At 40.5% G+C, this 576,716-nt stretch overlaps 21 protein-coding genes, 1 long non-coding RNA gene and 1 other non-coding gene across 42 annotated transcripts in view; 13 read left to right on the top strand and 10 right to left on the bottom strand.

Annotated features, from left to right (window-relative positions):
• The window catches only part of apln (apelin), a 22,029-nt gene extending 6,326 nt beyond the window's left edge, over nucleotides 1–15,703 (bottom strand). Inside the window, exons 1-2 of the mRNA XM_085433278.1 lie at nucleotides 15,364–15,703; nucleotides 1,640–1,812 (exon numbers count right to left, since the gene is read on the bottom strand). Of these exons, the coding sequence (XP_085289404.1) occupies nucleotides 1,646–1,812; nucleotides 15,364–15,430 (234 nt within the window). The 5' untranslated portion in view covers nucleotides 15,431–15,703 and the 3' untranslated portion in view covers nucleotides 1,640–1,645. The remainder of the gene's footprint in view (nucleotides 1–1,639; nucleotides 1,813–15,363) is intronic.
• Nucleotides 15,704–87,585: 71,882 nt separating this feature from the next.
• On the top strand, nucleotides 87,586–108,448 carry xpnpep2 (X-prolyl aminopeptidase (aminopeptidase P) 2, membrane-bound). Its single transcript, XM_085433270.1, has 21 exons — nucleotides 87,586–87,744; nucleotides 88,386–88,447; nucleotides 88,886–88,996; nucleotides 89,089–89,152; nucleotides 89,749–89,853; nucleotides 91,416–91,502; nucleotides 91,670–91,813; nucleotides 94,014–94,115; nucleotides 96,056–96,137; nucleotides 96,305–96,506; nucleotides 98,689–98,778; nucleotides 98,935–99,044; nucleotides 99,218–99,295; nucleotides 102,952–103,023; nucleotides 103,116–103,176; nucleotides 103,351–103,420; nucleotides 103,568–103,672; nucleotides 105,034–105,093; nucleotides 105,167–105,243; nucleotides 105,345–105,434; nucleotides 107,851–108,448. The coding sequence occupies exons 1-21, from the start codon at nucleotides 87,696–87,698 to the stop codon at nucleotides 108,049–108,051; spliced, it is 2,022 nt and encodes a 673-aa protein (XP_085289396.1). The 5' UTR covers nucleotides 87,586–87,695; the 3' UTR covers nucleotides 108,052–108,448.
• Nucleotides 108,449–116,600: 8,152 nt separating this feature from the next.
• sash3 (SAM and SH3 domain containing 3) lies at nucleotides 116,601–125,176 on the top strand. Its single transcript, XM_085433257.1, has 8 exons — nucleotides 116,601–116,801; nucleotides 118,288–118,383; nucleotides 120,529–120,663; nucleotides 121,306–121,441; nucleotides 122,469–122,626; nucleotides 123,072–123,284; nucleotides 123,370–123,514; nucleotides 124,354–125,176. The coding sequence occupies exons 1-8, from the start codon at nucleotides 116,745–116,747 to the stop codon at nucleotides 124,611–124,613; spliced, it is 1,200 nt and encodes a 399-aa protein (XP_085289383.1). The 5' UTR covers nucleotides 116,601–116,744; the 3' UTR covers nucleotides 124,614–125,176.
• Nucleotides 125,177–129,270: 4,094 nt separating this feature from the next.
• zdhhc9 (zDHHC palmitoyltransferase 9) lies at nucleotides 129,271–161,105 on the bottom strand. Of its 2 annotated transcripts, none has more exons than XM_085433234.1 (9): nucleotides 160,907–161,105; nucleotides 147,866–148,026; nucleotides 142,807–142,965; nucleotides 140,219–140,356; nucleotides 139,965–140,011; nucleotides 139,200–139,304; nucleotides 134,981–135,084; nucleotides 134,753–134,825; nucleotides 129,271–132,011 (listed from the first exon to the last, which is right to left on the bottom strand). In XM_085433234.1, the coding sequence occupies exons 1-9, from the start codon at nucleotides 160,933–160,935 to the stop codon at nucleotides 131,829–131,831; spliced, it is 999 nt and encodes a 332-aa protein (XP_085289360.1). In that variant the 5' UTR covers nucleotides 160,936–161,105; the 3' UTR covers nucleotides 129,271–131,828. The 2 variants fall into 2 exon arrangements, with proteins under 2 accessions (XP_085289360.1, XP_085289352.1); XM_085433226.1 differs by lacking the exon at nucleotides 160,907–161,105 and adding an exon at nucleotides 156,746–157,592.
• On the top strand, nucleotides 161,093–165,473 carry tyw2 (tRNA wybutosine-synthesizing protein 2). Its single transcript, XM_085433216.1, has 7 exons — nucleotides 161,093–161,314; nucleotides 161,450–161,618; nucleotides 161,721–161,919; nucleotides 162,018–162,168; nucleotides 162,257–162,366; nucleotides 162,631–162,788; nucleotides 163,180–165,473. Exons 1-7 carry the CDS (start codon nucleotides 161,262–161,264, stop codon nucleotides 163,543–163,545), a joined length of 1,206 nt encoding a protein of 401 aa, XP_085289342.1. The 5' UTR covers nucleotides 161,093–161,261; the 3' UTR covers nucleotides 163,546–165,473.
• An 898-nt stretch (nucleotides 165,474–166,371) lies between these two features.
• On the top strand, nucleotides 166,372–182,675 carry sytl4 (synaptotagmin-like 4). Its single transcript, XM_085433191.1, has 17 exons — nucleotides 166,372–166,728; nucleotides 167,925–168,114; nucleotides 170,851–171,066; nucleotides 172,936–173,045; nucleotides 173,174–173,285; nucleotides 173,371–173,556; nucleotides 174,378–174,492; nucleotides 174,568–174,658; nucleotides 174,771–174,865; nucleotides 175,744–175,836; nucleotides 176,301–176,479; nucleotides 176,854–176,956; nucleotides 177,697–177,858; nucleotides 179,577–179,682; nucleotides 179,756–179,864; nucleotides 179,978–180,186; nucleotides 181,692–182,675. Exons 2-17 carry the CDS (start codon nucleotides 167,996–167,998, stop codon nucleotides 181,838–181,840), a joined length of 2,154 nt encoding a protein of 717 aa, XP_085289317.1. The 5' UTR covers nucleotides 166,372–166,728; nucleotides 167,925–167,995; the 3' UTR covers nucleotides 181,841–182,675.
• Nucleotides 182,365–197,486, bottom strand: srpx2 (sushi-repeat containing protein X-linked 2). The gene is made up of 10 exons (XM_085433205.1): nucleotides 197,223–197,486; nucleotides 194,594–194,665; nucleotides 193,439–193,630; nucleotides 189,495–189,671; nucleotides 189,039–189,162; nucleotides 188,831–188,952; nucleotides 188,568–188,747; nucleotides 184,912–185,045; nucleotides 184,697–184,818; nucleotides 182,365–183,292 (listed from the first exon to the last, which is right to left on the bottom strand). The coding sequence occupies exons 1-10, from the start codon at nucleotides 197,266–197,268 to the stop codon at nucleotides 183,112–183,114; spliced, it is 1,350 nt and encodes a 449-aa protein (XP_085289331.1). The 5' UTR covers nucleotides 197,269–197,486; the 3' UTR covers nucleotides 182,365–183,111.
• A 3,008-nt stretch (nucleotides 197,487–200,494) lies between these two features.
• Nucleotides 200,495–210,839, top strand: tspan6 (tetraspanin 6). The gene is made up of 9 exons (XM_085433246.1): nucleotides 200,495–200,573; nucleotides 200,681–200,787; nucleotides 204,405–204,593; nucleotides 204,675–204,749; nucleotides 205,070–205,162; nucleotides 205,398–205,553; nucleotides 205,668–205,751; nucleotides 210,037–210,121; nucleotides 210,213–210,839. Exons 2-8 carry the CDS (start codon nucleotides 200,701–200,703, stop codon nucleotides 210,103–210,105), a joined length of 753 nt encoding a protein of 250 aa, XP_085289372.1. The 5' UTR covers nucleotides 200,495–200,573; nucleotides 200,681–200,700; the 3' UTR covers nucleotides 210,106–210,121; nucleotides 210,213–210,839.
• A 2,840-nt stretch (nucleotides 210,840–213,679) lies between these two features.
• mid1ip1l (MID1 interacting protein 1, like) lies at nucleotides 213,680–215,361 on the top strand. Its single transcript, XM_085433182.1, has 2 exons — nucleotides 213,680–213,805; nucleotides 214,141–215,361. Exon 2 carries the CDS (start codon nucleotides 214,213–214,215, stop codon nucleotides 214,687–214,689), a length of 477 nt encoding a protein of 158 aa, XP_085289308.1. The 5' UTR covers nucleotides 213,680–213,805; nucleotides 214,141–214,212; the 3' UTR covers nucleotides 214,690–215,361.
• Nucleotides 215,362–232,610: 17,249 nt separating this feature from the next.
• On the bottom strand, nucleotides 232,611–267,184 carry bcorl1 (BCL6 corepressor-like 1). Of its 7 annotated transcripts, none has more exons than XR_014915296.1 (13): nucleotides 251,620–251,795; nucleotides 247,285–247,370; nucleotides 244,573–247,182; nucleotides 244,182–244,311; nucleotides 243,492–243,956; nucleotides 241,166–241,353; nucleotides 240,720–240,986; nucleotides 240,455–240,621; nucleotides 239,820–239,965; nucleotides 236,501–236,578; nucleotides 235,298–235,469; nucleotides 233,764–234,347; nucleotides 232,611–233,303 (listed from the first exon to the last, which is right to left on the bottom strand). XR_014915296.1 is itself a non-coding variant. In XM_085433048.1 (13 exons), the coding sequence occupies exons 2-13, from the start codon at nucleotides 247,288–247,290 to the stop codon at nucleotides 234,168–234,170; spliced, it is 4,329 nt and encodes a 1,442-aa protein (XP_085289174.1). In that variant the 5' UTR covers nucleotides 247,291–247,370; nucleotides 251,620–251,797; the 3' UTR covers nucleotides 234,113–234,167. The 7 variants fall into 7 exon arrangements, 6 of the variants coding, with proteins under 6 accessions (XP_085289138.1, XP_085289163.1, XP_085289147.1 ...); XM_085433048.1 differs by lacking the exon at nucleotides 232,611–233,303 and having other exon boundaries at nucleotides 234,113–234,176; nucleotides 234,257–234,347; nucleotides 251,620–251,797; XM_085433012.1 differs by lacking the exon at nucleotides 251,620–251,795 and adding an exon at nucleotides 267,039–267,184 and having other exon boundaries at nucleotides 232,611–234,347.
• On the top strand, nucleotides 263,243–263,315 carry trnav-uac (transfer RNA valine (anticodon UAC)). Its single transcript has one exon. It is a non-coding gene; the product is annotated as a tRNA-Val (tRNA).
• Nucleotides 267,185–267,211: 27 nt separating the features above from the next.
• Nucleotides 267,212–282,801, top strand: cstf2 (cleavage stimulation factor, 3' pre-RNA, subunit 2). 5 transcript variants are annotated; one of them, XM_085433087.1, is made up of 14 exons: nucleotides 267,212–267,377; nucleotides 267,593–267,671; nucleotides 267,787–267,956; nucleotides 268,045–268,181; nucleotides 269,035–269,154; nucleotides 269,286–269,402; nucleotides 272,010–272,127; nucleotides 274,315–274,374; nucleotides 280,085–280,184; nucleotides 280,719–280,915; nucleotides 280,999–281,123; nucleotides 281,792–281,875; nucleotides 282,255–282,397; nucleotides 282,527–282,801. In XM_085433087.1, exons 1-13 carry the CDS (start codon nucleotides 267,248–267,250, stop codon nucleotides 282,378–282,380), a joined length of 1,563 nt encoding a protein of 520 aa, XP_085289213.1. In that variant the 5' UTR covers nucleotides 267,212–267,247; the 3' UTR covers nucleotides 282,381–282,397; nucleotides 282,527–282,801. The 5 variants fall into 5 exon arrangements, with proteins under 5 accessions (XP_085289213.1, XP_085289203.1, XP_085289223.1 ...); XM_085433077.1 differs by having other exon boundaries at nucleotides 282,255–282,407; XM_085433097.1 differs by having other exon boundaries at nucleotides 267,212–267,344; nucleotides 282,255–282,801.
• LOC146717915 (uncharacterized) lies at nucleotides 276,480–276,931 on the bottom strand. The gene is made up of 2 exons (XR_014915307.1): nucleotides 276,790–276,931; nucleotides 276,480–276,683 (listed from the first exon to the last, which is right to left on the bottom strand). It is a non-coding gene; the product is annotated as an uncharacterized LOC146717915 (long non-coding RNA).
• A 10-nt stretch (nucleotides 282,802–282,811) lies between the features above and the next one.
• nox1 (NADPH oxidase 1) lies at nucleotides 282,812–291,119 on the bottom strand. The gene is made up of 13 exons (XM_085433059.1): nucleotides 290,867–291,119; nucleotides 290,595–290,690; nucleotides 289,576–289,686; nucleotides 288,818–288,902; nucleotides 287,925–288,070; nucleotides 287,349–287,542; nucleotides 287,133–287,259; nucleotides 286,960–287,052; nucleotides 286,639–286,880; nucleotides 285,061–285,223; nucleotides 284,623–284,769; nucleotides 284,382–284,506; nucleotides 282,812–283,757 (listed from the first exon to the last, which is right to left on the bottom strand). Exons 1-13 carry the CDS (start codon nucleotides 290,909–290,911, stop codon nucleotides 283,631–283,633), a joined length of 1,701 nt encoding a protein of 566 aa, XP_085289185.1. The 5' UTR covers nucleotides 290,912–291,119; the 3' UTR covers nucleotides 282,812–283,630.
• Nucleotides 291,120–291,277: 158 nt separating this feature from the next.
• xkrx (XK related X-linked) lies at nucleotides 291,278–303,371 on the bottom strand. Its single transcript, XM_085433113.1, has 3 exons — nucleotides 303,011–303,371; nucleotides 296,704–296,963; nucleotides 291,278–292,965 (listed from the first exon to the last, which is right to left on the bottom strand). The coding sequence occupies exons 1-3, from the start codon at nucleotides 303,358–303,360 to the stop codon at nucleotides 292,100–292,102; spliced, it is 1,476 nt and encodes a 491-aa protein (XP_085289239.1). The 5' UTR covers nucleotides 303,361–303,371; the 3' UTR covers nucleotides 291,278–292,099.
• Nucleotides 303,372–303,874: 503 nt separating this feature from the next.
• On the top strand, nucleotides 303,875–315,224 carry arl13a (ADP-ribosylation factor-like 13A). Of its 6 annotated transcripts, none has more exons than XM_085433159.1 (11): nucleotides 303,875–303,937; nucleotides 305,332–305,395; nucleotides 312,193–312,309; nucleotides 312,485–312,555; nucleotides 312,642–312,894; nucleotides 313,028–313,133; nucleotides 313,261–313,466; nucleotides 313,543–313,651; nucleotides 314,170–314,437; nucleotides 314,525–314,641; nucleotides 314,755–315,224. In XM_085433159.1, the coding sequence occupies exons 3-11, from the start codon at nucleotides 312,251–312,253 to the stop codon at nucleotides 314,808–314,810; spliced, it is 1,245 nt and encodes a 414-aa protein (XP_085289285.1). In that variant the 5' UTR covers nucleotides 303,875–303,937; nucleotides 305,332–305,395; nucleotides 312,193–312,250; the 3' UTR covers nucleotides 314,811–315,224. The 6 variants fall into 6 exon arrangements, with proteins under 6 accessions (XP_085289285.1, XP_085289281.1, XP_085289274.1 ...); XM_085433148.1 differs by having other exon boundaries at nucleotides 303,876–303,937; nucleotides 305,305–305,395; XM_085433140.1 differs by having other exon boundaries at nucleotides 303,886–303,937; nucleotides 305,293–305,395.
• A 2,808-nt stretch (nucleotides 315,225–318,032) lies between these two features.
• On the top strand, nucleotides 318,033–320,561 carry tmem35a (transmembrane protein 35A). Its single transcript, XM_085432996.1, has 2 exons — nucleotides 318,033–318,294; nucleotides 319,226–320,561. The coding sequence occupies exons 1-2, from the start codon at nucleotides 318,175–318,177 to the stop codon at nucleotides 319,589–319,591; spliced, it is 486 nt and encodes a 161-aa protein (XP_085289122.1). The 5' UTR covers nucleotides 318,033–318,174; the 3' UTR covers nucleotides 319,592–320,561.
• Nucleotides 320,562–321,799: 1,238 nt separating this feature from the next.
• On the bottom strand, nucleotides 321,800–323,744 carry LOC146717909 (protein LSM14 homolog B-like). Its single transcript, XM_085467318.1, has 2 exons — nucleotides 323,652–323,744; nucleotides 321,800–323,410 (listed from the first exon to the last, which is right to left on the bottom strand). The coding sequence occupies exons 1-2, from the start codon at nucleotides 323,742–323,744 to the stop codon at nucleotides 322,679–322,681; spliced, it is 825 nt and encodes a 274-aa protein (XP_085323444.1). The 3' UTR covers nucleotides 321,800–322,678.
• Nucleotides 323,745–326,739: 2,995 nt separating this feature from the next.
• Nucleotides 326,740–341,382, top strand: cenpi (centromere protein I). 2 transcript variants are annotated; one of them, XM_085432985.1, is made up of 20 exons: nucleotides 326,740–326,999; nucleotides 330,186–330,323; nucleotides 330,810–330,928; nucleotides 331,481–331,588; nucleotides 331,768–331,816; nucleotides 331,959–332,005; nucleotides 332,232–332,321; nucleotides 332,409–332,537; nucleotides 332,871–333,014; nucleotides 335,366–335,486; nucleotides 335,754–335,848; nucleotides 335,996–336,113; nucleotides 336,362–336,426; nucleotides 336,604–336,713; nucleotides 338,524–338,659; nucleotides 339,030–339,154; nucleotides 339,625–339,673; nucleotides 340,217–340,432; nucleotides 340,779–340,820; nucleotides 340,984–341,382. In XM_085432985.1, exons 1-20 carry the CDS (start codon nucleotides 326,837–326,839, stop codon nucleotides 341,116–341,118), a joined length of 2,199 nt encoding a protein of 732 aa, XP_085289111.1. In that variant the 5' UTR covers nucleotides 326,740–326,836; the 3' UTR covers nucleotides 341,119–341,382. The 2 variants fall into 2 exon arrangements, with proteins under 2 accessions (XP_085289111.1, XP_085289107.1); XM_085432981.1 differs by having other exon boundaries at nucleotides 340,214–340,432.
• A 1,079-nt stretch (nucleotides 341,383–342,461) lies between these two features.
• drp2 (dystrophin related protein 2) lies at nucleotides 342,462–530,851 on the top strand. Of its 3 annotated transcripts, none has more exons than XM_085432965.1 (25): nucleotides 342,471–342,807; nucleotides 408,809–408,977; nucleotides 454,169–454,343; nucleotides 474,811–474,967; nucleotides 483,521–483,641; nucleotides 484,207–484,318; nucleotides 487,530–487,686; nucleotides 489,915–490,061; nucleotides 496,332–496,410; nucleotides 498,255–498,315; nucleotides 500,602–500,663; nucleotides 501,176–501,250; nucleotides 502,582–502,783; nucleotides 506,272–506,357; nucleotides 508,084–508,241; nucleotides 510,391–510,557; nucleotides 511,813–511,924; nucleotides 512,770–512,906; nucleotides 514,097–514,162; nucleotides 519,997–520,062; nucleotides 521,886–522,032; nucleotides 523,967–524,219; nucleotides 526,180–526,297; nucleotides 526,460–526,546; nucleotides 527,413–530,851. In XM_085432965.1, exons 3-25 carry the CDS (start codon nucleotides 454,297–454,299, stop codon nucleotides 527,430–527,432), a joined length of 2,637 nt encoding a protein of 878 aa, XP_085289091.1. In that variant the 5' UTR covers nucleotides 342,471–342,807; nucleotides 408,809–408,977; nucleotides 454,169–454,296; the 3' UTR covers nucleotides 527,433–530,851. The 3 variants fall into 3 exon arrangements, with proteins under 3 accessions (XP_085289097.1, XP_085289091.1, XP_085289085.1); XM_085432959.1 differs by having other exon boundaries at nucleotides 526,177–526,297; XM_085432971.1 differs by lacking the exons at nucleotides 523,967–524,219; nucleotides 526,180–526,297; nucleotides 526,460–526,546; nucleotides 527,413–530,851 and having other exon boundaries at nucleotides 342,462–342,807; nucleotides 520,880–521,951.
• Nucleotides 530,852–530,969: 118 nt separating this feature from the next.
• Nucleotides 530,970–543,189, bottom strand: LOC146717906 (uncharacterized). The gene is made up of 8 exons (XM_085466572.1): nucleotides 543,094–543,189; nucleotides 540,330–540,509; nucleotides 539,771–539,959; nucleotides 538,970–539,146; nucleotides 537,601–537,742; nucleotides 533,281–533,891; nucleotides 532,454–532,595; nucleotides 530,970–531,848 (listed from the first exon to the last, which is right to left on the bottom strand). The coding sequence occupies exons 1-8, from the start codon at nucleotides 543,187–543,189 to the stop codon at nucleotides 531,124–531,126; spliced, it is 2,262 nt and encodes a 753-aa protein (XP_085322698.1). The 3' UTR covers nucleotides 530,970–531,123.
• A 5,674-nt stretch (nucleotides 543,190–548,863) lies between these two features.
• taf7 (TAF7 RNA polymerase II, TATA box binding protein (TBP)-associated factor) lies at nucleotides 548,864–558,393 on the bottom strand. Its single transcript, XM_085432948.1, has 12 exons — nucleotides 558,192–558,393; nucleotides 556,732–556,808; nucleotides 556,558–556,636; nucleotides 556,200–556,333; nucleotides 555,896–556,016; nucleotides 555,694–555,752; nucleotides 555,088–555,160; nucleotides 553,950–554,063; nucleotides 551,612–551,806; nucleotides 550,196–550,308; nucleotides 549,530–549,589; nucleotides 548,864–549,136 (listed from the first exon to the last, which is right to left on the bottom strand). Exons 1-12 carry the CDS (start codon nucleotides 558,208–558,210, stop codon nucleotides 549,092–549,094), a joined length of 1,089 nt encoding a protein of 362 aa, XP_085289074.1. The 5' UTR covers nucleotides 558,211–558,393; the 3' UTR covers nucleotides 548,864–549,091.
• Nucleotides 558,394–559,174: 781 nt separating this feature from the next.
• Nucleotides 559,175–576,072, top strand: slc9a6a (solute carrier family 9 member A6a). Its single transcript, XM_085432941.1, has 16 exons — nucleotides 559,175–559,638; nucleotides 560,967–561,160; nucleotides 562,347–562,424; nucleotides 562,623–562,699; nucleotides 562,878–562,990; nucleotides 563,968–564,073; nucleotides 567,720–567,861; nucleotides 568,940–569,045; nucleotides 569,257–569,345; nucleotides 569,711–569,824; nucleotides 570,272–570,383; nucleotides 570,525–570,678; nucleotides 571,013–571,043; nucleotides 571,145–571,230; nucleotides 571,603–571,708; nucleotides 572,002–576,072. The coding sequence occupies exons 1-16, from the start codon at nucleotides 559,347–559,349 to the stop codon at nucleotides 572,272–572,274; spliced, it is 2,073 nt and encodes a 690-aa protein (XP_085289067.1). The 5' UTR covers nucleotides 559,175–559,346; the 3' UTR covers nucleotides 572,275–576,072.
• The last annotated feature ends 644 nt before the right edge of the window (nucleotides 576,073–576,716 follow it).

Here is a 576,716-nt window from a genome sequence, read left to right as displayed (position 1 = left end):
ATTTACTCAGTGAAGGTTGGTAGTGCTATCACTAAAATGCTGCTAATGGAGAGCCCGATTCCCACTGTGGGGGTGGATTGGCATGGTATGTGGGGAGCAATCTATGAATGAGGCGAACTATGAACTCTGCGAGAATGAGGGGAGCCAGAGAGGGAAGTGAACAAAAAAAGGAAATCTTCAGCTTGTTGTGGTTTAAGTGGTGTTTGCGGAGACGGCATTGTGACTCACTGAGCCGTTCACTTTTACAGAGCTTCACAACTTCCCGAAGCTCCCCTCATTATCTGGCTAAAACTCTGGCACTGAACATAAGCTCTGACCACTCAACTCAGAGAGGATTCTCACATTTTATTGGCAGACCGAGGGAAGTTGTAAGACCCATGCTGTCCTTCAAGTGCAAACTACTCTGGCTTGGTCCTTACTCATTGTTTTCACCTTTAGAGTTCTGGAATGAGTTCAAAGGAAGTCTAAATCTAGAAAAGTACAATGAAAAATAATCACCTATGATTGTAAAAATGGCTACTTTAAAGAAAAGAGCTTCCAAACTTCTGCAGCTTTGATCCTTTTTTCTTAAAACTGATTAACCATCCATTGACGCACTCTGGCTGCAGCCTCCTCTCACTACAGATTCAATTTATGGTGGACCTCTGCAGGTCAGCGTTGTATAGTCGACACCTCCTGCAGGGATATTGTGTCTTGCCTCTCACGGCGTCTGAGGCTGTGACATGCTGACATCAGTAAATTTAAATCTGTATGTTCTGTAAATTTGATCATGTTATTTAAATGTCCGCGGTATATTTTAGTTTCCCATTGAAGCTTTATCTGGTTTTTATTGAAACGCAGAGTTTGTTTTGGTTCTGATCAATGTGAAAAAGTGATAAGTATAATGTTATCTCAGATCTTGGATGAAAGCTTTTTCATACAAAGCCTTGTTTTATTTGACAGCAAGTTAAACATCCCCTCGCAAGAAAAATGGTGCCACCCACAAACCCGGCTCTACAGAGTATTCTTTTTGAGGAAAATGTGTTTTAACTGACTTAACCAGGTGGACAGTAAAGATTTGTTCCAGCTGAATTGGCTCAAAGGTAAGATTTCTAAGTATATCTTTCTACTGTATGAGGAAATAAATGAGGTAGACTTAAAAACCACCTTAGTCATAATAGGAAATCATGCAAGCTGGTGGGCTAAGTCTAATAATCTGCTTGCCAACAATAACATCCTTGTGTTGGAGCTCAGTCTGGCTGTCATTAACAGAGTTTTCAGTATTCCTGTAAGAGTTTAAGTTCCCATTCAATCCAAAACATCCAAAGGGATTCTGCCAACAAAGTATTCCAGGACTCAAAATAACATTCCCCCTAGAAATTCCTCTGTGAAGTTGGGTTTCCTCACTAGTCAGCAGTTAGAATTTAATATATCAGGAGGTGTATTGGCTCATATTCTCTGGAGAAATGTGGAGCTCTGACTTGACAGAAAATTGGTCTAATGGGCAAACACAGCAGAGATTAGCACATTGTTTTTTTCCACAAGATATCCATAGAGAGTAGAAGACTTTTACTGCTTGAAATTCGACTGTTTTACTATGGGTTTGTAGCAGCATTTCGTCAACAAAGCCTAGTGAGTGGTCAGTTAAAGACAAACTCACCTTGCTCTAGAACGGCATGGGCCCCTTGTGGGAAAGACGGGGCCGTGGGCGTCTTCTCTTCGAGCTGGTTGGTCTGTGGGTCTGACCGCCCCTTGCAGAGTTTTGCTGGACCATTTTTCTCACCATAGATGCATCTTGCAGCTCTCTGCCATGCACCGTGGAGGCCATGGGACCTGGAAGACACACAGAGAGAAAAGACCAATTTAACACCTGAAAATTGTCTTGATGATGGTTTTTCACAGTGTTTTTTCATTCAGGATATCTGCCAAGTCCATCAGAGCCTAAGAAAATATGTCACCGGATGCAGAGAAGAATCACATTGGTAATAGATGAGGAAAGAAGAGATAGACATAAATAAGTGTGTGAGAGAGTGTGTGTGGCCTTCTCTAAGCCCACCCAGTGTTGTAGTTCATCAACTCAGTGTGGTCCAAAGGAAAGCATAACAGATACACGGCCCTGGCAGAAGCAAAAAAACCCCTCAAACCCTCATGTCTCATGTCTCTGTCACCCTCCCTCAAGATTACAAACAAGCACCAACACTCGTGGAGGTGCATCTCGTTGCAGTGTTTGATCCATTCTTGGGGATGGGTTTAACAGCGTTGGGTCTCACAGAGTGCCTGTGAATGTGTGTATGAGAGTGAACCCAGATGTTTTCAGTCATCTCTCAATAAGTGTGCCCTGATCCCCTTAAGCCACCCCCCCAGCGCTTCATCCCCCAACTCCATTTTTTAATGGTTTGGTCCACCCTAAGTGTCTCTATGACCTTTCAACCTATTACAAACTAGCAGAGACCCCCCCCCCACTCCCAACCTCTTTTTGGGGATCAAGAGATCTTTTCTTTAAAATATTTTGCTGCATATCTTTGTGTGTAACATAATATTTATCATGGGTGATCTTTCACACCACACCCAGTTTGTTCATCCAGTAAAATTTGAGTAAAGGCAGCAAAGGGCTTTGGACATGTCAAAGTGATTAAATGTCATACCAGCAAATAATACAGGTATTACATACACAGTGATGCATTTTTCATCTTAACTAACAAATGGATGTGTGCAACCAACCATTAATTTCATATAATATTAAGTTACTGAAATGGAGCTGCACACTGATTGCATGGGCACTCTAGAGATTTCTGACTTGTAAAGATTGAAGGACTCAGAAAAGGCTGACTTACATTTTGTTTCAGATTGAAGTAGAAGAGGAAGATATTGTGAGTTGTAGTCTGTAGTAAAGGTCATACTTGAAAAACTCTAGGTCCTTCTAACCAAACACAATAGTTTATTTCATTAAATCCCTCCTCTGCCTCAAAAATAACCATCCCTTATAAACTCCATACCACGGTGTAATCTCAAGCTAAAGCCCCAAAGACAGATTGGGGGTTTTAGAGTGAACCTTTCTTGCTTTAGTAAAATACTTTGTTCAGCAACCTCATCTACCCATAAGAAAAAGATTTCTTCAGATCCAAACTGCCAACCTTCCTCCTTTCTTTGGGTGTCTCTCATCAAACAAGCTGATTGACATTATTCACATGAGGTCATGACATTCCCGTCTCCCCTCCTCAGAGAGACTGGCACCATTTTTAGAATTCCCCAGAGAATGACCTTCCCTGCCTTTACAAGAGCTGGGGTGAGGACACAGCTTAAGATAAGTCAGCCAGTTGACTGCATAGGCTTGTAAAAGCAGAAAATACACTGAGGACAGCACTTGAGGAGCTTAGAAAAGCCATGATGATGCTAAGTTCCCTGCTTCCTTAAGACTGTTTCCATCGGTTTGGTTGCGGCACAGTCATGATATTAAATGAAGACGGCACAGCTGTGACCCCGAGGATTTTGTCTGTCTGAAACTTTAAAGACTGCCTCCAGAACTGCATTTAAAACCCTCAAGTTTCTCTAATAGCTAAGATCAGTGTGGTTGAATAGAGGGCAACTTTCTTCAAGAGCAGCATTCAAAACAGTCTTTCTGCAGCTTTTATTAATTAATGACCTTCAGCTGTGGCTTTATGAAGACATTTTAAAAGACCAGCTTCCACTGAAAAGGAGGAAATAGAGAAGGGTTTCTAGCTTTCAGGTTTAAATAATGGTGTATGGCGTGACTAAGCCAGACAGCTTGTTGAATGTTTTTAATGTATATCCCTGAAACACTAGACATCTCAAGTTGCATTTCCATGCTAATCTTCTCCGGCAAGCATATTACACAGTATATTTGTGCGCTAACAGTGGGCTAATTCATTGGCAGCAGGGAAAGTCTTGGTTGCATATTTCCGCATCTAAAGCACATCTTTGCCCCTTGGAGCACTAATCTGCGCATTATCCTTTTGTTATTGTTCCAGACACAGTGAATGAGGAACGTTTACTCATTCTGAAGGCATTCGGTTCATTTCTCTCAAATCCAGGGGATTGAATGTTAATACTCTCTGTGTTTGAGAAGATTTTGAGGCTAACAGAAGTTTTATAGGGAGGTCCTGTTTCTCCTCATTCACCTCTGAAACACCTTCGGCATTTGGACACAGAACACACAGAATCACAATGGAGGGAGTCTTCAGCATGCTTGAAATGAACTTGTTTGTACAGTTTTTTAGAGACAGAGTTAGTTGAAACGTGGCTGGGTGGTCATATTTGGAGGTGGAAGACATGACAACGGTTTTGGGAATGGGTAAATGGTGCATGGTTTTTGTCAGGATTTAAACATTTAAAACCCTGCCTATTTTCTGTCCTCCTGCCCGATAGCTCTATGAAGTGAACATGATTTTCTGAGTTACAAAGAAACATTAAATTGGGGGTTGCAATCCTCCAATCTCCAGCTTTAGAGAGGGCAGCAGGCAGTCCACTTAAAACATACTGACTTTTTATGTCTCACAGTGGTGCCTGCAGTTCTGCTCAAAGCCCAACTGCAGCTGATCTTTGAATGATGGACTACTTTAACAAGTGCTGCAAAGCACACATGGAGTCAGTCACTGTGCAGACCTACACACACTGCAGTGCAAGATGGTAAAGTAATTGTACCTCAGCTCACACAACTCATCATCCTCTCCGGGTGGCTCAGCCTGTCATAACCCAGGTCCATAATGAGACAATTTAGATGTCTCCTACCATGGCAAGCTGTCAGCCACTGCTCGGCACTGGGGTTTTGAAAGGAGAACATCTTGTGATTCTCCTGACAAATCTCAACTCATACAATGTGCCTATGGGATGGAGAAGTGCAATGAAAGCTGCTAAAAATAAGCTGGGCCTCAGTGATAACACTGGAAGTATAGATTAACTCTTGCAGCTTGTAGGCAACGCATGGAAATGTGACAGAAACAACATACATCAACAGCTAGCCTAGGATCACTGGAATACCTGCAGAATGATTATTGCAGCATCTGTTGCTTCTGCAGAAGATCCTTTGATTGTTTCCATGGCAAGTTTATCATTGGATAACACATATTTCATCTCCATAAACAAAGATATCTCAGCTATCTTACTGCTGTGAAATTGGATCCAGCTTCTGTGGTATCACATTTGATCTTTTCCCATGAGACATTCACGTGTTTATGTCCAGCTGGCACAACAGTAAAACGGCAGGATAGTATATGTCTCACAATAAGAAGCCTCTTATCTCTACTTCGGATGACCTTGGAGCCCCAGTTTTGCCCTCAAATCTCCACACTTTGTAATTTCCGAATTAAAGTTCAATAAAGAAGGATTTTCAGGAATGACTGTTTATTGTCGATGCTGTTGCTTAAGAAGGCCACGAGTGAGCACGAGTGAGGGTGGGTAGAGGAGGAGAAAAAGACTAATGATGAATAGCAGCTGGGCTGCTCCCTATTTCCAAGCCCTAATTTCACCACCTCCTAAGGTGATATCTGTTATGTTGTGTTTTTTTTTTGTGATGGCTGGTGCTCTGTCTTATTACAGCCAGGCGAAAAGTCGAATACTGGCAGCTTATCCCTGTTGATTCTGCAGCAGTCCATCAACGGAGCCTGGAGAGACATACATCTTCCAGGACTTGTCCATCTAGTCAGAAGAGAGAAGAGAAATAGCTGTCCTCTGGTTTAATGCCAAGTTCATCAGCTGCCCTCATAGCTGGCAAGAGCAACCTATATATCACAGTGCTGTGTCAGTGCAGGAACACAGCACAGCAAATGGGCCAGAGCTGCTTATTAATAGTTGTAAAGCTGATTTGTGTGTATTGACTGCCAAAACGACCACATAACAAATGTCTGCTCTTGTAAATGCAGCTACAGCGTAATGGTTTTTCTGCCACTAGGACATAAGAGATTAAACCAGCCCATGAGTCTACAGCAACAAGTATACAGGGGGGGCTGTGTTCATTAGAAACTGTTGCATCAAATGTAAACAGGCACAGTGAAGAATGGCTACTAAAATGTAATCGTAGCTGTGTTTAATTTTCTTTGTCACCTCAAATTGATTTGCTGTCCTCTTGAATCTTATTTGTTTGTTTACTCGTTGTGCCTCATCGCTCACAGTCGCACTGATTATGAATCAATTGTGTGCAATCTCAGAGATGCATTTTCACGGTTGGCTGGGCTTTTCAAATCTAATCTCTCCTGTGTTTTGTTTTATCGCTGTCCCTACATCACTCATCTGACACATCTGTGCCTCGTGCGCTGCAGTCTGTACCGATGTATATCAAGCTGTAAACAAATAGCTGGCAGAATGGGAATGGGGAATGTGAAGAGGCATTTTTCTCTGGGCATCAAAAACCTCATTAATGTCCAGGATTATCAAGTAATGTCAGCAACTATTATAATTAACAATTTTACAGAAATTCATGGCGTCCCGAGGATTAATCCTTTCTGCTGTCCCAAAAGTGCTTTTTTGCATTCAATCACTGAAACACCACAACATGACCAAGAAGTACCGGTCTCAATTTTTGCACAAGACTTTTATTATTTGTAAGTTGAAATGTTTGATCCTATATGAGGATGAGTCCTCAAAGTGAACATATTATGTCATGTTCAGTTCTATATTTTTATTCTTGGACTCTCCTAGAGCAGCTTTGCATGATTCACAGTTCAAAATAATCCTTATTTTTATCATACTAATCACCGATTTCAACCCTGCAGTCTGAAACAAGCTCCTCGACACCAGTTCCTCTTCATAGCAACTTTCGTCTGATTGGGTGCCCCCCGCAAACATAAGGTTTAAACAGCAGGTGGGTGGGGCAGAGCTGTGCACTTGACATACTCATATTAAGAATATTATTTTTCTTGAGATCATACAGAGCCAGAAGCAGAAAAAAAACCTGTCAGTCTGAAGCCTGAGATTTTTCCCCAAAGGATGGTCAAAGTGTATAGAAATATAGAAATGAAAGAAATCTTAACAGGTTGTCTTTAACTTTCCATGTAAGCCCCTTCACAAAATTATTTACATTCCCATCATTCTCAGTTGTACTTCATGTAAAGTGCTTAAATCCTGTTACCTTAGAAAATGTGTTTGCTTTTCTTTCCAACCTCCTTAGATTACTATGACCTGGATGACTGAGAACCCACACAGACTTTAATCCTGTTAAATGTTACAATAATGACTAGTTAAAGTAAGATAAACATTATATGCTAATTATCCCTGAATGTTAGTGTTATCGTAGTATTTTGCTCAAAGTACAGCCTCAATGAGCAGCTAGCACAGCTGGAGACTCTTAGTCTTATTTCTTGTGTCTCTCGGGGTTAAAAGCCTGTTTGCATCATTATTGGATTAAATGAGAGACACAGAACTAAAGCTCTTGTCCTCTTTTACACAATTACAAAAGTCTTATAAACTTCACTTAAACATTAATAATAGAAAAGTATTCCTCACTGCTTAACAACATTTTTTTCATTTAGGCTCAAATGAAACAGGGACTAGTATTATAGTATTTGTTTGTCATATACACAATAATGTGAGGATGGTATCATTATTTATTTCTGTAAGGGAGATAGTTGTTGCTTATTATAGGACTGTGTAATTCTTACGGGTAGCAAAACAATATTTGCGTTAGTGGGAGAGAGGAAGAATAAATACCCTGGTGTGTGTAGCCATGGTTATTACATGACGTTGGAGGCCTGCTGTCTCCATCGTGTGCCTCCCTCCTTCATTCACTAAAAGGAGAGGAGCAGTCGCTTAAGCTAATGAATCCCTCTATGACACGCCTTTGCCACAGACATACTAACCCACACTGCCAGACACAGACATGTCATCGGCAGAGATGCTCCCACTACATAAGCACATTAGGGGATCAGGGTTATTAAGCTAAGGATGAAATGTGCTAATTGTGCCAGATACAAGCCAAACATTTTCTTTAACCTAGAATAAGCCTCAGCTCTGCTACAGCATCACACAGCGGATTTGCTCACTGCCTGACAGCCTCCCCACACATTCATCCTGCACATATGGAATGGTGCCTAAGTAAGGAGGACGTCCCTTGTCGTTTATCCTGTACAATCCAGCATTTAGTGTCGGAAACGCTGCATATTGCATTCCTACCAGTAAGTCTGGGCTTTGGCAGAAACTGGTACCAATTGCTTCCCGACTTTCAGACCACGTTACCATGGCAGCCACCATGAAAGGCGCTCAGTTTGGAGCAAAAAGAATGACATTGTCAACCGACCAGGTTCTCAATTTACAAATTTCACTGCACTGAGTCTGAATGCCAGATCAGCCCTCTGGCTGAGTCTGTGGTGTTTTTAACGTCCTCTGTGGGCCACTGGACTTGGAGTGTTCCTCTCGGAGGAGAGGAGGGGGGGTTTGTTTTGGTCGTGAGCACTTTCTTTTATTTCTGTCGGGGACTGTTTGATATGCAGCATTGTTGTACTGTGATAATACTAGGCTTGTGGTTGAGCTAAAGGCTGGCTTTGTCTACACAAACTCCACCGAGGAAACAAAAGTGCATGAAAAGTTGCTCCTATTACTGCAGCTTTCAAACCTAACCCTGTGTCCAGCTTACTCTGAAAGTTACCCCCAAAACTCTGAACTAAAGGTTCAGAAGTGATTAAAAACAAACCGTACAGCTCTCTGGTTTCTGGCTTTTTTGTGTGCCTTTGAGTATGTCAGCTGCCTGTGAAGTGTGATGCTGTATATACTCCTGAATTAGAGAGCGTATGAAATGATGAGGTGTGAGGCTGGTGGTCTGCTATGATCAGAGCACTATGAGTTCAAAGGGCCAGGAGCAGCAGCAGCAGCACTGAGCCAGCTAATGAAGCCACTGCCTCTCCCCACCACTTGACTGCATGTTGGTTTATTCACAGCCCCCACTACAGCTGAAGAGGTGAATTTGTGGCTACAAGGTTACTGCAGGTTGGAAGCTGCTGCATGAACTAAGTAGTCCGAAAAGAAAACATAAAGTAAACACAAGGGGAGATTTCCTTTTACAACTTTCCACTAGGTGTGCCCAATCAGCTGAGGGCAGGAACAGGAGAGATGCTTGCTGCTGCTGCTGCTGCTGTTTCCGCTAACATCAGCGGGGGTAAATCTCTGCGCATGGCAGCTACAGTACGTAGGTAAGGATACCAACCGTTGCCCTAATCTCTAGAGATTGCACGTCAAGGGCAAAGGGATCCTCCAACCATCCGTTTCCATGGGCACACTAATCAGATGTGAAACACAGCCCCTCCCTCTCCTGTGTCATCACCCCCCATGCTGTGAACCTGCGTTCCCATTTGAGATGTGGGAAAAAGAGAGAAACAGAAAGAGGGAGAGAAACATCGCTGCAAAGGGTTCACTGCAGCTTTTAAAGCCAAAGGAGACCACTGCCTTTCCCCATTGCATATTCAGAGCTATTAAAGGAAAATAGCACCTACATTGCATCAGACAGTGTTACCTGTCAACCAAACTACAAGGAATAGTGTAGAAACCTGAAGCTTAATGCTAAAGAGTAGTTCACAATAAGGTATTCCTATATATAGAAATAATCTGTAGGAGTAAATCTTGCATTTCTGCTTTAATGTTTTCCACTTCTGTATATCTATAATCCAAAGTGTCTCCCCTATAAAAATGATATACTGTGCGTGTGGCATGCAGAGAAATGACATTTGGTTAAAGGCAGTGCAATGAAATTTAATAAGCAATTTCATCACACAGATTTAGCAAAGAAATAAAATTGCAAAGACTTTACTGACAGATTTAGCTGCACAGTGCTGCCGGTGAGCTGAACTTCTGTGTTTATTGGCCTTCTGCTTCAGCGAGGTTTCCGTCCGCTCTTAGGATAAACTGTTTGCCTGATGTGGATGCATGTTTATGAATTCCATATATTATTTTTCTTTCCTTTTTTTTGTCAAAAACATCTGTTCATGTTCAGGGGCTCTGAGTACTGCAGGGTGGGCTGTCTTCCTCAATGAATGAGGCAGAGGCACTCAGTGAGGGGCCAGCCCCTTATCCATGGTATTCAGTCAGCGGCGGATCATTTCATTGACCAGCGTTTAAATGTATGTGGAGGTGTGAAATAGTCTCCCAGGGAAAATAACATTTGTGATCAAAGACTGCGCAATTGTGATGAATAATGCATGATTTCATAAATGAGTGAGTTCTCAGTCACTGAAGGTACCCAGTTGTGTGGAGGTTGTACATTTCCCATTTCCAAGCACTTAATTTAAGTCGAGAACATAAGGTACATGACAGTCTGAAACCACATGAGGTATACCACAACATCCTATAATTCCCCGAGTATAAGTGAGACATGCACATCGTGTTGCCTGAGGCTTTGAGTTTAAGCAGATCCCAGTGGGGGAGTCACTAAATGAACCCAAAATCTAAGAAGTGCGGCTACACTTCCATAGTCCCAATCCACACTGCCATCTTCACAGCACTGAAATCCCTCATCTGAGGTAGAACTGCCTAACATCAGCCAGCTGTGCAACACTTTTAGCCATATATGAAATCTCACTATCCAAAATGCCATCCATAGAGATTTGATGTTAGAGGCGACAATACTCTAAGCAGTATTTATTAAATTCTGTTTCTGCATAACTGTTTGGTCCTTAAATTTGTACTTCTTCCACAAATGATGTCTTTAAAGTAATACACAAAAGTCATATTTTCCTTTTCTGGCTTTTTACAAATCGAGTATGAAAGTAATTAAGGCACCTGCTTTCCCAAAGACCACAGTATTTATTCTGCGGTCTGGCTGGCTGTTAATAAAAATGTCCACTCAGATCGCGATCAGGAATCTGATCTGCAGCTACAACCACTATAAATGTAGCACTTAATGTTCAAAAAGAGAGCCATAAGTCAATTTAATATTGGACACTGGAGGAAAAAGGGGCAGATTTTGAAAATATCTGGCTCTAATTAAGTTGTAAGGAGTGCCCCGAGCCTGATGATAGGGTCTGGTGATCACATGAGCTCTGGTTAACACAGGAGCCCCTTAAACTAACGCTTATCCGAAGCTAAAGGGCTGTGTTCTCAAAACTCAAAGGAGATCTGGTCTCCAATAAGAAAAGGAAAGAAAATGTAGCTTAACAGAAGACTTATTTACAGAAGAGAAATGCAATTATTATCCATTACTGCAGGCTGAAACATCCACTTAGAAATTTTAGGTGTAGCTGTAGCTGTCTCTTCACAATCCAGATAACACCTCTTCCTGCCAATCCTTCTCTTTTCTGTCTCTTGGACGTTCCTTAACTCCTCCCTTTGCTTTTCTACCCCCTTCACTGGATTAACTCTCAAGGGAAGATCTAAGTGAGTAGATTTATTCATTCAGTGGGTTCTGAATCACATTACAGCAGCACAGCAGTCACATATGCCAAAGTCTTCAACAGCTGACCTCTCTGGGGAGTGTTCACCCAAAGGTTAGCCTTATATCCCTACCAAATGAGTTATGATTTTTCACTAAATCTCTTCCTCAACTTCCACTCCAGAGCAATTATTTGTGAGTGCCAGAATGCCATTATCAAAGCTCATGTTGGGTGATATTACACAGATCTCAGAAAGTTTTTTTTTTTATGTGCTTCTCACAGAAACTTCAAGGAACACTGAAGCTCACATCATAAACCCATGTTTGGGTGATATTGAATGAAAATAGTATTGTTTAATTAACAAACAGATTAAAATAACAGCATATTTTAATCTATGCAGTAAAGCAGTGCTGTCTATGGGCTGTTAAATACAGACCACAGTGGTTTAACGCCTTATTTATGCTTATTGTCAACACAGAAGACGTGAGAACCTCATGTATAATAAACTATGGGTTTGTAGCTGTTAACAAGCAAATCCAGATACCTGCAAACTGTTTTTACACTTAATTGATGGTATTACTGTTTATATTGGATAGATGGGTTTTTTTCACCAAGTAAGAAATATTGTCTCTGTCAGAAATTCCTGATGCAATACCCCTCTTGGCTGTCCATAATTACAGTCTAAAGAACGTGATATACAGTGCAATATATCAGCACATCCATACAGTATAAGTAGGATGGAAAAATAGCTGACAGCTGACAAATTTATTTTCATCCTATGTCCCAAAGTCACCCAGAGTGCATATATATATATAATCATAAAAAACATTGTTCTGGTGCTTCTATTTAAGCCAACAGAGAAGTCAACAAGAGGAAAACAAATCACTCTTTACTGAGACTCCAAGCTCCGCTTAGATTAGTCAATGTCTGCGTTTGTCTTTGCAGAAGAGAAACTACAGTGATGCTGCAGGTCGTTGGATCTATTTCATTCTTAGGTTGCATCAAGAGGAAATCCAGGTTCTTCATGAAACAGATTTTATCTGACCCTGTGGATGCGATATAAACCCAACTGGTCCTCACAAGCTTCTGTGCCTTAAAAAGGCTTTGTGATTCTCTGTAATCCTGTAATAACCTTTCCACTGCTCCCCTTTTGACACAACTGTTTGCCCGCTATTATTATATTATCCCTGGACATCTGGAAAAGTTTAGCTGCTTTTCTTTTCTCCACCGTAATAACATCCACAGGCACAAACACCTTCATTACTTTAGAAAACTGGGGGATTATGATTTAAAGCTTCCTGGTCACGGTAGGTTTACATCTATAGATGTTGTTTAACAAAATAATCACACCTAACTAGCCAGTTTTTATGCCTCTATGTGACTTAATGAGTGGCTGCATGTCTTTTGACCCGTAACACTTGGCTGAGCATCTGAGCGAGGCTGGAAAGAGTACAGTATGTAGATGCATGCTGGTAGCGCTGAGCAGCCAGCCCCAACAATACATCAAAGTTTAATATGGAATAATAGCACTGCTGACAGCTCTCATAAAATCGCCCCCTTCCTAAGCAGACGATTTCTCTACCAGATAATGGCTCTAATCTGGTCCTCGTGCCCCGCTCACACTCACCACAGCCTCACCTGTTCATCCCAGGCTGCACAATTGTACCTGTGTGTGTGTTTGTGTGTGCATGTGCATATGCTTGTCTGAACCAGCTGCTATTGTTTTTACCCCAGGTGAAGATTGGCCGGGTGTTTCCATGGCACGTAAAAATTAAGCTTTGATATTTTCTAAGAGGCTGTGACAGACGCGAGACTGACCACTGTTTATACCCCAGTTTTTAAAGTTCCTCAGACGCAGGAAGAGTGATCGGCCACGGGATGAATTATGGATACAACATGTCCAAAGCTGGAGCCTACTCTTGTGCCAGAGTGCTTTTCAAGGATGGGTAATTGAAGTGCGCTGCTAAAGGATGCTAATATTGCATAGAGAAGGCCACAGCAGCTCTTTTAGTGTGCTGGATGAATATTGGAAGTAGCTTTAGGTTGTCTAGGTGAATTGCCTGTTGCGCGAGGAGTTTTTGCTAATATGCATCTGCACCCATAAATGCAATCAAGGCATCAAAGCTCACACTTCCCCACCCTATATCAGTCAGATCCAGATCTATATTCACTGCTTCCTGCAAGTGCACACACACACACACACACACACACACACACACACACACACACACACACACACACACACACACACACACACACACACACACAAACATGCTTTCTCTGTCTTACTCTCTATGTATCTCTTCTTTCTTTGACACACATGTACACACGCACAGATGCCTGAGAAAGCGAAAGCCCACTGAACTGGAAAAGCATTTGTCTCAAGATGAAAGGCTTCACACCCACTGCCTACATGCAGAGCCTTTTCCGACACCTTCCCGCGACAGCGCATACTGTAGCAGAGGCTTGTGCTACGCAGGCACACTCCAGCTAGCATCCCTCCCCACACCCATCAACGCTGCAACACACTTGCATCCCTTCCTCTCTCTTCGCTCCATTTCTCTCTCTTCCTCTCTGTCAATGGAGCTCTGGTACTACAGGAGCGGCCAGGGAACAGAGAGGCGCATAGGCGGCAGGACTTGAACGTTGAGACGGATAAGCTGCCATGAAAGCCCGAGGCACAGCAGCTTTCTTTTCCCTGTCGCTGGTGTAGCACGGTGGGCTCTCAGGCGTGGAACATGCTTAGCCACACGCAGGGCGTGAAAAACGACACTGACCATGATGCAAGATAATTGCTTCCCATTTTACTCATGTGCTGAGAGCCTCAGACAAAAATAGCATGTCGCTGTAATGAATGTGCTGGGAAGCATGGGAACCGTGAGTGCTGTGGCCACGGATCGATACGGAGTGGACAGCATCTTGAAAGCATAAAGTCTACACAGTATCTCAAAACACTGTCTGTACAGGACCTAGCAGCATAAGGAGTCTTACAGTGAATACGCTTAGGCCTTTATGCTTCATAATGTAGTCCAAATAGCATGCCAGTAGGCTAAATGTTATGATAAATGGTCTATATCCAGCAATATGGATCTTACATATGTATTAAATATCAGCACAACCTGCCTATGTGTTTTTCTAAGCAGCTGTACTTGGTGGGTAGGTGATAAACCCAAGAATAGTCTAGACATTGACACAGGCCTAACTGTTGTTTTTTCACACCATAATGTTACCTGCATCAAATCTGCAGATTGTCTAAACTGCGCCCCCCAGGATCAATTTACTTCCATGAACTAACAGAGTGGATATGCCCTCTTGCTGTTTAAATGTCCCAAGTCAGTGTTTTTGTTCCAAATTGCAGACATTTGAGGTCCACAGTAGAACTGATATGTTGTTTAACAATGGCTCCAGAGACGCAACAGCACTTTACGGAATTTTACTGTGACAAGGCATCAAGCCCGAGCCCCTCCAGAGACAATCCACGCATCTGGGATCTGAGTTCCCCTCATTGATGCGTATAACAATTACAGTCCTCATTATCATCACCACGGGAGGTACGCGTGCATATATATATGTAGGGTGCTCTAATAATTATATAGGACTTGGTTCAGATGGAATACATCAAGCAATAAATGAACCACTCCACCTTACAGAACATGTGCCATGCATATCTTATATTTCATAACAGCCACAAACATCCATACATCCAGGATATGTATCACTCAGCAGCAGCTCAACAAATGAATGCCCATCAATAAAAAGCTCTTCACATTTCATCTCTTACAAGCACACATCAAGGTGAGGCAGGGAGGAAAACGATCAATCCAAGCTAGAACCCACATTCAACTTTATCTTAAAAGCCATGGCAGTACAATAGCAGACAGTATAACCACTGCAGTGCAGTACTGTATACAACCAGGTGCTGATATTTATTCCTGCCTTTCAGAGCCCACACAAGGCTAACCATGCTGGGTAACTGATCAACTACAGCTGCCTGCACAAGCCCAAGGCACACAGAGAGAGAAATACAAAGCAAAGGGAGACGACCAGCGACAAGACTGGCCGCTCCTGTACTCACCAGCACTGGCAGAACACAGCAGAGACACCAAGAGCACAATCACCAGCGTCAGGATCTTCACATTCATTTCTGCACTCCCCTCTGGCTCTCCGCTAGTCACTCACTGATATACTGTAGTGGTGTGTGTGTGTGGATGGGAGGGAGTGAGAGAGAGAGGGAGAGCAGCTGAGCGAGCAAGAGAGAGAGAGAGACTGTTTGCTCCCTGTGTGTGTGTGTGTGTGTGTGTGTGTGTGTGTGTGTGTGTGTGTGTGTGAGAGAAGTGAGTGTGTCAGTTTGTGGGAATGCGTGTGCGTGCGTGTGGTGGCTCCCTGACTGTGCCTGTGTATTTGTCTAAATACGTATTTGTGTATCAGTGTGTGACAGCGCCACTCCAAGACTGAAGGCGCGTCTTTATCTGAGCTCTCCCACGGAGGTGTGTGAACGTGAATCTCTTCTTTTCTTCTGTCAAAGAAACGGCAACGTGAGTTCAGCGGAGCTGTGAATGCGCTGAAAGTCAGCCTGCGGGTCTGCCTGTCAGTGTGCCTCTGTGTGTGTCTGTGTGTGTGTGTGTCACTCCTGTTTGCCTTGGATAAGGAGACTAGTTGGTCATGTGGCTTATGTATCATTGACTCTGTGGGTCACGGAAAAGCCCCCCTTGCCCCATCATCACCCACCATCTCCACCCCTTTTCCTCAAACATGCAAGTGCACACGGCTGATGAAGGAGAAGGAGAGAGAGAAAAGGGAAGGAGGAGAGGGAGGAGCAGGGAGGTGAAGGGTGTGTGGTGGGGGGCACATGCAGGTTTATGATAATACCCAAACAGATGCTCTTGTTGAAAAGTCTTTGAATTGCAAAAAGGGCTGCTTGCCAGGAATCCACAAATCAAAATACCAGCTTATAAGGGGAAGTAGATGAAAGAAGGGAAGGTGTGAGATGAGGTTCATGCTTTCCTGCTTTTGTATCTCCGCCAGCTGTATAGCTCTTTCTTCCTCATACTATTCTTTGCCCTGGCAGTCATGTCTCGCCAAAGGTACGGCTTAAATCATCTGTGCCGTTTGAAGTTAGCGTCCGTGACACTTTGGAGTAAATGCAGGAAAAAACTTATCAGACTCTGCCTGATTCTATCTCTTGCATTTGTTTCACTACCCCTGAAGTCATTTGTTTTATTTTGTTACACAGATTATATTCTTTCTACGAACAAAAGCTGCACGAGAGCCGACGCCCTGCATGGCTAGAAAATAACTCAACTTATTTTTTTTCATCTGTTTATCAGACAATAAACAGGAAAGGTTGCATTTCTTGCCCTGAATTGTGAGAACTGTAAGCAAGCACTAGAACTTTTCTTATCGCGTTCAGCCATAGAGCAACTTGAAGGCGACACGTTCTCCATAGACTCTTGGGAATAAAATCATTCAGGAAGGGCCATAAATTTTGTGTGTATTATATTATACATACAGAATATTTCAACGCTACAGTAATGCTGAACTCCGCCCTATAACAATCTTTTATACTGCGCAAAACAAGGAGGATCCATCAAACGCTCAGTAGATTTGCAGCCTTTAAATGATAAAATACTTATTAGTGAATGAAGCTAATTTTTAATCTTGAACATGATTTTTTTATGTAAAATATTGTTTATGTGGTGTTAGTTTCCAATAAGCCCCCAAAGGACTGCACTTGCACGTGATAGATGGACCTGCTTTGCTCACGACTTACAGAGACAACCCCTCACCCACCATAATCCTCCACACAACTTCTTTTCTATGTGTTGTCACTAAACAGTCACTTCGGTGGTGTAGACCTGAGAAAAGGGGCCCCGTGACCCTAACTCCACATCTCCCGCTTCGCACAGCCTGGCTATTGTCTTCCCGAGGCCCCGGGTCCCAGAGGGCAACATGTCTGTGCCACCCACTTGAGATCCAACAACAAGAGCACCTTCCATTTTTACATGCAGCACTTGAAGCCTTCACTTCATGTGAAGCAATCCTCTCACCTCGGGGGGTGGCCGAGCCCCCGGGGCTAAAGATGCTTATCCAAGCCTGTCCTTTTTTTAGCTGAAAGATAATTCGCCCAAGTGCCTTTAAAGAATCTGTTCACCACATTTTCTCAGAAGTGCTCACTGATCATTGACAGAAAGAATGGGCAATTCTTTCCAATTGTACATAATGAGAGATACTGGGGATTATAGCGCCATTACCAGCCCACTTAGTAGTTAGGAGTAGTTAGGAGTAATTCAGAATTTGATTTAATACAACATTCGAGGATAATTTCAAATCTATGTAGGATAACCGCCTGCGGAGTTCTTTCAAATTAACAGCTAACATAGGTATCAAGGCTGAAACCGAAGCAGATATCCAGAATGTGGAGAGTCCAGATGCTAGTGATCATAATTCATGACTGTGGATTTACTTGTCATTAAAACGCAGGTTGGATAGTAATAAGAATATGCGAGACATTATAAAGTTGGCAGCATGGGCTCAAACATTTGCACTCTATTAGCTTTAATTGTCTTAGCTTGAAGCAAAGCCTGTAATGAAAATGTAACAGATGGTGTTTCCTTAGAGTGTATCAGTGGACTGTGTGCCAGTGGAGGATTGCCGCCTCACGTCCAGGGATATAGAGCGAGTCCTGGCAGCACGGCGCTGGCAACAACAGTCTGAGGGCAGCAATGCTTCCACATGTGCCTCAACACGGGAAACACTTGGCTGTTTACAGGAAGCTTTTGTTGAAGGAATGCTGTGGATGGCTGGATTCGGTCACTGCTGACGACTTTTCCTGATTCCTGAGTTTTTAATAACAGACAGACATTCCTAAGATAAGTGTTCCATGGATGATGGAGAAGGTATCTTTCAAAGATAAGTCAGCGTGTGCCGCAGGAACTATCAACAGGTGGCCTCTCAGCTGTGGCTAAATTGGTCGCCTGATCTCAGAGAAGATTTGCTGCATTATTCGCTGTATTCACAATTAATGTGTTTCCTGTTTACCATCCGCTGCTAAATAAAGCCCCCAGATATCTGAAATGCTAATGAATTTTGCGGATGTTTGTTTGCATTGTTGTTGTTTTTTTTGATGATTGAATAAAGTGAACCGAACACTTCCGCTTCCATTTCTTGAGCATCTTATCAGATGCAGCGCACCTTTACTGAAAAGGAAAACAAATCAAACCCCCATCATAACAAGCGTCACAGTCATGTCAATGTGAGATCAGGTTTGGTTTGCTAATTGGCTTCTTGGGAGCAATCAGCGTGGAGGGAAGAAAGTGTGACATCTTCATTAGGATGTTTCAAAGATGAGATGCGAGCTGTAAGAGTCTAAGCTCTGTTTGGCTCGTTTTGTGATCCTTCCCTCAAGCAGCCTGCGCGCCGTATCATGAAATGTCAAGAATCAGAGGCTCGGTGGATTAACTTATCTGCCTTTATTTGTCACATTGACATTTAACTGAGAAATGTTCAGGGTTCACTGAAGCCCCATGAAAGATAGGGCAGCAATTTCCCCCCAATCTCAGGTCGTCATTCTTCTGCACAAATGCGCATTTTCTGTATTTTCATACTTGCAGAAATTGAGTTCCTCGCAGTCATTAAACAACTATAAAGAACTGCTGTAACGATGAAACGTAGCATCTGCTTAACTCATGTTTTTCATGCAGATAACACAGTGAAACATCAAGTGGCTGTCTCTTTATGAAGAAATTCAAACAGACATGTCTGTTTATCTCTAAATTTGGACACAAGCTGAGGTTTATCTCCTCTAATGTTGGTCAGAGTCTAAGCACACTTACGAGAACAATCAGAAACCCATGAGAATAAAGCAATTTACACAAACGTAATCATATAAATACAAATTAAATTCTCATCTTCCTCCTCTTTTTCTACTTTTAAATCCAAAATAATCAAAAGAAATAATAGAAACGATGACATTTTTCATCGGGAGATTCCAAATTGTTTTCACTTGTGCTCCTCCTTTGTGTGTGTTGACCAGGCAGGTTATCCCCTTGTATCTAATGCTGCAGCGTTGCGTGACTTTCAGACATCTCTATAATCAGTGTGATATGGCTCATCAGTCTACAACTAAAGTTGCCAACAGATCTAAGAAGGATATGTTGTGAGTCCCTTGAGCTGCCTGCAGACAAAAAGGCAACTTTTCATTCCCAGGGAGCACTTTTCACCGACGCTTTTATTAATCACATTAATCCTGTCAGCTGACTTCCATCTCTGTGGATTTGCAGGTTGGGAGGGCAGATTTTTATCCTGTGATATTGCACCTGCGTAATGTCTATTTTTAAAGAAATCTGTTCACGCCGCAGAGCGGTTCTTCAAATCATGAGAAAATTATATGTGGATTTGCCACTCTGGTTTGCAGTATTGAACTCAAAGCATGTACAAAACAGGCTTTGCACCCTCATGGTCCTGTCAGGCACAGATTCCTCATAGATATGGTTAAAAAAAATAAAAACAAACAAGGGAAGTCTTTTGAATGGTCTGCACTCTCCCCCAGCTAATCAGCAATAAAAATCTCCTGAGGCTTTTTCTCCAGGTGGCAGGTGATACCAGCCTGTCTGACATCACCCTCGGGGCAGATGTTTCCCTGCTTCTGCTGAATGCCTCTTCAGCACAGAAACTTTCTTAAGTATGACTCCTCACCTGTAACTTTACTGTATGTCTTTGCTGTTGATGTGCACCGGTATGTGCTGTACAGAAGGGGACTCGATGGCGGTACGCCAGACTTTTACACGCTCCCGTGATCTTCAGCATACCAATCTTCTGGCTCCTGAGTGCACCATTCTTCAGCAGTGTTGTTTTCCTTAGTACGCAGAAGATATAGCAATCATCCACCCGTCCTTCATTGTAGCAGAGGATCAAACTGAGTCAAAACATGCTAAATGGAGAGGGTGTTGAATCTAAAGTGGGTAACTGCCCTCTTCCTCTGCAATATTGTCGCAGTTATCAGAAGTTTGATCTGTCTGAACAGTGGCATGCAGTTTGGAAATGGCCGATTTGTTTCTTATAGATGATGTTTTTTTTTCTTCTTCTATTTTATTTTTCTTTAACTGTCAGGGACGGAGCATGCCACGGCTTGGTCTCGCTCAAGACAGAGAAATGTGACTTGACAGATGAGCGATAAGGAAATGTTCTTGGGGAGGAGAAGACAGACTCTGAAAACAGACATTAGGTGTCTTTGAAAGCTCACAAAGCTTTAGTCTGTACCGCGAATTGACGGAGCTAAAGATCAACTCTTGTCGGAACTTGGCTCATTGAACCTTTCACTAAACGTATTTCTTCTTCCTTGATGCGGGTCATGGGATGTTTTAAGGAGTAAGAAAAGTGCACTTTTGATAGCAGCTAACTGTTGTTATAAGGGCATTACTTTTTAGGCTGCCTGAAAATCAAAAGAAACTGCACTGAACCTCTTTACAGATGAAATATGTGTTGAAATATGTGATCCAAGAGTAGGGGGGAAAAACCCCTCAAAACAGAGCATTTAGCACATCCCTGAGCTCTTAACTGTTGGCCTGGTTGTGTTTGGCTTCAACATAGAGCCTATGCACACAGCTTTGCACGCTGTTGTCTAAATTTTGTGTACAATTACCAGGGGGCAGTGTCAAAAACATGTTCTCCTTCAGACTTACATAGAGAAGTTATAAAATATAAAGAGCTGAAGTGAAACTTATGTTTTTTTTTAATCTTTGCTGTTTTATCATCCATCTCTATGTGGTGAACTCTCTTGTCCCTCTGTTTCTTGTCTTTACCCATTAGTAATATCTATATATAAGGTTTTTCTCTCTTCGGGGAGCATTCATTAAATGAAAAGCTTAATGATTAATGAGTGCATAGATGAATCGAGAGATGCTTTATTAATCCAACTGGGAAATTTCATGGAAATTCAAATAAATAAGTAGAGACAAAACATTAAATATAAGCGGTACATAAAATGCAATGGAGTATCTATCGATCACTGTCATAAAATATATACTATAGGTAGGAAGTAAGCAGGCCTTAGACAAAAAATAGAGAGGAGCTCAGAAGAAATGATTACTTGATAGTTGTAGCCTGACTACTGATTTAACTGCAACTGACCATCTTGTTTTGTGAGTGAACACAATCGACTGTCAGTAGGAGATGATGACAGATGATGCCAGCCACGATCTTGTGAAGCGAATATTTAGACAGGAGGTTGAAGCGCTAACTCATCAGTTAATGCTAATAAACCTTTTATAGCAAGGTGAACTGATGGACCGTGTGCTACGTGCATCACATAGAAACACCTGCTCATTATAAATAAGATGCTAGAATTTTACTCACCAACACAGAAAGCGAGTGTACAGTCTGTTAGTACAATGAACTGCATTAAAAAGCACCAACACAAGCAGCACTGAGTCAAATTATTCAGGTGATTTGCAGGTAAGGGGGTTACATTCAAAGCAGCCCTGCTGCTAATAATACAAAACAAACTTTAAGGACCAGATTTTCTAAACGCTGCAGTGGACGCAATGCTGCAGTGGAAAGTTGTGTGGATGATTGACTAATGGTGCAGGAATGTATTAGGAAGTATGCAGTTAGTTCACTTATTATTCACTGTATCGTCCAATGAAGCCATCCTTGTGTTAATGAGGATATTTTTACTGTGCTTAAATGCATAGATCGCTCTCTTTTTTCTCGTGCCAACTTTATTGCCAAGTCAATATTCAAATTCACTCACTAATTTAAAACACTAACACAATCCCATTAAACACTAGATTTTGAGAGACATTAACGCGGTATGGAACAGTTCCAATAGAGAGAGAGAGAAACTCAATGAAAATGTGTGCGCACTGCTGAGAAAAATTGCGTACTGAGCTCTGTGTAGAAACGAAACACCACAAATGTAAAAAGTAACAGAGCTGACTGTAAAAAAGGCCCCAAATATTTAAGATGTAAGCAACTGAAAAAACCTCAAACATTGCACACTATACAGACGTAATCAAGATGCAGGTCGGCCACAGAAAGCAGATCAATTTTTTGTACCTAAGTGTAAATAAAAAGTGCTGGACATTTTAACATGTACGTCTATGGAGACTGACTCATGTGGTCATTAGGGGACCTTCAGTTTTTGGCTCTGGTTTCATATTTTTAGATCCAGATGTGACCTCTGGAATATTCACATTTATATTTGACTGTATCCGGTTTTTGATGTTGTTCTTTTGTGCATTAAGATGCTGCATTAATCTTTATACACTCAAACAGGAAGACTACTGGGTGATGGTATGGGAATATTTAACAGATTCATGCAAAGCTTAGTAATTCATATCATTAGTACAATAGTTTGATATATAATGGTAATAAATGAAGGAGAATAAGCTGCTCAAATGTCCAATGCATTGATTTCTTTTTTTCAATACTTAATTTAAGTAAAGGTGTCCTAAATTATAAATAAATGGAGGAAAAATAACTTATCAACTTGTGGAAGTGAAGAAAAATGGGGGTATAAAGAGCAAAGCCTAGAAACTGGCAGTGTTTTGAAGTCTTTTGTCTCTTATCCGTGTATAAGACTTGTCTTTGATGTCTTGTCACCTTCCCCCATTCTGAATTCTCTTTGCTCTTTTCAACAAAAAAAAAAAAAAAAAAAAAGCAACAACCCTTCATTTAAAAAAAAGACTCCTTTTTTATTTTTCCGATACGTGCAATCAAAGTAAATTATTCATGGTTGTGCAGACTTTAAAGCATGAGCAGATCTGGTGACTGTTTCCCTCGCTGCTATTGTTATGAACAAAGAAAGAAAAAGGGGGCAAGAAAAGGCAACTTCATTAATGGCACATTATGTTTTATGGCAGACTAAAACTTCAAGTGTCCCGAGCTGAATTTGTTTCTGTTTTATGTGAGCCACCCCAGTCCCCACCTGCCTCAGGAGGGGTAGATGAAGGGCATTTCTCAACATGAGCTTAGACTCCCCTTAAACAGGCTTTTATATGTACCCCAATGAGATGCAGATGGAGAGCACCTGACAGATGAATGAAAGCTTGCATATATTCCTTAAATGATTTTTTCAATGTTTGTGGTTTAATTAGCTGCCAAATAGTAGGACGCAGCTTTTATGGGCCTTATCCTAAATTTGATTGGACAACAGTTGCTCATGCATCTCTGCTGACAAAGTCTTCCTGCCTTTAAAAGGAAAGAAATATGGTCGTTTCTCTGTGTTGTGGCTATTATAAAGAAGTTAAATACGACTCTGAAAAGAGTTTAAAAGAAGAAAAGAGACAGGAAAGACAAACAAAAAGGGAAATGGAGTCAACAAAAGATATGCTGTGCTTTGTACTTTTGGCACGGTGGCAGCACTTGATGAATGGACGTCTCTGAAGAAACGGCGTCTCTTCACAGGGAACGCCTGACCTCCCTGAGTTACATAGCAACTAGGCTTTTGGTATTAGGAATTGTATTTCACATCATTTTTATCTATGAATGCACACAGCTCCATAAATTTAAAGCAGGCGTGTGCTCTATTAAAGAGGGAGGTTTCTACTTATTCACTCATAACTCCTCAGCTTATGTCGGGGGTCAATCGAATAGTTCCTGCTATTCGGTTTCACTAACTGGCAGACTTTGTTTTTTTGGCATCAGATCTGACAAAGCACAACAAATGGCTAATGCCTCTGAATCAACTCTCCACACCATCACGCAAAAACACATGTACACACACAACCACTCTAACATATCGAGACTGGATGGCTTGAATCATTCACACCAGAGCTCAGAGTTTTAGCCCTGTGATGTCAACACATTTAGCATATTTTCACCATCACATGTGACTTTTGTACATGATTTATCTTAAACAGTAATCTAAAATGAAATATACAAATGGCTACATTTTACACAGTGGTTGTAGGCGTGTTAGTGTTTATCACGTCTACTCTTGCCGGCCACTTCATTAGAGCTAGACCTTAATACAGTTTTTTTGGTCCATGTTGACACGATAGCACCACACACTTGCTGCAGATTCTTCGCATAACCACGATGCACATTTTCTGTTACATCACATCCTAATTGTGCTCTGTTCGATTGTGATCTGGAGACTGTGGAGCCTATTTGAATACAGTGAAATAATTTTCATGTTCAAGACACCAGTTTGAATTGATGTGAGCTTCGTGACATGCTGCACGCTGTGCCAGATAGGTAGCCTGTCCATGGGTGTACTGTACAGCAGCAGTCCCCAACCCCTGGGCCACGGACCGGTACCGGTCTATGAGTCGTTTGGTACCAGGCCATGAGAGTTGAGGCTTGGGTGTGAAATTTATGGTTTTCAGGGTTTTTATCGTTATTTTTTATCATTAACTCAGTTTCCCTGGGTCTTTTGTTTGTGTGTTATGAATAAATTTTCTTTTTTTTTGGTACCGGTACTGGTTTTATTTTGTTGTATTTATCCATGACACCTTAAAGGCCGGTCCACAAAAATATTGTCGGACATAAACCGGTCCATGGTGCAAAAAAGGTTGGGGACCGCTGCTGTACAGCACCTCTCGCTCTGTGGTAGCTTGCATAGATTCTGGCCTCCCAGAGACCCTAAATTAGCAGAAGAGAATGGATAGATGAATAAATGGATGGATGGATGGCATTTCTTTTGCCTCCCTATCAGCTTTAAGCAATCTGACCATTCTCTATAACCTTTGGTATCAATATCTTCTCCCTGAAAATTTCCACTCACTGAATAGTTTATCTTTTTCAGATCATTTTCTGTAAAACCTCTATATGATTTTTCAGGAAAGTAGATCAATCACAGTAGATGCTTGGGCCAACCCATCTGGCACCAAGAACCATACTACTGTCACTTAAATTCTTCCTTTCCTATCTTCCTCATCCTGATTGTAAGTTTGAACTTCAGCAGGTCATCGTGACCATGTCTTCATGCCTAAATGCATCTAGTTGTTGATATGTAATTGACTAGAGAATAGAGAAAAGACTGGAAAATGCAACGATTTTAAGGACATCAAAGTAGCTGAATCATATTTGAGAGTTACATTAAAAGGAAATTAGTGCACCAAATTAGAAGCACACAACTTCAGCACAGTCTGTGCTTCTAAGACGGTCATTCAGCTCTTTGATGTGATGGCACTGATGACCACACTGGTATCTCATGGATCTGGCTGTATTATAAGTTGGCACCAGTTTCTCTTGCTTCAGATTTCAGCTACCAGAGATGAGTAACATACCAGTCAAACCATTACAGAAGAGTGCCAACGCTGCAGATGAACCAGTAGACATGTACCGCACTTCAAACCCATAGTCATTTAGTTTGAGGATTATATGATAATATTATAAGAAAAAAGTTTTTAACAACTTGTCAGTCACAAGATATTAACCAATGAGTGTGTAGTGTCCTCAGTTTCACAGTCCACACCACCCCCTCTCTCCCCACAAGCAATTCCAAAACACCAAGATGGCAGTGGAGACAAATGAGTGTCTTTTATACTGATGGTGCAAGGAACTAGTGATTGCTGTAAACTTTGTGCTGAATGATGCAACGTGGTTCAAGCTCAATGCTTCTGCCTTTTTCAGATGCTCCCTGGAAGTCTCATTATGACCACTTGCACATCAGTTTCTTGTTTATTTTTGTTTACAGTTTGTTTTTTTTTCCTGAGCAATCTTGTTGTACTTCAACACACACTTTGACTTTCTCCTTTTCCTCAAATAAGATTAAAGTTGAAGACCATATTAGCAAACACTTTGCAGGTGGCTTTCCACCTGCACTGCATTTCTGTTGTTCTCTCTCCTGCTCTCTGTGATTTCTTGTGTTTTCAACTTGATCCACAGTAGCCAATCTTTCTGGAGAAGAACAGACTTCACCATTTAGCACATGTAGCTTTATTTCAAATGACGGGCCCTTCTGGATCTCACATCTGCTCAATTGGAGCAGATGTACTAGATTTATGGTAGTTTTTGAAGTCTATTGATAGTGATAGATTAAACTTTTTGTCAATTTATGTAGTGCCATCTGCCTGCTATAATGCTGTTTAACTAAGTGCTAACTGTTAACTGATTGTTGATTGCTAATTGTGTGGTGGTATAGCACTGAACAGCACGGGGACAGAAAGCCACAGTTGTTCAGTTCCTAGTTTCACAATGTAGAGAATCTAGGATATACATGTCTATCTATCTATCTATCTATCTATCTATCTATCTATCTGATAGATAGATAGATAGATAGATAGATAGATAGATAGATAGATAGATATACACATACCTATAGACATCCAAAGACGAGCTTTAAATGTCCTTCAAGCTCCCTGAAGAACTATTTCTGAAGACTACTTAAAGAAAGCTTTACCTAAGAGACTTAAGGCAGTTGAAAATATCAAATATTGACTTTCAAGCTTGTTACAACTGCACAAACTCTGTATTTGCCTTATTATGTTTACACGTTTCAATACGTTGCTGCACCCATTTCACATTTCCCTAGCAAAATCTAGCAAAATGAAAGGTGGCTCCAGACTTTTAAACAGTAGTGTATGTTTGTCTATGCTAGCAGTTGCATAAGCTATTTAGCCAAGGCAAAAGGTTATCTGAAATCAATCTGTTGGATTTAGGTAAGAAGTTATATTTAAGCTTTGCAGGGTCACTGGAAACGTAACACACAAACAGTAGGATTTCCTGTGGTTGTTGCTGTGAATTCTCAAGCTAAACAGATGCCATCCAACCAGTATAGTGTAACTTAAGGTACACCACAAGCCTCTTTAGTCAACCTTTAGACAATATGTTTAAACATTCATTCAAAAAAATTCTGGTGTTTGGAACCATGTAGCACTCAGTAAATACTCAGATTTGCTTATTCCAGTGCATGTTGTGTCAATATTTCTCTTGTCAAAAGTAAATCAAAGCCAAAAGGTCCTGAAGAGATTGGAAAAATTGCAATATGATCTCCCAGTGTTTGCCCTCATTCTGTAACTTATTTCTTTTAGAGTACTGTTTTGTGGCTTCAGGCCGCTTCGGCTCTTTGCATGTTTGCATTTCAGCACCAACTGCTCTCCGATATTTCTGCCTGAAAAATCAGAGGAGGTGGTGAGGTGACTCAGTTACCATGGGAAAACAGTGGATGATGCTTGGTGGGTTGAGGTGTCCAATATGGCAGCACATTCCCCTCTCTGATCACCCCTCCAGCTGGTTTAAATGAGAGTTGGCTGCTGAAGCATTTTGCCCCACTTGTCCTGATATGTTTGTGATCAAATGAGCAGTCAGGCCCCTCAGTGCTCACTCATTATCTGGACATTGAGCCTGAACTCGATGTGGGAGGCTCCTCTGCTCAGATAAGCCTGGAATGCTCCTTGTTTAGTGACACTTCAAAGCATACAGTGCAATGAAATTGATGCTGCTGTTGTTTGAAAATCACATTTTTAATTTTTGAGAGGTTTGTGAAACCGTGCATGAAAAGTCAACATTTTGGGGATGTGTGGTTTTACCCCCAATGGGGGATATCTATAGCTTTGAGATTCTTTCTAAACAGCAAAGATTTGCCTTAAAGGAAAACAGCTCTGGGCAGAGGAATAAAAGGCCTCTTTTCAAGATTTTGGGAAAAACATCCTCGTCCGATATCACTCAAAGCTCAATTTTATGGTTTTGTGGCGCGTTTTCAAGCCATATAAAGTCATTTTCACACTCTGCCTCCCCTGGCAGCAGTCGCATTGTGCCTCTGTGGGTTGCTGGAATGGTTTGTTTGCTGCACATGAAAGAAATGAGTCTGAGCTGTTTCATGCAGCTGTTTATTCACCATGGCACTGCTTCAGAAAAAGTCAGAGAGAGACCGATTTCTTTGTGGTTGGCAGTTTGTAAATTAATTGGTTTATTTGGTTTTGGAAGATTGCATGCACCACATATTTGGAGCAATCAAATAGCCAATTATGTGGTTTCAGATTTCATGTTTAGGTCCAGCTGTGACAAGCTCAACTATCCATAGACAAGCATGGCTGGATTTAATGTCTGTTAAAAATGGCAGATGGCTTGGCATCGCGACTAAAGACAATGCAGAACAATAATTTGATTGCAGAAATGTATAGTGGTAGTAAAAAATTACTACAGTATCATCTTTCATGTATTAAACCCTTATTATTTCAAGAGTTTTATCACTTCATCTTGGGTAATGTCATTACTGGAAATCAAGTTATAAATCTGATATTCCCTTACAGGGTTAGCAAGTAAAGATTTGACATTTTGGGGAAAACATCCAAACACCTGTGTGGAGAAAATCTGCAAAACTGCAGGAGATAAATTACATGTGTATTTTTCTTGCTGTATAACTTGGACAGTGAAATACAGACATTCATATAAAGAAGGCTTGCTGACAACAGAAACATGAAATAGGATCCGTCAGTCCTGCAGTTTACTGTTGGCGAAAAAGGTATTTTTATTCACCAATCAATTACAACATTAAATCTACTGACAGGTGAAGTGAAAAACGTGTCATTTTAAACAATGTAATGTTCTGCTTGACATTCACGTGGATGCTATCTTGACGTCCACCTGAACATTATTTCAAGTCAATTTGACTCCCCAATGGCACCAGCCCTCCCCCTGAAGGTTGAAACAGCCCACCAGATCCAAAAATGTGCTCAGAAGCAGCTTGAGAAATACCACAAAATCACAATAGGTTTAGAGGAGTGTATGGTCCTGGCTATAGTTTTAAGATACTATGCTCTTCACCAGTTACCAAAAAGGTAAAAATGTTAAAAAGAAGAAACAGGTTAGAAAGTAAGCAGAACAAATCTTAGTCATTCTCATTTTCTGGGCTTCAATTAAGACTGTTTAGTTAAAGTCACTAACAAGAACAGAAGGTGCAAAGCCTGGGGGGGGGGGGGGGGGGATGAGATTGATGAAAGGCATCTGGAAATCATCCCAGTACAATCTCAGCACCAAACTGAAACTCTACAGGAGCTGTTTCCTGTCGACTCTTCTGTGCGGATCAGTATGCTGGCACATGGCCAAGTGCATGGCTGACAGGTTGTCATCTTTCTGGCAAATCATGCCTGAGAAAAATCCGGCATCTTTTGGCCAAAGAAAATCACCAACAGTGACCTTCACCATCAGTGTAATGACATGAAGACCGTGGTCATCAGGCTGAGATGGAGATCGATCGGCCATGTCCTCAGATTGAAAAGGGATGCATGTGCAAATAGTGCAATCCAGTGTTTCACTATAGGGAAGCAAAAAAGAGGAAACAGACATGGACATGGACAGCTGAGGAGGAGACAAAGCACTTGGGTCATACAGTCCTGATCAAAAGTTTAAGGCCACTTGAAAAATGGCAAAAAAATCATATTTTGCATGTTTGGATCTTAACAAGGTTCCAAGTAGAGCTTTAACATGCAACAAGAAGAAATTTTGAGCATGCAATTTATTGAAAACGATGCTTAAACTGAAACAGGTTGTTTTACACCTGATCAAAAGTTTAGGGCCACGTGCCTTTTAAAGGCTAAATCTGTGCAAAATGTGGATTCGGTGTCATTTTCTGTCAGGTAGTCACACTGTCATGTCGTTTTGATGGCAAAGGCAAAAAAACGTTCCCTTATTGAATGTGGTCGGGTTGTGGAACTGCACGAGCAGGGTCTCTCGCAATGTGCCATCACTGCTGAGGTGGGACGCAGTAAGACAGTCATTTCTTAAATGATCCTGAGGGTTATGGAACAAAAGAGTCAAGTGGAAGACCCCCCAAAATTTCACCAGCACTAAGGGTCCATTTGGGTGTCTGTCAAGACACTGGATAATCCCTGACCCAAATTAAGGACGTTACTGGTGCTGACTGCAGCCCCATAACCATCAGAAGACATCTCAGACCGAAGGGCTTCAAAAACAAAGAACGTCTTCAAACGTCTCGTGTCCTTGAATGCCACTGAACTTTCCGTTTGGACTTTGCAAGAGAGCACCAAACATGGGACATTGAAAGGTAGAAGAAAGTTTAAATCTCCGATGAGAAAAAATTGAACCTTGATGGTCCTGATGGTTCAGGAGGTGCAGGGGCATTTAACGGCTGCTGGCTATGTCCAGATGTTGCATGACTGTTGCATCACCCTCGTCTGTGTGGTAACGGCTGGGTTTTTCAACAGGACAACGCTACAGTACACAATGGCCACAGGACAAGGGACTTCTTCCAGGACAATAACATCACTCTTTTGCACCATCCTGCGTGTTCCCCTGATCTAAATCCAAATGAATACCTTTGGGGATGGATGGACAACAGTTCCAGACAGTAGATGCCTGTCTTGGGGCCATCTTCCCCACTTGGAGAAATGTTCCCACTCACCTCATGGAAACACTTGCACTTTGAGAACACTTTTGTCAAAATCTGAAACACTTTGTTGCCGGGAGTTGCACCAGTGGGTGTAACAGGTGTATATGACTTCACTCAGTCGTAGCCAATAGGATGGCTTATTTAATTCGTGCGATTGAACTGTTGCTCCCAACTCATTATTTTTAAACTGTATTATGATTATAACTGTATTATAACTCTTATGAAGGGATATATGTTAACCTAAACCATGATGTTTTCATTAACCTAATCATGTAATTTTTGTACCTAAACCTAATCAGTAAGCGAAAGCAGGTTTTCAGCTGCTCCCTTATCTGCAAGGGTTTAAAAGTGAGCAAGTGAGAAAAAAAGCAAAAATAAACTGCAAAATACAAAATTACCAAAGGTCTCGAACCACAATACCAATTTGTTAAAGCCACTAGGATGGCTAATTTACACAAGAACTATGTGCGTGTTGTAAAGCAGAGTGAACTGTGACTTCTAACACATCATTCGTCAGTGAGTAGGGTTACTGTTGTGTGACCCTAACCTTAACCTAGTTTTAAGCAGCACCTGAACCCAATAGACACTAAAAAATGAGCATATAGTATGTAAGTGCAAAACACAAAACTCCCAATGGGGCCTGAACCAGGATGTTTTGACCACCAACACTTGAAAGTGTGACACCATCACCTCAGCCTCTTCATGAGGACTTTGCACATTTGTCAGACATTGATGTTACCTGTCAGCGGCTAAAATATAGCTGCAGCTGAAGTGTTAGAGCACCTAACATGTTGGCTTAAAATCTGACAAAAATCTGGCACGTAAACAGTTCAAAATGTGTTTACACAAGAAGGAAAATACACTGAACATGTGCATGCGCATGCTTGTTCGTGAAGTATAACACAGTCTAATTCGGTGACCACTGAAAAAGCTTCCTAAAACTTATCCATAAACAACAGTTCAATTTAAACTCGCATCCATCACTGCTGGTAGAAATCTGCGCCGAAGTTTCCCTGCTCATTTCAAATCCTTGGCTTCTTTAGTGCTCAAGCAGGTATGGCATCACATGCTACAGCCCAAGGGCAAACAATGATGGGGGTGGGTGGACAGAACTTTGGTGTGGGCCATCTGTGTGCTATTTAGTCCAGTCCCAGCAGTCATGGTTGCTTAATTCAAAAACTGTCAGAGAGTTTCATTAGGTGCAGCCATTTAAAAGCTTCAGATTTCATTAGCCACAGGAAGGGCCACATTACCCTCAGGATTAATGTCAGGTTTTGCGGTTCAATGCTACATCAGCGGCTAGCATTAATCTGATTGGGTTGACCCTCTTGTTTAAATACACCCCAGCTCATTAAACATTATGTAGACTAAGAGCAGCGCTTGAGCAGTCAGTGAATTATAGACATGTTGTACAGGCAGCATTCCTTTTACACCTCAAAAATCTGAACAATCGCCCACCACTTCCTGCAAAGCTTAAGATTCAGTCTCTAAATCTTCAGCTGAGGGGAGTTACACACAGCCAAATGTTTTGTTTATACTCTTAAAGGCAGCGTTGCTCCCAGTGTTGCATCATCATGGCTGTTTCATAAGTTGTGCTTCCTGGTGTCTTGATGATGTGGGGTGGGGGTGGCGGTGACGCCATAGTTAACATGCCAGGATCTGTCGCATCAGGAAGCCTGAGCCACAAGCTCGCTATCTAGAGGAAAACATGGAGAGCTGAGTCATGCAATAGTGAAACGTCCAGAATATGATAACTCATTGAGGATAAACCGAGTCATCACTCTTCTTGCTTTAATTAGGTAAAACGGGCCCTTCGGCAGCCAGCGACTGTAGATGGGGAGTTGTGTTTGTCAGGCAGTGAAAGCGTCTTGAATTCCAGCAGCTCAGTTCTGTTTTCCTCAGTGTTACATCCAACATCCTTTGCTTAATAACAAACATGAAACTGTCAGCACTGGAAAAGCAAATAAGACTTAATCTAGCAATGTGCAACACTCTCTGCCGTTCTGCTACATTGTGTTGACATCTTTCCAAGGCTGAAGGTTTTGAAGGTAATGCATTCAGTCCTCCTGAGGGGGCGGCAGCACTGTTTGTTGTGGGGTCACGGAGCCTCTGTGTTTCATCACTCACCAATACATCACACTGTCACCCAAGCGCCTGCGTGTCAGGACTCTCAGCATGCCTTACCAGGTGTGAGAGGGGTCTGAATTCTGGGGGCTCCTAATCAGGAAATGATCACAACCAGCCGAGATGCACGGTGTGGTCTGGTTGTCATGCCATATATGCTGGGCTGCAGAAGCAGCATCTTAAGGTTGAAATTTACCGTGCGCTTACGGTCCTGGGAGCTTTACCTGCACCGACGGGATCAGTTTTCTCTGCAGAGCCGAGACCTGATCTCACTTTCCAGAGTTTTGACAGATCTCTAGAGGCAGAACAATATAAATGTTTGAAAAGCAGTTTGGATTCGATTCTCTTTCATCTTTTTTCCTTGACACAAAACCTGCAGACTGTTTTCTGTGTCAGCCAGAGGGGGTTAGACCTCTGTGGAGGAGTAGCAGGAGCACAGCCATACTGCTGACTTGGCAGTGAATCCATCTTTTGCAATTAACACGTTGTTTATGGTCCCACTTTGTTGCCCAGTAGGCTCTGAAGTAAGCACATAATCCTTAAAGTGGAAAAGGGGCATCACCGTTTAATGCCCTGTATTACTCAAGTGCTGCTCAGTCAGTAACCCCTCTGCAGCAGAGCATGTCAGACAAGTATGCAGTTGATGTTAAACTTTAAACACATCACTGTTATTGCCAAAGAAGTGGAAGTGGAAATAAACAGAATGGCAGGAATAATGTGTTTTTGGTTGCAAATGATTGTCCTCCTCTGTTTGATGTAAATGTGTATAAATGACTGTAGACTGGGGAAAAAACAATGCTGTGGCTTGAAAGAACCTTGACCCACTTTTAAAAAGACAAATCCCTGAAATAGGAAATGAATGAAGACACTTTTAAAATAGAGAAACAATGAAAGAAATACACCCAAAAGCAAACAATGCGAACGCTTCCTTACTTTTGCCTACGTGTTGGTGATGCCAACAAGTCTTGTACTGTTCACTAAAGTGGAAAAATCCTAATGATGACTACACTTAAGTGTGAAGAGCTTATTGAGTTTTCCCTGGGAAGCCTCCCCAGTGCATCGTTTGGAGCTGTGCTGTAGGCAGTCACTGCAGAGACTCCAATTACTGACCAAGTCCCACTTGGCTGCCTTCTAACTGTGACCAGCAAATTAGAAAGAGAGAGATAGAGAGAAATGGCATTTAAAAGGCAAGGTGAAAGTTTTTGGTTGCAGTGCGATAATGGGCAACAAGAAGCCAAAAACGACAAACGTCAAGCAGAGTTTAACAAGTGCATTGCCCGAGCAGAGGGAGAGATAGGCCGCTCTTTGTTCATGAGTTGGAAAAGCGCCAAATGCCTGCTTCTTAGGATGTTCTCCGATAATCCAGCAGCGAGCAGCTGATGTATGACCAGCATTAATGTTCTGCCTGAATTTCCTGAGCAGAATCTTCCAAAACACATGGAGAGCAAGTAAAATGACAACTAACCAGAATGTTTAACGTTTATTCAAAAGCATGGGTGTCGGTGCGTTAAGTAACACCTGGGGCAGTAAGTCAAAGTGAGATTCGAATGCTTCTTATTTTTTGTGAATATATAAAGGTTAGCAGTATAACAGCTTCTTTACACATTTTAATTTTCCTCAATTATGCATTTTTTTGGTGTGTTTTTGTTGTTATGTCATTTTAAGCTATGTCATGTCAAGTGATGTTACCATGTTGACCGACTGGTCCATCAAAGACTTCGATTTGGCCCACTGGGCAGCTTTGGAAAATGTGAAGAAGGGCATAAATTTGGGACTTTTAACTGTATTTTCGAACGTGTTACAGCTTCTCTTGCTGATAAAGACATTCACCTTGGCCATTCATGCTATAACAAAGTAATTAAGTAACAGATAAACAATAAATTGACACAAAGCGCTGTTTTTTCACTACTACACAACACATATGTTTTTTTTTTAAAACTGACTCACATTAAAAATATATAATTATGGATTATCTACACAATGAGCTAACAGAACGTTTTATACATTTATTACATGTGTTACAACTTAACACCAAAGAGTTGTGCTGACAGAGTTTTTTCCACAGCATATATGTGCAAGTGTTGCAGTGTTGTGTCCTTACTTGCTGAAGCAGAAGAAAGACACGTACAAGCACAGGAAACACTAGTGCTGGAAGTGCTGGTATTATACCTCCTTGTAACATTGGTACTTGTTAATCAACTTTTCAGAAAAAATAAAGGCTCTAAAGCCAATATATGTTATTGATTTAAAATTGCTTTTTAATGAAGGAGTTTGAGGGATCAACACACTGGGTAATTCCACATCAGCTACAAACGTTGTGCAGCCTTGTTGAAACCTCTGATCTATCTAAGAGAGCTGAACAAGGCGTCAGCACCATAAAATGAATATGAAAGACAGTCATTAACATTTTTTTCTAATTTTGAATCTTCAGTGTTACCTTGTAGCTGCCACCATGTTGGTTTTTTGGAACCAGAGGTTAAGATATTTTGGAGGACAGACAAATCTGGTAATTAGTGCCGAGAATGACAAACGTCTTGGATGGTTTAGTTAAAAGAAGACATCAGTAAAACTTTTCGGGGGGCTTTTTGCCTTTATTAGACACTGCAGTGAGGGGAAGTCAGGAAAACAGGAGAGAAAGTGGGGAAAGACAAGCACTGGAAAATCTTACTTTGGGGTTGAACCAGGTCCACTGCATTGAGCCCTGCGGCATATGGGCACCTGCTCAATGCTCAACCTGGCGCTCAACATCTGTAAAACTTTTGACACTAGATCTCCAGCAGCAAACAAGGTTAGTTTTTATTCCTTTATTATGATGTATTTTCAGTGTATGGACGTTTTACGATTTTTAAAGCCCCTCCAGCTTATAAAAGCGAATTACATCATAATGTAACAGCTCACTCAGCACGTGAGGTATTTTTTGTGAAAGCGAGCAGGACCATCCCGTCTTAAGCCATGGCTTAGGACTAGATGGGAAACACATTAGCAGGGTGTCTGTTAGAAATGTCTGCTCTTAGATATTAAAGCAGCCTGAATTTTATATCCTGCTTCCACAAATATAAGATTCTACGATTCTTTAAAGTACACAAATGTTTTTCCTTCCTCATATGAAAAGTGAAATTATAACTTCAGAACAGATTTATGCCTGCTGTAGTAATGACAGCAGGAGGTCAGTGTAAGATTTCACTCATTGACTACGTGCAGCTCAGTGCATGGTGTGGTGCACAGCCAAAACTAGGAGCCTGTGAGATAATACTTCCCGTCTGTTAAAACACCTCATGTGTTTGCAGCATGGAGTATTAAGCCACAGTTGTGGTGAAAAATTGGATGGAAGAATGATTCAGCCTCTGCAAACAAAACCAATTATCTTGAGTTTCACGGGCCAAGACCAGCTGCCTGTTGTATTGTAAATGAAAGCAGAGGACTGTCATCCTTTTTTTGTGACACTGAGCACTTTCAAGGGATCCCAGGCTCTTTCAGCCTATAACTTATTTCTGTTTCTCCACTGTTTTGACGTTATATCATGTTTCCCAAGACAGGAGCTTGTACACTTGGGAGTGGAGGTGGATAAGAGTGGATGTGCTGCGTTTTGACACCGAAGTAAGATTACTCTGTTCTCTGCAAGCAGACACATTAACCAAGTGAGAGATCAGGGGAGCAGAAAGACACATGAGAGGTAGATGTGTGCTTGTGCACTTCCACATTGGGCTTAAGAGGCAGAAAGGACAGCTGGTTCACTCATCCACGTTCCATCTAAAGTCCCCAGACGGATTGTTTCTACTACAAAACTGATGCGCAACTGTTTAAAAATGAAAAACACGATTTTCTATAGTACCTCAGGGGGTTTTCTATTTTGGTAGTAAAATGGTTTAATTAACAAAGTGATGTTAGCCTCAAGATGTTAATCATTACGTGTGTAGCTTGTGTGTGTATCTCAGCTGTGGGTGGGCTTAAAATTCCTTGTAATTTTTTAAATAAGACTTAAACTTTAGCAGATTTGATCAACTCTAACTGATAGCTGCATTTTGTTGTAGTTCTCTATCTTTCAAATAAAGAAATTGCAGTTGTTCTGGTATTATACTGTAGAGCTGGTATAGTACTTAGACAAGATAAACAAGTTTAACTTTATTTTAGGACAAAGTCAAATGCATATTGCAATAGATATAGAATAATGACATCATTAAAATTTAAAAGAGCAGGGTCTGTCAGCTATGAAACCTTCTGGGAGACCAGAGGTTTCACTGTGCAACTAACATGCAACAAGGTTACTGCTTTTGTTTTCCCTGGTATTAATGATAGCTTTCCCCAGCCACCTGAAGTGACGGACATGGAGATTTTGTGGAAAGAGACTCTTTGTCAGATCAAGCATTACAGCAGTGATGTAGTAGCTTACTTGGCCCATGATCCATCACAACTCACAGGTTATTCTAATATGTGAAGTACACAATGAAAGTGATGGGTTTCGTCACTGTCTGACTGTATTGCACAAAATGATGAGGAATAAAATTCCATGAGAGTGACAAATATGACCTTGAACTTCTGCACAGTGAAGATGCTTTAAATAGTCATTGGATGAAAGTTTGACTAAAATCTGACTAATACTCCAGGGAGAAGCAGCATTTCTTGCGATTATTAAACTGCCTGTAAAACGCTAAATATGACTTTGACCTTGAGCACAATTCAGGTGACTAATACTGTCGGAGGTGTAGCAATTATTGTGACCTGTGGACGGATGGACGGATGACAGATGCCTCGCTGTGGCATAAGCTCGCTAGTCCTTTGCCTGGATTAGCTAAAAATATATTCCCAGAGATAAAACAAAGACACTGAAACAGGATTTAAGGAAATAAAGGCATACAAAAGTGATGATGCTGCATTATCAAGCTGTCTGAATATTATTTTATATCACTTTATAGTTCCTGTTAGTCAAGAAAATGCAAACTGAATAAGTCTATGAAGGTGTGTCCAGTTTATTCAGCTCATTAGAGTCTAGCTAGCTGACTGCAGTAGGGACTAAGGCAGCTGGACAGCAAATGATACTGCTTATCGTGTGTGGAGTTCAACTTTAGTGAAGCATTGATTATAATCTTTAGTACATAATGCATTTCTGTTGTCTAATGAACTCAGCCGTACCTTTTTAGAGGCTTACTAAAATAATTTCTAATTATGATGTTCTATATTGCTTTGTGTAAACTATGATTCTTCATAACTGCAAAATGCTTCAAACAAGTCTAAGTTTCATGAAAGCATTTTGGACGAAGGATGACATATTTTCATATTTCTCTTGCTTATATTCCACCTGTATCCACTCTTCGTGACAGCTTTAGTTTTTCACTCCCACATGATTTGTTGACACTTTGATGAATCTTTTGTTATCCCGCAGTAAATGTTTCACTCTCGTTTGAACCGCTGTTTACCTTTACTGTTACAGATAGCCTAAAAATCCCACGTTTTTCCATGGGAATACGTTTGGAAGAGCATCTTTGCTTTAGTGAGGTTAAAGAAGAGGAATAAATTTAGATTTTTTTTCTTGGATGTCTGCATCTTGGAGATTAAAACCGTGCTGCTTGCCAGGTACTGTATGTATGTGTTGAAAATCTGCTGTGAGCATTCAGAAAATCTCTTCGGGTTTTGTAACATTTTCAGCGACTATTTGAAGAGGAGCTGTGGGTATAGCAGATGAGTTTGACTGACCTGTTGAGGTTACCACTCTGTCTGTTGTCAGTGTACCTCTCCCAGTGATGAAAACATCCTATCGGCTCCTCACGCTTGGCCGGCTCAGACCCATCACAACAAGCCTGTCTCTCTCTGTGCCTGTCAGACGTAGTGTGTGTATGGGTGAGATGGCGTGGAAGACGAGGGAGTGATGGACCAGAAGTGACACATGACCCCTGAAACAGCCAAGGATTAATGGCCTCAATAGGCAGGCTCCTCTAGAAAGATGTGGATAATGAGGACTTCCACAAGTCATACATCTGTTTTTCCGGATCCACGTTCTCCTGCAGCTGGAGCTTCCAGATGTGAAGCCACCTGCCATGGTGGCAGGGGAAGACTCCTCCAGAAAATCGGTCTGGACTTGACATTCCCCCGGTGGTTTCAGTACAGGGCATAGCATTTTTCAGTCAAGGGCACTTTTGGTGGTCTGGCGGTTCTTAGGTGAGGGCGACCTCACTTGTGGCGTGACAGCTCACACACACACAGGTTTAAGAGGGTGCAAAGTCTCCAGTCAAGGAAAATGAAAAATGGAGCCATTGGGGTATTCTGACACTTTGCACTATGAGTGAGTCTGAAAAGGTTCAAACGCCGACTGGGAAGTGAAAGCGGCAGGTATGAATATGAGTCACCTTCATGAGAAGGCATGCTATAACCCTTCAGAACTGTTCATGTATATATACATATTAATCAAAGGAAACTCACCAACGGCCCGTTTGGCAGCCTTAAATTTCGTCAGAGGTGTTATATTTAACTTTTTACTCTGTTGGTCAGAGGGGATGTATTTTACCATCCGGAGTTTGTTTTGTCTGATTTTGACCAAAAGTGGAACTTTGGAAATTCCTTCATTTCACAATATGAGTCAGTGTGCCCATATTGCGTGTGTGGTATCTTTTCATTAACCGGAAAACTTTTCTCTTACTTTTTACAGTTAAGAGTCTGTTCAGCCAACTCATACAGACACAACCACATTTCACATTCCTTTTCACTTAGAGTCAGTGATCATTCTTTGTGTTTTGTCTGCTGGTGTTTTTGAGACTTCTGATATCAGTTTTTGTCATTTGGCTGAAAACTGTTAACTTGGGACTTGTTTTTTACCTTTCTGGGAGAGAGTCCTGCCAGTTTATAAGTAAATTGGTCGTCATTTTGGATTGGGATGGAGAAGAATTCACAGTTAAGAAGATTGAGGGAGATAAGCTGTTGAAGAAATGGACTGAAAATCAGATGTTATTTTAACTGGAGAAAAAAAAACAGAACTCCTTGGACAAAAATTGTGTAGATTTGGTCCAAAATCTTCATTGATCTTGGCTAGTCCACTCAGTTAACTCCCGAAGATACTTGTGATTCTTTGACCCCTACTTGGCTAGAAGTGGACTTTGAATCCGAGCACTGCTTGGGCTGTGACATTTCACAAACCTGCAAGACAACAGCCCGTCACATTGTTCTTCAGAGTAGTCCATGTTTACCTGTTGACTCTGTGGCCTCAGACAAAAATCACAAGACAGGAGGCAGATGAATTTGTTTCCATAGGGCATTAAAAGTGCTAGGAGTGAAAAAATAAACACCTGCTGTTAAGATCTCCCACTGTCAAAACCAGCAGGAACACACAAGGTCAAATAGCCGGGGCAGCACTTCATGTCCGCTATTGGATTTTCAGATGCTCTGCTTTTCACCGAGATCAAATCACTTCCTGCCAACCTGATTAGAAATGCTGGTGGGGGGGTGAGGTGAGGGTTAATGGTCTGATATTAAAAAGGATCCATGCTGTTGCTTCTGTCTTTGAACGAGACAAAGCAACATTCAGGAAAGATGGTTTCCCAAACCTGTTCTGGAGAACATCTGACAGAGAAACTTTAATTATGGCTCCAGTTAAACTCAGTGTTGTGTCTGCTTCTTACTTGTTTGGTGCGAGACTTTGCTGGTACGTCTGGGGTCATTTTAACACTCATGGTCGAGCTTAGTAATCTCTTTACTGAGTGTTGTAATCTAAAGCCATTACACTACAAAAAATATGACAGGGACACTTCAAAGTGAGCTAGCTTACGATTACAATTAAAATTTAAGTTGTTTATAAAATGATTTATAACATATCTATTACTGATATAAAGAAATCAATCGGTGCATATTAGAAATAAAACGTATCACCTTTCTTGCAGTTAATCCAACTGATCTATCCACACCTTATCCACCAAGTCCAAAGATCACCCAAAAAAGAAGATATTTGCTTAAAATGATTATTTAGTCATCCAAATCATTTGTAAGATACCTTTTTACTCTTGCCATTTCTGAGGCTGTCTCTTGAATTGAAAGCACTCCCTCAGTTTTCTTTGCTTAATTATAGCATAGCAAATAACCCATTGGGTCTAGTATAACATAGACCATGTTATGCTACACGCATTTCAGCGTATGTTTAGTTTTTTCCTTCTAATTCCCTGTATCAAGGCATTTGAATCCCAAAAATATCAAAATGCAGACATGTAAAAACTTAAGCTATTCCATACCAGCATATGAGATCTTTACCAAGGTAAATTAGCCCGATATAAGCCAAATTACCAAATGTAAGGAGGCTTGTTTCAGTGTTAGAACGTCATGTTCTCTTTGTAATCTTTTTCTAATCTAAAGTGTTTTATCATTTCTGGTTAGTCTTTATCCTGGGACCAATTGATCCCTCTTAACTAGTTATTTATCTAATTGTTTTAAATCCAGACAGAGAGTAGGAAGACCCGAGTCTTCCTCCTTCAGCTCCTGAGGAGCTCACATGGGGTTATGGCTTATGCTCATTAGTCCCATTGTCCTAAATCCAAAACAACACCAACCAGCAGTAACCCTCAAACAGCACTGAGCAAACATACTCATAAAATAGAAGCTTATGTTTGGCTAATGAGCTTCAGCTCTCCAGTCAGTTTCACTCATGTATATCTCCTAATGTGACGATGGGTCTGCGAGGATAACGGGCAGTGGGGGGGATTTCAAAGGCTATACAGACACACAGATAGCAAAGTGCATGGCCAAGGCCTGGCCCAGGATGTCAGTGTTCAGGGTGGGTGACAGTGTTATTCCCTGCCATCTGTTTCCCAGGCGGCGGTCCAGCAGCGCTATGTTGAATGCTCCGGCATGAGGGAATAGGGAGCAGCCCACCATGCCACACTACAGGCATTGCAGCATTTGATATTAACATAACTGTGTGTGCCGGCCTCCTATGTCTGTTTGTAGAGGAGAAATGGGTTCAAGCTGCACATAGATACATAAAAAAAGCTCCCTTACACTCAGACTGCCCATCTGTCTATCGTCTGTCTGTTTTTCATGTCTGTGACACTCTCTCATATCAAAGGAGGACTGGCACTGTCACAGTTTCCTCAACACTGCTGAGCTATAAAGTTACAAAATGCCCACGGAGAATGCAGCAAATTGAGATTATTGAATTAGTCTTGTTTGTTTTATGTATACATCTCAGCTTAAAGCCATAAAGCTCTGTGAATTTCCCATGAAAATCCACTTTAGATGCGTAGGGATGGTGAACGGCATCAGTGTTTGGTGACACTGCAAATGGCGTAAATGGCGTATCGTTTTCTGTGTGGCTGTGTTACCCAAACACCAAAAGGAATGTTATGAGAGCAGTCAGGGTCTCATCACTCAACCTTTTATGAGAAGACCTCACAAAGGCCCGAATCAGTCTTCCTCTTCGTCTCCGCTGTCACCCTGAGGAAAAGTGAGAATGCCGTAAATCACTTTGGCAGCTCTGTGTTTTGAAGCGCGAGGCTGCCTGTAGCCGGCATCATTTTATAAGTTCTCCCTCTTCATGTTGTAGAGAGAAGGGCTCTGAAACCGCGTGATTTAAATGCTGATGTGTTTGCTTAAAGCGGTGTAAAAGGGTTAGGTCTAGGGTGGATGAATGAAGAGACATACACAGAGGCAGCCCGAAGTTCACCAAGGAACCTCAATCCAACCTTTGTCCAGAATCTGAACCTCGAGGAATTCAGCTAATGCTTTGACTATGGAAAGTAGAGGCTTTATTGCATTCTTTGAGGATGTCAACCTGAACGTATAAGTTAACTTGCATTAATGTGAGCTTTATGTACAATGAATTACATTGTGTGAGGCCTCAGGGGAGGAAGTTAGGGAGAAAACTGGGCTACCCACTAGGAGAGTGGCAAGGGCACATATCACGTGGGCACAAATGTCCTGAGTAGCTGATTCGATGCATGTTCTTCCCCAACTAGCCCCCCCCCCAAAAATCAGTCTTAAAAATAAGAGACAAAACTGTAGATGATAGCACTAGCACAGTTTACAGATATCCTGTAAATACATAACTTACAGTCAAATATAAAGTTACTACTTTGAAAACACTACAGCTTTAAATCAGGTGAAATAAAAAATTCAGATGAGAGGTATATTTGAAACTTTCTGTTTATTTTTTTTGGTTTTTCATGAATATAATTCAGGATGGATGAGCCTGCCTGTGGACTTTGTGTTTATTATTTATTATCAGGATTGTCGTTATGGACGGGCCTCGATGGTCCAGGCCCTAGCTAAATTCCACTCATATACTTCAACTATGTGTTACACTGATTCATAATAAAGCAGATAAGTTATTGCAGTGCAAGCTCAGCTTAACTAATCAGTTCATAGTAATTTAAGGCTTTTGCAGCAATCATGTAAACAGCATGACACTGAGCGGATCGGCTTATGCAGGTCAGTCTTTGGGAAGTACCCTTTATCGCTCTTTCACACTTAAAATAGGTCATTCATTGATCAGCTTGTGCAGCTACTTTTAATCCACGAGGCTACTCAAAAATTGCAAAACAAATGAAAATGTGTTGAGGATATTGTGCACTCACAGTCGACTGCCCTAGTGTGTGGTGACTTCATTCATCCACTTCTGCTCCGAAATAAAATGTCTCCACTGTTTGTCTCCAGGTTTGCTTCTGCAACGTAAGACAAGTTCTTTTATGACTTTCGCCCATTGTGTCCGCTGTGTATGTTTGGTTGTAATTGTGAGTACTTATTTTAAAAATTGCAAAGTGACATGAGCCGAACTCCTGTCAGAGTTGGTCTGTTGCCGACCCTGTTAATTACTGACGTCAATGTAACATCCGTAGAGCAATTATGCATTTCAAATTTCAAATGGAGCTTAACCTTTGGATTTGCAATAATATAAACATTTATTTGAAATGAGATGTATTTCCACAGTACTCTCAGTTTCAACCTGCCGTCTTGCAAGCAGATTGAAACTGGAACTGGAAAACTCGATGTGAAAACTTAAATATTTAATGTGAAATAATCTTAAAACGTCATAGAGGATGCTGTTAATCAAATACAAACAACGAAGTGGTACAGGAAGTTTGGGAATCTTTTCAGTCTCATGTGTTTACATTGTGAACTTAACATGTTACAACCATTGCTTGTCTTCTCCCAATATCAGCATCATAAACCTTGTGATGCTTGTTATTCAGTGTCAAGTCAGTTAGCTCCTAGCATAAGAAATGGTGTGACAGAGTGACATAGCCTGAGTCATCCCTGTGGAACATGCTTTTCATTCTTGCCACAATGTGCATCCTTGTTAGAACAAGAAGAGCACTGAACACATTCAAGAAGTTTGCTGCGCTGACGTTGAGTCTTGACCGTGCACTTTCTTTTTGGAACTGTTTTTCAATTAACAATTAGTCAACCTTGAGATGTTTTCTGGGTTCATCTGTTGCAAAGCCAACAAGCTGCGAGTATCTAATAAGATGCCTGCATCAAGGTTTTCCAGCCACAGGTAGCAGCCCAAGTGCATGACCAGAGATGGGCAGTAACGCGTTACTTGTAACGCGTTACTGTAATCTGATTACTTTTTTCAAGTAACGAGTAAAGTAAGGGATTACTATTGCAAAATCGGTAATTAGATTACCGTTACTTTCCCGTAGGAACGCTGCGTTACTGCGTTACTAAAACCGTGATTTTTTTTGCGAGAATGTCTCATGACAGTGACGTAAGCAAGTGCGACGTTGGTGACAGCAGCTGTGTGCAGATCAACAATGGATAATATATCGAGTGCAGAGAGAGTATGAGCGTGCAGCGTTTAAAGTGTGGAAGTACTGACCTTACTTTGAGTTTGATTCCATAAAAAGTGACAAAAACATTAGCGTCCATCGTGCGTGGGAAGAAAACTTCTTTTTACAGCGAAAAAAACCCCTAAACTTCCGAGCAAGCACCGAGTAGCTACGTGGTAATGGGAAACTCACAGAGACACTCGCGCGGATTCTTCAACTGACCGCAGCACACCTACACCAGGGTAACCCTCCGCCTACCCTGCTCCTGCTTTACAGGTGAAAATAGAGCAAAAGGACCGCTGAGTCTTTGACTTTATTTATTTTCTGCTGTGTTTTACTTGCATCTGTTTGAAAGAGTGAGTGAAAACACAAAAAATATTTTATTTTATGTGCTGGAATGTGCAGAAAATAGGTTTAAATGTTAAACTAATTTATTCAAGTCAGAGAATGTTGCATATAATTAAATGTTTTGCTTGATGCATAAAGTTAAAAGATTAAAACTAATAAAACAAGTTAAAAAAAGAGACTTTTCCATCTGATTACATTTTGTATGATGGATTATGCAGAAAAGGTAGAATTGGGCTGAAAGATCTATCACTTTATCACCTATTCAGGTTGTAAATCGTGTTTTTAAAAAGTAACTAAGTAACTAAGTAATTAATTACTTTTGAAAATAAGTAATCAGTAAAGTAACGGGATTACTTTTTGGGGGGAGTAATCAGTAATTAGTTACTGATTACTTTTTTCAAGTAACTTGACCAACACTGTGCATGACTATAATTCAGCAAGCTGATATTATCAGACATCCGACATCTACCGTGTCTATTTATGGGCCCGGTCGCACAGGCATCGAGACTGGCAACTGCCTGGTAGCCATCGGTTGCTAGGGAAAAATCATATGCCCTGTATACTGGCTGGTGAACAGTTGTGGGAGGGGCTTGCTGCCCTTGGGTGAATTTGGTCGCAAAAAAGTGATGCACCAAAAAGCTCCTTCTGTTGCTAGTTGCTGCTGCACATTCCTGTAGTTTTGTATGGAAGACCCTTACTTGTCTGCAAGTGGCAGTGAAACTGAACATGCAAACTGCAACACCTTCAACCAATAGTCAAACCATTGGGGAATACATGTTTTTCTCCAGTAACTGGTGATTGTCAGGGTCACCAGTTGGTTTCAAGGTCTGTAGGATGGTTTTGTAAAGGTATATGAGCATCCACTGCCCTGAACCCTTTTAATTTTTCTTTCATTCATCTAGTAGTACTTACTTGCCGGAGAAAGTAATTTGTTAGTTAAATTACTTTCTCATTACTCTGACCTGAATCACATTTTCACATTATCACCAGTTAACAATATAAAACTGAGGCTACTGTAACCAAACTCACGAATTATTATTAAGAATGACCAAACTCCCACTAGCCAGTATCAGAAGATCTAGGATCGGCAGGAGCCCAAGGTATAAACACCAATAAGGAGAGACCACAGCACAATAGACTGTTCACAAATTTGTTATATTTGACACACAGCAGCTGCAACAATTGTAATGAAAGCAATAAAATAAAATACTAAATATTTCCCCCAAAATAACAAACTAAATAAAAGTGCGCGCATACAGCTTTCTCTGAGTCAATTGTATGAGTGATTAATGTCTGATAACTGAGGGATCGTTGGGGCCCGTTCAGTTTGTTTAATGTTTGTCCTACCACACTCCGATGAAGGAAGAAAGTTCGTAGTCCTGCAGGTATCTGAAGCTTCAATGGGAACGAAACTTTGGCTTCAATAAAACCTCGGCAAATCCTATTCAATTTTGGGTTGGCTCGCCATCCAGTTAACTGGAACTGTGGAATCACTGCTCCTCGATGGGGCTTGCTTCAGACTGGGTCCGTCTGTCGAGTCATCCTTTTACCAGATAACAAAAAAACCTGACCGATGACAGGGTGAAACTCTGAACGACCAAAAACAACTGCAGCAGACTTGCTTTTAACTCCTAGCGATTTGACTTCGGGAACATTAGTTTCTCTGGCACATGGCATTGTATGAACAGGAACGAAATGGCAACACAGGAAATCATGTGATCAAGGTCAACAGCAAGGGTCACTGGAAGCTCATTGCTGATTGGCCAAGTTAAATGACAACAGATAATCTTATTTGTCCACATCTTCCGTTAAACATAAAAGAAAAAGAAATGACTAAATTATTTACATCATACACGAAAAAAACTACTTTCCACTGCTCTTTTTTTCTAGCTGGGCTACACTACAGTCCCACACACCAACTCAAATCCCTATCCTATTGTACAGACATGCAGTCTTTGTTTTTTGTTTGTTTTTATGAATGAACAGAAAGCTAACAATACAAAGTAAAGCTAAAAAAAAACAGCCTACAGAGACTTCAAAGTGATCGGCGCAGTGATTAAGTTTAGCTCAATTTTATTAATATTTCACAACACCAGTCACCTCAAGGCAATTTATATTGTAAGGTAGAGATCTACAATAACTCTAATTCTACTTTAGAAGCATGAACAGGTAGAAATGGAGACTCATCGCTACCTGTTGAAGTTCAGGGTCTGGCTGCTGGGCTGGGGTTAGCACACACGTAGCTTCATCATCATTATGTGTTCTTGGCTGGATTTGTGTTAGCATGCAGTGTGTGCAGAAGAGCCAGACTTCTATTAGCAATACAGTATATATATACAGTTGTTTCTGTCCTGGATGCAGTTTGAACTTTACCATCGTGTTTTTGTCCTTTTGTACAATAAAAATTAAAGTAATGTGCACGAGAAGAAAAAAAAAACATGTTAGATTTTTTTCCCTTCTTTCTATCTACCTGGTGTGCAGATAACTGAAGCACCTTTGTAATGCAAATAAAGTCTAAATTGTAGACTATTGAATTTAATACAAAAAATGTAATGTGACAGTAACAGCAACATCCAAGTGATGTTTAAGAAACACGTCTAAGAAATGAAGGCAATGTGATGTGTTTAAAGTTGGCATGATTTTTAATGGGCGCAGTATTATTGTAGTTTTTAATCTTTTAATAAGTTTTTTTATTTATTTATTTTTTATTTTACTTTTATTTTAGTGGAATAAGGGCCACAGTCAGTAAACAGGGCAAAATAGCATGTGAGTGCAGTCCCTAAATAGATGTGTGGTTAGTTTTACAAGTGATTTTCAAAAGTTGCGCTCTTTTCTAAACCGCATATTCTGAGAATGATAAAGAAAGATTACTGCACTCTGAAGTTAAAAATCCCTATTCTAATTTTCTCCATTTCTTTCACATGTGTGTAATGTATTGCTGTTTGATTTGTGTCCAAAACATTTCATCACTGAGATAAAGTGTCATAAATGCATGCATGCTTGCATGCATAAGTCTACAAAAATTCCAAAACACGCTGTTCAAAAGCTGCACTGAGAACAAGTCGGATCATTACTCCCTGATGCCCTTTGTTTGAAGAAAAAGGTGTTGACTGACAGCCGAGCTCCTAGACCCTACTCAGCCAGGGTTCAGTGCGGATGCCTGGCTAATGAGGTCGACTACAGGGATTATAATCGGACAGGGAATATTAGTGTTCTCAAGTGTCAGTCACAATGAGAAAACCTCCCAGTATTGCAGCGTGAAAGGGAGATTTTCAGCTTCCGATTGGTTCATATTCAGCATACAACAACACAGAGTCAAGTCGCAGACTCCCCAGGGTGGTTTTAAGACATTTTACGCCTATGACAGTTAATGGAGGAAGGAGTTATGGTGGGAAATCTCACCATGAGTCCAATTCTAGCCCCGTGGACAAATTATCTCCTGTTGGCTATTTGGCAATAAAATGTGGTGGTTTTAATCTTTAATCTCAAAATAATCAGATAGATAGTCCTCAAGCAGTGCCCGCTTTGCACTAAAATGTATTAATGGGCATCAGATTTGACCTTTTCCACCTTCGGAGGTGCTCACCTCTCCCTCCCTGATCAAGTGGTTTTAAAGAGCAAAACAGAGAAAGAGATGAGAGATGGAAAGAAAAACATTTAAAAAAAACGCACCGGCTCAAAAGAGCGATGTGACATATGGAAGTCATCACAGGCCTGGACTCCCATCTGTGTCGGCAGTCGTGGCCTGCTGGCACCCAGCAGTCACTGCGCAGGATGGGAATAATCCAGGAGAGGATCCGTGGAATTGTGATAAGAGGAGTCAGAATCCCTTGAGGACAAGACTTCAGTGTCGGGGGGGGAAGGGAGGCAGGATCCACGATTTGATGGTGTTATTGTGAGGTGCAAGAGATTTCTGCTGGTATTTGTTGGAAACAGGTGCCCTGGCAGCTCAGTGGGGTTCACCCGGGTTTAGTAGCGCTAAGTTTCTCACGTCTGTGCCCGCAGCAAATACCCCGAACATAACTGAAACAGCAACACTACCACCTCCTTGTTTCACATCAGTCTGTAGCAAACTGTAAATGTAAACGACACATTCCTTTACCATGAGACTGAAACAGTTTGTAGACTGTGGCGAATGCACTTCCTGCCCTGCAGTCGCAGAGATACATTGGATTTATTTCTCTTTGATTTGTGTTTAAATAACAGCAGCGTTTTTTTGGCAACTGTAACAAACTGAGAGAAAATGAAATGAAAAGCATAATTGGAAAAGGAAATTGGTTTCTCCTCTTAAATGTACATGTTTGCATTGTTGAATTAGCCCAGAGGAATGCTTTAAAAGCATGTTATTGTAAGCCTCTGCATTGAATGGAACAGTAATTTAGGAATCTCCTGACCACATTCCCTCAAGCTTTTTATCCTGGTTCACTGACGATGTAATCAGCAAGCCGAATTATATTTGCTCCCTCGAGCAATCTTCTGTTTTGATCTTCTTCTTCTTTAAATGGCAATACACACAAACAATCAATCAAGAGGTGATTTAAGTTCATGCATCACTGAAAAGATAATATTCAATTAATTCATTAATTAATTATCAATAATTCTAAAGAGTTGTTTTCTTAGGATTTGTAAATCCGCCCAGCATGAACATCTTCTTTCCTCGACCTCACTACCTGGCACATTCTAAGTTTGTTTGTTTTTTTCAGTGAAAAATTTATTGTACGGCGGTAAATTTTTTATCACCCCCATTTCAGAGGACCCCTGATGGTAGGCTGTGGAGCTGTATCAATCTTGAGAGTGAATGCCCTGTAGCATTTTCATGGGCATGCATCTCAGCGTACATTCAATACACAAGCTTCACGGCACTGTGAAGACCTGCATCCTGTGAAATGCCCGAGTCCTTACTTTAAATTTCAAACCCACAGAATAAATGCAACATGTGATCTGGTGTGACAGTGCAGTCGGCTCACATGGGTCCTCCACCCTGCGCTGCTCAGTGCTGCCCTGAGGGCATAGAGGGCAGGACCCTTCAGATTTAACACCTCACAGACATGAACACATGGGATTTATTAGTGAGAGAGAGCCAGTGTGGCTGCATGCAGATAAAAAGTCTTGGCCTTTGTTTCAGACAAAAAAAAAAGTTGCTACTCTCTTCCTGTTTCCTTTCTTCTTCTTTACCTGCATTTCATGTGCCTCCCTGCTGCTCGTACATCTTCAGGGGTCTTGTGGGGAACAGGAGGAGTCTTTTCAAGCTTGACTAATATGGTCGAGATAGCGTGCAGGCTGACGATGGGGGTGCACCTTGATCTGGGCCATACTTTGTTTGTCGTTGCGCCTTTACCTCCACTCTCCTTTTTTCCACTCCTCGCTGGTGCTCTGCTTCAGCAATTCAGTCAAATGAAAGAGCAGCTGCCTGACCTCCTTTCATACTGGCTGCCGTGGTCTAGATCCTCAGGACAGAACGTCACACGAAGGCCATCTCCAGCAGGATGTAGGCCTTGTCATCGCTGTGGTCAACAACTCTTGCCTCATCTCCTGTCTGTTCCCTATTATTGAGGCTTCTCTTATCATCAGGAAGCATTTCTATAGGAGATATGTTTTGTTTGTTTTGCTGTTTTTGAACACATTTATTTCTTTCAATGCAAACAATAAGACAACATCCTAGGATGAGGAGGCAAACGTGGAGGGGCCGCGTGCAGCTGGAGGTGACACAGCATGCTCTGATACAGTAATAGAGTCATCCATCACCCAGGATCATTAAAACACCTTGACAAGCCAGCTGAGACCACTCCAGTGACCATGGTGACCAGTCTAAAGGTTGATGTTTGCTCTCAAACTGCAGCTTCAGGAATACTCTGTTTAAAGAAAATACAATTGAAGTGGAACTGGGAACTTGTGTGCTAACCTTTGTGTGACTAGTCCTCTTGTGTCACTATAACCAACTGAATATACTTAGCCAATATTTCTTTTTTCGGTTTCGGTGTGATCTTGCTTGCTCTACTTTGATATATACAAAAAATGACTTTTTGCCACTAAAATAAGACAAGAGTCCACTGACCATGAGTTTTCATATTTTTTTCCACAGTCCAGAGACATGCATTGGCTGTGGTATGTTTGTCTGTCTCTTCTTTTGTTAGCACTGCAATGGACTGGGGACTTGTCTAGTGTGTATTTTGCTTATTACCCTTCTACCAGCTGGGATAGGTTCCAGTTTACCCATGAACCCAAGTTGACTCAGTGGTTAAAAAAATGGATTGTTGGGGGAAAAACAAAACCTTTATAAAACTATATGTATATGTATTTTTATGCAATGACACTAAGGGGACATCTATACAGTAAGAGACTAAAAGCGATGTGGTAAACATACTGTAGGCCATGCACAGAATCAGTATTATCAGAGTCCGTTTTATTGACCAAGGATGTGTACACATACAAAGAATTAGACTCCAGCTATTTCAGTGTGTAGTATATGGAGTGTCAATGAAAATAACTCTTAGCAATCAAAGTTGAACTTAACTCAGAAGAAAACAATTGAAGCAATTACCCATAGTATTAAAGGATACCATGCATTACAATCTGAACGCATGGTAAATAATTAGATGGGCAAATATTTCCCAAGAGGCCACGGCAGAAGCTGGGACTTTTTTTGGAAGGCCAGACCAATAAGCTGATCTCATGTCTACTCACTGTTAATTGTATCTCTTTATGAACTACTACTAAAAGTATTTGTTACAATTAGGCAATAAACACAAGAAAGAGGCATAGTTAAAGTGTCAACATTTGTCCAAGCCACCTGAAACAAACGTGGTAGCCTCTGTCACCATGTTTAGTCTCCTGCTCCTTCAAAAGTACAACAAACTGTCTTCGACTCAATGTTCTGATGAAGTTTATTATTTTAGTTACATCAACAGCATGGTTGTTTTTTGTTGGTGTGCCACTTTGTCAAGCATACACTTACCTAAATGAATGAATGGTCCCTTTCACTGAGCAAATACCACCCAGGTCCTTCATAATCTCAAACTCTTTGTAATCTCATGTACAAAGATGAGTCACTGAGCTGTGTCATCACATACATCCATCATCACATCACAGCTCTCATTCAGAAATTTTCCATAGGGGAAACTGGTTTCCCACTCACAATAAACATCCCTGCATTTGCTTTGTAATGTAGCCATTCAGAATAATAAAAATCTTTAATATCTGTAAACAAAAGATTTCTTCAGTGCTCTCCAAAGTTACCCTACAGTTGTTCCATAACTGACAGAGTTATCACCTCTGTGTTAATGGTTATTAACAAAAAAGACTTTGTAAGAGTTGGTTGTGGTCACGTTTAAGGTTAGGAAAACATTGTGGTTAAAATAATGGACTCTAAGTCAAGCCCATTGACCTAAACAACACTGTAACAGTGTCACAATACATCTGGCTTAGCTACTGAGACAAGGCTGTCATTAATCGTTAAGAGAAAATGTAAACATGGCTGGTTTTAAAGGTTTGTTGATGCTGTAGTTTTTCTCTTGAGGACAGATTCAGATACCAGTAACAGATGCTGTTTATCCAGCAGGCACAGGGCGACTTACAAGTCCTATTCCATTTCTCTTTGGTGCAGGATGGCCAACTCAGATTTTATATTTTTCACCTTTAGCACTGGTTTGGTCTGCCAATTCTTGGAAAAATTAATAGGTATCTGAGTTTTCTAAACCTTTGGCTTTTTATACTAGTTTTTTCCCTTCACTTCAGTAATGAATAGTAGAATAATCAGCTCATATAAGCAGGTTTCCAGCTTTTATATATTTTATCTGTATAATTAGTAACTTTCCAGTTTAGGGTTTTATTTCACATCTGGTAAAAGCAAAAATATCATGTGTTTCTCAGGTCTGTAGCCTCAGATTATAATGAGCACAGCAACAGTCCTCATATATTAAACTGTTAGAACTCACTTGCATTCCGAGACAAAATTGCCTTTTTCGCCTTGTTCATCGCTCTTTAAGAGCTTTTTGTTTGTTTCTTGCACTCTGAGCCCTCTGAGAATTCACTCACACTGAGCCGGAGCAATTATGTGCAATTTCAGCTCTCAAGCCCATCTTCAGCAATCACCATGGCAATATTTAAAATGTGGTTACAGTCAATCGAAACAGACACAGAAAGTAGAAATATATTCTCGTTCCTGATGACCATTTTTTGTTCTTTTTTGATGTTTCACCGGCTTATAAACAAATGCATCCTTCTTCAAATCCACATGGACAAAGGGATAAAGAGTTACCAGTTAGTGTGTTTATGCACGAGACAAACACTAAATCCTTAAAAGCCCTGGAGAGTTATTATTCCTACAGTTTATAGGTGTATTTTTATTAGGGCCCAGCTGATAAAAAGTCCCCGTGAGCCCCCAGCGTGTAAACTACCTGCAACAAGTGATCAAGATCCTATTCAGAGGACCCTATCTTCTCCATCTGTGGCATGTCGACAGGCATCCTCCTGCATTCCAGTCCTTTTGTTTGCGGAGGTAGGGGAAGGACATTAATGAGTCCACCATTGACTTTACATCCTTGGAAAGTCCGCCTTGGCCTCACACCTGCTGCCTGCACACTGCTGGAATCTCGGCTCCATCACTGCTGAGGATGTGCTGGCTGGAAAAAATGCGGGCCGCTCAACGGTCCGAAGGCAGCGCAGCATGCGTCGAGGAAACGTGAGGAATGTGAACCTGTGCATCACCTCCACATCCACCAGGACAGCCAAGAATGTGGCTATTGTTTAATGAAAATGGGCTCTTCAGCATTGATATTGAGCAGCTGTAGACTTAATATACTTTCAAGATTCATTGTGCTCTTGTTGTTGTTGTTTTGACTGGGATGTGGAGGCAAAGGTCAGAAGCCAGTTGTGTGAGGACAGAAGTGTGATTGATGATTTATTATTTATTAATGCACAGTGACAAATTATGTGTCTGTGAAGTTTGCCAAGATAAACATTCTTCTACAATTTTGACAAGTGGCATCCTGAAAGTGCAGCCTCATCCTGGCAATGACGCAAAATGTAAACATCCACAGGGTAACAAAACACCAGCTTCATGTGTTTCCATAGTTACTTTACAGGGAAGAAAACGGTTTATCCTCTCACCTTATTCCACCCAGGTTAAAGGAGTTCATCCATCCATCCATCCACTGATGGATCGGTCTTGGGGACAGCAGTCTTCCTTCTAATTAGCCACTTCCTCCAGCTCTTCTGAGGGGATATCAAGGCATTCTCAAGCTAGCCGAGAAATGTAACCTCTGCAGTGTTTCCTGGGTCAGCCCCAGAGTCTTCTCCCAGTGGGACATGCCTGGAACACCTCACCTTGGAGGCACCCAGACGCCATCCTAGTCAGATGCCAAACCATCTCAACTGGCTCATTTTGATGTGAATGAGGAGCGGCTCTACTATGAAGCTCCTTTGCCTATCTCTAAGGCTGAGTCCAGACACCTTTTGGAGGAAGCTCATTTCTGCTCCTTGAATGTATGATCCCATCCTTTCAGTCCCTACGTGTGACAATAGGTGAGGGTTGAAAAAGATCAAAGGGTAAATTGACAGCTTCACTTTCACACTCAGATCTCTCTTTATCCCAACAGACTCATACAGCATCGCTGTAAGTACAAGCTTCAAATAGCTGGCACGCTAACTTGTAGGTGCTTTAAAGATGACATCATCATATCATGTGCTCAAACACCACAAATGATCATATGTGCATGTATAACATGCCTGATGCTTGAGGGTTGCAAAATGTTTTTTACGTTGCTGAAAATCCCCTGAAACAAAGCACTGTAACCTTTCAGCACGGCTCCGTTGTGGAGCTCCTTTGTCCTCTTGGAAACTTGAATTACTGTCTAAATAGGGTAAAAAGCAAAGTGGGGTTCAAATCCTATGTGAAGCCAAAGAGTACTTATGCAGTGAAGCATGTGCTTAATTGGTGGGAAGGAATTAGAAAAGGAAAGTGAGAGTTGCAGGACAAGGATTGTCCATTTAAAATTTTTAGTTTTGATTTATGTTTTGTCTAATAAATCTTGGTACATTTCTGCGGTGATTTCACAACTTTAATGACAGAACTGCAGCAGGTAAGAATTTCATATTCAACAATAACTGTATTTGTATTCATATCACAATCAGAACTTGTAATGAGAAATAGGGAAATAGTTTTCAACACTCCAGACATTAGATTTAGAGTGCCTCACCTGTGCTTCAGATAAAGATGTGCAGCTTTCTGCTTCCACTCTGAAAACATGCGTTTAAGCATTTGGGATGATGACAGTCAGATGACTGCCACTGTATTAGACTTTGATATGGAATGGCACCCATTCTAAACCCAAAATAAATGCTCATGTTTTATCCAAGCTACAACAGCTGCTACTGTACATCTGATCATCAGTGTAACTGACTTATCAGGCCTGGCAGAAGGATTACATTCTAACACTAAAGAGTCTTCTATTAAAGTGATACGGAGCATAAAATTTTAAAGCTATCAGCACTTAAATCCACACAGGCCTTAAGACAAGTGTTTAAAAATTGCATTAGAGTTTAAATGGCAATAACAGCTCCACAGACACCTGGTTCTGTGATCTGGAGCCAGTTTATGTTACGAGTCCAGATAGACTCATAAGGCATTCTCATGAAGACTCTGGCAGCTCTGTAAAGCTCGGGATATGGCTAATACCTGAAAAAAATGTTCTTGTGAATAGACAGACAGATATATCTCTTTACCAGTTTTTCAAGTCAAAACAAATACTTTATCACTTTCTCTGACAACATTTCCTTCACTTTGAACTTGCCTGTCTGTAACATGGTAGACATGCTTGCCCTGCGCTAAAAGCATGTTACACACTGCAGGCTGCCGCCAAAATTGCTGAAAGGTTATACATACAATCAGGAGATTCTCCATGATTGGTTGCAGAAGCTCAGCGGGGATTCGGACATCCTGCTGTTTCTGTGTCTTGGCTCTCTTTTTCCTCCATGACCTCCAAACCTAGAAGGTATCACCCTGCAGAACTGAAGGGATTCAAAGGATCTCAAAGGGCCTCCAGTAGATTTATGAGCGCCATACTCGTGTTTTGCCAAGGTGTCCCGTTTATTTTTGCTTTACTGTTAGAGACTTTAGGTTGAGCTAATGAATCAACAGACACACTGAAGTTACAGATCCACGGAGAGTTGCTCTTCACTGTTCACCTGGTTTCATGATTTTGTTCAGTTAGCTGTGAATTTGTTTTCATTTAGGAAGAACAGTTCTGCACAAAAGCTCAGATGAAATTTATAAAATTGATAAAAATTCTCTTATACTAAAAAAAATCTCATGATTCAATATTTGATTTGGCATTGCTTTCGTTATAAAGAGTATCTGCATCTCGAGATTGACCTAGTGAACAGTAAATTTTATTCATACACCTTCATTAATTTGCTCTCATGCTTTCTCAGTTTTAAGATATGCTGTCGGGATGGCTTTGGTATGACAATCCTAATAGCACGACAGTGCAACTTCATAACATTATTAACACTAAACAAATAGCAAATACAGAAAAAACATACATATTTACACAATTGTTAGGAAGCAAAGATGCATTTAACCATAATGCAAGAAAAAAAGAAATACTTGGCAACGGTTCCTCAGCAGCACTGATGGATAGTTGATTTAAGATTTTAAATAAATTACTATGTGACTGAAGTGCACACTTTAAACTTTAATACAAGGAAGTTTACAATTTTCCATTAACTGTTTAGGAATCACATAATTGTTTATACATTTTTATACACACTACACCATTTTAATACACTGGACAGACTAGCATCATTTTAAATATAAGGTTTGTTTTTAATACTTTGCTGAAAGTCATTTGTATTCAATGACTGCCTGAACTCTAACTCCTGTTTTTGATTATTTGATTATTTGACATAGTCATGTAAAAAGCTGCTACAGAGGCAAAACTACAAAAATGTTGTCAACAAATCAAGAACCCAACTGTAACTTGTGTTGCTAAGACGATGAATTCATGAGACTTAATTCTTCATCCTTATCATGATGGAGTGTGATAACTTTGGTGATGTCTTCTCTTTCCATCTAAAATTAAAATTTGCCTCATACTTTCTTATATAATCAAATAACTTCTAACCTGTTGTGAGAATATCAGCAGATACTTGTTTTCTTTCTCTGGTTAAAAGATTGTTAAAATTTGACAAGCTGCCAAATCTGAGAGCTGATCCAAGACCTGAAAGTGAATGTTTGCCTTTTTGCTCTTCTCACTAGGCATTCGGGATCTATTTCTAATACACGATATGCATAGACTCACATGATTGGTACAGTGAGGGAAAAATCTGAGCTGCAGGCAATAATTGGTCCAATTTGGTTATCAGAGCTTTAGAACTTTCATGTTTTAAAGTTAGTTTACTGAAGAAGAAGAGGAAGAATGCAACCTTCTACACTTAATAAAAAAAATTAAAAGTGAATTTAAGATATTTTTGACTGTCCGATAAAGAAACACACTGTTGGAAAATAATCAAGAAATGCCAAACATTTGCAAGTTTCTCAAATAATATCATTTGATGGTTTTCTATGCCGTACAGTCCTGCAAAAAACTATTCAATAGCTTGTAGAACCACCTTCCTATACGACTTTATTAGCATCTCACGTTATTGACCCACTCTTCTTTAAAATGTTGCTTCAGTTCATTGAGTTTTGCAGTCACTCCTTTATGCACAGCTTGCTGGATCCTTTAAGGTGTCCAGGTACGGTGGCTACAAAACAAGTCCAAATCATCACCCCTCCAGCACCGTGCTTGACAGTCGGTAAAGCTGTTTGTGCTTTCTAAATGTGCTGTCATGAACTTTAACTGAGGCTTGTAGAGTCTAAGATGTAGCTCTTGGGATTTTTGCACTTAATATTCCATGATCTGACCTTGGGGGGAGTTTTCTGGGATGTCAACTCCTGGGAAGATTGTGCTACGCTCATAATTGATGATCATTATCTCAAGTGCATTTTATTCCGAGCACCTGGTTGCTGGTTGTTGGAAAAGAGTAAGGTTGTTTTTTTCATATGGCTGTACATCCTGCCAAATACACATGGGTAAACAGGATAGAGTAAATTTTCTTGATTTTAAGCCTGCTGTGCAGAAATAATCACGTTTAATCAAAAACACAGTGAATCTGTGACATTGCAACACAGTAACAGTTTTCAGCAATAACCTCTTTAGCCACTATTTTTCACTCCAGTCTTTGAGACTGTAGTTGGTGGTGGTGGTGTAGCATCAATGAAATGTATCCTGAGACACAATACATTCTCTGTTTCTTTCTTTCTCCTATATATTCGGTGTTATGCTTGGCTTGTCAGGCTGTCAGGGGTTGGCAGTTTTTAAAGGCTAGAATAACATTTGTTCACAGATAGAGCCTGGAAATGTGGGCTGTTTTAATCACTTTCAAATGCTAGATAAGGGTACAGTGAAAGGTATATCTCAGTAATAACACGGCTATTAATAGCATTTGCCATCTGAGCTGGGAGAAGAAGGTGTCTGAGCTAACAGGCAGGCTGGATGATATGTCGACTGAGGGTCAGCCTGTGTGTGTGTGTGTCTGCGTATGTGTGTGCACGCGCTTCATTTTTCCACTGGTCACTGCTGACACCCATAAAAGTCCTGCACATGACGGGGTTGCAGCAGCAGAGTCACAGCAGTTTGTTTTTTTATTCTCCTTCCAAGAGAGGCTTTAAAATCTCTCCTTTGGCCGTGACACGAACTGAATTTTATATGAATCGCATTTTTCGCTGAAACTGAGATGAAGTGCTCCTTTTGATTAAAACTTTTATAATGCACAGTATATGTCACTTAATATTAGATTTTTGATTGTAAATGATCCAACAGATTAAAACTGTGTTCTTTTCTGCTCCCAATTTATTCAGAAGCAAAATGTTATTTTTCTTTGAGAGACTGTGACTCATTCCTAACATTTCATTCCTACTTTTAGGTGATGCAGCTTTCTTTCCAACTTAGTCTCCAAGTTTGCTCATTATATTTTTCTTGTAACATAGCTGCTTCTATCGAGGGTAATAATGAGCGTTTCCTCTTTTCAAAAACACAAAAAAGAGAACTGGCATTATTGCTCCACCTAAAGTCTCCCCCTTCCTTTCAAATATGTCATTTCTGCATTAAAAAAAAAGGAGCCTATGGAGCTTGAAACTACATGTGACAGGAGCCTCAGCTCTGTTTCACTGTTTGCCAGAGCACAGCTTAACCCCCAGCAAAGTGTATATAATGGGCAGACCTGACTTGCAGGGTTTGACATGCAGTCCTCCTTTTGTAATGAGAGGTCAGCGCCTGCCACGATGGAGCCGTTTACAAGTGTCAGAGGCGAAGAAGCATCTGTGGGGACGAGGCAGAAGCCCCTGCAACTGAGACGTGGTTGTTTTTTTTCAGCTGCTGTCTGCACACAGTCGTGCAGGGGTCTTATTCAGAGGGGTCAAAAGGTCAAGTTAAGCATCGCACTAATCCCTTCACAAGCCTATTATGAGACTGAATGTGCAGACACAACATGTGCAATATTTTAAACTCTTAGTAAAGCTTGTGACATACTCCTGGTTTTCTTTTTAATTAAGTTCATTCTATTTAATGCATCCTTTGTTGCTATGTAAGATGGTAATGTTGGATATTCTCCATCTCCAAAGGATGAAAAGTCAGTCATACCCTGACTGTATTTTATAAAAATAAATATCAAAAACATCTATCAATGTAAAGTTATGGTATCTTTTCAGGGCGTGGCTAGTTTCTGACCAGTTTGATTGACAGGTTTCTACACTAGGGTTGACCATGGTGTTTTCATTTTCTCATGCACGACTAGCTTCTTTAGACGTTCTATAAAGTTACATGTTCAATGGTTTTCTATAAATATGGCTTTGGTTGAAAGTCTATTTTTCAAATCCAAGCTACTATCGGACATAGATAGAACATGCTTATGCTCACCTGGATGTAATCTAGAAGCTCTACAGACATAAATACCTGTGGCACAAGCCTCATACTTTCTGTTCCTTTGTTGTGTTGTTTCATGCTGGCTCCGTATGCTCACCCTAGTCCTCACTTTTTAACTGGCTTTGATATTCAAAATATTTCATTGGAATTTATTTTAAAAGCAGAACTTCATGGTGTTTCAAAAATAATTTCCAAAAGCAATTTCTGACAGTATAGAATTTAAAAATACTGAATGCATTTTTAACCTTTGTAGCAGCATTTATAAGTCTAGCTAAATAACGAGCATTTTCCATTGTTTTCAATGAGCTGCTGTCTGTGATGACACACGTCCTAATTTCAAGTGTGAATCCACTGAAACATGTAGCCAGCAGCAACATTGTAGTGTAATAGTAGTGGCACAGCATTATATCCAGGGACACCAAGAATATATAAGTGTATAAGGCAAAATTTTCCTGGAAATTTTAAGTGAGGTGACTGCATAACAGTTCTGTTTGACAGTAACTAAAGTAACTTAACCTTTTAACTCTGCAGAACGCACAATACTGTCACAAAACAAAACTGAAAAATATTTTCTAACTGGGATCCAGTGTCTTGGGTTGATCTTTTTAAACCGCTGCTTAAAGCACTGCCTTTTCACTATCTAATTGCATCAGTAATTTCCATCCACTGTTTGCTCTTTCTTTTTTATGGGCAACTGACAATACTTGGTTAACTTGTTTACCTTTGGGACAGAGGGACAATAATGACAAGTACTAACATTAGAAAAACAGAAAGATCTAATTGCTACATGAGGTAACAACTGGTAAACCGAGGACTAACCAAAAATATTAATATAACAATCAATCCAAAACGTTTAAATGAAAACAGGAACAAAACTCATGTAAGTCATTGTAAGTCAAAACAAAAAAAAAAAAAAACCCCACCATGAGTTCAAAACTCAAAGCCTTGGGACCAAGACCCAGGAATCATAACAGTTTTAAGCTCAAGTGGTGAAACAAGTTTGTTGTTTACACGCTCAGCATGAACAGTTGTATTAGCTCCTTTATTTTGGTGCTAAATAGTCATTGGAGGCTAACACATGGCTCTTGCTCTCAGTCATGCCATAGTTTATCTCGTTCTGCACACTAGCAAATGTAAATGCATGGCATTGCTATAGATTTCATAATATGACACTTTTATATCACATAGAAATTAGCACAGCATTAGCACACAGCACAGCCCCAGTGTGAACAATCATTCTTTTTTTACTTGGAACAGGCTGGGTCCCTGGGTGCAAGTACCAACGAGACACTGTCTGGTATGGAAAAGGAAACATTGTGCTGGGATGATTGTTGATTATGTTTTCACTACTTGCAAACCAGGTTGATTTTTTGGAAACCAACAATAGCATAGCAGTCCATGTAATATGTAGTAGGATGCAGCTGGTTAAATCTGCAAAGAGTAAACCTCAAAGTCACAGCAGCAGCACAGGTCAGCTGATCTACAAAGAAAACAAGTCCACTGGAGCTCATGGTACAAATCAATTTTGGGAGTTATTTTGAGATGAATCATTTTTTCATCACTGCAGTGCTACACCCAATCTTAGGGTTCACCAACTGCAAAGTTGAACCTCTGGCTAAAGTTGTATTTTCTTTCCCCGTTTTAGTCTTTCACCCTGATGTGTATGTATATTTAACTATATTTAATTGAAGTACTTTACTATGTTCAACAGTCTTTGGGGCAGGTTGTGTGTGGTGGAGTTTTAAGGTCAGGTATTTTTTCTCTGAAAACAGTAGAAAACAATGCCAGAAGGAATGAACCTAAACATAAAAGTAGTGAGCCAGAAAATCCAAATAATGAGCTGAAAGTCCCTAAAATGCTTTGGGTGATCATTTTCTGCGTATCCATCATTTGGACTAAAGCCTTTGTATTACACATAGTAATTTGATCCTCTGTAATTATAAAGATATTGATTAGTTCAGTATTTTTGGCTCATTATCCTGGACACCACATGTTCCCACTGATTTCCCATTAAATTTTTCCTCATTTGCCTCCAACCTGCTGTCCCTAATTTGCTTAAAACTTATCCATGATTAGGGATTTGTTGGAAATATCCACTTCTAATCAAGCCGCAGGAATTGAGCCATGTAATGTCTGCTGCAGGGGCACATGTGTTGGTGCGCGATCACGTGGTCACCCAAACAGATTAACACAATAGCATTCTTTCACACACACTAACATCCTATGTAATTAAAAAGGAGCAAATTCTGAAAGAGTGATGCCAATTATAGAGATCATTGAACAAACAAGCTGACACAATGACAGATTGACTGACTCGCACACATAAACACACACACACACAGGATGTCCGAAAGTAAGGAAGCAGTGTGTCAATAGGAAACAACACAGCGTGAGCCGGAGTGTGTCCCGTGTCCCTGAAGTCACCGTGCACTGGAACCAGGTGCCTTCCTCTGTGTATTTTCCTGTTTACCGACTCGCCCGCCTGCTTGTTTGGGTGTTTTCTTTTGCTCCCTGAAGTCAATATCTTCCTGTGGGCCATGTAGCTTTCCCCTAACTTCACTGCTCTTTTCTGGCCACCGGACGTCATTAGAAAAATGCTGCACATATCAGCCAAGGGAAGTCTGATGGAGTCCACTGTGCGGTGCATTGTTTTGAAATCATGCTGGTTTGAGCTTTAGCTATTTCTGGAGCCACAGAGCTGCCTCCTGCACATCATCTGCATTCAACTGTAAGAAGTAGTTATTTTCCACCTACGCCTTGATTGCCAAACAAAACAATGCCATTTCCAAGGACTTCCTTTAAGTATAAATTCATTTCCTCTCTGCGGACTGACAACTTTATTAGTCACTCAGATGCTGGAAATCTTTGTCAAACTGCTGTGTGAAATTCTCTGAATCGTTTTTCACACTTAAAATACAGTGAGTTTATTTCTTTAGAAATATTGACCAGTTATTGATGAATTATTGAGAATAAATGCCTGTCAGCATGTCTCTAATGCTGGTAGAGTGCAGTAAGACAGACCACAACTTTACTGTTCAGGAAATACTCTTAGAACGTGTTAGCAGGGCCTGCACAGCAGCAGACGCCTGTTCAGTAATGTTCTCCTGCAAATTAACATTATTTCTTATGTGGATGAAACTCATGCTTTTATTCTTTGGAGCTTGCAGTCGTTCTGCATTGCAAACTAAATGACTGACGATAAAATGGTTTCCTCTCTATTAAACGCATATTTCAACTAAAAATCTAGCTTCAATCAACCAGCACTACAAGGATTGTATCATACTGAATGTGTCTTGTAGCTGAAGCACAGCTTTACTGCAGCGCACTTCTTTGTTTTAGTTGTTTTGATGCAAGAACGATTTTGCTTTGAACACCCACTAATTCCTGTTCTCTGTCCTCAGTTTACTATCAGATTTGGGATTACGCTGAATCCCCCACAAATCCACAGACATTTCTAAACCCGAATCTTCACGACCTTTTTGACCTTATGTTTGAGATATTGCTCGCATGTGTTTTTCGCACCCTCAGTGTGAGCTTTGAGACTAAACAGTTTTGGGGACTCCCTAAATATAACTATGCACTGGGGTGGTCCTGCAAGAATTACATACTTTTAGGGGCTTTTTTTTCTCATTGCATTTGCACCACCAGTACGTGGTGTACATTGCACCAGTATGCAAAGTGATATGTTATCCAGCAGGCTACAATGACAACAAGAAGTTGGTGAGCACATAATTCAAGCTGTGTATTTGTTGTGTGGTCAAGGTCTCATGATAATAACAGAAAGCACCTATTATATGCTGTTTTAAGTAAATATGCAAGGAGCCACTAACTTTATACAGAGGCTTCCAAAAGCCTGACGAATTAAATCCTTGCTTGATTATAACAAAAACCATAATCATCATTATTTAGGCCAGTGATTAGATTGTACTTATCTTTTTTTTTTTTATCAAGTTACAAGGAATTTTATTGTCCTTTAAATACAGTTTTTAAAAAGAATAAACCAAATAAATAGGAAAAAAAGACGTGCACATAGAGGATGATGCATGGTCATTAGGTGGGGAATTATACTACTAACCACAAAGCCTGTCCCACAATCCACTGCCTACTCACAACTAAGCCACAGACAGTCTCCACTGCAAGTTGTCACCCGGTGGAGGCTGCAGCATACGTGCTTGTACTCGCTCTTTTTGAGACACTGAGTAGCCACCTCAGTCACAAACCACACAAAGTGGACTGGGTAGGAAACCCTCTGAGACAAAGCTAGGAGTGACTCGTCTCACTTAAGAAAAACTTTCCGAACTTTTATTTCTTCTTGATACTTTTTTGATTGTTGACAAAAGGCATTCTTTCTGCCTTCTTGGCTCAAGCTGAGCTAAACTGTGTTAGGTACGTATACAATGTCAATTTATAAAATCCAACATCTATCCATGCAGTCTTGTTTTACATAATTTAGTGAAAGACTGGGTTATTTTAAAGAGCTCACTAATCTGAATGTAGTGATATAATAATAATTAGATAGTATTTGCTCAGCTGTAATTAAACAAAAGTTACTGTGGTCCAAAAAAACCTAGTATGTGTGTCAGTCACAGGTCCTTTACAATGACCTTTGCCTTAAACAGGTTTTCAGAGACAGCATAGACTGCACAAATACGCACTACTCTGTCTGTATTTGCAGTGTTACGCCCCAGATCTCTGCTGCTTTCATGCCAGCCAAAGACAAACTCTATGATAAGGAAGGATTAGCCGGTCTTGTGCTGAATTGCTCTGCTGACTCTTGACATATCATGCGCTTTCTCCAGCCTTTATCGGGCTACTCTACCACTCATCTACTGTACTCTCCACTGATATTTCTTCCCTCTCGCCTGCAACAAGTTTGGTTATTCCCTCATCGGTTTGGAATTTGAGACTCTGACAGACAAATGGAAGCGTAAGATGTGTCCCATGTTACCGTCCAGAGGCCTGCAGCTCTGGAACAAGCCTCTGTCACTTCACACCACACCAAGCACACACTGTTATCATCCTGTACTCTGCCAAATATGCCACCACCTCACCAGCTGCACTTGTATCAGCCAGCATTTTTTATCCTCTCTAAATGACAGCAGCTCATGCCCTTGAGAAAACCACCTCGGCAACAGAGAAAAACTACTTAAACTTCAGAACAGACCCAGTTCAGAGGTTTTCCATTTTACTTGAGTGGCTTTTGTAATTTTACACTGACCTCAGTCTGGGTCAAACAAAAGTCAGTCATAGCTCCCAAACTAAATCTTTCAATGTGGGTGTGATTATTGTCAAACTAATCCGAACATTATGTCTTAAATGTGATCTGACCAGGATGAAGCCGAGAGCTGAGCTGTTGTCTGTGGGTTACTCCAGGCTTTTTTTGGTTTTACGAGGTAATCTCAGGCTTCACTGACTTGAGGTGGTTTCACCAAATTAAATACCTTTCAAGTATTAATCCTTTTCACAAAACACCTTTAATGATCATGGATTCTTTTACCAAATACTTTCTGACATATTACGCCACCATGCTTCTACACTAGAGTATTTACACAGAAGGTATTCATGAGGGTCTGTGGTCTACGGAAAGGAGCAGATTGCATGTGATGGTCTTGTTAAGAAACATAACTCAACCATGGCACAAAGTTCTGCAAATTGCTTTAACCATGCTATCTCATAACCTAAAAGTCGATTACATTATTGAAGACAGACCTGAGAAATTGCAGACTGTAGCCATTCGTTCCCCAGAGCCCTGCATGCTGCGTTACTGTAAAATGTGATACCTCTTCATTAATCCTGCTGATTGGAGCACAGCCCAGTAGGATGTATGCACTTTGAGACCTGACTGTACAGCTTGACTTTGTGTGTGTGGGCATGTGCACACATAAACTCACATCTGTTTTTTGCGAGTACATGCATGTATGTTCATTCACATCTGGGCACGTGTGCGCATGGTAAGTGGAACACGGGTGCCTCGAGACTCCCATCTCTCCACCTCTGAGCGTGTTTGTGTGTGATTTGAGCACCAAAGGAGAAGTCTTGCATCCATCTCATCTGACAGCTCCTGACCTTCTGGTAATCCCAGTATTTCTCACTATCTCACTCCCTATTACCTCACACATAAATGAATATATGCATGGACAGAAGGCATGTGACCCACTGCAGCATCAAAGCCAGCCAGTTCATTCATCTGTAGCTGAATTTACATGCAGTCGCACTCAGTTCTCCGACGTCAGCGACTGGCCGAAATCTGCCGTTGTTCCATCTGCATTCCGGCTTTAAACTTTGGAGTCTTATTATGTCATCTCAATAGGCCGAATCTGAAGAGCACTTTCATTTGTCTTCAGTCACTGGAGAAATGAGAGAGTTCCCCATGATGGGATACAGTTTCTTCAGTGGTTTTGTTTTATGAGCCCAGCTAACAGCTTGTTTTGTTTGCCTGTCAGTGTGTTCACCAGTTTGGTTCAAACTGAAATATCTATGTCAAAAACAACTATCCCATGAAGTTATTCCGTGAAATTTGGCGCTCATTCTCTCACCCCCGATTGGTCACAGTAGATGGCTGTCCCTCCGTGAGCCAGTTTTCATTCCCACTGTTGCCAAATGTTTGCTCATAGGGGGTCTTTTTTATTGTTGGGGTTTTCTCTGTATCATTAGAGGATCTTTACAACATTAACAGCCTTGAGCCAACTATTGTTGTAATTTTGCACTATATAAACTATATAAAGAACATTGAATTGAATTGAATTGAATTATAGAAATTTAGGGTTCCTAAATTAACTCCAGCCAGCCAGCTAGCGATTGTCTTCTGCTTATCCAATTCTGGGTTGTGGGGGAGCTTCAGTCTAATAGGTATTCAATGCGTTAGCTTCAGTCCCCTAACCAACCACTTACAGGAATAATGAGACCCGTCTCATTTCCAGTATTCACACAGGTATGACGCTTGTTTGGGAAACACTGTTGTGACATGTAGTTGCACTGGATACTAGAGGTGGGAATTATCAGTATATCCTACAGTGGACAGTGTATTATCCTACAGTATATTATAGTGATATCATTACACATTTAAACATTTTGCAATATGCCGAGTATTGCAATTGACACATATTAAGGTATACTGTGATTTATCACAACTGCAACTTGTACCCAAAAGTCCCAAAAAGTTGATTCTGTTCATCTACACGTACATCCAGATAAGCAGAATCAACTTTTGGGATTTCCTTACCTGGATGATTGGGCATGCATCAAGACGAGCCCGTTTTCACTCCCGGGGCGTAGCATATCGACGTTTTGTCACGTCCCGCGGCGTTCGTGAGGAACGCGAAAGGTTATGGTACCCGCCGGGTAACCCTAACCGTATTCCTAATCTTAACCAGCACTGAAATGACGTAAAATAGCGTTTTCCAAAGCGATTTGAAGAAAATGAACTAAAATGAGTGAGTCCAAACGGTTCTTATGTTTACTCATTTTTCCGATGTCGTTATTTAGGAACGTGTTGGGTACCCAAAAGTGTAAAATGTTGACGATTTGTCACCTAGCGTAAAATATTACGCTTAGGGAGTGAGAACGTGTTGTCAAGACATATATCCCAAAAGGTAACCTTTGTCATTATCTGTCTTAACTGTTTTATCAGTTTGCATTACAGTGTAGTCCAGCTTAACTGAACGCAAACATGTACGGACTGGTGTACTACTACGGGTATTTTGAATGCAAGATAGTACTTCCAAGTTCTCTATGAGATAATGAGCTGTCATGAATCCACAAGCTGTGATGTCAGTGCATCACAAGTTAATGCTATCCTTTCTGCTTTACTCAGCAGAACTCCCTTCTATGTGTCCGTGACTCAGGGTGTGACCCTGAGCGTGCATTTCAGCGTGCATTTTCAACATCTTTGCATGGATGCAGGTCTTTGCACATAAAGTAGGTGATGGATTACATTATTTAACTGGAAGATAGCCTTGTCAACCTAAGGGTGTCAGGGTTGGTTGTTTTTTTTGGGTTGAGCTGATTTAATGTTAGCTTTACTGTCCTCAGGTTGCATTAACCCACATGGTGCATGAGATGGACCCTCATGTTTGTAGTGTTCCCACTGTAATGTTTTACTTCCCTATGAGATTCCATGCAAATCCCATTTATCAAACGCATCTCTTTTGTTCTAGCCTGATTTAAAAAATCCAAAAGAAGGTCACATATTTTATTTAACTGCAGATGTTGCTTTTCTGATTCCCTTTGTTCAGTTCACTGGTTTGATGTGCCCCTAGTTTTCTCAAACAGCTGGAAAAGTAATAACACTGTTAAAGAGATGGTGTACTGTTAGTGATCATCATATAGAAAATCCCCCTAAATGCTCCAATCTTGTTCCCTATGGTATGTGAAATGTGATTTGCCCTGTATTTTTCATGCACATAACTGTTTGTAAAAGGATATATCTGCATGTTCCAAAAACCAGATGTAGCTACAAAGCCAGTCCTATTAATACGTAACAGACTGAGCAGACAGAACTCAATTTGTTAATCACATCTGCACAAATACTTGACACGGATGAACAATAGTGGTTTTATTTCCTTTTATTGTCTAAAATTACCCACCCTTGAGTACAGCCTAACAGCTCCTATAGTTTTGTTCCTCTCTTGAATGTGATCATCACTCTAGGTTACGTTCAGAAACTTGCCCTGAAAGTGGTATATGGGGGAGCAATGAAAACATCACCAGGCCATTATACATTTTTACAGTAGAGATAACTCTCATAGTTGTTGCTACTGCAGGAAGGTGTTACTCCTGTTCTATATGTGAATCCCTGGCTGCAAAAGTTTGTCTCAGCAGTGCCTGATTTACTGCCCGTTATCTTCTGTTTCCTCTATCGCGCCGAACAATCTGGTTTCACTCGGGCTCCCAGCTCTATTCAAAAGCACTTTGTCAACACAATGAGAAGAGGCGGTATTCCTCCCAGCCAAAGCACCCAAAATTATGTATCGTCGTAAAGAGGAGGGAGAGAAAAAAATGGTAAGACTTGTTTTATAGAGCTGGTGCTGAAATTTCCTAATTTCTTCAAGATGTTGGGATCTTTTGTGGAGGAGATGAAAAGAAGTTGCATTTTTCCAAAAGCAGCATATGCTTGGGATCGCTGTTTGTCTCGTATAAATAAAAAGAAATATTTATCAAAAACGAATTGCTGAGGGTAAAAATACAACTCTAATTATGGTGATCTATTCTGCCTAAATAATACCCAGTGGAGCATTTCAACTGATTAAATGAACTAGTAAGATGGGTATAAGAACTGTAGTACAGAGAAGCTGGGTCTTTCATAAGTAAAAATGGGGAGGGGACTGGATGAGACTGAGGTTTTTAGAAATACTATTTGTCAATGTGATGTTGCAAAGGGCTTTGAGTTTCCAGCATGTGCATTAAATAATACACCTAAAAGGTTCAGAGAAACCTGAGACATGGCTGTTAAATGGTGATCTTGATGCCTGTGTTGGCTTTTGTTGTGGAAACTATTTTTATGCACTCAGAAAAGCTTCTGATAACTACCTCAGTCACTTCTTCCACAAATGCAAGTAAAAATTCCACCATGCAGAGAAAAGTAAAGACATATGACCAAAACCCAGAACCAACACAAGACCGAGATCATTTACGAAGCTCTCGGGCAAAGCGGAAAGCTCACTTCTAAAATGGAGTGGTACAGCCTAAAGATGATGGTTTGTTATCAGCACACAGTTCTAAAGCCAGCATCTTTGATAATATGACTGCTGCAAAAACAGCAATGCTAGCTGTCTCAAAGAAAATGGCAGAAGAAGTGGATAACACGAGAAGGTCAATGCAAATTAACCTTGAATTCTTTGAAGAGATCTGAATGCTGAGTTTGGTCAAAATCATCTTAATTATGTCAGACATCGTTTGTGTATTGCCATTTGCCACTCAGATATATACTCAGCTTTTACTGTCCTTCTTATCAACAAGTCAGGGCAGAGCTACTGACAAGAGGATGGACCAGAAAACCTGCAGGTGCATGTTGCCCGCCTTTACTTCTGAAATAATTGCAGCTTCAGTATATACGCTGCCTACGGTACCTACATACAGCACAAAAAAAAGAAAAGAAGCAAATATCGCTGTGTTGTCAGAATTGTATTATTGATAGACGTCATATACACCAGTTTCAATGAGATGTCTTCGCTAATGAGTGTGCAAAGTGATGACTGCCTTGTTAGACTAGTCAGTTATTACCTATAACTTCTATAGTTTGCACTACACCTCATTTTCTTTGGATTTGTTTTCTTTTTACCTTGAAGTGCTTCTACATAGATTTTTTCATCTTTATAATATAAAGTTACCTCTTTACAAAAGATAACTTTAGTAACGTGTATTTTCAGTGTCACTGTAGCATATTATGTATGTATATAGCACTATCTCTGCCAATGACAAGACGTAGTGTCCAGTAATCACTGTTCTCATCACACAGTAGTGTTATAAATCTAACTTTCTGCTCTTTGTTTTGATTTGGTAAATGGATTGGTACGTATAAAGCACTAAAGCACTTTTCTACTCAGTGGAGCACTCTACTACAAGTTTCATTCATTCACTTTTATCTAAGTCTAAGCACTTTTTGAAATTCGCACACTCTCCAACTCCAATGGATGCAATGCAGGCAATTCGGGCTCAGCGTTTTGCCCAAGGATACAACATCCTAACTGGAGTAGTCAGGGACCCACCGACGTTCCGAATGATTAGTGATTTATGAGTCTCTGTTAAGTTGGAGACAATACTCTGGCGGGGAAAGTGTTAATGGCTACTGTAACATTAAAAAGTCACAACCATCCACATAATGATGATATTTGTGTTTGTTTTTTTAATTAATAAGTAAAAATAAACCTATTTTAAGATTAGTCTGAAAACTTTCCAAAAGTTTTGCAACTCCGTCTTGTGTTTGAATTCACTCAATATTAATGTTTAATGTGAGATTTGAAGCCTTTAGTAACCAGCAAGAATATCAAGCGTTAGCCAACCTTGCTAGGTTTTCTATTATAATATTGACCTTTATAATATTGTTAACCATTGATTTTTTTTCTGCCCTTTTATTTATGTTGTTCTATTACTGGGAAACTGTGTTGCGGTTTATAAGGTCATAAAGCGGCACTTTGTACTTGGAGTCTGTTCACTCTGGGCAAATATGAAGTTGGACAATCTGAACGGAGCAGTGCAAAAAACAAAACATTAAACTGTAATATAGCTGTAATCTCTGGGAAGTGGCGAGATTTGTAATCAGCTTTGCCAGGCCTCTGCAGTAGAATGGCAAACAAAAGCAGCTCAAAGATTGGAAGTGAGTGACCCTAACTTGGAAGTTCGAGGTTTACTTTCTACAGCGACTGATGGCTGCATACAGGACTGTACTCTGTATACGTGACTGACATCACCTCTGATGTAACTGTGTGACAGGACAGGACTGCTTTTAATTAACTCTTTTCTCTTTAACTTATTCACAGTCTTTGCCTTTTTGAATGAGTTTCCTCATTATAATTCACTTTATTGTGAGCTATTGTCTAGACCACATAAGAAGTGCTAGCAGGGTTCTGGAGGATTTATATCCAGCTGGTAAATCTAAAAATCTATTGCAGCCATTATGGTCACTGTAAAAATACCATCCACTCCTCAGAGATACACGAGAATACTGTATGCATCACAACCCACAGCTCACACCAACCATCCCAACACAGGGGAACACCCATGCTGCATTTCCACCTTCATGTAGTTGAAATTCAAGCACTGCTGCATAACTCACCGAATGTAATTTCTTTGGTTTATAGTGACCAAAAACTAACAAACAGCTGAATCCCTCTGCACCAAAACCCCCAAATGAGTCCTCGGCTGTAAGCACTCATGTTAGAATCTTGATTTGATTAATTTTGCCTGTCCTCTTGTTCTGCGCAGATGTGACACTGGTTCATAGCCAGGTTTGTTGCTGGTTTTCAGAGAGCATCCGTGCTCGGCCACGGTGCCCTGCCTTCCCCTCTGCCTGAGCTTCTCTGACTCACACACTGAACACTGTTGCCAGGGCTACCATTTATTAATATTGGTCCATAACTTTAAGCCTCATCTCCAAGCTACAGCATGGCTGATGGCTGACAAAGGCACTAAACCCCCTGGCATATACACAGATCAATGAGCATGCAAACACAGGCACAGAAATGACTGAAGGTCTGATTGATGCAGATTGTGAATGAGAGCTCCCATAATGGAGCAAGCTTTCTGAAAAAACAAAACAAAACAAGAAGAAAAAAAAACAGGGTGTTCACTGAGGATGGAGAGAGAAGTGGGAATGCAGAACACTGAACACCAGTGACCCCCTGTGGTTATGTTCAGCAAAGTGATCAGTTTACCCTCACCATGCTGAGATCAGGTTTTTATATTGGACCTATATATGAAATACGTAGCCTTAGGTTCACAGTTAAATAATGTAATTCATCAGCTACTTTAAGTGCAAAGACCTGCTTCATACAAAGTTGTGGAAAATGCAATCTGAAATACTGGTATGTGACACGGTCGGAACATATTTTCACAGTCACACCCTGAGTCACAGACACAGAGAAGTGAGTTCTGCTGAGTAAAGGAGAAAGGATTGCATTAACTTGCAATGCAGTGACATCAGAGGCTGTGGAGTCATACAATATGGCATTATCTCACAGAGGACTGGAAAGTGCTATCTCGTGTTCACAGTACCAGTAGTAGTATGTATGTATGTATAAGTTGTACGCATTTCTGCATGGCTGCTTTGTCTTTTCGTGAGCTTCTCTTACATATAGCATGTGTCCATTCAGACCTGTTAGCTGCCTAGATTGTATAGGTTTTTCATGAGTGCCAAATATTTTCGGTTTGCTATACATTGCTATACAGCAATGAAGGACTGCTAGGACTACCGCTCTGTATACTGTGCACTTCATCTCCAGGTTCAATCCCCTATCGCTCCATACTCTCTTTTAGAGTCTGCTACGCTTGCTTTAGCGATGCATTTGGATACCTCGATATTAAGACTTTCGGAAGCCAAAAGACTTCCACCAAGATAGGTGAAGTCAACATTATTAAGGTCTTTGCTGTCAGTCTTTATTTCAGGCATGTTTGCTGTTCATTCCTTTGCAGGCTGAAGACTTCAGTCTTCTTGGTGCTTATTGTGAGTCCAAAGTGTTTAGCGGCTACAGACAGAGAATCTGCATTTGAATGGGGTGTGGCGTTACAGCGCTAGGTGCTATGCACATAGGTAAGTTGCTTAAATCTGCAGTCGCCACCAAAGGGCGATACCTGTGGTTGCAGTACTATTAAATTTGGTGGGAAAACAGCTCTCTGTGACTTGAGCTCTCTAAACACTTTTGTGATGAAGGTATAGGCTCATTTACTCACTTTGTATCATCCATTCACTAAGTTTTGGTCATAGCCAATGAGTGTGTGGTTTCACAGTCAGACCTACCCCACTCTCATTACATTAGATGGCGTCTATGAAAGTGCATGTCTGTAAGCTAAAAGATCAGCTCTCATGCTACTATATATGCTCCATATAAGGTTGTTTGTTTGGTTTTTTACTTCAGTCTACTGCTGCTATGGCGGGTATAACGTGTTACAAAGCAAAGTCTGTAATCACTTTATATTTTTGTTATGATACTGTACTAAATTTACAACTTACAACTTTGCAGCTTTCATTTCTTCCTATGCCTTCTACTACAGAATCACAGTGCCCAAGATCTTTCTTTGAAGTGGTGTTTCTTCTGTTTTCCACCAACATTTTTGTTGGCTTTCTGCTAAAACTTGAACACTAAAATGCAGCGATCTGAGCAGATGTCCAATCAGCCAACAAAAAAACAAAATATAATGCCTTTGGGTGCCTTTAAATCTCTGAACAAAAACACCTTTTCCCATTTAAAATAAATTTTTGACGCTGTAATTCCAAAGATTCGGTTTTTGTAGGCATCAGTGAAAACAAGTCGTTTGTCTTTTTCTGACAGTGCAAATATATTAGTGTGCATTTCAACAAAAACACACACATTAAAACTTCACAGCCTGGAAGAAGGTTTGTTCGAGTTTGCAGAAACATCAAGAAACAACATGAAGCACTTATGCCCCCAAATGCTCATTTGAGTGTACTGCTAACAGAGCTTGTGTCAATATTCTCGGTCAACACCAAGGCCGTGAGAACAAGGGGTACTGCGAGTGCTGCAGCACCCCCTGTCGGAAAAGGCTAAAACAGCACCACCTGGCAAATAGAAAAAAAAAGGTTTAGAAACATTACAAACACTATCTGTCGGTATTTGTTTAAGAAAATTGTGATATTGTGAAAATTGTGATTTCAAAAGCAGTGATAAAAGCAAATATTCTTTGCTTTTCATCCCATATTACACACAATTAGGTAGAAGTGGAGCATTATTCAAAATGAGCTATCAGCCAATATCACAAGCTATCACAGTGGTATGAACATTAATTTCTAGTTTTTTTTAATGTACATATATATTTTGTTAACTACCGTGTTATAAAAAGAGTTGGAGAGATGTTTGTTTTATCACTTGGCAACACATATGTCCACGGATGTCTCCACAAAGAAACCTATTTAATTATTTATAAATGTAGGGCACTGAAGGAGGAAAAGAAAAGGTTATATGAATTTCTCTGGTGTAAGTTCTGTGAGTCACAGTGATGGCAAAGGCATATTTTATATATATATATATATATATATATATATATATATATATATATATATATATATATATATATATATACAGCAAATACAGCAAGCTGTCCATACCTGAGGCCTTGGAAACTGCCAAGCAAAGACTCACAGCCTTGGCCAGCCGCTTGAGGAGGTACACCAGAGAGATAGAAGGCAGGAGAATAAACCAGCTGTTCTCCACAGAACCAGCAAAGGTGTACTCTCAGTGGCAAGGGAACAATAAGAGAACAGCACCACCAAGGCTGGAGACGGAGCAATACTGGAAGAGCATATGGGAGAAGGATGCAACCCATAACGGCAATGCTCAGCGGCTAGAGGATCTGAGGGCAGACCACAGCGACCTCCCTGAACAGGGTCCAGTAACCATCACAGTGGCAGATATCCAAGAAAGGGTCTCCAGTATGAAGAGTTGGACAGCACCAGGGCCCGACATGGTTCACGCCTACTGGCTGAAGAAGCTGACTGCACTCCACGAGCGTCTGGCAGCACAAATGAACCAGCTGCTAGTTAACGAGAGACACCCGGAATGGCTAACTGAAGGCCGGACGGTCCTGATCCTCAAGGACCCCAAGAAGGGACCGGTCCCCTCCAACTACCGACCAATAACCTGCCTCAGTACTACATGGAAGCTCCTGTCAGGCATCATATCGGCTAAGATGAACAGGCACATGGGTCAATACATGAGCGGGACACAGAAAGGAATTGGCAAGAATACCAGAGGCGCAAAACACCAGCTACTGGTAGACAGAACAATCAGCCGAGACTGCAAGACCAGACTGACCAACCTGTGCACTGCCTGGATTGATTACAAGAAGGCCTATGACTCAATGCCCCACAGCTGGATACTGGAATGCCTAGAATTGTACAAGATCAATGGGATCCTAAGAGCCTTCATCAGGAACTCAATGGGGATGTGGCGTACAACACTAGAGGCCAACTCCAAGCCCATAGCACAAGTCACCATCAAGTGCGGGATCTACCAAGGAGATGCTCTGTCCCCACTGCTGTTCTGCATAGGCCTGAACCCCCTCAGTGAGATCATTAACAAGACTGGCTACGGATACCGACTACAGAACGGAGCAGTTGTCAGCCACCTCCTGTACATGGATGACATCAAGCTGTATGCCAAGAGTGAACGAGACATCGATTCACTGATCCACACTACCAGGCTATACAGCAATGACATTGGAATGTCGTTCGGACTGGAGAAGTGTAGTCGGATGGTAACAAAGAGAGGGAAGGTAGTCAGAACTGAGGGGATTGAACTACCAGAAGGCAACATTGCAGACATAGAGGACAGTTACAAGTACTTGGGGATCCCGCAGGCGAATGGGAACCATGAAGAGGCCGCTAGAAAAGCTGCAACCACCAAGTACCTGCAGAGGGTCAGGCAAGTCCTGAGGAGTCAGCTGAATGGTAAGAACAAGATCCGGGCCATCAACACGTACGCCCTGCCCGTGATCAGGTACCCTGCTGGGGTAATAGGCTGGCCAAAGGAGGAGATAGAAGCCACTGACATAAAGACAAGAAAGCTCCTTACCATGCATGGAGGGTTTCACCCCAAATCCAGCACCCTGAGGCTGTACGCTAAGCGGAAGGAAGGGGGCCGGGGACTGGTGAGTGTCAGCACCACAGTCCAGGATGAGACAACGAACATCCAAGAATACATTGGGAAGATGGCCCCAACTGACCGAGTGCTCAGTGAATACCTCAGGCAGCAGAAACCCAAGAAAGAGGAGGGAGACGAGGAACCATCATGGAAGGACAGGCCCCTGCACGGTATGTACCACCGGCAGATAGAGGAGGTGGCTGATATCCATAAATCCTACCAGTGGCTGGACAAAGCTGGACTGAAAGACAGCACAGAGGCACTAATCATGGCAGCACAAGAACAAGCTCTGAGCACAAGATCCATAGAGGCTGGGGTCTATCACACCAGGCAAGACCCCAGGTGCAGGCTGTGTAAAGATGCCCCAGAGACAATCCAGCACATAACAGCAGGGTGCAAGATGCTAGCAGGCAAGGCATACATGGAACGCCATAACCAAGTGGCCGGCATAGTGTACAGGAACATCTGTGCCGAGTATAACCTGGAAGTCCCGAGGTCAAAATGGGAGATGCCCCCAAGGGTGGTGGAGAATGACCGAGCTAAGATCCTGTGGGACTTCCAGATACAGACGGACAAAATGGTGGTGGCTAACCAACCGGACATAGTGGTGGTAGACAAACAGAAGAAGACGGCCGTAGTGATCGATGTAGCGGTTCCGAATGACAGCAATATCAGGAAGAAGGAACACGAGAAGCTGGAGAAATACCAAGGGCTCAGAGAAGAGCTCCAGAGGATGTGGAGGGTGAAGGTAATGGTGGTCCCCGTGGTAATCGGAGCACTAGGTGCGGTGACTCCCAAGCTAGGCGAGTGGCTCCAGCAGATCCCAGGAACAACATCGGAGATCTCTGTCCAGAAGAGCGCAGTCCTGGGAACAGCTAAGATACTGCGCAGGACCCTCAAGCTCCCAGGCCTCTGGTAGAGGACCCGAGCTTGAAGGATAAACCGCCCGCAGGGGCGTGCTGGGTGTTTTTTTTTTATATATATATATATATATATATATATATATATATATATATATATATATATCTTTAAGTATGTATATTAATATATTAATATATTAATAAGACCTCACAGGATTACAGATTTCCTCATGGAGTATTGTCGTCACCCAGCCAGGTGGACAGGAGAACAGCTGGATGGGCGGTGTGGACACCCAACTGTGAGAACACGATAACGCTAGAATGAGGTGACATAGGATTTTCAAATTGATATCTTAAATGTATCTAAACACCAAGAACAGACCTGTAGCCACTGCAGCCAAAATTGAGGAGTTGGCAACTTGGCAACAATCGGCAACTTAGGATACGTGTCAATTTATTTTTCCACAGTCTTTGCATCTCAGTTGCTGAGGATTAAATTGGCATTTGTGTAATTTCATTTGAAATAAGGTGTCTGTACACTCTGACTACATCACGCCTTTTAAGCATGCGTCATCCTCAGCTCAGAAAAGATTAAGATGTGACAAAGTAAAACTTCCCCTGGGGGATTTTGGATTTATAGAGTGCAGACAGATGTTGTGTACTCGATACTTTCACTGACATTCAAAAAAATGGTGCAGAGGATGAACTTATTAACACTGCAGCTGTCACACACTGAATTGATGGCATTATTTTAATGCATGCTGCAAATGTGTAGTATGATGGAGAGAGGTCATATGCTCTGAGAATGACAGCAACCCACTATGCAGAGCAGAGCTAGAAGAAAAATGTTCCCCTAAAAGAAATCCATGTACAGTTAATGCAAAAGTCTTTTACAGTTAATATGAATGCAAACAGCACATAGTTAACAGGCAACAAAGACTAATTCACTGTGCATATTAAGTGTACAAGAGAAACAAACTGCCAGGGCGTCAGCTTCAACAAGCACTGTATCTTAATGATATCAAAGAGTAATCTCTGCAGATAACATTCAAAAAGTCATCACTTTGCCCCAGATACCAAATGCAGATGATCAAAGAAAACTTCTCTTTAGTGGGCCTGGAATCATTTAACAACACATGGCAATAATTGTTCTGTTTGTTCTGCCAGAATAGTTAAGCATGTTTTAGAAAACATCTGCAGTGATGGACAAAATATTATGGATATGGGTCATCCTCAAAAACATCTAAGATGATCTTGTTTTTTCCTATTTTCTATTATTTAAACAAATAGCAGAAATGACTCCATCCATACACTGACACATTCATTTATTCCTGGGGTCATAGAGGCATCAGAAGTGCAGAAATATCTTCTGCCTGTGCCCATTTTGGGGTTTTCTGGGTGGCACTGTGGTTCTCATCCAGGTTGGAGATTCCCCAAATTACCTGACCAGAAAGGCATCCAGGAGGCATCCTGTCACTCATGTAGGGCACTATCTCTATCACCTTTAACTTTAGTTAATGTCAAATTTAGTCACCTTTATTAAAAAGTTTAAATAAACCCTTGAATAGTTCGGCTTGCGCAAGCTGAAATGTTGCAGCAAGTATTTCTGAATGTCACAGCAAAACTTTGCCTAAAGATGATTACAGACTTTATGAAAGGAAAATAAAGCCGTGACTCATTTTTCAGCAGAAATACATGTCCTGAAGGACCGCTGAGGGTCTCTGGACACAGCGCACTGCCCATCAACAGTTTACAGGGTTCGAATAAAAGTTGCATAACCATTTTTACTGCTTGTTTATCCACCTCTCTGTGTTTTCCCTGTGTTATCAAGATATTATGCAAGCTAAACAAGCTTTATGGGCAATACTAGGTTTTATTGACCCATAAGCAGATTGCTATTACAATGCACAGTGACAGATGACAGCCAAACAGCTTTAGCTCAATTTACTTCTGTAATGGAGGATACTTTGGACCAAGGTCAAAACAGGATAGAGGCTACATTGAAGTCATCATTAAAAAGTGTATAGTTACAAAACTAAAGGACCCGAGACTTTTGTGGCTTACTTGGCAGTACCAGATTCAACTATTAGCAGATTTTTTGCCAAGCCACAGCCCAGCTCTATATTACTTTAATTTACCTCAACCAGTAAGAGAACTAGGGTCATATTCAAACAGGGCTTCATTTACAGCTCATAAAAATGTCATTTTTAACGTTCCTGTTTTCCTGTTTTCATTTGTTACTTATGAAAATTCAGAACTTTACATGTTTATAAATTCATGATGTAATAGAAGAAAAGTCCTTTCAAACTTGTCACTCTCCTTTAGTCCATACAGTGCAGTCCTGAGACAACCGTGATTTCAGAAAGTGTTCATCTGCTGTAGATAGTATTTTAAGCCTGTGACGTCTTCTTTCTGTCCTCCACTTGTCCAGTTTCCTCAGATTTTTTAAGGATGCACTGCGCAACATGCAGAGATATGCCAGGTTTTCAGCTAATAGTCTTTGGATGTCGTCGTCCTTGTTTCTGAGTTTTTTGGTCTTCTGATATCTTTTTCTTTTATTATTAGGATTTATGTCCACTTCTTGATTTCTTTATTGGTCACAATTTGAATTTTAGTTTTGACTAGCCTTTGCCTTTGTCTTTGTTTAGTTACTTCCTGTTTTATTTTGGAGTCCTGATCAATGGTCATGACAGTTATGTAAAAGTTAAAAATTGACCTCACAGCCCGTTGTTTGTCAGTGGTGCAGCTGAAGTCAGCTGAAACTGAAGAAGTCACTTGGATGAGTGATGAAGTATTTCTTCCACTGAAAATGCTACATGTGGATTTTGGTTTTCTTTTGGACTTTAAATCAGTCAAAATAAAACATTTTTGTTTTTCAGTATTATCTATATATATATATATAGATATATATATATTATAGCCTTGTCTAGTCTTGAGTCCTCACCTTGCCGTTCATGACATTAGGAATAACCTTGTTAGTATAAAACAGTGATTTCATGTCTGTCAAACTGGGTTATTCTTGTCATTTTTCATAGATTCAGCTGAAGAAATGGGAACAAACTATTTATTTTTCAACAGGCTTCTAGTAACAAAAGTGCCTAAAAGTACTATTTAAAATCAGTTCTTTGCTACATTGTCTGTTACATGTTGCACTAGTTATTCCTGAATGATTCATAGGTTAGTATTGAGTGGCTTAACATACAAAAACAAAATGGCAAAAAAAAAAAAAAAACAACAGCTGCCAGATGCCAAAGAGCAAGGGACAAATTACCAGTCTGTAGCAAAAAGAAACACAACAAAAACATCAGTCTAAAAGTGGTCAGGTACAAGGACTGCACTGAGAATGAGAGTAAAAAAAAAACAGCTAATGTTCCAAGTAAAATTTTTAATAATCAAAACCACCAAAAAATAACAAGAAAGTCTGGCTCCGTGGAAGCAAAATATAAACGAAAAAGAGGGGTTGCTTAAGATCTTTCCCCAGTAGCAAATTAAGTGTCATTCTTGACATTGCCAGATGTTAAATGTGATACAGCTTTGCTGCAGGAAATAGAGGGCAGGGCAGGAATTTGTGGTAATGTTTCACTGTGGGCAAAAGTCTCTACAAAAATGACCCAGAAACACTAATGTGGAGCTGCTCAAGCCCTTCAGGCTGATCTCTGTCACGTCATTGTCAAAGTCAGTCGAGCTTATGTCATAATATTAAATGCAATAAATACATATCGTCCTCTGTCTTCCTCATATTACAATGAAAGATTCAGTTTTTGTGTTTTTTGTCAGTATGGGATGTTAAACAAGAGCTACACTGAGTGGTGTGTAATTTGATTGAAAAACCCTCACAAACATCCTTGAATACCAACTCAGGCTTTTACACTGATTATAATCAGACGGTTTTCATGGCTCTTCACTGGATCAGATAATAAGACGTCCAACCTAATTTCTGGGTCACACGATCTAAAAATACTAGACAAGATGCTTTGAGTGTGACATTTAATTGTAATAGAGTCGGAAAGACTCGTTTTTCACAATGGATTTAAAAAATACTGTCAATAGAAAATTGTACTTAGTAGTCAGTATAATCTTTTAATAATATAAGTTTATATATGGTAGTGATAGGATGTGCGATCCTTAATAGTCTGCAAAAGCTTTGCGTGCATTCCAGAGTGCTCTGGCGTTCACACCCAGACCAGCAGGTTAAGGGAAGTCGGTTATGGGGTCACACTCTGACACACACACACACACACACACACATACATGTACACCTCCACATTCCAATGTAAGGAACAAACGCCCACTAAAGTATAAATAAAGACCAGGGCAGTCTCAGAGTTGCGAGTCTCTGAGCCTCACTCTTGTGCGAGCGCTCTGGTGGCTGCCCTTGCTAGCAAGAAAACTGTGTGTTTCTCCTCTCTGATTCTCAGCTGAAGAAGTGTTTTAGAATACATCTCTTAATGTTGAAGTAGCACATAAGCAGCATTCATGCAATCCATGTTTATTGGCTTTAGTTTCATTTATTTTTTTAGCAGAGAAACTGCTTGTTGCTTTAGCCATGATGAGAACAAGACTGACTCACAAAACAAATATTTTCAACTTCCCTCCTACACTGTCGGCAGGTTTACATGAGTGTCTTTCACTGAAATATCTACACATTGGATGTATTTGTGTACACATTAAATGTTGTGCATGAATTATAATAATACATTTATTTATATAGCACCTTCAAAAACAGAGTTTGTTTGGCTATTTTGACGCACAAGCGAAAGCAGAAAATATCAACATAAAGCAAGATCACACTAAACAGCCAAGAAAGCCAATAATATATATACTGACCAGCCACTTTTCATTTGTTAAACCTGTAGTAAATGTCAAACCTAAATATCACCCATCTCAGTAAACGTAGGCATGCAGACATGTTCAAGACTAGCCTGCCAAAGAAATTGCTGATCTGCTGGGATTTGCCCTCACAACCAGAAACCATCGTTTACTGAGAATTATCCAGGGAGCAGCAGCTCTGTGGGTGATATTGCCTTGTTGATGTCAGAGGTCAGACATTGATGTTGTTTTGAGTTGATAGGAAGGCAACAATAAATTAAATAACTACTCATTACAATCAAGATTTGTAGAAGAGCATCTCTGAATGCACAACGCATTAAGCTTTGAAGCAGACAGGCTACAGCAGCAGAAGACCACACCAGCTGCCATCCCTGTCAACTGAGAACTAGAAACTGAGGCTATAATTTACACAGGTTCACCAAAATTGCAGAATAGAAGCTGTTGCCTGACAGACGATTTTCTGCCACAGTCTTTGGTGGCATCAGTATTTGGCGTTCAGGTTGGTTTAATGGTGTAGGGGAAATTTTCTTGGAACACTTTGCACCATATCAGCTGAGTTTGCCTAATTCTGTTTTGCTGACCATGTAAGCCAATTTATCGCCAGAGTTTATGCATCTTCTGATGGGTGCCTTCAGCAGGATTACAAAGCTGTCATAGTCTGGGTCGTTGTGATGTTTGGAGTGTGTTTTTACCTGCCTCTGAGTCCAGATTGAGCTGGGTTCTCCTCTCTTTGGGGCAGAGCCAGCATCCAGCTCTTGCCAAACACACCTGTGCTCCATCAAGATGCAATTAAGCGCCTCCACTTGTCACCAGATTGTCTGCTACCTTCCAGTGGTAAAGTGACTCCCTGATGTTGTTGTTATCTTGATTTTTTTCAGCACTAAGCTTATTTTCCTGTTTTCAGTATACTCCGCCCAGGAATCAAAGTAACCCTGCTCTTCTGACCCCTAGTGAACCCCTGGTACTTCTAATCCTTTTTTCTCAATGAAGTTCTTGTACAAAGTAAAGCGAGTCTGCATTTGAGTCCCGAATTTTGGTACAGCCAGCTCGGCCCCTGACAAAAGCTCAAAACTTCTGTTTTCCTGAACATCACAATGAGTTCATTGTACTGAAATGGCCTCAAGAGTCACAAGATCTCAATCCAATAGACCACCCACTGAATGTGGTGGAATGGGAGATTCATATCATGGATGTGCAGCCAACATATCTGCAGGAACAGTGTGATACTATCATTTCAACATGGAGCAACATCTCTGAGGAATGTTCCCATCACCCTGTCAAATGCATGCTGTGAAGAATTAAGGCAGTTCTGATGGTGAAATGAGGTCCCAGCTGATAAGGTGTAGTACTAACTTTATTACTGCATTAGGTAAACCTCCATCTAAGTGCTCATCAAGTTCAGGATCACAGGCTACACAAATGCAACAGTGCTGATCACTACACAGCTGTGTTGCCCTATTAAACCGTATACCTTCGACTCATCAAGCACAGCTTTGTAACCTTGGAGCAGCTAGCTATTCATTAAAATCACAGGAACCTTTGCTTTCATATTCTCTGATGTTCCAGCCTAAGAGACACTCTGTGATCCCTTTACATTACCCAGTGTTATATCATAGGCTTTTTCTTATTCCAGCACACTGTGCTCTGAATGTCTGTCAGGTTTTGAAGTCATGTTCAAAGCTAATGGATCCCAGAGCACCATAGAGGTGTTGCATCTCAAAAATATATTCACATCAGGTAGTTATAGTGTCAGTAAATCATGGCATTGGCTTGTTAAACAATCAGTAACAGTGGGCAGTGAAGCACTATGTTATTGCGTTGTGTACTGACTACCCCCATATCTCATGAATGCCAGAGTCCTTCTGTCAACATGACAATGACAATCCTTCCAAAGGTGTGGTAATTGTTGGATGGCCAAGAAACACACGATTTTAGTTTCTCATTCAGTGAGTCAATAACGGTTTGGTTTACAGCAGTATGTTTCTGATAAACAGTCCAATGTGTGTGCTTGTCTGTGTGTTAAACTATGCAAAAATAACAGAATTGGATTTGTTGACAACCCGAGGTGATAAAAAATGTTTAAAAAGACAATGTAAAGAAACCTTTCACTCTATCAAATGAATACATTACTTTCACACTGACAGCCTGTTGAAAAAAATATATCAGCCTTCCTCATCTTGAATAGCATGCACTTGAACCTGCTGCACAGCTGGTAGAAATGACAGTCATGCCATTATTAATGGGTTTGTCTACATTTCAGTGCTAAATTATTAGCAAATTGCACATATACAAACCAATGTGTGACCCAATGACTGGGTCATTTTAACACCCTCTGTTGCAGATTTATGAGTATGCTTGGGATCATTTTCCTGTTTAATGTCCTACTTCTAGGCAAGCTTTAGCTGCTGGAAAGATGACCTCAGATTTGAATACTTTGGTATACAGATCTGTTCATGGTCAACTCAGTGAATGCAAGGTGCTGAAGTAATGTGGCTGCAAAACAAGCCAAACTCCTCTCTCCTTGGTATGAAATGTTATTGCTTCGTCTGGTTTTCATCAAACATTCAAACATCTCCACTTTGGCCTTGTTTATCCAACAGACATTGTTCTAGAGGTCTTGTTGTTTATCCAGATGCAACTTTGCCATATTTATTTTAGACAGAAGAGGCTTTCTTCTGGCAAGTCCTTCCAAAAGGCATGTCCTTACTTTCTATGGAAGCATTAATGGTGTACTGAGCAGTAAAAACTTTCTTTCTAATTAAGGCAGAAAACAGTAATTCTGTCAGGATCAGAGGGAGCGTCTGGCTTCCACTGCCTTCCTGTGTCTACCTCTGACCGCCTTCTGGGCGGAGCCCTGTTCCCTCAACTGCCCTACTTACCTCTCATCCATTGGCGACAATCAGAAAGGCTGTATTTAAGACCAGCGCAGTCTTCTATTCTCCGCCAGTTTGTCAGCTAACTCGTGGTGGTTTTCATTGCTACTTGTTTTCGTGTTCATGCTCTGTACTTACCTTGATTTCCTTGTGCCTCCAGTTTCTTCGTGATATCACTGCTTTACTCCCCTGCAGCTCAATAACCTGGTCTCCTTGGCAAGATTCTCCACACCTCTCTGCAACCCACTCACTGGAATTAAAACTGCTTTTACCTGCTTGTCCCCCTGCCTGTCATCTCTTCTGTATTATGAGGAAAACAAGGTTGGAACAAGAGTCACTCACTCACCTCTCGAATGCTCACTCGGCTGCCCTCCTCAGAGCCTCACAACCTCCGCCTGCAAGCCTGCAGAATCAGTATTCCTCTCTCCTCCCTGCATTAACTCCTCACTCTCATAACCTGACCTAGCTCTCGCTGTTCCAGTGCCTCCCCGATAGAGACTCCCCACTATGTGCCCTCATCTTGCCATTTCTAATCTGTGTTCACAACAAAGCTTGTTTAAATCTTATCGGTGTTCCACTTGGTGTCTGTATTTGGATCCACATCCATGTACCGGCCTCCAGTGACAAATTCACAATGTAAACCCATTACGATGGCATTTTCTGTGGTCATGAAGTTTACTTCATCTTCTTACAGTCTGATTTTTTACTGAAACCACAGACGTTACCTTTGATGTCGATTCAAAACAATACAGGGTTAAGGCACTTCCAGAAACAGATGCTGCATCCATCTTTTATTCATGTATCCTGAACATATTTTAGTTTGTCCTAAAGACAGACCGGAGGGACACATGTGGCCAGGCTCTGTCCAAAGGAAACATCCTCTCGACTGCAAGACCCAAGAAAGTCAATGTGCTCAACCCCTAAAAAATAATCCCCCTTTCAATTTCAGCTTTTGTGCAGCTTCATCAAATGAAACGTATGTTAATTAGTGAGCTATCCAAGTGTTGATAGGTGAATTTAGTTGGTACCTTCATTTACAAACACACCATCTGTTTCCCTGTGGCTTTAATTTGATTATATTACATAACTCACAACAAGAAAGCCAATTTATGTCTTTGCATAAATATCAAACTATCTCTTCAAAATGAAAATGAAATATTAAAAAAAAATTGAGAAGCTAGAAAGATATTCGAAGACAACCTAATGTATTGCTGCTGTAATTATTCTCCTCATACATTTCCCTGCTCCTTTTACCTTCCTCTTCTTCCTCCTCCTTTCAGCTAAGTGGTATTATCTGTTTGGCATGAGTTCAACGATTTAAAAATACCAAAGGGGTTTTTTTTGTTTGATTTTTATGGGAATCTCTGCAGAATTACAAGTAGTCTTGGTGTGCAGACACAAACACGACCGCATGTCTTTATTATCTGTCCTCAGATAAATACTGTCATGGTACGTCAGTCCTCGCCGGTCGATCTATTTTTGTTGTTCTCTCCCAGTCCCCTGCTTCCTTCTATGTGGGTATGTGTGTGTGAGTGTGTGTGGCCTGTGTGCTGGTTTACAGGCAACACCAGGCCTAAGGAGTTCCCTCGCTGAAGCCAGCCATATCTTCCACCAATCAAGATTCACGAGCTGCAGCTGATGATCCTCGTCAGCAGTCTAACAGAGTGGCTGGACTTCAGTTGACGCTGGAGTGACATCGTCAGCACAGCCCCGGCTCTGAGGTGTCTTTATCCCTCGTCCTGGAGAAACGTTAATCTAATCGTCACATCTTGTTTTGTTAGGAACCTGGGAAAGAAAGTTTGGCGGGAGCAGAGCACACCTGTAAATATTGTGTGTGGGATTTCACCACATACCACTGACCAAGAGCACTGCACAGGAGTCAGGAGTAACCACGAACAGAGTCACGACTTTGGAACAGTTTGCTTTTCAAGTCTCACTGTTCTTTTCACTCTTTGTGGAAAAGAAAGTGTACAGACACTTTGTATATACTTGTATCGACTTCCGCTTACTAAACAAAATCACAGTTAAAAATAAGTACCCTCTGCCCTGTTGTCCTCAGCCTTGGAGTTACTGCAGGGGACACCATTTTCACCAAACTTGAGCTTTGCAACGCGTACCATCTGGTTGCTTACCATCTGGTTGCGGAGGTTTTCCAGGCTCCGGTGAACGACATTTTGAGGGACTTCATGAATCACTTTGTTTTTGTTTACCTTGGCAACTTTCTGATGTTTCCGAAGACCCTGTCCGGTCATGAGAATCCTGTTTGCCTTGTTCTTCAGTGGCTACTAGAGAAACCTCTGTTTGTAAAAGGTGAGAAATGCAAGTTCCACATTTGTTGGTTTCATTGTAGAACAGGAGCAGCTCCGGGCGGAGATGGCCGAGATTAAGGCTGTGGTGGAGTGGCCCGAACCCCAGATTGCAGATTGAGTAACCACAAACTGAGCCACGACTTTTTTGAACTGTTTATTTTTTACCCTTCACTTCTCACTGTAAATAAATTCACTGCCTCTAACCAGGAAGTCCTGTGTTTGGGTCCTGTTCTTGCCTTCCACCTGACAAATACTCTCCAATCACACAGTCACAGAATATAAGCAGCTTTATCCATGTTGTTCAGTGTAAGACTGCTTCTCTCTTCTTATATACACAATAACAATATCAGTAGTGTTCAAAAATGCACAAAAGTGGGAATTTCTAACCCACAGCCACTGAATTACATCATAATACAATCAAAACTGTTGAGTCAGATGCAAGGGAAACAAAAAAAACCCCACAAAACAAACAGGTGGGTGTTTTTCATGGATGGATGCATATTTTTGGTCAGGAATTTTTCCAAGTACTAAGATTCACTTCCAGTGCCACCACACAGGATTCCTATCAGGGAGATAATGAGTGGTGACAGTGGAGGAGGAGAGAGAGGGAGCGAGAGAGAGAGAGAGAGGGGGCAGTAATGCTTTTACGAGCAACACCCCCACACACTTTCACACATACGCTGCATGCAACATCAGATCCTCAGCCACTCCGTGTGTGGATCTGTTTGCAAAGGGCTCGGAGTGTCAAGATGCCTTCTTTCAGCTGGCTGCTGGCTCTGTATCTTGCAGCACTAACAGGTAAAAAAAAGTTCCTCTTTATCCTCTTTGATTAGGATCTGCTCTCTGTGTGAAGACTTTTATTGAGCCACTGTGGCGATCAATATTTCTCTTTGTTTACAGTACAGAAACTGTCAAGTGGCGAACAGCTCACATGTAGGAGCTGCTGTTATAGGGACAGTTACAGTCTGCATGTACATACACTGCATGATTTAAGCACTTAGACCATTTAAAGAAGACTTGCATTTAAAGAAGTATATGCATTCTCCTCTGTCTGTGCCGGGTGGTTTTACTTGTCTGTATTTCTTTGCACAAAATTTGACTGCATAAACTCTGCGGAGCGGTTTTTGATCAGCAGTAACTTGGACATGACAGAATGGAGTATCTTGATTGATTGCACTTCTCTTGCTGGATGAACTGTGGTTAATGGGATTGATATAAACTCTGTGTGTCCAGTCTGACTCTTGTCCTCAAAGCCTTGAGTCACTTTGGTCCCGCAGATTGCTGTGACCTTCAGATTGTCCGAATAGATTTGGTACAATAAGCCCCTTTTAAAGGGAAAGATTACTTTAGACTAATCCAAAAACGTGCCTGCATAGCTCAATTCAGTCACTTGTATCACTTTTCCAAGGTCTTTTACCTCTGTGTGCATGCAATTTCAGGAAACACTGATGGTGCTGTTGCACGAGAATCAACTGAGAGGAACTGCTCTTTGACCCCACCGGTAAGATTAGCTTGTCAACTGAATGTCTATATAAGGGGATACTGTTGATTTCTTTGCTAAAATTACACAAAGGAAGCTGAAAATAAAGCTGAAGTCAAAGATGTGACTGATCCATATGGAGGAGTAGAGGCAGGCTGAATAACAGACCAAACCAGGGTCCAAAATATCTGGAAGCTTGTTTTTCACACCAATAACAATTGAACAAATGATTTTACTCAGCAAAAACTAAACATCAACTTAAACACTAACTAAAACTTCCAATCCCAGAGATCAGGACATGTTGCATGAGTTTTGTGCACGTAGTTAATGATTGCAGCACATGGACTGCAGTTAATGATTATGGAGGGAAATACAGAGATGGATGAATCAGCAGCTCCTCGAGTTTTTATTCAATCTGAAGATTTTTACTCTTGCTGTGTGTGTGTGTGTGTTTTGTAGTACCTCCCCAGCACAGCAGTAAACACCTCTCTCCAGCTGGAGGAGCTACGAGTGCAAATGCGTGCCATGAATATTTCTGCCTACATTATCCCTGCCACCGATGCTCACCTGGTACACATGCTGTCCATCATAATTATGTCATCTGAGATTAAAGCTCGTGTGTGTTTGTTGTGTTTGAGTTTGTGTATGCTTTTTTCCATTAGAGTGAATACATTGCACCACGTGACGCCAGGTTGGCCTTCATGACTGGTTTCACTGGTTCTGCAGGTACAATCCTTTTCTGTCTCGTCCTCCTCCTCCCCATGACTCACTCCCGACATCTTCGGTCACGCAGCTCCTCTGCTTTCATCCCACATCCTCGCCATACATCTCGCTCCTCATTCATTTGTTTTCCCTGCTTTCACTTGCTGCACGACAGCATGTCCTCAAATGTAGGCACTCGCCCTCGCAGTGGAACTTCCCTATGAAATGATGAGCTCTGTTTTCACGCTTTAACTGTGAAAGAATAAGAAAGCAGATGACAGTTCAGTAGAGCGCTGATTACACTCCATCAAACCTATGTGAAACTCTATTATGAGAAGCCATATTGTCTGGGTTTTTATTAAGATTCATTGATGGGTATTTGTGATGTGAGGGTGCAACAGTGGAATGATAATGTAAACCCTGATTATATATCCGCACCACATTACCGGACTGTTATCACTGTTTCTTGCTCACCCTCTCATTCAATCACACATACATCTTTTAAATTCAGATTAGCTGTCCAGTCACACACTGAGTCAACTCTGACATTTATAGTCATTTGTAATTCACTGTTGCTGCTGCCCTCTCTATAACGCAGCTGTTTTCCTGCCTCTCCTCAGGCACTGCTGTAGTTACCCTGAACAAGGCCGCTCTGTGGACAGATAGCCGCTACTGGGTTCAAGCTGAGAGACAGATGGACTGCAACTGGGAGCTGGAAAAAGATGGTAGGAGTGGTCCTATTTTGCTTACTTGTTATGACAACACAGCAACCATTCGATTCCAGTTAAATGTTTCCTTTTTAAAAAACCATTATAGCAGATTTAATATCAATAAACATCGCTCATTAACAAAAATCTTTAACACCGAAGCAAAAATTAAGACACTCCAACTAATGGGACTTATTACTTCTTTTTATAGCTTTTCATGACAGCCAATGTCATTCAAGGATTGCAGAAAAAAGAGGCCTGTAAAGGGCCACATACACTCACCCACCACCAGCCACTTCATTAGGTACATCTGTTCATCAGTGCGTTAATGAAAATATCTAGTCATCCAATAACATGACACCATTGGCTTTAATCACCCAAGCATGGTCAAGACAACTTGATTCAAGTGACATTGAGTGTGGCATCGTTGTTGGTATCAGACAGGCTTGTGTTGGTATTTCAGAAAGTCCTGATCACACCAAACACATCAAAGCTTGAAGCAGATGAACTATAGTAGCAAAAGATCACGCCAGCTGTTCACTCCTATGATCTGAGAACAAGAGACTGAGGCTCAGCAATTTACACCAGCTTCACAAAATTGGACAATGGATGATTGGAAAAATCTCTGTTGGTTTGCTGAGTCTCAACTTCTGCTAAGACATTCAGATGAATTGTTGTATCTGTTTCTCATATTACTTCTTTTCTTAAAAGGCTATGGTGGGGTTATGTGATATCTTCCTCTACTGCTGTGTATATGATACACATAATAAATATACTTACATTACAGCCATGTATGTATTAATCCACAGCTGCAAGTGCTCAGGATTTGCATTCCTGGTCGGGGAAACATTTGCTGAAACAGTTTTAGGAAATTACTGAGCAACAAATGCTTCTTAGGCTGCAACACAGAGAGAGGTAGGGGAGGCTGAAAAGTACTGTCAGGCAAATACGGGAAAACACATTAAATGCATGGCTCTGAATGTTGATCTGACCTCTGCTCTTCAGATAAGCAGCTTTAAAATTCAAATTCAGGAAGGCTTTGCTAATATTAAGTATTACAATGAAAGGAGTTTATTCTTTACAGGAAAAAATCAGAAAACAATTCCTGCAGAGGTTCAAAGTTCAGGTGGGATTAAAAAAAAACAGCAACAAAAAAACCCAACAGCTGCAAAAACTGACCACTTTTTAGTGGGGTATTTCCAAATATCTGACTTGCATAGGCCCATCCACTGTTGCAAATGCTGTTAACCACATAATTCAATTGCACTGCAATAACTTAAGAGTGTTTTAAACATCATCATCAAGTCAAGTGAGCTTTCTAGATGGACCTTCACCCCAAAGAACCCCTTCTAACACCGACATTGAACCAGTTCGATTGGTCAAAGTTTGCTTTCAATGTTACAATGTATCATTTCATTGATAGAAACTGTATTTTCTGATTAACATTATTTGTGCTCATTTTATTTTATATTCTTTTATAAACCCAAAAGTTGGTTTTAAAATTGCTACAATGTTTTCCACCTTCTGCATCATTTTCTCAAATAACCTGACTGCGGTCTGTCATGTGTGATGCTCTGTAGTGTCCATCAGCAGTGTGGCAGAGTGGCTTATCTCAGAAGTGCCAAAGGGTGACGAGATCGGCTTTGATCCCTTCCTCTTCTCTCTCAGTGAGTCTCACGTTTCTTCCCCACCTGTCAGTCTGGCTTAACATCAATAAAGTGCTCACCTAAGTAGATGGGAAAATTATTGACAAAGCCTCCAGACGCCATGCAGACTGTTTACTTGTGATTGATTCGGTTCAGCGTGTGTAATCATCTGCAGTTTCCTCCATTAGAAACGCAGGGAGACTACAACATCAATCTGGACTCGAGCGATCGCAGCCTCAAGTCCATCACAGAGAACCTGGTCGACAAAGTGTGGAAGGAAAGACCGTCGGTCCCGCCTGACAACCTCACCCGCCTGCCTGACCGAGTCATACGTAGGTTTCCTTTATGTGAACGTGTGTTTACGATTGTACTGAGCACACATCTTTCAGTCTGTTGGTCTACCTGTGTGTGGTCCTTTTTATCTGTGTGCTGATAAATACCTGCAAACTGGACAGAGTGCAATAAGCCGCTCGCAAAACAGAGCCATAAATAGCATGTCGATGGTTTTACAATAGGCTGATGGATCAAATACCAACTTAGACTGGATGAGCATATTGTCCAGTTTATGGTCAGAATAGGCACATTGAATAAATGGAGAGCACCATAAACCTAATGGACTGTATGTGACTACAAGCTGCACAAAAAAGAAATCCATATAGCATGCAAATATTGTCTCATAGTTTAGACATGAAAGCTCGTTCTTCTGCTTGGCTAACTGTCTGGAAGAAGTCCATTAAGTAATGAGAAGCTTGCACGTCAGAGTAAAGGACCTATTTACTAGAAAGGCCTTGGAGTAGCCAAAGCATTATATTTGAAAGATCCATCAATCCATTTTCTTCCGTATTTCCAGCTTAGCATCACGGTTGAGCTGGAGGCATTCCCACCTGTCATAGGGTATGATGAGGGGTACACCCTGAACTGATCACCAATCTATCGCAAGATTAACAAATAGAGACAGGTGCTGCTGATCTACAATTCTAGTAAAACATTTAAGAGCTACAAGTGGAGCACTGAAAGCAATTTATTAAGATCATAGTAGTTAGTTGCTATAGGAAATAAAGTGAAGTTTTATGTCTGAAAAGCACAGAATACCTCATAAACCTTTGCTTTTGAGATCTGTTTAGAGTTACCAAAGATGCTGTTTCGCCATGAGACTGGTTACTCCCACAGATGGGTCACAATGTGTTGGATGCAACCCCATCAGTGGTATTCGGCCTAGATTCCGCAAGGTTTTGAAAAGACCAATAAGCCCCTGGATGATTTTGTAAAGAGAAATTGTCTACTTCTTCTAAACAGTGGAAACTGTTTGGATGGGATAGGATTTTTTTTCTCCCCATTCAGTGATTCAGTTTGTGTTGCTGTACCCTGGTTTAGTGCATCTGCATTTGTCCTTATTGACTTTGTCCAGCTCTCCACAAATTTCTCACCTTTCTGTGTAAGTCATTTCAAATGCTGTGCAAAGTAGACTTGAATTTCTGACAGAATTTCAGTAAGTTAGCAGGTCTTTTACGTCTGTTAACAAGACATTTTTGTCACTTACAAGCAGCGGAAGGAACTGCAAAAACAACTCTGGCATGCCATTAACTTCCTAATAGAGAAGGTGATCTGGTTAGCTGTTAGGTTTATATGGTTGATTGTCATTTATGCTTAGAAATATTCACTCATATATGCTTGGTTTTATTATCGATTGCATAATAATGGAGGTTTGATCCGTAGTAGTCTGTGGAGACTCTGTGCGCCTCCCAGAGCACTCTGGCATGCACACACAACTTAAGGTCAGGAGAAAGGTTATATCTTCTCTTACTGATTTATGGTATAGCAAACACAAGTATATCTGTTTTAGTCTAAGTGCCTTTTGTTTAGATGAACTGCTGGACTTCCAGACCAGCAGGATTAGGGAAGTCGTTTATGTGGTCACATCTTGACACCCCCCCCCCCCCCCCCCCCACACACACACACACACACAGATTAAATTCTCATAGTAATAAACACCCAGATATTTACTGTGTAAACGAGCAGTGTGACGATAATCTGTATTGATTGTTTGACCTAAAAATGAAATACTGTTAAACTGTTAATAATCAAGAGTTGTGGTTAAAGACGTTCTGTTCGAACTATTTTGGCATTATTTGCTAATAATAACATTTGTTTTGTTTAAACCACATTATTTGTGAAGTGAAAATGTTAGAATCCCAGTATGAACAATTAAGTGTTGTTTTTCTTCACATGCCCTACTCTCTACAAACTCACTTTGAGCAAAAAGCACTCAGACAAGTCCAAGTTAAAATTGTAGCAAGCAAGTGCTTTCTATATAACATTCAAACATATTCCTACTCCAGTGGATGCATCAGAGAGCGACGTGGGCTTAGTATCTTCTAGATTGAACCATCTACCTTCCAATTAGCAAACGGCCTGCTCTACCTCCTGAGCTACAGCCACTCTTCGAGGATGGACAAAAGCACACTGTACGACAAATTAGCATCAAATGTGTCTCACTGGATGCAAATGAAAATTAAATATGTATATTTGTAGAGAGGACCTGGCAGGAGAAAGTGGAGCACATACGAACTCAGATGGGGGACAATCCATACAAGCCCACAGGCCTCCTGCTTTCAGCGCTGGATGAAACGGCTTGTAAGTAACTGCAATCTTATATATCTTATAATTCTGTTCAGAAATGCCTTAGTTAATTGTGGTGCATATTTGTATTGAGCTACAACTGGATCACTGAGAAAAGCACCTGAGACATATCCTGCTCTAATGTATTCATTGCAGGTCTTAGACGCTCTTCACCACCACGAGGGCAGAATTTAAATTCCCCCCATTTGATTCAAGCTTATTTGAATGTCCAGAACTACATTCCCCTATTCAGCATGACAAGAAGGAAATATCAGTTCATTTTAAAGTCCCCCTGAATAGCTTTCCTTATTGCTCTTTTACTTGCCCAACATCCTGTCCCGACAAGCTACTCAGCTGCTGCATATAAATTAACCTGAAAATGTCTCAGATCTGTTTTAGATGTGTTTGTGGTCCTAACTGTTCAGTACCAGTAACAACATGCTGCCTACCAGTGACATGCAGCTGCACTGCATATTTGTTTGCTTCAGGCCTTGTTTTCTACAGTGTAACAGCACAGCAGTCAGTAGAAAACTGACTTTTTTTTCTCATTTCTAATTAATTAATTTCTTTAATTTAAAAACCTATGAAACACTACTAATATCGTGATTAAAATAAGGGTTCACTAAAGATGATTTGATTGCATTTTAAGTAATATCCTTACCTTTAGAGGATCTACAAATATTAAAAAAGACACATAGCAAGGATACCTTTGTCTAAAAGTATTTAAATAAATAATAAATAATAATAAATAATTACTATAATAATAAATAATTACTGTTGCTAAATAAATGTATTTGTTTTTCTGTCACATTCGTAGACTCTAAAAAAGCTTTTTTCACTTCCATTAATGTTCTTAAAGTATTGCTAAAGTACAATAGTTTATTTTAGCAGTTTTTGTGTTTTAAATACTTAATCTTCCCGTATGAACTAATGGTGAAGAAGTTTTAAGTTCTAAGAAGTTTTAACTTGTCGGTGTATTGGGCTGATCAGATATCAACTGAAGTTAAACTAGGGCCAGGGCCTGTCTTTCACGTCATGCATGTACCAATATGAAGCAAGTCAGTGTAACCTTTATTGGATGGACAACCAGCCAAGTAATCCATCCACTAGGGCTGGGTGATATGACCACAAATCACTCAATGTACTGGCAGACCATTGGGATCTCAGGTAGCATGTCTACTTGCAGAGAGCACCTATTGCCTGATGGAGGCAGTGTCGAAAGTAAGCCGGCAACACGTTTTTGATTCTGGAGAACTCCAGTGTGGCTCTCTTTCCTGTTTCAATGGACACAAGCACAATAAAATACAGATGAGCTATTTTTGCCACTTGTTTCTCAATTATGACCCAAAATGAGTGACTGAGCACAAAACCTCATCAGGAGAGTCAGCTATCGCCCCCTGCTGGCAATCAAAAGAATGCAGTTTTAAGGTACATAAACTTTATTTTCCATCTTCCGATCTGGAAGCCATGTCCATCTTTTATACTGTCTAAAGCTACCACTGGGTACAAAATCTTCACCCCACTAATGAACATGTTAACTTTAAAGAAAGTAATTGCAAAAAAGAATCCTTTAAGATAAAGAATATTAGGATTAAAAAAGAAATCACTTAGAAACGTATTCAAACAATTTCTCTATATGTCAGCCTAAAATCACTCCTCCAGCTCCATCACTCCACACAGGTTAAATGATGTGATTGAATCGGAAATAAGCAAGATTTCTGCAGACTGAATTATACAAAGGCAGTCTACACACAAACCAACACAGGAAGGGTACCATTCGGAAGACTGTTCGTGACTCCGACTTGAATTAGAGCCTGTTTTGAAATAGCAGCTACACAGAGAGAGTCGCGTAAGTCTCACAATAGATGCAAAGAGCGCTTCATGGCCCAAATTGATCCCAGTGAGGAAATAAATGAACTTGCTGACAGTGAGATGTTTTCTTTGTTTGTTTTTAGGGCTTTTCAACATGCGTGGCAATGACATCCCGTACAACCCTTTCTTCTACTCCTACACTCTACTCACAATGGATGAGATCTGGTAGGTTCATTTTTTTAGACACTACACTTCACCGAATAAAAATCGTTTTGTATTTCCTTATTTCCTATAATTCCCATCACAAATACCAGCTGCAAACCTATTATCAGTGGTTTATATATTATGTAAAAGGATATGCAGTATTTATTTCCCTTCACGTCATGTAACAGGCTCTTTCTCCACGTGGAGCGGGTGACTGAAGAGTTGAAGGTGTACTTGAATGCCTCTTGTGAAGGGGCCCTCTGTGTGCAGCTAAAAGGTTATGATACCATCCTCGATCATCTGAAGAACTATGTGACCAGGCCTGGGGTTAAGGTGTGGATCGGTACAGAGTACACAAACTACGCTCTTTATGAGGTCATTACACCACAGGTATGCAGACCTTTTATTTCCTTTTATGTGTTGCACAGCATAATTATGCCCACCGTGATAGTTTTTTATTTATTTATTTTTTATGTCTAACAATCTGTTTGCACTGCTGTTCTCGATGGAAGAGCTGTTGTAAATTATAAAGCTGCACTAATCAATTCTTTGGATCAAATGACTGTTTGTCTAATGCGTAATATACTGAAGAGAACACAGATTCATATTTTCCCAGTAAAACTGTAAAAAATAAACTAATGCATCTATTTTATTTTTTATTTTTTTGTCTGCCTACACTTATGGTGTCAAGGGCTCAAACCTGTCACAGCTCAGATAGGATGATAGTCTGTGACAGGGCTCCTTCTAAATTTACAGTGTGCTTAACTGAAAATATTGGACAGATGACCTATAAAATAAAACTGCAAAGGTTTATTGCTTTATGCTCATTGTAAAGTTGATGGCCACAGACTTCAAGCTTTAAAAAGTTGAGGAAGGACTAGCACTTCCTGAGCTATGAGAAAGATAATGCTGCAGACATAGTGTCTAGTTTTCACACACAATGTGTTAGTGCGCACTCTTTGATGGATGATCATTTGAGCTCCTTCCCAGGACAGCTCCAGCCACTCTCACACTCTCAGCCATCTCAGACTCCTTTCCACACACCAGCGCACTACTGCGTAAAATATCCTCCTGAGAACCGAGGGGGAAATAAATCTTCCCATTGACGTTTTTTGTGATTTCTTTTCTCTTTGGAGCTAAAAGAGGCCACCCAAGAGGCCAACACATGCGATATCAATGGAAAGCCCAGGATGTCCTCTATTTAATACATCGGGACTTGGTAGAGTAGCTCAAATAAATCAAAAGATACAGACTAAAAACAAATATCCATGTTCTCATGACAATGACAATAAAGTTTCTGATTCTGATTCTGATTCTGATAGATGAATGGGCTTGTTCTCAGGACCTGATTAGATCATTGCTGTCAGCTGTCCTCACCTGGCACTGCCAGAGCCACGAACCACTTCCCGCCACCACGTAGCAAAATTGAATTAACCCAGGGAGCCGTATGGCTTAACCTACAGCCCCCCTCACGAATTAGAAAGGAAGTCAGCTCCAGCAATCTGCACCTCCCAACCTATGGACCACTACTAGGTGGTTACTAGCAGTTAATCCAAGCATTGGCATCTTTCATGTTATGAAACCACTGCAGTGGGGCGTGGAATGAGCAGAGGGTGAATGGGCATCCCAGGAGGTAATAACGAACAGAGTCAACCCCCCATTGGATTGCCAGGCACTCTTTTTTGGGGGTTGATGCCAATATATTCAAGTGGGACTTCTGTTAACAATGAGAGGCACAAAAGGCTTCCTTGTTTAAAAACTTTTGGAAAAGCAAAAAATACGTCTTTAGGGGGGAAAGAGGCACAAAGGGCACTGACATGCGAGTGCTGTGGCCTCGAACATGTTAAGCAAGAATTATTTGTCATGTTATTTGCATTGGCTGCATGGGCTGTGGGTCTGACATGGAGCGTTGGAGTAGTTGGTTGCCAGTGTAGCACTTCCTGGGCTATGGGAAACCCTATCAGAACACGACACACAAAGTGTTTGCTTTATTGCGAACACTTTGATAGGTGATCGCATTTGAGCTCTTTCCCTGGACCGCTCGAACCACTCTGCTGCTACCTCAAACTAATGTGGCAAAGGGTGAAGGCAGGATCCTATCCTTAAATTTAGTGACTCAGGAGCCATCAGAACAGTGACAACCACTTCCTTCGTCAGTCACGGACATACTTGAACTCCATCGCTTGGAGCAACCAGTTCCTGACCCTAGAGTAAGCCACTCCACCCTTTTCCAATTGAGAACCATGACTTCAGACTAGGAGGTGCCAATTATCATTCCAGCCATGTCACACACAGCTGCAAACCGGGCCTTCACAGATGTGAAAAATAACTATTCTCTGTGCAGTAACGCCCCCCTGATATCACATATCACTATGAAGATCCCCATGTTCTTTAGTCAGACCATGTGGATTACATGATTTGAAAAAATGACTGGTCAGGCTGAGTTTAAGTACCCCTGGGTCTTGTTTCCACCTTTTTAAACAAGGCCTTTCTACTAATAAATATGTAGAATTTTACAAAATGGGTAATAAAAAATAATAATTAATAATCATTATTTTTTTGCATCATGTAGGACAAACTATTGACAAGTTCCTACTCTCCCGTGCTGACGACAAAAGCTGTGAAAGATGAGACTGAGCAGCAGATTTTACGGGATGCTCACGTATGTCATCCACTCAGACACGCATAATGCCTCCAAAGGAGATACTGAGTAAACATACATCTGAGTAAATGCATTACCCCATTCAAAGGTGCCTTTCAACATGCCATATGCATTTTTAATCTGCATCATTTTCATTGTCACGGTGACTCTGTGCAGGTGAGGGATGCCGTTGCTGTTATCCAGTTCCTGATGTGGCTGGAAAAGACCGTGCCAGAGGGGAATGCGACTGAACTGACCGCTGCAGAATACGTCGACAAGTGCCGCAGGTGGGTGGGAACAGGGACGGCTGACATGAAGTATTTGAAGCCAACTATTTAATTTGAAAATGTAAAGTTTAAAGGAGTTGTTACACATGAAAGATGAGAAATTTTAGAAATTATGAAGCTCAAACTCAAATTTGTAACAGTATAATTAAAGAATTATGTGAACGTCATTCCAGCAAACAGAAGGACAGCAGAGGCCCAAGCTTTGCCACCATTTCTGCAAGTGGACCTAATGCTGCTCTTGCCCATTACAGGTGAGATTAATTTTCATCCCGACATCTTTATACTCATTTTTGCATTTTTAAGGATGCATTCAAAGAAGATTACAGTAAACTATCATGCTGGATGCCAAAAATGACCTAAATGTTTGCTGAATCTTTTTAAATCATTGTGAGGTGCTCAGATATTCAAGATTTCATTGGTGCACTTTTTTTTTAATGGATTATAAGATAAAAAATCAATCGGAATTCAAGTGTAGGCTTTTCCATTATGACCCAAGATGTTCAAACCAAAAAAAAGAACACAAACTAAACAACAAGGTCCTTAAAAAGCATAAAAGTTTAAGGTTAAAAAAGTAACAGAAGATTTAATTATAGGTCCCTTTAGGACCTTATATGATTGCGTAACCCTGACATTACGCATCTGGATTTGTAATTGTCTATAGTTCCACAACAAGGCAGCATTGTAACATTTTTGTGGTATCATTAACTTGTTGCCGCTTTTGTTGGTGGTTGTGGTGTACTCGCAGCAGTCTTAACCTTCTTAAATATTTCACAACCAACATGACTTTTCCAAGGCATTTATTAAATGAATATTGTACCTTAGTATTTTTGCATGATGTTCTGTAGTTCTCATAGCTGTAAAAATAGGATAACATTACTGGATTTTTTAAAAAAAGAAGGGGAGAAAAAAACACTTAAAGCCAAAACAGGAACTTGTTTTTGCTGGCATGCTAAATATCTGGTAGAATATCCTAAATATACATCCAAAATCTTCTTTTTGCATGTTTTTTGACGGGATCTTTTTACTCCTAAAAGAACTACTTAGTTTTCCCAAATATACTGAAAGCTGGTTGAGCTAAGATTGTCACAAACTCAAGAAACACGTTTCCTGGAAACAGTCATGCAGAATCATCACCTTTCATTTTACAGCTCCTACAAATTATTTATAAACGTCCTCAGCTCACATGTCACATACTCGAGTTCTGATAATGCGTTCAGTTATATAAGGTGCCAGTCTACAATAACCATCATCTCAAGCCCCACCCCCCGAATGTTATAATATTATAGAGAGAAACCTCTACAGTCAGATGATATGAAAAACAGCAAAGCATTTTGTAGTAAACTGTGGCTTTATAATTTTAATTCAGTGTTTTGTTTAGTTTTTTTTAAGGGTCAAGTACAGGAAAAACACTGTCACAGAAGCTGATTCAGATTCACTGTACTGTGGGCAAGTCCCTTGATGGTGATGGTGATTGATTCGTAGTGTTAGACTGTTTGCAAGTCAAGCAGAATGAGCGGTTTTGTTAATCATGAATTAAAAAATAAATAATAAATAAAACTAGACTTAAACCAAATGACAGATTGTATCCAAGTAAGCCTAAACCTGCTCAACCACTGTGCATTGAAAAGTCTTGCTTTTTAAAACTGATATTGATGTCTGATTTGTATTGATGTTAAAAAGGGACTGAGTGTAGCACTTTTCAGTTTATGGGGAAATCTGGAGTAATAGTACAGTATGAGTAATTACACCAGAATACTGCCTCAGATCATCCTGGAACAAGACTAACTGAATGAGGCTTGTATGCAGAAACTGAAAAAATGTTGGAGTGCTTAGACTGAACACGCAAACACATTCAATACACTCATTTAGTTTTTTTGCATTCAGACTGACATCAAAAGATGAGTCACTGTACTATGTGGACAGAATACCTGTACTTTACACCTGTCTGTGGGAAGTTTTGCCCATTTATCCACAAAAGTATCTTTGAGGTCCTGGCTCACAATTGCCATTCTAGTTCATCCAATCGGTGTTGAGCTTTGTGTGGACCCATCAAGTTCTAATCCAACCATGCCTCTGTGGGACTTGCTTTGTGCACTGAGGCAAAGACATGCTAGAAAAGGGTGTTCCTCAAAATGTTACCACACAGCTGAAAACAGAGAATTCAACAAACCCTGACCTGGTGTGGCATTAGACTGCCACACAGAGAAGTATGACTTGACACGCCACATAACTCAACTGCACCACTGTCCAGTAGCATCATGCTTTATTCCACCCCAGATGCTTACACAGGATTGTATAAGGCTTGTATGCAGCTGCTCAGCAATGGAAGCCCATTCATGAAGCTCCTCTCACACAGTTTTTGATGACAGAAAATGTTTAAAACTATGAGATTATCGCGTCGGCAGTAAGTTGGTGACTTCTACACACAGTTCCTTAGCTGTAACCTAGCTCTGTAAGTTTATGTGGTCTGCTACTTTGTGGCTGGGTTGCGGTGGTGGTTCGTTAACTGTAGTACCCCTTACAGTTGATTGTGTGACATCTAGGGGGGAAGAAATTTCACACATTGTTGCAGCAGTGGCATCCTATTATCGAACCGCACTCTTTAGAGTGACTCATTGTTTCACGTTTGTAAAGCAGACTGCATGGCTCTGCTGTGGCTTTATACACCTGTGGAAATGGGACTCAAAACACCTGAAATCAAATATTCAAAGGTGTGGCCATTTAGTGGAAATGTGCATATGTATTCTTAGGGGCTGTTTATAATAAACAGAATAGGTGTCAGGAGTCAGACACTAAACAGTCTTGTTTTTAAAAACTGATTCTGCTCTGTAATTGCAATAATAATAATAATAATGGATTGGATTTATATAGCGCTTTTCAAGGCACCCAAAGCGCTTTACAATGCCACTATTCATTCACTCTCACATTCATACACTGGTGGAGGCAAGCTACAGTTGTAGCCACAGCTGCCCTGGGGCAGACTGACAGAATCATCTGATTTGCATTGATTCGTAAAAAGGGACTAATTGTAGCCCTTTTCAGTTTATATGGTGAGCTAACATTATTATTAATGGGTAAGTACAGTATGAGTAACTACACTATGCCTCACAAATCTGACTGGAACAAGGTCAAAGCTAACCAGTAGTCCCTGAATGAAAGCTTGCATGCAGAAATTGTTGGAGTATATAGAGTAAACTGTGGTGTTAGAATGAAGGCATTTTCCCTACAACTTATTTGTGGAGTTATTTTCTTTATGTTGCATTCAATCCTCACACCATGACCGTCATTCTCAGCACTCTTAGAAGTAGCAGATGCCCTTGATTTGAAGCAAATAGAAATGCATGCTCTCAGTCTTGTGTCAGGAATGCCTGGTTACACACAAGCATATATCACACAAATAGGTGGTGCGAGTGGTTTAGAGAGAGGTGCTGGTTCCAGTAAGGTTTTGATGAAAACATAAAATTATTTGACTGAAAGGTTTTTAGTCATTGGTTGCAGAGTTAAAGTGATCGAGTGGCTTTGCATGTGTTGACACTTTTTTGTCTTTTATAAAAATGAGTCTGTGTTGTGAGAGATGTTTTGAGAACTAAGCGTGAGGACGACTTTCCTGATGTGAGACCTGCATAAAAGGCATCGAGGAAAATCTGTAAAAGATGAGTAACTAAGAATATTTTTCTTTCCTCAACTTTTGTGCCTCACAAAATGAGGCCCGCACGGTCTCATTATAAACAGCCTGATTATATCTTTCTGAGCCTTAGAGCCCTGCGGTTATCACAAAATAACAATAACATTATTATGTTTTTGGATTTTTTGCATGAAGGCATTTTTTTTCTTTTGCTAATAGTTCAACACATTTGAAAAACACCAGCAAGCAGTGCTACTATCATTTCCTGTTTTTGTGCTACAGCCCTACAAAAGAAACAAACCGGAGGTTGACAGTTGATGAGATGTACCTGGTTGATTCTGGTGGCCAGTATCTGTGAGTAAAAATGATCTCTTCACACACTTCTGTAGTTTCATTTTATGTCACGAGCGTTTAAAATGAGTCACCGTGTCTCTCACTATTTTCAGAGATGGCACCACTGACATCACTCGGACGGTTCACTGGGGAAAGCCCACAGAAATGCAAAAGGTATTACTGATAGAGAAGATATGTTAATATTTCCTTATAATCAGTCTAATCAGTCATATAGCAATCAATCAACTTTGCTCCTTTCTATTTTTTTCAATATGCTAATTCTTTAATTCTTATTATTTTGTTCAAAACACAAGTTTCCTATCATTTACCACATGTCTTGCTTCACAGGAGGCCTTCACTCGAGTGCTGATGGGAAACATTGAGATATCCAGAACCATTTTTCCCTCCGGGACAAGAGGTGGGAATGAAAAATAAACACATCTTAAATGAAATCTTTCTGTTTCACCACTAGAGAGCCCCCTTCCTCCACCATAGACCATAGCTGTGAGTAGATGTAGCGTGTCTGGTACAGGATGTCTGACTGGAGGTTTTTGTTCATCATCAGGTGTGAACATGGAGATGCTGGGTCGCCGGGCATTGTGGGAGGTGGGCCTGAACTACGGCCATGGCACAGGTCACGGTGTCGGAAACTACTTCGGAGTTCATGAGTGTACGAACCTTTATTTGGAGATGACTTTGAGATGCCAAATATGCCGCGTGCTGTTTTTTGAACACTGTTTTATTTTTCAGTGCGTACACTTGCATCTATGCATCACAACAATATCTCAGAAAGGTTTCAGAAAATGGGCTACACTGCGAGAGAAAGGGTTTATGCATTTAATCTTTCCAGTAGTAGTTACTAAGTATCTATCTGTGGATGAGAGTCCATGTCAAATGTGTCCCAGGTGTACAAAAACTTCGAAAAAGCCACAAAGTACAAGAATTTCAAGGAAACGTATAATTTAATAAAAAAGAGAAGTGGCACCAAATCTTCCACTAAATCAACCATGTTGAAACTGAAACAATTTAACGGTTATCCCACTTTGTCTTCTGCATTATTACAGATGCAGAAGACAAAGTGGGATAAAAAAAAAACCTCTGAAAGCTTTACTTTTATTCCTTCCAGCCTCCGCAAAAAAGATGCTAGAGGGTATTAAAACACTTTGTTTAGTTATCACGCTTTGCTTACTTCTCTCCACCTTCTGAGTTAAAATGAATAAATAAATAAAATCATACAGTGTGTCAAGGATAAATAAAATTGGGCTGATTTTTAAGTGGCTGGTCCATTCTGTGCCCCAAATGGTGTTTAATTGTTTTTTAACAATATCAGGAGGAAATTATTCCTAATAGGGCTGAAGGTAACAATTATTTTCATCATCTCTCAACTGTTTAATATATAAAACATTGAAATGTCAGTCAAGAGTCTGTTGATCCATTTATCCATCCACTTTCTTCCACTTATCCAAATCAGAGTTGCAGTTTGGCTGGAGCCTGTCCCAGCAGTCATAAAACAGAGAGGCAACCATTCAAACTCACATTCACATTAATCTAACATGCATGTCTTTGGACTGTGGGTGGAAGCCCAGGTACCTGGACAGAGCATGCAAATCCACACAAAAGGTCCCCGGCCAGCTTACAGCCTTAGCTAAATGCCTGAGATTACTATATTATGGATATCCACAGCGACAGTAATGTATGACAGAGATACAAAAATCATAAAAGCTCGCCTTTAACTTTCCAGAAAACTATTCTCATCAGTCTCAGCTGTATGTTCCACCACATTAACAGTGTTAAAGAGTAAAAAAGCTGAAACTGAAGTCTGACATTTTGGCTCATGAATAATGACCTCTGATAATTCCTCTTTAATACTTGATATCCACTGACCAGCATGATCATGAAAATACACTTTAGGTTGCATGATGTTCACAAGCTTCCAATGTATATATTGTAGAGTAAATCATGGAGAGGTTTATTTGTTTTTCTGTAACGTAACTTGCATTTTAATCATGAGTTAATGTAATGTATCCCCAGGGCCTGTTGGCTTCCAAAGCAACAACATTGGCTTCAGAGCCGGCATGTTCACGTCTATCGGTGAGTTTTATTTTGTAAAGTTTTTCTGTGCAAAATGTCAAAATCCTGAAAAATCGCTTGATTTTGCTCATAGAACCTGGATATTATAAGGAGAATGACTTTGGGATCCGTATTGAAGATGTTGCAGTGGTCGTACCGGTTCAGACAAAGGTGAAAATTAAGTGGTGCCTTATTGATAATCTGGAATTATATCATTTTTTTTAATGTAACGTGAAGGTAACGTTATGTGGATTTTCTTTTCTGTCCTTCAGTATGGAAATAACTACCTGACCTTTGACACTGTATCACTGGTTCCATATGACAGAAAGCTGATTGACATGTCACTGCTCAGCTCAGAGCAGGTAAGAAATTGCATCTCATTGCATAATCAACTACAAGACATTTGCCTCCAATTTCTGAAAATGAGATACAAATATGTGCTGACGTGAAGGCATAAAATGAATGCTCAGCTGCACCTCGGTGTGAGTTTACTTCCCCAAAACTAATTTCTAGTTTTAATTTGTAAATACCTTTGGGTATACAAACCTGTCATATCAGAGGCTCTTTTGCCTGCAATACCAATGCTGGTTTCCTCTTAAAATCCCCCATTATACGCTTTAAGCTGCAGTTTGTCTACGGTTCACTGATCAAAACGCTCTGTAAAGAAAACAAAACCACGTGTGAAATCAACTTCTGTGTTTTGGCTCTTCTTTAGAAGTGGAAAATGTAAGAACTTGTTATGCTGCTTTTTTTTTTTTTTTTCCAAATCAAGATGACATTAACTTTTGATAACCACAAACAGATGTTACTTTTGTAGAGTTCATGAACGTTTAAATCCTGGTATTATTTAAATCTAGTGTATTTTTGTGCACTTTAAAGCAAATATCCCATGAGCAGCAGTTCCCTGGTTAGAAATGTCTTGTTGATGTTAGAGAAGAATTGTAAAATATAACCACTACAACCAAGATATGCACAAGAGCATCTCTGAATGCGCTTTGAACCTTGCAGCAGATGGTTTACAGGTGCAGACCACACAGAGTGCTTGCCAGGAGACGAAACTGAGGTTACAAGTCACACAGATTCACCAACATTGGATAATAGAAGATTAGACAAATGCTGTCTGGTCTCAATGTTTGCTGCAGCATTTGAATGAATGCATGAATCAGTCCTGTCTTGTATCACTAATTGAGTACACGGGATGGTGTAATAGTGTAGGGAATTGTTTGCATATGTATTCTTAGGGGCTGTTTATAATAAATAGAATAGGTGTCAGGAGTCAGACACTAAACAGTCTTGTTTTTAAAAACTGATTCTGCTCTGTAATTGCAATCATCTGATTTGCATTGATTCGTAAAAAGGGACTAATTGTAGCCCTTTTCAGTTTATATGGTGAGCTAACATTATTAATGGGTAAGTACAGTATGAGTAACTACACTATGCCTCACAAATCTGACTGGAACAAGGTCAAAGCTAACCAGTAGTCCCTGAATGAAGGCTTGCATGCAGAAATTGTTGGAGTATATAGAGTAAACTGTCGTGTTTGAATGAACGCATTTTCCTTACAACTTATTTGTGGAGTTATTTTCTTTATGTTGCAGTCAATCCTCACACCATGACCGTCATTCTCAGCACTCTTAATGCAGTTCTCAAATCAGGAATGGTTTTTGCCCACCCATCCCAAAAGCCTTCCTCATTTTGAATTGTTTCCGGGGCCCCACGGTATGAACTGAGCATCGTTTAAATCCAAAGCCTACCTAAGTATTGTTGCTCACCATGTTCATCCTTCTGTGGACCTTTATGACAGTGTCTCAAAATCTCTCACATGTTGCCAGATAGCAAGGCTCTGTACCTTTGAACAGCAGTGTTTTAAGTACAGTTTCTTGTGAAGCCCCTTAAAACTGGAGTGTACAGCACAGACATACAGCACGCAATCGATGGTTGCCCAATCGATGGTTTTGTAGATTGTTTTGCATTTTGCCACAGGAAGGATTGTTTTGTAAGTCCTTTAAAAATGGATCACGTCATTTGACTGGTTGTGCAAACTGAATTTCATCAGAGCCGGAAGTCTAAGTCGTCAGTTTCACAGACTTCTTACTGAAAATTATCTTTTTCGATCGTGGCTCAAGAGTTGGGAGTTCGCCTTGTAATCGGAAGGTTGCCGGTTCGAGCCTCGGCTTGGACAGTCTCGGTCGTTGTGTCCTTGGGCAAGACACTTCACCCGTTGCCTACTGGTGGTGGTCAGAGGGCCCGGTGGCGCCAGTGTCCGGCAGCCTCGCCTCTGTCAGTGCGCCCCAGGGTGGCTGTGGCTACAATGTAGCTTGCCATCACCAGTGTGTGAATGTGTGTGTGAATGGGTGGATGACTGGATATGTAAAGCGCTTTGGGGTCCTTAGGGACTAGTAAAGCGCTATATAAATACAGGCCATTTACCATTTACCATTTTCCAGAGTCCATAACACTCCAAAATGAAATAAAGTGGTTCATCTGAGGAGCAATGACGATACATTTTTTAAAATTTATAACGCTAAGCATTTCTGCGTAATGACAATAGGCTGACTGTGAGGAAAACTGAGGAACCACAGGATGTTCATCATGTGTTGCATAAATGAATCATTACGTGCGAACACTTTCATAATGTGCATTTATTTCTTCACTAAAATAAAAAGGAAATTCTGTTTTGTCCTTGTTAAGCAATTTTGGTTACTTTGGAATAAAGCTTATTAAATTCAGCTGGAATATTAAACAGTAAACATTCAGTAAATGTTCTTCTCTCACCAGCTTCACTGGCTGAATAAATACTACGAGACAATCCGGAGCCTGGTGGGTGCTGAGCTGGACAATCAGGGCCTTCATGAGGAGAAGGACTGGATGCTTAGAAACACGGAGCCTTTCGCTGAGATTGGCTCGTCTGCCTCCGTCTCTTCGTCCTCGCTGACCCTCATCGCTCTGGCTGTCGCTATGCTCCACAATATCGTCTGAGCATCTCCATCTCCACTGCACTTACTCCATTCGCAGCAGACTTGCACACTGTTACTCCTATGCAGTCTCAGTTGAGCAGCTATACCGGGTTGAGAGATGCAATTTAACTTCTTTTTTTTTTTTATTGAAAGATGTATTTAATAATTGAATTATGTTGGTAAATGTTTGATGTGGAGTTTTAAATGATTTGTTGTGATAATTTAGAGGTTTTAAACTGGACATTTGTATGACCAGATAATATTGTTTCTATTTTATTAAAGTAAAGACTAAAAAAAAAAAGGGTTTGTTAAGGAACTTGCAAAGTGGTTTTATTTGTTTCTCACCAGTCTACACTGAAAAAAGGGACCATGTTGGATTTACTTAATTCAATAGTGGACATTGGTTGCACACAAGTGTTTTTCTTTGGCAGAAACTTAAACAACTGAGTTCAATCAACACAACTTATTCATATTCAACAAACCCGTGCATTTTGTGTTGATAAAACGCGATTGAAACATGTTTAGATGAAGTAAGGTGAGTTCTTGGAATATTTTAATCCTTTGCAATTTTGTCATTTTATTTCAACACTATTGAATAGCTTTTACCCCAATACTACATGGTCACTTACATACTACTTAAATACTTAAATACTACATGTTGTCTTCATATTACATAATGTTCAACAAAGTCCAGAGTCTGGTTAACATAGGAATTGAATGGATCTAAAACGACTAACGGCCTCCTTGCTGCAGAATTTCCATTTTTATCCAGGTTGCAGGGGGGGTTTGGGCATAACCCAGAAGTGATAGGATAAGAGGCAGGGTACAGCCTGGACAGCTCACCAGTCTATCACGTAGAGACAAACAACCATTTGCACAATAAACACAATAAATAGCAATAGCATACACGTGGCGTGTGTGTAGTTGTCTGCCTCGTATAACTCCAGTGATTTTCCTGCAGTTTGAAATCTCCTGCGATTTTGTGAATTTCATGAGTCCAGCAACTAACCACTCTTACTAGATTGTATCATGTGATCTCAACAAGAACAAATTAAGTTGTTGAATTTCATACAGATCTTACATGATTTAATTACATTCAAGATAGAAATGTGAAGTTTTTGCATTCAAATTACAAGGTAGACTTTTTTAATGTAACAACCACCCACCGAAAAAAGTAGAGGCGGCTGCTCGACTTGACTGAGATGGATGCCTTCCTCAAATCACGATCACCCAGAGAATACAGCACAATGAGGCAGCAAAAACATGGAGTGTTCCTGTACTGAAATAATACACTGAAATATCCTATTTATATACTGTAAGTGTTCAGACCCTTTGTTATGACACTGAGCTCTGGTGTGACCTATTTCCATCAAAGGTCATTGATATGCTTTTACAACCTCCAGTGTCTAATTAAATTTAGTCAGCGCCAGCTCTAAGAGGGTTTGTGCCAAAGTAAAAAAGGAGCTTTGAGGACAAGAAAATTGTCTCTAGATATAAGAGATGAGTTTGTCAAGGCACAGTTCTGGGGAAGGATGCTAGCATCAGCAGTATGTGGTCCAGGTAAAATAAGTAATTGGGACAGAGGGCCAATGCTGAACCCTGTGGTTACAGTTGATGAAATACAAGAAGAGGAGAGAGAAACCTCCAAAAGACAAGTGTGCAGAAGCATGATGGACACCACCAGATGTTAAAGTTAACAGGTTACCAGGATGTTTTTATTTTACAGAAGTAGTCAGCCTACCTTGCATATATTTTACATGTAAATTTTTATTTAATATGAGTTTTTACTGATCAACAAACTGCAACAGTGACACAAAAAGAGTTGACTGGTGATTTCATACATGTTTGTCTCTAATTTAGAACATAACCAACTCTGGAGCAGCATAAGTTACCAGGTTGATATACCCAGGTAAGAGGTGATTTAGTTAGTAGAGAAACCCAAAGATTAACTGTAAAGCTACGCTGCTTTCTTGTCCAAACTGCTGATTGGTACCCAGGAAAATAAATAACAAAAACTTAAATGGACAAGTGGCACAGAGGTGAGTTTTTAACACACATTTTGGAGACAGTAGCTCATATTTGTAGTTATTTTAGGTTGCATTTGGCCTGAATTGGTAGCCCTGATGCAGTGTGAGTGCATAAACTTAGCCACAGGTCAACCTCATATGGGCCAAATGTCAGCTGTGCTGTTGTGTGTGTACCACATCTAGCCCACGTAATGTTTTTCAGATTCAAAACTGAGCTAAAAGTGAGATAAACAGCTCAAACTTTGCAACTAGAAGAGGTTCATCAACTGAATAAAGACATAAAAGAAGACTTTTATTTTGAGAAACGTGAATAACGAATGCAACAAAGTGACAACATGGTTTCTGAGTATCTGACTTCATGAAATCTCTGAATCTTTTTTGCCAAATGCCATTACCCTGGACACACAAACACGCACACACATGATTTCGTTGTTGTGGACTCTCCTCTGGGATGATGCGTGTTGGTGAAAATGCTCATATGAGTGCTTCACAACAAAACTAATCACGTGATGTGATAATGACTATGTCCACCTCTTTTTTTACTATGTAAATGTGCCATCTTAGCTCACTTCCCCTCCGTATAAGCCAACGTTCCTGTAACTGGCTGCCACTTGCAAACAGTATATATGCTGTGCTCATAAATATGGCTATGTGACAGGCATAACTGCATTAGGGAAAACCCCAAGGGATGTGCACGATATTCAAATATTTAAGTAGTCATTAAGTTATTTTTTTGTTTTTTTAAGTAACCATTTATGCAAATGTTTTTTGTTCTTAATGGTGCCTGGCAGACATTAGTTTGCTACTATCACACAAACATAACAGTAATGGACCAACAAGCTGTTGGGCAGCGACCAACAAAAATAAAACCAACAAAAATAGAGTTCAGCATGTGTGACATTGTGATGAAAGATATTTCTATAAATAGGAGAAAACACAAAGTCAAAGAATGAAAGCTGTCAAAAGTTTTTTGTGTGAAATCCTTCAAAGAAACCAACAAAAAATGAGGTCCAGTGTAAACGCAGGTGAAACATGACTTTCAAATACAGCTCTTTGGGAATTTAATCGATGACACAAAAATATAATTAATTAAACTGTTAAACTGGATGCCACTGACACTTTTCACAAATTCAAATAAAGAAATAGGAGTGCATGTTGTGTTTTGGTGACAGGTATTGCATTGTGATTCGCTCATTTTTTTTATTCCACTATCCAATGGATGATCATCAGATCACTCTGAATTTTTCCAGAGAGTTGACTTGACTGTACCTCAGTTTTTCTAACCGCAGCATAAAAAGCTCTAATCCAGTTATTTAAAGATGTAGACTTATCTGCTTCTCATTAATCATCTTATTAATGAAGCTAAAGCTGTGCCTGTTTCTTTCACAGAAACTGTGATCACTAAAGGGAAAACCCCCAAAGTTGGAGATGTATGAAAAATGTACCACCATTTTTCCACACAAGTGTGAGAGGGCCTCAAAAAGTGTTGGCAGGGCCAAAACATGTGAGCTACAGTAGTAGTACCATCATGGTGTTGTAAAACTAACATAGGATGTGTTTTTTTTACATGTTTCTCACTTGAGCAGTATAAAAGGTGCAGTATTCTAATCTGAATCAGACGTAATCTGATGCTAAAAGAGGAAGTGTCAGTACAAACTAATGTTGCTAGAATGTTCTAGAGTGTTTAAGGCCTGTTTCCTTGCTGCTTTTGTTTTGTCCCATGTGGGCTGATTAATATATGCATGCATACACGCTACCTTTTGTGTGAGCTATGAGCCATTAATACTATTAATGAAGCTCATGTTCAGTAAGGAAGATCTATAGCCTCACGTCTGTCCTCTCCAAGGTCCTGTCAGCTAAATCTAAGCTTTATCAGTTCCACTTTCCCACGCTGTCAAGCTGTTTGTGCCAACACCGGTCCAGTCCAGTTACCTTCTCCCGGCCCTCTCCAGCATTCCTGCCGCATACTTTAAATCTCACTGTGTGTCTTTCTCCTTCTTTCTCCTTCTCCTTCTGTGCAACCCACCTCCTCTCTATCTCCACCTTTCATAACTGAAGCTCCATTCAAGCTACCTTCACCTTCACCACCAGCATCCAGGCTCCGGGGGTTCCTGCTCTAATCTCTTTCATTGCTGGGGATCAGTTCTGCCAAGACAGGCCATCGGAGTCAACCACCAAACATCTATCTGTATTCTGTCAATAATCATGTTCATTCTTTCTGATGATCTGTCCTTATTGAGCTGCGTGGAAATACAGGAGTCTAAATATTTACTAACAAAACTTCTGATACGTAAAAATCTTTTCGAATTTTGGAATCATTTTTTACAATGTTTTAAATGACATGAACATTCCTTTTGCAAAGATATCTTTAAAACGAGGTGCCTGAAAGTTATGCTATGACGGAGACGGTATGATGGTGTGCGATGGCATCTCCCTCACTGGAAAAACAAAGCTAGTCATCACTGGAGGAAAAGTCATTGCAGATAAATACTGAAAGGAGATTCTACAATCATTCCATATCTCCAGAGTCTGGGACCCAACTGTATCCACAGCAGCACTCCCCCCCTCACAGAGCATTTCGGACACTGCCTCCAGAATTTGGGAGTTGAGAGGATGAAATGGCCTTCCTGCAATCCTGACCTCAGCCCCACCGAACACTTGTTAGATCAGTTTTGGCATGCAGAGAAACCAACACAACCACATTGACTGACTTTTACTGACAATTACTGATTGATTGTGGCTGTTATGGCTGTTAATGGTTCTTCCATGTGCCCATGTGCTAATAAGGCCATTGTTTGTTAAATGAACGAATTGATAAATTTCCGAAGTCTCAACAGATTTTGATCCACCATGTAACACCATCTGGAAAATGTCTGAATGGTAACAACTTAATTTTTCAATATGGCAGTGATCCCAAACAAAAAAGCAGCCAATATCCAAAAGAAGAGCTTTAAGGAGTCTGGATAACTGTTCTTGAAGAATACTTAAAGGAATGAGGAGGAAGGTTGTCATACCAAATATTGACTTTCAAACTTGTTAGAATTGTACAGACTATCTTTCCCCAAGATACTGTATTTGCATTTTTGAATGAAATGCTGTACCTATTTCCAGTTTTTCTAGCAGAATACAAAGAAATGAGGAGGGACTTGAGACGTTTGCACAGTACTGTATTAAAATTAACTGATCATATAGGTGCACATTTAATGAAGTTACTTCTCCAGACAAAGGCACAGGAAAGTAAACAGTGGCTGTAAAATATATTAAATGAGAAATATGCATCTACAAAGAGAATCAGTATTTGACTCTGAAAAAGTCACAGAATAACTGATGCCAAAAAGGCTACTTAGGGCACACAAATTCCCAATGCATGAAGTTCTTCATTAAAAAATGACAACATCTGAAATCGAATCATAATCAAATTCAACCTGCAGCTTCACATAACTGGACTCGTGGTTCAGCAGCTTAGAGCCGCTCCTGCTGGTAGACTTGGGTTGCTGGGCAACTGTTCTGTCAGCGTGACTTGAAGGTGTGAAGACAAGCGTCGACACTTCGCACCCTGCATCTGCATCTCTGGTCATTAAAAGCACATGACGGAGCCTTTCAAAGACAGAGTCTGATTGCTCTCAGAAAAGGCGTTTTCATCCACTTTGGTGAGCTTGTGGTGAAAAGAAGAGAAGAGGAAGAAAAACTATGCGATCATTGTTCTCTATGATAGAAAGATCTTTTATGTTTACCATGTATTTACTGTTAAACACTCCCATATTAATTTAACACAAGTCTTCCGCTTATCACTACAATCCAAGTAGTGCTGCGTATTTAAGTTGAGGTACATACACACCTGTGGACTTTGATCTCTTAAATCTGACTATGAGTAGTTATTCACCTTCAAATAACCCGACCCTTTAGAAGAGCTCATCTTGGTGTAGTTCCAGACTAACTGTGATTCAGTGAAGGTGTATGCAGATGAAGTTATGTCAGGTTGAGGTGCAGATCTGAGCTACAGCCAAGCGTGGTCTGTAATCTGGAAACACTAAGAGTATAAAAGATGGATGTAGCCACCTCGATGTCACCCACTGCTTATTTATGTCTCTTTTCTAAGAGCATTTCCTTTGTTGCTGTCTTGGTGTTTTGGCTGATCTCAGTGTGGAAACAACCTGCTGTTAGCAAATGAGCATTATAATTTAATGTTTTAGTGAACAAATCTCATCAGTAAGCAGCCTGAATATTTGTAGATTTCACTTGGATTTCTCACTCTTTGAAAAAATGTTGGAAAAAAACTCATAATAGATGGACAGGCTTGTCCATTTTTTTTATGTGTGGAAGTAGAAAGTTGGCACTCAAGAACCAAACCCTAACCCTTGTTAAGGAAGAGAAATAGGGAGTATTTAAAACCAAACCAATTTATTTCTTAATTGTGATTTAACATAACATGATCTTCCATCCATCCATTATGGACCTGCAACCTATCCAGGTGCCACGTGCACTTATGGACATCCTTATGTTTGAACATGGTGTTCATTATGGACAAACTGTTATTTGTACAAAAAAAAACTTCACAAAATTCAGGTTCAGATGAAGCAAGCCATTTCTCCAAATCACACCTGTTCTGTCATTGAAGTCTCCCAGTAGGACAATGGAGTCGCCAGATGGAGCATCCCCGAGCACCTGGGCCCCATGGACTAAGGCCTGACCACCAGGCGCTTTCCATCAAGTTCTTGGCTCCAGGCCTATCTCGGGCAGGGTACACAGGTCCCTTGCTCTTCTTGCCTGTCATTGGTCCATTGAATCGCTCGTTGTCTGCCTCCTCACTCAGGACCAATTTACCTTGGGAGACCCTTCAAGGAGGCAAAGGGATCGCTGGGGCACACAAAGCGCTCCACCATGTCAAGGTGGTGATTCACAGAGGGGACAACAGCAACATGGCTTTCATTTTGTAAATTATCATCTCCATTGAAGTAACCAGTTCAATCGTTCGTTCCCTTTGGCTTATCCATATCTGCTCAGAGTAAATAAGATGATAAATCAGACTGCACTGCTACCAAATAAGAGAGTCCCATGGTTTCTCTGTCAGATCTGGTTGTCACTTGTTACACTTGGTTACAGAAAAAGCCAAAAAACAGGTGCTGCCCTAGTTCACTGTGGTTGAGCTAATAACTATTACGCTGGAAACCTGCAGGAGCCTGGATTCGATTCTTGGATCATTTCAAAGCTTTTTGATTTTCCCTTTTGCTTTCTGAAATGCTCTTACAAAAATGTCCAAAAAATTATTTAAAAAAGCATCTTCACGTGTCCGTGAGTGTAATCATAACAGCTGCGTCCGTAATAATGTTTTGTTGTTTTCTTTACACAAATTTCATTATGCATGAGTGTTTTTATTTTTTCGTTACGTTAAACATGTGCTAAGAGCTCTTATTTTGTTATCTCTGCAGCACTGTAGTCACCCAAACGTCTGAATGTTTCTGACACTACTATGTGTTAGTTTGCACTGTCCAAATCAGCTGTTGCTTGTTGTTTTCATCCCATTTGAGATCTTTTGCGAGATTGCTTGCCAACCTTTAACCGACTGACAGGAAACTAAAATAGGGCATCCTCTTATCATGTGGTCTCCCCCCCCCCCTCCCTCCAAAATAACAAACTAAACTTGACTTGCATCGTACTTCCCTCTTTACATTTACTGCCAGCCATTTACTTCGCCTTGTCCTGCCAGCTCAGTGCGCACTCACAAGCGCACACATTTCTGAGTCACACAAGTTGTTTTTGTCTCAATGCTCCATTTCTATCCTGTCAGGATGTGTCTGGCCGTTTTTGTTTTAACTCACTTGTCCCATAAACCACTTTGTGAGTAAATATGTGAGTTTTTGGGCAATCTGATCAGCAGTTTGTGATTTTTTGATTTTTTATGGCCTCCTGTAGCTGCAGCTGCAAAGCTGTTACTGAGTTGCTAAATATGTCAGCTCTAGCTGCCTTTCACTTCCACACTAAAACTGAAGCTAAACGACAGACTGCAAAATCAAAACCTTTTATTTGTCCTCAACATCGTGAGCACACAAAGGAGCCTGACAACACAGATGTTAAGATACACAAGAGAAGTTTTTACAGCCAGTAAATTTAACTGCAACTTTTTGCAGAAGTTCAAAGACGGTGCAGGGGTAGTAATGTTGTATAAGTGGCTGCGGGATGTCACTGCAGCTGTGACACTGCAGCAAAAGATCATCAACATCTTTTGCTGATTAATATTCCTCCAGCCAGCTTTTACTTGACTTAACTTTTATCTTTATAACTTTTTTTAAAGATGATGAGAAACAGGTGATTATGCACCATTTGATATGTGGTAACAGTCAACAGTGTTGTAATGAAATACTCATTAAGGTTGCATGTATCATGTTCAGTTTTGAGCCACAGAGAGCAAATAGCATGCGCTTGTGAGCAATACTTGTAACAAAACCACGAGTCTCCGTGCAGTCACCAAAAACAGGGTTTGCCTCTTCAGTTTCAGCATGGCCACGTGACTTCCTGCTGGCTTCTGCAGTTCACTCGGCAGCAACACAGCACACAACAGGCTTCCTCAGTTTTTTAATCAGACTCGGGCTGTGACCGCGCAGTCACAGAAATCCTCAGGTGATTAAAGCGGGTCCAACTTTCCCACAGCTTTCTGTCCGGGGAGATCTGAGGATCACAGAGGGACAAGATGTTGAGGCGAAGGCCATCAAATGCCTCAGAGAAGGAGCAGGTGCAGAAGAAGAAGGTGAGTTTTTTTGGTTGCTGTAATTCTTTGTTTTGATGTGTCTGTGCAGCTACACTTAGAAATGCTTATATTAAACAGAAAGTCATAGTTTTTATATTTGTTACTTTTTGTAGACTTTTGTTGCCACACACACTTGTTTGCACTTCGACATCAGCTGTCTTCTTTGTGTGCACATCTTTTCAACACAGGATGTCAGCTTAAGTTAGTTCAGACCTTTGCGGTTAAGCTGAACGCACACGAACACAGACAACACTTGAGGTTCAGCAGCAGCTTTTTGCCTAAAGCAGAATATTTCCTACCTTTTCTAACTACCGTTTTGGCTGCAGCCTCGGTACATTTTTAGAAAAGTAAAGTTCCTCTATTCTGGCAGGGTGAATCATTGCTGCAGATGTAGTTTGAGTCAGAGAAGGCTTTGTGGCTTCTGCTGACTTTGTCTTCAGCTGCTATCAAGATAGTGAACCTCCTACACTTGACACCAGTGCTCTTATTTTCCATCCAGCTCTCCACCCGCGGTCGTTTTCACGCCATGTCATTACACAACTCGCTGCGTTTGTTCTTCTCATGTCACTGCTGCGGTTGTCGGCTTTAATAGAAGATTGATTTAGCTGAAAGGTCTGTGGCTGTTAAATAAAAACTGAGGATGGGAAAAGAAACATTTGCCACCAGAACTTGTCATATTAAATGTCACTGAGGCCCAAGACTGCTGAAGGTTAAGCTTTGGTGGTTAAACTTTACAAGGTAGACCGTAAGCCACCGGTGCTGGCTGGATGTCTGCAATGATTGGCTGGCAGCAGTTGCTAAAGCTTTGCCAGTTTCCTGTGGTTTGAGCAGAGAGAGAAGGATGAGCTGCGATAAGATGTTGCACGGCGGCGTGGTTAAATGGAAAATTAGACAAAAAGTTTCCACAACAGCTACAAGAAAGTCTAAATCTGGAAAATATGCAAAAAAATGAGTCAAATTTGTCTCTTTTGCTCAAAATGACTAGAGCTTTGCCTTTCTGGTGTTTGAACTAAAAAAGAATAAAAAAAACCAATGTTGTTGCGAGGATGAAATCATGTTCTTGTATATATTTTAGCTTTGGTGCTCCTGTCCTTCTCCCAAGGTCTTGTGTATGCCACTTTTGAAAACACGAGCTATTTATTGCAGAAACCCTAATGAATCTAGCCGCACATCATTTCCTTTGTGTTTCCTGCTAAACAGCTGCAATACCTTTGTAAAACCTTATCAGATGCAGCCACATCACCGTGCAGACGTTCAATTAGCCGTGACTTCAACTTCGATAACAGTGTGTGGAGAAACACTGGCACACATTACTTCTAAGAAACCCCTTCTGTTCACAAATTTGAGGAGATAAGATCGTACTGTGTGCACGACCGCAAGTTCAGCATTATCAGTTATTCCACAGAAAACCACTGAACAACTGTGTGATCCTCTTTGCTGTTCATGAGTTCATGATATTTAAGTGCAATGCACATTTTGTTTGCAGCTCACCCTGCAGAGGTCCAGCAGCTTCAAGGATTTCATGAAGCCCAAGCCTACCTCTCCTGTTGTGTCAGAGAAGGAGTTCAGCTTGGAGGAGAATGTAAGTTTCTTCCCTGGGATTTGCCCAAAACAAGCAAAATATACAAAACATCAGTTTATAAAAGTAAAAATACCTATTTTATCTCTTCTTTTAACTTCCTGAATAGCAGTTCCTCCAGATATTTTGTTACATTGTTCCTCGTCTCTCGTACTGTGGCCTTCTCTAAATAACGCATCCAGCAGAGGTCAAGTGGAAGCTTTTTTTCAGTTATGACTGTTACAGAAGTGCCCAGTTGGTGCTTCCTGATTTACACGTGTGAACAAATGATAACACTTTTAAAATTAACAGAATATATTAATAATTTCCCAGCAACATTCAGGTTACTGAGTGGAAGTTAGAGAGAAATGATTACAGAGGAAGTAAGAATGAGAAGCATTGCACAGAGCCCCAGATGACAACAGCATGCAGACAGGATGTCCTCCGGTCTAGTCAAGCAGAGAGCCTCTCCGTCCGAAAATCATAAATGGTATTCCCCCGAAGAGTGTATCCATTTAAATTTGGCCTTATTATTTTTCATTTACGTCAACTCTGAGCTTAAAACTTTCTGCTGAGAATTCATCTGTTACACCCCTGTCAGCGGTCTCTGCAGACGTGGGTTTGCCATTGTCATTGTGGTTACTGAATGTTTACACTGCCGATAAACGGCAGCGTTTCTTCATGATAGTGTTTCATTAAGAATAAGTGCACGACAAGCTTTGAGGGCTTCTCCAGGGCCAAATTATTTCATATTTGTACCAAAATTGGCTTCAAATCAAGACATTTCTCACTGAATATGAGGGAATGGAGCTAAATGGACAAACTTGTGGTTAGTTTGCAAATCTAGTATTGATTTTTAAATCAGGGAAGCCAAGCTTGACCCCCCAAAATTCTGTTAATATCAGCTGACTAAAGTGTTGTATAGGTTATGCCAAATACAAAGATAATTACCAATCAGCACATCACTAATAAATACACTAAAGTCTGCAAAAATATCAAAACATCATCAAATAAACAATAATACAAATAAATAAGACCGCATGATAAAACCCAGGAAACCTGCTCAACTACTACACGACTCAACTTTGAGCGTGGATCTAGAAACTTCTAAAAGCAGCTGGTTTACAGACCAGGTGAAGTAGGATGGCACAAAACCACTCGGGCTCATGAAAGCAAATAGTAAAATTTTAAACTGGATCCTGCAATGGACTAGGAGCCAGTGCAGGGAGGCCAGTACAGGTGTGATGTGATCGCACTGTTTCTTTCCTGAGAAACGACGAGCTTCTGTGTTTTGTACACCCTGCAGGTGATAAAGTAACGATTGGTGAAGAAATAGAAATAATTACAACAGTTTAATCAGGAGGTAATGTGGACAGATGGTAGACTTCATTGAAAAAAGCTTGTCTTAATACGACATGCTTCAAAACTACACCTGAGTAGCAGAACCAAAACAGAAACCTGTGGGTATTATTAGTAGAAGGTTATGGTGGTTGAAGGTGACCACTAACCAGGTGGGTGCTGTTAGGAATTCTCTGCTGCTGCTCTTCATAACTCACCTGACAAATCTATTTTACCTACAGCAATTTAAGGATAAAACTGCATCTGTTGTCTTGATGTATTCTGTCTATTTGGCACTCTTTTTAATACTTAATGTTAAGTTTTTGGGCTACAGCTCTTGACTAATTCACAAGCGCCCACTGTTGCTTTTTAGGATCTGCATGATACTAATAATCACTGTGATTAAGCTATGTGCCCGTCTCTGCTGTTAACTACCTCAAAAGCCTGAAAACGACATTTTTAGATGTCAGTAATAAGCACGCAACTTCACACAGTTTGTCTGCAGATGGAGTCTGGTAACACTCTCTAAAACTGTGCTTTCAAGCACCACAGTAGAGCGCTTGTGTGTCTGTGTGTGCGTGTTCGTGCTACAGAGAGACAGAGAAATACTTTGTGGATGGCAGTAACATGTGCGCACGCAAACCCCATTACCACAAACGCTCTTCTTAGTCTGTGAGAAAATTTTTATGACCTGGCTTCCATGCCACCGAGGAAATTCATGTCAGTGGCTTAGATTTGAATTTTTTTTTACTACTCTCAACCTTAATTCCAGTGACTTTAAATAACACTGAAAACTCATCTGGTGGTTTTCCCTTTTCTCCTTTTCTCCAGGTAGCAGATGGTGTGACTGCAGAGGAAGCAGTGAAAAGTGGCAGCAAACTGGGGAAGAAGTGGCGCAATGTCATTTCACGCACCATGACCCGCAAAACGTCCAAGATGGTGCAGAAGGCTTTAGCTGAAGAAGGGGTAAAGACTGTTTAAGTTTCACAAAGTAATCCAAAGGTTAACACGTGATGCATACCTAAAAAAAAAAAAAAAAGGAAAAAAAAAGTTCACACTACTACAAACTTGAATCTGTCTCCACCTTGTGGAGAAATCCATGTACTGCAGAGGGGTTTATTCTTTTACCTTGCACAAAAACTTGCATGCAACGTTTTCTAGATTTAACTAAAATACAGCATACTGCAGAATTTAATTTTACAGTTCAGCCAGTGCTGTGCACTCTTCTTGTAATCAAGTATTTTAGATTTGTGGGGATGCTGATGTTTGGGTAAAGAGCCTGAATAAACCCTCTTCCACTGCTTCTGCTTTTTCATGTCTATCTCCTACCAAAGTTTGGTATAATGCTCACTCAGTTCAGAGCTCTAAATTTAGCAGACTGCCACCAATCTGTCATTTAAAGGTTAATGTCTGTTAGCACAAAGACAAGCCAGACCGTGTTTTTAAAGAAGAATTCACTCTTCTGCAAATCAATGACAGATGCCCAAAAGTATTTTCCAAGGTAATGAAACAAGTTTGAGACAAAGATAATGAGACACTTCTTTGACTTTTTTATTATGTATGGGAGGTAAATGTGAACTGACCTCTGACCTGCACTGTTGTCCCCAGGGGGAGAGCGGTGAAGAGCTGTCTCCTGTCCCTTCTGACTGGCTTCCAGATCTGAGTGCAGGCCAGAGGACGTCGGTGTGCTCCACAGGCTCGGAGGACACCATGCCCAGCCCCATCAGCCGCCAGCTCTCTGGCAGTAAGTGTGAAAAAAAAATCACTACTTCAGGCTGTGTGAGAGGAACAGGAGGTCCGACTACACAGATGTGACAGACTGCGTGTGGCCCAAGGATACACTGAATACTTTTTTAGGGTGATATTAATTTTCTTTTAACAGCAAGACAATAATTATAATGATAAACTAGATTCTTGACTATCGAATTCTTTAAAGGAAGGATTTTTACTCAAGTAAAAACAGGAAAGGCTCTCCTCCCCTAAAAGTGTATTTTAATTTTAGATTTAAAGGAGGTCACTGACTCAGTCGACCTGATTTCCTCGGTCAGATGCATAGAGAGTCTTCGGCATTATAGCTGTTAAAACAGTGTTAAAATGTTAGACCAGGCTTAACTTTGCTGTTGGAGTAATTTAACAGAGGTAGAAAAGTTTCCCAAACAGGTGCTACTCAATCCCAAAGCTAAACTAAATTGTGAGTGCCACCGCTTTTCTTAATTTACACAATTTAAGGGATTTCATAATTACTTAACAAGCAAATGATGCCTAGTTTGATCCCAAGAGGCGAACCCAATCCTTATGAGGTTGCGTTAGGAAGGGTATAAAAAATCTGCCAAATCAAACATGCGGAGCTACCTGCTGTGGCAAAACCACAGGGAGCGACTGAAAGTAGCAAGTTGATAATTTTACAGATGACTGAAAAGGGAAGTTTTCCCAGTAAAATGTTCTTGTAACTGTTCAAGTCTTCAAAAGGCCGTGTTTCCCACTGGAGGAAAAGTGCTTTGACTTAATTATCCAGCATTCATAGTTAATAAGTCCAACCTAATATTATATATTTATGTTATAAATGCTATTTAGAGGTCTGACATCTTTGTAAAATGCCATACTACTTTAATAAAAGCCTGAAAACCCCTTTTATATTGTATAAAGGCCCAGTGTCCCATCAGCATGATTCCTGGAGTCATACAGGGATGTTTACAGTGTGTTTAAACCTCTGGGGCAGAGGCGAAGGCCTCAGGATGAATCTGACCCAGCTTCTTATCTGTCCTCCTCAGACAGCGACAGACAGAGCCTGGACAGTGGATATAGCCAGAGGGACAGCATGCGACTGGAGGAGAACGGCATTGCTTACAACGGCCCGTTCTGCGGCCGCGCTGTGGTCCACACCGACTTCACCCCCAGCCCCTACGATGTGGATTCGCTAAAACTCCAAGTGAGTCTCGGAGGGGGGAGTCTTCCTCACTGGCTGCGATTTGGCCTCGTTTGCTGTCTCACTGAGGCGTCCTCCAGGGAGCTTGTTAGCTGTGTAAAAGAAGACCGGTCATTTTGATTATCATCCGTGAAGGAAGAGTTTAATCTACAAGACCCTCCATTACTGGTTACCCCCTTTGATAAAATATCATTTCAGTGCAGTTTATACAATGATGTGTGATCAGAAAAGTCTGCTTGACGGGGTTCTTAAAATATTTATAAACTCATATTTTCAAAGCTTTTACACTGGTGATCATTATCTTAAATCACTGGATAGATTTTTGATCAGATATTGAGCGAAACTTTGAGATGATCGTAGACTTTAATTTAAACTCATAATTCTGTCTTTTGTGAGTTTCTTTTATCTCCTGTCAGGCTGCCAGTATTAATGCTCTCTCTTTTCATAGAAAGGGGACATCATCCACATCATCGAGAAGCCCCCCGTGGGCACCTGGACCGGGAAGCTCAACAACAAGGTGGGCTCCTTTAAGTTCATTTATGTGAACCTCCTGCCCGACGAAAGCCCCCCGACCAGGAGGAAACGCTGCAGCAGAAAAGCCAACCGAGCCAAATCCAAACCCAAATCCCTGGAGGAAGTCCTGGACAGCATCGGCCTGATGGTGAGGGAAACTGCAGAGCAACTGTTGCGATGGTCACCTCTGTCTGATCGCAGAGATGTAAACCTTATTCTCTCTCATGTTGCAGGAGCTGAGTTCTTTGCTGTCCATGCATGGTTTCCAGACTCTGGAGGACTTTGCAGGGCTGAAGGAGTCTCACCTGAATGAGCTGAACATCACAGACCCAGAGCAGCGCTCCAAGATCCTGAACGCCACTGAGCTGTTGAGAGACTGTAAGTTTATACACTGTGATGCTGCAAAGCTCATAATATCTAATCAAAGGATGCTGATTTCAGGAGCACTTTGTCATTTTTTTATGCTTCAACTACACAATCAGGTGCACTTCATGGCTCACGTTGTGTTATCAGTGCTTCGTCTTAATATCTTGGCTCATCTTTGCTGCAGAAGGACAGTTTGTGAATTTAAACTTTCTTTAAAATTCACTCAAAACCATTTCATATGAATCAGTATCTACTTCCCCAAAACCGCAATAACCTTTATTTGTATTATTTTGACCACAGTGATGACTGTCCATGATTCCTTACTATTAGAGTCGTTGCTCATTGAAACCACTGAAAGTAATTTAACCTGCAGCATATTAATTTATTTTCATACATACTACAATAACTTTGGTGAGATGTGAACGGATGGAAGTGATTATCTGTGCTGAGAAACCTGCAAGTGTTTCTTGAATCTGCAGCTGTTTGAGCATTAAATACTAGTAGTTTTGTCTCTTTTTTTAGCCATCTGACCCACAGATTTACTGTTTTGGTTCACTCTCTGCTGTCCCACCATATTTATGCACTAACACAGCAGCAAATAACAGTCAGCTGCCTGCATGTAGTGGATTTCCCTCAGGAGGTTTGAGAGAACATAAACAACGCTGAACAGGAGTGAGCTAGGGTTTAGATTCACCAGGTGGACACAAAGTGACTCCGGATGAATGATTGTGTTGTTCCTTTACTGCTGGATGCTGAGCGAGATGAAAGGACCTGTCAGAGTTCAGGAAGAATAAAAAGGATTGGCGTAAACCTCTATATATTAAACTGTGATTGTTTTTGTGCTTGTGTAGCTGAAGAAGAGTCAGAGCCAGAAGAGGAGGAGGGGGAGAAGGAGAAGGAGGAAACATCTGGGGAGGACGCCAAGGAGCCGCGGGATTCGGGTTGTTTTGAGAGCTCAGAGAATCTTGAGAGTGTACGCGAGGAGCCAAAGATGGAGGAAGAGGTAGAGAACCATGAGCCGGAGTCCGAGCAGCCACAAGAGAGCCAGACGGAGCAGCTGGAGAATGTGCAGGAGCAGCTGGAGGGGCTGACAGTGGACGAAGGATCCTGAGACGTGATGGACAACTTGTCAAACTTCTCTTACTCCTGGTCCTCTGGGTTTCTGTGGATGCAGATTTAATCCCACTGAAATATCTCTTCATGGTAGAAGAGCAGACTGTATGAACACAATAGTCACATAGCCATGGACTGTTGAGCAAGTGGCACAGTTTTGGTTGTTTCATCTGTCCTAGCTGGACACATTATTTTAAATGAATGTTTTTTTGTATTGTGTTGTTTGATTTATAAAGTTGTTTGTCATCATTTATCATAATGTATCTGAGCGTAATGGTACATATTAAAACCATTTTCATGGGACGTAGTCTCTGAGACTACGTCTAAGAATGTAAAATACTTAAATGTAACTTGAATACAACTGCTGCAAGTTATAATGTATATTACAGCAGTTTTTTCATGCTATTAGGATGCAGTGTTGTAAATATAAAAAAATTAAAGAAAATTTGTCATCAAGATGTGGATTCTGTAAGCTGTTAATTGCTACTGTTTCACATTTGTTTTCAATAGCTGTCTGTGAGTCTGTCAGCGCACACACTGTATCCAGAGGCTTTTGCAAAGTTATCATCATTTCATCATTTGTGAAGCAAATAGTTTCGCTTGCCATGTTTCAATTTAATTTTCAATTTTAATGTTTACTTTCTTTTTTTTAAAACATTTGGTTTTACTTTTAGTTATCCGATTAGTTTGTATTAGTTTTATTTTAATAGGCACTCACATAAAAGTACAAGTTTCAGGTTGGACTCTCTTTTGCTTTCAGAGCTGCTTTCATTCTTGAAGCCACAGATTCAGCAAAGTGTTGGAAACATTCGTCACAGGTTTTGATGCGTACTGACACGACAGCACCAGAGAGTTGCTGCAGATTTCCTGGCTGCACATCCATGATGCGAATCTCTTGTTCCGCTACATCCCAAAGGTATTGTGTTGGATTGTGATCTTGTGACATCACCACCAGCAGCCTGAACCGTTGATGCGTGGCAGGATGGATGCATGCCTTCATGCTGTTCATGCGAAATGCTGATGCTGTCATCCAAACATTGCAGGAGAAATTGAAACTCGTCACCCAGGCAACATCTTGAGCCCATATGAATTGTAGTCTGATAAGAGTTACACCTGGTGTGGTCTTTTGCTGCTGGATCTCCTTCAACATGCTCACATTTTGGTTGAAACAACTGGTTGCAACTGATTATAGTTTTCTATCAACTATAAGCAGCGTGGCCAATCTTCTCTGGCATCAACAAACCCTTTTTAAGCTCAGAAAACTGACGCTTGTCTTTTTTCAGACCATTCTCTGTGAATCCTGGAGATGATTCTGAAATACTCGGACCAGCCTGACTGCTGCCAACAACCATGCAGCATTCAAAGTCACTCAAATCACCTCTCTTCCTGATTCTGATGCAGCTTTTGAACTTATTTTCATGTGATTGAAACAGGTGTGCCTAATAATGTTGCTGGTGAGTCTATCTGAGTTATAGATGGTAGTATAATAGTATCCTGCAATATAGATTAGTATATAGATGGTATTTGTTTAATAAGTTGGACGATGGAGCAGCTACACTACTGATGCCTTTTATTTGTATTTCATTTATTCAAATTTATTTTCTCACCTTCAGTTTTACTTTTAGCTTAGGTTGAATTAACTGTGATAACCTTGATGCCCCCCCGTGCGGTTGTCATGACTTCCACAGCGGATATCTCCGTGACTCCAGCAGCTTCCAGATGTGGAAATAAACTGAGCGTGGGTTATCAACTTCCTCAGAGGTTTTATCTGTGCTGACAGAAGGTAGGATGTAGATGTTTGGACTTCAGGGCCATACTGCGAGGTGACGGTGAGGTCGGTTTCTTTTTTTAGCGCTCAGAACAGTTTTCGGATTTAAGCTTAGAGTTAAAATAAATCCACAATTCGCAGCAAACCCTGTCATTAGAACATGAGAGCCATGGCTTCTCTTTAGATGAGCGATTTGCCTGATCAGCAAATCATTTCTTGTGAATCACTGAATCTAAAAAATGCAAAGTGGAGACAATAATCCACCAAAACAGTGACGGCAAAGAGATGGTATGCAGTTGTTCAAAAAGGGCTGTTTTTGTAGAATATTTGTCCGTTTAATGAAAGTCTGCACAATTTCACCTCCCTGCAATGAATATTTTTTGTGTTACACACCTTAAATTATGTAGAGGAAGGCTGAAGATTTGCATCTCTTGATTTTAGCCGTCATAGCTACTAAGTACATGGGATAGTCACATGAAATTCTATGGCTGCTAAAATATATTTAGCAAATAAATTTCAGTCACACTCAAAATGACACAGCAAGAGTTTTTTCATTATTAGGACTATATCAGTTTTTCAGCAGTAAAACACGCCAAATTCAATGTTTATAATGTAATAGAGACACTTGTTTCTGTTACTGTTTCTGCCCTCCATGTTTTATCCGTTTCGTGATAATTCAGTGAAAAAATATCTCAAAAAGTGTGATTTGGGTAAATCTTAAAGGATCATATCTGCCTGTGGGATAAACACGATTTATTTTTCCCACATTTTGATCTTCTAGCTGTGAGTCCTTGTGTGAAAACAATTTTTTTGTATGTTTTATACATAGCATATACATCTGTGGGAGTTTACACCCACGCTGGCAGCTCTGTGCGGCTGCTCAGCTGAGGAAAAGGACAAAGTTTAATCTAGTCATGCTGTAGTTTGGTGTGCAGCACATCTGCTATTTGATCTTTATATGAAAAGTGAAACACTAGTTCTAAATGATGAGGACACAATTTAAACTGTGTATGAAGCAACAGATATTACCACACTGCATGTGAATAAGAAACTACAACATCTAAATATCTGTGTAGGTTCTCAGGCTGTCCAAATGGAAACGTGCACAGATGTATCTGTGGGACCATAAATTATGCTTGAGGACACAAAAAACATGAATAGCTTTTGCTCACATTTGTTATGTGTAATTATTTATTTACTCATTTATTACTTGTTATTTTCTAACTTGTGCCTGATTCTGATTGGCTGTTGTGTTTGTGCTCGTCCAGACTGATTTGTTCAGTTTAATTCAGGTTTATTTATATAGTGCCAAATCACAAAGGTTGCTTCAAAGTACTTTATATTGCTAGCTAAATGCCCTACAGTAATTTGAGCAAAGCTCGGGCAATCTGACGACTCCCTATGAGCAAGCATTTTGTGATGGTGGGAAGTAAAAACTCCCTTGTAAGAGGAACAAACCTCCAGCAGAACCAGGCTCAGGAAGGGATGGTCATCGGTTGTGACCAGTTTGGGGAAAGAGAAGAGAAAAGCACACAGGAAGATGGGACAAAACACCTACTGTTGCAGAAAGAAGACAGCATTTAACTATGTCATTAAATTTAAAATCAAATTAAATAAAAACCAATAACTGTGACACACTGCAGTGGCAGATAAACAGATGGGAAGTGAAAAGTGGTGAGTGGAGTCAGGGAGTCACATGAAGAGTCTATAGCATAACTAAGTGATGTTCAGGGCCACTTGATCCAGCCCTGACTGTTAGCCTCAAAGAGAAAAGTTTGTGTTTAACCTTTAAAGCGGAAACATGTCTGTCTCATGTCTGTTTGTTCAAAATCCAAACTGAGAGCTGGTTCCACAGTAGAGGGGCTGATAGCTGAAGCCTCTGACTCCTATTCTACTTTTACAAACTCTGGGAGACGTAAGTAAAGTAAGCATATTGGGATAAAGTACTTCATAAACAGTAAGCGTGGCGTAAATTCCAGATCATAAAAATGAAGCCACAAAGAGATGCAATAATCGCGCATTTTATCGGACAGGTCACTAGATGGCGATATCTTTGGTTCAGCTCTATAAATGATAACTTTCTGATTTGACCCCAACAACGTCAGCTAACAACTTCAATTAGAAGTCATTAGCCAATGAGTGGGAACAATGAGCAAGCTCTGGCCGGTCCTCCTCGTCACATCCTGTTTTTTTGAAACCAAGATGGCAAAGATGGAAACGCTGCTCTTGACTTTTCCAAACTGGCCTACTTTCATTTTTTATTATACCATCTGTGACTGCCAACAGCTTGCAGATTGCACTCTTCAATTTAATTCAGTTCAATTCAATTTTATTTATATAGCGCCAAATCACAACAAAAGTCGCCTCAAGGTGCTTCATAGGTACAGAGAAAAACCCAACAATCATATGACCCCCTATGAGCAAGCACTTTGGCGACAGTGGGAAGGAAAAACTCCCTTTTAACAGGAAGAAACCTCCGGCAGAACCAGGCTCAGGGAGGGGCGGGTCCATCTGCTGTGATTGGTTAGAGTGAGAGAAGGAAGACAGGATAAAAGACATGCTGTGGACAAACGGTGCAACAATAACATTCACAGCAAGCTAAAATTTTGAATCATCTCAAAATGTATTAGTTAATAGTGAATTTTTTTTTTTTTTACATAAACTGAAATTATGACTTATGATGCCAATTTATTTATTTCAGTGATATAAACAAGCTTCCATGAAAGGGTGTTTTTCCCCATCTGTTCTCTTTTTTTGTGTTAACCGTTCTCTTCCATGATTCAGCGGTTTGTGATTACCCTGCATATCAAACAAATCTCCCGCTGAATGCTTTTTAAATAAGAACAACTGAGCAGCCTCCCACTGACAGAAGAAAACGTTAACAAAGTTATAATAAGACAACATGTTTTTTTTTATTTACCAGACACAATGATCATGTAAAAAGAAGTGAATAAATTGAATGAAATACATATATCACAGTGTTGATAACAAACAAAGTGGACATAAATAAGTGTTCCATCAACGGTATAGTACTGTATCTGTATACATAATGCAATGTAATAATCAGATCAGAGCATTCACGTCTGATCCCGCTTTGAAAACAGGAATAAATACAAGAGCTCGGCCTCTCTGTGGTCTGCAGACTTTCAGCTAAACCTTAAATTTCATCCTCCCTTTGAACATCACGAGCTTCCCTTTTTTTTCCCCCCCTTCTCAAAAATCGAACATCATACATTCTTGCTTCTCGGTGACAATTAAATACACCAAACTATCTTTAAATACTTTCCACAAGAAAGCCCACTAAGTTCAGCTTTAGTTGAAAACAAAGAAAAAGGTCTCGGTTTACTGTAAATTTTAGCATTTCTCTGAGTTTTCCAAACAAATACTCAGTAATTACACTTCTTTACACAACTACACACTTCACAGCATCCTCCAACAGAGACATGTCAGGGATTACCTGAGAGCAGGTAGAAAGAATTCCTCAAGAGCTGAAACAGTTAGAGAATGAACGAGTTAATGAACCGACAAAATATTGGTTGAAAAAGTTTTAATGCTTTTACCCCATCAAGTTTTTAAAGCTGTAAAGTCTGACAGTTAAATAAAAATGATGGCATGCCCCGTCCTCAATTCACCCTAAACTTTATTCTCTACCCTTGATTTTAGAGTCTGATACGGTGCTAAAACTTCTACACAAGTGTATTTCACAAACACAAACTCTGTCTTGCATACGGCACAATCACTAACTCTCACTATCAGCTAACATCAATTAATACAAAGGATCTGCTTGACTCCTTCTCTGATTGGTCTTTGCACAGATGCTGTACCCTCAGGCGATCGTTGTGACCAAAGCAAAATAAAAGACACGTAGGGGGGTGAGGATAAAAGTTTGTTTTTTAAAAAAAAATTCTCTGCGATAATGAGCCTGACACAGCTGGTTGCAGCGAAAGCTGCACCGGTCGTGGGCGTACTGTACAAAAAAAACTGTGCAAGTAAAAGGAGGAGAGGAGTAAGATATGAGACTTTTCTACAGAGGCAGAACACGGCAGGAAGAGAGAGGACTGGGAGGAAGATCAGGAGGAGCTCAAAGGCTGAATAATTAACTCTGGCTACACACTTCGTTCTTTCATCCTCACCCAGCAGCTGAGTTTTCAGCACATCTATCGCTGCTGAAGCAACCTGCAGTTAAAAGATGGCTTTGCTTAGTTGTTTATTTCTCACAAGCTCTTTTTCAGTGACCTGCGATATTTTAAAACGCAGCAACATAAACTCACCACAGGGCTCTGTGATCCTTTCAGCTAAATAGTGATTATTCCTTCTCAGATTTGGAAAATTCACAGTTTGTCAACAACATAAAAATTGTAGTGTTAAGTAGAAGATTCATGCTTTTTCCTTTATATCACCTCCACAGGTTAGCACTGGATTAATGATTTGAAGGGCTCCTCTGTTGGTGAACCTCAGCTGCTACAGATGGATGCAACCGTTACATTAAGGCACTGGTACTACGAGTGTCTCTACGCTCATCAGGCCTTTTCTCACATATGAGACTTTAAATGTGCGTGACTCAGTGTCATCCGTTTCAGAGCGCCGATGGCACACTACATCCTTGATTAGATAAAAAAGAAAATAACGTAAAAAATGAAAGGACAGGCGTTGGTCTGGATGAGATCACTTTGTTAAGAAAAGATGCACATCAGTGACACCAGTACTTGAATGCAGCAGTATCAGAGTACAAGGTAGACTTTGCCTGGAAGGAGCCTTAAATGAATTTCTCAGCTAAGGATTCACACGTTCTCCTGCTGCCTGGACATCAGGAGCTCCGACTGAAAGGTGAAACCCTTTATCACCACACTCTTCTCAAAGCTGCTTCTCCAGCCTTCTTGTGGTTTGCATAGGGCGTGTAATATATGCACAACATAAACCGACTGTATGTATGAAGTTGTACACATGTCCAGAAGTGATAGCTTCTGTTTTTGCCAGAGACTTGCAAGGATATTTGAACTGGCCTCTTATAATAAATGTCATTACGCTATTTTAAATATAAACATACTTGAGTACTGACAGTCAGAGGAAGCCCACGGGCGAACTGAGGGGCTGTCGAGAGCTTGGGGAGTGTCTTTTCTGCAGCACCCCAGCAGCTTTTTCCCCCCTATGCGTTTTTTTTTTCCATGCAGTGTTCAGGAGACGGGAAGCTGCTGACTTTCCATTTAATTACTTCTCCTGCAGGAGTGAATGTCAATCAAACTCCTCTGCAGCTACCAGTGAGAAAAAGCAGGGAAGAGGAGGAGCTGCAGCAAAATCTCCGCTCTTCTGAGGGATTGATGGGCAGGAGTCGGAGAATAACTGAGTCCTCCTCACAGTAGTCAGACATTGATTATTAATGCTTCAGTTCCTGACCAGGCAGGATGCTGGAGGAGCAGCCCCGATGAGAGCCGCCCTCTAATGCAGCTAATGGGCCCTTTCCTTGGCGATGGAAGTCTCTGCATCAGTCTCGGGTGAAGCCAGGGGTGGGACTTTCGTAGCTGCAGGGTGCTCCTCTTTCGGGGAGGCGTTCTTCTCCGCAGAGGCAGCAATGCTCGGCTTGGCATCATCAGGTGTGTGCTCGTTGGGGATGAGCGGAGCTGTGGTTTTCTGTAGGGAGAGGACAATGAACATGGTCACTGAAACTGTGGGGTTTATAGCAGTGCCAATATTGCTGCAATCAGTGGTATTATCAATGCTGTAATATTATTTTGAGTTAGAATAAAGTGAGACTTGCACTTGACTTGGGTGTGCAAAAGCCTGACTGCCACCGGTTTGACAGCAACCCCCCCAAAGAAACAAACAAAAAAAAAAAAACCCAAACACGCCACTGCTATTAAAAGGAGCTGTTAGACTTGGGCGGCACACGGTTTTGATAGATTGAGCAATTTCATACCAGCTATTAACTGGAATTGATGTGCAATTCTCTTCCCTAGAGGACAGCAAGCTGAAAAGATGCAGTAACGACAAACTGATCTGAATCAGATGATTAACAGGAAGAAGAACATAAAACAGGCGAATCTTTCTTTTGTTCCAGACTGGGTGGAGACAACACAGTCGCTCCTTTTATATTAGAAATTCATATACTATTATCACATTTACATTTTCTATATTAGGAAGAGATAGAGAGCTGCTAAATTAAAAAACAAAAAGATAAAACGGCGTGCTCTGAACTCATGGTTTGGACCCCACCCAACTCTGAATGCCGCCTTCATTTTGATCTGAGCTGCACACCTGCAGGTTTTGTGCCTGCATCTTGCTCAACTGTGATGCTGTGACATAAAAACACCCGCTAAAGCACTCAGAAGCCTTTGTGGTAAGACCGAGTACAACAGAGGTCGTTATTGCCATCACAACAGATTGTAATGAAGCAATAGCAGCGATACACTGAGTCATTCTATCAAAACATTGTCGGCTGACGCTCATTTCCAGTGGAAAAACGGCTAAAATCACCACTTATAGTTCAGCTCAGTGACGACAGAGTACTAAAAGGTCACGCGTTACTGATATTGTACTGACTTCCTTTGGCTCAGCTTTTAATTTTTTAAAGACTGAAGTCAAATTCAAAGTTGAAAGTTGTGTTGTTTTATTTTATTGGTACTACAGTAACAGCTTATTCTGGGCTTTGATGAACAAACGTGTGCCTCATCACATTTTCCGAACCCAGTTAAAATCAGTCAGATAATAAAATAAATGTAGAAATATCAATGTAAAACAATAAAACCTGAAAAAGCTCACAGAGAAGACACCTACCCAATGCCGTGAAGTGCTTGAGTACTGCTGGATCGTTTATTGGTTTACTTCAAGTGCAAGCTGTGGATTTCCTCTTTAGTACCATTTTTAAAACTATATAATTTATAAAAATCTCTTTGTGATTCTTCTTCTTCCTTTGCTGGAACTAATTCCTTTATCAAAAACAATAACTTCAACAATCTTAACTTTGATTTTTGGTGTAATTTTGAATCCATCCCTCAAAGGGCTTGGTGATTTGGGTTTTCACTGACCGCTGTCTCATCATTTTGTATGCCAGTAAAGATTTTTCAACTTGAGTACTTCATCTAGATCTTTTTGAACACCATGTATTTGTTTCGATGTCCATTTTGAGATCTCAGAACACATTTATTATATAGTATACATGATTTCATATGCAGCAAAACACACTAATCATCCAAGTGCATATTCAATTCAGGGTCACAGGGAGGCTGGAGCCCATCTCATCTGTCACAGGACAACCTGGACAGGCTGCCAATCCACCACAGGGCTAGCACGGTGATGCAGACAACCAAATCATGTGTTTGGACTGTGCAAGAAAGCAGGAATGCCTGGAGAGAACCCATATAGGCACAGAAAAGATCCCAACACACCATTTAAAAGTAAGTGCACTTCCAAAAATGCAATTATTGTTTGCAGCACAACTAGAAAAGTATTAAACCACCATGGATGGACACAGCGACAGTTACAGGATTTTTCACTTGGGCAACTTTAACATTTCCAAGACTTAAATGCCTGCTCTGTATAGTGTTAGTTTAAGCAGGTGTACAGGACGCCGGTTTAGCCAACTGGATAGAGCAGGCGACCCATACGCCATAAGGTAAAAGCACCTCGAGGCCATTTGTTGTGCACCTTTCCCTGGTCTTTCCCATTTTCTCTCCACTGTCCTACATTATCAAAAAAAGCCTAAAAAGCCCACAAAATATATCTAAAAGTAAAAAGCAGATCTTGAAGTCAAGCTCAGCCTCAATCCCAGCTGATCACGTGATCTCAGTGAAAGCACATGTTAGCTAATAGTTCAGCTGATACCCGTCCACACATACAAACAACAAATCTTACACAGGCTGCGCTGTTTAAGTGGCTTTCACCGGTCCTCAGCTGCTGTGCATCTGCAAGCCACTTTGTGACCCACTTGCGCTTCATCTCCCCCTTTCATGCTGTATTTGGCTTAACCAGAACCAGTGTTCTATTCTGTGCAGGTCTTGCTGCTCCATTTTTGTACATAAAAGGGCGAGGAGGTCCCAGAACAGAGCTATAATACCCAATATAAATTACTGCAGATGGAAATAATCCTGACTATAGTGGTCCTGTTCGCATTTAAAGCAGTGGAACAAACACAAGTGAATGCAAAACGCCAGCATCTGTATGCTAAGAAGAGGCACAAAATGGCCCTTCTCTGACACTGACACACACACACACTTCCTTTCTTCTCTCAATTCTAAGTGGTTTCAACTGTTTTATGTCTGCTCTATATTCATTATTCTGTGCTTTGCAGCCTCCATCCACTCACGAATCGGTGTGTCTGAATGAGGAAACTACAATGAGAAAGAGTGCATGTGGGTGTGTTTGTGGGCACTCACCGTAGTTTGTGGCACGGGGTTGCTGGAGGAAATGAGTGTATCCTCCTGCAGTAGTCCTCTTCTGTCCAAGACGCTGTAGGGTGAGACGAAGCAATCATTCTGCTCATTAGTCACCAAAACAAAGCAATGCCACCAAGCTCAGACAACAGTGCGGGAAACAGTCTTGCACTGACAAAATGACCAAAAAAACCCCAAAAACTGTGAGCCTAAGATACAATAAGCAGTTACCTCGGGTATGTCGGGCCACACAGCACCTCACAGCAGTTTTTGATGATGTTCTTGTGGCTGTAAGGGTTCTGGCCTCTGTTCTTTCCCGACCAGGATCCTTTAATCTATGCAAAACAAAATTCACCACAACATAAATCAGTGAAGAAGCAAACCCTACCAAACTATCAATCGTCCGCAGTAGCACTCACTTTTCTTTCATGAAGATTTTCCCTGTGCTTATACCTTATTCAAAAGCATACTTCCATTTATAGAAGTTATCCCCACAGTGTTGGGTTTGACCCACTAAAATCTAGCTTGTCAGGAGTTAATGAATACTGATTTACTGGGAAATCTATGTGCTGATGGGTACAAACAGGCAGGGCAATGGAAGATTAGAACCACTTTATTCATTCATTAAAAATCTGAGTTCATACTAAGGTTTTCTTCTGCAATAAAACCACTACACAGCAGCTTTTTTGGGGCTTAAGGGGTTAAACGATTATTTTACTTATGCATATATGCTATGCTATGCATAAATAGCTGTTTTTTTTTTAATACAAATACAAATCTGTGCATCATTTTATTGACACCGCCTATAATTTTTTAGGATCTTTAGGAATATTTCCTGCAAAGACAGATTTTAAAACAAATTTCTTTTAAATACCTGAAAGAAGAAATCAAGGACACTGCTTTCATATATAGGAGAAACCTGGACCTTAATCATGCACAAGTTTATAGTCTATTTAGCTCCAAAATTAACATAATTTTCCATTAAATAAGACCTGAAACAAGCTATTAGATACTTTTAATACAGCTCATTTTTGGAACCAGAGGAATCACCCCCCTGCTGCATTTACTAACAAAAAGTGCAATGAGTGCAGATTTTTCGTGTGAATAAATCTGGCACAGTTACACAACATCATAAAATAAAATACACAAAACAGAAAACAAATATTTCCATTATAATCCAATGACCTTCAATGTGGACAACAATTATTTGCAGATTTTGCATTAGAGCCACATTAGATTAGATTTTTTTAAAAACAGGAAACGTAGATAAAACAGACTCTGAATGCATCTGTAATAGTTGTAAAGGCTCGTCTCTTTGTTCGCAGCAGAGCATGCACTCCCTGACCCTCCAGCAGGACGGACAAAAAGCTTTATTTTAGGCGTCATAGATGTAGGTCAGGAGCCTGCACACAAGGCGCCTCACACATGCCTCCGTGTGTCTGCATGTGTGACACACTTCATCGAGCATGCGTCGTCCTACGGGGAGACCAGAGCAACCATAACACTCAAGGTGCCTTCCTTCCCCTGTTCGCCTTCTCCTCCCTCTCTCCTCTCACTCCCCCTCCTCGTCTCTGCCACAGCAGTGTTTCTGGCGCCGTGCCCGGCCCCTGCAGGTATCGATGCATCTATTATTAGCCCAATCACAGATATTGAAACAGCTGGGCTGACAGCTATTGTTTCAACTCCTGAAGCAACGTTACACGTTTTAGGTGCACATTCCACTGCTTTATCACAGATTAAATGGGGAAAAAATGAGGCCAGCCATCCCACAGGAAAGAAGAAGGGGAATTATAAATTAATCATTACAACAAAGTATGAGTGCACTCTCTTGCTTTCAGCCATCTAGAACCTCCCACCACATCGCTGCTGCTGCTTCTCATCAGAGCCTCTGCAGTTAGATCTGGGCTAACAAAGCCTCCATTAAAGAACACGTGCTGTTTAATGTCAGTATATTTGCACAGACGCAACGCAAATTACTCCCTTTGTGAATTCATCCACCTGCATGTCCGCCGCTCATCATCTGCTTCGCATCAGCCTGACTCTGTGTTTCTGTGTGCAGTGACTAAATAACGACTCAGTGCTAATGTGGCCAACCAATCAATACTTTTTTCCTCCTCATTCAGCCGGAGAAGCTTTTTCTAAATGTAGTTGGCAAGCTGGGAGAAAGATAAGATAAGATAAGATAGAACTTTATTAATCCCTCGGAGAGGGACCGGCGCGTCTGTTTTCGACTTATTTCAGCTTCATTTTGTCAGTGCTTTTATTAAGTACAGAAGCTTTTTGTGCATATTTTTAGATCATTACGCTCCATCAGCCTGCTGGTTGGCTGAGAGGAGTCCAACTGCAAACAATTTGTCGCATGGCTGAGAGTCTGAGCAGAATAAGCTGCTCCTGCTGGTGGTTTTCTGTCTCAGTCTTCCTGATTTAGATAAAAAATAAAGCATTAACCTTTACAGAAAAATAACAAACAAGCTGGTGAATTCTGTGTGTACAATCTCTTAAATGAGAGTGAGTTAATATCTCATTTTTTTATGTCTCTGTTTTCTTCCTGTTGGTCGTCAGACACTTTATTTGCTTTTCTTTTGTTTACAATATACCAACCTTGTTTTAGCGAGCTACAGTTTACCAGCCCTCTGTCCTTCAGCGCTGAACGAGGAGGAGCTGTTGTCAAGGTAACAGCTCTCTGGTCTTAGAAATTGTAGTGTTGGACCACGGTGATGCATGTTTATCTTTACAGCCACAGGAAGCCAATCTGCCCGATCACAATGTTGCTAAAACTGTGATTTATCCTAATTATGTATCCACCTGACCATTACCTTCAAGATATAAACCAAGACCTCACCAGAAAACACATCTAACCCATCACTCTTAAAAATCCGAGCATTACTGTAATATGTATCTTCATCTCTATTATTGATCAGTGGGGTTGGACTTTGTTCAACCCCGAAGCATTTGAGTCCTCCTAATGGGGCATTAAAGAACTGAGAATAAACGCCTCTCCATATTCCCCTCGAGGGTTTCTGGCAGGTAACAAACAGCTTTAGCTGTATTATCGCCTTCCTCTGAGCTGAAATAGTCGTACACGTTCCTCCAAAAATGAGAAGGCTGCAAAGAAACACAGAGACGAGTAAATGTGTCTCTGTGTTAATCCAGATGCAGCTTGACCAGATGTGTTAAGCCACATGTGGATTTAATGAAATGTAAACGTAAACTGGTCTGAGCAGCGGTTCACTTGGACTAAAGTCTATGAAACCCACTCGAACACTAAACTGATGCTCCAAACACTGTGTAGGATCAGCTTGGCAAATGCAGCCTACAGAGTAGGCAGCTCACTGGATTCTGCCAAATATCGATTTCTGTTGTTATGTGACAAAAAATAAAGTTTGAAGAATCAGAGTATAGTTGCAGAAAACTTGGAAAAATAAAATAAATGAGATAATAGTCTGTCAAAGTGTAAGCAGAATAGACTGTACATAAAAGATGGACAAAGCTCAATCTGTATTCTTGTAATGACTTGCAGTGCGTCACTTCTTTGGTTCCAAAATAACTCAGATGTCTGCAGGATCGCCTCAGTAAACACTTTCCTAATGACTGTATGGCCTCAATAACCAACAAGTGTGAATGGAGTTAGTGGTCCAGTAGAGGTAATGAGTGACAGGAGAATGGTGGCTAAACTGTCATCACACGTTAAACAACACCTCCCACCCCATTCAAGTCACTCTGACAGCTATGAGCAACTCCTTCAGTGACAGTGTGAAGGTGAGATTTGGGAGGTGTTTTCACCCAGGTGCTGTCAGACTCACTAAAGGTACACATGTGTGATACTCAGTATTTGCTGCTATTAACATGCAGCCACTGCACTATGAAACATTCAATTTTTGCTGCTACGAGGCATCTAAAATGTCAGTTGTATTATTATTAATGCATATATTTCTTCTGCTTTTTAGAGCGTACATTTTTCTTCTAGTTGTTTTTATATAGTATTTCTGTTGTTAGATTATGCTACACCTATTTATTCCTGCTCTGTCCACTCTACTGCTGTGAATGTCCCAGACCATCTCGTCTCATCTTACATGATGTTAATTTGCAAATTACGGTCTCCATTCCAGTGAAAAAAGATGACAGAGCACGAGATGCTTTAGCTGGGACCTGCCTTGTAACTGAAATGTCGAACCATATGAGCATGCAGAGTTCCCAGTTTTCTCACTCTCAGTTGTTTTAGTCTTTTATGGGTACAGGGGAACCAATGTTGTATGTGCGCTCATAAAGCAATTGCTGCCTAATTATTTCAGGAGTTCATCTGTCATTTTCCATCTTCATTTTTTATGAAAACAATAAATAATAATAAATAATAAAGAATGGACTGACTGAGACTCGACTCGAACCAAAATGAACTGTAGACCTGAGCAGTTATTCAACAAAAAACAACAAGAATAAAAAAAGTACTTACATCCTCGTTGGTGGTCTGGTTGAGAGAAATCAGGTAGGTATGGAAGCCAGTCAGTCCCACCACTGACCACAGGGTGAAGAAACACACCAGCACCTCCAGCACAGTGAGCTCCAGTTAAGAAAACAGTAACAGATGTTTCTGGCTGACTCGAGGTTACTGATTAAACCGCAGACAGCGTAGCAAAAAAAATTATGTAACATGATTAAAGGCAGTGAATGTCAGTGGAAGAACACAGAGCGATGAAAGAAGCGGTTTTACCTTCTAACTGTGCAAAAAGGAGAAAAAATAAGACCATTTAGAAATAAGTTAATTAAAACAACTTTAAAGATTTTTTTCCATTAAAATTTCTAATATTTCTGTAACATGAGAAAAGGCAGATAAACAGACACTTATTTCTTGCCTCTCATCAATGAATCTGCAGGTTTTAACGGGCTGTAGCTAGGTAACTACAAGCCTAAGATTATCCCAGTGTGTGGCCTGATGCCACAGTCTCAGGATGATTTTAGAGTGTTTCCATGTGAATTATTTTATAATGAGAATCTTGCAGAAGGGTCTGTGCAAAATATGAGCAAGTTGTAATTTTTTTCTTTTTATTTGTCACAGTTTAGCGGCTTATCTTCAATTGCAGGATGAGTTTTTGTCATTCAAGTAATGAGAGTTCTGTTAACTTAGCTATGCTAAGGTTGGGCAAAGGCTGTACAGTTTTTGGTGTTCATGAAAATCCAGCAAACATATCACCCACACACTCAGTTTTAAAGGATATGTTCCAGGTGTTTCCTTCAAAGTGTTCAAAAAGCCACCATTCATTGAGCCTGTGGACAGGGAAACAGAAATTACAAGGTCATTATTGTTATTAAGGTAATAAACCCAGAGCTTATCATCCATATGAAGAAATACTCTTTCAGTTTGTCTGTCTCATCCTATGTTCAGTAAAAGAAGGAAGCAGGATGATGTGGTGTGGCTACAGATTAGGCTCATGTGTTCTCTCTGATTGGCCAGTTGAATGACAGGATACTTACGCATGACCACGTGGACGATGTCAAAGGTGAAGATATAAATGGTGAGCAGGGAGAGTGACAGGGTGAACAGGTAGAAGTATCTGTAGTTTCTCTTGCCCACGCAGTTGCCCACCCATGGACAGTGGTGATCAAAACGGTCTGAGGGAAAGAAGAAGAAAAAAAGAACAAAAGGGGAACTATAAATATGTAAAATGTTCCAGAACCTGAAAAACAAGCCTTCTTGGAGAGTAGACAATTTTGGGAATCAAAGGAATGTTAAAAATACACAAATTTCAATAACAGTCTTTCAGTCAAAGGCTGCTTTATGCCTCAGCTTCTGAATCTAAATATAGTGATCGCTTCCTCTTTGTGGCTGCTCCTCTATCAGCTGGAGGAGAGCCATATGAAAGCAGGGCAGGGTCAAATGGACAATGAAAGTAAACATCTTACTTTACACTTTCCTCCGCAGCCGACACCGCAACAATCCCCAGATGAAGTTTCACAACAATATCAAGTAAACACGGAGGCAAACAGACAGGATGTGAACCGGTTTGTAGATTCAAGTGGACCCGTGGATGATTGTTATATTTAAGGAACACAATGCAAATGTTGACCCAAGATGACTATATTTGTATTCCAGCTGTTTTGGGATAAAGTAGTCGCTAAATGTAAAGCAACGAGCTGGAAAGGAATGATAGGAGTGTATAAAACGCATATGAGTAGCATGACTCTCACTGAAATGTCTTAACTCGTAATGGAGGGATAATCATGAAATTTAGTACAGACGCACAGAGGATGAAAGCTAATGTTTGTGGTGATCTCAAAACTTTCACTCTAGCACTTTTTTACCCACTAAAACCAAAACCCTCAGCTAATCTACGATGGTAAATAGTCTGTTACATTAGCACAAATCCTAAATCTCCCATTCCACCATATTCCAAAGGTGCTCTGTTGGATTGGCAGGATGGATCCATGCTTTCATGTCATTTAACCAAACTCTGACCATATCATCTAAATATCAAAGCAGAAATTGTGCCAATGTTTTTCCAGTCTTCTCCTGCCCAGTTTTGGTTTGCCTGTGCAAATTGTTGCCTCGGTATCCTGTTCGTAGCTGACAGGAGTAGCACCCAGTGTGTTCTTCTGCTGCTGTAGCCCGTCTGCTTCAAGGTTCAATGAGTTGTGTTTTCAGAGTTGTTCTTCTGCATACCTTGATTGTAATTATTAGTTATTTGAGTTACTGCTGCCTTCCTGTCAGCGTGAAACACTCTCCCCTGACATCTGGCAAGACTATAAGTCACTTATCCATAAGTCATTTATGCAAAGAGAACTTCTATATTTTCTCATTTTCTGACCTTAAATCGCCTTTATTCTTTGTTCTCATCTCAGTTTGAACCTCCACAGCTCATTTTGACCATTTTCTAATAGATGAAAGCATCGTGGTGCCGCCACGTGACAGGCTTATTTGATATTTATGTTAACAAGCAGTTGAACAGGTGTACCTAACAAACTGGCCAAAGTGATATATAGATGCATCCCTACTGAAACCCAAAGACAATATAAGCAGACAGAAAAGTAGCTCAGGTAAAAGATAGATTTTAGCAGTTATTGGGATGCAAACAAAACAGCAAACAAGTGTAAAAAGACCATTTCATATGGACAAACATCAGCTTCCATTTATGCATATTGTGTTTACTTTGATTGCCCCAGATTTGTAGGTTGCATATGGAGTGCAGCAGCATAACAATCATCCACACTGTTCACTCCATAATAAATCTATAAGCACTTAAACTTGATTAAAAGTCTCACATATTCTTTTTCTTTTTGCAGCGTGAGTCACTGAATAAAATATGTGCAGTTATTCAGAGACCAACACCTTCACCCCAGACTTTATGTGCAGGACTACAAAACTGTGCATTTGCATCTTATAATAGTGGAGTGGCTGTTTTCTCTCTGAGACTTCCATCAGTATGAGCAAAGTTAAGGTGAGGAGGGAACAAAAACCTCTGCAGTAAAAGAGGGTCACAGGAATGCAGTTGTGTAATGCTAGCGCTGGGAGTGTGTGCGTTTCTACAGCAGGTGGACACAGATGAACCAGTGTTCACAATGACTGAGCACTTATTTCCTCACTGAGCCTCCACTGTCTCCTCTCCCGTCGCCTGTGAGTCTACGCTCCCTTCAAACGCATTCTTCATTCATCGGCTACCAAATCACTGCTAATCTGCAGAGCTGTGAGATGACACAGCTACACACACGCGTCACGTCACAAAGCATCACAATGCACCACAAATTCACGGCCTTCAAAACTTAAAGGGCATTCTAAAAAATAAAAATAAATCCCCTCACGAATGTTTTTCTAAAACTTTTACATCCCGTCCGCTTCTGCGTATATTTATAAAGCTAACATTTCTTTTTTTCACCGTGACAAACGAATGCACGGAGGTAATTAAGGATGAGGCATCAGTAATCGCCATCATGTCAGCGAGCTATTTTTCTCCTTGCTCACCTTTCTATTTCTGCACGCCTGAAATAAACCCATCTCATCTTTCTCCTTTTGTGAAGCCTTTCTGAGCAGCGTAACAAACGACGGCAGATCAGATGAGACTTCTTACCGACGCAGTTGTCGCAGATGCTGCAGTGGGACGCTCGAGGTGGTCGGAAGATCTTGCACGTGTAGCAGTACTTGAGCTTGACGATCTGATTATTGATCTGAACGTTGCGGATTCGGGGCGGGGGTCGCTGCCCTGCGGGGACGTTCCCATTGGCAGCCTCTGTGGAAGCGAACAGAAAAACATTAAATCAATGTGGATGACATAATATAAATTACTCTAAGAGATCATATTTAATCACAGTCAGCACAACACAGCAACAAATGAAATCCTCAGACAGTGTTAAACATGATTTGTGCATTGGATTGCATTGGACAGGAGCTCTAATGTGAGAATTAGTGACATAAATCACGACAGCTGAACCTTGAGGATGTCATTCACCAAGAACTGTCGCTCAGTACAGTATAGGTGGGCTGTTTAACTGTCAATATTTTTATTTGCAACTATAAAGCACCATATCTTTCTCCATTTGGACAGCTTCCTATCACTGGAATGGCCATATTTCACAGTAATCTTATGCCTGCATAGCAGCTATCAAACAAATGAATTCTGACATACTGTTTGTTTGTGACAATTTGGATGTTTCTGATTATCTTACACTCCGGGATCTGGAGATTATACGTGCAAGCCGATGATCACACAGTTGAATAACCCCGCAGAGTAGCTGCGAGGAAGAAATCTACCATTAACATGTCGCAGTGGACAGGCGTGAATGTGGAGTTAATGGAAAAGAGAAAGCGTACTTATTTGACTTCCTGGGGATTCATTAAGATTTATTTTTTTTAAAAGTGCTTTCTGTGGAAATGAAATTATCTGGGTTTTAGAAAGTGTTCAGAGATGCTAAGGGGCAAAAGCCTAAAATGCATACTTATCATTTGTATAGAGTCCTAAATGAAGATCTCTTAAGTAAAACAAAGCAGTTTCTGCACAAATAAATCAGTGAAACGAGCACATTTTCAGGCTTCTATTAAAAACATCCCTGGGACATAAATTCATAGATTGTGACAGCAACAAATACTTGGCATCATGCACCCACAGAATGTGGGATTTAGTGGCTTTCAGGATAAAGTAGTGAAGAATAAATTTATGAGTCACCACTCACAGGGAATGATGCCACTCCCTGTGAGTGCAAAGCTCAATCTGCTCGTGGCATTATATATTCCGAGAAGATGCCTCTCCTCGTATTAGCTTTCCCCCTGGGGACTGCTGCTAACAGGCAGAAGGGACAGAGCATCGGGGCTGCAGAGGCTTCTTTAACATCCCTGCTCGCTTGCTCAACTGGCTTTTAGCACTCCCACACTTACAACAGCCATCCTAACACATAAAAACATACTGTTTAATATCTGAAGGTGTGGGCTGATGAAGTTGGTACCAAACTGCGTAATTTAAGCTGGCATAATGCGGTCATGTGACCTGCTTAAATAGTGTTTATGTCAATAACAGCTTCATATTTGAAGAAGGTTGCCGAGATGTCTTATGTGGAAAGGTACAAGGCTTTGGGAATGCTGTGAGAGGATACATACAAGGTCAAAGAAAACATAAAGCAAGTCTGCTGCAAAAGAGGGGATGTCCAGTGAGGTTATTTAAAGGTATAGATTTACCTTTTCGGAAGTACAGAAATTATTATTTTTTACCTCAGGTTAAAGAAAACTGACACTGCTGGCAGCATATTTGAAATGAAACTACCACAAACAGATGCTTAGTTTGTGGTACTATAAAGACTGAAACACAGGGTAGCAACTATCAACAACTCGAACGCCACATTCCTGCACCTCGAAAGCTCACTAATTAACATTTTATAACTTGTCTATTCAATCTGAAATGTAAAAATCACAATTGTTCACTGAGAGAGAGAAAAAAAAGCTAATAAAAACTGAATATGAACCACCCAGTAAATTAGTTTGGTGTTTGTCACTCAAGACAAATTAAAGCGACGAAACATCACCAGAGGATCGATGTGGTATTGTTGCGTAAAGAAATGACTCAAATGAGTAATAGATCACTAAAATAGGCAGCGAATTTTCCATCCTTTGACTAATTGTTTCAGAGCTGACAGCACAAACATGCATGCGTTTCAGGTTCTCCATCAGCATCATCGAACGAGCACGATGAGTCACGGTCATGATGACAGCAGCACTTGATGCCAGCTAACCCAATCCCAGAGAGCCGAGTGCCCTAGCCTTTTTTTATAAGCCTAATCTGTCCTCAAAAGAGACCGGTCCACGCCCATGCTTCGTACACAGAGCGAGGGAACACGCATGCTGGCTGAAGGATGCTGTGAATCTTTAACAGAGACAAAGAACATTGAGCAGCCACACGGGGAGGGAGGGAGGCAAAGAGAGAGCACTGGATACTAAACAAATATAGCAGCATGAAAATACAAAAAAAAAAAAATCATAAAGAACAAAGGGCAATTTCTCTTTTCTAAGAGTGTTGTATGTTTTGGATACTGTGAAAAACTGTATTTTAAACTAAGCTCTACATTTGTGGATGAGCACACCCAACTTTTAGCAATCTAAAGTATAACAAGAATAAATAAACCAGCAGATTGAGGCTGTCTGCTCACTGTTTAGCAAACATATATAGTGAAATATTTTATCCCTCCTAAATACTTTAACTACTTCCACCTAGTTTGCAATCCACACCTCTGGGTGTCCTTTGACACACAGACACGCGCCGCTGTGTGCAACACCCTGGATGACAACGATGTAAAAGCACCTGAGCTGCAATAACCACTAGACACGTCGCTGACTAAACATTTAAATGTATCTAGATAAGAGACTTGTGACTATGGCATTATCAGCACTGATACTGAATAGCACTGCTTACAAGGGCAGGCGCTGGACTGCCACACCTGGCAAGGTGAGGTCACATGCTACTTTTTACTATTTATTACTTTGAGGTTTTTTTAAATAATAAAAACTTTACAATCACGTAGCCACTGTATTTTTGAAATTTGTGTCAAAAGCCAAAGGTTTGAAAAGATACCAGAATACACCTGTTCAATTGCTCACTAATACAAATATCTAGTCAATCACACAGCAGGAACTCCAGTGCAGAGGGGTAGACCTGGTTACAAGGTCTAGCACCAGAATGGGTAAGTAAGATTTTTTTAAGTGACTTTGAAAGTGGCGTGGTCGTTGATACCAGAGTGGGCGCTCTGAGTATTTCAGAAACTGCTGATGTTCCTGTACGAACATCTGTACAACAAAGAAAGACCCCCTGAAAAAGAGCAGTTTTTCTGGCATAAATACCACATTTATGTCAGAGGACAATGGCCAGACTCCTTCAAGGTGATAGTAAGGCAACAGTAACTCAAATAACCATAAACATGCAGAAGACCATCTGTCAACACATTGATCCTTAAAGGCCCCAATCTGGTGCTAGCAACGTATAACTAACAAAGTGACTAATGAGTGTATTTCATGCAAATAAAGCCTCTTCAAACATTCCCAAAAATATAATTAAATCTGCAACTACACCTACAACTGGCACTAGCAACAAAAAACCTTGTTCGTTTCTTAATTAGCAACAATACTGTTCACATGGAGTCGTGCTTGTGTTTACCTGCCAAATGTAGGTCAGGTTCTTGCTCCTCTTTAGGCTCAGCCTTTAGTTTTCAGCTGTGCCTGAGGCTCTTTAGCTGCTAAATGCTACACAGCTAGTCACTGGTCGTGTCACTCCATTGTTTGCTAGTGACAGGTAGTGCTCAAGATAACTTACTTGTAATAGTACAAATAAACCCAATTGCATAGCATGTGGTCTTGTCAGGCTGTTAAGGATTTGTCAAAGCTGCAATTTAAACTGGTATTTAAAAGACATAAACGCTGCTCTATCTTCTTGATCTAGAGTGTTGACATTCTTCTGTAGATGTAAACACTGTTTCCTTTAACAGTTTCCTGTGTTTGTGTTTATCCCTGAGCTCTTCTCAATTGTTAGAAGTGGGCAAAGCCATGTTGCAAACAATTTAGTCCAGACTGAGAAACATGTGGATAAGATAATGGTAATAATGGTGATATCGCTTTTAATCAAATGTGATCAAACAAAACTTTGACCGGGCTATTGCAACACCTTGATTTTTTATTTCTTCTTCAGCCATTCACTTGTAGATTTGCCGCTCTGCTTGGGATCTTTGTCCTGATGAAGGCCCCACTTTCAGCCCAGCTTTAGCTGTCAGGCATCACATTTGACTCCAGAATAACAATGATAATAATAAATGTATACTTTATTAATCCTGTAGGAAATTGTTTAGTCTTCTGCATTAACCCATTCACTCATCGAAGGAGTACCAATCCAGCTTGCCTCAGGATAGCCGTTCAGTGGATTTCAACCCCCGACCTTCCAATCATGGGGCGAACACTCTACCTAATGAGCTATCCCTGTCCCCAATAATGGCAGCGGTGGGATTCGAACCCACGCCTCCAGAGAGACTAGCCTTAGACCGCTCAGCCACGCTACCAACAAGTGCCCAGCCCACAAATGGTATGAAGTGCTGGGTTTGGTCTTTGGCACTCTTTGCACTTTATGGCCAAACATCTCTATGTCGGTCACCTTAAAGGACATAGTTCTAGAGGTCTTGAGGTTTATGCTGATGCAAGCTAAAGCTGTGCTGCTGTGGTTTTAGTCAGAAGAAGCTAACTCTTGGCATCACTTCCAAACAAGCCATACTTCTTCAGTCTTTGTCTGATTGGGCTGTTATGAACTTTAATATCTAACTAAGGTGACTAAGGCCTGAGATGTAGCTCTTGGACTTTGTTTTGGGGTTTTTTTTTAGTTTCTCTTAGCATTGCACAGTCTGACCTTGGAGCGAATTTGCTGCAAAGTCCACTACTGGGAGCATCGGCATTGTGTTAAAACACACACCTGAATTTTCCAGACCAGCAGACTTACAAATCTTGTGCTTTTACAGAGATACCCACACTTGCTGTTGATCATTTAATCACCTGCAGTAAGGGTGTACTTAATTTTTCATAGGACAGCATAGAGTCCTGTGAAAACCTTTTTCACATGAAGTTATAAGGGAAGCAGTGGAGAGTGTCTGTCCGCAAATCCTGTAACTTACCAATTTCCATCTCAATGAATGTAGCCTCTTCCGGAAGGGCCCTCGGTAGCACCCCGGGGTCACTGAAGCTGGTCCTCAACAGCATGGCCATAACGAAAAGGAACAGCAGGACAGCAAAAACTGGGATGGCGGGACAAAGATGAACAGCCAGGTACGGACATCTGCACAAGAAAAAGAAAAGTGTTTTTAAAATAATGTGCACACAACAGCTGCTTTCTTTTCTACATATTCGCATCTGCAAACTTGACATCATACAGGATTGAGGAAAAACATGTTTTTCTCACATTAATTAATTAAAGAAATCCTGTTCTACATTTCTCCATCATAGTAATACATGATAACTACGGATAATCTTAAGAGAAGCGGCAGAGCACTCTCAGGAAAGCCATGAGCACAGAGGACACAACAAAACAACACCACACATATTTTTAACTGGTGTTCAGAGCATAAGGTCACGAACCACAAGACCGAAGTCGTGGCCTTGAATAAATAACACGATGCTGCACTCCCTACACCTTCTGTACTAGTGGAGAAGCGTGGATCCATTTGCCAGGCCATTGAGATTAGAGCCAGCTGGGCTCCTCCAAAAGGGCCGGCTGCACAATCTGATAACAGATGTGAGCTGCAATGCAAAGTGCTGCAACAGAAGAGCGCAGCAGCAGCAAAAAGGCTTCCACACGCAGTTATTAATAGTTTAACTCTATGGCCTCATCGCTCTCCCTTGAGGCTGAAATCATATATTCATAATGTGACTCTAATGTTGCACTACAGGATTTTAAGGGACTGAGGAACACTAACTGTAGTTCAGCATGCCACGCATAAAACTGCCCACACACAAGATCACCAGACTACACTTTATTTACACAGTATTCTCTTTTGTTCCATTAAACAGCATCTGCATACAGTGCATCTGGAAAGTACCTCCACATTTTGTCATGTTACAGCCTCGCCTCAAAACTCTACATGCGATTCCCCATAAAGATAAAGTGAACAAACAGTTTGCTTGAAATTAACGCAGATTTATTAAAAATAAAAAACAAAACATGTACATAAGTGTTCACAGCCTTTGCTGCTAATTTGGCAAAAATTATCACTTAGAGAGAACATCAGAAGCACCAAGTGCTTTATGTTACAATAACATAAGAAACATATTTATCTCAAAAGTTAGGAAATTACTATTTTACAGCAGCCAAACCATAAAAAAACATCTTAAAACAATACAGCATAATAAAAATATAAAACAAGCGCCAAACATTACACTAAATTAAACAGAAAATGTAAAAAAGCCCACGATAAAGGAAAAAAATGGGGCTTAAAAATAAAATAAATGAAGGTGTTATTTTATTATCTTATTTTTCTTGCTAAACCAATAAAAAACCAATAAATAAATAAACCAATAAAAAAAGTGCGAGGAGGACTTTTCTGTTGGTTGCGACAGAACAGCAAGCTACTGTCTTTTGGTTTACTGCCAAGTCCTTTTCATCTAATATAAAATCCAGTGAATGGTTATACAAAGCGGCTGAATCTAGCAACAAATTTGCTAAGGTAGCAACAAAGAAATGAGGTGCAGGATGATTGCAGTGACAACAGCGAGGAGGACAAACTAAAAACAAATATCAGAATCTACAAACTGAAACTCAAATACAACACAAGAATATCCAAACAGTTAACATTTGGTTATAGCCAACACTCTATTGTAACAAAAACAAGTAGCCTATAACACATGAAAAATATGGAGGGTAAAACTCTTATTTTTCATACTGTGGACGGTTGTTGACTTAGTTCAAATTTTGCTGATCGGAGTTGCTCTTCTATACGATCCAATGCGCTCTAAGCCAATAACAGAAATCTGTACATAGGGGCACCATTGCACATCTGTGATCTCATAATTAAACCTGAAGTGGCTGCAGTTATATAACAAAAAGGGGAAAAGAGAGAGAAATCAGCAGCCATTAAAAAATAAATTGCTTTTGCCTGTTTTATTTAATTTGTTTAACACAGATAACCTCACACAGGTGGCCCGGATGTCAGCTACTCATCTACTACAGTGTCACCCACAGTTTTGCTTCATCATCATGGTCGGTTTTCTGTTCTCACTATGCAGACATACAGTTAAAAGTGAACAAAGCGGACTTGTTTAATGTCACCACGTACATGAACCCTGTCAGCATACCTGAGCTCTGACAAGACAACAAAGCAAACACACACACACACCTGCTTGACTTGTCTGAGCAGTTTTCCGGCAGCGCATTTCAAACATTAATGGGGAGAAGGAGCGGAGATCAAATCAATAGAAATTTCCACTGGCAGGCCTGCGAGGTGTGTTTCCCACAGCCGTTTGTGCAGAGGCCGCACAGAGCGGGATTCAGGCTGAGGGAATGCAGTCTGTCGATGAAGTGCAATTCCCGTAACCGTAAACTGGAACATATTCAAGGAAGGCTTCTCTATCATTGCTTCCCATCAAGCCCCCCTATCTTTCCTGGATGTGACAATTTCCTGTGCTGTGCAGGGTGGAGCTGTCACGGCACCACTCTGGTGACTCCGTGTTCACCAATCACCACAGAAGCAGCAGGAAAAACTGGATCGTCTACGAGGGGATATCTGTCAACTGACACGCACATGTTGCTAACAAACCCTCTTCCTTAACCAACTTACTTCATATTTATGAAATATCCGTTTACTATTCTAACAGCATGTCTTTGTGAAGGTGTGAAAACAACCTGTGTGGAAATTATTTCATGAACTTGAGAGGTGCTAGAAGGCAGATTTCCTTACCTTTGTACAGAGACAGGTATGCCACAATATCTACATTTTATGCAAAGCTAAGCTTACCTACTGCTTTATATTTAGCAAAATAAACAGTAGTATAATTCATCTCATGTAATGCTCATCGAGAATACATTACAATACCTTCTATTACACTGAAATGCTACAAATACATGAACTACCTTTAGAGATAATACATTTGTAATAGAGTGCCTTTTTTTTTTGTTTTGTTTTTTAACCAACCAGGAAGTTAGAAAACACCTCGCCCTTGATACACAGTAGAATTTGTCTGTAGGCTTTTGGATTATTACAGAAAATAAGAAAAGAATAATGAAAAAAGGTCCTCGGCCAAGCTGGTCACCCCACTGTCTCGACTGAGAACCAAGGGTGATCACTCTTTTTCTGTTAGGAAACCCATTTTTCGTGATAATCATCCCGAGGAGATCAGATCACCAAGCTCACTTTTGTCTTTTAAATCCTTCTTAAAGACATATTTTTTCAAAGTAGGCTTTTTCTGTGCCTCCATTTGAAGTTTATTTCGATGTTGTCCACCTCAATTGTTTAATCGCCTTCTCCTAGTTATAATTTCAATCTACGTTCTACTAGCTTTTAATTACCTGTTGTTTTATTTTTAATTTTCTTTATTCCTCACTTTTTACCTCCTTGTGCTGCTAGTATTCCTAAGCCAAATGTTGAGTGACCTTTGCCTTCTCTTAGATGTTTTATTTGCTGTTTCTTATCTTATCTTGTTAAGCACTTTGTAACTTTGTTTTTGAAAGGTACTACATAAAGAAAATGCATTGCCATTACAATCCAAACAGACTGTGTTCTCATAGTTCTTAGCAAAATTGTCTTCTAATTAATGAGTTGCACACTTATCTGTGTGTGCTGCATAACAAAAGGCAAAATGTAACCAGATTACATTTGTTAACCTCACCCCTTATATGCGTATTAAACCATTCCTGCATTCTTCCAATTTATTAAAAATAATAATAACAACAACAACAAAGGAATTTAAATTGTGCCACTGCCAATTATATGAAGGTATGAGATGCTAAAACCTCTTGTTTCTACAGTGTTTATTTTTTTTGCACAAGTTGCAGTAGTTCATATTGGTTACTGATTGACCCAGAGGAGGCCTACATCACATTCAAAGGCTGTAATCTTATTAACCATGGCACAAAACTATTATCACAATTGAGTTTACCCCTTGACTTAATAGGCAAATAAAGCCTTGCTGTATGTTCTTTGGATTATTTATTGGCCCCTAATTAAATCTTAAACAAATATCACAGAGTGGGCATTAGACCCCGAGTTTTACCGAAGTTACACCGAATAAACTTTGTTTAATAAAAGGGAACTCGTTTAGGGAAAAACCTGGTGGTCATAAAAGACAATAAAGGCATTAAAATAAAACAATTAAATCTCATTACACAGGAGACAGATAAACTACCTACTGCTGCTCCTACTGTCATGTCTGTGCCTGGTGTGGGTGGGCATTAGATGCTTTAAGGCGAGTCTTCTGCAGACGTTTAGTTCCTTCTTAACTCAGAATGACACAAGCTCAGAGATGAAAAGCTCCTAAAGTAGTGATATCACCAAATTAGAATCACTTCAGCGTCTCAGCCACACCGCCCCTGAACCCGGGATTACGACGCCACACATAGTGACTCATGACATTTTACCTTTGTCGAACATTTCAAACCCTTCCGTTATTAATACTTAACAGCTGTAAGCTGTTGCAGGCCTGCTTGACTCATACTCCAAATGAATTATGCACTTGCTGTGCAGGCAGCTCAACAGTGGGCCTCAGTAACAGCCTTCTGTCATACAAACATCTGCAGACTGTGCCTGGCTGTTTCTAGGGCACTGCTGAGGGAAAAAAAACAAAAGCTCTCAACCTCTGCTTGCCCTCTCTCCTTTTTAAGATACAAGCAGGAAACAAGTCGATATCAGAAAAGCTTTCGTGGATCCTCGTGCTTTTCCCACAGCAATAAAACTGCTCATGCTATTCTCATAAATATTCAAAAAAACGAAAGCCTGATGAAATCCAAAAGCTCACTTAACATTTACTTCTTATCTAAGAATATTTCAAGAGTCATCCAAACGATGCAGATATCAGCACCTCATACATTAGTATGCGGTATCAAGCCGTGACTGAATTTCCTGCTTCAGGTAGACAAAGATGATACATGTCCTTGCTCTGATGTCATGGGAGCTTGCACCCCCTGAACCTGAAGCTCCAGACTACACTCACTATACTCTGATGCCAGGCTTAAATCAGTCGTCCTTGTTATGCAACATTTAAATACCAAACGAGAGAGATGAAACATTAGAGCCTGGGTCACGGAACGTTTAGTGGGATTAAAGTTAGGATCACAGATGTTGGGTCATATAATATTTAGCAAGTGAACTTGAGACTGATGAGAAATGTGTTTATTTAGCAGTATCTCTGTCACATTTTTGATAGCAGTGCATCTACTTCAACCCCACCCCAAGATTTATGCAAATACAATGTGGACTTTCCTTCCTTGCATGAAGCAGGCTCGTAGGCTGTGAGCTATAGATTTATAAAATCCACCCTCCACAGAGGAGCGGCTCTCTCCTTCTGATAGAGAAGCTTCCAGAGAACAAAGCCTTTAGATCATGGTTGCTGTAAATGGAGCGCGTACTCTGAGTAGGGTATAAATCATGTTATTGCTCATTTGGCCTTGGCCGGATGCCGCTTTCCGATTGGTTAACAGGGAGACAGGGTGGAGTTAGATGCTGAGAGAGGCTTGGGGGGGTTGACTACAAGAGCTCTTCTGACTGCAGCCACTCGCTCTGCAGGCTCATCCCTGTATACCTACTTCTCCTGCATCGCTCCCATTACTGCACACATACAGCACCGATACCCAGAAAAGAAGATCGTCATGCACATATGGTTTTCTGGCCTAGTGGCTAAGTGTCCTGTGGTGGACAGACAGATGACACACTGTCCTTATGTTCCAGTTTCTTGTTCCTTCCTCCAAAATCCATAGGTGGCAATCCGCATGCACATATGCACACACGTTGACAAAAAGCAGCAAATAGAAACCAAACCTGCAAACATCTATCTGCAAGTAAGCCTTCTGCAGATATGTACATGCTAAAGCCCTCTGTACACACACACACTGAATGCAATACCCAGTTTAATAGATATGCAAAAAGGATCAGCACAAATCCAATAAGGTAAGGATGTAAAGACTTAAAATTCTGCCCAGCAAGGGAAAAGAAAACTAAAAAGGCTGGGCCCATTTCTTCAGTGACTAATTTGTTTACTTGTCCCTAATGCATCTTTCCATTTGTGTACTCAGCCACTGGTTTCCGCAATTTAGCACAAATTAAAACACGGAGGGGTCTCCCTGCACATGATGCCGGTGGCTGATGATAAAAGTGAGATGTCTGCTCCCCTGGTCTTGGATATTAGCCAGCTCACGCCATGACATTGCCCTCCCTTGTTCTGCCATCAACGTCACGGTGCAGCACACTGCCCAACCTTAAGCTCACATGTGAGGAAGGAATTCTCAAAGATAAAGAAACAGCAAGACGTTGCCCTGACAGGCAGCTTAGCTGATTATACTGATGCAGCGTCACACAATCGACTGCAATACAGTCTTTAATGTGTTGCAAGCCTTTATACAAAAATTACATTTTTGATCACTGGTTTGTTTTTAGTGTTTTTAGTGTTTTAGAGCAGTGAAATTCAACAAATATTAGTTTTGCAGATTAACTGATAATTTATTGGCTTCTGTTTTATACCTTTTTTTCCCATTTTTAGCACAAAATGAGCCAGATAATCCTAACGTCAGCATACTGATTTATACTCACAATGACAAACCTAACAGATATTTATCCACTAGCGTGCCTTAGTTTAGCAGCTTAACACGATGACATTTCAAAAGAGAGCAGCAGCTGTTACAAATGTGATCAGTTTTGCAATGATTTAGTCAGAAATCAAATCACAGTGGTGGCTAGAACATCATCACGACATCATCCAGTGGGGGAAACTTAAGAGGCGTTTTCTGAGGGAGTGCTCAACGGTTCATGCCATTTGGTCTCCAACTATGAATGCAGATTATCTTAAAGCGGCTAGAAGAAAGTTGAGTCATCTTCAAAACATATCTTGAGACCTTGAAAGTGCAATTGAATGCACCTTTCTTTTGCTGTCCACGTGGTCTCTCTGCATGTCTTACACATGACTCCTCAATACCTGCCACACCAGGAAACCTCCATCACCAAAACTCTTGTCTTTGCCAACAGATTCTAGATATTCATATGCAAATATCTGTTTATAGAGATTCAAGATTTGGAGTTGGAGGATTACAATTGGTTTCTTTTGGGGAGCCTGAATGTCTGTGCTAAGTTTCATGATTATGCAATAGTTGTTATTTATTTATGGGTGACAAGCGATGGGAAGGTTTTTCAGTCGGGTTTTAAGATAAAATAAGTACTCTGAACAAGCAGTCTCAGACTCTGGAAAATGCAGAAAATGAACATAATCAACAGCAGATGCATTAATTATGAAAACAGCTGTTACTTACAGCGCTCGCACTAGCTGACAAATAATTCTACAATAGCAAAGAGCTTAGACTTGGTGTTTTAATGCTTCTATCACTAGTTAAATTGGCATTTTGTGAATGCATTATACCTCAGAGCCTTTCTGCTGATGGCTTTCACCCTGTCATAGCTTCAATGTATCAAGTTGCCATGTAACTGAATTTAGCAATTACCCCCATGTTGCTCGGGCCCAACTTCAGTAGCTGTCCCACCCAGAAAGATAATTATATTGTGCTGTAATATGAACATAGCAAGTTAACGACCCTCTAGCTATCAGTTATCATAACGCCTCCTCCCAGCTCTGGATGCTCAGCGTGAGCAGTATCATCCTTTTCCCTCTGTGCTCTGAGCCGGACAACAGCTCCTTCTGTGCAGACTCAGAGGAAAGCAAGAGGCCATTAACGTGCAGGCAGACAGAGACGGGAAGGGCCTGGCACTATGCAAGAGCAGCTACTTCTCCTCGCCACTATGCTCCAAATCCATTTGGCCTGGTAGCCGCATACACACCCACAGTCAACGGAGGTTACTGTGTTACACAGCAGGATTTTGTGCCAAATCATTGTGTTCTGTGTGTCATTTAAAAACTACCAAGAAAGAAAAGAGGAAATAACAAGGACGTGGACAGAAAGTGTAAGCAGCACTGCTTTATGAGCCACGTCCATGTTCTTCATTTTATTAAAAGGCACTCCTCAGTACAGCATGAACTGATGAGATCTGGCTTCACCAGCAGCATCCGAGCAGGTCGACAGTGCTTGCCTGGATGATGAGTACAATGGGTTGTGCAAGTAGTGGATTGGGACAGAACTGCTGAGACCAAAAAAAAAGGGCCGCAAAACCAAAGCTGAATGACTTGTGTCATTAAATATTGAACAACTCAGTATGTGGTCAGTCATAACCATCTTCTCTGTCAGGAAGAGAATTTAGATCAACAAGACACGAATACGAGGTTATCAAAGTGAAATTGTTGCCTGTTACAAAAGAAAACCATAAAAGGAGGTTACATTTACTGCCCACCACCGAGCCCAGGATCACATTACCATTAAGTAGGTTTAGAAAGGTAACAAAAATCCAATACTCCCTTAAAGAAATCATTTTCAGATCAACTACACATGACTGAGATGAGGATAACAGTAAAAGCTTGATTTGGTGATTTAACCTAATCAAAGGTGAGGACTTTACGTTACTCTTTGTGATGCATTAGGATATTCAGCTAGTTCTGAGTTCTGAGAAGGTGGATACTGCTTTCCAGATCAATCAATCAAAATAAATTGTTAATGCATTTCATGATCAAATAACCTATATTCTCAGAGCGGACATCTCTAACACGTAAATTAAGCAGTGATGGATGTTTTTGATTGAAGCTAAAATATTTATTATGTGAGTTTATACTGATTTTATGCACCTCTAAAGTTGACAAATGTTGGATAAGGCTATAAGACGTGATATTTTGGCAACCGGAAAAGGCATAAGAAGCCTAAAGGGAGTTGGAAACACTTTTTGGAGCAGCTGATAACTTTGCCACGGGGTATGACTTACTCGAAAGCGAAGAAGAGGGCGCAGGTCCCGGTGATGAGGAAGAGGGTCAGGTAGAAGACGCCCTTCTGCCGGGCCATCATCACCCGTCCGTCGCAGCAGAAAGTGTTTTTCCCCGGGAGCTTCTCCCATTTTCGCACCTTTCGTGTTATCATCACCGCCGACATGGTGTCCTCTTCTCAGATCAGCAGTGTGCGCTTCTTTGGGTCAATACAAGTATTTATACTGCAAAGGGATTCAGACAATACGCCGATGGCTCGGGAGGGGATCTGCGCACATGTAGCCCCTTCCCAAAATACTATTTAGTCAAAAACAGTCCAGTTAATGAGTGATATTAAAGACTTGTGCGCTAAGTGGCGGCTGGGAAGCATTTTCTGACCATTCAAAGTGTCGCAGTCACATCATCGGCGTTTTCTAATCCATATTATTTCCCGTCTTTACTGCAGCATGTCATTCCCACAGTGAGCCTCCCTCTCCGCTCAAACAACCTCAATCCCTTCACGGTCCGGGCACCTCTGGAAATCAGGAGAAATTCATCCAAATGCGTGCAGCAGATGATTCCCACCAGAAACCTGAAAATCCAGCTTTTCAATCGGAAGAGCGGACCTTGACCGACTGACATTCATGTCATCTCGATAAATCATAAATGGTTTTACGGGCGAGCAGCTGCTGGGTCTTCACAAACAGGCTGTTAGACTGTGACTGCACTGCTGGTTCAACAGCCTTCATTTAAAGAAAAATAAAAATAAGAAAGAATCGCCAGTGTGTCCAGGAATATGTAAAGCTCTTGGATATGCCTTTCCCCCCCTACAGCCTGCCAGCTCTCGGTTTCAGTCAATGGTAGCAGGAAACACGCCTAGATTGAAATATCTAATCTTAAAGGGGCAGGACAGGTGAAAGAAAAAGGGAACAAAGGACACAGGAACAGGTCCTGTCTTGATCACATTAATATGCTAAATTGCTCGCCTATCGTATTGCCCAAGGGAGCAGAGCGTGAAGTGTTTTATTGGAGTTAATTGGTAATGGAAACCAGAGGGATTAATCCCCCACGAGAGCAGAGATAAGCAATGCAGAGGTCTTTTTTTGATCTTATTTCTTCTGCATCATACATGACAGTTTGACAGGCTAAAACAAACCGATACATTTTGAAGATTTGACCACATGAATTGTTGCACTGTGTACGTAAGCTATATTAGTAATACGCTTGCATTTCTAACACCATGTGTGCACAATGGTGTGAAAAACTCTTTGTCCCCGCCCTCATTTATTATTTTTGGCATATTTTTCACACTTACATGTTTCAAGCTAATTGCAAAGTATATAAGCATGCATATATATATATATATATATATATATATATATATATATATAAACCCTCCACATGGAGGGTTTTCCAACATGAAGTGTTTAAGGTCACGCCAAAGCATCTAAGGTCAGACCTTGACTTGGCCACTCCATAACCTTCAGTTTTACTTATTTGTTTATTTATTTTAGTCATTCAGAGGTGGACTAGCTGTGTTTCAGATCTTTTTTCTGATGCATAACCCAAGTACGCTAAGCTTCAGGGCACAAACTGACAGCTTGACATTCTCCTTCATGATTTTCTGGTAGAGAGCAGAATTCACGGTTCCATCAAGTAAAACAAGTCGAACAGGTCCTGAAGCAGAAAAGCAGCCTCAGACGATGGTCTGGCACTACCTCCACCGTGTCTGACTTTTGTTATGATGCTCTCTTTATGAAATTCTGTGCTACCTTTATGTCAGATGTAACAGGATGTAAACCTTCAAGAAAGTTAAACTTTTGTCTTAATAGACCACCGTTTATTTTCCCAACAGTCTTGGGGATCATCAAGATGTTTTTGGCATATGTGAGGTGAGCCTATATGTTCTTTTTGGTAAGTAGTGGTTTTTTTCCTTGGAGCTCTCCCATGGATGCAATTTTTCGCTCCGTCTCTTTCTGATTATGAAATCATTAACAGTTACAAGGTGTATCCATTTGTGGATTAAAGCTCTCGCTGTTTGCTGGAGTCCGAAGCCTTATAAGAGGCTTTGTAACCCTTTCCAGACTGATTAATGTCAATGACCTCTCTTCCTTGATTTAAGATTCAAGATTCAAGTAGTTTATTGTCATGTACACTGCAAAACACAAAAGGTTACGCAGAGTAATGAAATTCTTACTTTGCAGGTTCCCTTCACACAACTAAAAACACTAAAAAGAAAGTAGTAATAAGTAAAACAGTGTAGATCTTGTAGCTTATGTGTGGGTGTAATCAGAATTTAAAGTGCAAGTAGTTGCAACACTGTCACAGTGATAATATATACAGAGTACATGTAGAGATACGCACAAAAATTGCAAATCTACAGGTTAATATAAATGTGCAAAATTGCAAATTTACAGTTATGGATAATTATAGTTTGATAGAGTTTTTAAGTTTTGAATAGATGTTGTCGATTGTGCTCATAGACAGTCAGGAGAAGGACAGCATTTTCATTAGATGTGTATTTCTTCATAAGAATTATTAGTGTTTTATTTATATAACAAATGAATATTTATATAACAAATATATAACAATTTTTTAAATTATAGTATATATATCATATGTTACAATGCTACAATATTGCCTCAGTTCACTCATGCTGCTTTGATAACATCTCCAACACCTCATCAAACACAGAGATGATGGGTGATGTGTCAGATGTAGCATTGACCCACCCGCCCTCTCAAGTTCAAATGCACCCCCAGCTGCAGACAGCTTAAAGTCTGAATTTAAATTCAGATGACACGTTTCGTTAGATCTGTCAAACAGGGCCGATCTTTTTTAAGGGGAACGCTCAGTGGTGGCATGACTGATCTAACGTCATACACACTAATAGACAGATAACGTAATCTCGGAAGAAAAGGAAAATTGTCTGAGATAGGCATGCCAATACTGCCTCCATCTTTTGGGCACTAACAAACACATACTCCAAAAGGCTATTACAACTCATATCAAACTGCAGTTGTTTTTGGGACTGCAGCCCTGCTAATAGAAGAAATTTGGAATTCCTGGCCATTGGACATCTCACAGGTGCATACTATCATTTTCCTAAATTTGCAGTCAAATTTGTCCTTAAATTTGTTTAGCAAAAACTTAACTGCATTTAGGCGTGTAGACATGGTCCAGAAGACCTGCTGAAGTTCAAACCAAACATAAGAATGAGGAAGAAAGGTGGTTTAAGTGACTTTGAAGGTGGCATGGTTGTTGGTGCCAGATGGGTGATTTGAGTATTTCAGAAATTGAATTTTGCTGCAGAGCCATCTCTAGGGTTTACAGAGAATGGTCCGAAAAAGAAAAAAATATCCTGTCAGTGGCAGTTCACTGGTTTATGCCAGAGGTCAGAGGACAATGGCCAGACTGCTTCAAGCTAACAGAAAGGCAACATTAACTCAAATAACCATTCAAATAAACACTTGTTACCACGAAGCTTTGCATAAGAGGATCTCCAAACACAAGATGTTGAACAGCGAAGCAGATGGTTACAGCAGCAGAAGACCAAACTGGGTACCACTCCGATCAGAATAGAAAAGCAGGTGACATTTTGCAGGGACTTGCTAAAACTGGACAACAGAGCGGTTCCTGGTCCTTCAAATGACAGGATGAGGATTTGGCTTGAACAGCATGGAAGCATAGATCCATCCTGCCTTGTATCAATCATTCAGTCTGGTAATGGTGGTGTGGGGGGACATTTTCTTGGCACACTTTGGACCCTTTAGTACCAAGTGAGCGTCATTTAAATGCCACAGCCTATCATGAATGTGCAACCAATAAATCAACAGCAACTGTGTGACGCTATCATGTCAACATGAACTAAAATATCTGACAAATATTTCCTGCACCTTGGTGAATCTATGCCATGAAGGTTTGCAAAGGTCTGCGGGTACTAGTAAAGTGTACCTAATAAAGTGGCCTTTGAGTACACGTGTCTACTGATGCTTCTGTTGCATTTGTAAACGCCTACAAAATAACTTGACTATATTACACAAATACAACATAAATAAAGGCCCACTAAGAATAAACCCAAACAGTTGAATTTTTATATCTTATTATAGATATTAGTTTTAGATTGATTCTGGAGGATTTTTAGTCTGCTTTACATTAAAGTTGCTTTACCTTCCGCAACTTACCCTCTGATTTCTCTTCCTTTTGTCTCCATCTATTGGGCTCCGTGAGCAACTTCTCCAAAACTGGCTATCACTTAATGGTTTTTGGCCTCGTTTAATTGAGGAAAAGCTGTAGTTTTCTAGCAGTAAAAGAAATAGAGACAAAAACATTAAAAATGTGTTCGCCGGGTGCTGTTTTTGTTAATATATTTTTGGTTTATCAACTGCTTGTTTTCGGAGTTGTCCGTCCGGCATAACAGTCCGACTGGAAACACGGGTTGTGTCTAGTAGGGAAGCTTCTACCCGGTTGTTGACGTGCATCTGGTCTTTGTTTGCATCGTAATCTAAACGTAAATAGAGCTGATTTGTTTGTTTACAGATGGACAGTGTGCCATGCCTTCGTGTGCCTCAGTGTCAGGCTCAGAAGCTCAGGTAATCCACGATTTGGTCATTGCTATCAACGGCAGCTAGCAATTAGCATTAGATCAAAAGGAGCTGATTGATTTGAACAAACAGCCTGTTTGAAATAACTTTGACATTATATTTAACATGCATTTTATTTCACAGGAGGTCACTACAGTCCAAAGGGGCTCTGGACCTGAGTTTGAGTTTAGTGAAAGACTCAGATGGGACAGTCCTCCTGCCCATTTTAGCATCCTGTTTGTCCCAGCTCGATCTTCAGTCTTTCAGGACCACTGTGGCTTCAGATGATGATTTTGAAGTAGTTTGGAGTAAGGTAATTAAAGCTGAACGAATTATTATTAACAGCAAGCTTTAAAATGTAATAGCTGTTTTTTTTTCTGTGAATATTTTCATTTCTGTCCTGCTTTCATCACAGTCTGCACTGCAGTCAAAAAAAGAGAAAGGAAGGGCGAGTAGTAGTAAACTGGAGAAAGTCCTCCAGGAGCTGTTGGAGTCTCATGGTGAAAGATGGACAGAAGAGCTGAAGAGAGACATCCCTCGCAGTTTCCAGCGACATGGAGACCTAGTCCTGCTGGGAGACACTTGTTTTGTTCTGCCATTATGGGAAAACATGGGTAGCTACTGATCTCAAACTGCACCACGTTTTACTTTACCGCTAAATGTACAGAATAATTCATGAGGAGGCTCACTGGCTACTTTTTAACTCATTTAGATCAACAGCTTTGGAGCACAGTGGCCAGAGGACTGGGAGCAAAGCGCCTAGCAAAGATCAGGAGGATTTCAAGAGATGGATTTAGATCTCCTGAGGTGACGATGCTGCTAGGAGCGCACAGCTGGGTCAAACATGTAGACAATGGCATTAGGTAATAATCAGTCATAGATTTCAGCACTTGGGGACATGCTTATTAGACTAAAATGTGTGTGAAAATGTGTGCTTCACATTTGTTTCAGTTATGAGTTTGATGTTACCAAGTGCATGTTCTCGGCTGGAAACATAACAGAGAAGCTCCGGGTGGCTGGATTTGACTGCAGAGGGGAGACTGTAGTGGATTTATATGCAGGTAATAAAACTGGAAAATATATTATATGATTACAATAAAAGGAATCTGTGGTAAATGTAACTTTTTGAAGGTTAAAAGGACCCATTTTAGTAGATATGAAATAAAGTTACTGACTGATGTCGTTTCCTTGAATTCTGAATCAAATGGAGGTGCAGCTGAGTTCACTGCTCATGTACTATTGCTCTTACAGCTGTGTGCTACCTAAAAACAACCAAATTATGATGCATATTGTTGTTTAATTTTCCCATTTGTGCCTTACTTCAGGTATTGGATACTTCACTCTCCCATATCTGGTGCATGCAAAGGCCAGTCACGTTCATGCTTGTGAGTGGAACCCCAACGCTGTCGAAGCTCTAAAGAAAAACCTCGAGGCAAACGGAGTGTCTGACCGCTGCACGATTCACCAAGGAGATAATCGCCAAGTAAAGTTCATCGATTCGTTATATCTTATGCCGCATGTGGTGTTTATATACTACAGTTTTAGATTGGTCCCTTGGGAAATGATTATTTCATCAGAGAAAGTCCACCTCTAATAAAAACTATATCTATTTTAACTATGAGATAGATTTCTCAGGACTGTGCGCCGTACCTACACCCTTACTTAGCCTTAATTAAGAAGGCAAGTATCAGCCAGGCACTGCTAATTAAATCCTCTTGATTAAATGATCATCAGCAAGTGTGACCAGCAAGTTTCGTTTGAGTTTTTACCATTATTATAAAAATGTAATTGCCTTTTATTCCGCTTTAAGAAAAAAAGATACGCTATACAGGTTTTTGTAATCACCTCTTTTTGTCTAACTTTGGTTTTTCCAGCTCCAGCTGTGTGGCGTCGCTGACCGAGTGAACCTGGGTCTCATACCAAGCTCTGAGGACGGCTGGTCTGTCGCCTGTCGACTGCTCAGGAGAGCAACAGGAGGCGTTTTACATATACACCAGAACGTTACCTCACCAGTACAGCACAGTACAGCCGGCGATGCCCCCCAGAAGGTTTCTGGGAAAAAAGCAGACAGAGAGGTGTGGCTGGCCTGGGCCGAAGACACGGCAAAGCACTTCGCTTCTCTTTTAAAAGACTTCAATGGTACACAGTGGACAACAAATATCCAGCACATCGAGCACGTTAAGTCATATGCACCTCATGTTCACCATGTCGTGCTGGACTTGGAGTGCAGGCCTTCCTGAGAAAGTAATCATCACAAACACTAAACAGACACTGTGGTGTTAAACAAACAGACGTTTCTAACCAAACCCTACACAAGCTGGTTTAATCATTTGTCAGGCTGTGATAAACCAACCGCAACCATCATTTATCCAGAGGCCTGTACTACAAAGCAGGATTTGTGGCTTAGCAACGTAACTTTGGGGTTAACCCTGGGTCTCCAGTCTTGCAAAGGTGGTTCAGTTCTTACTCTGGGTGCGTTGCCAGGTTAAATTATGCTGCTGACCTTACCTTGTGGAAAAGCCCATGGACTCATGGACGTGCGCAGGTAGAAGGAAGCTCTAGTTTTTGTCTTTCCTCAGTGAGCACGATTAAGAAATGTAGATGCTCAGGAGAAACTGTAGTCATATGTTTTTGTTTCTGTTAGCTGAAAGCAGTTCTAAAGCGTTTTTTCTAATCCTTAATATTGTAATATAATCCTAGAACAGAGCAACAAAGCTTTGTACTTGATAAGCTCACATAAATTACAGGTTTAAATTGAATATGTTTGTGTAAGTTCTCAGTCATCCAGGACATGGTAGTCTTGAGTGCTTAGAAAGGAAACAACTGGGCGTCTTTAGGTTCATCAATACCGTTTGTCTCTCATCCAGGAAGCACCTTTAGTTCTAAAACAACTGCTATAGAATCCCAGGTATTTAACCCCTAGTTAGGATTATCCCCTTGGAGGCGGTCCTGAGAATCCTTGACCCAATCATGTGAAAAAGGGCCTGACTCACTGGGGCCAAAGTGTGAAAGACGCTGTCCCACTTAACTGTCACGTGAGCTACTGAGGTCACCTCAGACAATTTGTGAGTGGGGGTTGAAGCATCTGGGAACGGATCTCAAGATGCATTTTAGGTGGTTCTAGGTTTGTTGACAGTGGATGTAGATGCCTCCTTTAACACTGTGATCTTTAAAATACTGTCCTTTTTCCTTTAGGTGCAGATGTGCTGAGTTCTGATGAGGTGGCGCCATGCATTTGTGTAGTGATGAAAATGTCTGGGCACTAAGAAATCTATCTGCCTTCTTTTTAAACACTCAATCTTTAAATTGAATTTTTTTTTTTGGTTTAAATTTTTTTTTTATTTACTTACATTGAACTTGCTATGAAAGAAAGAATAAGGTTTAAAATCATCTTGCACACATCAAACAGTAGGTGGTTAATTTAACAGAATATGCAGTTGTAGTCATGTGAGACTCTTGAATGTCCTGGAGCTTTAATATTGATTAATCTTTGAATTTACACATCTTGTAATACAGCACGTTCCTAATACAGCTGCTTTGCCTGCAGTGGCTGTATTACAAGACGCATTTGACTTCTTCATATGTTTCTAATATTCTACCTTGCTCATCTTAAAATATGCACTCTTCTGGCATGTGAACATGCTCGTAGCTGGATTATGAGAAACACTGGGTTGACATGTTGAGTTTATAACCACCTTCGTAGGTTTGCCTCATCTTGTGGCTAATGTATGGAGATGTGAACTTGCTTTGAACGTAGTACAGGCCTCGGGTTTCCTGCCTCACTTTTATGCAAGGGACTTATGACCGGCGCTGGAAATTCCTCGTTCATAGGAATTAGTTGCAATCCCCAATCCCTTTCACGAGTGCACCAGAGTCACAGTGTCACAGTGCAAGCAGCTAAACAGTCAGGCTGTGCCTTGCTAAAGAGCAGCTCATTGTTGTGTTGTACTATTTCTCAGGTGTGTTTGATTACTAGTACCATTGAGGGTGGCTGCATTGGAAAGCAAATACACTATTATCACTGTTATTCTGCATTAGTCATAAATCTGCCATGATTGAAGATCCACAACCCTCCTTGTTGTTGTTTTTTGTTTGCTTTAAAGGGGGAATGTTTTACTACCATGACCTATATGCATGACATATTAAAGGAAAAGCCTGAATAAATGTCTGCAGAATGCAGTTTTCATACATTGAGAAGTTATGTGAATCATATGATTTGGCTTTTTGCAGGCACGTGGTCTGAATCCAGTTAAGTTGATACGAGAGATTTGAACCTTAATTGGGGGATATGTTCTGCACGGATGGATGGGTCCATCCTTCCTGGAGAAATCAATGCCCTGGGGCAATGAAGCTAATCTGGCTTGTGGTGCTCAAATGTGTCATTTATCCTTCTTTATCTGTCTGTTTCATCCTATTTCTCTTTATTTATGCATTTAAATGTGTTAATAATATTGAAGCACTTGACATGTATCAAAGTCATGGTCTAGTTAGATTAGCAAGGTAGCATAGCTTGTTTTAATCCTATAGATTTATTAGGTTTGCCTTAGATTGAGGTCACTACCACCGCCCAGTTATCAAACAGACATGAAAACAAACAGAACATTACATGTACTGAAAAACGTATTAACCTAAATAATAGTTTATGCAGGGATAAGTGGTGATAAATTCAATCTTATAATCAAAAATGCGTTTACTAAGTAAACATTTTTTGGGCTTTTACAGTAAAATAAGACATGAAACAACAGGAAGGGGAGGGGTTTTCTTCCAAAAAGGACTTTGAAAGTTTGTTGTTGTTGTTTTTATTTTATTTAAACGACATGTGTTTCAGGCTTAAAAGCTGCTGTCATTTTTTAAAACTCAGAAATCATTTTCTTTATGCTCTGCTCTCTTATGGCTGTGCCCTAACAACAAATAATAGCCCGGTATTACAACTATGTGTAACTATCTGCTGTGCTTCTCTCTCTCTCGTTTGCATATTGAATTTCACACATTTAGGTGCAAATTTTAATGAAAAGCGCATATGCATGCACTTTCTTTGTTCCAAGTTTCCAAGGATTAGAAAAAAACAGCTTGGGGGAGAAAGGAAACCAAGATATGGGCGAGATTTTCCACACCCAGCCCTCCTCCGGTAAATAGAGCAAAGGAAAAGCACCTGTCATGGAAAATGTGGAGAGAGAGAGGCGCTCCTGAGCGTCTCCTGCGAACTTTACTTATCTTCCGCCACAAAATCAGCAATTAAGGAGACTCGGGCACGGTTGTGTTTTAACCACGAAGCAGAGTACAGCTGTGTGTACCTACCCGGTGGTGTGATTGTGAGCGCGCGGTGAGCTCGCGTGCTGCTGGTATCACTTTTGCCTGTCTTTTCTCTCGGGAGTGAGTTGCGAGTCGTATAGTGGCTGTTCTCCGTGGACTTCTACCAACAGGTGTGTTTAATTTCCTTTAATGAGTCCGAGCCTTTTTTTAAATTATTTTTATTTAGTAAAATTCGCAGCAGTTGTAACGTGTAGAGTTTACAGACCGGTCTGTGCAGCAGGAAAAAGGGAAGTCTCAGGCGGTCTTTTGATGTAACGTTAGCGTTAATTAGACTTTCAGATAAGGCGCAGTTAGCGACTCATAGTCGAGTTCTTTTTTTAACTCTTCCAGTCTGTATTTAAATCTGTCAGCGTTGTTTATTGTTTTTAATGCTTTTACCTCCTTTATGTTTACGATTGGTAAAGAATTACGTGCTCACTAACTCAGAGTATTGACCGTTTCCTTGAAGCTTATTCTCTCACTAAGTTGCCCTGCAGGTATTCTTCAACCCTTCATCATAATAACAGGCTCCAGGCATTCAAACAATGAGGAAGAAGTTATCACGTTTTCCACGCGTGCTTAGAAACGGGAGCTTTCTCACAGCTTGCCTCATTTTGCTCCTGCCTAAATCACCCTGCGGGGAGTTTAAATGGAGCATAAAGTTTCAGATGGGGACATGACAGATGACAAGGCTGATGCTGGGTTTAAATTAATGTTTCAGCTCCTGAACTCCACCCTGCTCTCTGTATCCTTAGAGGGTGGGAACCATGCACCGTAGCCAAGTTCATGTTGTCTTTTGCTTTCACCGGGGCAGAGGCTTTCTGTGGGATTTTAAAATCCTCTCACATCCTGGTTCTTCTTTAGGTCATTTCAGCCAGAAACTTCCAGAGTCGTCTCTTGAAATAGAAAGTATTCCTGGTTGTTTTATCAGTATTCCCACCAGGCAAGCTTTGCTGTTGATGTTGGCATGAGATTTAAATAATCCAATGAGAAATCTCCAGCTGAGTTATGCAGGATGGCATACTGGCAGCAGCAACTTCCCTGTATGGAAGCCAACAGGAAGAAGGAAAGGTCACTCAGTCGTCTCCCAGTTATTTGATTAAAACCACATAAACACAACTGTTTCTGTCTGGCTGTATTGTCGTCACAGGGATTCGAGTCACTAAGTTCCTGTTTTCACTCAAGGGCTCTGGTGAGCTTGCATTACAGGAGATCATAGGAAAGCAGGTTGTCCTGTAGTAAAGTCAAGCATTAGTTGGAAGGTTTAATTAAAAAAAACACTTTTTGCATAAACGCTCAACTCCTGATGTTCTTGCTTTGTCCTCAGTGACATCTCGATGTAAAAGTGACTCGATTGAGCCAGTTCACCTGCACTAAGGGTTCTTGGATACAGACGCCATGCCAGAGGCTGTTGACATGATAAACCTGGGCTTCCTGTCTGAATCCGAGCGGGAGCTGATCCTGGAGGTGCTGCGACGAGATGAGAAGCTGAGACAGGCTGAGGACCAGCGTGTGCGGTGAGAAGAGGCTCCTAATTTTTCCACACCTGTCAGTTAGTCACTTGTTATTTAGTTGTTAGAAGTACCAAAATCAACTCATATCTGCCGCTTATATATTTATTTTTTTACTGCACTTCTATTCTGTTTTATTTTTAGCCATTTTTACTTCACAAAAGTATTCCCATGCGTTATATTCAACTTTTCAGATAGTATTTTAATTATTTAGAAATTTGCCCAGTTGGCATTTGATACTTGTAGGGACTTGATATTTATTGTCAGGGTTCAACTAAGAGCTGGATGATAGTAGCTTAATCCAGTTAAAGTAATATTGGCATGGTGGCTTTGTGGTTTTCATAGATAAAAATAATAGACAAAAATAGGAGAACAAAAGATATAGATATTGTAATCTGATTTTATTTTTAAAGAAAAAAACAAAACAAAAACACTGTCAGTGTCACTGTTGTTAATGTGTTGGCTCTAGATACTTATTGCTGTCTCTTACAGTATTAGATGCATCTGGATTCATTGTTTGACTGTTGCTGATTGTTTTGTTTTTATTAGAATTCCATTTAGTTTTAACAAAATGCACATCTATTCAAAATATCAACGCTGCAAAAAGAAATGTAATGACAAAACTAATACAATAAAATAACAATAGCAATCAAAAACTGTAATGTGTCAGTTGCAACTGGATTAAAATTCCACAGATATTGCTTTAGTCGCTTTCTGAATGAGCCTCTGTTTTCATCTATTTAATATTGTTTGGAAACCTTGTCCATAGGTCCCCCGTCTTGCATCATTATGAAGAAAACACTATGTAATGTACTTGCAATGTAGTGCTTTTCCACACTTACTGTTCACTCAGAGTGCTTAAAACTAAAAATATATTTGTAGAGAACTTCATTCTATACATGTAAAGCGTTTTATCTTACATCAGCTGATTTCGAATCGCCAGTTAACCAAATGTGCATGTCTTTGGACTCTGAAAGGAAGTTGAACTACCTCGAGTAACAAATGCAGACATGGGGAGAACATGCAAACTCCCTCAAAGTAGGGACCCTGTTACCATGAGGCAACAGTGCACTGTGCAGTGCTAGATATCATTAAGTCATTCTGGAGCTATTGGCGCTTGACGAGCATCTTGAAAAGTATCTGAGACTGCTCACTTTTACTTCAACTCATATTTATCCATAGAGCACCAAATCACAGCAAGAGTCACCTCAAGGCACTTTTGTACTGTAAAGAGAAAAGAAGACCACAAATTTAGATGAGCTCCTATGAGCAAGCACTTGGTGACAGTGGGAAGAAAAAATCTCTCTTTAAACAGGACAAAACCTCCAGCAGGACACAGGGAGGGGCAGCCACCTACCATGACCCGGTTGTGAGGAAGGGGAGAAAGACAAACGTAAAACACTCTGTGGAAGAGAGCCAGAGATTATTAATGACTAATAAATACAAAGTGGTGTACATACGAACAGAGTGAAGAGGTGTGTAGAAGAAACACTCGGTGCATCATATGAAGCATGGAGTGTTTCTACTTCAAAGCTCCTTCTTTATAAAAGGAAAAAACAACAAAACTTTGCACTTATATTAAAGTATGATCTACATTAGCATTGATGTGGTCACCAGGACATTTTAAAAACTGCAACTGTATAAAATTAGCAGTCAAAAGAACCTGAAGAAGCTAAAGCTCCGGGAATACATACGGTTTGTTTATCTGATATGTTTCATGTTGTGGCCTTCATCTGGCCCATCATAAAACATATTATAGACAACATATTTTAAACAGTATAGGTGTTCGGTAAGGTTAAAAAAATGCATGCATGTTCTGTTTGATGCAAGTGTTGTTGCAGTTTAAGTTCTTCTGTTAAAGAAAAAGAACTTAAAGCCTCGTCTGACTGTGCACTTTGGAAGCAGGCGAAGTCGTTCCAGAAACCTCTGCAGAGATTTCAGTGCAGGATTGTTAGACTGAGGACTCGGCTATAGAGAACTGAGGCCAATATTTTGACTGTATTGAGACACATTCAGTATTTTGCTAAGATGTTTAATTTCTAGTGTTTATAATGTTCAGTCTTCATTGCTTAAGTTTATTCTGTAATTTAAGATATTTAAGCCTTTTAGGCATTTGTCCTGCTTTTGTAAATCTTTTCTGTTGTTGTACACTGTAAGTCGTAAACATGTGTTGGGGTGGGTTGTACATTACAGATTAGAAATTTGTTCAAAACTGACAATTTACCAAATTGTCAGTTTTGCTTAATGCAGATGAATTTAATCCACCTGCCCTCTGAAGTTAACATATTTTGCTGAATTGAAGTATTGCAGTAAAGTCTAATCTTGTTATCAGCAACAATGTCTCATTTTATTTGCACAAGTATTTAAAAAAATTAAACAACATTCCGCCCAAGTTCTTTAATGCACAAGACAAATTTACACTAGAAGCTGAGTAACAAAGACACTGTACATATTATTTTAATTTCATAATTCTTGTCTCGCACTATTACTTCTTTATATCAGGCTTTACAGTAATTGAGTAATATTTATGGACTACACCTTGATAATGACCACAAGTTCTGAAATAAAATTATACTTTAACATTTACAAAAAGTATATGTTTAAAAACTTACTTCATGTACTGTTTGTTTTTGGGTTGTTTTGTTTTGTTCTTTTAAAGAAATCCAGCAAAATGTTTACTTTGCCATATGACTGTTTAAGTGAAACTGACTATGTGGCATTTGTGTGGCGTGTTTGGCTCAGGAAGTTGAAGACAGAGCTGCAGGATGTTAAGAGGAAAGGGGCCAAACGTGCCAGTGAAAAATACAGTCAGCATAGCTGTGGCCGATGCCTGGAGCCTTTGAGCCGACTGACTGTTTTTTCCAGCCAGTGTAAGATGTGCAATCACGTCGTATGTCGCAACTGCCGGATGGTCCTGCCCGATGGATCCTGGCTGTGCAACGTGTGTGCCAAAGAATCGTAAGAAACGTTTTAAATTAAACAAATATTGTATCTTCAAAGAACAGGGTGTGTGGGGTTAGGTTGATGTTTTATATTTGAGAGATTTCCATCAAAGCCCAAGTAAGATTCCCATTCGTGCTTCTGAATATTTAAATACTTAAGCAGCCATTTCTCAAAGCAAACTGCCTTGACAATTTTCAGCTGTAGATTTTCTTCCACATTTTACACACAAACGAATATTTTTAGGACGATGTATAAGATTGGTTCAGAATAATTTAAGGTGCCCATTGTGGCTGAAAAGAAATATTTCATCCTTGTCCAAAATCCTCACCAACTTTGAGAGCAGGTTGTGTAGTTTTGAATGCAGATACTGGCCAGAAAATTATAATGGTAATTTTTTAATCACATATTAAAGCAATTAAAACTCTATTGTCATTTTTCTCTTTGGTGATTTGAAGGGTAAAATATTTTTATTGATATTTTTATTTAAATTGGCGAAACCAGTTTTTCCTGGTTAAGCCAATTCTTAACCAGGAAAAATTTGGTTTTGCCAATTCTTGAGTATGATAGCCCACTGAGCTTTAAAGTCTGCATTGCCTCAGAAATATGTGGCCTTTCAATTCATTTCTGCCCATTAATTATCTCAGTTATGAATATAGCTCATCATTGATGCAGGTTTGCAGTGGCTTACAAAGATGCTATAGGATTGGTCCTTCAGGTTTCCAGGTGACACAGTGCCAGTCAGCTGTTTGTCTTCTTGGGTGTTCCTACATGTCAGGCACTTCTATGATACATGAACATTTTTGTGTAACTTGGATAAGTCAGCGGACAGCATCTGGGAGGTTTTGACTAGCCACTGGAAGAGCTGCTTTTGGTATTCATCCAAGTTCAACAGACACATGAATTTCTCTGTCACGTGAAGTGACAGCGCATGAATTGCTTTTGAGACTAATGATGATTTGCTAGGTTTTATTTTGCATTGTGTATAATACAAAGTGCCCCCAGCAGCCTAAACCTGTAACAGAATTACAAAATTATGGTTCAGGTTCATCTGATCTGGCTCTAAATATGAGCTTTATCAAAAAGTTGTAAACTGATCTTAAAAGTAGAGAGGGTGTTTCCTGAAGATGAACTGAGATCTGGTTCCAAAGGAGAAGGGATTGGTACCTGAAGTAAGCCTGCAGTCTGAGTTGTTTATAGGGATAATATGATACTAAGAGGTCTTTAAGATGTGATGGGACCTGACAAAGGAGAAATATGATCTCTCCTTCTAGCTCCTGTTAGTGCTTGTTGTGGTGTTTTTGGACCAAAGGCTTTCTATGAGCTTTTAGAATAACCTGATAATGGGTAATTACAATAGTCCAACTCTGGAGTAACAGAGTAATTAGATGTTATGTCATTTTTGGCCGTACTGAACAGATGAAAGAAGGCAGTCCTAAAGTTTTGTTTTATGTGTGCGTTAAAGGACATCCTGGTGAAAAATGACTCTAAACTTTCTCACAATATTATTGGTGCCATCCAGACAGAGTATCTGGTTTAACCCATTTGTTTTAGATTTTTACTGTATTTGTCAATATAGTAGTAATAAATAACCAAATATTTGTATGAAAAATCACTGTTGGTCTTGCAAACCACATCTGTTGATGATCAGCTATGCAGTGTGAAATGTATCTCACCACTCATCTCTTCCTCTCCTCGTTGTCTTGCAACATTTTTTGGGCATTAACAGAAACATCAATGAAAACCCAGAACTGCTTGTTTTCAGGATAATCACTATATATGTCGTGTTCTGCACTCTCACATATTGGTCACATACTGCTCACACCTTGTTGGATAACCATTAACAAATCTGTTAGTTAACTGATGAATATTTATATGGGATTCTAGTGATGTCAAGAAAAGAACGGGTGACTGGTTCTACAATCAGCGGGTCAACCGTTTCTCTACAACACCTGGGCATGACCTAGTGAGAGTCTCCCTGAGAAAGAAGCAGCCATGTGAGTACAGTTAACAGGAAGTAGAACTGTTGAGCTAGTTATGTAAACATCAGCCGGCCTGCAGTCAGAGCAGTGACGTTACAGTTCACTTTTTTTTTTCTTGTTTGTTTTTTGTTCTGTGTTTATAGCGAAGAAACGAGAGACAGCAGGTGAAGTCCTGTTGAGTAGTTCTGAAATAAATTCAGGTCCTCCTAAGTATCCGTCTCTGACGAAGCAGAAACTTCAGATGGTTGACAACAGGTGTGCTGTCACTCTTAACATCAGTTTTGTCTGGTTTTAAAAATGTTCATTAAACCACTTCTCAAACTCGCATTTTTGTTGACAGTAATTCAAGCAGTTATATTGGATCCATCACTTCAAGGGCATCATTGGAATCAAAGGAGGAGGAAGAATTAAAGGTCCAATCAAACTCAAATCGCAGTGACACGGAGTCTGTAGAAAGTTCCAGTATAGCCAGCGTTAAAACTGAGACGGAGTCTGGCCGTGTGACCCCCGAGCCTGAGCAACCAAGGTAAACCCAGATGTAGCTGATCAAATAGCAATTTTTGAGACCGGAATAGCAGCATTTAGCTCTCTTCTACATGGTGTTTAGCTCCTAATTGAGTAGAGTATTTAGTCTGACACCGTTAAGATCAAAGTGGGGTCTGTAGACTGTATTTTTAAACTAACAGATAATGATATTTATGTGACAGCGTTATGAGAAAGTAGAGCAATTAAAGCCATTTTAACCTACATTTGATTGTTATTAAGCCTGAAATGTTTGTGTACTAAAGAAAGAACTTATTACAATGTAAATATTCTCAAAAGTTCAGTGATGTTGCAGTATAGTAAAGCAGCATATTTAATCTCCTATATTCACCTAGTTGTTAATCATTTCTAAGTTGTGTTGGTACTTAAAAAAATGAGAAACTATTGCAAAGTAAGGCCCTAGTATATCTAAACAAAGTTTCCATCATATCTGACCTTGGACTTCACACTTGTTCGTGTTACTGTCAGTATAATTATGTGTTGATTTGTGCTATATCCTTAGAAATGGGATCATGAACAGCATAATATCCCATCTAAATTAGGAAGCCCAGCTGGGGGCTTGTTTCTAATACAGTTTTCAGTTTGTATGCTAAGTAGGGTCACAGGCCTCAAATATCCACCAAAGTAGTTTTAATTAAAGTGCTCTCCCATTCTCGATTTCAGAACTGAGGTCACACAACTGAAATGAAACACAAATCTGAGGCTAATGGGACTTCTTTACAAAACTAAAAGTTTTTATTTGTATATTAGAACAAAAAAGGTCTTTATTGTAGTTGTTAAATGTCTGTTTCTTTTGCCAACCAGGAAGGAGAACAGCTTTGTTCGGACCAGCCCAGTAGGATCCAGTAATTCCAGTCTGACTGTCTCCATCAAAGCAGATACTGTCAGCAGTGAAACCACCAACGCAGAGATCAACACTGTAAGATAGTTTTCATTGTTTGAAATATTTTCGCCACCTTCTTCTCTGACTGCATCTTGTTTCTGGTCACTTTAGGCCCCAGAAGTAAAATCCTCCACTGTAAACCCAGAGCTGGATGTTGATAGACTCTTTAAGAAGAGCATCAAGCGAGGCACAAAACCTGCAGGTTTGTATTGTCTGTTAACATGTGCAGTGTTGTTCCCCATAATCACAACAAAAATGTGTTTGTTTTTTTTCTGTATTCATTATATGTATTTAATTGCTGGTGTGTTCATTAGAGTATGCATCAACACTGGACCTGCGTAATGAACGTGACACATCAGAGGCATCACTGGGCAAAAGGAGCAGATCTGTACCAGGCTTGGATATACAGGCGAGTGTGTGTGTGTGTAGCTGCTTAGATTTTATAATGTCACATTAAAGTTAATTACCAAGGATAACATTGTTTCCATCAATGTAGCTATGTGAAAGAATCATCAAAAACGGATCCTGCAACCATTTTATTGCCTTCTTTTAATCCCCAGTGCTACCTTTCCAGTTTCAGAGGATGTTTAAGTATGTCTAAGGATGATTTTTGACAGCAGAGGTGATGACAAGGGCAGAAGAAGTGACATTCTGGGCTGTTAGATTTGATCAAAAGTAGTTGTTCTCGTGGTGGATATCAACAGCATTCAAGCCAGATTAACTTTCACAAGGTTGAGTGGCAAAGGCAGGCGAGAGGTGGCATTCTGTTATTTTAAAAGAGCAATAACTGTGAACATTTTCAAAGACGGTCCCTCCAGATGAAATCTTGTCTGTCTGTTAAGTGATGGAGGCGGTTGTGTAATAACTTGCATAAAGGTGGTGGTTGGGCATGCAACAGGAGGCTAACCCCTAAGCCTCTCACGTCTACATTGCTAGCCACTCACTTTGTGAAGTGAGTGTAAATTGGAAAGCTAGAGAAACTGTTGGGCACGCCCTTCATCCATCATTGGAGATCTTTTTTGCTGGAAAAGTGTGCATTGTGTTAGCAAAATCCAGGTCAATCCATTTGGTGATCAATAAATTTTGATATATTCTGCCCTTTAAATTAAAATGCCATTGGTTTGATCGGTAATTTGGTGGGTATTTAGTCAATAGCTAAATGGTTATTAAATCAACTTTTATTTTTCTGAAAACCTCAAATACCTTTTTGAAACTAGATGATTCTGCTGGGTCTCAAAGTCTGTGTGTGTATGATAAACTTGCTAAGTGTGTATTGTGGTGCCGCAGGAAGATGAAGAAGAGGAAGAAGATATCGACAGCTTGGTTAGCTTTCATAGAAGAACGATGAACTCAAATTCCTCCAGCCTGCGTGGCTCAAAGGTAAAGTAATGACAGAACTCTCATTAGGTCTCTCAAGTAGTTTTTGAAGTGCAGCTCATTACGTGTCTCATAACAGAGCTGATACTTACTTATCTGAACAAGGATCTTTAACCTCAGGAAATCCTCTAGCGCGTTAGGAAGTGCAAAACCGATAGTGCGAGTCCAGCAAAGTGTTTCTATAGTTACCAGAGCCTGAATAGAAGGCAAAGCTGTCACCAAGACGACTTTAATGCTATTAATATGGATTTACGAAACATCCTGACAATGCTTAACTCAATTTGTCCCTAACAATCTTTCTGTATCTTTGTAGAATTTTTCTCAATCTGTAGCTTCTTTGTTCCCTTGCTATTACTTTTTGAACTGAAGCACTGAGTCTGTTTCTCCACTTATTAACTAAAATTGAATATTTGTCATCAACTTGAAACAAATGCAGGCATCGTTAATGATCGTTTGTTATCATGCAGAGCACACTGGGCAGCATGATGAGCCTTTACAGTGAAGCTGGAGACTTTGACAGTGTGGAGGTGAAGGGAGATGTTGTGTTCTCTGTAAGTTACGACGAGAGCAGCCAGAGCCTCCAGGTCTTCATCAAGGAGTGTCATCAGCTGGCTTATGGCGATGCTGCACGGAGTGTCTGCAACCCGTAAGAGCTTTCACTACACTCCAAACCTACATCGATCTCCAACTGGCAGAATTTAAAATTAAAAGCGAAGTTTAGTCAAACTTTAACCTTCAGATTAAGCAGCACTGTTGATTGTGCCTAAAAACTACACATTTTTCTACTGCGCACACACCCCTCAGTAATGTAAGCAAAGCTTTGATCAATGTCGATAAGAGGTTACTGTGTTTACTGAGTCTCAGTAAACACATCCCAGAGCTGATTAGTTGAGCTTCACAGGAAATTGAGTGTCAACAGACAAACATTTTTCTCAGCATTTAGTCAGGAGATACAACAGATGAGCAGTAATGATGACAGGGAGACTCATGATTTGACCTGCTTCTGTGTTTATGTTACAGCTATGTCAAATGTTATCTGCTCCCTGACAAATCTCGCCAGAGCAAAAAGAAAACCAGCACCAAGAGAAACATTATAAACCCAGTCTACAGTGAAACTTTAAAGGTGATGATTTATCATTTTTCTCATGCCTAACTGGACTCCAACTGTTGATCTTACCCTGTTGACTTAAAGACGCTCCCTTATTAGCGACCTTGCGCCATGTCTGCTGCAAATAATGACCGCACCTACGGAGACCTTAAGGTTGATATTGACTTTGCAGATTAGAGTAGCTGTTGTCAAATATTGATTTTAGTCCCAGCCTTCAGTGTAGAGTCAGCTTAAGCAGAGTAGCAAACTGTTGACAGGGAAATTAACCAGAAAGATCCATCTCAACATGTTTTGTTTTTTTTGTTGTTAAATAATCTCAATTTTTCACGTCATAGTTTGTGTTCCTGTCTACTTTTAAAAGACTGAAATGTCCACATTTGGAGGTTGAAGCAGTAGCAGTGGTGTGAATTATTTCACCACCCACACCTGAGATCATATTGTTTAACCAGATTGTAAATTATAATTTGAAACTACAAAGCTGTTTCAGAAGCAGATCAGGGTTTGGCTTAAAATGGGCATTTTGGGTCAATCAGTTATGGGTCAATACATATTCAGTATAAAAAAAAAAAAAAGGTTTGTTTTTTGTGAATATTGCACATTTCACTGAAAATGTGAGCGGCGAATAACTGTGTGGGTTGTGGCATCCTGGTGAGCTGACGAGATTCAACTATGGGCTAAAAAGCTCCTCAAAGCCACGCGTTGGAGAATTATCTACCAGGCTTTTGATCATCACGTCTCCTCTCTTCTTCTACCAGTACTCTATCAACCGCTCTCAGTTGTCCACTCGCTCCCTCTCGATATCAGTCTGGCATCATGGTCGCCTCAGCCGCAACGCCTTCTTGGGAGAGGTGGAGATCCCCTTGGACTGCAGAGACCTCGACTCCCCACAGGAGGAGCGCATGGCTCTCCTGGCAAAGGTAGAGCAGAGATTCTGTGCTCTTTAAGGAGTTTTCTTGTAGCTATGTTGAAACTCAACAAATGGCTTGTTTACCCATGAGGTCCGATGCAGAGTGTACATCTGCGTTGTGCTGAATAGGTGGAGTTTGCACACATTTTAAACTGCGTATCGGGGGCGTGCACTGATGCCCCACCCAGTTTAAGCACTGAAGGAAGCCTGAATGACTACCTCGACCATGTGACTAATACAAACAAAGCTGGACCATTTTAGATGAAACGGTTAACAAATTAAAATATTGATTTTAATTGGTTTATCTGCAAAATGCCAGCAGGTGTTTGCTGATAGATTCCTCTCTTAGTGACACTGTGACCTTTAAACCTCAATTACTTTAAAGTGAGGAGACCTCACACAGGCAATGTCTCCCTTCTATTTGAAACATTTACTCCTTCCTCACCACTCATCATCAGCTTACTGTTTTATCCAGAGCCATGTAACATTTTATGAATTAACTAGAATTTGAATGAAGGGTCTCTAAGCAAAGGAGAGCTGCACCAGGTAGCCCCTTCCTTTATCAGGCTGAAATAATAGCCTTTGTACTAATTTATAATTCTATCAACGCTGCTGTGAATGATGTCTCTTCCTTTATGAATTGCATCATACGGGTATCTACAACATGGACAATAAACTGCAGTTGTTTGGGTAAAGTCACATGATCTGTGAAAACCAGTAAAACCCAACTGCTGTGTTATCACAAGATCCAGTTTGAGCTGTTTACTGTAGAAATTACCTTTGGTTGAGCTGGCAGTTGCTGTCTGAGGTTTAATTATAGAAAGTTCAGTAAAGAAATCTTAATAAAGCTCATGTAACTTTAATTTGATCTCTAAAATATTGATCATACCATGGGAGTCTTTGTAAGCAGCACTGTAAAACCAGGTGAGGGCTGATTTAGATGAAGCGTTTGCGCTTGTGCTCTATTGCCCTGCATTTTTGCTGGATTTATTTTTCTTTATTACTTAGAGATAAAGCCACAGTGAACACGCTTTACACGTTGTCTGCATCCACACTAGCAGTCTTCCTCTGTGGACTGCTGCTTTTCATTGAGGGCATTTTAACACCTATAGTTTGTTAAATCTGGTCAGAATTCATTGATGAGTTTGTAGCTTTTCACTGTGATTTGATTTGTTTTTACACAAAGAAAAAATCCAAGTGCACTCCAAGCAAAACAAAATGCGTCACTAGATAGAGAGTAATCAGTCTGCTTATTGGCCTGATGTGTCTGTGGCAGAAGCAACAACAGTAAATGCAGAAAGGAGGTGTTGTGTTCTGGACTGTTGGAGAAGATGAAAAATTTATTTCACAGCTAGATGCTAGCCCGTACAGACCCTTGCCACAGAATACAAAGCATAAATGGACTAAACACTGCAGGTGGGAAAACGCCCTGAAACTTATTGACCTGTAGATCAGTGCATTTGGATGAAAGCAGTGGCTTTTGTGCAGGAGACCGGACAAAATGATGGCTTCAGCAAGCAGCAAGAATAATAAAAAGCACATTACAGACCAGAGTGAGCAGCCCAAATGTCAATCAATTTAAATCAAAGCAACAGTATTGATTAGCTATGAAGAAAAGAGCCTGGCTGTTACAGATGTTGTCTTATATATTTACAGGTTTGAGTTTCCATGTTAGTACATTGGCATGTGTACAAATTAACTTTTTTTTTCTTTTGTCTTTTCAAACAGGCAGCCTCTGTTGTGCCACCTTCAGCTTTTGCTCAGTACAAAGGGGAATTGATTATCTCCTTGAAGTTTGTCACACCTAAAAAGCAAACAGCTGAGAAAACCAAAGGTAAAAAAAAAGGTGGCTGTTTCTATCTCTGGCTTTGCTTCAAATTTCTGAGCTCGTCTGTTCTCCCGTTCAGACAAAAAAGCCAGGGTGGAGGAAGGAGGAGAGCTGCATGTCCTAATAAAGGAGGCAAAGAATTTGATGGCAATGAAGTCAGGAGGCACATCGGATAGCTTTGTGAAGGGGTTGGTGATCACCTGTCCAATTCTTAAACCAATAAAAAATAAATAAACTCACTCATGGTTTTTAAACGGGAATTTGTATTTTTTAAATTAGTTTGGTGTTTGTGGCTTTGCAGCTACCTGTTCCCAACTAAGGCAAAGAACTCAAAGAGGAAGACTCCAGTTATGAAGAAGAGCCTGAACCCCCACTACAATGAAACATTCGTGTACAAGGAGCTGACTCTGGAGCAGCTGAAGGAGATGTGTCTGGAGCTGACTGTGTGGGACAAAGAGTCCTTGCACAGCAATGAATTCCTGGGAGGTGTCCGCCTCAGCTCCGGAGAAGGTAAATGATCAAATCTATGAAGTCCTGGTGTCGTCTTTTTCACCTGGCTTTTAAAGCTCATATGTGAGATGGACTGTTTTTTTTGGGGGGGGGGGATAAACTAGACTATTTTTTCTTTGCTGCTGTCTCCAGCAAGTGGAATAAATCATTAAACTACAAAGATTTTGAGGTTCGCAACCATTGTTACCCCTCACCTGTAAAAGGCTGATGGGGTATTTTCATCACAGCAACAGGCAGGCGCGCAACATGGACGCCCAAGTTTGTTAATGTGATAGTTTGAATCTCAGTTATTTCAACATCCAGGTCAGAAGTTTTCAGAAAAATCTTGGAATGTGATAACTCGAGAAGAAAGTCGCCTAGGATTTTCAAATTTGTACCATAGGCACATCCATTGAGAGACTGGGTGGTAGCTATAGCAGCTGCCAGTATTTTTTTTTTTAAATTATTTGTATTTTTATATATTTTTTTAAGCAGTTTCCTCTTCCTTTAGTATTACCTGTATTTGTTAGGTAAATTTTGTGGGTGTCTTTTTAAAGTTGCATGGTTTTTGGGGGGGGGGGGGGTTTTTGGGGGTTTTTTTGATACAAAAGTCCCTCCAGTCCCCCTGCACTTCAACAAGGAAAAGCAAAGAGGAAAAACATCTCTGACTCTGGAATATATTTAAGTTTGAAGAACTTTTGAATGAAAAATGAGCACAATGAACGTCATCTCCCATTTCATGCACTTAAAACTGCACATGCACAAAGGGATGTGAGTCAGTATTTAAAAAAACAAAACAATCATCTTACAAAACATGAAACCATAACCTGTTAACAAACCAATTCATTTGTCAGATATTATTTATGGGCAATCGGACAGGAGTGACCACATGGTCCTTTATGTGGGCCTGCACAGCATTTTTATCTCTCGTCCCCCTCACCTCTCATACTGAGATACAAATTTTGTTTTCAGAAATCAACAATGTAAAACAAACTGTTCTAAGGTCTGGCTTTCATTGAAAGGCTACTTCCTCCTGCTAAGTAAAATGTTACCCTCTTTGTTCAAGCTACACCCAGCATTGGGAAATTTGACCACAATCACACGCTATGCAGAACTTTCTGGAATGTAATGGGAGAAAGATGTGCTGTTGATGGATGTATCCCCAGCAAAATCAAATGATTAAAAGACAAAACAACAGAAATAACATCCTTAAGACTAAGCTTTAGCTTCCTTGTGCTATATTTAGTAGCAAGGGGTTTGGGAAATTTGCATTCATATAAAATATATTTGTCCTTGAAACTCTTTGCTCTACATTTAGTTTGTTAACATTTGGTCAGCCTAAAAGCAAGCAATATGTCACAGTGGAGTAAAGATGACTTGAATTGAAATTCATGCCAATATAATGGGTTTTACAATTAAACTAAAATACAAAAATTAAGCATCTTTGAGAAAAAACAGTTGTAGAATTTACTATTATTAATGAGAAAAACAGATTCTGCAGTGACTGTGCAATCTTAACCCTGCAGGCACAGTAAAGGTGGGCAAAGAGGAGGTGGAGCTGGACTCGGTTGGAGAGGAGATTAGTCTCTGGCAGAAGATGATGCAGTACCCGGACTCATGGGCAGAGGGCACTCTTACACTGCGTTCCACTATGGGGAAGGCGAAGGGCAAATGAGGACAGCACACGCCTGAGATGATGAGAAGCGGTGTCCTGTGAGACTAACATGGGATTGTGGATTAATTTTATTTTCTCAAGCTTGTCACACCAGAGCAGGCCGGTCTCTTGAAGTGAGCGGTCACCCAGTTTGTTGTCGTGACACTCCACAGCTGCTCACACCTGCTCTCTCTGCACGGGGTTCATCTTTAACACGGCCCCCAAACTGCAGATGGGTGTTAACCTTTTGGAAGCGTGCCAAAGCATCACCACAACAGATTTATTTTGTTAAAGCAGTCACTTTTTTAAAAATTCAAACTGTATATATATTCTAGCTATTCAAAATCATGCACAGCACTTGGCAGTTTCTCACAGTTCTCTTTATTTGTGTCGAGATGCATACTGGTGTGGGAAAACAATTTGAAACAAACTGGTTATGCAGTATTTCAGCTGTCGCTTCTAAGAAATTCTGCTTTATTTAATCCATACCAGTGCATTTACATTACTATTTGTATAACTTGCATGAGAAGTTTTTCAATAAAGAACATTTTATCTTTGGTAACACTGTTTACCTCAATGCTCTCTCCACCAAAAAACAAAAATAAACTAAACTCAGACATTCTTTCGCTTTCTCCACTTTAAACTAAAGATAAAAGAGAGCAACACTACACACGCTACACTTTTTTTTCCGCTTTTTTTTTTTTTTTAAATGTTGGTAAAAAATATAACTTTTAGGAGATAAAGCTTTTATAACCTTTAGAGCAAAGTTGGCAGTAGATTATATTTATCAGATCTGACTTGTTATGCATGCAAGTTTATATCCTATTGAATTAAAGTTGATTTATATACTGCTTCAGACTAACTGCTCGGAAGCATTTCAGTGTATGGATGTGGTGAAAGATGCTTCTAGAAGGAATTTGGTTACATCTGAGTCCAGCTGGGAATTGTCTTTGATAATAAAGAAGCTCCATACAAATACATATCTACATTTCTATATGTGTGTATATACACATATTTGCTGGTGTGTTTTACTTCTAATCTTAAATGCTAGATATCCTGTGGCAAACGCTTTCTGCTGTCAGCACCCCTTTGGCTGATGATTTAATACAGAGCAAACAGTGCTTGCACTTCAGTGTTGTATAATCACATTTTAAAACAAGGAACTGCTGTCTTGTCTTTTTTTTTCCCCGCTTCAAATGTTCCTCTGAACCTGGTTTCTGGTTGTTTGTCCTTACTGTGTGTTAGTAATACTGATGAGTGCATTGCTGTGGCAACGACAGAGGTTTATTAAATTAGTCACAGAAATCGCTGCGGAGCTCCAGTTTCTCCCGTTCCTCTTCGTCCAGCAGGAAACTGTCGATGTAGGAGAACAGCTCATCTGAACCCACGGGGGAAATGAAGCGCTCTCGGTCCAGACCGAGCTCATCCAGGAGCACCATGCTGAAGTAGCTTCTGGATATTCTGAATGCTTGCCTGTGGAGAAACCCAATAAGAGCCATTAACACATCCTCTACAGTGAAAATTACAAATAATTCATCCTTGTAATATTCTGGATAGCTGGATATTTATAATTGGCAAACGTTGCTTAAAAAAGTCAACTTTTTGCTTCAAGGTTTGCCTTCTCAAAGTAGTCACACATCATTCTTTAGGTGTTCAAAATGATCAGATTGGAGTATAAAAGCTGCATTATCTATTTTAGTTTTGACCACTTGATTCCTGAATTTAAAAACATCCATCCGTTATCTTCCACGTATCAAATTCTGAGTCCTGCAGGGCCTCCCAGCCTCTCACAGAATAACACCATATAAAATTGTTACAATAATGTCAGGCATGTTTTTTAGAGACTTGAGAAATTGATTCAAGCTTTACAGCTCTGAATGCCTCAGGGTGTTAGCATAGCAATAATAAACTCTTCACAGAAGTGCTCATATAATTAGCGCCAGGTTGCTTCCACCCCAAGAAACACTGTATGTGAACACAGATCCTAAAATATTTCTGGTTTGTGGTCTCAATCACTAGTTTCATGTCTTATTTAGTACAAAAAATAAGTGAATGATGATCCCATTTAAACTGGAATAACATTACTGCCTTGTGATGAATATATTCTCAGAATAAGCTGGTGACAGCCAAAATGTTCAAAACAAGTCTTCAAAATAGGATTTAGCGAACCAATGGGTTACAGCAAGGTAGTTACAGCCATCATTTATATACAGTCTATGGAGAGTGCACGATCACTGTATTAAAAAGAGTATTGTTCAGTGCAGCTTTATACTTGTTGGCTTTCAACTCATTGCTTTCAATTACAATTAGATGTATTTCCTTCCAACTCTAAGCTATGTTCAGATAAAACGTCCCTTTATTGATGTCTGAATTCCCCTGATGATTTGTGCTCTGCTCACTCAGTTTACCTCAGTACTCTTTAGGATTTGTGTGTCTGCAGTGAGACCTTAGGTTAGGAAGAGTTTCCAGTCTGGAAAAACTGAGGAATGCTTCTTACTCAAATTGCACAGTTGTAGGAAAGAATCTTTATCGAGGCATTTCCTAAGATGAATTATTTTTTAATGTTTATTTTTACTGCAAAATGCTCAGCTTCAAAAGCATCGCAGTGCTCCTCAGGGAAACCAAAAGCCAGATGATTATTACTGATGTTTTGTCGGGTCTGTTGAAATCCCATCGAAGTGATTATTATGCTATATTTAGAAATGTTAATCTTTGAATGGAGACTCTCTTTTTATTAGGAGACTCCTGACATTTAAAGCTTGTGAAAATAACTCTTGACTGTTAAGTGAAATGGAAATTTTATAAAGTCATTTCAGGATGGATTTTTTAAAGTCCCCATAAAAGAACCATAAAACTGTTGAACAAATAAATTATTACCTTAAACCCTCTATGACTTGAGGCTGAAGAAGACTTTCTTTAATGCGGCCAGTCTCACGAGGAGGAGAGCCCAGAAGCTCGATCACGGTTACGTGCCGGAGGGCTAATCCACAATCTGCTTTCTGAATCAGGAAAAGGGGAAACACATGATTGGGTTCTTGTTACTTATTAAACGGCTTCAGAAGCTTTACTGGGCTGATCAAGTAAAGTCTCACTTGTGTCATGATGTTCTGGAGCTGGTAGTCAGGGTCCGACATGTTGGGTGCAGACACGATCAGCAGCCTCCGCTTTTCATAGAACTGATCCAGGAGAGCTGGCGCTGTCTTTACATCGGCTTTAATCTCAATTGCTACAAACAAAAGGTCATAGTTACGTCCTCCACTTATACCCCTCCACATGTACATAAGCACATACAAAAGCATTCTGTTATGTATGCAGTGCACTCCATATTGTAATAATGTATAGATTTCAGATGTATTCTCTTCTATCTCATACTTTTTGCTGCCAGCATGGAGACTTTAACCAGATCCCCCACCTCTGGCTAAAATCTCCAAAAATTTAAATTTATTAATTTTTTTGCTGAAGCGTAAAATCGCACGAGCTGTTCAAGATTAAAGCAGCGCTGTTCAGCCTTTTCAGCTCTGACCTTCTTAAGAAGAAAGTGTGTAATCATCACTCCTCATCAACGCTTTTAGACACCATCAAAAATGTCCTGCCTCTGAATATCTGTCACAACATGTTAAGGATTTTTTACTGTTTTATTTGATTATGCTTCAAATGTTATGTTATGCTTATGTTCACATATTTCACCAGACACAGCTTTCTGAAGAAACAGGAAGCTGACCCTGTGACCCTGTGACATTTACCGCAAGAGATCAGCACAGAAATACACATCCGCAGAAGTTGACTTGCATTATCTTATTCTTAGAAATTGACTTGTAGCACACACACTTTGTGACACATACACACACAGCTTACACACAGACAGCATCAGGACCTGCGTAACAGGAAATGTGATTATATTTGCGATGTAACCTATAAAAATAAACGAATACTGCAGTTCGGTGTGTCTCTCTGTCTGAGATTCACCCGTGCCGCACGTTATCAGTAACAAGTGTCTCAGTGTTGTTTACTCACCTGACTGTTTGTTAACTGTAAATCTCTGACACAACATAAATAACAAAAGGACAGAGGAAACTGTAAAGTGGAACTTTTTATTCCTCTAATAATTATCTTTGTGGGGTGCCTTCCCCTTATGTCAGGAACCACTGGACTTTACTACCTCACTGTATATAAAATATTTGCTGGTTGATGCAAAACAGCCATGATAAACAACTGTTTATTAACTATACTAATATACTAGTGCAAAAAATGCAAGTATCCTGAAAAGTTACTTTCATATAGTCATTTGATGTGAAGTGAAATCTTACAAGCTTCATTTCTTTTGTTTGAATTTTGATGATTGTTGGTTACAGCTCACAAAATCAGAAGTGCAATATCTGGCATGGGCTCAAAATGTGGTCATAAATATTTTGTACTTGTAAATCAGTTTCGTATGTGTAAAAGGAATTTGTGTGTGCGTAAAAAAGATTTGTATGTGTAAAAAAGATTTGTGTGTGGACTTAGCCAAAAAAAACCCTGCAAGTTACAAGTACGAATTTTGACCCTATTTTTCTTCCTTTCATCTGATTGGTCAATGTCATGTCAATCACAAATGTAACAATCCAATCAGAAAACAGATGGGTTTGGCTGTTGGAGGGGCGCTTTTTTGAACTGCAGGTCCTTGAAGGGTGATACAGTTTGAAGCTGGAGGATCTCTATATAAATATCCGATAGCAGCTAGGTCCCCTAACTTTCAGCAGCTGTTGAAAGGATAAAGTTGTGGTATATCAGTGGTTAGAAATACCATTATTACTTTAGGATTAGTTTAACACAAAGTCAGGGCTGACCCGGGACCATTGCTGTGAGTCACAGTGCGCAGCATAAAAGTCCTTTCACATCGGACGCAGGATGTGGTGCTAATGCTAACTGCTAACTAAAAGCAAAGGATCCAGAATTTTTTGCGCTGGCTGCTGAGCTCTGTGGGTTTTTGCAGCAGCTCTACCTGTACTAGATGCACCTGCTCCGGAGCAGGTGCATCTTTTCTATCTCTGACTTTATGTCCTCTACAAGAGTTTCTGTTTTTATTTTGCTAGTTCTTCAAATGTTCAATAAAAACATGTATGCTAATTCATAACGAAGAAAGCTTTGTAAAGAAGACTGTCATTTCCAAAACACTGCCCGCCCCACCCCACGGTCCGCAGCGCTGTTGAAAAGGCTGTGGAAGTCCCTGTATTAAACACGTAGACCTGTGACACAAAAATCACCAAACTCGGACGACCACAGACTGTTTTCCTTTGTGGTGATGAAGGAAAACGCTGGGTTGGCATGTAAAAGGGCATTTATTCCCTTCAAAGACCTGCAGTTCAAAAAAAAGCGCCCCTCCGACAGCCAAACCCATCTGTTCTCTGATTGGATTGTTACATTTGTGATTGACATGACATTGACCAATCAGATGAAAGGAAGAAAAATAGGGTCAAAATTCGTCCACACACAAATCTTTTTTACACATACAAATCCTGATTTACAAGTACAAAACCGATTTACAAGTACAAAATATTTATGACCACATTTTGAGCCCATATATCTGAAATGATTTGAAGATTTCATTTTGAGTTTGAATGAATGAATTTTCAAACATTATAAATACAATATACCTCTCAATCTAGTTTAGAACACACTACCACAACACTGCTGACTCGACAGTTGTCCAGATGACGATCATGGGGAGGGTAAGCCACAGAAACTTATGGCTGAAAAGGCTGGCTGTTCACAGAGTGCTGTATCGAAGCATTTTAATGGAAAGCTGACTGGATGGGAAAAGTGTGGTAGGAAAAGATGCAAAGGCAACAGGGACGACTGCAGCCTTGAGCAGACTGACAAGAAAAGTCGATTAAAGAATTTGGGAAAGCTTTACAAGGAGTGGAATGATGCTGGTGTCAAAGTATCAGGAGCCACCACCCACAGACGTCCTCAGGGAAAGAAGCAGTCTTAATATTAAGCTACTCCTGAACCAAAGACAACATCAGAAGGCCTCTCTTCAGATGAAGGTAATTTTTGCATTTCATTGGTAAATCTAAGTCCTAGTGTCTAGACCAGCGGTCCCCAATCCCAGTCCACGAGGGCCGGTGTCCCTGCAGGTTTTAGATGTGTCCTTGATCCATCACAGCTGATTTAATTGGATAAATTATCTTCTCAACATGTCTTGAAGTTCTCCAGAGGCCTGGTAAAGAACTAATCATGTGATTCGGGTGTGTGGACCCAGGGTGAGACCTAAAACCTGCAGGGACACCGGCCCTCGTGGACTGGGATTGGGGACCGCTGGTCTAGAGGAACAATGGACAGATAGAGAATCCCCGGTGTGTGAAGTCCAGTGTAAAGTTTCTGCAGTCTGCGATTCATCTGCCGGTGTTGGTGGTGGTTGGAGCCTCAACTGAGTACTGACTGCAGTCTTTGGCTCTTTTCCACAGCATGTCTTTCTGTCTTCCTTCTCTCACCCCAACTGGTCACAGCAGGTGGCCCCGCCCCTCACTCTGCCAGAGGTTTCTTCCTGTTAAAAGGGAGTTTTTCCTTCCCACTGTCGCCAAAGTTCCTGCTCATACGGGGTCATATGATTGTTGGGTTTTTCTCTGTATGTATTATTCTAGGGTCTACCTTACAATATAAAAATGTTTTTTTTTACTCTATTTATTATATTGTTGTGTCAGTCTGGTACATTTGCCACTGTTATACAGTCCTCTTAAAGTCACCTATTTGCAGACTCAGTACTCACGAACACACTCAGCAGGATCTCCGCCCCAGCTTCGGTTGAATTGGCAGACACGACTCGACACCCCCCTCCGTTCGTATCCTCCTTCGCAGTGGTATTCACACGTTGCACCATAGTTGTTCCCATCGGAGGAGCAGCTGAGGTAACTATGCAAGGGTGGAAAGAGTTCTGGACATCTTCTCACTGAATGTAAAACAAAATCATGTAAATAAAATACAACAGTGATAACAAAATAGTAACTCAAGAAATCCGGTTTGGCAGCTTACCCTCAACACGCACTATAAACTTGCAGGCAGCTCTGTTCCTGGCCTGATCGTACACTTTATATCGGATAATGTGAAGTCCCTCTTTAAAGTCAGTGCCTGGCTCCTGGCCCACTAATATCACACTGCAGAGAGACACAGTAGCCAACAAAATGTTCAAATCCATTTAAGAATGAACAGGAAAGGGAAATAAAGGAAGTCTGTGACATACTCGAGTGACTTGTGAGCAGTGTCTGTGGCTGTCGGAGGGTCCCAGGTCACCTTGGCGGTGAGCTTTCCAGGCTCAGCGACCTTGAGTCTAGATGGAGGACACTTTATCTTTGGAGGATCAGTATCTGAAATAATGGCAATGTAGCATTAGAGAAAGGAAGCAGGCATGTTGTCAGCATTGCCCAACTGCTACAGCTATAAAGAGCAGAATTTAATTCAGAAAGCAACAAGCCACAGTTTGGATTCAGTCCAGAGAACAGACGAGGAGGAAATATGCTTGTTTTTGTGAGACTGTAAAAGGAGCCAATCCTGTGAAGGAATGAAGGATAACCACACCAGAGCAGATGGCCTGATTTAAAGTCCATGTATGGCATTAAGTTAAAAAATATAGCTGACAGAATTTCCAAACATTTGGTCGGCTTCACTTGGATCTACACACTGAGACAGTGCTGCGTACCTGAACACACCGGCTGTACTCCGCTCCATGACCCCCTGTGCTGGCAGATGCGTGATGGTTCTCCTTCAATGCGATAGCCAGTGTCACAGGTAAAGTCACACCTGGAGTCCACCATAAAGCCCTGAGTGCAGGTGTACCTGCCATGGTAAATGAGGGGCAGCATGTGGCAGCGCATCTCTGATGGGCACACAGAGAGTATGTTAAATGGCCACAGTGGTGGCTGTTCATATTAAACATGGTCAAAATTGTAACTAATGAGCTCAGTGTATGTTCAAGTAAGAACCAGACTGCTCTAAACATTTAGTTTTAGATTATTTTATTCTCTTGGGTCTATATAACATCACTGACAGCAGATATCCTTAATATGGACACGTCAGCTTCACACTTTCCACTGTAAGCACAGAAGCCCCACCCATCTGCTTTTCAAACCTTCTGTATGGGAGGGGGCAATCAAAAGAAACTTTCCTTAAAGGTTAAAATTGTTAAGCAGTCTGCTTCAGAGTATTAAAAAAAGAACAATTCATTATTTTGAACTGTGAATCATAAAAAGCCACCCCAGGAAAGTCCAAGAATTAAAAGGTTTGGCTGGTGATTTTTTATTTTTAGTGTCAACAACACTAGCAGTGTGAGCACGTGTGAAGAAAATATCTAAAAACAGGATTTGATTTAACTCTCCGAGCTGTTAAAAAGGCTCAAACTGGGAACTGCATTTTTAAGCAACTATTACTCTCAAAGAGTAAAAAAAAGTGTAATTGGGGACTATTTTCTTTTTTTTAAAAATATTTTTATTGAGAGACAAGTATACAGTAGTTTACAATGACAACACAATCTGTTCCCCTCACATATTTTTTAGTTTTTCTTACATGAACAGACACAATAACACACACACAGGCACATCTACACACACGCTTAAGTAAACAAACAAAACAAAACCTAATAAGAAACCCAAAACAAACACAAACCCCAAAAGGGGGAGAAAAAAAAAAAAAGGGGGGGGGGGGGGGGGGGGGGGAAGAGACATGATATTAATCAGCTGGTAGAGCGTTTAATGACTTGCAATAGTCCACGAAGGGGCCCCAGATAGAATAAAATTCTCTGTATTTGCCCTTCGCCACAAGGCCTATCTTTTGCAATTTAAGAGATGACATCACATCTCTAAACCAAAAAGAAACTGAAGGTGGCTTTGAAGATTTCCAAAGGAGTAAGATGCAACGTCTAGCCAAAAGTGATGTAAAGGCTAATATTTTGAAGTGTGTAGGGTCGGTTAGACCAGTGTTGACTGGAAGCCCAAAAACAGCTAGAAAAGGGTCCATGCAGATTTGGGTCCCAAGAGCTTTGGAAAGAATAACTGAATACTGACTCCAGAAGCCATGGAGTCTTGGGCACAGAAAGAACATATGGCCTAGGTCACATGGGGTGGCATGACATCTCTCACACTGATCCATCACTTGTGGGTAAATCTCAGACAGACGAGACTTTGAATAGTAAACCCTGTACAACACCTTGAACTGGATGAGTTGTAACCTGGCACAGGACGTACTATAACGGACATTGGATACTGCTTTCTCCCATTGCTGATCCGAAAAAATTATTCCTAACTCCCGCTCCCAAGCCCCCCTAATTTTAGCAACGGAATGGACATTTAAATCCATAAGTTGTTTATATATTAAAGATATAATTGACTTCTTATTGGGTTTAAGGGATAAGAATTCCTCCCACGGTTGGACATTTGGGAGAAGAGGGTAGGAGGGGAAGAGAGCAGAAGTGCAATGCCGTGCCTGAAAATAACGGAATAGATTGGTAGCCGGAAGATTTGTTTCTGAACACAGGTCTAAAAAAGTTAAGAAAGTGCCATCTTTATAGAGATCCTTAAATGTATTAATACCATGACGCTTCCACTGTACATAGGTACCATCAATGAGGCCAGGAGTAAACAGATGGTTCTGCGTGATGGGCATGTGTACTGACGCAGAGATGTACTTAAAATGACTCCTGAATTGTGACCAGACCCTTAGACTAGACTGTACCACGGGATTTTGGGTGAAATGAGAAGGCTTAAGTGGTAGTGGAGAGAATAATAAAGCTTCTAAGGATGAGGAAGTGCACGACAGGCGTTCCAGTTTGCACCACAGCAGGTCTTGAGATTCAAGCCAATGGGTCAATTTGTGAATATGAGAGGACCAATAGTAAAATAAAAAGTTAGGCAAGGCAAGACCACCATCAAATGTCAGTCTCTGTAATAATGATTTCCTCACCCTGGGGTGTTTCCCTCCCCACAAAAACGATGTAACTAGCTGGTCTAACTTTTTGAAAAAAGCTTTAGGTAAAAATATAGGAATACTCTGAAACAGAAATAACAATCGAGGCAAAATGTTCATCTTTACAGCATTGATCCGACCAATTAGGGACAAAGGTAGCGATTTCCATCTCTGAAAATCTGATTGAATTTGAGTCATTAAAGGGGAGAAATTGGAAGAGTATAGAGAAGACAAAGTACGAGTCATGTTAACTCCCAAATATTTAAAGCCAGCAGGGCTAAGTCTAAAAGGAATGTCAGATTGTTTAAGTGTAAGACTTAAAGAATTTATGGGGAAACATTCACTTTTAAGAAGATTTATTTTGTAACCTGACAGAGAGCCGAACTTGTTTAGTAGAGACACAATCGATGGTATGCTAGATAAGGGATCAGAAACATATAGAAGCAGGTCATCTGCATATAAAGACAATTTTACGTCAAGGCCTGACCGGGAAATACCACGAAAATGAGGAAGGGCCTTCAAAGCTACAGATAGGGGTTCAATTACAATAGCAAAAAGTAGGAGGGACAGGGGGCAACCCTGTCTCGTCCCGCTTGACAATGAGAAGTAGCCAGAGGAAACACCATTTGTATAGACACTGGCTTGGGGTGCCCTGTACAACAGTCGAATCCATGAAATGAATCTGTCCTTGAAACCAAATCTTCGCAAGACCGCAAAGAGAAAGCTCCACTCTACACGATCGAAAGCTTTCTCAGCATCAAGTGAGATAACTACTTCTGGATTAGTGGTTGAGTGTTGGGAAAGAATGACATTCAAAAGCGTGCGGACATTAAAGAACAGCTGGCGGCCTTTAATAAAGCCATTCTGTTCATCTGAAATAATAGTAGGAAGAACCTTTTCAAGGCGAATTGCTAAAATTTTAGCCAAGACTTTAACATCAACATTCAGCAGTGAAATAGGCCTATACGAGGTGCAAGACGTAGGATCCTTACCCTTCTTTAAGAGAACAGTAATTAGTGCTTGAGACAATGTAGGGGGCAATAGACCACGTTCAAAAGATTCATTATACACTGAAAGAAGTAGTGGGGCTAACTTGTCTATAAAAGTTTTTAAAAATTCAACTGAAAACCCGTCAGGTCCTGGTGCCTTACCATTGTGCATGGTCTTGATTGCATGCACAATTTCATCCAGCCTAAGAGGGGCATCTAATTGTTCAGCTATAACAGGATCGACAGTGGGCATTGTAAGACCGTTAAAAAAAGAATCCATCTCTGAGGCGTCAGCAGCAGATTCAGATTCATATAGGGAGGAATAGTACGTCTTAAACACCTCGTTTACTTCCTTTGAATCAGAGACCGAGTTGCCTGCCGCATCTTTAATTTGGGAAATTAATCGAGACGAGGCCTGACGTTTTAACTGATGGGCCAAAAGCCTTCTGGGCGGGACTATTTTCAGCAGTGGATTAACACTTACATGTGGTGCCAGTGAATAAAATTAACAACTCCAGTGCTCATGGTAATAAGGGAACATGTGAACTGAACTGATTTTATAATTCCTGGCCAGTAAGAATGAGATGAATATTTTCAAATAACAGACACTCACCGTATTTGCTGATCGATTTTCTTGGTCAGAAAAACAAAGAGTGTCACCAAACTGATCACATGTTAAGTTAAAATCTCCACATACTGCGGCAGTAAGCAGTCCCAGACCAGCGGCGATTAGCGAGGCACATAATGGAGCGTCTTCCCAGCAGCTTGTACCCTCGATCGCAGCTCATCTGGCAACGCGTTCCCAATGTGCTCCTGTAGGCTCTGCCTCGAGGGGAGTGGCAGGTCACCTCACCGTTGGTCAGACCCGGAGGATGGCACCAGTAAGGGTCTGTTTTTAAAGAGCAGCCAGAATCAGATTTGTGTGATTCCTTTAGACTCTGAGTGTTGGACTCAGTGTTCACTCATGGGAAAAGTGGGATTTCAGACTGTGCTTGTCTATATCAGTTAATCAGTCTTTATTATAGAGTTCAAAGATTCAAACTTCAGCAAGAAACCAGATGAAAAGCACCACAAAAATTATTATTAGAAAGAAGCATCTGAGCAAACCATAAGACTTCTGAAACAGTGCCCAGACAGAGGACACAAAAGTGGAAATGTTTGGCTGTGATGCACAGAATCACATTTGGAGAAAACCAAACACTGCATATCAGCATAAACAACTCATACCAAGTGTCAAACACGGTGATGGAAAGGTGATGGTGTGGGCTTGTTTTGCAGCCACAGGACCAGGACACCTAGCAGTCATTGAGTCGACCATGAGCTCCTATGTATAACAGAGTATTCTAGAGTCAAATATGAGGTCATCTGTCTGACAGACCTCAACACAATTAAAATGCTTTGTTGGGAATTTAAGAAAGCTGTGCCTAAACAAATGCCTCCAATCTTCAATGAACTGAAGCAACGTTGTGAAGAGGATTAAGCCAGACATCAAGGCAGCAAAGAATGAATAAATAAATAAATAATTACACAAGTTTTTTTTTCTAATGGCTTTAACAGCAGTGACTGACACAAAAATCAAAAAACCATTTCATCTGGATTGCATAACCCTGGATCCAAAGAAGTAAGCAGGCTATAAATATCTATATTCTCTTTATCATCTGGTTTCCTAGAAGAGTCTTTGAGCAAAAATCTAAAAGTTTACAGACTTTCTTACTAAGCTGCTTATTCTTGACACCAGATGTGTTAGCTACCGTCATATGAGCGACAGAGGCCAAATCTTTAATAGACACTGTTTGATGGTATGTTCTGACATATGGCCCAGCCCCAGTGAGTGTCTGTTGTCCATACGCACTTGTGTAGTCCAGTTGAGGAGTCGTATCTTCCTCTGTAAACTCATTTTCGTATACTGTAGTCCCAGAGCCAGCTGAAAAAACAACCAGACATGTCACATGTGTTTATGGTAGATAGACTGTCACTCAAATAGCACTTTTCTACTCTTTTTGAGCTTTCTTACTACAAGTATCATTCACACGTATTTAAAAAACCTAAGCACTTTTAACCTAACATTCACACACTCACATGGAAACATCAGGAGCAACCTAACCCCTGGACATGTATTTAAGCCAACATGTAGAAAAGCCTAGGGTTCGAACCCCAAACCTCCTGAGCATCAGCTGGGGTGAAATAATACGACTGAAGCACATATTATGTAGGTCACACAGAAGCAGGCAGACACAAACTTTTCTCACCGCGCACTCTCATTTCCACAACCTCCTTTCAGCTTCCTTTAGCACAACTCAAATAATATTCCACCTGGATTTCCAATGAGGAAATGGAAAATCCTGGGGCTCTTTGCTTTCTTGAGGTGATGCATGTAAATGGCCTTGGTTATGTTTTGAAACTTTCACTTTAACTCCACCACACATCAGGACAAACAGCATGTTTTCATTACCCACTTGGCGATTGTGTCTCTTACTCACCAGTTTCCATGTTCTAACAGTTCTTGTACTGTACTTTCTGCACAATAAATCACTGTTACTCTTCTTTCTCTGCAGTGGTGGCTCAGGCACAGTATCCTGAAAATGACTCCGTGTTTAGAGCTGAGTGCCAAACTTTCCAGTCTGTCAATCCCCCACCCCCCATCCCAGCTCTCAGTTCCTGCTCTGCTTCCTTTGCTTCAGCTCAGCATTAAACTTAGTCTCAAGCTAATAAAGTCCACTTTAAAGCATTTTATTAGTAATGATACATTTAATTTCCCTACTCTGCTCCAGATTCTTCCTAAGACAAGCAGATTAAACCCACCGTCAGTGGGTTTTTTTGTTTGTTTTATTTTTCTTATAAAGAGCCCAATGTTCCACACAATACACTTCCCCAGGCTAATATTTCCCCTCACAGAGAATTAGTCACACAGGAAATAACAGGCTAATCACTGCAGTGTTCAAATATAGAAATGGACATTACTGCAAGTGGGGTGTACTATCATGCACATGGGAATTAAAATGATATGTGAGATTATACATGGATAAAATTGAAACGGAGGTTTTCTATAGACTTAAGCTGTTTTTCCTAATAGGCAAACATAACCTTGGAGATTAGACTTCTTGTTACTCATTCAGCTTTTGTGATAATATGTATGAAAATAGTCCCCTCATAACTTGTTCTCGGACCCAAAGAGAATCCATTTTTTCTCACGTATGACAAAGAAAGGCTTGCCCGACTGGTGCTTTTACTCAAACGCTGCTTCTGATGACTAAGGGGTGCAGAATACCCAGACACTGACACACATTAGGCAGATTTTACTGCAGAGACATGCACACTGCAGGCAGAGTGAGACCATGCAGCAGAAATGAGTAAGACCACAAAGAAGCTGCTGCTCATCTGACATTTCATGTCTCTAATGACAAAGCTGAGAGACCGAGCATCATCCTTTCAATCACTCCTCATCATCGCTGGAGTTCATATGTGCTGCCGAGGGGAATCTCAGGTCATGTCATTATCTTGCAGGATTAAATGAAGGCTTTAGCACGTTTGGCCCGGAGGGGGACTCCTCAGTAATTAACTGGAGCTGAGCCGTAATTAAACTGCTTGGTCAGCAAACGGGGAAGGAACACCTGAAGAGAAATGAAGCTCAGCTCATTTTTAAAGTCATCTTATCCTGGATTTTAGCCAGTTGCATGTTGGGAGATGTTGTGGAGGCACAAATGGAGCAGGAACCTCCATTTGTACTCATCGATTCACCTAAAAAATGCAGCACATCTGGATCTAATACCAGTGGCTTTACTGCAGAGGAGGTATTTCCCAGCTGCAGGGAAGATGAGTGACTTGAACCTTGGCCAACCATCTAATATATTACATATTCATGCAAATTTGTCTTAGTTGAGACTTGCAACAAAACCAATGCTTGAATTTATACTAAACTTAGACTAAATAACTTTTCCTTTAAAAGAAGATCACTGTCAGACAGATGTAGTTACTTTAGATTACTTTAGATAGCTAGATAGCTTTAGTCGAACAACTGATTGATTGAGCTAAAACAAAACAATCATTATTTTAAGTTAAAGTTATTCTTTACTTGCCAAAGATTTCATGGTTTCTCTCTCTTAATAAATATGAGAGCTTGCTGCTTCCCATTTTTTATCAGAGATGTCACTTACGCTTTGGAAATATGAGTTTTCATGGTTACTGTAGCTAAACAGAAGCAGCAGATTGCTCGTTAGTTTCAGCCTCTGTTTCAACTTCACCATCTAGTTTCTGCTAACAGAATATGCACTATCCAAAACCTTGGGAGCAAACGTTTTTGCATTGGGAACTTAAGGAGTAGTTTTACTTTGTTGATTCTGTACTTTTCCTTTGATCACAGGAAAGTACATCGTGCACTGTAATCACGTGGTACTTTGATGAAATCTAGCCCCTAACATTTGAATTGTTGTTTATTTTTGTTTTCTTGTCTCGTACACGCTAGGTTTGTCGCATGGACTCACCTGTGAAGAACAAGATGAAGACAGCAACAGAGCGGCTGAGGCGCATGTCAGAAACGCAGAGATGACACTCCTGGATGAGATCAAACTTTTTTTGTACAACTCCAAGAATCTCAGAGTCCAACACAGACCTACGAAGCTATAAAACTGAGGAAAGCTTTAAAAAAAAAAAAAAGAGTTGTCTGAATAATCCCCACAGTCAACAACGAGCGCTCCTTTCACGCAGCAGCCTCCTCAGCTTTTGTTAAGGAAAGATTCTTCTAGTTCATCACAGAGACAAAAACCACTTGGTGGCACTAACGGGCTTCTAGTGTGTGTGTGTGTGTGTGTGTTTCCACCCATCGCTGCATTAAACATGATTAAAAATCTTTTATAAACTCCACCCTTCAACTCATGCAAGAAGTAGGCCTATACGCTAATTCACTTGCAGCAGCAGATTTTTTAGGCTGCCATCTGATATATACAATGGCACTGGAGTTATCAGCTGTTATGGATCTTTATTTCATAATCTCATAATGTTATTTCAGTGACATCACGCCTGATGGGTTTTTGTTTTTTTCGTTTTGTTTTGTTTTAATGAAACGGGCTACTTTCAAAATAAACTTACAAAATGCTCCAAATATGTCGCCCCACAATACACAACACTTACAAAGAGCTCACGGTCTAGTAGTAATTAAATGTAGCACTATTTAATGCGACGCTTTGTTTTTTTAAAAGGATCATCACATGTAATTTGTTTAGAAAATCGCACGAGGAGAGCACGATGCAAGTAGAAATTCAATTTGGAGAACGAAAAAAAGCATCAGTCTTTGTGTTTATCTTCAACTAAGCGCATATTTACAAGGCTGCTCTGACTGCTGTGACGCGTGTGTCACATCCACATCAGCAGAAGGAAGCTAATTATAAGGACTGTAAAGACCGACTGCAGGAGACAGGAAGTAGCGGTGCTACTGTCAAAATAAAAGCACGTGGACACAGCGCAGCCCTGACAAATGTGAAGCAAGCAGCGGTGTTATAGTGTGTAATAGCTTATTAATTAATAATTGAATAGCACTCTGTTCTGCAAGCCAGCAAATCTCTTCCAGTCTGCACCAGCCTGTCTGCACCTTTTTAAGCCCTTAACATTAAATGTGCAGTAAAATACTGGCTGCTGTTTGCAAACTGCAGGACCATGTCTTCAGGGGGCTGGTGATGTCATAGATTGATATACAATTTTCAGATTAATTTTTAAATTATTGATTCAAAATAAATGATTTATTGTTTCATACTGAGCTTCTAGTAAAGTGTATATTTGTTTCAATAATGCCTTAGTTATTCCAGGACAAAAACAATGAGCCATTGTCCTTCTACAACAAGGTCATACTCATGTGAACATACCTAGAAAACCAATCCAGTTTATAGGCCTCAGAAGAAAGCTGTGACTACTGAACTGTAAAATTGTAGCTGATCTCAAACCTTAACTCATAATATACCAAAGACAAAATAATCAACTTCCGGTGGTGTTTGAAATAAGATAAATGTGAGCTTTGTTGAAAAGGTTGAGCACTGCAAGGGTCGGGGAAAATAGTTGAAAAACAAACAAATTAACAAAAAACATGCTTGTCTGTAAACTTGTGGAACAGTCAGAACAGGAGAAAAATCTATATGCTAGTATTATAGTAAAACTGGGATTTCTTATTTATCAGTGAAAAATGTAAAGCAGCACCATCTCTGTAAAATCTGAACACCTGGTCTGGTCAAGTTCTTAGAGGCTGAAAAGCACTCAACAGATTCTTTAAAGACAAAAAAAGACATTTAGAATTAAGTTTATTAAAAAAAAAGTCCTTATTAAATCTCTGGTCCAGCCTTCAATGAGTGATCCACACTTTGTGTCAAGATTGGCTGTGTGGCAGGCAGGCAAGCAGGAGTGGTGGACTCAAAATGCAGGACTCAGACACGGAAGTTAAACTTAAGCGCAGCTTTATTGCTGGGAAAAACCTCGTATTAACTAAACTCACCAAAAGACCAACAAAAGTCTGAACACAGGACGGAAACACTGGAAAAGAAATACTAAACTGGCGCAGGTGATTAAACACAGAAGCAGAACACACAGCTAGCTGAGGGTACGAGGCGACAGGGAACGCAGGAAAACACAGGGCTTATATACACAGGGGAGTAATCGGGGAATGGAAAACAGGAGGGAGACACAGCTGGGAGGGTTTGGGCTAACGAGACACGGGGAGCTAGACACAACCTTTCACAATAAAACGGGAAACAGGAAACAGACACTGAACTGAACTTATACTAAACGAGAGACACAACCTAAGAACTAATCCCTCACAAAGAATAACTGAAACATAGAATAATACTAATAAACAAAGCATGACAAAAGGATCAGAATACAAACCATAATACAAAGGAATATAAGAACTGAAAATGCTGGGTCAAAATGACCCAGGACCGTGACACTTTGCAAATTTGCCTCAGACCCAAACGCTACACAGCAAGTGGATAACTCAGTTTATCAAAATCACACTATAAACCCTGCACAGCCAAAAAGCCACAATCATGAATACCACAGCAAACTGGGACAACTGCAATTCTTGGAAGTCAGAACCATTCCTTATGGGGATGGGATGTAATTAGCCAGGAATTGCTAAATTTATGAGCTTCTGGGCTCATGCTGCAGCCTGTTTTACAAAAAACAAATGGCCTTATGAGATAACAAATGATTAAGAGATTAAACATACAATCATTAGAATAACTTGGTGACAGGTCTGTTGACAGGACTCCTCCACCCCTATGTGTGGGGTCTAAACACAGAAACAAATCCTAAAAAATGGTCTATCCTGGCAAGGAAAATGAAAACTACTGCTGCACAGGCAGAATCACTCACAGGTAAACAGCCATTCACTAACTCCCAGTCCCTCACTAAGTAAAGGAAGCACCCAGCCTCTCCTCCATGCGCAGGAACAGCTGGTAACACTAAAAGCTGTGAACATTTCCCACCGCTTGCACCTCCTTATGGTTCCATCAGCTGGTATTGGTCTAGAAATGCTTGCCATACAGTATCACTCCTGTGCAGGAAGGCTAACATCAGCAGAAAACAAGAAGAAATTAATTATATTGAAAAACTGAAGCAGTAAATGACTTCACATCAAACAGTCCGAGTGGGACCCTGTGGCGGCCCAATTCTGCCCCCGGACCGCATGTTGGACACCGTTTCCCTTAAAAAAAAAAAAAAAAAAAAACGTCGCAGCTGGGCTTTTATTTTGATAGCTGTTTGCGCGTGTGGTGTTTTACCGCTGTCGCTGTTGCGGACTTGACGCTAGTCTGTCCAGCTGAGCTGTTTATCCTCCAGGAAAGTGAGTCTGGGTAAGTGACGACACTTCCCCCTCTCTCCTCAGATCCAGAACTTTTTTCCCTTCTTCTCTCTTCGTTTCTGGACGCTGGGAAGTGAAGTTTTTTCCTCTTTTTTTCAGTTAAAAAACTAAACTCCAACATGTCGCCACCGTCTCGCCGGCTTCAGACGAAGCCAGTGATTACCTGCCTGAAGACTTTCCTCATATCCTACAGCCTGATTTTCTGGGTGAGTCGCCGGACTTGCAAAAGGGAAGGGGAGTAGGGGGCTACAGGCTAACGAAGGAGCAACAATGGGCTCCGAGCAGCGGCTTTGCCAACGAGGCTCACGACACGGTTTCTTGAAATCACTGCACAAGTTAAATTTTCTGAAAAAAATGTCCACGAGTCAGAGTAGAGATAGTTTTATGTCGACGGTAATAACCACTTGTGGAAAAAAATCCACCCAGTGTTCGCCTTTATTACCCCTGGAAGTTGCCGTTAGCCGTTAAAGTACACTAATAAAGTCACTAATGCACTTCTCAAACCTCAGTGTCACTTTTTATTTTGTTTGTTTGTTTTTGTTTTTTTAACGGATATTTAATAAAGTAAATACATTACATCTTATGTCTGACTGAAACTTAATTAAACTTAATGTTTAATTAACTACGAGGAAATTAATATTGTGACCCGATCCCAGGTGACTTGTGGAAGGCTTTTAATTTGACTGCATTCCTCCCGTTTCTCCGTTAAACTGTTAAAATTGTTGACCTTGTGCCACATTACTGCTAAACATTCGGGATGCATTCATATATCTGCTTTGAGACCATTTTTTCTTGTGAGATAACATATCGTGACTTGTGTAAACTAGAGCCAGACAAAGTGTGGGACAAGGCACCTGGTCGCCTGTATAATCGGCTATAGTGGTTATTTTGCTCATTTACCAGTCCATCAGTAGAACTAGCAAACATTTTGGGCAGTAGTCGATGCCATTAGATGTATGTTGTTGGTTTACTTTGTTTTTGTTGCCACACTCTCATCACAGTGTCCTTTGGCCTTTAGCCAGTGTAAAATTGGTGTTACACAGCAGATTGACCGTCATCACTCTGTGATCAGTTACCTTTGTTACACCCCTTGGCAGATAAATCAGTACACTGCTATTAATGTCTGATAAAAGAGTCTTGCAGTAACTCTGGGGAATAAAAACTCTCAGTTTGTGTTGCTGTTAACCTGTGCTGCCATATAGTGATCATCTCATCCTAGCATTTCATCTCATCTAGTTCTCAGTTTTTTGTTCCCCTTTTCTTTTTAATGCACAGCTGTTGTTCAAAACCTCTGCATACTTCTCAGATTAGAGGATTTGATGTACGGCTTCAACTAGTAATTTTTCTTCCACACAGTTTGCTAAACTGTTATTTTTTTTATGAGTAGATGATTAATGGTTTTGTCTGAAAATGTCAGAGATAATTTGATGATTGCAGCTCAGTTTCATATCATGATAAGATGACATTTCATTGAAGCTGGGTTTTTATATACACGTGCAACAAGAATACTACATGAGATGATTTATGGAATAAAACCCAGATTGGAGTGCAGAATAACTCTTCAGATTTCTTGTTTACTCTAAACAAAACTGTTTAAAGCTCCACAGTTAATCATTTAATTTTGTACATAGATTATTTCATTTGATCTAGTGCTAATTTGCAGCTGTGGTTGGATGGTTTTCCTTAGGGAAGTACAAATGTTTAGAAGAAAAATGCCGTTTTTCATTTTTATTAATGAATTTATTTTTGGCTAGTTTATTTTGGGCCCCCCTTTTTTTTTCTTTTTTTTTTTTTTTGGTGGGGCTAGTGAAAAAGTGCATTGGGCAACTTGTTGCCACTTCCTCTTTTTGTACCAGTGACTGTGTTTCCACCAGCCACTTCCCCTTTGAAGCAAACTTTTAAAGATGGTGATGTTTTTAGCTTCTCCAATCCAAGCCGGTTTGTTTTACACCGTGACAGCGAAGCTGAATTAGTAAGTGTTTAATTAAAGATGTGCGTGTGCAAACTGCAAGCTTAGACTCTCAGATATTTGGTTAAACTTTGCTGTAGGCTCACAGCAGTCAGCGTGTCTCCAGCAACAATAACAGCAGGGATGAGCCTACAGGGGCTCAAAGCTTACTTGTTTTTGTTTTTTGTTTGTTTGTTTTTAACTAGTGGTATATAAATTAACTGACTTTTGTGGGCCAATTTAAAAAAATAAATAAATAAAAGGGCACAAAAGTCTGATATAGTGGCCTACAGAGGATCAACTATTCTGTTTACAATGCCTCATTTTAATATAATGACCCAACTTTCAGTTAACACACTGTCTGAAGAGTTAATCAGCCAAAACAGATCAAATTGATCTTCAGTGTCTTTCCTGCATTAGAAACATGTTGGCAACTCCAAATGACAATGTAATCTGATCATAATTAAAAACATTTAAATAGGGGTTTCATAAACTTATGCATAAAATATTTTTTTACTAATCAGATTGCCAGAAGTTACAGCAAAATGCACTGTTTATCAGCAGGGGGGGTGATGACGTTGATCAAAAGTGGTTTTACTTTGATTTCCTGACTCAGGTTAAAACGTGTTTATCAGGAACAAGTAAATGCAACTACTTAATGTTGTTGCTTTAACTATACACAGGCTTATTTTGAAGTAGGAAAAACCCTGATCTAATTTGCACATTTTTAAAAAGCAGAGCAATTATCACCTGTTATCATCTTCAGGTAATATATCAGTGAAACCCTGCTTCCCTTTGTTATTTACAGGAGTAAAAAAAACTGAATATATCTTAAAATTAGAGCTTGTGGTTTAAATTTCTGCAGTTGGGAAATAACATGTTTTATTATTTTCACAGTTTAATAACCAAAAATAAACGCAACAGTAATTTCTTGTTGCCGGACCCATTTACGCTTAAATCACGTTTCTTCACAAAACGAAACAAACAAACACAAGCTTGTCTGTGGAGGAAAACAGATGCTTACAGTTGTTCTCAGTGTTAGTCTTTGCTCTGAGCAAACAGCCCTGTGAGGCTCCTGCTTCTGCTAACACAGAGTTCAGGGCTGTGCTTTTATCTGACAATTTATTGCTGCTGCCTGGCTGAGCCGATGCCTCCCCTCAGGCTAATGACTTGTGTGGGGGAGCGTTAAAGGAAAAGCTGCTGAGATTGAGATTAAATCACAGACTGAGGCTCGAATCCCAGGCGTGTTCTTACTAAAACACGCGAGGCGGGTAGATGAATAATCCACAGCATATTAAGCGTGTATTGTGAACGGAAAGGCTGTATCCTGTTTGCCTCAGATACAATCTACCCCCTGCCTCATCTACATTTGCTCCCCTGAGATCAGTGCAGATTTAATAAAGGAAGTCGCTAAGGGAAATTGTGTTTTCTCTGGATGCAGACCGACACGGTTCTCAAGTAAAAGTGAGATTCAAGGTAGATCACCAGTCTGTCAGAGTACATACACATGCAGAATAATAGATTTAAAATGTTTTTAAGTGTCTATAATTACCAAAAAATGGTTTTATTATCATATGTGACAAAAAAGAGATCTTTATATTTTGGAAGCTGAAGTCAGTAGATATTTCCCCCCCTGGTGATCCACAGATAAATTAATTAGCTTTCTCTTTCTTTAATTAAGCTGCTCATTGTTTATGATTTTCCCTAGAGCTACATAATAAATTGAAATGAAATGATTGTGTTCCTGAATGCTAACCACACTCTTAAGTAACTGGTTGGGCTTGACCCGTATCAGTCACAGGTCCTAAAAGCCTTCCTTTCGTTTCTCTGTTGATCTTTGATTCTTGAGCTGACTCGCTCTTCTGTTGTCTCCAGGTCACAGGCGTGATCCTGCTGGCCGTTGGCGTGTGGGGGAAGGTAAGCTTGGAGACCTATTTCTCCCTGGCTGCTGAGGAGAGCACCAACGCGCCATATGTCCTCATCGGGACCGGAGCCATCATCGTTATCTTCGGACTGTTCGGCTGCTTCGCCACATGCCGTGGCAGCCCGTGGATGCTCAAACTGGTCGGTGAAAGAGCAGTAGGAAACATTCCCAGTCTCAGAAATAACCTTGCATGACTGTTTTTTGTCTTTTGTGTTTCTCAGTATGCCATGTTTTTGACCTTGGTCTTCCTGGCTGAGCTCGTGGCTGGAGTTTCAGGCTTCATCTTCAGGCATGAGGTGAGGAAATGGAAATATTTTTTGACATGAGGTGGGTTAAACTTACAGTTGGTACGCTTGAATCAAAATGAAACTGTAACATGACACTGAGGGAATGTTTGTCATTTATTTTCATGGGTGAAAGTTTCTTGAAACAGGTTAAAACAAGTTCAACATCACAAACGGTGAAGTCGTGCAATCACATGAGCGTGTGCAGCGTCTGCAGCGAAAAGATGAATACCACTATTGTGATACCCGTTATCTCTGTCAGGTTTCAGCTAGCACAACTCAAAGTCAACCCCTCTGTTATGTATGTGACGCCTTTATTTTGAACTCATCAGATCAAAGCCACACTGGACAACGGCTATAAAAACGCAGTGATAAAGTACAACGGCACGGAGAGCAAGAATCCAGTGGACACCATCCAGAGGAATGTAAGTGGGAGATTTTCCATCACCCTAGTGGCGTTGCATTTATCTGACTTTATGTTTCTCTGTACACACCAGAGGGCTCTTGTTTATATGAACATTTTAAAGGTCAACTCAACACTGAACGCACAGGAGCACTCTCCTTGAACCATGTTGCTTTCATCACTGTCTTCTCAAAGGGAGAATCCACAACATAGCTTTGTTTTCTTTTCTTTTTTTTGTTGTGACTCTTTGCTTTTAGTTGCACTGCTGCGGGGTGTATAATTACACAGACTGGAACAATACAAAGTACTTTCAAGAGAAAGGCATCCCGGTCAGCTGCTGTAAAGACAGCGATAACTGCTCACCAGAAACACTGAAGGATCTTGCCAAGGCTGAGAATGTGGTGTACACAACGGTGAGTTTGGAACAAGCAGTTCATCTCAAAGATGGTCAGCTGTATTTGTAAAAGGTTTTGGTTCAATATAACTTTGTTTAATTCTGAGGGGTTTTTTTTTTTCCTGTTGTGAAGGGCTGCTTTGTGCTGGTAAGCACCACAATGGAGAACAACCTGGGAATAATTGCTGGGATTTCTTTTGGAATTGCCTTCTTTCAGGTATGTCTAATATTCTGTTATATGGAAACCGTTTGTGGCTACAAACCAAAGAAAAGCTGAACAATTGAAGCCGGATGTAGGAACCAATTAGTATTGTTTTTCTTGAAGTAATAACCAACCTATGTTAATTCAGTTAAATGTGATTTATGTAGTGCCAATTCACAGCGGTCACCCCAAGCCACTTTATATTATAAGGTGAAGACCCTAAAATGTTAGAGAGAGAGCCCAACAACCAAATTATCCTATGAGCAAGGACTTGGTGACTGTGGGAAGAAAGAACGCCCAGCAAAACCACCCTCGGGGAGAGGCAACCACAGAGAGGCGAGGACAGAACACAAACTGTGGGAGAGTAGACAAAAGTTTGTGACGTGCAGTATTGGCATGTAAACACGTCAGGATTGAAAAGAGGAGTGGAGAAAAATCCTCACTGTATTAATGTGACTATGGGAATGTTTCAGGCTCACCTGATCCTGCTTTAACAAAAAGGAATGTTTTAAGCCTAAGGAATCGCAGCAGTCTGCCTCAAAGTAATAAGTATAAGAAAAGGTTTTTCATCGTCACTTTGAGACAGGATGTTTCTACTCTCTGTTCTATTAATGAAAAAGCTCAGTTTTCACCACGTTAGGATGAAAATAAAAGGACGGGCAGATCAGCTGGAGGGTTTGTCTTGAATTTTTTTTATTTTATTTTTTTTTATTTTGCTGTGACCCACCTCTACTAACCAACAAACAGGAACACAGCAGGAAATGATTTCCAACAGTGAGAGAAAATCTAGTTGAAATGTGGCAACATAAGCTTGTTTGTGTGATGTGTTCTCCAGCTGTTCTCAAGACTGCACCAAGGGGGACGTAGCATGGAGACCTAGAGCAGAGCCACAGCGGCTGTGCATCTTGGCTCTGATTCAGCAGTTATTCCCCTCATACAGTCTACATTCTGATATCAGACTCAAGTTTATTGAGCCACGTTGCCCAGTGTGCATTGCTAAAATCACTTGTACAGTGGGGCAAAAAAGTATTTAGTCAGCCACCGATTGTGCAAGTTCCCCCACTTAAAATGATGACAGAGGTCAGTAATTTGCACCAGAGGTACACTTCAACTGTGAGAGACAGAATGTGAAAAAAAAATCCATGAATCCACATGGTAGGATTTGTAAAGAATTTATTCGTAAATCAGGGTGGAAAATAAGTATTTGGTCAATAACAAAAATACAACTCAATACTTTGTAACATAACCTTTGTTGGCAATAACAGAGGTCAAACGTTTACTATAGGTCTTTACCAGGTTTGCACACACAGTAGCTGGTATTTTGGCCCATTCCTCCATGCAGATCTTCTCGAGAGCAGTGATGTTTTGGGGCTGTCGCCGAGCAACACGGACTTTCAACTCCCGCCACAGATTTTCTATGGGGTTGAGGTCTGGAGACTGGCTAGGCCACTCCAGGACTTTCAAATGCTTCTTACGGAGCCACTCCTTTGTTGCCCGGGCGGTGTGTTTTGGATCATTGTCATGTTGGAAGACCCAGCCTCGTTTCATCTTCAAACTTCTCACTGATGGAAGGAGGTTTTGGCTCAAAATCTCACGATCAGAATCAGAATCAGAATGGGGTTTATTGCCAAATGTTGAGCAGGTTTACAACATTAGGAAATTGCTGCGGTGCTTCAGTGCAAACATAGTGTCATAAATAGCACTTCCACAGGCGTTGTAGTCCTGTAGTTAAGGAGCTCTTCTCTGGTGTACGAGTATCCAGAGGAGTATCCAGAGGAGTCCCCAGACACAGAAGAAATGCACAAAAACAAAACAAAAGTAACGCACTGAAGCACCAGGGCAACCATCCGCGGCGCCATCTTGGCCAGATACATGGCCCCATTCATTCTGTCCTTAACACGGATCAGTCGTCCTGTCCCCTTGGCAGAAAAACAGCCCCATAGCATGATGTTTCCACCCCCATGCTTCACAGTAGGTATGGTGTTCTTGGGATGCAACTCAGTATTCTTCTTCCTCCAAACACGACGAGTTGAGTTTATACCAAAAAGTTCTACTTTGGTTTCATCTGACCACATGACATTCTCCCAATCCTCTGCTGTATCATCCATGTGCTCTCTGGCAAACTTCAGACGGGCCTGGACATGCACTGGCTTCAGCAGCGGAACACGTCTGGCACTGCGGGATTTGATTCCCTGCCGTTGTAGTGTGTTACTGATGGTGACCTTTGTTACTTTGGTCCCAGCTCTCTGCAGGTCATTCACCAGGTCCCCCCGTGTGGTTCTGGGATCTTTGCTCACCGTTCTCATGATCATTTTGACCCCACGGGATGAGATCTTGCGTGGAGCCCCAGATGGAGGGAGATTATCAGTGGTCTTGTATGTCTTCCATTTTCTGATGATTGCTCCCACAGTTGATTTTTTCACACCAAGCTGCTTGCCTATTGTAGATTCACTCTTCCCAGTCTGGTGCAGGTCTACAATACTTTTCCTGGTGTCCTTCGAAAGCTCTTTGGTCTTGGCCATGGCGGAGTTTGGAGTCTGACTGTTTGAGGCTGTGGACAGGTGTCTTTTATACAGATGATGAGTTCAAACAGGTGCCATTCATACAGGTAACGAGTGGGGGACAGAAAAGCTTCTTACAGAAGACGTTACAGGTCTGTGAGAGCCAGAGATTTTCCTTGTTTGAGGTGACCAAATACTTATTTTCCACCCAGATTTACGAATGAATTCTTTACAAATCCTACCATGTGGATTCATGGATTTTTTTTCACATTCTGTCTCTCACAGTTGAAGTGTACCTCTGGTGCAAATTACTGACCTCTGTCATCATTTTAAGTGGGGGAACTTGCACAATCGGTGGCTGACTAAATACTTTTTTGCCCCACTGTAGGTCATTTTTGCACAAAGCAGCAACATGCCGCTCCAAAGGTGGCCACTTGAGACAAGCCCCGAAATCAAGCCAGTCACCATAGTCTCCCGTGAATCGATATTTAAAGCATTTATAAAGCCATAAAATTTGGGAATTACCCCAAATTCTTTTCATACCTCCACTTAATAATCATCTTTCACAGATGCTATATTATCGACTGGTTCTTTGTCATGCTGAAGTTTTTGTATACTTCTTTTCCACCATTGTAACACAGGTGTGGAGAAGGATCTTCCTAGTTCTTTCAGAGTGACTCACAGTGTAGTTAATGTTTACAGTTACTTGTAGCCTGTCTGAGCATTAGTGTGGCTGCTCCATGCAAAGCTCTGACTTAGAGTAAGTGAAGGTTATAAGTGGAAAACTGTGCAACTTGTGGTTCTGCGGTATAGCCACAGTTTTCCAGTCATACGAGAAGTCAAGTCACTTTTATTTAAGTAGACTTGACCCAAGTGCTTTCCAGTTAAGACAAATGTAAAATCTTTCCAAGTCTCCAGAAACCAACACAAAACCTGAGTAAACAAACAACATTGCTACAGTAATGATGAAAGTCATTTAAATACCCAGTTTAAACAGCCCCTAAATCAAATGGGTCACTATAATCACCCATGTTTTAAATTTATTTCAAACATGAGCCATAAGGAAAGAATAGTTAGAAAACATGTTTAAATTACCGTAACATTGTCTGATTATTCATCTAGTAATTTTTTTTTGTCACTGACCTTGGTTGTCGGGGCAGGAGTCTAAGCATAGACACCCAGACATCTTCTCCAGCTCCTCACAGACGTGTTCTCAAACCAGCTGAGAGACAGTATCTGTCAAACATGTCCTGGGTCTGCCCCCTGGCCTCCTCCCAATTGAAAGTGCTTGAAACACCTCACATAGGAGGCGTCCCAGGAGGCATTTCTAATTCCTGTCTCTTATATCCACGATGCCCACAGCTCGTGGACATTAGTGAGAGCAGGAACGCAGATCGACGGGTAACTGAACAGCTTTGCTTTTACATTCAGCTCTCTTCTCCTCAGCAGATCAGTACAGCTGCCACGTTATCCAGCATCCATCCACACAAAAATATCAAAACCCAGGAATTAACAAAGTATAAGAAAGAGAATCATTTAAACGTTGACTTAAAAAAAAAAACTAAAAATGGGACAAAAGAACAGAATAATTTAATGCAGATGTCATGCGTCTTGCTAATGAATACAAGATGTAAGTAAATCTGTGAAAACACAAAGGAAGTAATTGTTGCTTGTTTTGTTTTTGTTTTTTTTGTTATGTTTTGTTTTTTAAGTAATTTAAGGTTTCAGGAAGCCATAGAAAAAATTTTTTCAGATGTCAGTTTGGGCCACAGATTGAAATTTGTGTACTGTGGTTTCAGCTCATTGGGATGTTCCTGGCCTGCTGCTTGTCTCGATACATCACCAACAACCAGTATGAGATGGTCTAACAGTCACCTGCCACAGGTATGTCTTTTATGAGGGAGTTATCATAACAGCAAGTCATACAGATTGTTCTGAGGAGGATTTGTAACGGTCTTTCTGCTTCTATTTGCAGGTCACTGATGAGCCGGTCCTGGTACGAACTGAGTTGGGATTTTAATATTTTGTCTTTGTGTTTCTTATCATGTAATTTTAGAGATGGAAGACACTCACCGCTTTTTCTTTTATTCAATCTCACCAATGCACAAGGGAATCATGTCTGCGGAGCATCAAAAAGGGAGAATACTCGGAACTTGGTGTGACCAAAGATAAAACATTTCACAGGTCATTTGTTATTCTGGGAGTAAATTAGGGAAATTACATTTAGTGTTTATGTTGTGTATTAGTGTCACTTTTTTATTTGAGTTAATTTGACAGCAACATTTTCATTTCTTGTTTCGCAGTTGCCTTGTGTTATAATTTTTTCGCTAGTAGTCTGTAGCTGAGCAGATGAAATGTAGACAATAATAAGCTGTTAATGTTAAACGTCTGTATCTTTATGTGTGAAGCCTTTATAAGCCCTAGAAATGGACAGGTCACCTTCCTGAAATCAAGTACAAATGATTTATAGGAGCTGTGTGGGAAAGCCAGCCCTACCAATTATGTGTGCCAACTACACCTGACTTCTTACCACAGTTTTCAGTGTTAGTGTTATTCTTGTGTGGATGCATGTGAAATACTTGAAAATAAAAGATGAAATCCAGTGTCTCTGACAGTGTGCGTTCTTAGCAACTGTCTGTACAGCTGTTTGCTCACAAAAAAAGAAAGAAACACAAATATTCTGGCAGCAGGTGATTTTTGGCAGACAAACATGCCCTGGATATTTGGGGCCTTTAGAAGAATGCTAATAAACTTCAAGATATGAAAGCATCTCTGTTTTTCAGTGGAAGACAACTTTATGGATTTAAATAGCATGTTTGATGTGCGATTAAAGTAACTGCACATAAAAATACAAAATACTAAAAATGCCTGAATGATCAAATAAGAATTTACCATCCACTTTGTCAAGATTCCCTTTTTTTTTTTTTTTTCCCATAATGCACTCGAATTGCATCTGTAACGTAAAGACCTGTCACACAGTTACACTATTAAACTACACACTAAAAACACAGTGCGGCCTTGAACTTTCATCCATGGCTGTGGCTGAAAACCAGGAAAACCAGACTCCCCTTCATTACCTAACTTCTATAATTTGCAGGGGTGAAGTTAAAGGGTGAACACCACATTGTTCTTCACTTCTACCACTCAGCATAGTAAAAGATGTAAACGGCTGTAACAAGGCTACACGCTGTCAGCTCGATCACCTCGTTGTTGAATCTCGTGCTTCACTGCAGCTGTTGTATTTTCTCTGGCTAGTCGTTTCTCCTGATGTGTATGAAGGTGGTAGGTCTTTGCACAATGGTTTGATATTTCATTCAAATAAACCTTTTTTCGTTCTAAAAAGCCTTGGGGGGGAAAAATTATTATTGTGGCCAAAGAATAAAAGCACAACCTACGTCTCTTTAATTTCAGGTTTAACTGTTTGCACAGCAAACGAAACAGTCACTGGGTGTAGCTGACATGATGTGCATGTGCAGGAGGTATAACCACCAGTTATACCTCTGTGCTTTGGTAATATGCCGTTGTTGACAAAATAAATATCAACACAGTCTATGCTGATTGAACTCTAAACTTCTACAAAGGCCTGAGAGATGTTGCTCATTTGCAGTTTGTTAAATAAAGTTTCCTTAGACTTGGTGCGTAGTGCTGTTAATCCTACAGCGTCACTGAGTTAGATGAGCAGTAGTGGAATGTAACTTAGTACATTTAAACTGTGTTTCTGAACTCTGATACTTGACACTGCTTGTTTTATGTTTTCTGGTGCTCGCTTGCTACAACTTGCTTAATTGCATCATTTAATACTTGCATGAACTCATGTTAACTTACAGGATATGAGCACATAAATATTTTATGGGAGAAAAGAATGTGTTTGGGTATTTGGGCCCCATTCCTTCAACAAGGAGAGTGAATTTGAAGACAGTAAGTGTTTCATGAAGTTCCAGAGAATAGTTATCAATGATAGGCACACTCGGACACACGGAACCATACAATCACACATTAAATGCTTCTAAGAAAATTTAGTTGATGTTCATTAAAATAAAAATGAGCATATGTAGAAAACTGTGACATTTTAGTGCCCTTATAGCGCTTTATTGCCCTGAGGTAACCAGTTTCTGGTGGGGTCAAATTTGATTTGCATGATGTTTGACGCAAGGACACAGACCATTTCTGTAGCTTTGCCTCTGTACACCAACACATTAGACTGTAAATAAATAATTGAATTCATGCTGATGAATACAAGCAGCCTTCTATAAATATGTATAAGCTTTGGCTATTGCTCACAGCTTAGACACAGGCAACTTGTGCCATGCTTTTCAAAGCACTGACTGCTGGTTTTACTCAGGAAAATTGCAGGTGAAACTAATCCAATAATGCAGGGATGTCAAACTCATTTTACATGACGCACCAAATGCAGCTCCACTTTGATCCTTAGTGTGGCAAATGAATGAAACTCTGCCCTTTGTCAGTGTAAAGAAGTTTCAACTTCACATTTAATCCCTTAGATATCTTAATATAAGAAAAATTTGTGCAATTTCAACAGTTTTTCTACAAGATAAAGAAATGCTGCTGTAGTAAATAAAAAAAGCCCGCCAGCATGACTCTTTGGGCTTAAATTGGAAGAAATAAGTGTGTAAATTCACAGTAAATTATCCTGTAATTATAAAACAGAAAATTGTTATTTTACAGAAAATGTCCTTTTTTGTTTGGATCTTTTTTTCTTCTTTTACTGTGGACCTAAACAAAACAGAAATGTCTACTTTTCTGTGATTTTATTGTTTATTTATTAATTAAATTAACTGCTGCACTAAGATTGGCATCGAGGGAGATCTTTATCAGTGGGGAAAGCTGTAAAACTCGTGAAAATACAGCTAAAAGCCTGAAATTTATGCCAGACTTTTAGGGACACCCGTGACACAGTGGATGCTCCACCTGGTGACACGTGCTGCTCCTGGGGTCATGTGTCGTTTGGATGAGTGTATTGCATCAGCGAGGACGCTTCAGTTGAACCGACACAACTTAACCGCCAGGCGGCAGTGTTGTGCAAGATATATACAAACCAATAAAGGACGGAGAGTGAGCGTGTGTGGGGGGATGGGGGGGATCACACTATGCTTAGTTGAATCTTAAACCATCTATGAGTTCAACTCTTGACAAACCCGACGTGCAAAGAGCTGCACGGAGACTTACACCAGTGTTGCCTTCAGGGGACAAACGGCCCGGAAAAGATGAGCAGTAAACAGGGTGCAGCTAATCGCAGGCGAGCCCAGAACAAACAAGTTTGAGTGGCTGCTGCCAGATCTCATTTCATTGGTCAATTTTGGATCAGACGCTGCAGAAGCCCCGCCTGCAGTTGTCATGCAGCCCAACTGGCTCTGCAGTAAAACCCAAAGAGGCCGGACTTTCAGTCCTTCCTACCGCCCAACCCGGCTGCTGGGTATAAAAACAGCGCTTATCTGTCAGTCAGCTGAAGAAATTTTTATTTTTCTTCCCAGCGGGTGCTGTACGCTGCCTGAGAAAACTTGAGTTAACCAACCAGGACACCAGGCAAGCTTTCCCTCAGGTTTCCAGGTCAGTCTTGTACTCAGTGCCTCTCTAACTGAAGGGATGTTTGAATTTCAGCAGCAGGAAATCGAGGTCATAGTGATGCGCTTCGGGCATGATGGTATAGATTGGAAGCATACGGAAGTCTTATTCATCTGTTTTCTATTAGAGATGTCAGCTCGCGGTGTCGGTCCCCTGCAGCCAGGCTTTAGTCCGGCGTGCTGCAGGTGTTTTATTGTCCGTGCTGATTATGTAAAGCTGTCTCAGAGGGATTTGCCCTTGCTGTGCTGCATTTCTGCAGAGTCTGCTCAATCTCCCTGCACCTTTCCTGCATCCTAATCATCCCTCCCTTCATCTTGCAGATCACCAGCCAAACAGCTCTGCCTTTAAAGATCCACCCGTCTGCGCTACACTGTAACCTTACAGCCTTCAAAATGATGCAGATCAGCAGCGACTCCGTCGGCAACAAGCACTCCCTCATTAACGTCATGCACCGCTTCATAGCGGCCACCAACAACATGGACGAGACCATCATGGTGCCGAGCCTGCTGCGAGACATGCCGCTGGACGAGCAGCAGGCTAACAACAACAACGAACCGCCGTGCAGCAACAAGCAGAGGGACATGTACGAGCATTACCTGCTGCTCAAGTCCATAAAGAACGACATGGAGTGGGGCCTGCTGAAGAGGGAGGTGAGCAGCGGTGCCAGCTTCCTAGAGATGGCGGTGAAGCAGGAAGAGCAGCAGGCGGTGAAGGGAGACATACACGTGGATGACAACGCTGACCTGCAGCATCAGTTTCATTATCACCTCAGAGGACTGTTTGGCGTGCTGTCCAAGCTGACCATGCAGGCAGACCACCTCACCAACAGGTACAAGAGGGAAATTGGAGGAGGAAACTTCATGAGATAGAAGTAACTGCATCTGTTTTCCTCGCCCTTTTCTCCTCAAACTGACTTGAAATAGTGAGGTGTTTTGTGATGGGTCAGATCTCTTCCAAAACTCTCAGATGGACAGTAAACTGACCAGGGCAACCACTCCTGGCTTCTCCTGCTACTGAATAACACTCAAACTTCAATCCTGCTCCTCCGCCCCCTCCCATCAAATGAATAAAATAAATAAATAAACCAGTGATCCCTGCGCATGTCGTCAGCCTGCCTCTTCTGGAGAGGCTGGCATGTTCGTGCTTGGTGGAGGTTTACTGAATCAAGTCCTGATGAAGCACAGCTCTGATTTTAGGCAGAACGTTTTCCCTCACGTGATCTGCATTTACATGAATTTCAAGTTGAAGTGAATAAAGTTTCTGCCCATAGGAGATATTGAATGCTGGCTATTCTGTCCCTCCTTGTAAAAATGGTCATTTTATTAAAGCTGAGCTGAAGGGTTCCTGCCTGCAGAGGTTTTAAAGCGTTCCACTCAATGCTACAACAAGGTGTGCCTTGACTTTTTGTACCATACCATGTTCAATTCCTTCCCACATTGTCACTGTAAGTTGTTCATTATATAGCTTAAATGTTTGTCTATGGAAACTTAATTTGAAAATCCAATTTTATATTGATGCAATAAAATGGAAATAAACATGAAGCTAATAATGTTTGTCTTGTCTGTCATTAGTAACAGGAAGGATGTTCAGACTCTCTCAAGTAGCCTGCCTATAAATAGATGTTTACCTCAATCTCTGCTCAGATGTAAACTAGTCTCTGATGTGACATTCCTGGCGAAAGATGATACTTTAGCTAAACTTCTGAGGGGAAACCCTTAAAACGTATAGATGTTGGTCCGGCCTGTGCAATGTTAATATTTTAACATGAGTATGCGGATGTTGCAAGATAATTCTAGAAGGGTTTTAGCTGGGCGTGGCAATTTTGGCACTAAATGAGTAAGCAGTGCTGGGATCTCAACACCATTTAATCTTGTATCTGATGCAACTTGCCTGGAGTCTGTTTTAAGCACTTCAGTATATCATCTAAAGTACATGGGCACAAGTTTATATTTTTTTAAAAGTGTAATTGGACTCTTACCTCAATGCATATTCAGGCCAAGTTGCTTAAATCTTAAACTAGGCAATTAAATCCTTAAAGTTGACTTGGCTGAAATCAAAATGCCAACAATCGGTTTCAGAATGTTAAACCCTAAAGTTTCCCATCAGAACTGAATAATCCTGAAACAAAGTTCAAATCTCACACTGTACAAATGGTAGCTGCAAGAGGACAAGTGGCAGTAAAGCAAACTGAGCCATCACGGTTGATAAGACTTTATTTGGGTGAGACAAATTTGATAAATAATAAAACAGCAAATGGTGACAGAGAACATGGTCTGAACCTCAAGTAGTTTTGGAAGATTTGCTTCATCACATTTAGTTGATCTAAATGTTAAGTTGCTCCAACCAGAAGCCCATCAATCCATCCATCGCTGAGTAAAGCCCTCCCCTTAGCAACAGCTCCACCAAGAGCAGCCAATCCAGTTGCAGAGACTCCCTCCCCCTCCCTCTTTTCTCTCTCAAAGGCACAGCAGTGATTAAGAGATTGTAATGTGGTGAGGGCCATCCAGGAAGCAATGGGTCCAACACACTGGCGCTCCTCTGGCGAGCAGCAGCGAGGACGCTGGGGTCAGGGAGTTTGCATGGAAAGTGCTGTGGCGAGAGGCTGCAGTTCTCCTCTGTCTCCTCTCACAATGGGCCTCACAGATGGCTGCGAATCAAAATGGCTGTGCTGGTCAGTGTGCCTCAGCCCACTCAGATAAACTGGGTTAACCCAACTGGTGACAGCTGGCCACATGGGGAATTTAAAAAAAAAGAAATGCAACCTTTACACTGATCTAATTTATAACTAAGAAATAAATCCATGGGCATGTTTGCCTGTCTGTTCATTTATTTTTATTCTATTTCTAACTTTGCTTTAATTTGATGCTTGTAAAAATCCACTGTACACACCATCAAATGATTAGAGATTAGCTTTTAATATAATGGAGTTCTTAGCTGGTACACAGTAAACAGCTGGTGGAGACCGAAAACTGAGCTTTAAGAGTAGATATTGGAATTACAATGTCCAGTTATATACAGTTAGGTCCATAATTTGTTGGACAAAGACACAGTTTTCATAGTTTTACCTTTGTAACCCAAATCTGGAGGTTTTGCAAATGTTTTGAATTAACTGTTCAGGAGTTATTGCACAGCACTCCATTTTTAGAGGCTCAAAATTAATTGGACAAACTAATATATTAAATATGAGGACTGGTTTTAATTCTTGGATGAAAATCATTTGCAGACAATGACTACCCAATGTTTGAAATCCATGGACATGACCAATTGCTGTGCTTCCTCCATTGAGGTGCTCCTTTTCCTCTGCCCGGCTTCAGTTGTTGCTTGAATTTGGGTCTCTCGGCATTCACTTTTGTATTTAATGACTGAAAAGCTGTTCTACTGGCCTCAGATCAGGTGAGTGACTTAACTATTGAGTATTATCCCAGTTCTTTAATTGAAAAATTCCTGTTTTGCTCCGTGTGCTCCTGTGGTGGTGAACAGTAGCACCAACAAATTGGTGTCTTTTGCCTGGCAACAAATTAGTGATCTAACTGTGCAAACACAGCTACAGTAATGTTGCTCTGTGCCCATGCAGACTTCTGAATGTCTATATAAGCAAATGTTTGCTCAGAAGTTTGCTTGTTTTAACAGCTTTGCATGTGGCTACAAAACAAGTGTTGCAGGTTTACACTATGCCGGCCACTTGGTTATGGTGTTCCATGTATGCCCTGCCTGCTAGCATCTTGCACCCTGCTGTTATGTGCAGGATTGTCTCAGGGGCATCTTTACACAGCCTGCACCTGGGGTCTTGCATCGTGTGGTAGACCCCAGCCTCTATGGATCTTGTCTTCAGAGCTTGTTCCTGTGCTGTCTTTGAGTCCAGCTCTGTCCAGCCACTGGTACATTGAAGATATTTATATTTAACCCACCCTCCATCATCCATCCTTTTAACCATTTATCTACTTATCCTGTTGTGGACAAGAGGCAGGGTACATCCTGGACATCACAGATTTTTCAGATTTTAAGGATTTAGCTTGTGAAATATTTTAATCTCTTAGGTAGGAGCAGGTCTTAAGTAACCTCTGACACCAGGGAAACTATCTTTTAGCACTCAAACTGTCTGAAACATATTCTATTTTAAAAAATCAAGGGTTTACTACACTAAATTATTTGTTTAGTCAGACATTTCTTCCTGTAAACTAGTGAAATCCTTGTAATGTTGTTTTCCAGCCAAACAAATCTCCAATGGTCTGAACCATGACACTGATATTCTGTAATACAGCTCGGACTGCAAAAGTCTCCCAGGTCACGTTAATTTCTTGAGAAACCCGAGAGCAAATGGTTGTGACCGCTGAGTACACTGCAGATTTCAAGATGCTCCACAGCGGTGATGAGGAAGTGCTGTTTCACCAGGTGGTGACACTTTATGCTTCACTGGCTGGGTTATATTTCAAATGTTAGATGGCTCTTTGTGTTATATAATCTGTTTTAATTCATCATAGTTGTGTCTATAAAAAGGAACCCCAGTGTAAATGTTCTTCAGATATCTGATATTTTTGGCACAGGTGGGGTGTTCCAACGTGTTTTTGGCAACGTGACCGGCAGACCTAGGGACATGGCAGTCATTTGGTGTTGAAAGGACTGCTTGGATGGCAGATCTCTGTCCAGCTCCGCTTGCCAGCATGAGGCTGCGTGACTGGAGACGTGGCAGCGGCTGCTGTCACTTCTCCCAGGAGCAATTTCTATTGCTCAACAGCTGTAAAACTCCAGTCTGACGCGAATAAAGAGCCAGACAGAGCAGGTCAATTTAACCTCACACAGGCACAGGAGCACCAATGATCACAAATATAGCCTTAGATCTGCTCTTACAGTACCATTATATACAATATCTCCCTGGTGCACCTACAACATGTTTGCTCTTATCACTTCCTTACCTGCATGTTGACGTTTTTATGGTGACAACATTGCTCCCTGAGCAAACACCTTAGCACATTCACTGTAATGTTTGCTTTAATAGGCCGGCACATTTCAAAACCTCTGAGTTCTCACCAAGGAAGCATTTATTTAAGTCAAAGAAAAGGCCTCACACAGGCTCTCACCTTTCTATCAATGGTGGAAGAAACATTGTGATTTGCTCAAAAAGAACCCACGCTGTAGTTTTATTCTTCATGGGGTTTTTTTGTAATATATATGCAACTCTATTTTTAATTTTGCAATATGACCCACAGCATGCAGCTTCAAATGAACATAAAATAAAATAAAAGGCTGTAAAAATACGAGATGCAGATATGAAAATAAGTACGAGGTATCAAAGTATAAATATGAATCACACAAAATATCTTCACAATACAAGTATATTTACAATTATTACAAGCTTTTGAACCCCAAGTTAATCACATATCATTACTTTGAGTGCTCAGTAAGATTAGAAAAAGCACAATATAAATGCAATTATGTCACCAGGAGAAACTAACGAGAGGTTAAAAGCAGTGTTACCAGCATCTACAAATACTCTGCCGTTCAGGTTTGAACTCAGGTAGAGGTACAAAAAGTACAGAAAGTAAAAGTGTTCATCAGACAGCAGAAGGTGCGAGATTACTGCCGCTGAGACTTCAAGCTGAAATCAGTGTATTTATTGTTCCAGCAGGTTATAGGTTAACCTGCATCACGCCAGCTGATCTTGCACGTAACCCTGCAATAAAAAGGCAATCTCGGCGGCTATATCTACTGTCAGCATGTGACCCACATCACAAACCTCGCTAAGATATCCACGAGGACATATTTTAACTCTGAGTTTAAAACATCAATGATAAATAAATGTGTGAAAAAGTGTTCAAATTAAAATTAAAGTGCGTATGCTGCACCTTAACTCAGGTGCTTGAGTCATTGAGACTACATTTGAAGAAGCCCTCCAGCATGTTTGCAGCTGGTCCCAAAGGTAACAGTTGCTTGTTATCCAAACAAGTTGGCTGTTGTTGATGCGATGCGGTTGTATGTTGCCTGCATGCAGCAGAATTACGGTTGCTAGGCATTGCCCTGACGTAAAATCGTCTCATGTGAAGCCCGCGTCGAGACCTACAATGCTCTGCCTTGTGCTGCAGAGATAATGTGAACCGGCACGTTCACTGATGTCATTAACATTTCTGCGTGTGCGACTTCTGCCTGACTGCACAAGAGGAGCGTGGTCGGAGAAAACATCCACGAGGGGGGAAAGCGGGCATCTCTAAAAAGTAACATTGTTCATAACTCACGACAGCGCTCTTGATCAAGTTTGCACGATGTTGAGCAAAAAGGAAGTTACCACAGTCGCAGTCGGTCAGTCATTCAAGGAGGTTTGTATGAAAGTGCAGCTTTGGAACCAGGCCACAGTCAACACTGTAACCACAGAACTGATTAACATGCACAAGGTGATGAAAAAACGTGACTTCTGTTGTTTACCTTTATGTTATCTTTGAACTGTTGTTAATTAGGATATCAGTGTTTTAATGTCTGAATATATTCACCTTCAGTTAATGGCTACGGCTTGTAGGCTCAAGACTATTTTCAGTTATATATTAGGCCCTGGTGCATTCAGGGACATTATTACTGGTTACACTGTTTGTTCAGCATCATGAATTTATGTCAAATGGAGACATCGGAGTTCCTCTGTAGTTGTTTTTTGTTGTTTGAAGACATTTTGTGTAACTTTGTGATCATTTTTCTGTGTTTTTGTGGATATGTGTGGCTGTTTTGTGTGTCATGGAAATCATTTTATGTCTATAGTTATAATACGTATTTTTTATTGTCATTTCACTTCTCTTTGTTGTTGTTTTTTTCATGTATCTTTAAAGTTATGTGTTGCTTTGTGGTTGCTCTATGTCACTTTAAGACATTTTGTGTCCCTATGTGGTTCTGTGTAACTTTGTTGCACATTTGTGTCTTATTTGTAGTCATTTTTGCGTAACCCTGCGGTTGTTTTTTCTCTTTGTGTTCCTTTTTTTTTTTTAATAAAGTCATCATTTCACGATATTTTTTTTCTTTTTGTGGTCACTTTACATATTTTTTGAAGCTTTTTTTCACATTTTTTCTGGCTGTAAAGTCAAAGTTGAAGTTTGTCGTTGTTTTCTGTAACTTTATGGTAGATTTGTTTGTCTGTTAAAAGGTTTTGTCTAACTTTGAAGTTATTTTGTGTCATGTGAAGTGGTTTTGCGTTTGTGGGTTTTTTGGGGGTCTCTTTGTGGTCATTTTTGGTGTTTTTTATTTTGTAAAGTCATTTTGTTGGTTGTGGTTGTTTTGTGTTTTTTGTGGGGATTTTTGTCTGTATAAAATCCTTTTCTGGTCTTTTTTGTGTAACTTTATGGGAGCCTTGTGTGTCCTTGAATAAGCTTTGAGTCACTTTTGTGGTTTTGTTTAATTTTGTGGTCAATTTCTTTAACTTTGTGGACGCTTTGTGAACGCTCTGCTCTTTGCTCTTTGAAGCCTTTTTGCTTTACTTTGGAGTCGTTTTGTATCTTTGAGGTCAGTTTTTGTGTCTGTGAACCTAGTGTGTCTTTTTGTGTCATACTGTGTGAATAACTTACAGAAATACTGGTTTTAGCAGTCTGTTCACGCAGACGTTTGGTCCAGAGACCTTTGGCCTAAACCCAAAAGCCCTGTTTAACAATCCATGCACAATGCTATCAAGACAGTTCTGGGAGAGGGTCACTGGGGACACGCTCTGATCCCAGTCCACACTAAATGAGATGAATTCAGTAAAATGGTGCTTTCACAGCCATCAGGTAACAAGATGGGTTAGGCAGGTTTACATTAGAAATGTATGGAGCCAAATGTACAAAACATGGCCACAAAATGGCAAATTGATGGTGTGATGCTCAAAAAGAGACGGGATGTGGGAACGCTGGAGCTGAAGCTTGTAGCCAGAGGCCTGAGGTGAAATAAGGACAGAGGACTGAGGATGGTGGCAGGCAGAGAGTTAGGGGAAGTGTGAATGGTAGACGGAAAGCTCACACTGATGAACCACAGAGCATGTTTATGACTCACATACACAAAAACAAAACAAGGCAAAAAGAGGACCACAAGATTCACAAGGAGGAGATGTGAAGTGTGTAAGACATTACAAACATTAACCACAGCTCTCTGATTTGTCAGCATGGGGAAGCAGCTGTGACGTTGGGAACACCATGTTCTTTAGGCGGAGGCTTACAGAAGTACCATCCACTTCCTGTTTTTTTCTTCAGCTGCATCGAAACCCTTGCGGTTGATCTGGTTAGATGCGTTTGCCGATTTGTAGGGCAAAATATCAACCTTTGTGTTGTTTGGGTTACGAACGCTGCTGCTGCTGGTGAAACTGACACACGAAGTGAAAATTCCTTAGAGCAGGTTAAAGATTGTTTTAGTTTTACTCGGAATACAGCTCTCATGGTGCTGCACTACTAAACCACATAGTAGACGCCACTCTGCCTTTTATCACTGATTCCCACAACATGATTAGTATGTGCCAGCCCTGCACAGAACACACTGGGAAGGATCGTATGAGGTTACATAAGAGCCAAGTGGGTGGGTGTCGAGTCCAGCTGGAGCAGCTTACAGCCTGACACAGAGTGTCTCTGTGAGTGAACAATCCCCTCCACCCGGCCGTGTCTGCTGCTCATACACGCTTATTACTCTGTCGCTTTATATGCTGCTTATGTAGGTCAATACAGGCTTCTGTCGTGCATATATGCATGTAATATCAGAAAACGTTTGCCAGCTTCCGTGTATCAGGCAGGTTTTAAGATGCTCTGGATGCTGTAGTAAGCTTCCTGTGATAGAATCAGACTGCGATATCAGTCAGATATCACAAACCACAGAAGCATAATCAGCAGAAATGTACTTAAGCATTTAAAAATAAAGCATTCGCTGGGCAAAATGTCCCTGTTTGTCTGTTCTGCATGAGACGTTTTATTCTGTGCAGCTATCAGATAAATGTAGAGAACTAAGTAAAAAGCAAAAAGTTCAGTATGTGCTTGTTTCAATGTGGTCAAGTAGAAGTGAAGAGAAGAAATGGAAAAACTACAGTGGGAAGGCTTTTTCCAGCTTTTGTCCGGTGCTCTGTTAAACAAAGAGTAGCTGAATGGATGGCTTAGCTTTGTACAAAAGGAGTTGAATGAGTGGGAAAAGAACTCCTCCTTACGCCCTTGAGTGTTTTACTTTGAAAGTCTTTGTATGCTTTCTGTAGATGATAAAGGTTTAACCATCAAGTGACTAAGCTAGGTCATTCATGATTCACATAAAGAGTCATATACTATTTTCATTTTGTGATTGCAAATATACTGCACCTTGCATTTTTTTTAATTAATTAATTTCACAGGAATAAACTCAGTGGTGTGGAAAGGATCATGGAAAGCTGTATGACCCTTGAAATATTAATAACATTTTCCATTACACTGTCATGTTTTATTGTGAAATATGGCTAGAGTACATGTCAGGGTAACATGCTGTTGTAGAAACTTTGAGGGGGACCCAAAATGCCCCAAAACACTTCAGTTGACAGAATCAGGTTAACCTGTTTTCCATAACAATGATTGAAAAGCAGAATTATTTCCCATTAGGTGTGAAAAAGACAAAGAAGTATTCCTCTGTCATTTTAGTCTCTTTAGTTACTAAATTAAATATATAAAATATAAAATATATAAAAGAGACAGTTACAGTAAATACAGCTGAGGAGTACAGTTTAGTCAGTCATAAAGGGCAGCGATAAGATTAAAGCTGCCACTTTATCCACCAATCAGAACTGCTCCAAGTCTAATCAGTTAATCAGAATGATCAGTATTTTAATAAATGTTACAGACTCTCATAGTGTGTGAGTCTCTAAACTGACCACCTAATGACTCCTGAGCAAAGCTGCACTAAAGCAGTATTCAACAGTTTAAACGTTTTAGCTTCAACTTTGGCTATGCACTCAAAAAACTGGACTTTGTGCTGCAATGTAGAAAATAGAGGCAGTTAACCTCTTAACCTCCATCAGGACATCACTGCCCTGTTTACAAATGCAGGACTTGTGGTACCAGGTCTGCGGTTGTCTGTATATACATTTAAAAAGAAGGATTCTGGGTAATCAGCCTAATCAGACTGCCACTAAAAAAGCGGTTTAAAACAGTTAAAAACAGCTAGTCTATGGGCTCCTCTTTCTTGTGCTGTTATAAGAGCAAAGTTCTAACAAAAATCTGAAACCACTGTCTGCGCGTATCATGTTGTGTTCTTTGATTTCTGATGTTTCTCCTGTTTGTGATCAAATCCATTGTAGCTCCTATTTGCATTCCTGTCCATTTTTTGAACCAATCAGCACTTGTCCTATAGTGTCAGCCACTCTGAGCTATGTGCCGCTGGGTTTTTGGACTACACAGACGCACAAGAGCATGTTTACCTAAGCTGAAGACCCCTTTCCATTGGCTCTGTATGAGCAAATAGCGGTCGCAGTGCTTTATGTTAAGCAGCAGTCAAGTGCTAACAGGTTAAAACGTGGGCATAAACAGGAAAAGGAGCGACAGCTGAGTTCACCCATGAGACATCTTTTCAGAGCTTTCACATTGTGTATGATTTCACCACATAGAGAGACATGTGCAAAAAATAAATAAAAAAATACAAAAAAACCCCAACAAATATTAAAAAGGAAGCATGCAAAACACAGACAGTGATTGTACCTGTTATTGGTGTTAACACTGCCGGCTGTTCCCTATATTTGGGACAATGGCTCCTGATCACAGTAACACACCTCTTATCCTTTATATAACATTCAGATCCTTTTCATCTTCATGGTTTTCCCAAATTGAAACCACAGCACTCTAAGAGATAAAAGTTCTTTCAGTTTTTCACAAACAACCTCAAGGCTAAACATTACTCTTGTTACTCTTCCGAGGGTTTTTGCTCAAAAGGTGTCAATATGTCTGCTTAGAGGGTTGCCCTCTGACAAAAGACACATTTTAATGGCTATGGTGGAAAAGAGTGAAAAGAGTCTATCCTTGCAAATTCCTCCTCACGGTCAGCACTGAGCATTTAATTTTGAAGATAGTTTCAATGCTCAAACCATTTGTTTGGTTTGGCAAATTTTTTTATACCATCTTGATTCAGCCCTTCTTTGAACTGAAGACCTCACATATTAAGAAAATATCAGTATCTATTATCTATTACTCAAAGTAAAGATATATTCTACAGTTATTGAGTCTTTCTCATGTCTCCAGTTTACTCTAATTATAAGTTAGGCAGGTGATAGCAATCCTGCCAGTGAGCTAAAAGAGCTGAGTTCTGTGAAGGTTGTGCATCCATCGCTGGTTCTTTTGAATTAAACTGGGGGTGGGACAACAGCATGGCTGTTTGTGTGAGTGTATTCACTGACATGAAGGCATCTATTGTCAGTGGAGCCGGTGCAAACCCATACATACCTCAGAAAACCCATGATCAGATTTCAAACATCAGTGTTTGTAACATGTGGCTGTTTTAAGCTAAAATTTTTCAGAATCTCAGCTGCTTTTGTTTTCTACAGAGAAACGTGACGTCAAATATGATGCAAACAACAGAAGTGCCTTTGTGTATTGAATTCATTTAAACTTGTAGCTATGAATACAGCGTGCAGTCTCTCAGGTTTACTCGGATGGCACTTTAGTTAGTTTTGAGATTGGTAAAATTAAATTAAGGGTTTTTATGAGTTAAAATAAGGAACGTCATCCAAGTGCAAGCAATATACAGTGTAACCCATTTGAAGTTTTTTCTGTTCTATTATAGGCTCTTCTGGTAACCTTTGTCTTCTATTTGTACTTTTGTCTTGCCAGTATGTGACTGTATTCTAATTTCCCTTTATAATGACACCTTCTGTACTGTTTCTAACAGCCTGTGGATTTATTTCCATGTAAAATCCGGAGGATGTTTGGTTTGTACTCACCTCAGAGCCCCTTGTCTCAGTGCTTCTCTTTCACTCCCCCACAGGGCCTCAAGCAATACTAGCATACATGTCACTGATGGACTCCAACCCAAACTTAAGGGCAGAGAACAAAAACCTGATCTGGCTTCAAAGAGTATTATGCTTGCTGAACAAAGGAAACTAAGGTCAGCTTCTATATTACGTATGAGGACTGCATTTAAAAGATGGACATCACCCGCTGGTTTGTGAAGTCCTACTTTTGAAACTCAAGCTGAGCATTTGGGCTGTCGCCATGACCATTTTTTAAAATCAGGTAAACCAAGGACACGTCACACATGTATGGTTTTCATAAACAAGCTAACCTGACCGAAATGATACCCTGCTTTGGTGATAGTTTTTACACTACTGTGTACCATAATTTACTAAATGAATGTGTTGTATTAAACATGATGAAGACCATAAAATAAACAGGTAAGTGTTTACTGTAGCATGGATCAAGGCAGCAGTATTTTCATATATTTCTAGCTAATGTTACTGCTAGCAAAATGTATATGCTAATTGGTTAGCTTGCTAAATAACTTCAAAACTTATAACTCAACTAGCTTACCAACTTATTTTTTACTGTATGCCAAACAGTTTGTATTTAGCCAACATTAATTATGTAAAGGTACCAATAAAAGGTATAATCACTGCAGCTCTCTATAGTGCAAGTGGAAAGATCCCATCTAGCTGTAACCTGTATACCATGTTTTTGTCATTAGCTTTATTGTCATTTTACTAAATACATGTCTGGTGGAAAAAAAGAAAGTTCCAACCCTCATTTAATTGAATAAATATAAAATTAAAATCAATATGTTTGGTCTGGCATCAGGTTACTTAATGTTAACTAATACAGCGAGAAGGTTCTCATTTCTTTAACAACCATCTCGCAGGACATATCGAGTGGCTGTTCAAAAGATGGTAATCCATGGGTTGGAAGGATAGTGGTAAATCACCATCTCCGAGGAAAAAATGTGGTTGTAAAAAAAATCTTGATTGATTGTGATTGGAGATTGCTTAATCAACATCTGAACTTGTGACTAATAATAAAAGTTAAAATATTTCCACTTGAACAGTGATGCACCCATCATAAATGTGGGGGCAGCGTTGTGATCTGGAGTCACTCCAGTTGGTCAGGCGTAGGTTCAACGTTATGTGCCTGAAAAAATTAAGAATACCTGAATATACTGAATGTCCAGGTTTTCCATCAGTGGATTTCTTCTTCTCTAATAGACGTATTCCAGGGTGACAATGCCAGGATTTATTGGGCTCAGTTTGTGAAAGTGTGTTTCAACATCACTTTTCCATATGGATTGCCCATCACAGTCCAGAGCTTAAACCCATTAGAAATCCTAGGAATGTGCTGTCGAAGACTTTACGCTGGGATCCGACTCTTCCATCATCAATATAAGATCATGCTGTCGTCAAATCTGAAGGAAGTCCAATGGCTTTGTTAGGTGAGGCAGTGTACTTGGATATATATACTACATTGGCCTCACACTCATAGCGCAACATATATGGCATACAGCACAAGTAATACTGCAGCAGTACAGCACAGTATTGCAGATGTCTCAGTGCTTGCTCACGTAATGGTCACAGTGATTGTGATGTCGAGTTCATTTGTGGAGATTTGAGACTACCATTATCTACCATAAAATCACTGGACTGGCCAAATGATTGCCAGTACTCAATAAAATGCACGATAGCTCACTGGGAGTTTGCCAAAAGGTTTCTGAACTAATCTGATCTGATGAAATAAAGGATGAACTTTGTCCAACTTTTCAATGCTGTAAGAGACAGGGCAATAAGATGGACTCAGCAATACCGTCTACAGTCAAGCGAGGTGGTGGCGGCATCATGCTGTGAACATGTTTTACTCTGAACGGGCCTGAAAGAGTAGTCAGGACTATTAGTCACAGAGCAATTCCAAGTGGAAACCTTTACCACCATGCTGCGGATTTCAGGCTCAGGCTGAGATTAACATTTCAATAAGCTAACGACCTGAAGCATACCACCAAAAAGTACAGGTGTGGTTTTTGAAAAGCTCCTGGTTCATTCCTGATATTATTCTGTGTCTGGGGTGATAAGACTGCTGGTCATCCAAACCAGTACACCTACATAGGTCCTACTACCATCACCAAGTCACTAGGTGCAATAAACTTCATGTTAAATCCACACCTGTGGCCTACAACTCCACAAGAAATTAAATACAAAGAATACCTAGTAAAATATATTACATTCTTCTTACATCCAGTGACTTTGCGCACCTCCAGTATAAAAACATTCAACATTTACGATGCAGGAATTGACAGATCACATTTTATTTCATACTTTAGTCCTCGTTTCACAAGATGGAGAAATCTAGGCAGCGGTAAACTACCCTCTACTAACTAAAACTTTTGCAATGACTGTGCACTAACACTATTCTGACATAACTTCCAGAAGAAATGTGTGCCAAACTTGTATTAAGATTCCCAAGAAGACTCAATGCACTGCTGACAAAGGTGCTTTCACTGAGTTCCAAGTGAAGAGTCTGAATACAGATGTAGATTGCATAACTCTAAGGATTTATTCCTAACAAATCTGATGAAGAATTGTCTTATTTTAGTCTGTTGTCTACAGACTGAAAGACAAACACATTTTTTTGTATTTTAAGATGAATCTGAAACATAAACTGGGCAAAATGTGACACAATATTCAGGATGAGTCACCACACTGTAGTCTCCTGGCTTATTTGACCTTTATGTAGCTAAAAGTTCAAAGTTCATGGTTTCTAAATTGTAACCATATTTCATTAATACGTCTGGGTGACTGTGTTCCAGACGTGCATGCAGCCTGAAGTGTTGGCTGCATGCAGAAGCAGACTCAGATATCTGGACAAGGTCAATCTCTTTGCAACACAGCAAAGGGGCAATGCACGACAGTGCTATTTTCCCCATTGGATTATATTTAGAACCCCTGCGGTTCTAAATATAATCCAATGGGGAAAATTGCACTGTCGTGCATTGCCCCTTTGCTGTGTTGCAAAGAGATTGACCTTGTCCAGATATCAAAGCACTGAGTCGGGAATTAAACACCACTGGATGTCTTCACATCAGCGCACAGGACATTTAACACCTGTTCTTAGAGAGTCGTTTCAAAATAGGCCTACTACAATTTATCAGTACGCTTCAACACGGCCATATACAGACACACGGAGAAGACTCAGACTGCAGACAGTGAACACGTTAATTTAAATCCTACTGATCATAACAAAAGGCCTGGCTGTGCAGTCTCACGGGATGAAAGCAGGTTTGATCTGTCTTGAACACTAAAACAATCGCCAGATAATCAAAGCACCACTTGGACAGATTAAAACATTTATTCCTGCACCTTTAAGATTCTGGTCAGCAGTTTTGTTTTGTTTTGTTTTTTAAAGCAATCTTTTAAGGAACCTATTTCAATGGGGACCGAGAGAAAAGGAAGTATCGAGACAGAGCCTTACATGCAGACTCATTGAGAAGGACTTCCCTCTTGTGCCTTTTTGAAAGAGGGCTGTTACATAACCTGATGGAGGCACTGTTAACAGACAACAATGTCCTCAGTGAACCCAAAGGGAGGCAAGACACTTTCATGGGAACTCATTTTCATTACAAATAATACACAGGAGGGCAAAATAATCACCAACCTGAAAAGGGGCATGCTGGCAGAAGGATCATGCTGTAATTTAAATTAAATAGAAAGACCACCCAGCCCCCTGACATTCACACAGTTAACTCGTAATCATGTACCTTTTCTGTCATGTCCCTTTGTGTTTCCATGTATAAACCTGGCCTTGCTTCCACTTTCCATGTTTGTGAGTAGGTCTTGTCCTGACTTGCCCTCTTTTTTTATCCAATCAGTTTGCTGGTGCACAACGGGAGCCCAATGAGCATTAGGGGCATGGCAGGGGCTTGGTGAAGAAGGCGGACCTGAGGAGAGGCAGCTCCAGCATGATGCAAGGAGGCCTGATTTACAAGATTCCCCAATACTCCAGAAAGGCTCTGTGAAAGGATCACTTGGAATGCAGTGAGTCATCCAGATAAAGTTTCCATGACGTGACAAGTAAAACGGTTAAAAAGTCTAAATTCTGAAACTTCAATTTCAAACCCACAAAGCATTTTCTTTTCACTGGTGTCAGATTTCAGTCTTCATTTTTAAAAAGAACATTACCAGAAAAAACTTATAGTTATGAACGCACACAGAACGTGCTGTAAGTCTGGCAGCCGCCACATGCTGTCACTGCTGGGAGATAAAGCCCAGTCGCAGCAGTATTTGAACTACAGTAACCCTGTACAGGACTGTACAGGTTACAGTGCAGTTAGGACCATCTGTACCCAGAGGCCCTGCAAGGGGCTGCAACTGGCACGCTGAATATCAGTATAATAAAATATATCTGCACCGAGACTTGAAACGGAGTCCCATATGCTCCAGGCAAACATTCAGTTGCTGTATTATATTAGTTCTGATATTCTAATATTCTTATCAGTGCTGTAGCAAGAATAAATATGGCCCTTATTAACTAACCTTTGATTTCCATTCTTTCATTTTATGCAGATTTTTAAGAGTAAGTAGCTGTAATCTCATAAAGATTAAAGTGATGACTTGGATTAAATTAGATTTAATGGCTCTTTTATGTCAGTTTTAAGCATTTTTGCTGCTGCTTTTCAGTACTGCAGGGCTGATAATAGAAACATGTGCCCACTCCCTTATGGAAATGGAAGTTGTTGTTAGATCCATTTTATCTGGAGTTCAGTGACCCAGTGCAGGCGTTCCCATCATGAACAGCTACCCTACAGGCTAAGCAGGAGTTGTGGCACGTCTCGCACGATGCCACCTTCTGGTATTTTGGCTCAGCTGCGTCATAGCACAAGCACCACCATGTCCTCAAAAGCAGCGTTAGAAGAGATAAGATGTGGTTTAAAGAAGTTTCTGTCTGAAATGTACTGTTTTCATATGGTCCTGTGATCATGCTGAATGAGGAGGGAGCACAGACGTCGGCAGGATGGTTGTTTTCACAAAGGCTTCTTTTTGCTGTTGTGGTCTTAAGTTTGCATTCACTGATCATTTTTTTAAACAGTTTTTAGCTTTTTTCCGGGTGGAATGATTGTACAGCCGATATTGGGAAAACCAAGCTTGAAGGTGTTGATTTTGTAGCAGGAGCATCTTTCTTTGTCAGCACCTTCTCAGTACACAGATGTAAAACTTGCTTCACTCTGGACAGTGACGCTGGTGATCCAGCAATTTCCACTTCCAATTTCCTCTAATCCGAGGGTGACAGTTTGGGACGTCTTTCCAGATATTGGGAAAGTGATGACACATCAGAATAAAATGTACTTACGTACAATTGCTTGAACTGATGATCTTGGAATCTGCAGTTGTTTAGAAAGGTCTCCAAGAGATCTTCAATTCTCCAAGAGAATTAATCAATCAACCAATTGATTCCTAATTCAAAAACTTCTCAGAGCTTCACAGAGGCCTTGTCGAATTAAAAGACAGTGGTGCTGAGGGTTCTACTATAATTAAAACATTTAAATGGGTTTATGTAACATTTGAACCTCTGTTGATGTGAGAAAAGCCCAAATAAAGTCAAACCTGTGCACCCAATCATTCCACCTTGATAAAAGAGCATTTAAAATAAATCTTTAAAAGCTCAAAGTCCCACGATATTCATGCCCCTGATGACTGTTTGACAACTGCATCTAAGCCCTATGATTAAAAAACAAAAACAAAGAAAAAAACACAACATATGCACACAAATCATAAAGTGCTAGTCAATCGAAATCTTACATTTAAATGTATTACTGGGAACAGCTTTAAGAGACAGTAGATTGCTGCTTTCAGCTTTAAGTACTGACAGACTTGCTGACATTTGTTTATCAGCATCAAATGACTAAACCTGCAGCTCTGTTACAGACCAGGAATACTATTACAGCAACAGATCACCAGCAGGGTGACAAAGTCTTTCTACAAGCAAGTCAAAACAACCCCGGGAAATTATTCTGATCAGTTATCCAGTTAGATTTAGTTTTTAAAAGATTATTATTCGCCCCTGGAAGTTATACATCAACCGCTGTGTAAAAACCAAACAGCTTTTACACATTTTTCCATATTCTTTACTGTGATGTTGTTAATTTTTGGTGAAACATAGCTATAAATTGGTTGCCATATAGCATATACTGTATAAACAGAATAGGTGTATCCACACCTTTTTAGTCAATAATTTATTCTTTCCACCTAATTAAATTCTTTGTTGTCAGTTATTTATTTTTATGAGCATTTTTAAGTTGTTGTTGTTGCAAAAACCTGTTAATAGCCAGAAAAAAAAATCATGATCACTGCAGCCCACAATGATGGGAACAACCATCACTGGACGGGTCAAAGAGCAGCCTGCTAGAAAGCATGCAGTCACTTATCCCTTCCCACACTGACACTTGTAAACAGAAGTTACCAGAACAAACTGAAGCTGAGGTCAGCTGAGTGGTTTACAGCTTTGAAACTATACCTCACCGTTTGCTCAGCTGTCATTAAACTGTAAACTTGTTCATGATTTTGAGCACACAAATGACTTTTTAACAACTTAAAAGGTGACAATACAACAATTCAGCTACAGGATAATCTTAGGTGCAATAAATAAATACAAATGCTATATTAAGATACTACGAGGGCAGGCAGGGCTTTATTGTTTGCTGAACAAAGGGAGGAAAAGCTTATTACCGAGCTAAACTCAACTGTAAAGCAGTTGAAGCCCCTTTCTTGACTCAAAATTCTTATTAATATTGGTATTATTATCATTATTATTAGTCGCACCAGGAAATATGTCAAAATTGGACTTTATACATAAATTTGACATAAAAGACATTAAATTGTGATTCACAATCATGCTTTATTCTTGTTTATTTCTTATAAAAGAATCAAATAAAAGGCTCTCTGAAGATCTCACACTTGTTGTATCCCATTTTCTTTAACTAAACTATACTTTTCTTTACACCTTAAGTCTCTTCATCTTAAATATCTTTTGTTAGTTTGTGACTTCAAACCAAAACTTCATTGATTGTCAACACAAAATCTAGTGTAGCACCAGTACAATAAAACTGTACTTTTGCTTTTTTTCTCTCTCTTTTTTTCTCCTTTGTTTTTGAAATACTGTTTTTGAATGAAGGAGGGAAATCTCAGAATAAAGGGATCCTAATAATAAGTACATTTCAGAATGAAGCACCAACCATAGAAAGTATTTTTCATAGATAGGGTTGTCAGATACACAAGAGATCAAATATATTAATGACTATTAAATTAAGCACAACAAACAGTGTAAATAAAACACTGCAACACAAAGCACTCTGGGAGCTGGAAACACCATATTGGGAAGTTGGGGGACCGTCGTGGCTCCTCTGGACTCCAGAGATGGTAGAAAGTTTCCTCTGAGAGAGATCCACAGGATTCTGTATTAGGACGCGTAGAGAAGACTACTGTCTGTCCAGTTCTGTAAACAAACTCTGCGCCTCAATGTCCGAAACAGCCTTATTTGATACTGCAACCAGGGACCGGAACAGCTTTCGCGGGCCTGCCTCACTATGTGAAATGCACAGGAAAAAAAATCAACACTTTAAATTATCAGGTCCATTCAGAAATGATCTCGAGGACACCGGAAGTGAAAAATGGAAAGGAGGCTCTGAGCAGGTGATTAGGTCTGAATGTTATGTGCCACGATCTCTTCTCTGCAGGTCTCCAGATCTCTCAGGTTGACAGAGAAACCATCTGGGCCAATGGCCTCCCTGACTTAAGCGTCTTAGCTGTACGCAAGACTTCACCAAGATAAAAGCCTTGGATTATCTCCCGTCGAAAAATATCGCTTTCCCTCAGGAACAAACTAAAACAAAAAAGTCCTAAACATTATCCGTCCTCTGCCACAAGAATACATTTATAGAATCAAATGTGTTTACCCTGATGGCAAGATATACATATACACTACCATGTACATACATAATTAATAAAAAGGTTTACTCAATAGTTCTCATGTATTCAAATATACCTATAGATAGGAACCTGAAAGCTGCTATCCAGCATCGACAACTCCTGTGTGCAGGTCCTTCAGATGACTTCTGCCAAAGGTCAGAGGTCATCGGTGGAGTGTCAGTCGTTACTGTAGCTGGAGATAAAATCTTTGACCCTCGTTACAACGGACGGAGAGGTTTCCACTGAGCTGCTGCCTGGAGGGAAGGCTGACAAAATGACAGTTTGCGTGGTGCTGGGGCGCAGCTCAAGAGAGGCTATCGGCTGTGAGGCTTCCCTGTGTTTGTCACTACCTCTTCCTCTTCCTCCTCCTCGTCCTCTTGTAGGATGTGAATCGAGGAACCCAGTAGTCTCTGGAGCTCCGGTACACAACGCACCAGATCCACAAGTCCGTCTTCGTCCTCCTCTTCTTTCTCTTCCTCCTTAGTTTTGCTTTTGTAGGGAGAAACCAAAGCGGAGCTCACCTGGCTGACCGATACCTGCCTCCAGAGCTCAGCGTGCGACAAACTCACCACCTCCAAGTGTGGATACCGCGCCCGGAAAATCCGCGCAGACATCTTCAGGCGCTTCAGGACATCCGTCAGCAGGAACCAGTTGCAAAAACTGCAAAAGCAAAACATCAGACATCAGCTGAAGGTGGCATGCACAACACGAGAGCTGGCAGTTTAGGTGTAAGCGTCGTCAAATGAACAAACATGAAACTACAGTCCAGTTTTTTGTCCAGACAGACAACAAAAGCAACAATATATTAATGCACCACAGAGACACTTATTAAGTATCATATCGTTTCAAGTGTCACAAAGCAGTGGCATAACCTGAAAAAAATATGGTTGCCCCAAAATGATGGGAAATATCCAACTTTGCCCGCTTGCACACTGGTTAAGAATCCTTCCAAAAAGTCCTGGATCCAGATCAGCTTCAAAACCAAATCATTACTAAGCTGGGCCAAGCCCCAACTCTGGTAAATGCCCCATGTAAATCCCTCAAATTTCTGAGTAATCCTACAAAAATGCAACAAACTGAACTAAACCCATAACCTATTTGCCAAAGGTAACACATGCTGAGGCAATGACCTGATCTATTAAGGTTTTCTTTGCAGAAATAACATCTCCCCATACTAGCATCACCATCTGATAGTAATTAAAGTACCTGACCAATGAAACTGAAGCTTAAATATTGTGTTTTTGAAGACAAAAAAGCAGAAATATTTCATATCATCCTGTACTTGTTCCCCTTTACACGCAGGAACAATAACAACTCATGACATTAAAGATGTTGGGTTGGAACATCATGCAGATATCTTTAGTACATTTCCAATAAATGTTTATGTACCAGAAGCTGAAGCAACTGCTGTTTACTTATAAGTCTTAACCATCAGTATCTGCTATCATCATAGCCTATCTGCCCTAAATTGCTGTAATTCTTAGGCATATTGCAGAGCGGTGACCAAATTTAGATGACATTTGAGTGGCCTGATATTGTATCACCCCCCAAAAATCTGATTTATTACCGTGTGGTTTGTCGCCAGTAAACTCTCATCGTTATGAACTTACCCCTGTGTTAATGACACCTGCACGTGATAGCAGGGTAGCAGAGGCTCCGAGGAGAACTCGAACATAAGACAATCTTTGTCCGACTCTTGCTCGGTCTTCCCCGTTACATTCTCCTCCAACTCCTGGTTCTGCTCAGACAGCAGGAAGTCCCAGCACGGCTCCTGGTCAGTCTCTGTGAAGGGAAGAGTTCACTGAGGTGAGAAAGGGAGGAAGAGCGGACAAGCTGGCTGTTACTGTACTAATGAACGAGGTCTGCATGCCCTCTAGTGGGCAGTATATACCAACAGTTACACACATACAACTGGTGACATATAAAAATACACATAAACACACTTCATGGTGTCAGTCACAGCTTCAAATATAAAAGCAGATGAAAAAAAAGAAGAAAAAAAATTATATATATATATATATATATATATATATATATATATATATATATATATATATATATATATATATATATATATATATATATATATATATATATAATTTTTTTTTCTTCTTCACACACACACACACACACACATATATATACGCGCCAGTTAGAAGACAGTTGGCTTAAAGGGAGAGGAGCTAAAACAGCTTTTTTTCCAGGCAGGATGAAGCACATGTTCAGTCAATGAATAGAAACACTGAACTGGAAATGAACATAAAAGTCTCCTTTAAACCTGTATGGAAACAAAATACAAACCTCTACAGTGGATATATAAAGTGCACAATGACAACTATAATATCCATGCTGCCATTGACTGGCAGATTTTGATAAAATGACTGAAATAGCTGGCATTACTCAATGAAAAACAAAAAAAACTAAAAGTTAACAAACCGCTGCAGTTATAAAACCTGATTATCTTTTGTGACTCAGACTGTTCAGAAGCTGTAGACCACTTTGTCTTTAGTCTCCTTCAGTCCTTCCATGCAACTCTAATCCTGCTTTCCTTCCACTAGATAACAGGCTCCCTGTGGCTGTTTACAACAAAACACGGATGCTAATACTCAAAGCTAACACCCCCTCCACGTACCAGTGGTCAAGCTGGAGCCCAGTCTATAAACTGGCTTCCATTCCCTGTGACTCAGGAGCAGCATAGGAATGCAATTTCAATTACTTTTATGCCACCATGCTTACAAATTAAAGCTGGGTATTTGATTGATCAATGGGCTGACATTCAGCAGACTGACAGGTTCAGCGTGAAGGTTACTCACCGAACAGCGAGCTGCTGTAGAAATCCCAGGGTAAACTAGGATCCTGTTCATTGCGGCCTTCCAGGTCTGTGAAATATTCTGGAGAAAAGAAAAAATACGTGGTATTATTATTTTTTTTTATGACTCTGGCTGTTTGCATGTTATGACTTCTACGTGGAAATATGTAGATGAAGGCTGATGCTAGTGCTTGTTCTGGACCAAGCAAAACGTACAATGGTATAAGGGTGAAAGAAAAGTGGACTAAATTAAGACCATCAGCAAAGAAAACAAAGTTAGAGCTTGTGCATGTGATACGGTCCATTGTGTAGCTCTGTGCAGCTACCAGTGCAAGGAGAAAACAGGCCATCAGAGCTGCATGTCTGTCTTTCTGTACCAACTACTGAGCCTTCATCTCTCTGTTTATCTGTAGCCACTTTCACACATGCACTGCAGCAGAGCTGCTTGATTATGGCAAATATAAACACAGTTATTTTAGTCAAAACTGAGATCACAATTATTTAACACCACTAGTCACAGACTTACAGAAAAAACTCAATAAAAATAACCAAGTTGTCTTCTTTACTGTGGCTTTCATTAAATTTTAACACGAATTCTACAAAAAATTATTTGATAAAACACAACGAAAGAGATATGAGCTGAACTAAACAAGCCACAGCCTGGTGGAGTGTAATTGTGAGCTCGTAGAGAGCAACAAAATTAAAAGTTTGGCGAACTGAAAGACGAAACAAAGACGGGGACCTCTAACTTCACTGTGAAATAGAATGCAAACAATTTACCCTGATTATTTTTAATAATTGTGAGAACCCAAAATTGTAAGTAATCTTGTGTCTATGACAATCAAAGTGCCCTAATAAATGAGATCGGACAGTAAATGGTGTTTGCTCGGTAGGCAGGGGTGATGTCTGACAGTCTGAATTCACAGCGAGTGAAAATGCGTCATGTGGCCTGCCTCGTGCATGCTCATCTGAGCTGCCACCCTTCACCTCAACCAGACAGTACAGTGAGAACGTGGCTGACATCATCCATCTCCTGTTGTGTGGTGCAACTCTGGATAATATCCGCACTCTATTCTCTCAACACTGTTGATGTGTAAAAACTGCCTGGAGATGCACGTACGACGTGAGACTAATATGCTACCCAGATTCAGCAGCAAGCAAACACTGACTTATGTGAATTATTTATTGTTTAACCTGGCAAAGTGCTGAAAAGACACCTTTAGCATTGCATGAAAGTGGTCATGTTTATTAGGGGTGCAACAATACTCGTATCGATATTGAACCGTTCGATACTGTGCTTTCGGTTCGGTACGCATATGTATGAACAATACAACATTTTTTATTTATTTTATCAACTTACGATGCTGTCTATGTTGAGCGCTCAGTGGATCTGCGTTCGACTACTCCGCCTAGGCTGCACTGTCGAGCGCAGATCCACTGAGCGCAGCGCAAGCTGGCAAGACAGAAGCTAAGCTCGTTGCAACATGGCAACTGCCTCAACGCTACCCGAAATTGAACCTCCCCCACCCTCATTCAGATCTGGCGTTTGGAACTATCTTGGTTTTCATGTGAAGCATGACCCTGATGGTAAGCGAGTCATGGACTAAAGTAAAACAGTATGTCGGATGTGCCACGCAATGCTCAATTTGTGGGAACTAGTGCGTCAGCGCAGTTAGCTTGTGTTGACACCGTCCAACCCCCCACGGTAACTTCTTAACGGAGATTTGCCGCGTTATGGCGTTAACGTCATTTCAACGGGATTAACGCTGACGGCACTAGTGGGAACACAACGAATATGACTGCACATTTACTCCGACATCATCCTAGTGCAAAGACAAGTGGAAGCAGACAAAAACAACAAGCAAGCATGCTACAAACTTTGCCCGACTCATTTAGACAGCCGTTAGCACAGGATTCTCCTTATGGGGACCTGATATGTTTAATATGCTGCTGAGAATATAGCCCAGAAGAAGCGTATAGTAGAGCTTTTATTTTGGAAAGAGCCATTTCTCTGTAATAAACTCTCTTTTCCAAAGATGAGTGATTCCTCAATCAGATTTCAGCAACATTAAATTTAAAAACTATACTTTTGAGTTAAAATATATATTTATAATTTTAATAAATGATAAATTAAAAAGGCATGAACATTTTTTGTATCGAAAAAAATATCGAACCGTGACACCAAAGTATCGAACTGAACCGAACCGTGAATTTTGTGTATCGTTGCACCCCTAATGTTTATAACAAGCTGGCTTTGGTTTTTTTTCTTGCAGCCACACAAAGCAGTAACTTTGGATGGGGAACAGTTTCTGAGGAAAGCAGATTTTAACTGATTCCAGGGAGGCAACTTACAGCAATCATATGTCATCCTTCCAAATGCTTATTTATAAAAATTAATTAAAAGCTTACGGCACAAAAAATGATTTGTTCAGAAAAGTTTTTCTTCTGTTTTTACAGAACAGCAATCTATTAAAAAGTCCTTCCAAATTTAACAGACATGTCAGAGCTCATCACCGCAGCTTTTTACTTAAATTCTCCTTGTTACTTAAAAAAACAACAACAAAAAAACCCCTAAGGATCCTGGTTCTTATAACAAACACACAGTGATGTCTCCTAATTGTTTTCTAACATCCAAACACACAAACACTCTCTTGGATGTGTTGTGGTTCAGCATCTTGCCCAAGGATACTTCAGCACATTACCAGGAAAAGTCAGGCAGGCATCTGTCCACAGGTTTGTAGATGACCCACTCAGCCACCTGAGCCACAGCCACACCCATATGTTGCTGATTTTCTCCAACTCACAAGTGCACTGGACTGTTATCTAATGTCATATCTGCTTTGTGTGATATCAGTTGACAAACCATTCCTAACAGGATTAAGCATAAATCAATCAACACCTAATCAGTCACAAGACATATTTGATGAGCTCAGTTTGTTTCAGTTTAGTAGTACACAACCAAATTCAACTGGAAAACAACAAAAACAATGATTTAAACAACTGTCAGGCTCTTTGTGGATGTGGAAGAAGATTTGACTGAAATTCTTATGTATTCTTCATGTAACCTGTATTGTTCAATTCTCAAAAGCGATGCAGTGGGAGTGGGCGCAGAGTTTACTAATGTGTTGACACACTGCTTGATGGATGACTGTAAAGTTACAACTTCAATGATTTATTTTCCCGTCTCATTCTAAATAGCTTTATGAAAGCATTTGCTGTGTCACCAAATGTTTGTTGATGATTAAAAAAAAATGAATTTAACAAAGAATAAACTGTTAATCTCTTGTCCAGTGGTGTAAAGGTGAATATGAAGGGTGAACTACCTGTGAGGAACTTCTTCATGCTTGCACTATGTGCCAATTTGACTGGTGTATGTCCAGAGTAGGTCGCCAGAGTTGGGTCTGCACCGTGGTTCAGAAGCAACCAGACTATTGGTAAGTTATCACTTGCTACTGCATCGTGAAGTGGGCTGAGGGGAAGAACAGACAAAACACAAAAGACTTTTAGCATTTGCACAACTTTACATTACACAGAAAATATTGAAGACTGTAGGACAATGACATCTAACTTTAGTTATACATGCTGTTTCCAGGGGTCATGCTTAGATTTATTACAAAGGTTACACATATGACAAGTAACTCAAGAAGAGTCCTGCTAGAAGAAACTTTTGCAATGAAAGACCTCTGGGCAGATATTTTGAAGCATTATCTAAATAGTTTAACTTCAATGGTCATGAGGACATAAAAATGTCATGTAGACAATCCCCAGTTTAATCTTAAAAAATTACTAATATGCCCCAAATTAAGTCTTTAAAAAGCTTATCTTTAAATAGGTTTTTAAGAAACTTCCACCACCATCTTTTCTGTGGTTGAATCTCATTTCAAGATTTTTCAAGTAACACATCTCTCTGTTATAAAGTCTCTGATGAAAGCCACTGTCATGCTGCCTGAAGCCTCACCGTGTTCCATCCTGAGCACTACAATTGACATCTGCACCATTGTTCAGCAGCATCTGGACAATCTGAGTCCAGCCCCGGGAGGACGCCTCATGGAGAGCTGTGTAACCGGCATTATCACGCCGATTGACCTCCCGGATGTCCTTTTCGAGACAATACTGGACTACGTCCTGCAGAACACCGGAAGGAAAGATAAACTGTCAGATTATCATGCATTTTTTCCACTGATGTCAAAATTCCTGTTACCAGTAAACGTGTCGGGTTGTACCTGATAGCCCAAGCGCGCAGCACGTTGCAGCAATGTCTCCCCTGCATTTTTATTGACAATCAGCCGGCGAACCTCTGGCGGAACGGGCCTTTTGGTCAGAGAATCTGGACCGCTGCTTCTTCCTGACGAGCTTTTCTTTTTAGATGGAGAGGATGGCAAACTTTTTGGAGCTGGTGATGGGCTAACTGGTACTTTTGCATCAGCTCCATCATCATCCAAGGTGAGGGAGGCGCTACTCTTGCCCAAACTGCAGCGTTTGGTCTTATTCTAAAACACAGATTTACTGATTAGAGAACTTCCAGCTGCCATCACAAACGTGAGAAACATAGATTTCAGTCAGGCCACAGGGGGGCACTGTAAGCTTGTATATCCATTGTACCTTGTTTCTATCAACTATGCATGATCTGTGATGGGCTATCCTCCCACAAGCAGCATCGGCAGCTTACCTTCGGCTCATCACTGTCACATAGGTGTTTGCTTTTGCACTTCCTCTTCCCTGAAGGCTTATCATTGCACTCTGGAGATTCTTCACTCTCCTGGTAGCGAACCGATCCTGAGCGAGTGACTGACGGTCTCTTGGGAAGAGGCTCTGGACTGGGGGCAGCGGGACTCGGACAATGTTCCACCTGTGGAACTGTAATGGCAAATTAGACCTGCCGTTATACTGAGTGGTAGACAGGAGATACACCAACAATCCTAATCTTTACACACCACTCATTTATCAACACTGCACTGATGCAGCTTTGTGCTCATCCCCATCTGCCAAGCCTAACATGGAGAATGGAATAATTTAGGTGCTGATATCAGACTGTCTGGTACTTCTGGAAGCTTAGCCATCTTATCCACGTAAACAAGAAAACTGCTGTTTGCCAGCTACTCTACCCTGATTTTACAATCTTATGCTCAAATCTGCCATGTCCTAGCTTTTTCTCTACATATACACTCACGATGCATGTCATTTCCACACTAACAGATAGATGATGTGGATCTTCTGAGAGAAATATATAGATATAGACAGACAGACCCCAAGCTGGTCTCTGTATTATTGTGAGGTTTTACCTTACAATATAATATAAAACACCTTGATTTGGTGCTATAGATAAAACTGAATTTAATTGAATAGAACATATATTAAACATAGGAAAAATTTAAAATAATGACATCTGTAAATACATAAATAAATAATACCTGTGAGTCAAAATCTCAAGATTCAGACAGTTTTTTCTACTTTTTCCTCAGTGGGACAGAGCTGCTCGATGAAGTTCAACTTTTTAACCATAATTTATTTGTGTAATTTCTTCAGAAAAACCAAACCAAGGTGATTCCTAACAGCTGATGGTTTTGCTACTCACCAAAGCCTCTCTTTCCATCATCTTGCCTGGAGCTGAACTAAACATGCCACAGATTAATTGCACAGTCCTACTGTATCATGTCAGCGAGAGGGAATATCATTATTAACATCATCCTCCCAGGCGCTCAGCTCTAGCTGTGAGCACAGATTCTCACCCTCACCTGCCTGCTCTCTACATCTTTGGTTTTCGAGGGGCAGCCAATCAGAAGAAAGTTATTGCAAAGGTAGCGGAGCTAAAACATCTTATTACTGCGAAAAAACAGCCAGAGACGCAATGTGAGCGGGTCCCAAGCAAAACCTTTGTGAACCTAAGTACTGAAGTGACTACCTATCACAGGGTATTAAATACGTTAGACGGTTACCTTGGCAACCGTAGACTGGAATGTCTGCTAGCGACCAGCTGTCAGCGACAACGCAGTGCGCAACAAGCATGGACACAGCTTGAGTCTCCAAGCTAAGTGACAGTTTGGAGTCATTCATTCTTAAATTCATTAAACAGAAATTTCTTTCATGAACAATCTCAGAACTCAGGGAAAACCAGCATCGTCACCTGTGAGTAACTAAGTTATCTACGAATATGTGTATTTTATTTAACATTTACCTTAAATGCCATAACATCTGGAGGATTTTGGCTTTTTAAAGCTTTACTCAGCTCTATTTTGACCAAATAAATATGGAATTATAATGGAAGAAAAACATCAAAGCAACATGAATTGGTCATTTTTGTTACTTCTGTACTAAAACCAACCATCAGAAAAGATTAAAGTGAATACACAGCAAACTAGTTTTTTGTTGCTAAATTTATATGTATATGTATACTGACTACTTCACAGAGTAGAACAGAGCTTTACATTATTGTCTGTACCGATTCATTCATCAGATTTTTTTTTTTTAAAGAATGAATAATCACTTAGTCTATGAAACGTCAGAAAAGATGACAAATACTCGTCACGAGCCAACAGAGCCAAATGTTTTGTCGCTTTTTATGGTCAGCAGCCAAAAAAGGATTAATGTATAATGGTATTAAAAGAGAATAATTCAGGCTTTTTTGTGAGGCTGTTTCTAACTAATGTTTGATGTGCTTGAAGGACTAAAAAACAAGTAACAATAATTTTTATTTTCAATTACACTTCTGACTATTTTCACTGATGTTTTTGAAAAATAAATGAATTAAAACAATTAATAATTTAAATAGCTGAAAATAATTTTTTAGCAATTAAGTAGTCAGTTGATTAACTGATTAGATGCCTACTTACTACCGGTCATTTAGTGAGCTTTGGATTGCATAAAAATATTCAACAGCTGCTGTATTCAAATGTTGAACTTCATTGATTCTCAAGTCATTCTCTTTTAATACTGTAATATGTGAATCTTTTTCTTTTTTAACCTTCTGACCAGGATAACTTTTAACTGATCTCTACCTTCTGGGACTCCAGCGTCCTTTATCAGAGAGTTAGATTCTTCGAGGTGTTCTCCATCTTCCAGCTTGTCTTTCTCTGTGATGTAGTCCCCAGTCTGATACTTCTTATTACGACATCGCCGACGTTTCTTACGAGATGGCGTATCGCCCTCAGCGCCAGATGTTTTTCCCTTGCCCTGTAGCGTACGTTCCGGCAGAGGATTTGATCGAGGCCTCCCTCTCGGACGGCGAACAGGTTGGGGCAGAGTCAGAGAGGGCGAAGGGGATATTGGGGGAGGAGGCATTGGCGGGGGTGGAGGGGAGGGCGTCGCAAAGCCCCAGAGGTCAAGTCGAGCGTCATCAACTCGCCGCCGCCTTCGCCTCAGTCTTGGGAAGGAGCACTCTGTGGCTTCGGCCTCCTTGGTGGATACGGCGGGACTAATGAGAGACGCTGAAGTCTCCAAAGTCTGAGGACTGCTATCTGGAACTGATTAAATCACATCTGATTGTTACATTCACACCAGACTCTATGCTGAGAGTAAGACTGAGACACTGACTGCAGGTTACTTAGCTCTAAAACTGAAACTGAACCCAGAGTAATCAAACCATATACTACAACAAAACTTTTTTAACTAAATAAAAGTATCATTAAATTTACATTTTTGTAAAAAATGTAAAAGCTATAGGATTAAGGAAGAAACAAAGACTCTACCTGATTTGTTGCAGGTTTGCTGCTCGGCCTTGCTGGGACTGATCTTTTCCCTTGGAATCGCCTCTTTAGTTGGAGGGGAAGGTTTTCCCGCTGACAGACTCTGCTCCAGCACAGGTGCACATTGTTTCTTCTGCAGAAATACACAGGGGACAGAGTGAGCACGCTCTATTGGAGGTTATTGATCATGAGCCTCTCGTGGTGACAGAGAGGATGCAAGAGACTCACAATAAGCCCTCGAAAGTGAAACCATCAGTCATAACTTAATAATATGAAAGGGAGCTCTGAATAGCCTTTTCGCTCTTTAAACTCTTAAAAGACGATTGCTACCTTAAATATTTCTTCAAATTTAACCAAAGAGAAATAATGAGAGTAATAGGAATTAATAATTTACCTTCTTTTTAGGGGACACTTTGGTTGGAGTATTTTCTGTCTCTTGCTTTTTCCTTCTTGCAGCCTTCTGTAATGCATCTGTTGGAGATTTCTCTTTTGCTGGCTTCTTAGGACTGTTCTTCTTTTGTTTGACGGCAGCAGCTTTTGCTTTGGTTGGCGACTCCTCTTTGGTTCCGTTTGTTTTCTTCTCAAACTTGTCGCCTCCCCCTGCACACTGGCCTGTAAGAATAGATGCAGCCATGCCCTCCAATTTGTCACCAGGAGGACTGTCTGACGGCCCACTTTCTTTCCTCAATATCTCCCCCTCTAACACCTGGGCTAGTTTACTCTCCATCCTGTTCCCATTTGTTGATGCACTGCTCCCGTAGAGATGAGACTGGCCTGCGGGCTTTGAGGAGCCTTGCTTCACCTGAAGTCCCATGTGCTCTCCCTGACTGGTGTGCATGTCAGTGTTATTCTCCAAAAGCTCAGCGGCATTTGCCTTGTCATGTCTTTTCATAGCTTGAGTGAAATCCCCTTGAGATGGTGCACTAGGCCACTTTTCCACAGACCAGCATGGTGGGTATTCAAAAGTAGAGGTATGCTTAGATTGTATGTCTTGATTTCCCGTGAGTGTATTCAGACCATCAGCTTTTCGTGATGCAACAGGCGATGCTTGGGAATTACCTTCATCCGTCAGTGTCGTTGTATCAAGAGCTTGCTGCTTTACAATGGACGCAAGGTTAGACAGAGGAGACTTCATTCTCTCCCACTTATCATCCTCAGGTTTGGACGGGCTGTGATGGGCACTTGGAAACTTACAACTGTCTGTAACTGCGGTGCCCTTAGTCTTTGGAGATCCTTGTGTGATTTTTCGATGATTAGAAGAAGCTTGATGTGATGATGTGAGATGAGATGCCTGCTGCCAAGCTGGACTGACAAGGGGAGCAGAGTATGGTACCGCTGTTTTGCCAGGCCCACATTTCTGAGGAATTTGAGCATTGGTTGAGCTTAACAACGCAGTGGTTAGGGCTCCTTTTGAGGGACAGTTCTTAGTTATGGTTGTGCTGGTGTTTTTAACATGCTTGACACTGTGAGTGTGTTGGTTACCCTTCATCAGACAGGATGGCTTCTTTCCTCCTGTGGCCAGATGTTCTCCCTGGTCAATTATAGATATAAACTCCTGCTTTGCAAAACTCTGAAATTCATCCACAAACGTCCCTTTTCCATCTTTGCCCCTTAGAGTAGAAGCCAATATTGGACTAGCAACTCCCACATATGTACCAGGGATGTTTTTTATTGAATCTTGTGAAGATCCCTTACCCCAGGCTGGTTTGACCTCTGGGATCTGGTGATTCTGAGACCTATTTAATTGCTTTTGATGAGATCCATTTCGGTGGGTGTTTGGTAAGATGGGGTATTGCAGAGCGGAGCCGTAATTTGCAGAATGAGTCTTCTTTGAATTCAGAAATTCTCTCTGATTTGACTCATTATTGTGGGATTCCATCATAGTAACAGGAGGGTCATTTAAGCATTTAGGGCGTTTTGATTTGGCGGACAAATCAAGAGGTACATCTCTTGATTCAACTGAGCAGACTGTGTGGTTGTCTGTTGCAGGAGGTGTGGTTTTTAGAGAGCCCATGGTTGTCTTATCTATGCTGTTGCTTTTCTCTACATGGTTCAGCATTCTGCTCTGTGAGGCGATGTTGGCCAGAGCAGAGCCACAGCAAATGGCAGCAGTCGGAGACAAGGTGTAGTGAGTGGGTGCAGCTGAAGTTAATGATGGATGTTGCAATGGTAGGGCAATAGCTGGTGAGGCTACCACAGAAGCTAAAGATTTATGTTCTCCAACAGATTTAGCATTCTTACTTGATGCGTGGTTAGATCTGAGTTTTGAGGTCGACGTGCCCGTCTTTTTCTCTGCAGCCGGAGTCCGGGCCACAGACAACGGGTAGGGATAGGTCCGCATGAGAGGTGGCCCAGCAACACCTGAGCTTTGAGGCTGGCTTTCTTTCTGAAACTGAGTGGCTGGGGCTTCTCTCAATGCTGCAATCTGACCTAATGCTGGTGGAAGATTCATTTTACAAAGTGGAGAGGAAAAATTTGCTGTGGGAAGGAAGGCAACAGGCTGGGCTGGTTTAAACATGGCAGAGCACTGAAACCCAGGTGGGACACTTTGCACAGATTGTGTTTGTGAATGGGATTTCTTATTGGATGTCACATTGCTGTGACAGGGGCTGAGTGAATCCTCCTGGCTAACTTTTACACCACTCGACCACTGAGGAGTGGGGAAGACCCCAGAACCATCAGCTTTGAGCTTAGAGGTTTCTGCTCTTTTGTCTGTTCTCTTTTCTGAGCTGGTGAGGACCAAGCCGGACATTGGTGCATTGTTGGGCAGTTGCGGTGGAGAAAGTTCGGGGCTGTGGTTGTAGTTGTCCGGGCAGGCTTTTACAGTCTTACAGTCTTTTGTTGGAGTTGTCTTATTTTGCTGACTGAGAGCAACATCTCCTCTGAACTCAGGGGGGAGCGTCTGGGGGGGATTTCCCACCATGCTAGCAGACGCTTTATTTGGAGCACTGATCTCTCTGCTCACCGTGCCTCCATCCCCTACATTCATTAGTGTGGGATCCACCTGAGTAATAAGAAAAGTTCATGAGGCTGGTGTTAATTAGATAAGAGGACAGGATGCGCTATTCAAGCAATACAACTTCAGCAGAAAAAAAAAGCCAATTACCTGCATAGGTGTTTCTTTAGCACAACATGCCTTAGGGGGTATCTGCGTCAGTCAGGTGAGAGTTCTCCTTCAAATACAGTGATATGCTGCAAAACACACAAGAGAAAAAACATAAAACCACTTGCTGTGATTACTTTAGCACCGTTCTCCTTTCAGCTACAGAAAATATCTGTTCGACTAAACCTTCGAGAAGAAGAAATAAGTAACTAACTTTGGGCAACTGAAAACTTCCTTTCTTTAAGATATGCTTGGAGTTCAGCTGTGTTACAATTTCCTAAGAACAAGGAGACAATCTAGAGCAGCAGAGAGAAGTGTGGTAAACTGATGGCACGTATTCGTTGTGTTATTCCCTTTGATTTTATTTTGTTGCACATAGGGGATGTGGAAAGCTGCCAGTGCTCATCCATTTGAAATGTGAACTCTCTTCACTAAAAGAACATTGTACATTCACTGCGTAAATGAACCCTTGGCAGAGACACGTAAGAAACTACCACAAATGATGTCTTGATGCATTCTCGATCATCCAGGAAAGTAAATCTCCAAAAGTTGATTCTGTTCATCTGGACGTAGCGTTTTGTGGGAGAAACGTTTCGTCACTCATCCAAGTGACGTCAAAATCAAATTCTCACGACCATTGATCAACAACCACTGACCAAAACCCACTGATCAAAGACCACTGATCAAAGACCATAAGTACCATTCACAGAGAGTTGGGGAATGGCTGGGCCAGGACTCTGCAGTCTATTTACACCTACAGGCCAGTGGACACTCTTTCAATGATGAGGATGTTCACATCCTGGACAGGGAGGAACGCTGGTTTGAGTGCGGAATCAAGGAGGCCATTTACGTGAAAAGGGAAAGACCATCTCTGAATCGAGGAGGGGGCCTGAGGGTACATCTTTCGCCATCTTACAATGCTGTGATTGCAGCCATTCCCCAACTCTCGGTGAATGGTACTCATGGCCATTGATCAGTGGTCTTTGATCAGTGGTTGTTGATCAATGGTCATGAGAATTTGCATAATTATGATTAAGGAACTGACCTCTCAGCCCATTGTTCCTTCAGTGGGCTGGTTTCAGTCATTATGCAAATGTACTGTTTATAAGGCTGGGGAAACCTGCAGTCAGCTGAGACTGAAGAAGTCACTTGGATGAGTGACGAAACGTTTCTCCCACTGAAAACGCTGCGTCCAGATGAACAGAATCAACTTTTGGAGGAGTACCACAAATGATCACCTCTTTCATGTTCCATTTCATTTCTGCAAGTTAACCTTAAATATGATGTACTCCTGAAACTTTTTATGTTGGAAATTAAAGGAGATGGTTTTAATCCTTCTGACAACCTCCCTGCCACAGAGTCCATATCATACAAAATATCACATCATACAAAAAAGAAAATTATGAGAAACCATCAAAGTTTTTTTGAGCCAAAAAGTTGAATCGTGTTCAAATAATTATTACTGTCTTCAGTAATAAAAATGGGCATAACAATTTCTACGTCTACATGTTCACTGGAGGTTCTCGCTCAAGCTTGTGACTTTACAAAATCGTCCTGGTTGAACACAGAGGAGGTTTCCCCTTCAGCAGGTGTATACAATAGGAACAATAATACCGAGCCACATCTCTCAGGTGTTTTCAGTCTCATTGCCACAAAACCAAGCACCTAGCCATGCAAACTGCCTTTACAAACATTTGTCAAAAAATAGGTTGTTCTAAAGAGTTCAATTAATTTGAGAGTGGTACTGTAATAGGATGCCATCACTGCAACGAATGTGAAATTTCTTCCCTCCTAGACAATTCACAATCAACTGTAAGTGGTATTATTGCAAAGTGCAACTCGGCCACCATGTACAACTACACTATGCAATATGTCATCAACACTCTACTCACTCAGTAACTGCAGAGCTCAAAACCTCCTTATTTGACATTAACATCAGCACAAAAACTGTGCCAGAAGCTTCATTAATAAGCAAAAATATCTATTACACTTGAGAACATCAAGGGACAATTAGCAAAAAAAGCGAAAATTATGTAGGATAACATGTGCTAACTTTAATGCAGCCTGGGCATACACGCGCATTAGGGGAAAATGTGCAAAAAATAAATATCAATGCTAGATTAGACCTGGAATCAGCAGAATCTCAATATTACAAGATTGGGATTAAAAAAAAACATGAATGGGATACCCCTGGTTTTTACTGCAGGAGCCCAGTGAGAAATGCTTTTAACAGTCACTTCAAATAGAGGCTCTACCTAAGGCGACCCAGGGCCTGTCCCCAGCAGGCTCATTCAGTAATCCATGAGGCAATCAGCTGTTACTGCTCAAATGATCTTTTGTTAGAGCCGACATCAGTGTGTGTGTTTTGTGTTGATTAAGTCATGCACACCCGCGAGTGACAAGAAACGAGCAAAGGTTTTTGCATGTGCGCATACAGTTAATGATTATGCATAACTGGACCAGTTACTGGCATGCAGCCTTAAATGCTCAACAGCCAGATTTAATGACCAGACAATCCCACTCACTGCTTTTCTATTGAAAACTCGCACAAGACAAGTTAAAAAGCACTGATGGCCATACACACGATTAGGAATTATAATTAAAGCGTGAATCAACTTCATATCATATAAGTACACAGCTTACACTGGGGACACACGCTGGAACTGACCCTAGTATTTACTGTAGATAGAGGTGAGCGCAGACGAGCGCATCTGCAAGCAAATGAGACGACTACAAAAGGGACTGTGCAACAAGAAAATCTGTGCCAAAGCTTTGGGGGGAAATGGAAATGCTTCACCCTTGAATCAGTGAAACATAACGAAGATGATGCACATAATGACTGACAAGCCAATCTCTGCTGGAATCTGCGAGCACGACTGAAAAAAGGGAAATCCAGCGATGCAGATGCCGCTGTGTGCAGCGACGGTCTGCATACATTACCGTACAACAGTTGCTTACAGCTACTTTGTCTTTGTGCTGCGATCGCGGTCGACTCCGCCACTAAACATTTGAATTCATCCGCTCTGATGTAGGCCAGTAAATATATGCAGCAGTCCGCGCATACGCACACAGACAGCCTCACACACACACCGTGGACAACACAAAGTCGAGCCTGGGAGAAAAGAGAGAAAGAAAGAAAAAGCCTTTGAGGAAAAACAGCCGCGAAGAAGCCAAATTGTTCCGATGTAGCCTACTTCCACCCGGTCAGCTCGCTGCCCAGCCCACGTACACGGCACAAAAGACACACGTTCCCAATGTCACATCTGAAAAGTGCACAATAACAACACATGCCCACTGAAGCGTTAGGGAACCCCGAAAACAACACGTTTACCTCTGCTATAATTATCAGCAAGAAAAAACTCTGGAGAGCTCCGGGTCGCTCCCTCCTCTCTCTCTCGCTGGAGATGGCGAGCAGTCACCATAATGAGAGAATGGCAACTGGCTCTCAGGTGATCGGTCCATCCGCACAAAAACACGGGCGCAAACTGAGCAGACAGGCTGTCTGCGTCTCTGAACCTCGTCTAAATAACCCGGAGAGGATGGGATGGAAAGGTCCAGAGATGAAAGACAGATGTTTGAGGAAAATATAGCAAAGTGACACGAGAGATTCCGCTCCTGTCTAGTGGCTGCCTGGGCTACGACGTAGGAGCACACAATGTGTCACATCTCCCCCTGATAAGGTAAGTGAACATCAATGCGAAGACGCGGGGAGAACAACGGGAGAGCCAAACAAACTAAACTCCTGGCCCGTTTCATCAGCCTACAAAGTAACCCTGCCGGTAGACGTTTTTACAAACAAATAATCCGTTTCTGCCGCTGATAGCACAGAAAACTGGAGGCGCAGACTTACTGGCAGATAAGTGTGTGTGGGGGGGAAGAAAAGTAACCAGCAGGAGAACGACCATAGGGGTGGGTGGCACAACTTATTGTGCGGCTGGAGTGGCCATGAAAAGGGGGCAAACAATATAGTTAACTCCGCTGACCACCACTACCACCACCACCTCCAGCAACGTTAGGTTTCCAGCTTCCCTGCGCAGCGGATTCTCCGCGAAGCCCTCGCAGCTCTCCCGGCGGTTTGCATGTTGAGGCAAGCTACTGTTATTTATCCCCGACCTAATGCGAAGTGCTCCCGTCCCTCTTATCGGCCCTTTAGCGGACCGACTGAGCCACTTCGGCGTGGAAAGGCATTCATCAGAGCCCCCGACCCACCGAGCCTGTCCTCTGCTCTCCTCTCCGGCCCCTTTCGGGCTTTCTCTTTCTACGCAAAATACTGAATAGTCCCCAAGACAATCAGCTGTAGGGATAAAAAGATTTCTAATGACACAAACAGTTACGAACCTGCTCGTCCAGATGGCATGTGAACCACCGTGCAGGCACGACTGTGATACGGCCGTGTCCAGCCTTTCGCCTCTACAGTCCGCGGCTGCTCACTGATCTCGACGGTTTTCGGTCCTAAAAGTCCGAGGGGCTGGGGGAGGGAGGAGGGGAGGGTAGGAGAGGGGGGGTCGCCAAGACGGTCCGTTCCGTATCTCCAGTCTCCAGTCTGGTGTGAGAGAGAGCGAGAGAGGGGGTGGGGGGGAGCAGAAGGGTGCACGGTGACAGCATGGGAGATGTAGTGCTCGGCTATCCACGCCCAGGATTAAACGCTGGAGAGGCAGGGAGCGGTGAGGACTGCAGGTACCGGCATGCAACGCGAGCTCCAGCCGCTCAAGGGGAATGGGGGGGATCGCGACCAAAAGAGTGTAACGGTGCGCTAAACTGAAAAGGCTTATCGGGGTAACGAAGTAATAAACCTCGTTTAAAAAACAAAAACATTTTATTCAAACCCACAACAACAACAAATTTAGCCCCGAGTATCGCTGGATGTCCGTGCGCGTCTGGGTGTCAGCGGGTCAATTAACAGTCAGCTGTGGGTGATGGTTTCTAAACGGCCACAATATGAATTAAAAAAAAGAGTGGGAGAGGTTTGGGTCCGTTGCAGGGGAATTAACGCGAGGAAGAAAGACTCCGGGGTGTTGGAGGCTCTCCAGTTACATGCTGTAGGCTGCAGACTGGCGGACTATAGCTGGGAGAAGATGTGGAGGGGAAAGCTTTACTTTTTTCCTTTTTTATTTTACTGGATTCTTTTGAAATAGATACGCATGAAACCTATGATCCTCACATACATTTTTTCGTTATTTGTGACGATACCATGCATCCAACCTTACCAGTGAATGAGATTAAGCTTCCAGCACTGACCTCTGTCAGCTCAGCTCAAACCCAACTTTTTCTTGCAAGCTCTTTTGGAAATTTTACACCTGTGTTTTCATCGTGTTTAATCGAACTGATTTTAAACTATCTGCATAACTATTTTCACATTGCTTTACAAACCAAAAGTGATGTTATTAAAGTGCTGAGTTAGGATTATTCACATCAACAATTTGCTCGCAGATGCTTGCTCTCTTTCATAGAAAACACCAAGAACACAACTCATCATTCTTCTTTGCAAATTTACTTCCTTTTTGCCATGCACAGTCACCACATGTATTATGCTGAAAACATCCCAACTGAAGCATGTGATTTTTATTATTATTAATATTTTATGTGACACTTGGAATGAGCCAGTCCAGGCCTCATGCTGTGAAGCAATTCTATAAACACGGCCGCTAATAAACATTTATAATGAATATATGAACAAACAGAGTGCCATTCCCTCAGCGGTGCCTCTTCAGTTCCCTGTCATTCACCTCTTGCAGTGCTGTGTGTCAAAATCACATTTCCTGTTACTATCAGGTCAGCTCAGGTTTTAACTGGATAGAGAGAAGTGGTTTTAAGACAAGTTCAAGGCATAACTACAATATGGATGAGGCTTGGGTTTTGAATGTTAATGTTAGCCCTCAGATTTCTTCTCTGTATAAAAATCCAGACAGCTGACCCAATGCACAAGGACAAGAGCCTACAACCTACTGACAACAATCCAAACATGCTTAATATAGAAGCCACACTGTGTTTAACACAACCGAAGAGGGTCAGGATACAAAACAAGACACGTTATTGCAAAGGTAATATCATCTACAACCTTCTCTAGAAGGTTGTGTGCCTCATTTGTAATAGAACAAAATCCCCATTCGTTTACAACCATTTGTAGCCTGTTGTGAATTGGAACAAGTTCACACTGAAACATGAGCAGCCTCCTCCTTCTCTGACTGCAGGGAGCTGGATATCTGTCGACCACCAGCTCATGTGTGCAGTTATGAAGTGAATGACAACACATCTGCAGCTTCCATTCAAACAAAGGCAAACAAACAAACAAACAAACAAAAAAAACCTTAAAGTTTCAACCCAGCCTGTGGAGCAGGAGGTTTACACTTGGTCCTGCCCGATTCTCTCCCCTCAAAAGATAAACAACCACAGGATATTTAGCCCTCTCACTCCATAATCACATTTTGGCTCAGTAGTTAAGCGGTACAGGTTACCCTGCTGTAATTAGGCCACTTGTCTTACCTGAATCCTGAAAGCAGCGCAGGCCTGCTGTTTACAAGGGTATCCGCTCCTTTAGGCCAACAAATTTCCTACTTTTCTCAATACTTGCGATGGTGAGGAAATAACCGTGCACGCATACACACGGGGGGACCCTGACATCGTCGCGCCACTGAAAAAGAGTTTGTTTACTACCATGCACGATCTGTGTCGGATCCTGACCAGCACGGCGGTGCAGGACAAACGATCGCGTCCATCCGCCGAGAGCACCGCGAGCAGAAACTACTTCGCTGCTGCTCTCCTATCGCGGAGTGGATCGGTGTGTGAGAGCCTCTAACATGCCCTTCGCCATTCGCTCAGTAATGGCTGCGTGCAGGCAGCCAAATCGTTGACAGATGGCCAAACGTGAAATTGGGAAACAAAAAAAAACGCCGATCAGTAAAAAAGAAAGAAGGAAAAACGGAGGAAGAACGCCGAAGAGGACCGAGCATAAAGCACGAGTATCACAAAGTCGCCTGCTGACACATCGCATTGTGTCTGAGTCGGGGTAACCCGGAGACCTCAACGACCGCGCAAGAGCTATCCCGGTAGTGGCCGGCCGCTCGGCGCTTCACCAATTATAGACGAGTTTGGTTCACGGGCTGCACATCGGACAGCTGAGGGCTTCAAAAAAAAAAAAAAAACTTGTTATACGTGCATTTGTAAATCAGTCGAGCAGGGATGTAGCAGTCCGCACATGCACTATGACAACTGCGATATAGATGAAGGCACGTTGTTTATATCGAAGGCCCGATCTCTTTTTATGAAAGAATACACCGTCTTCAAAGTGGGCATTCACAGTCATCTATCTGTGAGTCATATTGGAGATTATCGACCCTACCTATTTAGGCCGCCATGCTCTCCAGCAGCGACGAGGATGTCCCGTCTGAGTTGGTGGTTCACCTGGTCAGTGTTGAATGTCGAGGCTGGGAGGATGGAAGAATAACGCGCTTGAGTGAAAATCAAGCGCATTATTCTTCCATCTTGGTCTAAGTAATGAATTATTCCACAGCGAACGAAAGGAGGAAGGCAGCCGATCACAGAAACAGTCAGGGTGATGTTCTTATTTTCCAGGTTAATGGATGGCCCGATGCGCCGTCCACATCGCCTTTTAAATCTGCCTGAAATTAAAACATATCTCTTTGCCTTCAGTTACCGTGTCCGCGTTTGGGTAACCGACTGCATCCACTGCCGGCACGCTTGGACTGCACACTCAGATGTCATCTCGACACACAAGTTGGCTTGTCCATAGGCTACATGTGACACGATCCTACATAATGCCGTGGGATAACAGCGAAACATCTCCGCAACTACAGGCTCCGGTAGCGGCTCCCGCAAGACAGCGACAACTAGAAAATGCAGATATCCAGGTCAAAGTTTGGCAGAGTTTTGCTCGCCCTCAATAGCATTGTGCAATGCCCCCTTTAATGCCCCCTGCTCGCCCGTAACGCCTTTGTTATTAGTAATCGCATGGTATTGCACCGTCTTACCTTGCGCTCCGAGCCGTCTACAGCCACAAAGCCTTCACACACAGCGCAACAAGCTATTGTTGTCTCCACGGTGGCTTCGCTGCGGGTCCGGGGATGTGATTTTGAAGTAGAATGAATACAGTATGTAATTTTGGCTTGTCCTCGCGATCTTCCCTTATTGCCAGTTTTCGGTCTGCAGCAGCTGGAGATGAAAATCGCGCACCCTGGGTCCTAGCGCCGGGTAAAGCCCTACAGGTGAATAACAAACACGCTGGGTGCTCGGTGGGCTTGAATCTTTAAATGAACGATCCTCGGCGAGTCAGACATACAGTCCTTATAAAGCAGCTTCTCACAGCAGATTTAGATGTTCTGCTTAGAGGTCACTTAAAAAAAGAAAAGAAAAAGGTGTGATCTAAATTTTGATTAAGCGTGTCTTCAAGTCCAATTAAGCTGCCCACGCATTACTTTAACATTCTAATGATGGTTTAGCGTCAGACCCGTGCAGCCCAATTAATCACGGCACGCTGCAGTCTCCTACGAGGCCATCCAGCTCACTGCAGATGTGCAAAAAGAAGTAAAAAGCCAAAAATCAAAGTGACCAGTTTTCACTGTAAAGGTTCATTCATTGTTTGTTAAAACGTAGCCACTTACATGAAGTGTAAATACATTTTCTTTGCCACTGCTGCACAGTTTACCCAATAAGTTTTTACATGTTTAGCAGTGGAGACAAAATGGTTAGAAACTACCTTTACTGGTGGGCTTTATATTTGCTGATATTAGCTCACAGCAGATATACCGCAACTGCAATTTCAGATGCTAAATACTGAATACTGTTTATGTCGTGTCACTGTTTCATGGTCTGTCCATCATTTAAAACATCCTATATTGCTCGGGCTGTAGCTTTACCATTCTGTGTGGTGCTGTAAAATAAAGGTATTGAGTAATACCTTTTCTAGAGCGGGTGTTAATATGAATCTGCTAAGGCAGGAAGCTTTGGACACGAGTTAGACAGCCTATATATATTTCCTGTGTGAATGAAATATCGTAGTTCAGATGCAGTCTCTAAACAACAGCACTTGAGGGCAGTGAGTGTTATGATGAATCTGCAAACTGATACAGCATAATACTAAAAAGGTTAAGGGCATACCATATTATTCTAACTGTAACTGTTTAACTCCACGCTGGGTGGCATTTGTTGCATGCCACACCTCCCTCTCTCTGCCAGTTCACTGTCTCTGGATTGTGAACAGATGAAGTAACAAAACCAAAAAAAAAAAGAACCAAAATATGCACAAGCAAGATGGAGGGCCTGTGTCCTAAATGTCACCCACACAGGCTAATAAAGAGTCTGACATCATCTGTAGATATGACGGCCAAAGGTTTTGCTTTACAAACCAAACCTGTGGATAAATATATTGTTGAGTTACTAATGAATCACTTTAAAAGTCTTGAAAGAAGCTCACAGAGGCTAATTAAAAACAGAAATAGCTTGTTCTCTTGGCAACATGACAGACAAGACAGAATAAATATTACAACAGCACAAATATAGATGTTAGAAAAATAAAGTTTAAAAAGCAAGTGAGTGAGATTCACATAACACAATGTCTATTTTATTTCAGTTAACAAATTCATTTTAGTTAAATTCAAGCATTTTGCTGCATTGCTATGCCTGGACCTCCCAAAGGGCCAGAAAGGTCGGGACACCCAGGCAACTTATTAGAGGCTGTAAAAGTAGCTTAAGTCAGTGAACAAATCATCACTGCTGTTAAAGTACCACATTTTCCAGGATACAAACCTTCAACGGATCAAAACTTAACCAGTAGGTAAAGCGCTAAAAGCAAACACAAGCGAAAATGGATGGATTGAATGTGTGTTAGTGGAAGTTTATGATATAGGGCCCGTGGTCTATTTGCCAAATGAGGCTTGTCTGCAGATTTAGGGAGGAGACATACTTCTTTTTCTTGAAGAGAGGAACTGGGGAGCAGTACCTGAGATCTTTCATAAAGGATCTGACCGAGCAAAACTGTCAGAGATGCTATAAAAGCCTCATCAGACAACTGCTACACACACTGCACAGTAGGACAGCTGTCTGTGCCAGTAATGGCCACTGCTTCCACTGAATTCATGTTCACACAATTATCTATTTAGGGGACTGACTGCAGGCTAACCTGAGCTGGTTATTTTTTAGACACCATCATATCGGTTAAATTGTAAGCCCAAATACAAAATGACATACATGCTTACTGCACATGAAAGCTTTAGGATTTCACAGTTTAGATTTTATCTGCCCAGATTTTGAGATATCTGACTGATAATGGACAGTCTGGATGATCTAAAGACCTTGCTGTGAGCAGTTGTCACTGAAAATACACAACTTCACACTGATGGACAGAGTCTATGGAAACTGCTGACAGTGACATCTAAGAATTATCCAGAGTAAGTGGGACACTGCAGCTGATTTTTTAAAAACACATTTTATATTAATATGCATCATTTTGGGATGGGGGACCTAAAACTTAACAAGAAACACTAGCACAACATCCGCAACCCACAACACTAGGGCTAAATGAAATGTTCTTGAGCAATTCTGACAACCAGCCAGATGTTCATGTGGCATGTGATCAATTTAAGGTGTTTCATGAGGAGAAAAGACAAATAGACAGACAAGAACATAAAAGGAAGATGATTCAGAATGAGAAAACCGTAGATGTCGCTTATAGATATGGCACAAACCTTCGACTGAGACATAGACGGCTCTGCAGGTCACACTCTCCAGGGCTCCGGGTCTACAGTCACTGGAATCATGCGTAAGTCCGAGAAGATGACCATCAAAATGGCCACAGGCATCTAACAGCAAATGACATTGCTTGTAAAACTGGGAACACGCTGCAGAGATTAAAGTCCAACTGAAACAGCAATTTAGTTCCAGTGACTGATTTTCAAGATGGTACAACATCTGCATTGGTCTGCACCAAATCAGGCCGTCTACTCTTGATGGCGGGTACACATTATTGTGTAGAAGAAGATTAGGAGTAAATTCTTTCACCCACTTGAAGCTTACATTTTTCTAATCAGTTATGATTGACTCAAAGCATCACAAACCTTTTATACAAGACAGCTGTCACTCTGTTAACAGACCGGTCTGCAGCGTAGCACTACACGCTTCGCTATAAATCACACAAGTGCACTGCATCAAATAATTATCAGTTTCAGTTTCACCTCTATGTGTCCACATTCTCTCTGTTTATCACAAGTGCATTTGTGATTTCAGTTTTTTATGGCCGGCCTCTTTCTGCTGTTAGAACACATCATCATAAAGGAAGAGCTTCATCCACACATCCATGCATTCTCCTAACTATTTATCCAATTCAGGGTCACTGGGAAGCTGTAGCCTATACCAGCTGTCACTGGGAGAGAGGTGAGGTATACCAAGGTCACATCACCAGTCTATCATAGGGCTAACATAGAGACAGATAATCATTCATGCTCACATTCCGACCTACAATAATCACCAAGTATGTGGACTTTGTGAGGAAGCCGGAGTCCATAACAGAACCCACACAGACAGAAGATACTCTCCCCAGAAAGGAAGGCTCTATATAGCTGCCAGATTCAAGCCTAGGACCTTGTTGCTATAAGGGGGGGGAGAATAGTTTCATTGCCATGCTGTCTTCAATACAAATATATCCAAAATGCATTGTTTTCAGTCCTGTGTTAAAGGCATGCTTTGGAATATTTGACCACAAGTGACACTACGGAGCAATATTCCACAACAAGACGCCCTGTGGAGATTTCTTGTAAACAAACAAAATATATATTTTTTTACATTTAACATTAACACTAAGCCAATTTTAAAGCATTTCAAATCGAGCACTGTTTTGATCCATATCTGCTCACTGGCAAACATATTCCAATCTTTTGTTTATTTCAGGACTCAGATTGCTCTCTCGCTTTGTACTAAGGCCCCTGGTTTGAACCTTATGGTCGGCTGCGGCCTTTGTGTGTGAAGTTTGCATGCTTTTCCTGTGGCAATGTGGGTTTCCCCTGGGTATTCTGGTTTCCACTCACTGTGAAAGTGTTTTTACCTGTCTCTGATCTAGCCCAAAGTCAGATAGGATAAGGTCCAGCCAGTCATCCTTGTCCTAAGTGCTTGAGAAAAAAGCTACTGGCCTTCTTTTTATAACGTTCATGAAGACATTCTGATCTGAAAGGCTTCTTTAGTTCTAAAAGGTGATATGATTCCCAGGTATTTAACCTTAACTGAAGTTGTCACCTTGGAGGTGATACTGACCCACCCAGTCATCCAGTGAGTCTTTAGGGTGACATGAGCCAAGGTGTGAATTCTCTGTGAGACAGTGCCACAACCTGCCATTGTGTGAGTCATTAAGGTCACATGGGTCAAGGTGTGAATGGGAGTTGAATTGCCTCGGAAGGGATCGTAAGACTGCATTATAAAAGGGCTGATAGTTTGTGGCATCGGTCAGTTTCAGACGTATGCAGATAGCCCCCTTTACCTCTCACTCCCGCCGTTTGTCTTCTCTGCCCAGAATTTGAACATTTGTATCCTGAAAGGAGCGTCCCTAACAGGTTTCCTTGGCAGAGAGTACTGATGATTTAAACCTTCTCTTACTGTGATCACATTACTTGTAAATATAAATCTAAAATTACAACACAGACCTTACTTTTAACTTCTGTGTATCTTAATTTATTTATTTTTAGAAAATTTTGCTGGTGCAACTCTCGGCAATAATCCATTTTTTTTTTTTAAGTTGCAGTTTATTACAAGTCCAAGAAATGGCATTTGGAACTGCCTAGCATCAATAGTGGACATGTAAGTACATGCAGATATGTCCTCATTTGACAAAAAACTTGGTCCCAAACCTTGATCCTGTTTCATTCCACGCACTATTAAGGTGATTGACAGCTGGTGAAGTTAAAATTCAAGCCAAAAAAGAAGCAATTTTAAATAATCTTTACAAATGTGCTACAAAGAAAACAATGCTTTCAGTATCTCTGTTTGACACCAGAAACACAAAATGTCCTTTAAAATGAACATAGCTCTAAGATAATTCAATCTGATCTATAAATGGAAATTAATATAAGACTTAATTTCAAAATTGTACATAGGTGAGATAAGCCAATTCCTATATACAGAGTACATAGGAAATGGCTTAGCTGACCCTTTTGCCCAGCATTTTAAACATCTGTAACTGCTTAAGTAGAGGACATATCCACATAAAATTTTCAGGGATGACTAACACATTTGACGTCTGTTAAAAACTGAAACCAAATCTGTTTGACGACAATTTCGTCCTATGAATAACTATGAGCATCGATTCCACTAGATACATTATAGCTTCAATAACAAAACTGCATCAATTGAATGTTCATGGTCCAGAGTAACAGAGCCCAGCAATGGTGCCCTGGATGTTCTATCACTTGAGAAAACTTTGAAAAGTGCATCATATAATGTGGGATAAATAGCTATAACAACTCACAGCATTTTTTAACAGTCATGAATTTGGAGCCTCTGGTGTACTTCTAGGGTCTTTGACTCAGAAAGTATGCATATTGTGAAGGTAAAAATTTGGATTAATTCAGTAAATTAAATCATTCCGAAGCACGGTACTGTGAAAGAATGTTTGTGGGGTCTAAACACTGAGTAAAGCTGTTTTAATGCATCCATTTAACTCGCTGATGAATTTTAGCATCGCTATTGCCCCAGTTAGAGTCAACACACTTTCTGGATTCCTCCATCAGCTGATGAGGAGGTCATCCAAATGAGTGAAGATGTAGTGAATGGCTACGGATAGTTAATGGATCCTCACCACCTTCTGCAGCACTTGTTGGACACGCAGCTGAACACTTTCTCTGTTGCACTCTGCTGCCACAAGGACACGTACAAAAAGTCTTCACCAAATCATCAGATTTAAGGCACTTATTATATTATATTTACATTTATTGAGCTCTTAACTTATTGTTTTTTCTATTTAAAACTTTTCAAGCTATTTTCTTTTGTGATACTGTACACATGTTACTGAGCTAAGTTGCTTTTCATGTTTTAGCTGCTTTAACACAGTGATTTCTCATTTGGGGGATAAAGATTTTTTTTTTTAAATCTTACATACATACTTTAAAAAAAACCCTGCTCATTGTAAAGAGGTCAGGTAGGAAATTGTGTAGAAAATTAATATTTATAAGACTGAAATTGTTTGAAAATGACTATTTAAAAACTGTTAAATAGTCTAGGCTACAAGGTGTTTAGATGAATAACTCTATTTACTTTACAAGAGAGTTTAAACATAAAAAAACAATTTTTATTAAAAAGTTCTTTTATGAAAGGTAATTCTGCTATCTTATTTGAGTTTTGTGTCATACTTTAAGTTTCTATCAGACAAAGATAATACACTGGGATTCAGGGAACTGAGCAGAAAATGTAAGCAATTTAAGCTTTTCAGTGTTTTTAACAAAATAATTTAAAATATCTCCTTAGCAATTTAACTTTTAACTTCCAAGTTTACTTTGTGATACTGTATGGCCTGTCTAGCGTCATACACAGATACCATTTGGTCAAATGAAGTCTGTGGCACAGATCTAGCATGTCTTGCATTTTGATCCTGCCCACATATGAATCTATATGATTAATTCTGGCCTGCTGTGTTGGATCAGTGAGAATACAAGCTCTGGCTGGCTCTCAAGGTGTGCTATTGTACCCCACATGATAAACAGACGCAGCTGTCATCCCCACGTTGTTCAGCCAGCCTGACTCCCCTTCCCTCATTGGCACCGAAGAAAGCTGGAGTCAAAACAGCTAAAAATGGAAGAATGAGATGCTGAGGCGATTTCAAGAGGCCAGCGAAAGGAAAACCTCTGGAACAAATAACTTATAGTGTGCATGATTGAAGATCAAGTCATTGCAAAGAACATAAATATGAATACATATTTCAGACCCCACAGGAGCATAAAAAAAACAGGAGGGACCGGCCATTTGAACAGAAGCCTGATTGAGGAGCCTCACCAATCAGCAGCAAACACACTTATCACAATTTAGCAAGAGGATGAGAGCGCTTAGGAATTTATATTTGAACCCTCTGATGGGCACCTCTGGAGCTCTTGAGATGAATAATGCACAATAGATACAACAGATACAGATAAGCAGGACAGCGTTAAAAAAGCTAGACTGCTTCTGCTGGACATGTTTAAATACCCTGCTTGTTGCTGCTCTCTGCCTCGTTATTCTGCTTGTCTAAATGTCACATACAGCCATGTGTAATGATTAAACCTGCTAAGTAGTGTAAATATTACAGCATTAAATGTGTGTTTTTAACACATGGCCAAGGTAAATAATAACTTTCAGTGTGTCTGGCTATCAGTTAGTCTTTGATCTAACATCGTGCCTGCTTCCTCTTTTCACAATACACTGAAGTACAGTTACAGTGTTCAGCTATGTGGCAAAAGAGGTTTTCAAGACTGGAATCACATGTTTGAGCAACAAACACACTTGAGCCATGCTAGCCGGATAAGCCAAGAGTGCTTCCTAAGCTAGAAACGCTAATCCTGACTTGGTATGTTGTTAGTTCATGCAGTCGGAAGGCTGGACACACGGACAAATGGAGGCGACTCGCCCCGCTCGATTATTTCCAGCTCACAAGTAGCACCTCGGTGCTAGCTACCATAACGTGTGATCGGTCAAACAAGCAAAAAGAAAAGGGGGGCTCCACTGGCGCTGGAACTAAAAACAGCAGCAGCTAGGTTAGATTAGGACGTAGTTAGGTTAGTATCCGAGCGAGATGACTTACTGGGAGAGACTGACACTCATCGTCACTTTGTCTAAAAAGCAGCGAAGCACAGGGAACCGCTTGAAAGAGCAGCGAATACCAGCGGACTCTCGAAGCGGCTTTCCTTCATCATATTGGAAAAACAAGCAATTATTAGCCACGTTAGATGTATCGCGTATTCTTTATTATGCTACACTTCGGAAAGGACAATCAGCTGGTTCCATAGTGTAGCGGTTATCACGTCTGCTTTACACGCAGAAGGTCCTGGGTTCGAGCCCCAGTGGAACCAGGAATACTTTTCTGCTTCGAAACTGAGTGGAAGCCTCTGCAGTAGGTAGGTTACTATGCTGATAAATTATTAAAATGAAACTAATGTACACTTACTCTATACTTCTAAAACTTTGCAAATATACAAACTTCAGGCTGGACTCTACTTAAAAATACATAGCGATATTCTCTGAATGGCAAAAAAGCATATATGAAGCAAGGGTAACAGGACAACCTGTCTAAAGACTAACAGGTTGTCCTGTTACTCTTTGAAAATAGGTAGATCTTCTATACGTCTGTCATTCTGGCCTAATGTGTCCATTTGTTGGCCGTGATATGACCGAGTTGAGTGTGTAAGTTTCTTGTTGGTGTGAGATTATTTACACTCTAATGGTGAAAAATACTGGTTTGAAAGGCTACCTGTAAATTTTCTTTTTAAGGCCCCAACAGGCCCAACAGAAATATGATTCTGCAGTGTCTGGATGAATAAGTGATGGGCAAGAGGAAGCTACACACCACTAGTGGATGGTTTTGTGCCGTGGTCTAACAAGAATCATGTTTCTAAATGTAAATAACAGCAGAAAGCTGGGGATCAACTTCAGAAGGAAGATGAAGACTACATGGCCTGTGTCTATCCTGGGGTAAGATGTTGGCGTGGTGGACGACTACAAGTAACACATCGACAACAGGCTGAACTAGAAGAGGCTGTATACAAGAAGAGGGTGAGCAGGCACTGGCTGGAAGGTGGACACTTCTAAAACTGCAGTGGACAGGAGGTCACTTAACAAACTGCTTTCTATCTGGGATAATTCTAACCACCCTCTACAAGACTTACTGGAGAACCTTCTCTACCAGACCAATTCAGCTCTGCTGCCACGAGGACAGAAACGGAAAACCCTTCATACCGCAGGCAATAACTACAGTACAACACGTGTAAAGCAGAAAATCATCTGAATGTTCTGTATGCTCATTTAGACATTTTATTTGAATCCTATGTGGTAACAAAACTTTATTTACTGAATTTTAGAATTTTACTTTTGCTTTGTTGATTCTGAAATGCTTAATTATTATAATTTTTAATGCTATTATCATTGTTGCTGTTTTTATTATTGAAGTGGTGTAACAAAAGAATTTCCCACACCTGAGATAAATATAGTATATTTTATCTTATTGTTATCTTTTAACAGCATTAATTTAGTAATTAGTATTGTGATTCTGCAAACACATACCTACAAAAACTCCCATTAACTCCCATTTCTCAAGACCATATTTTCAGTGTCCTAAACTGAATCAATCATCCTTTTGGCAAAACAAGTTTCACCTACTTAGACACAATTTGCAGATCCTATTTAACTGTATTTCAAAATGATAAACATGCGATCACTCCCTAAACACATTTTTCCACAGTGATTCGCATGCAATGCATAACTTCTAATAACACGAGGCAGAAGTAGATATCAATACAGCACAGACGTCATTTATCAAACACAACGCAAAATTTTTCTGAGGTAATTAAACTGCAACAAGACAGTTTAGAGGACTCAGAAAGCAAGCGAGAGCTGAAGGTTGATACCAATAACTGGTGAAAGCAATGTGACGTAAAGGAGGAAGAAGTAGGACGATGCGGAAGAACAATATCAAAAATAGTAATTTAAGTAGAACTGTGAGACCATGGTTTGACATTAAATGACAGCCCATATGAAAAGAAACTTCTAGACTTCATTAGACTTCCACTCACATCATTAGGTACAACGTTTCAGCTGTTCGTTAACACAAATATTTAACTGGCAAATCATATGACACCAACTCTTTGCAAATCAAAACAACCTGCTGAAGTTCAAACAAAGTATCAGAATGGGGAAGTAAAGTGCTTTAAGTGACTCTGATTGTAACTCTGACACTCTGGTTGTTGGTGCCAGACAGGCTTTTCCTTCAGAAACTGCTAATCCACTGGGATTTTTCCACAGAATATATCTACAGAGTTTACAGAGAATGATCCAATAGAGAGGAAATACCCAGTGAGTGGCAGTTCTCTAAGTGATGTTGATGCCAGACGTCACAGGAGAGTGACCCGGCAGCATTAGGCTGATAGGAAGGCAACAGCAACTCAAATAACCACTCATTACAATCCAGGTATGCAGAAGAGCATCTATGAAAGTTTTTCCATATTTCCCACACTTACAGGTTTTAAATCATCAAACAAATTTTAAAATTAGACAAAGATAACCTGAGTAAATACAGACATTTAATGATGATTTCATGTATTTAAAAAAAAAGCTATCCAAACCTAAGTGGCCCTACGTGAAAAGTAATTGCTTGTTAAACCACTTGACAGCAACAACTGCAATCAAGCATTTGCAATAACTGGCGATGAGTCTTTTACATCGCTGTGGAGGAATTTTGGCCCTATCTTATTTGCAGAATTGTTTTAATTCAGTGACACTGGAGTTTTGAGCATTACTGGGCTGTTCACAGTCATGTCAAAGCATCTCAATGTGATTGGATAGCCAGACCTTGATAAGGTGACTTCAAAATCTTAATTTAGCTTCTTTTTTTTTGAGCCACTCAGAGGTGGAGGTGTGCTTGAGGTTCAGGGCACAAACCGACTGCAGGACATTTTCCTTCAGGATTTTCTGTTACAGAGATGAATTCATGGCTCCATCAATTACAGCATCCTGAAGCAGCAAAGTGGCTCCAGACCATCACTTTAACAGCACCAAAAAAGTTCAACTTTTGTTGTCTTTTGGCAGCCTTTGTGTTCTTTTTGGTCATTAATGGTCTTTCCTATTGTTGAATCATGAACACCGACCTTAACTGAGGCAAGTGATGCCTGCAATTCTTTACATGTTTTTCTGGGTTCTTTTGTGATCTCTGGGATGAGTCAACAATGTGCTCTTGGAGTAAATTTGGTAGGTTGCTCTGGTTAAGGTTCACCACTGTTCCAAGTTGTCTCCATTTGTGGGTAATGGCTGTCACTGTAGTTTGCTGGATCCTGAATCCCTAGAAACTAGTTTGCAACATCTTTGTAATAGATGCCAATGACTTTGTTTCCCTTCAGTTCTTGAGTTTCTTTAGATTGTGGCATGATGTGTTGCTTTTTGAGATCCTTTAGCTTCTTTCGCTTTATCAGACAGTTTCTATATAAGTGACTTCTTCATTCAACAGGTCTGGGAGTAATAAGGACTGTGTGTGAACTAGTGTAATTGAACTCAGGTTTAAAAAAAAAATTGTGGCTATTTACAGTTCATTCATGATTTCACAGGAAGTGCAGTACCTTTTTCACACAGAGGCAGGTAGGTTTGGGTAGTTTACCCCTCCCCCCAACAACAATGGCTTGTCTCCCACGCTGGGAGTTTTGTTTTTCTCTGGGTTGTTGCACTTATTACTATTTTAATTATACTTTTTAATTAATGAAATAACAGGATAAAAATAATATTCAACAGTTTAAAGTATCTAAGGCTGCTTTTGCATTCTCTTACTGTAACCCATTAATTAATAATAACAATTAATAATGGCAACAGGTGTGTGATTATCCAGGTGCACCAGAAATTATACGTTACGACAGTTTTACTACATAAAATAAAATGGAAATAAAACAAAATAAAATAGTTGAACAAATAATAATTAATAATCGCTGACAATAAAGCCTCGCTATTCAGTTAGCCAGGTGTTGCCAGTTTACTATCAACAGTCCTATAATAACCCTCAACCGTTATAAAGTAAGCAGCTTTTAAGAATCACTCACCAAACCTCCTTCTTCTTTGCCTACAAACAAGTGCTAATACTTATAAATAAAAACCTTTTTCAATACGTTAGGAATGGTTGCGCTGCTGGGATTTTAATTTGGCCTTTCCCCCACCCACCGCCCTGCCCCCCTTTTTTTATTTCTTTTTTTTTATGAACGGATGTTGTCTCCTTCTAGTTTCCGGTGTAACATTAAATTCTGTCCCCAAAATGGCGAACGTATCTGTTGCCAACGCCGCTGCTGCGGCCGCAGCTGCAGCCGCGAATAGAGACCCAGCCGTTGACCGGTCACTACGATCGGTGTTCGGTAAGTTTGTTGCTTTTAGGTCGCTGTGTTTGGGTAAGTTTATCCTCTGGGTGCTCAGGAAGAATGTAAGGAAGCGGGTTGTGAATCAAAACTTGCTAACATGGATGTCAGGCTAGTGTTGCTGTTAGCTGAACACCGCGCGAGGGAAAGTTAAAAAGAAATAGCAAGCAAAGGAGCCTCGAATTACAAATCCTTCTTCTGTTTATTGTCATACTAACACTAAATATTGTGTGTATTAATTGTTTTAGTGGGAAATATTCCGTATGAAGCCACAGAAGAACAGCTGAAAGACATCTTCTCTGAAGTCGGACTTGTTGTCAGTTTCAGGTGAGTGAAGGAACGCGCTAGACCTGGTCCTCTCTGAACTAAGATGTTTTATAGGGTTTTAATAAGTCCTTTTAGACAGTCTTAAATGTGGATTGTTCCCTTTTCTTGTACTCAGGTTAGTGTATGACAGGGAGACAGGAAAGCCAAAGGGATATGGTTTCTGTGAATACCAAGACCAGGAGACTGCCCTCAGTGCTATGCGAAACTTGAATGGGAGAGAGTTTAGTGGTCGGGCTCTCCGTGTTGACAACGCAGCCAGTGAGAAGAACAAGGAAGAGCTGAAAAGTAAGTTTTTAATTTCCTCTCGAGTTTGTTTAGGTAAGCTTCTGGTCATAATCTGTTTCAATACCCAAGCTATTTTTGTCTTGCACAGGTTTGGGAACAGGAGCCCCCATTATTGAGTCTCCTTATGGAGACAGCATCCAGCCAGAGGAGGCCCCAGAGTCCATCAGCAGAGCAGTAGCCAGTCTGCCACCTGAGCAGATGTTTGAACTCATGAAACAAATGAAGGTAGGGTGTGTCCCCCCCCCATATACACTTATAACCATCTCCAGAGAGGAGATTGAGGTTTCTTTACTGTACTCTCGGTGAGAGGTGAACTTATCAATAGTAGAATCATCTGCCAAATGGGTAGTCTGTGGTGCATTTAAGAATTAATTTGATGACTTTATGTTCAGCTCTATGTAAAACGTTATGGTCTCCTGTACACAGCCAAATTTAATAAAACCTCTCGCGTTTGAGCGTTTAATAAATGCATGAAACAACAGTGAGTCTTTTAAAGTAAAAAATTTGTTTTCCCAAATGACATCATCTAAAACTGTATGTATGAGGCTCCTTACTCTTTTTTTTTTCTTTTTTTTTAATTGTCAGTAGTAAGGATGGTGACAAATGTTTCACACAGTCTGAATCACCTCCAGCTTAACTGTATGCAGATGCTCCACCTTCCCTTTCATTAACAGAGGCTGTGCTGTGCAGCCTGCCACTCTCAGCTCTGCCAGTGAAGCCTCGTCTTTGTACAGCTGGTAGTCTGCTTCATTAAGCCCAAAGAAACGCCACACTGCAGACGTCTTTTGCTTTACTCAGAAAGTCATTTGTTTCACCAAAAGCTTGTGTCAGTAGGAACGCTCCAGATTTAATAGTAGTGGTATTTCTGCAGATTGTGGTCTAATGCCTGTTTGTTAGGGAGTTATGTCTGAGTCATGAGTGGGTAGTAAAAAGTGGTGGTGGGATTAAAAACTAGAGTGTTTTTTCTTTGTTTGTTTGTTTTTTAAGTCTTTTAGGATGTAGTCAGAGATTTTTCTAGTAGTTTCTAAAATCAGATCCCTTTGGTTTCAAAAAAATGTTTTTCTCTCTCTCCCTCCAGCTGTGTGTGCAGAACAGTCCTCAGGAGGCACGGAACATGCTGCTGCAGAACCCTCAGCTGGCCTACGCTCTGTTGCAGGCCCAAGTGGTCATGCGGATTGTTGATCCTGAGATAGCCTTGGTGAGAATGAAGAGATGAGTCACAGTCAGAAGACAGTTGTTCTCGACTCAGTAAATGTTTATTCTGTCCTGCATTTTAAAGCCAAAGCAAGCAGTATTTTTTTTTTTATGTTCCCCTCACTCCTTGTATAGAAAATGCTCCATCGTCAAACAACAGTCCAGCCTCTGATTCCCAGTGGACAGGGCGGAGGAGCACCGACAGTCACTTCTCCACCTACACAGCCGACCATGCCCGTGTCTCAACCTGTGGTAAGCAGAACATATCTTTTGTCATATTACTGTGTATTCTCTTCAACAAAATGTTCCCATTGTGTGTCCTGAAAAATGTGCACGCATGCAAGGGTTGCTGGGATGGCTGTAGCCCAGGAGGTAGAGCAGGTCATCTACTAATCAAAAGGTTAGAAGTTCAGTCTGGCTTCTCCAGTCTCCAGCCTGCATGGCTAGTATCCTCTGGCAAGATACTGAGCCACAAGTTGGTCTCTGATGCATTCATTGATGTATGAATGTGTGAATGTTAGATAGAAAGCAATTAGGTGTTGAAAAAGTGCTTGTATGAATGGGCAAATAAGGCATGTTGTATAAAGTGCTTTGCCTAGAAAAGCATTGTATATGAACCAGTTAATTTACCATGGAGTGAATAAATACTGGTGAAAGGATCACAAAGTCTGGCCCACCAAAAGTCCTGGTCTGGCTTCAGGAAGTGTTAAAATGTGCGGGGTGAAAAGTTTAAAATATTTCTAGATCTCAACAAGTAGTTTGCTTGAGGTGTTTAAGTCTGTCCCAGCTGAGAGTGGGTGATAGGCCGGGTACATCCCGGACACGCACCAAGTCTATCACCGGGCTAACACAGAAAGACCATAATTCACGCTCACACTAACACCTACAGCCAGTTTAGAATCATCAGTTAACCTACGATACAATTCATTTTGCTTATGAAGTTTCCAAACTGAGGAACGTAGTCCGTGGTGATCCGAATTCTCAAAATGATAAGGAACGGCTTCAGTGCTTCTTTTATTACCCCCTTTAGTAGATCATACGCTGAAGCAACCTTTATGAAAGGAAAGTAGATAAATTTTATCTCATAAGTCATAGCGAAGGACCATCTGAGCGTTCCTGAAAAACGATCAACATAACTGATAAAGTAGGCCTGATCATGCAAATGTTATTTGTAAGTGCATTTTCCATTTCCATAACCTGATGATATGTTTTTAATTTTTCTGTTAAACCCACTGGTTGTCTGTGAATAGGAGTTGGTTTGCATGAGAAGTGCAGATTTATATGTTCTCTAAATCCTGATCATACGCTGCATTAATTGATCTCAGTGCATTTGTTGTTTTGCCAGCTTTTAGGATTATCATCAATGAATTTTCTCTTAGAGCCACCTTGGATAAGTGCTGGATACAGGGAATTTCATAGAAATCCTAAACAAGGAGGAGGGGATGAGTTGGATCAGTCTCCAGTAGGAAAAATAAGAAAATAAGATGCTTTTCATTTTATAGGCTTTAAAGTTCCAGCACCTGTAATGATATGATGTTTTTTCCCAGTGGTTCTTGTTCAACAATATAAGAACACTCTGGGGTGAAGTAAAATGTGCATTTTTAATACATCTTTTGGACATTGTAGTTTCAACACTGCACCATCACATTGTTAAAGAGCCTAATGTATGTGCATTTGGATTCTCTGAGCACCACGCTTCTCTATTTCTAAGTCCTTATAACTTCCCCTTCACACCTCGTAGCGTTTTCACCGAGGTTAGAGAAAGGTGATTAGGAAAAGGACACAGGAGGTTATATGAGGGGATGTGGGAGGAAACAAGAGAAACCGTGCAGGGAGAACACAGAAACTCCACACAGAAAGGCCCCAGATGACTTGAAGGTTTGAACCAAGAATCTTATTGTTGTGAGGCAACCGTGGCAACGTCTGCACCACCATGTGGCATGGCAGTTTGTGGGTTAGTCCATTAATACATTTTAGAACAAGAATTTTCTGCTTTGGTTTAAAAAGAAAGTCACATCCACACAAGCGCTGTATTGAAAAAAACAAAACAAAACCAGTGTCCATTACTGTCAAGCAGCAGACGGCGATATAACCATTAACCGTGTAGAAATGTTGGCCAATCAGATGCCTTGGGGCAACAATAACACGGGGTAGATTATGATACCAAAAAGGAGATAAAGGCACACACCTTTGACGGTGCAAGAGAAGATTTTTGGTTTCCTTGTTTACGCAGAAACTGAGATTTGTTTGAGATTTGTTAATTTTTCAGTGACCTAAAATGGCTCTATGTGTGGGGAAACGCCCAAAGCGCATAGAAAAAGCTACGTTTTTATAAAATACCTGTGTCGGTGTGGTCAGGGTGGAATTATAGAAAGGTACATGTAAAGTTGTTGTTCCTTTGTAGATCCACTGTGAGCTGTAAATTTTAATAGCAGCAGTCTAACTCTGAAAACACCAATATCAATAAATGTGACTATACGTTGTGCTGTAGGAGAGGAGGTCCGGCCCATTTGTTGTCAAACAGTGTGAACATGGCCCATTAACTAAAATGAGTTTGACACCCCTGCTGTAAGCAGTGCCTGATGGCAATGCTACTGCTTGTAGATTGGATGTTTTGCTACAAGGTTTGTCCAGAGCTGGCAGGAGTTCCAGCTCCATGCTTGAATTCATTCGTCTGATCTCAAACGACTTTGAAATGGAGCAAACATGCAGACAGAAATGTAACATAAATGTCACTTAACATGTTTTTGTCCTCAATGAGGGGATCAAGCACCATATGTTCTCTTCTTTATAGATACAGTTTCAGGAGATATTATTTCCATTCATTTCTTAATCATTTTTATTTTGTTATGTCCTCAGCCTGGAATGCATGTCAATGGAGCGCCCCAGATGATGCAGCCCCCTAACATGGGAGTTGTCCCTGGACCCATGCCTGTACCAGGACCTGGGCCTGGACCGGGACCAGTTGGACCTCCAGGTAATCATCAGACCACATGCACGCTTGAAATGGCAAAAGTTGTGAAATTGGTTGTGGTAGTGTGACTCTGGCCACTTGTAGTATAAAGTTACACAAACAAACCATAAATACAGGGCAGGTATCTATCTCTAAGACATTAACTTTATAAAATCATTAAACATTCGATAATCTAGAATTGTTACAAATGTTCCAAGCATGTAAATGAATAAGCTGCATGAAGGCATGTCTTAAATTTGAAAACCTGTCATATTTTATTAGCTGTTTTCTTTGGCGTATAAAACAATCACCAATAATGCTAATGTTTGTCGGTAGACAGCAGTAATTGAAAAGCAGTTTTTCAGTGCAGTGTTTCCAATTAGACAAAAGTGGATTCAAAAAGTATTTACCCCCTTTCTGTTTTTGCATACATTTTAATTTAAAGTGGATACAATTAGCATTATTTCTAGATTGGTCTTTGTAAAACGGTAATCTCAAAAGCTGAGATCTGTCGTTTATATTAGTTATCGCATGATTACTGTGGCAGTCATACTGTAGCCGGTAATTACTATTACCACACATCCACATGTGAATACGTAGAATGTGAAGAATTTTGGTACCCAAAGCTTTCTGGTGTCCAGTTGTTATTAGAGGGTTTTTGTTCAGTCACCACTCCATGTGGTGAGTAGATTGGTTCAGGATTCAGAGGAGCACTCTGTGTGCCTCATGATGATTTAGCCTTATATTTGCTTTTTAAAATTCATCTCCATTCATAATCTGACACAGCCAGCACATGTAATGGGAAGTCGTGGCCTTGGATATCTGTTATCTCGAGATCAGCTGGCTAATCCGGAAGCCTGAAACATTGACCCCAGACATTAGCTGATGGGTTCCCAGATTCTGTGCGTCTTATTTGCTTTAATTATTCTTGAGGTGTGTCTTTTTCTGTGTTTTTTAAAGTGGTTCGTTTTCATGTGTTTTGGCCTTCGTCCACATGCAAACACAGTTTTTGGTCTGAAAGTGACCTTTGGGAAATGCCTTCCTTTGTTTCATTGATGTGCAGAGTTTTTGGCACGTGATGTCAGAGACTGTGGTCTTACCTTTTTTATTTACATTAATTAAAAAAAGGACATTTACGTTTATTTACACATGAAGTGTCCAACAGGTTCTCACTGGCCAAAGTTTGTGGCCCACAAACTCTGGGGCAGGGACCGCTGGTGGGGCTTAGAGCCACCACAGATGGAGCATGCACGACCAAGGGCAAAATATAAACTGGAGTTAACTTTAGGTTGAGTTTGTTGATTGTGAAATGCTGGCCATGTTTTTTTTGTTAATAGCAATTCACCAAATTCAAAAATATCTACAAAATCTAAAATTTGTGAAACTGCACAGTGAGGACTTTTTTCCCACCTTCTGAAGTGGGGCAGCCAAAACTGTGTTGTGTTTACATGCTTTTGACAGCACCCAAACACATTTACATGTGGCCTGCATCTAGAACTTGATTTGAAGTCCATCTATAGCATGGATTAGAAAGGCACACCTGTTTTTACTGGATCCTGAAATCCAAACTGTTTGCTAGGATGAGGGGAAAAAAAGATAAGACATGAGGTCGATTTAACTCTCTATAGACCACTGTGATAAAATTGTTCCAAGGCATTGATTGAAAACAGGGGTTTCTTCTGTGTAACACAACAAGAAGAGCCTCATTATTTGAGGTGACCACGAACCCAACAATCAGTTTGCATTTCCGCCCAGAGAGTTCAGGTTTTGTCTCATCAGACCAGAAAATCTTTTCCTTCATGCTGATGGAGTCCTTTTAAATGCAGTTCCATGCAACTCTAGTGGAAGATTAAATCTACATGACAATTTCTTGCAAAAAAGGAAGGGGATCCGAATACTTACAGAATCCACTTGCGTCCAAACTTTGCACGTGTCATGGCTCATTTGGATCAGCAGGTGTCACCACAGTCATATAAATAGTGGAGGTTTATCCACAACGATATACGCCATGTGTCCTCGTTATCGTCTTCTCTTTTTGTGTTTTATCTTAAATCTTGGATGTATGCCATCTTGATGATTTTGTAAAAGTTCCCTCTTCTTCACCCTTCTGTACCTTTATTTGTGCATGAGATGATTTCACGAGCGTGCTAAAATGGTGCTTTGCCCTCTTGAGTCTTGTCTCCTGTTCTTCTCACTTTAATGCTGGCTCAGGAAACCTTCAGCATTCTCCCACAGGATCGTCTGGTCAAGCTGCTATCGAGCGGCCTCAAGGTATCACTGTACCTCCTCGGTTCTCCAGTCAGGTCGCAGCCCTGCTAAGCAGTGACACTTTTCAAATATACAGCATATATTTTTGACAGCATTTCCGCTGTAAATAAAAATGACTCATCACACATGCAGCCTTTAGAGAAGTTCATAAGTCTGTGTATATAATTATTACAATCTCAGAGCACTACCACAGCTACACAGGAATATACCAGGTCATGAGTACAATCAATGTTTAGTTTTTTGTTGTTGTAAAGATATGCAGTTGGGCTGATCAGCTCCAGATAGCAGCTGGGGCCAGTTTGTGCAGATGGTGCAGGTGTTCAGCCTTCAGCCTACTTGTCAGCCTGCACGGGGGAGCTTGATGGATATCATGACAAGGAGTACTGATGCGATTTCATGGAGCGTTTATGTGATACAAAAGGAAGTTTAGACCGCCTCATAGTGACCTGCAGGTGCATCTGACGTCCCAGTTTATTGTTCCTACAACCATGTAATTAATGTTGTTCCAGGATCGTCATCACAGCCGCTTCAAAGTGTAAAATGCAACATTGTACGTGTAAAGAGGAGACTGGGGCGGATCAGTGGATCCATCTCACTTGGGATACCTGGGTTTATGTGCTGTTTGAATTTTTTATGAGTTATTATATTTATTTATTTATTTAATCTCTCTCTCTCTCTCTGTTGTAGTTTGGTTACTTTTAGGCACCAGAACAGTGCTGAAAGTTTCAGTAAAAGTTGTTTGGGTTACATTTTCACTAACTATAAAAATCTGCAGAAACCCCTGAAGACAAATGTGTCAACAAATCCTAGTTGACAGCTTTGTGACACACCCCGCCCACATTATGTGAATTGTTTTTTTTATTCTTTTTGTCTGCTTCCTGGAAGCCTAACTTAAACTAATGACGTCACGGCAGTGTAATGGGGAATTTATATTTGTAGTCCTCGAGCAACATTAATCATGATGTTGTAGGAACAACAGTAACACGGGAATATCAGATAGCGGTACAAGTTCAGGTGTAATTGCAAGGCGGGTCATCTGAGTTTGGATCTAAACACTGGTCAGACAGGGTACACGGCCAGGTAATGGCTACAGAGTAAGACCTTGAATCCTAAAGGGTGTTATCTGATTTCCACAGAACTGCAGCTTCTTCTGTACTTCTTGTCCTCGACATGTTTTTAGCTAGTTTTATATGTCTCCTTCGTTTTTCTGCTTCTCTGTTCGAAATTTAACAGAATACAAATGAAGTTAAAACCTTTCAGTCACTACTTTATTTGGGCGATTACAGAGTGATCAGAAGATTCTGCTGTTTGAGATTTGGCAAAGTTGGAAGGAGACTTGAGCTCCCGTTGATCCAGACTGATGGATGTCAGAGGAGATCTCCTGCTCGACACTTGCGCGATCTTAGTTTTTGAGGGGGTGGCTGTACATTTTTCTTTTCTTCCCAAAAGGCCCGCTTATTCTAATTTTCTCTATTTATGTTACATTTTTAGCCGTGGCGCTGTTGCTATGGCAGTGTGGGTAAATTTGGGTCAGCGAGCCAGTGGCGTGGTGTTTCTCATCCATACACCTGTGTGCTTGCAGATATCTGACAAAAATGATTTGATTTTAATTATCAAACGAGATGTGTTTCTAAAATTGTAATAAATGATATTCACTGACTGCTGACTTTTACAGAGCTACCACTCGTTTCTGTAGAGTTGAGCCTGAAGGGTAACGAGCTCAGACGTGAGATGTTTATTATTGATAGAGACGGTTTATGGATGTTGCTAAAGATAAAGATGAAAGCGGTGAAATATCTCATACAGTGAGAGCTCTCTGTGTTAGCAGCATTCATTATTTGAAAAGGCACGTGTCATTTGCACTAATGGAAAGAGACTACTTGGCCTTCTTTTTACTCCAGGATCAGCTTAGTCACTTGATAATGACATGAAATTGCTGGCTTTGCTTTCAAGCTGGACGGTACGGTATAACAATGAAGCTGCTTTGCTACTCTCTTGATTGGCTTTTGTTTGTGTTTGTCAGCATCACTTATCGCTTATGAAGTGAGGCTGAAGCCAGTTCAGTTTAAAAAAACAAACCAAAAATCCACATTTTTAACAGGCTGTGCTGTAGTTTATAGCTTTTACTGCACTGGAGAGTGACTGGAGTGATGTCACCATTTGTATCCCAACGATACAAAGAGACACGCTTCCATGCAGTCCTCCAAGAATCCTCACTGCATGTCTCTGGAACCAGATGATGTAAGCAACTGGCGAATATTGATTGGCTGACAAGTGGGCGTAATAGAGAAGGGAACAATAGTGGAGTTGATCTAGAATGGGAGAATGACGAAATTTAAAAAACTTCAGATCCAGGAAATAAAGCATGATAAGCACAGGCGATGGTTGATTTGGACACCCTTCATTGGTTTTAACTACCTGTTTTACTTCAGCTCCTTGAATGTTGGTCAGTCAGATGTAGCGCAGAGCTCAGTTCAAACATACAAGTACCCTCAGACCGGTTGTAGCACATACTTTGTACACTGCCTCCATCTGAGAACAGAGCTCACTGCAGGCAAAGGGGCAGGACCTGGAGTGGAGCAGACGGCATACACGCCACCTTTGCAAGACCATAAATTCTGCTTGAGACGATTCGAGCCCCAGCTGGGGCCTTTCTGTGTTGCATGTCCTCTCTGTGCCTCTGGGTGCTCCAGGCACGGTCCAAAAGCATGCATCGGCTGTAGAAGTGAAGTAGATAAAGAGCTTTACATGTATAGAATAAAGTGTTTTATTAACATATAGTTATGCATGATTCATAGTCTGCTGTACTTGGTCAGTTAGACTAGAAAATTTATAAATACAATTAAACTGGATTACATTACAAGCGCACCCTTGTGTGCGCACCTCCCCCTTCACACATCAAGCACGGTTTAGTCGAAATATGAGAACTGCTCATTCAAACCAGCGCAGACACGGCGTTGCTCTTACTCGGGTGCCCAGCAATAATCTTGACATGTTTGAAGGTGAATATATGACCAGTTGCTGTTGTTCTATATAATATAAACACATTACATACGTGTATACAGAGCTTCACAGTTAACAATGCTGTATGTGAGGAACTAGTTGGCAGAGGTGGGACCAAGTCATTGTTTTGCAAGTCTCAAGTAAGTCTCAAGTCTTTATCCTCAAGTCTCAAGTCAAGTCTCAAGTAATGTCAGGCAAGTCAGAGTCGAGTCTCAAGTCACTGGTGTAAAAGTCCGAGTCAAGTCACAAGTCTGAAACTTTGAATTTCAAGTCCTTTCGAGTCTTTAAAAAAAAAACAAAACGAAAAAATAATGTTGCAGTTATGCTAAATGTAAATATTAGACCATGTAATTTTAAAATCTGTGTTTTTCTCAACACATGACAAAATAGTGAACTTAGAAAATATACACAAATTGTAAAATTGCACCTCTTTAAAATGCAGCTCAATTAAACCTAGCTCCAAGAATAATTTTCACCGACAGTTCTGAGATAAGCTGCATGTTATTCTTGGATGCGGTTGTAGGACCGGCTTTAAAATCGCATGACAAAAATATCATACATATTTAAAAAAAACTGTATCACCAACGTAGCCTGGACAACATTTGCTAGTTAGATGAAGTCAGTTATCTCATCTTAGCATATTTATATGCATATTTATAATTATACGGTTCTTGGAGTGAGTGCATACACTCATGAAGTTTAGTAACTTCAGGTCACTGCAACAAGCCCAGGAACAGTTTACCGACGGATGGGTGCAGGACCTTGAAATGCACCGTGTAGAACGAAAGACCATCGTACGTATCATAAGTTTACCAGTCTCACAAATTGTCGTCATAAATACACATTCCTTAACCGTTTATTAATAGGACCTTTGAGCTCAATGGTAATTAATTAGTAGTGGAAATAATTTCTGGTTCATTACAGAAATGTAGCAGTGACAATAATACTGTATGCTGTAATCGTACTGGGCAATTAGTGATACAAAAAACCTGTTTTATCCTGTGAATAAAAGTATGTGTTTTTGTCAATGTACCATAATAACAGAAGCGAAACGCAATATTGTGTCAGGACAATTCACTATTTATGCACAATAAATAAAGGAGCATAGCGCGACAATTTCTGTTCAGCGCCAGACTTGCTTGTAACCTATATCACCAATTATGTTATGAAAATGACGTATTAACTACTAAAAAACACTGACCTTCGTGTAAATGCTTGGAGCAGACTAACCTGTGAGCTGGAGTGTTCTGGGACGTTATATTTGATCTTTGAATGGCTGCAATCCAGGCCATCCGTCGCCTCTTTGTTACTTCGGAAACATGGCTCGAACAATTTCTCTTCAACGACGTAATCCGATAACAACCGATCTCTTTACCCGTCGGCTTCCCGTGGCTGTCATGCGACCGGCTATTGCAGTTAATAATACAACGGCTTCTTGACATTTTTGTGTTTCTTTTTATCGCTGTATAACTGATTTTAATTGAAAGCCTGCGTGCGCTAGTACCACTTGCCACGAGTTCCCAGAATCCTTTGCGGTTCTACCCGTGAATGACGTCACATTTTCAATCTCTATATAATATGCATGTTAAATTTTATATTTGGGGTAAAATATCAAGTCTTTTCAAGTAAACCGGTTCAAGTCCAATTCAAGTCCCAAGTCATTGGTGTAAAAGTCCAAGTCAAGTCACAAGTCTTAGAACATTTTTTCAAGTCAAGTCTAAAGTCATAAAATTAATGACTCGAGTCTGACTCGAGTCCAAGTCATGTGACTCGAGTCCACACCTCTGCTAGTTGGCACTGCTTGACATCTGGAATACCATCTGCTTAGCTGTCATGACACTCTTCTACAAGTGCCACTGAGAGGACTGTAAACAATGAAGTTGGTGCTGCTCTGCTGCACAAACACAGTAGCGTTACACTGACAAGGAGCCCAGATGATCTTTATCTTATCAGTTTCTTCTAAATTCGTTTTCCTTAGAGTAAATCAGAAGACGTTAACTTTCCCAGATCAACAGAAAAAGATCTATTCATTTGTGATGAATATATTTCTGCTTAAGTGCAGTAAATTAGCCTAATTTGCACTGAGCTAACTGATGGCATCATTATAGGTTGTTGCCTTAATGCTGTAACGCCGTATAAATGGAATATGAGACATCCATTGTTCTTGATCTTTTCTATGCATGCCTCTGTTCGCCATGCTTTCATGGCCAAATAATGTCAGACTTAGAAGACACAAGTAGGCGAACACTCTCAAATCAGCTTTGTGTATACGTGTGGGAGCAGAGTTTTTCTTCTTCTTGTTTTGTGTTTATATAAATTTGCTTTCAAATCTTTAGATCTGCATATTAATGCTGATGAGACCACAATGCTCTACCCTTCCTCCTCTTTGTGTGTGTGTGTGTGTGTGTGTCCCTGATGTATCTGTGTGTTGTGACCTTGTTCTGTGGCAGTTTGCTGTGGCCATTGTGCAGTTTGAGCTAACTGTGTAGGTTTTTTTCTTCTGAGCAAACACTCATCTTTTTAGGAGTGTGCGTGGTTCTTCTTAACTGGAATTTCAGCTTTGAAAGTCATTCGATATGATGACACATCTCCATTTCTTTTCACTAATTAACTGGCAGATGTTTTGTGTGTGTGTGTGTGTGTGTGTGTGTGTGTGTGTGTGTGTGTGTGTGTGTGTGTTGTGGTTAAATTTATGAATTCTTCCTCTAAGGACCAGGTGGTATCCCCCCAAGAGGCCTGCTGGGAGATGGTCCCAATGACCCCAGAGGAGGAACTCTGCTGTCTGTCACTGGAGAGGTCATAGACCCCAAGTAAGACATCCCATTTTACCTTAACGATACATTTGGGTGTGACTTTTAGGAGTGTCTGTTCCAGTCATTGATGTTGCAAGACTAAAGTCTTTATTTTGTCCTGGCTGATTTGGGGGAAATGTAATGTTAAAGAAAGGTAAACAACAACTGAAACGCAAGTCTGGTCTCTGGCTGCACAAAACAGCAGGACATGGAAGATGGATGTGTCAGCTTGTCAACAGAGATGCTCACTGTGTCTGCTGCCGTCTGCTTTAATAATTCCCCAGGTGGAAAAATATAAATTAAAAGATGTATATTTTGTTGGTTTCTTTTTCACGATTCACTAACAAATGCATCTAATTTCCTGTGACTGGTTTTCTGATGATAAAGCCCTACTCTACTCTACTACTGACCAGAAATACTACTATATAGTAAAATCTTTGCTTAATATCGTTTGAGTTTTAATGCTAGACTATATCAAAGACCACTTTATGGTCTAAAAACTATGACTTGGTTTTAAAAATGTTTAACTTCTCTTATTTTGTGTGCGTTTAGCCGGGGTTACATGGGACCTCCACCCCCCCACCAAGTTCCGCCTGTACACATGCCACAGTTGGGAGTTGCACCCCCTCCAGATATGAGGCCTCCAATGGACATGAGAGGCCCACCCATGGGTGAACCACGGAACATGATGGTTGACCCCAGGGCGGCCCCCATGATGGAGCCACGGGGACCCCCTATGGAAGCCAGAGGTACCTGCCCCTATGAGGCGTCATAGTTTGCGAAAGTCTCGTACTTTGAGGGTAAATTCATCTAATTATGTGTCCTTACACAGGCCGTGATCCAAGGGCAATGGATGCTCGTGTTCCAGTTACGGGTCAGAGGGTTCCCATAGCACCAGGAATGCAAGGCCCTGTCCCTCATGCAATGGGTCCGAATGCTCCGCCACCTGCAAGACCGGTACGTTTGCATCTCTGCATGTCTGTGTCAGCTGTGTGTTTTGGTTTAACTGGAATTGGCCAGGATAGGCATGGTTAGAAGTCAGAGGGTTAGCTCAGGTTTTTGGAGCGTTTTGGAGACAAACTTAAAGAGACAGGGCTGAGATGTCAAATGGAGGGAGAGTGGACAGGATTTCTAGAAAAAGATGAATTCCTCAGGAGGTTCATGGATGTAGTGACAGAGGAGGATGCTAAAGCCTGGGTGAGATGGATATTGAAGATCTGCTGTTGCGATCCTTAAAGGGAACTACCGAAAGAAGACCACTCGTGTGTGTGTGTGTGCGTGTGTGTGCGTGCGTGTGTGCGTGCGTGTGTGCGTGCGTGCGTGTGTGCGTGCGTGCGTGCGTGTGTGTGTGCGTGTGTGTGTGTGTGTGCGTGTGTGTGTGTGTCTTGATATTGTTATGACATCAGTTGTACGATTTGCGTTACTTCATTCTTATTTTAATTTTTTTCCATGTTTTCATCTATACTTCAGGGCATTCAGGGAGTCAGAATGCTCTAAATTGTTTCATAGGCAGCTTTTACAAAAGCACGAAAATCTGCAAAATACAAGAGAAATCTGTGCTGTCTGGATAATCATTGATGGGTGAAGAACTGTGATCTTACAGTAACACTGTATTTGATCTGCAGGGTGCTGGTATTTCTGGGGTTCCTCCATCAGGAGGAGGCTTCAGTCCAGGTCAGAATCAGGTTTCCACACAGGATCAAGAGAAGGTGAGTGTCACTCTTTGTCACTGCTGCATTTTTATCAGTCAGGATGATGAGTCGGTTAAAAATATCTCGGTATAATTACTTCTGAAGTATTTTATACCAACCGAGTTGCAGGTAACATGTAAAATGACCTGTTTTTATTATCAGCTTGCTGAAAGCCTCCTTTCTGCATTCCTGATCATTGATTGCCTTACCTGAGAACAGTAACTATTGTTATTCTGGAACAATAGCTGGCAAAGTATAAACGCTTTTGGCAAAGCTGTATGATTTCTGTGTTATCGAACACTATCATTAGACTGTTGTTCTAGACTGTTCTGTTCAGCTTGTTGGCCAGAAAAACACGTTTAACATCCTCAGCAACATTTTCATTTTCCTCTTTCAGGCTGCCCTCATCATGCAGGTCTTGCAGTTGACTCCAGAACAGATCGCAATGTTGCCGCCGGAGCAGCGGCAGAGCATCCTTATCCTCAAAGAGCAGATTCAGAAGACGGCGAGTGGGGCCCCTTGATGGTCTGACTGATTAAAGTACTGAAAAGTCAGAGCTTCTTTCTTTCCAGTCGCAAATAAAACCTTAGCGCTAGAGTCAAAGGTTTTTGAAATGTTGTGACATCCTCCTTTTTCCCCCCCCCCCCCCCCCCCATTTCATCATGTCAGAATTTCCTGTCTGCCCCACTCGGACCAGGCTGCAAAGTGTGAACAGATCTGAAGATATCCCATCTTAGTCTGGAATATTGTACCTGTTCTTTTTGTTTTAAATCATAATGTTTGTTTTGTGTAACATTGATTCACGTGGAGGCAAGAAAAAGTCACTTTCTATGGTGAATGTTGAACTTGAATAAAAGCTCGAGCAAGAATGTCACGTTTTTCCCCTAGAAAAGCCAACTGTTGTTATGTTGTAGCTGTTTTGTGAATAAAACAACAAAAACACACCAATTGCCTTTATTTTCTTTTATTCATGAGAAATTATTTACAAGAAAAACAGCAGGTGAATTGTTTTCTTCCACATCTTTAGAGGATCATTGACCACTAACTTTAATGACTGGCATGGTTTTATCTTTCACGTTTTTCTGATAAGGAAACGCTCGAATACAGGAGGTCGTAATTGCGCCTCATATTTTTCCAGTAAACCTGTTTCCTGGTAAACTCCTGCCAAGAAAAATAATTTTTTTTGTGTCCTGTTACATGCATGCATTCAAACAATGGGTTATATACAGTAGAAACCGTGCATCAGCCGTGTAATCAGTTGTCTTGAGTGGAAGATAAACGATTATAAGATCATAATGAATAGTAAATATACTCCATTTGTGAGTATTTTGTAAAGTAAAAGTTTTTCACGTTCTGTCAACACCTTCATATTCAGTAGATCTAAGAACCAAGGTCCTCATCTTAATAACAGCATAAATCGTCCCTGTAACTTTAGTCAAGTACTACAATAATGCAGCCTAATATGACACAAATATATACATATATATATATATAATATATATATGTAGCCTCAGTGATTCCTTACTTCACAATGGTAAAAATGGGGCAAATCCCTGAGCACCACTGATTAAAATGACCCAACATGCCTCTGTACTCCCTTCAGAGTAGATGGAGGAAGGTCTGTAAACACTCGTCCTGTCACGCTGGTTTTCCTCGATGTTTTGACATTTCTCTTCTGAAGCGAGACAAAGTTCCAACTGATTGTTATCCTTTGAATATGTAAACGTGCGCTTCCTGTTTTTCTCTCGTTTGCTTATTTTATTTTATTTTTGCTCAGAAGTTCTCCTTGTTGAAGTAAAATCTGGTCTTGCGAGGATCCACGTCTGAGTATTTGGCACATTTCTTCTCCAGGACTTTCCCCAGAGCTTCAGGGCCGCACAAGAAAGTTCCCACAATGGACCTAAAACACACAGAAAAATAAAACAAAGCTGCTTTATCATTCAAACTTTTATTCCATTCATTTATTTTACAGCTATGAAAACGTGCTCGTTTTCAGATTCTACATGCTGTTACAATCAATAAAACACACAGTGGATTCAGCCTCCTGCAGTTTTTGTGTAGTTGAGGTTGTAGACTTTATATTTAAGCAGTTTAAAAGGTCAAAGTCTATTAATTCAGACTTAATAATCCATAATGACAAAATTAAACTTTTTTAGTCTTTCCCTCAAGTGTAATGCACAATATATTAAATATTATTTCATTATTAAGATGACATTTGAGACAATATCATCTTTACATTAATATTATTAGACCCAACATATTGAAAAAAGCAGATTTCACTGTGCGAGAATTTATAAAATCATTATCTTTATTATCAGTGAAATGAAAAAGTAGGTAGTTCAGGCCATATAAATGCAACAGAGTTGAGCTATTTTAGTTAACTGAAGAAATATACAGAACTAATGGCATTTTCGCTCTGAAATATTTACATTTTCAAAGCTTTAAGGTAACTTTTGAAAAGTTCTTGTTCTTCTGAGTCTTTTTAAGCACTTGTTTGAATCCAGAGAATTTTTTTTAAGCTTACGTGGGGTTCTCTTTGCGGACTTGTTCAAACTCCTTGTCCCAGATGGGCCGGCCATAGTGAGTCTTCTGTTTGAGCCCAGTGACTACATCAGTGTCCTTATCAAAGTGAACCATAACGTGAGTAGCCTGTGGAGGGAGAGAAAAAAAAAACCCCACTGAGCTTGAGATGAAATGACATCAAACTGCTGTTGTGGACTTTGGTCTGAGGGTGGAGTAGGTTGATGACTGATTCACACACGTACGTGACTCTGATCCCATCCAGTCAAGTAGAGTTTATAGGTGAGGAAATCCCCCATGCCTCTCTCCTCCATCTCTTTCTCCAGCACCTGTAGAAGGTCGGCAAACCACTCAAAGGCGTGCGTTTCCCGACAGAGCCAGTAGAAATAAATCTGAAACCAGGAAGCAAATGCATGTTAAACAATGACTCATCCTCTGGCATGGGTGTGCTGTTTCAAACACAAGCGTCTTTATTTACAGGACAATTGAAGGCCCTGTGTTAGGTTTGAATAGAAGAAGTGAGCTGGTTTGATCTCACACAAACATAAGGTCAAAAGCATTTAGTAACTAACACTAAGGTTATTGTTGTCCCAACCTTGGGGATAAAGAAATAATCTTTATATGAATTGGCTTCATCCATTTCATAATAAACAGTCTGATGGGGAGCAGTTGGGTTAAGTTACCTTCCTGGTGCGCAGTTTAGGATCAGAGTCTTTGAACTTGTACCAGATGGACTTGAGGATGGAGGCAAATGGAGTGACGCCGATGCCAGCACCGATCAGCATGCTGACCTCGTAGTCGAACACATCCTCGCTGGCTGTGCCAAAAGGTCCATCCACGCCCAACCTGAGGGCAAAAAGAATTTTTTTTAACAAGAAAAATAAACTACAGGTTTTGAGACGTCTTCAAAGAGCTAGTTGTAGGTCGTCAAGAAACGAGTTGCTAGATGTGACTTTGGACGTCAGTATCAGTTTGTAAAGGTTTTGATTTTTTTGCAGTTTCCTGTGGCGCACTCCAAGGCTCCCACTTAGGCTTGTTATAGTTTAAATATACATGTATTGTTGCTTATTGCTACGCTATAATCTTCAGTTTTTGTTTGTTTGTTTGGAGGATGTACTATTTTGAATGGCAACACAATTTTTCCAGTTACATAACAGAATGGCAATTTTTTTTTAGCAATAATCAAAAACAATTAAAGTACTAGTAGTACTCGTTAAACCAACTCTTTGGTGTAACTAGGGAATTTGTCTGAAACATGAGTGTCATTTATGACTGTGTCAAAATTCACAAATTCATTTGCAATATGCATTTATTAGCATTTGTCTTTGTTATATTAGCTAACTAACATGACAATCATAGCCATAAGTGAGCCTTGCAACACACGAGTCATGTCAGACTTAGCAGTCCCATTTAATTAAAGCCCTTTATTTCAGACCAAATTTAATTGTAAAGTTGATGTTGCTATGTCGTGCACTTATTGTGCATTTTTGTGGGCGACTCTGTCCGTCTCACCTAAGTTTCAAACTGCATTCCTGAACTTTGGAGACGACTGCTGGGAAATCGGTTTTTAAATTTGTATAAGTAGGTAATCTGGATAAATGCCACATACCAATCCACACCCTTTTTAACCTCAGCTAAATTGCAGTGGCTGTTTCTTTTTATGCATGCACAATACTCATTCATACAAAGAGTGAAACTGTAATCTCACTGCAAAGATTTCAAAAATACCGTTTGATCCTTGGCTCTAAAAGACAACACTGTAACAAAGTGCAAACTGGAATCTGGTACAATAAAAACCCTTGAAAAAAGCTGCAATGTTGATCTTGTGAGAAAACTTAGTTACCATGGATCTCATTACAGTGAATAAACGTTCCATATATGTGGGTTAGTTGGCTTAACAGCCTCCATTAAAGTATCTGGAAACATGAAATTTGATTTCTCCTAAAAATGTTTAATAATGGCATCAGTCCGGATACTTTGTACACAGTTATGCACGCTTACACTGTATACAAGTTGAAGCTGGGATCACCTGATGCAATCCGAGTTTGTTATCTTGCTCAGAGATGCTTTGACATTTGGACTCTTTCTTCAGAGTCACGTATTTGCGTGTTGTTACAGTTTTAGACAAAAACAATAGTTTTGATTTTACCCAGAAAAATTAGAAGCTTAAAAAAAACAAAACAAATTACAGGTAGCAATAGTTACCTCCTCATGAAACATCTACAGTAACAGATTGGATAAGGTCAGATTGTTTGACTCACTTGGGTCCCTCTGCTCCCTCTGGTACCTTCTTCATGATTTCAATGAGTTTGTCGGTCCAGTCGCCTGCCGAGCGGATGTGGACGCTGAAGAAATCCTCCTCGGGCGCAGACGTCATGGTGAACGGGTGCCACTCCAGCTGTGAGATGGCTGGGCAGTTGACGAAGACATACTGACCCACCTCCATTTTGAAACCATTCTTTATCAGCTGCAGCTCCAGCACTTTAGAGGGTCGCATGACAATCTGAAGACAAAGCACATGGATTAGGATCACATGCAAAAAAAGTGGAAGAAGCAGCAGGTGAAATGTGAGTCTAGCATACCTTCTTGTATTGTACTCTCTGCATGTAACGAATGAAACGAACCAGGCGCTCACAGAGATAAATAACCATCGGGCCAATCACATACATCCAGGTCTGAATAAAACCAAGAAGAGGTTAACGAGGTTTCACTGATGAAGGTTTTAATTTACTACTCTCTGTACAAAAGGACAAACCTGTGGAAACCCTCCTGCAAACTGAGGGATGGGACACTCAGGAATCTGTCCCCAGTCATCAGGGTGATCTTTACAGAAAGTTGTGTTGTGTGGTGGATTTGTCCTCTGCTGGCTCCTCACAATGCGCCTGCAGGTGCAAATTGCACAAATGAAACCTGCTTGCAAAAATAACAACACGCAAGCCAAAGTCAACAAAGGCTGAAGCCTGTCTCGTACCCGGCTCCGTGGAAGACGAGACCAGCGAAGAAGATGATGAAGAGGTGGTGCGTGTACCAGAACACTTCAAAGTAGCTGCGTCTGATGACCTCCATGGAGGAGGTGATGATGAGGATGAGCGCCAGAGTGATGACGACACCAGTGAGGCCGGCGATGGTGGTGAAGGCAAAGTAGGTGGGAATCTGCTGAGGATCCTGAGACACAAGCAGACGCGTGAGCTTTCAGGTCTTGGTCACAGTGTTCACATGTCCAGCTGATCCATTAGCAGAGCAGAACTCCCCTTTAAGTTTGCAAGCGGCACATTTATAAGTTGCTTTATTTAAATTGTATTATTATTTTGTCTTCATTAGACACAGTAAAAGGGTCTCAGGTCAAAAATGAACCTGGGTTACCTACATTAAGTCATGAGACACGCGGTCATCTGCTCCACCTGTGAGCGAAAGCGGCACCCCCACATTTTGCAGTTTGATAAATGATAAGTATGAGTCCTGTTATTTGTTTTATGCAAAGCTCTGTATTTGTTGAGAGATGCGTTTCATTTCATGTCAGTTTCGGAGCAATCCGTAGATGACTTACAAGGTTGGTTATACGGACTGGATTCAGGTAGGTGGTGTTTTCTGTGTCAGCCAGATCGGACAGAGCGGTGCTGAGCTCGTCGTCAAGACCTTGTCTACTGTTGTTGTACCGCTCCAGGTTGAACAAGTGAGCGATCGTATGAACAGCTGTGACAAGACACAGAGGAGACACGTCACGGCTGCTTTATGTAGTTTTGTATTTGTTTGCAAAAAAAAAAAAAAAAAAAAGGGTGAAAAGTGTTTTTAACAAGTTGATCAAAGGAAACAGTTCAAGCTTTCTGAGTTTCAAATATTTGCAGTCGCTCGTTTGAGAAAAGGTTTTTGTTATCATATGTTCTTAGTCATTTCCCTGTAACTTGTCTTGCCAAAATTAATTCCAGATCTTTACATATCACTTGTTGACTTGTTGTGTGTGTTGTGTGTGTGGCTGCGTGATTGAGGGAAGGAAGGGAGAAAAATTAATCTTTCTGTCAGTTTTACTGTAACTTCACAATAGACTGAGATACGTGTTACTGTGAGACTTGAGTAAACATGTGCTTATCACTCATGTAGGCACATTTGCAGAGTGTGGCGAATAGTTAACCACACCCATGCACGGGTGTCATTTTCTTTTCAAAAACACATTTTTGAAAAGAAAATGAGAAGTTTGTCTCTTTGTCTTTTATTGTTGGAGCATAATTCATGTCGCTATGACTATAGCACAACTATAGCACCTGAAAAACAAAACAAAAATAGACAGAAACAACATTGAAATGTCATCTTTAAACGGAAGAATATTGCCAGATTTTATTCCAATATCTACTTAAAAGAGACATAAGATACATAAGGAGGAACAGACGCACAATTTCACCTTACATTGCGTTTACTATATAAATTAAATTCACCATTACATACCTGTCATCAGAGCGATCATGTATGCCACCAGCTTGTGGAAAGTCAAATTCTTGTCCAATTGTTTCCTCATTGTTCTGCTGCAACGCTGAAAAGACAAAGAAAGAAAGGGAGTGAATGGCAAAACATGGGAGTGACATTCTTACAAAACAGAAAGCTACTCAACCTGATGAGTTATCCTTTCTCTGTAATAATCTCAGCGAGCAGTAAAAAGTAACTTAAGCTCTAAGCACAAAGCAAATTGAACCTTACATAGTTTGACAGCATGAGAAACCTGCACAAGCATGCAGAGAACATGCAAACTCATCACAAAACAGACATGAGATGTCAGGGGTTTGATTCCAGGACGCCTTACGAGTGCACCACATTGTTATGCTGGTTAATGGTGTCTGAGGTTGTGGGTGGCCACCTGACCAGTTTTGGGGGTTTATTTTTGCAGCCAGCACAGATGGTACCTTCCCAAAGAAAAACGTACTATAGCCTACGAACTATTAGACTTAATCGTTACTATATACAATAATGGACTTCTATACATTTTACATCAGATGAAAACTTTGGTTGTTAGATTCAGATAATTATTTATTAAAAGCTAGACATGAGAATAACAAAAAAAAAAAAGAGTATTTCTTTGTACCCCCCCTTCCCTGTTAATGCAGATTAAATTTTTACATAGCCGATCCAGTAATTTAGGTCAGTATCGGACCGATGTCGATACATAATATCGGATCGGTCCATCCTTAATGAAAGCATGAGGAACTTACTACAAAAGAGCCTCGGAGCAGAGACAGCAGGTTCCTGCACACTGGGAGGAGGATGAGCATGCAGTTAAAGTTGAGAACAGCTGCAGGAGCTCTGGCCCAAGGCAAAGCAGACTAAAATAAAAAGCATCTTCATATGAGCATCATTTCACAAAAATCACAGAGGGTAATAGTCATTGCATTTTTTAATATACTTAAGTTCCTATTTCCATTTAAAGGCGTTACCCTCCACCACATTTGCCTTATTGCTGGACCTGGCCTCTCACTGTTGCTAAAAAAAAAAAGTCTGCTGTCAGTTAGAGAAATTTCCCCCTTAAATTTTACACATTGCTTATTTAAATAACCATTTGGGGTCCAACGATATTGAATTTTTAATATGGCAACATTCTAAGAAGTACTTCTGTGTGATTGCATGGGGCTTGAACACATCAAGTTGCAGTTTACATGAATTAAAATACATTCGGTGTGTAATAAAGACATTTATGCAAAAAGAAGAATATTTTGCCTCCACATCTCACAACTTATGGGCAGATCAAGGTACATGCTTCTGAGTCATATGGGGTTTTAATTAATACACTGTATTTAAAAATCAGTTGAGATCGAAGTTACAAACAAACGTACTTTTATTGCTATATTATATGTTTCTCTGACAGTTTAGCTTAATCTCTTGGAGATGAACGGTTGAAGACACGTTCAAAAACCATCATCTTTACAAGAATGGGACAGACAACACTCTCCAAACGACGCACTATACATAAAGGGGAAAACATATATATACAAATAGTCTATGTGTGACTTAAAGTCGCTTTTCTTCTATATTATTGCAATTCGTACTTGTCAGGGTTGATGCAGTTTAACATAGTTTCGACACAGAGCATTTAAGTTAAAAGCTCAACACCATTGCTGTTCTCAGCTATTTACATCCCCGTTCGTCTGAACTTAAGTTCACTTAAAGAAGAGAAGCAGTAATTGTTTTTGGTAAAAGTAATGAACCGAGCATCATAACAAAGATCTTTACTCACCCCTAAAAGATGACGCGTGTAGAAGAACTGCGGCCCCAAGTCGTAGAAGAAATAAAAATACACAAAAAGGAAGATGTTGATGGCCATCCACACAAACTGCAAACATAACCAGAACAATGTTTCCATCACACAATGGTTGCAAGCATTGAAAAAATGTATTTGAAATACGTGACTTTGCGCGCAAAAGCTGTGCGTAAATGTCCCACATCTGCGTTTACAAAACCCCTCCGTTGAAAACTGAAATCGCAAACGTGTGAATATGACAAACTTACCAGTATGAAGGCTGAAAAGCCGTAGTTGACAATGCAGTTCGCCATGTTCAGCTCTTTATCTCGACTCGAGCAGCTTCACTGCATCCTTTAAGCTGCTGGCACTTTTATTTCATCCCTGCTTGTCTGGACTCCTCCTTCATTTACAGGTGTGTGATGGTGACGAGACAAGGAAACAAAAGCAGCAGAGGCTGAAATTGCGCTGTTCAGGATGTTTTTCTGAGTCTTGCTGATCGCATTCCTACCTCCCGGAAACTGGATCAACTGTCATGGATGGCAGGAATGAGGAAGTATATGTTGCACAATACGATATATCTCACTTCGCTGATCGGCTATGCAAGTTGTTCTATGGCAAGAAAAGGTGTACTGCTGTATATGTAAATGTAATAAAAGAAAAATAAACAAAAGCAAGCCTGAATATTCAGATATAATTTTATTTATTGTTCAAGTAACACAGTAGTAGCAGTGAAGGCACTGTTTTAACAGGACAAAACATTAAAAAATAAGAATGACTTTTAAAGCACTTCAATAAAATAGAAGCTCATCAGTGTCAGTCTCCTTAATGCAACATCAAAAATAAGGCTAGTTCTCAGTTTCCTGTGTGTTACACAAGACACAAAAATATTCTCATAGGCTTTTAGACATTTGTAATTTTCTGTTTCACAACACAAAGCCCCCCCCCCCCCCCCTTTTTTTCTTTTTAAACAAAAGCCAGCCACAGTGGACAATGAACAAGACGAGGCATTCATCACAGCAGTTGGTATGAGGAAGATAAATTCATCTTCTGACCTTTACTTGTCATCCTCCTGTTAGTGTGTTTTTACTTTTTTTCCCTGTTAATAAGTCTCCTACTTCAGATGCAAACCTGTGCAAAAGGGCCTTCATGCTATGAAAACCCTGAGATTAAGTAAACAGTGTGGTCTCCTGGTCGATGTTTGGGACACTCCACTTGGCACGTTTCCCCTCACACCTGGCTCAGGCGGCCCTCTCAACAGCGGCCTTTGTGTGTCGCTGCATATCTCGGCACGCTACATTATTTCGTGTACCGACCTTTGTGGGGCCCTCAGTGTATGGGACACCAGGAGTCACCCTAAATACCTTACAGAACGAGAAGTTTGAACTGAAGAGAAAAAGGCAAAAGTTTGTTCTCTGACATGCCACCTCACTTTCTCTGAAAAAACACACATATTAGCTACTCCAGACTTTGTTCAGCGATGCACCTTTATATTAGATTACTTAGGCCGCCTCCATCATATCATCAACAATAGCCATCTCCCGCTCTCCAAGCTGGCTGGTGAGGTCAGGAGGTTGTGAACCCTGAGTGTCCAGCAGCTCCACCGGCTCCTCCGCCCCAACCACCATGGTGGCTGACGTAGAGTACGAGTGTGCCGGCTTCCCTCGACTCCCCTGCTCTCCACGCCTTTTTTTATGGCAGCAGACGCAGTGCAGGCAGTCGTGGACGTTGTACTTGAAGAGGCGTCTGAAAGGGTGGAAAAACTGGTAGAAGAGGAGCATGAAGAGCACAGCCAGGCTGTAGCAGACCAGCAGCTGGACCACCAACAGCGGGGCGCACACATACTCATAAAAGTCTGACTTGAAGAAGTACCAGAGCGTGATGAGGAGGAAGTTCTCAATAAAGCGCCCACAGTAGTACATGGCCAGGCGGCCCCATTGCTGCCTTTTCTCGATGAGCTCTTGATGGGTGAGGTCAAGCTGCACCGCCGACCAGCAGAAGATGTTTATGCAGGCGTACAGCAACGTGAACATGCACAGCACCACCACAGTGTCCAGCTTAGAAAAGTTGTTCTCCACATTCTCAGTTAGAGAGCCTTTCCTGGCCCAGAACTCAACCCAGGGGAGGAAGAAGAAGAAAAGAAGGTTAACCATGCCGACAAGGATCGTCCAATGAGTGAGTGCCGTGCTGAAGAGGACCAGCGCCGTGACCCGGGTAGCAATCTCCAAGCCTCTCCAGACAATCATGCACAGGTAAGCACAGGGGCGCAGCTGTAATTTGTAGTCATCGAATCTGATCTGGATGGCCAGAACGCTGCACACGAGGGCCCCGTAGGTGATGGAGATCAGGGTGATGACCATCAGCACCACTGGAAACACAGACACAAGTGACCTGTTAGACTTCTCAAAAATCACAAGAAACTATAAACTGTTACAAAGTAGCTTTATTAACAGTTTGGGCACAGAGAACATGATTTATTCACTTAAAAGGATCAGAATTTAACAGACGTACAGCAGGGTCTGACACCGCATCAAAATTTCATGTCAACCTGGAAATTCTCAGGAAGTTCATTGACACGAAAATAAGAAATATACTGCAGAGTCTGCAGTGCAATAACTAGAGCATTGCAAAGAGGGAAGCATCAGGTGTTAGAACTAAGTGAAGGTGTCAGAGATCGATCGGTTATTGCAAGGAAAGAGGGGCTCAGCATTAATCTAGTCTTTGTAGGAGCTGAATTTGTTGGCTCCAAATCGAAAGTGTTCACACCATCACTGAAAAAAAAAAAAGCACAAGAGCGCCTTCATCAGAAAAACAGTGATTTTCTCAACAAAGAAAAACTTCATTCAGTAAAAGTTCATTGGAGAAATGCTCTCTGATACTGCTCTCTGAGACGAGCAGCATCAAGATGGGAAACCAAATCTAATGGTCAGCTGAGACAAAGCAGCATTTCATTGTGAATGATGGAGAAAAGTTCATGCTGCTGATAAAATGTGAGATTTGTTGAAGTAGCAGAAAAAGAACCGGAGAATGGTGGTGAAACATGATGGGGTAAAGCCTTCACTGGATTTAGGGAGATCAACACCAGTCTTTCAAGCAGACATCCATTCATCAGAGACCTGCTTCATTCTCTCGAATGCATTTTTTGGGGAAAGGATTCCCACTGAAGCAGGATAATGAGCACAAAACTTTGAAGGACTACTTGAAATCACTGTTAAGTCACTTGACTTGAACTCCCTCAGAATATTTATGGGACACTAAGAGTGAAAAAGGCAACTTTTCCAGAAATATCCAGATGGATTATCAGGTTTTCCAGAAATGTGTCAAGTCCAAGAAACAACTAAGAAGCACTTATATATTCTGAAGGTCACGATGTAGCTTGCAATTCTGCCAATTCAACAAGATGATATTAGCATTTGAGTTAAAAACAAACAAACTGTTCTTTAACTGCACCAGCAGCATGGCAGGAGGGGAGGAGAAGTTGGGCTGTTGGCCTGGGTATCATTCTCTTCCACTCTGAACAATCTCAACTACTTTTAGATGGACAGAGGGAAAAAAAGTCTTTCCTCTAGTGCCATCATCAGGTCAAAATTTCAAGTTGTCCTAAAAGCAGTGCAAAGACTGACGTGTTAACAAGCTAAACAGTGAGAATGTGCTTTCTTACATGCTCTGTAGACCTTCTGTGTTGTCTGTCTGTGGCTTGTTTACTGCTCTTGCACATAATATACCTCCTACTTCCAGAACATCATGAAAAAAATGTTTTAATTGCAAAACACAGGTTGAATTTTAGTTATTTTTAGTTTGTTAATTTTAGCCACAGGACATCTATACTTTGCCACACATACCTAAAAATAATGTTTAATAAAACAAAATTAAATTTTATTATTTTTTTTAGTCACTATTCTTTGGTAAAGGGCAAAATAATATAATCATGTCCAGATGTTTTGGCAGAGGCAGATGAGAAACTGGGACTACTGTGGACGGCTGCACAAGTTAAGGACGTCCACAACAGTCCCAATTTCTCGTGTGGCCCCTCAGGAGCAACGTGGTGACAATCTGAACACTTTCCAACATGATAGTGATGTCTAAAGGGCTCAGAGATGATCAATTAACATTCTGAATTAATGACTAGTAACCTCCCCACATCTTCATCTGCTTAAGAATCCATGGTCGTTTCTTAAAAAGCAAGTGGAAAGGCAGACGCCTACAAATTGATCAGCTCTCAGTCCTGATAAAACTTGAATCGGAATCAATTAGAATTTAGCACAGAAGCTTAAATCCACCATGCAAAAGAGAACTGCATAAATTGTAAAGAAGGACCAACATTGACTCTTTGCATAAATGTAGAAGTCTACAAACCTATGACTTGCTTATGAATGTTCTTCACTTTATTATAAAATCATGTAAAAATAAAAATGGAAACGGCAAAGTGTCAAAAAAGAAGAAACGAGCACAGACAACAGACTGCACACCTCCAGCTTCTCAGCAGCTTTACATTTGCCGTTTTTACGCTTAAGCAGTGTGCAGAAAAAAATCTAGATCTCAATTATTCACAGAAAACAAACAACAACATTTATGCCTGAAGCTGTAAATAAAAAAAACCCAGAACACCAGTTTGCTTTGGGTCCCAGGAGTTCTTTAAAAACTATTACACCACATCTGCTTGTAAGCACAGATGTCACCAAGCTTAAAGTTAGAGCATCCGTTTTATATTTGCATATTTTCAATTGTGTAAAATTAGAAAGTAAAAAAAGTTTAAATATACATTGTTAAGAATACATGCCCCAAAGCAACAAAAGTCAGTACACGTTTGAACTATTGCGGTTTAAATCTTGTTTTTTTCCGCCCCCTCCACACTTCTCATCTCTACCTTTTACTTTTTAATGCAAACCCCGTCCTGCTTGGCGTGGAAGTGTAGTTCTTTAACACCGATTTCTATTATTTATCAGGCAATGTTGTTTCCAGTTTGTGTTTTTCTGTCATTTTAGTTTGAAAAACCCAAAATGTTTTCTAAACTTAAGCCAGACAACGCGTCCGGGTCAAAGTTTGACTTGACAATTTTTTCAAGGTGCTTTGGATCACTGTCATGCCTGATCCTTCTCCTTCTGCCAGATTTGTTTTAAAAATGGCAGCAATCCTGTGAGCCAGCATTTTTACACATTCACAGACATTTACGGCGCCATCCATGAATATCATTAACGTAACATCTTTTGCACTTTAACGGCTCCTTACCGTCCAACACCCACCTCTGTGGGTTGACAGCCGACACGATAAGCTAAAATCTGAGCCTAACAAATCCATCTTAACCTCATCTGACAAAAGAACGCACTCTCAATATTCTGCAGACATCAGTTCAGATTATTTTGCGAAGTTTTCCCATAATATTTTGTGTCAAAATGCAAGCAACGGGCATTTTGTGCATAAAAGGTCGACTCTTTGTGGTTTCTTTCACCACGTCTGAGCTGTCACAGAAACTCAGATTTACACAGAGCTTTTGCTTTTTTGAAATCTCAGAGACAGACTGCACCACTCTCAAGATTCATCCAAGTATTTCCAGAAACACAGCCAACGTGTATCAGATTACTCATGCCATGACTGGTTCTATGCGGTTTGATTCATTTATCCATTTATTTTTAGCTGCTAAACAAACTTCCTGCATGTTTCTCTCTCTTTATGAAGTCGTACAACAACTTTTTTTCAAACTCTGCTGGCATCCTCCTCCGCAGGGTGTCTGCACAGGCGTCTTCCTCAAGGAGCTCAGTTACAACACACACTGAATTACAAAGTCTTGGCTGGCTTGGGAAAACCTTGCCATACTCGACAACTTATCTACAGATATTGTAATTACTAAAGGTGATACAACTGTTAACAATGTGACATTTAAATAACATTTTATAGCTCTGCTGTAAATCTCCCAGTATTTGCGGACTGCATTTACATAAACTAACACTGGCAGTTTCTTTGATACACTATCAAATCAAAGTGATGACTCATAGTTATAAAGAGCTGCCAACCTGAATGATTTTCATCATTTTAATATTATTAAGATTTTCTTTTAAAGATACCCTCATACTGGAATAATCATCTGAAACCCCCCCGTGATTCTTACTTCTTGTAGGGAGGATGTATTTCTCCTGGATGGTGGCGTACAGCTGGAGCGTCAGCTGCGGCGTGGAGCCCAGAAAAGCCTGGATGACCGCGGTGCGTTTGAAGGCATTCCTGTGCGTGGCCAGGATGCGCTCCGTTTGGCCAATTTCCCACTCCATCTCTGTCCCCGTTCCCTTCTTCAGCTTGATCTTTCTGGAGATGGTGACATAAGGCTCTTCCTTTTTACCTGCCTTAAAATAGATCACCAGAGCCTCAAAACACCTGAGGAAGAGAGAGAGGCGTGTGTGAGAGTGAGCGAAGTAATGTTTTCACACCAACAGAGGGCAGTGCGATGTTGGGTTTAACTTAGAGGACGCCACGCTGGTATGTTGTGATGTCTGTGTTGTGGAATCAGCACATGAGAGTGTGAGCGCTGAAGGGCAGCAGAGGATCCAAATCAGACGTGTGAGAGGAAAGAAGGGAAAGGATTGGGGCTCATGTGTCGGGAATTTGTTTTTAAAGGTTGGGACATTACGGCACTGACACAACACTGCTCTTATGCATGTCACAGAAGAATGAGCAAGCCTTTGTTTGCAAATCACAGCTATAAATGCACACAGCACTGAGAGTCCAGCAGGGGGCACTCAGCAGGAGGACTACCCTGCTCCACAAGGCCTGGATGGATTACCAGAAAGTCTCAGGGTGTGGTTCCCTTAAGGTTTGCAAGGTAAATGCTCTCAGTGTTTGGTCACAGAGGGGGAAAAAAAGCAGTATTCATAAAGAGGGGAAAACAGGTTTTGCACTGAAAAGGATTTCTGTGGAAAATGTATAGCTGCTTGCTTCAAATAAAGCCTCTGAATGCTCAACAAACGTCATGAAAAGGAAAAATAAACTGAATGTGGACTTAGGTGATATAGCCAAAGTGCAAGTATGCCAACACTGTAATAATATTCATTTGAAATAACCAGGAACGGACAGCGCTGTACATCTGTATTCAAAACACAGCCCTCTGAGTATTCCCACCGGAGCACTAAATCTCACATCACTCTATTGGAATGCCTTTTCCGACACTGTTGCTTCAGCTGCTTTTTTCTAGGAAAGCTGTAGTGTTTATGTGATCCACTGTTCAATGCCTGAACTGTGTTTGACCCACACTTAGATGGCAAGTAGGAAAAAAGATCGCATAGTCACTCAGCCTCACACAAGCACACGCATACTTTATTCTTTATGCTGGCAGTCACAGAAAAGCCACTTGACTTTCATGTACAGGATTTGCCACAGCGTTACGGAGAAGACACAATCTGATATCATTTCCTGGAACTCTGGCAGTACAGTAGACTCGGGATGCAAAATGATGGCACTGAACCTGAGCCAGTCTCCACTTAGGAGTCTGTAAAATGACCAAGAGGCAGGCTGAATTTCACTTAGAGAAAGGAAAAAAACAACAACAGCATGACATACAAATGAACCTGCAAAGAGGATCAATACCCCGACTTCAACAGAAGCATCTTATAGATTTATAGAAGGAAACATTGGTTGCTGCTCTGTATTTGCAGTCTAAACATGCAATCTGTCCCCTCAGTGTACAAATACAGCAGCACTGCGGGCCACATACCCCACGAAAGAAGAGGAACTGCCTTTAAAAAACACAAGGTTGAGCAACTCAAGAAATGCTGACATTCCTGACTATATAGGGAAGAAGAGCATTCAGGAAGTTCTTTCAGTAAGTCTTTAGCAACATCCTCCTGTTTTGGTCACTTGGGATTATGCCATCAGCTTCAGTGGCAAAGCCTCCTCAGACTGTTAAGGTTGAGACACATAAGACGCTCAGCATGTTTCAACTAGTCCTGGTTGACAAAAAAGCAATTATGTGTTGTGTATCCCTGGTTTGGTTTCATACACTTAAAGAGACAAGCCAAGACAAGTTTCTCATTAGATAACGTCTTTGTTTTACGTTGACTGTCAGAGTATTTTCAGATGCATGCACCAGTAATACAAGGCTCTGAAAAAAATGGACCATCTATACAGTTATCTGTGAACATCAAGGGTTGAGATTCCTCTCTTGACAGCAGATATGGTATGTCTGACGGTGTGGCCACGAGATCAGCAATTACGCCATCCCTAAGTCACACAGGAAGCCTCCCATCTGAGCCAAGAAGCACCAGAGGTGATTTATTCACAGCAGCGCGGTCCATAATGATGCAGAACAGGATGAGCTGTACTGCAGAAACAATCATGGTGTCTGTTTTCCGGCCTCACTGCTGCACTACCGGCAGGCATCAGATACACAATGGATGATAACTGAAAAGCATTAGACATGCAGTCAGCAGAAAACTGCTTCAAAGGCCATTTTGAATCACTGGCATGAGCAAAGCTTTTTTAGGTGGAGGTGAGATGTGTGCTGGATAGACAGCAACTTATACAGCTGACAGACCCAGCTGTTTTTTGTTAAGGTCGGCAGCAGGACCATCCTTGATATTTTCTCCTTTTAATCAGTCACTCTAAGCTCCTTTAAAACACAATCTGAAACTGTTAACATGATCAGGACCCATTTATTAAAGCGCCAAATGTGAAATTATCTATGCCTATTAATTAGAAGGTCCCAATCATGGTTTTTCCCCCTTTTTTGTTTTATGCGTACAGTCTACTATAACTTTTGTGCATAACTCACAGTTCTAATATCCTTTAGATGTAATACTTTAAACCGGATTGTTATTTAAAACAATGTCTTCTTCTGATTGGTTCCTTTCATAATCCAGCTACAGGGGTGTTTGAAGTTATTTAGCTGTGACGTGGAAGCAACAACAAACACTTCCTGGCCACTTTGCTAGGTACACCTGTTCAACTGCTTTAAAAATGCAAATGCAAAAACACACAAGGCAGCAGCTCAGTGCATTTAGGAATGTAGATATGACCAGGATGACCTGCTGAAGTTCAAACCAAGCATCAGAATGTGAAAGAAAGGTGATTTAAGTGACTTTGAATGTGGCATGGTTGTTGGTGCCAGGCAGGCTGGTCTGAGTATCTCGGAAACTGCTGATCTACTGGAATTTTCCCCAAACAATCATCTCTAGGGTTTACAGAGGATTGTCTGAAGAAGAGAAAATATGCAGTAAGCATCAGTTCTCTCGCCAAAAAGCCTTTGCTGATTCCAGACAACAGGGGACAATGGCGAGACTGCTTTAAGCTAACAGGAAGGCAGCAGTAACTCAAATTCAACAAAAGGAATGCAGAAGAACATCTCTGAACATGAATCAGATAGGCTACAGCAGCAGAAGACCACACTGGGTGCCGCTTCTGCCAGCTAAGAACCGAAAGTTGAGGCTAGCGTTCACACAGGCTTAACAAAAATCAGACAAGAGAAGATTAGAAAAAGTCTGTCTGGTCCGACCAGTCTGATCATGTCTGCAGCGCCTTTTCAGATGGCAGGGTCAGAATTTGGTGTTAACAACATGAAAGCATCAATCCATCCGACCTTGTGTTATAGTTCAGGCTTCTGCTGCTGCTGGTGGTGATGCAATGGTGTGGGGGATAATGTTTTGGCAGACTTTGGGACTCTTAGTGCCAACTGAGCATCAAGCAAACCAACAGCCTGACTCTGTACTAGTGCTGACCACAGCTACTCCGTTCTGGACACAGTGTGCCCGTCTTCTGATAGCAGCCTCCATAATGGAGGCTTCTCTATCGTCCAGCTCACTCAAGAGAATCAATAAGTCATTAATTAAGATTGTTTTGTCAGGTTACTAAAGCTTGAGTTCATCACCAAGACTCAAAAACACCACATTTGGAGACACATAGTGTGTTGACTGTTTGTCTTAAAGACAGTGTAAAGTTTTTTGTGCAACTTGTAAAAAGTACAGTACTTGAGTAAATGTAGTTAAATTTTTACCAATGTTAAGTTGTGCTTCCTGCTGCTAACATCTCCCAATATCATTCTGTATTACTCTTTCGTGTGGCTTTATCTCTTATATATGTTAATAATTAGATACTAGTGGCTGGATGCCAGATACTGTGGCCTTACTTCATTTACAGTAAGAACCACTGCTCTATTTTGCAATCCAGCATGCAAGTAGATACTCTTTATATGTCGCTGCTACATTGTTATGATTTGCGATGCAATTTTCACTTACTAAAACTGGTAAAACAGGAACAACGTGAGTCTTGAATTCTTTTACCATATTTGAACACTACACTACATAATATAAGCTTAGATCAATAGTGTTGTCTCAGCACTTGAGATTTCCTGACTTTTGATTGGCATTACAAAGCATTGCCTGTGACTGTCATTTATTTATAATTTAATCACAATCTGTTTTTAAATATGTAAATTATGCTCAAATATATTTAAACTGGGATTTTTTTAGGCTTTGCTGAAAGCTGAGCCATAAATTAAGGCAACTTTTAGCCGTGCCTCCTTCTGCAAACTGTTCTTTCCAGGGCACCTAATCTGCAACAGAAGACAAAAGGGTACACGCCCTATAGTTTCACTGTAAATGCACGTCATTACGTCTGAGCACTCCAGAGACAAATCAAAGTTCAGGGAGAGAAACAGGGACGGAAGCATAGGTTTGAAGTTCATGCATGTTTCCTTTCATACATGGTACGCCTCCACCTGTGTTTTCTTACATCAGTCAACATGTGCCAAACAGGTATCTCAGCTCAGATCAACGGACATGGAAGTGCAAGCTGAGCATATTTAAACAGAACTCCTCCCTCTAAAAACGAACTAGCTTTATCAAAGCTAGCATACACTCATTGTTGCTTGACTGAAATGTATGCACTGGTGTTATTTTTTCCTAGATGTGCTCATTTGTCTCACCTACAAGAATAGAATAAAGCATGCGTTATTTCAAGAAACCTTTGCAGCAACATCCAAAACCCCTTTCCTCTTTCTCTTGCCTGACTGGTCTGCAGCACAGAGACCTTTGGATGCCATTAACATAAGATGAGGTCATACTATCGAGTGGCATCAAGTCATAAGTGTGAAACATGTGCTACAAAGGCATGAGTAAGTGTTGTGCAGTCATTTGACAGAGTGACCACAACCGTCGAGCGGTTGGCCATCAGGGAGACTTTCATTTAAAAAAGGCGACGGATATCATCGGACAAGCTGTTTGTTCTGAAGTCTATTACTAGTCAACACACTGAAGGATGTGGGAGGTTGTGATGTTCACTCATCTAGCCTCTTCGTCACAATGGACGCGCTTTCCATCTGGAGTGTGATTCGGTTACCAAACCTGCAAATCTTTATTCAGTGCAAAAACACTGGTTCAACCATAGTGCTGCAAGAGTGAACAGCAAGGGACTGACATCAGTGGATGTGGATATATTTAAGCGTGGCCAAATTAGAGTTCATTACAGCTTTGCAGAGTCAAAGATGACTTCCTGTCGTGTTTGATGAAATGTCAAAAAACAGATATTACAAGAAAAAAGGCAGCTTAAACTCATCTGAGAGGGTAGATTATGAGAATATCTGCCTTACAACCACAGGAGATTATGAGCTATCAAAAATGACTGATAGTCCTATGCAGTTTTCAGTTTACTGGGTACGCGAGCAAAAGCTAATGAAATTTTCCAACGTTTGCAACTGTTAGACTTGTTAGATTTAATTAAAGTGGCAGTTTGTTTGTAGTTCATGAAGGTACTGAACCCTAACCGGTGTTACTTTTCATTTATATCATGCATCTTACGTCTTTAAGCAACTTGTCTCCATAGTTTTCTCCTGCTGCAGAGTCATTCCAGCTCTCAGAGGTTGCTGCCAGGCTTTAATGCATTCTGCAGAACTTGTCAATTTGTAGACCATTAACTGTCCTGCACTGTTCATGGAAACTGGAAGTTGCATGCCCACTTAGGACTTAAGGAGAACTAATGAGATTCAACATGCAAGTTTTCTCTGTTAACTGCTTTGTCTCGAACATGTCAGCAATCAGTGAAAAACCGCTCTTGTTTTTTCAGTTTTAAAAGTCGTAAGGTGTTTATATACTGCACTGCAGATAAAGAAACATCAAGTCTGTAAAAATCTGTAACATTATTGCTAAAACATATATTTAACTGTCTGTTTATGTGCTACTTGTCACCGTTTCATGCAGTCAGCAGTGGCTGACATCTAGTGAACTTCCCTACAGTGTAAAATCAAAAATGGAATGACTGGAAATTAAACTGGATTCATGGGTACTGGGGATGTTTTCTTCTGCTTTTAAATGCCCCTAAAATGGTAATTTATCACAGACGAACCTTATTATTGTGGGTAAAAAGGTGTAATAACAAAAATGACAAGCAGTAAAGTATCCTGATTTCAAGCGCACACACTGGCCACGTTTCCCAATTACCTGATAACCGGGCCCAGCAGCAGCAGGTGCAGGAAGAGGACCAGAGGACGGTCCCGACCCAGGTCTCTGTTGATGAAAGTTAAGGCTAGCTGAATGAGCACAGCGGGCACCAGCATGAAGACGATGGTGAAGCTCATCCAGATCACATCCTCGGTGTGATGGTACATGCTGCAGAGCACGGCGGCCGTGATGAACTCAGCGCAGTAGAGCACGGTGGCCAGCACGACGCTGAGGGGAGGACGGGCCCGGCTGTGATTGACCACCAACATGACCCCGTTCTCCGCCACAGAGGAGCACTGCTCCACGTCCGAGATCTCCCCGTCCTGCTCCCCCATGGCCACTTCGCACATAGTAATTTTGATGTTTACGCCACTGAAGTCAGAGTGCCACTTTAATAGGAACCTGCCTCCAAAATATTTCCTTTGATGCGCTGTCCCTCCAAACTTTCCTCATTACGTATAACTTGACTATCCGACTGCAGGCATTCACTCATCCCCGACTCCCCCCGGAGGCTTTTGTATTCTGTTTTCCTGTCGTCGTCGTCGTCGTCTTATATTGCGTTTCCGTGTCTCCGCGTTTGGCCAAATGGAAATCACCTCACTGTCCGTTTGTGCAGCGTCAGTGTGCAGGATTGGCAAAGTTCAGCCCAGTCATACACCCTCACAATAACTCCAACCGCCCGACGATCGTCTAAACTCGGCGGTGATCTGAAGCGTTCCGATCGCTCGTACTTGTTCCTGGTTAAACAGAGAGGACTTGGCTCCGGGCTGGAGGTTTTTTGAGTGCCTCCGTGTTGGCGTGTGGCTGTTGTCGGGTCATGTTTTCAGTGTTTCATGCAACAGCTGCGTCAAGTCAGGCCGAAACTCAGAGAGGCACCGGAAATGATGGGTGGCAGCTTTCAAAATAAATAAGACGAGCTCATTGAAGGTAAGATGGGGTTATAGGTAAACTCCCCCAAATATGGGCAATACACGGGTACAAGGAAGACTATTCAACATGCTGAGTGTGTGCACAAATGAGTACACGAGGTGGAAGGAAAGGAAATGAGAAGTGGTGACATATACTCATATTAAAAACAGTGTTGGGGAGTAACGGAATACATGTACCGCCTTACGTATTTAAAATACAAAATATGAGTAACTGTATTCCGTTACAGTTACCGTTTAAAAAGGTGGTATTTAGAATACAGTTACTTTGTTGAAATAAATGGATTACACGGTGGTATTTTCCTGTTTCATATTGTTGCGGGTCAGGACTGTTTGGGTTTTGTTTGACAGTTATGTGCCGTTGTTCCAGGCAGGGCGGCAGCGTTATGGTTGCCGTGGTTACAGGGTGACGCTCTCTCTGCGACTGTGTGTTTCCTGGGTGAGAGAGGCCTTTTTGTTGTTGTTGTTGTTGTTGTTGTTGTGCTAAGCTAATAGGCAGAATGCTACAGGCATAGCCCTAAAGAATGTAGCCTCGTGGGCAGTGTAGTCCGTGTTGCAGGGAGAATGGACTGCGACACGTTATGTGTCTGTGAGTGCGAGGACGAAGAAGAAGGAGAGTGGAAAAGTATGAGCTGTCATCGAGCAGAAACGGGAGCTGGAAGCATGTAAATATAATAATAACCACTGCAGCCAAGAAGAGAGCCTGACGAGCCCAGTTGTAAGTAAGCTATTAAGACTCGACTGTACACAGTGTTCGTGTTTTCCTCTGAAACAATAAGTTCCGTTGGAGCAGCCTTTCAACGCTTCTCTCTGTCTCTGGCTAGAAAAGTTGACCCAGACAACAAAGTAAAGCTAGTTTTCGGCTAGAGCCCAACTCGAACCGAGTATTAGCCAGAAGTCCTTTACTACGGTTCGGAGCCGCGGACCTTCAGTAATAGTAATAAATCACACAGCAATAGTACATTCATGTAGTTGTAAAAAGCATGAAAATATAGTATGTAATCCAAAGTATTCAGAATACATTACTCTCATTGAGTAACGTAATGGAATACGTTACAAAATACATTTTGGGGCATGTAATCTGTAATCTGTAGTGGAATACATTTTAAAAGTAACCTTCCCAACACTGTTAAAAAATATAGGCTACACACACACAATATGGGAATATTATAAAGATTATTTGTAATTGTTAAAGTGCAGTTTACTCTGTCAATGAAATACAGTATGGTTCACGATTAATCAAACGAGTATGTACCTAATTAGTAGATATCAGAGATAAGAAACTTTTAATGATAGTCAGCCTTTGTTTAAAATATAGCAAAACAAAGGAGATAGAAGTTTTAAAAAGTGTTTAAGGTTTAATTTCAGTGGGCAAACATGTGGCTGGCTGCATAGGAAAACTCCCACTGGCACTAGAGATACTACAACTGAAGGAGGAGTGCATCAGTGTTCATCTTCAGTAAGTACTAATAATCTGTTAGAAAATGTTATACAAACCCTAACAATCGTTGTGTTTTATTCTCAGACTAACCTCTCCTCTCTCACACACAGAGGTAAAACAGTGAGAAACAGCACTACACTTTTATTGCATAGAGTATACAAATGGAAAAACACTGTGAGGGCGAGAGCACAGAGATCATTTTCACTTCCATTTTTAGTTGCCACATGCAGGCCGGGCTTGGTTCTATTGTAGTAACCTTCAGGCCTGAGAGTGGAGCAGGCACACAAACAGCTGCAGGGAACTCCTAAAACTGCACTCAGTCTCACAGAGATATTTCCCCCCTATGTAACTGTTAGTTAGAAGGGCACTCATTAGTCAATGCGCTCTGCAGTACAAGTGGGAACCATTTGGTTTTTTGCTCATCTATTCACGCAAACAAGGGTTATCACTGTTCAAGGAGCATGAGAAAGCCACAAGCTGGAGTGAACTGCCTGACACCTCCACTCAACCACACATTTAGGTTTCAGTGTGGGGGTTCATTTCAGTTAGTATCTGAGCCTTTTTCTGGGATTTTCACCTTTTCTGATCAATTAGATTAAAAAGCTGGTGGACCAAAAGCTTTTAAATAAGCCCCCACCCTCCTTTTTTATTTTGCTGAACTAGAAAAGAAAAGAAGCTCAGTTTACACCATTGTGGTTATAGCATTGTGCCATAATTTCCTCTTCTCTACAAAAAAAACAAACAAAAAACCAGAGGAAGTTTTTCCAGTTTTTCAACACAGCTCACCCAAACGTGACCTCTTCTCGTCTAATCAGCTGCCCTGTAACTAATCATGCCTGGCATTGCGAAAGGGACCTAACATTACAGAGACTACAGAGATGAGGTCAACAGACTGACTGAGTGGTGTTCAGTTAACAACCTCCAACTGAACACCACGAAAACTAAAGAACTTATCTTGGACTTCAGGAAGGGCAGAGCAGACCCGGCCCCACTTTACATTCACGGGAGCTGTGTGGAGAGGGTACACTCCATGAGGTTTCTGGGCGTGCAGATATCTGATGACCTCTCCTGGACTGCAAATACTACAGCGGTGGTTAAAAAGGCCCAGCAGCGTCTCCACTTTCTGAGAGTGCTCAGGAGGAACAACCTGGAGGAGAGGCTGCTGGTGACATTTTACAGAGCCACCATAGAGAGCATCCTAACGTACGGCATAACAACATGGTATGCAGGGTGCTCAGCTGCAGACAGGAAAGTACTGCAGAGGGTCATCAACACAGCCCAGAAGATCACTGGCTGCTCTCTGCCCAGCCTGGAGGTCACTGCAAACTCTCGGTACCTCAGCAGAGCTGGCAATATCATCAAGGACCACTCTCACCCCAGCAACCAACTGTTTGAACTATTACCGTCAGGCCGACGGTACAGGTCACATAAAACCAGGACAAACAGATTCAGGGATAGCTTCTTTCCCAGAGCTATCACCGTAGTAAATAAGCACAAAAACAACTGAACCTATTCCATACCGTCACTGTCATTATATTATGCTGCTATTCATACTGTCATTATATTAATGCTGCTATCCTGTATATATTGTACATACTATTGTTTGAGTACTTACGATTGTTTTTTTTGTACTTTTTATATTTTACATTTATATTTATTATTGAAACTTGCACCAAGGGAGTGGCACTCCAATTTCGTTGTACTCTGTACAATGACAATAAAGGCTATTCTATTCTATTCTATTACATTACCGTGTTATTGGTCAGTAAGGTCAGGAAAAGGGTGCGCTGGTTGTCTGTTTACAGTTTTTTAACAGTCACCCTGGGTCTGTCCAAATGTGTACATAAGAAAGAGCAATGCAATCCCAAGCATACATTCATTAATACACTGATTACTTTCCAAAATATCTAACAGTTCGCTCGACAGTTTTTCAAACCAGAATGTGAAAAGCAGCCTAATGTAAGCTGAGAAGCAGTAGCAATATTGGAAGTTGGGGGTCTTTGAAACATGATAGCAGTGTGGACAACAGGAGGAGATAGGGGTGTGGTGCTGAACTGCTGCTGTTTATCACTGTGTGTGCGTGTGTGTATGTGTGTGTCAGCTGACGCAGGGCTGTGGTCAGAGCTTTGGATGAGTTTACTCAGCAGAGGGAGGCAGTGGCTGATTGGAAGTCGGTTTAATGACATAATGAGATAAAGCTCTCACAGAAGCCACTGATCCCAGTCTCTGAAAGAAGCCATTACATATTTATTTGCTCACAAATTAAATCATGGCTGCAGAAACCCCACCTCTTTCACTCACCCTTAACTATGTGTGGGTTTTTCGCTGAGCATCGGGCTTTGGGGGAATCTTTAAGGTGACTTGTTTTGAGATTAATTTATAGTATTGAAGGGTTTTACCTGCACTGAGGAATTTTTCATAACTAATTCCGCCAAAGAGTTTTATCTACTAAAGACAAAGAACAAAATTTGGTTGTCATTTACTCATTCACACTTTTGTTTACAAATGGTCAGAAACAGCAAGAAAATATATCGATTTGATTAAAACAAGACAACACAGCCTTTAATATACTCGGAGTGATTGTGCTTGTGTGGATTCTGAGCCAATGCTGAGCCAGGAAAAACTCTGGATTTAGATTGTATGGTGCACAGCAGTCACAGGCAACAATAATAGATCCGGTGTCTATGACGCCATCTAGCGGATGATGTTACACACAAACTGTATCGGGCGGCTTAATTAGGGTATTAATACCATTATGTAATATATTCAGATGATGCTTTCCTAATGTTAGAATGAATGGCTGTTACATAAATAAATATGTAAACAAACTTGACTTTTCTTTTTTTTAAAAAGAAAAAAAAACATAAATAAAATAACACGTTATTTATTTCCTCCTAATTATTCACACTCAATACATTTTTTTATCTTTATCTGTTTGCTGTTGTTGTGCTCTTTGAGAAATGGAATAAATTAAGACAAAAAGATCTCAAAAGTCACAAGTAATATCCCAGCCGACATGGTAAAAAGTCACCCTAAAAATAAAAGAAAGAAAATGAAAAACAAAATCATATGCACAATATTATGCACACAGATATGCATAAAGGAGCATACATCCGCTAATAATTGTTGCATTTTTTATTATCCAGCCTCATCTACAGTTCCCCTTTAATTCCCTAGAATATTTTCCCATGTATTCCTTTTATAAATAGAATCATGGTCACTATAATTTGGCTTTAAAAAGTAGAAAAAATCCCTCTTTAATGTCAAAGTAAAAAGAAAGACTTCTACATTAATTTCACTTAAAATAACATTTATCATGTAAAGTAACTGCAGTTACTTTACATGGCTGCAGAAATATTCACCCCTTTCAAGTATAGCCATATTTTTCCACAATAGAAGCATTAACCTCACACGTGTGAACGCTAGTTTTGCTCTATTTTTGCATGGGGATCAGGTGTGAACAACTCTTTTTGATTTGATTGAAAACATTCATCTTGTTGTTTTTAAACCATTTCTGCATAGCTGTGTAGCTTTTGCTGAATAAAAGCTAATGATTCTTAGTTCCCTCGGAGACTCAATCAGACGGTCCTCCAGGATTTCCCTCTACTTTTACAAGCCTTTGAATGCCTGCTGCTGCCACCGCCCTGTTTCACAGTGGAGATGGTGTGCATGGTTTGATGTGCACCAAAACATAGCATCTAGTCTGAAGGCTAAACAACCTTCTTCCAGTCAACAGCGGAGTCTCCCACATGCCCTTGGATGAATGCGAGATTTGGGTCTTTCTTTGCAACGAAGAGATTTTTCTACCTTTTTTTTTAAGCACTAGCAAATAATTTTCTAGACACTTCTGACTGGTCATAGGTGTCCTGTCTTGGTGGCCTCCATCACCACTCTTCTTCTTGCACAGTCACTCAGTTTTAGGAGGATGACCTGCTCTAGGCTGACTTACACATGTGCCGCTTTACATTTCCATTACCTGAGCTCCAGGGAATGTTCAGTGACTTGGATTTTTTTTGTACCCATTCCCTGAATTATACTTTTCAATAACTTTTTCTTTGAGTTGCTTTAGGTGTTCTTTTATGTTCATGGTGTAACTGTAGCCAGAAATATTGATTAACCAGTGACTGGACCTTCCAGACATGGGTGCCTTTGTACTAAAATCACTTGAGACCCATTCACTGCACTTAGGTGATATCCATTTCACAAATTGTGCAGTTGCTGCAACCATCTGGCTGGACCGCTTTTGAATTAGATCGGTCACTTTAAAAGAGGGGAAATATTTATGCAGTAACTTATTTTACATGATATATTTTTATTTCATTGTATAAATCTGTTTTTACTTTCACATTAAAGAGAATTTTTTTCTTGTAAGTTCTTGTCAGAAAAGCTAAAAGATATCAAAGGAGAGCCAAAAAAGGAGAAAACATCCAAATGGCATTTTATGTTTTCCTGATAAACCTTCAGTAGGGTTCCCAAGGATGTTATTTTTACAAGACCCAAGCAATAAAAACATTGCTGCCTATAAAGCACCCTCTCCTAGTGCACTTGCACCCCCAATAGCTGCCTATCCCACTAGGACACCCCCAGGCATCCTCTGTCCAAGCACTGATGGGTCTGATCTGCTCTCAAGCCACAAGGAGGCACAACACAATATTAGGTGGCTGTAATCTTTCTGTTTTAATTGTAAATTCAGTGTGACACTAAACGGCCCTCATAGTGTCATTATCTCACTGAGAGACTGAGATTGTGCAGCCTAAATCCATCTCTGCTACCACTTTCTGTCTTGACCAAGAAAAGGAGATCACAGCACGCCACAGATCACACCACTCGACAAATTTAGTTTTCCGGGGGTGGATATAAGCGCCTTCATTTGGTCGAGTTCCAGAAGGACCACGCCATCCAATGGGATTAGAAGTTGGTTCAGAGAGCTCTGGGATTGGTTGAAAAGCCAATACAACATTTTCCAGATTGCACCTCCCACATGGGGTGACCAAAGGCTTAGTGTGAGCCTGATTAGTTCTGTAGCCGATGGGTACAAGATGTCAGTGAAGACGAGCACCCAAACAAATGCATGGACATAGACATACTTCTGTGAGTATTCATTGAGCAGAAGGCTAAATCTTTCAAATTTGCAACTTTTATATGTAGTGGTGTCAGCTAATAGCTCCTGCTGAATTTAAAATGCTTTTCTGTGAGTTATAGAGTCACTGCATTTTACCAGGCATGTGACACTGTTGGTGTTTGTATGAAAAATGATTTTTTTCAGGGCAGTTTTTCCCATGTAGAAAAAATATCAGTCATAACTGCTGCTTTGTTTTAGTGGGGAATCCAAATTGATTAACCGTTCTTTTATGGTAGATTAAAAGTTTTCATAAAAAGTTGTTTTTTTAAATCTTTTGTTCTGATTATTTGGGATTTTTATCAAATTAGATAAAACTGTTTCTTATTTTCCATTGTTAGTAGTCCAGTTTCTTCTTTATTTATGCCTCTTAAAATGATAAAACTTAACTGATGTTTTGTATTTTATAAACAATTTAATGTTATGTTTTGTGCGCTACATGGGTGTGATGCCTAAAATGTACTGAAGTCATTGAAATTAATACATGCAACATGCACATTTAGTACCCTGGATTGGTGATTCCCTTGTGTTTCAAAACTACTCATGACTAACTAATCTGGTTTAAATGTCTAAAACAATGAGATATGAAAACCAGTCCTCTTTACACCATAGCAGAAACAGGGGCGGCCTCTTCTACAGCCAGTACAAACATGGGGCAGCTTGTTAACAACACTGTAAAAGCAGGCCATTCTAAACTGGCTTTAGCAGATTACAGGACCTGAACAGATGCACTTGACAAAGGAAGATCTGCTTGTGTGTGTGTTTTTAGCACATGCCCTACCTCAGATGCACCTGCTGTGTGTTTATTGGGAAGTTTCAGGATGACTGGATGACTGCTCATGCATCCAATGACATGTTAGAGAGCTTCTATGAGGCAAACACACATTCAGTGGCATAAAGACAATATCAAGAGAAGTTACTGAGAAACATCATGCAATACTTGCTTGTAATGGCCTATCTCAGGGGTACTTGGAGAGGCTTGAGCCCATATGTTAGATATGTTAGCAATTAAGAAAGTATTTGTGAAGAGTGTGGCTGTTGAGAAATCCTTGATGTAGTTCTGATAGATCATCGGTTCCAGAAGGAAAAGAAAAAAAAAGCTTTCAAAATTAGATTAGCTATTATGGTGGACTAACTGGTGTTAGTGGTGGGATTCTCAGAACTGTGATGCCCAGGAGGCTAAATGAGAGGACGACATGGATAAGTTGCATCATAATGGACATTTTAGTTGGAGTAGAGAGCATGGTGTTTCATGTTTTCAATTATGACTTGGTTTACGGTTGTTTACCTGTTAATGAGGGGGCTGTTATATGTCTTCACATCAAATTTAGGAAATTTTATCTGCTTCAGTGGACAGAAGAGTTTATGTTAAAGACAAATGTGCCTGCAGTCTTGCTTTTTGCAACTATCATGCATAGACATGAACTGTTTAAAGTAGTGCATTCTTTCCTTCTCATGAAGGGCCATATAAAATTCCAATGAGGGCTTCTACTGGCCCGGAAGCCGCGCCCTGGATAACCCTGGGCAGTGAATGCACTGTCGCGAGTGACCATCTGTAAACGTCTCCTAAGTCCACAGGAGACAGACACAAAGCATCTTTGTGATGGATCTGGCCTCGTTCCCAAGTGACTCAACCTTCCAGCCTTATCTGCGTATGTGTGTGTGAGTCACACTGAGATTTACCATCTGTCTGCAGGTACCAGTTCCAGAAAAGATGGTGGCCACTGTGCACACCTTGCTCACCTCAAGTAAACATGTTCAACCTGATGAGCAACTGCTGCAACTGGGTCTCCAAAATACAGGAGCCAATCAGGTACAGATATTACACTTTCGCAATCTTCCTGCTGAACTTACTAAAAATAAAACGCTTCCTCTCTCAATCACTCGAGGAGATTATTTTTAGACATTCTTGTAGCATCAGCTCATTGATTGTTCCTAAAATCCACAGAAGTCATCTTAAGCTAATATCAATATGCATTCGTCTGCAGGAAAGTGACCATTCTTGTGGTTGGTCTTGACAAAGCGGGAAAAACATCCTCCATCAGAGGCATGCTAAGAGGTATGCATGTGGCTTTACCAAGGGTTCAACCTCAAGTGTTTATTTCAGAAATACAACAAGTAACCACCTGTGTTTCCCCCCTTCAGTCGCCAATGTTGTCGAATCAGGATCCACACATGGCTGCATTAGACATGAGCTGAGGGTGGAGAATTACCTGGTCACACTCTTGGATGTTGGAGGATCAGCAGAGTCCCGTGGCACCTGGAGGGAGCTCTATGGAGAGGCTCATGGCATCATCTTTGTTGTGGACTCTGGTGACAGGCAGAGGATAAAGGAAGTCAGGGAGGTTCTTTCGGACCTGTTGAAGCAGCCGAGGGTAGCAGGAAAACCTCTACTAGTGTAATTACACTCTGTTTTATATGTCTGAATTTTACATCAGATCTCAAATCATGTGCAAACAATGCCCCCTGGTGGCTCACATGTAAAAATACAGAACAAAATATTAATTGTGACACTTCTCTTTTGCTTTCAGATTGGCCAACAAACAGGATAAAATGAATGCTTTGCTGGGTAGTGAATTGATTGAGATATTGTCTTTAGAGAAGTTGGTCAACCAGAGCCGCTCTCTGTGCCATATTGTAAGTAATATTTCAAAATGATCTAATCAGGCTTAAATCTTATTTAATAAAATATAGACAGCGCTGCATTAAAGGGGGACTCCTTAGATGTGCAAAGAAACTGAGCTTTCTTTCTGTTTCCACTCAGGAGCCTTGTTCAGCCTTAATGGACCTGCGGCGCTGGTCAGACAGAAAGACTCTGCGAGGTCTTCGCTGGTTGCTGCGAGCTGTTTGTCTGGATTATCCAGAGCTGTGTGCTCGTGTAGCTCAGGACAGCAAAAGGCCTCTGGAGCCAAGAGAGAGGGAGAGGAATGGAAAAGCAGAGAAAGTGCAAAGAAAAACCAAGGTCGAACGGTAAGAAAGGCCTTCAGAGCTCAAATATTGCAGATAAAGGCATTAATGTTTTAACATGAATTTGTTATTACCTCAGAATAAGATCCAGCAAGTCAGATCTGTGCAAGGTTCATCGGCCCAAAGACAAGGAGAAAAAACCCAAGAGCGAAGGAAAGCTGCAACCCATTCGGAATATGCTGCAAAAGGTCAGAAAAATGTCTTGCATTCTTTATAAAACCTTATAAAATGTAATGCGATCAGCAGCTAGGCCATAAATTCTTCATAGAATAATGATGGTACCATCGCAAATAATGATGGTGATTCTCAAAGAAACACACTAAAACTTGTATAAGCAAAAACTCCTAAATCCTAAATTTGTTTCTGTGGCATATCTGTTGTATTGGGTTGTATTAAACCGCACATGTAGATGCTGTCTGTCTTCATGTGTTTGCTCTACTATGATTTTATCTGTTGCATTAAATGTTCTGTTTTAAATTCATTTCAATAGGGCTACGATTAATGATTAATCTGCCAATTCTATTGATGATAAGTCTAAATGTCGGGATGCACAATTCGTTTAATAGTCTGCATTTTCAGAAATACAGAAAAATGCCCACCTCAGCTTTGGAGAACAAATTCTCCCATTCTCTTCTTTTGAATTTTCATTTTGGTGATGTGGCAGGTGTATAAACTGCACTTTGCTTTAAATTAAATCTATTTCCAGGACACTTCGCTGAAAAAGAAGCTAAAGACAAAGAAGAAGAAGAAGACAGTTAAGGTGAAGGAAGGTGAAAAAGATGAGGGACCGCCGAACGAAGAGGAAGAGGACGGTGACGCCAATGAAGGAGAGCAAGATAACTCTGGTCACAGAGACAAAGCCAGCAGTGCTCTGATCCCTCCAAAAAAGGACAAACTTAAACGCAAAACAAAGGTGAAAGAAGAGACGCTGGATGTGCCAGAATCACCAGAGAATGACGAGAAACCACTGAAAGGTTCCCAAAAGCAGTGATTGGATTACACTCAGTTTTAGTGGTTAGCTGTTTAAGAATCTCAAATCTACTTTTTTGTCTTCTGTCTAGTTAAAGGAGAAAAGAAGAAGAAGAAGAGAGTTGTGAAAGTGAAAAGAAAAAACAAGATCAACACAGAGGAGATGCCAGCAGCTTATTCGCAGCCCGTGGACCTTTCTGCAACCTTTGGTGAGCCTCATCCACTTCTTCCACCCAACAATAAAACACACTAACCACACTTTGGACTCTGACAGCATGAAATCGCAGTTTTAATATTATAAGTTCAACCTGTCTCCTGACAGATCTTTACCGGAAAGCAATACTAGCTCTGAAAGAGCGTCAGGATCAGGGACAGTGAGAGTGAATCGTGCGTGTGTCCTGCCACCTGAGTGTGAGGATGTGGGTCCACAGCAGACGTACACAACACATTGCATCCCTTCACACACACACTACTATTTCTGTATCTCTTTCCATATTGTAGACTTTCAACCTGATTCCTGAACCTTTGGAGGGAATTTGCAGACTCTGAAGTGTAGTGAAGGGCAGGTCTGAAGAGTTGTGCTTTGATAAAATAATATCACATTGTAAAAATAAAATGTGTTAAATATAAACTTGTGTACACGGCCAATACATCTAAGAGGATTTTGTTTATATACATTTTTGCAGTTTTGAATGAAAAGAAAACTGGATTTTTAAACTGTTTGTCTGTTTTGTTTTTTGTAATTATTGTTTAAACATTTTCCCATAATAAACAGTGTACTGGGGAACGTTCTGCATATTGTTGAGTGGATCACTTGCATAATACACTAGTATATATTATATAATAAACATTTGTTAATACATTTGCATAATTTCAGGAAACTGGCTCGTGCTGGGCAGCGGCTGCACAATCCTCCTCTGTTTTCTCCCACAGTCCAGAAACATTCACGTGATGTTAACTGGTGTGAAGATAAGGTGGTTGAACGGCTTAAATGTAGTATAAGGTGCTGAATCTGTACTTTTAGGTGTCGTTTGATAATTAGTCATGCATTTTTCCACCTTTCTTCCATCTGGAGAAACTGTTTACCAGATTGCTCGACAGATTTGAGACTTAGCTCTGCAGTTTCTGGCTTTGGCAGAATGATTTGTGAGTTTCATCCATATCAGCTGCACTTCAATAGCTTTCAGCAAAACCTACTAAAGGAACAAAAGATGTAGATAATTGTGATTTGTTCGGTGGTCCTGATCATCAGTTATGATGAAGCTTGTGGTTTCTTCATTTCTTACTGATAAATTTTGGACCTTTTCATATTAAACTGGTGAAAGTGCTGTCCTAAAATATGTCACAGCATTATTACTGCAAGGAGAAAAGTATAATAAATCCAATCAAATATGATGAAATAAGCTGAACAGCTCTCATAGAAATATGGGTGTTCGCTTAAGGAGTGGTTGAATGGTAAATTAAATACATTATAGACTCACATTTTACATTAAACAGATATTTCTTTTGTCTTTTATAAAAACCTGCTCAATTTGTAAGAGAAACTAGTGACTATATAAAAGGGATATTTAGGGAAGCTTTTCTTTTTAGGATCCTAAAATACCACCCGGTGCTCTGATCATCAAATGCCAAAGTCTGGCGACATTAGCAACATATGCTTTATTTTTCATTTAATTGTAACTCAATCTTTAAAATCTACAAAAATCCTATTTCTAAAGCTGTGCAGACAAAAGAAAATTGCCAATTAACGCAGGAGGAAATGGCTGCAAAATAAGTGAAAGAGCTGTGTCAACATTTCATGTCTAATTTCTTTAACATGTGCAAATATGATGTGTGAAAACATGAATTTGCATTAGCAGCCATGTCCTCCACAGGAGGCAGGACTGTCGCGCTTCCACAGCTGCTCGCAGTTTGCGGATCGCTGAGTGCAGCTTTCACTGACAGCCTGTCAATGGTTCACTCACTGAAAGCTGATGTTAAACCAATCATCAGATTGCAATGATACCACATTTTCATAGTGGAATTTATTTTCCTTTTGTCTGGTGGTGGGGGGTGGGGGTGGGGGCAGTATCAGAGATGCCAGTGGCGTCAACAAACTAATACACAAGGGTGGATTCATTATTGCCCAGAATCCGGAGGCATTTCAGTCAGTGAGCGACAGGAGGTCACTCGACAAACTGCTCTCCATCATGGACTCATCTCATCTCGTTCCATACTACAGAAGGGAGCAGAGCACCTTCTCGCACAGACTCATTCAACCCTGCTGCCTTAGTTCCTACTACTCCCTATGAAACTCTACAACTGCTCTCCTTTTTGTCCGTTGTGTGACCAGTGATCCCCGTTTTTACTCTTTACACCCATGACTGCAGTCCAGCCTATACCAGTAACACCATCAGCACATTACCAAATGATAACACAGTTTGTGGACACATCTCAGATAGTGACAAGTCTACCAAAAGAGATAAGATCCTGAAATTGTTAGTTTGGATTTCAGCAAACAACCTGACACTGAACACCAGGAAAACAAAGCAAATCATCTTTGACATCGGGAAGATGTCAGTGCAGACCAGCTCCCTGTCTACATCAGTGGTGACTGTGAGGGCTTATGCTGGTCTGTCCTGGACTACAAAGACCTCAGCAGTCACCAAAAAGATGTACAATTGTATAAGTCCTTTAGATGTGACCTTCACCAAGGTCAGGAAGAATATCTGGCACCCAGATATGAGAGAAAATTTGTCAGGATATTCAGGAGCAACCCAGCGACCAGCAAGGCTCAAGCCTGTTATGAAATGGAAATTGCTGGAACACCAGTGTCACTATTGACAGTGAAGCAAGGTTTTCTTCACCATGGGCTGAGAGGGTGCCAACCATGAAAGAAGCCCCTGCTACATCTTCAAGCTCGACTGAAATTTGGAGGATGGACTTGGAATGGATAAAGCAGGCCAACTTTAAGCTTCTCAACCTGAACCCTGTTAAACCCTACTGAATTTGTGGACTGCACTTATAAGCTGGGCCCATGCCAGGAAACCCACCAATTTAAATAAACTTCAAATTCTCCCAAGAGGAGTGGTCAAATATCCAACCAGAACTATGTCAGAGGCTAGTTGATGGCTCCCACAAGCATCTAGTTGAGGTGCAACTTATTAAGGGACATTCAAGCAAATATCAGTGGTGATGCAGATTTACATTTGAGCCACTTCAAATCTGTGCACCCATTTGTTGTTTTTTAAAATCATTAAAGGCGCATGCTGCATAACCATTCACACTCTGGAAATAATTGAAAGCACAAAATTACCATGTCATTCATGCCCATGATAATGCATGCAAACATTTATCTCAGCATATAGCACAGAAGTGGGTTTTATATGTTACCTCTTTTCGTTAAAATCGCAGAGAGGCACAAAACTCATATATAAAGTTGTTGTTAAGCAACTTGAACCCAGAGCTTTTATCTTGGCTGTGAGCTAATGCCATAATTCAGCACTATGAGTGTTTCACGTAGGATGCGTGTCCCTTCCCTTTAATCTTATTCTTAAACTAAGATGAGAAGTAGGTCTTCTGCCTGCTCCGCATCCAGCAGCTCCCTTCCTGCTGCTGCTGGATGCGGAGCAGGCAGGGACCCCGGTCGCCATTTTTATGGTAGATCCAGAAGCCCATCCCCCTCGCGCATCTTCACTGGGAAACGTTCCGACTTTCATTCAGCTCAGCGGGAAGCGCCCGGCCGCATGCACGGTACTGAAAAATGGCTTCACCAAGGACAATAACCATTGTGGCTCTTTCTTTTGCTCTGGGTTTATTTTTCGTGTTTATGGGGACCATTAAGCTCACCCCGAGACTAAGCAAAGATGCATACGACGAAATGGTGAGTAGCGTTGAGTCTTACCCGTGAAGTGTCCGCATCTTTGGGGGGGGGGGGTAAAGGCCATTGTTCTGCGGTGACTACAGACTCAATGTGTAGGGAAGCTGACCTAAATAGTAAAAGGACGGGAAAATGAGTGTTTTAGATGCTGGGTTGCTCTTTTAATAGGCCTGTCTGTTGCTTGTTTTCCCAGTGGAGAGTCCTGTACGGTTATACAAGTGACCTGCTATTATTGCCTGCAACAATACTTTTAGCACGCATGCTAAGCCACCGTGTTTTAGGATAAGACTCAAATTATTTTAGCAGTCATCCCTGTAAACAGATAGCATACATAAAATAGTTTAAAACGGGCCTATCCTTAGCTGAATATGGATGAATAATGAATGAATGAAAGCACTTCCTTTTTCTTTCTTCTTAAAACATGCTGTAATTCAGCTTAAAGATACAAAGAAGCATGCGGGATAATTAACAGTTTTGGAAGTGAGAGATTGGCCTTTATAACCTAAAATGTCTTGTAGCTCCCATGGATGGATGGATAGATAAGATAGATAGAGAAGCAACTTAGCAGTTGGAGAGCAATGGTGGCGCATTCGAGCAATTTCTGTGAGATGCACCTGCGGGTGCTGATGTTGAACTATCCTGTGGAAGATCATCGATGGCATCCCTGTTGGTTTAATTACTGCATTCCCAAGCTCACTGAATATCATAATTGGATGAGTTTGCAGGTTTTCTTGAGCAGTGAGCAATAGTGAGCAATAGGCTGGAGAGTCATTGTGCAGCCACAGTGATGATAAACTGTCATCTAGATGTTGTACCTGCTGACCTGAGTGTGGTGACTCCACCTGGTCCTTACATGGCCTCACTAAAGGACATTCATAGCAGCCTGTAGGCCAAAGTTACACACTATTCATGAAGATTTCTTTTTTCTTTCTAGAAAAGGGCATACAAGAGTTATGCCAAAGCATTGCCGGGCCTGAAGAAGATCGGGATCAGCTCAGTCCTGCTACGTAAGATCATTGGCTCTCTGGAGGTGGGCTGTGGGGTGGTTCTCACCCTTGTACCAGGCCGGCCAAAGGACGTAGCCAACTTCTTGCTGCTGCTTGTCATGCTGGCTGTGCTCTTCTTTCACCAGCTAGTAGGAGACCCCCTGAAACGGTACGCCCACGCTCTAGTCTTTGGTATTCTGCTCACCTGCCGATTGCTCATTGCTCGCCAGAGTGATGACCGGCCAGAAAGAGAGGACAGCAGAGAGGAACAGCACATCAACGATCAGGAAAAGAACAAGGTCAAGCAGTCTTAAGGTCTTTCCTCTTGGTCTATGGATTGTAGTCATTCAAATTTTGAAGGAAACATTCACTCCTAGTAATAATACTACACACACACACACATCCTCTGTCCCATCCAGCTGCTGACTGATGACTCTCACCTACTCCTCTACACTCTTACTGTGAAACTGAGAACTCCTGACCCATCCATCCTCTACATAACCGTGGACAATCGTACCTTTGGAAACTGATGAGCTCAGCTCATTGTCACGTTTATCCATCCCTGTTTCCCTATTTATTTCAGTCCTACACTGTGTTCAATGTTTTACTCTACTAAGAATCTCTGTTATGTTTTAGGTTGATTTGAGAATGCTGTTTTTCATTGAAGAATCTTTGTTGTTTTTCTTTCTAATTTGTTTTTATATTGTAGGTAGGAGAGGTTAATGATGAATTTCAAGCATGTTTAATTTGGTCAAATTTACAGAGTTTAAACTAAAAAAGGCACTGATAAGGGGAATTTTGGACTTGCTGTACTTTTTTAATTCGTCTTACATATCCAGGTCTGATGTTGATGCAGTGTTACCCAGTGACTCCTTCAGTTAAAAAAACAACCTATAAATCCTTTTTCATTTTTCATCTCAGTAGACTTTTGCAGAAGTACGCATGAAATCTTCTCAAAGTAAAATAAGCTGAATATCATCCTTTCAGTTCTGTTATTACACTGAAGTTGTTTAGCTGGGAATGATGGTGCTCGCTGCCTCAGACGTCGGCAGCCTGCTTGTACTGCAGAACACAACCAAATCAGAAGAGTATTTTCTCATTGAAACTCAATTTTACCATTTGTAATTCACAGTTGGAAGTCTTAAATTCTAATCACGGGTTTGTTTCTTCTTCTCTAAAGATATGAAAATAATTCCTACTGCGGTTGAAAATACTGTCAATTTTGAGACTCACAATATTTCTGTAAATGATATACTTAAAATAAAGAATTGGAGCTCAGCCTGACTAGTGCATTTCATTCCATTAAAGTTAACTAAAAATACCTTAAATATGAATCACGAGCTGCCCCCCCCCCGCCTTGTTATATAACTTCAGCCAGTCCCTGTCAAAGTAATTCCTTCATATTAGCACATATCCTACATACTACCTAGAAAAGTACTGTGTGCAACAGCTCTGCAAGAGAAGTCTTGGTCATTTTATTCTGTCCATTGCACATAGATTGGTTTATTATAAAATGCTGCTTAACTCAGGCTGGCATTAAGTTATTATTGTCAGAAGGGACTGACTTTCGCATCTTTTTTTGTTTATGTGAATTTTCTCATAAGATGACTCCTGATGGCCTAAACTCAAAGCTGTGTCTGACACAGCAAAAAAAAAAAAGCCCTCATATGAGCAACAATCAAACAGGCTCACTGTACAGACTGGCTCTGATGGTTGTTTGTCTTAAGCCACTTTTCCTCCTGCTGAGCATGAAAGCTGGATGGGATATTTGTTACAGTTTGGATGAAAGTTATAAGAAGAAGACACGCTTTAAAAATCATGCATTATGCATTCCCCAAAGGGCAAATTATGACAGATGTTTGCAGAACAGCTTTGTCCACATGAAAAGAGAAATTTGTTTGTGAGTTGTAGCTGAGATTTCTGGCATACTGAAGAAAATATTAGGTAAATGAAATATAATATGATCTCTGGAAAACTAATTCAATCCCTGCAAAATGGCATAGGCATCTTAGATCCTTTGCCCTGCGTGTTCTTAGATATGGACATGTCTTTTACAGGCATATTTACTAACATAGATACATATAACTATGGAAAAAAAAAATTCAGGATAGACATAGCATTTTGGGTTTTGCTGCTGAATTACAGGAGGGCATTATTTTCTCTTGCAAAAGATGTTTTTCTAAAGGGGATAAATAAGGAGGCACTGAAGCACCACACTTTCACAAGCTGTTATCGTGGTTGCCACATTGATATTTTGGGATGAGCTACAATCTTTGTTCCAAAAGTTCATACGAAGTCCCACTTGATGTTTGTCGACTGTGCTTTTGATTTAAATTGTAAATGACAGATTTTTTAAAAAAAAAAATCCACCTGACAAGGCTGATTTCTGCAAGGCTTGATCTGAAGATTTTCTGTGCCAGTTTTGGAAAAGACTGGAAAAAGGGCGAGTTATCAAAAATATTCTAACCAATCCATAAAGTCCAATATGGCTGTTACATTAATTAGTTAAGCATCATGTTACGTTCTGGTCCCGGCAAGTAAATAAACGTAACAAATAGTTTGCCCCACTCACTTCCCACCCACGCACAAACCCCAACAACGACACCTTTTTTAAGTATTTAAGCAGCCATTTATTTTCATCAGCAGTGAGCAATGCCAAAACAATAAACAAAACTCCCTATAAAACAATCCCTAGTCTTCCCTACACCAAAATAAAAAGAAGCCAAAACAAAAGACAAGTCACTTACCTAACTATCTAACGAAAAACAGGAGAAAACGTGTTCAACAAAAGAAAACGGCTTCTCACGCCTACTAGGCTGCGACAGTGAAAGTTATACAGCAAAGGAACAAAAAAGTGACCGCCACTGGTTAACTTATTTACAATTATTTACATGGCAAGGCTAGAGGTACACGTGAATACTCCAGCCTGCACTACAATGACACAACACACAACTCTGTGACCGAGTCAACAGGGTTCCAAACAGCACTCCCAGGTGACTGTCATCCGGACGTTAAGTACTGGAGGTGGTCCATCAATTATCCAGTCGGAAGGTGTGTAGAGACTCCACCCAGATACCTAGCAGCCACGCCCAGGTGTCCACCTCCTAGGAGAGAAAAAAGGGAAAATACCGCCACCATCCTCCGGTGGGAGGCACAACACCAACAAACACATCACTGGGTCATAACAGTTTCCCCCACCCAAAAAAAATCAAACATCCAACCCCACACAAAGATGTTTGATTTACGACCTAGAGAGGGCATCAGCCATAACATTCTCTAAGCTCTTATATATCGGATCTCAATGTTGAAATCCTGTAGGAGTAAGGACCAACGCATGAGGCGCTGGTTGCTGTTTTAGAAATGTTCTAGAAAAGAAACAGACTGGGTGGTCAATGCCATTTTCATCCTCCTGCACGAGCACTGCACCCGCCCCCAAAACACTGGCGTCCACCTCTGAATCCTTGGCCCCTCAGGAACCGCCCAGGGACACCAAAAGTCTCCAGATTGCGCTTTCGCTCCTCTGCCCACGTCAGTCTGAGCCCATTATCAGATGAGATGTTGTCAAAGAAAAACTTTGCTTTGTCATAGTAGCACTTTGGACCAAAATGATCCTCCCCTGAACTCAGCTGCAACCCCTCCTTTTCCCTTCCCTCAGAATTCCCATCTTTTAGATTCAGCCCCTCCTGTAACTTCTTCTCAAGCGCCTCCTTAATGAATTGCGCGTTGGAGGAATCAAAATCAAAGTCTGTGTCAAATTTAAGGGTGGGAGATGGAGCATTAGCCACCATCAGCTGGCCTCTTCTGCGGTCCCTATGCCGTCGAGGTCCTTGTCTTTTTCTAGCAGGTGGCCTGGTTTCAGCATTTTGCTGCTGACTGTCCTGAAAAGTGAATCTACTTGGGTCTGATTGCATGGTGGCTTCAGCGACCCTTGTGGTTTGAATATTTGTTCTTCTCGTCCCCTTGGGCTGCCTCCTATTCTGCTGCTGCTGTTGCTGGGATCCACTCGCACCTCTCCTCTGCCTAAATGTCTTTACACTGACGGTTTGAACAGCCTTTGATGTGGCACGATCGAAACCACTGTTATCTGTAAGTGGTATATCGACTACTTCTGGCGACGGAAAAACTGCCGCCAGCTAGATCGTTTCCCAAGATGATGTCAATACCTGCAACCGGTAACTGGGGTCGCACCCCAAGCTTAACCTCACCAGACAAAAACTGAGACGAAAGCTGCACCAAGTGTAAAGGAACCCGTATTACACACATCCTAACTCCCCAGGCTAACATATCCGCCCCACAACAGGATTGAGCTGAAAACGGTAAGACCCCCTCACGAATGAGCGACTGTTTCGCACCAGTGTCTCGCAAAATACTGACAGGAGTCCGCCGATCTTCTCCTATCAAGGAAACAAAGCCGTTTGACACAAACGGCTTAAACTCCTTATCTACTTTATCATTTTCGGGTGCCATCACCTCCCCCCAAGTAGGAGAGTTTGTCTGTAGAAGGTTTATTGGGGAAGGAGATGTACCCTCCCTGGTCATTTCTTTTCTCTTCAGAGCAGGGCAAACCGCAATAAGGTGTCCCTGCTCATGGCAAAAAAAAACACACGCGGTTCTCAACGGATGAGGGAATGGCACGGCGGGTGCCCCTTGGAGACCATCGGGGCGGGCCACCGGAAGACGGAAAACCGTGAGCAGGAGCCGAAAACACCACTTTATGTGTCAACACAAACTCATCAGCCCGTATAGCAGCAGCGGCGAGAGTCGTAACCTTCTGTTCGTTTAAGTAGGTTACCACAGTGTCTGGTAGTTGATTTTTAAACTCTTCTAACGTCACCAACTCACGCAGGTCTTCCAAGGTTTTTACTTCTGTAGCATGACACCACTTATCAAACAGAGTTTTCTTTTCTCTGGCAAACTCCACATAGGTCTGGTTGGCGGATTTTTTTCCATTCCTAAATCTCTGCCTGTAAGCCTCTGGCACAAGCTCGTAAGCACGCAGGACAGCAGCCTTCACCATATCATAGTCAAAACTGTCCTCCAGAGAAAGAGCGGTGCACACCTCTTGAGCTTTCCCCACCAATCTACATTGGAGTAGAAGAGACCACACATCTTTTGGCCAGTGCAGCGCACCTGCGATACGCTCAAACACTGTGAAATACGAATCCACCTCAGTTTCCCGAAACGCCGGCACCATTTTGATGTGTTTACTCGCATCAAAGCCACCACCTGGCATCAAGGCCGGTGGCTGCGGAGATGGCGACTGCGGGGATGATGACTCCGGGGAGGGTACCTGCGGGGATGATGACTCCGGGGAGGGTACCTGCGGGGATGGTGACTGCGGGGCTAACCGAGGTACAGGAGGACTGGCAGACACAGAGGCTCCCCTCTCCACCTCCAGAGCCCTGATCCTCAAGTGCATAGCGTCCACCTCCAACTGCTGTTTCTTTAGCTCCACCTCCTTAATGCGCAGCGTTAACCGCAGCTCCTCCACAGAAGGGCTAGGTGGAAAAGGGAGATCTTTCAGTGGGGCAGAAACACCAGCAACAGCCCCCAGCTCAACCCCCCCTGCAGGACCCGGCTCACCAAACAACCCCCTGTCCGTCAACTGGACACACAGGAGCTCCCTAAGCTCTTTCTTCTTCGCAGTCGATGGCACAGTCACATCAAAGAATTCAGCAACAAGCAAGAGGTCAGCCTTTTTACACCTGTCCAACTTCTCCGCAGACGGGCTCAGAGTGAAGTCCTCCAACTTAAACTCCATCCTAACACACACACACACACACCCCCCCAACACAAGAAAAAACCGCCAACCAAGAAAACAAGCCACAAAAAGAACCACCAAAGGGACGAGCCCCCAATATGTTACGTTCTGGTCCCGGCAAGTAAATAAACGTAACAAATAGTTTGCCCCACTCACTTCCCACCCACGCACAAACCCCAACAACGACACCTTTTTTAAGTATTTAAGCAGCCATTTATTTTCATCAGCAGTGAGCAATGCCAAAACAATAAACAAAACTCCCTATAAAACAATCCCTAGTCTTCCCTACACCAAAATAAAAAGAAGCCAAAACAAAAGACAAGTCACTTACCTAACTATCTAACGAAAAACAGGAGAAAACGTGTTCAACAAAAGAAAACGGCTTCTCACGCCTACTAGGCTGCGACAGTGAAAGTTATACAGCAAAGGAACAAAAAAGTGACCGCCACTGGTTAACTTATTTACAATTATTTACATGGCAAGGCTAGAGGTACACGTGAATACTCCAGCCTGCACTACAATGACACAACACACAACTCTGTGACCGAGTCAACAGGGTTCCAAACAGCACTCCCAGGTGACTGTCATCCGGACGTTAAGTACTGGAGGTGGTCCATCAATTATCCAGTCGGAAGGTGTGTAGAGACTCCACCCAGATACCTAGCAGCCACGCCCAGGTGTCCACCTCCTAGGAGAGAAAAAAGGGAAAATACCGCCACCATCCTCCGGTGGGAGGCACAACACCAACAAACACATCACTGGGTCATAACAATCAATATTCCATGGAAATTATGCCACAGAATATATGTGAGATGATCTATAGTGTAATGGTTTACAGATTTGCCTAAAACAATCAAAAGATGCCAAGTTTGATACAGGGAGGAGAAATAAATCCCTCTGGAGTTGAGTCAAGAAGGGCATTAAAATAGCTTTGTTCTACAAAAAAAAAAAGATTGTATACATCTGGGATATTGTCCTCCCACTGTAGACTGCATTCGACTAAGGATCTGGCGTCTATATGTAGGAAGACTCAGAAGTGTTGGTATTTAATTTTGGACAAAGCGTTTGAAGGCTACAGGATTCAAGAATGGCTGGCAAGATATGAGGTGCTAAAATGTAACTTCATTAATGAAGTGACATTTTTTGCTGTGAGCACCAAAGTAAATTAAAAGACTGATATAGCCTATATATCAGCTATTTCTAGGTTGATATGAAGGCTTCTAACCCTCCTTAAGTTCATTATCTGTAATTAATCTGTAATTTGTAGTTCTTTATAAGTGTCATATGAATGTAAACTGCATTTTCACAAAAAATGTGCTTTACAAACATATAACGGATTGAAAACAGAGTGAGCAGTAGTGGCTTGCTATGCATACAGTTAGGGTAAACACACAGCATTATTTTTGCTTTCTCAAAATAGGGTCCAGTTTTTTTAGGCCTGCGGCTCTTAAATAAATGCAACCCATAGATACCTGAGTAATTTTAGAGTGTCAGCTTCTTTGTTCACAGAGTGTTTAAGATATCTGACCGGTCCCTTTGTATTCTGTTCATCACTTTATTAAAAATGTAAAACATTTATTATGAAGAACAAATCTACACCAGTGACTATGAGGCACAGAATAACGATGGGCACTCAGCGAGGTGGAAGACGAAAGGACTACAACTCCCGCGAAGCAACAGAACGGGAAGCCCAGACTGCGCAAGCGCAGGGCAAACGGTCGCGCGGATGATTTGAGTTTTGTTTGAATGGCCGAAGACGAAGGGGGTTACCGTGTTTTTAAGTTTTGGCAATGTAGAGATGGCAGCAACGCAAAATCTGTCGGATTCAGACCAATCGTCTGTAAGCGACCAATCTGCGTCCAGTCGGAGCGGTAACAGAAGTATAAGAGTTGCAGAAAAGGAGAGGAGGAAGAACGAGGCGGAGGACCCGTTTGTTTTAGCTCTGAAATACTTCTCTGACGGTACGTCTAAATATAAACCTCCGCCCAACAACAGGCTGTGGCGTTACTGTTACTAACTATACAGTGTTTAACCTCAGCAGAAAACAGATGGAGAAAATCCAACGAGGCCTGAAAAAAAAGTGTATGATTTCGTTACTTTTGTATTTAATGTGGCGTGTAACGCAGCTAGCTAGCATACGCCTCCCCTGTATTAGCATTGGGACCCCGGGGAAGCCAAAATATCAGCGTCTTTGGCTATTAGGTAACAGGCATTGTGTCGTGCCAAAACACAAAGGGGTCAGCAAGCTCGCTTAAACCTCTCACTTGATTGCATGGATATTCTTTTAAAACAAGAAAGAATGAGGAAAATACTCTAATACGTCTGTGGGACTCGTATTATCTCGAAGCTCTACTTCAAGCAATTTTAAGTCAGTCATAGTCGTTGTGAGCTAAACAAATTAAAATATGTATTTCACTGGATTTGATTAAAGTCTCTACTCATCACCCAAAGTTTGTTACTGTATGTTTTGCAGTAATATAATCTAATCTTTTATTTTGAAAAAACGTCTTCCCACTTCCCCTAAGCAGGTTTTGGTTCGGTGTAGTTATGCCATATTTAGAAGTTAATTGACTGCTGCTCATGTCAATGAAGATGGCCTTGATGTTTATATGTGGTGCACATATAGTTCTTTATTAGGGTACGCGTGTTGTCTAATCAGGTAATACAGCTCTGGAATATTTTCCACTTTTATGAATCTCCTGCAGTTCAGTTTTTAAGGAGGTTGCCAGAGAGCTGATTGTTTTACTTACTGGGATCACAGTGGGCTTTGGAATTCTGCATATTTTAAAGCGCTTCTAATATTTTATGTTAACATATGTAAAAGGGAGCATTTGGAGTAGAGCTTTAGGATTTTGAAGCGACTTGGATTCATCCTGAAATCATGGACGAAAAGTTGATACATGACCTGAGAGGCTTCGCTGAATTGAGATGGAAAAATAGTCACTCTTACTATCCATCTCATCCAATCATTTCCTTAACAACTTGCCCCTTTCCGTGTCATAGCTGACAGCGAGTGAGTCACAACTGTATCACAGGGCTATTATTCTTACATTCTCAGTGAAAACATAGATTAATTTGTTCTAAAAGATTTATGTGGTTAAACCAACCATCCATCGGGGCATCTATCGATTTATCGTCTGCTTACCCAATTCATTGTCACGGGGCCTGAAGCCTATCCCTGGTGTCATAAGGTGACAGGTGTGGTACACCCTGGACAGACCACCAGTTTGCTACAGGGTTAATGAATTAAATCAATAACCCAGACAAATATAGTAGATTGATAGCTTTCTTTTGAACTAAGTATTTCAAAATCTGTTGACTTATGTGGAGGATTTCCTTCAAATAGGTGGTTAGAAGAGTCTTACAGTAATTTTAAACAACCTAAGATGTAAATATTCAACTAAAATATCACTTGCAGCCAATGGAGTGGTGATGTAACTTGTAGTTACTGACGGGTAATCATCATCATTATTTTTAAACAAGCAGGTAAGCAATCTTCTGTCAGACCTAGTATTAAGCCAGCATTGAAAACACAAACATTCCAGTATTTACATGAACAGGAAAGTATAGACCTACGGCAGTCACAAGTAACTTTAACTGGGTAAAAAGGCTTTCAACACACTACATTATGCTTTACTACATGTCAGAAATTTGATTAACTTCATCATTTTTAATAATTGAGCACAACCTTTATTATAGTCTTTTAGCCGATTAGACATTAGTGTAGCATTTCTTAACCAGAAAGAATATGTGGAGCTGCAGTTCTTTCCAGTACAAGTGGATTTCCCATGATTTGGTTTTTGCATGACTTTGAACATTTGTGGTGCATGACAACAGGACTGAAAAACTGTGTTGTATTGAATTTTGAACCATCTCATGTGATTTTCAAGAGTCTTTATATTTCTTTAATTGTGCTCTTTTGACTCTTTGCTTTATTTTTCCCTCCAGAAATTAGTATCTCTCATAAATATTTAGATATGAGTTAATTATTCATCCAGGATTCTCTTCCATATCTTCACCATCTGTGTTCTTATTCTTGTTATTTTATGTTAGTTCTATTTAGTGCTAGTGATGAAGTGGTTAAAGGCACTGTTAGTGATGCATTCCTGAATTACTTGCCTACAGTGACCCTGGTTCCTGCAACTTATTAAACATCTTAAAAGGCATTGGATGCATTAATTAATTAACTTGGCATAAAAGGATTCAAGGATGAAATGATTCAAGAGACTGACATCACTTGGATGTTTTATTTTAGATCATTTTAGTTGTTTTTGTCTTCACATTTTTAATGTATTTTTTGTTATTTTCTTGAAAATGCAGAAAAAGGAATGTACCACACACCTTCTGATTAAATACTTTAGCATGTAAGCAATAAAGCATCAAACATTGTCTAGCATCAGCCAACTAATTTGTTATTACTTTTAACTAATCTGACAAATATTTTCACCCTGGAGCTGTGTTGTATCTAAATAACCCCCAATGTCCTTGTAACCAGGAAAAGTCTAAATTATTTCTGTGATTTGACTCTAGATGACAGCAGCGCTGTGGTGTGTTTTTGTTATTCTTAATGAGAAGCCAGCAAATGCGTGAATATTTGATGATGGATTTAACACTGAGCTAAATTGCGAAAACAGACAGTTTTTATGTCGCAGTGAGTAAACATGTAATAAACTGTTTTTCTGGGGGGTCTGATGAAGCAAACTGTTTATATCAGCTCATACCCTGTCATCCGATATCAAAGTTGCTGACTTATTCTAGTGTGTGAAACTGTTTTGTTTATGTTTTTGTTTTGTTTTGTTTGCTTCTCAGCTCATTAACACATTCCATTTTAAGGCCCTGCAAGTCACTTCTTTACATAAAACTGTTTACATCCATCTATCCATTCTCTTCCGCTGGTCCTTATGAGGGTAGGCTGGAGCCTATCCCAGCTACCATAGGGCGAGAGGCAGGGTACACCCTGGACAGATTGACAGTCTGTCGCATGGCTAACGCATCGAGACGGACAACCTTTCATACTCACATTCATACTTATGGGCAATTTAGAATCATGTCTTTCCTGAAGTCTTTTAGGAAATATCAGTGTAAGTGTTTTTTCCATTTATATAAATGTACACACTTTAATACAATGTCACCTCTCCTCCGTGTAGTTGAAGCAGGGACTCCTGTTCTGGGGAATGATGAGCTGGAGAAGAACCTGGTGCAAGTGGAAAAGGTGGCCTATAGTCAGGGACTTCCCCCAGAAGCAGTTTCTATTATGCTGGAGTTTGCCATGAGCCTCCGTATGGGTAAGACTGTCTTTGCATCAGCCTCAAACTGGGTAAATTGGGGAATTTCCAGCAGGGAGGATGGGCTTGTGTAACAGAATTATAGAGAGCAGGAGTCTGTCAGATTGAGGACCTAGCAAATGTACTTTTGGTTACACTTTTCACACTTAACTGAAGACACACTTAATTGAAAACAACAATTCACCAAGCCTGCCAGTCTTTGTACTGTCAATAGAAAAAGAGAGCATAAGCACAACAGATCTATTGTAGTCTTCCACAATGTAATATTGTGAAGGTTAATTGAAAAGATCTATATAGTAATATAATATTAATTGTATAGTTTATAAAGAATTATTATTTCTAATCGATGTGATGTGAGTTTCATTCTTTTAATTGTACAGTCATTTGGACAGTGTGAAAAAATGTGTGGTAATGTCTTTGATATTACGTCGTTCTGCACTCTTTAAGGCTTCTTTTGATAAATTTTGCTCTGAATTTTCTGTGCAGGGACTTCTCCATGTGTCCGGGTGCTCAAGTGTCTGATTCCTGCCTCTGTGGTGCCACAGGAGGCTGTTGTTCGAGCAGTGGTTTGGCTCAGCGTTGGCAAGATGCCCATCAGCACTCAAGTAAGTGCACGTAAAATATTTGCACTAAAGGAAATATTATAACTTCCAATCCTTCTTTAGGGATTCAGTTAACTTTTGGGGCAGTAAAACTTTGTTTGATGTGCCTAAAGCTTCTTCTCATTTTCTGTTCATTAATTATTGTCTGGAGGAATATTTGTCCAGGGAACGCGTGAGTCTGGCTGTGTTGCATCTCTGTTTGAGCTCCAGTCGTGTCTGTTTAGTATAATGATTGTAAATCCACCAAGTCCAACTTTTCAGCTCTGCCACACTAAAATTAGCACAAGGTATATTTTGGGATTCCAAAGAGCAGCTGAAAAGCGCAGGAAGTGAGATGTAGGAGCAGTTAAGAGATACCAGCCAATTTTCAAAATAAAATGCAACTCAGGCTCAAATACTCCACTTCTGAAGTTCTTCTGGTGTGTTTTGAAGTTCAGACTTGTTTAGTTTTATGCCTTGTTTATTCCTGGGGTCACACTGAAGACATAATTTCATTGTTCTATTTGATAAGAGTGTGACATTAACGACCATCAAACTTACTTCTCTTCCATGCAGGTTCTTTTCATAAAGTGGGTATTGACTGTATTTGATATGATTGATGCAAAGGACCAGCTACGAGCAATTTATGGCTTCATCTTCAACTTTGTCACAGATGAAAATCTGGTAAGTGCTGGCGATCTTTATAATAATGGGTTGAAATGACTGTTTAGACAAATCCGATGGCATTTACACATGTCAGGCACGCTTTTCACTAAGCTGGACTGTGTTTTTAACAGCTGGCAAGATAAATAGTTATGTTTTAAAGGTGTGAATTGTTTAATCATGTTGTCAAAATTTTTCAGTGTCCTTTCATCTGCCATCTCTTGTACCTTTTGACCCGAAAGGAAAGCGGTAAGCCAAATACTTTTATCCTTGAAATCAGATCCCTATACTATGAAAATACTATTCTCCCTTTTTTCAGTTTACTTCTTTGTTTCACCTTTTTCCTCATCACTTTTCTGAGGTTTTTTAACATCTCATTTTGTCGCGGTAGTGCGAGTCTTCAGAGTCAGGAAGCTACTGGAACTACAATCTAAACTGGTAAGCATCCTGCAGTTTTGATGTCGTCATTAATCAAGTGAATTTCATTATTTCCTTCCTCAGTGTGAGAATCATTTTGGAATTTAATTGCAGAAATGCAACGGCACAATTTTCCCATAAACAGTTACCCTCCAGTTGCCCATGTCGCGCATCTCATTATGAAAGAAACAAAAAATGTGATGCAGAGTACAAAGATGGGACTGATTGTTTATTGTTTTCTTCTCAGGGAAGACAGCCTTTCCTCCTGCACCTACTGTCACTTTACAAAGTGTTTTGCCCTGAACTGGTGACACTCTCCATTCCATCACGGATGAAGGTTTGTACCTAAAACATACTTGCTCTTGGAATACGACCATTCTCTGGAAAACAAAGCAAACATGGTGGTTTTCATCTTTTGTTGCAGAGTGGGTTTAGGAACCACATTTCTCCCTGGCAATCAGCATTGATTGCTGTCCAGAAGAGGAACGGTTTGCAAGGCGCTTCCAGCATGAGTCTGGTCACAAACAAGGATAAAACCAACCCAAGAAAAAGGGTATGCATCTTTTAATTGGGTTTGTAGCCAACCGTCAGCTACTGCTGCTGCCTGACAGTACCTTCCCAGCTTTTCATTTGTTGGAGGTTCACATTAGTGTGTACTTTATTTGTGCCAGCAAAAAAAATTGGCATATTTTCATTCAGATGTACACTGCAGATCATTTTCTTGATTACTTTGTACATTTTCTTGTGCTGCCTGATGCTTTTTTCCCTTCCGTTCATTATCATTGTGTTTTGAACTGTTAGTCAAAGGAGATACATAATTATTTGTATTCAAGCAGTTTATCATGATTTTAACTCCTTTGCTTTTTACTTTCTGCTTCTTTCTTAGAAACACTGCCACCTGGAATTTCCTGCTTTGATTCCTGCACTGAACAAAGAAGCTCAGTCTGAGCAGTCCTCCAGCAGAAGGATGGTCCCACTGGTGGAGCTCCACTCTTTTGCTCAGCTGTTGGAAAATATGCATCGTATAGAGGTAATTTCTCTTGTGATAAATCTCAGAGTTCTGCATCTGTCAAGTGCCGACACTCTTTCGCTGTGTTGCTTCCTCTTATCTAGTTCAATTTTACAGATCAGCTGTAAATCATTTCAGCAACAGAATATAATGTATTCTAGTTGGCCACTGAAGTGTCCCAGTAAATCAGATGCAGCAGGAAAATGAGAATCCCTTCTTCCTAACTACCAAGAAACACCAGCAGTGATGACAGCTGTCAAAGGAACACTGCGGTCTCAGGATGGACTAATAGTGAAGCAAAAGACAAATCTATGATCTAAACTACTAACATGGAATTAAGAGAAAAGAGAATATATAATGAAAATTACTTTTTCACTTTTAGAACAAGTACACTGGCTACTTGAATGGATGGCAAGAACTTGTGGCTTAAACGGGTTTTATACGTTTTGTGTCTGCTTGGGTCCCTATCATGTAAATTTCGTCATTGAAGAGTGAGTGCAAGGAACTCACCTGTGGAGAACTGATATTATAACTCGTCAACTATGCATGCGCCCAGGCAGCAAGTTTAAAGTGGACTTGGACGAAGTAAAACAGGAGAGAATACTCTGTCGTGAGGACTCCAGCTGTCTGTGGCTTTAAACAGGCTTTTTCATAAGGAATATATATGTAAAGATGCAGCATCTCATACTGAGCCCCCACAGCAGGTTCACAAGAAAGGCAAAAGAGAAGGAGAAGTCCTTTTAAGGGGTCTCATAACAGGCGTATAACAAAAATACCAACTTCCTCAGGTGACTACTTACATTACAGAAGTTTTTTTTTGTATTAGGAATTTTCTTTTATGTTTAAATATGCAAACTGGGCATTGCCAGTTAAATTATGCGTGTAAATTGGCAAGAAATCCCGATCTTGGATCAAATCACATTTAAGTCACCAGTTCAGCAGGCTTTGAGTGACTCAGTAAAAACTTTGGGCGCATAGATATCAAATTGGAAAGTTTGGATATGCTACTGAAGTGAGGATTTTTGGATCAGAGTACAAGTATTTATAGAATGTTATACAATTATAATGTACTAGTAAAATAAATTCTTTACTTAAACATACACTTGAAGCGTCACCATTTGATTACATACACAAAATCCAACATTATTACTTTGCTTAAACAGCAGAGAAAGTGCAGTAAAAATATCTAAATGTGTATTTTGGGCTTTTATTTTCACAAGTGGGAAAGAAGACATGTTATTGATGCAAAATGGCACAACACCTCAAGTCTGACTGGTCCATAAGAATTTTTTTCCCTTTAGTAGCTGTGTTTAAATTGTGATATATCCTCTGGGCCACAGGGTGGCGCTGTGTTACTGTTGTATTTGTATGAGTTTATTGTGCTTGGCCATTAAAAACTTTGACCTAGAGAAACCACAGCGTAAGTGGCCTGTGGCTGTTTATTATATTAGAGCACAAACTGACTTCATGAGCAGAGTGCTTGTCATTTGTTTTTTAAACAGGCTGTTGCTTTTTTATTTTTACAGATATCATCAGCGTGTTATTTGTCCTTTATGAGTAATGAAAGCAAGGGATGTTAGTGGAGATGTATCCGAGTAATGCATTGGACAAAGTTGCAAAGCAAATGGTCATTTAGAGAGGCCTCTCCATAAATGTCTATTTGCCCTGCAGATTCAGTGACCTGATAAACCAATGTAAGTCATTTTAAAAGGATTGCAGGGTTTTATGCGTCATGCTACATAAATTCACCTCTTTCACTGCCCACAAAGCAAACGTGGACAATAAGGCTTGGAGGGCGTTGGTGCCAAATGTGTTTATGGCAGGGAGAGTGGTGCTTTGCCACGTGTTAGGAAAGACAGATGAGTACAATCAATTTCCCTCATAAAACTATTCGGTTACGGCATTGACAAAGGATCATTGATTATTTCCCTCACGGCCGGCGTTCTTGTTGTCAAAAGCAGAATGGTGCTTTTTCAGTTTAACGATACAGTTGCTCCATAATTACTGAAGAGCTGAGTTGTGTCCATTTACAGTCTGTCTTTCTCTCATTCTAATTCGTGTATTAAATTGACAAAGTCCCCATATTGAGAGGCAGCTGTTCAGCCACAATAAGGGACTGTATAAACTATCCAGTGTGGTGGAAGAAGTGTCCCAGTATGGGGATTACCAGATACCGAGGAACTGGCTTAAAATTAGATTGGTGGCCAACCCTGTGATAAGGACACGATCATCTGTTGGTTCTTACACTCTTATTTATTTCAGCTTCTGTGTTTGTTTATTTGTTTTTTGCTTCTGTGTACCTGTTGTCTTTATGTGTCTTTCTGGTTATTTTAGTTTCTTAATCATAATTTTGCTTTATGTGTTTCCACCAGCTGCCTGCTCAGATGGGCTCGCTGCTGGGTTCCAGTCTGGCGCTGCAGTACCTGGACTGTGTGCAGGATGAGTCTGCCCTCCTTCGCCTCAATTTCTGGTTAGGCTACGCTTTTCACGAAGGTAAGTCGGGAACGCACACTACACACTACATAACTGCTGTGACATGTTCTTTCTAGAAGTTAGAGGAAAAGCAGAGCTGACCTTGAGCTGAACCCCAACATAACTTTGTTGCCATGTTAAAGGGATTCTTTTACAGAAGGGTTTAAAGACATATGAGAATATGTCTCCGTGTGAAGATGCAGTGCATCTGAAATCTCCTGCTGTCCTCTTTGTAGTGCTCTGAATTTTTCACGCAGTAAATACCCTTTTTGACTGTATTTTTTAAAGAGTTTTTATTCTGTGGCGATGGAGGACCCAGTCAGACTTCAGAAGAAGCTCTCCAGTTTTTGAACAAGTTGCTGTCTGCACAGCACTTTCTGCAGGTGAGCCCCTGATAGCGACGTCCACAGCTCACTGACATCGTCATTATTTCTGATGCTCATTAACCTGGCGCCACACGCGTACCTGATACGTGCTGTGTACCAACGCTGAGCCAAAGATTTATTTCACATCATAATTTTCTCCAACAGGAGGGCTTTTCCAGTTCAGAGGTTTTCCTCTATAAATTTCTGAATGTTTGGGACGGCTCACTACTCCGTCCGCAGATCCTCGGCCTGCTGAGCAACATTCCAGTTGTTCCAAGTTCCCGTGAGTGTTACCTCCACAGATCACTGCTTTCTATGACCGTCTTTCTTCACAGCTCAATTTTCTCTCCTTATGTCTGTCAACGTACACTTACATAACACAGGTTTTCTCTCTGATCTTGTCGTGCACTTGAATAAAATCACAGTCATGTTCTCATCTTAGCAAGCTGTCATTTTGTCCTTTATGTAGGGAACTGTAACGCATTGAATTGTACGTCAGGTACAATAGTAACCTTTTGTCTCCCCCTTCAGAGATCAGAAGGCTTCTGTTTGAGCCTCTCATGCAGCTTTTCTTCACATCCTCGCTGTTTTTCAAGGTAGGCTTTTCTTTCGCAGACACAAACAGATCAAACTTGCTCCCATTACTGTTCAAAGTTATTAGGAAAAAAAAATGCAGTAGTGAAAAACAGCGCAACAAAGCCCTTGAGTAGTTCAGTGTTTAACATGCTGCATAATTGGTTCTTTTTCTCTCTTTCGTGTTTGTATCTCTGCAGTGTGGACTGATGGAGTGTCTTAACAATATGCTGTTGAAGTGGTTGACCTGGCACTCCATTTATGCTCTGGAAGACGACCTGGACATCAGCCTCAACAGCCACACGTCCATGTGAGTTTCACATCTGTTCAGTTATATTTAGTTCCATGTATATAGCGTGTTTTCTGAGCAATAGTCACTTCAAGGGAAGTAAACCTGGATGATTTAGCAATCTGACGTTAGCATGCAGTAGAAAGTAGGGAGGAAGACAGAGTCCTGCAGCAGAATCGTATGTATGAGTGTGTCAGTGCCTCGCTGCAACACTCCATGAAGCACATCAAACTCCACTCTCTGTGTTCCCCCTTGGGGCTCAGTCAGCTCACCGCGCTCATCCATAGTACTGTCCAAACACCTCACATTCTCCACGATGATCGCTGGAACAGCTCCTGCTCTGAGACCCCGTTGTTTTCTCCGTAGCTTCTCCAGGATTACAGGCTTTGCTCGTGGAAGTAAAAACTGTCAGCACGACCAACAGCTGAAGACAAGGCAGAGGAAAATACAAACACCAGGAACAGCAAACAGAACAAAACACAAACTACAGGAGAGTGCAGACAGAAGTTAATGGCTTACAATAGTGAGAAATTCGTAGAGGAAAGAAAAGAGAGGTATCGAAACAAAACACTCAGTACATCATGGGAGGTTCCGCCTGAGCCTGTAGGAGTATAAGCAGTGGATGGTTCGGTTTAAACCATAACTATAGGCTTTATCAGAAAGGAAAGTTCGAAATTATTAAGAGGTCTTTAAAATATGATGATGTAATTTGATCATTCAAGGCTTTGTATGTAAATGATTTTGAATGTAATCCTAGATTTGGAAAGCCTTTAGAACAACCTGATGATATGGAATTATAGATTTTCAGCCTAGAAGTTAAAAAAAAAAATCCATGATATAGTTTTTCACTGTTGCTTTGAGATGGGATTTTTTGAATATTGGTAGAACTGTAAAGAGAAAGAAGCCAGACCTCAAGCTTAAGTTTATTAGGGAGTGAATGACACATCCTGCAGGCCAAGTAATGTAATACATAGCGGATATCTGGTTAGACACCCATGTTCTGAGAACTTAAAGTGCCAAATATGATAACCTAATTATAAAATTACATCTGCTTCCTGCTTTCTTGATGCTTGAAACTTGTACTTTGTGTCACGAAATGCTTTCTCATAGAAGTTGGCTTTTTATTTATTGTGCCTTAATTGACTAATTACTTTTCCCCAAGGACAAAACAGTAGTTTTAATTTTGATTATTGGCAAATTAAGTTAAATGTCAAGTCTCTTGTTGCAACTTTTTTTTTTTTAATTTTTGATTACGTTAAATCTTGAAAGACAACTGACATTTGTATATGTTGCAACTATTTATCTTGAATTGAATCCATCTGTTATCCACTGGCAGCTAAAGCAAATCAGTCTTTATTGTATGTTTTCCCTTTGGGTTTTGAGCTCGTTTATACAAGTCCTTTATTTGAAATTTGTTTGGGAACAAGTGGCACCTTAATATTCCAGGGAAACGATTTTCTAGCTTCCAAATTGAAGGGTGGCGTACGAGTCAATTATGTTTAAATGCCTGAGCTTCATCACTTGTTTAATCCTGCAATAAATGCCTTCAGTCAGTGGAAAGATCCATTTTACTCAGTGCCATTTCCAAGTTCACCTGTGGTATTTACCCAGTGTACAACTCATTGAAGAAATCATTGATCACGCATTGTGTTTGTATCTGTTTGATTCAGTGTTTGTCATTTGTGTTTGCAGTGAGCTGCTTTGGATAGATTCCTGTGTTTTTATATGAAAAACTGCAACAAAGTTTCAAAGGACATGAGTTAAAGGCTGTCACAGGTGTCATTTAACATCCGTTTTGGGTAAAGTGACTCTCTTTTGCCCTGTGTTCCAGAAACATGACTCTGTCGGGGTTTAAGGATTCGGTGATGGAGCTGATTCACTTTGTGGGTCGACTGGCCTCTGTGGGCCTTCAGCTTGAAGGCTGTCACTGTCTCCTCCTCAGCTTCGTCCTGGACTTCTATGAGACGGTAAAAAAGAAGAAGAAGCTGGAGTTAATGATTTTATCTGTTTTGTCATAATCTGTGTTTGCGATTTGTTATTGTCTCTATATAGTGACACAAAAAATAAAACATCCTCGAGATGTTTCACCACCCCTACCTTGCAGAATGATGGTATTTGTAGGGTCTGACACCTTAAAAACACAAGCCCAGTCTTATTTAGCAAAATGCAAGTAGAGGGAGAGAACATGAGATTCCCTGAACAGCTTTAAAGATCAACTTGTAGCAGAGCACACTCTTTCTAAAAGGTTCAGCGGGGATGCATATTCTATGTCTGAGCCTCTGCTTTAACGTTTTTAATCTCTGTGGGTGTTTGTTACATGTTTTTCTCCTCCCGCAGGTTTGTGACACATTTCTGAAGTATGGCCTCCCTCTCATAGTGATGCCTCCAGCTGGAGTCTTTTACCCAGCCCTGTTTGCCACTGACCCCGTCAGCGTGGACCGACTGGCCTACATCATGCACAGGTGGGTGCTCAGCACCTCTATGGGAAGCTGCCATAAGCTTATCTTAATGCATACATTAGCAATGCCCTAAATGTAGTATGTCATATGCTGCTTATACATATTTGATAAAGGGACTGAATTGGAATCAAATGGCTTAATTGAACTTGCATGTTAAGGCATTATTAATGATGGAGGCCAGGGGGCAATACCCTAAAGCCCAGATTCTTTCCTTACGTGGAATTCTAGTATCATTTATAACTCCAGGCTTTAATAACACACGTCCTTATAGCCTAACTAATTGAGTACACCCTGGGGTTTTAAAATAATTTTACCAAAGCTAAGAGTAAAAAGCCGTGACTCCAAAATTAAAACGTAATTGCACGGTGTGTTTTGACTGACCATAGAGAACTGGCTGTTGTGCAGTGATTTATGATCACAGAGGCCACTGGTCCATTGCTTTTATTTATTTATTTTTCTTCTATTTTCATCAGGTACAAAGTGAACTTGACATCAGCCAAGAGCCAAGAGAAAGTGACAGAGGTAAAGATTGATGCTTATTGTTTTTGTTATGTGAAAATGAACATGTGAACAATATTATACATTAATTTTCTGCTTTAATGTTTTAGTCGATGCTCTCTCTGTGTTTTGCCCCTTCATTCACTTTCGTAGATTTAATAGTAGAGCTCCTTAGGAGTCTACAAGCATCTACTTAAACCTGGTGACTTTAATATCTTCTCAGATGTGAACTTAAAGTTGTCCTTTATTACAGCAGTCACTGTGAGCTGCGAATTTGAAAGTACATGTGTGTGAATGTGTGTGTGAATGGGTGGATGACTGGATATGTAAAGCGCTTTGGGGTCCTTAGGGACTAGTAAAGCGCTATATAAATACAGGCCATTTACCATTTACATGTCAGTCAAGCCAGTATGTGTGCCTGCAAATGTCATTGGCAGCCTTTATTAAGTAAAACAGCCTTGGTAAATGGTATTCAGATTAATCATCACAGCATCAGATCTCTGTAGTTCGGCTATACTCTTACTCCACTTTCTTAGTTTCTCCTTTTGGAAATGTGCTTCTCAGCAGGCCTTTCACATCAGCCGCCAGACTTTCCGTGAGTTCAACCACTACGTCGTCATCATGGTCAACTGCCTGTGGAACTCCAGAATGTTTCATCCAGGGATGGGCGTACAGCTGGGAGAGGAGCTGCTTCTCAAGAGTAACGTGCCACAGTACGGGTCGAGCTTCGACCTCGTCCACCATCCTGCCTTCATGAGCTACGCGGTCAACTTTCACCAGAAGGTGAGTGCGCGTCATTTGTCTTGATTTGGATTGAATCCTACATGCTACAGTAAAACCCATGCTTATTTTCATACCGCACAGGGAATTTGAATCAGCAGGCAGCGCGGTTATTCATCTTACAGACCAGCTAAATGTGGTGTTAATGTATCTTTCACAGATGATGCATTAATACAGAAGGAGATTTTATTATTAATGAGTGCAGCGTGAGATGGGGTTTTTCATCAAGTTTAATAATATCCGCACCTTTTTTATTTTTTGGTTGGGTCCAACTGCATCATCCAGCAGTGATCCTGTGAGATTCGCGAAGGCTGGCTGTCGATAAATATTAATGTTCTCTTTTCATCAGTGTTGGCCGGGGAAAAAGGACATGGACCTCAATTCCATAAAGGTATGAGAGCTTCCTTTTCATTTCCCTGCATTTATAATAAAGTTCAGGTGTAGTTTGATGTGCATCGGTCATGTTTCATAGATTAATAGAGACATCTTTGATCACACAAATCTTCAGATGTCTGCAATCTGACCTGACATGTTTCTGTGTGTGTGTGTTTCAGCACTCCAAGCCATGGAATTGGTACCTGGAGTATTTGTTCACTCAGGGCTATGACGGCCTTAAACATTTTGTTCAGAGTAACATCAGCTGGCAGCTGAAAGCAGACGATGGTCAGGTTGACGCACAGCGGAGGTAGAAGCTGAACCCGGCAGAGAAGAAAAAAAGCGCCAACTCGCTTCTTATATCCCCCCTTTTTAAAAAAGACTTGTACATATTTTTCCCCTCGCCTCTTCCAAGTGTGCGAGTCGTTTTTATGTAAATACATTTATCTGTCCTTATTGTCTTGTACATTTAACAATGATGGCATAATGTGTTTTTTTTTTTTTTTTTTCCCCTTGTACAGCTTGTCAGCTGCAAACCTATTAATTGCACTCTTGAAAAATAAATAAGTGTAAGACTTTTCCTTTGAAGGTTGGATAGAACCCAGTTTGCAGGATAATTTAAAAGATTCAGAGAACTGCCTGAGCTCAAGTGGACCCTTGGGAAAAATTTTTTCGAACTGAGCACAGTGTATCTTGGTTATGCAACAAATTATTAATTTCATCATTTGTTGAGGAAATGAAAGCTCACTGACTCAAACCCCGTGGTTGCATCCTTGGAGTGCTGTGCATGGTGCAGTGTGTTGCGCTCTCCAGTACTTTATATTTTCTTTCATTTTTTTCTTGTACCTTTACAGACCACACACTGATATAAACATGGCCAAAGTTTTGAATAATAAGGTCAGTTTATATGAGAATAATCCCTAAATGCTAAGTTTATCTATGGTTTGTTCTACAGAATGTTTAGAGAGGAATACCCTTTTTTAAGGTAGATTCTTGGCCTTTATTGCAATAACATAAAAAAATCTGGGCAAAGGATCGAGCAAGGTAAATTCAAACCAGGTGTCCGAATTAGCCTTTGCCATATGGGTCACCTGCGCTACCAAATGAGCTAAACCGGCATCCAAGTGGGGATATATTTACTGTGACCCTCTCAGGCACACAGCAAACTCCAACTACAGAAGCCCCGCCCACCTGCTGTTCAAATCTTCTGTTTGACAGGGGCAGCCAATCAGAGAAAAGTTGGTTTAAAGGGTGACTAGCGTTTATTTTGAACTGTTGACCATGCAAAGCTAATCTGTTGGTTTCCAAGAATAAAATATAAGGCTGGAAATGAGCATAGTAGTTCTCCATTAATGTTAGAAGTGCGCCATCCTTTCCGTACTTATGGACCTATAACAGAAAGGTTTATGCTCATTGTTTGCTGATATTTTGTGGCTGACATAACCCAGAACTGGGTTGGAAGGAAAAACCGAAAGTCGGAATTTTGTTTCACATCTTCCAGGCTTGACTGAAGTTTTGAGTTTGCTGTAAAATGATGAAGAGTTGCGGAGCTGTGCGCGCTCTCTCTCAACCTTGAGCTAAATGACTTCCTGAGCTCTCTTTGGACGGCTCCCATTCAGCTCCCACCGATCCCCCACCTCAGCTCCAACAACGCAAGTTTTCTATTACAGTTTCATTTTATTCGCAGCTTATAATCTTTACTGCGATAGTTAAACCGGGCGCCTGGAAGCCTCCCCGCGTGTGCCGTGTCGCTGATGTGAACGAGCGGAGCCACCTTAAAGCAGCCCTCTGATGTCAGCGTCAGAGGCACAGTCTCCGCCGCCGGTACAGCGCTGCGCTGCTCCGCCGTTTCAAATCTTCTGCGCTGCTGCTCTCCTCACTTTCTTCAGCTCATGTCGCGGCTGCATCCACCGGAGTAGCTCATTTATTTCAGCGTCTTCTTCGCCAGCAGCTGAGCCGTGTCAGTCCAAGCTGAGCCAAATCCTCGCTCCAGGGAGAGAAAGGTAAGATTGTTGTTCAAGGGTTCTTCTTCTTCTTAAGTGATTACTGCAGGAAATGTGTTCAACCGGTTACCCTCACATTCAGAGCAAACAGAGGAACGCGGTGTTGACAGTAACTGGCTTCTTAAATTGCCTTTGGGTTACTCTTGTGCGTGTTGAGATGGAAACTGGCTGTGCTGCTGCAGTTGAGTACTGGCCATCGTCCTGGTCGCAGTCTGCCAGATGTATTTTTAAAACCAGACATCTGTGTGATGGATGAGGTTTGCCGGATGAGCTTCAGGGCTACAACCTGTGTATGCACAGTGTACGCGCTCTTCTGACCGGTGGAGCTGCCAGATCAAAAGGTGTCGGGCGTTTAGGCAACCTCTACTGTTCTTTCGACTTTTCTCGCCTCTTCTTCTTTTGAATGAATGAATGAATGAATGAGGCTGTGCACAGACCACATTTTTATCAATTCATTAACTGCGAAGGAAAGGAAGTAATTTCAAAGACAGTGATTAAGTGTGCGCTCAGCGCTTGTTTTGTGGAGCTCACAGGAAAAGAGCCTGTCAGATCCCTCTCCTCTTCCCCTGCAAGTTGCCTCTCGAGTGTCGCTTTCTGCAGGGAAAAAGAAAGAAAGAAAAATTTATAGGGCTTTTCTGCCTCATCAGTTTGTATGGGTGGAGACTGACGTGTGATGGCAGGCTGAGGTGTTGAGCCGGATTTGAACTCTGGATGTCGCGAGTAATTATGGTTACAATTACACGGTGTGCGTCTTAAGCCCCGAGACTCCTTTCAGGGCCCCAGAATGCAACACAGTGTGGGATAATTTAGGGAATATATTTGGAGGAGAGGAAGGTAATCCTGTGCGCTTCCGTGGACGTGACAGCAGCAGCAGCAGCCTATATTTAAACCCAAATGTCAACCAAATGAAATCCCCACTAACTAAATGACATCTGAACCCGCTCTTACTCCCGAGCTGACTGACAGGTGTCAACACAAACTACGCTAAAGTTTATTTTTTCGATTTTATGACACGTTTGGCATATTTTGGCCTCAATTTTAGTTTTCATTTATGGATATTCTGCATTATTACTGACTGACATTGCCTCAAAAATCTGCCATATTATCACTGCTCCTGTGTCCACATTCTGGCTGTGATGGCTATTCTAAGAATCAGTTAAATATAAAAAAAAGAATCTTGGTTTTCAACATCAAAAGCCTTGCTCTCCCTCATTCTTACAAGGCCGGTGATATTTTCTTTGATTCCTTTCCTTTCATCTGTGATCATAAAGCCCGGTAACTCTTATTCATGGCCCAGTCCAGGTTGAAACTGAATGTCTCTCTGAGCTTTAAATGGTTTATTTTTCTGGTAAAGAAAAAGAGCCGCACAATATTTCTCTCCCAAAAGGGCTTGGAGTGACGTCCCATCTCAAAGAGGAATTTCATCTTAAAATGGCTTTAATGTTGTCATTCTGCAGGACCTTCCAGCTATATCAATCTGCATTCACTTGGAGCATTTTTATGGTCAGTAACCTTCCTGTACTTACACTGAAAGAGCATTTTCCTCCAAGCACAAAGGCTATCAGAAGCCCATCAGATGTTTTTTTTCTTTCCCGAAATCCAATTTGATTTGATGACAGGATTGCACAGCTTTTGATCTTGAGCACAGCTGCAAAACATCTGTAATATTAAAAAATAAATCCACGTAGCGGGTTTAATAATGGTAGCATATGCCCTAGCAGCTCACATATCGTGTGCTTCTCTTTTGTAGTCAGATTTTGCAGAACTCTTAAGGCTCCACGCAGTGATGAGCTATAATTGTGAAAGACTCTAAAAGGACTATGAGCGTGTTCTATTTTCAGCGCCTTTCTTCTTCTACATGCCTGCTGGTCATGTTTCATGTTATGCATTTTCCACACTCTCCCTCAAGCTGTTTTCAGCGGAATATAGATGAAATCATTCAGCGTCTTCCTGTTTTAATGTCATTTATTCATTCTGGAGAGGACGGCGCCACTGCCGCTGTGTCAGATAATGTAAAGGTTGGGGTTCCCAACCTTTTATGTCTGCTACGCACTCGCAGCCCTGTCAGCTGAAGTACTTCTGAAGTACCTCTTCCCTGACACCAGCCGTCATGTTGCATGCAAATATGTGGATTTGAATTCATGTCAAACAATTGGTTTGGCCACATTTACAACCGCTTGGCTGTACAGTCTCTTGGAAAGCTATCTTATTCAATCAGTGAATCACGACTGTTACAGTTGTTAATCCATTTGGGATGCTTTTAGTAGCGTTTAGAAACATTTATGCATTCGTTTTTAGACATCAAACAGAAACAATTTTCATTACTTTTGGGGAATTTTTTGAGACATTTGACTTTTATCCTTTTTAGAAGTCTACATTAACAGGTTTGGTAAATGGCCTGCATTTGTATAGCGCTTTTCTAGTCCATAGGACCCCAAAGCGCTTTACACTACATTCAGTCATTCACCCATTCACACACACATTCACACACTGGCGATAGCAAGCTACATTGTAGCCACAGCTGCCCTGGGGCGCACTGACAGAGGCGAGGCTGCCGGACACAGGCGCCACCGGGCCCTCTGACCACCACCAGGTTTGACACTCTCAACAGCATGTGATGGATAAATTGTAAAAGGTTGTAAATTCTTTTATTTCCATACATCCATGCTCAGTAGCACACCAACCCTGGCTGGGAATTAGCATTTTTCCCTTCTGATTTGTACAACTTTTCACAGTTTTGGGAGGGTGCAAGGTTAATCCAAAATCAAAGTGGAAAGCTGATGCCTTTCATGGTTTGTTTAAATCTCCTCTCATGAATCCTAAGAATGCATTTCGGGATTGCATTATTTATAATGTTATGTAGGAAGCAAACTGTGTTAAAGATTGTCTCGGGCGTGTTTTTTATTCTCTCTCCTTTTTTAATTCAGGAGAGTGATCTGAAAATGTCATCCTCTGTTAAAGTCTGCCCCGGGTCTCCAGTAACTCTAGCAGAGCGTTAAGAATTAGCAACCTACCAAGTGCTGTAGTGACATTGCATATTCTTATCCAGAAGATTTTTCTTTGTTTACAATGAACAAGGGACTGTAGGTCAGATTCAGATGCTGTGATCATGAATAATCAGTCTGGTCTCGTATTTTCTTCCTACAAAGAGGAACATTGAGATGAATTTACAGGTTGAGACCTCAATAGTACCTCGTGGAGTTGAATTGGACAGAGTGCTTTTGTGATTTTATTAGCACTGACCACATTTCTGACCTTATTGATATCACCTTGCTCTCCAGTGGGCAAGATGAGGACCTCAGTGATTTGTTTTCCATGCAGCCAGACTGAATATCTTTAGCAATGGCACTTTTGTGACTTAATTTTTCAGTATTTAAAGTGACATTAATGTGGGCTGCCTTTCATTTTTACATAAGTATAATTAGCAATAATGTACTGTAATCCCATTGGAATCTGCACACAGATACCATAGCTGCAGACATAAGGGCTCATTTTCCTCCAGTCAGATGAAACCATTTCATACTACTCCTTCTTGCACAGCATGAAAAACAGCTTTGACTAAACAACAAAAATCCACTCAGTTTGCAGTTTGTAAATTACATTTGTGTCTTCTTTTTTCAGTTTAAGGTTTTCGTTTGCATGCGGAGAACATGTGAGACTATCTGACTGGACGAGATGTCATCTGTGACAGTATAGAAGAAGAAGAAGGCGAATATACTCAGTAAGAAGTGGCACCTTGATCGCCACTTCTGCGTCTTCTTCTTTAGGGCAGCTTTGTTAGCTGACAGCACTGTTAAAATTAAGTGCAGTGAAATTGTAGTACATTCCTACAATGAAAATGCAAATCCAACACTGAACTGATCCTAACAACAATAACTGTCTGTGTAGCTGAGTCTTAGTCGTAGACTTGCAACAGTTGCCAGGCTCCTGTCTATTGAGTGTTAAGTTAATTAATCATTGATCATTGTTTTTGACTGAATACTTTGAATGTCGTGCTAAACTTCCTTAGTGGTTGGATACCACAGCATGACCAAAATTTCTGTGACTGTGGGCAATGAATTTGCAGCCTTGGTTTCCTTGAAAAGGGGAGACCAGATCTGCAACCTTCAAAGTAACTTTGGTGCGTCTAGGCGACGATGAAATGGTGATAAGTTTGATGTCATTTTGCAATTACATGACATCTTTTTGTAATAATGTAATAATTGGAATACATGAGTCTACTATTGCAAAGAGACATGTCACAGGTAAGTTGTACTAATCCGTGCAGACCGACTTGGAAATGATTGCAGTTTGTTGCTTTGATATGTTACATGTCAGTATTTTGCAAACCTTTGTCAACCTGTCTGAGAGCGACTGCCGTCGGTTCAAGTCAGATTGCGATTGGAGACAGGTTTCCTCTTACCGGGCGACCTGTGCTATCTCCTTGCGATTCAAAGTGGACGCTCAGAGGTCGAGGTTGTCGCACAATCAATTTTTGGGTGACTGAACCTTGTCCTTCACTGTCAAAATGAAGGAGAAGTTGATTATTATGGTGAGCAACCATCCTTGTTGTGACAGAGGCAAAGTTACCCCCTAAATGTCGGGCACACCCACCGTTTGTTTTAGCACAATATGCACATGTGAACGCTGCTTAAATGCATCTGACAGTGATTTCACAAAGTATTGAATCTCACTGCAACAAGGTAAGAAAAAAGGATTTTCAGCAGGTGTTAAGATCTCAAAGACAGCAGGATGCCAAAGACAGGGTGGAGAAGTCAGAAAGTATTAAGAGACAGACTGACATGTTTTTGCCTCTGATGTTTGTATGATATTTGTTGACAGTAAAGGAACTGAAAATAGTCTATTGGCACCACATCGCTTCTTTTTTTGTGACACTGTAAAGTAAAAACAAAGAAACAGGTGTAATTCTATTTTTCAGACATTTAATTAGGTAGAAAATTGCAAAATAACAGACAGATCCATCATCAGTCTTTAAAACCTTCAATAAACAGTTGAAAATGACATTTATTGGGCTCACATAACAATGCCAAGCATATTCAAATTGAGCAGTGTGTATACACAATTCTTGTCCAAGAAATAAAAGTGCCAGCAGTCACACTGAAACACCTCAGGCCCTGCTGGAATAAAAATATCTCAGCAGCCTGTCAAGTGGCTGTCTCTCCTGAGACCCAGACGGAATGATAGCTGTTGTACACCTAGGAGCATCATCATCCCGAGCTATGTGGCCGTAGGACAGGTGTGCTCAGTCAGGCAGGCTGCAGCAGTCCCGTCATCTCCCTGCACTGCTCCATCATCCCCGTCCTGCGCTGAGAGATGGCAAAACGGACAAATAGGGGAAGAATGGGGATAGAAAAGCAATTTGCTGACTCCATAAATTCCTGTGGTAACTATCCTTGGCCATGGTGACTGCGAGCTATTATTTAGAATCTGGTAACCGATGCTTTCCTATTAACATTAAATGGGTTGGTGTCTGTGGGGTGTCTCCCATGACACGTTTATGCTGGTTATTTACTGCCTGCCACTGCAGGCCTTGCTCTTGGAGCTGCTTTGAGGGCCAGCTCACAGCCAGGCCCCGTGTGGCAAGTCATCTGTAATATGGCACGATGGGTGAGGGAGGGAATGGCCGACCAGTTGCTTCATTTAATTTGCAGAGAATGTTGTGCCGGATTTTTCAATTTGCATAGGTGCAATATTGTGCGAGCTGATAAATTTCTCTCTGTGGTATTCTGGTTTATGCCATCCTGGTGGCAAGGCTGCAGGGGCAGCAGTGTAAGTCAGTCACTTTGTTATAGTCTGAAATATCTTGACACATTCTGGATGTATTGAATGAAATTTGGAATCGAGAATCTCTGACTTATTATCCAGTTACGCTGCAGGTTAAATTTGTCACACACCCTGTGAGATATCGTAAAATGTGCTTGATGGATTGGCACAAAATTGAATGCAGACATCTGTGGTTCTCAGATGATACATCTAGTTACTCTAACTCTAGCATATACAGTATGTGCTATGTAGTGGTGTTTTTCCTTGAAACTGGATTAGCTTCTTTTTTTAAAGGAAATTATATAAAAAATAATTTTCAGTTATTTTACTTTACGACCAAATTACTGCAAACTAAACTAGATCTTATGTTGCAGTTGCATTTTGATGTCAGCTGCAAACATGTTTTGTGCCTGCAGCTTGCATGGTTATAGCTCTACTGCACAGGAAATATCACAGGCAGATGGTACAAACCCCTGAAAACATACTCAGAACTACCCTTGTGGTAATTCCTTCTACAATAGGTGTCCACTGATACCTGGTGAGGCTGCCTGTCTGCTATGCAGGCTTGTGCCAAAATTCCCTTGGGTACACACAACCCCAAGTTGCTTCCAAGTTGCTCCCAGTGGCGCTCTGCGTGGCACAGCTGCCAGAACTGAGTGTATGACATGATATAAATGATGCAGTTCTCTCAGCTGCACAGCTAGTTTGCACACCCGAAGCCCCGAGTCATCTCTTATGAGGAGCTCAATTATGTAGCGAGGAGTTTTTTGCAGGAGTTTGTGAATAGGTGACTGCAAAACAAACTGTAAAGCGCCTTGTAGGACCTAGTTGAGGTTTAAAGACACTATACAAGCGCATGCAATTTAAGATTTAGGCTCCGCACAGACAGACCGACTAGGAAATAAAGTATTAAAAACAGCAAAGCTTGCATAGTCAGAAAATGTTATATGTGAATGAAACAAATAATAATACGTCATATTACAAAAAAGATTCCGCCTGTGTGTCGTGTTGTGTGTCAGCATCATTATTGAGAGGATGCTGGGAATCTCTATTCAATGCACAGCTTTAGAGTTGCCTCGCTCACTAGCTTCAGACTTGCGTTTAATACATTTCATGGTAAATTTACAGTGAAAAATCCACATTGTTAAAAGATAATTAAACAGTTTTGGGAGAGTTCAAAATGCGAAGGTGACATCTTAATCTTTTCAGCCTTTCCACCAGAGATGCTGGCTTTGGTTATCCCGCTATTTAAATCAAATCAAATCAAATCAAATCACTTTTTATTGTCACATCACATGTGCAGGCACACTGGCACAGCACATGCGAGTGAAATTCTTGTGTGCGAGCCCCACAAGCAACAGAGATGTGCAAACACAACAACACAAACGAGCAAAATACAAGAATGGCCAACCTGAAACTAATAAATATATGTACAATATATAATAGCGTATGCATTTCTGGATGTGTATACTAAATATTTTCCTACGTACGTGTGTGTGTGTGTGTGTGTGTGTGTGTGTGTGTGTGTGTGTGTGTGTGTGTGTGTGTGTGTGTGTGTGTGTGTGTGTGTGTGTGTGTGTGTGTGTGTGTATACACATTTTTACAAATTAAATAGTAAAAAAATAAAATAAAATAATAATAATAATAATAATAAAATATATAAAATATACAGAGTTGAATATGTGCAAAACATTTATATGCATTTGTCAGCGTGCAGGGCAGGAGTTTGTTGTTTGTTGCCCAGCGACAACTCCAATGATTTAATGATCTTTTCCTGCTAAAGTGTATCATTTAAATGCAAAGCTCCATCTAATCTTTTTCAAAAAGACTGAAATAACGGCTCTTCAGGATGGATCTTCAGACTGTAGTAGACACTCTGGTCAATAACATAACTTCAGCAGTCTCCTCCAGCTGCTACCCTCTAATTGGAGTTAATGGCTCCTGCACTGAGTGCAACATACTTCTTGTGGCTGCTGCAGAGTGTGCTTCGCCACTTGCAGCTTCTTTCCCAAGCTGTGTTAAATAACTTATGTGCTTCCTTACAGTTTCCAGTAAATTTTATTCTCAGGTGGAGTGATCACTCTTGTGTCAGCTCTGGTTAGGGTAACGTGGCGCCGCCGCTCGTCTGGTCACACTTCATATTCTGCTTATGCGCTTCTAATTGGAGCCGACAAGTTCTGATGTTCTGATCGGTGCTTGGCAGTGTGACCCTCTTTTGGGCTTTATTCTCTTCTGCAACCCATGTTGGCTTCCCTCAGCTCACTCCAGAACATTCACGGAGGACATGAATGGGGATGCATTATGGGTGTGTGTTGGGTATTCTGGCACTGACGGCCACTACATCAAATTTGAAACACGCACACTGTGACTTGCAGAAATAGATCATCTTCGCCTGTGTTAATTTTAGCACTTTTCACTCATCAAAAGAAACATAATACTTGTGACTCATGCAACAGCACTGGAGGCAGATTTATCTGCAATTTGTCAGTGAAACTGGATGCCATTTGCAATTTGCATGTGAGTAGTTTGTTTGTGAAACAGGCCCCTGGCCTACACCTCAATCGGGTCTGGTATTTTTTTTTTTTTTTTTTATCCCTTATTTTTAGATTCAGGAAATAGGATTGACTGAGCTGGGTGACAGTCATTTCATGTCATTTTGCAGACATAATGGCATATTTATGGCAATTTGAAAACCCTCTTTACCATACACAAGGTGGTGAACTCATTCGAAATGACTCATGATGTTCGCCCTCCTTAGTCTAACCTTCAGGCTGTGAAAAGGAGGGAAAACGTAGTGCTAGAGATGATTCTTATTCAGTTCTTCCACTCCGTCTTTTCACTGCATGTTTTCTATGTGTTGTTCTCAGGTAGCTTATGTTCAATATACCGAATGAGCTCACAGTCTGAAGAAATTAAACATTATGAGGCGTTTTTCTTCAAAAGGTTTGACATTTATTTTATTTTGTTTTAATCTGTGAATTTATATTTATCTGTATAAGTATTAGAGGGAATATATTTCTTTATTTCTTTCAGTAAACCTCTGTTTAAATGTTTTTTTTATCACTTTGTTGTGACAACATTTTTACTCTCCTCCATCACATAATTACTGTGCAAAAAGTCTTGAGTCGCCCTTCATTTCTTCTTATTTCTCAAGAAAAATTGGAAATACCTGCAGCAATTTACTGTAACATATGCAAACATGCATGGAAATAAAGCAAAGAATGCAATTATTTTTTACAGTTAACTTGAGCTTGAAATTGAATATTCGGTATGAACACCTTTATTCTTTAACACAGTCTGAACTGTCTTCGGCAAACTTTACTGTAATTTCTTTAAGTAGTCTTTAAATAATAGTGCTCCAGGTTTCTTGAAGGACATTCAAAGCTCTTCTTTGGATGTTGGCTGCTTTTTGTTCTATTCTCTGTAAAGATGATCCCACACTGCTTCAACAGTCTGGGCTCTGGCGAGGTCAGTCCATGACTGATAGTGTAGCAGGCATGCTTTTACTGCACTGGCTCTTCGATTGGGATCATCGTCATGCTGAAAAATTAAGCTGTTGGCAATAAGAATCTTTCCAGATGGTAGATCGACATCTGACAATACTTTTCTTTGTTCATAATTTCAACAATTTAGAAAAGATCCCCATCACCACTGACTCTAACGAAGACTCAAATGACGACTGTTTCAATATACCTTTCATCTACGTAGATGCTTTTTCAGGCCTGACACTTTTTTCTCAGTATTTATTTTTAAGGAGACACTGCACATCATTCTGAAACATGGAAAGTTTTTGGCTAATAGCACTTTGTTGGTGCAACAATACTATTTTATGCTATATTTATATGTTATCTTTGATATCTTTAATAGATTCAGATTCAAAACATGGGAACAAATGATGTGTTTTTGCAACAGGCTGCTAGTTACAAAGTGCCTGCAGATACAATTTAAAATAGTTTCTTTGCTAAGGTATGTATAGATGCAGCACTGGTTCAGCCCTGGAGTTCGGTGTCTTTTTTATGCTTGAATCATTTATAGATTGATGTTAAGTGGCTAAACAAAACGAAAAACACATTCCTCTGAAAATGGTCAGGTACAAAGACTGTAGCAAAATATTCATTGTCCAAAGAAAAGCTTTGAAACCCTTCATAAAGCCTGTTTCTTAAGACCGTTTTAAAAAAACGCACCAGAAAGTCTGGCTCTTTAGAAACAAAATATAAAGAAATAAAAATGTGGCTGAAGACTTTTGTTAATCATGTGGGCCAAGCCCCCCTTATCAGTGATGCTCTCTCCTTTTCAATCAGCTACAGGGTCTCCTCAAGTACACGCAGGAATCGCTCATTTGATTGTGTTGCATTGATGTTTAAATATCATTAAAATGAAATGTCTAAGATTTCTTAGTTGTCTGCTCTGCGTCATGAGGAGCATTTAACGCAGAGGTGAGTCACACACAGTAAAGCAGTGCATTCTGCCGAATGTGATCACTAGTTCATTCTGACTGCTGAAATGGAAATTGAGCAGCAACGCATCTGAGAACTTTACCGTCATTTTCATTTGCTGGTGGAAACTCATCAGCGTAATGAGGCTGAAAGACAAACCGCATGGTGTAACTGGACAAACTGAGGGAATCATTTTTAGAATGTGCAAATTGTAATTATGCTAGTCGTAAAGGTTTTCAAAGAGTGAGGCCTGGTTGTAACGGGGGAAAAAACGAGCCCAGAAATGTTCACGTGAAACTCGTGAGACTGATTTATTTATTTAAAATCAGCCTTTAACAAAGAAAAAGAAGATCCAGGTGAGTCAAAGTGAAATAAAGGTGATCATGATACCCCTTCCCTTCAGAATAAAATCAAAATAAATCCCAAAATGAAAAGTCAAAGCTGTTGATGTCATCGATAAAGCCTCGGCAGGGAATACAGTTTAAAATGACCAGTGTAGTACATGTACAAGTTGAGCCTATTTTCACATTACCTCGGCGCAGATTTCCCCTCAAAGAGGTAAACGATTGCATAACCCAAAAATCCATACTTTTCTCTTTTGTAGTCTTTTCACTTCCACCCCACCAGCAGACAGCCTTCTGTTTTTGTGCTGAGTTCCACCTGTTTGTTTATTATTGTATTCCAGGAACATGTAATAACACGAGTTTTTATGTTTATTCTAACACTCCGCTGAGATAATTAATCATTTTTTCAAGACACCAAAGGCCGATGCAGACACGCTCAGCTGTAAGGCGGCTCCTTCATCATGGATCAGTGTGTGCATTTGGAGGAAAAAAACACATTGCGTGTACGTTCTACTCGAATATAATGACAGTGCTATGAATCTGTGCAGAGCTGAGCTTTGATGGAGTGACACGGCTGCTCAGATTTTATACAATACAGATTCATATTGTACAGAAGGTAATAGATAATAGAGCAAAAACTACTTTGTGTACATGATGAAATCCCCCAGAAATCACCCTTGACTCTTTAAACTCGCGTTTCACCTTGAAAATAATTACTCTTCTCTAAAACTGTGCTTACCTGATTAGTTAAAAGTGTTGTCTTGGCTCTGACTCGTCTCCCATTTTTGAAATTTTAATTTAAAAGCTACAGATTTAAAAAAAAAAAAAAAGAAAAAGTCGGAAGAGTTCGGGAAGTTCAAAAGCCTCTGTGTCTCGAAAAGCCAATGAAATGTGGTTTCCTCTTAAAATGGATCAGAAAATAACCTAATGACTGTCTACATTATGCGCAGTCCAGAGACTAGTGTGGCTCCTGCTGTTGAAGTTTAATTGAGCGCCTTGGGAATGCTTCCCTTTACTAAATGATGAAACAGGAATTTGACTTCTTCTCAGACAATAAAGCACCAGTGTCTCTATCCCATTTCAAGTGAGTAGGATAGGGTACTACAAATTTTGCATGCAAGCGTGGGTGTGTTCTGTATGTGGCCGGTCAATACCGCTTTGGATCCTGAGAATTTGAGATCATTTCTCAAACCTGCGTATTTTCCCTCTATAAGACTAATGGCAGTCTCTTAGGCTTTATGATTTATCAAACAGAAAAGGTCACTACAGCGAGCTGCAATTAATTCTGTCTGCTTTTATTTGGAGTGCTCGCTCCTGTAGTGACAGATATCATTACATGGGCTGTCTTCAGGGTGAGGCTTCAGGAAGGGATGGCAGGTATATAAAGACAGCGCAGTTCTATATTGGGCCTAAGCGACTGCATATGTTCAGCTCTATGTTCAACTGAAATTACATTTTTCAACAATAATAAAGCAAAAAAGAAGAACGTAAAGAAACTGCTTTGAAGAAAAGTTACAGTGTTCGTGTTTACCATTAGAATCTGGTGTACTAATATAAGCAGGCTACAGCTGTGGTGAGCTGGGATTTTATTAGTTTTACTGGAGGTTGTTCAAATATTAGACCTGATGGTGGAACTAGAGAACAAGTTGTTCTAAGAATTCATCATAAGGACATAAATATGCATGCAGAACTGGACCAAAATAACATTATATACCACTTTTACATTAATACAGTTCTTCCTCTGTGGCTTTTTGATAACCAGCCCACATTTCAGGTAATAATGAAAGTTGCACAATGATGCTAGCAGTTGGCATAATTTCCGTAGGAAGTACTGCATGCATCTGCAGGCTGCATATCTTTTGTGTTTTTCTTGCAGTACCCTCTCTCATAGTTGAAATCAGTGGCTTTAACTTTGGCTCCAACAAGTTGTGCCATGTCATCGCTGTGGGAAATTTCCTTTTTTTGATAGAAGAGCATTGAACTGGTTCTACTGTGGATTGGATACATCATTGGAAAAAGGATATCCTTTCGTGCCTGGCACCATACCATTATATGGCATAGCCTTTGGGAACCATAAAGGACTGCAATATTGATCTCTGTAAGACTTGTTGAGATATGTTGGTTAAGACTACAATGGTGGGCTGTTCCTAAAGTTATGTCACCAGCATGGATGAACATTGAATTTTACATATGACAAATGGTAAAATAAGTATATATTTGTGCATGCAAAATAACAAAAACAAAACAAACAAAAAAACACGGAAGAGTTGAGCTTACCTAAAACACAGAATACGTCTTGAGTGTGAATGTTCATAATTAAAAGTTAAGTCAATTAAATGCCTGTTGTGGATTTTCTCCCCTCGGCAAATCCAGCAGCTTCTTTTCCTTTTGCAGTTCTGTTTTCGGAAAAGGTTTTCCATCTCAGATTAGGCACCTTGCCTTAGGCAGTGTTTATTTTTGTGATATTTATACTGCATTATGGCAAAATTTCAAGATTTTCCAACATGTTTCATAAAATGGTTTATAATCCTTCTTAATCAGTTCCCAAATCATTTTGTTTGCCTTTTTTTGGTTCTGTTTTGAACATCAGTACTCTTTCTCATGCACTTAAAAATGTCTCACCAATCTGTCTTATGTGCTGATAGCTGTATCACACAGTTCCTATGGAAACTGCAGTGTTAAGAGTTCACTCTTATTGGTATGCAAAACAATCCAATAGGCAGAGAAATCTTGCAAAGCTGCAGAACTCTTTGCCCGGGCAGAAAATTCTTCTTCATGACAAACCTTGCTTTTTTGGCACAAGGCAGCAGGGCATTGAACTGAAGGTAGCTAGTCTTTTAAAGCTTTTTTCCCCTTTTGTGCTTTTTTCTTCAAGCTCCAGCAGCTTTGGAACAAACTTTGACTAAACTACAGTAATTTGGATATCTGATCATTTTACTGGCTTGACCTTTCAAATTTCCTCCAATCATGTTGACCTTTCCATGTGCCAGCACAAGCCTCTCGTCTTATCATATTAAATGCTGACATATACTCCAAACATCCTTGTTCACGTCACCAAATTTGCACCAAAATTATTTCGTGACTATGTCTGTGAAATTAGCATGCACTCCTACTACCTTGCTTTTTTTTTTAACCCCAGTTTGACTGGTTCAGTACCAGGACAAGATGTATAGAATGAGAGGAAATGCTGATAGTGCCTCTTTATTTTTAGATTCAGTCTCCCGTTGATGCTCACTGTTAGCAAGGAAGCAGTGAGTCATGCTAAAACCAATGGATGTGAACTGCCAAGCCACAGGGGCTTGGCAGTATATATTGTTTGGTAGCATTAAAACCGCTCTTTACCCCACCAGATACAATATGTCGTTCTGATCAGTAAACATCCAGCTGGCGGATCCTTTGCCGGTGTTTTGCCGTGGTGTGACTCTGGTTGGCTTCGTTTGGCTTTCTGCATCACAGATTAGTTGGAGCAGGATGTTCGCTAAACACTTCATACACCCACTCAGTCATCAAAGCAGTACATTCTTATTTCTCACGGTGAAGCATATTTTCTGCTTACCAACCAGGAGTCTGGAGACATGCATGTATTGCTGATGCATTTGAACACCCAAAATGCAAATTTTAGTGAACCTATGTTTTGAGCTTTTACTGTCCTCTGATTTTATTGGGTCATTCTTAGGCTTTTTTTTCTTTACCGGTGCTGGGCGGGTCCATGTGTCTGCTCAGGGCTGCTGGAGTCATGAAGAACAACGATGTGCTATATACCGAAAGTGCTGATTGGTCAATACCATGTGCAGTTTGCTGTATATTTTCTTTGACTTATGAGTTGCGTATTTGCTTAGTCTTGTGTTGAGTATTGTTAATTTGAAGTAACTATTTAACTGTTTTTTTTTTTCTTTTTTCAACCTGGTCTGACAACCAGTATTTAAAGTCACCTTTGTTTGTTGTGTGTTAGATCAGTTTTATGTTGTTCAGCAGTTAGCTTGGAGTTCTGTTAAGTTGCAATTTGGCTTCTGATCAAAGTCGCGTATTGTTCATTTTTTTTGTATATTTTTGCATCTTTGGGTAAATAAAACCCACTTTTCTCAAAATCCCCACCGTGTCCTCATGTCTTACCAGTCCCTCACATATCTCTTAGTTTTAATTATTGTAACTCAAGCTAATTTTGTTAATTCTTTGTGGGCCAAACTTGCACAAACTTGTGTTTCCAGGTAAAAAAGGTGCACATGTGCACCACTTCCAGAGTTTTCAGTGAATAGTACTGTTGTCTCACAGCAGGAAGGGTCTGGTTTTGAACCTGCCTTTGTTCTTCCATTGCCTGGTGGACATACAGTAGGTACAGATGTAGATGGAGAGTAAGATGGGAAAAGCACTCTGCATATCCTAGCCCATTTCCAAGTCTATGATTTTTTAAAAATATATAAATAATATTCAGCACTCAATGATTAATGTAGATAATTGTTGTCACAGGTTCAGGACCACTTACCGTTGGGTAAACCATAAGGGTAGAAATAAGGCTCATCTGTCAAGTAGGATCTCCAAGGAACAAATGTACCTCTAAGGGTACGATAGGGCACGTTATTTTAAAACAATATGGCTAAAATATGAAAAAATATACTTATTCCAACTGTGTGAGTAAAGTTTCTCCATATGTTATATGACTCTCAGTTAAACCTGAAAGTCACTTGGGTAATCATCAGTGCAAAATATATTTAGCACTGCGTTATCTGCTTCTTTGAAGCTACTAAGTATGCCTCCCAATGCTCCAGTCACCAAGCTTTATATTCTGTGTAATGCAGTTACAAGTGTGTAGGAGCTGAAGATGGTGGTGAACACAGTGTGCAGCATAAATCAATAGAAAGATTAAATTCTGGTGTAATTGTTTGTGAATTCACAAGTATCATGTATTTTGTTGTCAGCAACAGTCGAATTTACGTCCCTGCCCAACCTCTTCTCGTGTCTAGAATGGCCAAAGCTTATGGTTAGCAGTCTGAGCTTTAAGCTCTACTAAAATGACAAAACAGGATTTCTTAGAAATTGCCCCACGTGTCAGTAAAGGAGAATAGAGAACTTAACTGCACTTGTGGAGAAAAATGAAGTAGGTGGACTTTTTTTTTTGTTTAATGACAGTTCAAATAGACAAGTGAGAAACCAGCTCAAAGGAGCAAAAAAGAAACTTTGTGGGGTGAGGGAGACAGCTAGGTCATAACACAGGAAGGACGACAGGAAAAAGGTGGGAACAGGAACTGGTTACAGGCAGGAAGGCTAGAGCGTTATGACAAGCTGGCGTCACTGACAGTGTGGCGATGTGGCAGGGAGCAGGTGGAAATGGGTGGTATAAATACTGAAGAGGTGATTGGGGAATGAGGAACAGATGAGCAGGTGGGTGGAAATCAGGTGAGTGAGACTGGCCAGGGAGAGCCAGAGACAGAGACAGCCATGCACCAGAAACAAAAGCTGAAATAATTAAATGTGCAACAGAGTAAGAATAACTCTTTTGAGCTTGAGCTTCGCTGTTCATACCTGCAGTGGCCAAAACGTAGAAAAAAACGTGCATACGCTGGTGGATTCAGATGTAAATAACATTACAGAAGAAGAATGAGGAGGTAAGGGTCGCGGTTTCCGGTTACTGTGCAGGAATGGTTGCCAGACTTTATTGCCTTCAGATCATCATCTTCTTCTGTGTGAATTAGTTATGTAACAGCTAGATTGCCACTTATTTAAAATGTGGAATCTCTGTAAAGATCCAACACATCACTGCCAAAATATTCTGGGCTTTAGGGAGATTCTGATTACTTTGTAGTCTTTCAAGTCTGAAAGTTAAACAAAATTTTCATCCCAGAAATAATTCCAACATGAAGAGGCAGAATGAACAAAGAAAGTTTGCTGGACAACTTAAATTAAACTCTAGATAAACTTACAAAAGATTACTCCTCCAGAGATGTAGTCTGCAGAATCTATTATTAAATATTCAAAATATATTCACTATCTTTAAGTTCGAGACCGCTGACATCGGAAGAAATATCTGCAAGCTAATTTCCAATTTTCAAATATTTGTCTGCGGTCTAAACAAACTCCCCACAGACTGCTTTTTACTTGCTGGAGTGATTAACGTATTAATCTGAGCTAGTTATGCAACAATTTGTCATCACTGATTGAAATTACATGGAGCGATCAGAAAACACTCCACAGTCTCTGGTAATTATGTAGCCACCTCAGCGAGAAAGATGTGTGTGTGTGTATGTGTGTGTGTTTCCTTTTAAGCCTTGGCTTATGATAGAAAATGCCTTGGTTACACTTCTGGATGAAATTGGATTTGAAGAATGCACGCAATGAAAGAAGTTTCGAAGTTTTGGACTAGGGAATAATTTCCAAAAGAAAAAACTACTCCAGTGTTATGAGTCACATACAAGAATAATGAAAAAAAGACAAGGTATTTAAAGGCATTTTCTGAAGAGTATTGAATAATGAGAGCATGCTTATTTTTCAGTTGGAGGAGAATAGCATCATGCTGTGTCCTATGTAAAGACTATTTATAATTAGATAATGTAGCTATTTGTTAGTGCTAAGTTGTTTTAAAAGTATTCCCATTGTACAAGCTGCTCAGTTTACACAACACTGTTCAAATATCTTGAGCCAAATCTAATTTCTTTATATTTTGCTTCCAAGGAGACAGACTTTTATTGTAATTTTTTAAAATATAAAGAAAGCAGTAGCAGTAGGTCACTAAAAAGGCATCTAACTCCAGAGATGAACCAGTGTTGAGGCTACACATAACAGACGACTTAGCAAAGACACACTTTTAACTCATACATTTGGGCATTGTTGCAAAAACATAAAATTTTTTCCTATTTCTTTGCTGTTTATCCTGAGGAAAAAACAGCATTTTTGCACCAACAAGGTAAGTCCCAAAGAGCTGTTAGCTGAAAATTTGTCGAGTGATGATTTCAAATTTTGAATCTTTTCTTTGAATCATCATTAATATTTACAGAAGAGGTCAGGAGAGAGGGTCAACTGAGTGCCTACAGCAATCTGTAAAACACACTGGAGTTTCTGTTGTGGTTTGGGGCTGTTGGAGATCTGGTCAGAATTGACTGAATTATTTTTTTGAATTGAAATTGAAAATTTTTTTAAATTTTATTTCAGTCAACAACAACAACAGATTATAACATGAATGCACAGAAGTATCTTCAGCTCTTTATATACAATTTTTAGCATGACAAGCATCCCAAACACAATGCCAATGCAATAAAAGCACACCACACAATCAAACACTATCAATCATCAGCTGGCCTCTGAAAATCCAGACTGTCAACATTTTTAAGCAGTGCAGAATAATCATCTTGGAAGAGAATGAAACAAAAGGAGGCCAACATCCAAATAAGAGTTGTGAATGTCCTTCAAGAAGCCCAACAAACAGTTTTTGAAGACTAAAAGAAATGGCAGGAAAGCTTGTCTAAGAGAGTTCAGGTTGTGCTGAAGATTAAAGGGGGTCATACCAAATATCGACTGTCAAATTTAAGTATACTGTTTCCCCAAGCATGTTTGTGCATGTCAGCACTTTGCCTATTTCCCATTTTCCTTTTAAAATATACAGAAATGACAGTTGCAGAGTACCATACATTCTTGTGTGAAAGACAGTCGATTGTCCTTAAAATACCTGTCTACTTTTTATAAATGCTCAGTAGAGGCACTAAAGGTGTTGTTTTTTTTTAGCTTAATCGCTAACACCTCTTGGCGGTACTTTGGCACTTGACAGACAGATATGTGGTATTGATCCTCTCACCTAACCCTCTACAAGAACACAAATGGCTGCATTTGAAAACTGTCACACTGTGTAACCACAAAGTCGACCTAGTTCATCACCTGAAAAGAAATGAACCAGCAAAGAGTGGCAGAGAAGAACCGAGGACAAAAAGGCATCCTTGGATTTGTCTTTAAGTTAATGTGGTGTCACAAGCTTTGCTCCAGTTTTTTAAAGCGTCTATTCTAACGCAACTCATCAAAAAAAGCAAACGTTTTATTTATGAGACTAATTTCTGAACACCTTGTAGTCTAAGTCTTTCAGAAGATTTAATTTGAAACACTGTTTTCGTTAGTAAACTGATACAAAAATCCATCTCTTACCTTGCACTGCAGCATCAGCCCACAGAGGTTGACTACCATAAGTCTAATAACCATCCTTCCAATCAAATACAGACACAAGGTAGTGGCTTTTAGCTACAATGCTGCACAGATCCAGAATAAATGTTCAGAAAATGTCACACAGGACTGACCTATTAATCTTTTTAACTTTTAATTAAAAAGCAACATTTAAACATTCCCATCAGTCTTCTTTCTGTTGTTTGACTTTTACCTGTCATTTAATAAAATTCATACCTGTAACTTTCTAGTTGCCAAGTCTTATGCAAATAAATGTGGTGCATATGTGCCTCATCTTGCCTTGTGTGAGGAACTTGAGTACCCCTGCAAACTATGAGATTTGTGCACAGTTAGACCTGGCCCAGGAGCTTCTTCTTGTGAGGCAGTAGTGTTATTTCAGTCCAGTTACTGGTTAAGATAAAGTATTCAAAGTTTCAACTCTCTGTCTAATAGATTGGCAGAACTAAGCGAGTGCTTCAAAGAGTCATTTGTTCTTAGAGCTCAGTCTATATGCAAATGAGCCTGAAGAATAAAAGACACGAACTTTAGATTGCTGCAAAGATCAATCAGCAGTGTTTAATCAGCTGAGTAGTGCAGGGCTGCAGATAGATGCATAGATGACAGACTGAAGCAGGTGCTGAGCTAGAAGGACACTGACCTCCATTGGAACTGACTGTTTATCTAAGGCTGTCTTGACTGCTATTATTCTGAATGCCAGACTTGTGTTTGCTGTGTACTCCAGAGCCTGATTTCGTCTTCCGTAGATACAGCCTTAACATCAAAACTTATCTGTGGAATTCAGACTGACAGTCCTTATCCCTGTACTCTTTCATGCCGTTATTCAAAACACAAGAGATTTGGTGAGGCTTGTTTCATTCTAGCTCTTTAATATGGTTCTGAGAGGAAATTCAAAGAATCAGGCTAGTGTCTTTTTTTTTTCATCATTTTGAGTAAGGGTTAGTTTTTCATCTGTAGAGAGGGAACAAAAAGAAAAGGATACAAAGAAAAGACAGAGGGACAACCCTGGAATTATGCTTCTTGGGAGATGAGACGGCGTTTGGTTCTGCCTGTGGGACTGTGTGTGCTACATCTCGTTAGTCTAAAATGCAGCTGGGAGTTTGCAAATGTTGTCATGGGAAAACTCAAGTGCATCGTGGGAAGCCTTAGGCGGTCCAGGTGAAAGATAAAGTGCAAAATAAGGACATCCAGGAGGTGAAATTAAAAGGAATTCCACAGTTGACCGTGTTAGTTATTATTATTATTGCATTCAGCATACACATTTATAAACTTTTAATTACATTTGGATTAGTTCTACACTTCAGAGAACAGCTGAAAAACACAATGCCACTTTTCATTATTATGGAAATTGTTATTTGGATCCATATCTCACAGTCTGGTGGAGGGAGGATTTTGTGGAGATGAATGCAGCAAATGAAGAACAATGCTGTAGCTGGTGTTCAGTTTTTAAAGTTTTCATGGTCTCATACACCTACTGGAAATAATGCCTCAGTATTAACACAAAGAGCATAAGTAGTAATATATGGTATATTTTTGTTTATCACTCAGAGTAAAAAAAAAGAAGGAAAAAAAAAACCTTTGACCTTTTGTGACTCTACCAGATACTCAAACAACCCGAGAAAAGAACAGGTCATGAAGGGTGGCAGTTATGCGCACTTGTGGAAGGAAATTATGCATCCCTCCAGGAACAGTAGCATTTTACTGGAATCACCCTGTAAAAATCTCTTTTGAAAAGCTGATGCCAGAGGGCTGATAACTGATGGGCTCCAGCCAGTTTTCCAATTCAGATTCAGATGGAAAAATGCTAATTTCATTATTTCATGTAGTACACTTGAGCAGACCTTTCCTCTTGCTCTCAGATTGTCATGGAAAATTCTTAATCTGGTTCATCTAATTTATCTTTGTTTTGGAGTTCATGCAGCTGTTCCCAACAAGCTCAAGAGTAAATGACATGTTTGCCTTTCGTCTCTACAATGACTCCAGACTGAATCTCTCCTGTTTGCTGATAACACTGTTTTTAAAGCTTTTTATTAGTAGAAGCTCTGATTAGGATCTGCAGTGTGACACTATGACGTCATAAACACTTCAGTAGAGGTTGAAGGTGAGAAGTTAATAGGGTTTACAAAATGAGAAGAGATGATTGAATCTTTGGACTGTTGGGGGAGGGGCAGCGTACAACCTGAATAGAAAGAAAGCAATCATTCATGCTCACATACAGGTCATTTAAAACCATCAATAAACCAAGCATGCATGTCTTTGGTATGGTAACAGCTTTATTGCTTACATTTCTCGAGAAGCATAAAAAAAAAAAAACAAAAACAAAAAAAAAAACGGGCACTAGCTAGTCTATGTCTCACAAAAGAAACCAGGAGGACGCAGTTATGATGGAGAACACAACAAGAACACGAGCAAACTGAGGGGTTAAATACTCAAGAGGAAATGAGGCCAGAATGGAGACACCTGGGGAGAAACACAATGAACTGAACCCAACTAATGAGGCAAGGGAAGCAAAACTGAACATAATGCACATGAGATAAGAGACTATCAAAATAGAACAGGAAGCATAAACACTAAGAGACAAAGACTAGAAGACTAAACAATGTAAACTAGAAGGCAATCATAATAACTCAGAACTGGATAGATAAACAGGAGAAAAAAACTTGGAACCACGACGGACATATTACAAAGAGCATTTCATTCGAAACTGTAATAATCTGAGTAACATAACTCTTTAACGTATGCACAAAAGGCATTGTAGGAGCCTAGATGCAGTTTGTGGAGTTTATATGATTCAAACTATAAAGTTATGGCTCACTTGCTTAGTGTTGTATTATATTGGACGTAATACTTACAGATTGACATATTACGAATAATGGAATAAGTTTCAAGTTTGATTTCTTGTGCTTAAAATGTATACTTTTATTTTGATAGTCTGGCAGAGCCAGGAAGTTAGGCGAGAGGAGAGTGGAGCCACACAGATTTTTGACCTCTCAATCTCAATGCGTCCGTTTTGAACTGAACTGAAGTTTTGATCACTCTGGCTTCAGTTACTGTGTACCTGTTTGGACATTCGTAAGTAAATATTTAAAAACTACCAAGGACTCTTGTCGATTTTTGGAAAAAAGGAAAAGAGCGACTAAGTGGAGCGTCGAGCTAAGGCTTCATTCACTGGAAAGCTATAGGCATTATGTTATTCACTCAATATTTTTATTATATTATAGTGAGATTGTGACCTTACCTTATTTAAAGTCTATATTGCATTATCTACAGCTGTGATGTTAACCTTTTAGTTGCGATATTGCTGTTGAGAGCCTCAGCGCCCTTTATTACTGTTCCAAAGTGAACAGCAGCATCAAAATGGATTAATTGAAAATCTAAATTTTAAATTTGATCTTGTAAACAGGTGTTCTTCAACCACATTGAAGAGGAAAACCCTTATCTCTAATCTCCTAAAAAGTGTGTTTCCAGTTAACTAAAATGTTGCTACATTTCTCTCAAAAATATTACCTTACGTTTAGCCATTATTTAGACCAACATAAGACACACATGCTATCCTCAGGAAATTGCACATAAGACTACCATAAACAAGTGTAGGGTTCTACTCCGATTTGGGAATATGTCTATTAGAGCTTTTGTCTTTTATCACGTTGCACGTGATTTTCGACCTCTGAACACCTTTGTTACACCGACATTTGTGTGGTTCCATCCACACGTCTGTCTGACAGCCTCAAATGGAGAGAGCAGTGTTATTATTATCGCAGAGTCCTGTAAAATTTAAAGGTCGTCCCCTGCACTGCAGTTACAAATTAAATTTCATTTAGTGGTTTCTGGTATATCTCTTTCATATCCCATTCCCTTTGTTTTTACCTCTTTATCACACAAAGAGGGACTAAACACAGAGAAGTGTTTTTTTTTATAATCCTGTAATCTCCAAAGCAGATATGTCAAGAAATGACAAAATAGGCAGAATCAGAGGTTTTTATTTTATTTTATTTTATTTTATTTTTTGTACAAAGCAACGGGATGCACCACACATCTTTTCAACTCGGTGTAGAGGAGGTGGAGCACAGTTGAGAGTGAACTGCTTGACCCAACAGGCATTTCTTGGGCGGTGAATGAAATGAAAACTGTCAGAGAAAAAGGTGTTATTTAGGTATTTGTATTCCCAGTGAATACAATAGCAGAATGAGCTCTTGCCTGCAGTATTTGAGATTTTAACCCACAAGTCAAAAATGCACACACATCTCAATTTTGAGCTGCTGGCTGTTATTTCTTCTTCTTCTTTTTTTTTCTCTTTTACTTCAGTTCTGGTTCAGAATGAAACAGGCACAACTCTTTTGTTCGGTTAGTTGCTTTTAGAACAAGCCTTTGTCAGAGTGACTGTAATTAAATGAACTCAAACCTTTTTCTGGGTCTGATTATTAAGCATTGTGCTTAACCTGTTAGCAATCAGCCATACTGTTCACTAATAATAACCACCCTGATGAAAGCTTCAACAACTGAATAATATGTGATGCCTTCCAGTGAATTTGTTTTTCTTACCTTTTCTAATCACATATCTCGGTGACAACCACTTCATCATCAAGGTAAGAAGATGCTTTCAGTTAACCTTAACATTTTTTCTTGCTTAGTCTTCATGTAAATGCTTGAAGAAAGTGTTGAGTGTGGGAGGCATAAAGGAACAGGAGGAGGTTGATGCAAGGTCACGAGGGGGGTGCGTGTGCCCTTATCAAAGTCTTGTCTCATACCTGGGTAGAACTGTAGAGATGAAGCTTCGATTGTGGTGAGTGCTTCCCATGTGGCCTTTTCATCCCCCCACCGCGTCTTTTCCCCATTTCCTCCTCCCAGTGGTCTGTGATAAAATAGCCTTAGGCAGGGCTGGCTAATTAGACCTGACATCGCACCATAACTTACTCTCACGGCTCCTCTGGACACTTTTTACTCATGCAGATATTCATAGACAGAAACACACAAACTTAAAACACGGACACGCGGCTGTCTTAAGAGGTTATATGTACACGCACGCTCACACGAACAAACACCTTCCCGTGTTTCCGTGAGGCTGTCAGGCCCCATGCTGCACTCATCTGAGTGTTAAACCTGCGAACGTCCCCATTTTCACTCCCTTATCTGTCGTTAAGTCTTATGACATACAGAGAGGGCCATGGGTGGGAACGAGGGGGTGAATGTCAGATCTCTAACCTCAGAGGCAGCACGGCATGTCTCAAGGCACGGATGTACTAAAAAAGAACTAGTTTGAAATGAGATCAACTAATTTGCTGTCCAACTAAGCGAGAAAACACACTAAAGGTTTAAAGGTTTCCTAAACACCCACATTTGAGAACAGGGTGAGATTCAAAGATCATGTAGGGGAATTGTGTTGTTCCTTTTGCACTGGGTTGTTGACATTAAGAGAAAAGAAATAGCCGTGTAAAGAACATAATTTCTTTCTTGCATCTACACATCCATAGTGAATGTTAGACTGTCAATCACAGTTGCAGCAGTCACAGTTCTGACTTTGGTGACTGTGTAAGAGAGAGGCTGAGATAATGCTGAAGTATCTGATCAGTGTGTTGGAAGGACTGACGTCTGTGAAGCGTTATACACATTATATACATCCAATGACAGTTGGATACTTTTCATCAATAAAATAGTGAATTAATTCATTAGTTATTGTCATTGTCTAAATATTATTTTAATGAGTTCAGCTGGTTATAATTTGCACTTTTGTTGAGAATTATAATAACATCCAAAAGATGAAAATCAGTCACGTTATCTGATGTTTCTGTTTTTCTGTCACCCCTCTCTTTTGCCTTCAGAGCTACTTTTGTGTCATAGATTCAACAAAGTTTTGGAAACTTTCCTCAGAGATTTTGGTCAGTGTTGACATGATAACATCACACAGTTGCTGCAGATCTGTGATGTGAATGTCCTGTTCCATTACCTCCCAAAGGTGCACTGTTGGATTGAAACCTGGTGGCTGTGGATGCCATTTGTGTATAGAAAAGTGAATATCCTGTTAAAGAAGCCAGAGGTGATCTGAGCTTTGTGATATAGCAGGTGTGGTCATATAGAACATGGTCAGCAACAATACTCAGGTGGACTGTGGCATTTCAACAATGTTCAGTTCACTAATCAGACCAGGAAATGTTTTTGCACTGTTCTGTTGTCACATTTTAGTGAGCCCCTGCAAACTGTGCCCTCGTGATCTTAGCTGACCGAGCGTGTTCTTCTGCTGCTGTAGCCCATCTGATTTAAGACTGGAGATGTTGTGCAGTTGTTGGTGTGACCATTCTCTGTGACATCTATAAAGCATTTTCCGTCCAGAGAACTACCAAGCACAGGATATTTTCTGCTTTTACAACAATTTTCTGTAAACCCTAGAGATGGTTGTGTGAATATCTGAAATACTCGCTCCAGCCCATCAATACCAACAACATTCAACCGCATTCAAAGTCACTTAAATCCACTTTATTGCCTATTATGATCCTCACTTCTTCAGGTCGTCTTGACCATGTCTACTTGTGCAGTTGACCAGGTGTACAGAGAGAGTACAGTTCACTATAAATCTGAAAGTGGAATTAATTAATTAATTGTAGTTTTGTTGAAGAATCCCATAGCTGACTGCAAAAGTATCAGTGGTATGTATATAATTTCTTTTTTCTGTATTGTATTCGAGCATGAGACTAAAATATAATACTAGTTATTGTTTTTTAACTTAATGATAGGTAGTCGCAGTGAAATTGACCTGCCTTAAACGGTCTTCAGTGCCTTGTCTTTAACATTTTTAAATCTAGTATCATTTATGCGGTAATTCAAATATTGAAAACGAGCCAGAAGGTGTCTGCAGATATCAATTTAAGGTTATTACAATTAGGAAGGGAAACCTATGTGAAAGTTGATCTATAGAGTAGCTGTCACGGCTTCTCAGTCCTCCTGTGTGGCTCTGCCAGTTTCTGGCTTGCTCTCTCTCTTTTGATCTGTTGTTTCTCCAGCGTGATTTGAAAGATAGCTCATGCTACATATCACGTAACAAGAATTATTACTCGTTCCATAAATATATTTTGTGAATGCCGACGAAGTGGATAATTGCTATATAAAGTAAGAGACCAGCTGGGTTAGAAGTGAACAGAGGCTCACTCTTATGTTAGTTTGTGTGTGGGCGAGAGGTAACTGAAATGTTCGGCCTGTAGCGATGAGGGCAGAGTTGTTGTGACAGGCCGTGTGGAGGACTGAAGTTTATTTGAATCAGCCACTGTGGGGAGGGCTGTGTATTTGTGTGTGTGTGTGATACTGCAGGGACTTACCATACCGTAAATATTATCATCACTGCGTGCGACTGCTTGAGTTAGGTGATGTTCTTTTAAAACATGACTAGGTTTTCTTGTTGTCATTGACACTAATGGCTTCTGATTTGCGTAGTAAGGAGGTGGATGATCCACAGCAGTGCTTTGATACGCACCCGCCCTGCTGTGTCTCCTGCTATGTTTATATTTCAGATTCCAGTATAGCTAGGATTATTGTGGATTATAAAGAAACCGAGAAAGCGTAATTAACGTAGTATTTAAATCTATTAAATAGTAATACTGAATTAAGTCTAGTTTTTTCCCCAAAATCATTTAAATCTTAATTAAGAAGGTAATTCATGCTTTTTTGGAAATGCTCTGAAATATTTTGGACTCGTACACCTTTTAAGTGACACTCCGCTGAGTGCTCTACAGTATTTTAAGGCCACACTTTGCTACTTGAACACAGGGCCGGGCAACACTTTTTCCTGAGGGCCATACCGACTTAGATAACACTGGCAATACTGGTTACATAAAAGGGAAATCCACCTAACTGCTTTACGGACATTTAATTTAACCCACTTCTTAACAATTGTCTAGCACACATTTTATTTTTAAATTCAATTAAGTAGCAGTGTAGACACTATAGTCATGCCCCTTGAGATTATTTAGCATAATTCTCTCTCTCATGGATTGAGAGGTCTACTATTTTTCCCATGTGTGACTAATTGGACTGGAATAAGTGAGCCCGTGGTGGGAATCAACGTGTTTATGATTGTTTCAAATGGCCAATGAAGACTGAAAAGCAGACTGACCCAGAAAAGGAGGGCGATTAGTATTGTTTAAATATGGGAAAGCACGTTGTGCCGACTCAGCACATGATGAGGTACACTGCCCAAGTTTCACTTTATGAACCAGTATATCTTTTAAATACGAAAATTGCTACAAATTTCCGTCTTTTAAGCTATTTTATCAGCAACATTCATCTTAGACTTCTGGGTTTTGCTGCTATTTCTTGCTACATCAAGACAGTATACACACTCAGTAAGACATCAAATGCACTCAGAAAATGCCAAAGCAGCAGGAGTGCTGCTGGAATTAGTAAATGTAATGTAATAACTGAATTTTAAATTATATTCCTTCAGGCTACTGAAAACATAATCACATTTTACAGATTATTGTGTTACTAACCAGCACTGACCATGAAACATCAACAAACATTTAAAGCATTTAAAAGTTTTTAAAACTTTTCTTCATTTAAAGCATTTAAAGCACTCTATGATTAAATAAAAACATGACACATGGCAATCAACTTGGTTTTGGCTTCTTGTTAGTCAACCATACATAACATTATCTCTTTTTATATATGAACTGAGTCAGTCTTTGCTAGACTTGCTTCTAAACAGTTATTGTGAAAACAGTTATTTGGTCCTATTTCTGCTCAGCAAATGTTAAGCAGCCATGTCTAAGCGGCGCATAATAAGGTGCTGGAGCGTTGTATATTCTTGCATGACAAAAAACCCTCTTCATAATATCTGTGACCTCTCTTCTGCCAGCTGCCAATGCGTCAGTGCTATAGCTATTGATTTGTAAAGCACAGGGTAAATCACTGCAAAAAATGCTTTTCAGCATTGATTTTTAACTGCGCCACAACTAGTATCTGCAAAAATACTGTCACTTATTACAGTTACAGTTACTAACTCATAGCCTAAAGACAATGGAAGCAAGTGTGTGAGAGTATGATTGTTCTATGAGCGTTTGGGGTGAATTTGCTGTATTGAGGACCGGCAGTGCCGTCCGTTCTTTCATCATAGCAGGATACCTAATGAGTGTGACAGTGGGCATGCCATTGATTCCTGCTGCGCTAGCTTCAAAGCCCCAATCAAGACAACAAGGGGGAGAGTGAAGAAGACACCTACGGCACCATCTGCCGCTGCAGGATGCCGAGAGGCAACAAAGGAGGCAGGGAGGTTGCTACAGACAAGGAGAAAGGGGAGAGAGTGGGGGTGGCTTCTGCTCCCAGTGATAAAGGTGCATCTCCTGTGGTCTGTATCTGTGCAGGAGGCTGACACCTGATTGAATAATGTGCTTGCTTGTTGCCGCTCGGTGGAGGTGCTGGCTGCCTGAGCTTGAGGCTGTGTATACATGTGTTTGCATATTTGTATGTATATACAGGAGAAAAATGATAAAGTGGTATTCTCCTGCTCACGCTTGTTTGCAGTTTTGCTTCTCTCTGTGTGAGTGTGCTTGTGTTTGTGAGGTCACTATGCAAATTTACACCAGTCTGAAGGATTTCCAAGCACAGCTCAGCCATGGTCATCTCTATAGCAACTCTGTTCATGGCAGGACTTCCCGATATGCTGAATATAATTAAACTGTGGCATGTAGGGGGGGAGGAAAAAAATTCAAGTGTTTTTAAATGAAACTAAATGTTCTAATTACATCTTATGCTTTTAAATACAACAGTGGGGATTTAATTAGAGGGAGAGACGTCCCAGTCTGTGCCATCCACAGGGAATGCTCCGTAGAACTTGAAAGCAATTTGTTCCTCCTTCCTTCATTCCACAACCCTGAAACGGCTTTGATAGTGCAGTGAAATTAATGTTTGGAATAAATGTTGGTAGAATTGAATAAAGGCACCCCTCCACCCCCACTTCCCCCCGCCCCGTTGTCCATTTTCCTCTCTTACACACACTTTTCCATTTGTATGACTTCACCACCTCCACATCCTCCACCACCCCCCCCCACACACACACACACACACCTTCCCCTCCTCATTCGGTCAATACATCAAAATGTGTCATTAGGTTTGTGGATGCCTGCTCTCCTTCGCAGATTAGTCTCTGCTGTGTGAAAATGACAATGCATTGTTCAGCATTTTTTTGGCCTGGGGTGAAGATGAGTTTGGAGTTCAATTTTCATAAGCGCCAAACCCTGACATCTCACAGAGCTGTGAATGAGCAATAGCAGCCTATGGGGAGTTGCCAGGCAATGAGGGGCTGCAGTCTGCTCGGTGCAGTGCTTCCTATTTACAAAAAAGCTCCTTTCTTATTGAGACCTTTGAAGTGAGATATACTGGCTCATCAAATATGAATGTCATACCCCTGCTGCAGTAGAATTGCATTTGTCATTAGGAAATTAAACTTAATTTACAGCTTGCTCATTTGCTCTGCTGGGATGTGACTTTGGGATTCACTCCAGGAGAAGCGATCAATTGGCAAACATCTTGAACAGGGAATAGAAAAGAAACAAAAGATAATCTGCACATGGCTGCAGGGTGAAGCAGAAATACACAGCAAATAAAATGTTCATGTTGTCTTAATGCAATTACTTCACTGAATATTCTACCCACCCTAAAGCTATCAAGGCTCAGTTCATTTCAGTTACTCTACATTATACATTCACATCATTTCATTATGCAGGACTATATAAATATACAGTTATGTGAAAAAGAAAGTACAGCTTCTTTCGGTTGCAACTTCATGCGTTAGGAAATAGTAATAGCAGCTAGGTGCTGCTAATCAAATGCACTTGATTAACTGTTCATCAGCATGCGTGAGCACCACTGGAAAAGCAGATGTTTTATGAGTGTTGCGGTCTGGAATGTTCAGATGTGTTTTAACACAATGCCAAGACTGCTAAAAACCCCAAGAGCTACATCTCATGCCTCAGTTAGCATGTTAAATGTTAAAGTTCATGACAATACAAATAGAACAGGAGTAAACAAGTTTGGCTTCGTTGGAAGTTTTCTTCTCTTTAAAAAAGGAACATAGCAGCATGGCTTGTTTGCCACGTTGCATCTGGACAAACCACAAGACTTGGAAAAAGACACAGCATGTCAACACAACCCAATACTAACAGTCAAACACAATAGTGGAGGGGTGATGATTTGGCCTGAACACTGCCCTTTGTCCTGCTGCTGGAATAGGCTCTAGGCGCCCACAACCCTGAACCAGATAAGCAAACAAAAATGGCTCATACAAAAAACCTTATGAGCCATTTTTAAAAGGTGTACTTTCTTTTTCATGTGACTATAATATAAAAATGAATCATCACCTCATAGTATGCATACCCAATCTGGCAAAACTTCACTGCAAATGCAAGTACATTTTTCTTATTTTATATATAGAATTTGGGTTTTCTTTTCTCACTTTGCTTCCATAACGTCTCGCGCATTTTACAAAGTGTTACTCCATAATGATCATCACTTGCATCTACTCTTTGCAAAAGTGCCAGATCATTATATAACAATGCTTTGTGTATATTCTCAACATTGATACGACTGTGAAAAGACTAAAAGTGAAACAAAAATAATGAAACAAAAATAATGACTACACTAAATTCCTTGTGACTGTTTCTGTCAAGGTTTAAAGAATGTGATTTTCTTTTAAAGTTTCCCTCTGGCTCAATAAATAACACATTAAATGGACTGGAGACGGGATGAGATCTGTTCCAGAGGCTGTTTGCTTTCCTGACAGGATAAGTCATGAAAGCGTGATCTTTATTCTCTTGAAGGGTCATGCACTAGCCTTTTGATACCATATTTCGTTCTTTTCCCAACCTCCCCACAGAAGGCTTGGGCCAGTTTTCTTTTTTTGTTTGAAAGTCTTATTTCTGATAAAGTCAAGCTTCATACCATCAAGAAATGTATGAACCATGACTGCGCTATCAAAGGAAACTAGAAGGACTTGCTTGATGGTCTGTCTTTGCTTGCACTCCTGCTAAAAATGGTTCCTTGTGAATAAAATGACATATCCTTGGCCTTTATCCCATCCTCCCTCTAAAGAATCAAGATGTTCTCCACAGGGTTGCAAGGAGAGCCTGCCGTGCAAGCTAATTCATCAGATGCTGTAACTGTGTTGACTAAAAATGTCGCCTTGTATGTTCTGGCATTCTCTCTCCACTCAGCACGTTATGGCACCATAAGCTGCCACTAATGAGCGATTCACTGACTTGTGTGCAGTGCGCCACACAAAACAACAATAATGGAATAATGAGAAATAAAAGAAGAGTGTGTGTGGGGGGATGGTAATGCCGGAGGCTGTGAAAATGGAAGTTAAGTGCTGACCTTGGTGGCCTAATGGCTCTAAATAGCATCTGAATGTCAGTGTGGTCCAGGGAAGGGCAGCTCTTGCCCAAGGGTAATGGGTAAGGTGGAGCTTTAAAGTTGTCAAAGGGAAGCAAGGCGCTGTTAGATGGATTAGGAAGATGGGATAGCTGCATGGCGATGGTGTGGTAATGCTCTTGTTCCCCATGAGAGTAACTAGATCACTATTCAGTCTCAGCAAAGAACATGAAGCTGGCAGAAATCTAGAATTTCCCTGAGTGAATGTAAAATGAGATGTGGGCTACAAAGTGCTGTTAATGTATAATCTCTTTTGGGTTGGGGATAGACGGATGTGTCAGGTTTATGTTGGGTTCTTGGTTCTTTACACAGACAAGACATCGTTGTTGTTTTTTTATTAGTTTCTTTGTTTCTTTGTCTCAATAAGGAGAGAACATTTGAAGGAAATGAACATGATTTATTGATATACAGAATTCAATTATGCTATTTGGTGATAGGAATTAGAGCAAGACCCCCCTGAATCTAGGCACTGGTGGTGGGGAAGATGGAGACTTTGATGAAGTGATTTGCGTGAGGCGGTGGTGGGTTGCATGAAGGAGTCTGCAAGGGACAATGACAGATGAGCAGTGTGATTTAAAGTACACAGATTCGGAGCTTAATTGGTTTGATGAAGGCTGGCAGAAAGATGATAGACTATAGCAATGACGTCGGCATTGAGTTTTACACTGTGGGGAAGTGTTGTACTGAATAGACTAGCAGCCAAGCACTTGAAAGCAGACAGATGAGGGAAGGAGTGAACATATGCATGAGCTTTGTTAAAAACAGCAGATGCAGGAAAAGGTCTTTTTTTGGCAAATACCAGTTTCTGTAGGATATAGAGTACAATGCACAGTGATGTCAGCGTCTAGCTGGACTTGTTTTTTCTTTTGTAGGATACATGTTCTCAAGTTTAGCTTTAAGTACTAACAAATATAGTGTCAGTTTCTTTTTAACTCTTTTAACTGCTTCTTTCTTTTTTTACTCTTTTCATTTTCAGATACCATATTTGCTTTGCTCTAGACTCTAGACTTTGAATTTGCTCTATATTTTTGAGTAATATAGAAAATCATTATAGAGTGATTTTTGAAAAAATGAGACGGAAAAAGGGCAATGGGAAAAGGTCTGCCGAAAGTGAGCAGACGTGCCTAATGCTGTTATCAAACTGTTTTTAAGAAATGTCAAGCTGTGTGGTGGAACCATAATAATGGTGGTGCCGTGTATCCAGTGCTGCCTGACCCCACTCTTAAAATCTGAACAAAATCAGTGCGTTTGCATGACTTTGTATCAGTGTTGACTTAAAATGACAAAGATTCACTCGAGCTGCTTGGAACAAATTGGTTAGGCCCTGCCCAACAGAAATCATGGAGGCAATGGCTGATTGAAGATGAATACTAAGTGCATGCCTGGATCATCAAGTTAAAAACCCCTAGGCACTCACCAGCCCGGATACATATACACACAACACCTTTACAAGGATACCATGTTTAATGTGTACATACTCTCCCTGACAATCTTCTACTTTTCCACCTTTCAGTGTCACTTGTCAGTACCACTTCTCTCCCTCTATCTGTTGCACCCGTTCACAACCTCAAGTGTTGTAACAATATATGATTGTTGGAAAAATAATTAATGTGCAAGTAGAGCTTGGAGAGCTTTTCTCAGGAAAAGTACTCTTTCTGAATGTATCTACTTAGAAAAGGAATCCATTTTTTTAATCCAATAAAAAAGCTATTTTGTGCTTTTCATTTGGCAACCCTGTTTCTGTTATAAATTGCATGTCGCACACCTAAATGGAGATTTCTTTAACAAAAACGCGTTTGTTGAGGTGAAGCAAATAATCCAAAAGCTGACAAAGAACATAAATTTACAGAATGAACACACGAGGAAAAGGAAACAGAAAACAGAAGATGATGCAACAAAGATTGAAAGCAAACTGAGGCTTTAAATAGACTCATTATGTAATCAGGGAGATGGGAAACACTACAGTAAGATTTTGTAGCTGAAATTAATTAAGGCAACAAAGGAAGTATAAGTAAAAGCAAATCACAAGAGACAGAGAAGTAACAAAAGAAAACAGGAAGACTTAACAAGATATAATATTGTGCTATAACACTGTTATGATCATATATGGTTTCAAAATCAAAGGTTTTAGGGAATTAAATTGTGGTTTTTTTGCTATTTTTTTTTCTCATTTACTTCTTGGGTGGGCCTCCAACTGTGTGTGAGCCTCTTGGCACATGCTCAGGCTGCCCATTGGATAATCTGGCCCGCTGATAACCCTGTCTGATAAAATAGTCTTAATTAAGTGGCTGACTTACTCAGTGACTTAATAGACTCATCCAGCTTACATTTCTCTTCATAGTTTTTTTAATTTTTTTATTTATCTACTTTTTTACAATAACAAAATTATTTTGAACATTGTTATAAACCCAGCAACCTACTACACCCATGGTGTCACAGCGTCACTAATCTCATGTGAAGGTTATTTAAAAGCAGCTAGATGGTAATAAATATGGATCAGCTAAAAATATTTGTTCCCCCTTCTTTGGTAGCTACACCACAGGGTTATGTAGGAGATGAAGCTTCTATAAAAGTAGTAATATTGAAAGCTTCATTTCTTTCCTCATACCTAATTCCTTTAAAAAATACTCGAACACTCGTACTTGAACAACAGATCCAGGGTGATTAATTCTTCATTCTTTATATTTTTGTTGTTTAAGACTGTTTAAGAATCACAAATGGCACATAAAGGACATATTACATACTCCAGAGACAGTCCATGAATATTCATATCCAAACTTCAAGATGTACACACCTATGGTTATTACACTTTCGCTTTTTAGGGAGTTTAGTGAACATTGTGAGGCTCATAAAAACAGTTTCCTCATATCATTGCTGTTTTTACTGAACTGCCTGCCTGTCTTAATGAGCCACTGGGTGCCGAGGTACTGGATGAGGGTGGCATGAAAAGCAGTTGGGACTCTGAGGCAACTTTTCAAAGTGCCCTTTAATTTAGCAATCTTTTCTTTTGGTCCCCAGAAAGGCTGCCAAGGGATGAGGTCTACCAACCAGGGTTTGTGAATTCATTCTGTGCTCGGCTGGTGGAATTGATGACACTGGATACACCACGAAGCTTCCAGATGTGAGCTCTTAATCAAAATGAAAGCTCACAAGATCAGTAAAACTCAATGAGGTGGAGGCCTGTGATTCACACTAAATAATCCATCTCATTTTCCCATGCATGAGGCTATAAAAGCAAGCATTTATTTGCCAGTGATGTCTTTTGTAGTGCCTCTGCACCTCACTGTACAATACCTTGTGCAATACTTTTTGTAAATAGTCAACAGTGCAATAGACTCAATACTTGAAATGTGCAATTCACTTGTATTTTTATTTTTTATTCCTATTTATTCTATTTATCCCCTTTGTATATTTTATTTATATTTGTCTCTGTATTTATATATGTGTGTGTGTGTGTGTGTGTGTGTGTGTGTGTGTGTGTGTGTGTGTGTGTGTGTATATATATATATATATATATATATATATATATATATATATATAAAAAACAGTTCTGTAACTGTAACTTCGGTCGTTGCTGTGCTTTTTTTTGGAAGTCGAATTTCCCAGAGGACCCACCCGAGGGATTAATAAAGTTCTATCTTATCTTATCTTATCTTATCTTTTTATTCATCAGTAAAGAGCATGAGTGGAACATGGAAATGAAGTGAGCTACATTCATTGACAGAAATTGAGTGGGGTGTGGATGAGAGGGCGACAGGTGCGGGGCTCTAGTGCCATTGTGTCAGATCCTCTTCACACGTCTAATAGACCTAATCAGTAGCATTTAGAGCAGTGATGTGCCCACAGCTTGAATCATTCAATAACCAAAACATGATCAGATTTTTAGCAGGACTGCTTCAGCCACACATGCCAGGCAATTTGTTTGAAGTGTGTGTGTGTGGGTGTTCGATGCCGGAGTTTTTGTTGGCTATTTCTGTTCCACTGTTCAGTTAGGCTTGGTTGTATTTGGGACATTGATGAAAAGGATGGGGACAAAACGTGGCTTTTTCCTATCTGAAGGCATTGTCTGTGTCATTGGGCTTTCGGAGTGTTTTATCAGCAGAGCACAAAATGGTTGTGTGAAATTTGCTGCGCAGGCTTTAGTAAATTGGCAGTAGAAGAAGTCCATTCTTCTCAAGATGTATAGCTCACGGGCCTGGAATTTCCTTCATTCTTACTTTGCTGGCTACGTATTTCTTATTTAAATTAAAGAGGACTATTGATGTGGATCTTATTGAGCCTTTGGTCACAGAAGGGGTTTTTCATGCTTTATGTCTGTCTTTCTTCTCTCTGATACTAGATGACTGTGAAGTGTGACATTAAAATGAAAATCTTCCACCGGAATCTCACTTTTAAGCACAATATTGTCTCATCTTAAATATGATGGCTAATTTATTGCTTAGATGATCTGTTAGGCACATATATGTTGAAATAGGGTTAGTGCAGTTTAGCTATTTTTTAATGATTAAGAAATATAAATGACTGGAAACAGTTCCTCGCTTCTTTGGATACTACGCATTTATCTGCCCCCCCCACTCCCATTTCTGCTTTCAAGGAGTCAGACTTTCTTGAATGTTTTAAAGGAGTCTTGAGCAATAGTTTTGCAGTCTTACTGACATAGACATTGGCTGTTTTTTTTCAGTCTGAACTTGACCATTTTCAGAGGAATTATTATTAGTACTATTATTATTATTATTTTGCTAAGCCTCTTGGCAACACTAACCTATGAAGCACTGAGGCAAAACTGAAGTGAAAGTCAGGCTGTCACAAAATCATGATTTGTTTCAATTTCTTTGTTGAATCTACAAAAAAAACAAAAAAACAAATAGTATTTTTCACACCAATAATGTGATTCCCAAATTGGTGAATGAGCTGTCACAGCTCAAAAACTTTAGAGAAATAGGAAGTGGCACGACTAAAAAATAAACTATCTACAGAAGATTAGTAGTATCTATAAGTAATTTAGTTAAGAAACAGGAAAAAATCCAGCAAAGACCTGACAGAGGACCTGAGAGATGCATCTGGTTCAGTTGGTCCATCTACTGTGGATCTACTCATCAGAAATGGTCTCAGTGGAAGGGTGGTTGTCACGAGGTCATTCTTGAGGAAGGGAAACAAAAGGGAAAAAAGGCTGAGGTATGCCAAACTATACAACGGACTGATGTCTACAGAGTCCAGACCTCAGCATTATTTAGATGGTTTAGGATCATCTTGAAATGAAAAAGCAACCAACCTCCAAAAGAAGAGCTTCGAAATGTCTTTCATGAAGTCTGGAGAAATATTCCTTCAGTCTATAATTAAAGACAGTTTTGCCTAAGAGAGTTCAGGTTGTGTTGGAGAATAAAGGTTGTCACAAATGCACAAACTGTTTTTGTCTTCTTTTCTGTGTTACATTCATATCTTTGTACATTTAAGACATTTTTTGCAGTTATTTCTATTGTTCCTAGATGAGTAGCTCAAGACTCTTCTGCAGTAAAGTATGACAGCAATGCCAGGTGGCTCTTTATCTGCGAACAAATTTTATTACAAAATACACTCTCATAACTATGTCTAGGTTGGATTGTGATGGGGCTAATTTAACTGATTCAAATATTTCTATGTGCTCATATAATAGTTAGAATAATTACCATTTAGCAATATAAATATTAGGCTACAGAACCACACACCAACACGAAGCCCTATCCTAATGAAGACATACAAACAATATTTTTTTTCAGTTTTTACATATGAACACAAAGCAAAGAAGCAGTTGTTTCTATCCTGGATATAGTTTACACTTTACTTTTATTTTTATTGCAAGGAAGGACACAAGGACATTTATCTCCTCCTGCACATGACTTGTAATCAGCTGACTGTGTTAATAAAACATGGACCCAACACTGCTAATAAGCAAAGTTACACTGCAGCGGAAATGGTTCACTGCACCCTGCTGCGAACAATATGCCAATATCATATTGGCATACGCTAAAAGGAACAAAAGTATTAGGCCACCTGTGTACTAATACCTTTGCCAGTATAATGTATCAAAGTTTCTATTGGCCCAGAGATAATGTTTGAAGGAGTTATAGAAATCATATTCTTGTTGCATAAATGTCCCCATCTGTATAGACGCACTTTTTAATGATACAACACAAATTTACAAGCTTGTTTGTGGCCCCCTTGGCTATGACTACAAGGCCCACTTTGAGAACCTGTTTCCCCTTGTTTCTGCTTATTATGTGAAGCTAAGCTGTCCCCTGATTTTTAACTTAACTATATTTGTCAGTCATCTGTTATATCCATCCATAGAGTTTTGAATACTTGGTTGATGTTGCGCTTCTTACATCTCATTACACAGGTGTAAAAGCAGTGTACAGAGGACATAAAGACTGACAAGGACAGGTAGCAATTTTCCAGTGGTTGAGCTTGTTGCTTACCAGGTGACAGATGAATTGTGTTTTTCTTCAGCAGGCGTGATGACTTGAGGGTTCAAGTAAAATGCTGAACTGTCATAGAAGATATGAACTTAATAAAATGCTTGCAAGAAAGGTTAGGGTTTTTTTTTTTTTTGCTGCAAAGATTCTGGTTAAGCGGCATTCTTTATTCTGACTGATGCATTTTTTTTAAGTAAAAATAAAAGCTCAGTAATGTAGTATTGTTACAGTGCATGAAGGCAGATACACTGCTCTGTGTTGTGGGCTCCCTTGTTTATGGCCTTTTTTTTATTACTCCAAATTGATCTCTGCATAGTTGCTTTCTGCCTGAAAATCAATGCCCTGATTGGACTTGCTTTTCTTTCATTAACCTTGGCTAATTTCATTTCTCAAAATAAAGCTCCTAAATATCATTCATCTTGAAATGTCACCTTGTTTTGTAGGGAGGTGTCGGGGATGCTGGAGGGTTTAGAGGTAACAGAGGGAGCCATGTTTCTGTCAACATAACTCAGCCACATTAAGCTTAGCGCTGCCACGGTTTGCCACTGAACTCTGGCATTTCAAGGACCTAAGCAAGGAATGGGAAGCGTTGGTAAACATATGATGGACGTCAGGAGACAACAACCTTGTGATTTGTGGAAGTCAGCCCCCAGGAAGTCTCGTAACATCAGTGCTTTAGTGGCAACTAGCACAGTTAGCACAAGGACAAGGTTAGCTGAGATCTGTTTGTCCTCGTGACAGGTTCAGGCAGGAGGTGGTGGAAAGGGAGTGCAGCATCCTGATAAGGAGCAGCTCTTTTCAAATTCAGCATGACAGCCATGGTTGGATTTAAACATTAGAAAGTAAACACAAGAGATGGATTGTGGAACCCACATAGCAGGAAATCTGTGTGATTTTTTTTTTTTTAAAGAAAAGTGTGTATGTGTGTGTAGCTGTCCAAAAATTTACATTTTAAGATTGCCCCAATTTTATAATCTCTGTGTGTTGACTGTACAGTGTACTTTGTACACTCACTGGGCACATCATTAGGTACAGTAGTGCGGTGCTCTGAACGGATAATTGGAGGTGAGCTTCCCTCCCTCCAAGACATCTACAGGAAGCGCTGCCTGAGGAAAGCGGGGAGGATCATCAAGGACTCCAGTCACCCCAGCCATAAACTGTTCAGACTACTTCCATCAGGAAGGAGGTTCTGCAGCATCCGGTCCCGTACCAGCAGACTGAGAGACAGCTTCTTCCACCAGGCCATCAGACTGCTGAACACGTCATAGACACCTCAGCTTCACTACTGGAACTTTAACATTATGCACTCCACACTGTATATAAATGCCACTTGTTTTGCACATATTCAACTCTGTATATTCTATATATTTTATTATTATTATTATTTTTTTTACTATTTACTATTTAATTTGTAAAAATGTGTATACACACACACACACACACACACACACACACACACACACACACACACACACACACACACACACACGTAGGAAAATATTTAGTATACACATCCAGAAATGCATACACTATTATATATTGTACATATATTTATTAGTTTCAGGTTGGCCATTCTTGTATTTTGCTCGTTTGTGTTGTTGTGTTTGCACATCTCTGTTGCTTGTGGGGCTCGCACACAAGTATTTCACTCGCATGTGCTGTGCCAGTGTGCCTGCACATGTGATGTGACAATAAAAGTGATTTGATTTGATTTGATTTGACACCTTGCTAGTACTGCATTGGACCAACTTTAATTTTTAGAATTGCCTTAATTCCTTGTGGCATAGTTTCAACAAGCTGCTGTAAATGTTGCATTATTGAATTGAATCTGGTGACTGTGGAGGCCACAGTGAACTCATAGTCATGTTCAAGAAAAGAGTTTGAGATGAGTGAGCTTTGTGACGAGGTTTGTTATGGACATGGTCAGCAGCAGCAATACGCAGGTAGGGTGTGGTGTTAAAATGATGCTCACTTGGTACTAAGAAGCCCTGTGCATGCCAAGAAAATGTCCCCACCCATCACGCCTGAAGCATTGATACGGTGCAGGATAGATACATGTTTTTGTGTAGTTTATGCCAAATTCTGACCCATCCATCCAAATTCTGCAGCAGAAATTGAAACTCATCAGACCAGAAAAGAGTTTTTGCCTGCTATTGTAAAATTTTTGTGAGCTCGTGTGAATTGGAGACTAAATTTTCTGCTCTTAGTTGACAGGAGTGTTGCCTGGTGTGCTCTTCTGCTGCTGTAACTCGTCTGCTTCAATGCTGGATGTTTTGTACACTCACAGATGCTTTATTGCATACTTTGGTTTTAATGAGTGGCTATTTAAGTTACTGTTGCCTTCCTGGTAGCCTGAAGTGTACTGGCCATTCTCCTCTGATCTCTGGCATCAACACAGCGTTTTCACCTAGAAAGCTGCAGCTCAATGGATATTTTCACCTCTTTAGTTAATTCTGTACAAAACTTAGAGATAGATATGTGGAAAACATGTAACAAATATACCACAAAACCATTTAAATCACCTTTCTTCCACAATTTGATGCTTGGTTTGAACTTCAGCAGGGCATCTTGAACATCTGTGTCTACTTGTGCAGTTAAACAGGTGTGCTGAGTGTTGAATTTTTGGATGGATCGATGGATTTCTCTTGCTGACTGCAATAATATTCATGGCATACATGCAACGTTTTGGTTTTGTATCCCAAAAAAGTTATGTGAAAAGGACCGCAACTTATTAAAGAATGAAACTAAAATATAATACCGGTTACTTTTTCCTGAAAGATTGGTAGGTAGTGAACATCCCCTTCTTAAAATTGTCTTCACTGCTTTGTCTTTATCTGATTTAAAAAAAAAATAGTTATAAAAATTAGCTATAAGCTAAAAATAAAATATTGAAAAGGATCCAGAAAAGTGTAATATGTATGTAACCTGATCTGTTAAGTACCTGCTGCTTGTTGTTAAACGCCTTCCTCAGAGGCAACTGTGATAGTAAAAAGGAGTCAATTTAACATATTAACATTTTTATTACTTTGCCCTCTTCTTAGACTATGAGGGATATTCAACAATGTTCAGAGGGACCATACTGATGTATGAAAGAAGGGGCTACAATGACAAAAAGTATCCTGGTTTTTAATTTTAGCATCCCATTTCTAAAAGAAAAAGACTTGAAGGGCATAATAAGTGGTGCGTGTCTCTGTATGTGCGTGTGTGTCAGCGGGAGTTGTAAAAGTTGTAAAAGGGCCTCCTACTTGTCTGGGCTAAATCTCAGTAAGACGAAAGTTAGAAAAATGACTGCAAAGTATTCCTCTGTGCTTGTTTTGAGGCTGTTTTAGTTCAACAGTTTTGCTAACAATTAGATCAGTTTATTTTGCATCCCCCTCTCTGCCCTTCACTGATGAGGAGGAGGCTCTCTCTGGCCTGCATTAATCTGACACATAGTATAACACCACTCCTCTTAGATCATTTTCACTCATTTTATTGCAAACTGTGGAGGAGGAAGATGACTGATATTCGACAACTAATTCCTGGAATCTGGACAAGCACTTCACACTTGCTTGTTTTCTCTCTCTGGGGTTGCGGAGGCTTTCTCTGGCCTGCATAAATCAAGCTCTTCTTGTTATTATATTGTGACCACGAGTATAAATTAAGATTGCTTGCTCTTGCACAGCAAACATGAACAGAAGACACAGAAAGGGAGCTTAATTTCACTTGCAAGGATAATTAACATTAATAATAAGTGGTTTACTGACATATTTCTCCTGCATATGTGGGTGATGTGGCTACTGTGGAGTGGTGCTAAAATCAAGTGTGAAAAATAAGAACAGTGCAGATGGTTTGGCATTTGCACTTGATTTCTATTTTACACATATCAAGTGGTGAATATTTGCATTTTTGAGCTACTGTTTAAGGTTGTAACACTTAGCACTTAAAGTAATATATTAAATTAAAAAGATCTGATTGTGTTTGTTTATTTATTTTTTTTGCCTTTTGGGTTCATCATAAACTATCCATATATACCTAAGATCTTAGTGACAATATTAATAATGTTTAATATTTTATCTTAACCATGTCTGTGTGATGCACAGTATGCAAATGACAACTGTAGTATGAACTGGAGCCAAACAGACTTCCTTTGCAAACATTTGTGAAACAATGGGTCATTTTAACAAACTCGCTGAATTCGAGTGCGGTATTGTGACAGGATGCCGCTGTTGCAGAAAGCCAGTTTGTGATGATTGCAAAGTGGAATCGATGAGGAACCACAACAACCCTGAAGTTACAGAGCAGGTCACTGAGCGTTGAGGCACATTTTGTGTAAAAGTCTCTGCTGACTCAATAACCGCACAGCTCCAAACCTCCTCTGGCATTAAAATCAACAGAAAAACTCTGTGCTCATAGCCTAACGGCATTGGTCTCCATGGCCAGGCAGCTCCTGTAAATTTAGCAGGTGATCAATCCTTTGGTCGTCTTCATATTCACACAATCACAATTACAGCAGAATGGGCCTATCATATCCCCTCATACAAACCTAGAAATAATGATCATAGCACTTCTACAAAAATTAAAATTCATTTGTCTTCATTTCATTGTGACCATTAGAATCAGACAGATGCAATGCGCCACAGTTATCAGGCGTCCATTTATTAAAATATAAAACACATTTATGCTATTTACTTGTAAATGATTATCCTGACTTGTTGGATGTTGGGATTAATTGATTGGGTTCTCTGTTCCTTTACGCTTCCAGTATAAACACCCTAAACCTGTGCTATATTAAAGAGTTCCCTTTGTGTCATGCTTGGTCATCTGAGTACCAGATAACCAAGCATGTTTGTGTAGGTCCTCAGTCATCCAGGTCATGGAAGTCTAGATAACTCACAGATAACTAGAAAAAGAGGGCAACTGGTCTTCTTTAAGTTCTAAATCAGGGGTCCCCAATCCCAGTCCACGAGGGCCGGTGTCCCTGCAGGTTTTAGATCTCACCCTGGGTCAACACACCTGAATCACATGATTAGTTCATTACCAGGCCTCTGGAGAACTTCAAGACATGTTGAGGAGGTCATTTATCCATTGAAATCAGCTGTGATGGATCAAGGAGACATCTAAAACCTGCAGGGACACCGGCCCTCGTGGACTGGGATTGGGGACCCCTGTTCTAAATCAACCTAAATAAGTACCTACTGTAAATCAGGTATTTAACTCCTTGTTGAAGTCGTCCCTTTGGGCGCGCTGCTGATCATGTGAGTCATCACATGAGCCAAGGTGTGAAAAAATCTGTGGTTCATTACCATAAGTGATAGTGACGTGACCTATTGAGCTCATCTGATTTGTTTTTAGATCTGATCTCTTGGATTTCTCCACAAACTTAAAGAAGTCCAGTTGCTTTCTTCTTTCCAGCCAACTGTAGTTACAATATCTAAAAAGTTTCTCTCTGCTATTTTAGAAGATGGCAGTGATCGGCAGTAGTAATGTCAAGAACCTTTTGATAAGACTTGATCCTGACACATATCAAAACTATACTGAAGTGGAGGATGTGGTATGGAGGATAAACTTAAGTAAATCACCTGATGTTGACAACATTGCAGCAGAACTTTAAAAAAAAAACTGAGAAAAAAATTCCTTGTGCATCTGGCAAGTTATAGAAAACTACACAATGTTCTACGAATCGAAAACTATAGTTAACTATCATTGTCCTAAAGAAAAATAAATTTAAGACTTTGCCAGAATTGCAGATTAATCAGCTTTATCTGTGATGCAGAGTAATTCTTTGGATTATCCTGAGTAGGCTGAAGAAGGTAGATTTAATTCTTTCAGAAGAACAGCCAAATTTAGACCAAAACAGAGGTATCACTAAGCAGATTCCCAGCATCTTTCTTGGAAAATATTGGAAAAAAGGAGATGTGACACGAAAAGATATTCATTGCCTCTTAACTTCTTTTAATTTTATTTAATTTAATAACGTTTTTGGTAACTATTGTCCTTGATGTAAATATGTACAAATTGTGTATGTTTCTGTTCTGTGTCTTGTGTACTGTTTGTTTGTATATGTGTCTTTCTTGCTGCTGTTACACCCAAATTTCCCCTTGCGGGACAATTAAAGGATTAATCTATTCTATTCTATTTCACCAATTCTCCATTGGAAGATTACCCATATGCAGCCTATTCCTCACTGATAACGCTGACATTATGGGAATAAATAGAATAAAACTTACTACCAGGCTGCAAAAGGTAGTTAGTGTGTATGGAATAAAGCCAAAGGCAAAAACAACTGATTTTAGTCAAAAGCCAAAATAAATAGGAACCATCAGTCATCTGGTTAAATGTGCAGAAACTGGAAGAGATGTAGGACAGGGTTGTGTTTAATAAAAACACAAATTTTAATTGTCTGTCTTTCATGTTAGGTTAATGCCTCTCTTGTGAATGAAAGTCCGGCGTTCTGTGTCAGGGGTGGTTAATACCTTTTCACAACCTTGAAGTTAACACCCTTACCTTTGGCCTTGCTAAATTAAGGTCACCAACCCTTCAGTGATAGCACTCAACCTTGAAAATGGACGTAAGTCATGAGGTGAAAAATCACCTAATATGGATGTAATTCTCGCGGATACTTGGCTGAGTTGACAGAAACTGCAGAGTGGGGTGATAACTCCCTGTGGGTTCAATCACAATAAGCAACATATTATAACATAATTTAAGTAATATTCATTTGTGCAATTATGATTGTTCTAAGATGAAAGCGTGAAGCATTGCACAATAGTGTTTTAGCTTTATGCATAAGGAAGAGAGTCACTATTAAAGGTTTCTGGAAGGAGCTACAATATATTTTTTATATGTTTTGTTTTGGGGTTTTTAATGGGTCAACTTAGCAGATGTGTTCCCTGTGGTGTCCCTGTTTCCTGCAGCTTGGGACATGGGTGGAAGATAATAGCAATGGTGAAGTAATGTTGTGCTTGTCTTGGGATTATGGCAAGGTTGCTGTGGATGGTTTTTATTCTATGGAAATTGTTAATTTTTCTTAGTCCACGTGCACCTAAAATTCAATATTAACCCCATCCATGATGGTCAATATGGCCTAAAGATACCATGTTGTAATCAATCGGTGAGAACACGATAACAATCTACCAGAGTCAACAGAAAGCCTATTACAGCATGTTGGATGATTGTAAAACCAGATAACAACTTGCAGAGAAAGGAGTGATTATCTGGATGTGGCATGATGCTAACCTGCAGGGTAATAGACCTGGATGACCCTTCCAGGACTGTAAGATAACCTCTCATGAAGCCAGGGACATCCCCTGAAAATGAAAGCCCTCTCATTGATTAAACAATGGAAGCTTCTATGGGCTCTTCATAAAAAATGCAATTATATCTAATGGCTTTTACTGTGCAGTAGTGAATAATGCCGATGTAAGAGGCTCGACTGTGCCAGGATTTGTGTGATACAATGTTAGAACTCACCTTAAAACCTTTTTTATCCCAATAAATGTGGAGGAAGGTTATGGATGCGATGAATGGTTGGTTAATGGAGGGATGGGGGGTGAATGCGTGTATGAGCTGATACCAGAACAGTGCCCGAGGGGAACAGTTTCCAGAAGCTTGCAATAAGAGAGGAATTCTAAATAGGGCAAATTCACAAGTTATAGAGAAAAATAAACATTCTTCATGTGGAAATCGCTTGAAGAATTGTCTTTTAAACCACACTTTTTTTGGTCCAAGAGAGAGTTACAAGCAGAGTTCATGAGTGGGGTTCACTGGATGTATGTGTCAAGCTTGCATGGTTGCTCAGTAAAATTGCTATTCTGTCTCTGTTTATACAGGGCACTGTTAATGCAGATGAAAACAGATGTAATGGTCATATTTGTTGGCCATTTCAATGAAGACGAGTGCTACAACATAAGGTATCATCATAATTATTCATAAGTAGCTGTAAAGTTTTGTGGTTGTGTCTCCCAAGTGCAGGAAAAAAAAGTTATTTAAGATGGGCAGTCACCATGAGGGAGCTTGTTATGGCCGCTGTGCCCCTTCAGCTACATCTTGGTACCGCGACAGGGTTCATTACCAGAGAAGATGGCGTGCAAGTAATCTCAACACTTAGCCCTCAAGAGAGCCCCATTCACTAGAAACTCAGGGGCACAAATTTCACATCTGACTGGATACATGGGTACTGTATAATGCCCTCCCATTCGGAAACTGAAATCATTCAAAGTGTAGTTTTGCAGTGGAGCCAGGGCCCGGTCAACATATTCCCAAAGGTTTGCTGAAAAGAGGCGACAACTGAAGTAATAACTGCACATGTGAAATATTACTACAAGCTGTACTGCACAACCAACCTCTAGATGCTACATGCTAGTTCATAACACAGAATAATTTATCCATGATTGGTGTTGTTGCAATACTTAAATCTTTGCTTAATAGATCTTTGCCCCAAAATTGAGGTATAATTCTGCGGTTTTCTCATATTTTTTTACTGAATTAGCTCTTCATCACATATTAATTTTCAGATACTAAGTTTATGATAATTGCATTTTTAAAATAACACTAATCAAACACAGCAGTGTGCCTGTTTGCCATATTAAAAAGCTATGCTGTTACGAACAGACTTTTTTTTATTGTTAAATGAGAAACAGATTAAAACGAGAACTTATTACCAAGGAAAACCTATTGAAGCACAGCAGGACCGCCAGCTTACTGGAGCTGCAGATGGTTGGAAACACACATTCAGTCCTGCTGCCTCTTTGTCGTCACTGTTGTCTTTATATAAAAGATGGCCATTGCCTCTGAGGCTGAAAGGTAAAGCCATTGTGGAAGTGCTATAAACGTGCAGTCTTTCTCAAGGTAAGCATGGCACGACTCTACAGCTCACTTGACTGATGACCTTTAAGGGTGTGGCTACATTATGGTTGATTTTGGTGCTGTGTGATCATGCAGCGTCTCCTGGTTTCTCATTTGTAGGGTCTGGTTTCAAAAACCCAAGATGGTAAGGACTTCAAATGGTCATGTCTGTTGTTTATATACAGTCTATGATGCTTACAGTTTCCGCATATGTTGTCTTGTGCAGTTTTGCATTCCATAGAAATATTTTTCTGGCACTACATAGAACATAGTTTTGCATTTTAAGATGACTGACTGCAGCGCTGCAATCACGGTATGCTTGAGTAACTGTATCACAGCTGGAATAAACTTTCTGCTGGGGATCCAGCGGCTCAGTGTGTTAAGCACAACCCGACACTCTAAGGGTTATGATTCTGATTTATGCCGCAGCCAGCCATGCTGAAGTGTGTGCACCATACTGCCATTATTCATCAGCTTATGTACCTCGGGGACAAGCCCCTGCAGCACTTACACTAAAGTATGCGGCTCCAGCAGAATTAAGAAACTCTGAGACTTTCTTGCCTTTACCTTTAGCCAAGTCTTGGTCATTCTTGAGCATGAATAATGGAGTGTGAGCAAAGTGAGAGTGAGGTGGTAGCAAGGGCACAGAAATGGAGAGGACACACTCATAGATGGCCTCTCTTTGTGTTTGTGCTTCCTCTACTGGGCACCAAGCTGTTGCTCTGGGGTGGGCAGATACTGTATTTATTCCACCTGTATTCCACTTTTAAAGCTCTGTTAAAGACGAGTAAGAACGGGCAGAGGTGATCTCTTTAAAGAAATCCCGTACATGTCAATAAAGTGCTACATCATGTCTGTTTGAAATGTGAAAATTTCAGGTGTTGTGGTTGTGTTGTGAAAGGCTGATTGCGTAGGCGGATCCAGCCACATGCAGTGGGGTTTTGCTTTCTCTTATTGTTCTGCATTTCTGTTGCCTGGCAAGACTGACAACTTGGCAACTACAGAAATTGATTGAAGTTGAAGCTGGAGAGGTAATTTTCACACTTCGGTGCCACATGGAAACAAAAGAGCACAATTCTGGGAGCTCTACTTAAGCACACTGCAGACACAGGTGTTTACTATGCTCACAATTTTACTCGCAACTAAACTAAAATGGGACTGCAGGAAATGTCATGTGCAGCCACTTGATTGTATAGCCACAAGTATCTGATTACACATGCACACACTGAGTGAATGTTGAACATCTATTTCCAGACCTATGGGCAGTAAGATTCTGCTATAACTGCAGCCACAGATGGAAGGATTTGTTCCCCTTCAAATTCAAAAGCATTGGCCCGACACTGATTCTGGATGGTTCAGGTATTGAACTGGTGCTGAAAACCTTGACTGGCCAGCACAGAAATAAAAAAATAATCTTTATGGACCTTCTTTATGGTGCCAGCAAGTTGGAAACATCTTTTTTTAATGGAATTACTTAGAAGAGCCATAAAACTTTCCTTGACTGAAACAAAAAGGGCCAGATCAAGAAAAAAGACCACAAGACTGCTTTGATGGCTATTTTAGTGCATCTTTCTATTCTTATTGCTTATAAGTTCGTTGCAGTTGTTGTAGTTTTGGGTTTTTGTACTCTGCTTTATTTACTCTTTTTATCAAGTCGAAGGAGAGGATTGCACAGCAGTTCTCAATACTCTAAAAGAAACTATTTAACTGCCCTGCTAGGGATGAATACAGTTAACTGCAGTTCAATAAATGTAGTTCACTTAAACTGGAAAAAAAAAGCTTTGGAAAAACGATAATGTTTTCAAGCCATGATCCAGAAGACAAACCTGCACTGCTGGCACTATTAAGTTTAGCTCAGCAGAAAAAAAGTTAGTTGGCAATAATGTTATCTTAACTATACATTATAGTGAAGCTACAGTCATTACAATACAGTAGACTTGGAGGTCAGCTAAGTGGCTCCGTTTTTATTGTTTTTGGCTGGTCTGTGTGCAGTGTAACTGTAATACAACATAGCTCTAGACTAGTAAGTATGCAGAGATTACGTTACCATTTTCACACATGAACTTCAGGCAATTTCAGGAGAATCTGGTGAGGACATTGTCCCAGTTACCCTTCCTCACATGCAGTACCCAACGTAAGATTGTGCTCCTCAGACAGGTTCTCACTGCTAGAAATACTCCACTTGTAGGTTTGCAGGTGTAAGAACTCATAACATGCACTGGCTCGCTTTGAATTCAGCAGAAAATTACATTCACCATGCTCACACAGACTTTGTTGCTGGGAATTGGAAGGGTGAAGACTGTTTAATATCTGATTTGACTGAGTCAGACATTTGCATACTTGCATATAGCTCCTCTGATCAGTGTTTAGAGAAATTCTGCACTATGGTGTGTGTGAAAGTGACCCTTTTGATCTATATATTGGTAAGGATATCTTTTTTCCCTCCAAATTCTGACTGCAGGGACATGCTATGGGAATACTGACATGCTTGTAAATGAGTGTGAATGACAGTCAGTCCTCCCAGCTTTTCATATCTCATTCCACCCACTTGATGGGAAATATTGGACTAAAACTCCTGCTGTGCTCTTGGGATGTCTTGTTGAGTGTTTTCAGTGTTTATCTGTCTTACTCTCTGTCTCAGCATAAAGGATATCCGGCTTATTCATCTGTCATTCAGTTTTTCCTCTGATTCTACATTTTGTAGTTCAATATTCCTGTATTTTTGTCCACCGGCCCAATACTTCATAAAAGAAAGGTTTTATCTTTCTTCTTTCTTTCTCCCCCCCCTGTATTATGCTGTACCGTGTTTACATGTATAAACATCCCATTCTCCTTGTTGAAAGGCACTGTGTTATTGCTGGTGACCAAAAAAAACAGATTTTAATTAAGTTTGATATAATTAGTTCCATCCATGTGGACATCTCAACATTTACGTTCATCTCTCTCAAACATGAATGCAACATTTGAAGGGTGCACAATTATTTCCAATCAAAAATCCCTCGTTGTCCAACTAGCATGATGAATGGGTGAATAAAACTGTAGATCGTAAACTGTGTCAAATTCTAAGGTTGAATTCCACTTCACTGTCCTATTTATATTGACAAGCAGCCACTGAAGCTACACTACTAAACACTCATGCCCCTATATTGGTAAGGGCAAGCTGGCAGGAGCATGTGTGAAAATGGCCCAAGGCAGTGAGTGCCCCTTACCCACCTTGAAGAGTGAGACGCTTTGACAACTCGAAGGCCTGAACGCACTGAATCCCCTTTGAAATGTTGTTGTTTGAGGCGGCTAAACGCTGAGGGTCAGTGGGGTGGCCACAGGGGAAGTGAAGAAGAAACAGAAAGGGAATGTTAGTATTCAGTAACACATCGTGTTAGTGTCAGCGCTGTACTTCTGTGAATGAGTGACAGAGCTGCACTTAAGGTCTAACCATCACTCTGTCTGGCTGTCTGTTTATCTAGCTCGCTGTCAGTACGTATCCGTCATTGACACAAGATTTGGCTCGACCACTTTCATGACGCAAAAAATATCTGGAGTACAGGAAACATACACTTACAGGCAGAGATGGGCAGTAATCTGATTACTTTTTTCAGGTAACGAGTAAAGTAAGGGATTACTGTTGCAAAAACGGTAATTAGATTACCGCTACTTTCCCGTAGGAACGCTGCGTTACTGCGTTACTAAAACTGTGATTTTTTTGCGAGAATGTGTCATGACAGTGACGTTAGCAAGTGCAACGTTCGTGACAACAGCTGTGTGCAGATCAACAGTGGATCCTATATCGATTGTGGGAGAGAGTATGAGCGTGCAGCGTTTAAAGCGTGGAAGTACTGACCTTACTTTGAGTTTGATTCCATAAAAAGTGACAAAAACATTAGTGTCCGTTGTGCGTGGGAAGAAAACTTCTTTTTACAGCGAAAAAAACCCCTAAACTTCCAAGCAAGCACTGAGTGCGCAACGACGTAATGGGAAACTCACAGAGAAACTCGCGGATTCTTCCACTGACCGCCGCGGCACACCTGCACCAGGGCAAACCTCCGCCTACGCCACTCCTGCTTTACAGGTGAAAATAGAGCAACAGGACTGCTAGTCCTTTGATGTTATTTATTTTCTGCTGTGTTTTACTTGCATCTATTTGAAAGACTGAGTGTAAACACAAAAAATATATATATATTTTATGTGCTGGAATGTGCAGAAAATAGGTTTAAATGTTAAACAAATTTCTTCCAGTCAGAGAATGTTGCATATAATTACATTTTTGCTTGATGCATAAAGTTAAAAGGTTAAAACTGATAAAACAAGATTTAAAAAGAGACTTTTCCATTTGATTACATTTTGTATGATGGATTATGCAGAAAAAGTAGAATTGGGCTGAAAGATCTATCGCTTTATCACCTATTCAGGTTGTAAATCGTGTTTTTAAAAAGTAACTAAGTAACTAAGTAATTAATTACTTTTGAAAATAAGTAATCAGTAAAGTAACAGGATTACTTTTTTGGGGGAGTAATCGGTAATTAGTTACTGATTACTTTTTTCAAGTAACTTGACCAACACTGCTTACAGGACAGTTTTCAAAGGAGCTGGCATGCGAAAGGTGGGGCCAGGTTTCACAAAGAGCTCACCCGAAACCCTGGCTGATTGGGACCCACACCCAGTTTCACACCTTGGCTCAGGCGATTAGAGGATCATCAGGAGGTCCTTTTGTCCCTCTGTGGGGGAAACTCCCACTAGGTTTAAATCTGGGACTCCCCACCATTTGACCTTAGAACTGAAGAAGCTTCTCGGATGAGAGGTGAAACGTCTTCAAGCAACTTAAAGAAGTCCAGACGCTTTTCTTTCCAAGCTCCTTTGACTACAATGACCTGGATGACTGAGAACCTTCACAGACATACAGGACAGTTTGTTAGGTGTACCTATTCAGCTGCTCATTAACATGGAATTCTCATCAACCAATCACGTGGCAGCAAGTAGACATGGTCATGAAAACTTGAAGTTCAAACTGAGCATCAGAATGGGGAAGAAAAGGTGATTTAAAGAGACCTTGAATGTGGCGTGGTCGTTAATGCCAGACGGTTTATCTTAGCAAACAAACACAATGATGGCTAACATTATTATAAAGCTTAACAGTGTAACTTTAAGCCCCTCTATGGTTCTATAAGAGAACTAAGTGTTCTACCCACCAAAGATAAGATGCTTTATGGAATTATAAGATAGGGCAGGTTGCCATTTTGCAAAGAACCTCTTCATGCTACTTTTAACTGTATGTGTAATCTTTTCCGTTTTTTAAAAAAGACAGAACATCTCTGAGCCACTGAATTTTCTGGATTTCCAATAGCAGAACATGTCTCGCCAACAATGAAGTAATTGATAAAATAAATCAATGTTTATTTGTCCACTGGGAGCCCAACTATTGGAATCTGAGGAGAAATTGAAGAGTTAGTTGTAGTAGGCGTGTGGTCTTCTGGGCATTTTTGCGACATAGCTCTCTCAAAACAGAAATAAAACACAAGTAAAGTTACAGAAAGGAGCACTACACTTGTCAAATACATGAATATTGTTTCTAACCATGTCGATTTAATTCAATTTTATTTATATAGTGCCGATTCAAGTTCAAATAATCTTGTTTCTTTAACATGACAGTACGTTCACTACTCACATGGCCTCCACAGGCACCAGATTTCAATCCAACAGAGTACATTTGGATGTGTCAAAATGGGAGATTCACATCATGGATGTGTAGCATATGTGGGATGTTATCATTATCAATATGGACCAGAGTGTTTTCCAGTTTGAAGACAAAAGTGGGTCCAACTTGATACTAACAAAGTGTACCTGTAACAAAGTAGCTGCTAAATCTATGAATGCTTTTATATCGGTCTGTTCTACTGTTTTAAGTGTCATTGTTGATTTTGAGGTTTTTATCACATTTTTTGTTTTTAAATAAGTTTGAAAAAGTCAAATTCAAATGCAATCATGATTCCACACATCTCTGTTTCTGCAAATGTTAAGAACTGGGGCGCTAAAGAAGAAGTCTAACAGTTTTGGGAAGTCTGCAGTTTTCTCAGTATGCTGCACAGATCTGATGTTTTTGTCTGCCAGTGTTTTTCCAGTGAAGTGGGAGTGTGAGTGACAGATAAATCATATGCTTCATGTATGTCCACATTAATTTTCAATGTCTGTTTCCATTGCACTTTTTCACATTTTGTTTTTATTGCTAAACCAACTTACCCACCTCTGCCAAGTGAAAAAGCTGCCGTATTTTCATGATTGGATACTGGACTTTGCTGTGGGCTGAAAAAGCTGTGTACAGTCTTTCTGCCCCAAGCCAAGCGTTTGCTCTCAATAGCTCAAAAAGGACTCAGGACTGTTCTACTATGAAAATGGCAGGTGCTTCAGGACTGTTTCTCAGGTCGCTCCACATAAATTTCTCTGTTGTTTATGCATCGAATGATCTTATTTACATACCACTCTTGACTCTTTTTAAAAATAAATAAAGTTAATGTCCAAACCTGCTAAAAAGATTAGCACATGCATATGCAAGAAATAAAGAGATATGCAGAGGTTCCCTTTGAAAATTGACTCAATTGACTGGAAAAATTAAAAAAATATATTTTTAAAGTATGCAGCTGCTGGCACCAAAGTGCTGTTGAGAGAAAGCTAGTAATTACATACAGGTCATGGTGATGAAAAAGTCTATCAAAAAATACATGAATAAATACATACATATACTGCAAATATCTTTTGCTGTCTAAATTTGTACACGATATCTTTCCAGCAGCCTTCTTATTGGGTTTGTAGGACACGCATTTTATGAATGAAAGGGTTAGTCAGCCACATGGGGTTTTTATCCACAATCGTAAATAGCTGTCTAGTTACAGCAATAGATTAAAAAAAAGATCTCTAAAGGCTGTGATCTGGGTTATGATCTGCTGCCCTAGTTCTTGTCCGAGTCCTATTAAATATTTTACAGATTATATATAGTTGATACTAGAGCTGGGCGATAGAACGATAACGATATGTATCGCGATATAACTTTTACTCGATAGAGAAATTAAGCTATCGCGATAGACCTCGCCGCTCTTGTCCTCAAAAAAAAAAAAAAAAAAAAGGTCAGCCAATCCAAATTAAGTAGCGCAGAGCCGAACCAATCACAGCCGCAGCGTCACGTCGCATGACTTGTTACGTACAGCACAAGTGCCAAGCCGCACGTGTGTTTGTTTGGGAAGCAGCCAGCGGGTAATGGAGCCAGCTCGTAATGGAGGAAATGAGTGTGCCGACTAGAAAAATCAACCGAGCGTGACCGAAGAGAAAACAGATGATGGTTCCAATGCCGGAGAGATTGTCGAACGGAAGAGCCATAGAAGTTCCGTAGGGTGAAGGTATTTCGGCTATTTCAAGTCTGACAAAAATAGAGTAGCGTGCACTGTAAATTGTGCCGAAAGCAAGTCTGGAAATACAATAAACTGGTGCATGCGTCACACTGTGCGCCACGTTATTGTTTTGGTGAAATGAATTTCTACAATACTGTTACTGTTAATTCTACTCTCTGCAGTGTTTAAATGCTTACATATACACACAGTTACTGTCCCTCCACACATACGACTCGGTTCTGCTTCTATGCCCCAGCTTTGTTTACTTTTTCCCACCGAGGCTTCTAGACTTCTGATTGGCCAACATTTAGGCACGGTTAGGAATCTAGCGCCACCTGCTGCTTTGGCATGTTCATAACAGCGTTTTCCTTCATTTCTGCCTTTATGTGTGGACGAGATTATTTTTTAAAACGAAAACGGAAAATCTCCGTTTTCAAAAATACCCGTGTACGTGTGGACGTAGCCTCAGTCTCTGACTGGAAGCGCTAATTCGTCATTCGGCTTTTGTCAGACTAAAGTAACTGTTAAAACTGTTTGAAAAGCTCAGCTATACAACAAGGAGAGATTGAGAATTTCCTTTTAGTTCTCAGTTTATTTGATATTGACAAAAGTTAGTCAGTTTTGTCTGTTCTTCTGTAAAACAAACTAAGATTTATTTTTAGAATTAATATTTTGTTTCTAAGTGGAATTGACAATTTAGTAGTCTGTTTCGTTTGTCCTATTTTGAAACTTAAACGCTTTAGCGGCTGCCTTTTGTGTAGTTTGCAATATTTGCCTTTATTTATCTGAAAAAGTCTCATGTTCCTTAAGTACATCTACCCTGTTGAACTTATTATGGGAAATAAATATTTAAATAAAAACAAGCTGCTGATTATTTCACATTTTACTTGTGAGTAACGGCACATTTAAATCTTACAAATATAGTTATTTGGCTTATATCGTGATAGATATCGTTATCGCCTGAAATGGAAAAAAACATATCGTGATATGAAAAAATCTCATATCGCCCAGCTCTAGTTGATACTGTTTCCATTCCATACTCTAAGAAAAATACCCTATTATTTGGTCACCAGCTGTGTTAAATTAAGTGGCTGGTTGAAAAATCAGATGGTAATTTAAAGTAACACATGGATGAACACGAAATGTATTATTGGTTGACCTGGACATGATCAAACATAGTGATTCAAACATGGTGAACGTTGAAACAAAAGGCAATGACAGTATTTTCTTTTGCTAATTTTCCAACACTGCGGTGACGGGTAGCTGATAGTGTCGACCTTCCAGAGTGCTTTTGTAACAGCATGGTGGCTGTATTTGCTTAGCAACAAAGGTTAGCTCAGTTTAAAAAAATATATAAATGCTTATTTATATTTTTATTTTAAAGAACACTGGGTCAAAGTGGCACTTCTGCACAGCACAATGCCTACTATGGTTATGTAACCCAACCAGTGCAGGGGCCTCCCTACACCCCGGACTCTGCGTTGTGTTAAATTGTGTTGGATTGGGGTGCACCGCAGAGAGACCAGTCGGACACAGGTGTTCAATTTGTGGCTCGGACCGCGCCGTTTATTCGGAAGCAGGGGCAAACACCACTCCAACTCTGCTGCTGGCCCTTCGCAAATCACAGCAAACACTCCGTGACTATCAACATTGCAAAATACAACAACACATATACACAGAATACACATTAAGTAACAATAACCGTGCCTTCTACAACATTCCACGGTCTCGGCGATGAATACAACACAAAACTGATGCAGTTCGCCACTGGCAGTGCTTACCTTCGCAAATCACAGCAAACACTGACCCAAGATGGCGCCCGCGCGAACAAGAAATCTAAAGTACGGTGTCCTGCAGAGGACGAATGGCCAAAATTGCTAACATTTACACCATATATGCAGCTCAACAGCGACACCTTGTGACTTATTCCAGTCACTACCTTACATCCGCCTCTCCTTTAAGTGATGGCGTCCCAGTCATCAAACAAAACAAAATAAAACAGAACAGTCTCACTATGTACACAAGAATAATGGTGGTGGAAGATGTGCAGTGTAATGTGAAAATGTCTATGTGTGTATCCTATGTATTTCCTGCAGCCCTTCTTGCTTTGGCCCTCTGCCACAGCTTCCATCCCCTTTCTATCTTCTCCTGATCCTCCCCTGGTTCGTTAACTCTCAACCCATAAGTCAGTCTCTTTGGGGGATGCCGACTCCTCGGCAAGTTCCTCCTTGGTTCTCTTGGTCTGGGAGGTGAGTGGGTGACCCTGGCAGTCTCATTCCCCCTCCAATCTTCACTCTCTTGTGCTGCCCCTGGGTCCCTTTCCTCCGGTCCTGTGGGGGCAAGTGATCCATTTGCTGCTTCAGGTGAAATTCCCTCCACACCTCCTTCCAGGCTATCAGTCTCCCCGTCCTCGATCATGTCCGACTCTTCATCCTGTCTGATTACTTCACCAGCCTGCTCTCCACTGTCCTCAATCCCTCCTCCATGAACCTCCTCCACGTCAAGCTCCATTTCCTCTCTTGCCTCCTCTCCCACCTGCTCCACGGGAAGAAACATACACTGCGTGAGTAGGTTCCGGTGGACCACTCTCTCTGTATCACCATTTTCCGATCGCACCACATACACCGGCATGTCTGGCTGTTTCTTCACCACAATGTATGGACGTGACTCCCACTTGTCTCCTAGTTTGCGTCGCCCCTCCACATGACACACTTTAACCAGGACTCTGTCACCCGGGCTGAAGCTTTGACTCTTTGCTTGTCGGTCATAGTATCTTTTCTGGTGACCCTTAGCCTGGCGAGAGGCCTGATTAGCCTGTGCGTAAGCCTGTGACAAGCAGTCATGCAGGGTCTGGACATAATCGCTATATCCCCCCGACCCATTAGTGGTTGACAGCCCAAAGACCAAGTCGACAGGGAGCCGTGGATGCCTGCCAAACATCAGGTAGTATGGTGTGTACCCTGTCGAATCATGGCGGGTGCAGTTGTAGGCGTGTGTCATTGCATCCACATATTCGTGCCACCGGGGTTTCAGGTGAGGTTCTAGCGTCCCCAGCATGTTCATGAGGGTGCGGTTAAACCGTTCAGTTGTCCCGTTGCCCTGTGGGTGATAGGGCGTGGTGTGGGTCTTAGTGATGCCGGTGCATTTACACAGCTCCTTCACCACAGCACTTTCAAAATTGCGCCCTTGGTCTGCATGCAGTTTTGCTGGGAAGCCAAACCGACAGAAAAAGTTTCTATACAGCACCCTAGCCACTGTGCTGGCTTTTTGGTCTTTAGTGGGGTATGCTTGCGCATAGCGTGAGAAATGGTCAGTGACCACGAGGACATTTTCGATACCACCTTTTGATTTCTCAAGAGTCAAAAAATCCACACAAACTAGCTCCAAGGGGGCACTGCTGTGGATACTGACCAGGGGGGCCCTGACCCCTGCGGTTGGAGTTTTCCTAAGGCAGCACCTCTCACATTGTTCGCACCAAGCCTTGATTTCCTGGAACATCCGTGGCCAATAAAACCTCTCCCTTATCATGTGCAATGTCCTCTCAAAACCAAGGTGGCCTGAGTCATCGTGGAGAGCAGTCTTCACTGATATACGCAAATCCTCTGGTAGCACCAATTGCTCAACTACTCCCCTTTGGCTGTCTTGGACGCAGCGGTACAGGATGCCATCCCTTACCGCTAACCTTCTCCACTCCTTTAAGAGAAGGCGCACGTGTCCTTCGGCACTCATTCGCTTACTGCGGCTCGGCTTCTGGTTCATACTCTTATAGTGCAAGACAGGGCCAATAACGAGGTCTTTTTTCTGCCCTGCACGGATCTCCTGTTTGGTCATGGTGGGCAGGGATTCCATCCCCACATCCCTGTAAGGCTCAGTGGATGTGGGTGGCCCGAGTTCCAGTTCCTCCCCTGTAGGCGTGCCATGGCCAGTGAGGCTTTGAGTATCCTGGGTAGCCTGTGTCGCACCATGCCCCTGTTCGTCGACACCCACCCACTGAGGGCATGTCTGTAGGATGTGCATGACATCCTGGCTAGACATGCGAGAGAGGGCATCAGCGTTTGTGTTGCTCTGTCCCCTCCGATACTGGACATCGAAATCGAAAGCAGCCAGCCTAGACACCCACCGCTGGCCTGTGGCATCCAGCTTCGCTGATGACATAACATACTTGAGAGGGTTGTTGTCTGTCTGGACAGAGAATCTACGCCCATAGAGGTGGTCGTAGAATTTGTCGGTGACCGCCCATTTAAGAGCAAGGAACTCGAGTTTGTGTGCAGGATACCTTGTCTCTGCTGGGCTCAAACCTCTACTGGCGAAGGCTATGACCCTCTCAGCTCCACCTTGGATCTGAGCTAGAACGGCGCCCAGACCCTCCCCTGAGGCGTCCGTCTGCAGAACGAAGGGCAAGCTATAGTCAGGATATCCCAGCACTGGAGCGCTTGTCAGCCTTTCTTTTAGGGTCTTAAATGCCTCCTCGCATTCATCTGTCCACAAAAAGGGTGGGTCGGTAGCCAGACTTTTCTTTCCCCCTCTCCTTTTCTTTCTGGGGTCACCAGCAGTTAGGCGGTACAGGGGAGCAGCTAGGGTAGAGTACCCACTTACATACCGCCTATAGTATCCAGCGAATCCCAGGAATTGCAACACTTCTTTGCGATTTGTGGGCCTCACCCAGTTTTTCACCTTGCTGATCTTCTCTGGGTCTGTCCGGATCCCCTCAGCAGACACTAAGTGACCCAAATACTGAACCTCCTTTCTCACTAGGTGGCATTTAGAAGGCTTTAACTTCAAGCCATGCTCCCGAAGCCGATCGAACACCAGCTGCAGTCTTTCCAGATGCTCATCAAAGGTTTTGGAGAATATGATGAGATCATCAAGATAGATTAGGAGGTGGGTGAAGTTCAAGTCGCCAAAGCAGCAGGTCATGAGTCTCTGAAAGGTGGAGGGAGCATTCTGCAGTCCAAAGGGCATACGATTTGCTTCAAACAGCCCCATAGGGGTGCTGAATGCCGTCTTGTGTTTGTCATGCTCCGCCACCTCCACCTGCCAATAACCAGAGGTGAGGTCAAGGGTGGAGAAGTATCTTGCCTGCCCTAGAGCCTCCAGGGCTTCTTCTATTCTGGGGAGAGGGAAAGCATCTCTCGTGCTACAGGAGTTCAGTTTCCTGTAGTCAATACACAGCCTTAGTGATCCATCTTTCTTGGTTACGATCACGACAGGTGAAGCATATGGACTTTTGCTGGGCCTGATAACTCCTGTTGCCTCCATTTCTGTCAGTAACCTTCTCACGTCCTGCCACTGTGATGGGGGGATCTTACGGTAAGGCAGTCGAAATGGCTTAGGGTCGACCAGAGGGATTTCATGTTGCACAGTCTTTGTATGGCCATAATCCAGGGGGTGCTGTGAGAACACACCCATGTTCCTTTCCACAAGCTCTTTAAGAAGGGAACGCTGGTGCTCGTTTTCAACATCTGCTCCACTTAAATCCACTTCCTGGCTTGCCACAACGTGGTCCATACCCAGGCATGCTTCTCTGCCTCCGCTAATGTGATGACTGCCCCGCACCCTGTCTGAAAAGTCCACAATACTTTCCACCAGAGATGCCTTGGCCAGATGCGTGTGAGGCTTGATAGTGATAGCATGCTGGGAGAGGTTCATCACTCTTACCGGGGCACATCCTTTCTTTACATCAGCAAGAACTCTGGCGACCAGGATGTCTTGGCTGAGCCGCAGGGAGGGGTGGCCTTCAATTAGGGCTGTATAAGTCTTTCTTTGTGGTCCAGCTTTTATTTTGCACATTAAATCCATCTCTTTCCCTGCTTGAATGTGCACCTTGCGACCAGTATAAACAACAGGGCCCACTGTGTCATCCATATCACACTGGTCAGTGCTCTCAATCTCTAGCAGGGAGGCGTGCCACTCCGGATGAGTCTCCTTGACCTGGAGGAGGAACTGCTGGCCGTAGGTTGCCTGGAGGTGACTTCTGGAGGCACGGAGGACATTAGTTCCCACAAGCAGAGGAACAGAGGAGCGGTACTCTGTGTTAGTGACAACAAAAGCAGGCACACCCTTAAACTCTCTCCCCAACAATTTTAGGTTGATGCGTAGCACACCATGGTAGGTGACACTCTGGCCCCCTGCACCTTCTATGGGTATCTTAGAAGGCTGCAGTTTTTGTTTATGGAGGGTGGGGTGGCTGCGCCAGTACTGGTGCGTAATACTGGTTATCTGGGAGCCAGAGTCGATGAGTGCCCTGCACTTCATTCCGTTGACTTCCACCTCCCCCTCGTTCCTGGGACCAACTAGGGGAGTGCTCTCCCCTCCGTCACCTTTGTTCACCTGCAGTGTGGGGACTTGCTGCTCGCCCATGGTTGCCCCGGCGACCATGGGCTTTATCTGTTTAAAGGCTGAGCTGAGTAAGTGTTTCCCTCCATGGGGGTCACAGGCTGAGGATCGTGTGCCCACGTCTGTTCAGGCCCCGGGAGCACTGCTCTGCAAACCCGGGCTATGTGTCCTTGCTTCCCACACCGGTAGCATGTGACCACTGACATTGGGGTTGTAGCCCCAGGGGGTGGTCGGACTCTCAGTGGAGTGGCAGAGGATGGAGCATAAATTCTCGATTCAAGGTGGGTCAACTTGGCCATCTGCTCCTCCTGGCTCAGTGCTAATTTCTTGACCATCTCTGCTAGCTCTGACCACTCTGAGGGATGTTTAGCCTTTTCTGCCTTCACATTCACACTACACTCTGATGCCACTTGTACCTGGGCATAAGTTTTCTTTGATTTGTTTTGAGGCTGGAATCTCTTTGTTTCTTTTGCTAGATTTCGGAGCTCAGCCTGCAGCTCACGGAAACTCAAAAGCCGGGGCTTCATTGGCGAGATCCTCGCATACACATCCTCATCATTAATCCCCCGTATGAACTGCCGGGTGAGTTTACTGTCACGGTCAGGAAAAGGCTTGCCTCCTCTTTGGTTTTCTTCCACAGCTCGCAGTGTTGCCTCCAGTGCTATAGCATATGAACAGGCAGACTCCCCAGACCTCTGAACACGCTCATAGAAGTCCGCTAGTAGATCTGAGGAGCTCTGTGTGTCGCCGTACTCTGCTCTCAGTTCTTCGAATGCCCTTTCAGGTGTTTGGTCATGGAGAGGTAGATTCAGGACCAGCTTTCGGGCTTCACCAGTTAGGTGACGCACCACCGTGGAAAAGCGGAGGTGAATGGGGAGCTCTATTGCCTCAAGAAGATACTGCATGTCACGAATCCAGTCCTCTACAAGCACCTTGCTGTCAGCACTGCCAGTGAAGACTTGGACATTTTTCACTTGATGAGTCTGTATAAAACCACCGTAGGCAGCTAATGGGGGGTTAGCGTTGGCTGCAGCCCGGCCCGGAGCGCTTAAAGATGTATGCACCTGCTGGGGGGGTATGCCAGGGTGTCCACTAACTTGGGGGTCTAAAGCAGAGGTTGGTACGTGCATTGAGGCATGGGTGCCGGGTGGGGCTATAGAACCTCCATGGGTCATATTCACGATAGGGGGCATGACAGTGTTGGGGCTTATAGCAGATGAGTGGAGGGGGGCTCGAGAGTCGTGGACAGCAGCTAGTGGCATGTGGGGCAAACGGGGCGTCAGCCCATGCTTTGAACTTTCAAGGGTCTGCTCGGCTGCAGAGGGATTATTCATTATGCCCACTCCCTGCACTGTTAGGGGGCTTGGCATGGCGGCTTGGGGGGCAGGTGTGGAATACAGATGGCTGGTGTATGCTTGGGGGCTGAATGGAACGGTCATCGTTGGGTAAGGAGTGTTAAGTGATTGGTTCAGGGTGGGATGCTGGGTACTGTGCACCGCTGGGTAGTTGGGATATGAGGCAACATGGGGTGCCGGTGTAGCAGTGGGCCCATGGACACTGGCCTGAGGGGAAAAAGCAGGGGGCATAGTTATCTGTATATCTGGCCGAAACACTGGAGGGGCTGTAGTTAGAGGGCTGTGGTTGGACTGGCTTGTCTGGTTGGTTGGCACTGACCTTGGGCGAATTTCAGATAGGTGTGAGGGCACCTGCATTTGGCCTCCATAGGGTGGCAGTGGTGGGGCATGAGCTGGAGCCACGCCAAGATCAGTCTGGGGTGAAAGCATGGTTGGTGGTGGGGTCTGTTGTGTGCCCAGCCCAGAGTCGGTGAGGTCCCTGATTGGGGTGTGATACTGTAACCGCTGGCCAGTGAAGCTGGGGAACTGGGTGACCAGCTTCGACTTCACTGATGACTGTTGGTCCACTGTACTGGCGCTAGCTGTAGCCCCTTCATTCAAAAGGTGAGGCTGTGCCCTCTTTGGAGTGTCTGCAACGTCTCTCAACATTTTCACTGTCCTGTATCTCTAATTTAGCTGCACCAGAAAATGTGTGTGGGCTACTTGTAGTATGCTTAACTGTGAGTAAGTACAATATATTTCTAGTAAAATAGAACACAACACAGATGTATGACAACTATCATTCTATAACGCAGAAAAAAAAGAATTCACAAAAAAACAGCATTAAACTCAGAGCGTAGTTAAACAACTATCTTCAGCACAGAGGTTGTGAATGACACAAATCAGCAGCAATTACTTAACCGTATTCAATGATTATCATTATAGACAGGGAACATCATTTAGCATTCTTTCTACAATTCAAGTCTCTGAGTCTTTTTTTTTTTTTTTTTTCAGGGACAGAAACCCTCAAATGAAACCACCCCAAGATTTCACTTTCAAAGGATATGCCTGGGGAGATGAAAGTCCCAGTAATACAGCTGCACAGGCAGTTATATACTTAGTTCAGCACCCCATCAGATGGCGACACCTCTTACTATGGCTGCGTAGCTGGGGGGTGTCGGCATTGCTTTCTCTTCGGTCTCGAAGTGCCACAAATCCGGGGTCACGGCACCAAAGATGTAACCCAACCAGTGCAGGGGCCTCCCTACACCCCGGACTCTGCGTTGTGTTAAATTGTGTTGGATTGGGGTGCACCGCAGAGAGACCAGTCGGACACAGGTGTTCAATTTGTGGCTCGGACCGCGCCGTTTATTCGGAAGCAGGGGCAAACACCACTCCAACTCTGCTGCTGGCCCTTCGCAAATCACAGCAAACACTCCGTGACTATCAACATTGCAAAATACAACAACACATATACACAGAATACACATTAAGTAACAATAACCGTGCCTTCTACAACATTCCACGGTCTCGGCGATGAATACAACACAAAACTGATGCAGTTCGCCACTGGCAGTGCTTACCTTCGCAAATCACAGCAAACACTGACCCAAGATGGCGCCCGCGCGAACAAGAAATCTAAAGTACGGTGTCCTGCAGAGGACGAATGGCCAAAATTGCTAACATTTACACCATATATGCAGCTCAACAGCGACACCTTGTGACTTATTCCAGTCACTACCTTACAGTTACTCTCTCACTGTGAGAAGCGAGAATGGCATCAGGGAATTTATTTTCCATGTCCAGCATGAAGAGAAAGTGCTGTAGGCCATACCAGCATTAGCTCACAGAACCATGGTAAACCTTGTGGTGAATGACCAAGCCTACCCTAAAAGCTATCAGCTAAAGAGGTGTAATTGTATTAAGTCATGACATTTGCTTTTTTTATGTTTAGCTTTTCAAGCGTATTTACCAATAACAAGAATAAGATGTCTAATGAGGTGCATTAGGTAAATTAAGTTTTTAGATAAAAGTTCCTTATCTATGTGTCCACTAAGGCTGTTGGGAGGGTGGCATTCATCCTGGATGCATCGCTTGTCTATTGTAGGGCATACAGAGAGGGAGACAACCATCCACACTCATATCTATGTGCAATTTAAAATCACCAGTTAACCTAAGAAACACAGGCTCCATTGTGTGGTGGTTTACACATTTGCCTTACCAGCAAAAGATCCCTAGAATGGCATCTGCCAAATCAAATATGCAGCGCTACCTTCTGTGGCGTCTGTTTGTGATAAAGGGAGCAGCAGAAAGGTTAACGAAAAAACAAAAGATACTAATATGGATGCCTTTGGATTGTGGGGGGGGGGGGACTGAAGCACCCGGAGAAAACAGATAAACTCTACCAGCTCCAGCCGACTGATTGTTTTCCTTGCTGTGATGTGCCAGTGTTTACCACTCAATGGTAAAAATAAATAAATAAAAATTATACACAAAAACATGTGAAAATTGCCTCAAGGCATAGGTCTGGCAGAGGGTCAACTAAATCAGGCAACCCACTGAGCTTGAAACCCTGCATTTCTTTATATGGAGTTTCTCTATTTTCATTGTTTGGTTTTGTTTTTGTATTTTTATATAGGAAGGATGAAGCAAAATAAAACTTACTTTTACTTATGCTGCTTACAAAATCTATCATGTGCAGTATTAGCACTGTTTTCCATCTCCAGTATTAAGAAGGCTCAGTGATTTCTTATGGTTTAATGTTCTAATTCATAAAGTGATTATTTGTTGTGAGGGGTCTGTTTTTGCCATTTATGCTGTTATGGTTTCATGGCTTCGTTTTTTATTCAGTTAAAAGTGGCACAGGTGTTGTTATCCAGGCTTTTTCTCAGTGGCAAAAGCAGATGTCCTTGTAGATTTAGCTGCATAATATGTGGATGTCTGTGTGTATCTTATATCTCTGTAGTTCGAGATATTTGACATTTTCAGATCTGATTAACCTTTCTCTCTTTTTGCTGTTGTCTTTACATTTCATTAACATTTAACAGTTTCACAGTTGAGGAGAGGAATACTGCGGTAATAGCTCGGTATAGTTTTAAATGCTGTATTGTCAGGGTTTATTTGTGCACACATGGATGCATGTATCGAACATTTTATTTATTCCACGCTGTGTTTATTCTGTCTAGCTGGTCCTGCTGTAACTACATGGATATCCGTGACACTGTTTAATCGTATTAATATCCCCACGTTATTGCATTTCTTTATTAGCAAACAAAGATAGTTAATTTATTGAGATTCAGAGTCTGATGTAGCCGTTGTGCTGGATTATGGCTGTCTTATTGGAAAATGAAAACTGTCTCTCACATTGTCTCTAGCAGTTGTTGGTGCACTTATTTCATGTAGCTTTCATTTTGACACCCTCCAGGATGCTGCGCAGAAATTTAGCATATTGAGTCTATTAAACCAATGAAATATTCCGTCACTCAAGCGAATATAAACAAACACGCCTTCCTACACAAACACATAGTGGCTACAGTGCAGCCATCAATGCTGTAGATGTACTACAGGCACAGAAACAGTCTAAAGGAATATTCTGCTTCCTCATATAAAACTATAATGTGAATTATGAATGCCACTTACTTCTTTGAAAATAGTTCAGCTCATTCCCTTTCTGCCTGCTGCTTGCTTCCAGCTTGGAATTAAACTTTCATATCTGTTTTGAACTGTTAGGGAGTGCGCTCTTTCTTCTGCCAACCTCTGCACTGAACCCTCGCTAGATTTATTGGAAGTGTGACACACCTCTAAGGCAACCTGTTTGCTGACAAAATTTCTCAAAATGTGTTCCTGTTATTTTTTTTCTTTTTCTTTTTTGGTGAAGCTGCTTCTATGTCTCTCTGTACTCAGTCAAACGGGTAAAGCAAACTAATGTGGTGTTTATTGCTAGTCACTATATGAGGCTCAGAATTAGAGAAAATACTACAGTTAATGTTAACACTCCTATCTAACCTGAGGCCATGATAGAGTTCCTTTGCAGGGTAGTTTTGTGGCAGAGTCGAAAATGAAATCTCTTGGAAGAGAGGGGATACTTATTGGCATTCCGTGTGCAACGCCTTGCTCCCTGTTTCTTGCCAGTGGCCAGCACCCAGTGTCTCAGTAGTCCTATATTCCAGACCCGAGTGTGCTCTCTGCCGATAATAAACAACCGAACAACCACGCTGGAGTCATAGAGGTTTACTGACTTACAATCCGACCACCTTGCTCTGTCTATCTCGCTCAACGGTTGGGTGCAACCTTTGCTTTATGTTCAGTGTTGACATGTTTTAAAACCCTTGCTGTTTCTGCTTTGCTCCCAGGTCTGAATGTCATTGGGCTTGTTTAAAAAAAAAAAAGAGAGGGGGGTGGGACTGGTTAGACTGAGGGAGGGACGGGATCTTTGGCATTTGGCCCAATGTCAATAAAGGATTAAACTCCAAAAGACATCTGTTAAATGATGTGTCTTTTTTCAGCTTCTTATCAAATCTCCTTCTGTCCACTGGGGAGCAGTTTCTGACCCTGTCTCATGTATTGTAGGTTTCACCCGTGTGAGGAGATTGCTGCTGCTGCTGCTTCTGTCCTTCCTCCACACCCAGGCCTCCCCCCCTCCTCCCTCTTCACCAGAGCAGGGCAGCCACGGAAGGCTTGGCTCGATTTCAGGGAGGCTCAGATCCTGCAGCCACGTCAATCACGTCTTCACCGCTGGGTAACTATCAAGCATGCTATGAAACTACTGCTGCCTTTGAATTTTTCTGGCATGAGAAGCACAGACATTTGAGATTATGTAGTCTTGTTTTTGGAATTGTTTTTTATGCTTGTTTGTTACTTCTGGAGTCGGTCATGTGTGCATTTCTCATGTAAAGAGGCATTTTCTCCATCCAAGCGTGCAATAAACACACACACTTGCTCTCAACCGCACAAACAGAGATGCCAGAGGGTACAGGAGATATCTTTAGGCGGTTGATAATTTATTTATTTGTTTTTTTTTATTTAATCCTATTGACTAGTTTGACGGGGTGCCATGGTGATGCACTGTCACAGCAACAAGGTTCTGGGTTTAAGCCTGATGGTTAACTGGGCCTTTTTGTGTGGACTTTCTATGTTCTTCTTGTGTTTTTTCAGGGTACTCTGGCTTCTTCCTGCAGTACAGAGGTGCATAGTAGGTAGGTTAACTGGTAATTCTGAATTGGCCGTAAATGTGAGCGTGAGCCTACAGGTTAGGCTGTGTCCTTGTGTTACAGTAGCTCTGGGAGGGACTGGCACTTTGTCTAGGGGTTACATTGCCTCTTGCCCAACGGCAGCTGGCACAGGCTTTAGGTGCTTGCAACCCTCTACAGCAGGGTTATTAACCATGCAGCACACTGAATAGCTTTCCAAAGTGTAACAATTGTAAAGAAGAAGGGAGAAGCCTTGGAATATTTCACTGTATTTTGCAAAAGGTAGCACTATTTTGCCAGTTGTCAAGAGTGGTTGTCTGAATTGTTGATTTCATGTAGGCCAGAGGTTTGAATCATTGTCAATTTAACAACCTTCTGTCCAGCCGGTACCTCATAGGTTTAAAACAGAAATTCTTCTATAGATACTGAAGTTGTTGCTGCAGGGCAGTGATTTAACTGAAAAATGACATAGGCACTAAACAACCTTGCTTTTCTACAGGAATATAACAAGAATGCAACTAGTTGGCAACCATTTGTGTCGTGTCCCCTGTTTCTGTCGTATTTCAATCTCGTGTGACTAAATAATTAGTAAAATTGCTCATGGCCTGCCATGCCACACCAAAGTTAGATTACTAAACCAAGAGCTTTGTGCAACCATTAATTTGATAGATGACAGCAGTATTTGTCCGTGATTATAGAAAACTGACACTTACGAATGTTTTATAGGTTATTATATGGGTGGCTGTAGCTCAGGTGGCAGAGCAGGTCAGCCACTAACCAGAAGGTCGGTGGTTCGATCCCAGGCTGCCTCCTAGCTGCATGCCAAATATCCTTGGGCAAGATACTAACCCTGTGTTTGCCTACTGGTGGTGGTCAGGCAGCCTCGCCGGACAACTGTCAGTGTGCCCCAGGGCAGCTGTGGCTACCATGTAGCTGCCATCACCAGTGTGTGAATGTGTGTGAGTGAATGGGTGAATGACTGAATGTAGTGTAAAGCACTTTGGGGTCCTTAGGGACTGAGTAAAGCGCTATACAAATGCAGGCCATTTATTATGCAGTGGTGGCCATAGACTACTACAGTCGTCACATTGTCTTTGGACAATATATTAGTGCTCTGTTTATAGCTTGCTCTGTTAGAAAAAAAAAAATTGGATACATATTTATGTCACAGTTATACTTTAGTAATTTTCGGCTAGTGTCCACTGAGTTCTGAGGTCTGCTGGTGACCTCGCTACCCTGTCTCAGTTGACACGTTGAACTAGTTCTGCATAATACGTCTCTAAACTTCCATTTTTGCCCATTATTTTAACTTTCTAAATTCAGATTTGTACATATTCTACTGAATTCTTCAGGTAAATAGTGAAAAAAAAAAAAGACAAATGAATGCACATTTCCAATGTGTGGTGTTATGCAAATGTTGGGTGCATCAAGACGAACAGCTGGCTGAGCTAATTCTCCAGGTGGGTGCCGTTAAACCATTATACACAAATTAAATGTAGTTAAAAAAAGAAGATGAATGGACATGGAGTTTGTTAATAGTTTAATGCATCTGTTCTCATCTCCTTTTTTGTTTCCATTTCCCCCTTTTTCATCACAGTTTTTAAAATTTTGTTGCCTTCTCCTCAACTCCAGAAAACCTTTAAATTACCTGAGTGAAATTATGTACCTGTAGGTTTAGCCTACTTACTACACATAAATTGGACTCACACTAGAAACATGTAATCTATGCATCCTTTTATTTTCCTTCTTGCTTTCCACGAAGCTCTACTATATGCATTTGATAACCGTGTCCACCTACACTCAGTTATTGAAGGCCCATCGTTCCAGACTTAAATAAATGGGTCTTAGGTTTCTGCCGTGCAGTCACCCTCCAGAGCCAGTTCAATCACTGTCTAACCAGGAGTTACATCCTTTCCCTGCCCTTATCTCTAACTCCAAATTACGGAGTTTCAGCCCAGTTGTCACATCAGAGAGTCACAGGAGGACGTCAGGGAACCAGGGGCCAGCTTAGACAAGGTTATAAAAGACAGAAAAAAGGCAGAAGGTGGTTTGTAAATACACAATGAGGATTATGCGGATGTAGCGCCAGCCCACTGCCCTGCCTTGGCAGGGAAATAGTTCACTCAGTCATCCAACTGGTGTGCCATGAGGGAATGTTGCCTTGCTTTGGCTGCTGCACATAAGAGATGTGGTTTTAGAGTTACAGCCTGCTATCTTGCTAAAAGACATTTGAGAAAGGGTTTACTGCTATACTTTGTCAGCGATGGAAATTTTGCTCGCTTTTTCTCCCCCCCTCTCTTATCTGCGGGCTGCTGCATTATAGTCTGAGTCCATGATTGGCATTCTGCAAGTGTGGTCCGCTACTTTGATTAAAAAAAAGAAGTAAAATAAAAATATGTCAGCTATACATATAAGCTTCTGTCCCAACGTGTCAGCTGCTGAAATTACCCTGTCTCCACGTTTCTGCTCTCTTGTGTCACATTGTGCATAAAAATGAGCTAATGGGGGAGCACCCAGACTGCTCTATCCCGATGCTAATGAACAACAAAGTGGCATGAACAGTAGTCATCAACATGTTTTCCTGAGGTTTACACCTGAAATTCCAATATTTTCCCACCTACTACCACATTACCCATTGTTGTATAATTTTCTTTTTCATATCAAGATAATAAACCAAAAGCATAGGATTCTTCCTCTTTAATGGGCTAAAGAGGTCACATTAGTGCTTTAAGGGTTTTAAAATAACAGCGTAACCACAGATAAGCACCCGAAGCAGCACTACAGAGCTCAGTGTTAACATCACATACTGTTGCTGTGGCTCCCTGCTAATCTATGTTCAAGGCAGCTTAGCCTATTTGCCACCATGAATGTCCCAGAGTGTGTCACAGTCTCAAAGACCCACCACACTGGCTTCTGGGAGCATCACGTTCCCTTTTCTTTTTTTCCACCTTTCCACTCTCCATCACTCTTTAATTCCACTCTTCTTCTCCCCTGTCACAGTTTGATCTTCTTATCTTTACTTTGATTCAAATCTTCTGCGGCCCTCTTTCATTTTCTTGTTCTCAGCCCTTTCTTAAGGTCCTGCATGTTGTGATGAGCCTGAGGCTGCTGGGCGTCTGTGGTGTCCTCCAGAGGCATGGCTCCTGAGCAGAGGAGCAGGTTTGAGGATGAATGAATGTGGCACTCCGCTATCATCCTCTCCCTCTTCTCACTAGTCTCCCTTTTGCTGTCACATCTCCCACTCCTCCTCTTCACTCCTTTATTTCCCATTTTCACTACTATCTGTCCCTGACTCTCTTTGCCTGTCGCCTCTGAGAATGATGCGTATGAGGGTGGCGGAGAAACAGATATAGCTTCCCGACAGAATTGTCTTTACTTGTTCTTCTGGTGCGTGTATGTGCTTGTAAGTTGTACTGAATTGTAAATGGGTAAATGGGTGGTTGTTCATCTTAATGCTGGTATGGGAATATGTGGGAGGGAAGGGTATGCTGTTTATGTTTACTGCATCTCAGCATTCCCATTCCAGGAACAAAGAATTGCTGTGTGTAAACTGGGTGGAAGGGTGGGTGGGTGGTGAGGTGTGGGTCATTGTCTGTGAAGAAGATGCTTTACACACACGCACCTTATGGTGGCCCAGAGTGCACACCACAACAAGTTTGACAAAACAGGATAACAAGATGTAAGAAACCACAGCAAAAATGATCAGAATGAAAATGCATTTAACAAAACACATCAACACGCAGCAAAAACTGAAAATGCAAAAATCACACAGAGAGAGAACAAAACAGTAAAACTGAAAGTACAACAAAGATAACCCACTTCATTTAGAGAATAGTAGAAATGTACCATTTAAAAAATTAAAAGGGAAACTGTTAATTAAACTAATTAAATTAAACACATAGCACCATATGAATATGCCAAATCTATAGACAAGGGACCAGATTAGCTGCACCCAGACCTTTCAGGTTTCTGTTTGTACTCTGCTTATAATCTAAGTTCTATTGACCACTAATATTTGAGCAGGCTTTGGTTGGGTAGAGGTAAACAGTGTAGGTTTAAAAATTTGACAATCTCAAAATCGTCAGCTGTCAGTGATTTATCTTCTTGTTAGCTGTTTTGTGCATTAGTAAACAATAATCAGTGGCTGGAACAAGGAGTCTTGATCCAGATATTTGCTGGCTACACTGAAAGCCCCTAAAACATGGACCTTTGCCACAAGGGGCTAAGTCAGCAGATTAACATACAAACATACATTCTAATTTGTTAATATTCTCTCACCAGTCAGTTAGCTACAACTTGCTACTATTGGGTTGGGGCCTCTTTAATATTTAGAACACCCTTCGTTGTCTGTGAAGGTTCTCAGTCATCCAGGTCATCGTAGTCTAAGGAGCTTGGAAAGAAAAGCGTCTGGATTTCTTTAGGTTTCTTGAAGACATTTCACCTCTCATCCAAGAAGCTTTTTCAGTTATAAGAGCAATTGGTGGAGAATCCCACATTTTAAGCCCTATGGGAGTGTCCCCAAGAGGGTCATGGACCCCCTACTGATCCTCTACCTCATACGAGCCAAGGTGTGGCCCAGGATGTGAGTGGGCGTTAAAGCATCTGGGAAGGGATCTCAAAACTGGATTAAAGATGGCAGACAGTTGGTGTCGTTGGTGTCCCGGGCATCCTGGGCCATTTGACCTCAGTCAATCACATGATAGGGTGGGGCTAGGTTTCACAAGGGGCTCATGCGAAACCTTGGCTGATTGTGACCCACAACTGTTTTCACACCTGATTAGTATTTTAGTATTTAGTATTTATTTATTTATTGTCATTGTCAAGAACAATGAAATTGCGTTTGGGGCTTCCATACAACCCCAAAAAAAGAAGAAAATAATAAATACCCCTTAAAACCCAAGTGTACATATTTAACCCAGTGTGACTCCAATGCAATAAGACAATCCTTAGCAATAATGTTCGTAGAAATTCAGACAAAGACCTGAGAAACATGACAAAATACAACAATGCAACCCATTCAATATTATTGTACTGTGAGATATGATATCAGATATGATAGTTATCTATTTAAGAAAGGGGGGGGGGGGGGGGGGCAGGAGGGGGAAGAGAATAAAGATATGATGCACCAATGCAGACCAGTTCATTGCTATTAAGAAGTTGGATATGGTTATTGTCCGTGAGAGGGGGGCAGAGAGTTCAGGAGCCTCACAGCCTGTGGATACAGGCTGTTGGCCAGTCTGGATGTTCTGGCCTGTATAGACCTGTACCTTCTCCCTGAGGGCAGCAGATGGAAAAGGTGGCGCGCAGGGTGATGTTGGTCCCGCAGGATACTGTGCACCCTCCTCAGACAGCGAGTGGGGAAGATGTTACTGATCTCTGGCAGACTTGTTCCAATAATTCTGCCAGCTTCTTTCACCACCCGCTGGAGTGCTTGCTGATCGGCCTTGGTGCAGCTGGGGAACCACACTAGAAATCCATACGTCAGGACGCTGCTGATGGCACAGTTGTAGAAGTTCAACATCAGAGATCTGGGAATGTGTGCGCTCCGCAGTCTCCTCAGGTAGTAGAGGCGCTGTTGGGCCTTCCGTACAACTGAGGTGATATGGTTGCCCCAGGACAGGTCCTCGGTCACAGTTACCCCCAAGAATTTAAAACTGCTCACCCTCTCCACCGCCTCACTGCCAATGAAGAGAGGCAGATGGTTGTTATGACCCCTCTTCCGGAAATCTACAATGATCTCCTTGGTCTTTTTGGTGTTTAAGACCAAGTTATTGTCGTGGCACCATGACTCTAGTTGTTGCACCTCTGTCCTATAGTTTGTCTCATCATTGTTGGATATAAGTCCGAGCACTGTAGTGTCATCTGCAAACTTAACAATGAGATTGGACGCGCAGGAGGAAATACAGTCATGGGTGAAGAGAGTGTATAGCAGAGGGCTCAGAACACACCCCTGAGGGGCACCGGTGTTGACCACAAGGGTGGAAGAGGTGTTCTTACCCACTCTGACACTCTGTCTACGGTTAGTGAGGAAGTCCACAATCCAGTTGCACAGAGAGGAGTTAAGTCCCAGTTGGTGGAGTTTGGGACGGAGTTTGTATGGCCGGATGGTATTAAAAGCCGAGCTGTAGTCTACAAAGAGGAGCCGTGCATAGGTGTTCCTGTGTTCCAAGTGCTTCAGTAATGTGTGCAGCACTGTGGCGATCGCATCCTCGGTTGACCGGTTCTCCCTGTATGCAAACTGGTGCGAGTCCAGGGATGGTGGAAAAGCAGCTCTGATGTGTTTAATGACCAGTCTCTCCAGGGATTTGGCGGGAATGGGGGTGAGTGCCACAGGTCTGAAATCGTTCAGACATGTGACATTTGACTGTTTTGGGATGGGAACGATGGTTGCTGCTTTGAAACAGGATGGTACCAGTGAACAGGACAACGAGGTGTTATATATAGAGGTGAAGACGTCCGCCAGGTCCGCAGCACAGTCTTTTAGCACCCGGCCCAGCACTCCATCCGGCCCGGGCCGCCTTCCTGGTGTTAATGCTCCGGAACACACGCCTCAGCTCATGAGTGCTCAGGACCGGAGCAGGGTCGGTTGAGGGGAGAGGGGACAGGACAGGGTCGGTGTTCTCCCTGTCAAAACGGGCATAAAAGAGATTTAGATCCTCAGCCAGAGTAGAACTGTCGGCTGAGGGTGATGGTGTTCTTCTTTTGTAGTCCGTGATAGCCCTGATGCCCTCCCAGACCTGCCTTGGGTTTGTGTTGTTCTCAAACCTGGCCTCGATATGCCTCCTGTGCTGCTGCTTGGCAGTCTTGATGCCTCTTCTCAGGTTGGCCCTGGCAGCACTGTATGCCTCCTGGTCCCCGGATTTGAAAGCGTTAGATAGAGGATCAATAGGGGGTCCGTCACCCTCTTGGGGAAAAACTGCAGACAGATGACTGAAAAACTCAGTGTCATGTTCCCCGTGTCTGCCCGGCTGACTCAGGTTGGCTACGTACGTTTCTTGTTTACATCTACCTCTCTCACGCTTGCCGTGTCTTGCCGGGGCGGAGCTCATTGTGGGCTCCATTTCCCTTGGAGCCCTGGGTGTGCAAGGTTGCTGGTGTGCTGTGTTTTGTGAAGTCCCTCGTGTGTGAAGAGCTCCTTTTCCGGATTCCCCTGTGCCCTGGATTCCCCCTGCCCTCTCACTTGTATATATTCGCAGCTGGTGTTGTATAGCAATAAACGGAACTTTTAGCTGCCTCGTCTGCGCCTGAGTCCATCCCACATCGTGACACAGAGAATTCAACTCAGTCGCATCAACAACCATCAGAATCAGAATCAGAATCAGAATACTTTATTGATCCCTGGGGGAAATTATTTTTTGTTACAGTGCTCCATTTTAAACCAACATTAAGACAAGACAGACAATACGCTAACTAAGAATAGTGCAATATATACATATACATACATACATACATACATACATACATACATACATACATACATACATACATACATACATAAGTCACTTATAAATAACCATGCCACCTTTCTACCCCTTTCTGATACTCAGTTTAAAATTGGGCAGGTCATCTTGACCTTTGTGTCTACATGTCTACATATGTTGGGTTTCTGTTAGATGAGTTGCTAATTAAATATTTCGATTAATGAGCACCGTACCTAATAAAATGGCCAGTGAGTGAATGTTCTGAATGTTGTGCTTTTACTCGTATTTTTGTCTTATCCCTTTTTTTATTGCTTAGTTTAGCACTTTTAAGTTAAACTGCAATTATATCTGAAAGTGTGTGTGTGTGTGTGTGTGTGTGTGTGTGTGTGTGTGTGTGTGTGTGTGTACAGTCTGCCTGGTGTGCACTCACACAAGCTAGCAGACATGCACTTGTGTAAAATTAAATCCACGTCAGCAGGCAGCCATTCAGATAAGATTAACAGGACCTGACGTTTTCTTCGTTGGAGACATATGCTTGCTCCAATTCCCTCAGAATATTTCCCCTTGCCTTCGTCTTCAGTCCAAATTGCATTTCATCTCAGTTCGAGGACATTTCTCCCCACTTACCCTGTCTGCTCACAGCAAGACCTGTTCTCACTATTAATTTGATTTCTGATATTGTTATTACAGAGCAGCATGATTAGGAGTGCATGAGTTAGATAAAAGCCTTGTTTTATGCCATATTGAAGCCAATTAGCATTAGTGTACACTTTCACCTCAGCAGACAGATGACTGTAAATGCTGATTTTATGAATGCAGACTAGCTCGCTGCTAGGGACATTGTGTAAAGGAAAAGGCCGTTTGTTTGCCATTCCAGGTTCAATGTTTACGACCCCTCTTTTAAAAAAAAAATTCTATCATGCTAGAGGAAATTAAAAATTCATCTGCCTCCTGTGTGATGGATTTCTCTAAGAATCACAGGCTGCTGTGTCAATTAACTCTTAAACTACAATATTATGACTTGAGCCTTGAGTAAAGAATTGCACACAAGTGTTAAATTAACGTCAGTTTGAGCAGGCATTATACATGTAATGCTGCACATAGTTGAAGAAAAGGATTTATATAAAAGTGAGGAATGAGGGGCCGTGTTATGGGTTAGTGAGTAACACCTACATAGATGTGAACATCATTTATACATAAGCGCAGAGGCTGTCACATGGATGTCACTGAGGGCTATAGTGAGGAAATGTGATTATCATTTATGCATAAGCACCATTATTGTGTGGGAACAGTGCACTGCAGAAAGTAATAACATCGGTATCTTAAAGCAGCCGAAGCAGGTAGAGCTGTTTCATCCGTCTTCTGCCAGGGCTGCTTTAAAGCAAACTGCCTCACTAGTTGGCTAGCATGTTTGTGTGGTCTTGAGCTAAATGTATAGCTTTAGTAGAAAGAGACAGTGTGTTGGAAAATAAAGTTCTGGCTGAAGAGATTTAATGCACTTGTAGTTAAGCATTTTCCCCCACTATATTATATGGGGAAAACTAGTTTTTGTTCACTGCATTTAAATGCTCTTATTATAGTAGTTACTTTTTAAGATTTACATTTACACACAAAAATAATTAATTAAGTCGAACCCTTTCAGAAAAAAAGCTGTATTTTCTTGTCGTTGTCACAAAGGCCTTTTCATGCCTGTGGTTATTAGCTGTTGCATCAAAGAGGCTTTCTGTATAAAGTCATCAAATGGTTTTATTCACTTTCAACTGGCGATGCCTTTTAGCAGCTGTTATAAAGATGTGATTAAACAAGGTGTGAGGTGATGTAAACAACAAGGAAGGGTTCAGATTGAAAAACCGATTTAAACATAGATTATGATGCTTCCTGTTGCCCTGTTTAAATGTTGGAATTTTTAATGCTTAGAGAAACTCTAGGTGCCTAATCTTTAATTCAGTTAGGACCACAGTCAAAGGAAGATGAAAAAGAAGAAGTTATTTTATCTGCTAAATTTTATATTCTCCATTGGCAAATGTAGAACACATATGATGATACATGGAGAGGTTGAGTATCCTCTACAGAACAGATCAGGCATCAAGTACAACAGATGAGACGCTCATTAAATCAAGTTACATTAAAGCAACTTAACTACTGTACCCTACATGTGGATGAGTTTATTGCAACTGGGGCTGCGCTTGACTCTGAACTGATGCTGTGGCCATTTCATATGGTCATTGTTGAAGACATTATGACATTGTGACAAAGTACCCTTAACATATTCTAGTTTTTCTTAAATTCATTTAAATTGTTTTAAGTATAATTTAATCTTAAATAACAAAAATCATTTGATTTGACTTTAAAAAAATCTCGGTGTTATTCTGGAGTGCAGATATGCTATATTTTAATATATCCTTTGGAACATTAGTTGACGCTAGTGAACCTCATTAATCTTCTCAAGCCCCTTAGGTTTCTCTTTTGACTTTTTGAATGGACTTAGCCCTCAGCTGGGAACTACAGAGCTAAACATGACAATCCTATAAAGCATTTAAAACAACCTTTTACTTAACAGACAGAATCCTTGGCTTAGTTTAATGCTTGCCGATGTGGTAAATTTGCTTTTGTAAGACCTATCAATGCTGTCGTCACACTGACAGGAATTAATTATGGTATCCCATAATTTATCCATGTAGCAGATGGGGAAGCAACACATATTGAATCTTGGCTTTCATACAGGCACGGCCATTACTGTGTGAGCTGTGTGAGACAGAGTGGAGGTAACTGAGAAGTAGCTGAGTGTTGTGTGTTTGTGATGCTGTCACTCTGATGTGTTATAAGCCATTAGCAGAGCTACGAAACGGTAGCTCAGAGGAACAAGTCATTGATCTTTTGTGTCTGCATTTGTTGATTGTGTGCACCTGTAAAATGTAGCTTCAACTTTGGTAGATGTCAGGTACTTGCACGTGTTTGCACGTGTTCATACTTGCACGTGTTTGTGTGCAAACTGTGCTGTGCAGCACAGCCTTCATTTAGGATTCTGCAGACATATTCACAACTTTCCTGCTAATCCCGGAGCACTGTAATTGTCAGGGTGAGGGATGTAAGGTCTTCATGTTGGCATCTATTGGTCCTAATACAGCACTGAATTGCCCTTCATTAGGAGGAAGTTAATCCCTGCTTATAGTGGTGGAGATGGACACTAAGAGCACGCCGCAGAAGTCGATACATTCATTACTTTACAGCCCCTCTGCTGTGGAAGGGCATTTGTATGAGCCGAGGAGGACACATAATTTGTTTTTAACTAAAGTGTAATAGAGAAGTGACATATTTATAAGACGCCATGATTTTTGCTATATAGAGTCATATAGAATATATGTGTATTTTGTCTTTTCATTTACTACTAAATATTAATAAATGAGTCCAACATGCACTCAGGTTAAAGAAACCTCAACATGATATTCACAATCATCGGATGCATGTGGGTATTCTATAAACCTGAGAAAACATTAAAGATTTAGGTGTAGCAGACATACAGAGGTCACACAAATCACCACAGGATTGCATATCTGTGTCCATTAAAGAGAGAACATGTATATTTTTAAATGATTTGTAAAATATATGTTACTGTTACTATTAAAAACATCACAATTTTGGCTTTTTAAGCGTCATCAGCCTGACGACGGATAGGTTGAAATGCCTAATATCATTAGATTGGTTTACAGTTTACAGTTAAACAACACATAAAAGCTTCTGTAGCTACACTTTACATCGTTATGAAGCCATCTGTCTAATTTTCTATACATTTTCATTCCTGTATAGTAATGCTGGCATCGCGCCACCTCACCAGGAATAGAAGTGCATGCTATTAAGAAATGTAGCAATTCATAACTTCACTCTCATTTTCACACTTTGCAGAGTGACCCATTACATAGTCCGGCATATGACCAGCTCTTAATAAGAGCTTTTCCAGTTCAACCATGTGTCAGAACATGAAGAAGCATCTCCAAAGGCTGAGGAGAATAAGGCTGTCACCTCGTTGAACAGGAGGCAACGATGGACCAAAGTTCCATTCATTATTATATCATCATATTCCACATATTCAAGTTTCATACCATATATACAGGATTTTAGCGCATACGTTCAAGGCTTTTAAGGACATCATGATATTAAATACAGTTAAAATATTTGTAGTGGAGTGAGGATGATGAGTTCAGTGTCTCAGTTCAGCTCAGCCTGAGGAAAGCGTTGAAGTGTGGCAGTACACAGCAGATACTTGTGTATTGCTTGCCAGGCTGGAGCAGGGTTTTAGCATTATCTTTCAGCATCCTCTTGGCTCTACACAATGCCCTCTCACCAGTATCACTAATGCTCAATAGATGGGTGCCAATGATGTTCAGGGCAGTTTTATTAATCTACAGCAGATCCTTTGATCTCGGGCGGTATGCTTCCCTTAACTTTGTTTGATGTTTTCAACTATGAACCTTCCTATTGTTCCTCTTTAGAAGTTCAAAAGAACTTGGCAGTTAGTGTCTCAAGTTTCCTTAGTACATAACAATAACTATATTGATCATATCAGAAATATTGTAATATTTTAAAAGTTTTTAATAGACGTTAGCCTTTGAGGCTTATGAGGGGTCTGAAAATTATATTAGCACCAGTTCTATTTAATTTTCACCAGTGGAAAAGGAGCATTTTCTACATAAAAAAGACAGTTTTGTATTCTGTAGTAAAAAATTTTTGTCTGTTTTTTTTGTGTTTTTTTTTTTGTTTTCAGTTGTTAAAGTCTTAATCTGGTTTGTAAAGTAAACATCTCATCTCTCGCAAGAGCGTTATGAAATGCAACTAAAAATATATTTAATTAAATATATTCATAAGTAAATAAATATAGCGCTTTCACATCATTTGAGGGCTTCATTTGATTATATATATACATGTTAAAGTGCTTGTCTAATTCCCACACAGTGACTGGCAAGAATGGGAAAAGATGATCAGCAATGTCTGAACGTATGTGTATATCCTGCAGGAATCTGAACGACTCTAGTTTCTGCTAAAGCTGAGTATCAGGTGGAAGAAAGAGACACATGTTTCATCACTAATTAATTTGCATGAGATTTTCTCCTCAAACTGACAGAATATTTTTACTCTCGTTCGGTTCCAGCACTCTCACCATTCATTAACTCCACATTTGAATTCCACTTGTACACAAATTTTATCCACTGCATTTCGCCTACAGTCACACACAAGGTAGCTCTAAAATTCAGCTGAGAGTACCAAGCCAAAGGAAGTGTCCCTATCCAGATTATCTACTTACAAAGCATAAGGGTAGCTTAATGCCATCTTACTGAAAGTGCACTTAAAGATGCCATAAAAGAATAATTACAGAAGGTATAGTTGTTGTTTTTTTTCAGACTTCACTGAGCAGCCTTGGATTTGCCACCCTGTAAGGATCTGAGTGGCATCACACTGTGGACAAATGGCTCAGATGTGGCAGACCTTACTCACATTATCAAAAAGGCAGAGTCATAAATAACACCACATTTGGCGGATGACGGCTCAGCTTGACTCCCTCTAATGTCTGACTGAGCGGTGGATGCGGGGCACCGGGGCGGCAGTGAAAGATCACATGTATCTATCAAATGCAGTAAAATTAGGTAAATAGCTTTGCAGGCCACTTTTCACTTTGCCAGTGGAAGGATGTGCCACTAGAATTTTTACTCGTCCCCATGAAGGATGACAGGAAGCATCTGAGCAGCAGAGTGGAAAAACGCATCCTGGCTCACAGGCTCACGCCATTTTAAGAAGTTCTGTGTTGGTGCGTGTGATGGCAGCAGGAGTTATGTGGCTCTGTGAAATAGAACAAACAAGTTAATAAAATTCCCCTGGCTATCTTTTATACAGCAGTGTGCTGAAGTTGACAGGCATGAGCTGATATGTGTGGCGTTGGCTGTTGTTGGTGTCGGGGGTATCTTAGAGCCCCTGTGGATTCCATCTACTCTCAGCTGTGGACCTGCTTCCACTGCTGAACTGAGGTGGACCATGGGTTGCTGTGTCACGGTGGGGTCAGGTGAGCAGACGGCGTGGGTGCCTGTGATTGAGAGCTCTGTCACAGCACCTGCAGTCACCGCCTCTGACAAACCTCCCGGGGCATGAATAATGTACGCAGTTGGCCTGAGTGATGGTTTAATGGCAGGCAGAATGGCGTGACCAGAAACCCCAGTAATGGCCAATGTCTTAACCAGCCTGCCAGCCAACATACACACGCTTACCTACCACGGGGAGATGTATTTAATTTACAGTCTGCTGTTGGAGGGTCTCCTGAGTGCTGCTTTTTTTTAGAATGAAACTGTTTTGCTTTCCTTTAAAATTTTAATTTTTTATGTAGGTTTCGAAACATAACCACATTGCTCAGGTGAATTGGATCTTACACACTTATTACATTTAATGAAGTGAAGCCCAAAAACAGACTCCTGGGACATGGCAGATTTAGGAAAGGCTTGCTTTACTCAAATGCCATTCAGCACATGTGAATGCATCTTTTGGGAGCTATGTACCTCGTGCAGTATTCTCAAAAGAAAGGGGTTTCATACAAGTCTTACGGCATCTAACGTGGTTATAGCTGTGCAGCTGCACAGGAGGTAATAAGCCTGCACTCACAGTAGGGACAAGAAACAGTGAAGACAAGGATCAGAGTCTGTCCTTAAAGCCATTTATGGTGTTTCAGTTACTTCACCTCTTCAAAAACTTCTCACACACACACAGTAGTGACATATGTCGCTTCACTTTTCCCCCCAACTTTCATAATGAACAGTGTTGTGTTTTAAAACAAATGAGCCTTTATTCTAGTATTATGTCTTCTCCTTTTACAAAGCAGACATTTTGGCTCGTCACTAAGGCAAAGGTGTTATAAAAGACGCCTCTCATTGTCCCAAATGTCCATGACAGTGTGACAATGTTGAACATTCGCTGCAGCAATTAAATTAAAGTTAAGTTCAATTGAATCCTATTTTTATTCTGTTAATTCACTACAATACTCGCTGTACGCCACTTTATAGTGTAAGGTAAAATCTTTACTATGTAGAGAGAAATTCAGCGATTCCTTTTGAGCGGCAACTATGTGACAGTTGAGAGAGCGAGAGAAAAAAATCCTTTTCACAGGAAGATATCAGGGTCAGGCAGAGTGGCCCTCTGCCTTTTACTGATGAGGGGAAAAATGAAGATGGAGCAGAAGGTCATAGAGGGATAACAAACAAGAATGAAGCCATTATTCATATCATTATTTACACTGAACCTGAGTACATGTACCTTTTTCACATCAGATATTTTAACTTGGCAAATTAGGAAGAGCACAGGTTTAATTAATGAGAAAAACTAAGGCTTCTATTTTAGTATTGCAGCTGAGGGATTTTATCCTATTCACCCTTTAAAGTCTAAACCATTAAATAATTGCCAGGAAATTCTAATCTTTTGAAAATAGAGCCATTACTGTGAACCTTCTGATGAAATTACATTTTAATTTTCATTTATTAGTTTTAATTTGTATCATATTTGCTATATCTGGCTTTTTTTTGTAATTTATTTTTAAAAAATGTACTGTTTGTTTGTGTTTTGAGAACACTGATGATATAGCAGTCTAAAAAACTCTATCGATCAAATATGCTTTTAAAGGGTTAAAAAAAAGCGAATTTATGTTCAAAGTTGTGTTTGCTTACACTCATCATGGGCATGAATGTCATGATAATTTGGGGCTTTTAATGATTTCTTTGAAGTGTTCCTTTTCCACAATAAAATGATTGTACATCTTTAATGACTAGCCTATTAACTTCTCGCTGATCATGATTGACTACAACTGGTAGTTTTTCTTCCCCAGCATAAAAACGATTTGTTTGACAGCACTCGCTCTATGGACCACAACTCAGAACAATTGGAAAATCCAAATATTTCAGCAAAGACATAAAAAGGAAACGAGTTTAGTTCAGGAGACAGAAACCTGATCTACTTTTTTTGCTTAGTTTTGTTGCTGTAGAGACTGCTGGGGACTTCCTGTGATGTACTAAGCATTTCTTTTTCACTCACCTCTTTTTACTCTCTATGTTTATAAACCATTTTCCATATAATTGTTAGTTATTAATAAACTCTGGCTCTCTTCCACAGTGTTTCTTTTGTCGAAGTCTCATTTTACTTTTCATTTTCTTTGCTTCCTTTCACCCCCAACCACCGCAGCAGATGGCGGCCCACCCCAATCCTGGTTCTGATGGAGGTTTCTTCCTGTTGAAAGAGAGTTTTTCCTTCCTACTGTTGCCAAGTGCTTGCTCACGGGAGTCCTATGATTGATTTTCTGATTTACATTATAAAGCTGCGTGAGGTGACTGCTGTTGTGCTTTGACGCTAAATAAATACAAATTTAAAAATTGAAATCGAATGCTTAAAAGCCAATTTAAATGAACTCTATCAATTCTGCTAAGAAGAGTGGTTAAATATCCAGCCAAAAGCTTGTTGCTTACTATCAAACACATCTTGCTAAAGGATATTTAACTAAATTTTAGTGGAGATGTATGCATATATATATATCAGCCTATATGTATAATGTTGACCCTATATGGATTAAAATACATTAAAACTTGTGCACCCAATTCTTATTTTTTAAAGTAATTAAAGATGCTGTACATTTATTCAACCCTGGAAAAAGAACAGTTCAAAGAAATTATTAAAAGCAAAATTACTATGACATTCATACCCATGATGAGTGCATACAAATTTGTTTCCACAACCGTAGCTGCAATTTATAATTTATAATTTTAAATTGCTTGAAGGCAAATATAACAATATCACTTACTTTGTAAGGGAGCAGTTGTGTATGTATGTATGTAGCTGCTTATCTACAGAAGGGAAAAACTTACAAGTGAGCCGCTCTGTGCTGCTGCAAAGGTATAGTGTGGTGTAGTGGTAATAAATTCTGTGAAACACCCAGACAATAACAGCAAAACCGAGTGTCTGTGTCAGAGCAAGAGGGAGATAGAGAGCAATGTGAGTCACACAGTCAAGCGGTATGCTTCACTGATGTGAACAATGACCCTAAAAACAATATTAAGAGACTGGAAAGAGCCAGTGCATTGACTCCAGAACACTCTGTTGTTGTGTCTGGGGTGAAGGTGTGGTTCAGGTGTGGTTTGAAGTTTCCTTTATTCTTGCTGTCACCAGTACAGTGTTTGAGGAGAGGTTCAGAACTGTTGCACTGAGGTTGCAACATAGATTTTGCTAGTTGAATATGAAGTGCCTTGCATTGCCTGGTTTTCTTTTCACTCTCCTCCTTTATCTATTGTCTTTAAAAGAGTCTTTATCTAACTGAGCTGTTTTCCTGGAAGCGTTCATCTGTTTCTTCAGAGAATGTGCATCCTCCATTGGGGCTTGCCCTCCTTGATTACTGCTAAACTGTTTCCCTGCTCAAATCCCCATCTCAAATCCACTATTTTCTTGTTGTTTTCCTCCCTGCTTTCTCATCGACTCCCCTATGTACCTCATCACCTGTCACTCATTGTCCTATCACTTTTCCGTCTTTATATTTCCTCTCTGGGTAGCAAGCAGTTGTGTAGGTTTCAGGTAGTTGTGACAACTTCAGGCTAATGGGAATAAAAAGGAAAAGAGAGAGACAAGAAAACACAGCCATCCTCCTAACATCACCAGTTTTTTCCTGATATTGAGTAAAAGAGTAGGAGGTAACGAGGGAGAAGAAAAAGGAAGTTGCACAGATTACTGGAAAAAGGGAGCGTCTTTTTCTAGGGTGCGGATGGGGTACCAAACACCGACTTGATGGCAGCACTGTGATCTTCAAAGCTTTTCTCCCCCAGTCTCTTCTCACTCCCTTGCTACCATGTTTTCTCACTTGAGAGAGGGTATACACTGGCTGGGGGCAGGCATGAAGCTATTGCAGCATCAAAGTTTTGTTCGTATATCTCAGGACTACAAACTCATTCTATATGCTGTACTCTGTTGCAAACGATATCCCCTGCCCCTGCACTTAAATAACCACTTCTGTCATTACTATATTAGCAAAAGAGAATTTTTACCCATTTTCTGTGAATGGCATGATGGGGACGGTTTATCCATAGGTTGATTCATAAAAGTGTACAATAGCCACACTACATCTCTTTCACTTCTTCATGGCTCAAACCTGTCTCCCTCAGGCCAGTCTATACGCTGAGTCGCTCTTCACTTCCATTTCACCCATGTTTGGTCCATAAAAGCTTGACATGGCGCAGTGGACAATGCTCACGTCTGAAGCAGGACCACTACTGCGATTTTTCCGAGAGGGGACTTGCTTTGATGGGGTTTTGCTATTTTTGTGCTCCACAAATACCTTCCATGTCCTGTTTTCTGCTTTTGAAAATCCCTTCAATTTAATCCAGTTACTACTCTCTGCAGGGGGAAAAATGGGGGGAAAAATGACACAGCATTTCTCATGGTGGTGTCGCTCAATATTTATTTAATCAAGATGAAACATTGTTCTGGGCCTGAATACAAATGTTAATTACATGCGTGTGGTAATATCTTAATTCACGATCATGACAGAGTGATGGTATTGTTTACCCAGCAAGGTGCCTAAGGGAGGCCTTTCAGGATGGTTTATGAGTCTGGTTAGACACTTGATGAAAGACTTGCTTTCCACTGGGGCTCAATCCTCACTCGAGCACAAAAAAAGGCACAGTGAGCTCTAAGTCTTACTTCCATCATCTCTGGCTGCAGTATGTGTGGCACTTCAAATATTTATAAGGCTCAAATTAGGCTGAAGGAATATGAAAATGCAGGTTTTACAAATACAACATTCCTGGCACATTTATTCATTGATTATAGGTTGACTTGCAGGCAGAGAAACTGGTAAAAGCACACTGAAGCTGAAAAATGTTTACAGGGCAGCACCTGTGCTGCTGAAACTATTCGAGCAACTCAGAAAAGTCATCAACCTGTCATTTCTCCTAGCTCAGCAGCACTTAATCTGCTCCAATAGCTGTCACATAAGAAACTTTAATGAGCGTTTTGAATACAAAAATCAAACAGAAACTGCATGTTCATATGTGGAGCGTTTCTCCTAATGGAATCAGTTGCCACTGTTATATATTGCATAAAAAGCTGGAGTGGATAAAGAGAAGCTACCTCAGTGGACGCCATGTCCCATGTGAGTTTTTTGTTCAGGTTGCACTTGGAAGCAGACCATTATTATTTCATGAGATCTTGTCAGTGTCAACCCCAATGCTCTCTGTGTGTTCTGATTTCAGGGTGAGCTGAAACTAAGAGGGCAAAGTGTGCTGCTCAGAGAAGAGCAGCAAATGTATACAGACATTTTGACAAGTGATTGGATCTGCAGTGTCAGGCTGTAGATCAAATGTGTCCCTGTGCCATGTGTGCTATAGACTGGTGGGAGGTATAGATGAAAGCTGGCACCTCAGTGCTGCTTCAGTCATCCAGGCAGGATACTGCAAATTCAGCAGTGGCTTTCTATTTATCAGCCCCACTGATTGATCACAACGTTTTCATATAAAATCATCATCTAGTCAGATGTCAGATTTTTAATATAGTTTGCTGAATGCAAATTTCCACAGATCAAAACAAGAGCAAAGTAAATTTGACGAATCAGCCAAGCAAGATGAATGGCTCTACAGGTGACTGTAAGAGTAGGTACACCACTTTAGAGCGGACTGATATATGCCGTCAACAATTAAGGTGCACATGCACATACCTCTTCAAAAATTTCCTTTCCTCATTCACTTTTCTTACACATCCATTAAAGATTTAAAATCTTTCAAAATGCAACTATGAGGGTGGCTGAGCAATACAGTCAGAAATAACAGGCTGTTCAAAGGATCGCCAGCCCGGTCTCTTTTTATTCCCTTTTCCTCACAGCAGTGGATTATTGTAACACATTTACAGTGCAGATTGTTTGGCCAAACTGCAAAAAAACAAACAAACTGCAAAAAAACAAAAAAAACAACAAACAAAACAAAACAAAAAACTATGAAAATATTTTTTCTAGGGTTAAAAAAGTATCTCCAAAACTAACTCAACTTTTAAGGAACAATTGCACACTGGGCTAAACTCCATTTCAATAAGGAGAGATCAGGAAGGAAGTGCACATGATTTATTGATATAGAGAATTCCGTTAAGCTACATGACGAATAGACTCCGATGGCACATCGCGGCAGAACGGAATCAGTCGGTGATAAAAAATTAGGGCAGGACCCCCCAGAGTCAATGCTGGTGGTGGAAATAAAGATGGAGCCATAGATGGAACTTGAGTAACATGGGAGAGGCGGAGATGGCGAAGAGTTGGGTTGCACAAAGGCATCCGCCAGGGAGAATGACAGATGCACAGTGAGATTTAGAAAATGTGAAGTGGAGGCTGTTTGGCCTGAAGAACGTAAGCAAAAAGATGAATGGACTAGACCTGTGATGTCAGCAATGAGCTCGACAGTGTGGGAAAATGATCTAAAGCATACTTTCACCACCGAACACCAAGGAAGCAGAAAGATGTGTGATTATCTTCCTTACTGAATGTAAGCATAAACTTCATTTCAGTGGGCCCCTTTCAGTGCAGTCGCTGTAGTCCGCTCACCATCATGGCCTTACACAATGATGTTCAAGAAGAGCTGCATTTACTGTCTACATAGCCAGCATCCCCAGGCTTCTACCTTTCTACCTATAAAACCCGAGAGCAGTCAAATGGTGGAAGTGGAAGCTAAATTGGCTAGTCATTCATATGTATATTAGGTCGTTACCTAGGAATTCTGGAGGGAGGGGAGTGGGGGTGAGTGATTGAGGGGGTGGGGGAGTGGAGTGTTTCAGTTTGCCATCTTAGGGAGAAATCAACACATGTCCTTTGTATGTCCTTTGTTGCTGACATTTATTGATGAAAACAGTACAAAAAACCAACCATTTGTACACATATTTACAAATAATGATAAAAAGTGAGTGAGTACATTTCAACATTTTCAGCAATCACTCACAATCCTGGCACTGCCACGGTATCTGTCGTCTGCATTTACCACATGTGTACCTGTAGCAGTGAACACATCGCACAGTGGCCTGATTTTTTTTGCATCTGTGTACTTGGATTTTAGGTCGCAAGCCACCCAAAACTTGCTCCATGCACCACTCAGCAGGCCATTTGTAAATATGTGTACAAATGGTTGGTTTTTTGTACTGTTTTTATCAATAAATGTCAGCAACAAAGGACATACACCCATGTGTGTTGATTTCTCCCTAAGATGGCAAACTGAAACACTCCAAGTTGGTGACTTTTGGAGATTTGTTTCCCTGGATGATTGAGAATGCATCAAGATGAAACACAAAAGGAAGCTCACCGCTTTTGTTGCTGCCATAAATGCCATTAGTTCAGGGAGGTCCATGAACCAATGAACATGCTCCATGCACAGCAGTATCCATTAGTCATGAAGTTAAAAGCTCTGTGTAGTTTGTTTAGAGGTCATATGCCTTTCCATCACCACGACTGTATGTTTTGAATGATGAAAAGTCTGTGACAAGTCCGATTAATAAGACTTATCAATAATGTCTAAAACTGGTAAATCCCAAATTAAAGTTCACTTCCAGCTATTTGCAATTTTTTTTAAAATCCAGAGATTATTACCTGTAGCATCAGATAGTAGAAGAATCCACCCACAAGCATTTCCAAAGTGAGAGATGAACAGATAAAGCAGCTTTAATTAGCTGTTATTAATTGGCCCCTAAACTAATTGGCGATTTTAAACTGACTGTAGGTGTGAAAGTGAGTGTAAATGGTTGCCTGTCTCTATGCGTAACCAGGTGACAGACTGGAAACATCTCCCCCTCCTCTCACCCAATGACAGCTGAGACGGGGCATTAACCCCCTGTGAATAAGAGACGGAGGGCTGGATAGATGCATACCCCCACCAAGGGGATTAATCCGTCCCATAATAATTAATAAAAAAATCAGTTATTCATTAAAATAACAAAAACAGAAAAAGCAAAACACAGAACATATGTTTTCATAACTGAATAAAAAGTTTCAAAATGAAATGTCAGTTGATTTTCATTTGAGTTTCCACGTTCTCTTTGTGCCTGCATGGGTTGTGTCTATGGCTACTCCAGCTTCCTCTCACGGTCTGCATGGGATTAGTGATGATCCCTAAACTGGCCGTAGGTGTGAATGTGGAAATAAATGGTTGTCTTTCTCTCTGTTAGCCCTGTGTTAGACTGGGGATCTGTCTAGGAGGTACCTCGATTCAGCTCTCTGCATCTCTGAACTGGATAAGCAGAAGAAGATGGATGAATGTTTAATAATTTGACTACAGTGGGTTTTGTCATCTCAAATTATCAAAGCAGCTATGAAAATGTAACCGCTTGATGTATCGTCATTTCTTGCACAATACATAATACTAATGTACTGAGTACTTATTCTGTCAATACTGTGGGAGTGTCTTAATGAATGAACCTACTTGTGAAGCCAGCAGAAAGAATTTCATAGTATAACAGACTGCTGCAGCACAACAGGGAGTACAGAGATGGTTTGATACAGCGAGTGAGAAAGACAGACCAAAAACTCTCAGGAAGAACAAATAAACCCAGGTGGCACACATTAGGGTGAAGCAAGTAATCACACAAGAGCAGGATGTGGAGGAGCTGAGAAGAGAGACGTGAGTGCTAACATATTACAGAAAAATAAAATAAAATGTTTCATAACTCATTTAAAAATGAAAAACAATTACACATATTGTAAAGTTTTACGCAAGATGGTATTTTTTTTTACCGAACCACCCAATTAGTGTTAATTGGACAGAAAGGATTGAGATATAATCTATTTCCTCCATTAGTGAGATCGAACATCCATCAGCATGTGAAAAAAGCTGCTTAATGACATGTTTATCTTGTCTCATATTTAGGTTGGTGGAAAGGCTTCATTAGCAATGTGTGTGTGTGTGTGTGTGTGTGTGTCTGCCAGCCTGACATCTGACACCTTTGAGATTTTACTCTCCCCTAGTTGTAGCAGAAACTGGTTGTATGTGCAGTTTATCATTGTAACAAAACGTAGGACAAAGGGCTCATTCAGTGTTACCTTTCTTTTTTTTTATGTGACTGTATCATCGCTAGCCTTAAAGGTCAGTCCAGTTCTTTCCATCCAGCTCGCTGCCTACTGACCCTCACTGAAAGGACAGAGTGTTTGGGAATGTGTTTGTTCGGCCTACTCGTGCTTTTCTTTTCCAACCTTTTTTGCATTCCTATCCGGTGTGTAATGAAGATGTTGTGTGCGTCTAAAACAGGATTCAGTCTCCTGGGTAGAATCGCTGAAATAATCAAAGAAGGTCTTTATGAGGAGACCTTGAATTAAGGGCATCAGAAACGTAAAAAGAAAGTGGGGGTATGTTAATACAGGTCTCAAAGTTTCACAGCAGATGAGTGCTACCTGAATATTTTAAAATCTCTCCTATCATTAGCTCTTTGTTAGTCCTTTGAAATCCACCCTAGATTCAACTAATGGAGACACACTGCACTCTCTTTTTCTTTTCTCCCACCCTACTTACCTCTAATCAGCGCCATAGTATTTAGTATTTAGTATTTATTTATTTATTGTCATTGTCAAGAACAATGAAATTGCGTTTGGGGCTTCCATACAACCCAAAAAAAAGAAGAAAATAATAAATACCCCTTAAAACCCAAGTGTACATATTTAACCCAGTGTGACTCCAATGCAATAAGACAATCCTTAGCAATAATGTTCGTAGAAATTCAGACAAAGACCTGAGAAACATGACAAAATACAACAATGCAACCCATTCAATATTATTGTACTGTGAGATATGATATCAGATATGATAGTTATCTATTTAAGAAAGAGGGGGGGGGGGGCAGGAGGGGGAAGAGAATAAAGATATGATGCACCAATGCAGACCAGTTCATTGCTATTAAGAAGTTGGATATGGTTATTGTCCGTGAGAGGGGGGCAGAGAGTTCAGGAGCCTCACAGCCTGTGGATACAGGCTGTTGGCCAGTCTGGATGTTCTGGCCTGTATAGACCTGTACCTTCTCCCTGAGGGCAGCAGATGGAAAAGGTGGCGCGCAGGGTGATGTTGGTGCCTGGTTATTGATTTTACTCACATCTGACTTGCGATTTAGGTTAGATTTAGGTTAGGTTTAGGTTAGGTTTAGGTTAGATTTAGGTTAGATTTAGGTTAGGTTTTGAGGAACTGAAATGTTCAGTTACTCATTTAAGTTAAGCTCTTGGCTCTTTCTTTGTCACTCGTTCTGTATCCCAATCTCATTCCACAGTTTTCCTTTTAGTCTGTCCTGTTTTGGAGCATGTAAATGATTCTCGAAACACATTTTTAAAATAAGTTTATTTGTGTTCAGTGAGAAGAAAACAAACATGGCCCTGTTTACGCAAACAGCTGCTTTCATACTGGATTCACGCCTGTCCCAATTACATAGTTAGTCAGCCGCAGAGTTTATGTCCCAGTGTTGTGTCACACAGGCGAAACATCAGTGCTGCATTTTCTATTTCTGTTGTAATGTTTGTTAAATCTGAATGTCTCCTGTGTGCTTTGTGTTTCCTCCTCTGTTTGGCAAAGTATTCTGCTGCTCCTTCACAGCTGAACTGTTATAGTCTATACTAGAGATGGCACGATACCACTTTTTTATGTCCGATACCGATACCGATATCATAAATTTGGATATCTGCCGATACCGATATGAATCCGATATAGTGTTTTTTAATCAACAAAACTGTTTTTTAAAATATCTTGCTGCATTTTGCAAGTCTGCAAGTTCATACTCAAGTTTAAAACAACAACTACACTAAAGCTATTCTGTTATACCTGTATACAAAAAAAATATTTCATAGTTCAGCAATACTGATCAATCTAATAAACTTAAACCTACACCATCCTCCCTATTCTGGTATTTTAAAGAGTACTTAGCGTAAATATTAAGCAACCTAACTAACAGGGTTCCAACTCCCAGCAACAACATAAATAAATAAAAAATAGAGAACCACCCCTCACGCGCCACCTCATGATGCTTAATCGACGTAATCAACCTTAATTTGATGCAGTGTGAAAAAAATGCACAGAAATCAATTATTTTTCAAGAAATATTAAATAGATTCAACATCTTTCTTCAACAAAATTGCAGACTGCACAGATGGTACCTTCCCAAAGGAAAAAGTACTATAGCTTACTAGGGTATATATATTAGACTTAATAGTCACTATGTACAGTAATTGACTTCTATTCATTTTACATCAAATTAAAACTTTGGGTGTCAGATAATTATTTATTAAAAGCTCGACATTTTAAATGAGAATAAGAAAGAAAAGTCTGTCTTTGTGCCCCCTTTTCCCTGTTCATGCCCTATCGGCCCCCCTGGCTAAACTTTGCTAGATCCGCCCCTGCACAGTTACAGCCGTCAGCTGCTAGAAAAAGATCCTGGTGTAGAAAGAAATATTAAATAAATTCTAACAACAGCTTATCAAGCTTAAACGTTCTGCTGTTGTTCAGCCGCTGGTTTCCTCTTTCTGGTGCAAAGTGGGCCAAAAACAAACGGAGTCGCGACAGAAAAGCCGATCAGCTGATCAGTTTCACGATTGAAGTAGCAGCCGGAGAGCGAGAGGCAGTCGCTTGTTAAGCTTAACGTGGGAATGCTTTACAAACATTCAGAGATGGACTTACACACTTGCTTTACTTCTCTCGGGGATAACTTTGTCGGAGATGAAATGCCAGGTTGCTAGCGAAGCTCCACATGCTATCCAGACCACCGACAGGTCCGGCATGCCACAGCTGCTCTATCACGTGATGCATACTGCTCCGACTGCTAACGTTCTGAGGTGAGTTACGGCGTGTTGCAAGTTTTGTGAGGTGCTTTCGTGATATTTAATGGATCGGATTACATTTTTTATTTTTCTCCGATATCCGATCCAGTATTTTAGGTCAGTATCGGACCGATACCGATACGTAATATCGGATCGGTCCATCTCTAGTCTATACTGCAGATATTCAGTGGAATTCATTGTCACCTTTTTAATGGACAGAGAGCTGTCAAAAGGATTTCAGTCTCCATAGCTCCCTTGGCAAAAAAAGAAGTGACAAGGTTGACAGGCCAGTGACTGTGGACAGTTGAGCAGAGAGCCAAATGTCACACAGAACCTGTCAAAAGCCATTTCCTGCTGTTATAATGAGATTCATGCATTCAAATTAGCCTCAGTGGAGTTCTGAATCCATTAAACCTCATTCCCTGTTGATATGTGCTTTCTACTGCCTTTATTACTGCGGATGTTCATCATTAGCACAGTTATTCACATTGGCACAGGTGCTGTTAATATTCAGTAATTATACCTCCTGATATATACAAAAAAGAGAACTTTTTTAGCATAAAAAAAAAACAAATTCATGATTCTGGCTTGAAACTCGATCTTTTATACCTTATATCTACATCTACATTTAAGATAAACACAGATTCAATAAGATAATCATGAAACTGAAAATAAGTTTGTGAAAAAAAAATATTTTGTATGAATTCTTTAGAACAAAAACAAGCTTAATGCCAGTTTTGACAAGTTAAATCCTCAATAATGATAGAAAAGCACAGTGCAAACATTCACACATGCTTGTAACCTGCAACCTGGTAACCACAGACTTTAATACCTAAACATATTTGTACTTTAGTGCTTCAAGTACGTTTACCTCTTAATGAAAGATCAATTTCAACAGTATTCAGAAATATTAACCATTCAACAACTCATATAACATTCTGGAAAGAGCAAATCATCTATGTGACCATTTGCAAAGGAATGGTGTGTATAAAGATTTTCAGTCAGGATTTTAGGATTTACCACAGAAGTAGCACTGGTTACTATACTTCTTACCTTCTTGATCTAACTTTTTAACCCATTATTGTAGTGTACCTAACTTCATGTATTTGTAGGCAAATATGTAGCAACGCGCAGACCTTTGGCTGGGAATGGAACAGGACCAGTTGGGGTGGAGACCTCTGGTGAAGCAGTAGCCAGAGGTCTCCCAGCCTGCTCTGGATGCTGTGCCTGCGGCTGTGCAGGGTGCTCAGCTGCCTCCACTAGCAGTTGGGGCTGGTGAAGAGCCCTGGATGGGGTTCAGGTACTGGCTGAACACCAGCTGTCTCCACCCGAGGGACCAACAAGTGATGGTGCTGACATCACCAAACTCACTCTCAGATTTCGTATATGGGAAAAAAAAGTTTTTTTCCTGAGTCAATAGTCTAGAAAACACAAGGCTCAGGGTTAAACTGGGAAGACTTAGAAACACAAAATTCAACTTCATCTCGAGTTAGCTTGGCAACAAGTGGAATATCTGTGGCAGCCTCGACAGGCTGAGACGGCCGTCAGTGTAGTGCTCCCTGTGCGGGGATGGAGGTTCAAAGCTGAGAAGTCTTTTTGCCAGGTTGCAATAAGTTTGCATACCAAACTGCAGATCTTTTGCCTTAATTTCTCCTTCTCCCCCTCATGAAAAGGGATCAGCCACCGCCCATTAAAATTAGCAGCTGGTTCTGAAACTCTTCAAAATTCACAAAAACAAAGTCTGTGTATTCTCTGTATTCCATTCTGGTCAGAGTCTACTGTCAAGATCTATGGCTGCAGATCGTGGGAGGTGAAAAGAGGCTCCAATTCAGACGACACAGGAGAACAGGAAATAGTTAACACAAAGCGAGCCGTTTATTTAATCTGAACATAAAGATACGAAATAAACTAAAATGCAACAAATAACCTAAACTGAAAAAACTGGGAAACACAAGAGTTGATGAGCAGAGACTCAGATGAGGGACAAGGGAAAGCTGGGATCACATATATACAAGGGGAGGAATAGAGGGGTGGAGACCACTGGGAAACACAGCGGGAACAAATAAGACATAAAGAAGTAAGGGAACAAACCTGAATGTAATGTGAGAGAGAAAGGATTATCAAAATAAACAGAAAGTAGCACAAACATGCGAACTTGACACTAATATGGAAATAAGCAAACATGGGAACACACGACAGACTGGGGAGACGAGGATGAAACACAAAGAGAGGAACATGGAAACCGGTAAGGGAGACAAAACACGGGGACATGACTAAGACAGAGTGAGAGATACAGGAGAGAGGGAGAGCAGGGGACACGGAGAGAGAGGGAGCGCACGACACAAGAAGATACACGGAGACAAGACGGTGAGGACAAGATAGAAAGAGAACCATTGTAGGAAACTAAACAACCTAAAATAACCAGAACTCCACAAGACAAAGCACCGGTTCAAAAACCTAGAACTCTGACACTGTCATTTTTTACATACTTCCCTTATGCAATATTATTAGGAAAAACTGCATACATTCCCACTACTATGTACACGATACTCAGTTATATTTATCAGATGACTGTGATAAATTAACGTTCACATTCACACCTGCATACAGTTTCAAATCACTGGAGTAACAGAAAAAGGAAACAATCCACGCCTCGGTCGTCCGGTTATTGAACCCAGGACTCTATTGCTGTGAGGCAACAGTACCAAACACCATCCATCCCTTCAACTTGCATAAATGTATAGGACTGCTTTCAGCTACGCTTTTGCTAAATTGAGAAAAACCCTGTCACAGAGCAATGCTGAAAATGTAGTTCATAAATGTGTTACTTTCAGGATAGAATGACTTATTATCAGATTGTCCTTAAAGCTAAAACAAGAGAGAAAAATGTCCAACTGAAGGAAGAAGAATCCTTCCTTCTTCTTACATGCTTAAGTTTTTTCTTAACTTTTGTCTAATTATTCCCATATTTTGTACATGGTCAATTAAAAAATCCTCTTTAGCATCACACTGATCTGGTACATTGTTTAAACCTCTATGAGCCTGGTTCTAGTGGGTTTCTCTTCCCATTAAAAATGAAGTTCTTCTTTTACACTGCCACAAAATTCTTGTTTATAAGGGATCATCTTAATCTTTGGGTTTTTTCTTTAATGTTGTAATACAATACAAAACACATGCCTGTAAAAGGTATATGCCTCCTAATAATCAGTAGTCTGCACACAATCCTCCACAATGTCACAGCAACACGGTTTTGTGACTATATAAAAAAGAAGATTGAAATATTCCATTTACGTACTTTAAGTATTTAAATCCTTGTTATGACACTGACATTGTACCTCTGCTTAATTTTAAAAACTGTCTTTGATGTGCTGGATTGGAGGAGTGTATCAAAGTAAATCAGGCCAGAAGACTCAGTGTCACGGCGGGGTGCGCCGATGTGTGCGGAAACAGGACCCAAAAGCAGATGATGACGAGGAATAGTAATGATTAACAGAAAAGTGAACCTTTATTGCGATGACGGCAGGAAATGAACCAAGAGACCAAAGCAAACAGGCAAAACACTAAGAAACAAAACACTGAACTGGCAAAACACTAAGAAACAAAACACTAAAGGTACTAAGACCAAAAACTATAACTATGACCGAGGTGGAAAATAAACAGGCTAAGACTATGACTGTAACTCTGGTGAGAATAAACAGACGAACTGACAATGGCATGAAGAAAACAAAAGGCTTAAATACAGACATGAGGTGATCAGGGGAAGTGGCGACACATGGGGGAAAACAGCTGACAGACATAAACCTAATGACAGGACCAGGAGAGGAAAGCTAAATACAATGAACAAAGAACACATGACATTGTCAGAATAAAACAGGAAATGACAACACAACTTAACAGACCTAATACGTGATGAAATAAATAGAAAACCCCAAAACATAGAAAACCCAGGAACAATAACTGCCTAAACTAAAGGCAAATAGGAAATAACACAAACTAATAACATATCAAAAAATACAAAGAAAACTCAGAGTGCTGGGTCGGAGACCCAGCCTGTGACACTCAGTCAAACAGGTTACCAAGTACCAGCGGGATTAATGAGATTCAGAATTTAATTCTGGTCATGAAGGAGCCTTACAGAAGAAGAACCACTAGTGCAGCTCTCCATTAATCAGGCTTTTATAATAGACTGGCTAGACAGGAGTCATTCTTCACTAAAAGGCACATGCCGACTGGTCGGGAGTTTGCCAAAAGGCACCTGAACAGCTCTCAGACCATGAGAAACATTATGCACTCCACACTGTATATAAATGCCACTTGTTTTGCACATATTCAACTCTGTATATTTTATATATTTTATTATTATTATTATTATTATTATTATTATTATTTTATTTTATTTTTTTACTATTTAATTTGTAAAAATGTGTATACACACACACACACACACACACACACACACACACACACACACACACACACACACACACACACACACGTAGGAAAATATTTAGTATACACATCCAGAAATGCATACACTATTATATATTGTACATATATTTATTAGTTTCAGGTTGGCCATTCTTGTATTTTGCTCGTTTGTGTTGTTGTGTTTGCACATCTCTGTTGCTTGTGGGGCTCGCACACAAGAATTTCACTCGCATGTGCTGTGCCAGTGTGCCTGCACATGTGATGTGACAATAAAAAAGTGATTTGATTTGATTTGATTTGAAACACAACCCTTTATAGCCGGGGTGGGTAATTAATTTTCCCCACAGGCCCACACAAGAAACTGGGACTGTTGTGGAGGACCACATCAATAAACAAACTCAGTTTGGTGCAATATGAATTTTCTCTCTTTATCAGGTTATTTGTGTGGCCCTCCTCAGCAGTCCCAGTTTCTCACATTTCTCTTTTGGGAAAATTAATTGGCCACCACTCATCTGGACTCATGAAAGGGCAATCTATTGTCAGCGAGGACTCGTGCTGTGGGGATTTTTTCTTTTCTTTTGACTGAGACTGAAATATTAGTCAGGAGAAGATCTGCACTTGACTTTTTGCTCGCTTTCGAAGGTCAGCTTACATTTGATTTGCAAATAAATATAAATATAAAGCAAAACATAAAAAACAAAATCAGAATAAGCGGATTCTTGGAATTCCCATTTATAATGTGCTTTGTGATAGACTTCACTGCTTTCTGGAACAATCCTACTAAGAACTGCCCTGCATTTTACTTATGCCAAAATGGCCATAGAGTCAAGAGCTGATGGTGATGCAAAATAATGATAATAAAAGAACAACTGAAGAACCTCTGGAAAGGTCTCAAACTGAATGTGACAGTGAATTTCTATTTCTGTATATGCATATTTTAAAACTTTGATTCTGAACTTAGACTATCGTGAATTTGGCTTTTTGGATCTTTGCATGAATGCGCGTCATTTGAAATGATTTTGTTGAACAAACAGAGGAGAAGATGAGGAGCACGGGGAATGAGTCAAACAGAATAAAACAACTGTTGGCCTAAGTGTCTTGGCACTAATACAGAAAAAAGAAATACAATATTCAGACCCTCTCAGCTCGATCCACTTACTGGGTGTAATGAGAAACATGTCAGAATAGATAAAAGGAAATACTTCTTTGTTAAGTGACATATTTGAACAAGAGCCCAGCTTGTATTAAACCGAATACAAAGTCGTTATTGGTAAAATGAGGAGTGCAAATGCATCACTTGGGACCAAAATAATGCAAAATCAGATTAGTCAAGGTCAGCGGTACCCACCTTGTGAAAACACAATTAAAATTTGTATTTTGATAGTAATTTTGTTTGGAATGTTTCTGCTTTTTGCGTTATTCTAATTATGTAAAACTAGATACCTTAGTTTAAGAAAATTCCAGTTAAATCCAGAAACCTTGACATTTATTTTGCTTTATTTTTAAGCTGTTGTTTGCTGCTGTGCGAGAAGAAAAGAGAATAAATGGATGGAGGACATAATAGAAATGTATTACCAGGTAGCAGCTGAGATAAGACGTATATTCTGTATAAACAGTATGTACAGTATTTTATATTAGCAGTAAAGGAGCAGTGATATATGTTTTTAAAACAGAAAACTTTGACATGCGAGCATTTTGCTTTATGTTTCAGCTTCCTCTGTTTCTATGGATTTTCTTGCAATAGATTATTTTCTCTCACAGTGGAAGAAACTCATCTTAATTAGCGGGGATTTCATTTGGGGTTTGCTAAATTACCTCCTTTCTGAACCAGGCGTTGCCTCTCCACACATCACTGCATGGTGGGAAGCAATGACGGGGTTGACTTTTAATCAGCTTTGCTTACACAGTAATTGTAAGGCAGTACAAGAACTGCGTTGTGGTAATTTCCTTTGATTAAGTCTAAACACAGCAGATGCACTTGTTAAAGAATGGGTATTTCTAACGCTGCCTTAATTTATTGACTTTTTTTTGGGCACAAAACTCCTAACTTACAGCTGGGGACAAAATGTGATGGAATGATTTAATGTCTTGGCTAAATGCTTTTTGAGATTATTATAAATTGGCTGACTATAGGATTTTTCTAAAATACTGTCTGACATGTTCTAAATCTCTTTAGGGACACTCAACTTTACTGCTTTGTTTCCCTGCAATGCATCTTGTCATACAGTATTAATCTCCATAAAGTAGATGTAGTAGTACGGATGCATATGCAGTTTCTGTTTTTTATAGTCCACATGGCCAATCATGTTTGAGCACAGTTGTTTGCTTTAACATAAAAAGTACAGGTGGAGAGCAAAATAATCATAACTGCCACCCTAATGTAGTCTTTTGTCTTGTTTTAAAGTAATTATTTGTGAACAATGACTTGTGAACAAACATGGAGATCTAAGCCTGGATATCCACTGGCTGCACCAGCATCCCTGAAAAATTGTCCCTTAGTTTGCATGGAGAACACAGACTTGTCTGCAAGCACTTGCCATTTTCTCTCTGTACTGTATTGAACTGGGAAGTTTGCCTTCAAAGTAAAATCTTTGCCTTTTGAAATGTGTTGGCTGCAGCTATAATGGCCCAACTTTTACTTTGAAGGCAAATATTCTCTGTGTCTGATTGGGTTGCGCTTTTCATAGTTTCATTGCTTCTCGGTGAGTTTTTGAATGCTCTCATGACCGTCATGCTTACTGCTGGTGACTGAATCAATCTTCTACAGACCAGCGCAATTGCAAGTAATGGTTAAAAACCACTGAATCGTCTTTAGCCCTGTGTGAATGGTGTTTTAGTAATTAATTTCACCACACTTGCAACCGGTTGGGGAATACACATTTTTCCCTTGAGATCAGTGGTTGCTAGATGATTGCTGACTCCTCTCTAGGATTGTGTGACAGGTCTAAAGCTTAATTAAATCCTAATGCTTTGTATTTAAACTGGCTTTTGTTTTTACATCTGTCTGCTTGGTCTAAAAGCTGTTCTTCTGCTCTTTTAGCCACTGTAACAGTGTAATCACTTTAGTTTGCCAAAGGTGCGCTTGAAGTAATTTACGAGGATAAAATATTCAAACCTCTTAAGTTAATCACCATTTATGGTTTTGCTTAAGTAATGAGCTCTAACATCCATAAAATGAAGTCAAGTCCACTTTCTAAATCCTTCACCTATGATTTCAAACCCTGTGGCCCTCTGTTTTTAATTGCTAACTTTGATTTATAACTGCTTGTCATTTTCTGAAAAAGGAGCTAAAGTCTTTGTTTGATAGAGGATGACATATCTCAGCTGTCACCCCCATCTTTACAATAGACCCGAGACTTAAATCTTAACGTTATTACACTCGATCATAAACATAATTGAACAGATGAATCTCAAGTTGGATATTTGCATGAAATGTGCGCACAGATTGGAGTGAAATGAACCGTATGTGAAATTGCATATGGTTTTTCAGGTTTCATTAAAGGTTACACAGCTTTAAATACAATTTTCTTGGAAAAAGAGCAGGAGAAGCAACAATGATTGTATAAAAAAACAAAGGCCTTCACAGTGTGCTCATTAAGAATGCTGTCAGTGGAATCAGGAAAAGAGCTGAGTAAAGTGGACATTTGCTTCTGATCTATTTCTTGCTGGTGTAGCTGTTTGAAGTTGAGGCCACTCTGGGCACACAGCGAAAATAACTCAATCACTTCCAATAAGTTTTGTTTGCTATTGAGATGTCTCGTTCTCAAAAGAGGACTCAAAAGCATAATGATATGTCAATTATTTTAGTAAGTTTCCAAAACAAATCAAATTCTGAAATGTGCGGTAACATCTTAAAAGAAGATAAAATAGAGTCACGGGGGTTTTGAAGGAAGTCTTTTTGTTTGTTTGTTTGCTTGTTTTTGTTTTTTGCTGGTAGTCTTTCTAATCATTAGATGGGCATGAAACTCTCTTTGTTAAATCATCAGTAAGAGATCTGCTTTGATGAAAAGTCAAAAGTTCTAGGCTCCTTACATGCAGACTTCTAAGAGTATTGTCTGCTTGTAATGTGAACGCCTTTGCTCATTGTTGAACCTACAGAGACTCATCATCAGTGGATTCTGCAGATGTATAATGCCTCTCAGTGCATTCTTTTGTTTAATGGCTCACAGTGTAGTTTCTAGACAAATTCAACTATTTTCAGCAGAAAGCTTTGATAAACACACGGTACTTATGAGCACCTAACAACAAACAGACTGAACTGGAAAATACAATAATAGTAACAATAAAAAATTACTTTGTTATAACTTATAATAAATCTTACATGCTCAGAAGGTAAACTGAAAGAGAAAAGCAATAAGAGAGAAAAAGAATAAATAGGAATAAATTAAGATAAAGTGGAGAAAGCAAAACACAAGTTGGCAGTAAACATAATAATTTCCAACATAAGAAGAGAAACAGCTACAATAAAAATATCTATAATAGAAACAACAAACAAGACAGCTGGACAATGATAAACAGACAACAAAAGAGTATAATATACAACATGACATAAAGGCAAGTTTATATATACACTGTATGTGTTTTCAGAGGTCATTCAAGTGAAGTTTCTAATTCTAGCTCATAGAGACCATCGTGGTAAATGTATAAACACTTTTTAAATTCAAGCCTTAACTGTGGACTTACCAGAAAGACTGCATATGAACATCTAAAACAGAACATAAGGTTAATGTCTTTTTAGACAACAGGGCCAGAAACACAAATCACACCAAATACTAATTGGTGGGAATTTGTCCACACTAGTTTTCCTAATATGGCTTCTGTGTTGATGAGCCTGCAGCACTTCAAATAAACCTTACTGTTTTGCATTTGTGTGGTGCTAAAACAAAAAGCAATAATAAATAGCGCTTAGATCCATCCATCAATCTATTTTCTTCCATTTATCCAATTGAGGGAGTTTTGGAGTCTATCTCAGCCGTCACAGGATGAAAGGCAGGTTACACCCTGGAGAGCAGCAGGAGTATGCAGCCACCCATGGGGAAAACATGCAAACTCCACAGAGAAAGACCCCGGCTGGCTGTTGGATTCAAACTTAGGACCCTCTTGCTGTGAGGAAACAGGACAAACCACTGCACCACTATGCTTCCCTAGCTTGTGCTTGATTTTTATATTTTTATACCTTGTATTTTACTGACAATAGAACAAAAGAAACTTATTCAATTTTAATTTCAAACTTTGAAATGGAGAAATGTTGTTTTCTTGGAAAACAGGTGCTCGTTTTGAATCTTATGCTAGCAACACCTAGATCACCTCTTAGACTGCCATCCACTAAAAATCCAATATCAGAGTGATATTTCAGATATTCATTTGGCACTCTAGGAGCACTTCAGTCACCACATACAAATAAATGAAAACCATCATCACCTGATGTTACAGTCGACAAAATAAGCATCTTGTAAAGTGCTCGAATGATACTTTCCCTCTTCCGCCTTCAGTAATAATGATGTTAATGTCCCTAGCCCCTAGTATTTTTCACTGCCAAACTCTTGCTTCAAATCCATCTTGAAAGGACAAAGAAAGCAATGGCACCATGTAAATATAATTAAGTGTGTTGATGGCATGTTTGCTCCAGGGGGAAATTACTTTGTCATTGAAAAGATAATAAAGTACGAAGGGTAATGAAATATCTGGTTAGAGGGCAAAACACTGCTAGCATGACAATGTGTAGTCATGATGGGCCAAAGCAGGAAGGCGGCAGGAGGAGGGCAAGTGAAAGTCTTTTTTGCTCCTGCTGTTCTTCTGGTTTGCTTCCAATCACAAATCACTGTGCCACATGTCTGCAGACAAAAAAGAGTCAAGCCTGGAAAGAGTGTGATGATGTATCATGGGGAAAGGTGGTAATTTTACTCAGGCCTGTGATCATGAAGGGTATAGTTAATGTAGTTGGAAGTCTTCTGTGTGTGTGTGGATGTAGACAAAATGCAATAGTGAATTTGTGATTGTGTGTTTGCTGTGTCACTGGAGCTCCTCCAGTGTCTCCAGCAGTGTGTGACGAGCAGCTGTGAGGAGAAGCTCAACTCGCCCCTCCTGCTTCACCAGCAGAGAGGGACTGAGAGCTGGAAGGTTTGTGTGTGTGTGTGTGTGTCCTCCGCTTTCTTCTAACTGGTAGCTGTTGAGGGGCTGTGGGACAGCGGGGCAGAGCAGCAGGGAGGCAGTGGTCCAACCTCCACTAACCCCCATCAGGCACAAAGCCAAGAGCCTTCAACTGAAACAAGTCAAGACACACATCAACATGCATCTGCGCACACACTCACAGAAATGCACATGTAGTCTTGCATCCACTCGTATTTGCATGCTATTTAGCAGCAAGACTCCCGGACACTGATACTCTGAGTTATTGTTGGCTTGGCATTTATTTGTTGAAGTTAAATCAGTGCTCGGCACATTTAGTGAAGCCACAGCCACAGAGTTCTGGGTGTCTGTATCAGCTTTTGCCAGGTCTTTTGGATAGTGCATAATGGCTTTATCACTTCTGTTAAGTGTCGTAATTGTGGGTGTGAAAGCGTTGGAAATCGTTGTTGGCTTTAGCCTGCTGACAGAAGGATATGTTCACAACTACAGTACAAAACTAGTTCCACTTCAGTACAATCCATCTGTCACAGCTGAGGTATATTTTAATATGAATAATTTCTCATTTCTAAGAACGAAACCTTAATGGTGCTCTGGTTAGACCTTAGTCTCACTGCATGAGTCTGGAGAGATTTAAATTGCAGACTGGTTGGTTTTCAGATGTTTTATACCTTCTATCCTCACTGCTTTTTTCCTGAAATATTGGACCTCTTCAAGCTTTTATAAATGCTTAAGCAGAAGCAATCGGAAAAGGAAACAAATTTTGCACAACTTCAAGACCAAGGCAATGGTTATCAACTTTAGCAACACAGCTGACATCCCAGCTAGAAAATCCAAAGCAGCTGGAGCGATAAAGTACCCAGCTGACTTTATATGGAAGATAAAAAAGCGTTTTATGCTGCATAAATCCTCAAAGATACACTGCCTTTGTTGTGTCTTCTATAGTACAGAAGTCAGGTCTCTGCTTTGCGATAGATGAAAAGCTGAGCACGGGAAACAGGGTATGCTACAGCAAATAAGAGTATAGTGGAGGTATCCAAGAAATGTTTCTGATACTCAAGATAAAAAGAAACTCAGTTCTTAGAGGAAGGCTTGCAGTCTGAACACGAAGTAATAGATGGTGAGGACAAACACAGATTAAAACTCATCTGGCTTTTCCCCGAGGAAGAGGTGATGATTTTAGTTAGTTAGCATGTCAATGGATGATTCTTGTGGTCACTTTAAGGAAAATTTAGAGACAAAAAACATTTATGTACAGAAAATAATGCCCCACTCAACACATGCTCATGGCTGCAGCAAAATTTGCTCTTTGCAGATAACACTGATTCATCCAGAGGAACTGTGATTTTATCACAAGCATGTAGCTTAAAACCTATAGTCATGCACTGTGATTGAAATCTCACAAGAATCCAGCTACCTTATAAAGTAACAGCTCTTAATCCTGATGTGTCAGTAGTGCTCGTGCATGAACTGTCACACCTAGAAAGAGGTAACAAATATTCAGCACTGCAGGTTTGACTGTACTACACCAATATTTCAGACAGATTTCTTTATTACAAGAGATAAAATACCTTGAGACTTCCATGTTAAATTAATGAAGTAAACTGGTGACAGTAATGTTCAGCAAGACTTGGTGTTCATCTGAACAACAGACTGGACTGGACTCATAACTGTTACACCCCGGCCTAGGCAACCGGGGTGCAACGTAGAAAAACAAAGATAAGGAAAATAAAACCACGAAGGCTTTCCACCAAAATCCCAAAACGAAAATATCCCATGACGAAAGTATTAACAAACTCATTCACAACTATTTACAACAGACTATTTATTTACAACAAAACACCAAACTATTTACAACACGGGGGAGATCGCGACCATGACATACTGAAACACAAGGCTTAAATACATAGAAGGAGCAATCAGGGAATGGACCACAGGAGGGAAACACAGCTGGGGCAAATTAGAACTGACGAGACAGGGAAAATGTAAACTGAACACACTAAGATAACACAGACTTTCAAAGTAAAACAGGAAATACATAAGTCATGCAAAAACAAAACACTGACACACCGAAACGTAACAATAACTCAGACGCCCTCTACAGGAAAGGGCAGAGCAGGTTGTACCTGCTGCGGAGACTCAGGTCGTTTGGGGTGGAGGGCCCACTCCTGAAGACCTTCTATGACTCTGTGGTGGCTTCTGCTATCTTTTATGGTGTGGTCTGCTGGGGCGGCAGCATCTCTGCTGGGGACAGGAAGAGACTGAACAGGGTGATCCGAAGGGCCAGCTCTGTTCTAGGATGCCCTCTGGACCCAGTGGAGGTGGTGAGTGACAGGAGAACGGCGGCTAAGCTGTCATCCCTGTTGGACAACGTCTCCCACCCCATGCAGCAGACTGTGACAGCACTGAGCAGCTCCTTCAGTGGGAGACTGCGGCACCCACGGTGTGGGACGGAGAGATTTCGCAGGTCTTTCCTCCCCACTGCTGTCAGACTCCACAACAAAGACTTTAACTGAACAAACACACACATCCACACATGTGCAATAACACTAAGTGCAATAATCTTTTCTGGCATCGTTGTATTTTTACTCAGTTGTATATAGCATTCGTATTCTATTTTTATCTTATTGTATATTTTTATTCTATTTTATTCTACTGTATATAGTATATTATTTTATTCTATTCTGTACAGCTGTGTACTGTATTTATTCTTATTGTATTCTAATTTTTGCGTCATAACTTTTGCACTGTCCACTTCCTGCTGTGACAAAACAAATTTCCCACGTGTGGGACTAATAAAGGTTATCTTATCTTATCTTATCTTAAAGAAATGCTACTGCTGTGAATCAATGAAGCGCATTTGCATACTGTAGCTTCTCGGATTTACCACCTTACACACAATACAAAGCTTTGACCATTTGGCCGACCCATTTCCATACCTTTGACAGTCCTGGTCTACAGCTCTGCTAGTAGCTCTGCGAGGCTGCACTCAAACTTACTGGTGCTTTGAGCTAATTGCTTGCATGCTAAAATGCTGATTTTTAGATTGCGACATATTTATGTTTAATGTCTGACATTTTCTCATATGCAGTAAATTTAAATTACAGCAGAGGCTGATAGTAAAATTAGGCTGTTGTTAGTTTGGCTGATGTTACGTCATAAACCATGTTAATGGTACGAGAGTGACTTGATGATGTGCTAAATGAAAAGTCAGGTCATCAGTGTGAACAAAATTCATTTTGAGAGAAACATGACCACACTATATGGCAATCTATGCAATATTTGTCTAGGCCTATTATGCAAAACATAAACTATTAACAGCAAACCAACATTAATGCTTAATTGAAACTTGAAAAAAAAAGTTATTATGCTGGCGAGCAAACATTTCACGACTCTCAGCCTAGTTGTTGAGATGTTGCTTGCTCCGAAGCCACGGCACTACCTTGGCTAAGGATCCAAACAAAGAAAAGCAACATCAAAAGCTTCAGAATTAAAAATTTATGAAAAAGTTTTATGAAATATTTACCTTTACTTGCTCTTCATCTTCATTCTCTGTATGTGCTAATATTTCTTCTTGTATTTTTCCTTTTCGTTGTGCCACAAAAGTCCCTGTTTTAGTTCCTTTGACCCTTGATCTTTATTACAAACTAAGAAATGCAAGTCTCGGCTGTTGGAATTTTATTTAAAATTTTCTCTGACTACAAACTGTTCCCCTAACTACTAGTGCATGTTTTTGTGCAGTGATCAGAGTGTGTGTGGGTCGAAGGACATCAGGCAGATGGCCTTTTCTTCCTGTTGGTGGTGAGCAGTGGGGGCTATGTAGGTGTAAGAAGGAATGTGCAAGGACAGAGACGTCTTTGACCAGGACCAAAGTTTCTGCTTATTAGTTCACACATCTCTCCCCATGCCTGTGCCTCTCTCCTTGTTTTCCTACCTCCAGTTCTCTTCCTGGATCTTTCTTTCATCTGCATCCCAAACTTATCTCTGCACTCTCTGCCATGCCAACCAACAGACTGGGTAAATAATGTCAATGCTCGGTTACCCGTGGTGGCGGGTTTAACAACGTGAATCTGAGCCTTCATTTAGAACCACGCAGGAAGTCATATTATTCAGGTAGGTGCTGCACATTGTTAAAGAACTGTATTAATTGGCAAAGCTCCAGTAATGAAAGTAAATCCTTGTTATCTTATTGCTTCTCTGGCATATCTGAACTAAGTCTTGATTCCTTCAGATTAATATCAACATGTAGACTTGGTGTAGCAGCACAGTGGCTTTGATCCTCTCAAGCTTTATCTGCACAGTTGAACTGTCTTTTCTCCTTTGCTTTGTGAAATCCAGCAAAGCTTTGTGTGCTATCTTTTATCATCTTCAGCTCCTTTGATTTTGCATTCACATATTGTCTGGAAAATGTTATTACAGGTTGGCTCGGCTTGAGTGGTCAGAGAAAAGAACAAAAGGCAGATATGCTGTCTGTACTGTTAACATAATTGGGGCAGTTTTTAAAGTGTTGAGATGTGATTGCTGTTGGAAACGGTCATGAAACGAAAAAAGAGAGAGATGAGTGTTGTAGCCATAGCAGCAAGACGAATATTGTTTGTGTCACTTTGTGGCATGTCAGTGAAATCTCAGCTGGTTTTTCAGCATCTTAGGAAAACATGCAGTACATATGCTTGACTGAGCAACGCCACATCCAATCAAGGCCATAAATAATGCATGTTTAAAGCTTGACTCATGTTTTTGAAGTTTAAAGCGAGAGACAGAACCACCTAATGTCTTGCACTGTGGGCTGATACATGCCTGCCTAATGCAAATGTGTGCCTATGAGACTGAAATAACATAGATATTTGCATTAAATGACTTATGTAGACATCACTTATCTTTTGTTGTCATTTATAATTTAATTTGCTGCAGAAAAAAAACGATAAACTTGCTTAAAAATAATATGTAATACATTTTGTAAATAGAATATTCCAGGTGCAATGATGCATGACCTTGTGTCTTTATATGATCCTGGCAGCTGCATGAGAAAAGGCTGCAGAAGAGAGAACTGAGGTCCCCGTCTGTCACTCAGTTTGTGCCTCACTCCTGAACCAAACCTCTCTCAGAGCTATCTTTCACCCTTGGGGTATTCCCTTGATGTCTGCAGTGGCGTGGTTGATGGCCGTCATTGTTCAACTCCATTTCACATTTTGACAATTCAGCTTTCCAAGGCAAACAAACAACCATGTTTCTCTTCTGCAACGTGTGTCTTCTGTTTACTCATTTGCATTCATTTTTATTCACAAATGGTGAAGTGAAGTGAATCAAATCTGTCTGTAGAATAGAAAGGCTTTATTATGTGTTCTTATTTTTAAAAGGTGCGCTGGAGATCCTAGTGGGGTCTTTGCAGTGCAAACACTATATGCAAAGTCACACGTGACCCCTGATTACCAGCAAAGGGAAAGAGACACTGAGCCAGGAGGGAGTGGGAGAGATGTGCCGGGTAGTGCTGATTCACACAAGTTTCACCTACACTAACGGGAGCTGTCTGAGGAAAGAAAAGGAAGGGAAGGAAGTGGAGAGATAACAGGAGACGGTAGTGAGGATGAGATGGTTATTATGATTCATATGAAATAGGAAAAAAAACCTACAGCCAATCTGAAGTTGGATGGCCTGCCGAACAGACTGGAAAGGTAGAGAGAAGAGTATATCTGCAGAGGATAGAAAGGAGAATAAATATGCAGGCAGAGGAGTGTAAGGATAAAGAAAGGAGATGAGTGGGCTGAAAGCAAGTCTATTCTTCCGTCTCACCGGGGAGTCATTCACTGAAATGTTGAAAGTGCAGCAAAAGTTCCTTCCTGGTTCATACTGGGCTCAATTAAGCTTGAAAGAGAAATGCTCTGCAACCCGGGATGCAACTCCACCGCTGACCGCCACCTAAACCACAAGGCACTGGTCCTAAGGGCACATGGAGCCCCATGTTTCTCTTTCAAATTGCCCCATGTGCCAAGCTCCAGTCACCAGGTGTTTTCCCTCGAGCCTAGCTGAGGTAGATTAGGCATTTAGCTAGGCCTTCTGGGCGCCTCCTGGTGAGGTGTTTTGTGTATGTCTACCTAGAAGGAGGCCCCAGAGCAGACCAATACTAAAGGAGAGATTACTTCTATGGGCTAGTTTGGGAACACCCCAGTGTCCCCCCAGAAGTGGCCGGGGAGAAAGAGGTCTGGGTATCTCTGCTTAGACTGCAGCCGCTGCAGCAGAGAGGAATGGGTAGACACTCGAAAGGAAGCAACGATAAGGACTAACAAATAGTTTTTTTCTTTTTAAATATCTTAATTCTTTTGAATATTAATAACGATTATAAATCTTAAACAGTTGTCCTTGAATGAGGACAACTATTTAATATAAGCTGTTTAAACATAACCTGCTTTCACACAAAAGAGCAGGAGAATAATTTCACAACACTGTCTGAGGTTATCCTTTCTCACATAGAAAGGTTTGGGCGAGGGAGTAGCCTGGCTAAAGTGTGCAGGAGGCAGGAGACAGGAGACAGCCACTCACAAGCTGGGAATTCACCAAGACTATAACCTTGGTTTTTCTGACACCGATGCAATCAAACATTACATCGACCTCGTACTCTGGAGCTGGCAGGTTAATGTTAGAGACGACTGGATTGGACTTTTGTGTTCTCACTTGCATCTCTGCAGAATAATCTTTAGAAAAGGGTCATCGTGCAGTGAATATATGACATGGGACAGATTTATTGATTCTCTGAGTCTCTGTAATGTAGTAGAGGGATGAAACACCATTCTTTCAAAATAAATTCCCTAATTTGATGTTTTGATGGTAGTGTAAGAGAGCATTTGTCACAGGTGTTCTGCTGTGTTGAGAGTTGGTGACTGTGAAGGCCTTAGCATATGATTCACACCATTTTCACACTCATCAGACCATTCAGAGACCACTTGAGACCTGGGGATGCTCAAAGAGACCATTCCCATCAGGATAGAGATGTCTCATCACAGGATAAAGGTGATCACCCAGAAAAACTTTGTATTGACACAGCAATCCTTCTTTCCAAGCTTTCGAATAGACCAATTTTATCATCAACATCACGGGAGGTTCTGAGCTTAATTTCTTGATTACTTTGTCTCTACTTTGTACACTTATATTTAGAATAAAAGCATGCATTGACTTTTTTCCTATAAAGTGAGATGAATAACCTTTGAAATTTCATGAATCATCCATAAAATATCAGAAAATAATGGAATTACCAACTCCATTATCAGTTTCAAATGTCTTGTCTTACAAACTTTGACAAAATCCCCCCAAAAGGGAAAATGAAACAAGCCAACAGTAAAAACAAAAAAACAAATGATTCAGTTATTAAAAATAACAATAAATGATCTTTTTTTTTTAATATGTCAAACACAAGAACTAAAGCTCAATATAAATAAATGAATACAAGACCAAAGATTGGACCTGGCAGGCCAGCATGCAGACCAAGAATCACCTGTGTCGTCTGAAGTCTTTTATGTGTTGTTTTTACAGTCTTTACAGTCCCAGCTAGTTTCAAAAGTAGACATGGTGATAGCTTAATCTGCTTGAGTCGACCACTGAACCTTTAGTGGTTTAAGACTTATTTTGATAGGTGCATATTTGTGTGAGTACTGAGTGCAGTATTTTGTCCCTTTGCTGCTTTAGATGGATGGCTGACTGCTCCAGTGAGTGTTAAAGGTTGGGTTCTTCTGTGGGAGAGATATGATCAACCAGTTTCAAAACAATCTGATAAGAGCCTTCTGACCAACACAGGGGACGCTGCCGGTCATGGTGTGTGAGCGTGTATTTCTGTGTGTGTTATAAAGGCTGAGGGTGTAAGCTCAGATGCCCAGCTGCTGCAAAGGTAAAGGTTGTGAAAAGAACACAAGAGACAGGAAGCCTCAGACAGCCCAGTGACCGAACATGAGATTTATCATGACCTGCGAACCTGGAAAAGCTTGTCCTGCCACTTATTACTCTGTGTGTGTGTGTATTTGTCCGTATGATAGGCCGTGTGTGCTTGTGTGTGTGGACTAACTCCTTGATATTTTTCCCCCTAGCTCCATCAAGAGGATTGCACCTCTTCATATCTAGCCTTGAATACCCCCTCACTCTAAAAGTCTGTGAAAAAGAGGCTTTTTGTCTACGTTTGTTTCCTGAGTTTAATGGATTGGAATAATGGGATAAAACTGCTGGTGTCTCATGAATCAGGTTTTCTGTCTCACAGACCGGACAGGGTTATTGCATATGGCCCCGATTTGTTGACCATGCTTTTGTGTGTGTCGTGCTTCGCATTTTGGGATACTGTTTATTAATGGGTACATAGTCCTTACTGCTTTTAACGATGATGCGCCCTATAAGTTCTAGACTTTATGTGGTCGTGATTGAATAGCATGCAATTGCTGCTTGGCAGATAGTTTGACAAATCTGCTCTCAACAGTCGACATTTTTTGTCTTGGATTCATTATTCACTTTCATGTTAAGAATTAATGTGTCTTGTCTTAGAAGTGACAAAACTCTGTGATTTTATTCCGATAGATTTTATTTTTTAAGACCGTCAAAAAATGGTTGGGAATTGGGTTTATAGCTTTAAAAACATGTTTTTATAGGTTGCTGTGTCTGTATATATGGCTTTCATGTTTGTGAAACAGATCCAGGCTTGTCAGACTCCAAAACATATCAGTTTAATATTGTGAAGAAAGAATTTAACGCATTGGAAAGCCATCACTGTAGCACCGAATCTTTTATCTTTTGTTTCTTTCTCAACTAGTGTTATGTCACAACAAAAGTTTAGGGTTTAGTTTTTTTGGGTTTTTTTTTTTTTACCTCAATGGTTTTAAATATAAGAGCAGAACACCATCTATTAGCAATCAATTCAAATTTGTCCAAACTGTAATACTCACCTGTGTGTGTCCTGCTGTGTGTGTGTTTTTAGCTGCGGGGCGGCCTTCGTGGCCGGGATGCCACTGTGTGCCATGCCAGTCCACAGTGGACGGTGAGGGGCAGGAGGAGGGCACTGAGTGTAGGAGACTGAGAGGGGGTGGCCCGAATCAAACAGGAGAAATGAACCTCTGCTGGAATGAGATCAAACGCAAATCGCACAATATCCGGTAAGTTAGCACTCACGCTGGTTTTCACAGAGGTCAAAGCCATTTGGAAAAGCCTGGAACCATCTGTATGGATGATTGTCTCAAAGAAGCATGCCGTATGTACCTGGGAACAGAGGCTGACTGCAGACTTTTTGGGTGAAATGAACCCGTCTTGATTGCTCGCAGTTGACATTCTCAGCTCTATGGTAACAAAATTGCTGATTGCCCTTCTGTATCTGCTAGTTTTTCTCAAAAGATATAAACATGCTTTTTTCAAGGCGCAGATGATTGTAAGCTGCATCCAATCAGCTTTTTTGTTATGGAACTGTTTCACCATCATCACAGTCCAAACACATCTTGGCATGCTGAGATTCACTCAGTTTTAACTTAATGTTTCTAAAGCCAGTTGAAGCACTGATGGAAAGAACGAAAAAGGCAAAGCTTATTCCTGTCCTCTTTATAAGCACTTTAGAGATGCACACTGAAGTAATAATGTAATGTTGGAGTGGCTTTTGGCTTTACAACATCTATACATAGAATTTGTTTGTGCAGCATCTATTAATAATAACCCAGAGTTTTAAAGTCGCACCCTTATTTATGGCTGTTGTCATTTTGTGGTTATATCCCTGTGGGGAAAACAACAAGTTCACATGCAGCCCGTCACACAGTAGCACCGGAGCTAATGTGATATCCATTTACACTGTTCTTTGCTTGTTTCCCATTTTCCACCTAATGATTCTTCATGTTGCTATTCACTGTGTTCAGGTAATTAAAAGCATTGTCTGATAATGTGCTGTCACACAATAACACATTTCACGTCTCTTTCCAGTCAGCTTATTAATTATTCATATAATATAGGTTAATGCTGTCCGGGCTTGCTGTATGATTTTTATATCTTCCATTCAACTGGCATCCTGTTTAGACAATTGGCCCCTTAATTGCTTACTTGACCCTGATGTATCTAAGAAGGGGGAGGAGGAGGTTAAGGAAGGATAGTTGTTAAATTGGGTAGGACAGTTTCCCCTGCAGTCCTGTGTAATGAGATCACTATGGATGGCCTGCAGTGGCTGTTTATATCCGAGCAACACTCTGACTTCATCAGGCTGAGAGAGGAAGAGAGGAATACAGGACGACGTCGATGCGGGGAGGAGGAGAGAGATAGAGAACGGGTATTAAATCTTCACACGAGAGAGATGCTATGTAGGAAAAGGGGAGTGGCAAGAGGGAAAGAATGAATGAATGAGGAAGAGCTTTGCCGAAGAGCTGTCTAACCTTGAGGGTGAGTGCTGTCCAGATGAAACGCCTGACTGCGTTCAGTGCCAGCGGCTGGACAAGAGCAGACAACTGGCTTTATAATGGCCTGTCTGGCACTGATTGACAGGTGGTTGAGGCTTTGTTCTAATAAAGTCACGAGAGCTTCCTTCTTTTGTTTAAAGTCTCCTGCATTATCCTTTATAGTATACTGTACCTAGACTGAACTAATTGAAACTTTCCCTGTTGTACTGCAGTATTATTTTCTGAAGTCTGGCTAACAGCTCAGTGAGGTTGTAATTAAGCACTGTAGTGCTTTGAGCTAAGTGCTCTCAGTGACAAATGTGCGCCTTTGCAGTTGAGGTAAGCAGGTGGAAGGTTAACAGGTTTTCCAAAGTAAGCATACTGGCCTTTCCTTCCTTCCATTGGAGAAAATACATTTAAACATGCCTAAAATGCCATATAGGCGCATTTCCAGTTAAAAGGAACGACAGAGTCTGTATTACGTGAGACTGCGTTTGTACAAACACAGCTGGCTTTTGAACAGGATGCTGGGATTTGAATCTCATCACAGATCAGGTTTCAGCTTGAATCATTTCCACTCACTGTGTGGTAAGGATTATGAAATGATTATGATTTTGATTAAAATACGTCTTTTTAAAACTTTGAGGGTGGTAGACAACTCTTTTTTTTCACCCATGATTTCTAAGATGCCGATGTCTCTAAAGATGATACTGCCAGTACACATATTATTCTATTTTTATATTTCACACGCAGCATCTGCGTTGGCCAACTTGTTGATAACAGCTTGAGGTTACAACCTTTTCCTTGGAAGGGAGGTTATTTCTTGTGAATCACTGGATCTGTTGTGCTTCACTTTGCCTTTGTTGTTACTGCTTCTTTTTATTGCTTTTCCTTTCGGGTATGTTCTTTTCCTTGTCTTTCTTTCTTTGTCTGTTTTCCCTCCGTTGTCTCCCTCACTCGCATTAGCATTGCCTGTTTAGTTCTGTGTTCAGTTTCGTCCAGCTGCTCTCCTCGTGTTCTTTTCAGTCCATCCTTTTTGCTTGCCTATGTGCATCTCCGGTGCTCCTAGTTTTCTGTTTTGCTTTCCTTTGCAGCTCCTTCTAGGTTTTCATATTTGGATTTGTGTGCATTAACTAACCTTTTCTTCTGTGTTTGAGTCCCTAAACTTTGTGACACAGGAAAGTAAATTCGCTGCTTATAGAAATTGAAAATGGCATTGCTATCCAGGTATTTGAAGTGATGGTAGAGCTACTTGATTGACAGTAGATGACTTCAGTTCATTCTCATCAAACCATTTAATACATTTTGAGATATTTCTGTTAGATCAAAGTCAACACCTGACCAACACAGACACCCTTACAGCGATGCCCCAAACTCCTGAGTAGACGGGGAAAAGCAGCTTTTCAAAATTTGCTGATTGCCCTGTATGCTCAGAGAATTAAACAAATTAAGATAAGGAGTAAACAGTGTAACAAAATGCATTCTCTAACAGACGGCAGTGGCACTGTGAATTTATCAGCATGACACAGTGTCGCTCAGCTAATTGGACTCAGTGCTGATAACAGAAGGTTAGGGGTTTGATCACTTTTTTGGCGTCTTACATAGAAAATTGGCAAAATCATTACACCATGAGCCACTCCACTCACACTCACCCTCACCAGCTGTGTAGCATGTGCTATTGACTACAAAATAGCACTTTGATGCCTTTGGCAAAATATGTAGACATGCTGTTTTTATTGCTTATATCAAGTTGTGGTTTAATGTCTTATGCAGCACTGAGATAATAGCCCCAAACAAGTGGACCACAGCATTGTATTGCACTGTGTCTATCATAATCACTGCTAACTGATTATGAATACATATATAAAAGAGACATTTATTACTCCAACCATATTGGTGAGACTATTCAGCCATCTGTAACTATTATATAAGAAAATACAGTATGAGAGTGTAGGAGGTTTCAGTGAATTTATGCTATTTTTCTCAGACTGGTTTATAAAGGGATCAGTTGTTCTTTTAGCTCTTTTGTAATTTATTCAGTGGACAATCAGAGAATTATCTTTGATTCCTTTTTCATTTCTCAGTTGTGTCCATTCGACTGGATGCCTTTAATAAATTTGAAAAATCGAGAAAAGGGGGCTTATTTTGCCTTTATTGAGCCATGATATCGCTGAATGAAGCATCTTTTAAAACTGTGAGAGAGAAAAAATGCTAGGCTTGTGCAGCTGTCACATTCCATCTGTCTTTGTAGTTGAACGATCCATTTCAAAGTGAAAATTAATCCAACTAATCCGTGTGTGTTTCTGAAGCTATTATGTCTGTTTGTGATGGTGCTTCTACAGCACTTTGAAAGAAATGGTAATAATGGGCATGTGTGTAATTGACTGACTCTCCTTATATCTTATACTTTATCAGGGTTCTCAGAGGATGAATCTGACTGGCTTTTGGCTTTTACTCTATGCCACTATCCTGTTTATAGCTGTTAGTGAGTGCAGTTCTATTCAGTCCCATTAAACCTGGTTCAGACATCCATGTTTGATTCAGACTATTTACAGACGATAAAATGGGTTGCTAGAATAGCTGTATACTTTGAATGATTGCTTTTTGTCTATTTAAAACCTCTTAGTCTTACTCATCTGCCCCACTGCAAGATTGCTGGCAATCTGACCAAGGCAACAAGTCCTCCAAGTAAACAGTCTTATTAGTTTTTGTTCCTACCATTGAGTGGAGTGTTTCCATTTAATAGAGTGTACACAGTTTACCTTAAAAGGCTGTTGAAATAGAGGTGGAACAAAACAACACCCAACTTTTGATTAGGTTTGAGTTTCATCTCACAGCCCTTGCTGTTCACGTATGTTTTCACTAATTGTTTGGATAAATTTAGACCTGAAATCCACTCGATTATCGGATTAGGGTTGGAGAAGTTGGAGAGTCAAAGAAACTGAATTGCTGGTTAAATCAGGATTGGATGTTGAACTGCTGACCTTATGAGAAAAGACAACGGGCTTAACAATCTTAGCCATGAACAGTGACAATTTCTAATGATTCTTTCAGAACAGGAACAAAATAATGTGTAATGTGACATGGCACTAAGAATCTCCTCAGCCGTGGCATTTATCAATTTAAATGTCATTAGGTGGCACATCAGCCTTTTTCCCTTATCAAGATTTTTGTAAAGAGTGAAAAAGATTCATGGATTTAACAGTTTTGGAAAACAAAGGAAGCTTAACATTTAAATGTTCTGCCCATTTTATGTTTGTGTGATTTATTTTACCTAAAATCTTAGAGTTTGTGCAAAGGTCACTGGTTTAAATAGAATTATTTAACATGGCTTCTAGAAGCATCTTAACTATACCACATAACCCCTTCTGTAGAACCAGCTCCCAGTTTGGATTTGGGAGACAGACACCCTCTCTACTTTTAACATTAAAGGCTTAAAGTGTTCCTTTTTGATACAGCATATAGTTAGGGCCGGATCAGGTGACCCTGGACCCTCCCTTAGTTGCACTGCAATAGACACAGGCTGCTGGAGGCTTCCCATAATGGACTGAGTGTTCTTTCTTCACTCACCTTTTTTCACTCTCTGTGTTTATACACCACTCTGCATTAAATCTTAAGTTCTTATTAGTCTCTGGCTCTCTTCCACAATGTGTCTTTTGTCTTGTTTTCCTGCCCTCACCTCATTCTAGTTGTGGCAGATGACTGCGCCTCCCTGAGCCTGGTTACTGTTTCTTCCTGGTAGGAGGGAGTTTTTACTTTTACTACGCCCTCTCTATTGAGTTCAACTGAAAAGTGTAATAACAATTAAATAACACCTGTTTTCGTGAACAAACTAGTTGGTCATTTTAGTGTGGGAGGACAGTTTCAATCATGGCGTGAGGCTGGAGCTACCGCGTCCTATTTTTGCATACTGTTGTAGTCAGACAAAAATAGGCTGTTGCTGAATCATCACAGTTCACTTGCAGGTATGACTTTGCTTCCTCCAAACAGACTTTCTGCCATAGTTTAGTTGATTAGTGTTAACCATATTGATAACAATAACAAGCATTGTTAAGGTTCAGGCTGTGGCACGTAGGGACATGCCCACTGTTATTCACTGCAGGGAATGCCCACAGGGGTTCGTGTGGGTAGCTCAGTGGCATGCTATGAATTTATTTGCCGCATGGCTCAGATAACTGCAGAGAGCCAACCACCTACGCTCAGCGTCTGTCTGAGGGCAAAGGGAGACCTCTGAGTCTGTTTTTGTCTTCATCTTTGTTATTATGACAACACCTCTATCTCTATTCACATCTATCACGTCTACCAGTGTCCTCCTAATTCAAGATATCTTTTATTTCCATTTACTTTGAATTTTTGTACATTTTCCTCTTGCAGATCTCACCTTGTTCTGCTGGTGCTATATTTTTTCTTGTACTATCCTCCACCTCCACATCATCCTATGCTTACTAGCAATTCTAGAGACGGTCCGCCTTTGGTTATTTGTGCCCCACTTTTCCTACATCACCCACAGGAAAAGCTACAGTATGATCCCCGCAGGGCTTATTTAGCTCCAATTACATGTTAATGATAATTAAATTGTTCAAGGCTGGGTGAAAACCTATTCTTCTGTAGTTGCTAGTGACAGGGCCTGATGTATGTGGCACTCTTTTGGGAATTTTAGCCATCAATCATTTAGTCACTCGAAGGAGTGGATTTTGTTTTTACTGCTGCCTGAGAATCATATTGAGATCTAGGAGTTTATTTCAAGAAAAGGCTGCATTCTTCTAAAGTGCTTTGTATATATTTGCTCAGACTCACTATGTCCTTGTAATACTGATGGATGAGGTTTAAGCCACGAGGCTAACTGCTGTAAATGTGGCCCAGATTTCAGGGGTTTTAATTTTACTATTTGTAAGCCTTTTCCGTGTCTTAATCAATTACTAAATCAATTCTATAATAATTTAAAGAGTCCTAACACACTCCTTCCCTCTCGTTCCTTGAGAGACTCCCATTGATGTCACGCATATCATGCTGCTCAAAGCGTATCTGGTGGCAAGGCTGAAAAAACAAACTTTGATACACTTTAATGATAAAACAAATCATTGGGGAAATGGGATCCCCATGAATAATATGGCAAGTTACCACATAGTGTGTGTGTGTGTGTGTGTGTGTGTGTGTGTGTGTGTGTGTGTGTGTGTGTGTGTGTGTGTACAAACATTAATCCCAAGCTGTAAACAGCTTCAAATTAAGCAAGAGTGAGTAGAGCACGGAACTATATCTTCTCACCAGTCATTTGATGCAGAACAAATCAGAAGTGCTTTGTGCAGATTAGAGACAATGTTGGACATTTTGGACCGCTGCAGTGTTTGACTAGCTGTAAAAATAATGAGGCTTTGTGCTCACCCTGTACAGAGGTAAGCTGAATGGTTTATATGAAGCAAATCAAATCCACAAATTGGGAGAAACACCGTCTTTGGGAGTTAGAAGACAATGAGGGATTTGGATGTGTATTTATTTATTTTTACATTAGCCCTGGTTGCATTCATTCTCCCATAGTAAGAGCTGCTTTGGGGTCAAATGTGGATCAGCGAGCTAAAGATTTTTCTATTACACCAAAAAAAAAAATAATAATAATTGTTGTAATTATAGCAGTTGGATACAAATTATAAATATAGCTAAGAATTTAGGTTCTTATAAAGTAGTTACTGTTTCCTACTGGAGTGCAAATGGAAGAAATTATTAATATCAGAAATAAGAGTTTGGCTTTTTAGAGGAGGGAAGAAATAAATTATGATGTAGTCAAAGCAATAATATGACATACGTCTATTCACTCTTAAATTCCACAAAACAGTAAAGTTTTGGTCACATCTTTCCCAAAGTTTGCTTGTAACAAATGTATTGTCAGTTATTCATATCACCTGATAAATCCCATCCATTGTAATATAATGACTGCAAGCTTTTTTGGGGACTTCCCATGTAAGCAGTGGAAATCTAGATATTTGACACTCAACTGCAGAACTATATTTTAATTTACCAGTGAAGGGAGCATTTTCATCTGCATGATCTTTTGGGTGTCTGTTGATATCTACTAATTGGAAGGTTGGTGGTTCAATCCCCGGTTTCTGCAGTCTGCATGTCAAAGTATCCTTGGGTAAGATACTGAACCCCAAGCTGCTGTCAAATGAGCTCATCGGAGTGTGAATGTTAGATAGAAAGCACTTAGGCATAGAAAAAATGGTTGTATATGAATGGATGAATGAGAAATGTTGTATAAAGCGCTTTGAATGCTTGAATAGAGTAGAAAAGTGCTATATAGGAACCGGTCCATTTAAACATTTACTTTAAAAATTCAAGTATAACTAAACATGAGCAGATGCATATGAGAATCATTTTAAATGTTGGATACACGTTTTACTGTCACTGACCACACTTATTGTGGGTGCTGTCACTCTTTCTGTAACATTCAACTTACCAAATACTTGATCTTGTCCACTGTAAGAACAATGAGAAAGGCAGTTGATTCTAGGTGTCACCAAAACATAACAAGTGTGGCTTGTATTTTAAATCATATCACCTCTCTGTAGTGTCTTTTCTTCTTCCTTATGGATCTAGTTTAAGCTTTGTTGTTGTGCACAATCATTTGTTTAAAACAACTAATTACCTCATATTTTAGCTTCTAAAGGATTAAAAAAAATGAATATACAGCATGCATTCATTTAGTTTGTCATTACCTTGCTTAGTGATAAATAAAAAGCTGTTAGTTGAGTAAGTTTCACTGTATGATCTAATTTTTCTTTCTTTTGTCATCTTAGACTGCATTGAGTACTGTGATGAATTAGGACTCAGTAATACCAGGAAAAAAAAAATAAAGGTGTTGCTTTACTGTAACAACTAGAAACCATGAGCTATCCTTGCAAGTGCGCTGTTTAGTTTAAAATTTAGTTGTCTAACGTACTGCTTTGATGTATAAAAGTATAATAGTAAAAGTATTTGCTTTAAAAGTTCATACCAGTTTTGACTCTTTATCTTCATTTAAAAGGTCTGGAAACTGCAAAGAGAGGCAAGTGACAGAGCAGGTATCTTCTACACTCTTTAGAAATATGGAAATATAGAAATTAGTAGAGGCCAGTTGAGTACAGTGAAGTCACTGTCATGTTCAAGAAACCAATTTGAGATGGTAAATTAGTAGTTTCTGAAGTACTCATACCAACCAGTCTGTGTACAACCATGCCATGCCAAAGTCACGTATATAACCTTTCTTTCCCATCCTGATGCTGAACTTTAGCAGATACCATGTCTTCGTCACAAAATATATTGTTCCTGCCATGTGATTGGCTAAAGATATTTGTCTACAAATAGTTGAATAGGTGTACCTAATGAAGTAGCCAGTGAGTTTTTATGACAGTTGTAATGTTCCACATATTGGGCACTTTTAAAGAAGACCTACTTTTTTATCTACCTTCCTAAAACACTGAAAAACAAACAAAACATTAATAAACACAGTTTCTCATTACGAAAGGTAACAACACAAACACAAATTCTTCTAGTGTCCCTGCAGCAGGACAATATTAGTAAAAATGGTTGTAATGATTATTATTATTTGCTGAAGGAGGTGTTTATTTAAGTGGCTATGTCATACCAGCTTTTCTGATATGGCTCTGCAGCTTCCCAAACGTTATTAGTTTGATTCAGCAGAGACACCAGCAATACACTGACTGCACAGTGCTTTAGCGAGGCAGTGTGATGAATGGCTGATGACTACCCCCTCTTCAGTCCTACTCTTAGAATGTTTCTAAAGCAGATAATGTAGTTGTTTAATTAGACCCCCGGAGAGCAGTCATTTTGGTTTTCTACCTTAGACCCCCGCGGAGTCATCATTTTGCGTTTCTACCTTTAAAAGCCGGAGAGCAGTCAGTCAAATGCTGGAGTCATTCATATGTATATTAGGTCGTTACCTAGGAATTCTGGAGGGAGGGGAGTGGGGGTGAGTGATTGAGGGGGTGGGGGAGTGGAGTGTTTCAGTTTGCCATCTTAGGGAGAAATCAACACATGTCCTTTGTATGTCCTTTGTTGCTGACATTTATTGATGAAAACAGTACAAAAAACCAACCATTTGTACACATATTTACAAATAATGATAAAAAGTGAGTGAGTACATTTCAACATTTTCACGGCAACTGGCCAGCGCCGTGTTCCTTTGCGGACAGTGTACTCCCGAACCATCTGGTCCATCACATCCACGCCACACTTTGTTTTGTTGTAAAGGGAGACAGTGTTTGGCTTCCTTTTGGTAGTGTAATCAGTCTGAACCACGCTGTGCATGCTGCTAAGAATATAGACTGTCTTCTTCCGTTTGGCCGCATACGCCGTCAGCGTGGCAGCAGAGGTTGAAAACACCTAAGAAATAAGATAAATTGTTATTTCCATAGCCCTTTTACACACAATGAAACACATAAACATAGAACCACAAAAGACCTGCAACATACCTGAGTGGTGAATTCATTGCGATCTGTCTGTCTAGTGGATTGAGGAATTTCCCTGCGAATCTTGTTGACTGTGCCGAGGATGGTGGTTTTCCGTCCAAGAAGTTTTTGCGCAAGTGAAAGCGATGTGAAGAAATTGTCCGTGGTAACATTTCTGCCCTTGTCTAGGAATGGTTCCATCAGCCTCATTACTACATTTTCAGAAAGTCTCTCCCCAGTGGGACGATTGGGGTCCTTGCCAAGATATGGGAAGACATTGCAAATGTACTTGGATTTTAGGTCGCAGGCCACCCAAAACTTGATCCCAAACTTGTCCGGTTTACTTGCAATATACTGCAGGAAACAGCACCGAGTCTTTGATGGGAAAAGCTGTTCATCAACGGTGATATGTAGACCAGGGTTGTAGCACGTGATGCAGTTGGTGACAAATGATCCCCACACACTGGAAATTGCAGCGAACTTATCAGTCTTTGCTCGATCACTGCGGGTGGACTTGTCATCAAAGCGTAGGTGTTGCATGATGTCTTGGAAGCGGTTTCGTGCCATAGTTCCAATTATCTGTGGGTTTCCCAGGTTTGCTGACCAGCAGTCATTTAGAGATGGAACCCTGTTAACCCCCCGCAAGATGACAATTGCAATAAATGCCATTAGTTCAGGGAGGTCCATGAACCAATGAACATGCTCCATGTACCACTCAGCAGGCCATTTGTAAATATGTGTACAAATGGTTGGTTTTTTGTACTGTTTTTATCAATAAATCTCAGCAACAAAGGACATACACCCATGTGTGTTGATTTCTCCCTAAGATGGCAAACTGAAACACTCCAAGTTGGTGACTTTTGGAGATTTATTTCCCTGGATGATTGAGAATGCATCAAGATGAAACACAAAAGGAAGTTCACAGCTTTTAGCAGCTCCCCCACCCCCTCAATCACTCACCCCCACTCCCCTCCCTCCAGAATTCCTAGGTAACGACCTAATATACATATGAATGACTAGCCAATTTAGCTTCCACTTCCACCATTTGACTGCTCTCCGGGTTTTATAGGTAGAAAGGTAGAAGCCTGGGGATGCTAGTGTTAAATCTCTGAGTATTGAAAGTTCCATAATTTGCTACTTTACTAAAATATGTTAACAGTTTCGCACTTCTGTCAGCTTCTTGTTCTGCTTGCTCTTCCGCAACAAGCTATCTATATTGAATGAAAGGGGAAGTAGTGATATTTAGGCAATGCAACTAACCAACGAAGGACGGATCCACTCTGGAGTCCCAGCACCTCTCCATGTGGCTTATTGTTAAAATTTAACAGATTAAAAACAGGAAGAAAAAAAAATTCCGCAGAGTCTCATAAGCATAAAATAGTGATAAGTATGCTGATCCATGTCTGGATGAATGAACATAAACACATTAACTTCCACAATCAGTAAAACGAAATAATGTTTCTGGGGGAAAACATCTGTTCTGCAGGCTCACACCAATATGCACAGAATAAATCTGGAAAATATATCACTGGTTTTCCTTTTTGTCTTGACACTGAACATATACACTCAGGTGTTAAAGAGGAGTGGGATTGTATGACCATTTCAGCAGTGATCTCTCGTGCTTCTTATTTGTCGTCTTTTATTTCTTTCAAGTGTCTCAGCTTCTCCTAACACCTTTTACACCTTCCCTACTCTGTGCTGTGCTAATGATACATCCTGGGTATCTGCTGGGGGGAAAAAGCAACCTTATTTGTATTCATATGTACCCACTCAACCCTTGTCTGTATATCCATGTCTGTGCATTTGCATTTGCATTGAAATTCCGCCCGGTTTTCATTCACATCTTTACATACCAGTGCAATGTCAAATTGCTCTCTGTAATATGCGAAGCATTATAGCAAGATACATTTATAATACCATATCTTTGTCTACTGTACATATTGTAGGCATCTAGCAGAACCCACTGAGACTATATTGACATATTGTATTATAATTATGATGTGGAAATGTGCATGATTCATATAGGACATTCTGAATGTAGATAATTATAGCAGTGAGTCACTGATTAAGATGGTTTAGTTTCTGTTCTTAAAGGTAAAGAAGGAAAAGAAAGTAGAGAAAACTATCTTCTCTGTTGAAGTAACCAAATAGATTGCTTTATATGTCTAAATATTCCTCAAGTTGAGAATTGCTACTAAGGAACAGCGTCAGTATTTTTGGTTTCTTTTCTTTTTTTATTAATGTTTGTTTTGTCGCTCAGAGCTCGAAGCATGCACAGTTTCCTCTATTAACTCATGCCGCTGTGAGGAATTTGTTACAGGAATGTGTTCCCCATGGCTGTTATATTTTTTATATATTCAAATGCATACAGTATTTCCAATTGTGGAAAATGGCTTCAGTAGGTGCTCTGCTCATGTCATTCGTCACGTCTGTTCCCCACAAATATCAGTAAGATTGCTCTTGGAAGAAATCCTTTAGGCTAGGAATCAGTAAAACTCCTCCGCCACAGGAGGAGTCTCTGAATGCATCACGCATGACACGATCTACCCCTACAGAGCACAAAATCAAAAAGGGAAAGAGGAGGAAGAAGCTTGGGAAAAGCTGGTAAACATGAACATGCTGTTAGCAGTGTACTTTTATGACAGCATATTGATATTGACAGTCACAACTTTAAATTACCTACTGTTGTGATTTTCAAATGCTTTGCAGTGTGAGAAACTTATTTTTGTGCTCAAAATAGGCTCTATGCCAGTATGGTAATCCAGCTCCAAAGATTTTGGTCTATGGATTACACTGGGATATGTGCACATGTGTGTCTCTATATAGTTCATAAAATATATGGAGACACACTAGTTCTTATTTGTTTACATAAAATTACAACTAGTGTGTCTCTATATGGAATAGGTTTTTATCCAAATTTTCCCAAAGGGTTTTTTAACACAGCAAGACATTGTCAGCGGGCTGGGTCTGTGATCCAGCATTCTGAGTTTATTTTGTATTTTTGATTGTTAAATTTAAATCATGTGAAGTTCTTCTGTTATTATTTTAGTTTACGTTTAGTCGAGTTTTGGTCCAGTTATGTTTCTTCTATGTCTCCTTGTGTCTTTTGAGTCTCCCCGTGTATTTCATGTCTGCATGTTGCATGTTCTATTTGTCAAGCTCATGTTGTCTTGTCTACGTCCCTTTTCTTGTTCCTGTTTTATTGTGAAGAGTCTGATGTTCCATGTTCAGTGTGTTTAGTTGTACTTCCCCTGTGGCGTTCAGGTTCATTTGTGTCAGCTGTTTTCCCCAGGTGTTCTCACTTCCCTCATTACCCTCCTGTGTATTCAAGTCATCTGTCTCCCTTTGTTCATTGTCGGTTCGTCTGTTTTTCTCCCTCTACGTCACGTCAGGTCTCTCGTGATTCTGTTCATGTTCAGGTCCATGTTCATGTTTTCTCGTCATAGTTTCTCGCATGCACCTGCTCAGGTTCGTGTTCATGTTTCTCCTGTCATAGTTGTTCATAGTTATTTCCAGTTTAGGTTTTAGTTCTTGCTCCTGTTTGCCTTGCTTTTCTTTTGTTTTCATGTTTTTACAGCCAAATAAATGGCTCCCTTTTTGTTTAAACTTCACTGCCATCTCTCCCTTGTCTGCTTTTTGGGTCCACACTGCAAATATATCAGCTGCTCAGCCGTGACAGAGGTTTTCAACAAATAATTTGTAAACATGCAAAAATTGTTGTTGTTTTTTTAAAAAAAAGCACAAATTGTACATTGTATTTTCATAGAATAACATTGTTTTTCCAGAAAAAACAAAAATTAACAGCGTTAATATTATTCACCCCCTATTCAGCAGAAACCACTGCTCTCCAAAAGTATACTTTAACTTCATTTAGTTTAAAGCTAGTAAAATCAAGATAAAACTTAGGGTTATCTTCCAATTTATGCACAGTCTAAAAACTTCAAGGATTTGAGCCATCACTTGAAAAAACATTGTGCTGAAAATAAAATTGTCAGATTTAGTAAGCTATGGTTTTTAGGACTCAAGTGCAGGATCCAGAAGAACCCTTGGTCCAAGAAGAGGCTGACCGTGGGCAGGCAGGTGATCTAGGAGCACTTCTGGAAAACAGTGAATTGTGATCCAAGGCAGCAGGAAATAAGCAGCGTCCTCATGTAAGTGCACATGAGACTAACGGCAGTTAATTGCATCTGATGATTTGCAGGAGATCCCAAGAGGAGAGACAACCTCTAGCTCCACCTCAACAGGTGGAGGATAATAGCTGCTTTCCAAAAACAAACTGCAAACCCACGGAACCAGGCCTCATATGAAAATACATCAGTTTAGGCTTGAGGAAAATGAATGCTGATGCTCACAAAGCAGGAGATGAATATACAAAGTTATCACAGCATTTATAAGTGTCAAGAACTGGAGTGAAAACGTCATCAAGAAATTCTTAGAGTGTCACAAAGTACAGAACATAGAAGCCTGGCAGAGAAAGAAAGCAAAAGATTTCAAAGACTCTGGAGTGAAAACCAGTGAGAGATGTGTCCAAAGACCCCAGAACAACTGCCAAGACACTCATGGATGCCTTAGCCAAGTCGGGAACTGTGGTCTCAAAGAAGACAATCACTAGAATCGTGCACAGTAATATATAGTGAGGTTACAGACCAAGAAAAACTTTTGCAGAACAGACAATGGAGAAAGATTATGGATACTGGAAGTGAGTTCTGTAGTCAGATGAGACTAAACTAAAGCTCTTTGGCCACAGAGATGCTGCTTATGGTTGAAGAAAGAAGGGAGAGGCACATAACCCAAAGAAGACTGTCTCAACAGTGAAACATGGCGGTGGGAGTATTATGCTGTGGGATGCTTCAGTGCAACTAGAACTGGGAATCTCATTAAAGTGCAAAGGATGAAGAAAGAAGCTTATGTGAAGATTTTAAAAGAAAACCTCCAGCAGTCAGCAGATAACTGTTAGCAAAAAGAATATAGAATTGACTATTAGCATCAGGAGGGGCTAACAATTTTGACTCTGCCAGGATATATATATAAAAAAAAAAGACAATATGACATGTTAAAAAACCCCACACTGGCATAACTATGCTCACTGTACATTTACCTATTTGAGACAGGTTGCATTTTATTGCAAATGTCGGCAACAAAACATGCTACAAGATTTAGTCTAAAAACATAGCCTACTATTTTTAAAATATGTGCACTTTTCTGAGGAAAGACAATTAGAGACTGCAATTGGAGGCAAAAAGTAGTTGAACAGCAAGAAAGTAGTTTCTGCTCCAACAGGAGGAAAATTAATTTTAAATGTTAGCAATAGACCATTAGAGTTCTGTTCAAATCCATTTTTGTACTAGTGATATGAAAGAGCCCCAGCCATTTATTGCTGCTTCTTGAATTACTTATCCAAATGTTGCAATGTCTTTTATCTGAACATTTAATTTTTCATTAATTTCTTATAGTTGTGTTTTGGCTTTTCATTCCACAAAGACATGAAGATTGGAAAAACAAACAAGCAAAAAAAAAAAAGACAAACCATAAGTTCTGATTGGTCATTTTAGTGATCCTTCTCATTTTTCTTGATCAGGTCATAAATTTATATTTTGCTAATGTGACAGATTGAGCCACTTACCAGCCAAAGGTTTTGTGTAGTTAGATATATGGGAGTGGCTTAAGAGTTGGGAGTTTGCCTTGTAATCGGAAGGTTGCCAGTTCGAGCCCCGGCTTGGACAGTCTCGGTCGTTGTGTCCTTGGGCAAGACACTTCACCCGTTGCCTACTGGTGGTGGTCAGAGGGCCCGGTGGCGCCAGTGTCCGGCAGCCTTGCCTCTGTCAGTGCGCCCCAGGGTGGCTGTGGCTACAATGTAGCTGCCATCACCAGTGTGTGAGGCACCAGCGCTTTGGGGTCCTTAGGGACTAGAAAAGCGCTATACGTTGTGTTGTGATGTGTCATATCGTGTCGTGTTGTGTTATATGTAGTGCCGACGTAGGACAGTTTTCCAATTTCATTGTACTACTGTACTATGTATGACTGTGCAATGACAATAAAGAGTTATCTTATCTTATCATACAAATACCATTTACCATTTGAAACATTCAAAGACTCACTTTTTTTGGCAGCAAACTGAAAGTACCCAAAGGACGACTTGGTTCGTTGGTGGAAAGCTTTCTAATGTGCTGATTATCTGCAACATTTAATTATGACAGAGTGGGTTGAAAACAAAAAGAAGGTTAATCCTTTATTGTATGAAGGTAAAAACAATCAAATTGAGTATAAAGCAGAATTCAAAACCAAAAGGAGATTTGGGGGGAAAAAATAATTCTTTATACATAATTGAACAAAATGCAGTGGTTGTATCAACAGGGCTCATCACATTGGCAGCTCTCTTGCAATGTCTTTGCAATTGAGAAAGAATGAGATGAGGGGGCTGTGCTCAAAGCTTCTCTGGGCCCCGAGGCAACACGCTAGCACGCTACTCTCTTCTAAATCAGGAGAAACACTGAGCATATCCTCCTATGCATGAATTAATCATCGAACCAAGCACTATGTTTCTCTCTGTAATCTTTCTCACCGATTAGGGAATTGGAGTTTTGTTTGACCATATTATTTACTTTCGATGCTAAATCTCAATAAATATTGACACACACCATTAATTTTCATGTAACACATTATTTCACCTGGTAGAACACTGACTTACACTGAAAGGTTAACCAAGGAGCAATGCAATCTTATATTTACACCCAGAACATTGTGATTGGCATTCTTCTCCAGAGCCACCACAGCGATGAGCTGATAATGATGCAGTGTCGTTTTCAAGGACACGGGGATGTTGATTGTTACCTCAGCTGCTGTAGCAAGAATCTGTTTATTCATATTCACAACAAAGATCAATCTCTCTAATGTTGGGTGGCATATTTTATCTCTTATGAATCCATCGCATGACGCTAATCCAGGAAATGAAAAGGTCTGCATTCTTCACTATGACAATATCTGGTATTTTGAGTACCAGTCTCAATTCAGACCAGAGTAGCTCGTGCAACTGGCTGCCTTTCAATCATTAGACTGTTGTTTGTGATGCCAGCAGATGACTCTGTACGTTGAGCCTGTGCCGTGTCAAGGGCAGACACAGGAAGCAGTCTGCCATGCACTCAAGCATTGCCATTAGCCCATTTGTATCGATTATTTCTGGCATTGCCATCAAGCCTGTTGGCTATTTTTGAGCAGCTTGAGACAGGCATAGATACAGGCCTATGCACAGCACAAACACGAACAGACCCACAGAATGTTTTTGTTTTTGGTTAATTTTCTCCCTTTGTTCTTCAATGTGAAAAAAAGTTTTCTCTGCGCAATCCTGTAGGAAACTAGGTGCACGCCTACTGCTTCCTTAGGAATTTAGAGGGTACTACTACTGGCAGCCAGATGCTACTAAGGGAAAAAATGTGACCACTTCTGCAAAAGCAGACGTTTTAGGCAGTTTGCTGGTCTCAGCCATTCAGGTGTGTGTTGATTGAATGCCGCAATCTTCCCAGGAGTAGACATCTCAACAAAAGCTTTCCCCACATACAATGGTCAGACAAATTACAAACAAAAGAAAACAAATGAGCAAATACCTAAAAACCTAGACTGAATAAGTTTGGATAAAGTAAGAAGAGCTCACCCACCAAACCTTTTCCTCTTTTGGTCCTTTCTTCCCTCTTTTTGGACACATACAGGCAAAATCCCTGGCATCTCCTTATCCAGTGCAGCAGAGGCTGACCCATAAAAAAACCTAAATGAATATCATGATGTTTCCAGTTGAGATAAAATAACTTCAGTCAGCCTCACATACTGGCAAACCTTAAGCCTGGGCTCCCTGTAGCTTAGCAGGGCAGGAGTTGTTCTTGGCAGCCCTCACCATGTGACAGCGATTACATTCCAGCACAGCGCTCTATTTGTTTCACCCTCGGTGTGTGTAATGGAAAGCAGTGATCAGCGAATGCGCTCTGAGCTGTGTATGTGCGTGTTTCTTCGTGCCTGTTCTGATTGCTTGTGTGAATGTCTGCTGCATAGTTCGAAGCATTTTGAAGCTTCTCTGCAAAAGTGTCAGGGTCATCTTTTGATGGATGACCTTACTTAGATATATCCGAGGCCCTGGTTTGCTCTTACTTGAAACAGAAAACTCATTCCATTCATGCTGAGTGATTGTATGTGTGTATTTTTGGTATGGTTGTGTGTGTGTCCTCACGCCTGTTATGGACTGACAGCCTCTTCTGCAGGGGCCATGGAAAAACAGCTCCTCTCTGATTCAATTACCACAGCGAGTACAGCTGGAGGGGCAACAAGAGGCTAGGGGACATCATGGTCTGGTTCACACAGGTTTTCTGACACAGGGTTGAACAAAGAGGCCTATCAGTTCTGAAACGTGCACTTACAAGCTTGATTTCACCTTTCTGTCTTTTTCTCCTTAAAGTCTCGAAGCTTTCCCCACATGCGATTTCTGAAACTGCCATCGCTGACCTGACACCTAATCCCTTATGTGTCAGAGCCCATCTATGCTGAATTCAATTTGGATAATATTGCCTTACAGTCCTTTTTTCAGTCAGTAATATGGAATCGGCGATGGTGGCATGCTGTTGGTTCAGGTTGAAAGATTATAGATAAGTATTTGCTTAAACTCCATTTAGCAGCATGTAATTAACTAACTTTGTGTCTTGCAGAAGTTCATCTCTGGTGGTTTTCTATTTAATTGCAGCTAAAATCTTAAAGATTTTGCTTTGATTTCACATAAATTGTCATCTGAATCAAGTTAGGTTTTTGCAAAGTCCTCTCTCATTTACAGATGTGAGCAGTAACACGTCTTTTTCACTCTTGCTTTCGCTCCCACTCATCATCTTTGATGTGACAGTGCTGGCAAATTGTGATGTGCAGGAATAATGATATTTGAGTGCTGGCTTCTGGTGTGTAATTGAAACACGAGGAAGCTTTCACATTGCCCCCACACTGCCGGCGCCAACTGTGCTACAAAAGCAGTACTTCCCTCAGATATCTCTTATGCTGCTGGCAGGTGGCGAACAGATAACTTCCTTCTGTCATGTGAACCTAGTTCACTTCAGCCTGGAAAATACTGTCATCTACAACTCTGTGCCTCTCACCTTGCACCGCTACCATGTGGGATTCTACATAAAAGACATTGCATGCATCTTTGATTAAAAGAAATAGAATAGTCCAGTATTGCATCTCATTTAGCAGCAGTTACAGAATTTTCAGATTTACCATAAAAATCTCAAGTCATTTTTGACATAGTAAATCTTCTCTGATTTCAGACAAAAGTAGACCAAAAACGTAGCTACTATCCTTGTTCCAACTTTTACTGACTCAAAAGACTGAAAAAGTGTTGCTATCAACTTTTTGTAACACATACATTTAAAATATCCCCTTGCTTCATAGATTAAAAGACTGCAAAAAAAGAACAAAAGTATTTATATTTAGCAAATATAATAAAGAAAATGTAGCATTGTACTGTCATTTCACCATCACCCTGTCCATGGATCCAGTAATGCTGTCATTGTACTTGAAATTAAGGCATTCATTTATACAGATTTTTTGTGTGTTCACGTTGGAAGTACAGTGTTACATATAGTGCTACTCTATACTCGATCATATGTGTCTACCAATATGTTTAAAGTCTCTTTCTCTTTCTTGCTGATAAACACTTAAAAGGTGCTAAAGTATTTTAACTCTGCATTTTTATGTCCATGTTTTCCTGGTGGCAGTCTTTCCTCCTGGCAGTATACTTTTGCAGGCAAGATGCTTCACACCTTGGCATATTGTTGCTACCTCTGTGTATAAGTTGTCTTTTAAATTATCACATGCTACCTCTCTCTAGCTTAGATAACCAAACATTACCATCTGAAGCTTACTTCAGAATTGATAAACCCAAGCTGTTAACAAAAGATGCCCGTGTTAAATCTTTAGATTATGAATAATTCAAGATTGTTTAAAGGTATGTTGTCTGAGCTTGTTTTAGAATTAACTAAGTTTTTGACTTATTCATCATCTAAACACAGTTTTGACTCTCGTTCTCGAATAAAAATTAAACATAGAGCAACACATTTGTGGGAACATTCTTTGACCTTTTTTAACCTCTCCGCTTCACACCAAACCAGAATGAGTGCCATTTAAGACCTACCACTTAGTTCTTTTATTCAAATGTTAGTGGGTTGTTATCTTGCTGTAGGATGTACACCTGACCAACCAGTCTGTCTTCCTTTATTACTTGCCCTTTGCTCACCATTCTCGTAGCTATAAAAAGTACTTCCTGCAGTATTGTCCTGATAATGTATTCCATCTGGTGGGAACAACAAAATAATCAGCATAAATTGGGCCATCTGTGGGAACTGTTTGAAAACCTTTTAAGGGTTAATTCATATCACTGCTGCAAAAAAGCTACAATTTTCTTTATCCTTGAAAAAGCAAATTTCTCATGAAATATATTTTCATTTCACCTTGGACAGTGTGCTACTTACCTTTAGACTCTTAAGGTTGGACTTCAAATGGAAAAATACCTGGGTGACTACTGGAAAAATAACATGGCATGCAGGTGATATTAAGAGTCATTACTGAACTGCAAATTCAAGTGACACTGCTAATGAGTGGTTTAGAAGTTATCTAAGAAAACATGTAAACATGTTGCTATTGTGCAAAATAGGCTGCAGTGACCAACTGTCATCTGCAGCATTTATTTGGTGAGTTGGAAAATCCTACTGTTTGCTAAAGCAATGTGTTGCTGTGTGTGCTGGCAGGGTGCGGCTAGAGGCTTTCTCCGACAACAGCGGGAAGCTGCAGCTCTCCCTGCAGGAGATCATAGAATGGCTGACGGCCAAGGACGAGGAGCTGTCGGAGCAGCTGCCCATAGGAGGTGATGTGGGAGCTGTCCAGCACCAGAGGGAGTTCCACCAGGTAACGTGGATAATTCCTTTTCAGTACCCAGTTTACAAGATGTGGTTATTCTCAAAAGGAAAATTAGATACACAGCTTATTCATACTGAAAAATTAGCCAAAGAAAACCATATATGTATATAAAATACAACAGAAACTAAAATGCATAAATGCATTCTTTTTTTTTTTTTTTTTATATTCTTTATTTCTACAATATTACCTCATAAAGATGATTACAGGCATTAATTAACACAGTTTACAAGAGAAAAACGAAACAAAACGAGAAGAAAGACAGATAGAAAGAAAGAGAAAGAAAAAAACAAAAAAAAAAGGGAAAAAAAAAATATATATATATATAAAATAAAAGGAGAAAGCTCTGTCGGGAGTAAACAATTAACTAAATTGGTGGTTTCAAGCTTTAAAGAGAAAATTCGGTTTATAGGTATTAACGTATTGGACCCAATTATCCCAGCACAGATGGAACCAGGCCATCCTGTCATTAACATGAGCTGTTACTTCCTCCATCCTATATATCTCTAACGTAATTTCCCACCATAATGACAAAGTCGGTATGTCTTGCGAGGACCATTTCTTTGTTATACATTTCTTACTTGCAACCAATAAAGCTCTTAACAGACATATGTCACTTTTGGACCAGTTCTGCGGTATACAGCCAAAAAAAATTGTCTTCATATCCTGAGGGAATGTACAGTTAAAAATGCCTTGTAATATACCATGAATGTCTTTCCAGTAAGTCCGTAGCACAGGACAGTCCCACATAATATGGGTGTGATGGGCTCCTTGGTATCCACAGTTTCGCCAGCACACGGGAGGATTCCCATCATAGTGAGCCTTTTGACATGGAGTGATAAAGAACCTTATCAGAGTTTTCCATCCGAACTCCCTCCAGCATTCTTTGATTATATGTGATAGAGGGGATAAGATTCTTGCTATATTAAAGGATTTTCTTCTCAATTTTAAAAGCCATATATCTATGTCCATATTAGACAATATGAAATTATACTGGGAGCATGCTCGAGGTCATGTGCTGATAGTTCATTAACCAAAAAGTCTCCATGCTGATGTTGCCTCATGTAGAACACTAAACCCCCCAAATGCCCCTGTTGTGTCAGTATGGATAAATCACTTTGATCAGTATAAAGTCTAGAAAACGCCTAAATAAATGCAGCCCATTTACCTGTGTGATGTGTGGTTTTTGAGGCAGTGTCTGCACTTTTTTCTTTTACTTGATAAAAGCTAAAATAGTCCAGATTTGAATCAGGGGAATATTCTGGATTTGAATCTTCAGCAGAGCAGTAATAAAAGCACAAGGATAAGCATGCTTGGAGTTTGCAGATAACAAGTCTCTATTCTGCCAGCTTTTGCAGATATCCGAGATATCGATCAAACCGGCATCTATTGTCCAGTTTGAATCAATACTAGATAACTGAAACTTTCTCCAAGTTTAGCTGTCGTTGATACTATTGATGGAGGCATTGATGGAGTACACTGCAGGATGCTCGGATCTCCAAAAGACAGCTGGCGAATACACAAAGAAACGGGTTTACTAACTAAGTGAAATAATAATGAAAGAAATTCAAACTTTGAAACCCTCCAATCAAATGCAAGCTATACCAGCTCACTTTTTTTTGGTTCACTCAGGAACAGCTTAAACAAACTGCTCCAACTAACCAGGTTAATCTAAGGAATGAGCCTGCTCTTTTTCAACTTGACTGAACCACAGCCGCAACTACTATGTTTTTGTAACACACAAATGATATGATATGATTCCTGACATCCACACATATGTATGTGAAACAAGTAAAAGTACCTAATTATAATATTTTTAAAGCTGGAACCTTTACAATTTTGATGTTGTTGCTTAAAAATCAAACTGAGATGGTTAATTAATTACATAGATTGAACAATAGAGCTCAAGCTATTTAGAGGTTTTGTGACTTGTGTGTTTGTCCATCTTTAAGTCATGTTCACAATTCCAGATCACAAATTACATCCACGGCTGGGATTCAGGGGATTAATTGTAGCAGGACAAAGCTCTGCACTTTAAAACCATGATTTTAAAAGATTTTAGAGACTTTTGGGCAAATAAACAGATTCATTAACACTGAGCCACCTAAGGATTAGGCCTCATTCTTTGTGGGTTATGTGTACCACTTAATGGTGATGTGTTTGTTGAATACAAGCAACAAACAAGCATTACCAGTTTAAAGCTGATGGAATTGGTAGCTAATTTAAGTTTTCTTTTTGTCAGTAACAAAGTTTAAGGCTTTAGGGAACATTGACAACATGTCATCCTCTCAGATAATTCTCTCACGGTTCAGTGATTTGAACTGGCCTGTAAATCTTTCAAGGTCTTGTGTGGAAAGAGGGCCAAAAAATCCAGGAGCTAACAGAATTATAAGTGATCAATTGAACAAGTCAGCTTAGACCAGTGAATGTTTTCATACTTGTACTGAATGTAAAGATGCTCATAATTTAACTTTGGCTATTGGCTGAAAACTGATTCTGTAGGACTCAGGAGCTCTTGTGACAGGAGTTAAGCTAATTAGAGTGCAGTATGATTATATAAGCTTAATTTGTCGTGTATAGCTTTACATCTTCCCAGGTCATGTACAGTATCTGTCCAGCTACTTTTGTTCATATATGTATATGTGTGTGTATATATATATATATATATATATATATATATATATATATATATATATATATATATATATATATATATATATACTATTTCCTCCTCAGAAGGGAAATTAAAAATGATATAGGAAGTTATCGAGCAATGTACAATGATCGCTCCCTTTAAAAGAGTCTATTCTTATAGAGGAGTGAAAAAAGGACCACTTCCAAAGAACTGTGGCTGAGATCTCATTAGTCATTTCTTCTCAGGCCTCTTACCCATCTTTATCACCATCTAAAGACACATGGGAATGAGGTGCTTTAATCTAATTGGCTACTCCATTTCTCTTTTAAGGCCCTGCACACCCACTTAGTGGTCTTTTTCAAGGAAGAAGTTAGGTTGGTTATAGCCTATAACATCTCATCACATCTCGTCATAACCTAACCTATAACTTATAGGTTAGGTTATGATGAGATGTTGTCAAAGTTAGTCCACCATAGAACTTTGCAGCAAAACTAGGAGAACTGCTGTTTTAATCAATCAGTGTTCAGATCTGATAACAGCATTCAGAATAGGAAGTCTGATTCATACATTGAGAATTCAATTACTTCCAAGAAATTTGTGCTATTATTAGATTTTCCCGCAGTAGTGAGGTAAATCTGCCGAAATTTGTGTGTGACTTTAATGAGCAGTCATCCGGTGACTTTCTCAGTTTTCCATAAACTTGCTGGCGCTCACTGCCCTGTGTGTGTCTGTTTCACACAGCAACAGTTAACACGTGCAGCAATATTTCTGGCCAGTGTATGTCCTTGCCTCACCCTGCACAAAACATGTACTCTGACTCTTAAGGTTATCGCTCTTAGATGTATATGCAGTTATTTAAAACACAGCATCATACATCTACATTTATGTTTCTGTCAGGTTGTCACGCTGTCATTTATGTTACTTAATTACCTATAATTGGAAAGCTGGGTCTGTAATTATAGTGCATTAGATTTACCACTAAGTGCATTTCTCTTAACCAACAAAGTTTTAACTGTGATGCTGATCAAAGACAACCTTCCAACATATAAGTGGTGATTAAATATATTATTTAGAAAATACATCAAAAGGAAGAGAAATTTCACATGCATTAAATCTCTTTCAGCTCAGGGTTGCAGAGGGTGATGGACCCACTTGACTTTGGGTGAGAGGCAGGGTATTTGCAGGACAAGCCATCACAACATCACTGATCTAAAACAGAGATTATTAAAAGGTGAAGTTGCTGCACGTTATCACACCTGCAACAACTGAAAATCATCAGTTAACATAACACATATGTGGTATGTCTTTGAGTGCGTATGCATTTCATGTTTGATGGTGTTAGCATAAAAAGGTACTTCACCATAATATCTTAACAGCTGATTTGGACTTTTACAAACAAATCAAGTATAATAAGTTGAATTTCTGTGTTTAGACTACATTGTTGCCATACTTACCATACATGCATCCAGTTTCCAAGCTCTATTACATCAGACTTGTTCGATTTAACAAGCCAGCATAATGAGTGCAAGTTTCAATATTTTGTCAGTGAATTTTTATTGACGAGATCAAAAGAAAAAATGGATTTCCTGTGTGTTAATGATACCCACTGGTGGCACAACCATAGAAATCCCAGGATGTCTTTAAGGGAGGGAAATCTTTCAACTGAAATCTTCTTAACTTGACATGTCTTATAGCCCTGTGTGCAGTGTGTTAGTGGAAACTCATAAAGTTGGTACAGACAGGAACTGCCTAGCAGGCAGCTCTCCCTTTCTTTCTCCCTCCCTCCCTTTCTGTGTGTGTGTGTGTGTGTGTGTGTGTGTGTCATCCATTAGAACAAAATGATTTTGATTATTATTTAAGTCAAATAATGCAATCAAATATTCAAGGCTTTATAATATACTTTAAGGAGTGTGTGTGGAGGGTATAAAACCATTCATTTTTACTCTCTTCGGATTTCTTTGTGATAGCAAGTATTTGGAAAAACATCAACTATGATCTCCTGGATATTTTTTTTCATTTCCCACTAAATCGCCTTAGCCCTTACTCGGCAGTGATATATCTTGTGAAGTGGTAGTGATGTAGCCACATGCACACATACACGCAGAAACCTACAGTAGCCGCTCGCACAAACTTGTAATTGGTTCTGTAACTACAGCATAGTTTCCCATTCCACCCTTTTTCCAATTTTCCATGCTGCCAGTTTGTGCAGTGCATCTGAAAGGCCACTTGACATAGGTTTGTGGCTCCTGCTTCACACCACTTCAACTCCCATCTCAACTGGTACACTGTGAAATCAGACTCCCAATTAGCAGGCCGGCAATAACAATAAAAAACAAAACAAAAGACACCTTTAAACTCCACATTTATCTGTGCTATGCTCTCCCCCGGGTTTCTCTTCATTCTCTTTTCTCCCTGTCCCTTTTCTTAGTCACTCTTATGTGTATTTTCTCCTACCCCTCGACAGGTTTTTATAACCCCAACTGTATTTTTTTCTCTTTCTTTAATTACCACTTACATGGGGGTTTATACCCATAAGGAAAATAAAGCTTTTGCATTTTCTCGAACAAATTGCATGTTTATGTGATTTATAATTAATTCTTATAATTGTGTTACATCAGAAAAAGCTAAAAGGGTCATGTTGGGTTCATGTCTCATGAATAAATCATGAGACATGGGAGATCCATCTCTTATAAGACATACATTACAATTACAATATATTACAACATTGTAAAATACAACATTTACTATAATCTATTTTTAGTATATCCTTACTAGGATGTAATGTACAATTTTTCCTTTCCTCTCCTCTCCTTTCTGCTCCTCTCCTCTCTCCTCGAATGTCCCATTTTCAGCACAGCATGCCTTTATAATCTGTGATGCCTCCGCTTCCCGAGCGTCTGGTCGTTCTAAAACTTTTCCGACAAAGCAGAGAGGGAAATTGCATTTCGGTTTTCTATAGAGAATTAAAGCGTTTTAAGAAATGTGAATTATTGATCTTAAGTGGATTTATTCTGATGTTGTTGTGTGTGAGTGGAGTTCTCACTGTATTACACTTGTGTATGTGTGTCTCTACATCTGCATGAGCCCTGGCTTGGGAGCATATTTGCTGTGTGTATATTTGGGGCAGTGACAGAGGGGTAAGATACGTATTGGGGGAAATAGTGTATGGCTGTGCGTGCTTCGGTGTTGGAACGACTGAGCAATTTGGCATTGGAAAGGATTTTGTGTGTCTGCAGCAGCTGCAAAAGGAAAATGAAATGAAAATTCATCTACTTCTGTGTTGTCAGAAGCACATAGAAAAGGAGCATCCGGGATGAGTAAAGGGAGTCAAAATATTTAGACCAAGTCAATGAAGTTATTTCCTCCCCCTGACTTTTTCTCCGCCATGCATTATGTATCTTAATCTGATCTGAAGGCTTCGCTCTTAATGTTCCTTCAACCAAAGATGAAGCCTCTGAGTGTGAAATTTAGCTGGAATTAAAGTTTTAACATGACAGCTGGCTCAGGGAATCCATGGCTCAGCTCCTCTTTGGGCAGCAAAGCAGCTAAAGAGACGACGGAAAGAATAGAGAGCTAGAGAGGATGAAAAGTGGGTAAAGGAAAGGAAGGAGGCGAGGCGAGAATGAAAGGTTAAGGAGGGAATTTGCGCTTGGAGAAAGAGTGTGAGAGAGGAAGAGGAAAAAGACAGAAAGCAGGTTTTCTTCAAGACTGTTGCACTGGGAATCTTATCTCTTGCTGCAGCTCCCCGTCGTGCCACACTTTTGCATGTTTGCATGGTGGCGGCCGGTGTTTGCTGGTGTTTCATTTGGGGCTCTCTGTTTCACTCTACTCGCTGCCTGTTATCAGGCCTGCCGGGCTCTGGTCCTGGGGATTTTCATAGACACTGAAACACTGTCCCTGCAGTGGCTCACAGCACTGCTAATTCCAGCTAGTAATGTAGATTTTTAGCTGAAAATGTAATCTCTTTATACCGTAAGAGGATTGAGAACATTGGCTTCACCTAAATAAATTACTCTGAAGAGAGGAAATATCCCTGGCATTAATTCTCACACCTGCGATATGTTTTAAACAGAACAAAGATTAGTGCAGAAGAATGGAGAAGGTTGACACGTTGGCTTTCTTTGAGGCCCCAGGAAGGCTCTGGCTATCTCCTCAGTAATAGTGAAGGTGTGTATATGTGTTTGCGCTTTCTTACACACTGGACTCCTTGTCTGTAATTTGCATAGTGAGTACTGTTGAATGTGACCCAGTGGAGCTGAGCTCTTGAGCTAATTGGCTCTTCTGTGCTTGAAGGGCAGATGACCAGTGCACCCAGTAGAGTCCTATGCGCCCTGGGCTCTCATCACAAGCAGAGAGCCGTGTAACTTCACTGGAACGTGTGTGTGTGTATGTGTGTTTATGTGTGTTTAGTGATTGTGTTAAGTAACCCATGCATTTGAGCAAGTTAATTTTATGTACGCCATTTAGTGTTTCTTAAATAGGTTAGCTAAACAATCTGTGTGGCATGTTGTAATCTATAAGGAAGGTTATGCAATCTCTGAAGGAAAAAATAAAATATTTATTCTCACCAAGTGAAAAATTCATAGACGTCAAACACACCCTTGCTCTAACCAGTATACTCAGAGGGTTTCTTGCTACATTTTTACTTGTTCCACTGGTGATTTCACAGAGAGAAACTTTCATAAAGTCTTATCTCTAGCATCCAGATTTCAGATATGTTTAAATAACTTTGCTCATAGTTACCCTGTTATTGAGTATCTTAAGTAAATCCAAATGAATTTGATTTAAAATAAATAAATAGAGTCGGTTTTGCTGATATTTTGATATTAGGCTTGGGTAGACTTGTCAGCTGGTGATTATTACTATGTAAACTTCTTTCTATTTTGTGGTTTGGATGATTTTTATGGCATATAAAAGTTGTTTGACTCAGTCCTCGGTCTGGTATTACTAATAGATTATAGTTACTTAAGGATAGTGCTGTGTACCTCGACTAGTTTTCTATGTTACTTTTTCCACACACTGGAAGGCACAACCAAGTGACTGAGATAGTGTACAGGAACATTTGTGGTGCATGTGTTTTAGAAGTCCCCAATTCCCAATGGGAGACCATGAAAGTGATTGCGTACAACAGGGCGAAGGTCCTGTGGGACTTCAAGGTCCAGACAGACAAGCAGCTGTTGGCCAGTGAACCAGACATAGAAGTGGTTGACAATGAGAAGAAGACTGCAGTTGTAAGAGACGCAATTGTAGCTGACAGCAACATGAGAAAGAAGGAGCACGAGAAAATAGAGAAGTACCAGGAGCTGAAGGAGCAACTAGACTGACTACACTGGTTGTATTTCAGATCAAAGTGAGAGACATTAGGGTACAAACTGCTGTCATTTACAGCCACAGTAGATTCTCCCTTTTCCTCCTCACACTAGTGAAATAATAATTAATGGCACTGACAACAACACAGTATACAGTATTACTGTAAGTGTGGTAAAAGCTTACCAACAACTGTTACACTAAACCAGTGATCTTCTAGCTCCTCGGGTAAAATCTATGAGTGAACATGATGAAAGTGAAAGTAAATCAACAACCATTGTCATCGCTGGATGTTTTTGAGTCATGTCAATTCACTCTGATCACAGTTTAAAGTTTAAGTAAAAACCATTCGCAAAGATAGAAAACTGTGATACACCTCTAAACCGCCTGCTGTTTGCTTCCTTGATGCTAGCTCTGCTGAGAGCAGCTACTGTAAAATGGCAAAGTAAACACAGAACAACATAGACCTGAACTGAACAGATGAACCATGCATCTGCTCATTGTCTCTGATGCCTAACACCACTGGACCAATATCCAATCTATCTCTACTTTTTACTAAGCCAGAAAAATTTTGACATTACAACTTCTCTGTATCCCTGCAGGCATTCATGGAGGATGTCAAGTCCCGTGGGCCATTTATCTACTCTGTCTTGGAGTCTGCCCAGGCATTTCTGGCTCAGCACCCCTTCCAGGAGCCCGAGGAGACCCTGACCGATGGAAAAGGTCTGCTCCCTCCATCGGCTGTGCCAACTGCTGCTCCAGCCAAAATGTCATACTCATACACCCCCCCTTAGTTGAGTTCCTTTGGTAGGACCCATGCAGGTGAAACGTTCCATTAGTAGTTATTAGCAGTGATCCGTCCTCTCGTGTCACACTGAGTTTAGGGAAAATGTGTGGGTCAGGACCAATTAGCTCTAGTTCACCACCTCTAAAGTACCATCTGCTCAGATCAATAATACAGCATGCTCCTCTGGTTCTCCACGGTTACATCCTCTTTGTAGTGTTTGGCTCTCACCTCTGGCTGCTCATTGAGGGAATACTCTAGCAATCAACCTTACTGTGTTCCCCAACATGAGCGGCCCCCTGCCTTTCTCTTTCCCTGTTTCTATTCATCGAGTTGATATGCCATCCTTCTTAAATCATTACTCTTCTCTTGGCTGACTTCTAACCCCCCGTTCTTCTCTTCACCCTGTTATTTCTCCGTATGCTCCCGTTTATTACTTCTTCTTTTGCACCTTTATGCTGTTACCTCCGCATGACCCCATCAAACCTCTTCCATCTTCCACAGAGGTGTCTCCACGCCGGCGGATCTTGAATGTGAGCCGCTCTGTGTGGAAGCAGGCGAACGTAGCCAGTGACCTGTGGGAAAAACTGACAGCACGTTGTGTGGACCGCCACAGGTCAGACTCTTTTATTTGTAATATATATATAAAATATCTTGTTCTGATAAAGGGTGGTTTCTGAACTGGTGAAAAGAAACCATACTTGGATTGTTTACTATAGTTTATCAGGATTATTTAATTGCGAATTTGAAATACTTGTGCTTTAGTATTCCCACTGGATGGCACCTTCTGCTTCCACCAAAATCCAGGGTAAATTTTACTTTACTGCATTTATCTGACAGCTTGTCATATTTCAGATATCTAGGAGTTGCTAGAAAATTTACCAAAGATACATTTAGTCTCTGAACTTAGTTCTGTTTAAATAATTGATTAAGCCCCCCAAGAGATTAAAGAAAGATTAGAGGAATTCAAGATAGCGTAGTAGAACTGTTTTTTTGTGTTTTTTTTTGTGTTTTTTTTGTGGGGGTTTTTTGGCTTAATCCTTACCCGATACAGTAGTAAAAGCCTTCTTACACATTCCATAATTCAATCAATATAATGTTGCTCACAATGGCCAGTTTTTAGTATGAAGAGCACATTTTGCTGATAATTCATATATACTTCTATTCAAGTACGCTGTAGATTTACTGGGTTATTATCCGTCCCTTCATTTATTCCACCACTGGGACTCTGTACTCTTTGTCTGTCATAATTTTTAATCAAGTTGAGTACAAGGAAAATTATTTTTAGATCTTTCTTCAGAATATAAGTATTTGTGTCCTCTGCAGGCCTTGCCAATACAATTTTAGTAATTAGTGTTTTTAAATTAAACTAGTAATGACAAAACATCAGTAAATAAAACAAATTCTGTGGTCTCTGTGCCTGTGAAACTATTGGACAACTTGTTATTCATTACTTTATTTTTCTTTTAGTCATGAAGAGTGACTAAAGCTCGCTTATGATTAAATATAAGAGGTGTGGCATATGTGATTATTCTTTTTGCTTTTGTGAGTCCGTGCAGTATACTCTGTAGTCTATGTATAATGAACAAGACAGATAAAGACAGAGATAATGGAATGGAGTTAATGGGAAAAGGAAAAAGAAATGCATATTTGTCATAATTATATTACAGTTTCTCAGAATTACTTAAGCAGATTGGTTGAAACCATTTCCTATTTCTCAAATAATCAAAAAAAAAACAATTTTCAAACTACATTCACAAAACCTCCGACACTTCTGGGAACACCAAACATCAAATAATAAAATTGTTTCATTAAAAAAACAAAGCAAAACAAACAAAAAACAAAACCAAAAGAGATAAAAGAGAAGTAGATATCATGTAGTGCAAGTATTACCACAGAAAACTGAGTGATATGTTAAGTTTATTTTTCAAGCAAATTGGCATAAACTCTAAGTCTTAATCAGGGTCCACAGACCATATCTAGCAAGTGTTCTTGGCTTTTGTTTTTTGTCATCATAGCCATGCGGCAATTACTTTCTTTCTTTTTTTAAAAATAATTTAATCGATGCTGAAAACAATAGTCTGTAAAAACAGCATGGAACATTCATTACAATACATTGTTCAGGGCATACTGTGCAATCTGCAAAAATACAATCTACATGTAATATACAGCAAATATTCGAGATTGTGATAGTTGAAGATTGTTAGTACACTTCATCTGAACCGCCTCTTTAACTGCTTATTAATGCACTTAACTGAGTGTATTTGGACATGGTCAAGATAACCTTCAGAAATTTAATTTAAGCATCAGAGGAAATGGGGAAGAGAGGTGATTTAAGTGATCTGGCACCAGATCTGGTGGTCTTAGTATTTTAGAAACTGCTGATCTACTGTGATTTTCCCACACAACCATCTCTAGTGTTTACAAAGAATCATTAGAAAAAGATAAGTTGTTTTGTTGATAACAGAGGTCAGAAGAGAATGGACAGACTGGCTTAAATTGAGTGGAAGGCAATAATAACTCAAATAGCCATTTGTTATAACCAAGCTATGCAGAACATTTCCTTTAGGACCGTACTGTAAACGTCTTCTGATGTTAAACATAGCACGTTACACCCAGTGCTGGTAACTAATGAATTGGCCTGTGAGTATATAATTGTATGGAGTTTTAAATATGAAATATAAACATGGAAAAGGAAAAATTAATTTTTCAAGACGGTTTTTTCCACATTTTTCTTCCTTTCGTCTTAGATGATTTCTACCCATTCTTGGTGTCAATTTACTCTGCTATTGGGTAAATTAGATCATTTCTGAATTTCTGAATCATGTTTAAGAAATTAAATCTGTCTTGTATTTGTGGTTAACCTTTGTCAGCTGTTAAAGATTAAAGTTTTAGAAAATTACTGTGTTTAGAAATTTAGCAATAAGAGAAAATGAGCTCTACAAATTAAGTTGAAGTAGGTAAAAAATGAAATGGAAAAGGTTCAAAGAGCAATTAAATTGGTAAATGGATTGATTCTTATATAGCGCTTTTCTACTCTCACGGAGTACTCAAAGCGCTCTATACAACATGCCTCATTCACCCAATCACACCCAATCTCACAAGCACTTTATCTACACTTAGTGCTTTCTAACGACATTCATACACATTCATACTCCGATGGATGCATCGGAGAGCAAGTTGGGGTTAGTATCTTGCCCAAGGATACTTGACTGGAGGAGCTAGGGATCGAACCACCAACCTTCTGATCAGTAGGTGATCTGCTCTACCTCCTGAGCTACAGCCACTGTGTTTGTTTAAAAGAATGAGATTGTGGTGTATATTTATAATAAAACTTTTTTATTTTATCAAAAAATAAGATCATACATCCATACAAGAGAACAATGCCTGTGTGTGTTTTATGGTTTTAAAGCCAAGAGTTGTTTCTTCCCATGACTGTGTGTGTGTGCCTCCACAGCAGGTTTATGTAGCAATATATTTCATGTAATACAATTACCATAACCTGATTACAAAATGTGGCAGCTATAATCCATTACAGAAACAATTATGAAAACACATTTATCAAGGTTTGAAGTTGTGAAAATTCAGAGCTCACTTTTCTCTATATCGAAACTTGTTTTTGCACAAAAGCCATTTAGAACTGGTGGAATGAAATATATATTTATATACACTGCCTTATTGAAATGACAGCCTGTAAATTTGGATAAATGGGTTGTTTCACTGCATGCTCCATGGATTTTGATTGATTTATTTCCTCACACTGATTCCAGATTTTAATTGATCGGGTAGTTAACTTTAAAAAGTTGCATTTTCTACAAAACCTCCAGACATATGGAAAGGACTTTGGAGCGTCTTCTTCAGATCCAGGCTGCAATGGAAGAGCTTGCAGGGGCCTTGGAGCAGGCAGAGGGGGTGAGGGATGCCTGGGAGCCTGTTGGAGACCTCTTCATTGACTCTCTACAGGACCACATAGATGCTACCAAGGTACCGATCTGCAGTACACTCTCGGCTCTTTTTTTTCTCTTATCTCTCCCTCACTAATCTAAATTGGGTTTACCTGTAGAGTAAACTAATTGTCTCCTTCGAGATTATCGTCTCTGGCTATCTCTGAAAAAGCACACATTGCAACATGTCTCAAACAAACATCAAAAAAATGACATCCAGCTTTTTTTTTTTTTCTCAATTCTAAAAACCACAATTATGCGATCCTCCTGCATAAACAGGTGATCTGTTTCAAGCTGTGTTCCTTTAAAGTGATTGTTTTTTGTTGCCTGCATGCACATTCCTGCCAGAAAGGCTGTAATCTGACAGATGATGACAAGGCCCTTCAAAATGACACTGCGAGTTACAAATCTCAGCTGAATAGATGTTGTTAAACAAATGACAGGTCATTGGTTCTGTTGCCGCTGCCTGTAATTGTGCGGCGCTATTCATTAGAAGCGAGGGCACTTCACAATAATCATGTCACTGTTTGGACTCCTGTCACAGCCAGCACATGTTCAGCTCAGTCTTTAGGGCAGGCTTGTCAGTTGGCGTCATCTGTACTCCTTTACTCCCTTGTGCTTACACATGGGTGCATGCATATACAAAAACAGACACATGGATGCACACAGGATGCAATTATAAAAGTACACTAGACACTTTTGCATTCAAATGTAGAGTAGATCTGCAGCATCTACTCTACATTCCACACATCCTAAAGTTACATTTTTTTTAGTCTTGTTTCATCTGATCAACACTCAAAATCCAAATATAACTTTTATATTATATACAGACTAACTGATAAAAAGATTTTAATAACTCTTCTTGCATGAAAAAGAAATACTTACATAATTTGTAAAAGTAAAAATAAAATATCAGATTTTATTTATGTATTTATTTATTTATTTTTTACTGTTTTTCATATTTCCAATGATTTTTATTAACTCTTCATTTTTGCTGGGGTAGCATATTTTGAGAGGTTCAGGGATTAATTTTCTGACATCAAAAGAAGCAATTGAGCGCATTCTGCATGAGAAATGATTGGTCAACAAAATAAAAACACTGGCTTGTGAGCAGATTGCCCATAGTTTTCATGGAAGGTATTGACTTGTCTGCAAATGTGAAGAAACTGTGAGGGTGAAGAAAACTGAAAATGAACCATTTCCCTTCAAAGTAAAAGTTTAACTTACAGCTGCAATCACCATGTTTCACTGTGAAAAGTGACGAGTGCTTGTAGACAAGTAGTTGTACTTCAGAGAGGCAAAGAACACGCGGATAGTGGTGAAAATGATGTTTCAGTTATTACTCGCGTTGATCTTCAGCATTAGCTAACTTTCACAGGTTTAGTGTTCATCATTATTGTTACTGTAGCAGAATGATTCCGTTTGACTGAATACATTCATCCCACTGAAATATGATAAATGAATTATTTTATTGCAGTTGGGGAAAAAAATAAATGAAGCAAATGTGAACTATGAAAATGCCTGGACTATTTTGTTTATATAGCACATTGAAAACAACAGAAGTTGACCCAAAGTACTTTCTGGCCAAGTTTATTTCCACTCCAGAGCTACAAAAAACAGTGTTTCAAAACACGTGAAAAAGTGTGAAATGTGTGCTTTATTGTTTTAACTAATTAACGGTGGAAAGCAACAATCATGGTCATGAAAATGTATTGGGATTTAGAAAATTAATGGTGCTTTCGTTTCATATGCTCTGCTCTCCCCTATGTAAGCTACCTTTAGGATAGTGGCCTTGTATCTACTTGGTATCATATCAAAACCAGATTTTGAAATATTGCACAGTACTGCGACCAACAATGCAAAATGCACGGGACACTGGCATGCATATACTCACATTCCATCTTAGTTATTTTACAAATTTTCTGGTTTTCTCAGTTTACACACTATAAAAAGGGGCTGGTTCAGTTTCAGTACTGTTCTCTCGTCTGATCTTAAGACATTCAAACATGGCTTTCTGCCAAATTCTTTCTAAAACAGACCAGAAAGCTATAACGGATCAACTTTCCATTGATTTTTTTTTTAATTTAATTTAAATGTAGTTGGTCCAGACTGGATGTTTCTGGATTGCGCTATAATTCTATCTATGTCTGATGTTGTTCAATATTTTGTATTTAATCTGTTTCCCCCCTCTCTTTTCCCACTACTCCTGTTTACGTCCAACTCCCTGTGGTCCTCTGTTTTTCTTGTCCTCGCTCATGCTCTATCCAGTTATTTAAGGAGGAACTGACCCAGGTGAAAGAGGGCATGAAGCACATCAATGATCTAGCCCACCAGCTGGCAATCTCCAACGTCCATTTATCGATGGAGAATGCCCGTGCTCTGGAGCATCTCAACAGCAGATGGAAAGTGCTTCAGGTAGAGTTCTGGGTCCATAGTGCCTGTTTGACTCTGTCAGCAGCAGGTTGTGCAGCAGTCACATTCAAGAGGACATAAGAGAGTGATTCCATGTGCAATGTTTGGACTTTTAATGGTGTCTATACTTCTGGCTTCCAACTGTTTTATGTTTTACACATCTTTTGAGCACAGCGGTGTGCTTTTGGACATTGATGAGGGGCCGTGTGCGTGATGAAGAGTTTTCATACCATTTAAGAGGAAGATCAGAGTATGTTTGCAGGCTGAAAGATCAATGATGTATCTCTCACTTAACTCACAGAACGGTTGAAGCTACTGGATAACAACATCACAAGATTGGTAATTTTAAAGAAAGAGTATAAAATTTTAGAACATATGTTTGTTTGGGAAAATGTATCAGATTAGATCAAATCTAAGTGAAAAAACTGGATAGAGAAATATAGCTATTTGATTAGTTAAAAAATCCACAGCCAGAGTACAGTGTCATTATACATTACTGTTTGTGTGTGAGTCTCATAGAAAAGTTGCCTTAAAATTATTAAGCTGGTTGGATGTGTTGGTAAATGTATTTTGAGCTTTAGAGGCAGTCTATTTAGCTGTTTTCACCATCTGTATACAAAGTTATGGCTTATTGCTTATAAATCTCAGGGAAAATAAAACATTCTTAAGGTCAAAATGTAGAATATTTATAGAATGTGTTAAATGAAACCAAGTTGCGCTTGAAGTTTTGATTTCTTCTTCGTTATTTTTGCAGTGACGTTGGTTTTTGTCTTTTCTTTTCCCACAGAATAAAAATCAGTTTCAAAACTCGTACTAATAGTATAGAAACTTGGCTGAGTGAATGTTGGATTTGCATTGGGAGCATGTAAATGTATCAAATCCCAGCAGCCTTGACATACTAATCACAATATTAACCTGCTTTATGAACATCTGTTGTTTTTCCAATGGCATTTCATTCCTGTGATGAGCTCGTTTTTTCATTGTTTCCCTCTCTTTCTCTTTTTAAGGGAGCTCAAACTAAGGAAATGAGCAGGAATGTAGATACATTTGTTATTAAATATGTTTAATGGTCACAGTTATTTAGAGTCATTCCTAACCTTCATAAGCTTAAGAGCCCTAAACCATTACAATTGAAGACATAACAATAGGAAAAAAGTAATGAGTGCCTCCTACCCACTTGGAGGAGGTTAAAAAACCTTAAGAAGCTTTAAAACCTTAGGGGGACTTCATAAAACATGTATTGTTTCTTTCATTTTTAGTGTACAATTTTTTCATTAACAGTGACTTTGTGTGAAATCAATCATAAAACAAGAAGAAGAAAAAAAGTAAAACAACACTCCTGCTGTAAAATACTGACTAATTTGTGGAGTTGTTTCTCCTCTCCGTTTCCTGTTTTATATATTATTCCCTTCTTGTTGAAATACAGCCTTTTTTTTAATCACAGGTTTCATATCTTGTATTTTTTTATATTAATTATATAGCAGCCAGGTGTTGCTAATCAAAAGCACATGATTAGCAGCACTTCATGAAATGTGACCACCTCTATAACAGCAGAGGTTTTGACAGTTTCCTGGTCTGTGGCGCTCCTGTGCGTGTTAACGAAATGCCAGAGGTGGGCATCCCAGCACTACCAGTCCAAGCTCAGTACCTGGGCGCCTTGCAGGCACTGAGTTGCATATGACCTCCTCTGTATAGCCAAGGATTCTTGAGTCAAATGTGTCAAAATCATGTCATGCAGCAGGACAATGTTCCCAAGAACAGCAGCAAATTTGCATTACCGTGATTTTTAATCATTTTCATCCATTCTTTTGCATAAGCCCAGTCAAAGTCCAGACCTCGACCTGATTGAGATGCTGTGCTTAAAGGAGCTGTGCATAAACAAATACCTGCAAACTTAAATGAACTGAAACGACATTATAAGGAAGAATGTAAAACAATACGGAACATTTCTGTTTTTAAATTATATATTTTACCAGACTTTTGTCCTCACTTGATCGCAAATATTTGCCGCGATTTTCACATTTGGAGAAATCTATAATTTTATTCACTCTAATGCTCCATTTCACTCTAGCTGTCTGTCAGTGGTGTCACAGCCTTTACCCAAGCCAGCCATCAAGCTAATGTGTACTAATGGTATTCTATATTATTATAACAATATTCTGCATGGTTATAGTTATTTTAGTGCCATTGTGGTAGAATGGATTCATAGCATAAATCTGCAGAATATAATGTGATAAAATCACGTCAGTGTAGGGCACAATTGGTAAGAAATGTACCAATGACAACAGAGTCTGTCTTGACTGCATACAACAGCTTTATCCATCTGGTGGTGTTTCTAATAGGAAAAGTGTGCAGTGAGTGTACATCAGTGCACCAATGAGATGAACATATATTTAAACCCATGCACTTAAATGAAGAGGGTAATTCATCAGTGCCATGAAAGCACTTACTCTTAACCCCCTTTAAAAAATTGAACTGAACTTGGCTTCCTCTCAGTGCTTAGCAGAATGCTTAGTTGATGCATTATCTACTGTGCATTACTTTAACTGCAGTGTTTTTCAAGCACAGGCTTTACCCACCATCAGTAACCTAGTAACACTCCTGCAAGCACAACAAAACTCTCAGCCTTCACTGCATCTCTTGTGAGAACATCCCCTTCCCATTAGATAACTGTCATGACACCTCTTCCACACCCTGACATGATGATTGCCACTCCAGCCTTGTTTCCTCGTGAGGTGTCTCCACTCTGAGCATGATGATTTTCAGTGTCTGTTAAACTATTTTTAGAAGTTAATTCCTAGCACCCACTTTGCACGCTCGCTGTGACTTGTCTCAGTGTGACTTTCAGATTGCGTCCGTAGCTCTGAGCACTTCATGGACAGAACAAAACAAAACAGAACAGACCACTATAGAGAAGCCGTGCCTTTGTCAGCAAGAGATTTTTTTTTCCAGGCTCTCTGTGGGACTGAAAGAAATAACAAATAAACAATAATAATGCAGCCCTGTAAGAATCATGTGTCAGTGCTTTCTAAAGATTTTCTCAATAACTAGCCTGAAAACTTGTAGGTAGATGCTCTATGGCAATAGTTGTCTGTCAGTTAGTCCACCCACCATGTTGGTACAGAAATATCTCGTCAAAATAAGTTCAACTTCCATGATTTTTTTTCTCTTTTATTGTACAGTAATATAGGGTGAATATGATTTTTCTGAATGATTTTTTTCCCTTTCATGCACCTTAATGTAGCATTTCCACAACTACTCAATGGTTTTCCACTTGTTTAAATGATGCTTACAATACTATAGACTGTCACTGAAATGCTTTCAAGCAACCCCCTATTCTAATTCTAAGCATGTAATCCTAAATATGGTTAAATTTTAAATGTGTTATCAGTGAACAATGAGACTCAGAACCAAACTGATTAGGTGGGTAGATGACACAACAAAGCTTCAAAAATAGCTCTCCGGAAAAATGTGAACTTCTTTGCAGAAATGTTTTAATGTAGAGAATATACTCCCTAGAATCAGTAATACAAGCAGTGGATGTGTGGGTGTAAGACAAAGCTTGTACTTTGTTATCGGGTACCATGTCATTGTGATATGTCTTTTTAGTGGTGAACTAATTAAGTTCACTGGCCTTTGCTTGCAAACCAGTAAGATACTCCCACAGAGTCTTTATTTCTATACATTAGTAACCTACACCACTTCTGCTGTAGATGTATTTTTCTTTGATAAGAGTTAATGAGAGAAATTTAGATGATTGTTTAAAACATTCACACGTGCTGAAAACCCCAGTCATCCATTGTCACAGCTAGCATTAGCCTAGTGACAGGAATAAAACAAGCGGCTAAAGGGAGAGATGAGGTCCACACAAAGCAGCTTTTTTCACCCTCAATAAACATGCACAAAACATGCTGAAAGTGCTAACTCTGACAGGTGGCATTAGATTGCAGCAGTGCCCAGTACTGTTAACTCACAACCATTTACAGACTATTGATGGTTTACCCTCCAGCCGCGCTATTCAGATTGGGTTGCCTAATCTACAAAAGCAATTAAATATTCACATTATACTGCTTTATGCCGCATCACTGCAAATGCTTTACCAGTCTGTTTGACAATTACCCACATCAGTCTACCCCTACTCATAAACACCATCCCTAGATACCAGAACTCTTCCACAAAATCCCTCCCTTTCCCACTTAGAGGTGCTAATTCTCATCACTCATCACCAATCACTTTCCACTTGGCTCCAAACTGTCCCAGTACAAGTGGGAGGTTATGGCTTGATGAAGCTGACAGGAACCACAACATGTACAAAAATTAAAGATGGTGTGAGACCACTGGGAATCTTCAAATCCTGCTCAGACCCAAAGAGAAAGTCGTCATAACCAGAATTTAAACACCAGCAGTTTAATTAATTGCTTACACTGAGATTTTACAGTTAAAAAAAATTAAGTTTCCCCCTGCTGGCACAGCCAAACCTAACAAGCTTACTCCAGAACCAACCATCAATAATCATACCTAAGTGTATGTAGCCATTTCTTAAACATGGTGTTCAAAAATGACCAAAAAGTACAAAATCAAATGCAAATCTACAATGTGTTTCCTCTCTACTCATTTAAGAAGCATTGTTGAGTATTATTGCATTCTTATATTAGATTCTTACATTACATTACATTCTTATTCAATTTGGTATATGAAGAAAGAGCAGGGTTTGGCTTATCTTGCTCCTAATTTATGTCCATAAATTGTAAAAGGAGTCTCCATGCAAAAGTTCTTTCACAGCAACTATTCCTGCTACGTATATCTTTGAAGCAGCTATGTGCCGCACAGTTTGTGTGCCCTCTGGTCTTTGATTTAGGTGGTAAATGAAGGTAGATGAAAGCTTATCTGATGTACAGTGTGGTAAACAGGTTTTGAGTATCCATAGACACCAGCAGATATTCATCTCCCAGATTTTAGATTTCCTTCAGATTTTCTGTGATTGTAGTAGGGCCCAAGCAACATTTGAAGAGAGAGATGTTAAAAATGAGAGAAAATCATTTCAATCTTGTTTGAGTTGCCTAGCTTGTACTTTAGTTGATCTGCTGTCTTTCTGCATTCACAGTATAAAAATAAGGGAGTTGAGATGCGCAGATGTGGTATCTTGGTGAGGACTAACAATCCTGCAGGGTCTTTAGCGAACAATATAAAGTACCTATTCATGTGATTTGGTGCTTTAAAAATAAAAACGGAATTCAATTCAATTAATTTGAAATGAATGGGGAAACCTCCTCCTTTGTCTCGCTCTCTGGAGTCACGTTTTGCTGTCTTAATTAAAATGATAAATTTTTAATCCCAGCAACATCCTGTACCCTGTTTATTTTGGCTGGACTGACGCTAGCAAAATTTGATTTGCTAATATTTGTCGATCATGGATAATTTAGTCATTTGTCTTCCTTATGGCAACCCAAATTGCCTGTACAGCAAATAGATTTTACAACACAGAACAGTTGGCAGTTGTATCTCTTCGGCACATTGACAGTGCTCTATATTAGTCCCAACCAATTTAAATCACACAGGGGAGCAATGATATGTGTACATATCACCGGGAGATGTTAACTTAATATATATCTATCTTTACAAATTATATCCCACTGCAGGTGCATCTTTTTGGAGTCTAACAGTCTCCCACTCGTTTCTTTTTCTCAATTTATCTGTCTACCTCACACAGAGTGGATTACCTCCCATTGTTTGAGGATGCGTTTCAACATCCAGCTGACAACGATTCAAGTGCCAAATCCAATATATTTCAAGTAAACCAGGATTAGGCAGACTAAATCCCATTTGGTGGGGAACATAACTGATTAAATGTTTTTACAAAGGCAGTGGCAAACTTAATTTTGTCAACTCCACGGTCTCCGTGATTATTTACCCAGCACACGTGAGCTCTTGCACCCATCTATCTCTCTCACTCATGTCATCCTCTTTTCCTCCTTTTCCCCCCAGCTGCACTGACACTGCATCCAGAAGCTACTGCTCTTGTTTCAACAAAACATATTATTTTCTAATATCAGTCTACATTTCCTACCTCGTGCTCTTCAAAGGCTCTCAAAGTCCTTCAAGAGGAGCAGCAGATAAAAAAAGACATAATTTATATTCCGCGGTTAACTAATGGAGGAGAAGCAGGTGGTCTGTGTGTGTGCGTTTCTATTGTGGGGATTTTGTGGTGCAGGGACGAACAGCACGGTTCCCTTTGATTTGACTTTGCATGTGTGTGTTTGCGTGTGTCCTCAGGGTTCCATAGAGGAGCGGCTGAAGCAGCTCCAGGATGCACATAGAGACTTTGGCCCCGGATCGCAGCACTTCCTTTCCAGTAAGAGCCATTTTCTGCTATTTGAAGTTGGTGCTTCATGTTGCACCATTCTGTACCACCCTGTGCCGAGGCAGAGAAAAGAAGCCTAGGTGTATTACAGTTTAATGGTGATAAGACTATTAATTGCTGTGTTTGTGTGTGTGCCCGCACTGGGCTGTGTGTGCATTTGGGTTAGAGGTGGAGCTGGGAGGCTTTTGTGCATCTGTCTTTATCATCTCTAGCACGCTGCTGTGATGAGCATTCCCGGTGAAGCTCATCACAAGAGTCATTGCTCTCATTTGAGCAGGGATACATATTTGTGAATTCTGTCTTTTCTTTTACCTACTGCTCTTCAAAGACTACAAAGGAGTAGCAGGAAGGTAGGGGTGGGGGTGGGGCTGTAGGGGGCTGAAAAATTGGATTTACCTTGCCTAGTTTAAACTGATGAAGTGAAGAGGCTGAATGATGCAGGGATCTCTCTGTGCAAGTGCATCTGAAGTGTTGGCGTGTACTTGTGTGTCTCCAGTGTCCTCACCAACCCCATCCAGATTTACTGCTGTCACGCTGGATCAGAGATGCCACACTGGGGCTTATATAGCACTACTTCACTGCCAGCTCAGCCCACTATGCCCTGCAGAGATGTCTGGGTTTATGTCTATGTGGTTTTATGCACCAACATGCCTATATTTCAGCTTGTTTCATATTCCATATAGGACATGGATATGCATATATATGCACACAATTTCTATTGACACAAAACTGTTAAGTATTAAGAATATTCAAAATAATTTACTTTGTGATTCTGAAGAAAAAAGCTGTATTGTATCTAGTAGAGTCACTTAATATATTTTAGTTGCTAGCAGTACGACCCAATTTCTGAAGTGGTGTGATACACGAATAAGTGAAACTTTCCCCAAAAGCAGATATTTGAAAAAATAGGTTTGGCGAATAATGATGTAATATTTACACTTATGTCAAGACGAGTATATTTAGTCTTCATAGTACGATTAGGCCCTATAGTGGAATATTTATAGTCTGATATTAGTACTTTTACTTCAGCTGTGGTGTGTATCTGTGTGTACTGTGATCAGCTCAAACATTAAAACCACCTGCCTGGTGTAGTTCCCCCCTGTGCTGCCAAAAACGGCTCTGACGCACTGAGGCGTGGACTCAGTCCTGAGATGTGTCTGGCATGGAGAAGTTGGCAGTGAGTCCTTTGGGTCTTTTAAGGTGCAGCTGCCTCCGTGTATCAGGCCTGTTCTAGCGATTACAATGTGATCTGGGAAGCTTTGAGATGGAAGCCGTTCAAAAGTTTTGCAGGTTGTTAGGAGCACTGCTACTGTGCTGTTGCTTTGGAAGGGTTGTTAGGGTGAGTGGTAGATGTCCAACTAACTACCAAGATGATAAATTATTGACTTCACCTATGTGCTAGTGTTTTTAATGTGATTTTAATGTTTGGTGTGTTTTATAGATACAGAGCACACAGGTCTGCATTGTCCCATGTCATTAAACAGTGATGGGCAGTGACATGGAGTGTAATTTGGTATTGTCTTTGCACCCTCTTTGATTCTTTGCTGAATCTCCTGTGGTTCAGTTTGGGGGGACCGTTAAATGCTACAGTCATCCCGTGTCACCGTCTTCTCTACCTCCAGTATTCTATTACGCCGTGCCAAACAAACCAATACTCTGTGGAAATCCCACACAATAGACTTGTCTCTTTGGCTGTACTGTGCCTGTTTAGCTCTGTTAAGAAGGCCTGAATGGATATGGTGTCTGGACATGCTGACAGGGACACTGTGCACAATGGCTGTTCATGCATGACATCCCTATTTCAAAATTGATTTTGTCTCTCTGTATTTGTACAGGTTCGGTGCAGATACCATGGGAGCGTGCTATCTCCCCAAACAAAGTGCCCTACTACATCAAGTAAGTGCAACTTCACGGTCAGTGTCTGTGTTGTCGGAGCAAATGTACTTTTTCCACGGCAGATTAAGTCGTTAGATCAAAATTGGGCTCATTTGCTATTTTTCAAAGCTGGTAGACATATTGCATTTTTACCTGTGGTGCAGTATTTTTACGTCTGGTCTTATAGGTATGGCCAAATGTTCTGTGCTCACTTTTTACAGAACACTAATCACAGAAGCCTTAGTCAGTGCTGTCTATTTACAATGCTAGAGGAGTTTATTAAAGCAAGATGAATGCATCGTCAGACAAAAACAGACAAAGGCTTTGCAATTCTATTGACAAGAGAAAGTTAGAAAGAAAAAATATGGAGACACTTGCAGATCAAATGTCATTCACTATTATGTAGAGACAAGGCATTAAATATATCTCTAACAATGGCAGAACATGCTTTTTGCAGTTTCTGGTGATAATTTCTTAAGAATAGCTGACCAAAGACTCTTACATGGCAGGAATACACAGGTTTACACACTGATCCCTCAGTCCATAGCCAGGGACTGGGAATCACCCAAATTGCATCTCAAACTACAACTAATCTGGTAGAAAATAATTGTAGCATTAAGTTATTTAACAGTTGGTGTCTCGAAGTAAACTGTTTCTATATAAAGCCCCTGTTACTGGATGTTCTTTGCTTTGTATCTTCTTATTTTTTATAGTTGAGATCTCACAGTGAGAGAAAGGGCAGTTGAATATGTAGTAGCAAACTGTAGTAGCAGATGTAGCAAACTAATAAAGTCTGTGAAACATGGAGTACCTGCATCATAGTTCAATGATTACACTGAATTTTCATACTGATTTTATTTCCATTATCGTGCTCATGTTAGATGTTTCCTTTAATGGACGTTTTTTTGTTTTTGTTGATGTTGGGTTTTTGTTTTTTGCTTGTTTCAGTTGTATCTGCTCCAGCTACGTCAGTGTCAGTCAACATGAAAGCTGCAATAGAAAATCACTTAATGCTTGTCATGTCAATCACATACTCAAGCTATGCCTATCTCCTCTTCACTTGTCATTATTTTTGTGGTAGAGAAATAAGCTGGGGGGAAAAAAGCCATACGCCATACGCCCAGACCCAGGCCCCTTTGAATCACTGAAGGAAATAGAGAGATGTGGGTGGCATTAAGAGGTCTTAACTGCAAAAACCAACCAATGCCTAGAGATTTTTTTCCTATAATAAACTCTCTTATAACACACAGTGTTCCTCTTGAGAACGATTGTAGAGAGAGAAACTAGTTTTTCTGCGTCAATTTGGGAAAATGTATCCATTGTACAAGCAAATCCATCACGTGGAGTATAATAAACCTTCATTAGATTAGAAACAAATGCTTCCCATTAGCCAAATATTTGTTAAAGAGTGGATCAACTCTAAATGATTAAGACGAAATTCTGTTGTGCCACTGGGAGCCCTGTTTGCCTAAGAACTCATTTATCTGTTTACCTCATCAATACTGTTTATCTTTGGAGCGTTATAGATTTCATAATTGAACCGTGGATATGTTTGTTCAGGAGTGTGTTCATACACTATTGTATATGTATTGCAAACATTGGTACAGTTTGTTCTCCTAAAAGTATTTGTCTTCTTAATCATTTGAAACAAAGCTTCATGGGTTTTGCTTTAGTTCACTAGTCAGTTCTTTATGGGCTATATTACTATTCCAGTGGGAGTGGAAGTAGCATCTGAGTAGCACTCCACTGGGTACCAATCAGTGAGTGCTCGCACAGGTAAAACGATGAGCACTGCCCTAAAAGCCTCCTGGGTCCTGGGCTGGCAGGCTTCCTCATTTGGAGTTTCCCATTTATATTCCTGTGCTTGTTCTTTCTATTGAATCTCTTTTATAGATGCTAAATTTTCTACATTTAAATGTTCCCATCGAGCTAGTCTTGGGAGAGAAAAGTGTAAATGTATTTTCTTTATGCAGATATGAGTTGGATTTTATATTGTTTTTCTGAGGAAAGTCTTTAAAGCTACTGTGATTGGGTCTCCATGAGAGCTGTAGTGTAACAAAACTTTTGATGTCTGCTCTTTCCAATCCTACAATCTTTTGTCTTATCCTAAATAATGGTCACTGTATTCTGCCCTCTGTTTCTCCTCTTTATCTCTTACTTATTACTCGTTCATCTCACTCCTTTTGCTGTCTGCCACACCTGCCAGACTCTACCCCTTTGGCTCATTTGTGCTCCATTTTTACCTCTCTGGCCTGAAAATGAGTACCTCGATTCTTTGCCTTCCTAATGAAATCTTCTTTCCATCAGCCATCAGGCCCAGACAACATGCTGGGACCATCCAAAGATGACAGAACTGTATCAAGCGTTGGGTGAGTAAGGAGACAATTAAAACACCCTCTTGCTCATTCGTCCAGGAACCCCACTGGGCTGCAGCAGAACCAGTAACACGGCACCACCGGGCTTCAGCTTTGAAGGTCCTGTCATATAGCTCATTAAGGGACCTTTATTTCAAACACCTTAGGGACTACATCTCTACTGTCATTAACCTGCGAGGCTCAATTTGCCAGCTCTGTGATTGCTTCTTGCTTAGCCTTTAATTAATTGTGATTAAACGACATCATGTATTTTACCATTAATCTGATGTGACACGGCGAGCTTGCAGGGGAGATAGGCCCGCTGTCAGATACACGTGTTCAGCTTAGAAAAAGGCATGCATGCACACAGACAGATAATAATATTATCACAGTAAACTACTAATGATTTCTGCAGTGGTGTGATAAACAGGGGGGACACATGATGTCTAATTTCTCAATGGTATAGCGGAGTCATGCAGGATGAGTTTGTTTTCTCTAATCTTTCTATCCATCTCTCCTTCTATTAGCGGATCTGAACAACATCAAATTCTCAGCATACAGAACAGCAATGAAGCTGCGGCGGGTTCAGAAAGCTCTGAGACGTACGTACAGTATTTCATCGACGCTATTTTCTGTCTGCTGTGCTGAAATGGCTGGTTAAGTGATATACAGTTATCCTGCACCATAACTAATCCACCGTGACAAGCTCTCTTCAGGAATGAGATATAATGATTAGCTGCGGCATGTTTCTTTATTCGGTTGTCGAAAGCATCAGCGCTCTTTTGTACCCTACATAGAAATGTGGTTGAAAATATTCTTTGCATTTTCCTATACTGTCAGCTTTGAAATGCAGCAATTAAAAGTACTGAAAAACTCAAGAGCCACAAGAAGAACTACTCTACTGCCAGATTCCTTCCTCATTTTCATCACGACCTGAATCGTTAGCATTCTGGGTAATTAGCTATTAATTGGTCCATTTGAGTTACATAATAGGAGGCAATTAGTTTTTGCTGCATGGTTGAAGCTTGATTGTATGCCCCTTCAGGGTCAATACCTCCAACATGGCCTTTCTTTCTTGCTTTCTTTTTCTTCTTCCCTACATCTCATCCATTTCCAGCATTGGTGTAGTACTCGAACTCCCCTGACCACAGACCTTCTCGTATTTGGTATCCCTAAAAGTGCCCAGTTTCACACCTATTCAGTTATTCATGTTCAGCCTGTTTTTCTACCTTCTCTACCTTCATTTACCACTCCCTTTCAACCTTCTTTCCCTTCTAGATCCCACGTTCCTGTAATAAGAACTCACCATGCATGGAGCACTCTAAAAACCCCCTTTCAGTCACGTTCCCACTTCCTTTCTCTTGCCTGCTCTCTTATCTCTCACTCCTCGGGTCTACTAGTTGATATCGTTACAGAACTTAATTGCCAGGCTGCACTGATAACTGCAGAATTCTCGCTCTTTTTTCTCTCTGCACACGTCTTGAATGATTGAGTAGTGCTGCATAAGAAATACATTTTAAGCTGATTCCCTCCCAACCTTTAAAATACTACTGTTATCTCACTCTGTTCTACCACACTACTGTGCTATCCAATTATACCTGGCATCAACGGACACCCTTTTAACTCCACTCTTAGGGATGGGCCATCAAATTAGTTTAGAAGAGCGAAATCAAATTTGTGTCACTGCTCTTGAAACATCTGGTAGGGCTTAAGTGGGCAAAAAGGGTGAATAAGCACTGCTGTCACCCATGCTCTCGTTTGCTGAGGTGTGGATGATGATCCCGCTGTGACTGTATGTGTGTTTGAAAGTGAATGTGGGGTCATGTGTCGTTATATGTGGATGTTTAGGCTTTAGCTCATGTACACATGCTTGTAAACATAACACAATATTGTGCCATATTTATGTCTCTAAATAAATATGTGTTCTTTTTAGTGGATTTAGTGGCACTGAGTAGCCTTGTGGAGATGTTCCGGGAGCAGGAGCTGCAGCAGGCAGATCATGTGATGGATGTGGTTGAGGTGATTCATGGCCTGACAGCTTTGTATGAGAAGCTGGAGGAAGAGAGGTCCGTCCTGGTTAACATTCCACTTTGTGTTGATATGTGTCTTAACTGGCTGCTCAACGTCTATGACAGGTGAGTAGGTTGAAAAAATCAAAAGTGAAATATATATTAAAACTTACTTGTGTTAAGAACTGCAGCAGGTATCTGTGTCTGTATTTCAGCTTCGCTCTTATAAACCAGTGGCTTATCAAGTAGACACAACCAGCAGACATACTTTGTAGTTGGACAAGTTTAAATCCAGCATTAATCTGCCTTTAATGTTTTATCACTGATTTCTATTTCTCTGTTATATTTATACTGATTAATCTGAGTAAAGGGTTTTATAGGGTTGTCTCCGGTTCTGTTCATAATTTTTATGGACAGGATTTCTAGGCGCAGCCAAGTGGCGGAGGGCTTTCACTTTGGTGGCCTCAGAATCTCATCTCTGCTTTTTGCGGATGATGTGGTTCTGTTGGCTTCATCGGGTGGTGGCCTCCAGCTCGCACTGGAACGGTTCGCAGCCGAGTGTGAAGCAGCGGGAATGAGGATCAGCACCTCCAAATCTGAGGCCGTGGTTCTCAGCCGGAAAAGGGTGGAGTGCCCACTCCGGGTCGGGGATGAGTTCCTGCCCCAAGTGGAGGAGTTCAAGTATCTCGGGGTCTTGTTCGCGAGTGATGGGAGAAGGGAGCCGGAGATCGACAGACGGATTGGGGCTGCAGCTGCAGTAATGCGGACGCTGCACCGGTCCGTCGTGGTGAAGAGGGAGCTGAGTGTAAAAGCGAAGCTCTCAATTTACCGGTCGATCTACGTCCCTACCCTCACCTATGGCCACGAGCTGTGGGTAGTGACCGAAAGAACGAGATCGCGGATACAAGCGGCAGAAATGAGCTTCCTCCGAAGGGTGGCTGGCCTCTCCCTTAGAGATAGGGTGAGAAGTTCGGCCATCCGGGAGGGGCTCAGAGTAGAGCAGCTGCTGCTCCACATCGAAAGGAGCCAGCTGAGGTGGTTCGGGCATTTGACAAGGATGCCTCCTGGGCGCCTCCTGGGTGAGGTGTTCCAGGCATGTCCCACCGGGAGGAGGCCCCGGGGCAGACCCAGGACACGCTGGAGAGATTATATCTCTCGGCTGGCCTGGGAACGCCTTGGTGTTCCCCCGGATAAGCTAGAGGAGGTGGCTGGGGAGAGGGAGGTCTGGGCTTCTATGCTTAGGCTGTTGCCCCCGCGACCCGGCCCGGATAAAGCGGATGAAGATGGATGGATGGAAGGTGGATATCAGGGATTTCAAAGAGAAACTGCCCAATTTGAAAGCATTAATGAAAATATAATTTTTTTAAAAAGTTCTTAGGAATGGAGTTAAAAGAAGTGAGCTTACAAAACGAATACGAGACCACACCTGACTCTCCAACCAAACTGTCAGTAGTGCCGCTGCCTCGTGGGTAATGCTGGTAGCAGGTATTAACAAGGAAGAATAATGTATGGAGGGAAAAGGTCAGTATTCATGCAGTGTAAAGCCAAAGCAGTGCAGCATTTTTATTATAAATGACACATTCATTTCTGTCATATAATGCTCATAAAGTTTCATATTATACCCACAGTTCAGGATATTTTAAGTCAGTGCCAAGCTCATATAAACAAAACATCAACAGTGAAGTATCAGTATCCTTACAATATAGGCACTGGTTGCTCGAAGCACAATGTTGCTGAATGTCCGTGAATGAGGCAAAACTGTGGCTTTTATATTGACTATATGGGGCTCTATGGATTTAATTCACATAGCAACTGTAAATCACTTAGATTGTTGAATGTTTTTTATTTTCCATCTGGAATATCAGCTGCTCTCTAGTGGATCCTTGCTTACAACTACTTGATGCTTTATGTAATTCTTAATGAGTAGGATAGTATTAAAGGCTTGAAATGGGTCTAGGATGACCATAATATCAGGATTTTGCAGAACCAGGTCTCATTCAGCACTACTGTTATTGCATCAGGTCACTAGACTTAATAACATTGATCAAATTAAATAAATATGGTACACACTGCATGCACAGTCACTGTTTGTGATGTCATAACTTACTAAAAAATCTATTTTGAACAATTTGTCATTGTCATAAACAAGAGTCTGTTTGCACATTGATGTAACCACAGACATCTGTAAACAGCTACATCGTGACAAAGCCTCCAATAACACTGTCCAGGCAGAGAGCCATTCATCTCCTCTGAGACACAGTCGAAACAAATCCTCTTTGACACAAACACTCACCCATCTTTGTTCCTGATTGACCATTTTCTGCTGTTCTCCGAAGAGAAACCCCTTAGAGCAGCCTCTGAAATCCAGGGATAACCCCACGAGGACTGTAAATGCAGTCTGTAGCTCTTAACTACTTGCTGCTAATGAGAGACAATCAGGGACTTTACCTTCTGAATAAATTCCGGTAATTGCTTTTTGTTTTCCAATAGATAGCAGCGGGGAATGTGAATGAGGTGTGTGTGTGTGTTTGCGTGACCATTTTTACAGCCGTTTTCTTTCAGTGAAATGTGTCCTACAGTATATCGCAGCATACATGTGTCCTCTAGAGACATGCCGCACTAGCAAGGTGAGTAGGAGTGAAGTGTCGCCTGAAGAGCAGCGCTGGGGTACATATTGAAGATGGCATGTGGTACACAGCAGAAAATGTGTGAGAGGAGTTGACAGCCAGTTGTACCCATGTGCTCTAATTTCAGCCCTCAATCTAATAGGGGAATGAATACTCCATTTGACTGTAGTGGTCTAGCCTGAAAAAATCTCTCTACCTCACATTTTGACCCGTTGGTGAATTAGAAGCTTAGTCCCGTGTCTGTCCCTGTTTCTAGCACATCTATAGCATCAATGTTTACTTCTGAGAATTCTCCATTCTTGATTCAATTTCATACATCATTGATTTGAAGTTCTCCGATGAATTTGATGTTCTTGATTTCTCACTTAGCGTTTCAAATGTTAATTTGATAAGCCCGGTTTGTGCCAATGGTGCTCAGCTCGGCACTAAATTCTTTCCGGCTGCGAACAGTGTTGTTGTGTTGGCCCCTCAGATCAAAGTATGGTAGCTTATACTCAATTTTTATTTTTAAAATTTCAAACTGAGAAAAAAGGTGGACACACCATTGTCCACGTCGATGGTCTCGCTACTTGCAATTGATTATTGGCTATTATTTCAGCTTGGGGCAGCACTTTTGAGGCTCACTGAATGTGAGTGTGATTTATGAATGTGTTTACGCTATAAGCGTGCACGTCTCTGAGTGACATTGTGTTGTTATGAGCTTGTTATTGCTCTTCTTGGCATAAACCGATGGACACGATACTTTACCGAGTCCCAGTAGTGCCTTTAGTTACTCTGATTATGTTCTAATACAATTTCACACTACTGCACTGACCTACACTCCACTTCTTTTGACCCATGTAATTCCTCCACACTTTGTCCCTCCCAGCAGGGCTCAAGCAACGTGTGAATTAATTATCATGACCCAGTGCGCCATGATTTGAGATTATTCACCATTCAGAAACTGTCACATTTGAACACTTTTTTTTTTCGCTTTCCTTTCTGCAGTGCTCGAAATGGCAAAATGCGAGTTCTCAGCTTCAAGATGGGATTGGTGACCTTGTGCAATGCAGACGTCCAAGAGAAGTACAAATGTAAGTCTGATGCTCGCTCATGTGCCTAATGCATCTCCTCAACTGCAAACAATGAGCCAAAACAAAACCGGCCTGATTGCCAGTATTACATAAAGACATCCACTTACTCTAATGGAGGAAATGACTCTGCTTCCATTATGGAGAAGGCATTTTTACTTGTACAAAGTACATCAGGAGCCTTAAAAGGATTGCTGGCCAAAGACACCATTCATGCACACTCTCATGGCTCTCATTCATTTTTTCACAGGTCAATTAGGAAAGATCTTAGGATTTTTCTGCATCTTTTTTTTTTTTTTTTTACCATAAATTAAGCTGTAATATTTTATTAGTGCAGGTCAGGAGGTGGAGCAGGTCATCTGCTAATCAGACGGTTGGTTATCTATAGATAGGTAGGTAGATAGATAGATACTGAAACTGTTAGTTAACCTTTACGTATTGGTAAAATAGTGAGGGAGCATTTGAACTAACAATGGTTGGAGCTGGAGCAGCTTGTAGTTGATACATGATTTGAAAAAAAAAATGCTCACACTCTCCTATGCCAAGATTATTTATGCCTGGCATACCATCTGTGTCAGGTCTAAGACTGAAAGATAACAGATTTTCCTTCAGTGGTCCCAGAGGTGAGTTAGGCCCCCCTTTTCTTGGTTAAAGGGGTTCAACCAGTCCATATTTGTCACTAAATTCCTATTTTCAAAATAATTGATAGATAAAAGTAAATATAAATAAATAATAAATACAAATTCCATCAACCTTGACAAATAAATTCTGGAAAGCAACCTACTTGTGATTACTACTGAGTCCTCAACCTTCTAGTAACAGAAATACAACTTTATTGTACTTTTTCAGCATTCTTAAGTGTTATGTTTAATTTGTGTTTCCTCTATTATGTCCTTTGACATTTGTATCAGTGTAAAAAACAAAAATCAAAGGTCAGGAAATACAGCATCAAAAGTACAGACGCTGGCTGCAGTGGACACTTTTTCATTGTTTTTACCCCTGATCTGTAAAACCTAATGGGGTGCTGTCATCAGCCATCTTTGTCCCATGCAGCAAACCCAGTTTTACTACAAAGTTTGCAACATTTGCAGGCTGCACACTTAATATCCTGTATTCTCTATAAATCATGTAAAAAATAAAACAAACAAACTCTTTTTTTAATTAAACAGCTCAGTGTTTGACTTTGACTTCAACACACCAGAGTTCTAATTATGAGGGTGTACATGGTGCTGGCTGTTTAACATGTGCCTTTATTTAGTCCTCTTGCCCAGGTGTTATGGGCAAGAGGGATCCATGGTACGCCTGTACTGGCATTGTGCCTGTCAGCATTCATCTCCTCAGCGACAGGCTGACTCCCAGCTAGCTTCGTAAAGATCTCATTCAAAACCCTGGCAGGACTCTACTTATGCAGGTCTTTCATCTCCAAGCTGACCAGCCAGACCACTAATACCAATTCTGTCTCTCTCTGTATGTCATGAAAGTAAACATTATTCCACAGTGCTTTGTTTGGAAACCTTATATCTGAAATGTGAGGTCCATTGGTAATAAAGTTTTTCATCTATTCCATATTTTATTGCTCAGCGTGTATGCTCTTATTTTAAATGAAGTATGCCATTTCTTTTAATTACCCTAATGTGCTTTCATTTGAGATTTAATTCATAATTTACATTTTGAGACAGCGCTGCTGTATAATCAGTTTAAATAATTCTAATTAATAAACATTTTGCAGACTTATTCCGCCAGGTGTCTGCTCCAGGAGGTTTAACAGACCAGCGTCACCTCAGCCTGCTGCTCCACGAAGCCATTCAGATCCCCCGCCAGTTGGGTGAAGTTGCTGCTTTTGGGGGCAGCAATGTGGAGCCAAGTGTCCGTAGCTGCTTCCGCATGGTGAGGACACGCTCGCATGCATGCACGCTCAAGGAAATCCAGAGAAAAGCAACAAAGCATGCACAGTTTGCTGATACATAAACATGTGTTGGAGGAGATGTCAATTCAAATCCTGCTGCTGTGGCCTTTGTGTGGATAATTTTTTGTTCATACCTCAACATATTCACACACTGTAACATAAGTGCTAGTTTCAATTTTTGAAACAATACCTTAATTGCTACCATGAGGAATTTGAAAGACACCTTGAAAACTTAATTGTAATGCAATCATTTTTTAAAACCACTTATTAATCTCCAGGAAAATAATTAAAGACCTCTAATTATTCCGAATTGAATTTGTCTACACCAAAGCGGCATTACAAATAGAGAAAAATGAATGCCAAAATTAAACATTTGCTGGTGGATGAGTTCCATAACAACCCACATATAAAAATAAAACCGTGTCACGACTCACATCAGAAGCTGCCAGATTTGCAAAGTTGTGTTTTACTGACATTAGCACATTTTTAATTCCTACAAAGAAAAAAGATTCTCCGTGCACATCTATAGTAAGTAGACACATTAATCTGCTGTGCCGAAAAAAGCCAGAAACTACACCAAACACATTATTACAGGGTCAGGGTTAGACAATACGTGATGTGACTAGCACATCAAGTAGCAAGAAGATGCTTTGTGTCTTTTACATGTTCTAAATTTGTCTGAATTTGCATACGTGGTGTAGGTTTCAAGAGCTTTAAGGCATGACATTCAATTTGGGACCTCAGGTAATTACTGAGTTATTAGGAAGAGGACAGTTTTTGTTTTTTTTCCTGAATGATGGCCTTTTAATTCCCTCATTTTCAAAGCAGGTTCTAATTATACACGCTCTATTCTGGCCCATGCTTGCTGTATCAGCTACGGCTGATTAAAATCAATTCCTTTCTCTACTTGCTCCATGCCAGGGCATTTAGTTGTAGCTAAAATATGAATTTAATGTGAATTTGGGGGTGACCCATTTGCCTGTTTACCACTTGACTTTGAAAGTGAGGTAGATCACTTTGTGGGGCATCACTTTTCGTATATAAACACAGGCTTCTACACAATAGAAGTGTTTGCTGAAGGTGTTACTTTATGTGTAAGTTTATGGGAAAAACTCTTTCCATAACAATTTTCATATCCTGCCAAAAGTGATGTATTGTAGAAGTCCATGTTGTTTAATTGCCACATTGTGAGGCGTTCTCGTGGATAACTGGATGTTTATCACTCTATTTTCCCTGCTGGTATTTAAAACATCCCATCTGCTGTGTGCCTCTTTGCGATGCAGCGGCATGCACAGCATAGTCAGCGCCAGTTCCAGGTGTTCGGTATGCAAGGGGCTGCTATTTGACCTCCCACATGGAGCAAAGCTGGCTACTAACAGAGAGAAGCTCCTTCATCCCCTGGAGACTCTACACCTCTGTACACCTCACAGTCTGTGTGATCAGTGCACATACACGCACACATTTATTATGTTACCCTGCCTGAGCAGTGGAGGGAGCCCCAGGGAAATCAACCTCTTAATGCATCTCTGATGCAGACTTAATGAGAATTTAGCACATCATGGATTTTAAGCGCTTGGCGAGTCATTCTTTTATTAGGTTGACTTCCTTTTTATCCCACTTTCTGGAATTCCCAACAAGCTATCTGCTGGAGAGACAGAGAACCCACAAACATCAAATCAAATCAAATCACTTTTATTGTCACATCACATGTGCAGGCACACTGGCACAGCACATGCGAGTGAAATTCTTGTGTGCGAGCCCCACAAGCAACAGAGATGTGCAAACACAACAACACAAACGAGCAAAATACAAGAATGTTATGCAGTGTACACAGAAACTAAATTTATGTCTCTTTTACTGTGGCTCTATAACTGTTTAGGTTGTTGCATAAAAGCGAAAGATATCTCAAAGCGGTTTACCTTTTCTTTCATGCTCTTTGTCCCGCTCTTATCTTTTCTATTCTCTTTGAGTCCTTATTTTCAGCAAAACAATACTCCTTGTGCGAGTAGGTTAGCAAAGGAAACATACTTTCTTCTTTAATTACTTTACATATCTCACTTGCTGCTGGTCTATATTTGGATTGTTTACAGTCTTCTGCGCTTCTTTCCTCCCCTAATCTTCCTTTTTCAGGCCCCAGGGAAACCCGCTATTGAGGTGTCTCACTTCCTGGAGTGGATGAGCCTTGAGCCGCAGTCCATGGTTTGGCTGCCTGTGCTTCACCGAGTGGCTGCTGCAGAGTCAACAAAGCACCAGGCCAAATGCTACGTCTGCAAGCAATGTCCCATAAAGGGCTTCAGGTAGGCAAGTGTTATGTGCAAAGATGTACTGCATAAAATGATAAATATGGATCTGAAGTGATATGGGCTAATTAAAAGGAAATCAAAATCAATCAGTCAACTGCAGCATAGCAATGAGAAACATACAGCGCATGCTATAAGACAAATAGTCAACCAACAATCCAAATAATAAGTAGGAAACATAAAGCAAAGACTCAAGAATGAACCTGGTTCTGCTAGAGCGCATCATATCGACCACCTTATACATTATTTAGAAAGAGCTGTTTTTCAGCTGCCTATGCTGCTTATAAGGATATAAGCAGTTTACTGCTTATATCCTTATAAGCAGTAAACTGTGCGACGGCCCACCATCTACACTTCCTGCTTCTCGCAGTTTACTTCCAGCAGCAGCCTGGGTGGGTTGTCAGAGAAGTGGCTGCACCTGAGAAGTGGGAGTATCCAAGTGCTCTTCCAGTCTTTGTCTGTGCAGCTTCCGCTTCTTCATGATGTTCCTGATTTGATAGGATATGTTGGTTCTAGCATCCTTGCCCAACAACCTGTGCAACAACCATACACCACCGACACCAAAAACTTTAACACCAAACTATATTGAACTCTGCTTTGTGAGCCTGCATGTGCCTCTGATATATCTAAAATAATCACCCTAGGATCTTTTTGCACTTTATTACCTACAAATTCTAAACTTGAGTTTATTACAGAATTAAAAGTCCATTTCAGAATGGAAATGCTGGAAAATCTAGTTTATAATAAAAATGATGAGAGATAATGAGGAAAAGCTGCACACTCCATTGCAGATACTATAGTATTAGCATCACGCTTGAAGGTTTCTGAACAAAACTGGCCCAAAAAATTAATATAATGCAGGATGTCGTTTGAAGTCTCTCTGAGTATTAATATTGTTTATTTTCATCAAATGTTGTGAAGAATATAAGTGATGTATGTGCACGTCTATATGTAATAATAGCAGTTACTATTTCACATTCATACACAAAGCACAAAACTGAAAGCAATTTGAATGCGTCATTCGTCTTATTTAGATAAGATTAGACACACAAACCATTATTTTCTCTGCACTCGTTTTTTGGGGGGTTTTTGTCACTTTGAAGAAAAACCCCCAAAAGGTCTCAGCGTGACGGTGTAAACAGATTTATGTCCCAACAGCAGGATAACACAACTACACACACTGAGCCACTCTACTCTGTCTGGTTCTCTTGCAAACATCAGTTGAGCCTCTCTTTTATATTGATCTTGACAGGTATCGCAGTCTGAAGCAGTTCAATGTGGACATCTGCCAGACATGTTTTCTAACCGGGCGCACAACCAAGGGAAAGAAGCTGCACTACCCCATCATGGAGTACTATACACCAGTAAGACAAACATTAGCTAGTGCTCTTACGGAATACAAATTCAAGTTCCTAGTGATGGATAGAGCCCAGCTGTACTCCAACGAAAAGGGAAAAAAATGTACTCCTGTCTCCTGATTTCTGCTGCCAGACATGGATTAGGCACCTTTCCACTGTACGGACTCTATCATCTATAATACTGTTACATATCCTTATAGTTATCTGTAGTATGCAGAGACTGAGCACTACTCAGCAGCAATATCCTTTTGACTTGAACGGTGCACATAAAGTGGGATTTGGAGCACAAAACTCCAATAAGACCAAAGTCTTAAACAAGTGCATGTACATTGTCCAAAGTCGAGTTCATTCTAAATGAGTAGCTGTTGCACTGTTGCTGGAGTGCTGGAGTGTACTGAGATGGTGCCAGATTAAATCTTTAATCAATTCCAAGCTGCAAAATATGGCAAAGGGCCATCCGTACAATGTGTTTTTTTTCTCAGTGGACAATATTTTATGTTTGCTAGCTGCAGTTTTTTCCCCACCAACTAGGCAGGCAGGCGCCCATAGATTTCTACACTGATTGAGAGAGTAGGAAAGAGAATCAGAGAGGGGGGGAAAAGAGGCGAGAGTTTAGACAAAATATAAAGGATCGACAGAGAACAGCAGTAGAAACTGAATGAAAAAGCACAGTGTGGAAAAAAGTTGGTAAAGTCAAAACAAACCGGCTTCAAGGCAGACTGGATACATTTTAAATGAGGTAATGTTGGAGAACGCAACATTTCCAAGAAAACTAAAGTTGTATAAATTGTCTCCCACCCATCACCTCAACTTTACCCACTTACCCCATGTGCACCTAAATCACACTACAGACAACCTCAGGAGAAAAGATGAGGGACTTTGCCAAGACTCTGAAGAACAAGTTCAGATCAAAGCAGTACTTCACGAAGCACCCGCAGAGAGGTTACCTGCCAGTGCAGTCAGTGCTGGAAGCTGATACCTCAGAGACGTGAGTCCTGCACATAAACACACACAGAACACAGTCATCTCTCTCCTGTCATCTGTCCCTCACTGACTCACTGTTACACCCATACATACTCCTGCTGTTGCAGGCTAATTATCATGCTGACTCACTCAGATGGGTTAAAGAGAAAGCTCTGTGTTCAGGATTAAAATAATGTTAGTCCTGTGATCTCATTCTGGCTCGGGAGCAGTGTTCACATGACTGAGTCTCATTTAAAGTGGGAAACAGGCAATGAGACTAGCATCCATTAGATCATCGTGAAGCATTGCTTCAGGCTACGATGTACCCAGGATGATTTACACAATTATGGGTCCAGGTTTTGGCCCATTTTTATGGTCATCTTTTATGACTATTTTATAAATGTCCAACAAATAAGGATAAAGGAATATCTGTCCTGCCAACTAACAATGAGCTAGAGCTAAAGATTCAGTATATGGTTATAATAGGAGCTTATTAAAAAGGTATGGTCCTGACCTTGCGACATTAAGCCTGCCCTCGTCAGACAAAGGGAAGACCATTAAATTGCCTTTTTCCAGCTAAGATCTCAGTCATATGATAAAGTGCTTTTGGTTGAAGATTACATCTCGGCAATGTCATTTTGCAGCAGCATACATAAAAACATACTAATCCATAAATTTGCCTAGGGCACAAAATGGAAAAATAATTGGAAACAATGCTTGACCTTCATATTTAGAGATGAAATATATTCAACGAATAAATGCAGCAGCTTTCATTACGTGTCAGGAGGGGCTTTTTTTCTGTACCCCTCAATTTAGGGCAGCATTATGATCAACATCATGCTGTGCCTTCACATACTCAAGATTCTTAGTGCATAAAGCCATTTTGTTAAAAAGAGCTTACTATACAGATGTCCTCGCTCCTAATCTTCTGATCAACTCATTACTTATGCAGCCCACTCACAAGCCAGAGATGATGGCTTTCAAAACCATCACACATTCTTCCTGTAAAATCACCGGACCTCTGTCAGAATCCCTTTGTGCTTCCCTAAATAAAGTTTTTCCTGAAGTCTCTTTGGTTTGTTGCAGTGGTAGTAGTAGTAGTAGTAGTAGAATGCTAATTTTTCAGTTTTGCTTTTCTGCAGCCACACGTTCATGTTTTGAAAGAGTTAAAAATTGCATCTGTGAAGTATTGACGGTGGCGCCTTTTGTTCCCAGACCGTGCTCCTCGCCCAAGCTGCCCCATGCAGACACACACAGCAGGATTGAACATTATGCCAGCAGGTATGTGGCTTTCTGCACTGTGCTATCTATCAAATCATTACTACGGAGTCTTCTTTCCATTCTCCAAATCAACCACCCCCTTCCCGCCCACCCCCTTACATACATTCACTCCACCCCACTTTTCCCTCTTCTTCTCCCCTTTCTGTTCTCTCACCCTTTAGTCTTTGCCACACTCTAATTGAGGTATTGATTTGTCTGCGTTGTGCACTGTACTCCAGCTAGGATAGAGGCTGTATTACCCAGCGGTTTCCTTCACTCTTATGCGCCACACAAACACAGTGAAGTTTGTGACCATTGTGTGTACGTGTGTGTGTACGTGTGTGTAGAGGTCAGCAGGGCTCAGCGTGCCTAGCAGCTTGTCACTTACTGGGGCAGTGAGCCCATTGGTCACCTGGGAGCTGTCGGTGTGGCTTAGTGTCTGTTTGACAGCATACAGGGCACACCACTGGACTCCCACACTCCTGGCAGCTCTGCCCACAGTGCAGTGTGCATGCATGTGTGTTTGTGTATATGTGTGTGTGTTTTGGTAAGTGTGCCACTGTGTATTGTTTCCCCTAGGCTCTTACACACAACTGCTTCACACACTGCCAAAACATAGGGAATATGCACCAAAGAGAAAGCAAGTACAATTGTCCTCTTTACCCCCTTTATCTCTTCCCTTTTCCCTCCTCCTATATCTTCTTTGCCCCTTTTTTTCCTTTTGCTATCTGCAATCTCTCTCTTCTTTTGTCTCCCACCCTATTTTGCTGCTTTTTATAGGTATCTAACCCCTTTTCTCTTATTCTTTAACATATTTTCTATTTTGTCATCTTGGATTCAATAATTTGTTTTCAGTCATGCTACAATTTTCTGAAAAGGCTGTTCAGTCATATTGGTCTCAAGTAGTTTCATTCTGTAATTGTAGCTGCCACAATCACAGAAATAAACAACAAATAAAGAAAGTGGGAAAAGCGGTCATGTACCTCAGACAACAATCTAATTTGGTAAAAGTAAGACACATTTATTTGCAAATTTTCAATCTCCTGAGAATATTTTAGAAAAATGTGCACAGTTGGAAACATTTTCTCAGAAGCAATTGTACCATAATAATTTCGCATGTCTTTAAACTATATATGTTTCTCATGTCTGTTTTCTGCATATAAAATAATGACTTTGGGCTCCTCACCAGCAATGGAGTCCCAAAATAGTTAAATGATTTATCTTTCAAATTAATAAATGGTGTCTCATATTGATGAGACACTATAATGTGGTTCAGTAGTACACAACGCACATTGTCTCCATACTTACTTAATCATTTTGTGGCAAATATTCAGCAAGGAAACATTCTTCAGTGATTTTGATCCATATTGACATGATAGGATCACACGTCACCAGCTCTACCACACCCCTAAGATGATCTATGACTGAGATCTGGTGGCTGTGAAGGTCATTTGAGTACAGTGAACTCATTGTCAGCAGTACTAAGATAATACCTAGTATGGTTGTGTGTAACTAGCAGTTCTTTAGAGTTATTGCTGTCTTTATAACATCTCAAAGAGGTCTATTCATTCTTCTCTGACCTCTGATATCAACAAGGCATGTTTGCCCAGAGAGCTGCCACTCACTGGATATTTTTCTTACTTTCAGACCATTCTCTTTAAACCCTAGAGATGGTTGCGTGGGGAAAATCCAAGTATATCAGCAGTTTCTGCAATACTTACACCAGCCTATCTGGCATCAACAACCATACCACGTTCAAAGTCACTTAAATCACCTTTCATCCCCATTGTGGTGCTTGGTTTCAGCACAGAGGCACTAAAAGCTGCATAACACTTTCAATACATGTGCAACACTCATTACTAGCATCAATTTGTTTATTTGCAATAGTAAAACAAAAACCTTTCTACAAATTATTCCTAAATGTGTTCAACAGTGAATACAATTCTTTACACAGATGTTTATATGTCTAACTCTATATCCACACAAATGGGTCAAGCTGTTATGGTGTTATCATTATCTTATCAACCATTTAATATTACACACCAGGTGTTTTTCAGTGTTGTAACATGAACGTTTTAAGTGTAGGTTTATTGGTAAGCACTAAAAAACTGATTGCTGTATAGCTTTGTACAATTTAGTTTTACTGAGTTCAAATCCGAGAGGTGTTTTTGCCCAACTTGCCATCTCGAGCCCTTTGTTAGCTCTGGTGAATTACATACTAATGCGGGGGGTTTTCAGCTTTTTCCATCCACATGTATTGATGGGATCTGAGCAAGAAAAATGAACCCCAAACTGTTTTAAAGGTCTCCTGTTATGTTTTTGTCTGTGCATGAGTGAATGGGCAAAAGGAAAAAATGAATGAATTATAAGGGATGATAAACGCTTCTAAATCGATGGTGCTACAGTTCGACAGAAGAAAAAAGACAGCAGTGAGCTGACTCATATGTTCTCACTGAGAACTATCAAAAAAAAACAAGTAGACAGAACTTATGTATGGCAATAGTGACTGTTTTATTCATACATTAGCAACAAGATTGCTCCTTTCCTTCTCCTTTCTTTCTACCTGTAAATAATATATAAGGCAGGTGTGTTGGGAGTGATATACATGGTAATTCATGCCATGCACGTATACAGATGTCTTCAGCAAGACGAGCAACGGCAACGCCAGTGGTTTCAATGCTCAGGCCATTGCATTCACTGCATATGTTTGGGACTGTGCATGAATGAATGGGCAAATGAGAATGCAATGAATTATAAAGAATTGCAAATGGCTCTAAATGAGAATAGGCAGTCGCACATTTATTCACAAAAAGGAGAACTGTGTAAGCCCACTCGTATGTTCCAGCATCATCTGAGCACCATCATAATAAGAGTAGACACGCTTTATTGTGGTGGTGTTATTTTATTTGTACTCTGGCAGCAAGAGGAGATCTTTATTTCATTCTCCGTTACCTTTTTTTTTACTTCCTTCCTTACTTTTACTGTCAGTTAATGTAAGATAAAATTGTTCTTATTTGAGTTCTTTGAATTTTCAGTTTCAAGTTTGGATAAAATCTCTGTCAGTTCAGTTTGTCTAATATTTTTCCTTTATGATGGCATATTGTGTGTGGGGGGGGGGGGGATTGGGTTTATCTAGGCACAAACCCTGCTGGAACACAAAACCACCAACTGCACGGCAAAACAAGACAAGAGTGCGCTCTTTCATCAGCATATAAATGATTATATGTTTCTAAGCACAAATGACAACCTTAAAAACATGGCCAGGGACTGCAGATGAAGATTTGCCCATGGCTTACTCTACTACAATAAACATAGAAATAAACAAAATTCTGAAAAAAAGCAAAATGATAAAAACACAATCCATGCCACATATTCTACAGTCATCTCAGAGGAAGAGTACTTGAAGTTTCAGGTTAGAACAGTCAGTAAAAAACACAGTGCATCTGCTTCCTCCTCTCGCACGTCCTCTCTCACTCTCAATTCAATTTCATGCAATTTCATAGCACAGGAAAGTGCAATAAACAATATGAACAGTAATATAACAATATGAATGTTAATATAAGATTAAGATTTCAATATTAGTGCATATCTTGTGTATGAGTGTGTGGAGGCGTGGATTGCCATTCAGTTCCCCTCTGGTTGTAACTCGTTTTTACATACTGTGCAACAGACATGAGGTCTGTCGCTTTCGCTAAGGATTATTTCTAGTTTTCAGTAGTTATTAAACTGTTAAAATCTGTTAATATTGATATGAGGACTTTATTTCTTTCATTATCGCCACTGCTGTGATGAAAGCAGTGGGATCTTTAATAAAAAAAAAACTTGTTACATTAAAAAAGAAAGTAAGATAAGATTTTTCTAAACCATAGCCCTTTGCTCACATTTCTTATTTCTTATTTTTTTACATTAATTCATGAGGCTAGAACACATGTAAGCGCAAGAAACTTGAACAATACTGTCTCCTATTTCTTTTTGCTCTTTCTTGTCTCCTTTGCTGCTGTTCCTGACTGAAGCTTGAGGTCTGCGGCGGTTTTGTGATGAATAGTGTTGCGGGCTGAATTACGAGCGGTCGGGTTCACAGGCTGGGCCTCCTGTAACAGGCCATGGATAAATCCTGCATTTCTCAGTATTATGGTCTCATAGAAAACTGGAGAGAAATGGAATCTTATGTGGATGCACCTGACAACCTCTACATCATTCATCCCCACTTCTACCATCCCTCACTCCTTCACCTGACCACACACTGCGAAAGATGACTCAGCATGTAGCGTGTCGGTGTGTGAAGAAGACTATTTTAATGTGGCAAATCTGTGTGTATTTATGTGGGCAGGCACAAGACTCGTAGCACATTTGCATCAGTGGGCTGCTTCTTCATGATGATTAATATCCTGACTTGAAGGACAAAGCTAAAGAGGTTAAAGCTGCAGCGACGCTTGCGGTGCAAATAACAACTTTGTTGTTTGACCGCCGATTTCAACCCACCCTTTAATCATGGATCGCTATTATAAGTCATTACCCTCTGATATTCAGCAGACTGCAGCTGCTTGTGATGAATTGACTTTCTGGTGTTTCCACTTTCATGCAGCCAGCTCATGCATGCATCTTATTTATATCACATCTTCCTACATATTTTATAATGTGTGGGAAAGAGTGGATACAATTGTATTTTAAAGTGTGTGCTGCTTGTAAGAGATGAAGATGGGGCACAAAGCACCTATTTTTTGTTAATTTTTTGAGCTACTTATTTTCTTATGCTGATGTGTACAATATGGAACATTAATAAACCATTTAAAAATTATTGATTGTTGTAAATGTGTTATGGAAGGCAAGAAGTCATTTTTATAAACGTTTCTATGCAGTACTATAGGTGTATATTAAAAATAGTATCACACTGAGCTTACAGTAAACATTCTATCTATCAATGATGTTTTTGGTATTATTAATTTTCTAAGCAGAATGCATGTTAACCATTATATTTTAATTATTGATTTCAATCAACGACATATAGCGATGGTAGCAACCTGTCATGCACAGTCCTGCTCTTTCTTTTTCCCCAGAAAATGCTGTTCAGAATCTTGCAGTACTCAAAGACATGTTAGCCTGTTAATTGCACAGTAGGTACACTCACCTACCTGTTGGGTCTACCTGCCCCTGCCTTGTCCATCTTGCTGTGATTTCTGTAGGACCCAATTTTCTTATGTATTCCATTAAAAATAAGAAAACTAATTTTCTTTTCTTTTCATTTTTTGCCCTGCCACAACACATTTTATTTGGTGTTGTAGTAAAACAGCTTACAGAGCAGCATGTACAGTGTAGCTGACAGTCAGCAGGATATAATGCAGAAGGGAAGCGCTGTCCTTGGTGCTGAAAAACCACAGAGCACCTGACACACTGTGGCCTTACACACACCGCTGATGCTGTCTGTGGTGCTGGACAGTAGCACGTTTCTAAAAGGTTTTTTTATTGCCTGTATGCGAGTAGACAATGTACAATAAAGTTTTATGCATGCTCCTTGTGGATATTTTTATAGCTTTTACTCTACTCTATTTTTGCCACTCTGCAGTCTTGTTAGTCAAATGCCCCTGCGCACCTTACTATCCAGGCTAGAGGTCCCACATGCACAGCTTAAAATAAGTTTTAATTATTTGTTTAAAGCTTGTGTTTGATGAAATATATTTTTTCTCAGTGTGTGTGGCAATAAACATAATGTCTTGCTTTTCCTTTTTCATTAAGTTTACTGATCTCACTCAATATTTCTCTTTTGGGTGTTTGTGTACCTGTGTCAACTGCGTGTATATTTGACATCCTGTCCTTGGTGTGCGTGTGTGTGCGTTTGTGTGTTTGTATACATACAGATTGGCGGAAATGGAGAGCCAGAATTGTTCATTCTTCACGGATAGTCTGTCTCCTGATGAAAGCCTGTGAGTATGCCACCACCCCCACCCTACAAACCCTGTCGTTACAAGCACAGCCTTTCACAGGGATTATGTGTGCGTTTTGTGTGTACACTCTTTTCTCGCGATGCTTCGACTGTCTCTGCGTTTGTTTGTGTGCACAGACTTGTACATGTATGTTCAGCTCTTTGGGTAAAATTGGGTAACCGCATAAATAGTCAGCCACATATTGAAAATGACCCACAGCAAGCAGTGTGCACACACTTTCTATTCATCATACACATGCCCGCTGCGATTAAGGTCTGTGGCTGTGTGTAGATACACAAAGCGTATGTGTGAGTGCCTGCAGAAGCTGGCTGAGTGGCTGGCAGTGGCGGGGTTACAGCAGTGAGAGGAATAAGGATGTTTGATGTGAATGAGGCAGCCAGTCCTCATTGTGGAAAGCTGAGAAAGTGCCACATGGAGAGAGTGGTTAGGGTTGTTTGAGATCATGATTTTCTGTGTGTCCATGTCTTATTTTGTTGACATCGCTGTGGGCTGTCAGCCATTTCCTCCTTCTCTGAGATGGTTCTGCTTTAAAGTTAAGGTTGTAGCTTTGCCACATGCACACTTTAGAGGTCTGTGTAATGTGTGTGAGTGCAGTGTTAAGTGTGCTTATTGTACCTTTCCACATGTGTTTTGTGTTAGTCTGCTCTCAGAGAGTGATGTGACTGATGATACATTAAGAGCTTGTTTTAAACTCAGAGAGAAGTAAAAGACTTGGAAGCCAAAAACTTTTCAGTACTGATATTTCTGCTTATCAAACCTGCGTTCATTGTCTTTGTTGCTATGTGCATGCATCTAGTGTGTTGCTTGGATGGAGCTGTGTCACACAAATGTATATACATGCATATAGTTTTTGCATCTACACTCTGTCTCTGGATTATTCTGTGCCTGTGTGTTTGTATGCATGGCATTTCACTTCTTCCCCTTATGTGCAGCTGTGTTGCTTCCAGCTTTTGTGCCCTTGTATCTTCTTGTTCTTATTCTGCACACCTGTCCTTCTGTCTGTCAATGCTTCATTTTTTTTTTTTTACTTTTTTCCTGCTGCACGGCTCTGTGCTATCGGTGCTTCCAGCTGGTGTGTGCTTGGCATCCTGCTGTTTACTGTCCTGAACCACCGTTCCTGCATGCTCGGCCTTTACCTCCACCTGTATATATTAATCGCAGTTTAATGTTGTCAGGTAACAGGCATGCAAGTCAACTAAGCCCAAGCACATATGAGTTGGGTCATTTAGACCCACATTGTCTCATCAATGCACCTGAAGGTTAAGTATCAGAGTATCAGAGTAACTCAGCTCAGGCGTCATGTCTTTCCTTGATATGAATGCCTCTCATTTAACTTTGGCTGTACAAAGTGGTTTGCCTGGGCAATAGCATTATTGCAACATAAACTGACAACAACACATATCCATTTATCGTTTAATAGCCCTAGATATGTTATCATAGATTTGAACATTACGTTTTTGTTCCAGTGTCAATAAAATGTTATTGGACATTAATATCTGAGCAATATATTGTGCAGCTTAAGATGTACCTTCCATTTTTAATAAATGTGAGTAGGTGTTAAATGGTCTGGTGAGCAAGTTTTATTGCAGAACATTTAATGTTTGGACTGGGAACCTGGCACACTGCTCCAAGCCGCTGTATCCTGTCTGGTTTCATTGTGTCTCGTCCTGTTATGCCTTCCTGTCTTGCTTGCCTTGCTTTGCTTTGGCCTGTCTGCTCTCCCATGCTCTTGGTTCTGCTTTGTGCTGCTGGTGGCTGTGTGCTGGTGGCTCAGTGTGCTGTCTCCTGTGTGGGGGACTCAGGGATGAAGATCAGTACCTCCTGCGTCACTCCAGCCCAGCCCTGGACCATGACTCACCCTGTGGACAGCACATGCTGCTGGCACATTTGGAACACCAGGATAAGGAGCAGCTCCAGTGCACCCTGGCCCGCCTGGAGAACGAGAACAGGTCTGTAGCCAGGAAATAAAGCTGTTAGAACTTTCTCGTCATTCTTTAGAATTCATGTGTTTTCAAGCACAATAAATCCTCCAGAATCCCATCTTTTAGACATATTTCAACACCAGTTGCATCACATCCAAACACGGAATTTTAAACATTTGAAACGGTGTTTGATCTGATTTGCTTTTAGATATGATCGAGGCTAAGATAAAAATAATGTTTGCTGCAGAAACCTTAAAGTTTGGCTTAATGTTCAGTGTTTATAAGTAAAGCTCCCCAGAAGCATTTTACACAAGTATGTTTGCGTGTTTATTTAGAGGTATTACACTCGGTTCAGTATGTCTGCTGTCATTTGCAAACCTCCTGCAGTGAATAAACACATTCATACTCTAAATCCTTTGAACTGCCTGAAGAAAATGAAAAAAAGCAGCATTTTCTGTGCGCATACCTGAGCGTTAAGCTTGTAAAACCGCATATTGGTAACATGGAACCACTCATATGTCAACCTTCAGTTTGTCCTGCACAAGAAAAACAAAGAGTCTATTATGAATTGTTTGGCTTTAAGTGTAAAACATATCTAAAACACAAGATGTTAATGCTTTTGAATTAGATTTTAGTTACTACAGGGGCAGATATTTTCCATAAATGAAGCAAATTAATTATTCCTTTCCACTTAATTGGTTACCAGAGGCATCCTTTAGTTGAATGACTCATATGAATACATTTCCCTTGTCCTCAGTTTGGTTGTGACCTTTCTAGACACACAGCAAAACACAGCTACACACACACTTGTGCCCTTTGGGTGTCTGAAACCTTGACCTAGTTCAGTTTTTGTGTCTCTTGTTATAGTGTGCTCTGTTGTCCTTATTAATGACTAAAGTGGTTGCTTTAGCTTATTTTATAGGCTGTTTAGTGGTTTTTCTGATGCTTATAACAGAACAATAAATTAGCAAAAAAAATTAAGAACTTATTTTGGGTCTCTTTAACCCAAAAAAACCCCAACCTTTTTTTAGCTTTATAAAGAGATGGACATGTGCTTGTATCTAATATAATATAGAATTTACCTGAAATTTTATGATTTTTAATGTAGTGGTACAACCACCTATATTCAAGAACCATCACTTAAATGATCAATTCAGTTCAGTTCAGTTCTGTTTTATTTATATAGTGCCAAAAGTAAAGACCCTACAAGAATACAAAGGAAAACAGAAAAACCCAAGCACTTCCCACTGGCGATAGTGGGAAGAAAAAACATCCTTTTTAACAGGAAGATTTAATATGTATGAAAACATGAATTTCATTAAATGACTGTGAATCAGTTTTTGAAAAAAAAAATACAAAATTGCATTTACATGTAATTCAGTGATAGCCTGTAAAATATGAAATATGTTTCATATACCTTATCTGGGTATATGAATGCCATGGCGAGCTGCTCAACCTCTGACCATCCACCATTCATTAGAACAGCTACCCTGACTTTCTGGTTTTTGTTTTTATTTTATGTATTTATTACATTTTCTTTTCCAAAGAGATATTTACAGATAATTCTGCAATTAAATAGACCAGTATGTTGTGACGATCATTTTCCAGCAGCCAAATCAATTAACAATGCATCACAAGTCTATAAACAGTTTTAATAGCGAATCACCACACAAAGCCACTGAATATTCACAGCACCATACAAATATGTGATATGAAAGGCTTCTATTAAAAATGAAAATTGCACTCCATGTGGTTAGTCATCAATAATACATTAGGATCCTGCAGTACTGATTGTTTAATGTGTTGGTATTTAGTAAATCATTCAAATGATTTGTCTCATAAATACAAATGTCAGGTTATAATGCGTTTCTGTTTGTGTCAGTATAATTCTCTAAGTTGATGTTTTGCTTGCTGCACCAACAAATTGCCTTGACTGTTCTCCTCCATCTGTTGGTCCTCAGGGTGCTGCAGAGCGAGTACAGGCGGCTTAAGTGGAAACACGAAGAGGCGGCATCAGTTCCCATGTTGACTGAGGCTGGAGAAGGAGGTCTCGGTTCACCTACAGCGGAAGGGCAGCAGGACGAGGAGCTCTTGGCTGAAGCACGGGTCCTCCGGCAACACAAGACTCGCCTGGAGACCCGTATGCAGATCCTGGAGGACCACAACAAACAGCTCGAGTCCCAGCTGCGCCGGCTCAGGGAGCTACTGCTACAGGTCAGCGGTACACCTCTGAGGGAGACCTGGAAAGGACATGAACAGTTCCTACAATGGATTTTATTTATTTAAAAACAATACTTGTATGTTTTTATGTGTACTTCTAAGTCTACCAACTAGGTTTTACAGGCAAATACTTTAGGTGCAGATCTTTTAAAAAAAAAATTATATTAGACAAAGATTATCGCTGTAAATGTAAAATAAATTAATTTAGAAAAAAAGCTATTCAAACCTACCAGGCCACACGTGAAAAACAAATTGCCCTCCTTAAATCAAGAATTAATTGTGATTAACCACATTTTTTGGAAAGCTGCGCTCAGTTGAACTATAGCCACGCCCAGGTCTCATTACTGACAGACCTGTTGAATCACAAAAAGCTTAAACAGAATCTGTCTAACAGACTGAAGTGAAGATCTTTGGGAACATATTCTGTGTGCTGATGAGACAAAAGCTGAATTTTGTGGAAGGCCCGGGAATTCTGTTCTCTACCAGAAAATCCCAGAAGAGAATGTCCTGCCAGCTCAAGTTCAGTTGGGTTATGTAGCAGGATAATAATCAGAAACACACTAACAAGTCCACATCTGAATGGTTAAAAAAGAAAAATTGAAGGTTTTGGAGTGGACTTGTCAAATTCCCAACTTAAATCAGACTAAGATGTTTGGCATGATCTCAAACAGGCCGTTCATGCTTGAAAATCCTCCAGCGTGTGTGAATTAAAACAAATCTGCAAAGACGAGTGGTTTGCAGCGATGTGAAAGACTCATTGCCAGGTATCACCAGCACTTGATTGCAGTTCTTGCTGCCAAGAGTGGCACAACCAGTTATTAGGTTTAGGGGACAATTAGGTAGGTTTGGATATTTTGGATAGAGGACAAATATTTTGGCACAGCACTGTATAGTTCTTGCAGATTTCTGTAGCTGCAGTTTAAAAAAAGGGGCACAGAGGGAAATTTAACCTCACCAGTTTTCAATATTTGTATTCCTCACAGACAGCACAGATAGCAAAGTTCTTGAAATACACTTATAAAAGTACAAAAAGGCACACATTTAAAAGAAGGAATGGGAGTACAAAGAAGTACAGTATGGAAGGAGTTAAGAAAGAGGATAAGCCTTAATACACTCTGGAGCATCATATAAAAGGATTTACTGCGGTGTAAAGGAAAGGTGTGGCAAAGAGATAGGCGAGTGGGAGCTGACACTCACAGTTACTGGTTACTATAATGGCAATGTGTAAATTGTTGTTAGTGGGAGTATCTAAACTGCACACTCAGGCCACAGAATAAAGAGAAAATGAAGGGAATAAATGACAGTAGGAGAAAGAACAAGAACGGGATCTGCATCTTCAGGTTAAAGAGAGCAAGAGGCACATATTCCTGGGTTAAAAACATAAAGGGAGGGAAAAAAGCTATTTGAATTCTTTTCTCTGTGGACCTATATCACAGTTTCATTTCCTCAGAAAATAAAATCTGTAGAATCTGCAGTCTGTAGTCTCTAGAAGTATATGTATGAATCCCTCCCAGTCTCTACAGAGACTCCTGTTTTGCAGCAGCTACTGGACTTACTCACCTCTGGAGTATTGCCACAGTGTTGCTAAAAACAATACGAACCATGGGAATGTTGCATATAAGATCTTCGAAAGTTACACTATCCCCCTTTGATTCTGAATTGAGGCATCCATTGTGGTGTCAGTCTGTTTTCTGCAATGCTTGTCTGTGCAGTGCAACTCCCTTTGGCTTTTACCTACCTATCAAAGCACAAATCACAGTAACCTGATGAACAGCTGTTGGGCAAAATTGCCTTTTTAAATATTTTTTCTCTGAGTTCTCATTTGAGGACTGCCGGCTGCCATTAAACATCACATTCATTGCTATCTGAAAGGCAAAATGACTCTGATGTCTGAAATATGATAGATATGAGGGGTTATTTAGAAAGAATGGTAATAAGTCTCTCCCAAAAGCAGCCCAAAGATGATTCAGAGGCCAATGGATCAGAACCATCAACCCTGTCTTCTCCTGTGTCTGGAGGAGGACACCATGGGGAGCCAGCTAGCAGAGAGACTACAGACACTGAAGCGGCAGGTCAGTGGCATGCAGCCAGGCTAAGATGAGGGCTTGACATATGCATGCATGCTAAATGTAAAACCTTATCTTTTCACTGAGAAGTAACATTTTCTGTGGCGGCTTGAATCCGTGTGTGTGTGTGTGTGTGTGTGTGTGTGTGTGTGTGTGTGTGTGTGGCAGGAGATGATTTGGAGCATGAGCAGGACACGGTGCTGCAGCTCCAGGAGGTCATTGAGCAGCTGAGAAACGTCTTCCCTTCAGAACCTGGTGAGTTTGTTTCGGCTACATGGATCTTTGCTGCTGTAGCACTCCACACTTCAGAGACAGCTTCTTTGCTCCCCCCATGGCCCTTGGGACCATGAGAGATGGAGAGGAGAGCAAATATGTACTAGTGTGGATCGATAGAAGGGGAGGGGGTAGGGATGGAAAGATTGAATGGCAGAGAGGAGAAGTAAGATAAGAGGGCGACTGCAGCAGAGAAAGACAGAGCGTGTCACTGTCACACACTTTGTCACAGTGCCCCACTGCATTTAAAATGCAATTTGCTGGGCAATCCAAAGCCTGCAATTTGAACAAAGAAAGGGATTATAATAATTATAGCCTTCTTAGTTATAACCAAGAACATTTCCTTGGTCCTTTGCATGTGCTCCTAAACTTGTTAACCCTTTTCTTTTCTTTAAATTCTCTTTTATATCCTAATTTCCCCTCCCTCTCCCCTCCTCTCTGGAGGGGAGAGGGAGGGGAAACAGGAGGACAAAGGAGGGGGGAACAACTAAGCTGTAGTGCCTCTGCACCTCACTGTACAATACCTTGTGCAATACTTTTTGTAAATAGTCAACAGTGCAATAGACTCAATACTTGAAATGTGCAATTCACTTGTATTTTTATTTTTTATTCCTATTTATTCTATTTATCCCCTTTGTATATTTTATTTATATTTGTCTCTGTATTTATATATGTGTGTGTGTGTGTGTGTGTGTGTGTGTGTGTGTGTGTGTGTGTATATATATATAACAGTTCTGTAACTGTAACTTTGGTCGTTGCTGTGCTTTTTTTGGAAGTCGAATTTCCCAGAGGAACCCACCCGAGGGATTAATAAAGTTCTATCTTATCTTATCTTATCTTAATTTCAGGCACCACATCACACATCTAACCCTGAGTGTGCCTGGAGGAGCAGAAAGAAAGCCTGAAAGAACGCCTGATGGCAGAGGGAGGAGCTCTATGCAGCTGAGGTCAGGCCACAGTACACCAGGCCATGTGACCACTGCAGCGGCTATGATACTTAGAGCTAACCCTCTACTGGAATTTTGTGCACTAAAAGCCTTTTTCATGCAAACTGCTAAAGGCTCACGCTGATGTCCTTTTGGCCAGGCTGTGCTTCATAGCTTCAGTGGCGCAGCCTGACACCATGTTAACGAGCCAAAGGAAACTAATGTTAGCAGCAGGTCAGGGAGAGACTAAAGTGATGGAAAATGCCCAGCCAAGACACTGTGTTTACCAGTATTTGTGTAGTCATTCAGAGGTGGGAAGCTTTATATCAGTCTGCAGCACAAATCAGACCTTCCGTGAAAAGAACCTCAAAAAAATGCAAAAAGGGAAAAGGAAGGACATCCATTGTTTCTATCAAAATGCCTGTATCTTCAGTGTGTGTTTCCCCCCCCTCCTGAATGTGTTGTCATGGTTGTTATTTTTGTATTTTGAAACAAGGAGGTGAGCTAAAGCTTAACCGTGTAAGCTAGATCAGGGCTGGGCTGACTACATTTTATGTGGCTGCGTGGTGCAGACTGTCAAGGAGCTGACAGCACCCACAATGGGCTTATTTACTTTTTCAGAATGACACATTATCAGTTAAATCCATGACTTATTTGAGACAGCCAAAGTGCCCGCTAGCACAGCGCCTCTGTATGCACACACTGTGTTCCTCTAATCCTGTCTCACTGCTTGTCGCACTCATTGCTTGCCTCTCCTAAGTGAGCCCTTTACACCCATAGAGCACTAACTGCACTCAGTGTATGTGCACACACGTATGCTGCTACACACGCACCCCTATTTGCAATAGCCCCCACGCATCCACCCACATTATGCACAAATAACCAAATGGCTCCCTGCATGATCGATAACATGTGCTGTGATGTATCGCCAGAAATACACCATAGGCCAATTTCATAAAAATGGAGATCTATTTCATCTTGAAGGATATAAACAAGTTCTCAGTGGTAAGCCAATTTGTTTTGTGAATGGGATTGTGTTTTGTTTAGGAAATGTCTGCTGATAAATATCAGCATGCATGCCACTGCTCTGAGATCTTAGGGTTCTCCTGCTATGTGCAGACAGAAGGAAGGAGCTCCTAAAAGTTAAAGCTCCCCCACCCCTCGATATGCTAATTCCAAAAACTACAGGGGGGGTATAAGGCACACCAAGATAACTCAGTCCCACACCAGCTCCGTTCTTAATAATCCCTTCATTCCATGTAGATTTGAAAAGAACAGTAGCTACTGACTCTGCATGTGTCATTTCCCCTCATGTTAATGCATACTTAATTGCTTTTAGATTTACAAAAGGATGTGTCGTTGATATAGTTTCACCCTCATCGTATCAAGCTCATAGGGTGCATTTTGTTCTAAACATAGCACAGTCAATTAATGCCTTAAAACCGAGCTGAATCCATAAAAGACAAGAGTTAGTCTTTCTCCACGTTTTCTTTCTTTTTTCATTATGCTTTAAATTCAGGGAAGGAGGTTGCGTCAGGAGTGTGTTTGTGCACTAGTGTCTGTCAGTCCCGGACAGACCTGTGGTTGATTGGAAGTGACAGCTGGAATGGAAAAGTGTGGATCACAGCATGTGAGCATCCATAGGGTGAAACCGGTTAAATAAGGCTTGTATGAGTGAACCCATGGTGCCGGGTATGCTTGGAGGGAGTAAAGATCTAAGAGACAAGAGAGGAAAGGCATAAAAAAAACAATCCATTTATTGCTTGAGGGCTGGTGGGAGAGATCCACTTTGATGTGCCTGCCACAGCAAAATCTCCAGAAGCAGGACTAAAGTTTGCCTGAAACAATGAAGCTGTGGTTCTGTGTGTTTCTCCGTACTCAAACCACCCCATTCTCATATACATTGAAGAATCCATGCTAAACTTTAAAAATATCATTCTGACCCCACATACATGAGTTTAAAACCCATGTGCTGCATTCATTATGGGATCTTCCTCCAGGCACATAGCACTCACATTTGACACCATCCTCCTCAGCACTCGTTGCCTGTTAGTTTTGATACCGTTGCTAGGGAACTGCCCCCAAGGACAAAGCTCCACAGGTTTGCAAGTTGGAAACGTGATGTGCCATTCATAATACAAATGCTAATAGCCTTAAGGGAAGCAAGAGAGGCCCTTGGTTCCCAAACACAGCTCTCCTTTTCTTCACGTCCACCTCCACTGAAGCCTGCCACTGTTAAGCTGCTGAAGATGGGTTCAACTATTTGTTGAACCCATCTCTGCATCAGCACTGCTTGAGAATTTGTTTTGTTAAAGCTCTCGCAACTCAGAACAAAGAGCAGCTGCACAGCTCGAGGGAGAAAAAAAAAAGCCATGACAAGCGATGTTTATTCATAGACATTTATCTATTGGTATTTACACATCTCATTACACAGTGATGATTATCCATTGCTCTCAGTTGCTCCATACGTTTCTATGTGGGTACACAAGATGATGGCGCAGTGACAGGTTGTGAAAAAGAAGGGGAGACAACCCCCCCAGTAGGACTGCACATCAACAGTTGTCATGTTTATTTTAACACCATATAGTGGCGAAAGAATGACACAAACATATACGCACATAGACTAGGTAGTTATACTACAGGGTTACATTGCAATTCACAGTTTGTCCCAACATTTCACTCTGCTGCTGCTCGACACCGCCATCCAAATAAATGATGATGCGTGACTGTGTGATCATCTGAGGTCTCATCCGTGTGCACATTTCTTTACTCCTAGTGGCTTCCTGTTTTGCCCCACACACACTAACACACACTGCTCCCTGTGGCATGACTGAAGCCGGGTGAAAAAAGGTTCTCTACATAAGCCGGAGTCACCCCCAGAGGACACCGCTATCACTGCTCAGACTTCTGTTACTGCATGTAGCTTGCCAACATGCTCCACGGGCCCTGTCATTAATCTGCCGCCTCAGTGTCAGACCCTCCCTCCTGTGTTTACCAACACGCATCTAAATATGTAACAAGGACACATGCGCTTGTATGTCACGCAACATATATAAGTTTGTTACTCTAACACACTCGGTTTTTTTTCTGATGAAATGAGGTTTCTTTTCTTCTTTGTGTGTTCTTTTAAATCACCATTAATATACCTCATTAATCATAATGTTTGACTTCTTTAACACTTTTGATTTCCTGTTTTATTGTCCAGAACTCAAAACACTTCTTTTCATCTTTTCTCTGGAGTTTTTAATCTGTATTAAAAAAAAAAGGGTTTCTGAAGAAAGGCTTTTTACTGTAATAACAAGTGGGTTACTGGCTGCTTTCTACTCTTTGTGTACAGAAATAAAAGTTTGTATTTGGCAAACTCCTTGTCTGCTCGTGTTATTGTTTTTTTTTTGTTTATTTCATGTGACTGCAGTTATCCCTTTGAGATTTGAATAATGAAAGTTAACTCAGAATGGTGCCAAATACAGGCTGTTTTATATTAATTTTTCTTTTTGTGTTTATATTTGGATTTGTGTATGTCCCATTGTGAGGCTTGTGTGCTTGTCATTTTTTTTCTGACTCTGTTATTCAGTCTGCCCTCGACTTCTACCTTAAACCTTTGCTTCAGCGCAGAAAAAACGGCTCATTGGTCTATTCTGATGCAGTGCCACCCTTTTCTGTTTTAGCCCTGTTGGCTTTGTTCCCTGAGTTTGTTCTCTTTGGCTGTGGTGCAGCACTTGATTGACATTTTACCTTCTTTCTCGCCACTGATCTCTTGCTCGCTGCATTATCTTTGCCGGAGCTGGCAGGCGCAGGATCTCTATCTTTATCTATTGCTTGATTATCTGGTACACCCAGCCCAGCTTCATGAACCACGGCCTTCTCTATACTTTCATTATCTAACCCCTCTCCACTCGCTCTCCCACGCTCTGGCTCTTTATTACCCTGCTCTGCTTTCACATCTGGATTTTTCCCTGTTTCTGCACCATCCACCCCCTCTGTCTTGACAGGGGTGCATTTCTCTGAGCTTTCCATCTCCTGGCTCTTAGTGTCTTCAGTCTTCTTATCTACATTAATATCTGCTTTAGCTTTTCCTTCTGTGGCTTTTGGAGGAAATTTGACGTTCTTCTTTCTGGCTGCACTCGTGGGCTTGGTCCCACCAGGCCCCCACTTCTCCTGTGTTGTATCCCAGTAAGTCTTGTTCTGACTGGCATGCATAGAACGCATGCTCTGGCCCAGCTTCCTCAGTTCCTGCTGCACAAAGGGTTTAAACTTCTTGTCCAGTTTCTCCACCGTATCAAAGTCTCTTCGAGCTTCATCCTCATTGCACAAAGCAGCATGAGCCCGAGCCCTCTGGTACACTGCCTTGAAATTACCTATTGAGAAAAGAGAGCGAATAAGTATAAATGGCAATACTATTGACTCGTAAACACCACAAGAGGCAACAGGAGGTAAGAATGATTGGTAGGCCGGCAAGAGTAAAACTGGAAAGCCGTAAAAGTTGAAGATAAAATGAATACCACAGGAGTTAACTACACTGAATGCCAGCGGTGAGACAGGAGATGTAGTAGGAGGTGAACGCACGAGAGGAGTAAATAAACGGGAAAGAAACGCATAAAACAACCTTTTCAGATCGCCCTAACTGTTAATAATTCATCATAGCACAAACAAAAAGAAAACAATGAATTCATTTTTGACTGTGATCTCCATGGGTGGGAGCTGAGGGAACAAAAGATAGACACAGCTTTGCGGTTGTGAATGTTTGGTTTCTTCTTTCCCTGGTAAACACAAAGATCAAGGCTTGTTGCACTGTGAAGGCGAGTGTTTGCTGAGGGCTGACAGGAGAACTTGACATTTTTTAGCTTAAAAATGATAGGTTTTTTGGGGTTGTTTTTTTTTTTCTGTACGCACTAAACCGGGGTATATTTATATACTCAAGTATCTATTTCTATACCAAACTCAATTTTCACTCTAATATTACCTTTGTGTTTCTTCAGCAGCTTGGTGTTGAGCTCCACAACTTGCTGGTATTGTTTTAGCTCCAGCATGCACTGGCTGAAATTAAGAGTCAAAGGAAGACGCACTTTCTCCAGCGAATCCCAGTCCTCACCCTGTTGATCCACCTGCAGAGAAAAGAGAGTGGACATGAAAGCCGGGTAGGTGGGAGGGTGAGGGCAAAGGAGGTGGTAGTGATAGATGGCGAGAGAAATGTTGAAAAGATGAAACAAAGGTAGGGGCAAATATATAAAGCGTTGGGAGGCACGACGAAAAAGCTCGGATGTGGAAAATGATACCGGGAGGAGGCAGAGGAATTTAGAATGAGGAGAAATAAAGATGGAAGTGGGTGGGTTGAGGACAGCGGAGAGTTTGTTGTGTGTGAAAGGCATGAGGGAGTTAGACACAGAGGTGTGGCAGAAAGGAGAGTTTAAGAAAGAGAAAAGAAGAGCAGGCAAGCAGTGGGACAGTGATATCTCTGTGGATAGCTGTTATTTTCAGAGCACTTTCTCTGCTCTTCACTTTGCCAGCGTACCTACAATGCCACAGCTGCTCTTCAGTAAAAAAGCAACAATGACAGATGATTACAGTTTACAAGCCACAGTGAGTCGCGGTCCTTTAGCAAGACTACTCTCTGGCATGTTCGACTATTCATCACACTGAGTGGATTGAACCGGTGGCTGTTAATGTGGTATGTCCATCTGGGTACTGTCATCGCAACAAAAAGCTCTATTTTACATTCAATTGCCTGGAAAAGACAACACAATTACTTGAACGCTTTTACAAACCCTCACTTAATCACCAATTACTTACTTTATTTTGAAGGCAGTCCACATATTCTATAGCCTCCTTGAACTTTCCAGAAGCTTCTTGAAAGTGGTTCTCTTTAATGAGGAAATTTCCCTCATTCTGCAGCAACATGACCAGTCGTAACATCTGCTGCCAGTCCTTGCCTTCTGTTTTATTGCAAGTGTTTAAATTCACTGCTTCTTCTTTGGTAACTGTTCCCTCAGTCAGTGCAACCTTATTTTCCCCGAGGTTCTCTTTGTGAACTTCTGCATATTCAGGGGGAGATTCTTCGGAACCACCTCCCACTTTATCATTTGCCGCTGTTGTCACACTTTCGAGATGTTCTTGTTTTCCCTCTTCTATCTCTCCTGTCTGCTTCTCCTCCTCCTCATCATTCCTCTCTGCCTCCCCCACTTCTTTTGCGTTTTCATTTTTCTCTAGCTTGTTCCAATATTGCTCCTTCTCCTCCCAATATTTCTCCTTCATGCGCTCCGACAGGGCCTTCAGCTCTCGATGGATGAGGGACGCCAAAGTGATGTCAAGCTGAGCCACCATGTTGAAGTCTCTCCGGGCCTCCTTTTCATTCCACACAGCAGTGTGGGCTTTGGCTCTTTTGTAGTAGCCTTTGACACAGTCTACAAAACAGAAAAGGCAAGAAACAACAACACAGTGAAATAATAACTGCAAAAAAACGTAAATCAATCTGATATGCACGTTGAAGCACAGGTGGTTATTTATAAGCTTTTAGGACAGAGAGTAGGTGTGACCTGTTAGTTCTCATCTAAACTAAATCTGCAAAACTCTAATAAACCCTAAAAAAAAATAATTCTGGAAAGCTTATTTGCTTTCCAGAGTTGAATGAGATATGGTGCAACTAATGAAAAGCTGAAGCTACATCTAGTGGGTTAGCTGAGCTTCATACAAAGACTAGAAACAGAGAAAAACAGCAAGCTTGGCTCTGCCCCATCCACTTCTACAGCTCACTAACAACCCCATTGTGTATTTGTGAGAAAAAAGACTAAAAAATGTAGTTTTATTAGATCAAACAACCAAAATACAGCGCATTAATTAGGTAGCTTTAGAAATGACTGTGGAGTGACCTTTGAATCGAGTCAGGCTAAATGTTTCCCCCTTATTAGAGTGTTTGTGCTAAACTAGCTGGCTGTACGTTTTATTTAAAGAACCTCGTCTATGAAAATCATATTTTTGAAAGTCAGTATGGCTTCCCCAGAACTGCAGTGTTCCAATGACAAACTCAAAAACAGAGATTCAGAATGTACTGCGCATTTGCTGCTCATCCTTTGCACCCTTGTAAGTTGTTCTTTTTATAACACTAATAGTTTTAACATTTGATACTTATATGTTAAACTTCTCTTTCAGTCTTTTTCAGAGTGTCATGCTCCATGTGAGGCTGACCTTGTGTAATTTACGAAATGCTTCAATCTTGTGTGTTGAGGCAGTGTTTCATAAATAGCAAACAGCGGAATCCAATCTTGGTGGGTCTAAGAGTTTGGTAGCGTGAAAGCTAATGTTGTCAGTGTAGACTTATTTCATTTAAGCTCAGTGTAGCTGCTGCTGTGCAGCATTGCCATGTTAGGAGGATGTCAAGATGCTGAAAATTGTTGTACTTTAGGGGAAAATAATCATCCACGTAATATCTAAAAGGACAAATAGGCATGGAAGTGTAAACACAGGCCTGTTATTTTACTCTCCTTTGATATTCTCTAGACTGAGTACACCTAAAAATCTCAGACTTACAAAGCATCATTATGAGACCTTACTATAAGTGCACTAAAAGCTTCCCAGCGAGTATTAAATAGCCTAAATTATTTGTTTTGTTTAGTTTTTTAAAACCTAGCACCTAGTCTTTGTTTTCTATGCTTGAGGTTGTGTGTGTGTGTGTGTGTGTGTGTGTGTGTGTGTGTGTGTGTGTGTGTGTTTTCCAGGAATTTTTCTCTCCCCTGACCCAGCAGAGCAGCAGCCTCACTGTACAGCATATCTCCTGCTTTACAAATTGAACACTGGGTTTTTCCTCCTGTGCTTAACAAAACACTCAGTTTTGAAGTTTGGACCACCACTGTGCACAGGGAGTGTGCAGGGGGCAGATGGAGGTAGTAGTAGCTGATGGAGGAGGCAGGAAAGAATTTGCATATTCACAGATCTACACATATTAAATGAGACAAAGGTGTTGAGTTACAGCTAAGCCAAATCAAGGCATAACAGTGTTTTTTGTTTTGTTTTTTCATGCGAAATAAGATGAACAGAGATGGGGTTTTTTTTTTTTTTCAAGCATTTAATTAAAGACCACAAAGTGAATAACTGCATTTCCCAAATTGGAAAGTGCAGACATGTGGAAACACCATGCGAACACATTGCAATGCCCCTGTTTGTGTTTAGTTTAGATAGACACATATAATTGAATTTTCCTGTTTCTCTGCATTTAATTTCCCTCTACGCTAAATCTTCGTTCAGCCAGCAGTTAAACAGATTTCACTGTCGCCTCTGGCAAAGCAGAGACAGTGCAGTGATCCTTTTCTAAAGAACAAATGGGTTGAAGGGATGAATCAGCAGCCGAGTGGCTGACAGGAACTCATGCAGACAACGTGATACTGATGACAGGAGGAACAACAACAGCACGAAGAATGCAAGCAGAGTGGTGAGCAAAAGGAGACGGAAGTGTGAAATGAAACTAAGACACAGCTAGAAAAGGACTGGAGAAATGAAACTGAGGACAATAAGAGAGGAGAAGAGTAGAAGAAGGTGTATCAATGCTTGTGTGGGGGGGCTACATGCTTCTAAGCTTCATAAAGAGCCCTGCAGCTTTGTGACAAGTGCTCAAACTGGGTCGGGAAGCCCAGAAAATCCTGCCCACCATATCCATGCTAAACCTTTGTGCTCAGTTTACACATCTCCTTCTATTGCCCCAAATAGTGTTGTGTTTGCATCATTTCAAAAGACATTACATTGCATACACTACTTTCCAAAAGACTTACAGTATCTTTTCCTTACAACCTAGTCTTCTCCTTACACCATGAGTACTTTTTTTGTCCTTAAAGGAAAGGTAAGTCACCATAATGTGATAAACAGATTTATAGCCCCACATCACAAATAATGCAAAAGTCAAATACACAACACTGGGGAAGTGGAAACCCCAGACTGGGGAGAAGAGAGTAAAATAAAGACTGCCTCAACATGGGCATAATTCATGAGGCTCTGAAGTGAAGGCTGTGCCAGCATAAGAGGCTCCTCTAGGATTTTGAGCAGCCATGGGTATGACACTGCAATTCCCGGGACTGCTGCAGCTTTAAAATTGTCATTAACAAGAAACAGTTGCAACATGCAGTAAAACCAGTGCAGGCATCAGATTCTCACCTGGCAGCTTTTTACAAGATTTTGAAATGACTGTTTTTGTTAAGCCTGAATCGAGAGGTGCAAATTAAACTGATAATGATGACGGTTATAAAGAGTGAATTGATATTATCCCAACTTAGTTTATGAGACTAAAAAATTAACACCAGGAGGGATCTATGTGAAGGCCATCTGGGTTTCCTTCAGATTTAAAATTCATGCATCAGAGTGGCATCAATCTTCCTCTGTCTTGTCAAGAAAGCAAATAGCCAAATGTATCAAAATGTCAAAATTCCTATAAGTCAGTTACAAACGAAAATGTTAATTATTTCTAGAAAAGTCAAGAATACAATAATGCGTGCAGTTATGTCGATGTTATAGGACATTCTCGAGGATATTCTGGTCAAGCTTGCTCTGAATCACTTTGCATGAATGACACTTAGACTTGCAGGTAGAATTTTTATAAAGAAAACAAACCTCTTCACTGACATGTATACGCAAAAACAGCTCTAAAGTCTTAAAAATAGAAAAAGATTTCTGTCAAATGTAAGATTTCTTTATTTTTACAGCTCTGGAAAGAATAAAAGATTTGGAATCATTTTAAATAGTAATGGCTCTCATGCGTAAATTATGCTAGCCCAGCTAACAAAGGCTGATGATAGCAAGAATTGGAGCTTATCCCTCCCCCTTTCAAAGTTTGGGCACAGCAGTACCCTGGAGGTTAGAGAACTATGAGCATATGGTATCATTGCTGGTTCAAATCTCTAGAGGGAAAGAGTGAATAACAGCCGTGCACTGCTGAACTACTTCTGTGCACAGGATTAAGCTTGCTGATGCAACCGTGCAAATGTGAATCTAGGTGACAGGAAATATATAAAAGTGTGCCCTGTTGATTCTCCTGAAAAAAGTCAAATTAAAGATGTTTCTTAACCAGAAATGATGAGAATAATCAGAATAAACCCTCACAATTCTTCTTTCTCCAGCATGTTTCTTTACCTTTGTGTTTCTGCAGCAGCTCATCCATGTGCTCTATGACTTCATAGTACTCCTCCAGCTCCAGCATACACTGGCAGTAGTTCAGCTCCAGGGGGACAATCATTCGACCTAGGTTAATGTAGTCTATATCACCTGGCATCTCCTACACAAGAATGCAGATTTAAAAGAAAAACAACATGTTCATTCAACACTTGCTTAGTAGTTATACGGTGCACATGAAAAGTATTCTCAGTTCTCCACTTGTTCCACATTTTGTCATGTTACAGCCTTATTCAAAAATCAATTGAATTTATTTCTCACCTAAAAATTCTACACACAATAACTCATAACGACAAAGGGAAAACCTTTACTTGAAATTCTTGCAAGTTTATTAAAAATAAAAAACAAAAATACAAAATGCACATAAGTATTCACAGCCTTTGCTCAATACTTTGTTGAAGCACCTTTGGCAGCAGATACAGCCTCAGGTCCTGTTGAGTAGCTTGACACTCCTCTTTTTGGGTAGTTCTTCCCTGCAGGATCTCTCAAGCTCCATCAGGTTGGATGGGGAACATCACTGAACAGTCATTTTCAGCTCTCTGAGAGATTGTCACGGTGTTTCTAGTTTTCTTATGTTCTCGTTTTACTATTGTTTAGTTTCGTTCTTCCTGGTTTAATCATTTGTATTTCTGTTGTGTGTTGTTGTTCATTTAGTCTGTTCTCATTTGTGCCTCCCTGCGTAGTCTATCGTGTATGTTTAGTTCTGTCTCCGTGGTCATTCTTCTTCCATGTTTATCAGTTTGTTACTCTTGTCTCTGTGCTCCGGGTTCGTGCTTCCCTTGCGTTTCCCCAGTTAGTCATGTCTCAGTGTCAAGTCTGTGTCTGTGAGTGTCTCTTGTTTTGCTGTTTTAATAATTATAAGAATTCAGTACATTTAATTATCATTTTTACTTTACCAAGCGTTTAAGGCCAGCTATCTGTAAGCCACAACATGAAACCTTCAAATATGTCTAAAACTGTTGTGTGTTCACTTTAACATAACTTTTCTTCTCCCTAGAGCATTGCGCTATCCTCACACCCCACCACCCACCTTCTCTGCTCTTATCTAAGACAGGTCTCCTTTTTTTTTCTGCTGCCTGCCTCCCACCCGGCTGCATGTAATCAGGGACACCATGAAGCAGAGCAAAACAGGAAAACAGGAATGTCCCACTGGAAAAGAAGGAGCTGCATGTCCCAAAAACCCCAAATCCTGAAGAGACCTCAGAATTCACAAGCTTCCCCAGTACTCATTTTGCATGCCCCTCCCCACACAAACACACAGACAGATTCACACAAACAACACACACACCCTGCCTACATCCCACCTTTCTTCCAACCGCTCTTCACTCACCCTAGACTGGACAGTTTTTAGCAGCAGGACAGCTTCTTTGTACTTGCTGGCAGCATCTCTGTATTTCTTCTGTTGGACCAGAGCATTGCCCTGCATGTGGAGAACTGGCACTGTCTGCAGCTTTTCATCCTTTTCCATCATCCACGACTCTCTGTGGTAGGACATGGGGTCTCCTACCTGCATAGGAGAAGAAGATAAATGATGCAAGTGAATTTTAAACAGGTACTAAGCATGCGTGATAAATTTGTCTATTTTATTACAGTTATTTAAAGCTACAGTTAGTAGTTATTTCAGTCCACCAATAGCAATAATAATTGTTTAACTTTAAACTTTGCTTATATACTTTCAATTTGTGATAATGAAACTTTTACTTAGGTAAAGGATCCATTTTTGGAGACTGAAGAAGTCATTTTGATGAGTTGCAAAACATTTCTCCCACTGAAACGCTAGGTCCAGATAAATAGAATCAACTTTTTGGAATTTCTTTACTTGGATCATTGAGCATGCATCAAGACATTTCATAAAGTATCTACATTTTTCCACTGCTGAAGATTTGTCAGCTGATGTGAAACAGAAATAATGTTAATGCACTGCCAGCAATACTGGACTCGCTAATTAGTCTCAAGCTTGTTTGGGAAAATATAATATTTCAAAGCTGAATGTTTTAGACAGAGAGGCACTTTAGTCAGTGCTGTCAGTAAATTTTAGAAAAGCGTAAGCTGGTGTAGCGTAAGCTAAAAAGTGGGAGAAGCTGTTCATTCTCTTCTTCCGCTATTCACTGTCACTGTCACAGATGCTTACCTGCAGCAGCTCCATAATAAATATGAGCGGCTGAGGAGTCCGCATCAGCTCATCCAGCTCCGGGAAACCCGTGGAGTGATAGTGGAACAGGTTTCCCATTCCGCACATGTGTCTCTGACCCTCCAGAGGGTCTTTCCCTTGAGCGATCAGTCTCATTCCCTTGGACACAATGGGGTACAAGCCTGTGTGCTGTGAAATTAGCACATCAACAAAATCATGCACGCAACATCTAGAATAAAACACAGAAGCACTTAATCATGCTAACCCTCTGGTTCTGGCAGCCCGTGCCAATCAGCCGTACAAGAAAAAACACAAGAAGTCGCACAATTTTACTTGCAAATTACATTTTCCTCCAGAAGGAAAAACAGAAAAAAATTGCACAAAGAGATTGCTTTGTTTATGTTTATATTACTGAGCATGTTGGAGGCTACAGAACGTTGATTCATGTGCATTATAATGAGGAGTAAAAGCTTCCCTTTCCCAGTCATGAACACTTATTACATCCTCTCAGGGGCCGGATATCTCAGAATGTGTGCGTGCGGTTTGTAATCCAACTCACAATGGCATCACACCAGAACTCAGCCACCTCTCCAACACGCATGGACGTCAACAGGGTCTCCCAGACTTCCATCTTAAACATCTTTCCGACAAAGATCTCTGCCGGTCTGCCAGCTAGTCGGCTGTCATCAATGACTGTCCTCTCGAAGTTGTCCAACAGTGTCTGGAAGTGGAAAACCAGCTTGGAAAGTGGGAACAGGGAGAGTACAAGAGATTAATGGCACAAACTACAGTCAGTGGAGACTTCACTAGACATATAAAGTGGCCACTGATTTTTCAACAAAATATTTAATATACAGTGTGGTGAGAAACATTTAGCCCTTCCCTGATTTCTTAGCTTTTTGCATTTTTGTAACATTTGCATATTTCATGAAAAATCAAGTTGTTTACAAAACAAGACAAAGATAAGCTGCTTGAGTATAAAATACAGTTTTGATGATGATTTTATTTATTAAAGGGGTAAAAGCTATCTAAACTTAACTGGGTGGAAAATTAATTGTCCTCTCTTGTTAAATCAGGAATTAGTTCCAATTAACTTTTTTTTTCCACTTTCACACCCAGCCTGACTGCTGCCTTTTGAATTGAGAAATAGAAGCAATCTGACAAAGTAAAAAAGTCGAAAAGAGCCCAAAAACGTAAGAACAGACGAAAAACAAAGTCCCTGACATCTAAGTCATTTCTAACGCTTTGAGACTCCACAATGGGAGCCATTATCCACAAATAGAGAAAACTTGGAACAGAGGTGAACCTTTAAGCAGTGGCCAGCCTACAGAAATTACTTCAAGAGCATCAACTAATCCAGGAGCTCATAAAAGAACCCAGAACAACATCTGAAGGACTGCAGGCCTCACTTGCCACAGTTAAAGTGTTCATGATTCAACAATAAGAAAGACGGGGGAACAATGGCATCCATGGGAGAGTTTCAAGGTGAAAACCATTGCTGACCAGAAAGAACACGAAGGCTCGTCTCACCATTTGCTATAAAACTTCTTAACTGAAGACATCCTGAAGACTTTTATAAATATATTATGTCCCATTGCACCTGGATGACTTGCTGTAATTCATTGAACCATACATTTTTTTCTCTTTCAGAAAATCTTAAAGGAGAATGTCCAGCCATCATTTTGTCCCAAGCAAACATGGGTTATCCAGCAGGACAATGAGGAATTCCACCTCTGAATGGCTCAATAACAACAATATGAAGGTTTTTGAGAGGCCATAAGTTAACTCATTCACTGCCATTGACGTCTATAGACGTCAATGGCAGTCAACGTAAGTTGAACTGAAGCCCACCAGCAGTAAAAGTAGACCTGCAAGGAGGTGCAGGGTTTGCACATGTAAGGGATTGCGCAGTGAGACAAAAATGTGGTGCAAGTCTTGTTGTGTTTCACTGCCAGCCATTTGAAAATGGCTGGCAGTGAATGAGTTAAGACATAAATCCATACTTTGAGATGACCTCAGAACACCTCTAATGTGGCTGAATTACAACAGTTCTGCAAAGAAGAGTGGGACAGAAATTCTCCACAGAGATATGAAAGACTCATTGCCAGTTGTCACAAACGCTTGGTTACAATTCTTGCTGCCAACCAATTTCTAGTTTTAGGGGGCAATTACTTTTCCACATAAGCCTAGGTTTGGATACGTTTTTTCTCTTGACAAACTGAATTATCATTTAAAAACAATATTAAAATTAATTTGACCACCTGAAACATGTAAATGTGACAAATATGTAAAAATTATATATATATCAGAAATACGTTTTCACAGCACTATACAGAAATAATAATTTTTAAAAATATCTTTGTCTGCAAATACTTACATCACCACCTAAATCTTGAAAGTTTTCTTAAATAATTTCCTGCAGTCAATATAAAGGATCTACCACATCTTCTCAAAGCCTATTGATTGTCCTTTTCTAGTGAATGTTAATTTGTTCCATTGATTGCAAGCTTTAAAAGCCCATTAAATCAGTGGCTAAAACAAAAATAGTTTTGAATTACAACAAGAAAACTAAAAAGCCCCCTTTGTCATTTCCAAATAAAAACAAAATCCAATTTAACTTGAAAATTATTTTCTTGTATATTTTGTAAATATAATTTACAGTAAGTACTTTTAAACTGAATGACATACATGATATATTTCAGACATCATCTGTTTGCGTGCATCTAAGAGTCGTCAAGGTTTTAGCATCACCCTGACTTAAAAATAATGTTGGATCTGTGTAACCTTATTTATAGCCTGACAGATTGCGTGTAATCGCAACAGTCTGATAACTGTGTGAACAAATGGGAATCACCTCACTGGGGAGGGAACGCACACATCCACACACGCGCGCACAGGTAAATGGAAATTCATGCTGGCATTGTCATGGAAAATATTTGTCACAGTGTCCAGGCTCGGTGCCATATGGCTGGATGTGACTAGGAAGGGAAAAAGTCGGAATCCAGCAGATCAGTGGAAGCACAGAAACAAAGATACAGTGCCAAAAAACATGTTGCAATTTGGTTGACCAAATGTTTGCTCTGTGTGCATGAGCCAGATACAGAATAAATTTTCTAACTTCATGAATAATTCAACAGAATCTAATTGAAGTGGGCATTGCAACACACAGCTAAAAATAGACACCCAAGATAGAAATCTCCCCCCCCCGTGGAACATGAATTACTCCACAATGGTTATTATTGTACACACAACCAGTGTCATCAACACTGCGTGATAACCTACCCTAACGATTAGGTTATCACGTTAACTGCAATTTAGAATACCTTTGTCCCAGGTGGAAAGTGAGGCAACGGTCCACTGCCTCCTGCCAGAATTTTCTTCCTGACACCTGGATAGTTGAGAAGGTATGTCTCCTCCATTGCCACGCTGGGAAACAGAAAAGTGTGTTTTCGAAATGTCTTTCTCCCTCTAGCTGTGTTCTTTTGACTTTCTGATTAGCCTAGTGGCAAGAGTCTTGGCTAGTTTGCTGCTCTCTGACAGATGGTAGGATTAGACAGGGTTTGGAGATGGCCACTTTAATCTGAGGAGCTAATCCCTTGCCTACTCCGGTGATTGGTGGGGGCAATCCCTGTTGGAAGGAGAAGGGAGAGGCGGGGATGACCGCTGAATCATGTGGATGAGAAAGGCCGAGATCGGTCTGGAACAAGTAAAGATCATTCTGGAGGAAGAGTGCTCTGATGACGCAGTGATGTCCTAAAGATGCAGCTGTCCCTCAGCTGGGAGGCAGAGGGTGTAGAGAGAGCATCCTTCCAACTAAATCTGGCCTTAGGCTCCAAAGTATTTAAATACTTTTATTGTTAATCAAACTTTTTTTTTTTTAGATTAGATTGTTCTGCTACTTTTATTTATATTTATATTTAACTTCATTATCATTTATTTATCTGGGCAAAAGTCTAATTGAGATCAAAATCTCTTTGCCAAGAGAGACCATGAGAGCACAGGAAATTACAACCAGTACAACACATAAACATGTAACAAAGAAACAAATACAATATTTTGCACAGACAAGTGCAAAATATTGCACTTGTCTGTGCAATATTCTGTTCTAAATTTGGGGACAAACGTTTTTATATTACTGTAAGAGTGTATGACGTATTGGTTGAGGTTGAGGTTTTTACACATATAGAAACGCAGATAAGAAGGCACCAGTCCAAGCAGAGATTTATAGATAAAAGCCAACCAATGGGAAAGTCTGCAGATATAAAGAGATGGCTATTTAGTTGCCCCGGTGTGGGCGATTGTGGCTCAAGATTTTGGAGTTCGCCTTGTAATTGGAAGGTTGCTGGTTCGAGCCCCGGCTTGGACAGTCTCGGTCGTTGTGTCCTTGGGCAAGACACTTCACGTGTTGCCTACTGGTGGTGGTCAGAGGGCCCGGTGGCGCCAGTGTTTGGCAGCCTCACCTCTGTCAGTGCGCCCCAGGGTGGCTGTGGCTACAATGTAGCTGCCATCACCAGTGTGTGTGAATGGATGGATGACTGGATATGCAAAGCGCTTTGGGGTCCTTAGGGACTAGTAAAGCGCTATATAAATACAGGCCATTTACCAAACAGATAACAGTGATGTAAATGATTTCCACAGCCAGTGCAGTATTTAAGCTCTTCGGGTACTGGTCAGGTGCAATCATAAAAAGAAGATCACCACAACATAATAAAGGTAAAAAGATGTAAAATGTTGCATAAATCACTTTAGGTTTCATCTTGGACGCAAACCTTTAAATGCGAGTAGTAAATGCTCATTTCTGATCTTTAATGATACCTGGAGACTTGTAAGATGTGGCCATTTCACTTTGAGCCCCTTGAATTTTTTGATCTTTAGGGTAGAAAACAACTCCGTCCATCCACTTCTCCTTTTCAGGGTCATGGGGGTCACTGGAGCCTATCCCAGCTATCTAAAGGTGAGAGGCAGGGTACATCCTGGACTGGTCACGAGTCTGTAACAAGGCTAACACACAGAGAGACAGACAACCATTTACACTCACCTTTTCACACCTATGGGCAATTTAGATTTTTCAATTAACACATGGTATTGAACTCAGGACCTTCTTACTGTGAGGCAACAGTGCTAACCACCATGCTACCACGCTCTTTAATCTTAAAATACATTAAAGTGTGTGACATAGTACTGATTCTGAGCCAATAAACAAAACTTGTAGCTGAGATAGACTATTCACGCACATATATAGGACATCTATTTCAAGGACACTTAAAATAACATTCTGTAGTACACTCTTGAGTCAGATGAAAACCAAGCCCCTATTGTTGCTCATAACCGGTAGTTTCACCCTCTTACTTGAGCAAACCTGTCTCAGGCTTGATTGGTACCTTCTCCCAGTGAGGAGGTTCAGCTCTTTCAACAGATGTTCAGTGGGATTAAAACTGGGATTCATAGCAGGGCACCACATAAAGGTCACCTTCTCAACCCGTGTGGAGAGCTTTTAAATGTATACTTTGGGTCTTTTATACGATTGGAGGAGCCATGACCTGCAAGTGAGACCGAGCTTTGACAATAGATATGTTCCACCTTGATACTTGATGCACTGTGCCGTGCAATGTTCGATGTGATTTGTGCACAAGCCCGTAACATGTCTTTTACTAAAAAGGAGGCAATTCATTTTTCATAGTGAAGATTGTGTCCTTTCCATGAAACTTCATTTCAGATTCTGTTTTCCCTCTGTGAACCCAGAGCTGATGTAACTTACCAAAAAGCTTTCAGAAATACTGGCTTGTCAACATGAGCTTTTCTGTTTTCTCTTTTAAAAGCGGGGTCATCGTGGGTCTCTCCCCATACACCTGCTTTGATCTCGCCGGCTTGTTATATGTGTTTCGACTCTGACTTTATTTGGTTCTTCTTCCTTTTTGTTAACATGTTAAATCTTTCAGTTGATTTTTGTCTGTTGTGGTCGTTTCTCATGAGGTTAGCAATGGTCCCGCAGACGTTGAGCCTCCGAATAATATTACAAATTGTTATCATAAAAACATCAATATGCCTTGAGATGGCCATGCAGCCTTTACCTCGATTTCTTATGGTGCACACAACACCGAAAAACATCCATTTGGAGACTTGAACTATTCTGTTAAACACAGTCCCAGATAGCCTGTATTAAACCTGCACTTGTATTGGCTTTTGCTACGGGTTAAAGTTAGGCCAGTCTGGTGTGCTGACAGGCAGCTTTGTTAAAAAAAAAGAGAGTTGTCAGACACATAATATATATGTGAAGATCTACAGGAAGATATTTGTGTTCACCCTCCCTTCACTTCCAGCTCCAACAACTTTTGTCAACGTGCTGCAGTGGAAGATTTGTGATCTTGTGATTTATGAATAATTACGCACACCCCACTTTTCAGTTATTTATTTGTAAAAAATGTTTGGAATCATGTATGATTTCTGTTCCACTTCTCACGTGTACACCACTTTGTGTTGGTCTTTCACGTGGAATTCCAATAAAATTGATTCATGTTTGTGGCTGTAATGTGACAAAATGTGTGAAAGTTCAAGGGGGACGTTCAAATCCTTGTTAGCCTATATCACATGAAAAGAAAAAGGCCCAGATATCCTAAACTAGACTTTATATATATTATGTAAGGTGTGGATATATAAATATATGTACATATACTCTGTATATATGTTTATGGACAGGTATGCAATGTAGTGACAACTAATATTGCATAATACTGCACATAAAAGCTACTACTAATATGGTGTATTGTAGGCTGCAGGTACCGTACTTTGTTGTTGAGTCTGACAACGATTGGAAGGAAAGACCTTCTCCTGGTTCTCTCCTGTCTCCTGAATCTCTCCTGGTTGGGGGTTGGCGGAGGGTATGTTTGCACAACAAAAGCAGGAGAACAATGGAGCTGTAGGCCTCTCAGCGGGGTGCTAAGAGGTGTTAGGTTCAGGGGAATTTACGCAAATTTACGCAGGGTCAGTAAATCTAGTAGTAGGGACTTACACCAGGAAAAAAAAGGGTCAGTAATTCTAGTGTTAAAGGTACTTTACAACAAAAAAGCTCAAATTTAGCAGTCAAAGTCTTTGCTACTTCTATATCTACGTCCATGAAAATATAAACACAAACAAATTTTAAAGAAGAAAACCAATTCCAGTGACATTAAAGGTATACGTAAACTATCCTGGCATGACTTAAACCCAAATCCCTCAGTGGAAAGTACAGTGGGGCAAAAAAGTATTTAGTCAGCCACCGATTGTGCAAGTTCCCCCACTTAAAATGATGACAGAGGTCAGTAATTTGCACCAGAGGTACACTTCAACTGTGAGAGACAGAATGTGAAAAAAAAATCCATGAATCCACATGGTAGGATTTGTAAAGAATTTATTCGTAAATTAGGGTGGAAAATAAGTATTTGGTCACCTCAAACATGGAAAATCTCTGGCTCTCACAGACCTGTAACGTCTTCTGTAAGAAGCTTTTCTGTCCCCCACTCGTTACCTGTATGAATGGCACCTGTTTGAACTCATCATCTGTATAAAAGACACCTGTCCACAGCCTCAAACAGTCAGACTCCAAACTCCGCCATGGCCAAGACCAAAGAGCTTTCGAAGGACACCAGGAAAAGTATTGTAGACCTGCACCAGACTGGGAAGAGTGAATCTACAATAGGCAAGCAGCTTGGTGTGAAAAAATCAACTGTGGGAGCAATCATCAGAAAATGGAAGACATACAAGACCACTGATAATCTCCCTCGATCTGGGGCTCCACGCAAGATCTCATCCCGTGGGGTCAAAATGATCATGAGAACGGTGAGCAAAGATCCCAGAACCACACGGGGGGACCTGGTGAATGACCTGCAGAGAGCTGGGACCAAAGTAACAAAGGTCACCATCAGTAACACACTACAACGGCAGGGAATCAAATCCCGCAGTGCCAGACGTGTTCCGCTGCTGAAGCCAGTGCATGTCCAGGCCCGTCTGAAGTTTGCCAGAGAGCACATGGATGATACAGCAGAGGATTGGGAGAATGTCATGTGGTCAGATGAAACCAAAGTAGAACTTTTTGGTATAAACTCAACTCGTCGTGTTTGGAGGAAGAAGAATACTGAGTTGCATCCCAAGAACACCATACCTACTGTGAAGCATGGGGGTGGAAACATCATGCTATGGGGCTGTTTTTCTGCCAAGGGGACAGGACGACTGATCCGTGTTAAGGACAGAATGAATGGGGCCATGTATCGTGAGATTTTGAGCCAAAACCTCCTTCCATCAGTGAGAACTTTGAAGATGAAACGAGGCTGGGTCTTCCAACATGACAATGATCCAAAACACACCGCCCGGGCAACAAAGGAGTGGCTCCGTAAGAAGCATTTGAAAGTCCTGGAGTGGCCTAGCCAGTCTCCAGACCTCAACCCCATAGAAAATCTGTGGCGGGAGTTGAAAGTCCGTGTTGCTCGGCGACAGCCCCAAAACATCACTGCTCTCGAGAAGATCTGCATGGAGGAATGGGCCAAAATACCAGCTGCTGTGTGTGCAAACCTGGTAAAGACCTATAGTAAACGTTTGACCTCTGTTATTGCCAACAAAGGTTATGTTACAAAGTATTGAGTTGTATTTTTGTTATTGACCAAATACTTATTTTCCACCCTGATTTACCAATAAATTCTTTACAAATCCTACCATGTGGATTCATGGATTTTTTTTTCACATTCTGTCTCTCACAGTTGAACTGTACCTCTGGTGCAAATTACTGACCTCTGTCATCATTTTAGGTGGGGGAACTTGCACAATCAGTGGCTGACTAAATACTTTTTTGCCCCACTGTATATTACATAAAAGTTAAGCAGTAAGAGCTGTTTGCAGTAGAGCTCCAAACAGCTCTAAGCTGCCAAATCAGGTGTGTTTGAACCAAAATCCACCACGACCATGCTGATCATTAGTACCAATGATGTAGGAATATATAAACAAAAATAAATACATTTTGTAACTTTATTTTTCTGACGGGTAATAAAATAAATGTTGACCTGCAGTAAACATTGGCTAGAGACAATTTGTCTTTAAGACAATAAACACCCAGACAACATTAACCACTGAGGTGGAACAGTTTAATCACACAGTAACTACAAACGCATTTTGTCAACTTAAAAACACAAACTTTGAGTGAACCAATCTGTGTGCTGTGTAATAGGAAAATCACAAATTTAAAGGAATGACACAGCAACTTCCAATAAAAATTCTCTTCTCCCTGGATGAAGGCTTTTCTCCTCCTTGTCTTTCCTGTATGCCAGAAGATGACATGTGACTGCCCCCTGGCGGTCACTTCTCTATCAGTGAGTCCAGCTGCTCCTGCAGGGAGGCCAGCTGTTGGAGCAGAAAATAGAGGGCGTGATTGATGCCCAGCAGCACCGTGGTGTAATTGGAGGGTAAGTGGATGATGATTAACATGTCTTTTCACATTAATTTGCTGCAGTCATTTGTCAATACAAACAACGACCCTAGACAGTGGGTGGCCACTATGCCATAGCTACAAAAAGGACTCCCCTGGTAGCTGCTGTCAAATTAAATTGCGCTTGATTGGTTTTCAACTTTGCTATTAGGCATGAAAAATGTTGGGTTGAAAAAGAATAGCAAACACAACACCATCCGCCGACATGATATTTGACATTCATTCAAGAGAAATTCATGCAAAGTGCTGAAGGCTGTAGAAAGCTCACAGTGAGCACTGATCCTTGGCTTTTACAAAAAGGTTCTTACCTGCTCCATCTCCCGCTCCTCCTGCTGAATAATCTCATCCAACAAGGCTTGGAAACGGTTCTGTAAGAGCAGAGAGGCAAACAAGGTTTGTTTGAGTCGACATGCTGAGCCTCATTAAATTGTGATGGCTTTAATTAAATGTGTGTTGGCCTGGGCTGCTCGTGTCAGTATCTCCTCTCTGACAGAAAGGCCACTTGGAATGCCAGTCAGAGGCAGCTGACCTTTTCCATGTGACTGTGATAATAACGACTGGAGATGGGGCTCTGACGGTCCCAAAACACTGAGCAATGAGAGCGTTAAATGGCAACGTAGGAAGGGTCGTGTCTGCTCATGTTTCACTCATTGTAAATTCTCCACTAAAGAGTGCTGGGCATAAGAATGAACTTTCAGCTCCTTTTTTGTGCATGGAAAAACCTACAGAGAAAAAGGCTAGCAGCAGAGATGCAAGATTCTGGGTTTTAAAATAACCATTTAAAAAAATAATGTCCTCCAACAATGTGTGAAATCAGCTGTTATTTAGGTTTCCCGCCACCTTTGAGAGAATCTATGCTGCATGAACAATTTTGCCTCCAAGCTCATCTGCATGTTCTTGTTTACGTCTCTGTACATGCAGACCTAGTTTTTGGATGAACGGGTGAAAAAAGTGTGAGTGTTTTCAGTGCTTACTTTGAGGGCCTGGTTTTCCACTTTCATGATGAGCTCCTCCTGCTGTTTCTTGCGGGCACGAGTTTCCTGAAGCTTGGCCTTAATGTTGTTGATCTGCACCTGGTACTCCATAACTGCAGGACACAGTGGGAGGTTCATGTGTGAGGGCTGTCATAAAAACACTTATGTGCTGCAAAGAGGAGGCAAAAAAGGTTGGAGGGTGAAGATGATGTGACATAATTTGAGACACTACACTTGCCACGGGGACAAGATATGCAGCTTAGCTTGCTGAACCATAAGGATGCTTCCAGTTCAGTTTGACAAATTATCCATAATGGGAACAATCAGTTGACTTAAAAGGACACGAATCAGCAGGATGCAGTTCTATAAAGACACAACTAAATCAGTCTGCTTTGTGCACCACACGGAGTTCTCATCAAATCCACCATGTCTCACAGAAACCCGTGGCTCCACCACCAATCAACCATCTTATAACTAATTGTATCCATTCACCGTTTTCCCCTGGCTCCAAATTCTGACAAAGCTGTTGTAATGCAAACTATCTAACAATAAGGAGGCCATGTGAATCCATTCATTCAACTTTTACAGCTATGCATGGATGCCATCATCATGCATGGCCTGGCTCCAACATATTGAGAAGGGCTCCGCCAAGATGCTACAGTTGAGCTGGCCAGCAGTGCTGCCTGACTGACAGTTCTATGTATCTAGCTAAGGAGGTATTGTGCTGTCAAACTGGACAGCTCCCTGAGCCTCCTGCTGAGCCACAACACCTGTCAGACTGGTTAGTTGAAGAGGAGAGCTGAGAGCTGTCAGAATGAGCATCTCTGTGGGTGAGGGCGCAGCACGTGTATTTAAGTAAGGCTATTTATTTGAATGTGTGTGATGAGCTAGAAAATTCCACTTCGATTAAAAGTTCAGACACCTTGCTCAGGTTATTTTTGACCTCTACTTCGACAAGTATCTCTGGGCAGCCAAGCCCACTTTCTTGGCTGTGACTGCTGCAACTGAAAAATGAACAACTGTTGGTATACAGAGGAAGTCGGCTAAGAGAAAGAGAATTATCTCTGTGGTGTAAACTGCAAGCACGGCATGAAAGATTGCATAATTCTAATTTACTTCACTTACTGCACTTACTTCACATCCACCTGGGTGCACACACACACACACTCTCTTTACTGCATAATGTATAAAGAATCACATATAATAATCACATCTATCTCTCCTGTGTTTAGTTGTTAAGTTGTTTTCATAAAATAAAAAAAATAAAAAATCTGATTAGGGATGCTGGTGAGAGATTTTTAACAACAAAATGTAATTTATATCAGTTGGACTGCAGCTAGTGATGATTTTATTTATGAGTTAATGCAGCAATGAAAACTATATACGATGACTTGTATATAGTTTTCTGCCTCATACCTATCTGGTTGTTTCTATCACTTTCATTCTGTGCAGAATCGGACTCATTAAGTTTGTCCTGGAGCTGCTGGACCAGATCATCCTCTGTGTCCATGATATTCAGGTCCTCATCTTCATGCCGGTCCCCTTCGTCCTCCTCGTCCTCACTTGAACTGCTGATGTCATTGAAGATCTCCCTCAGTTCATCATGCTGGACTGGTGATGCAGAAAGCACATTAGCGTTAGAAACGCAAACACAAAGATGGAAACAGCGAGAATTTAGAGCACTTGCTCTGGGATTAATCTAGGTCACAGAGCCAACAGTCTACTGGAGCTTTAAAACTGGGCTTATATGACAGGAAGGAATAAATGTGGAGTCCAAACAACCAGCCTGCTCTTCTCTTACATGGCAAAAATAACTCTGCTCCAACACTTGGCAGTACAGTAGAAGTCACTCAAGCATGAACCACTAGATAGTTTAGCCACATACCTCAAGGTATGGGAAGGAATGAAAGGAGGAAATAAAATGAAATGAGGTAAAAAGGTTAGGGAAATGTTTTGTTCATAATTGCTTGTTACAGCAGCACTAATTTGTTCATGACTGTTTTATGGACAATCTGATTAGCTTTATGGATAGATCATTTCGTATGCATGTGTAGGGCTGTTCGATATAACGATATATATCGGATGACGATATAAAAACATCTATCGTTTCATTTTACGCTATCGTTTGTTTCGTGGTGTCGCAAAATAAACTGTTTACGGCAATATTTTTTCATCGTTTTGATGTTACTGTAGTGGCTATATTCATTTCTTAAAGTTCTCTCTTTCTCTTAAGCTGGGCAGACACTGTGCGATTTTTTTCAGTCGCGTTATTCAGCTCCTGCTCAAACTGTACGATTGACTTGCAGGGGTTAGAAGTTGGTAGGTCATGATGCAGGGTGTCACACTATACAGCCGATGCTGTGATGCGACCCGAGTGCTCACACTGTGCGTCCATAAAAATGAAGGTTATAACAGAAAATCTGACGCTCGCTCTCCCTCTCCGTCTTTCACTCACACAAACACGCACAGCACCACCATCAACTTTGCTAAATTGCTAATGAAAAACATTGATCAGGCAGCTGTGATTGAGCAGCAATGTCCATCCAACTATTTTCATGGTTGTTGTGGTTATGATCATTTTGTGAGGCCATAGTTCTACAAGTTGTGCCTCCATCGCTTGTGTCCAGATCACACGCTGCACTGCTGTGCTACTCCGTCTTTTTCACCAACATTTATGTGTTTGCGCGTGCACAGTGTGAGCAGCTACGGCGACACCCTCACGACGGTCGTGAGGATTTCAAACCTCTTTGAAATCCTCACGACCAAGCGATTGATGATCGGGAGCTGGTCGTGAGGTGTTAATCGCTTCTCGTTATCCCACGTATACTACACGATGCACGATGAAGGGCCAAAATCGGGGCGATCACTAAAACGGTCGCACGACTGAAAAATCGGCTCAAAATGGGCCAAAAATCGCACAGTGTGAGCCCAGCTTTATATTTAATATAACCACACCACGAACGATTTTATGCGTTGTCGTTAGCAACAACGACAGTAAAACCATTGCGTGTTATTTTCCACATAAACCTTTCACAATAAAGCTCAAGATCCTGTTGAGACTTTTCAAAATAAACCGAATCACGTGAAAGAGTATGCAGTGTTTACGAATGGGAAGCAAAAAAGAGCCGCCAGGTGCTAAAAAAAAAACAAACCTTAGACTCAAACGTTAGAACAGGCTTTTCCCCGCAGCACGCTGTGTAATAAATACTCACAAAGAAAACGGCGGCCGTTACAACTTATGTCTAAAAATGTATAATTTCATGCATCGGTTAAAACACTCGACTCCAGGTACACGAGCTGGAAACACTTCACGCAAGTCGAGCTGCCCGAGATTCACAGAATTTACAGAAACTGTTACATTTTTGTGATTTATATCATTATCGGGACGATACATGTCTTATATCGGGATATGAGATTTTGGTCATATTGCACAGCCCTATGCATGTGTACATATGTCTCTTCCAGAGTAAAGAAAAGTTTAGGAATTGCATCCTAATTACACGATGTGTTCACTAGTATTCTGAGTCTTAATGATTCAGATAACCATTTTTAAATGTTCATCCCAATTATAATGCTATTATTAAAAAAACTAAATCAATCAAGCTTTATTGCGCGTGTTCATATAGGTCAGCTAAAAGGCCTGGGTAGCAGAACATGTTCTCTTTTTTAGCTGAATTGAGAAGCTGGCTGAGCATTATAACAGAGTGTACCACATCTTATTTCACACGACTTTTTAAAATTAAGTTTTATTTACCAGAGGACCCATGACCCATCTTGTGTCCTGAGGTCCCAGGTGAGGAATCCAGGTTGGCCAGAGAGCTGTGTTGATCTGCTTCCTTGGACTCATCCTCTGCGATAACCTCCCATCCTGATAACTAGGTTAAGGGTTGGCACACCTTCTGCAGATTCCTTTAACCTTCAGAGGGCCTAAACTAAAGTAAAAGACTTGTGGTCTTTTGAATAATCCTACTTCAAAAAAAGACCTGAAGGGTCAAATTAGATGCAGAGAAACTGTCTCAGTTTTAACATTCATTAGTGCCATGTTTATCTCCCCAGCTGTATGCAAGCACTAAAATTAAAATAAGAATCTTTGCTTCACTGTGACCAACTAAGCAATGATAATCATCAGTCCATCTCAATTAACACACAGCAAGCAGCCACTCAAGGCAGCCTCGCTATGCTCTTATTCTGTCAGGCAAGTTTAGGGTTTCATTAAAGCACTAATAGCTTCCTCGCACAGTGCATATCTCTCGCAAAGGCATCAGGGAAAGTCAAATCAGGTGAACCATGTAACCATGCAGGAGTCAGGAAAGCCACTTGGGCCTAACTTCAACATATTTTACATGGTAAATTAAACAGAGATTATGTTTGACCTAAAAGACAAAGAGTGGTAATTATGTGACGCTTCTGAAAAACTGACTAGATTTCACGTTACAAGTAATGGCCAGCTGATTCTGCCTTACTCTGAAGTACTTTTAAAGATGTAATACACACTATTGTTTTGATGGTTTATATACACCATAGGTGTCAAACTCTGGCCCGCGGGCCAAATCTGGCCCGCAGCCTAATTACATTTGGCCCGCAAAGCCATGCCAAATTACTATTAGAGCTGGCCTACTGGTATTATACAGCTAATATATATATTGTTTAGTATTAAGCTTTGCTTGTTCCATATTCAGTTTTTCAGCAAAATGTGTTTGAGTCCATAAGAAAAGATTAATTCTTATATCTGGAGGAATAAATATATTTCAATAAATATTAACGTTAGCCCGCGACTTTGTTCCAGTTTTGAATTTTGGCCCACTGTGTATTTGAGTTTGACACCCCTGATATACACCGTTACTATTGTCCTAAGATGGACGTGCAGAATGTTTAGGTGTCAAAAAGGATACGGACGCTGACAGCGTCAGCATCTGTGCTCAGCAATCTCTTCACTTCCTTTTCCACATCAGGAGATTCAATGTACTGCAAGAGACAGAGAGATCGAGTTACTTGTAGTATTAGCTGCATCTCTCTTGCCTTATCTTACACACACACACACACACACACACACACACACACACACACACACACACACACACACACACACACACACACACACACACACACCAAGGTAGCAGCTGGCCACATGCCAGGAAGTACATTAGCGATTAAAAACAGAAGGGGCCAAATCAATATGGCTCAGCTCTGCACCTTCAGGAAGATTTATTCAGAAGACAAAGTAGACAAAGTGTAGTGCTCCAGCTCCACTCGCTTTCACTTTGATCAAAGCAATAGTGAAATAGCTTTTTTGCATGCCTTTGGGGGAAACTAAGATGGAAAGGCTTTATTTATATGTAAATCTTAGTTTTCACTTTTACCATAGTTCCTGTTTTATGAAATGTAAATGTCTTGTTGGAAGAGAGCCTAGGAAAAAGATGGATCATCAAACGAGATGCTAAGGAGATGGATGGGACACGGGAGGGGATTGCTGTAGGGAAAATGAAAAATGTCAGAACCTTTTTTTTCGCAGTCTTCCGAAATCTCCTCTTGCGCGTGTTCTTCAGAGGGCAGGTGACTAAAGAGCAAAACAATGGGATTAGCGAAGCCAAAAATCAGTCCACTACCCAAGGAGGGGACATTATGTTTCCTGAACTGCTGATATGCCAAGTTTTCAATATAAACAAGTCAAAAAGCTGCTGTCTGTATATAATTACTTACTGCCGTGATTCCAAACAAATTTCTTGTCCTTGTCTTTATCCTTCTTTTTGGTCTTGGGGTCAGTGCCAGTTGGCTCTTCCAAAGGGGGGTAAAGGTCTCCATCTAGTGTACACACGAGCATCTAACCCGTGGATGGGAAAAATGAATGCAAAATACCATGCTGATTAATCTGTACTGCACTGCACTGTAACTGGGGAAAATAAATTTACATAACACGTATCTAAAATCCAAAATGTACTTTTATTTTAAACCAATAAAATAATGGAAAACTGTAAAAATTATTTATTTCCAGTCTCTTGCTTACCTGGCAGACATCTGCGGTCTTGTAAAACGTCTTCTTGTCCACCGTTTTGAGTGACTCAATCATGCAGGGGAGATCAACCAGTTTGCAGGCCAAAGGAACACGGTCTACTCTAACTATGCCATGACGGCCATCAGCTACAAATAAGAGGGACAAATGACTGTTAAGGGGACATGTGGGTGACAATTCTTTAACTAGATCCATTAGTATGCTACAATCATTGTTACATTTAAATAACAAAAAGAATGAAACTGGTATAGAAATATGTACAACGTTCAAAATTCTGGACCCGACTGTAAATGAATAACAAGACAGGGAGACAGCGTTAATTAAACCAGTGCCAAGATTGTGAGCAGCTTACGGTGCAACTCAATGGTGAGTCTGTCCTTCATGTTCATACTGCTAGACTGTGCAATCCTTCTTACTGTTGAGGCATACTCCTGCAAAAGAAAGAAAAATGAAGCCAGATCATATTGGTGGTGATAAAACTGAATTTCCATCAAACAATGAATTTCTGCAAGTGCAAAAGTCTCACCGAAGGAAGCCTGAGGACAAACTGGCTCTCCAGCTCATAAGGGGCATCCTCCTTACTCTTGGAACCGACCTTCCCAACTAAAATCAAAACACATCACCATAATGAAAGTGTTAAAATATGTCTTGCTTGCTATATGCTGACAAACTACAAAGTTTGTCATTCTACTTTAACATTAAAATATACAGTACATTATGGAACTCATTTTTCCTATTTTGAAGTAAGAAGTAATATAGTATCTAATATCTTAATCTCTGGCTCTCTTCCACTGTCTTTTTTTTCACAGTGTCAGATGGACGCCACTCCTGAAGCCTGATTCTGCTGGAGGTTTCTTCCTGTTAAAAAGGAGTTTTTCCTTTGTCTTCTCACTGAATGCTTACTCATAGCATTCCGTTAGATTGCTGTGGGTTTCTCTGTATTATTGTAGGGTCTTTACCTTACAATATAAAACTCCTTGAGGCAACTGTTGTTGTGATTTGGCGCTATACAAATGAAAGTCAGTTCAATTGAATCATTGGCTGGACGGACTCGTCTGTGGACCATTTAAAGCATTTTCAGTACCTTAGCTGGGCATTTTCTCTTACATACATTATATCTCAGGGGCAAAAACTACACTCCACCACATTTTTTGACAGCTTTAATTACTGATCACTTTATAGTCTTTCATGTTCTTCCCGTGGAAAGAAATCTCCAAGTTTGGTGATTTTATATGCATTATTTTACTTTGAGTGTTCTTTGTTTTGCTTTTTTTTAAACTTGTGGAAAATTGTCTTTAATGGTGTGAGGTTTTCACTGGGCAGCAACACTAGAAATACACACTAGTGTACAAACACTCGTATATAAACACTAACTACTATCTTAAGTACCTACAACAGTAAAGTTTATTTCAGTGCTGACAAAAAAGGAAATTATAATGTAATAAGCTAAAAATGTAAATAGCCAAACCATTTTTATTTCTCACAGTGCATAAATGCAAACCAACAAACGTTATTATTAGTTCAATATAACATTTAGTTTATTATATTATACTATGAATGAATAAATGAACGAAAAAATAACCAACGTTCCAACCAAATGTACTCTGAATCTCTTTTCAAATTCTATCACGAATGTCTTTACATCAAAAGTAAAACACAGATAATTACAGCTAATTAAGGTTACTTGTGCATCTTACATTAATGACGTCTACCACACTGTGGAACAATAACACTATAGGAGATTATACACAATGTTCAAAAGACAGGAACGATAAACGCTAATTTGCGAACACAGTTGTTAAAATTTGCCACCGACAACATGTTTTGTTTCATCATCACCATTATTGTTACTATCATTGAGTTATATCAGCTTCATCTTAATAACCGACAACGAAAAGTGTTTCCTTACCTCGCAAAAGTGGAGGCTACGAGGCTAACAGCTAGTTATCTTTAGCATAAGGATAAGGGCAGAGGATTTTAACGTACCTTTCAGTTTAGATGTCATCGTCGTTTAGAAGTTTAGATGGTGCAGCTGTATAAATATATTTCAATGCTAAACACGCATAAACATGACGATTCTGACTGACAAAAACGAGACTTCTTAGCTACACAGTGATAGCATAATCACGAGCGAAAACAAGAGTGTTGCTTAGGGCTTTGCCACTTTCAATACCTCCTCGGAAATTTGTGTTTTCTTAATCTTGGCTGTACAACTCGTATGTCTGAGCATTAAATTACAAATTATAGGCATATTTCAGTTAATAATTAAGTAATTATAATATATATGTGTGCATATTTTTGTACTGCCATGTTATTAAATAAGGACTAACAGTGAAAGTTAGTTAGTTTGTTTTTCAGCGCATGACAGTAAAATATAAAAATTCCGATAATTTGGAACGTCCCACGCGACCATCTGTATCACGAGACTTGTCAATCGTACTTTTAAAAAAACAAAAAAATAACGAATATTCTTTATCCAATATAGTTAAATGTATCTATAAATATTTAAAATTATTATTTGATGTTCGTATCGTTACGCTAAATGGTCTGTCAGTAAAAGAGTAGGAAGGAAGTAGGAAAGAGGAAATACCACAGGAAATATGCGGCTATTTTTTATTTAAAGTTATTCTATTAAGAATTAAACTGTAATTAAACCGTAATCTAAAATAAACGCTAAGTTCGTTATTATATTTGGTTTACTATTATTATTATTTATTTATTTTTTAATACGACACAACTCGATAGCCTAAAGGACTGTTGGACTCACTTCCCGGTAAACACGCTATCGTCAAATATTTCATAATAAAAGATTTCGGGGAAAACTATCAGCGCTAATAAGAAGCAAACTTCCAAGAAAACTGCCAGATAGACATTTTTATTTATCTAGAAGGTTTTCTTTTTGCGGTATTAAATTTTTCCACTGGCGTTGATTTTAGCCATCCACGGTACGGTGGTGTGCTTTTAATTTGAAACCTAAAATTACACTTTCTGGAAAAATTACTTTTCCCTTCCGGGCCGGAATTGGTTTCTCTTTTGCTGTCGTCTTTCTGTTGTCCACTCCCCTTCGTTTATGAATAATATTTGCACAAGTTTATTTTTTACCTTCGGCGACGTTGCAGCATTTGGCCGCCGAAAGCCGAAATGGTGTTTAAAGTGACTGTCAGCAGTGCCCGGAGGGCAACAAGGACGCTGTGGCTGCTCGCGCTAGTAAGCCTGCCTGTTTGCATCAGTGTTTGCCGAGCATCATCACCTCAGGAAGACAGTGCCATGGAGAACATCGTTACTGAGAAAAAGGCTGAGGAGAGCCACAGACAAGACAGCGCTGACCTGCTGATCTTTATCCTGCTCCTCACCCTCACCATCCTGACCATCTGGTTGTTCAAACATCGGCGGTTCAGGTTTCTCCACGAAACCGGGCTGGCAATGATTTATGGTAAGATGGTCCATCGTGACAGAGAGACGTCATCCGAGCTGTTACACTCATTGTGTCCTAATAGTTAGATTTTGAACAGACGAATGTCAACACCAGGCTTGATAAGTTCGCCCCTTTTAACACATTTATGCTGCAGGACTGTTCCGGTTTATGTTGTGATTGAGCAAGCGTAATTTAACGACAGTGGACGCCTCTTTTACATTGCTTAATCTTAGAAATTACATCTCAGCACCTAAGCAGTTTCGACAAATACTGTCTTATGAATCCTACTGAATTTTAGTTCTTAAATAACTTGTTTTTGCTTTTGCTTTTTCGTGCAAGTCACAAGTGATTATTTGGACAAATGCCAATCATGAGTGTGTAACTGGACTTTGCTTCCACTTCTGTATATTGAATTTCAGGAGTATTGTTAGAAATCTTCCAACCTGTAGAAGAGGAAGTGGTCGTGCCACCGTAGAATCATTTACATTTTGCCTCACAACCCAGCTGCTTCACATTTAACAGATAATTAATAACTTCTGCTTGGCTGTGCAGAGCTTTTAGAGTCTAGACATTCACAAATTACTCATTTTTAGTTTTTATGAAGGCTCCATAGGGCGGATAGTAACATTATGCTATTATTTTTGCTGTGACATTACTGTCTACTACATGGTTACCAAACCATGCATTACTACCAATAGTAACAGATGTTTGATCTGAGCATTTTAGGTCAAGATCAGATCACAAATCCAAAATTTGATCAAAATAGCTGGAAAGATGATTGTCATCCTGCCTCCATTTTCTCTCCATGAGATATTTAAAGAGTCGGTGATAAAGAAGGGACGGAAAATCACTACAGATATAAATCCCATCTTTTATAAAGAATATGAGTCCTCTGGAAAAAAGGTACAGGATACCAGACATGTTGTGATTTTTGTGTTATTTTGTGTGACATATTCCCCTCGGTTGTCCAAGACAAATTTCTCCCACTGGAGACAATATGGCCTAATCTAATCTAAACTAATTGAAATTCTAATTTGCTGGTACAGTATCTGATAGGGTAATTTATTTTCACATGGATGTGTTAAGACTTTAATTTGAGATCCAGAGCTGTTAGGTACGTGTGTGATGTTCAGAGTAGACCTTTGTTTAAAAATATTTTTTTGTACAAATGAATCCCACTGAAACATTTAATACCATCTGTAGTATCAGGTAGCCTGAAACTACACTCGCCATCCGTTTCTGTGGCGACGTGCCATAAACTGTTAAAAATCCTGTATTAATCAACTCTTCTCTCTCTCCTGTTTTTTTTTTTTTTTTGTCTTTCGTTTTTATGAATTTTTCCCCAGGCTTAATTGTTGGAGTGATTTTGCGTTATGGCATCATTCATGTTCCTCTGGATGTTGGCAACATCACCTTGAATTGCCAGGTCAATGCCAGCCCTGCCACTCTGCTGGTCAATGTAAGCGGCAAGTTCTACGAGTACACATTGAAAGGGGAGATCAGTGGCAACGACATGAAGGATAATGAGATGCTGCGCAAGGTATACTGTGTCGTGTTATTATTTGAATTTGATGTCTACATACAAGCAGTTGTGTTACAGAGATGGGTAATTATTTTCCTAAGGGACTATGTAAAACTGGGACTGTTGTGGAGGACGGTGCCAGTAAATTGAACTCAGTATTAATTTTATCTGTGTATAAGTTATTGGTACAGCCCTCCACAAGAGTCCCAGTTTCTCCTGTATCCCCTTGAGAAGCTTCATTGCCCACCCCTGAGCTGGAGCAATCAGATGATTTAATCATCAGCAAAGACATAATTATCAGTTATTTTACACTGAAATGATAGCAGATGTTTAAATCTGCAAGCACCGATGATCAAAACCAGCTACCCTTCTGATATTTTAAATACAACATAACTAACCAATGCAAGAGAGAAATCATAGGTTAATTTGTAATGGGATTAAATGGTGGTTTTAGTTTTTTGTAAGCTGAATGATTTGTATTTCTCTTTATGTAATACAAATTCTTTATTATCAATATTAAGTAGCTATTTCAATTTTAAAACAATAGCTCTACATCTAGATCAAATCAGTTTGAAGACTATTAAACAGGGCCTGAAATGTTCTGTTAAAATAACTGGCAGAATGCCTTTATTAGTGATACAGAATGTAAAAGAAATCATAAAAGTACTTGTTTTACGGTTGTCATGTGCTGGGGTGTGTTTGTCACTTTGTACTTTGTCAGTTAAACAGCTGCACAATTACATACAAGCAGTATTCTTGACGCTATTCTAACCACCAAACAAGTAAACAATCTGCTGAACAGGTTTAATCTATTTAAGTCATAATCTCATGCTCAGAAATTGAGGATTGTTTTCCAAACATGAATACATCTAATCCATTGTCAGAAATTGAATCCACATACTGATTTTAATGTAGCACTGCTCTAGATTTAGCATCTAAAAATGGCATTAGCCTTAGTGTGTGTATATGTATGTGGCTAGAAGCTGTCCTCGTTCTGTAACATGCCATTTTACTATTATAGTAGTTTTTTTGTTTATTGTCCTGGAAGCTGTGTCATGATGCCCCATATGGGTCATTTTTGATTAACTGATATTTTAGTCAATCCAAAAATGCAACAGCATAGAAAGAAATATTAATGAAAACAACTTGTTAATTTTCTTTTGATGCAGATCTGTAATTTTGTTCTGTGTTTTGTATAACTCAGGTGACCTTTGACCCTGAAGTGTTCTTCAATATTCTTCTACCGCCTATCATCTTCCATGCTGGCTACAGCTTAAAAAGGGTACAGTATATCATATAAAAAGTCAACATTTATTAAATACATATTTTCAGTATGTATTTGGCTCTTAATTAAATAACTTCATGTCCATTTGTGGTCTCTTTATAGACCGCAGGGGTTTACGTATTCATCAAGATGAATAATTTATTTTATAGTATTTATGCATTTGATTGCTGATCTGGTAACTCTTCTGTCTTTCAGAGACATTTTTTTCGGAACATGGGATCCATCCTGGCTTACGCCTTTCTCGGGACAGTCATTTCCTGTTTTATTATTGGGTAAGAGACTTAATTTGCAATTATTACAAAAAATATTTTATTATTAAAAAAAAAAAGCAAAAACATGAAAGCCATTCATCCTTGTGATTTTACAACCCTTGTGCAACTATGCACATTTAAAGTTATTGTTGTTTATGATGATGGACAAAACCACCTGCTCTTCCTTTTCTTCCATCAGGTTGCTGATGTATGGCTGTGTGACGCTAATGAAGCAGGTGGGCCAGCTGAATGGAGACTTTTTCTTCACGGATTGCCTGTTTTTTGGGGCCATTGTCTCTGCCACAGACCCTGGTACATATGATTTTTCTCAGATTTAAAAGTTTTCTTCTACTAACTCAAAGCACATTGTTACATATATTAACTAAAGTAGTGTGCAAAAGGCCTTTCTACCACCACACCGCATCCAGTAAAAGTGACATTTTCAGCTGAATGTTTTTATGTTTGTTCAGCACCTTGAGACTGAGCCATGAATAAGTAAAGTAAAAAATGTATGTAATTCAAAGAATGAACCGGTTTTGTGTCGACATTACTTAACAAGGAGTCCACATACTGTTATTCAAAGCCTCATAAGAAATGGTAGGGGAATAGAGATAAAAGTTGAGGCATGCCAACTGGACTGAAATCATTACCAAAAAAGTCTTATTGGGTGATGAATTCAGATTTGAATTTTTTTAAGTTGTAGCCATTGTCAGTCTGTATGGAGGAGGTCAGGAGAGAGGTGCAAAAGTGAGTGAGTCTGATCTGTCTGATTGGCCAGGACTTAATTTTTCAGCATAACATGGATCACAAGCACACTGCCAGTGCTGTACAAGCATACTTGGATAGAAAAACTCACAATAGAACACTGTCATGGATTAACCTCCCCAGAGCCAGAACCTCAACATTATTGAGGCAGTGTGGCATCATCTTTTCAGAGAATTGAACAAAATCAGCCAACATCCAAAAGAAGAGCTTTAAATATCCTTCAGGAAACCTGGAGAAGTATTCTTGAAGACTGTTTAGAGAAAAGAAAGAAGGCTTTGCCTAAGAGAGTTCAAGCTTTAAATAATAAAGTTGGTCTTACCAATTAAAGCTTATTAAAATTGTACAAAATCTGTTTTTTCCCTTATATACCATATTTCCATGTATGTTTGTAGATGTTGCAATAAATTGCTGCACCCATATTCCAAGCAAAATGTAAAGAAATAAAGGTGGCTCAAGACTTTTGCACAACATTGTATAGCAGCGTTTGGAAGTGAATTTTGACGTATGTTCTCTGTGCCTCACAGTGACAGTCCTGGCCATCTTTAATGAGCTGCAGGTGGACGTGGATCTCTACGCATTACTGTTTGGAGAGAGTGTGCTTAACGATGCCGTGGCCGTGGTTCTGTCCTCGTAAGTTGTCTCCCTTTTTTTTCTTTTTTCGTGTCTTTTTTTGTTGATGGACCTGTGACCTTTTACTAACCTGGTATCAGCTCCCAATAACACCTTGTTAAATGTGAAACAGGTTTGTTAAACTAACACTTGACTTGGTTTTTGTCCCCCGCCACATGGAACTGCTGTAATTTCCACAGAATTGTAAATTTAAAGCGCAGGCAGACTGGAGGGGCCCGGCCCTGTGGAGACACTCAGACCGGCCCGTTGAACGGGTGCACTAAGTAGAGCATGGCATTGTGTGCTTTTGCAGTGCCTTGAGATAAACATGACAAATCACTGGCCATTTGTTTTTAAGACTCTGGCTATTCAACCAGAGATGCAGAACATTGCATTATTTATTCTTTTTTTTCTGTTATTGGTTAAATGTTTTTGATGTTATGAGTCAGCTAAGAGCACATTCCTATTTTCTTTGAAGATACTGTGGGAGCCAAGGGAAAGGCAGAAAGCCAGAATGCTTATAGACAAAATGCCTGGTGATTTGTTCTGCGAGTGTGGGGGCTGTGAAGAGAGAGGGTGAACAAATGTTATTTTACTGTGACACTTGGTTCAAATAGCTATTTATTATACAGCTATTTATTCAAAGACCTGAATCTCTTATTTGGAAATAAACGTTTGCCAAGTTCAGCACATTTGAGCACAAAACTACTTCAGCATAATGTTAAAAAATATATATGTGTATATTAGGGGTGCAATGATACTCGTATCGATATTGAACCGTTCGATACAGTGCTTTCGGTTCGGTACGCATATGTATTGAACAATACAAAATTTGTAATTTATTTTATCAACTTTCCTTCTGACGATGCTGTCTGTGTTGAGCGCTCAGTGAATCTGCGTTCGACTACTCCGCCTAGGCTGCACTGTCGAGCGCAGATCCACTGAGCGCTCAACACAGACAGCATCGTCAGAAGGAAGAGCGCAGGGCAAGCTAGCAAGACAGAAGTTAAGCTCTCCTTGCAACATGGCAAAATGAACCTCCCCCACCCTCATTCAGATCTGGCGTTTGGAATTATTTTGGTTTTCGTATGACCCTGAAGGTAAGCGCGTCATGGACTAAAGTAAAACAGTATGTTGGATGTGCCACGCAATGCTCAATTACATGGGTGGGAACTAGTGTGTTAGCGCAGTTAGCTCGTTAACGTGTTGGCCGTCTAGCCCCATGCACGGGGCGATCAGGGGTAGCTCATTAACGGAGATTTGTCGTGTCGTAGCGTTAAGGTCATTTCAACGAGATTAACGCTGACAGCACTAGTGGGAACACAACGAATATGACTGCACGTTTACGCTGACATCATCCTAGTGCAAAGACAAGTGGAAGCAGACAAAAACAACAAGCATGCATGCTACAAACTTTACCCGAGTCATTTAGACAGCCGTTAGCACATGATTCTCCTTATGGGGACCTGATATGTTTAATATTGTGGCGAGCTCAGACAAGGTGGAGACGGAGGTGTCGTTTGGTCTTGCTTCCCGTGAGCTAGCCAGGGAGCACAGCCGTTTATTGACATCTGCAGAAGAACACTGGCGCTAGCTAACTGCTCAGCGTGGCAAGCGCACAGCAACAACAACAACACACAGGGCGCCCTCTGACCCCGGAAGGACACCGTCGCAGCGAGAGGGCGTCACCCGTTACTATGGCAACACAAACAAAACATAACTGTACAAACAGAACCCCGAACAGCCCTGACCCGCTACATAGCCCCCACCTAAGGGGTCAGTCGTCCCCGACGACCCGATTACCCCACACAAAGTCCTGCAAATGTCCAGGTGCCTTCTTTTGGCGCACCGGCCGGTCACGACCGGCGGGGGGAAAGTCACTCGGGTCAGAACATGGGGTGCTACCATCATCCCACTTCTGACACGATTGTGGCGAGCTCAGACAAGGAGGAGACGGAGGTGTCGTTTGGTCTTGCTTCCCGTGAGCTAGCCAGGGAGCACAGCCGTTTATTGACATCTGCAGAAGAACACTGCCGCTAGCTAACTGCTCAGCGCGGCAACCGCACAGCAACAACAACAACACACAGGGCGCCCTCTGACCCCGGAAGGACACACCGTCGCAGCGAGAGGGCGTCACCCGTCACTATGGCAACATAAACAAAACATAACTGTACAAACAGAACCCCGAACAGCCCTGCCCCGCTACAATATGCTGCTGAGAATATAGCCCAGAAGAAGCGGATAGTATAGCTTTTATTTTGGAAATAGACATTTCTCTGTAATAAACTCTCTTTTCCAAAGATGAGTGATTCCTCAATCAGATACAGGGCTCGCAAAATCGCTAGCCCGACGTCCTGGGGCTAGCGATTTTTCCAGTCGGGCTACCAAAATCTATCTCTGCCCTGCCCGTCGGGCTATCATAGGAAGGAAAAATATATGTCAATGCTTTTGCATTCTTTCGGAAATGTAGCTGGGTAATTATGTAATTGGCATCGATGAGCCACTGTCAATATGTGACATATTGAAATCGCGTTTGAATTTGCGCTTGTTTTTTGCTTTCACTTTGCAATCGTGTGAACTATGTATAGAGAGCGACAGCATTGATTGGTGAGTGATGATAATTTGCGCACCAATTCCTCTGACATCGTCTTATCAATCGTTAGCTTACTATGCAAACATGACAAGTGAAATCTCCCGCAGCAAGCTTAAACATGTGAGAGGTTGATCGCCTTTTATATGGACGCAAACGCGCGTTGCAACTTCTTATCTGGTGTGCGTCTTTTATTTTGACAGCGAATGCGGACCACTTATGTGCACCTGTGTAAATAACATAATGTTCTGCCGGGTGTGTTGTTGGTTTTCTCTCGATTTCTGAGTCGACAAGCGCCTTTGTTACTGGGACCAGTCATTTTAAGAAAGGCCCCCATTAGAACCCACGAGAAATGCAAGAAATGCATTATTGCTCAGTCTGCAATATCTTTCCCAGAACAAACACCAATTGCAAATAACATACTAAAAACAAACCTGAAAATCTGTTTAGAACAGCTACTATGTTGCAAAGAGTGAACTACCACTGGCACAATTTAGCAGTCTTTGCAAACTTCAAAAAGCAAATGGCCTCGATCTTGGTTCCACTTGCCTCTTACCCGTGACTTCAGTGGAAATTTCAAATTCAGGATCTGACACAGACTGATTCATGTCCTACACAGTTCTTACAAGTTCATAGAAATTGCTGTTTTCAATTAGAACCAAGTATTTGAGTTGATGATTGTAATTTTTATACAATGTTGTAATTTGTTTTTCAACAATTTTTTGATTAATGTTTTGTTTCCTTTACAATATTATACGGAAACAAAACAGGAAACAAAACATCAATCAAAAAATTGCTCTCTTTTTTTATTCGGGCTACTTAAATTTATTTTGGGCTACCAAAAACTGAAGAGTCCCTGCCCGAAGGGCTACCAGGGATTTTGAAATTTTGAGAGCCCTGAGAGATATTTATTTTTTTAATTACTTTTGTTTCAGCAACATTAAATTTAAATTTACACTACCCTGTGTTGTGGTGACTAATGCAGGCATTAACTTGTATATGGTACACTTATAAATATTTGCCCTGCCATTGCATAAATACTTGCCATTAAATGTTTGTATTTTGTGTTCATATCAGCTCTATAGTAGCATATCAACCAGAAGGAGACAACAGCCACACCTTTGAGGTTATGGCGATGTTGAAGTCTTTTGGGATTTTCCTGGGAGTTTTCAGCGGCTCATTTGCACTAGGAGTCGCCACTGGAATCGTCACCGCTCTCATATCTTTTTTCGTTTGTTTGGTTGTAGCATTTATTTAGATAAGTTACATGTTGTTGTAGCAGTGCTTAAACAGCAAACAGACTCTTAATGAGCATACGCACATGTGCCATAAATATCAAGAAACTCCTAATAGTGTATTTCATTCAAACCAAGTACATAAAAAGTGCAATCAAATTCAGTTCCAAAATACAAAAAGGGACATGAAGGTTCTTTCAATTTATTTTGGCATTTTAAACTCAACCTGTAAAGTTTTTGTTCAGACCGGACCTTTGTCCTTTGGAATAAAGCATCAATATTTTATCACTTCATTCTGTTTGTTCCCTTGCTAAAGTTAGCGTATGAATTTTGTGTCACAGCCAAAGACTTGTTTTATAAGGTCACAGTCACCATTAACCAAAGAAATTTATTCTCGTGTCCATTTTATTAAGGACATAAAGGGGAAGATTTAACTACACCAAAGCCTTAGTGTTAGCTGGCCAGCATCTATGTCATTTTTTTTACATTCTGAGCGGGGCTACATGAATGTTTTTGTGATAGTCTACGTCAGGGTAGGGGAACTCCAGACCTCAAGGGCCAGTGTCCTGCAGGTTTTAGATATCACCCTGGGTCAACACACCTGAATCAAATGACTAGTTCATTACCAGGCCTCTGGGAGGAGGAATTTAGCCATTTAAATCAGCTGTGTTGGCTCAAGGACACAGCCTGCAGGACACCGGCCCTCGAGGCCTGGAGTTCTCCACCCATGTTTTCAATTCTAAAATGGTTAGCTTCTTAACACTGAAACATTATCATCAGTATCTCAGTTATACCATGCACTAAATTAGTTTGTGTGAAATACTATATGAAAATGTAGAATAAATGCAAAAAAAGCTGATTAAAATGATTGTGTAACGTTATTCTGACATTAACCTCATTAGAAGCCAACAGTTTCAGACTTCAAATGGAAAGCAGAACTTTATTGGTTCTCTTATTTGTTTTTTTTAATGTCTTAGAATTGAATTATTTGTAAAAAGGTCAACATGAATGGATTTAGCAATATCTGAGTATGTCGTTAAATTCTTTGACTGTGGTGTCCACGTGACTAAATTTACCAAGCTGCGAGACTTCCAGCTGTTGGAAACAGCTCTGTTCTTTCTCATGTCATGGAGCACATTCTTACTGGCTGAGGCTTGTGGTTTCACAGGTAACACACACACAGATCCACACATTCTACGTGTATGGCATACTGTAATTACCAGAATATCAAAAACAAAAAATGAGATTAGTAATTTAGATAATACCGTAATAGTAATTGTGTCCAGCTGGAAGCTTTATGCATCAGAGCATATAGAAATCAGTGCGTATTGATCCCATCTTTATTCTGTGTGTCTCCGTCCCCCTTTGGTGTGCTGCAGGTGTGGTAGCAGTACTCTTCTGTGGAATCACTCAGGCCCATTACACCTACAACAATCTGTCTCCTGAGTCTCAGGACAGAACCAAACAGGTCACTACTTATTCAGTTCTTTTTTTTAGATGCTTTAAGTATTGCGTTTTCCTTGTTTTGTTTTGTTTTATGGTGAAGTAGGGTGATGGAGACTCAAAATTAAACAAAAACTGCAGATTGCTTTATCAGTTATCTGCTATTGTAGGTTTGTTGAACAGGTAAAGACACAAAAATCAAAACTTTTCTATGTCTTTATGACATAGCGAATAAAAAAGCGGCATTTTAAGTTTAATTACAATCACAGTCATGCAATCCAAGTTTAACAGCATTTATTGGAAACTCTAGCTTTTTCTTTTATTGTATACATCTATCTATACTTGGATATCAGCTGTCATGTAAAGCATGCTGTTTCTTTTCTTTTGCAGCTGTTTGAACTTTTAAATTTCCTGGCAGAGAACTTCATTTTCTCCTACATGGGATTGACCCTTTTCACGTTCCAAAACCATGTCTTCAATCCGATGTTCATCGTTGGAGCTTTTGTATCTTTTTACATGGCCCTGCCAAGTTCACATAAGCCATGTTAATCCTTGGCTTGAAGCATTATCTACAGCAGTGGGAGACAGATGGAAAGGTGACCATGCAAGGAGTAGCGAGAGTGCAGGCAGATGAGTTTATATAGCATCACAGTGGACAAGACAGGTGAAGAAGAGAGTGTAGGCAGGGTGGAGTGGCTGGAGACTAGCGTCCAGGGTGATTTGAGACAGAAGGATAGACCGATCTCAGAGGAGGTTAATGGATGAAGTGAAGGAGGACATGCAGAGGGTTGGTATAACAGAAGAAAATGCTAGGGATAGGGTAAGATTGAGGCAGATGATTCACTCCCTAAAGGGAACAAAAGAAGTTTATTACAACTAACCACCAAGTAGTAAATAGGCAGGAGACAGCACACCTCATTTGCTTTTGTCCTTAACCATGTTCTTACCCAGGTAGCATTATTCATAGGAAGAGCCGCTAACATTTACCCTCTCTCCTTCCTTCTTAATCTGGGACGACGCAACAAGATCAGATCCAACTTCCAGCACATGATGATGTTTGCAGGTTAGTGGTGTACGGATAAGGATGTTTATTATGTGCCGTCTTAAGCAAAGCGCTTTCCTTTATTAACAGAGTGAAATATAACCAACAGAGATGCTTATTATCTCATCTTGTATACAACATTCTCCATGCTCTGCTTTTTAGGCCTGCGAGGTGCAATGACCTTTGCACTGTCCATCAGGGACACTGCAACATATGCTCGTCAGATGATGTTTTCCACCACTCTGCTCGTGGTCTTCTTCACTGTATGGATTTGTGGGGGTGGTACCACTCAGATGCTGTCCTGCCAGCGCATACGGTATGCCTATCCTTCCTCTGCAAAGTCCAGACTGGATTTGCAGTTAGCATTTGTTTTAACAGTGGGGAAATTTCACAAATAAGTCTGATGCTTGTCTATAAATATTTTGACTTTATGATGCCGGGTGTTTAACTCATCTAGTTATCCTGTCAGGCAAGTATTCGAACAATTATTGAACGTCTTGAAGAATGTGCTGCTCTGTCTTGTCTTTTTTTAATAAGCAGATTTCCTGCTGGTGAACTTGTAAAACGGGGGAAACATGCTTCACAGCACTGTTCTGCTCTGACAGCTTACGACTGCAGCTGATTTACACGTGTTTCTTTTTCTTTAACAGTGTGGGAGTGGACTCGGATCAAGATAACTCTGTGAGTGTGGCACTTATAAACGTGTTGTAGTTATGTAATTGGTGGAAAGTAACTGTAAAGGAAACCAAGACACCTAAACAGTGTTGTCTGTCTTTGTCCAGATGAGTGTTGGTGAAGGTTCAGAGAGAAGGAGCACCAAACAAGAAAGTGCCTGGCTTTTCAGAATTTGGTACAACTTCGACCACAAGTATCCTTTGCTTAATTAGTGTTATTAATATCAAGAAATAATTTTCAAATAAACCATACATGTAGTGTTTTGAATATGTGATAACTTATTAATGACTTCACTTCAACTTACCAGCAGCAGAGGGAGCCCCACTTACAGACTTAACTTCACATTAGGTCATCTTTTGGCTCTGAAATATGAAGGTCAGACTGTTCTATGCATTTAAAATAAATTACCTTATGAAATTACTTTAATTTGGAACATTTTCTTCTGAGGACTGGGATTCATTAAGCATTCATCACACCGTACCAGGAGCTTTCTTTTTGTGTCTAATAGCGGTCTTTTAGTGCTTATTTCACGCGCATTATGTCCTTGACTCGAGCCTCCCTCCAGCTACCTGAAGCCCATCTTGACTCACAGCGGCCCCCCTCTCACAGCCACGCTGCCTCCCTGCTGCGGCCCCCTCGCTCGCTTCCTCACCAGCCCTCAGGCCTTTGAGGTCAGACGCTGGTTTATACAAGAGCTATTTCTGACTGAACTGTGTTGTTTTTTTGTTTTTTTTTTAATCCCATATTACCAGATGGAAAACGGTCATGAATCAGCGGTTCAGTTTTCATTTTCAATTTTCATTGTCTCATTGGATGGATAAGGAAACACAAAGCATGGGACAAAATTATAATTGTATTGGTTGAACACAATTTCATCCAATAGCTATGGAGTGCTAAAGTCACATCCTTTTTTCCCCAAATTTGTTGTGTTTCTTTGAACAATTTGTGTTTCTTCTTCCTGCAGAACGAATGCCAGCTGAAGGATGACGACTCTGACCTCATCCTGAGAGACGGTGACATCAACCTGACATATGGCGACATCACAGTCAGTACAGACGCCAGTGGCGCCCACACTAGCGGCGGCCCGGCCTTTGCTGGCGCTGCCACCTCTGATGACTTGGACAGAGAGTTAGCATACGGAGATCACGAGCTGGTGATGAGAGGCACGCGCCTGGTGCTGCCCATGGACGACTCGGAGCCGCCCTTCACAGAGCCCCACCACCGCATGCGGATGTGAAAGTAGTCTTTGAATACAGACCCAGACAACCGTCCGACGCACCCTGACCCGAGCCATTGAGCAAAAGACCAGTACCTGAGTCTCCTCCTATCACCTCTCTCTGCTTTTTTTCCCTTTTCTCTAGCACTTTTGTTCCATCCTTCTTGCCACATTTTCTCACATATTCTATGGGGCAAATCATCGTCTCTACCTCATTGTCTTTCTGCTTATTTCCACACCTTTCTGCCATTACTGTAATATAGTCATATTTATTTGCAGTTTTTTTCTTCATAAATCAGTTTTAAATCATTTCAGCTTAAATTTCTGTGTCACCTTACTGTAGCATTGCACAGAGATCTAGCAGCATGTGTCAGTGTGTAAATGCAACCACTAGCTAACTTGTCGGTGTAAAGTATATCCCAAGAGTACTATAACTTTTATATGCATGCTGAGGATGCTAGTTGTTTTCTTAGTTTGGGAGATTGAGGGCTTTTGTGTTGAATGTTGCTGCCTTCTCTCTGTGGGTCAGAGGCAAGCTGACCCAGTGGACAACGTTACTGTAAATTTGGTTACAATCAAGTGCCTGGGAATTGTAGTTTTTGGCAGCCCAGTACTGGATTAGTTCTGTTAAGCAGAGCTGATTCAATATGGTCAGTCATTCACTTTTCCATTGTTAAAAAAAAAAGATAAAAAAATGCTCAACATAAAACAAAGACCTCTGTCCATAAGGTAGCAATATACTTAGTGCGTGTTTGGGCTGTCAGTCTGTGTGCTATTTGCTTGTAAATAGTGTGTAACAATGTGATGCCAGTGTTGCAGTGTAACCAGGCAGTGAACATGTGGATCTCTCCCAATGACCTTTGACTGTGACATAGAGGGAGACTTTACACCTTATTTTAGAGGCTGCTGTCGTTCATGGCAGGACGAAGGGCTGTTGTTTCGAGATCCAAATGAGATGAGGCGAGAACGCTTAGTGCCATTTCTGTCCTGCATTTTTACATTTTATGAAATCTGAATGCAGATGACCTTAAAGTGTTTTGTATTCTTTTTGCAACAGAGGTTTGTGAGCTGAATCACCTTTTTCATATCCATTTTCTAGTCTATATTTTCTCATTCAATGAACCTGAACAACACATCTAGATACATGAATCTGAGACTAAATTATCTGCTACAGTGGTATTAAGAGCGTACAACTGATATTGTGCTTAATGAGAACTATCTATCTGCTTTTGGTAGGGCTGCGAACAGCAATTCATTCATCTGCCAGCAGTTGTTTAATAAATTATTTGGTGTAAAAAAAAATTTAAAAAAATGAGAGTAGTGAACAATGCGCATCAGAGTTGCACAGACCTTAAAGAGTGTTTCAGGAAAAAATATGATTTAGGTAAATTTTTTATTCATGAAGATCAATGTGATGTGAGTTGCCCATTTTTTTTGAATAATGAGCCGTAAAGATTAAAGATATCTGCCTTCTGTCAAATATAACCAAACACAATTCTAGTCTTGTGGTGTCCAAAACATCGAGAAACACAGAAATGCTCCTTTTACATCATTACTTGAAATTAAATCTACAAACTGTCTTTGAGCTGTTTAATTTAGGATGTATTTTAATTAAACTACATCCAGGCACGAGCCTCTAGTAACAGGTAAATGCACTCCTCCTTTAGTTAAGTACATGAAACTGTCCACAATGCAGTTTTCTTTTTTAAAGCTGGTCATGATTTCCAGAAAGAGACGTGCTTCTGAGTTTTGAGCAGTTTAGTTTCATTATATAAGAGAGAAGGTGCACCTCTCTAAATCTGGGCTACTGACACCCCAAAAAGTCGAGGTGTCACTACAAGCCAGAAGAAAAACTATAATTATTTGATTTTTTTTTTTTTTTTTTTTTTTTTTTTTGGACAAATTACATCTTTCTACTTATTTCATTTGTGTTTTTTTTTGTCTGATTATCTGATTAAAAATGTAACGCAAGTCTTCAGAATCTGTAGATAACATTACCTTTGTTCAACAGCACGACTTAGATCATTCATTTGGTATTAAAATGAATGCGGTACAATTATTTTATTTACTGGCAGAACAGTTAATCAATCAACCGTTGCAGCTGTGAATTTATCGATTGTGTTGTATGAAATTATTTTCAAAAGACAAGCCCACAGGATTAATCAGTCCGTCCACATGTCAGCAGATATTTTCAGTGGCACTGTGGTAGTTTGTTATTATGCAGACTGCCAGAACAGAGCAACAATAGCTGTTTAAATGCTGGATGTTTCTGTCTGCTGTACACAGTAGAGTTTTTGATGTGTAATGGTTGACCATGAACACAGAGGCACATAAAGAGAAACATGCAGTGTATCAAAGGTACTCCTGGCCGGATGTGTTACATTTGACTTTGTAGCCTTGTGTCAGTGTTCGCTGTTGGGGCTATTTCAGTGCGTGGACAAGAAGAACGGAAGGTGTCGTCAGCTCCTTTGGGTGCGGAGTACAGCAGCTGTTAATGTGAGTTTAACAGGAAGTGTTGATAGCACATCACCGTGGCAACACTGTGTTGATGCAGACTGAAGCTAGACAACATTTGGTGACTTGAAGCAATCATGGCGTTTTTTCTTTTTCTTTTCTTTTTTTTCTCAAAGTTGTTGTTTTGGCCTCCTAGTGATCCAAAGAGAAAAAAATACTGTGTGTATGCAAAATGGATCTTTGAGGAGGATGATGTGGTTAAAGAGTGAGAAGAAGGGGTGACTGGGGGGCTTGTTAGGCTCTTGTTGTTGAGCGTTCATGTGTTGGGATGATACGGAGGTACAAGGAAGAGAAGGCATGCTAGATATCGCTTTTCCTTCCACAGTTATCTTCTGCTGTGCAGGAACTTCTTATTTCTTCTTTTTTTATCAGTTATGTCTCTAAACTCCACATTTTCTAATATGATTTGTTGATCTCACAGTTTTGTTTTGTTTTGTTTTTTATATGTGTAAGTGTGTTTCTGAATTTTTTTTTTTTTTCTGAAAAAGGGACACAGTGAATAAAAAAGAATGATTTGCACTTATTACAAATGTTGCGCTGTTCTATTCTGTTTATTTTTTTCTACTCTTGTTTTTATCTTAGTTACTTTTATATTACTTACACTGAAAGGTTGTGGGATTTGCAAATTCATGTCAGTGAATTCATCTTAAGTTGTTTTCTGTGCTACTTTATGAAGGAATATTCCCACATTGCTCCATCTTATTGCTTCGCCATTCAGGTACTTTGTGTGTAAGTTGCTGCTTGAATGCCGTTGCCATGACTTGTGCACAGGCATGATTCATTTATCCTCTGCTGTTATGGACTCTTTGGTGTAGTGGGAACCAAAAGTGAAAAATTATACAAGGAATATTGTGATCCACTGTTCTTTGAGACATTAAAAGATGTGAAATCTGCAAAAAGTAAAAGAGGTTTTGGTGTTTTCCTACTGCTCTGCCAGTACGTGTTCTGTCTCTGCTCTCTGAATGGTGACCTGTGATATGCTTTGATCATTGGAAATCTTGTCTGAAGTAGCTGACCAAAGAAGCCTGCTGTGCTCCGTGTTCTCAGACAGTCCACTCTATCTTTCTACCGCAAACTCTGTGTGTGAATGTGTCTGTGTGTGTGTGTGTGTGTGTGTGTCACTGCCTGCATGTGGATGAGGATTTGAATGTGTGGGTATATGTGCAAGAGAGAGACAGGAGAGAGGCATTGTGATCTCTCCTGTCTGTGTTGCAGGTACTGACTGTTTACATCTGTGTAAATATACTCTCACCTGTTCATTTGCGTGCAACGGTCAATAAACAGAAGCCTGTGCTTTTGATTAAAGCCCTCACTGTAATGGCCTCCTCTTTTACTGTTCATTTATTTATTGTGGATGTCTGGGCTTTAAAAGAATGAAGCCATGAACTCTTGAGATCATCCCATCCTGAGAAACATGAAATGAGTTTAGTGCCAGAAGTGATTTCATTTGAGTTGAATGAATCAGAGAAGGGATTTTCTTACAGTGTAATAATCGGTTTATAATATTAATTACGTTAGAAGTCTGACAGGTAGTCTGAGCTGGCATCCAATGTGATTTCAGATATTTTAGAGAGGAATAAAATTTGGCTTCAAGCTGACTTAATAATCCACATTTTAAAACATTATGTAGTTTGCATTCCCAACTCTAGAGTCAGGGTTGCAAGATGGTAGAAAAATATGCATTGTTTTAGTTTTCTTGCCTCTGGACGTTATTAAAAAATAACTTAAGAGTACAGGAATCTACTGCTTACAGCTTGTAGACATACACAGCCTCTTACAAGGAGACAACTCTATTTTAAGCAATTATAATTTAAAAGTTTGAAGAGCACATTAATTATTTCCTTAAACCCAAATCTGGGGTAGATTAAAGGGTTGGATTTTATACTGAGCCTTAGTTAAAAGCCTCCTTAACCTTTAATCCAGTGTGATACTATCCATCAAATTCTCTT

This window comes from Copadichromis virginalis, linkage group LG2, assembly GCF_057382275.1.
Source record: "Copadichromis virginalis isolate Kocher_CV1m ecotype Utaka linkage group LG2, C_Virginalis_male_GT1.1, whole genome shotgun sequence".
Classification (NCBI taxonomy): Eukaryota; Metazoa; Chordata; class Actinopteri; order Cichliformes; family Cichlidae; genus Copadichromis; species Copadichromis virginalis.
The sequence above is the reverse complement of the archived record's forward strand: the minus strand, read 5'-3'. Positions and strand labels throughout refer to the sequence as shown.

Coding starts and splice junctions, on each gene's coding strand:
- xpnpep2 (XM_085433270.1), top strand. CDS start 87,696: ATGCCTTCTTTCAGCTGGCTGCTGGCTCTGTATCTTGCAGCACTAACA. Junction 87,745..88,385: donor GTATCTTGCAGCACTAACAG/GTAAAAAAAAGT, acceptor ATGCAATTTCAG/GAAACACTGATGGTGCTGTT. Junction 98,779..98,934: donor AGATTTTACGGGATGCTCAC/GTATGTCATCCA, acceptor GACTCTGTGCAG/GTGAGGGATGCCGTTGCTGT.
- sash3 (XM_085433257.1), top strand. CDS start 116,745: ATGTTGAGGCGAAGGCCATCAAATGCCTCAGAGAAGGAGCAGGTGCAG. Junction 123,285..123,369: donor TGGACAGCATCGGCCTGATG/GTGAGGGAAACT, acceptor CTCATGTTGCAG/GAGCTGAGTTCTTTGCTGTC. Junction 123,515..124,353: donor CACTGAGCTGTTGAGAGACT/GTAAGTTTATAC, acceptor GTGCTTGTGTAG/CTGAAGAAGAGTCAGAGCCA.
- zdhhc9 (XM_085433226.1), bottom strand. CDS start 156,909: ATGTCGGCGGTGATGATAACACGAAAGGTGCGAAAATGGGAGAAGCTC. Junction 140,357..142,806: donor CATCTGCGACAACTGCGTCG/GTAAGAAGTCTC, acceptor TCTTTCCCTCAG/ACCGTTTTGATCACCACTGT. Junction 135,085..139,199: donor ACCAGACCACCAACGAGGAT/GTAAGTACTTTT, acceptor TGTTTTGCATAG/ATTAAAGGATCCTGGTCGGG.
- tyw2 (XM_085433216.1), top strand. CDS start 161,262: ATGGACAGTGTGCCATGCCTTCGTGTGCCTCAGTGTCAGGCTCAGAAG. Junction 162,169..162,256: donor CATGTAGACAATGGCATTAG/GTAATAATCAGT, acceptor CATTTGTTTCAG/TTATGAGTTTGATGTTACCA. Junction 162,789..163,179: donor ACCAAGGAGATAATCGCCAA/GTAAAGTTCATC, acceptor TGGTTTTTCCAG/CTCCAGCTGTGTGGCGTCGC.
- sytl4 (XM_085433191.1), top strand. CDS start 167,996: ATGCCAGAGGCTGTTGACATGATAAACCTGGGCTTCCTGTCTGAATCC. Junction 175,837..176,300: donor CCAGCCTGCGTGGCTCAAAG/GTAAAGTAATGA, acceptor GTTATCATGCAG/AGCACACTGGGCAGCATGAT. Junction 176,957..177,696: donor TCTACAGTGAAACTTTAAAG/GTGATGATTTAT, acceptor TTCTTCTACCAG/TACTCTATCAACCGCTCTCA.
- srpx2 (XM_085433205.1), bottom strand. CDS start 197,268: ATGCGCCTCAGCCGCTCTGTTGCTGTCTTCATCTTGTTCTTCACAG. Junction 194,666..197,222: donor CTTCATCTTGTTCTTCACAG/GTGAGTCCATGC, acceptor TTGTTTTTTCAG/CTGGCTCTGGGACTACAGTA. Junction 189,672..193,438: donor TGGGACTGCTTACTGCCGCA/GTATGTGGAGAT, acceptor TGTGCCCATCAG/AGATGCGCTGCCACATGCTG.
- tspan6 (XM_085433246.1), top strand. CDS start 200,701: ATGTCGCCACCGTCTCGCCGGCTTCAGACGAAGCCAGTGATTACCTGC. Junction 204,750..205,069: donor GCTTCATCTTCAGGCATGAG/GTGAGGAAATGG, acceptor TGAACTCATCAG/ATCAAAGCCACACTGGACAA. Junction 205,163..205,397: donor TGGACACCATCCAGAGGAAT/GTAAGTGGGAGA, acceptor CTTTGCTTTTAG/TTGCACTGCTGCGGGGTGTA.
- mid1ip1l (XM_085433182.1), top strand. CDS start 214,213: ATGATGCAGATCAGCAGCGACTCCGTCGGCAACAAGCACTCCCTCATT.
- bcorl1 (XM_085433012.1), bottom strand. Junction 241,354..243,491: donor GGACGCTGGAGTCCCAGAAG/GTAGAGATCAGT, acceptor TTGCCATTACAG/TTCCACAGGTGGAACATTGT. Junction 236,579..239,819: donor CATGAAGAAGTTCCTCACAG/GTAGTTCACCCT, acceptor TCTTTTCTCCAG/AATATTTCACAGACCTGGAA.
- cstf2 (XM_085433087.1), top strand. CDS start 267,248: ATGGCGAACGTATCTGTTGCCAACGCCGCTGCTGCGGCCGCAGCTGCA. Junction 267,378..267,592: donor TTTTAGGTCGCTGTGTTTGG/GTAAGTTTATCC, acceptor TAATTGTTTTAG/TGGGAAATATTCCGTATGAA. Junction 280,185..280,718: donor GGAGAGGTCATAGACCCCAA/GTAAGACATCCC, acceptor GTGTGCGTTTAG/CCGGGGTTACATGGGACCTC.
- nox1 (XM_085433059.1), bottom strand. CDS start 290,911: ATGGCGAACTGCATTGTCAACTACGGCTTTTCAGCCTTCATACTG. Junction 289,687..290,594: donor ACACGCGTCATCTTTTAGGG/GTGAGTAAAGAT, acceptor TTTTTATTTTAG/TCTGCTTTGCCTTGGGCCAG. Junction 287,260..287,348: donor CTCGTCTTCCACGGAGCCGG/GTACGAGACAGG, acceptor TTGCACCTGCAG/GCGCATTGTGAGGAGCCAGC.
- xkrx (XM_085433113.1), bottom strand. CDS start 303,360: ATGTGCGAAGTGGCCATGGGGGAGCAGGACGGGGAGATCTCGGACGTG. Junction 296,964..303,010: donor CTGCTGGGCCCGGTTATCAG/GTAATTGGGAAA, acceptor TCTCTTCCTCAG/GTGTTTTGAGGCTCTGGTGA. Junction 292,966..296,703: donor ATACATCCTCCCTACAAGAA/GTAAGAATCACG, acceptor CTGTGTTTCCAG/TGGTGCTGATGGTCATCACC.
- arl13a (XM_085433124.1), top strand. CDS start 310,449: ATGGACATAGACATACTTCT. Junction 313,467..313,542: donor AGAAAAACCAAGGTCGAACG/GTAAGAAAGGCC, acceptor TTATTACCTCAG/AATAAGATCCAGCAAGTCAG. Junction 314,642..314,754: donor GGACCTTTCTGCAACCTTTG/GTGAGCCTCATC, acceptor GTCTCCTGACAG/ATCTTTACCGGAAAGCAATA.
- tmem35a (XM_085432996.1), top strand. CDS start 318,175: ATGGCTTCACCAAGGACAATAACCATTGTGGCTCTTTCTTTTGCTCTG. Junction 318,295..319,225: donor AAGATGCATACGACGAAATG/GTGAGTAGCGTT, acceptor TTTTCTTTCTAG/AAAAGGGCATACAAGAGTTA.
- LOC146717909 (XM_085467318.1), bottom strand. CDS start 323,744: ATGGCACCCGAAAATGATAAAGTAGATAAGGAGTTTAAGCCGTTTGTG. Junction 323,411..323,651: donor GAGAAGATCGGCGGACTCCT/GTCAGTATTTTG, acceptor GAAACGATCTAG/CTGGCGGCAGTTTTTCCGTC.
- cenpi (XM_085432981.1), top strand. CDS start 326,837: ATGGCAGCAACGCAAAATCTGTCGGATTCAGACCAATCGTCTGTAAGC. Junction 330,324..330,809: donor TGCCATGAGCCTCCGTATGG/GTAAGACTGTCT, acceptor TTTTCTGTGCAG/GGACTTCTCCATGTGTCCGG. Junction 332,538..332,870: donor AAACCAACCCAAGAAAAAGG/GTATGCATCTTT, acceptor CTTCTTTCTTAG/AAACACTGCCACCTGGAATT.
- drp2 (XM_085432959.1), top strand. CDS start 454,297: ATGAACCTCTGCTGGAATGAGATCAAACGCAAATCGCACAATATCCG. Junction 501,251..502,581: donor GGTTCAGAAAGCTCTGAGAC/GTACGTACAGTA, acceptor TGTTCTTTTTAG/TGGATTTAGTGGCACTGAGT. Junction 524,220..526,176: donor TCAGGGAGCTACTGCTACAG/GTCAGCGGTACA, acceptor CTCTCCCAAAAG/CAGCCCAAAGATGATTCAGA.
- LOC146717906 (XM_085466572.1), bottom strand. CDS start 543,189: ATGGAGGAGACATACCTTCTCAACTATCCAGGTGTCAGGAAGAAAATT. Junction 540,510..543,093: donor ACTTTCCACCTGGGACAAAG/GTATTCTAAATT, acceptor CCACTTTCCAAG/CTGGTTTTCCACTTCCAGAC. Junction 539,960..540,329: donor AGTTCTGGTGTGATGCCATT/GTGAGTTGGATT, acceptor CTAATTTCACAG/CACACAGGCTTGTACCCCAT.
- taf7 (XM_085432948.1), bottom strand. Junction 554,064..555,087: donor TGCTGACGCTGTCAGCGTCC/GTATCCTTTTTG, acceptor CCTAGTTATCAG/GATGGGAGGTTATCGCAGAG. Junction 549,137..549,529: donor AGGAGCGGGAGATGGAGCAG/GTAAGAACCTTT, acceptor CTGCTCCAACAG/CTGGCCTCCCTGCAGGAGCA.
- slc9a6a (XM_085432941.1), top strand. CDS start 559,347: ATGGTGTTTAAAGTGACTGTCAGCAGTGCCCGGAGGGCAACAAGGACG. Junction 561,161..562,346: donor ATAATGAGATGCTGCGCAAG/GTATACTGTGTC, acceptor TGTATAACTCAG/GTGACCTTTGACCCTGAAGT. Junction 569,346..569,710: donor CTCAGGACAGAACCAAACAG/GTCACTACTTAT, acceptor TTTCTTTTGCAG/CTGTTTGAACTTTTAAATTT.